Genomic DNA, 418,249 nt, shown 5'->3' with positions numbered 1-418,249 from the left:
AAGTGAAGGAGAGTAAAATGTAACAACAGCAAAAAAAAAAAAAAAACGACTCAAAGGAGACCAAGGCCAGCGAAAGGTTTTTATATATTTGAACCTTCTGTCAACAGCAAGGTTTATAGGGATATGAAATCACCCTTAAACTTTGTATTTCTTACGTACATGAAGGTCAGAAACTACTCACACATGCTGGTTGAGGCTGCTTGGATGTCTGAGTGAGTGACTGACTGACTTCACACCAGCAGGACTCTTCTTGCTGTTGCATAAACAGAAAGCCAGGTGCGCAGCATGGCTGATACAGCAGGCGGGCGTAACCTAAAACCCACAGGTGCACAGGTATGACTGTACCTGTCACACTCATTTAGAGAAAGAGGCACAGATACTTCCAAAACGTTCAAACACACACACAAAAAAAAATACTCAGGACATCTGATTTTGGCAGGGCCTCTCTCCACCTGCCCCCAGTTCTCTGCTCCCACGTACAGTTTGACAGATAATGCGGGCGACTGCGTAAATATTTATAGGCCCCGTTCTGCAGGGAACAATAATGTCTTTTTGTGGCTGTGGTTGCAGGGTGATAAGGTTGTGATTTAGGTTTGCACACACAATTAACTGCTCACACTTTGTTGCTTCAAAAGTGTTCACACACACTTAGAGAAGGGGGTGCTCAGCAGATCTCTTTTGTCATCCTGCTCTTCACAGTTTATCTAAAAAACACAACAGCCTGTCTAAATGTAGCCTTCTTCCATCCATCTCGCATTGCTCTCATATTTTCTTCTTCATTTAATCTCTTTTTCTCACACAAAATAAACAGAAACAAATGTTTATAGAAAAGCCTTTTTCCCCCAAAAAAGGAACATTGATGGCTTCATATTTTCAAAGTGCTGAGATTTGCAAATAACTCGAGCATTTATTGTGCGTTAAATGCTTGTTTGCTTCTGTGTGCGTGCATGTGTGTTTGTGTAGTTACGCAAAGGTGATAATTATGACGATGGAGCGAACAGGCTGGATAAAAACTGAGGTTCACACAGCTTACTGAGCGGTTTCCCTCTATTCTTCTTCCACTGCATTAAAATTCCTCAGAGGTTCTTCAGGACGATTACGTGACAAGTTGTGTTTTCCTAAAGCAAAGCAGCTGGTTGATATAAGGCAACCTCCCTCTGCTGAAGCCAGATCTGCTGACCACAGCTTTGTAGATTCATAAATATTTTGTTGATTCTGTTCCTGTAGTGGAAAAGGCTGAACTAATGTTCTACCGTAGCTTCAATATACCAGGCTAAACATATTGATGTAATACATTTACACCACATTTTACCATCTGTGAAACAAAACCTCAGCTTGAACTCTGGCCTTGACTGTTTTTCTAACCGCACCACACCACGGACAGAGGAATTTTGGAGAATATAGAAACCGTCTTAGTCCTGTTCATATCACTATATCATGACTCTGCCTCGAGCACCATAAAGCTGTCACTGCAGAAAACACCTACAACTGGACAAAAACACATACCCTTTACTGATCAGCGCTAGCCAGCTTTGTGCTCTAAAGCTTCAGGAGACAGAATACATGAGCTGTCAGTGCAACAGCTCTGGCAAAGCTCATCTCCTCAAGCCAAAGTGGAGCTTGTTCCATTCCCCCGGCTCTTACTGTAAAACTCTCATAAAGCGACAAACGGGCCAAAATAAGAGCACTCAGCGGAGCTGCATTTAGACCTATTTGGGATTGTGGTTGTGTGTTTTAGAGAAAGAGGGCAGGACACCGCACAGTGACGTCGCAAACAGTCTGGACTGGATCAGAAGGACGGGTCGGTGCCACAGAATTACTGGGCCACCCCCAACCCCCTCTCCCTCTCTCACTGCCAGTTCTATCCCTGTGCCCCCCCCCCTCCAAGAAACCGCTCACACCACAAGTTGTTTCAATGGGGCACAACTCTGGGTGGAAATAGAAAGGTTAAACATAGAGGTCACAGTTTCTCAATGTGCATGACTGAGGCTTTTGTGTGTATATGCATGAGTGTGAGAGAGTAAGAGAAAAGAAGTGAGAGTTAGAGAAGAATGACTCCTAAGAGAAATCAATATTAGTTCAATTACTGCTCTTATCCTAATAACTTTTATACCAGAAGTTTATCTTACATTGTGTTGAACCGGTTACCATGGTTACTCAATTATAAATTAGCCCCATGTCCTATAATCATGATTATTAGACCTTTTAGTACTAAAAACAGTTGCAAAGCAGAGGAATTGAGGATATCCCCAGGGACAATTGCAAATGGAAAGGTAAACATAGCAGAATAGCTGTTGGTGTATTTGTGTGTGTGCTGCTCTGAGGTAGTACAGTGCACTGCAGCTCATCTTGCTTTATTGTTCACAGATGTGGAAACATATTCACCTTCATATGACAGTAAAGGATTACAATCTGTTATTCTGTCTTAAATGTCACACCAAATGACCATTTTACCAAATGAAAATTTTCTTCATAGAAGCTCTTTAATAGATTTTACAGAACTGTTCATGAAAAAGGTAAACAGTCACTGTGGAGTATTCCACTCTGACATTTGATCTGCTGCTCTTATAGACTCTGATGCTCTGTGTTTCAGACGTCTCAGTGCTCTGCTCTCACACAACTCCATTTTTAAGTCAGCATAGGTTTCATACACTCTCACTGTCATCGCATCTTTTATGCTATGGTTTCCTTTTAGAATACATGCAGTATATTAAACAATCGGACATGTTTACAAGCCCAGAACAGACTTACTTGTTTGTGGTTTGCCATGGGATCTCCTCTATCTTTCCTCTTCTCCGGTGGTGGTGGTGATGTATGTGTGTGTGTGTGTGTGTGTGTGTGTGTGTGTGTGTGTGTGTGTGTGTGTGTGTGTGTGTGTGTGTGCAGCTCTGCCCCACAGGGAGCTGAGTGCCAGGTCAGAGCCAGTAGCTGAGTGATTCTGTCAGCCTGTTAAGCCTTCATGGATTACACTAAAGTGGGCCCCTGGGGTTGCTCCGACATCAGTGAAGCTCTGCCCAGTTATGGTTAAAGTATCATACGGCAGTTATTGAGCTTCCTTTTCCATCTTCGTCCTTAGTGTCTAGCATTAAGTTTAAATCTACATCTATCATAACTCTGCACTCTATCTACAAGAGATGATTGAACTGACTCTAAAAAGTTGTACCATACAACAAAGCAAACAGTTTAAAGTTAATAGAGAAAACACCAATAAAACAGACTCCAGATATATTCAGGAACACTGCATGGTGAAAATTAAAGCACATAGGAAAGCTACAAGATGAATATAAGCAATGGGACAACACTTCTTGATTGTGATTGGACAGAACTCAAGTCAGTAGTTTGTTTGCTCATGATGTCAGCAAAATGTGGCTATATATAATTAAAAAAAATAAATTATATAAATAATATAATATAGAATAATTCTCTTTAAGGGGAGGAGTGGAGTTGATAAGTTTAATGCTTGTGTGTGTAGTGATCACTTAGGGTGATATCACGTATGTGACAAAGTGTATTTCCTTTGACTACTTAGTAACATTAAAGTTATTGTATTTTTTATGCTGTTGCAGTTTGAACCCCTGTAACCACCAAGCAATTTGAGGGAGGACGCCATAACCCATGTATACTCAGAGGCACATGGACATACCTAGGTCACCATGGTTTGGAACTTGGTATTTTTCTGAGGTGTTTATAATGAAAGTTGTAAAATAATTGTCTAAAAGAGGTCTGCTTTAGTGCTGATGCAAAGATATCACACCATGATTACCAACTGATTACCAGTGTCATTGTTTGTGTGTGTTGTGGGTAGAGTGAATGCTTTTCTTTAAATTCAGTTTGTGTAAACGATTGAAATGCATTTCGTGCTGAAATACTCTGTATTATATATTTATTTATTTTTATTACAGGTTTTTCCTAGCAGAGGCCAGTAAGAGTTATTTATATATCACATGACCCTCTGTTTACTTTCTACACTGACACAGACAGGAATGAAAAAACAAAATCAATCAAAGCTCAGCTTTCGGAAGGGAAAAGTGTGTGCAACACAAACAAAAACGGACCTGATCACAGTCAAACAATGTTGTCCTAATGCTCACAACCGTTTTTATTGTGTCTGTCCGTTTTACACACATATTTTCATGGAAATATCAACATTTTTCAGTAGCTTCTATGTCTCGTGACCTGGCGACTCCAAACCAATAATGCTTTTTTTTCAATACTGCTATTAAGACACTGGACAACGATGCCAAACGGAGCCTACCCCCCAAAGACGTGCGTCGTCATTGGTCACAGCCTTCTGGGAGGAGCGCAGAGAGGCGGAGAAACGAAATCGGGAAACGGATTTAAACCAAGGTTTGAACCGTTTCCTCGGTTTGTCAGTACTGTGAGAAAACCTTATTACCGAAGAAGCCTGGATGCTGCAAAACAAGATTTGAAGCTATTTTTTGTCGGACACAAGTGAGGCTGGACGTTGAACATACCTGCGCCGCGAAGGTAAGGCTAAGGAGGGAGCTAGCTAGCTAGCGGCTAGTGTAGCATTTGCGTTAGCGGCGAGCGTTAGCATTAGCCTTCTTTTCTAAGGACTTATTTTGACCTTAAGAGTGTGTTTGAGTTTCCGTGACTGAGGTGTCCCTGACATGAGTTGTGGACGCCCAACGTGGACAGGTGAAAACACGAGGAACTCTTGATAGTCTGTTTAAATCCCTGTTTACAGTCACTTTACCGACTTTTGCAGTCTGACTTTTACTTTTGCATCTCTTTGTAATTTTGTGTTCCATCCAGGTCATCTTAATTCAGTTTATAGCAGTCTATCACGTCGTTGTCATCGTTTAGTGTCTGTGGTAATTTTGTATTATGTTGCATCTGTACCTGACTGCTTTACACCTGGATGTTAGCGTTAACAATAGCAAATGTGAATTGCCACCAGGGCCACGCTCTTCCGCGAAAACTCAACCTTTTGATGACTTTCAAACACAACGGCGTTAACCGTATACTGACTCAGTTTGAAGTCAATATGATTAAATCTCGAGGAGGAGTGTCCCCAAATGCCGAAAACTTTCTGTATTAAAATTAAAATGGCCGACTTCCTGTTGGTTTGAGGTCATGACATCAAGATAGTATTAGTACATATCGGCATGTACCGTGCGACGCTGGTTATCAACTCGTTAAGTCAACCCAGGATTTCCTGAGTGAGTTCATGTGAAAGAGGCGAAGCTGTTAATTACAAGTAACGCTGTCAGAACCATGAATAAAGTACTTAATATGATAAGAGGAGAAACGCTGATACCTGCAGCTTACTTCAGTTCTAGCGTCGTCCAAAAATGACATTTAACAAGATGAAATGTGAACAATATGATCACATGACAGGAGTAGAAACGCTAGAAATAATTTCCAATTATCAAAGTCAGGCTGAAGATTTATTGTAAATAAGTACAAATATGACTTTCCTTTACTGAGTGAGCTTTAGTCTGATGGTGATTTAGTCAGAGGAATTGTGAATATGTGATGCAAATTAAAAGCTGTTTCTGCTGCGGAGAGGAAAGAGTTAATGTCTGAGGTTGATCTGACTAAAATATTCATTTATAATTGTGGGAAATATTCAACAGTCTGTGGATAAAGGCATCTTATTGTGAATATTTACTGTGACAAACTCTCTCCGTTTGTCAGAAGCTCTGTTGTGGGCGTATGGAAAGACTGGAACAAAACGATTCCACAGTGCTATAAAAATATCTATTGATCTTTATTATTTGTTGCTTTATTCGTAAACTCCTGCAGAAATGACGAATCTCATTTTTCAATTATGTGATTGCTCAGTAGTTGGGCTGTTGACAGGTTTTGATCGGATCCACTGAAGTTGGCTAACATGTTAGCCGTTCAGCATCAGTTACCATGGTGATTTACCCCACTAAGAAGTGAACCACCGTTGAAAGACTGAAAACCCAGAGTTAAACCTGAAGTTACATCGTTAACCTCAAATCCTGTTTTGTGCCTCAGGCCTCAGGAGTCAGGTCCCCTGTCTGCAAACTTAAGCTAACTGGGCTCCTCAACATGGGGAAGTGCTGATTTGATGGCACAGCTCATCACATTATCAAACGCTCTGAGAAAACAATACAAAGAAAATCTCTGTGAATTACAGGAATTTTAGGCAGAGTTGGAGAAAAAGGCCAAAGAACTCAGGTCTATGCCATAGGTGTAAGAGCGAGGATGTTGTTGTTGGCAGGTTAACTGGTGTGAGGGACAAGATCCAGGTATTGTTTGTAATGTTCAAGATGAGGACACTGTGTGGTGTCTGTAGCTACAAACTCCCTGTTATTTAAGTAGGGTCAATGCGACTGTTTGTTTTTGTTATTTGTTTTTATTTAATTAATTTTGTTCACCGATTAAAAGATACAGAGGTCCACACACTGCAGTTGCCACATACAAAGTCCACTGTGACATCCATCCATGCTTGTCCTCACACTAGCTGGTTGATATTTAGTGGAGCTGCAGTGTGTGGACTGTCGGTCTGTTTTCATCTGTTAGTTTTCATTGGTTCAGCACCTTGAATCTTGTGAGATGTGCGCATCTTGCACACATTTTGTTCAGCCCTTTATACTGAAAAAAAGTACATGGACAAAATTGTCTTTCAACCTGAGCAACTGATGTTGTTGCACCCTTTATTTATTTTTCTGATTTTTGTTAGTAAAATTGGCCTTAAGTTATTCTGAGTGGCATTAAAAAAGTCTTAAATCTAATTTGCCTAAAGCTGTAGGAACCCTGAATATAAAAGCAATGCAGAAGTAATAGTAATCCAAAGTAGAAGTAAAAATGTCACATTAGAGTAAGACATCAAAAAGTCATAGTATAATATGTGGTAAAAAAAAAATGTCAGAAATGTCTTGGTATAGTAAGACATAAAAATGTCAAAAAAGTCCTAGCATAGTAAGGCATAAAAATGTTTTGTTAAATGTTCTGGTTGCACTGTAATGTTGAATATTTTCTGTGTTTTCATTGTTAAACTGTTGATGAGGAATAGGTAGTAGTGTATTGATCATTTTCCTTTGTATGATTCTCTTTGATTTCCTCCAGGCGTCATTACTTTGTCTACGACATTGTCCACAATTGCTGAGACATCGTGCATGATCGCAGAGACATGGTCCATGATCTGAGGGACATTGTCGAGGATGAGGGACAGAGTTCCCCAGTGAAGAAGTTCTTTGAGACCAGGACTGAGGCCTCCAGGTAATTCACACATCTTTACATCAACTGTCCAACACAGAGCACTGATATTAAATTGTTTATGTTCAGTATTCAATTTATCAGTAAAGTGTAATAATAGAAGTAATCTGCAAATAAAAATAATCCATAAGTAATCAGGATTAATAGAAGTAATGTAAAAGTAATTAGCAATATCAGAAGTAAGATGTAATAGTCAAAGTAATATGTTACAAAAGTTATCTGTAATATTCTAAGTAATATGTCATCTAATTTTAGAGAAGTAATAGTAATCCAAAGTAGAGGTAAATATGTCACGTTATAGTAAGACATCAAAAATGCCACAGTAAAGCGTCAAAAATGTCATAGTATAATAAGCCATAAAAAGGTCAACTGTTATTAAGGATCAGTTAAAATGGGACTGGAAAATATCTTTTATTCAGTTTGATTGTTCATGATCATAAAGTCTTAATCTAATGTATGTGCTAGACATACTAGACTACACCATACAAAACAGTATCAATTCTAAAAATAAAATACTGGAGTGAGTTGTTCATGATTGTATTAATTTTAACTGTTGTTCAAAGGATGATTTTAAGAATATCTTTATAGTGTGTAACAGCCAATTCTACATTTATTTTATTTAAAAAAAAATTCACATAAGCTGCTGTTAAGACCTTTGTAAATTTGGTTGCTAGTCATTAAATGAAAACAACACCACAAAACAAAGACATTTTAAATATGTGTTCATAAGAAGAAGGTTGAAATAATGATTCTGTATGTGACCATCTGTGGTGGAAGAAATACTCAGACTTTTTACTGAAGTATAATAAACAACACAAGTTCAAATCCTGCATTCTAAAATTGACTTAACTGGTAGTGATTTATTATGGTTGTACAGTTCACAGTAACATACGACTGCTTCAGTGATTAGTTGATAGACACACAATTAGTAATCATTTTACTTTTTCCGAAATATTTGTTGTTGTTGATTCTTCAGGAGGTGATGACTGTCAGCTGTCCATTTTCTGAAACAGCCTCTAATGTTTGTTAAATGTTGTGGTTCACCTGTAATGTTGAATACTTCTGTGTTTTCATGGTGAAACTGTTGATGAGGAATAGGTGGTAGTGTATTGATCATTTTCCTTTGAATGTTTCTCTGTGATTTCCTCCAGGTGTCAACACTTTATCCACGACTTCATCCACGACATCGTCCACGATTGCAAAGACATGGTCCATGATCGGAGAGACATTGTTGAGGATGAGGGAGACATCGTCCTCGATCAGAGACATTGTCCACGATTGCAGAGACCTTGTCAAAGATGAGAGAGACGTTGTCCGTGATCAGAGACATTGTCCCATGCTTCGTAGAGACCTTGCGATAGAATCGGCGGAGACGGGGGTCACCGATTTGACGGCATTGCCCGCGATCATGGAGACATTGTCAATGATCACAGAGACGGCGTTTATGATCTCAGAGACATCGTCCACGATCGTAAAGACATTGGCCATGATCACAGAGACTTTGTCCATAATCTCAGAGACATTGTCCGCGATCACAGAGACATAGTCCACAATCACAGAGAGTCTTTGTACAATGAAGAAGTTCTTTGAGACCAGGACAGAAGCCTCCAGGTAATTCACAAACACCTTTACATCAACTGTCCAACACAGAGCACTGACATTAAACTGTTTATGTTCAGTATTCAGTGTATCAGAAAAGTGTAATAATAGAAGTAATCTGTAGTATAATGATAATGTAGAAATCATTTGTATTAATAGAAGTAATGTAAAAGTAATTAGAAATATCAGAAGTAAGATGTAATAGTTAAAGTAATCTGTTACTACATGTAGCAGTAAAAGGTATCTGTAAATTTAGAAGTAATATGTAATAAATGTAATATGTAATGGTAAAAGTACTCTAATATTAGAGGTAACAGTAAAAGTAATTGGTATGTAAAAATGTCACATTATATTAAGGTGTCAAAAATGTCAACTGTTATTGTTAAGGATCAGTCAAAGTGGGATTGAAAAATATCTTAACTTCAGTTTGATTGTACATGATCAGAAATTCTTAATTATGTGTATGTGCAAGGCACATTAGATTACACTGTACAAAGCAATATCAAGTGTACAAATAAAATATTAGAGTGAGTTGTTCATTAGTGTCTGTCATTTTAATTGCTGGTCAGCAGGAAATTTCAAAAAATATCTTTACAGTTTATAACAACCAGTTCTACACTTAGTTACTTAAAAGTTTTCACATAAGCTGCTGTTAAGACCTTTGTGAATTTGGTTGTTATTCATTAAATGAAAACAACACAAAACAAAGACATTTTAAATATGTGTTCATAAGAAGAAGGTTGAAATAATGATTCTGTATGTGACCATCTGTGGTGGAAGAAATACTCAGACTTTTTACTGAAGTATAATAAACAACACAAGTTCAAATCCTGCATTCTAAAATTGACTTAACTGGTAGTGTTTATTATTGTCGTACAGTTCACAGTAACATACGACTGCTTCAGTGATTAGTTGATAGACACACAATTAGTAATCATTTTACTTTTTCCGAAATATTTGTTGTTGTTGATTCTTCAGGAGGTGATGACTGTCAGCTGTCCATTTTCTGAAACAGCTTCTAATGTTTGTTAAATGTTGTGGTTCACCTGTAATGTTGAATACTTCTGTGTTTTCATGGTGAAACTGTTGATGAGTAGGTAGTAGTGTATTGATCATTTTCCTTTGAATGTTTCTCTGTGATTTCCTCCAGGTGTCACCACTTCATCCACGACTTCATCCACGACATCGTCCACGATCGCAGAGACATGGTCCATGATCGGAGAGACATTGTTGAGGATGAGGGAGACATCGTCCTCGATCAGAGACATTGTCCACGATTGCAGAGACCTTGTCAAAGATGAGAGAGACGTTGTCCTGTGATCAGAGACATTGTCCCATGCTTCGTAGAGACCTTGCGATAGAATCGGCGGAGACGGGGGTCACCGATTTGACGGCATTGCCCGCGATCATGGAGACATTGTCAATGATCACAGAGACGGCGTTTATGATCTCAGAGACATCGTCCACGATCGTAAAGACATTGGCCATGATCACAGAGACTTTGTCCATAATCTCAGAGACATTGTCCGCGATCACAGAGACGTAGTCCACGATCACAGAGAGTCTTTGTACAATGAAGAAGTTCTTTGAGACCAGGACAGAGGCTTCCAGGTAATTCACAAACACCTTTACATCAACTGTCCAACACAGAGCACTGACATTAAACTGTTTATGTTCAGTATTCAGTGTATCAGAAAAGAGAATAGAAGTAATCTGTAGTATAATGATAATGTAGAAATAATTTGTGTTAATAGAAGTAATGTAAAAGTAATTAGAAATAACAGATGTAATAAAGTAATCTCTTACTTTATGAAAATGGAAACTGGCCAAAAAAGTCATACTATAGTAAGGCATGAAAAATGGTAAAAAAAAAAAAAAAAAGTCACAGTATAGTAAGGCATCAAAAACCATCAAAAAAGTCATAGTACAGTATGGCTTCAAAACTAGTCAAAAAATGTCATAGTATAGCAAGGCATGATAAATGGTCAAAAAATGTCATAGTATAAGGCATCAAAAAACACCAAAAAAGTAATTGTACAGTATGGCTTCAAAACTAGTCAAAAAATTGTCATAGTATAGTATATGGCATTCAAAAACCATAAAAAAGTCATAGTACAGTATGGCTTCAAAACTAGTCAAAAAATGTCATAGTATAGTAAGGTATGAAAAATTGTCAAAAAAAGTCATAGTATAGTAAGGTATGAAAAATTGTCAAAAAATGTCATAGTATAGTATGGCTTCAAAAACCATCAAAAAGTCATAGTACAGTATGGCTTCAAAACTAGTCAAAAAATGTCATAGTATAGTAAGGTATGAAAAATTGTCAAAAAATGTCATAGTATAGTAAGGTATGAAAAATTGTCAAAGTATAGTATGGCTTCAAAAACCATAAAAAAGTCATAGTACAGTATGGCTTCAAAACTAGTCAAAAAATGTCATAGTATAGTAAGGCATGAAAAATTGTCAAAAAATGTCATAGTATAGTAAGGTATGAAAAATTGTCAAAAAATGTCATAGTATAGTATGGCTTCAAAAACCATAAAAAAGTCATACTATAGTAAGGCATGATAAATGGTCAAAAAGAGTCATAGTATAGTGAGGCATCAAAAACCATCAAAAAAGTCATAGTACAGTATGGCTTCAAAACTAGTCAAAAAATGTCATAGTATAGTAAGGTATGAAAAATTGTCAAAAAAAGTCATAGTATAGTAAGGTATGAAAAATTGTCAAAAAATGTCATAGTATAGTATGGCTTCAAAAACCATCAAAAAAGTCATAGTACAGTATGGCTTCAAAACTAGTCAAAAAATGTCATAGTATAGTAAGGTATGAAAAATTGTCAAAAAAAGTCATAGTATAGTAAGGTATGAAAAATTGTCAAAGTATAGTATGGCTTCAAAAACCATAAAAAAGTCATAGTACAGTATGGCTTCAAAACTAGTCAAAAAATGTCATAGTATAGTAAGGTATGAAAAATTGTCAAAAAAGTCATAGTATAGTAAGGTATGAAAAATTGTCAAAAATGTCATAGTATAGTATGGCTTCAAAAACCATAAAAAAGTCATAGTACAGTATGGCTTCAAAACTAGTCAAAAAATGTCATAGTATAGTAAGGTATGAAAAATTGTCAAAAAATGTCATAGTATAGTAAGGTATGAAAAATTGTCAAAGTATAGTATGGCTTCAAAAACCATAAAAAAGTCATAGTACAGTATGGCTTCAAAACTAGTCAAAAAATGTCATAGTATAGTAAGGTATGAAAAATTGTCAAAAAAAGTCATAGTATAGTATGGCTTCAAAAACCATAAAAAAGTCATAGTACAGTATGGCTTCAAAACTAGTCAAAAAATGTCATAGTATAGTAAGGTATGAAAAATTGTCAAAAAAAGTCATAGTATAGTAAGGTATGAAAAATTGTCAAAAAATGTCATAGTATAGTATGGCTTCAAAAACCATAAAAAAGTCATACTATAGTAAGGCATGATAAATGGTCAAAAAGAGTCATAGTATAGTGAGGCATCAAAAACCATCAAAAAAGTCATAGTACAGTATGGCTTCAAAACTAGTCAAAAAATGTCATAGTATAGTAAGGTATGAAAAATTGTCAAAAAAAGTCATAGTATAGTAAGGTATGAAAAATTGTCAAAAAATGTCATAGTATAGTATGGCTTCAAAAACCATCAAAAAAGTCATAGTACAGTATGGCTTCAAAACTAGTCAAAAATGTCATAGTATAGTAAGGTATGAAAAATTGTCAAAAAAGTCATAGTATAGTAAGGTATGAAAAATTGTCAAAGTATAGTATGGCTTCAAAAACCATAAAAAAGTCATAGTACAGTATGGCTTCAAAACTAGTCAAAAAATGTCATAGTATAGTAAGGTATGAAAAATTGTCAAAAAAAGTCATAGTATAGTAAGGTATGAAAAATTGTCAAAAAATGTCATAGTATAGTATGGCTTCAAAAACCATAAAAAAGTCATAGTACAGTATGGCTTCAAAACTAGTCAAAAAATGTCATAGTATAGTAAGGTATGAAAAATTGTCAAAAAAAGTCATAGTATAGTAAGGTATGAAAAATTGTCAAAGTATAGTATGGCTTCAAAAACCATAAAAAAGTCATAGTACAGTATGGCTTCAAAACTAGTCAAAAAATGTCATAGTATAGTAAGGTATGAAAAATTGTCAAAAAAAGTCATAGTATAGTAAGGTATGAAAAATTGTCAAAAAATGTCATAGTATAGTATGGCTTCAAAAACCATAAAAAAGTCATAGTACAGTATGGCTTCAAAACTAGTCAAAAAATGTCATAGTATAGTAAGGTATGAAAAATTGTCAAAAAAAGTCATAGTATAGTAAGGTATGAAAAATTGTCAAAGTATAGTATGGCTTCAAAAACCATAAAAAAGTCATAGTACAGTATGGCTTCAAAACTAGTCAAAAAATGTCATAGTATAGTAAGGTATGAAAAATTGTCAAAAAAAGTCATAGTATAGTAAGGTATGAAAAATTGTCAAAGTATAGTATGGCTTCAAAAACCATAAAAAAGTCATAGTACAGTATGGCTTCAAAACTAGTCAAAAAATGTCATAGTATAGTAAGGTATGAAAAATTGTCAAAAAAAGTCATAGTATAGTAAGGTATGAAAAATTGTCAAAAAATGTCATAGTATAGTAAGGTATGAAAAATTGTCAAAGTATAGTATGGCTTCAAAAACCATAAAAAAGTCATAGTACAGTATGGCTTCAAAACTAGTCAAAAAATGTCATAGTATAGTAAGGTATGAAAAATTGTCAAAAAAGTCATAGTATAGTAAGTATGAAAATGTCAAAAAATCATAGTATAGAAATAAAAAATGTCATAGTATAGTATGGCTTCAAAACCATCAAAAAAGTCATAGTACAGTATGGCTTCAAAACTAGTCAAAAAATGTCATAGTACAGTATGGCTTCAAAACTAGTCAAAAAATGTCATAGTACAGTATGGCTTCAAAACTAGTCAAAAAAGTCATAGTATAGTAAATGAAAAATGTCATAGTATAGTAAGGTATGAAAAATGGTCAAAAAGAGTCATAGCTTAACTTTTGAGTTGAGTTTCTCTATATTAAAAGTGAAAGTTTGTAATGTAGAAATGCCAAATATTGTCTACTTGCTGCAATTAACGTGTACAATTAAGGCTAAAAATATTCACTTTCATACAATATCAAACAGACTGGCAAAATATTCTGTGTTCAGAAGTATTTATTTGAGTAAAGAAAATCCTTTATCAGTCCCACAGTGTGAAAATTCAGGGTTGCAACAGCAAAAATAGAAAAGGGCATTATATATATACATACAACAATATATAAACATTAAACACAATATGAATATTATAAAAAAGACTATGTTCACAATAATATATTGTATTTGAGTATATTTTTGTATGAGATATTGCACTGTTCAAAATAGCAAAATATCAAAATGAAAATCTAACCTAACCCACAATGTGTCAGTGGAAAACAAAGGTAAGGTTTGTCTTAAGCCACATGTCATAGTACAGTAAGACATCAAAATCTGACAAAAAAAGTTTTTTTTAAATGTCAGAATAGTATGTCATGAAAATATTTTGAATTACTGATCAGTTTCTGTGATTAACACATGTTCTTGTCTCTGCAGGAGGAGAAGACGACAGCAGCTGAAGACCTGCAGTGGATGAAAGAAAAAAAAGTGTTGCAAAGCTGTTAATGAGATACAAGACTTCCACCATGTAAATGGTGCTGGTTTCCTGTTGTTCAAGTGAAAACACTGTTTTTCCTCTACCATCTATAATGTAGTCATGGGCACATTTTCCAAAGACTAAACACCTGTGAGAACATTCAACTGCTTATGATACAATTATTTAATTAACAATTGTACCACAAGCAGTTAAATGATCACAAAGATGCTTAGTAGACATGTTCATCTTGGGAAAATGTGCTCATAACTACATTAACCCTAACTCTAACAAGTGTTTTCTTGTGGTCAAATGTCTGTCATTATCTTTGCTGTGATTTGTTAAATGTTGTCTGGAATAAAATAATTAAGTGTCCTTCTAAACTTTTTAGTTGTATTTCTCTATTTTGAAAGTGATGTTATACAAATAATTCCATTGCATTTTATTATAAGAAAATGTCATGATTCTCACATTTTTATTTTTTAAGGTTTTACACTTACTGTTCAGACATAGTTTTTGGGTTTTTTTAAAAATTGATTTTCAAGAAGTTTCATAGTTATGTTTTACGCTTAACTTTCTATGGGTTTAAAACTTATTGTTTAGACATTTTTTAAGGTTCTAAATTTATTTCATAGACCTATTTTAAAGGTTTTAGATATATACACTTTTAAAGTCTGTCTAAAGCACTTATACTCATGGCATTCTGACTTAGTCACAAAACAGAAAAATGTGCTATTAACCACCCAGCTAAATTTGAATGGTTTAAAAAATGTTTGAGCCACTGGCACCTTTTGTTTTTGTTGATCAAATGGCCTGTGTTCAAGGACTCAAGAAACAAGTTGCATTGTTTATGCAGTTGTGATACTGCCTCACTCTAACCAGTATTTTCTATCATAATGTTTTTGTAGACAAATCTCTGAATTTGTTTTACACAGACTTTAAAGGTTTTAACCTTATTTATCAAATGTTTTATCCTTATTTTTAGACCTATTCCTTTAGGGTTTGAAATGTATTTTAAAATGATTTCATACTTACTTTTTAGAACTATTTAATTACGGTTTTAAATGTATTTTTTAAAGTTTTATACTTATATTTAAAAATATTAATTAAAAGGGTTTCTATTCTAAACTAAGGTTTTATATTTTCTGTTAAATATATAGTTTTCCATACTTAATTTTGCAGCTACATTGTTGAAAAATACTAATTAACGCTAATTACAACTGATCAGTTACAGCAGCTTTAATTTGTTGCTATTTGTTCCAGACAAGTGTCAAACTGCAGCTGAGATAATGACAGAGTCACTGAAAAGAATAAACTAACACTGACCTTCTGGAAATGTCTTCACGTCTGTCTCTTCTCTGTGATTTAATGGTTCAAGTTTGAATTCTGTGGAGAAAAACACAACAAACATTAATATAAAGATGTGACTTCACACATCAAAATAAAAGCACAGAGAGTTTCTGGGTGTTGAACTTCAAACTGTCAAAAGACAGAAGTAAAAGACACTAAATCTACAAAGAAACGAGTGTGGACTAACTGGTTCTGGACTAATCAGAACTAGTCCAAGAGTTAAATTTGCTTTATACACAAAGACAGAAGAAGCTGCTCTGGAGAACTGACTTCACCAGCTCCTGATATTCACAGAACAGCAGTGGATGGAAATGTTTTTTCTCCAAAGTCAGATCAAATTTGAATTAAATTTGGTTGATAGAAGACACAATGAAGCAAAATGACTGTTTCTGGTGTGACACTGAACTGAATAAGTTTTTTCTGATTTACTGTACTGATGAGAAAGATGGAGAGAAAGTGAGTGAAGGGGGGGGGGACAGAGAGAGAAAGCATAGGGTGAGTGAGAGAGCAAGGAAGAGAGAAGGCAGAGAGAGAGGGGGAAGGAGACAGACAGAATAATAGTGTGTGTAAAGCAGTGTATACACCAAAAGATAATTGGCCCGATTATCAGCCCAAAGCCCCCCCACCCCCAATCAAAGTAAGCAAAGGCCTGATTATCGGTTGGTTCTAAAGATTATTTTGTCAAATTCTCCTGTGCTGTGAGATGTGTTCAGAGTGATTTTACCATCCCTAATCTGCTCCGAAGACAATTGGAGCTGCCTTGATAAAACACGTTCAATATTTGTGACCAGAAATCCTGTTGTGAGGAAAGCTGAGCATGTACTCTGTGGACTGTCATGTGGAACAGCCAATCAGGAAGCAAGCTGACTGAAGATGGAAGCACAACAAACGAGACATTGTTGTCTGCCACGTTTGTTTACTAAAGTTGTGAGATCTGGAGTTCAGACTCTGGTTGGTGGTGAATCTGTTTGCGTTGTGCCGTGTTCGTCTTCACGTTGCATATCACACACTATAAGAACAAAACAACAAAATCTGACAGAACAAAATCTGACATTATTTGTTGTCCTGTGTGTGGTCTCACATTTTCTACATCAGGTAAGATTTTAAAAATATTTTGGTGTGTGCCAGGCTTAAGAGAGTGAGATGGAGAGAGAGAGAGTGAGTGAGAGACAGAAAGAAACAGAGAGAGAGGGGGAGAGAAAGAGCGAGGGAGGGAGGGAGAGAGAGAGAGAGAGAGGGAGAATTTTTTGAATTTTTAAAATATAAATACCAAATATTAACTCCTCGTTCTCTACTGAACAGATGACATCATTGTAACACTACTGTCGAGCAAACATGTTCAAACTGTTCATTCCCTTGTGAGACCTAAAATCTATCCAGACCCTGACTCTGACCATTGAGACAAACACACTGACTAAATCCTGAGAGGGAGGGAGAGAGAGAGAGAGAGACAGAAGGAGGGAGTGAGAAGGAGCAAGAGTGGGGGAGAGAGAGAGATGAAATTCTTCATTTTCTTTGAACAATATATTCATGAACTATGTAAATAAACTTAAGTAATGATTTGTCTTTTTGAGACAAATCAAACTATTCAGACTTCAATTACTGAACATTTGTAATTTAATGTCAGTTCTCTGTGTTGAACAGCTGATGTGAGGCTGTTTGTGAATTACCTGGAGGCCTCTGTCCTGGTCTCAAAGAACTACTTTATTGTACGAAGACTGTGATCATGGATGACGTCTCTGTGATTGTGAATGAAGTGGTGACACCTGGAGGAAATAAAAAGAGAAATACACAAAGGAAAATGATCAGTACACTATTACCTATTCCTCATCAACAGTTTAACCCCAAAACGGATAAATATTCAACATTATAGCTGAACCAGAACATTATCCAAACATTAGAGGAGTTTCTCAGAAAATGGGCTGTTTCCTGTCACATATGACAAGAAAAAGCATCATATCTTTAGCAATCAGTACCAATAAATATTTGTGGAAAATTAACTAAAATGATTATCTTAACTCTTAAATTTCTATATTAATTGTCAACTACAAATCACTTGAGGAATCGTGCATATTACTGTGAACTGCATAATAAAAACTTTCACCTAAGTACATTTTTTTAACTTGTGGTATTTTTAATTATACTTCAGTCCACAGGCAGAAAATTAACTGAAAACTATTTTGAGTTTTTAAAAATTATTATAACTAGTACTATTTTCTGACTATTCATAGACATGATTAATCAGTTATTATCATATTCAATACTAAACTCATTAAATACCAAAGATTTAAACAACAACACTCTCATCAACACTGGGTGGGTAAATCTTGGACAAATACCTGTTTGGTCTGTAAGGTGGGAGCTGCTGTTTCTGTCCAGGCTGCAGCAGCTGAACGAGTAAACCTGGAAAACACAAGTACAACATTTGAAAAACAAATAACCTCATTTACAAAGAAAAGTTCACCTTCAAAACCTAAAACGGTGTAGAAAAAGACAACACTGAAAACTAAACACTAGAATCTTGACAATCACACTTTGAGCTTTGAGGAGAATAAAATAATTATGTTACTAGAATATGACTTCATTGATCACAGAGAGAAGGCAATTTTTTAAATAGTTTTTATAATGACAGTAATCTCATACATTGTGATCTACTCTTGAGGCTTAAAACTTGTGGAAGAGTGAAGAGTTAAAATCAAGTTTTCAAGGTTGTATTTAACAAAAACTGAGCTCAATAAAGTCTCATGTCTCTACGAACAAATTTCTAATCCATAATGTACACAACAGAGGATCAATGGATGTCTATGGACAGATTACCACCACACCGCTACAAAGACAAAATGACAGAGGCACAAAACTGAGTCGCGAAATGATCACAATGAGATGCTTAACTGCCACACTGAAACACAAAAGAAAGGTTAAACGACCTGGGACAGACACAAAACTACAACTGCACAATACGATGTAAAATGACCACAAAGAAGCTGAGCATAAGTAGATGTTGCCAGCTAGAGACGCAATACCACCACAAATAGACACAACATGATCCCATCGACATGATAATTCGCCAGAAACCGACTTAAAATGACCAAAATTGAGCACAAAATTACAAAGAAGCAGTAAAATGTCTGCAAGGTTATTGTAAAGAACTGCAAGCAGAGTTGTAAACAAACAAACTAAACAGTTACCACCCTCCACAACTCATGTCAGGGACGCTTTAGTCACAGAAACACAAACACACTTTAACCCACACAAATAAAAACGACGCCAAAAAGGAAAAAGCCCCAAAGGCAGATAAGGCTAATGCTAACGCTCGACTCTAATGCTAATGCTCACCACTAATGCTAAAGCTAACGCCCAGGTGTAAAACAGCCGGGTAGAGACGCAGAATGATATAAAATGACCACAAATAACCACATAAAAGGATTTACACAGATTACCAGGAACGCCTGAGTCACAGAAACGCAAACACAATCTTACCCACGCGTTCTAAACGACTGAAAATTGAGTTAAATGATATCATTACGAGGTAATGCTAATGCTAACGCTCTCCTAACGCTCTCCGATAACGCTAACGCTAGCCGCTGATTGCCTTACCTCCGCGCCGCAGTTGTGTTCAACGTCCAGTCTCACTCGTATTCGACAAAAAAAGGCAGCTACAAAAAACTGCTCCAGAGTTTGTTTTACCATCCAGGCTTCTTCTGTTGGGACGTTTTCTCACACTACTGACAAACCGAAGCACCTGTTCAAACTTGGTTTAAATCTGTTTTCCGACTTCCTTTCTCCGCCTCTCTGCGCTCCTCCCAAAAGATCGTGGCCAATGACCAGACACGTCGCGACCAATGACGACATGACGTCAGCTAAGGCTGATACAGTCATTTCAGATTGTATAAAGATAAGGCTACACGGATCACAAACAAGATAAATGACCTACGAATTTAAAATACCCAGGAAACGGGTGTCATATCAATCCTTATGAGGTTAATATATGAATTTATTTTTTTATTTTTTAATGAACAAAGGCTAACAAGTGACTGATAAATGCAACGCTAAACCACAAAATCGAAATATATACTGTTTTATCTTTAATTTTACACATCACACAGCGTCCCCTGTAAGCTAGCAAGGATCCTCGTTCCCGAGACACAACATGACCGCGCCTTGAGTGCTAGATTGCAGTGATCAGGAGGCAACATAACACAGAAAAATGTTTAACGGTAAAACCTGGAGGGAGCGAGGAAGCGCCGTCAAATTCGTTGTGGCGAATAATAAATAAATAAATAAATAAATTAAGTAAATATTATTATAAAGTAAATGTTGAACTGTGGAACAGCCTATTGGCAGTTCTGCTCCTCTCCCAGTGCCTGAAAAGAAAAGGCTTGGTAATTTTTTTTAATAAGGCTTTCAGTTTTGTAAATATTGGCTATGGTCTTACTGTTAAGTTCAAATTTTGAAAATTAGGCTGATCCAATTGAGAAACTGTGTTATGGTGTTAATTATTAAAATCTGGATGAGGGATCTTTTATTTTTCATTTTTATTTTTTATTTTTACCCCTGAGGATTTGCCACCTTATCACGGTCAGGGGGTTTGTGTGCCTCAGTGACCCTAGGAGCTATTCCAGCAGTCTTCAGGTGGGACACCCAAGTTGTCATAGGGTACAGGCCTGACAAAGTGTAATCCACTTCTCCAGGTTGGGGGCTGGATACATAGTTAATGACCCAATTCCACAGAGAAAACACTGTCATAGGGAAAAATGCCCTCTACAAAATGTAGAGTCCAGACATTTCAGACTTGGGGCTAGGCTAAATTCAGTCAATGGTACTGTGGAGTACAGCAGAGCTTTGGATTTTATATCTTCCCTTGATTGTGCTCATATGTGATTGTGAATGGCTAGGTTATCTGTCCTTTATCCAGTCTAATTTATTACAGGTAATTTGGTGTTTACTTTAGCTGGAAACTTTGCAGTACTCTGTAGTAACTTTGATTGAATTCAGCTTTTCAGGTTTTTCTGCAAAATATTCATATAAATTAGAAGTTGCACTTGAATCCAATACATCAAGTTGTATCCAGTATGGTGATACAATTCAACATCAGTCTGTCTGTTTCTGTGTCACCTTGCAGATCCCTGGTAAGCAGAGTATCAGTGTGATTGGGAGCACCCGCCCAGGACCTTAGATCTGGCTGTTTCAGTCCATACTCTCCCTCTCCATTCTTCTTCTGCCTTGTTAGTGTAGGTTTTACACTTTACAGCACTCTCCACTCATTACTCAAACACCTGTCAATCTGCTGACACACTATTCACACTGACTAACACACCTCATAACATAAAGAATGTTGTTTTGGTTAGTGTTTCAGTAATAAATTGGTACACATTTCAGGATCTCTCTTTTGTCTTTTGTCTCTGCCATACTAATTAGTACCTTTGATTGAATTTGGCCCAAGGTCTGAAAAGAACTGTCATGAAATTGAATCCAGTTTATATTGCACACTGTTTTAGTTCATGTCAATAAGAAACACCAATACAGTTGCTGTATTATTTATGGAAATTCACAGTGAAAAGTACATGTAAACAGTAGACTGAAGAGGCTAATTTTGTCTTGTAAAAAATGTAAAGACGGTGTTTTTTTGTTTTTTTTTACCTGACATGTTTCAACTGCCAAGCATGCAGTCTCCATCAGAGGTGCTGAAGCTTCCTGTTCAGTTGATTTATGCAGGCATGGTTGTCCTACCTGTTACCACATAAATCAACTGATGGGAAGCTTCAGCTTCAGCTTCAAGACTGCAGGCTTGGCAATTGGAGCATATCAGTTTTTTAAATAAAGAAGATATCAACTAACCATATAAACAAGTATGCATGCCAGTATCCACAGTTTACATGCTTTCTGTCTTCAAGCTAAAGTGAAATTATGAATTTATGTGTTGAACATCTTTTATTTAATCACATCAGTGATGAATTGTAATATACCTTTATCTCACAATTACCTGTTTCATGACAGTTGCAAGTTACAGTCCCATCAGGTGAGGTTCCCAGGTATGGTCACCTGGGATTCAGCCAGAGACAACTTTCCATATAGAAGAAAGTGGCTAACCCTTACCTTATATGTCTATACCTAATGTTGGCCCTTGTGCTAGTCTTACCCAAAATCATACCTCTGTCTTATCCTAAGTCAAATCCTAAATTGCTTATTGCAACTGTGGTCAGCTTGTGTGCCTCTGGGTAGCATATGGACTTAATTGGGCTCTTGGATGGTTGCACAGGGTTAGTCTTAAAAATGAATTTAAGCTTAGAGGTAGTGATGCATCCAGCTCTGTGTTGATATCAAATTCTGGATGCAACCTGGCTTTGAGTTGCCTTCCTCACAGCCTGGACTTCAAGACTTCATCCTCTCCTCTCAGGCAATGCATCTGACATGGGCTTACCTCTTTGAAGCAAGGTTAACTGTAGGAGCACAGGAAACAGACACAACATTGTTTTAAGCACTAGGGCGGCCTAAACAGAACAACAAACCATAATCACAACACCTGTAGCAATTTGGTTGACAAGATTTTAAGAAAGAGAGGTTTTTAGAGATGGTTTTAATCTGACATAATCTAAGGAAAAGAAAAATAATTTGACCGCTCCTCAGTGGCTATAATCTGTGGCCGACATTGTTTGAATGTGATCAGCACAGGTACATAATGCTAACCACCACACAGGAGCTGTTGGTCACACTGCACTACAAACTGTTTGTCTCTAGTTACCTGTACCACGCTTCAGCAGATTCAGCTTCCTGTCCAGTTTGTTGACACAATCAAAGCACCCCTGTGTTGAATTAAAATCTTATTCACTTCATCCACCAACTATGCCACTGACACACAAGCAATGACGCCGGTGCTTAGTCAAGAAAGTTGTTCATCGTGGCGTTGTACAATATCTTTGCAGCACCAGATCAGACTTATTTTAGGCAGTTACTTCATGACTTACATGTGTGCACATGAGGTTACCAGGAGGATGCATTTTGGTCATTTTGCTGACAAAGGAGGTGGCTGGTAACAGGGGTACAAACTCTAACACAGCAAAGAAATAAGAAAGAAGAAAAAACTTCAGCTTTACTGTTACAAAGTAGCCAAAGGAAACAGTTAGCTACATAAACATAACCACATTGGTTACATTACCTTTAAGGATGTGGTCACGGTAAACACTGTTTTCTTTAAATTGTTGTGTTTTGTGAAACTTCCTGTTTTGACCTTAAGGGCCACCATACTTTTATATTCATTTAAACAAGTTATGTCAACTTACCTCAAAACTGATTTCAGTCTCAGTATGACCATTTTAAACAAATCTATTCCTTTAGTTTCACCTTACATGACCCTCTGCCCTGCTTTTATTATAAAACAAGGCAAAGGACAAAAGGACAAAAAGAAAAGCTGTAACAATTCTCGCCAGATTCATACATTACAATCAGCTGAACACACTCACTCTCTTCGCAGTGAGGAGTGAAAATGTACAAAAAAGAAAAAAAGAAAAAAGATCACAGTGGGGAAACAGCAGAGGAAGCATACAGACAGTGACTGATGCTCTCTTGGTCTCTAAGATGAAGTCATTTGCTTTAATGTTCATATTAATGAAGCGTATCAGTGAAGTGTTGAAGTTCAGGTTTAAGAGGGATCATGGTGAGTCATTGGCCACCGGTGGCAATCAATCAACTGAGAGCCAGTTCTCACATAGACTCTCACACCCCCCACCAATCTGATGTGAAAATGTTCAAAAATATTTTATACAGAACAGAATAACAATGTGGCCATGGACATGGAATTGGTTATGCTGAATGAGAAAATAAATATGGATTAGACATGATATAAAGAACTGGAACTATAAATGACAGGTGTGTAGCCTGGGACGCAGCCTTTTATACAATGCATGATGGAGAACATCTGATACTCTAAAAGGATTAAAACTTAGTGCCAAGAATTAAATCCTGAGTGAAGATGAGCCACTGTCTCATGAAAAGTCAAACGAGTCAGAAAAACAAACTTATTAATTTGCTGTGATGAAAACAAATATTGTAAATGTACCATTTTATTACTGAAAGTGAACATGTGATTGTGAAACAGAGAGGACTGTGCCACTGCCAGCCTCAATATTAGCAAACAGCAATGTGAAAAATCCCCCGCCTAGGTCGCACAGGATGCGCTTGGACTGAGAACTAGAAAAGAATTGACACACACACGCACACTCATCATAACTTTTACCATCACAGGAAAAATGTAATAGACCACAGAAAAACATATTTTTCCAACAGTTTTGGCCATTTCTTTCCTGATGACTGACACCCCGGCTAGTTAGCGCCCTCATTAAAAAGCACTTAATGAAATAAGGTGTTTAAACAGGGGTTTTACACTGAGGTCTTTGTGGTTAATGAATCGACACAGTGCAGACGGAAAAATGGAATAGCTGGATATGCAGGTAATGTCCTGCTAGATCCAATAAACCTAACACCTTTTTAAAGGTGAATATCCCTCTGTAAGGCCCTGTGTCTGCTCGTGGAACATTCACACTTCCTATTGGCTTTGACTTTACTCAGAGGGGGGCTCGGAAAGGCCGCCTTATTCCCACATATTATATGTCGTGTTTATTTGTCTGATTTGGCAAGGACTGAAGCTTTTCTAAAATATTGCAGTCACATTTTAGTGGTAATTTTTTTACTGTCATTCTAGGACCACACCCACAGATAAACACTGAAAGGGAGATTTTGAATTCTTCATACATGATCTGTTTTCTAGGTTCTCTGAAGAAGAACCTAGACAATCTGAGCAACAAAATGGAGTTGGTGGACCCACTGACTTGTCTAGCCGCACTGACCTCAGAGAAAGATGAATGCTCTTTCTCATCATCACTTATTGATTCTGTTTAACAAGCTGATAGAGGAGCCGCTCAGAAACATTCCTTGTGATATGAAACAGAAAGAGAAAAAACAAAAAAACAAAAATAACAGTAGATAAAGAAAAAGTGAGATAGAGAGGGACCAAAATCAAAACAAAACAAAAAGGCAGCCAGAGATATGAGGTGATGCCGCAGTCCAGCATTTTGTTAAAATCATTTCCTCCTCTAACAAAATCAAGGTCAGACAGCGGTTAACAAAACTATGGTTTAGATTAGATCGAAATACCACAAGTTTTTCCTTCATAATTCATATCACATTGAAAATATCCAACAACTGTCGATCAGCACCAGCGCACTTATCAATGTCTGTTGTTTTTGAAACATGAATGTTGTTTTTAGTCGACCAAAATCTTTTGCAATGAGCATTGCACAATCCGTTGTTGGATTTGTGCTCTGGTGGTGTGCATGACAGTGTAAATGTGAGGTTTTTGTATGCGGGTGCCTGCGGGTATATATGTGTTACGAGAATGAGAGCGAGGGAGAGAGAGCTGGTCTAACCTGTCTATGCAGATGAGAGTTGGCACACTACTTTAAAACACGACATAATTCAACAGTTCATTGCCTTTGCCTGTTTTCCTCCAATGTAATCAATCTCTCAGGCCTCCAGTGCCATAAAACGCTATATTTCAGTCTCTTCAACATGATGAAATTTTGACAAATTATAGCTCAGCATGTGGAGCAATAAAAAAATGTGTATTTATTGCAATGTTAATTAGGTAGAGTTCTATAAAGCCTCCAAATCAAACAATTAAGCCCACTTAATCATATTAGAATACAAAATATTTCAAGCGTTAATTTAATTTTATAACAAGGAGCATATGCAATGGAAACTTCAATAAAAAATCTAAAACCTTACCCTAAGCCATGTTTTGGAGACATTTACTATTGGTGTGTGTATGCACATTCTCAATGCTTATGGTAGCTCACTGACCCACTCAGTGTGCTGTGTAACTCCTGTGCTGAGGGGCCACCCTTCTTCAGCCATTTGGTTATCCAGCTCACATCAAAGCTGATGGAGGGCTGGCTCGTGGCCCAGCACCATGACAGACTGGCGGGGAGCCCGGAACTCGAGCCCCTGGATTGAGGCCTACAGGCCTGGGGCTGGAGGTTGACAGGGCCCAGCTATGAGGGCCTGATGAATGGGTTCTGGCACTGAGCTAGTGATGTGTGTGTGTGGGTGTGTGTGTGTATGTGTGTGTGTGCAAGCACATGCAGTGGCTTTCAGGCCCCCCTTAAGCTTGATCTGAGTTACAGAGGCAACCCAGGGAAAGGTTATGATTGGCCACAGCGTCAGGCAGAATGAGAGGACCAGCTTCAGGTCTTCTTACACCCAGATATTTGCTTCTCTGGGGTCTCTCAGGCTCTCAGACACATGCAGAAATGCATGCGCATACCCACCACCTAGCACATATTTACACACCCCGTTCACATGCACAAACACATACCACACAACAGCACACATCGTTACATGTGAAGTTCTCCTGAGCCTTCAACCTTGAGAGATGGAAAACATTATTCATTACTGACACAGAGAATAATAATGCGCTTCAACCCAGAGAGCTCATATACTTCAACTTGATTTCATATAGTCTGACTTGAGTTCAGCGCTTAGAAGGGCCTGTTATCTCATTTATGGGAAATACATACCTCATATTCACTTGGAATCGCTATCCGTTTTCCACTCTAGCTCACATGCCAAAATGGAAGCTGATTTCACAGCAAACAAGATGAAACAGTAAATGGCATAGAAATCATGTTTGACATTTGAATTCTAAATGTAAAATGCATGAGACATATTATATTATCCCCTAAAGCATAGTCAACTCTACTGGTTTTAGGCTAAAACTTAATGTGGCACTAAATCCAATCTTCTTATTGATTATTAAAATGTATATTTCTAATGACTGCAAAGAAGAATGTAATGATGACAAATCTAGAATGTATGCAAAAGCGAATAAGATAAAAACCTGAAACCAGCAAAGCTCAAATATACAACACATACAAAATATATGCACCCTTGCAGCAAAACAGGGGAAATATGGCCAGTATTTCCCCTCACTGTCTCTCTTCTCCTCACAGCCCCTCACTTTTCACACTATGTGCTTCACTCTCACACAATCCAATGTATCAGTCTCCCCTCTTTCTCCCCCTGGCTCTCCCAAGCTTTCTTTTGGATGTCAACAAAGAGAAATATGATTTCCTGTTTATACAGAAGACAGCCAAAAACGAAAGTGAGAACAGTGCTGTCCCCAAAACAATACATTGTACCGGTCTCGTTCCTGTCCTCCGCAGAACCTTGTGCACGTGCACTTCTTTTACAAGCAGCTACATCAGGTGCTACAGCGTTAAAGGTTGGTGTTGGATGGGGCCCAGTCGTCACTGTCTATGAAAGCTATGTGTGTGTTTTTAACGCTCTGATTCCCGGCCAGTCTCCAGTTTTGCCTTTAGCTCATCACTCGTGCTGTGGTTCTTAATGACTGCTGGAGCTCTGCAGTGTGCCGTGTGCCTAGGAAAACAAGCTAAGACTAACTAAGGCCGTGTGTTAACCTGATGCATATTGCCTTCTGCCATCAGCCTCGAGGCCAGGCTAATGAGACACGATTAGATTATAAAGGTATCCTGCTGTGCCACCTCTTTTTTATACGGTTTGGATTGGGCCGTATTAAATGGCAAGCACCCAAAACACACATATTGGAATTTGTTTGAAAGTTAACTAAACTCTAGTCTTGAGGAAGAGAAACTGAAATATACCAGGTGTTGCAGTTTGACTGACCATGCAAGTACTGAGCTTGCTTCTGTGCATTGTGTGGAAATCTCAGACTTAATAAATTTGAAATTCAGTCTGAAGACATCCTGTGCAATCAATAGGATTTTTTAGTAAGCCACACTAATGAGGAAGTTGCCTTCAAGGCCCCACATACAGGTCTGCCCAGGAAAACTGTTTCCACTGCTACGCCCGATCACGCTGTTCCGCTCACTTTGCTCCTCTCCCGCGGCTCATGCTGAGGGGAGCAGAGGTAGACCAGTAAAACCAGTCACCCATCCCAGTGACAGTCCAGTGCAAGCATGCAGACATGCTGCAGACCTGTACAAATAACTCACTGTCTACAGAGGAGGTTTTTTTTTCCTCCTGAAAGTCTGAAAAGGAGCAGAGGGGAAGTTTCTTTGGGAGTGTAGAGCATTTTTGGGTCTTGTCCATCTCTATAACATGTGGATAGTATTTCACTGCACTTTACCTATTGAAGGCAAAGATAGAAAAAAAAATGTTGCTGATGTTAGAGAGGGTTAGGCAGCCATGGAAAAGATGACAGAACCTATGTAGCATATGCAATATTTGTATGGATTTTTGCATTGCTGTGTGTGTGAGCACAAATGGCTTTTATGCATATGTGTGTGTGTGTGTGTGTGTGTGTATGTGTGCATGTGTGTTTAGCCTATGCCATGTGTGTTTGTGTGAAAGCGTACATTCATGAATGTGTATGTTGGATCAGGATGTTGAAGCTCTCTGTACACTGGCCTCTATAAGGTGCAGGTGTTTTCAGTCAGACCGTGGTTCCTAAGTCCTTACCCGAAGGGTTTTAAAAGACTGACATTCCTTTTAGACCTGTCCCTCTGCTATGTAGCTCTGGGGAGAGTGTGTACTAACTTAACCTACTGCAGCCACTAACTCACAGACTTCTTTTACTGTTCATTTTCTGTGTGATTCTACAGAAAGTTATTTCAGAGATGCACCTTTTTTTTTCCACGAATATACCTGTCATAGTGTCATCAAATGCGTTCTGCAGCCTCTGCCGTAAAAGTCAGACAGCGTAACATTCATGGTGCAATATTTTAAACACATAGTCTGCCGTTTCAAGCTTATACTGTTCTGAGAAAATGAGTAGGGGGCAAAGAAAATGGTTTGGGGGGGGGGGGGGGGGCGGAGACAGGAGGAAGACATGATTGTCTTCTCCACCATGGTAATATATGGCTGCTCCCCTGAGCACAAAGGCTTTAATAGAACACAAATCACCACCCTGCATGGATGTATGTGAGCATGCACACACACATGCACTCAAGCTATGAAGATGTGCCTTCCAGCTTTAGCAAGGTTTAAGATGAGCCTATGAACCTGATTAGCCTGTAGAGGCGTATCTAAAAGTAACAACCCACATATATGAAGTGAAGCAGACTCAGGCAGCAGAGGTGACAATGGCAATTTTATCAAACCTCTCCCAGTAGTTACATAATGCCACTAGAAAATTATGCATTTTGCTTTGTGGGATTCAGCTGAAGTCATGGAGAGGATAAGTGGCTATCTAGTACTGTTGAATAATAAATGAATGAGAGACAGTAGTAGGAGCTGTCAGTGGTGTCTGGGAGTAACATGATCTCTCCACGGGGGAGATCACTGCAGCCTCGCACAACCTGATCGTTTAAAAACCACAAACAGCAGTGCAGATTAAAGTGATCAGTGCTGGCTTTAGCAGACTAGCAGTTATGCTATAAGTCAAATGGTACACAGAATGATAGATTCAATCTGACAGGGGAAAAAATTAAATGAGGTTGCCACGTAGAGTGCCCAGATAAGCTTCAGACCACAGGTATACTTTTACACACATTAAAAACTTTGAACGTTTAATTTGCTTTGATTGCGCCTTAGAAATATGAGTGGGTGATGAAAGTTGTATGTATTTCTCAGAAAATTCCAACCCTTGTGTATTTAGTCTATCTGGTTTTGTTTTGGGAAGCCAAAAAAATGAGTGTACAACTAATGTCCAAAGAAAAAAGATTTAAGTGTGAGATTTAAGCTTTAAAAGTTTTCAAGGAGAAACAAGTATAAACTTGTCTGTGGACAAACCTTTTTTAGTGTTCTGGGAACTCAGTCATCAAAGGGTCTTAAACCATATATCTGCTATGATAAGAATTATCTCTGCACGGGTGTAGATCACACTTAAGAGTTACTATACTCGCACTCTGTTTGCCTGACTAGCTCAGACATCCACTCCTGTGGCTAACAAATCAAGTTATGTAAATGCCATGATACGGTGTGAGTGTAGGAACACAGAGCATATTCAGTGCTCACATTTGTTTTATTGATAGAGACCTGAGGTGAAAATTCCATATTTCTTTTATTACATGTCGAATTGCTAAGAATGTGAGCTAAAACATCCCATATGCAGGCGGCTTTCATTTCTTTTTATATAAAGTGCTTTTGATTTATGAGCCCACAATGTCTTTTTCCTGCATGAAATAAATTATGGAGGTGAATTCCAAAAAAAAGAAAGAGAGAGGGAGACAGAGAACTACAGAGAGTGCAGGGGAGAAAAAGACTAGGGAAGTCCTCAAACCGAAGTCAGACCGATCTGCCAAGTTTGGAGTGCGTATCGGCCCTCCAGGTTTTTATAAGAAGGTATGAATATGTGGGTGAAAAAAAAAAAAAAAAAAGCGGGACAGCTCAGCTGCTTGACTGTTTATCTTTCTCGTGCTTAGCTGGGAGATTAATGAGGGAAGTGGGTATTCATTAAACATTTACAAAAATAAACTTTGGTGAGTTTTATCATAGAACATAGTTCATGTTATGAAAACATTACATTTTAGGTGTTCAGCTGACACTCTTATCCAGACTGGCTGAGCGCACCAGTAAAGTAAGCTTCAATTCTCTCTCATTACACCTGTAGGCAACCGTTAAGATTGTATCTTTTTGTTTTTATTTTTATAATTATATATAATATTTATAATTTTAAGTCTGTGTGACCATTTTCTAAAGGCTATTTGTACTTTTTACCCAATATATCTATTGCTTCTACCATCATTGCTTGATCTCGTTTCCTTCAATAGACGTGTGTCAATATTTGTGTGACTTGAGTTTTCTATGGTGAAGTTTTTTTCCCTAAACTCTTGTGAAACGTCAGAGCAGATTATAACTCTACAATAACATCTGCGGTGGATTGTTTGACTTCATTTTGCTCTGTCCCAACATTTCTCTCCCTGGATTACAGATGTGACTACACAAGCAATATGACACATCATGGACACAATTGCAGTATATATCCATAGCAAGAAAGGAAGAAGAAGGAAACCAAATCATGATGCTTGAGCAATGAAGTGTTTTGATGATTTCGATCCAATAAAAAAACAAGAACTTTGTGGATAAACTGCAGTAATAAAGGTGACATCCTGCAGACTTATCCTCAGAAATGACCTCAAAGTGCTGGATTGTCAATTTCAAGACTGTTGGCAACATAAGAGGGTTGGAAGAGGTGAATAATGATCTATTACATGGTATATCTGCACAGAGGAGATCTTATCCAACAACATATCATCAGCTAACTCACATTCTCACTCTGTTCCAGCTGCCCCACCCTCAACCCACACAGACACGCACACCTTCAACTACTCAGTGACTCAGTGACCCGACACAATGGACGACCACAGCTTTCTTTGTTCCAGGAAAATCAGATTTAAGCATTAAGTTCAGCTTGGAACCCTCTGTCTCCAAAACAGGTGTGTTTAATATTTAGAGGTGGGCCTTGTTAGTTGTCAACTGTGATCAGTGTGTGACAAGAGACACACTTGCCTGCTGGGTCCAGTTTGTGCAGCCCGCTGACTACCTATGACAAGATGCACACCTGGCAGTTTACATGCACACATGCGGCCGAACACACACACACACACACACACACACACACACACATAGTTGTGTGTGTGGTACAAACACACCTGCTCCTGTTGTCAAAACCGGTGAGAGGAGACAGGGTGCTGGCCAGGAGGTCCACCAGAACGGGAAAATAAACCTAAAACATAACAATCCTGGAGTAAAAAGAAGCAAAAGAGGGATTCAGAACATGTGCCTGTGCAATTTATGCCAACTTTCACCTTCAATTCACCTTCACCCAAGGGCGTAATTTACATTTCAACTTTGGAGGCGACATCTGGGAAATACTCAAGGCTCCTCAATTATAGTCTAATTCGTGTTCATAACACACTGCACCTACTACGTAACCCTTTGGCACTCCAGACAAATTAGTAGCATATAAACACAATTTCTAGGTGACAGAGCTGCACTTAACTTGACATCCTGCCCTGGATAGTGTATAGAGAAAAGGGAAGTAAACTGTAATTCTGCTTTACACAGTAGTGTTGATCACATGATAAAAAAGCCACTTTGTCATTAATGATGAATAAATTATATAATACATAAATAATCTCTTAATAAATAGTCATAATTAAACTGGAAATAAATGTGGTGTCAAAAATCGCCAGCTGTTAAAATCACCACCTCCAGCATTGCAAAAGACCAGGGAAGTTTCTTGTCTTTTGATTGGACGTTTTATGACTAGCGCCCCCCCCCCCCCCAAAAAAAAACAGGAAAACATGTTTTTTATTAAGACATTCCTTTCAAGTACCAGATGGGATTTTAAGCCACGACCTCTTTTTAACCAAACCTGTTTCTTAACCAGCTGAGCTATCGAGGCTTTCTGAGCTGCATCAACTCCCACAAAAAATTAACTAGAAACAGAGTTCAGGTGAGATCTCCTGGCTGATGAAGACGGATCTAGGAGGTCTCCTGAGGGTTGGAGCTGAACTGAGACGCTGCTGAGTGCAGGAATATGGGAGAAGTGGTATGCAACTTCCTATTTCCAGGCCCACACACATTCAACGTGTCGAAAATCATGCCAACGAAGTTCATCTCCAGCATTAACTGAAAAACAGACATAATAGGAGACTCTTTTTGGATGGAGGTGCACATCACGGAATGGCTGGAAAGCTGTAAGTGCCCTTCACGTCAGTCTAGTTTTCAGTGAGAAACAAACACAAGTGCTCAGATTAGCTTGCTAATGTTGAACATTTTTGACTACAGCTTGTTATTGTGCATACAGAAAGTCATTATCCTTCCTCAACATATACAGCATTGTGTTTAGTAAGAGCATTATTGAGGGTCCATTCTGAGGTCTAAGAAATCCAAACAACTGAAAATATGTTCTCACCTATCCCAGAATAATCAGCCGCACATTTGTTCTAGACTTGCATAGTGCAAATATAGCACGGAATGCAATTGTTACACTATGTTCTTACTCTTTGCTGTTGTGTTTTTCTGTAACATTACAGATTTTACATGTATTTGGCAATGAGGCTATTTCTTTCTCTTTTTGGGTGTTACTCTCCTTTAACAATTCTACTTTTCACTGTTGCACATCAAGCTGTAATCACTCTAAAAACTTTATGCACCAGGTTATCATTAGGTTTATGTGTTCACAGCAATGCAGTTTCTTAAAAGTAGCAGAGATCTGATTGTTTAATGGAGCAGGCATTTAGCGCTTGCAAACCACACACATTGTTTACACCAGGGAGATTGTTAAAAAAGTATATAAACACATGCTGGCCAAAATTACCATTCTGACTCAAATTGTTACCCTCAGTCCATAAATACATAGTTTATTAGGATCAGGCCCATTTCTTCTCCATCAACACAATGGCAAGGCGTTTGGCTGGTGAGACTGGGTTGGGCTGGTTTGAACGGCTTACAAAGGAATTATTTTCTCAGATAAACAGCTCCAGGACTCAGAGCTGATTGGGAGGCATGGCATGCAGCAGGAGCTCCATCCTGTGTCCTTAACTGTGGCTGCGACACTGGCAGTGAGAGTGGTGTGATCGGCCTAAAGGCTGTGAGATGTTTATATGTGTGATTATACCTTTTTATGTGTGCTGAGATCACTCTCTGGGGATCTATGAACCTGGATGTCTGAGTTCAACTTTAAGGATATGCTTTTGTGTGAAGCATGTATTCTTAACGGGGATAAAAGGAACTCATCACAATCACCTCAAAGCTTGAAGGTGGTTTGGGGTGCAGTGAGAAGAGGAGGATATATGGGTCAGAGGGGAGAAACTACAGCAGAGTAAGAAGATGAGGAAATGAGGTCCAATAAGAAGGGGAGGAATTAAGGTCCAGGGAGAAGGGAAGGAAACAACAATGTACAATAAGATGGGGGAGGAAAGAAAGGTCAAGTGAGAAGGGGAGGAAATAAGGTTCAATGACAAGGAGAGGAAATAAGGTGAGAGAAGGGAGTAAGAAACACTTAAAGGGAGGAGAAAATGTACAGTAAGATGGGGAGGACACAACACCCAGCATGAAGGTGAGGAAATAAATGTCAGGGGGGGGTATGAGGTCCAGAGGGGAGGAAATAAGGTAAATTAAAAGAGAAGAAAAGGAGGAGGAAAAAGTCTGGTAGGGGAGGGGAGGAAATAAAGTCCAGTGAGAAGGCAGGAAATAAGGTTCATCAGGAGGGGGAGGAACTCAGCTCTGTTCTTCCAGGTAATCCAGGGAAGGACCACATCAGCAGATGCTGTGATTTGAATTTGGGCTGAACCAGGGAGGTTTGCAGTAGCACATAAAGGTCACAAGAGTGCAATGTCTGTGTATGTAAGTGTAATTTATTTCTCATATTGTATAAATGATGACAGCATTTCAGGAGAATTACTGCAATTCTCTACACTCAAAAAAGCACAAATGAACCATTTCTTCCTATGTGTGTGTGTGTGTGTGTGTCTCTCTTGACACCAATACATAAGGATACACAAACACTGCTCTACCATTCTCATCCCTGTTTCTCCTTTTTGTTCTGCTCCCTCTCTGTGTCTGTCTCTTGCTGTCTCAACTTCTTGTCCTCTTTCTGTTGTGGACAAATCAGCTTGTGTGTTTGCTTCCTCTTCTCATCTCCCGGTAATGACACACTCCAGGATTTTTAGATTACACAGCTCATTAATAATATACTCCATACACCCACTAATAAGCAATATGAATCACAAACACTCATATATCCGCCCACAGACATGCAGCCATAAACAGATGCACGCACACACACACACACACACACACACACTATGCCTCCGAGCTATGACGAGATTATGTCCTGAGTATATTACAGCCCTGATTATTTTTAATTACAACATGGCCTTTAAGTGTGGAACTGCAACAGTTACATAAATGAGAGCCCTAATCAACTGGCTCCTCAGGCCTCCCCTCCAACTGCAGATCTCAAAAAATCAAAAACAAACAGACGGCGTCACAGCCCTAGCTCGCTTCTACCAGCAAAACACACGTCAGCGCCCAACATTACCCCGCTGTGATGTCATGTCCTTTAAATGCTCCAGACAGTTAGGGTGAGAGAGAGCAGGAGGACCGCATGCAAACACACACACACACACACACACACACACACGCACACACAAATGCATACAGTACGCACGGGCACAAATGTGTAGTACGAGTGCTCATGTGCACGCCGACACACAGATCAGAGATAGAGAAAAGGGGCGTGATGGTGGTTAGAGTGAGAGAGAGCAGGAGGACGTAAAGGGCTGTGGTTGATGTCAAGAGCAAGGCTTTGGATATTCCTTCGGTCAAGAGGGTAATGATGGGTGAGAGCAGGGTGAGAGCAGGGTGAGAGAGGGGGTGAGTGGGGGACACTAGGGCATATAAATGTCACATCGCTGTAGCGATTTTTCTGTCAGGGCCTGTGGTTGTAACCTTAGCCTTCCCTTTCACTGCTCTGCTATGTAAAATAAGGGTGCTGAAATCCCAGGGCCAGGCATACGCAGAACATGCGGCTCATCAGTCTGGCCAAGCGTACACACACACACGCACACACGCTCACACACACACACCTTTGATTAGGCACTCACACAGTATGTAAACATAAACACAAACTATATTGAACATAAATGCACACACAGCGTAGTTATACTCTGTTTCTGCATTTGTGAATGTACTGTACACTGCTTGAAAAAAGTGAAAAAATTAAAACCAGCCTGACACACACACACACACACACACACACACGCACACACACTAATGTGCCAATAAGAGCAGCCATTTAGTCCTGTCCACACTGAGTTCATAGAGGGTTAGTGGGAGCAGCTCTCCAGCTGGGGTATAAAGATACTAATCAAACACGACAGATGGACACACACACACATGCTCACACACACATGCACAGACCTCTATAAAAGTTTGATGTAACCGCACCATGCCCAGAGACGCCATGTACAAAAAAAAACACTGCATCAATTATCACATCAACATTCAGCCTTCATCAGCACAGCAGGATTTATAACAGGCGGGGGGGGGGGGGGGGGGGGGCAACAGCAAATAGTCCCTAACGCATTGATCAGCCCTCTGTCCAAGACAAACATGCTGATGCTGATGAACTGTGATCCGAGGGAACTCTAAAATGCTCTCAATGCTTATAGCGGTTCCCGATCCCAATCCAACGCAGAGACCTGGGGACAAACCGGGGCTGAGAGCCAATGGTGTTGCTTTGCTTTGAGCCATGATACCGTGAGACCACCTACTCCGCTGCAATCAGCCCGCCTTTTCCCTCCATTGCCTCCCTGACCTCCAATCTAGCTTTCCTCCTTCCCTCTCTTACTCTCCCCTCTCTCTCCTCTTTCTTCACTCCTGACTGTCCATTCTGTTAAGCTGGCCCACGCTCTAAAAACAGCCTGGGTGCGTTTGAGTGGCAGAGGCAAGGCAGGGGGCTCCTGGGTCTCCATTTAGCCACTTCCTGTTTGAGGGAGCCAATATGTATGCCCCTCCAGGCCATTGCTTAGCTTTGCCATGTGTAACCCCAATGAGGCTTTTTGGTAGACTCCGCGAGCTGGCAGAGCTCAGATCGCAGCTACAAAGACCCCGCTGAATATGCAAATGTTGAAAAATCTCCCTCAGCTTGTTTGCACAAACACAGATTGGAATGCTAAATATATGCATATGATTTGTTATGGTTTTGTTATTCAATATTTGGCTGATGAGAGTAAGTAAGCTGCCTGTCGGACAGAAAACTGATGAAACTACAAGCTGGGGAATTACGTGCATCTTCCTCCCAAATATATACTGTATGCTAATCCTAATCAGAGCACAAAAACAATGAGATATAGTTTCTCTGTTTGGATGTGCACACACACACACCTTCCCACACACGTGCGTGTGCACACACACACAGACACAAACACACACAGACACACACACACACACACACACACACACACACACAGACAGTATTAGTTCAGCTGGCTGTCAGGTCTTCAAGCTCACCAAGAGGTCCATAAGTACTGAAGGCTTTTCTTCCTGTCACAGCATGGGGTACACAACTAACTCTGTGTGTGTGTGTGTGTGTGTGTATGTGTGTGTCAAGAGTGTATGTTTTCAGCTGGCACCTCTCAACTTTGGCAGCGACATGTCTCCTGGCACCCGCAGGAACAAATTTGTCTTTGGGGTTTGGTTTGGTTTTCGTCTCCGATGTGTGTGTGTGTGTGTGTGTGTGTGTGGGTATATGTGCATGTGTGGGTGAGGTAGTCAAGAGGTCTGGTCATTATCACCACTACAGCCAGTGAGCATGTGGCCAGAGCAGCAGGGAAAAAGGTAAAGCAGGGTGGAGGAGGAGGAGGTAAATAAGGACAGAGCTGAGAATTGATGCCTGAAGGCCAAGGGGTGAAAATAATGAGCATGTTTAAAAAAAAATCCAATGCGAACACATAATTCACACAATAAATCATAAAATCATAGTGAGCATGGTCTTTTTTTCCCTATTGTTTCATTAAAATTAGATCCTCACTACTGTAAAACTATCCTCGCGGCAAACATAAGAATACATGCACTCAGTGAGTTGCAGGGTTGATATTTCGCTAGTCACCCCGTGGAATGCCGGCAGAATCGTATGTGTGTGTTTTCCCAGCTTGTCTTAGCTGTGGCGTGTTGTGGTCACTGGGCCTGTGTGTGGTCCTGGTGTGGTTCAGCTGCTCAGAATCATTTCCATTTAAACATATCTGTGGTCTTCAAAGCAAACCACCAATGTTATCCACTCCATTGGAGGTAACACCAAAAAGCTTTGCCCTCTTCATGACCGCTTGCTTGCATGCGTGTGTATACGTTGTGTTCCTGTGTGTGTGTGTTAACATGCAGTTAAGACTGCGGCTGTATGCGCGAATGTTTGAAGGTGTGAATATGTGCGTGATTCACTGTCATCCGTCTTCCGGCTTATTAGCGAAGGGAGATTTCTCATGTGGTCGAGATAATGGCGAGCAAACATTGTTAGAGTAGTGCGAGTGCTGATGGATGGGTGTGTTTTGAACTGCAGGGGCCCTGGAGGGCATTGTGTCCCAGTGATCAGTGACTCCTCTCTCAGGGGTTCCTTCCCACCACAAACAACAGCAGCACATCAGATCATTGGGAAGGAATGTGGGCGCCTGCTCATAAAATACCTTCACTGATGTTTCACTCGCTTGCTGTATCTTTGAATGCGTCTCTTTTGATGGACGGGGGTTAAAGGTGAGATCAAGCTCGTCCATGTGAATCTTTCTGCGCTGAGCCAAACCTGCAAAGACACACACATTTATGTTTACATAGAGAAGGATTTGTTTTTAGAATAGATCTTCAGCATGTACAGGTTGCCAAGTTAAATGTACTTTTTTTCTTTCTATTTTCAAATCATCAAAATACAATTATTGTTTGATAACAAGCTGAATCTCACCATCACCTGTGTATTGACTGGATATGAGTGAATATGAGCCAAGCATTGTGGGAAATCTGTGTGCTTTTTTTTAGCATCTTCATGGATTCCCCCTACCTGTGAGTGGGGAAAACAACTTACACAAAACAGAGATAAGCATTTATCACTCACAGGACCACGAGGTGGCAACAGGGGCTGCCACTGTGGCATCTCCCCAGAGAGAAGATTGCTTTCCCAAGTCTGGCTTTTGTGCGCACACTGAACGCACTTTCCCATAACTCATCTGGCAAACAGGAAGGAATAGCAGACCGGATTAGATCCGTGTTGACTCAAAACAGCTCCAATCCCATTATGCAGTGATAAATGACCCACCAGCGAGTCAGAGAGTCTTTGGACCATAGAGAGAGGAAGAGCAGGATGAACTGAGAATGATTAGAGAGTCACACAGTTTTGCTCGAGGGACAAGATCAGTGAAACAGCAGAGGATAGATTAGGCCACTAGGATGGTGAGAATTACCTTGTCAGTAGAGGAGGAAGTGGGGTGTGTGGGGGGAGGTTAGCAGAACTGGTGAGCTGAGAGGTGGAGAAAGAGATGGAGATGAAACATGTCCCGTTGGTGACCACAGGGACCTTGGTGTTGATGTGGAGACCACAGCAGAGTGGCCTCCTGCTGGCACTGACAGAGAACTTTTATCATTATTTTTTTAAAAACCAATGTACGCACACACAAACATATAAGAATTGGTCTAGCATGGCACAGCGACCCTGCATCTTGCATCTATGTGCACATGGGTATGTTTGTCAGAAAATTTGATTGTTTGTGTCTATTTCCTAAACAAATACAGATGTAAGTTGTGGTTGGCCTTCGATTCCAGTGTCATGGTCTTTATTGTCTCTCTTTGTGTGGGGGATAAGCCTCTGGGGTAGAGGCGTACATGAATGACAGAAGAGCAAAACACCAGATGCTCACACACACACACAAATACATGCATGTGTACACTAACACACGCACACACAATATCTTAGGCCTGCCACATCTCACATCTCACATCACATATGGAGGCCAAAAAAGCAGGCAAACGTTTCCCTAACCATTTAAGCAGATACTGTATTAATCAGTCAAACCTGCCAGCAACAATAGAAAAACCTATAGGGATGAGAGCGGATCTTTCATATGAAGTCTATTGTTCTATTCAAGGTCTTCTTTGCTAAGGAGCTTTTCATTAAAATGGCTTTCAACAACAGCATAAATTTTAAACATCATTTTATTTCAAAAGTACACAAACAGGACCAATATCGCTCGATAAGGCAAAGCTCAAATATTAATAACCACTCACGTCAGAGGACTCAAAATCTCATAGTCACAGTTTATGGGTACCACTTGCAAATCATAAATAAAATTCTTTTTTTTCTTCATATATATATATATATACTAGAACTTATTTTTTTCTCAACATGAAAAAAAGATCATTAGACAAACATTTCATTACAACCCCAGCCACATATAATCATCTTCATCTTCAGTATGTTTTTTTTTTTTTTTTTTATCTTTAATCTTCAGAATCATTATTGTCCATGAAAAGTCAGAGTGGGCCGAGGAAAAGGTGCGCCTGTCTTTCTCCACATTGGTGTTACGTGGCTCTAATGCCCAGTTCCAAACCCAGCTACAGAGCCCAGCCCTTAGCTGCTACCTGAAAGGACTGAACATAGTGGCGAGTGTCAGTGGGTATTACTGGACCACTTGTGCAGTTTGTAAGCTACTAAGTGCATTGTTAGCATATTACTATGTTCAAAACTTTGTATCGCCCCAAAACTCTCTCAGTGCAGCTCATGTGATATTGCTAAAGCACCTTAATGATCACTACTTAGCAGCTGTAATAGTTATCCATTATCAATCCTTTCAAATAAGTGTTTTGTAGGGGACGTACCTCTGGGCTAGGGGCTTTGTAGGTGGCGGGTTGAAATTGGGCACAATTCTATAAGGAGTGTTTTTTTCTGTGGCATCGTCACAATTCTTTTGTATGCCGAGCCAAGCCGATCCAAGTCGAGTGCTGGATGGAGAGGCGTGGTCAGCTCTGGTCACCTAGGGAACAGCGCCAGGAGGACGCAGAGCAGTGTCGCCACAAGAGACGGGGTGAGGCCAGCGGCTCCTCCGCACTCCATTGAGTTCTCCTGGAGACAGAGGGAGGCATTATATGGACAGATGTGGGATATTTTACTAAAACACAAAACCAGAATCAGCGGAGGATGCATTTATGAAAGAGAGTATTGTGTGTTTGTGTGTGGGGCAAGTACCTCAGGGTGAAAAGGGTGACAGGTATCTGGGCGCCTCCTGTCCTTTTGCATCTTCAACCTCTCGCACTTAAGAGATTCATTATGTGCAGCTGAAGTCAAGGCAATAATAGACAATGTGTACCCTCTGCAGGGTGTTTTCCTGCTGGAGTGTATTTCTTGTTTATAATGGAAAGGAATGCATGTTTTTGAGTGCGCCATGGAAAGAGGTTCTTCTGAAGGCAGAGATATTTTTCGCACAGCAAGACGTACAAAAAAAGGAGCCGACTTTGAGCAATGTTTGATGAGTTTTCTTTTGTTGCGTAGCAACAGAATAGCAGGCTTTATGCTACAGTAAGCACTCCACAACAAAATAAACAGTGGTGGACGTGTATATACAGTATGACTGCGCTGCATAAAATTTTCTGAGAAATGCACACTGTAGGAGAATCCAGCTCGGGTGTGTGGTGACGAGCTAAGTTCCTTTAGTCTGAATCCACTTTGAGCTATGTCTGCTATTGATCAGTATCCAATCACAGCATGGGCTACACACACATACACACACACACACACACACACACACACCGTGAAACAGACTTGTAGTAGTAGAGTGCTGTCTTGCAGCCTTTGCTTCAGATCTTGTCCCACAGAAGGCTCCCATCTCTTTCATTCACTGAAAGGGGTAGAGGGCAAACAAACTCCCCAAAGCTTCCCCACAAATTTAAAATGCTCACCATTATTCCCATCAGAGTTGCATCAATGGATACACGCTGGCTATAATGATTCGAAGGAATGACACTGGAAGGAATGAGCTGGAAGAAAAACAAAGTTAAGTAATATTGTTATTTTCCTCAGTGAGGAGAAAACAGTCTATCTGGGATTGTTGCAACAGGTTAAGATCTCCCTGAAGAGCCATCAATCCACTAATTCGTTTATTCATTTGTTTGTTCATTCATTTGCAATACCCAGCATGTCTCGGTAGAGAATTTTCGAACTGTTGACCTGTGCTAAATCCCCATCCCCAACTCCCTCACTTCCCCAGTCTTTGGCCAGCGAAGGATATACATGATTTCGACGGGGTCCATGGTGATTGGCTCGAACATGCTGCAGTCGCACTTGTTGTCCACCACCACCATGAAGAGATTACTGCTGGGGATCTGCTGGATCACAAAGGACCTGCCAATCAACAGCACAGACAGCCAGAAACAAAGAGATGAGGAAGGAAGAGAGGGGAGAGAGAGAGAGAGAGAGAGGGAGTGAGGGGAGGTCGAGAGTTGGGATTGGCGACTAGACAAGACGCATGGGTATGATGTAAATTTCCATGTGTGTCAGAGGATTTGTGTGTTATGAGTGTTTGCATTCTCCCCTGGCAGAGGGGGAGATGCACTGAAGAGACTCCACTGGATGCATGTCAAAAGGACGACTTGTCTCACCGCCAGCCGTCAATAAACATGCAGAGAGACAGACACAGACACATACACACATACACACATACATACACACATACTTCTCTAACTCACTCCATCCCTTCTTCTTCCTCATCCTCTTCCCTTCTTTTGCCTTTGTTATATCCTATCCAAGGCGAGCACCAATGAAGTGTTGCCGAATATAAAACACTCCAAAGGGAGACAAATGGGAACCACACTTTTGTGCTCATAGCTTCCCATGGCTGTGTTTTACTGGCCTGAAAGATCAGGCCTCGCCTCGGCCTCCTGGCCAGTGATTTATGACTGTGGATAAGCTTTATGAAGAAGAGAGGTCATAAAGATGATCTCTTCTTTCTGTCACCCTTTCTTTCTTTAACTCTTGCCTCTCACTCCCCCCCCCCCCCCCCTCCTCTGCCACAGCTGGGTGATTTATCAAGTTCACCATATGAGAACGCGCACGTGTACCTAAGTGAACACACACAGACGCAAAAGTGCACATGCACGCGCTTTCTCCGATCTCTGTGAAGGAGGACAGGAACTAAGATAAAGGGGGAGAGACCTGATAGATCAAAACAAACCTAATATCTACAGGAATATCTCCATCCTTTCTAATTCAATACCATGACCAATTTAATCTGACCACAAACAGACTCCAATCCCTGAGTAGCACCAATCCACCGCACTCTAATACAGTTATCCCACCGTGACCAACCAAACCCAACCAAACCAGCCCAGCAAATAGGCCAAGCCATTTCCAATCAGGGTGAATTAGGATCTGCTGATGTTTAATAATCCGTGCTCACCCCTGCACAGCGCCGGGCCGGCCCACCTCAGCCCACTGATAGAAAGCAGAGCAAGTGTTCTTGGAGAAAAGACTTAAACACATCCTGACAGCACAGCTGCTGGCCTTGAACATACCCAGTGCTGGGAAAGGGGAGCAACTACACCACATATGAATACACACACAAACACACACACACACATACAAGGATGTGTGCAATATGCACAGAGATTCACAGAGACAGACATCAATGCATACTCTCTTGCACAAACAACGGTATAGACAAACAGATGTGTTCCTGACATGGTCTACTAGTGCTGTGGCTTCGAGTTATTTGGGCCAGCAAAGAAACGGACAACAACTACATCAAATGTGTTCCTCTGAGAGAAGTTGGAGAATGACAGAGAGACAGGCGAGAGACAGAGACAGAGACAGATGACCCTTTGAGTGACACAGAGCAAGAAAGATAAACCGGTAAAAGAAAAAGAAATCAAGAGTTAGATAGATGCCTAAAGCTGATGTGCTGTGGCAAAAGACAGACACACACACAGAGTGATGTGGTGACAGAACGTGTCTTCTTCTCAAAGTTCTGACAAAACATATCACACAATCTGTGGCTGAACCTGATGAAAAGTAGCAGTGCTTATCAACACTTTCTAATCTTGAAGGAAAATGTTTAATCTTTCCAGTGTCATCTTCACTGAATCTCATTTTAGGGGTTAGAGCCACGACAAGATAATACTGTTTCACAGTACATTTTTAAAGTTTGCATTGTAAAGTTTTTCTACTTTTCACTGTGAAATTGTTCTGTGTTCAGTTTTGGCTAAATCCAATATTTTTGTGTGCCCTGTAGAGAATGTTCAAATTTTTCCAGTGAGTTAATCATTGCATAACTTGACCATAACCATAACTGCATGCACTGTATGGTTTTCAGAAATATCTGTCATCACAGTTGGGAAATGTGACCGGTAATTACTGTGTGTAATTTAACAATTACTAATTCAGTGAGCTGAAATTGCTCCAATAAAATCTTAGCAAACAGACTGGCGAGTTTTCAGAGCAATGCTGTCGTTTTTATTTCCATTTCTCTTATTACTTTGGGGGAAAATGGGCACTATAATCACAGCGTGCAATTTATGTATTCAAAGGATTAGGCAATATAGATATAAGAGATTTTTTTTGGTTAGATTTTTGCATTTTTACCATCCTGTTTTTTTTTTTATCTATGGGTGCAAATACAGCTGACAACAACAAAAACGTCCCGGCCCAGTAACATTAGTCATGAGAAAAATCATATGGTACATGGTATCAAAAATGTCACGAGGACTTTTTTTTTTTTTTTAAAAAAAAGGTCAATTTATTATTATTACTTAATTTAACATGTAACTCTCAACATAAAATAAAATAACAGATATTATTATCTTTAAAAATTATAAATATTGGTTCCATAAAGATTGCTGTACCTATTCTGTAGCATTAAAATTTATTTTAAAAAGCTGCTTTAAAGAAATGAAACTTTCATTATAGCACGTTGAGAGTAACAGCTTCATAATAGAAACAATTATCTCAGCAATGCCACAACTACTAGTGTTGCCCCAGAAAAAGCGACAGATGTATCTCAAGAATCTCTAACAGATGAAACCACGTCTACATGTCCGACTGCAGAGCAGAGGCTGTAGCTCACTGCAACTTTGAACCTCTCTCTCTCCCTTTTCGGGACATTTCTCGTCTGGGACGGTCAAGAGAAAGAAAAAGGAGCCTGTGGAGCAGTAGGATATATGGCCGTGAGTATTGTCACTAATAGTCCCCTTGAAGACCTTCTCTGGTTAGAGACATGACACACTCTTTGTCCTGAATCTCATGTTACAGCCTAGAGAAGCTGGCAGTGCATTAATGGAGGTTAAGTCATCCTATAGGGCCACTTAAACTATTATATCACTCGCAAGATTTCAACATTTCTTGTGCTCTATCACTCTGTTTCACCCATCAGGAAGTAATGGACAAATACAAATACCCACATTGCACACACACACACATATGAACACACACAAAGTCAAACGGTACAGTAAAGAGAGGTTTAACAGGCAAGAGCTTAGGGTATATTTCCTAGAGCATAAAGTACACACACGTGTCCCAATGAAAATATGAGAGAAAGACCTCAGTCAGCCTGTAACGTGAAACAGATGTTTATCACCAATATCCTCTATTACTAATATGAGCTGTAAAGTTCCATATAACCGAAATAAAAACTCCATTTTACTTTGTCAAATTCATTGTGCTTTAAAAAAGATTTATTTAAAGGCGACATGTTGCTCAGAGCGCAAAGCCCTGCCCGCTAATCCCTGCTCTGGTGTCATCATTGGAGATGAGGCCATTCTTCTCTGAAGCACACTTATGTCATGTGTATATGTGCGCTGTGGGTGTGAGAGGGTGCTGTGTCTATATGTATGTGTATGTGTGTGTGTGTGTTTGTGTGCACAATGTGTGTGTGTTTTGGGGTCTGACTGCATCCCCAAACCTCATTTTACTCCTGGCACCCAGGGCAGTGGTTACCCTGCTGACCTTGTGGGGCTGTACCGGCAGCAGACACACAATGAAAACACACACACACACACACACACACACAAACACTGAGTTCTGAGCGTCCCTGGCAGTTCCACAGCTGGGAGCAATGAAGGGCCCATTGGAGGGATCCAGAGAACACCCCACAATTGCCTGACAGAAAAGCCCAAATAGTTAATGGGGACCACACTCATTTTCCCATTTTTAAAGGAAGCCTTTTTTTTTTTCCACCTCTCTCCCTCATCTCTAAATGCCTCGTATTTCAAACTGCCGGAGGAGAGAGTGAGTGTCTATGTGTGTCTGCATGTTTATCTCTGATGGATTGCTTGGATAAAAGTATTTTCAACAGACAACAAATGATTTAAATGTGTTCCTCATTATCAGGGATTATAGAGATAAAAAATATTTCGCCAGGATGAGAGTTAACAGGATAATTCATTTTTCACTGTGAGCTTGTTTTATACAGCACAGTGGCCAGCTTATATCCAACAAGTTTTACTCCACAATAGACAGTAATATATTGACGTGACTTTGTTGTCAGTTAATATTCACATGTGTCTGTTTGTGTGTCACATACTTGATGCAGCCATCGCAGTCAATGTTGCCCGTGTTCTCTTTGATGGTTCTCTCGGACACAAAGGCTGGATACTCCGTGTCACATGGCACCTGCATGGTCCGACCTATCCTCTGAGCTGGGCGGGGGTCAAGGAAGGGAGAGAATGAGGTAAGGGAGGAGGAAAAGAAGGTAGAGAGAAAAAGAAAGAGACAGAAATAGAAAGATGGAAAGAAAGAAAAAAAAAAGAAAATGAGTCAAAGTTGGTGGGAAAGTCATGGAACATCCATTTCAAAGTCAAATATGTTTTTAAAATAGTTATGCAAATATATTGCAAGCAAACAGTTAAACACACCACATCCTTACAAACATACACGTTTTGAAAGAAAGCAGCATTTCTGAACCAGAGCTGCCTCTTGTCCTGCTGGAGATATTTCCACTTGTAAATCTAGGCCAACTGTTCATGCAGCATTGCTTGAACTCTCCTGCCACCCAGAGGTTTGAAACAATGCTACAGGATGGAAATAACTGAGCAGGCAAAAATCACACACTTTTCTATTTAGGTTAATATTTTTTAAAGCAGGCTTACGAGAGCAGGAGCTAATATAAGCCCAATTTGCATATTAAACATAAACATTGAAATAGTTGTGGTTTTATTTTGTAAGCTCAGTTTTATCAGAGTGCTCTACACACATTTTATTTTACAACACAGATTTCTAAAGATGGTGGATTATGTGTGTAATTCGAATAGAGTGGTTTAATTACTAGGTGTCAGCAACAAAGCAGGATTGTGTGAAAAAAAATACGTGTGTGTGCAGTTGTGTATTAACCATATGCATGTGAGAAATGCAGCCTACATCTATACACGCCTGGGATTAGTTCAGCTCGAGAAGCTGTGTAGATTGGGTTACGGGCTGCTAAGTTGGGGTGTTTCTGCTGTGTGTCACAGGTCTGTGTCTCTATTGTAAAAAGATATAGAAAGTGCTTCTAAGACCTGAGGCCAGCCAGCTGTGAAATTGTCTCGACTGCTTGGCGAGCGGTGATGCCCAGCCTCACTTCATTCGGGATAAGAGTGTGCAAGGAAAGCATTTTATAGACTTTCATTTTGTGGTTCTCTCTCTCTCTCTCTTCCCCCTCTCTTGCATTCACATATGAAATATTTTCATATTAGTTTTGGCTGGAATTAATACTACAATGTGATGCTGCATCGTGGGGCTTTAATTTCAGACAGGCAAACAGCATTCAACACTCCATAAAGCATTAGGCATCGCAGCATTCACAGCTTGGCTGCAATCATATGAGAATGTGCGTGTGTTCACGGAGGAAAGTGAGACAGAAAAAGAAAGGAAGGACATAAAACCAGAGAAGGAGAGAAAGAGAGATAGACTGAGTGAGAAAAAGAGCGAGAAGCCTTTTTTCTCCTGTTACAAAAGCGGATATTGCTTCCCACCGCTACCAATATGACACACATCCTTACAGATCATAAAACCATCAAGTGTAACCCCTCTGAACGCACAAACAAACACTAATGTGTGCAGACACATACACACTCTCTCTCTCACACCGAGGTCACTTGAGGTAATCTCGTGTTCTGCCATTTTTACTTTTAGGTTTTGGATTGCGCCTCTTTATTCTGTTTTTCCAGTGGTCACACTGACTCAGACCGAGAGGAAATGGAGGGGAGATGGCGAAGATGAAGACAGGAGGTCAGTGCTGAGGACACTGGTTGTTTATTCTGTACGCAGTGAACTTTGTTCCATGTGAACTCAAACGTAAGTATGAAAAAACAGACTTGATCGGGTCAGTCTGTGCTTCTTTCTGTGGATTCTTCTATCAAAAATACAAACTACAATATTTAATAGAACCTTCATTTTATTCAAAAATTTTAAGTTTTTTTTAAATATATTTTCTTTGGCCAATGTTAAGTTCCATTTTCTGTTTTGTGAGAGGGAAAAACTACAAAATACAAAAATTGTTATCTAAAAATTGCCATTATTCTGAAACTAACTTAGTTTTATTCAGGTTTTGAGTTTAGAAAGGATTATGATAAGGTAAATATTTAAGACAGGTGGTATTTGGGAACTATGAGATCCTGAAGAATACCTGTCCTTGTCCAAATACAATATATGAAATATAACTTGAAATAAGAAGAGAATCCAAGAAAATATTCCTTACTTCTTACTACTTACTCTTACTGTCTGTTGTTCTATTATTTTCATGTCATATTTGTTTGAGAATATCTGCCATTTCTAGGAATGGAAACAAATATTTTGGATCTTTTAAAGAAAATCTAATCATTATCAAGTAATTTAAGATCTGTAATAGGTGCTGCTAGTGAGGATAATAGTTTCAGTTATGAATGTATATTTGTGAATTATATACATACCTGTATACATTTAACAGTTTGCAGTGAGAGTTAGTTGTATTCTAATTATACAAAAGTACAGTGAAAATGATAATCCTGATTATTTATCTAGATATTGTCATCATAAATTCTGTTCAGAGGTATTAGTGATAATTATTTGAGGAACAAAATTAGTCTGAACTTTATGCATCTTATTTATCACTGAGGCTATTTTCAACTACAGCATACATTCAAAATAAAACATGGTATAATGTGTGTGAGTATGCTTCAGAGAGAGAGAGAGAGAGAGAGATTGAGAGAGAGAGAGAGAGAGAGAGAGAGAGAGAGAGAGAGAGAGAGAAAGAGAGAGAGAGAGAGAGAGAGAGAGAGATAGAGAGAGAGACAGCCAGTATATCCTAGAGGAGTGTGTTCTTACCTTTAGCTGTGAGGTCAGAGTACCACCAGCTGTACAAGTTGAACTCGACCAGGAATCTAAATATGGAGAAGATATTGACCATAACAATACACTCCAGCTCATGCTTATATAAGACACAGTGTAGCACTCTCTACTGCAAACTATTTTTTACCAACACGATCAAAGTTTCTGCGGACACCCAGAAGAGAAAAACAAATGACAACTAATTTGGCTGTAAAAGGAACCACAGCACAGATATGAATCTTTGCACAGCAGCCAGTTAGTCTCGTTGCAATTTCATCATCTTAAGCTTCTTAGACGCCTCTAAAACTTTGAACCACTCAATCATAAGAGAAACAAGTGCAAAATATCTACTGGGAATTCTTATTCATTATTATGCCTTCCAGATCATGCTATTTCTGACTCTTTTCATTTGAGTAATGTGAGAAATTATCTTGACTAACTTGTCAGAGCAGTATCTTATTGATCTCATAATTGATCATTTATGTATACAGATGGTTATCATTACTTTCTCACTTCAATGCTAATCTTATACGATTGTTGAATAATTACCATCAGCCTATATGGCATCAGCAGTAATTATTTTACTGCAGCAGTAAAATAAAAACAACATAATTAAAAACTATTCCATAAGTAGATTTCCTAATTACATATGTCTTTATGCATTAATATACATACATTGTAATGGCAATTTTTAAAATGACTGTAAAATGTTTATTCTTAGGGTAACATGCTTTGTGTGAATTTCAAGTGCCACTTTTCAAGGCTTACTATACTGATTACCTATGGTGTATGTTCAGGTGAAATGTATCTAATATGATGGGTGTTTAAGTTAAAGTTTTTTTGTGAATTTTCTGTAAAGTACATTCTTTTTTGTGAATTATATACAATTATTTCTATCTTAATTTGATGAAACACAAGTGAAACATTAGTAGGACATAAAAGACAAAAAAACAAAAAAAAAACAACTAAAAAAATACTAATATTTCAAAGACAAAAAATTGACTGTGCTGTGACAGACTGGAAAATTACAACTGACAACTCAATCCTCCCATGATGCACTGTGGCGACAACAGACCACCCAGGAAAACTCCGCAACGTGGCATCACAGGAATACCCGCGCACCAGGAAACATCAGGTAGCCATTACTGCTCATGATCACTGATGATCACATTGACGTACATGTGAAGGCACTCGTAAACAAACATACAGTTGATACATACTCGCAAACACACACTTACCCTTGAACAGGAGAGGCCACCGTATGGCTCCTCCAAAACAAATGTATGCAGCATGCGCATGCTACTATAAACAGATACAAGAGACTCTCGCACACACAGGACTCTTACATGACAAGCTCGGTCAGGATCCACTTCACGGCTGAGAAGAAAGCAAAGTAAGGCTGGAGGAAAAAAAAAAGAGAGAGAAACGACATTGATCAGACACCAGTAACACATAATACGTTGTCCCCACTTTGCATCACATGGAGTGCAAATAAGAAGGTTGAACAGTGTGGAAAAAATGCAGTGCTCACATCCAGCAGTGTGTGTCCACTGTCACTGCTCTCTGAATAGACCCAACAAAGAGCCTGGTAGTCATACAGAGTGACCCTGCGGAGATAAAGACAGAAAAGAGAAGACAAAGAGTGAGACAAAGACGTCAGAAACAGAGAGGAAGAGATAGATAGAATGTTTTTCGTTTTGACTTTTCAACAATAATGCTTTTGTCAGGTCGATACAGCCTGGATAAGGTGATATAAGTCTTGATTCACGCATGCTCTCTACTATTACATGCCTGCGGGGCCATTTGGACCCGGCTGTGTGGGAGCAGGAAGGAAAGATCCCACCTCTGCTTTAACTGCCGCTTTACCTACGGATAATATATTGGATGGATGTGGCAAGAATGGGAAAAGGAAAGCAACTGAAAGCCGAGAGCTTCCCGAGAGGTTCCTCAAAGTGATGTAGGAAGGTGGGTGTGTGTGTGTGTGTAGATGATTTGGGGATATTGGGGGGGATATCAGAGGATTTAAGGGCTTAGTAGACCCTTAGGGTGTGAGGTCTGGGTCTGTCTGGGCGAGGTTACTGAAGGGGTTCCTAACACACACATATACACACATACACACATACACACACACACACACACACACACACACAGGACACCCATTCTCATAGCCTGCAGACAACTTCCTATATTCTTGACAATACTTTGTGTGTGTGTGTGTGAGCACGTGTATGATGGCTGAGTGGGCCCAGTCTATCCGCAGCCCTGGGCGATGTTCAAACCTCAGTCACAGCACTGGTGACACACAGCTCCAACACACTGCCAGGAACCAATTAGTGCTAAGCCAGGCCACATAATGGTGTTAGCAGCAAACTTCAGACCAATGTAATATTTGTATACGAGTCTGAGTGTGTCTTTGCTTGGGTGTGTGAACGTGGCCTTCATTTGGTTTGCATGGGTGCACAACGTCACTTTCAGCATGTTTATTGATTTCTTCTTCTGCTGCTTGTTTAAAGAGGACTGATAATCCAAAAAGCAACTGAAAATAATTTGCCTACATTTGTTTTCATCTACGATCTTAATGCTGACAGATAAATTCAAGCTGCCAGCTTGTGCTGACTTTAAATGGTGCCCCTTAAAACGTCTTTAATGTTTTTTAATCAAGACAAAAATTGTGCTTCAACTTTGCATTAATTCGCTGCAGATGGTACTGGGTTAATACAGATCGTACTGGATTCATTAGTGTTAAGATCTGTGAGCTCCGTTGCTCGTCATGCTAATACTTCACCAACACAAGACATATTATTCATTCATCATGCGTCGCCCTCAATTTTAAACAATTCCCCCCCCCCCGTCATCTGACATTTAAGATTCAGTGAAAGCCCTTCTGTTTTTATGAGTGGGACTGTGAACCATTTGCTGTCAGCTTTTGAGGTTCATCCCTATGATAAACATGCGTGGTTGTCTACTTTTGCGATAATTTGTCACCCATGATTTTTACATGCTAAGACAGCATGGCTAAAATCTCCTCGCCCACATCCTGAAAGCAGAAGTGACTGCTGGGTACAGTCCTGCTGCAGCGTCGGAAATGTGGTTGTAAGCTCCTTGTGCGATCTAAATTTACACTTAACCGTGCAACTAAGTTACGTTATGATTCCACAAACATTTGACTCCACAGTCAAGCTACAGTGTGCGCCTGTCAGTGTCTGCTTCTCTGCATTTCTGCTCTGTAATTCTGGGAAAGGTATCCTCCTGGGTTAAATTTCCAAATTAATTGCAGAATGGCGCCACCCACTGCTCCTGGCGTTTTCCAGGAGACACAGCTCTGAAACAAGCAGTATACGCGCGAACACTGTGTCTACATGTGTGTGTCCGCACATGTGTGACTTCAAGTTTCTCCTAATTCCTTCATTTCAGGAAAAGATTTGCTATAATCCCCTAACGGAGAACTCTGTTGAGCGAGGGGTCGGAGTTCAGCGCTGAATAGCTCAACACGATTGGCCAAGTTAAGAGCTGTCAGCACCAGGGGAGACATGCTCTCATTCTGCGGCCTGCCTGATATTATGTACATACATTTACACACGCGCACACACATTCATATGAACACTTGTGCTGGCACATGTAAGTACACACTCATACTCATACACACACACACACACGCAATTTGAAATCCTTACCTCTTGAAAGAGCCCATCTGCAGAAGCTTACTCATTACAGCTCCCTCTGCTTCTCCAAAAAATTTCCCTGTCTGAGAAAGAAGGCAAACAGATTTTCTTTAATAAAGCAAGTCATAATAAAAAGTGACTAACTTTAAAACATAACAGTGTTTGCATGGCTGGGAGGCCCCCGCAGGTACAAAAATTGACACGTGCACTGTCAAGATCATCCATAAGAGAAACCCTAAATTACCCAACCCCAAAGCATGCAGAAATGACCAAGTGACCCTGGCCAAAGAAAAAAGTCAGTGTTACAGAAACACCTTATAGGAGCAGAACTAAGAATAAAACCTCCCAAAGCCTGTCCACCATCTCATGTTCCAAAAACACACAAATAACCTGATGACATAGCACAAACACATGGAAAGCAGTTTCTGCAAAAAGGCTAACCATCTCATCTCATTTAGCTGAGCTAGGGAGCAGGGTTTTTTTTTTTTTTTTTTTGTTGCCAGGACTTAGTTTGGTTGTCTCCACTGCAGATTCTGTGATGTCTTCAGAAACTACATCCTGTACTTGTTCTCACAGTGACACTTTCAAAATACCTGACCAACAGTCCAAAACCAAAAGTTATTCAATTCACAATTATATCAAAAAGACAGAGGCAGCATGTTTATCATCAAATTGGACAAGCTGCAAAGGCATGTCTGGAATTGTGGCTTAATAAAATACCCCTATTCATTTATTTTCTATCAGTTGGAAAATTGTTTCAGCTCTACTCACTGTGCTTCAAGACTCTGAGCACAATAAATTGTAGTACTATGGCATATCTCCTTCCTTTCCACACTACCCCAAGCCAGGTGATGCCACAGGGATAAAAATTATTAACCATTAGCATCTATTAGCCATATCAGAGAACTACACCCTCCATCTCTCCACATCCTAATTTTCTTGAGGCAAAGAATGCAACCTCAGCTGCATCTTCGCCCCTGTAACCTCCTCCCAGAAACAGCAAAACACAGCCTGAGATGACCCAGCTCGGTGGATCCTCCAGCTCAGCCGGACAGACCTTTACTCAAGACCCCTCGTGCATTTAATACAACACTTTAGACACATCACATTCAATGTTACGTTGTTAGTGGATGACATTTTCGCTGCATAACAACAATGAGGTGAAACAACTTGACAAGCGCAACCCTAAATGCTCCGTCACCTCCAAATTAAGATCAAATAAAGGATTGGAGGCGGGCCAGAGAGAGACGTATGAAAAGAACAAGCAGGGGAGGGGAAGGGCAGTGACAGCCAGCGGACTGGCTTCTAGATGAGCCAAAACCAGAGTGACAGCATGTCTGGTGACAGCTAGGCAGAGGGTATATGCTAGGGCAGCACCATGTCTCCTTGAGAGCAGTCTAAACAAACAATATTAAGCATGAGATGCAGAAAAATTATGAGAAAACAGAGAAACAAATCTAAGCGGTAAACACGCACCATTTATAAGAATTTCAACTCAGTTTTGGATCTAGCTAAGAGTTTAATACCACTGCTTGAATTTAAACACCACCTGGATTTCTGTTTTCTGCTTGCACAGACAAAAAGACCTGTAGGTCTAGGTAGAATAACATAACAGAATAAACAGGCTATTATGCAATCCTTTTCATTCATCTCACTTTATCTGGTTCTACGTGTCTGTGTGTGTGTGCCTTACCAGAGTATAGTCCTCTGCTACCAGAACGAAGCCATTGTTGTCAATGAGGTAGCAGTTAATATTCTGTTAGATAGGAAACAAAGTGTTACAGCAGCCATGAGGCACAAAAGAGACAGAATCACAGAGGGTTAGTTGAGAAAAGGAAGGCTGACCAACCTCATCATCACAGCTTATGGAGCATTTCCCATCTAATGCTGCGCACTGTAAGATTAAAAAAGAAAAAAAAAAATAAAGATATCTGCTTACTGTACCTGGATGTCACACCATTTATTTAGACTGTTTGGTCGAGAACATAGATGTCTTCTGTCAGCTTAAAGCCTTTACTGTCTTCCAAACTCATTTTTATATAAATAAACAGAATGAAACACACTGACAACCTTCAAGTTTTAAAAGTTCTACCAATTTTCATCAGTCATTAAATATTCATAACCTGTGCCAGAAGTACAAAAATAGCAGAAAACAAAGGATGCTTTATGAGAACGCAAATATGTGTGTTACACATTCAGCAGCTGGGAGAAAGAACAAAGTGGTTAGTGTTTTCTCTTTTGACTTTACTCACCTTTGTGTTTAATTTGTATGTAATTTCAAGCTACTTTGGGTTAGGCAGTGTAATCGGTAGGTTACAATAGGTTATTTTAGGTTTACAAGTGTGTTTGTGTTATACGTGTGAATGTGTAAACATGCAGGACGTGTGTTTGTTCATGCGTACCTGTCTGCTGGCTGTCCAGAATTTCTTCTGAAAGAACTCCAGTTTCATCTGGATGCCCACAGCTGAAAGAGAGACACGGTCACTGAGGCGTATCAACAGGACGTGTGTGTGTGTGTGTGTGTGTGTGTGTGTGTGTGTGCACTCTCTGTGTGTTGAAGTGTAAGACCACTGCGATCTTTATCACAACAGAAGTCATTTTAATTAACCCCAACTGAGGGAAAAGTAAACCAGTGCTGGACAAAATGAGCCATACGGGCAATTACACCATGCATCATACATGCGTCAGCTTATTTTTCTGGAAGGCTAAACATGTGTGTGTATGTAATACTGTACTATCTGCACACATTTGCACAGATGCTGCTAACCACACTGAAAATGCAGTTTCACATGATTCTAAACCAGACTTCTCTCTCTGTGCCCACATGAAATCCATCCCATTCCTCAGTCTGCCTCCCTGTTGTTATCCCAACAGGCATTTCCACAGTTGGTACACAGAGCCGCTCTCACTTCCATAAGCCTCGTCCCAGCAGGTCCCTAAATGCATAGATCTGACCAGAATTCCTCACTTGGAAAAAACAGCCGCTGACACTAAATATGTCAACTTTTTCAGAGTTGGCTGAGGAAAGATTGACACATTCACCGCAGGCTTTAACTTCCCTCCTCTCCTTCCCCGTCCTCGCCTCCAACTACCCCCTGCCACTAAGACTCTGAGGACCCTAGCTTTCTCTCAGTGGGGGTTTGCCATGCTTCGGGGGTGTGTGTAAGTATTTCCAGGAGCAAAATTTAGAGGTTCATCTAAATGCAGAGCAGCCACAGGTAGTAAACTAAATGGATGAGAATGTGGCATTTGGATGGATTTCACAGCTGGGACATTAAACTACAGCGAGACAGATCTGCAGTATTGATTGACCTTTGATTAGAAACAGGGGAAATGTTAAAAATGGCAGTGCAATACAAAGTATTGTTTCAAAAGTGTGGCCCTAAAAAAAAAATAAATAAAAAAAACACACACACACACAAAAAAAACGTGTAGAGCCATTATGCAAAACAATGTGAAATAGCTCCATGCAAATAGCTCCAAAAAGAAAAGTGTGCCAGTGCAACAGGCAAAATATCCAAACAGACAGCAACAGATTTATTCATTTATGAGATCTGAAGGTGAAGGTCTTTGACAATATATGCATAGAATATATTTGGATTCTATAAATATAGTTTTACTATAATATGCTGTAATCTAGAATAAGTATTAGCATTATTATACTGTAGGTCATTAGCAGTAGTGTATATATTATAATAGTTGTAGAAGTAGTAGAAGTAAATGTAAACTGACATTGGTTTAGAATCTTACGCAGTGTTTCAGTAAGGGATGCATTTGTGTGACTGGATTATTTGTATGACTTCATATGTAGAGAAACACAGTAATGAGTTACTGTAAAAGATACAATGAAGTGAGTGTGCGCACCGCTGGAATCCAAATACAAATAAGAAGCCTCACTTAAAGCTGTAGCTGGGAAAAATAAAATACTGAAGACCTCACTGGATGTCAACATCTGAAGGGAACATTATCAGTGGGAAATATTCCACCGGTTTGCACTTCTTTTAGTGTGATTGCATGTTTGCGTGATTGTTTAAGTGCAGCGGGGTGCTGCTGTGGCCTGTTTTAGCCCTTGCCCAGAGAAACAGGTGCAGATTATCCCATCATAAGCTTTGCCAGATCCTTTCAGCAGCCCACCATTTCTACACCCACATGGAAAACCCAGGAGGAGAGTCTAATTTAAGATGCTGGGCAACAGCAACGGAAACACACATGGTATAAAACCAGGGAGAACCTAGATCATTACGACAATAAAAGATACAGCATCATCTACTCTAAATAAGCTGTAAAAACAAGGGAAATAGTGATTGAGAAGGAAAAAAGATTGGGAGGTCAAATTAAGTTGTCAGGCAAAAATAATTTGAATTTTAAATAATAAGAGGAAGTGAGATCTGAAAACACAGCTCCTCTCAAAGTTGAAATATTCCATTGACATCAAATGGCAAAGGGTATATCTGCTCAGCAAGGACAATAATTCATGGAAACATAAATCCAATATGAGCAGTGCAAAGGCTTGCTCTATAAAATGGTATTAGTGGTTAGAAGTGCACTGATGTTGGCTGGTACCTGGAAGTCGGCTCAGAACAAAGACAAAAGCTCAAATCTGTCTCACTAATGCTTGGAATTTTCTGTACTATGGGGGGAATATTTAATTTCCCTAGGTATGATTTAAGAACTTGGGGGTATTTACGCCCTGAGCTGCTTTTATGAGTCCAAAGATGAAGAGACATCAAATCCACTCAAAATCCCACCACCCCCATCACCAATCTCCTATCACTGCAATCCCAGGCAGGGAGAGATGACAACCACTTTAAAACCTACAGATATTTGGGATTCTAATAAGGATTGCATAAATGTGCACCTCCTGAGTATGCACGTGCTCATGTATTGTACGTAGTATGGGCCATCATGAGTATGTACTGTCCATATGTGTTTTTTTCCTCTTTGTTTTCAGTGTTTTGTGTTCATCAATTCAAATCCGAAAATGCTTCTTTGACAAACATAACCTCACATACGAGTGTCACACACCAAGCTGTCTGAGAGACACAGTGATTTGCAAATTTGGTGCTGCATTTGCCCAGCAGCGTAGCTCTGTGGCAGCTACACAGCGCAGGGGCGGATCATGTCAAGATGCTGAGCAACATTCAGAGGATGAGCAGAAGAGGAGGCTGTTGTTAAGGATGCCAGCAGTCTACAAGACTCAGGCTCCTCTGACCTTTCCTTTCCTGTGTGTTCTTGCTGATAGAAAACTGAGACTAAAACAGATTGCTGGTGCAAAATCCAGACAAAAGATTCAGATTATTTAAAAAACAAATCAGGCAATTCATCATCTTATAGTTGAAAAACTTTTTTTTTTCCAAATCAATTTGTGTTGGTCAAATCTCAAATAGCTATCTGACAGAGCTGGAAGATGTGATACAATCGATCACATCCAAATCATGCAAACTATCTTTGTAGTTTGCCTGTAAGGCTTCCATGCCACATGCATTGAATGCATCACAGGCGATAGATGAGTCACATGGTGGTAATATATATAGCATTCAGGTTGGAGGAGGAATAGTAGGACATGTTTTCTCTCTCTCTTTTTTTAACTTGATGCTTAACACTTTTAGACAATGTAGCACAAACACAACAGACTGTCTGGACACATCAACCATATGGGCTTTTAGCAAATACTAAGGTGCCATCACACATTTGAGGATGTATTTGCCTGTGTAGGTACACATGACCACTCAAGTGTGCATGTGAGTGCAGATGTATGTGTGTGTGTGTGTGTGTGGTGTGTGTGTGTGTGTGTGTGTGTGTGTGTGCTTTTTTATGTTATTTAAAGCTTCTTTATGCATTAATTGCTCAAGGCTGATATCTTCACACATTTACCCCGATAAATCAGCTAAATATAGGCTGGTGACACATACTGACTTCAATTTTTTCTATATGTGACAGAATGAAAATAATTGTCATGCCCTTCAGCAGAAGAAAGGATATGAATATGGATGGACAGGAGGGCAAATACCAAGCCAAGGTCAGCTTGTGAGCTTAATCATATTCATCGTTAAAAATGATTCAATCATTAATCTCTTTCTGTCTCTTCTTTTGTTCATTTTCTGCTTCTCCTTGAAGCGACCGATAGGCTCATATGAGCTTAACAGTCAATCCATTTGCATGGGAGGTAAAAAAAAAAAAATCCATGTAAATTTACCGCAACAGCTTAATATCCTGCTGTGTGCGTGTGTGCATGTGTATGTGTGCATTCGTGCGTTCCGTGTTGCTGTGCTGGGGGCGTGTTCTGTCAGCCCTCCTGCCCACGGCTCCTGCATAATATCTTCAGAGCATGCCACAGCAACGGGCATCCTCCGACTGTGTTCACTGTGTTTGAGTATTTGTTTGGACACACTGCAATCCAGATCTAATTCTGTCTTGTTCGGCTCTTGCCAGAGCAATAGGAGGTAACGTGAATGTCAGTGAGTGTGTGTGTGTGCTGTGATTTAAGAGGCACAGCTGTCCACTGGGAGATGACACACCATCACACTCACCAATACAACAGGGGACAGGGGGAGCGGGCGAGCAAAACAGAGAGTGAGAGACAAACAGAGTGGGACAGAGTGTTGATTTGGATTCAACAGAGGAGCAGAAATTAGACAAAATCAAACAAGAGAAGAGGGGAAACAGAAACACAGGCAAAACAAGCATGAAGAAAAACACAGGAGACAGAATGAGAGGTTGAGAGACAGTGAGAGAGCACAGTGCTAGAGAGAGAGAGAGAGAGAGAGACTGAGAGAGAGACTGAGAGAGAGAGAGAGAGGGAGAGAGGGAGAGAAAGAGAGAGAGAGGCAGATCTCCCTAACTCCAGTGATTCCCAGACTGGCTGGCAGTAAGCTCTGTGCTCTGATCTGCCCGCTCTGATGGGGTTTCATGCCCGTTCAAGCAGTGTTGGGGATCCTGAGGGCAACACAGGTTTCTGCTGCTGATCTTGGCCTCTCTGATTCCTACCTATATTGACCATATCAGCCTGCACAGATGAGAGTCAGGGCGAGCTACTGACGGCTAATGGATCATCAACCAGTGACAGTCACTAGAGTCCAGAAAGGGAGCTAAAAGAACACCAAATGCAAGCGGCGGCCCAAGGACGACTGGCAGATATGAGAGGTAGGAGCTCCATGTGTCAGCATGGATACATTTGTGTATATATGTGTGTGTGTGTACTTGTATATGAGCATAACTAGGTGGCCTGCTATCAGCTGCTGAGACTAGTGTGTTGTGTAAATTGTTGTATAACTGAGTGTCGATAATGCACTCGCTTATGACAGTTCCTGCGTTAAAACAGTTAGATGCAACACACATCAACTTTACATTCACACTTTTCTGCTTTCTAGCTGTACATTAACGTTGTCTTTAACTGATACAAATAGGTATCGACATTGATTTAAAGTGGTACTTGCTTTGGGTTGTGTGTGCATGTCATTACAAGCTTCTCTGTGAGTACTTTGGGGCTGGAGGGAGGCATCAGAGCAAAGAGCCATTCTCCTGTGTTGACCTCATTCCAGAGTTGCTGTTACAACGCTCCACTGAGCAGATGCCCTGTTTATGTGTTTATATGTATTTGTATGTATGTATATGAGCTTGTTTATGCATATAGTAAATGCACACATGTGTAAGATGCATGTGATTGAATGCATTCGTGCATACACACACACTCTCTCTCATTTCATTAACGAGGATGCAATTAACACAGGGCTTTGCACTGCAGTGCGCTAAATCTCAACCCAACCATGCTCTGATGCTTTTTTTTTGTTGAAGCAAGCAACATAATATCATAACAGCAACACCGCCAAGAGCCACTGTACCAAACTAACACCTGAGATTAGACCTTGGAGCGTCTGTGCCTCCCAGGCTATTAGTAAACCTGTAAATTACAATCCTCTGCAAGACATCCTCATGCCAGGCAAAGACAAAATAATGTTTACATGCTTTTAAATGAAGACCGTCACTCTAATTTGTAAACTGTCACAATAGTGTTTACTGACAGAACAGGTGGGCAGAAGGATAAAGACTTTGTGATGTTCTAAATGATACAGCTGGTTCACTAAATGTTAAATGACAGTTGTGTGAGCTGATTGTTGTGTGACTACAGAGTTTAAACAGTTAGACACTATCCCTTTCATATTAACATCTCTCAATGGTTATTTGATTTTCACTGTTAATAGCTGCACAGTGTTTCCAAATATGATTCTGGAAATAGGTATCAGGTTGTGAGACTCAAAGCTGCCTCATCACAAATGGATACATTAGGTGAAGATTCTAGCAGGATATGAGAGAAAATGAAAATGAGAGAATTCCCATTTGAGAAAACATGACATATTCTCAGTAGGACAAATGACTACCGAACTGACAACATTTTATCTGCCTATGGAAACAAAAACACGGCACAGCTTATCTATCTGTGCGGGATCTATGAGTGTAACTTGCAAGTTAGCTACATTCCCAGGCACATAGTCCGAGCTTCATTTCATTGAGCCTCGAGCTAGTCCAGCCAATGCTATAAATACTACTGTAATGTTCCAGAAGGAATGGACATGTGAAGTCATCTCAAAGGGAACCAGACACCCAATATCTGCTGTGTATGGATTTGTGTGTAGGTGGAGTGTGGGTGAGGGGTTATGAGGCTTTGGTGAAGTCATCAAGGGTCACTGTCTAATGGGGGGTGGGAGGTGGGAGTTGGCACATTAGTAATAAGTTTACTTTCTTGTTTATTAGACAAAGAACAGAGCTATCTGAGGGGAAAGCAAAGTGGACTGCATTCGCCAAAACAAACAATCATAGAATTTTATTTGATCGCTTACAATAATGTCTCTTTTTGGTAACTAAGGCATTTATCTGGTTCAGTGACAGTGGCCATGGTGGTTGAAGACTGTGGTCTGAATGTATGCAATTATGTAATAGCAGTCCACTGCACTGCTGAAAGAGATCACATCTTCAAACTTTCAAGAAATATATGTAGCTGTATTTTGTCATATTCAGGTGCAAAAGTCAAGCTCACAGCACTTTTAGATGTCTAATTCAGTTAATTAATTCTAATTATGTCCCCTTGTCTCCACAGTGGTACTTGTGTGTGCCCTCCTATCCCTCTTCTCTTTGTCACATGCCTGTCCAAAGGAGTGTAGCTGCAACAGCAACACCAAAGTAGTAGACTGCCGGGGTCAAGGCCTGTATGATATCCCCCGACGACTACATCCAGACACCCAAGAACTGTATCTCCAAGACAACCGCATCAGGGGGCTGGGATCGATGGCTTTCAGAGAAATACCCCTTGTCCGCATTCTTGATCTGTCTAATAACTCTATAACATCTGTTTCACCAACTGCTCTGCTGGGTCTCAGGACTCTACAGCGCCTCAGCCTAGCCTACAACAGCCTGAGAGAGCTTGACAAGCGGTTGCTCGGACCTATCCGCTCGCTCTCGCACCTTGACCTCTCGCACAACAGGTTGAGCACCAATCCCGGAACAGATCAAATTTGTATTTTTTGTCCTTTGTTGAACAATACTCGCTGTAAACTCAATGCTGCATAACTCATTGTATCTTATCTATTTTCCTTGCCATGTCCCTTCCTCTCAGCCTGTGGGGTTTGCCTGGAGCCATGGGGGACAGTTTGAGGAACCTTAGCCATCTGGGGCTAGCACACAACAGGCTAACACGGTTGGACCGCTCCCTGTTAGAGGCTCTGACCCGCCTGGACAGCCTCACGCTACGAGGCAACCCCTGGAGGTGCGACTGCCAGCTCATAGGCCTCAAACTCTGGCTGGAGACCTACCTCTTTAAAGGTTAGACCACTAGTAGCTCTAGGCAGTGGCTGGAGAATGTGGAATGTTTCTTACGTTTATTCATCACAATGCCTTTACTGCTGGGCATGATATTAATTTATGGTAATATTCAATTATGATTATACTGACCTTTAACACAAGCAAGTATCCTAAAACTATGAGAGCAGAAATGGCTGGACTCTTGAAATGACTGGTTCACACAAAGAGGGGAAGGCCTCTTTTAGCGATTAAAAAAGACTCACCAACTCTAAATGGATTTACTTTTGCCCTTGGAGAGACTGTCACAGTGGGGTTAAGACAGAGCTAAAAGGTTTGTCCAGTTATTAAAGATGGTGGAATATAATTTATGTGTCTCATGTTGTTTGGTGTGTAGGTGTGGAAGTATTATGGGTTGTTTTGGCTTTTATACTATTATAAACATCTGATGAGTACTGTTTGGGCAGGTGGCCACATGCATGTCAGACCAAATGTTATGATGAAGATTTACAATATTTACAGCAGTCTTTATTGTGACTCTTGGTTCACTGATATTGACTGACTCTAAAACTTAGCACAAAGTGCCATGCATCAATAAAAATGTCCTGAATAATGTTGTGATGTAAGGCAATCTGTGCAGCAATTTTTACAGTTATGGTGGTCATCTCCACAACCAGAGAGTCTACACGGGTGGTTAAGAGTTAAATTGCCAACCGCATTATTTTCCATGCTAGACCAACCCCTGCGTGCATTAGATAACAAAATAACCACTGTGCAGTGAAAGCTAGGCTCGCATGGAGTTGGCTGGCCCGCCTACATTCCTGTGTTACCCTGACACAGCTTTCGTCTCAAAGCCTGAAAATTCTAATTACTGCAAAACCAGAACAATGGATCCAGATACAAGGATGAACACTTAATAGAAAGCCAGTGGTTAATCAGGCAGGCAGGGAGAAGTGTGACAGAGTATGCTCGACATGAATACAGGGGGAGATGAATAATAAAGAGATTTATGGCACACATGGAGGACAGCTGATGAAGTCGTAACCCAGCGCTTTCTCCAACAGACTTGATTTACTCAGCTCCTGTGATCCAACAGAGACTTTATTTGAGCTGTTAATCATGTAACACTTGCTAATATGGCCCAATAAAGTAAGCCATCACACCCTAGATTAATAAATATCTAAAGTAATGGTTTGGTTCAGGCTCAGCTATCATGATTATGATTGTAGCCTCCTCTATAGAAAGCTGCCAAAAATGAAATGGACAACTAACAGTAATGTGCTTATAATACAAAATAATTCACACCTGCCACTCAGTCTGTCTTTTACTGTCACGCTCTGCTTTAACTGTGTAACTGTGATCTCAAGGTGGAGTGGTGGACGAGGTGCTTTGCTCCCAGCCGGAAGAAATGAGGGGCAGAGACCTGCAGAAAGTCCCTTACCAGCTCTTTCATGCCTGCATGACCACAAGCTACCATTACCTGTTTGCCAACATACACCACCTGGAGTCTGAGAGGCTACTGCGAGGCCACACCCATGGCAACCACGCTCATCCCTCCAGCCATGCTCTCCACATCCCCATGGCAATGGGGGAAGGCTATGGTGGTGGTGGGGTAGGAGGAGGAGGAGGAGGAGTAGGAGGAGGAGGAGGAGGGAGTATGCCAGAGTGTGAAACTAAGCAGAGGCAGCGACCTGTCAACTTGCGCCACGCTATCGCCACAGTGATCATCACCGGGGTGGTGTGCGGAATCGTGTGTCTGATGATGCTGGCTGCAGCAGTGTACGGCTGCGCCTACGCCGCTATCATGGCCAAATATCAGCGGGAGCTAAAGAAGAACGAGGAGCTGGCAGCGGTGCAGGGGGCAGATCATGCCACAGCAGATGAGAAGGAACCACTGGAGAATGCTATTGCCTAGGAGATGATAACATGAACCTTGGACTTAAAACCTGGGCCTCAACCCTTTAACCTTTAATTGTCTCTGAATGCCACGTGTGCGTGCGCTTGTGCATGTATGTTTGTGAGAAAAAAAGATGAGAGAGAGTGAGATTCTTTATGTGTGTGTACCGTATGTTCACCTCATTTCTGAGACTTGGGTAGCTAAATTCTACAGGTATTTGACTATGCACTGATGAGAGTATCTTCTACTGTACGTGGGGGTTTGAGGGGTCAGGCCAAAGAATTCAAACGTATCAATTCCATTTTGTCTGAGAAATGCATATCACAGATAGGAACAAACTGCTATATATTTATAATTGTGTATTTGTAGGTATAGTAGTAGAGCTCTGGTATTTAAAAATGGATTTCAGAATTTGGTTGTCCTTTGGTTGTTGTTCATAATTTTGAGTCTGATTTTGAAAACTCATAGTAGGCAGCTGCTGTCATTTAAGTTCTGTTCTAAGTTGCTTGTATCATTAACGTGACTGTATGAGAACCAGAATGAAAGTGTTTGTGTCAGTGTTTCATTTATGCTTGAGTGTGTGTGTGTGTGCGTGTGTGTATGTGTACTGTATGCACATATTTATAGAGAATTTAAGAGTCTGTGCCTAATATAACATGATAGAGTTTTGAGGAGGAAATGTGTTTTCGTAAAAAGGATATTTTTCTGACAGCCGAAGTGAAGATGGGAAATTCGTTGAAGCAATAATGAAACAAACTAAAATGAAAACAACAACAAAACCTGGACTCAGCCTTGTTGTTTTTCTATGACTTTTACAGGTTCATAAGTCTGAATTATAATAATCCTGCTGCACACAGTCACACCCACACACACACACAAACTTTTAGATCTACAGTTTATGAGATCAGTTGAGTCTTGTTTGTGAATTAATGCTGATTACATAATGGTAGTCATGTCCTTCAGTATGTATTATATAAAATAAAGGGAAACATTTTAACTGATTATGTATACTGGCAATTAATCTGGGAAGACATGCATCCTTTAATGTAGAAAGTAAGAAAGAGGTATTTTGTTCATTTTGGAGTGAATTTTACTGTTCAAGTTTATTGTTCATGTGAGGAAACAGTACTACTGTAAGTCACATCTGATGCCATAAAACAAACAAACAAACAAACAAAAAAGTTAGACAGACTGGAAAATGAACTTATAAAAACATACATACAAAAATAATAATAATAATGATAATAATTTTAAAAAACAGTATACCCTCACTTAAAGTTGCAGTGGTAATCATGAAATTAGTGGTCACTACATGGGTGTTTTGTCCCTCTCATTTCAATTTGATGTTGGCATAGTAACATGTTATCTTTGATTTTTAGGTAAATGAAGTTGAATCATTTTCATGACAAGATAAAATAGTGAAACATACACATATTTCAATGAGAATACTGTGGATTATACTTGGCATTACTTTAATTATTTGTTACTTGGAAGAGATAAATTTCAATATACGTTTGTGTCTCTGACATTTTCCCTCATGGATATTGCCCAGCCTTTGTCTGATGGAGTTCACTGGTACCATTACAAGGGAATTTATAAGTACTGTGTTATAAAATGTTATATCAGGTGTCTGATAAATCTAAGATTGTGTCTATTTTATTACATACAAAATGTCACAGACAGGATGTACAGGCAATGTTTTTAGGCTATATTAATTATGTTAATGTAGCTTTATGTGTACATTACAAACATCCTTTACAATAATTAGCCATCACAAGAGATTTTTTTGCTTACTCAGTGCAGCATGGAGGCACACGAATGTAAACAGATGCCTTTGGTCATAATGCCTGACCTGACTTTTATGGCTCTGTGTATATTACGGCAGCAGACTCACTGCACGTGGCTCAGGATGTGACCACAAACACTGACACACACACAGACACGCGCGCGTGTGTATGTACGCACACGTTAACATTGTGACTCAAGCGATGTCTGCAGGGCTCGTGGTGTGTGATGTCATCAGCCTGTCCTGTTAAGTTAGTGTATTAGCGTATTCACAAGTCTACAGCTCAGTGGAGCGCAGGGGCAGTGAAAACTGGCCCTAACCGGCCCACGCTAAATTTGCATTCTAGCCTACATCTCTCCTCCCATCTGACTCTCTTATATAAAATCATCCTTACATACATCCCCCGACCAAGTATGATTGCCATCACTGTACATCAGCACCCACTGCAACAACAGGGTCTTCATGAATCCTTGTTACAGATTAGTCATTTGGATTGCTGCTGAACAGGATCTGAGAGAACGATATTATCTTTAAAGAATAATGATCAAGTCAACAGGGTCAAATAATACTGTGGGCTGGTGTAAACTGTGGGCTGCTTGTGTGCCGCTTGGCTAGAAATCTGATGCATACTCTACATGCGTGTGTGTAAGTGTGTGCGCGCCATGGCACCGCACAGACTCTCCCATCTCTGTCCTTCTGCTCCAGTGGTTTCCCCCAGGCCAAGAGTACCCACAATGCATTGCTTTCATGTCAACGCATTCAGGCACCGTGAAATAATTTTCTCTTTCTCTGCCCTTTTATTCCCTCTCTTATTTTATCAGTGCATTTTGAAGTGATTCTCCTCTTTTTTCCTTTTTCTCTCCTATGCCCACATATTTCTTTGTGATTCCTCTTCTGGCATTATTAACCCTCATCTGTTGACAGAAGAGCTTACACAGATATTCATCTGAAGGTTTTTTTTTTTTTTAATATGAGGCAAAAGCTGTGCTCTGCATTGGTCCTTGGTGCATATGTTGAGAGGTAGAAAGGACTCCAATACGCCACACACTCTGCACACTGTACTGTAAACTGTATTTGAATAGAGCAATTTGTACTGTTTGATTACTAAAGCTCTCAATGTAAAACACAGTAGGAAAACAGGACTTTCATAAGCACACAAGCAGAGGGTAAACATGAAGAAAATTAGAGGCACCCTACTACAAAGCATAGCTGCCTGAGGAATAGCACTCAGCTAGATACCAGATACATCTGCATATTGTAGCAACTTCATATGGTTTTATTTTACTCAGTGAATCCATTTGGAGCTTTCTACACATCATAAGATCTAATAAATATTCTCATTTTTCCCATTTTACAATTTTTGTCATGTCCAAAAAACTTGCTTGGACACTTGCTAACAAAAATATGAGTGTATTTCTTAATTTAGCATCTTCATCTGCACAGCACAACAGTAAATTAGTTACATAATACACCGAACAATGTCATCTTGTGCCTTTGGGGAGAGGTGGGTAATCAATGATGTCATATCACCACTTTCCTAAAGATAATGCCATAACTGCTGTGAAACCATATGTCTCTATTTCTAACCTCATACTTTCCCCCCATTTCTTCCACTTAATCTGTTGTTCCTTTCCTCTGTAACCAAGATGATGGCTAACAGAACAAGGGCCGCACTTCATACCATCAACTTGCTGATTGCACCAAGTTGCATTATATGGGCGTGACATTGTGGGGCTTCTGAGTCACCAGGACGTGAGATGAGGCAGGCCACAAAGAAATCCTCTAGGCCACAATATGCCTTAAATAAGCGTAGGGGCAAAAAAAATGAATGCACAAAAGGCGTTTATGAAACTGGCTTCTATTAATATATTTGACCATAAACGTCCGTGCTATGTTGCACTCTCGCCTTCCTCTGAGCATACGTTCGTACAGGGGCAGGCGCACTGACAGAAAAAACAGCATAGTCAGAATATGTGGGCAGAGAGAGTGTGTTTTAACTCAAAAAGAGGAAAAGAAGTCGGGGTAGACAAGTGTAGACCAGGAAAACAAAGCCTAGCATAACATAACAGTGTAAGGAAGAGAATATTCCAGCCTCTGTCAGTGTAGAAGTGTGTGTGTGTGTGTGTGTGTGTGTGTGTGGGAGAGGGAGAGAGAGAGAAAGAGCCTCTTGAGTTCCCCACTTACCCGCAGCTATGGGTGATTTCCTCTCATCCAGAAGCTGAATGGCAGTGCTGGCCAATACAACGCTCTTGTTTTCTGATCCTAAGCCACACACATAAGTGCACACAAACACAAAACACACAAGAGTTCAAATCACAGTCATGTCACAATTTCTTATATTAGTTCTGAACTGACCACAGGGTGATTGGAGAGAGAAACACTGAACATAAATACCACAGAGTACTATTTCATGGCTACAGCTAACTGCCACAGTCCTGAGAGGAAGAGTGCATCCAAGGCAAGTCCGTCGAGTAAATAAGAGGCTTTCAGATCACTTGTATTAGCTGGCACTAATGGAAAGCCTGAGGCTGAGGACAGATGAGAACATATTCTCCCTCTGGAGGAGAAACCATTTCTTAGAGACATAGTTAAACTGAATATGCGTGAGGTGCCTGTGTGTGTGTGTGTGTGTGTGTGTGTGTGTCTTTTTGTGTGTGTGTATTTGTATGTTCTGGCCAAGTCACTATGGAAAGGGCTGAACCTCTTCCTAACGTATCTTATTTCAGCCCACAGCAATCAGTCCTGTCCACAAGAACACAGCCCAGAATTAATAAGAGAGGAAGGGGAGGCAGGGATGCATGGCGAGAGAAAACGACCAAATATGGGTGAAAGAGTAAAAAAGGGGATGATGGATGTTTAAAAAGGTCTTTGTAACACAAGTGACTACATAACTCACTCTGTCCTGTAGCATTTGACAGTTTTTGTTTTTCAGTAAACACTTTACAGCGTACAGTGTCTATAAGTTTCATTATATTACACTTGTAAAGGCTACTGAGTGGAACTCAAGAATTTAAATGTGATATCTGCCTTGGACTTTGTGAGAATAACTGATTGATCATTTTTTTAAAAAAGTCTAAATGTCCAACTGACCTGTGTTGAAAGGTAGAGAGTAGACAAAGGTACCAGGAACTTGTTCTGCCGCTCTCTTATACCACAGCGGAAAGTGATCGGCGTTGAACACCCCCTCTTTGTCTTCAGCTGTCAGGAAGTCTCTTGAAACAGACAGGAAACAGAGGCGATGATACAAATGATGCATATAAAAAACATGGGATGTGAACTTTGGAACCAGGAACAGAACATGTGTGTACACTCAACAACTGACATATGTGCATACATGCATATAGATTACATACATAAAGTCAGCATACTTACTGGTTTGTAAGCTCGTCAGGCACCACAAACAGGTTAATTCTGGATAAGCCTGTTCTTGTACCCAGGTAGGCAATCTCCACTCCTTTGTCTGAGTTCCTGTGTATTATGACAAATAGATAACCTGAAATTGCACACGATTACACAGTCTATTGGCTATCAGCAATATCAAAACAGGCTAGGATTTGTGGTTTTCTGTAACCTCGAGCTGAGTCCTTCAATAACATTTTCTGTTTTGTTAATAAGAACATGGAAAAAGAAGAATGACATACTCAGACTTATTGAGCACGAGGCTGGTCCAGTAAGCCTCCAAAGGGGCAGTCACGACCGCATCGAAGAGGACCTCCTGAATCAGCTCCTTGTCACCTAACAAAGCAGAAGATGTATATTATTCATACATAAATCATGCTCTTTAAGTGGCTATTGACCACAAAACATAAAAACCAAAACATCAGTTACGGTTGTCGTAGATGAGTTTAACTCACACTGTAGGTGAGGTTCATGGCCACTGAGGTAGAGTTTGATCGCCTCTATCTGGGATAGGTAGCGGTGCTCTGGGTGCTCATCTGTGTTGCAGTATGTCCTGTCATATAACAAGATTGGACAATAAAGACATTTGTTATGGTGATATAAATTTATATATAAAACACAGTCATAAATGGCTCCTTTCAAAACCGATTTCTTAACTGAATCCTGATTATCTTTTAACCTCAGTCATACAATCCAGCTGCTTTTTGATCACAAGGCATGTACAATGAATAAAATGTGAAGTAAAACAAAGACGCTTTTCCCATTTACATGCATTAGCTTGAAAAGCGTTTACTGTAATTTGTTTAGATGTTGGTTACCAATCCTGGTGACCACAAGTCATCAAGTGACATATCGCATCAAGTCAAAGTCCTACAGATCCCGAAGCTGTTGTGTAACTGTTGTATTGCGGTGAAGTTATAAAATTGTTTTCGCAACTTTGATTTTATAATTTGGCAGTCTGGCACAATGTGACTTGAATAAGGGACGATGATATTGTCAGAACGAAAACATAGAGCAGTGTTGATATATTCTTACCACTCGTCTGCCAGTGCAACATCAGGATGCTCCAAGTCATGAAGTCCTGTAACAAAATAAGAACTATATATCTTAAACTAAATAAGCGAAAGCACTCAAAATAATAGGGGTAGGCATCTACACCTCAACTGCGCACTCACTTAAACATACACACTGGGGGTGAAAAATGTGTTTTTTGAATGGATGTGACAGGCCTGATTAGATCAGGAAGAGCCAAGTCATGCTCAGAGGGCTCGGCATGATGGACATGTTTAGAGAAACACACAGACACAGACACACACACACACCACTGCCACATGAATATTAACATGCATGAGGTTGGACGACACGCAAACACAGAGGCGCACATACACACTGTCAAAACAAGGACAAATACAACACACCTAAGGAGCCACTAAAGAAATATTTAACTTCCTGTCCAATTGTGGCTTTCAAGTTCATTATCACTACATTATTACTGTATCTGAATGTGAGTGTGAGGGTGAAGACAGATGAAAAAAAAACATGAAAAATTATACATAGTTTTGCATATTTTAGTTATGAATGATGAAGACTAAGAACATTTATTCAAGTATCGCTCTTAACTTTAGTTCTGAGGTACTTGTACTTTATTTGATTTTCATTATTTCATTGTTTTCATTTTATGCTTCTTTAAACTTATTTTCCACTGCATTTTGGAGGAAATTTGTATTTCACTACAGTATTTCAAAAACTATAGTGTCAAGTTACTTTACATATATGATATATATGCATATACAGTAGATAAAATAAGTTCCACTTACAGGTGCAACAGATAAATGGCACTTACACTTTAATGCATAATAATAATAATCCTATTACATAATCTGAAGATCTGAAGGGGGCCATTCTGCTGGTACTTTTACTTGCAATACTTAAGTAATGTTAGTGTGGCTCTGTCCATCTTCCCACTCAAGCTATAGAGTTCAAGCAATAAGTTTAAGTGTGCTCTGTAGTCAGTGCTCTTCATTTTAACCCTTTGTTTAAAAGATACCACATGGAAACACAATGAACAAGTTTAACACAACAGGCACGACAAACACTAGTATGTTCTCCATGCTCCACAGCTTCGACTAAATTAACTAACAAGTCCAGTTACATCTTAACCAATCAGAGGCCACAGCCATAATCGGTCCTGATTAAGCACACTGCAGTGAAATTATAAAGTTGCTTAACCAGAAATTAAATACTACAAAATATTAACTGTGGCTATATTTGTATGGCTCTAACAAGTATATTTTGCTGATAATGCTCCTGTATTTTACTCAGTAAAATTCAGAAAGCAGTACTTTTATCTGTAACGGAATATTATTATAGAGAATTATATGTACAATGTGGTATTACTATTTTTACTTCAGTAAATGAGCTGAATACTTCTTCCAACACTGCAGCTGAGGTAAGAAGTGCCAACTGAGTGACAGACACATTGTGGATACAAAGACGATGAAAGACAATGAGGGAGACAGAGGGGGAGAGAATTATAGACAGACAGAGCAAAACAGATGAGACAATGAGACAGATAACAGTAGAGTAAACGTGAGTGACACAGAAAAGGAGATGGGAGGATTTCCTACCTTCCTCCACTGTGACATTCCCTCTGAAGAAAAACTTCCCGTGGCCTCTGGAAAGAGCTACCCCTAGACTAAAAATAACAACAACAACAAAGTTTCTAAATAAATAACTCACCAGCCTTTTACTGCGCAGCAAAAACTGAGAATACTGATGATTCACTGCTCACATAAATGTCTTCCTACCTGAAAGGAGTCCCCTTGATGTCTGTGTAGTAGTAATCATTATGCAACACCAGTACACGTTTCTGAAATAAAAGAGATTAATAAATTCTATTATACGCTACAGTAAACAGTTGGCAGTGTGATGGCGGATATCTGATGTGATTCCCTGCACTCTGGCTCCATCTAGTGGTGCAGGGAGTACATGCTTTTGGTTAGCAGCCTGTCACACGACCTGTTACTCTGCAGATGGATGTGTGCTTTTGTACAGCGAGAATTTGAGTAAGGACTGTGAATATTCATGCTCGTGTATATTTTAGTGTGTGCACATGTGTGCCTGCAGATACGTATTTACATATTGAATGCTTAATAATCAGGCTAATGTATAATGCTCTTGCCTAAGCTTTGAAAATGCAAAGTGCACAGACGCAGGCACACACCTGAATGCCTCTCTCTCTCTCTCTCTCTCTCTCTCTCTCTCTCTCTCTCTCACTCCCAGACAGGAAAATAGTAAAAGAGAATCATCGGGCTGCTGTCTCTCCCATATTCAGCAACATGTGCTCAGTGGAGATAAGGGGCTCACACACAGGCAGACACACACCCATGCATGCAGAGCAAACCAAATCAGAAACAAAATCCCCTAGTCAATCCTGTACATAACTGTGCCAAGTGTAACAGCCCCTTGGCAGGGTGGATTCTCCCTGCTGAGTATTTTCTCTGGCTCACCCTTCAGGACCATCCGCAAAAAAGTGCTTGTTGATGTGTGTTTGTGCATTTCTGAATGTTGGACTCCTCACCCCTTTGTCGACACTCTTCTTCACCTCCATGGAGAAGGTCCCTGTCTTCCTGTTGACCATGGCATTTCGCAGCTAGTGACACAAAAGCACATAGCAAATTTCACATTTTCAACTACGGATTTTTATGGAGAGGGGTTGCTGTGATTACGCTTAATGTCTCACCGTGTCGTCCTTATCCTCCCATTCCACCTCAGACAGATCCACACTGCTGTAGTTCGGCTTCCTTCGCTTCTTGCCATCCCCATACTGGACACACAAGCCCATGTAAACACACATGCATGCACAGACATAGAGAGATACTGAAGAAAATGAAATGAGTATACCATTCTACAGGGCTCATTTATTAATATTATTAACAATTAATCTATTCTATTATTTTTTCTTCATTATATATCATAAATAAAATGTCAGAAAGCTATGAAATAGATTGTGAAAATGTCAGTTTATTTTGAAATTGTTTGTTTGTTCAACATTAAATCCAAAACCCATTTGATATAAGCAGCATTTGAAAAGCAGAAAAATAAATGCTTCAAAAAGAGCAGAAAATAAATCACAAAAGAAAGTTTATTTTCTATCAGTACGGGACACAGGAGAAGGGAGACAGAAAACCGTATCATAAAGACTGGAGGCAGGCGGAAACAGCTAGCCTGGCTCTGTCCAAAGTAAAAAATAAATAAAAATATAAACACCTACTAGCTGCTTTAAATCTCATTAACACTCATTAACACATTATACCCCATTTGCTTAATGTATGCAAAAACAGAAACGTAAAGACAATTTGTGGTTTTCACGGAGAGTTACACGCTGTCACACTATTTCTTGGCGGGTGCAGGGACTTCCCGGAGTCTTATCATCACCATGAGCTGACCAGAAAAGCAGGCTAAGCTAAGCTGATCATCTCCTGACTTCATAGCTTCATACTTAACAGGCAGACATAAGTCACTCTTCTCATCACTAGGCACATAAGTATTTGAGCGAATTTCCCAAAATGTCAAACTATTCCTTCAGTCAGTAACTCTGTGTCATTTATCCACTCCTCTCCTCTCTGACCACCTGGCTGACCCACAGACCCTGTTTGATATGGACATTAAATGAAAGGTGACACAGGCCAGAGTACTGGGCTTATTAATGTGTACTACAATATGTGTTTGTCTGTGTGTTTCTGCTGTATGTGTGTGCTTCAGAGCCCCCTCCCTTCTCCATTCATCTGTCAGTGAGGACAGCCTCCCACCTCTCATTAGTTGTTAAACACTGTTCATTAACGTCTTTAATTAGACCACCATTAAACCATCTGTCTGTCTGTCTCACTGTCTGTTCTCTCTTCTCCTCCTCGTCTGCCCCCCCCATCTCTCCATTTCCATCCGGTGTTGCACCCCACTCTGCACCTATTCTCACATTAAGCAGGTTCCTTGCTTTCTTCAACAGCCCCACACCCCCTTTCCCCTCCCTTTCTGCACACTCTCCCCACATCCTCTTGTGAGAGGAGTGAGTGAGTACAATGGAGTTAATCACAGCCATTCAGAAGCTGTATCTCTGTCTATTCACGGCACAGCGGAGGCCTGGAACACAGTCCCCTCATCTACATACCACCACGCAGCCAACACGCATGCACGAAGCGCACGGCACATAGGCACGGAGCACCCGCACAGACACACACAAACACACAAATTTTCTATGTCAAGCGGCATCACAATGTAACAACGAAATCAGTAATTGACTTGACATGAACTCAAGAGTTAGGATTCCTCAGTCGTCTGTACAAAATAAATTAATACATTTGAACTTCAATCTCTGCGCCGTAAAAGGGATTGTTATGATAATAAGGTTCATACTCAGTTAACTCGCCACAAAGCGTGTGAATGGTGCTGGAGGTAATACTCACAAGTGGACGCAGATCTGGGTGTGTAAGGATGTAGCCGTTGTTGGTGATTGCAAAGGCGTAGCCATGAATGCCCAGCTAGGGAGGATACACACAAATACACACACACACACACACACACACACAAAATGGATGCATAACAAATCTGTACCTCATTGTAAATCCTAGTTAATCAAGCTCTTTGTAATTTCTACAGGCAGAATCTTTGTCTTTGTGCTGAAACTCACAAAACTAGACACAATACAAGGGGATGGCGTCATTTGTCCATGTCTGGACAAATAACACACTTTCAAAGCTAAAAACCTTACACATGACCAAGGATCACATCTACAAGTAAAAGAAATGAGCACACAGGATTTGGCGGGGGATACTATCAGAATGCATTAGTATACGTAATGTGCATAATTTTCTTGTCATAACTGGACACGAGGAATGAGCTGTGAATAATCAGTGTCGAAGCTTCAACAAAACCTCTGATTTATCTGCTTCTGGATTTGGCATTCAATTACCGCTCTGTGGAGCTGGACTGGCACACGCACAGAAATGAGTAAAGAAAAAAAAATCCTTTCATTTGCTGTAGTTTTTTTTTTTTTTTACTGACTTAGCATTCAGGTGAATAGAGCATTCAAAAAACTCAATAATGTGGTTAAAAAGACATCCAGGTTTGGCTCTGAATATAAAAGGTGTGATGGTGTGGAGGGGTGTCTCATATGGTCACTCAGATCTATAATTACTTGCAGGAATAACTGAGTGATATTGGGTGTGGTACCTTATATTTGGGGATGGTCTTGAGCAGCTCAGAGACGGGCACGTCTGTCCCAACCACCCCTAGAAGGATGCCACGGTTTCTCTGAAAGCACACACATTACAAATACTCATAAGTTGTGTTTGAAAGGTCACTTACATAACACAGCCTCTGACAGATCCACTGCTTATGATCTTATGAAAAATTTCAGTCTACAATATATATTCGATTAGTGACGCTCTACTGTGTCCCAATTTACAGACTCCAATCAAACTGACATTAGTGTCCAACAAATACAAACATAATTATTTCACAATTTGTGTCTATTCTCTGAAAACCTAATTCCTCTCGGGTTATACAGGAAGTAATTGCAGAGTTTTTCAATTAAGCTGCAAGTTTGTTGGAGAAAAGAAGTCCGCGTTCGTGGCAATGAACATGCTATCGATTCCACAGCACTTTGTGTGAACTTACAGTCTCATTCTTGGTACTGAACACTGGCATTGCCACTGTGGTCATCAGAACTGGACCTTGACCATCCTCCAACTGAGCGAATCGTGAGACAGGAACAGTCAAAGATAGAAATGGAGAGGGTAAGGGAGAGAAAGAGAGACAGAGGGAGGGAGAGGAGGGAAGCTAGTGATGAAACATTGTTGTTATAGTTACACAAGAAATGTAACTGCACAGCACATTGCATGGCGTCATGCATATTATATGAGACATCTTGCTTAGTAACACTGTGTGAGTGATTATTTCAAGCTGCATAACACCCGTTTCTTTAGTCGGGAACCTCTGCAGCAGACCTAGTCATATTATCTTCTTGAGGGACCTACAAAACTTCCATGACATGTTTTATTCATGTTTATTATTTGCCTTAAAATGTATTCAATCACAGCCTGCCTTTGATCTCGTGCAGAATAAGCTTATCCAAAGGCAGTGCTTCTAGTTTGGATCTGGGTATCTTCCCTCCCAAAAGACTGCTGGAATAATTATGATATTTATCTTTCCGGCGGCTGTCTGTATCTGACGATGATATCCATTAGAGATGAAAGCTTGACGCCGTTATGAGGAGACCGGAGGAAGGCTTCATACTTGGCAAAAACTGGCTTGACCTTGTCCACTTATAAAACATCAAAACTGTCAGTCGCTTGTGCAGTTTATGTTCAAGTAGCCACAAGTAACTGGTGCATTAAGCACAATATGAATCGGAATATGAATATGGAACAAAATCCGCAATGGATACATCATGTCACATGTTTCCGCTGCAGCAGTCAGTGTTATCAGATTCCAGCATAGTATTATTTCTAAGGGAACTACCCATTTAACTAATCCCCTTTACTGAACATTACATGCCTCCTGTACATGCTGCTTCCTCCAGCCCCCCCCTTCCCCACCAGTAATAATAGGTAATGACAGGAAAATGCTAGCATCCATACAGTCTCCCTCAGACACTGGGGAAAAAAGGGGGAATTGGTGACCAGAGCTCAGACAGCTGGTAATAGCAATCCAGAACACAGTATTGGACATCAAAGAGTGAATAAAGCACACCTAAGTACAGCTGCTGTAACAATGGACAGCCCTGCTGCTGGAGAATGGGATCGATCAAAGGACAGGGGAAACGAGCGAAGCCTCATCTAAAAATACAAAATCTATTTCCAAGCTCAGGTCTATTGGATCATATATCACTGGTCTGTAAACATATGGACTGACATCTATCGTGCAGCCCCATGAGCTGTTGTTGAGCAGTCCCATCGAATGGGCACTCTTTGTACTTGAATCTCAGATGCTTTATTTCCGGGATATATGTGCATTTGGTGAAAATCTAGCTTGCCCAGCTGCTCTTGGAAACGACATACTGTAATCAAGCAGATAACAAGAGCTGCACAGAGAAGGGCAGCCAGCAACTGCATCTGTTGGATTCAAAACCAACATCGCACCACAAATGATCCTCACTTGCCCTACCCAGGGGATGAAAGCCCTTTAAACCTGTGCTTCATTATCCTAACCCAGGAGAGGATAGAGGCACTTCCTTGAACCCTAAACGAGCGTCCTCCAACGTGCCCATGACCCCCCCTCAGCCCCCTACGGGAGTGCTCTTTATCTAGAATTTGACTTCTCATACATAACCTGCGACCTCTAACGCAAGGTCAGGACTCAATGCGCATTTGGGCCGAATCTGCATCATCATTGCCTCCGTGGCTTTATCTGTATCAGTCAGAGTAAATGAGGTGTATAAGTCCTTTCCCCAGCTGTGGGTCAGAGAATGAAAAAGAACCCCACTGGGCTCCAACACACTCGCTCCCCACTGACACAAATACCCACACACCAACACCCCTCAGAGGGTACGGATACACACCCCTGCCCCGAGTCTGGTGTCTCACAGGACACCTCGTAATCTAGGTTGCCGTGACAAATTGCGTGCTGCTGGACGAGGTGACCCTCGTTTCCTTGGAGACTGAGCTTAATGACGTTGTGGTGGTGTGTGTTTGTGAGTGCTGGAGCCAAAGCCAGAGGCAAAGCTGGAGCCAAAGCTCCCCTGTAGGGCTCCTGTGGGAAAAATAAAACATATCCCATGGGGAGCAGAGCTGGCACTGACTCAGCACATGTTTTTTTTGTTTTTTGTTTTTTTAACTGCACAGGTGTTTTGGGATTATCTATGAAAGCTAACAATTACCTCAATCAACATTAAAACTTCTGCTTTGAAATAGTGGAGTTTATATTCATCCGTCATGACATTTTGAACAGCTTACGACTTCAGTTTGTCATCAAAAGGTAATCAACTGCTCCCAGCTTTCCCATTTGTCTGTCTTCATGCTTAACCAAGTATCAGACTCGTTCTTTGAACTTCAGTGCAATTCTCTCCCAACTTGCACTGATACTGTATTCTTTTTTTTTCAAATCTCTTACATTCACCCTCCTTACACTTGTCCTCAACCCCCACCCCCACCCCCCCACCCCCGACACACACACACACCCCGACACATCCCACCCCTTCCCCGTCCCTCCCATCATCCCTGAGCTCCAGTGTCGGTTCATCTGACAGAGTGGGAAACAAAGCCAAATGAGCCAGAGAATGATGGATGAAGCCGGTGAGACGAAGGATGGGAGGAAGAGGAGGGAGCAGGAGGGGAACGGGAGCAGAGGGACGAGCGCAGGTGGGGGTGGGGGGAGGGGGGTTGGATGGAGAGGGAGAGGCACAAAGCGAAAACAGAGGAAGGTAGGGGAGATATGCTGGGAAAGAAAGATTATTAGGTTGCACTGAGAGGAATGGGGATGAGAAGAAAAAAGACAGGATGAAGGGTACATGTGGAAAGATGATACCCATCAGCCCTGGAACACAAATCCTGGATGCTTGTGACTTTCCCCTAACACTGAGCAAATCCTGGGGAGTTTTTGCAAACTTCTTATCAGACGCTATCACCGCACTGGGTGTGCGTTTTTCTGTCACTGTCTGTTTCACTGTCAGACAACTGTTGTGGATGTGTTCACGCAGTGCCCGGGCCGGAGCTGTGCTGGGGTGATTACATGCAAAGAAGCGGCGCAGATTCCTTGCTAATCCCAATTATCATGTCTGACAATGTGATATCTATTTCTGTTTTCTGCTGAGCCGCTTCGATGTCAATCAGCTCGGGTCTATCACACTAACAGTACTATGTCAGACATATGGCCTGCCAGCTGTCTAATGCGACTGCTCTGTGCTCAGCTCATGCTGATGTGGTGGGGTGTTGGCGGCAGAGCACTCTTCTGTTCTTCTGTTCCACCATCATCATTGTTATGATTATGGAGCTGCTTATCTCAACCCACATATGATTCATAAAACACTGAAAAATAAAACACCGAAAACGATAAAAAGGCATCAGAACAGATCATCCCGCCAGTCATTATGGGCTATTGGATTTTCACCCAGAAGATGACAAAACAGCTTATTCTGGAGAATTCTACCAAAACAAATAACACAGGCAATCTTGTTTTCACACCAAAAATCACACAGGCAAAAGAGCAACATGTAGCCTCACATTTACACACACACGGTCACACTGCCAGGCCCGGAGATACTGGCAAAGCACGGCCAACACAGAATCATCAATGATGAATGAGCGTGAGAGGGCACGTGTGTTCGATCAGACGTGCAGAAGAGGGGCGATCAACTGAACCGGCCACAACCACGATGCATGGTTTGAATCATTAGGCTGACGAGCAACACACGACACCGACACACAAGAAAATGCCATGGGTCAGTATGGTAGTTAGTTCACCCTTCATCTGGCAGAAATCAGAGACCAGAAACACACATGCACGTGAAATGCACATGAACATACACCAGGCCTCAAAACAGCACAACACAGCGATAACCTCACACCAGAATTTTTTATTTTTGTATTTTTTTTTTTTTTACCTTTTGTGCTTGGGGGAGCTAAAGAGAACAGATTAAGGAGGAGAGAGGGAGGAGGAGGAGAGAAAGGGTCAATACGTTTGTGGATAAGTGTTAGAAAGCCTTCCAGTGTAGTTTCCACTGAATGGAGTTCCAGCACCAGTGGGTGTGTTAAATCCACTGACATTGACTTTGACTGCAACTTTAAAAAACAGTGACTGTGTCGGGAGAGGAGAACTTTATGGCTAGGAGGCTCACAGCAGAGGAAACAACACTTAAGCTGTTACTGTTGAGTCAGTGTTGAGTGCATGTACTTTGACAGTGATAAATGGATGGGGATAATGAGGACAAAAATAAGCAGAGGAAGACAGAAGAAGGTAAAACATGAGGGAAATGAGGAGGATTGCAGAGAGAAAGAGTTCATTTTCATCTACTGTAGTGTTGATAGCCTGTGGGTATTTCTGCTGGAGGGCACTTGCCTTTGTCTCCTTACATTTTTGAAGTCTCTTAATCTATTTAGAAAAAGCTGAGGACAAGTCACTGCTGTTCACTCTCCATGGCCAAACACAATAACTTGAACAAAAGAGGAGCACTGTGCATGCATGAATACCACAGTATATTGTGTGTAGATTATGTATTGCAGAGAATTCTATAGGTCAGTAAAAATCCTTTAGGGCATTTTAGTGATGATAATGTCTGCTCCAGAGAACTATAAAGCATGTGTAGGGAATTTAGTGATCCATGTGATTATCTGATAAAGAAAGATATTATTTTTTGAGATAAATAAGAGGACGTGCCACTGTTCATTACTATTACAACCAGTTTACTAGGTACTCCAAGCTAAAACTATTGCAATTTAACACAACAGTCCTGCAATAAATCCTACTTTCATGAAGGTTACATTTTTGTTGAAACTGTTTTAGAGTGTTGTTTCAATTTTATTGGTTGAAGGCTCCAGTTTGAGGTGCTATTTCATTATATCAATGCCATTTTATCAATGAGCACAAGCTAAACAACAGAAAAACCTGTTAGTGTAATATAGCACCAAAAACTACATCCTCCAGAATTATCATAAACTTGAATCAACACTTCTATAAAACACTTTTAACAAGTAGTTGCATTAGTTTTAGTTAGATGTGCCAAAGGAACAGGAAACTGAGTGGATGTAATGTGTGTGTCTGTCTGTATGGGGTGTGGTAAGAGGTTGAGTGATCAGAGACTAACTCACCAATGTTCTACTCACGCTACACAACTCCTAAACACACACAGGAGGCTCATTGATTTAATAGTTCCATCTGCTGCACAGACATACTTTCACACGTTCACAGACTGATATATACAGAGCCAAAACACATTGTCAACCCTCTGTTTGCTTTTTATCACCACTATTCTTTGGATTATATAATTCATCCTGAAAATGGGAATGTTTGTTTTTAGCACGGTGAAACAAAGTGCACTTTGGATTAAGTTTTTTCATTTAAGTCGCTCAATCCGTCACAGGGTATTCTGTACCCATTATGTACACCACCCAGTGGGTGCAAGTGTATATACAGGAACTGGAGTCCAATAGCACGTGAGAGGTGGTGCTTTTGACTCACAGTGCTATCAATGTAGGCCTCCGTCCACACCGTGTCGTGCTCCCGGTCGATCACCTTAGGACGACTCAGCACGTGGAGATACTCCATCACATTCTCTTGCACGTCTGCCAACGTGGAAATCTGAGTGAAGTAGCCTGTTGGGAGGAGAGACGAAGAAGAAGAAGGAGAGAGAAAAGATGATAACTTTAGATTTTTGCCAACAATGGAGTGTGAACAAGTTCAGTCTCCTCATTAGCTATGCTGTCCCAAAAACAGAGATCAGAGGTAGAGACTCTGTGTCTCCAAAACTGTTTCACATTGCAGCAAGTGTCACATCCCATATCAGCTTGGCTACATAATCTTTTCCAAGCCATCACTCCTATTTTACTTACCATGGTTCCAAAGCAGAGAAATTGCATCTGGAATACAGTATGGTAGGCAGCAGATATTTGCTTGATGGAGCAGACGGAGACCTGGATACATGTATGAGCAATAGCTGAAGAATTCCCCGCAGTGATGTACAAGTGAGTGCGAACCAGCATGGGTTTGTGAATGGGAAAGTGGTATGTAAATGTAATAGAAAAACGATCTCAGTTAAACCAAATGTGATGCCATTTCCTACGATGGTAATGCTGCCATTATGATGCTAATGTGCATGTGCAGGAGGGAATATACTGTTATCTCAGCAGGGGTCGGAGAGAGGGGAGAGCAAGAGAGGGAATCAGGACAACATAAGACACACACACACTCAGAGAGAGAGAGAGAGAGAGAGAGAGGATGAGAAGTGACACAGAGAGTAAGGGGAGAAGAGAGAGGGACCACCACATTTCCACCCATCCGTAAAAACAGCAAACTGCCTCCATCACCGTGAGGCAGTCAAGGAGAAAATCATAGCCAGAGGAAATAGATTTTGGGGTCATCGTTCCCGGCAACGACCTTTACTCCACAGGGAGAAAGGAGCCAGAGTCTAGACACAATACGCAGATCTATGATGAATGCCATGTACCCCTCCAAATAACTAAGGAGAGGACTGGTCACTGATAATCCAGATCTTTAAATCTGTGACCACAAATAAATGCTTAAAATTAAAAAAAAGGCTGAAGTCACTGGAAGCATTACAACTACATGATTACTGCAGTCACTATAGCAACAAGAATGCACTTGACTCTGAACTTGACCTGGAAGTGAACCTTGGCAGATTCTGCCTTTTCATCCTTAGAGACATTCAGATGCGGCTATTATTCCGGCAGACAGTGCAATGACAACACACACATACAGACTCACATCACACACAAAGCAAGCTGCCTCAGTCTAACTGCATCGTTCATCACAGCGGTGAGTGAAGAATGACTACTCCCACTGGAAGGCTGAGGGCGTCCTTCGGGCTGAGCCACCGGAGCCAGTGAGATGAGCTGGGGGAGAGGAAAAAAATGAATGCTGCCCCCGCTTTTTGTTGACATGGTACACCTGTCATATATACAGGACAGGACAGCTGCAGCGTGGCCTGGTCAGGATCAGGGCGTTCATATATTTTTAAAGGGCCTTGGTTTGGGTGACATGTCAGCAAAAATTCACAACAAGGTGTCCTGATACATGAAAATAATGGATGAGGTGGAGACGAAAAATGTCATGATACGAAGCAGAGCTAAAATACACTACAGATCTATGTGGACCCCCTTACGTATACCCCTATGTGACAAGTGACCATCAAATTCTAGAGACATGTTCATTAACTAAATTACACTTTTCTTTGTGATGCATGAGTCATCACATAGATTCTTGTTGGCATGTTATGTAAATGCAGGTAAATAAAAGTTAAATTCAACCAAATTTTGTGACCGCCTCCCCAATAGTGTCATAATAGCCTCAGACTCAGAGATATGTTTTGCACTTTGAATCCAAACTTTCAAGCCTTCACAAGTACCAGAGGGTAGAGAACATCATACATAAACAAGAGATTTGTGCCTCTTCTGTGGCTAGAAATACAACATATGATAACTGTGCTGTATTCACAACTTAATAAGACGTATGTGTAATGGCACCATGGCTATGACTATAATGCCACTTCCTGAACACAGACAAACACACACGCTAGCAGAACCTCTCACACTAAAATGCTGCCATAAAGTTAGAACCTGTCATCTAAAACATCATGTAGCACTAACTGTAGCACTTTCCCATGATAAAAACTGGCCACTAAAGAAGTACACACAGATATTGTATGAGGACTATGTGTCCGCATACGTTTGGCCACACACTGTGTGTTTGATAAGTATATGTTTGATCAGCATAGCATATCCACTGATGGAATGCACTCTATTCTAACAACATACAAAAGGTGCTATATTTGATCACCAAGGTTGTCACAGGTTGTCATGTCTCATTTTTGATTGTCTGCCAGTCTCAAGAGGGTGAGTGTTATATAATATGAGCTGGTCTGAGGGCAGACACCAGGGGAACCAGATTAGAGGAAAAAGAGAGGGGAATTGGCTGAAGGCACAGCTCTTATTGTTGAGGCTGTGATGGACAAAGAATGATAACCCTTGTCCCTGAAGTATTTTTCAGTTAATTTCTGTCTGAATCTATGTGTTAAGCAGACCTGACTGAGCTGGCAGGAAACACGGAGAGTGATGGTAGAAAGTTAGTTGAGCTCATCCAGTTGTCGGCTAAGGCCTGTATCCTTTTCTTGTTGGCTGGAAACTATTTCTACTATGTATGCTCTGTTAGTAGGTGGTACAGCCATAAAGCTTAGTGGTAATCCTAAAATTATTTTACCCACAGTATCTGTGCAAGTACACTCAGCATTTCCAGAATCTTAACGATATCCTTTGCTCCACTCAAAGACCACAGGGAGAGATTTTGACATCACAGCTTTCAGTGACTGCTTTCAGCAGACAAGATAACACTTTTTCACCTGAAAAACTACTTCAGGTAAAACAGTGAGGAAATGACACTGAATTTTCTGCTGTAGTTTGGAATAGAGATGTTGTGCCTAGGGAGCAGAGAGAAGACTGTTCTGCACAGCTCCTGCAGGGAGCAGAGAGGATGTCACTGTCACAAGCCTGAATCATCATCCGGCATACAAACACACGCACACACTTGTGAGGCAAGGCACGAGACACACACACACACACACACGCACACGCAGGTCTCATCATTGCCACTAACACCCTCAAACTGACTGGATGGGTCCTCTGATATCACTTCCAAGCAAAACTGTGGATGCCCTTGTCCTCTTATCTGCACATAAATACACACACACACAGCTAGAAACACACGCACACCCCTTGTGTGACCTATGGCTTGCCTGTCTTATCTACGGCAGCCTGAGGAAATGGAGCCAGACTGTCTCTGTCACCCACCTCCCAGCTAAATATAGAACCTGAAGGAAAGTGCTCTACACTCTGAGACAACCATGACCACACACAAAGCAGCTGAAAAGTGGTGTATCGCCAAGATAGTTTGGACTTTAGGCTTAGAGGAAGATGTAATGTGACATATCTGGTCTGTGCAACTGGAACCAGCTGCCTGCTGTCACACACACGTGCTAATACTACTAGCACTGACAAACACACGTCCATGAAGCAACATGCACACACACACACACACCCACCAAACACCTCAAACAAATCCTGAGCTCAATAATGTATTCATTTTCGCCTGGCTGACGGCAACATGCAGCAACTTTCCTCTGCAAAAAACAGATTATAAGTAGGAAAAAAAAGTACAGTGGTTTACGTGCGTGTTGTAAGATCCCACCTTTGTTAGCACATGCCATCCATTTCAGATTATCTGCGAAGGCCGACTCTCGACCAATCAGGTAAGGGAATATGCGGACCTGCGGAGAAAAAGCAGATAGCTTCCGTCAGTCATTTTAATCGCATTTTGATAGGGCCCACCACACCACCATATAGAAGATAACACTGTCAAAGCCAGGCGGAAGGCTTATTCTTTATCTGCCACTGATTAGCAGGCCCTTCCTCCTTGTTTAATAGGGTCGATTACGAACTCATGAAAGTTTTCAATTTGTCTTTAAGATTTTATTTAAAGTTTAGGTAATTCAAATCATTTTTATCAGCTCAAGAAACTAAACAATTGAGGATTACCAGATACAGGTTTTTAAATGAGATAAGTGAATCTGCAATTAGAGTGACTACGAATGATAAACCATGAAGTAAATATTTTGAGCTGAAAAAGCCAAACTTAAGCTTCCCGTGCTCAATCCAGAGAATCTTCTAAACTCTCTGCTGCCAGACCCATTTTTGCCCAGCAGTGCTCAGTTGGCTTTAGCAGCAGGTGTAGTTGGCAGGTGTGTGTGCCCACGAGTGTGTGCGTGTGTGTGAAGAGCAGGTTGCCAGATTGGACCAGATGCAAGCCTCTGGGGGCACAGCTGCCATAGCTCCCATGCCTGCATTTTTCACTGCCTCCCTTCACCCTGACAGCATGTGTCTGTTTGTGTTTGTGCATGTGTATGTATGTATGTGCATGCACACATATGTCTAGATTTGTGTGTGTGTGTGTGTGTGTGTGTGTGTGTGTGTGTGTGTGTGTCTTTATCTGATTTTGGATGACTGCACTCAACAGAAGGGTCTGAAAATTGCAAAAATATAATTTATGTACAAACGGTATTTTCTTTTTTGAGGAATACTTCCATTCACATGATATTCATTTTATTGTTACTTCCATGTGTAACAGCCTATAAATTCAATAGTGATTACAACAGCTTTAGCAAACAAAGATATAAACCACAGACAGCTAATTCTAGGCTCTCATTTCTAGTATGGATATTGTTGGTCTATTGTCAACTGTAATGAGTTTCACTGTGAATAAGTGCAGTTGTCAGACTGTCATTTTTAAGCAGCCCTAATTATCTAGACTGTAATCATCTTCTATTCATACAGACCTCAGCCATGTGAATGACACTGCCAGAGTGACTGGAAAACACAACACAGCCAAAATGATCATAACCGCTCCATGTAGGGCCATAGTTGAGAGGTGTTGCAGTGGGATTTTCTGCTTGTGGTTATGTGTTTTCCTTCACTGGTAGCCAAGATGGAGGTCAAACTACAGCAGACTGGTTATTAAATATGGAAGAGGTTTACAGCTGAGTTAAGTTCGGCGGAGATAAAAACCAGCCGGGGCTCGAGCCACGGCATGCAATCTTCAACCTACTTGACTGCACAAATTTCATATGGGCAGGAATAAAAACACACATGCAGGCAGGAATACAAATACACAGACATGCAAGTATATACATCTGTATGTATCTATCAGTGACTTTGCATAAAGATATGCTTATAGAGATCTTCATATACAGGCACTGGTACACACAGATATCCATGCACAAGAGTAACTTAGGGCAAGTTTCAGGCTGATGGCACGCGCTCTGCCCTCATTTTAAACACAAGTTCCCATGTGTGCAAAAATATATTTGCTCTCACTCCTGCATTATGTATTTAGCACTTAACTCGATAATGTATTCAGTTCTCCTGTGTAAACACACACACACACGTTTAAATGCTGTAAGTACTTCTGCGAGGCTACATGTGTTTTAATGTCCAGAGCACACTGTTGCAACTCACACTGTTACAGAGTAGCAGCAGGTGAATTGTTCTGTTGTTGGTGGCCTTATGCAATATGTAGCATAATCTAGGACCAGACAGGCCTCTGTTGGTTAAACTAGAAACCACATCCTTGATGCTACATAGGGATGATTCTTAAATTGTTTTGGTTTGTATATGGGCTCTATCCACTGAGGCTGATGACTGTTATACCTGGGTTAGTTTGTCTGTTTTGCATTAACATATGTACATACTGTAATAATGTAATTGCATCTACATTTTGTAATACAATAAATCCTAAGGCTAAGCTTTGTATTATATGTATGATGTATGATCTCAATTGTAAGAACACGGACATTCACATTAAAATTTGCAATACGGCACAGGATGACAGGTAGAAATAATGTTTGGTTTATCACTTAATGGCAACAGCTTATCTTTGGCAAAACAAAAGCCACAAAATTACATTTTCATTTGGAGAGACAACTTTTTAAAACAACTTTTCTATCGACACCTATTAGCAAGCCTTGTAATTTCAATTGTTACCACTGCAGTGGTACACAAAGCTTTCAAACTTTCAAACAAATTGAAAGATACTGATACTGACCTTGTGCCACACTTTCTAAAGTTAGCAGCTGATTTTATTTCTCCTTTATTAACTCATATTTTTCATCTATCTTTTGCCTCTAATGAAATTCCTTATCTTGATATCTGCTTTTGTACCACCATTACAAAAAGCTGGTGACCCAACACTTCTAAATGATTACAAGTCCAGCTAATCAGTCTTGGCAAAGATTCAGGAACTGGCCATTTCTAATCACTCTCTAAGTTTTTACTCTGATACTATTTTATCTGATTATCAATCTGGTATATTTGAGACTGAGTTTAGGAGAGTAGACTGATGTGTGTGTAGGAGACAGTGTCAAAAACTACCTGTTCTTGGGGTGGAAGATGGGGAGATGAATTTGTCAGTCTAAGGGAATGTTCACATAAAAAAACACTGCTTACATGAAACGCTTATGAAGTTGGGCAAGTGCAGGCTCTCAGAGAATATGGTTTCTAGGCCTAGTGGTGAATTCCCAGATTGAGTTAGTGACTCTAATGTGTAAGAGGCAGATACTGCATGAGGAGAATCTCTCAAAACTTACACTGAGAGCCAGGGCCACATGGAGACAGTGTCTCTGACTCTTTGGACTCACAATATCACGAGTCTAGGCCTTTCTGCTGGCCCTACTACATGTGTGCCCACTGCAGCTGTGCCTCTCTCTTGTAGGACTGAGCCCACGGAGTCCCCTTACAGCCCGTGCTGCTGTGGTGTATCCTTCAGGCACTTACAGCTGGCCCTTTACTGGTGGAACAAGATGAACAATATTGGCAGAGGACTTGCACAGGGACCTGAAGATTCACTGCCAGTGGTGACAGATAAGGTATGGTGGTTCACACAAAGGACAGGCACAGGATAGGGTATATGTGGCCAAGCTGATCAATCTCCTGAAGCTGAGGGACGTACATGTAGCCTACTTCCAATTTTTTCAATACTTTCACCTTCAAGGTCAACTCATGCCGGTAAGAACAGATGAAACGCAGCATCTTTCATCAATTGCCAGTGTTGTCTAGTTTCACCTTGCTTCTACAAGATGGCCGACAGTTGTGGAAATGGGCACACCACAAGCCACCCACAGTCAATGCTGTCCTGTGTAGATTTTTTTATATAGTGGCAACTAAAAAAATGACTCAATCTGGCCCAGAAAGACTTTTTGATATATTTCAAAGGAAGTGGCTATAACAATACATACAATCTCTGAACACCACACACCTTCAAATGATTTCAGTTTGAGCCATTAGATGCAATATACTCCAAACTGGCCTAGGACCATACCAACAAATTACTTTAAGGCTTCTGTGTGCAGGCAGTCGGGCAACTCAGGAGAGAAAAATCCTGCTCTATGACCCAAAAAATGGCAAAACTTTTTCAGCGAATGCAATGAATGATCAACTTTATGAATCTTTGCCATATCACCATATCTAATTTTCATGCTGGTGACAGAAGTTTCTGTCCCTGAGTGCAGACTATGTGCCAAAGAAGAACAATGTATCAGCAGATCAGTGGTCTAGGGCGGTGTTTTTCAATTATTTTTGAGCCACGGCACATTTTTTACATGAAAAAATTCCCACGGCACACCACCAACCAAAAATGTTAGAAAATGACACTCTGTAGCCTAATACAGTATGTAAAATGACAATACAGTCTCTCACTTCAAGTTTCTTGTGCAGCTCATACACACGGGCCAGCACTTTGCCGCGTGACAACCATCGGACCTCTGTATGGAGCAATAAGACTTTATGCTCTGCTCCCATTTCCTCACACAAAGATGCAAATATGTGACTGTTCACAGGTCTTGTCTTTACAAAGTTTACCCTGCGCACATCATAATCCAACACAGGAACTAGGTCTGCTGGTAAAGTCTTGGCAACAAGGGCCTCACGGTACAAAAAACAGTGTGTAACAACATTGGGTTTTCTCTGATGGTGTCTCCATCCACAAAACGCACATTGGCCAAGAGTTGAGAATGTCCACTAATATCCGTAGACCCATCAAGTTGCAATGCAAATTTCCCACTGATGCGCATCTTTTCCAAAACAACACTTTTGATGTCTGCAGACATGTCATCAATACGTCTGGCAGTTGTGTTATCTGAGAGAGGGACTTAAGCTATTTCTTTAACCGCGTCAGGGCCGAGCATCTCGTTAACAATGGCTTTGCTGGCAGGTAGTATTAATGTCTCTGTGTGTGGCTTTTTTGTTTTGGCAATGAGTTGTGTGGTAGCTAGCTTTGAGGGCTCTCTCATTCACGTTTATGGTTTTTCTCATTAAAGTTGCCTGTTTCCCCATGTGTAAAATAAAATATTCTGCCTTCTTGTTTTGGGGTGTTTCGTTTGGAGACAGCGTTTAAGCTTGCTTGGGACCATGACGCTGTTGGATAGCTTTTTGCCACACACCAAGCACAGCGAGGTATATAGCTTTCGCTGTATTGCCTCGAGCTCACTGTTTTTGCTTTCTTTTGACCACCACTCATACTGTGGCCTTCATCTGGGTCAGAATTTTGTCCAGGGTCCAGTTCGGAGATCGCATTTTAACCTTTTCAAAAACTTCTCCATCACTGTCACTACTACCTCTCCCACACATCACAAATTCTTTGGTCTTAAAGTAACAAGGCAATTAGCTCCCTGCTGCCACCCACTGACATGGAAGAATATTAAATTACTCCTCCAATCACTATATTGCAGCACAGACACTTGACAATGGCATATTATTTCCAGATATTAATTAATTAATTTTCAAAAAAAATCTTTTAGACCAATTAGGCGAAAGAATTTCCCACAGCACACCCGATGATCTCTCACGGCACACTAGTGTGCCACAACACAGCGGTTAGAAATCACTGGTCTAGGGATGTCACAGCCCAAGACCACTCCAGATGGGAAATGGCCAACTTTTTTTAGTGAAGGGTGCCCACCACCACTGTTCTCATCAAAGCCATGTTTTCTACTTTTCCTGTTGTATTATAGGGTACTATAGAAGATTTTAGAAGATTCACAATTCACAACCGTCAATTATTGCAAATTTTCAGGGTGTTAACAAGGGTGCTGCTCTGCTAAGATTCATCTTACATTTCTTTATATTCCTGATCTTCAGTGCAAGGTGTTTGATATGGCTGAATTCTCACGCTAGTAATATTAAGAACATATTGCATTTTCATGACCTTCTAAAAAAATACATTTGCATGGAACTCTTATTGAATTTGGTCATATGTGGCACCCATATTATGCCAAAAGTAGATAGAGAGTACAACCCATAATACTGTTCTGTAATAAAATGATAATAGTATACAAATTATATGATAACTGAGCAGCCAAACAGCTTTTTGCATATATATCATAAGGCATCATTCAAGCATAGTTAGCTGAGATTATAGCGCAGATGTGTTTAGACGCACATGTATGTGTGGGTGTACAAATATGTCCATGTTCATGTGAGTTTAGTGTGAGGCTGTAAACACGTGTGTGGGCACATTCATGTAGACAGGAATTTATGGGTGTCAGTACAGGAGTGAGAGTATCGGTTCAAGTATGTCTTGTACTTTTATCTCCTCCTTTCACTCGAAGAAATGATTGGGATCAGTATTCCACACAAGCCGTCAATTGCACCAAACGTCAGAGAGCAGTGTCAGGTACACTCTTATATGAGCCACAACAATGTTCTTCGTGTTTTTGTTGTTTGTTGTTTCAGTTTTTTATTAATGTACATTATGGTTTTTGAGGTCATACTACAAAAAGTAAAGATAAGTGCAAAACAGCTTCTAAAACATTCTTTATCTACAAAAAGGCTGTTATCTGAAAATGGTGACAGTATCTCTCTGAAAATAATCAGTGGTGTAACATGAAAGAAAAACTCATTATAGAATGTATTTGAAGTTTTTCAGTGTTTTAGACTTTTCATCAGTAGATACTGTTTTTCAAGGCAATACTTTCTTTATGATCTGGCCTCTATAGCTTTTTGGAATAAATGCTGTACATTCAGAAGTGTATTTGCATTCAGTTTTTCCTACGCATGCCTGTATGCTCAGTGTGATGCCATATAGTGGTGAAGCTGTGAGGCTGGTTGGAAGGAAGCCATTAAAAACCAGCAGCGAAGGGGGAGAGAGAGAGAGAGAGAGAGAGAGAGAGAGAGAGAGAGAGAGAGAGAGAGAGAGAGAGAGAGACAGGAGAGAGTGACAGAGACTGAAGACTTCTATTATCAGCGGGGCTTCTTCTAAATGGAACTATCTAGCAGCCTTGTCCCCGCTCCGCTCACTGCTCTACAGCCTTGAGGCAGGAGTGTTGGCGTGGTGGGTGGGTGGGGGGGAATTGCGACTACAACCAGGCACACACAAACACGTGGGAATATAACTGCATTTGGGAAATATTAATGCATTATATTAATGCACACAAACATATGCTCAAACAGACTCAATAAAATTGGCTAATAATGTGTCCTCACACTCTCATCAGCTGCCAGATCCCACAACTCACTCCCACACACACACACACACAAAAAAATATTTTGCAGACTCTGTAACGAGCATTTCTTGTCAAGGCTGTTAAAAGACCTACCTGAGGCAATGAGAGTTTGTACTGAATGTATATGGTATATACGTGTTTAGGGTGTATGAATGTATCATTGAGTTTAGTCCTTCTATCCTCAACCTTTTAAGGGCGAAGACCCTGTGGGCTTTCTTTTTACAGGAGAAAATGACCTAAGAATAACCCTTTCTTTCTTCCCCTCCATCTCCTCTCTCTCCCTCTCTCTTCCCATTTCATTTCAGGGCCTGTCAGAAGAGCACCACAATTACCTTGCAGGACAGTGAAGAGACAGATCAGACCTCAGAGACAGGGCCATACTTAACTCTGTTTTAAAGCCCTCTGAAAGGACCCCATACTGGGCCTGCTCAACACTTTCCGCTTGTCAAAAACTTTATCTAACAACTCAGCCAAATACTAATACTTGGTGAAAACATGCTCTGAAATCTGACAACAGCACAGTGTGCCCATATGGGAAACAATGACACTTGTTGATATATTATTTGAAAGTGGGATATTTCTTTAAAAACTATATTTCTGATGTAGTTACAATAATCATATGTGATTTGTAATCAATGACCTAACCTTATAAATGATTACCTTTCTCACTGTTTCTGTTGACTGATGTATTTGAAAGAGACTGTAGCAGATTCCTTTGGTATCCCTTTAAAATTGTGTCAAATGGTTCTACTTCCTAATTCCTCATTTTCTCACAGTCCACTCTCAACAGCTAGTTTAAAAAGTCATTCACAGCCACAGAGGTGCATTATGCTGCTCTCCAGTGCTCGCCCCTTCATTGGATTACATGGTCTCAGGTCCATGAAGTTGTGAACAAGGCATAATAGGAAATCAAGCTCAGCTGACCTCAATGTGCAACAGTCCTGGAACACATTTGCAGAATAATGTAGATGCGCGTGTTTGTGTGGTCAATACACTACCTTCCTCTCTGGCCAGTTATACTTGGCAAAGATAGCATCATATGTGTCCACGGCCCCATCTGTCACCAACATAATGGCTTGGCTACACTCGCTCCCCCTCCCAGTCTCGTTGAACTGGAGATAGAGATAGAGAGAGGAAGGGGGGGGGGATTACGGCAGGTGAAGAGAAACAAAACAAAGCTTACAGCGAGCTAATGGAATAATAATAGTATGCCTTCATCTGTACACACACATGCACACCAAACTACATGGACATCTACAGAGTGCATTACCACACTAAGATTACAGAAATGAGTCATTAAGCAGGATAGAGACATTTGTCATTGCAGTGTCCCTTGTATAGATACATGTTGTTCAAATATGAGCATTTATAAGTGGGTGGTAAATGCACGTGTCTGTGTGTTCATACGCATGCGTGTTTGATTAATTGCTCGCTCATAATGAGGAGATGTCGAACCAGTAACCTGAGTCATCAAGTGTCTTGTTTACTTGGTTTTTGCATGATTGTGTTGATTTAGCTATTAATTACAGTGCACTAATTAATTTTGGGCATGAAACTGTTTGCTTTCTGTGCGTATGTATTTGTGTGTGTGTCTGTGTATGTGTGTGCATTCGAGTGTGTCTGCCTGCGTGTGGGTGATCAGCCATGAGTGTGTTACTTACGTCACTGAGGAGATTGAAGGCTTCAGTCAAAGCTATGTCCAACATACCAATGCCTTGAGCAAACAGCTTGTCAAGGTGCTCCCGGAAATGCTGGTAAAATACAAAGTTTGGGGAGAAGCTGTTACAATGATGGTGAGGAGAGAAAAGAACACAAGTGAAAAAAGAGAGGGTGAAGAATTAGAGGTCATTATTGATTTTTATAGGGAAAAACAAAGAGACAAAGACCAGATAGTTACAGTAAAAAGATGTAAAGATAATGATTTCATTTTCTCATAATACAGAGAAACATAATATTTGACTGAACTTGATTTACCGTCACTTACATGTGAGCTGAGATTGCACCAATGGTCTAATGGGCTCTTTAACATGGCCCTGAGCCAGTTTTTGCAGAAAGCGACCCCATTATCTTAGAGTAAAATGTCACATCCTGACAGAAAGAGCTAAAATGACCAGTTTTCTGTCCATCTCCTTTCAACTGACAACCATTCACTCTTCTGAGTATGCATATGTGTGTGTGTCTGTGTGGTTGTGTTCATGGGTGTGATTGTGCCACAAAGGGTACATTATCTCTCTGGCAATTAATGATGAGTTTAATGTTGTCAGCAAACTAACAGGTCTCATGCGCATGTCTCATTATTTACAACAGCCTGGGGGCAACACACACACACACACACACATGGGCACAGCCTATTATCCAGTTCAATCTATTTATAGCTATTTAGATGCAGCTGTTGGGATTTGGAACATATCTTGTTGACTCTGGCTCTGCCCAACTACCTGCAAAACCATTTCCACCTATAGATGTAGGCAACCCTCATACATTGTATAATTAGAAGATATGACTCAGTCTCTCACTTTTTAAGATCTAGGAACACGCCAGACCTTGGCCCTACCTACATCACCATCCTCTCATCAGTCTCTTTACCTTACTCTCCCTCTCTTTTGCTCTTTCTACATTCATCTCCTCCAGTCTTCTGCTCCTTACTGAGGGGAGGAGGAGAGTATCTCAACACACAGAAGGAGGCCAAAGCAATGTAAGGCCATATCAGGGCTTGCTCACTTGGGTGCAAAATATGTGCACGGAACACACACACACACACAAATAAACATATGCACAAAAACAACCTCAAGCATCCCTGGCAAAACCCCCAAAGGCAAAAAAGAACCTTTCCTTTGATGTGGATAAAAGGGTTAATCAGTTCCAACAAAAGGCTCTACCCTTGAGCACAGCAAACTCTACCTATTGTGTGTGTGTGTGTGTGTGTGTGTGTGTGTATGTGTGTGTGTGTGTGTCTGTGTGAGTGTATGTGAGTTAAAATCGAAGTGATTTGTCTCAGCACAGCGGGCTGTGTTCAATCCTCAGCGCAGCAGTGTACTAAAGTGGCAGATTCAGAAAGCGTGTGTGTGCGCAATGCTCAATGTGCCCAACCTTTTGTGCTGCGCCACAAGGCTCTGAAATGTACAGCACACTGGACATCAAACCCTTCAATGCTGCAGACACCTTTTATACTCAGAAATGATCACAGCGTTCAGCTTAATGAAGCCTGGCTACAGGGGCATAATAATGAACGAGCAAAAATATCTCAAATTGCAGATGGCTGAATTTTTATGGCAAGTCATTTATCTCAACATGGAGGCAGGTGCAATTTTGCTAAATGCAAGGAAAAAAGAAGCATAAGAAGAGTTGGGTTTGCTGGGCAAAAACAGTGAATACCATGTGGTGATTTGAGTAGGATAAGCCTGTTTCAACAGTAGATTGATGAGTCTTGCATTATCAAATATGACGTCAAAACTATACTGAGGTTCAGCATCATATTTGGAAAAAAAAAAAAAAAAATCTAACAAAATAGTCCTCAGTTAAATTTACACTACTAAACTTTACCTGGTTCTGTTAGCTTCTGCTGTTCACACTACTCAGGTGAGTCTTTCCTTCAGAGTTTCTCAGAGGAAAACAAAAAAAAAAGGCAAAAATAAAAGCTTGCCTGTCCAAAGTAGCAGCTAAAAACAAAGAATAAAGACTTTCGATTTCAACATCAACTGTCCACATTCATGCACCTTGAGTCGCATCAGGGGACTCCTCTGAGTTTAAGCACAACAACTGCTATATGGAGATAATGCTGCAAATGATGAGTGTTTCCCTTTAAGCCTCTAAATATCAGGCTGGAGTTGCTGAATATGTGAGTAATAATCAGACAGGATGGATTTGCTTCAAGATTCCTGTTGACAAGTCTAATTAGATAAATAACTACTCATGGCAATATAGCCTGATGAATGTTGTTTGTCCCATGGACGCTTGACAACAGGTACTTGTGACCCAGTTGAAGTTTGGGTATGAAATAACAGATTTTGGAAAGACAGATCGGTAAGTTTAAGTCTCCAGTGTGACAGTCACGTCCTCCCCCCAGCTGAAGTAAAAGACATTAGCCTTATCTACTAGTGCAGACTGCCTTCCCCTCTTAGCTGGCTGACTCACACTACATTAAACTACCATCTGGAGTTAAACACATAATGCTAATCCATATGCATAAGTGTACACTCATTTAGAAATAAACAGACACTAACTTAAACACCAACAGGCGCACACCCTCAGATGTGAACACACACATAATTCTACAGTACTTGCACATGGTACACGGAAAGCAGTCCATGCATTTGCTCGTAAACAGCTGCGTCCCGAAGATTTGACCTGGGCTAATAGAGGTTAGCAATTGAATTTTTAAATGGAATTTTAAAGAATTTGGAGGAGATGGAATTTTTAGTGGCACCTGGGGATGGAGCTTGTTGTAGACACCAGAGAGGAGCAGAAACTCATAGAGTAATAGGGAGGAGGCAAGAATTATCACATGTGCTAACTTGTTGAAAACATCCTGTATGAACTGTTGAAGTAGTATGCATAGACATAAACATAGGCACACGTACAAACATTCCCAAAACCACATTAAATGGAAATATTTATACCACTCACTTCCTCTGGAAAATCCAAACCATATTTTAACAAATACGCCACCCATTGAGTAATGCTAAGTGACTCACGATGGACTTGTTGAAGCACAAAGTATCAAAACTGATGTTGATCATGTAGGTCATGTAGTCATTTTAGATTGACGGTCCCTTGGTACAAAAACTTGAATTGTATAGATTCTTGTGGTTGCCATATAGACTTGAACCTAAACATATCTTTCTGACTCTCTAATCACTTTTTACTGTTGTGAATCACCAGAAAATGGATTCTTTTAATATTTTCTTCAAGTAACTCTGAACCTGTCCAGAGCCTCAATCACTAAAATTCATCAGTGATTTCCAAATGACTGTAACAATAGGAGACAAGGAAAGACAGACTCACATCTTTGTTGGTGACGTCTGCTTGGACCAGAGTTCCATTCAGGCACGGCTCCACATAATGCAACTCTTCATTGTACTGGAAGAACAGAAAAGGAATGATTACAGCAGTAATAGTAATGACTTTAAATGTGGTGTATATATAGAAAGGTTTCATTCAATGTGATAAAAATACAAAATTTGAAGATGTTAGAAACTTCACTTATCTTGATGAAAAGTGCACACATATATGCACACATTGCACACACTGTACAGTACACAATGTACTCAGTGCCTGCCATTCTGTGATAATACTCATCATTTAATGCATGAGTATGAATTAGACTTCAAAGGCCGAGGGAGAGAATAGAAGTGTGTACTTCCAAAGCTGGTAATCTGTGTAGGTTCATATGCATCTGTCTGTCATCTTTCTGTCTTTGTGTGAGTGCATATATTTTGGAGCAGAGAAGAAAAAAAAATCCAAAAAATCCACAACAACTTTTATACAACTGCGAGTCCTCTAAGGTAAAATATTAAAAGTAGCACAAATAAAAAGACGAAAGAAGAAACAGATGAGTCAAAATGACACACCCTTTTGAAGAGTTTGGGGAAAACAATGTGTTTCTGCCTGATTGTCTAAATCCTCTTTTTCTCTGTTTTTCAAAAGAATAATTTTCAAAATAACATGATTAGGATATCAAATGATAATGAAGACTTTGTTCTGCAGAGAAAGAGAATGGAGGCTGGAAAAGTGACTAGCTCCGTCTTGATGCGAAATGGCGTCAGAGACACACACGTGCAAGTGCATGGTCACGCACACACACTTACACACTCATGGAGTTTCATCAGACCGAGATGCGATAACAATGGTTTGGGTGCCCGAGGCGGGATCCAATCACAACTGTCTCTTTTGCAATTCAAATCTTCATTCAGCTGACTGCTAATTGGTTGTGAGCGTGACAGAGGAGAAAGCTGATTCGTTCCAGCATTTCCTCTGATCTGAGGAGGAGAGGATGTGGGCCTGTGTGTGTGTGTGTGTGTGTGTATCGGAGTCTAAAAAACATAGAGGTTAAGTAGTTTATGGAGCCTCCCTTACAGCTGTGTACACATCTGTGTGGACTTACAGCGATTATGTTGAAAAAGTCATCGTCTCCAAGAGTGTCCAGGATGGAGGAAACGGTCTGTCTGGCGATGGTCAGCCTGAGGCCTTTCATGCTGCCACTGACATCCACCAGGATCACCACATCTTTCGGAGAGGTGGCAGCCTGGATGTACCACTTCCGGTTACGACAGTCAAAAGCTATGACCCCGTGCTCATCTGGCTTCCATTTGATTCCTTGAAGAACATCACACATCAAAGATAAACGATGAATTGAAATAGTGCTGGAGTTGCATAATTTGTACAGAAGGAAAACAAACCATTACTTTGGCAGAAACTGAAAAAAGGTGGCCAAGAAGTTTGTTCTTTGAGTCGTAATGCTTTTCTGCCAAAACACACTGCTTTTCAGATTTTTTCATCATAATCATCTGTTTTTTAAAGCTACATCTGCCCCTGTGCTATTTCCATGCAGATGGAGATTTTAGATTTCTGCTGGCACCCCAGTACCATGCAGGTATTTGTACTCTAAGCATTTAATTTTTAAAAACAACACTTTTGAAAAGTTTAACTAAATTCAGCAACATCTTTTTAGAAACTCCTCCAATGTCCAATGGAAAAAAATCACAGAACAACGTCAACAGTTTTCATTGGGGCAGTTTTTTGTCATTTAAAGCAAGTTCTCTTTAACAGCTTCCAAATAATTTCGATGGTACACTGACTTGTAAGAAGGAAGATGGTGCCTCTGTCATTCCCACTCTGTCCTGTGAACGCCTGTTCTTGCGCTGTGAAACTTTGGTGAGAGGGAACAATCTACCACTATCTAAGTGAACACAGCAGTTATTTCTTTTGATCCTGTGCTGTTGATGTAATAAACACACCAAACTCTGTTTAGAATCTTTGATATTTTCAAAGTTTCCTCGCTGGATATCAGGAATGAGCACTGGTTTTTGATGACTTCTAAGTCTTTTTAACTGATCTACAGTTTGGCATAACCATTCAGTGAGTGGGACTATGCAGTCGGAGCTCTGGTCAGGCGATTTTTTTCTGTAAATGAAAACCAATTAACTGGGCAGACTCGGAGCACAACATAATTAATTATCACTCATGGCTAAAGAGGCCGCTGTTGCACAGCTGAGTTTGTTGCTTTAAGGAATAAAATAAAATGATTTTTAGGTTTTGGAGTCTTTATGCAGCAATGACTTTGAAGGCCTCCAGGTCAGAATACTAACAATGGGTCTTTACATGGCCAGAGCTGCACAGAATATATAGATGTCAGATACAGACTAAGGCATGGGATATTAAAAGCATAATCAAAGAACACTTATATGCAGGTTCAAGAGGTCAAAAGATAAAAGATAAAACAAATATAAGAGGCCTTTCCACTTATTTTCTCATATTCTGTCCTACATAAGACTGTTTTCACCAGTTCTATTCAATATATTTCCTTAATTACGCTACTTCAGTTCTCATTCATTCCACTTCACCTGAAAATGTTAATTCTATCCATCTTTTTCACCCATTCTCTAATCTCAACAATCCCAACCCCCCACCCCCACCCCACCCACTAACTCCCCCCCTACATTCCTGCTCTCTCCCACTCTGCTAGCCTCCAGTCTCTAGCTGTCAGTCACAGAGAAGATTCCCTTCATTCTGCTTTAGGGAGACAGCGACTTAATTACAAACACACACACACACACAGCCACTACCTAACACCCATCCACCCTCACAAACAAACACACGCTTACCTGGGTATTGCCTGAAAAAGCCTTTGGCGCTGCCAAAGTACTGCCATATGAGTGATGGGTCTCTCTCGAAGTTATCCACAAACACTTTATTCAAGGCCTCAGACCAGTACACTCCGTTGACAATTGCAGAGTCTAAGGAGCGAAGGGAAAAAAAGACAAGCGTGGAGAGGAAAGAAGAAGAAGGTTAACATTGTTTTTACAGTCCAGAATGCTGGAACAGGTATTCTCTAGCGGCTGCTCATCCAGTCATATCACATCACACACTGCACCTCCACAGATCACTATCAGAACCTATTCATTACACAGAGATACAGGCAAGTGTTAGCAGAAAAACAAAGAGAAGAGATGGGAGGAGAGAAAAGAAACAGACAGAAAAAAGAGAATAGAAATAGGAGAGACTGTACACTATTCTCTACAAAGGCCAAATGCAATAACTACATAATTGGTCACAACTGAGTTAAGAATATGTATCTGACTTAGTGAAATCTGTTTTATATCAAGTGAAAACAAAATATAACAAAATATAGCTAAAACACAGTATCTGCATCTATGCTGCTCAGGTTGTATAGTAACCACAATGTGGTAGTATCTGGGCTGCCATAGATTGCTAACCGGCAAAACAGCTACAGGAAAAGACCTGCATCAACTACTAGACTTGCTAAAACTAAATGTACTCATCGAGTTTTTATTATCTGATATAATATATATAAAAATAATAAATATAATATCAATTAGGATCACTATTCAGTGTGACTAAATGAAGAAAAAAACAAACAAAACAAAAAACTGAATTAAAAAAAAAAAACATTAACTTCTCCTAGAGCTAACTATCTTAGCAGATCTCAGTAGCTGTCATCTCAGCTTTTGACTCCAGAGGAGTTCACATAGTGCATTTAACACTGAGGTATCTTTACTATAAATAACATATTTAAATGTTTTAAATTGCAAATGAATGTATTAAATTGATTCCAATTGAAACATTAATAGTAAACTTGACAGACACCTTGCAAAATAGAGACAGCCTACTATTTTTAATTCCTATAAGAACTGAAAATGAGCAAAACAAAGATTATTTTCTCTAACAAACCTGTTAAAATGCTGCCAGCAGGGTTTTTTTTTTAACAGTAATATTTCAGTGTTAATGGGGCGATATTAATATGTGTGCATACTAACAAACAGTGCAGTGTCTCTGCAAGCATGCCCATGTATCTGCACAATATGTGATACAGCTTTTGCTTAGGATTCTATCCAAACTGATTGCATTATACCGTGGGGCATATCCAATTATTTGAGCTTCTTTTCAGTTTACAGGCTGAGAGAGGAATGAGTCTAGCTGGTTAGCAACCAGACAGCCAAGCTTATTACAGCTGCTTACTACCACAATTTTGCTTGGTTCAGAAGCGGGGCGGGGAAAATGGAAGCAGAAAAGGATGAGCAGGCAGACAGACACAATCATACAGTAAGACAGATACACAAAAGCCTTTAGAGGGAGATAAAAAAGAAAGCCGGGAAGGCAGACAGAAAAGCAGGCAGAAAATTACTGAGAGACAGACAGACAGACAAGTGCCTAATGGACAGAGAGGGGGGAAAAAAAAGCAGATAACAGATTTCCCATCATCTCCGATGCTGGCAACATTGTTCTGCTGTCAACAGTCATGCCAATAAGCCATGATTGAATTAGTCTTCTGGAAGCTAGCAAGCTAAAGCCCTCTCTTGATAGTAAACACCTATCCACCTCTATGGAGTGGAGTGGAGAGGAGGCTGGATTTGATCCAGGCTCCATTTACACAACAATACAGTCACTTCTGGTGCAGTTTGAGTGTCTATTACAATCTGAACTCACCATGATGAGGGAGAAAGTATGGGCTCTACTTTCTCCCTCTAAGCTGTCATTTAAATTCATCTCAACTAATGCACTCCTTAATTCAATCTGATCAAAGGGGCTCCCATGATTCCATATATTCACATGTGCACGTGTACTCAGATTAAAAAGCAGAACTCTGTAGGTTACCCACTGCATCAGTCTAAGTGATCTGAACTGAAATCAACTTCACTTTATTAGGTTACTTATGCTGATTAGGGGTGAGGGTATTAACAAGAGGAAGGAGGAAGCATGAGTCGAAACCGGAGAGAGGTGAGAAGCAGTGGGTGTGTTCATGAGTGCATGTGCTCGGTTGAAGTGGTGAACACTTCTCCATCTGAGGGAGGGTGAAGATAAGTATATGGACATTAGAGTGTATCGACCTGCTGCATGGTCTCACTGCATCCATGGTACATGATCCTGTCATGCAGCCTCATAAAGTATGATGGCGGGATCTGTGTTTTGGTTGTGATGTACGTTTGGAAGATGGATGTTTGATGTGGTGCGCTCCCCCTCCGATTAATCTCTGAGGGCACAAAGCTTTCCGCTATCATGGACTTAACCTCCAATTCATCACTGCTGCCGCCAAACCGTTTATGAAGTGCAGAGTCTACAGCCGGCTTTTCAGCAGCATAAAGAACAGGTTCAGATGACAGTGACTGCCTAGTACATGAGGAAAAAAAAACATAAAAACTCAGCCTTTCTGTTCATTTCAGTGAGACCACAGTGTTGGCACGGGAGGCTCGCAGTACATGGGGTACCACCCTCAAAAAAAACCTGCAGTACCTTCTCCATTAGCCAATCAGATACATTTGAGTGCAGATTATTGGTAGATTATTTCTAATATTAACGGGGAAGTCCTATTGTCTTTCAGAGTTGTAGGATTTTGTGTTATAAGAATATGATGGGCAGTGTTTTAGCATCTGACAGGCAGTTAAATCTGTAGCTGTAGTATATGTATTGTTCAAAGTGGACTTCCTGGATTACATTTCATCTTCTCACCTGCACCTAGTAGAACACCTGCATTAACATAACTCTTTTTTCGTTTCGTTTTTCAGTGCAGTGCTAAATTCTGTCTGAGCACCTGCTAACTTCTTTAGCAAAAGCAAGCTGATACTTATGAAAGCATTGATTACATATCGGTGCCACAGTGCTGTGGTAAAGAAACATTCAGATTCCTTGGTCACAATGCTAACAATGCCGTGGTAATAGACAAGAAAAGTTTTCCAATTCATTCCAAGGGAGAAAAATTTAAGCAAGAATGTTTCCAAATGTTTCCTTGCCCCGAGCCAAGCCTCTCAGACTCCTCTTGCAGAATAGTGAGTGTGCCCACAGACAAGCTCCCTGTAGTCCCAGACAATACATCCACGTTATCACTGCCAGTGAACAAAGCCTGCAGATCTAAAACTCTTAAAGCTGTGTGTGTGTGTGTGTGTGTGTGTGCGGGCGATCACGCAGGCACGATTCTACTCATTTGCCTGTGAATCAAATCAAAATTACTCTTCCTCTCCCTGTATCGGCCTGCCAGCCTGCCAACCTCGCTCTCCTAGCACTTTCATTCAATTCCTTTCCATTTTATTCACTCTCGTCCCGTCACTCTCACTCGCTTTTTTCTCTTTTTTCTACCTAGCTGTAATTAATCTGTTGCTCAGACCTTCCATCAGTCTGACTTAACCTACTTTCCTCCTCATTTACTTTCTCCTCCTTTTCTTCTCTCTCTCTCCATATAATTTCTTTGCCTGTGGTGGCTGGGTTAAGCCGACATGACATTCACTCTGTCCACTGAGCATTGTACAAGGCCATGACTTCATTGGTTGGACTTGAGTGCATAGTAAATTAGCAGAATGTCTGATTATTTAACTGCTAATTAAGTCAGTGTGTGGCAGAGATGATCCAAAGAGTTACAGTTAATGAACTCAAATCCTCCTCCTGACACAGGCGTACATCAATGTGCACCAGCACACATACTAACTGTTGTACTGAGTTTTGTTCATTTTTAACTGGGATTTCAATCATCCAAAAAAACAACAAAAAAACAACCCAGAGACACTCAGATGTACATTGTACATTTTTATGGTGATGATGTTAAACTGCTCTACCTAAATTATTGGTAGCAAACATACCTTTGTTGTACATGTTGGTGGGTACCTGGACCACACTGAGGCTGAGGTTGACTGACAGGTTGTTAAAATGGTCATTGGGCTGCAGGATGAATTCTCCTCCGAGCTCTACTCTTTTCCCCTCTTCATCCACCTCATTGATCAGCACTGCATTGAAGTATTCATACTGGAGATAAGAACAAAGAGAAAGACAGAGAGAGACATGAGCATCTTACTGAATGCTTCAATCAGAATCCTGTATCTCGGTTTCATCATATTCATCTTGCTGAATCGTGCTATCAATGTATTGGATGACTAGGTCACTTAAGTGCTGAGTCAGAGAGTAGTTTGCGTACTGAGGTAACCCGAATCCCTGGATCATCCCATACGTGCATGTTGCCAGGGTGGAAAACTGCTAAGTTGACAGATCTCCGCTCAGCCTCCACACGCTCCCTTCCCAGGCCTTGATGCTGCATGTGGTTGCTCTGCCTCTGTCTGTATTTTTAGTACTGCGCATACTGGGGAGACTATTAATAAATCATAGAGCTAGATAAATATAGAGCACATGGCTCCCTGCATCCCAGAGGCTCTGAAGTCTGAGATACCACACAGGGGCACAGCCCACAAAGGCTACAGCCGATGCAGAACAAAAGACGACAAAGATAAAGATGCTCAGGCAGTTGAAAAGAAAATTTGCCGTTTTAGACTTAACACCCAAAGGCATGCACAGTTTTGTCTGTTCACATGTAAATGAACTACACATCCAGCTACGGTAAAAATCAGACATTAAAATTATGTCAGTACAAGCTGAAACTGGCAGAGCTGATTGTGACTTTACAAAGTGGCTTCTATCTGTATGTATGTTCATCTTTTGGATTTCAGTCTAAGAAAAACTATTATACTAAAAGCTATTGTTGCATAGTGAATTGCTGCAGCAGCACAGGTGCAGTACAGTCATATCTACTAACTTGGCCTATAAAACTGTGCCCATAAGAAGTAAAGCCTGTGTTGCAGCTTTCAAGTTACACAAGTGTGACCCAGATCTCAGTTCACCACAATGAAATAATAAAATAACAGTTAAGTGTTAAAGCAGTGACGGTCCGAGAGGAACCTTTATTCTTCCATCAGTAAAAATATCTTTTACTGTTCTCACTGTCAGTAACAATGACAGCAGCAGCAGCGAAGTTTCAATTCCTACTGCAGGTAAATGGTGGTGATTATATGGATAAAGGCCACACTGATTTCTCTTGTAATGACCAAGAGAATAAGGTTTGAAAAGGGCCTCTGAGGAATGAATTGCGATTCTCAAGAGTCCAATACAAAGCCTGAGTACATGTGTTATCATTCAGAGAAGGGCAGACATTTTTTGGACTTTGACTTCTAAGGGGTGAGGTGAGTGAGACTGCAGAGACTGCAGGACATAGAGCACATATTTGAAAATCACCTTACCTTGCCTATTTGTCACTAAATAATCCTGACACAAGCCCTCAGACCTCAAACATATTGTACTGCCCTAACACTTACCTCAATGAACTCTTTGCTCTATATTCCTCGAGCAACACTCACCCCACCACCCTACCTTCTCTGTTCTCGCACCAGTAACCTTCATTTGGGTTAAATCTTTCCAGCTCCTCCTGAGGAACATCATCCCCTCAGCCTGGTGCAAAACACAGATAAAGCCATCAATTAGGCTGGCAAACACAGTGCCTATCGGTGTAATTAATCAGGCCTGATTAGGCTTATTAGCCTTTTATCAAGGGGAACACTGCCATTTCAAGGTGAGGGAGCACAGTGTTGCATGTTTCGGCCTATATTTTCCCTTGTCTGTTTTACCTGAGTAGTTATGCTGCTCCTGTGTGGATATAAAACCCAAAATATGTTTTCAAAATAACAACATTTCACACAATTCACGTCAATGTAGGACAGGTTTGTTCATCCAGTATTTGGCTATGTCAGTGCAAGACATCAGTATGCGACTCACTTTTGGGTCTTGACCCACCAATTGTGAAAATCTGATCTACATTGACCTTTACAATGTTTGGGATACCAGCCACTTTCTGCAACCATTATGGTACCTATTTTTCAGTGCAACAATAGGGTGAACAGAATCCAAATTAGTTGACTTTGACAAGGGCTTTTTTTTGTTTATTTTGCTGTGCTGCTTTGCAGAACCACTTCAACCTTGTGCACTTAAGAATAAACAGAAAAACTAACAAGCAAGGACACAAGAGGAAAATTTCCAGATTTCTTTAAAGTGTGTTCTTTAAACCGGACTGGTAAGCTCTAACTGTGAAACTTTTAGTAAAGTAAGTAAAGATCTATTTAAATAGCACTTTACAAAAGTAAAATTGCTCCACGAAAAACATATTCAGCATAACATATCAGGATAGTAACAAACACAACAAATGCAACAAAATACAATTTAAAAAACAGAAAAACATCAACATAAAAGCAAAATATCCATTAAAAACTCACACGGTTGAATTATTTTTAATTACACGATATAAAAGTGAGTAGTGGAGTGGAAGTTACAGAGGGTGTAGGAATTAGCAACTAGCTAACAAACTATTGATGCATTTAGAAGTTTAATAGCCACATATACCTCAGGTATTGGATCAGAGTAAAAGCTGAGCTATAAGAATGAGTGACACCAATACAACTCCAAATGGATGCTAATGTTGCTCCATATTAGCTGGATGCATTAATAGGCTACTGCTTGCTGACATGTTTACCATGTCTTCTTTAAAGGGGATAATATGCCAGTGTTACATTCGCAGTTCACACTCTTCATTGGTCCCAATATCTTTTGTGATATTCTTTACTAAAAAAGGTGAGACTCCTTACAACTTGTCTACAGTTCTACTTGAGCAGTGATAAAAAAAAAAAAAAAAAACTTACATGAGAAAAGTGTCCAGTGGCACAAAATCTAATGAGGTTGCACGAATGGCAACTTTCAGGCAGTGAGAAACTGGCACAGTTTCTCCTTCCAGAGAATTGTTAATGTGTCCTCCTCACCCACCTCTTCCACTGTACCTGAACTCTGTTCCTCTGGCAACTGTTTGTCTATCCCCTTCCAAATTGGGCCATAGTATCCGGAGCCAGTCTTAATTAAACCTGATGATCTCCTTCATATCCACTTCAGTTCTCCCTCAGTATGCTGTTCTCCAGAATTTTAACTTCAACTAAACATATAACCTGGCTAATACTTCTCTTCTTTACTTTGTTCTTAATTATTTTCAACATTCCTTTCATTCTTCATTTCATTCATTCAGTTTTTTAGTTCATTTAGAGCTAAAATATTCATTCTTTTGAAATTATTCAACAGTTTCAATAAGCACAAATTAACCCTGTGAATGGTGTAATGAGTAAAATTTTCAAGAGTCTTGAGTTGGGCGTCAGCTCATTGACTTGCTCATTTACAAATAACAATTCTTTCCCACAGAGCCAAGAGTTGACCTCAACCTAACTTCTTGACTGGCTGAAGCCAAAAACACTAAGATACTTAAAAAACCGAGAGCTTAGTTTATGCAAAATGTACACGTGCAGACAACGACACACAGATGCACACACCGTGACGCGCAATACGCAGAGGCTTAGCCGAACTACACCTGCAGAAGACAAGGCCCCATTGCGTCTTCACTCTGTTCTCTTTCTGCCATTGTCTAATTAGTACCTGTTCTATCATTCTCTCCCTCTCTCTCTCTCTCTCTCTCACTTCCTGTGCCTCACCCTCCCAACCTGATTTAGCCCTTTTCCTCTTCTGGCTCAGCCTGTTTCCTTCAAGTTTCTCACCAACCTCTGTCTCTTGCCGGTATTAAACTCCCATGTACTCTCTTATGCATACAGTTCTCACTGGTGAGGTTTGGCAGCTATCAACTCTATCTGTGAGACCACTGTTGAAATAACCAGGTTGTCTGTGTCTAGAGCTCATTTCTATCTATTTGCCATGTGTGGTATAATTTCTCAACAGATATGTAAGGTGCTGAAAGAATGATGAGGAGATATATTGTATTAATCTCTGCCAACTGAACAATACTGTAAAATGAGTAGGATCAAGAATATGTTGTGTATGAATGATATATTATCACCCATCACATGATTTGAATGAAATACTAAGGATGTATGCTAAAGATCACCATGTGAAGTAGTTGCTAGAGTTAACTACATGCAATGTATAATCATGTATAGAAATAACCATATAAAGCATATAATTTATAAAAAAAATGTTATGAGGAAGAACTGAGAAATAATGGTGTAAAAGTAAGATGTAGTTTGGTTTTTAAAAAAATACAACCAGGACGAGATAGAATATAATGGTGTAAAATGCAGAGAGATTGTGTTAAAAGAGTGCAGGGCATACCCTGTATATTCTCAGGGACTTTCCAACAACAGCAGCATTTTAGAAAAACCTAATGTTGTAATTTGATAAGATGATTAGAGATAGACAATAGACCTAACCAATGTTTTAATGGTGTAAAAACTGCAAGCCAATAAAATGTTCAAATAGGCGTGGAAAACCATGGCCAAAATGGTATATAAAGAGGACACAAGCCATTGTTGATCAGAGCACTTCTGGTGTAGCTTGGTTGCACTGTGAACAGCTCTCATTTGTTTTTTGCTATCATTAAACACAACTGCTTTGATCTCTGACTCCTCTTGATGATTTTTTGAACACCTACGAGACGTTTTTGAACACCAGAACAAGGATAAAGACTCAGATCATGGCCCCAGTGACCTGGACTTTGGTTCCTAGTCACGACACATGCTCCCTCTCTCCTCCATTGCCCTCCATGTGGTAAGAAAAATGAGACAAAAGTCAGTTCATGAATAACAGTAATTCCCAACACCAGTGGTAGATTTTTTTCAAAAACAAAATTATTAATTATTAATTAAAAATTATTAGCAACATTATTATGTAAAACATGTCAAACACATGCAAAGACACTGAACAGATATTGGGCAGGCATACATGGACACACACGCACAAAGAATCAAGTTTTTATAATGGCAGTGACTATCTCATGATCAAGACAGAAAACAACAGCTACTAATGACTTAATTTGGAGAAACAATTGAAGCTATGCAGATGTGAAGTGTGAGCATCTGGGAAGATAGTAAGAGAAAAAGCAAAGAGAAAACACCATCAGAGGCATTAGCCATTTAAAGCATTGAGAATAAAAAATAGAGTTTAAAAAAAGTAAAACAAACAATGGTTAATGAGTCTGCTAATAGACTTATTTAAATTCACAGCATGTGGGCTTTAATTTTGATTAAAATTGCATCCATCAGCTTTTGAGTTTCAATGGTGTGGGAGTGCGAATGGGTGTGTGAACAGAGGCAGGGGCAAACCATAGCGTGTGCGTGTGCATCCGTGCATGCACCCAAGCATCATTTGAGGCTGTGTGTGTACAGCATAGGTGGAAAAATGTGTGTCCAAATGTGGGTGTATGTGTTGAGTAAGTCAATTATGCCATCCCAGCATTACAGTGAAGGAGCGCCCAGTGCCACTAATGCAGTCCCTGATCATGGTGTTAACAACCTGATCTTTAACGCTGGAGTGCATTACGCTGAGAGATCGCACATGTACCATCAGCACCCACTCACTCAGTGTGGGACAGACCGAGAGGGAGAGGATGAGGAGGGGTTAGCGGAGGTAAACAGTGGAGCATATTTCAGTTGCCTGTTTCAAAATATAAGCCAGAAGAATTGATACATTTATGGTGTAATATCTCATATTATATATCAAACTGTCAATGCTGCATTGACTTTGATATAGTAGATAAATGTATCACCAATAACACTGATTAAAATTAAATATGCTATCATTGTCTGCCTCTAACTGTCAGGGACTTACTTTCTATTGAGTGTACACTGATATATTCATTATGTTCCTTCTGGCTTTTGTTGTGTTTATTCCCTGTATGTCTTTTCACTTGGCAGTTGTACACAATATATCTTTTTTGTATAGCCAAGTTTTTGCCTTAACCTGTGACAAAAATAGTTATACAACAGCATCCTTATCATTCATTGCTGTGATCCTGCAGCATCAACTGTTTATCTGTTTACTCTTAAAAAATAAAACTCACAAATCATTATGATGGCCTTTATTATTTCCTTTATCTATACAGATGTGGCAGATATGTCAATTAAAGTCATGTCTCTATGATACTCTCTATAATACATTAATATTTTATATTTTGTAAGCAGTAATAGTCTAATCTCATTATGTTTTTAAGCACTTTCATTCATCTTCGTTTAACAGGCTTTCCATTACACTTGTGTGTACATTACTGTTTTGTTAAATATTCTCTTTTAAGTTCATTCCAAAAATCTTTTCTATGGGAAGCACTTTGAAATTGTGTTTTGTCTTTTAACACTATAACTCATGTTGATTTATCTATTCAGTTTTTATATTCCTTTTAAAGTTAAACTGTGTGTATGGCCTCAGTAGGAAGTACGCTATATAAATAAACCTGCTCTAGTGCTTCTGTGGACATGCGGTTTTACTGGTTTCCACAGACTTGTCAGAACCTTTCTGTGAGTGCAAAGTGAGGCTTGTGCAGGAAGGTATTACGGAGAGGCACACTCTCAAAGCTGACTTTAAATACTGCTATTTCCCTGCAATCATTGAGTTCAGTGGGTGTCTCTTCAAGCTGTTGCACAATTATGCTGAACAACATTATTAACGTAAGCTGACAGTGTGTAGCTTATTCATTGTATGCTTCTTTTTAAGCATTTAATACAGCCTTAGTGATAGCAGTCAAAACTATGTATGGCAGGAAGACACACTTGCTTACACTGAGTGTACAATCAAGAACCTCATTTACCTTATTGAGTCATGCATATGCAGTAAGTAAGTGTATGACCCACATGCATATGCTCATGTACAAATAAAAACACCCCCTGTTGATTTTGATAAATACTCTCGTAGCAAAGAGCAGCAACAATGAGTCAAGAGCCTCAAGGGGCAAAGAGAGAGAGCGAGACAGAGAGGAGACCACATGTGAAGCTGAGGGGTTGAGCGTGACGCTCCACCCTCTGGTGTTCACTTTCAACTCTCATCTCCACTTCAACTCTACTCTTCTCCTCACCCATCCCCGTACTCTCTTTCTTCACGGTTGGGAAAGGGGAAGACACCACTCTCCGAGTGTGAAAATGTGACTGGAAAACAACCAGGGGGCACAGATACAGGTAATCAGAGGGTAAACAAGACAGCAGATTGAGTAAATAACTTGGAGGAAAGGCCAAGTATGGGTTCATATGCTGTGCTTAAAATCCCCCTCCGTGTATTTTATAATTTGTGCTCACTCACTCTGAAAAAAACATGACTTAAAGTTTGTAGAAGCCATGTGAGGCTACGATACTCATTACACACCTCAAAAAAAATCTGCTGGGTATGTGTGAGAACAAAATTATTTTCAGTGTTAGAAACTGCAATCTATCCCTTTTTGTGATTAAAAATTACAGTCATCAGTTTTTCTTTTTCTTCATTGTTTTTCTTTCTTTTTAGTACTGTAGCGTGGCCTTCTTGTAGTCGTGAAATTGTGGAAATGAAAAATGTCACAAAGTAGCACCACCACATCTTGTGTTCTCTGGCCAAAAGAAATTTATAATTGATTTGATAATTGGGTGCTCATCTCCCCAGACTTTCTCTACACTTTGAATTGTGAAGAGAGACTGCACTAAAGGTCATGTACATCATGTCAGGTAAGAGAACGCACTTGCTCTTAGCTGACTTTTCAGTTTTCCTCTCAAAGCTTCTGAGTGATTTATGTAAAATATGGTACAGCTCTGATTGTTTAATGTGTGATTTCCTGGTTTAAATCAGGTTAGTTTCATGAAATGCATGTTGGTTAATCTAAAAATAAAATAACAAATACAATATAAGGTTATAAGTAGAAATATTATCACCATCTACCAAGAATATTGATTTTGTTTTATTTTGTTCTTTTTCTTGCTTGAAAAAAATCTATAATATAAGCACTGATGAAATAAAATGACAAGCTATAGTTAGAACAATGTGTGGGAATAAGTTTCTTTTGGATCTCTCTAGTTAATTAAAGAACTTTTTCTTCTGAAACTGATTCATTCTTTCAAACAGGCGGTCTAGAGGCTTGTCAAAGTCAGTGATTCTAAGTAAAACCCTGTCTCTCTGTGGGGAACTTTTTTGAACTCTTCACTCTAAGATTTGTAGATGAGGAAACCTTGAGATGCTTTGTGTCTGGAGTTGACGAGCAGGTGAGATGTAGTACGTGTATGGATGAGGAAGAAGCAGTGTGTAAGGGTGTGTGGGTTTGTTTTTTTTTTTTGTGCATTATATGGTATGTTGGGCAGTCAAGGCCAACCCTTGGATAAATGGCTTGAAAATCCTATCTATGCACTACTGGCCATGCATAAGACGGTGCAGTGGAGTTGAGGATACTCAGGGTACACAGGCACACTCACTCAGGTCAAATCATTTTTGCCAGTAATAAGAAGAGCAAATTGGCAAACTAACAAGCATGTGGCCACCTCTCTGCACTTTATGGTAATACCCTAGACAGGGGAGCACGAGAACAAAAGCGACAGAGAGAGAGAGAGAGAGAGAGAGAAAAAGAGAGAAAGAAGATTAAGCATTTCTCTCCCACTGCTCCCACCAGACTGGGGCTACATTTTCAGTCAGCATCGGGCTTGGCAATTGGCTGTTTGTCTCCAACCTCCAAGGAAGGATTTCATTGGCTGCAGAGGGCATAGGAGACTGCTCTCTGCTTTCCTATTTACAGTACACGAGCATTGCGGGTAAAAGAGCGAGGGAGGAAAATCGCAGCAGATTACCGTGCCAATTTCACATGGAAGCAGAAGAGCTCTGGAAAGGATAGATAAGGAAATTCCTATCAAACCGCTGCCAGCCAAATATGTATCCAATAGCAAAAAAAAAAAAAAAAAAAAAAACACACAAACATTTTATAATAAACCCCGAATAGTGATGGAGGAGGTTTCACCCTACAGCGTGGATGTGGTATTTTTAGCACAGCTGGTGATAATTACCATCTATTCACCATGTTCTGCAGTTAAAAGCACTATTAGAAATGCCACCATCAGAGCTGTGTAGACACAGACACACACACACAAACACACCTACACAGGTGTACACATAACAACACCCACAAAAATATACATGCATATACACATGCATGCAAAAAATGTGATTGCAACTAAAGAACGCTCAAACATTTAATTTTATGCTCCGGCAATTCAAAACACAATTAGCAATGAAAAATTAATGGCTGCGACATGGTTTGCCAAGAGGTACTGAAAAACCTGCTTAACTAAGGATAAATACCAAACACACACACTCATATACACACAGGCACAGAGATAGAACTTGGACACACTGACATGAACAATAGCCAAAGACAGTCTGTTATTATTACCGAGCTAGTGACGCAGGTAGTCATTTGTGACAGATGCTGGAACACGATGTGGTACCTTCTGCATTTGAACATGGACTCATTTTGCATTATATCTGAGACTATCAAGAGCTTACAAGAAATTTTCAGAAAATTTTAATGCAAGTAGCTCCGCAGTTCTTTTAATTCTCATTGATGTTATTTGTTATTTATAAGTTCGGCACGACTTTACCCGTTACTCAGTCAGACCCTAAGTTGGCCAGACTCCTCAGTGGATCAGCAGGGTGGTGTTAGCAGCAGCACAGGTGGCCAGAATGAGGAGGGAGAGAGTGATGATGAGGGTAGAGAGGATGAGAGTGCACTACAAGCGTAGACTAGGAGCATTCATTTTGTAAAAATTAAAAAGCAAATATGTTTTTTTGTACCTATCTGTGCTGTTAATGATGATTGTTGATTGGCTGAGGCAGTGATAGGGGGTGCGTAGAGCAACTACAGTTATGATGATGACAAAGTTGATGATGAGTTTACTATGATGGCAAGAATGCATGAATATTTAGTCATAGTATTACTGAAAGACCAACAGAAAGAAGGTATACATTTGTAATGAGTGCTGAGATGATTATGGCTAATGAAAACCTAGAGGCCCATACAGGCAATGACAATGATGTGCTATTTTTTTTAACTCTCTATACCCGACCCACCAGCTATGTGTTGCACATCTTCCTGGTTTAAAAATTAAGCTCTGTAATGAGGTAACACTGGATCATACACCAACTGCATCTGCCATTATGTTAATCTCTGATTAAAGTGGATGCTATTATGTGGTCACACACCATGCCAACAAGCATCTGGCAGGCTACATGTGATTGTCACTATCGTGTTCATTTTTCTCCTCCTTCATCCCTCTCTCATTCCTCCTTCTCTTTCCCTTCCTCCTCTTTAGTTTTTTTTTCCCATTCCCACATTTTTAGTGTACTACATCCACAATACATATATACAATATTCTTGTGTAGAGGTATTCTGGCTTGATAATGGTATTTCACTATCGTCCTAGACACTGTGAAACTCTACATTACACTATATGCTCTCTATCAGCCATTATCAGCTCTGTAGCTGTGCCATTAAAGCTGAAACAAAGGGACACTCACTTTGCTGGGCTCATCTCATCGCCGCCAAGTAATTACTGGCATAAAGCACTGCTGTGAGCCCACACGGCGTTGCTGCCCCTCGAGCAGTGCATGAAAACACAAACACACGCAGACAAGCGTTCGGAAGTGACATATACATGCAGACGCATCCACAACAACGTGCAAAACTGCTTTCAAAGATAAATGCTCAACAAACACAAGTACATACCAGTGAGGGCAGTTTCCTTTACATGCAAATTTGTCCTTGTGCATTAACAACACAAACTCACACACTGACATCAAAACATACACAGTACAGTGCTGTATAAAAACTATACAGGGAACCATATGCTGGCAACAGTTAGAATCTCAGATCTTATTCTGTTGTTGCTGTTCTAACTGCATGCACACGCATGCATGCACGCACACACGCACACACACACAGTAATTTTGCAATGAAATGTTGCAATTTTCTTTTCTGGCTGATCTCTGGTATACCTGTCGATTTGGCCGATGATATACATTTGCCAGAATGGTGCTAAAAGCCAGAGTGAACTTGCTGCAATCAGCTGTGGGTGATTTCACAGGTGGAGCACCCACAATTGTCAGATGGTAGAAAGAGAAACTGACGTTTTACAGCTGGAAAAACCTTTATTCAAAACATGCTATTGAATGACTGTGGTGCATTAAGGTCTAAATTTGAATAAGTCTTGACAGAATTACCTGCTGATTCTCAGCAGCTTAAACTGTGTGTTGAGTACAGTAGCTTGTTTTTTTTTTCTTACATCAAACACCACTAAAGCTGCACTCCTCTATCTATATAGGCTAGCACATAATGGTTATTTTCATTATAAAGTGATCTACCAATTATTTTCTTGATTAATTGATTGATTGCTTGAAAAAAACAGTATATCCTTACATAGGAAAGCTGGAAACAAAGAATGATTGGAGTTTTTGCTTGAAAAATGGCTTCAATGATTCATTAATTTTCTGTCGAACAACAGTTCTGGTTATAAATAATAAATACTGTACAGCATTCAAACTAAATAGGCCCACAAATGCCAGGTCTTGCTGCTCTTTGAAGCATTGTGAACGGTTTAAGAGGGTGGAAATTTCCTTTAAAGCACGGAGGGAGAAGTTGCAGAGCATGAGGATAGTCAAGCAGGTGACCAAAAAAAGAAGAAAGGAAAGGGGCACTATGAGAGAGGGATTCACAGCTGGACACCAGTCAGTGGTTAAATTTAGTAATTGATCCTCCTTAATGACCCATGACAGCAGAAAACCACAGGGCATTCACTGTAATGCCTTAAAGAGCTGACAGAGTAAACACACACTCACCACCACAGGCACAGACACAGGCACACATAACACACACCACAGAGTTTAAAAGTAGTTTAGCAGCAAATTCTCCCAAGTCGGCTTAGCATCATATTTCCTCTTTAAAACTCAAGTTTCTGTTGTCGCTCCTCCTACTTTAATAAACTCTGCTCTGAGATGTGCACGATGCACAGCAAACTCAGGCAAAAACATCACAGACTGCACACAACCACACACACATATTTCTCCATTCTGTCTCCCTCTCTCTGGCTCACACACACACACACACACGCACACACACACACACACACACACACAATACAAAGCTGCACTCTAAAAATTAAAGCTGCTCAAATGGATTTGAGGCAGAACCATGAGAGCAGAGGCTGGGTTTGGGGGTGTGTATGCAGATATGATTAGCTGAATGCATTTGCCCAAGTCTGCAGAACTGAGGGTGGGACTCCCAGGGAATAGTTTAGAATGTGTTGAGTTTTTGAGTGGGACTATGACAGCAATATAATACCATAAATAATTCATGATTTATGTTTCAGACTCAAAATTTGTTTGTTGCAGAGTAAATTCTGGCATAAAAACATGAGGATTAATTGTCTCACCTCTGACAAAATAGATAAGAAGCTTCCCACATACAATTCAATCTCTAGTTATTATTATTATACATCTGTAGGCACAATCACGATGCCTTAAATGAGTGGTGGATTTATTCTACCAAGGCTGAGGATTTGGACAACAATACCCCAGGGTTCCCCCTTTAATATTAAACTGATCTGATGAGGTGGAGTAGAGGTTTTCAGCCCATCCTGAGCCCAACATGACCTGACAGGCATGACAAACCTGAATGAGCTACGTTCATATTATGCTGTATATATTCATAACATATTTTCACATGCATACTGTGGGTTACAGTGAGGTTGGGGCTTACACTGCTGCCATTTATGTTCAGTATTTACAGTCATAAGAAGAGTTCTAGACTAGGACTAAACAGTGCACCAGCATCTGTGTGCAGCTATGAGGGAGAGAGAGAAAGGGGTGACATTATTATAACCAAATGATGGTAAAACTACAAAACTTGTTGTTGAAAACACTCTTCAGTCCTGGCGACAGAAAAACTATTGAACCTCTGCCTCTTCAACAAAAAATAGAGGAAAGGTCCAAGTAAACACCAGTGAACAACACAGCCTAACATTTATTATACATCAGTTTTCCTGCAGTATAAAGCTGCTTGTCACAATGTCATGATAACTTATATGTAGACATTTTCAGAATTTGGAAATGAAACTAGTCGATGGAAACCAATAAAATTACAGTTGGGTAAATGTGTATGTGGTTTCTATCTTCACATTTGCACCATTTAATTTCAGTGCTCTGACCAGATTGCTAGATGCTAACTATTAATTATGAACTATGAGTTCACATTGAGTTTTGCATATTGGGATATCTGACACGTTCCATGCACTGCTTTTGTGATTCGTGCAGTTTATGACAAAACAACGCCCCGTGATCTCCTCACAATATGAATGTTTATAGGCACATTCGGTCATTGGAGACCGTGAATACCTGGACAGTGTGACAGTGGCAGACTAAGACATAAACTGACAAAATGATTATAGGGAGATGTGGACTAATATAGCTCTAAAAGAGAAAATATTTGGCTTTGGCATTGAATTAATTAATGAGCTTACAAGAACATAAAATGAACATGTTGATAGTAATGGTGGTTTTGTGGTCAGAGTATTCTGTAGATGATATGAAGAGACATATGCGCTCACCTGTAGATTTGGATCCTCCTCGTGCTGTAGGTGTGCTTCCTCTGCTGCCTCCACCAGTCTCTACAGGAGGAGAGGAGAGGAGAGACATAATAGCTTTAGCACAAAAATGAATTGATTAGTGGGTCAAAAAATAATAGGCAGAGAAACATCCATACAGAAAGTAGTTTTCCAGCAGGCTTTATAAGTACCCCTTAGCACTACAGCAACACTACAATCCCTCGGGACACACACATACACACGTGACAGACACAGATAACAGACAGACATTTGGCCATCTTGTGAAAAGAGGCTATTTTCCTAAATGGTTCAGCAGTAAAGGTAATGACTGCCTCAGGTTCTTTGGACACTACCACAACAAACTCCATCATCAGTTCATGCTGTTTTACACATGGACTCACACTCTCTCTCTCTCATGTGCTCGACAACATGCATACAGAAGCACACGCGCGCACACTCACTCCATCATCACCCTCTTGCTGGTACCGTCTGCTGTGTGTGCCTGTAGGGCGGTGCGGGTATCTGAGTCAACGTTACACTCTCTCCCTCTCTCTCCCTCTCTCTCCCTCTCTCTCATTCTCTCTCTCTTATGGGAACTATCATCTTTTGAAAATAGCTTTTTGTCAAAAGCAGGCAACATGATGTCACCATCATCATTCTCCAATGAAAGATAATCATGGAGAAATTTAAGTTGCACAGTACCTTTTAAATTAAACTTCTTTGTGCAGTGGCAACCAGGGGAGAAAAATATTGCGGCATAATATGAATCAGAATCCAATGTTCAAACTATTGTTACAGTATATGGATGGTGAGCATGAGAAGCACATGTTATTCCACAGACTGTACAGGAAGATGGACGTAGCAAGCTGCGGCATCATCTGTTGGTTTGCATTGGAGCTAGTTTGAACACCGGTTTGACTCATTTTCTAATGGATCTACAGTATGTCAATAACCATCTTTAAATTATCCATCCATTATCTATACCACTTATCCTTAAGGGTTGTGGGGGGCTGAAGCCATCTATCTCATGGCTTTCACATAAAGACAGACCATTAACACTCACATTCACAACTAAGGGAAATTTAGAGTCACCAGTGAACCTAACATGCTTGTCTTTAGACTGTGGGAGGAAGCCGGAGTACCCAGAGGCGGGGGGAGAATACGCAAACTCCAGAAAAGCCTCGGGTGAAACATGGTTCAAACCTGGAACCCTCTTGCTGTGAGGCAACAGTGCTAACCACCATACTGCCCCGATTTTAAATGATCAATTCTTCAAATGCCTCATTTTGTCCAACTTATGGTCAAAACCCCAAAGATGTTGAGTTTATAAGAGAAAAGCAAGAAAACCCTCATTACTAAGACAGAGCCAATGAATGTTTTGGCAGTTTGACTTGATGAATCACTTGTTGTTGAGTCATTTCCGCTACTTCTCTAATTGATTAATTAATTTCAGGACAAGTGAGTATGTATGCTTATGTGGGAGTTTGTGTTTGTGCGTGAGACGGATATTCTTGTTGCCCTGGAGGAAGATTTGTTTTCACAGCTTGTACATATTCCACACAGAAACAAGTCACATATGCACAGATGCTTTCATGCTGCCTGTATCCCCACTCATACTTACATGCACTCACACAGATGTGTCTAGATCTTTCCAAACAGTGTCAGCGAGGCAGCTTGCTCCAAGAGAGTCAAAATTGCTACGGAAGCAAGCTCCTCTTCATTTTAAAGTTCTGTATCTACGACCAGAAAGCAGCGATGAGAAAGAGCGGACTGTTGTTGTGATCGGTATTATTTGCTCTCATGAGCGCAAAGAGTGTGACGGCTCTCTACTTCATGTCTGAGAGATTGGGGGAAATTGGGAGGAAATTATGACTTTGTAGTCAGTAAAAAAAAGTATTAACGGCTGGTATACAGCATCATTTCAAACAGGCTAAAGGTGAAGGACTTGAAGGAAGCTTTTCAGGGCCTCTGAGTAACTGCTTGACTGTTGGGGATCTCTCTCTTGCTCGCTCTCAACAAAAACACAGACACACACACACACACACACACACACAACCACTTCTTTCTACTTCCAGCTGAGATGCACACCGTATCTTCTCATAGCAAGTCATTTCTCTCATTCACAGCTGGTCCTGGTGTCTATGAGTTTTGGTAATGCATTCCATTTCGCATTTCCATTCAAATGGCTTTACTCGTAAAACTACAGCAATCAGCTAGCTTATTTCAGCTGAGCCGTGTGTGTGTAGTGCCACTGCTGTGTGTGTGTGTGTGTGTGTGTGTGTGTGTGTGTGTCTGTGTGTGTGCGCGTGTGTGCGGGCGGGCGGGCTGTTTTGGGAAGCGAACGCTGTAATAATCTAGAGCCTGGCCAATCACTTCCTTCACCATAGCAACACACCTGGCCATTGCATATCGTTGCATATCATTCTGTGCTTGGTTCCATTCGGCTATCAACTCATGTATATATTTGTTCTGCTTCCTTCCTGGTCTCTGACAGGCCGAGATAGAAAAGCAAAGTGAACAGTGAACATCTCTGCGTCCTCTTTGGCCCAGATTTCTTCAAATCTTTTATAGAATCAAACAAGAAGCTCTCACGCCTATGTGAGACCATGCCTGCTAGTGTGTTTGTCTGTGTGTGCGGGTGTGTGTGTGTGTGTGTGTGTGCATCCGGGCATTGAGAGGCATCACAAAACCTCAGGCAGGTGCATCGGCTGGAAATCCACAACAAAGCATGCTCTAGGAACAAACAAAGATAAGGACGGTGGAATAAAGGGAGGATGAGAGAAGAATGAGAGAATAACATTCTCTAAAGGTCTGAACGCTTAGCCCCACACTCCCAGTGAAAATGTCAGACGCTGCCTGTGAAGCCTGTGTCGATAGAAACACACTTTTAAGCATTTGTGAGTGGGTGACGGTGTGTGTGTGTGTGTGTATATATGTGTGTGTATGCGCACGCATTAGTGTTAATGTTTCTCTCAGCTGACACGTGTTAAGATATTAGCCCTTTGACCTATTCTGTCTTGCAGCCACTTTTGCAAATGCCAATCACTGAATGTGAGAGTATGCGAGTATGTTAGTGTGAGCGTGATGAAATCTGATTGAATCTGAGTCCAGGGAAAAAAAATATGTTGTGGTAGCATTTTTTGTAAGAAACTCAAAATTAAGCCTATTGATGTGTCACATTGCACACACACACAAAATAAACAAAATCAGCTGACTTTAAGTGTTACACAGCATTACATCATCTCATGGGATGCATTAATAGATACACGGCCAATGATAATTTCATCTCTACTGCACTCTACTGAAAAATTTAAACACTTGATTCCTACCTGCAAATACAGTAATGGATTCTGGCATGTTATTCGTGCAGTGTAGCTTACCATGCAGAAAGATGAGGGTTCAAAGCCCTAGGGTAAAAAATAACTTATATAGTAGCAGGGAGTTTTTCAATTGGAACAACAGATTAGAGATAAGTAGGTGCTACTCACTCCTGTGAATTTCAATTCCACCATATCACCAGGATGAACATCCCAGGTGGTGTGTTTGTTTTCTGCGTGCATGTTGGGTTTGCTGCAGGCATACGGCGTGTGTGCGTGCGCTCTCTGTTCCTCGCGTGTTTGTGTGTGTCTCGCATATATTCAAATGAGCCTGCCACATCTTTTTGTCAATAGGTGGTCCTGCCAAGGTGCATGACGCAGTTTAAAAAGAGAGAGGAAATGACTTTTCTTCTCGAGTCATTCTGTCGAGGCTCAGGCTCTGTACGAGATGACAGCAATAATTAAACTGACACAGTCAGAGAGGCAGGCCCTGTTGTCTCCCCGAAAACACACACACACACATACACGAATGTACACATTCACAAGCCTTCACTGTGGCTGACAGGGTAAGAGTTGAAAACACAGAGCTAACAAGACTTGCTGCAGTAACTGGATTAGATTTGTTAGCACCAGAAGAAGAGTTTGGCATCTCTACCTGATTACAGATCCCTGATGTGTTTCTGCTGGCCTCCGCCTTCACCGGAGAGCTTTGATTCTCAACACAAACCTGATTAGACCCGACCAAACTGGTCTGGTCTGGGTCAGGCTCCATTTTCTCTTAATTCCCTCAGGCTCATTTTATTTGTCGATTTGTTTTCAGCCTAAATCAAACCACAAGAAACTATGTATTGTGTTCCCATCAAGCTTTGCCAGCATTTTCTATGATATGCTGGAGCTGTCAGGTTGGCTGAGGTGATGGATATTAACACAGGAAATTATGCCTATGCCTTTGACCTCAGAGAAGGAAAAGTATGGGAGGAACTCATTGATGATTATGTCATTACGTTTGGACTCGTCTTTTTGGAGCCTAAATATCTTACTTCCTTCATGTTAACTGTGGTTTCCTCATGTAAGTTGAAGTGATTGTCTTCCCCTTCAATTAAACACAATTTCTGTTCCCATTTCATCAGTTCTCATCCCGCCCCCTTCCACCCGCCCAGTCCATTTCCCTGACATTTGCACTCATCTACCCCCTTTCATTATCTGACATCCTGTGATTATGATTTGCTCGACAAAGGATTCGGCTTGTTTACACTTTCAAAAGTTCATAAACGATCCCCCTCATTTAGCTGTCAACTTGATTGGCTTATTGTTCTTGCGCCTGTACTTGCTGCGTGGTGGGTTTCCTGATGTTTGAAGCTGCTGACCTTAACAAATGCCTATCCATTATTAATGCAACACTAAAGCCGTGAAAGTTAGCGAGGGCTGTCATATATAGCTGAGCTACGCTAACAGCTGCTGCCAGAAGAAGCAGAGGAAGGGTACACAGGGGGTCACATACATTATTGACTGGTAGCGGAAGTCTCAGACTTTTTTCGAGCAGTACATTAAGCCCTGCTTCGGCACATTCCCTCCGCCAAGACGAGGGGAGGGCAGTGGCCTGAATCTGAATGTTCTCCCGAGGTAGCCAGGAACAAGACCACAGTCAACTTCAGTTCTAAATAGACTCACATAAAAAACATTCCCAGAGGTGCTGTGTGCTGTTGGTTCAGCATGCATTTGTACTTTGGGTTCAAACTTTTCTTTTTTTCCGTGTAATCATCTTTTGGGGTTATAATTTGTTGAGAGGATCTGAGCATTTTATCTTGAGAGTAGCAGAGTTTCTATTTAATACTAAAATTACCAATAATGACCCAAATTAATCAAAGATCGGCTACATTTATCAGCACTGTCTGCATGTGAGTATAACAGCTTTAACACTTTTTCTCACATCTCACGGTGGGATCTGTTGGGTCTCTCTCTGTAAATTTTATAAGATGAAGAGTACGGTTTAGACCTGCTCTATATGTACAGTGCCTTGAGATAACTTCTGTTGAGATTTGGCGCTATATAAATAAAACTGACTTGACTCAATTTAACATCTAAATATGTTTGTTCATTTAAAATATCTATCCATGTGACCTTATACAAATAAAGTATAGTGAGCCGGTACACAGGAATAATTTGGCATTCTCCTTGGGAGATGTTTAGCTTTTCTTCAACTGTAACAGGAAATGCTAACGAAGCCTTGGCCCTACTGGATCAGGGCAGGTCCGATGGGTCTTGATTCTGCCAGAGGCCTGGTCCGTCGAGGCCTGAGGTGGGCTGAGCTAGACTGGCTCGGGTCAGCCCATCAATAGCACTGGGAACAGCAATTAATATTGTCAAACTAGCCCAGGAAGAGTTGCAGCATCAACAAAATGGAAAAGTGCTCCGCAACACTTTGCTTCCTCTGTTTTGCACATTTAGATTGGGCACAGGCCAAGTAGAGTATGGTGGAGAGACAGATACAAAGGGAAAGGGAAAGTGAAAGACAGAGGGAGAGGCAGAGAGAGGGAGGAGATTGGTGCGCTTTGAAACATCAGATCCCAATAATCAATACTTGACAAGTTCTCAACACTTCTGCTGACTGAAAGGGAATATGAAATGCTTAACCCAGCGCTGCCATCCTTCTCATATTTCCTCTTTCTTCACACTTTCTTCACTTTCATTTCATCCTTAGACTGAACTTTTGACTTGTCTTTTTTTCTTGACATTTACCTGTCTCATCCTTCCAGCCTACATCCTCATTTCATCATTCTGGAAAACAATCCCATCTCTCACACTCTGATGACTTGGTGACAGAAAAACAACCAGATAGAAGGAGAAGGAAGAGACAGTCGCTGTCCTGATATCCACTGACTGGCTCTGCCTTGTCATTAGTAGCCATCACTCTCAACACACACACACACACTAACAGATGTGACAATGATCTGAGACTGAAGACAGCTAATGAAATGAGGGAAATGAGGGGAGCAGTGCTGTGAGCTCAGCATGACAGTGTTGTGTGCCAGGGAGTAGGGCAGACAGGAGGAAAGGACAAGACTGCAGGGCCAGACAACACCATTGTAATCCTTATCAGAACCATACACCTACTAACAGGCAAAATCCAGGATAAAAAAGTTTATGTCTGCAATAAAAAACACAAATTTGTTGTGCCTTTTTTTTCATATCAGACAAAACGTTAAAAAAGGAAAGTGAAGACAAATGACATTGTGTTTTCCTTCCACTTGTTTTTATAGACATTTTCAATGTCCACATAAAAAACCCTGAGTGGAAATATTACAAATATTGATATTTTGGCAAAATGCTACTGCCCCATGGTGACTCGCTAGGAGCTAGCCTACTCTCCCATGTGACATGTCTGCATGTGTGCATGTGCCAGAGCACAGGTTTTTCATTGCATTGGAATGTATTGTTTCTAATGTATATTGCAATGACAATAAACTTGATATTTATCAATAAACAAGAAAATGTGACGAAGAACAATGGAAACAGACTATAACGTTCCACATAGGCCATAACTTTTTAAATCACTTTATTTGTAGGTAAAATCAAAAGTGAGAGCACCTGAAATGTCATAATAATCCTTAATTTACCTTATCTTAGCTTAGCGTAGGAAGTTAGCCTTTAAACTGTTATAGATGTTTACAGTAAAAAGGACAGTTAGAAACCCTATGCTTTGTCTTTGGGGGCAGAACGGTGGTGCAGTGCTTAGCACTGTCAATCTTCTCTGTGTGTGGAGTTTGCATGTTTTCCATGTGCCTGCGGGTTCTCCGGCTTCCTCCCACAATCTAAAGATATGCAGGTTAGTGTAATTGGTGACTCTAAATTGCCCATAGGTGTGAATGTGAGCAGAATGGTTGTTTGTCTCTATATGTTGGCCCTGTGATAGACTGGCAACCTGTCCAGGGTGTACCCAGCCTCTCGCCCAATGTCAGCTGGGTGATTGATTCCAGCCCACTTGCAACCCTCGAAGAAAAAGCGGTATGGCTAATGAATGGATGGATGCTTGTCTTTGGCAAACCAGGAGGTTTGTTGCTCTGTCAGACTAATTTTTAGCAATGTCGTCACATCTTCAGCAACAACATGCTGGTACTATGTTACCATTGCTTATAGAAATGACAGACAAAACTACAGCGATAAGACCTAAATTCTAATGAACCAGCATTTCCCTTTAAATGTTGATGTTTTTCAGCTAATAAGAGGAACTGCATCTTTATTCAAACCATCTCCAGCAGACGACGAGTTATGCCACATTGTTGAAATGCTAAATTTGTGTTTGAAATTCACTGTGCATGTCAGCAAATGAAAATTAAAGTTCATAGGAGGTTTTGCTGGCAGCCAAATTTCATTTAAAGTCCCAATGTGTGCCTTTTATTTTTAACATACACCCATGCAGACTTCCTCTGCTCTACACTGGTAATCATGTTGAGGACTACAGAGGCGTAGCTGCCACAGGTAAATGATATCAGCAGGTACAGAGCAGAGACCGAATGCCATTACAGGAGAAACAGCCCTAGCAGCAAGGCATCCACTTTGCTTTGAAGTGCATTTGTCACATGAAACACAGCCGTGCTTGACTTCAAAGAGGGCATTACAATAGCTCCACGCCTTTCAACTTTGATAACAACATGTTCACTGTTTCTTTAACTGTCTGCTGTTGCTGTCATTCCCAGCCAGCAGACAAGCTTTTTCAGGAGAGATGGAACAAGGAGAGGAGAGGAGAGGAGAGGAGAGGAGAGGAGCTGCCTTCTGCTAAACAATGATAATATCCCACTGACTCAGGAACTGATGAAGGTAATAGTAATTAAAAAGTCACAATGGCGAGCTAAGATGCTTGCTGAGCCCAAGAATAAACATAAATGCACACGCATGCCTGGATTTACTTTACACACACAAGGACACACACACACACACACACACACAATGTCCTCTGCAAGCGCATGTTTACTTTCAAACATTGTGTTTTGATTGGCCTTTTTAATCTTATCTTTAGTTGAGTTGCAATTTAATTGGTGAAGCAGCTGAAAGACACAACTGCTCAAAGTTTTATTTTCTGTCAGACAGAAAAGAAGGCAGTGTCTGCCACAATAATGTGGAGATGATAAGGGAAAGAGAATGAACACAATCAAACACCAATTCTAAATGCAATTACACACACATACATACACTCTGTCACTCTCTTTTTTTCACACACAATACTAAATACACAACCTGCAGGAAGCTTAAATACTACAAATTAAGATTATAAACATGGCTCTCTACCACCGTCCTTTCTCCAAATTAAAAGCATTATCTTAACACACAAGAATGAAAGCACCTTTTCTCACCTAAACACACTTAAGAAGAATGACATCAGCAACCCTACACATTCTTTAACAGGTGCATCCTTTTACAGCAGCGGAGACTGCTGTCTCTCAGCAGGTGGCGGCGGGCGATAAAGAGGGGGAATCGATGTGGAGACGGGGAGATAAAACCACGTTGATGGACAGGGGGGAGCGCCTGCACGGAAATTGAATCGCTGAAGCGCCACATATACTTTAGCAAAAAGCAGAGAAATGGGAAGAGGTGGAGTAGAAAGAGGAGAGACAGAAAAAAGAAGAGACAGATGCTTAAGGACAGATGTAGGAGTGCACACAAGGCCAGACAGGACAAAGCTTTGAAAATAAAAGCTCAGAGAAATTGGGAAAAGGACTCATATTTGCGGCTAACAATTCATCACAAGGCAACAAATTGTTGGCATTGAAAATGAGAAGGGTGGAGGTGAACTGGAATCACAATAGCAGCTGGTTTAAATGGTTTAAAGGTTTAAATACTCCATGAACGTGCACATTGGGCCTTTTTTCCCACTTCCCCACTTCCTCAAAATTGATTCTTTATTCTTTTATTTATTTATTCTTTCACTTCCTCCCACGACTTTCATCTGTCTTTGCACAAGAGCAATGCCGCCACCCCAGTGACAAGGATTCACTCTCATCTTCACATTGACCCCCATAACTTTTATTCCATGGACAGTAGTGCACACAGCCCCCTGAGATGTACAATTATCAGGCATCCAGCATCCGGGCAAGCGGCTTTAGAGAAGCCATTAGCTAACCAAGCCCTCACATCTCCAGGGGTTTAACGCACTCTCAACAACTATCTTACTAGACTCAATACATCTAATCTTCCTGCTCAATGAAAATGACTCCTGTCAACAAGTAAGTTTATCACAGTTAAAACAGGTTGGTCACGAACAAATGACAGTTATATAAATAAAACTCTAAAATACTGGTTTGGAACGCATGTAGTGTTGGCTTAATTACAAAACAATGTTTAATATTATTAGAAAACTGATTAAGTCCTCAAATTTCTATTACAGGAGTTAATAACATAACCAGTAATATTCAATTAGAACCTTGCTTTCATGCCAGCAATCATTGTATAAGAGCAGGAGTCATATTTTTTAAATGCCAGATGACTCATATTAGCATGAAATACTTGATCTTCTCTGTGTGCGCAGTGAAGACTATTATTGCACGTGGACGGGCAGAAATGTGAACGTTTTCACTGAAACACGCATGGTCATGCAATCCAAGCGGGCAAAGGTATCATACATGAGAATAATGACAGCGGCGCAAGCAAAGCTAAAGCACGGAAATGGTTTGTCACTATCTGTGCCCCTCTCTCTCTCCCTCCCTCACTCTCCTTTTAGCTTGTATCCTTGGACCAGACTCTCAGAGAAAAATCCAATTTCTGTGAACAGCACCGTGTTGTCCTGATAGGATCTATCACCTGGAGCTAGAGCTGCAGCCAGAGAGGCACTGCGCTGTGGACACATCCTGAACCGCACCTGTTACAGCACTGACAAACACAAACACATGCATGCACACGCACACACACATATCAGCAGACATGCTCACACGTAGATGTGGGTAAGTATGCTCAAACTGTACATGTACCCATGTACCGACAACAGTGGTGAATGAAGCAATCAGATCGTTTAAGAAAAACAGGGTTATCACAATACAAAAAATACGCCTAAATGAGTGCGAGTCCTGCATGCATGTACAAAGAATTATCAACTAAATATAGTTAAGCAAAATCTCTGATTCATTTCAACCTGGCTTATTTACCCATAAATGTGGCTGTTGTGGCTTAACAGCTAGCTGCTATCGTTGCACTCGCCCTCTCTGTTGTAGAGGCTCAGGGAAATGAGGAGTAATGCAAAACAACATATACTGGGAGAAGCAGAACTAGCCTCCTACAAATAATCATGGGTTTAACATGAACTCTTAATTCAGAATCTGAAAGTAAAAACAGAAAGTAGCTGCCTGAAATGTCTGTTATGCTAACTGCATAAGGATCTACATACACAGGCCAACTTGCTGGCTGACCTGATCATCCTGCATATTCACCCACCCAAGCCAGTTTGTTTACATGTGTGAGTTTGCAGACTATTATAAGGACTATCATTATTATTCTGTCATTATTCGCGCCATTTGGAAACTTGCAGGCACTTGTTTGCCACTACTTCTCTAGCACGAACCAACACTGAATAGAAAGCTGCCTACAGCCTCATACATGTAACAGTGTATAAGTTGCCCCTACGCAGTTAGCCATAACAGCTGTTCCATGCAACTACCTTCTGTGTTTTGGTCAGACTCAAAGACAAGTAGTAAAATCATGTTTATCTGGAAAGCTGTCTCATGCAGCTTGCCCCGATATACTGCTGCAAGCTGTAAAAGTCACATTATTGGAAATATGCCAGGTTGAAATAAACTGGAATTATCCTTTAAGCATAAGTTAAGTACAAGTGCTCATTATGCAGAATGGCTTCTATCAGACTTTATTTTATCATACACGTACTGGATCAATATGTCTGCTGCATTAATATTTTAGTAGCATTTTAATGCTACTTCTACTTAATTTAAATATTACATTGTATAATAACTGACTTCGGCTCTCAAATGAATGTAGTGAAGTAAAAAGTATAATACACCCATCTGAAATGTATTCAAATCAAAGTATAAACTACCTAAAAATTATATACTTCAGCACAGTGCTTACTGTAGTTGCTATCAATTGCAGTATACTACTGCTATGCTTACGCAGTCTACACATAAAAACATAATAAACAGAAATCATAGGATTTTAGTTTTACTTCAGGAGCTTTCTCCTGAAGTGGCCTCTTACTAATACTGATGTTTGGTCTGAGCAGATCAATAAAGTGACACAGGCGCTGATGGGTGGATCACAGCCTCTCTGGGTCTGTCACCTCACCCCCTCCCCTCACACCCACTCTATCACATATCTCTCTCTCACACACGCTACACTCAAGATGTGTCTGGATTCACTGTGGCAATGTGACGCTACAGCACTTCTTCAGACATCCAATAGGGTCAGCAGAGTGGTCAGAAAAAACACTTCACCAAGTGATTTCATTGAGCTCAGTCCAGTACATTTACTTTTTGATTTCCAGCCTCTCTGGGAATAGATTAACCAGTGCCGCAGAAAATGACTTCCTTTTTCTTTTTTTTTCTTTTTCTTGAGTATAACTAAATAGAAAATAACATTTTTTGTATAGGAGTTGTTTCAGACTTTTATAGTTTATATTTTGGCTTGACTCTAGGGAAAGTTTTGCTTTAGTGTGACTGTAATAGAAATTTCAGTTACAAAAACAAGTACCTTCATTGCCTGGGCTTTCTTGTGAAACATCTCCTCCATGTCCTCCGCCAGCCTCTTTACCAGTCGCAGCCCATCAATCTCCTCCACACGCACTGCCCGCTCAAACTCCTTGTATTTCTGAAAGAAAACCAAACATTCATGTTATCAGGTTACAATTACTGCCACACAGGTAAATCACTAAATAGTGTGTTTTTATCACGTAAAATTATCTCAAGGGGATTATGAAAAAATGCCATACTGCTGCATGTAACATATTATGGCATGCATTTCACAGTGTGAGCTCATGCCAGTGTTCAGCGTCGAATCTGCAGTTAAAAGTTTTAAAAACATTCCTTATTACCAGTTACGAAACCATTTATATATCATGGGTATTTTTTGAATGTGAGAAAGCTATAAAAATACATTCTACATTAAACCAAGTCAAGAAAAGTAAAGTTTATTAATGCTAAATTAAAATTAATGCTAAAACTAGACACACAATAGGTGTTGTCTACACAGTATAGCCAGACGTGGCAGTGGTAAAACCACGCTATAGAGAAACACATTTACAGTATACAATGAAGGACTCGTAGCAAGTACTTAGAAAACATTATCAGTGGTCCAAAAGTGGAATAAAGCTTAGTAGGAGTTGCTTTTCCAAACTAATCTACATATAAACGAAACCAATCAGCTCAGCAAAGGGAATTATCAGCCTCCTTCACGTTTCACCACACATTAAGCATCGATGACACACCGCTGGCCTCAGTATGTGCACTACACTAAATCACATTATTCTGCTATAAACCTATACTAGGGTGCTTAGCTTAACCAGAGCCTTAACTGGGGGACAGTGACATTAAGTCTCACTAATTCCACGCCCATTCATGCCACACACACACACACACACACACACACACATATGCAGAGCTGATCTAAGTGAGGGGTATACTTGAACAGGGAAAAAAGGGAGAAGAAGAAGAAGAAGAAAAGAAAACCATTTTTGAAATCTGTGCAAAGCTGCAGGCGGCTGTGTTTCACTCTTTGGGGATTTAACAGAAGATTACCGCCATATCAAATATCATGCCCTCTCTAATGTTATGCCAACCTGCTTAGATGCATGCTCTTAGCTGCTCCTGTACAGCAACACACACATGAGCAGCAGGGTGAGGGGAGAGAGATCGCAGCAGGAGGAGGGGGGAGAATGGGGACAGCATCAGACACTCAGGCAGCAGTAGCTCTTGGATTTAGGCAGTCATCTGAAACACTGCAGGACATCGCCAAACAGAGAAGAATATTTTTCTGCTTCATGCCAAAACTTTTGATGAGCCTGAATTCTTTAGCTGTAGCTGAAGGTGACAAGCGAGAGACCGAGCAAAATGTTCTGTCATTTGAGCGAACAACTCCGGAGAGAAGTCGGTTTTATCGTGACTTAAATAAAAAGTCCTCACTGGAAAAAAGTAAGCACAAAAATGGTTTTGATCACCGATTATTATCTTTTCAGTAAATGATCAAATATGGGTGATTTGCTTGTTTTGTATTTGTGTGTGGCCGTGTGTGAAGGAGGATATGGGCACCCTTGCATTTGCTCCATCCTCCGACAAAGACACAGCCAGACAGACAAACAGATGAGAAAGCAAGAGAGAGATAAAGGGAAACAAAAAGAAAGGGGGGGGGGGGGGGTAGAGAAAAACAAAGACTGTGATAGGGAGAGCAAACACTGTGCGGGTGCAACGAGATTCCAGAGATGCAAAGACAGGTAGGACGAAGAAGAAAGGGAAGGCGGACAGATGTTGAGGGTGAAAAGTAAAGGTGAAAAGAAGATGGACGATCAGAAAGAGCACGGGGAGATAGTATTGTAGTGGGAAGGTCAGAGGGTGGTGTGAAATGCTATCTGTGTCTGCAGAGCTGCAGGTGCACACAAACAGGGAAGCAGGTTAAAAATCAGTAAATTATCGTTCAGTTTAATATTTTACGACAAACACAATAAGAAGGATGGCTTACGCTGAAAGTAATAGATTAAGTTCAAATCTGTTGATTAGTACATTCATCATTACAAGCAACCAATTATGAGGAGTTCAAGGGCCACAGCCTGAAGGTACAATATTCCAGTGATGTCAGAATGATCATAGTGCTTGAAGAAGAACTGAAAAGAGAGAAGGGATTTTTAAAATATAGTTATTAGAGGACAGAAGGTCGGATCCATCAAGGTACTTTATGAGGAGGTGAGTGTCCACGGTATAATGAAAGCTTGAGGGGGGTTCTGAATGAGTGGAGAAGAACTACAAGTGGGGAGAGAGACTTAAAGAGCAGCAACAAGAAGCAGGAACAGCAGGAGTAAGAAAGCCAGGGAGGACTGAATAGAATCAGGTTCATAAAGGGAAGCACTTCGCTGTTTCATGTTTATCTCCATATCATAGCATCAACACTCCGTTTGCAGCTATAACACTGAGCAGTCTGTGTGTCTTTGAAATGCTGCCGAAGTGGTGCCACCGCTGCCAAATTGATTTGCATGTCATGGCCAAACAGTTTGGTATTAAAATTCTCTTCAAAATCCCCGGTGCAGCAATCCAAAAATGCTCCTGTTTCACATATGGTAAGGACTGGATGAGACACCAAGGAAGGAAAGGAGGAAGGAAGAGAGAAACTATACAAACCACTTTCGTGTCCTTTTCGACACAACTTTTTCTTCAGACCAGTTCTGCGTCACAACTACCACAACAAAGTTTTACATTTTCTCACACAAACCTCAGTCCCTCGCCCCAACATCACTGCTAATTAATTGCAGCCTCAAGTAACATAGTCTGTGGCCAATCAAAGTGACTGGCTGATGACTCAGAAGCCAAATCACAGCGTACCGTAGCCGTATGAAAATCGCTGCGATAATCCGACTGGCTGACAGACAACTGCAGTATGTCAGAGGGACAGAAAATCCAATCCTGGTTCCTGGCGTGGCTGGCTCTGGTGGGCTGTTTAAGCTGACAGGTCAGTGGCAGCTCAAACCTGAACTGGCTTGACTGGTTATGTTCACCAATTTTCATTTTGTCCTCTCCCCCTTTTACTGTCTTCTTTCTAGTTTGTGTATCTCCTGTTTCCTCTTTCATCTCTCTTCTCTTCTACTGCACCCACTTCTTTTGCTAATTATAAAAATGAATGGGCTGACTTCACGGACTGCACTCATAGATTATTCTTTCTTAAGACGTTTCCTAAGTCTTTCCTATTGAAACGAGTGTATTTTTGTCCACAGCTCCACTAAATCCTTGTCCACATAACTGTCCCAGAACTGACAGATATTACACACCTCACTGTGGCATAAGGAAAGCACAGAGTGCCCACAGCCTAAAGCTGAAGTGTTTATGTGTTTGCGATCGTGTTTGTGTGGTCAGTGAGGAGCGGAGAGGGTCCATCTGACCACAGGCTGTCTGCAGCGCTATGTTCAGTCAGGCTGATCAGAGCAGGCCAGGCCCAATTAGCCCGGAGCTATCCTCTTCACATCACATCATCATCACAGGAAAGCCAACTGACATACATCCAGAACCACCATTTCCCAGGAGAGAGGAGGGGAGGAAAGCTTCTACAACAGGCTTCAATCACAACTTTTAAGAGGAGGAGAGCAGAAAAATGAACGAGAAGACAACCAGATCAAGTCCGATTCATGCTCCTGTGTTGATTAGTATTAACTCTGCTGAAGTGTCCTTGAGCCAGACAGAATGAGAGAAACCCTTCCAGCTCTGAGGTTGCTGTTAAATCTGTGCTCAGATCTCCCTGCAGCATAAGAAATAAGTGGCCGTCTAGAAGACCTACAGAAGGTTAAATACCCTAACACAATAAGCTGATCATATGTTATATATATTATATGTTATATCATAATGTAGTTATAGTCACTCTATGTATTGATTTAGCATGATTGGTCAACTGTAAAGTACATCACAGGTCCTGGGTGGTTTTCTGCTGCTCATGTCCTGCTGAGCGGTGATGCTGTCTCAAGGGAATTGCATGTTTTGGCCTAACTTGCTGTTGAAGAAAACAAAATGTTTTTTTTTTTTTCATCTTTTCCCCAAGGGTTGTCATGTTTGCTGGAAATGGCTCGTGTCTGTGCACCTGGATACTGGCCTGACTTAGATTCCAAGTCGCACATGTATTGCTCTTTTTACAACTTTTTTTTACAACTTTTTACAAAGAAGCTGCTCTATTTTTTACTGCCTATTGCTCTAGTTCTGTCCATCCTTCCTACCTGTTTCAAAAACATTATACTTAGACCTACCTACCTTAAACATACCTAAGATATGAGCCTGTGGGTAGCTCACTTTAAGGGTCAGTTCATATAAATAACCTCTCCTGGCATCAGGCCTGGCAGATAGTTTTGGTTTTATTTGCCCTGGTACTGAGATATCGATGTCTCTGAGATTTTTGATGCCACCCCAATACAATGAAGGTGAAAGTGCTCTCATTTGTCTGGCACACAGCACTGAAAAGCTACACCTAAGATACTCAACAGCAATTTGTCTTTCCAGAAACAATGTCCTGGAAAGAAGCTAAAAACACATGTTTCTGTCGTCTGTTCTGCTCAGTCACATTGTGAGCACCACTAACAAAATTCCATTCATCTCCATTGAAGAAATTCTTTGCAAATCCTGGTATGACTGCAGTTTAAGGGTATGTGTGGAACAATATACAGTTACACCTGGGAGCCTTGAAGTCTTGATCTCCTCACTGCATAACAGCTCCAATGGAGCAGCTGGAGGCTGAGTAACAAACTGTGCTTCTCTAAGCCCAAATAACTGTTTTCTGCCCATAAATGAAACTAGTTACACCCCCAACACGAATTTACTTCTCCTCTTGCAAGTTACATCTCAGGAAACTAAAGCTACATCGTGCCCACTAAAAGAAATAGTTTCAGCTGTGTTGGGGACAGAGACAAGCAGCGGTGACAGTGTACAGCCAGTGGTAACTCGATCCCTCTCTTTTTCTACCCCCTCACCCCCTCCGCTTTGGTGCATCACATGAATGAGCTGATGCAGCTAATCTCTCTCCTACACAGTGTTCTCTGACTCTGGGACAACAATCAGAGGCTAAAATCCCTACATCCAGGCTGCACTTCAGCTAACAGAAACAGCGACATGTGCATGTACACACACGCATACGCATATAAAACTCATCTATGTATATGTAGATGAGGGCAGCTATCAAAGCGAACGTTTTGCCGGCAGTGGCAGGATAAGCAGTGTGTACATGTGTACTGGTTTTCTCTGCGCCCATCAGTTGGTCAGCCTCCATGATGGCGTTGTAGACCTGTGAATGATATTCAGCAGTCATTCAAGTATTTGTATCTGTGTATGTGGTTTCATTGGGGGTTTGATAATAAAGTGATTAATGAAGGGGAAAAACTTCATTTCACACTGAAATGAACTGAACCCCAATCCCCCAAATCCCAGCTCATTTTACGCGTCACCAGAGCCCACTTTACCTTGGCCCATTCTCACATAATCTCACAGCTGTTTGAATCTTTCAGTCTCTCCTTCTTCCTCTCTCTCACACACACACTGACTGGCGCAAAAATGTATGTTCACACAAACATATAAACACTACTCTCTCACTCATTAATTATATCCTTTTTTCAGCACATTTATGAGTTGTTAAATGTTTAAGGGGCAAACCATGATCCATAATTAGCCATTTAAAAACTATGAAACGTGGATTAAATGTAAGTGACTAAAAGCCAAAATACATACAAGCTATCGATTTTGCTAGTTTGTTGCTCAGATTTTTCCTGTCTCTCTAGCTTACTAAATGAAGCTAAACATCCACGGCAGAAAAGGAGAGGCAGAATTTGGAAGCACGTCCAAAAAAGCCCAGCATACTAGCCTGAATTACAAGTCAGTGTGCTATAATATTCTGCCCTCATTCAAGCTGCATTATTTGGTTTTCATTCACAAAAAGCAAGCCCTGCTTGTTTTGTTTGCTTCGGTCTGCTCATCTGACTACAAGTGGGTGAGTCTGGTTTGATGAACAAAAAGACACGGCTCAGAGAAGTCTCTGATTTTGTGCGCATATGTATGTGTGTGTGCATCTGTGTGCTTTGTAGGAGACGAGGAAAGACAAGGGACACAGGGAAACAGAGACCATAAAGTCCACTTGGTAGACTCTTTGATGCACTGAGCCCCTGAAATGGATAAGAAATGAGAAAGTTGGCATCTTTGGAATCTTTTCTGGTAAAACTGAAAAAAATGCAAGACAAGACAAGAGGGCCGAGAAAAAAAAAAAGACAGAGGAAAGGGGGAAGAAAGGGAACCATACTATCTGGGACCATTACCATTCTTTTTGACACTAATCTTCTCTGCATGTCTATTTTTTTGACACTGTCAACTGTAAGTGACTGGATACTAAATGCAATATTGAATGTCAGCGATTAGCATCTTGTAATCAAGTCAAATTTTGTTGGGCGCAATAAAGCTGCAGATCTCAAAATAACACAATATTGAATATAATATATTTTTGAAAAAAAAAGCATTTTACATCCATGATAAGATTCTAAGAACTGCACTTCACCATTAAAACCACAATTTGCAGTACTTAAACCAAGAGGATAATGAGCAGTAATATATCTACAGTGGTGGAACATACTGTTAAATACATTCACTTAGTTTAATTCTTAGGTAATTTATTTTTTATGCTATCGTGCTTCTGTCCCGCTACATTTGAGAGGAGCATACTGTACTTTCTGCTCCATCCATACAGTCTAATAAAGTATGATGCACCATTATAGATTTAGTTCCTCAACAGTATTTAGTAAAGTTAGTGCCACCTAGACCATCTAGATATTATACTGTACATTAGAGGTGCCCTGTGGAGTTTTCTTGTAAACTGAGTTTCTGTTTACATTCAGAGTTACTCACTGAAACACAGTGCGTATCCTTGAGCTCAAGCTGTTGCATGCATTTCTCATAAACCATTTGCAAAGCCGATTTTCCTAAGTATTTTAAATCCTGCATTGTTTACAGTACATCCACATTTACTAGCGAGCAGTCTCTGTCATCCATGTCTTAGCTCTTGCACTGCAGCATACCCTATTTCATTACTGCTACTTGTAGATCGGAGTAATAGTGTGAAATGGCTGGCAAGAATAGTTTATTATAAAAATTATAAAAATGCACCAAAGAGCTACTAGAGGTCAAAATCTCCACAGATCACCTTTAATGCATTAGAATTAATAGTGTTATATCATAATAAATTATAACACAGATGCACCATTCAGCCTGCATAATGAATACAGTATGTACAGTGTGCTTACTTGAACTTTTGCTGCCTAATCTATATCAATTTTATCTTTCCCAATATGTGGAGAATATCATATATTCATGAAACAGAATAATTAATATTGGTTGAAAAAATGTTAAACATGTCAGACATAGACCTTGCTGAATTATTTAACCAAATCCCAGGACGGAGATGCACAACTGGGAAGTAACTTCCCTCTGGCTCAAGAGCTCTTTCTGTGTGTGTGTGTGTGTGTGTGTGTGTGTGTGTGTGTGTGTGTGTGTGTGTGTGTGTGTTTGTGTGTGTGTGTGTGTGTGTGTGTGTGTGTGTATGCTTGCAGGTGCTTGTATGTGTTCATTAATGCAAGTTACAACCTTGTGCCTGGAGAGTATATGAGCATCTATTCTCCTAAAACATGTTCAGGAGAACAAACGTCTTGCAGTGTCATCATTTCATACGAAGGGCCGCCGATTCCCCAAAGCCATGTTTGTAATTACAGCCAACATAGCTGGCAGGGGGAGAGCGGGGCTGGAGAGACAAGGAGAGACGAGGTGAGGAGAGAATAAGAGAAGACGTAGAGCCCAGAGGCATCACGCGGTTGAAGTTAATTCTGTTTTCTGCCACCGTGTCACTGGGCCACTACCGGTGTGTATGTGTGTGTGTCTGAGCGTGCGTCTGTGTGCGGGAGCGAGGCAGGGAGACTGTCTGAGACAAATGCACTTTGACTGATGTTGCATTCCCACCTCCTGTGAAACACTCAGAGTCTGTTGCTTGATCAGGGGACAGGAGCGTCAGCCCAAAACCACAGCAGAAAATCACTGCTGGATCACAGGATCTCCCAGGAACGCCAAATCATCGCTATGCCCTCCTCCTTTCATACCCTGCCTCGTACGCCAGCCGACAAATTGTTCCCTCAAAAGAAGAGTGCTGGCCGGAGATGAAGTGGAACAATTAATTTCACGCTTGTCCTCCCTGCCTCAAAAGCATGTTGGTCTGAGTCCCGTATCTGGTGGCACAGAGACACTCCCTGCAGATTATAAAACACACACACACACACACAAACCAATATGACACACACAATCACAGACAAAATGAAAATTAAACACTTACTGTAAATGCTAATCATCACAGACATAAAACAAGACATCTTCAAACACTAATAAAATTCAGGAATCATAAACTCTTCTTGCCTGACTGGCCACACCTTCATCATTGCTCCATTCACCACAGCGCAATCTATCAGCGGGGGAGAGAATATAGTATCGATCATAACGCGGAGATGTCTCAAAGTCAGATCAATGCACTATGAATGAATGGGGAGGACTGGGAGAACACATGCACGCACAGCTCTGACAGACCACTCAGTCATATTGGTGAGAAGAGGGCAGCTCTTGATAGTAAATGGACTGCGCCGTAAGAAGTGAGCCGAGAGCAGTTTCATTGTGGTCAGCCGCCGGCCCATAGAAATCTACCACACGGTCACACACACAGCCAGGAGGCAGACAAAGCACAAGCAGGAAACCAGATGGTGGTAAGACTAACAGTTGGCACCCAGGTCTCAGTTGTTTTCTTGTAAAACAAAGCTCTTATCGTCATCACATCTGAAGGTATTATAAAGCACCTGTTGAACATGACCACATACAATAAACATTCAAAATTCAACTTTATTAAATTGACAAACTGATAACTGAACTCTGCCTCGTGTCAAGACGAATAACAATGTTCAAAATCGTGGTATCTCTTTGCTTTTGATTGATGACGCTTCCTTTAAGTCTAGACAGATAACAACAGCTAGGTGATGATCCTACAAGTCTTCCTTTATTATCACTCTTACTGTCAACAGCAGCTGTAAATGGGTAACCATCAGAAGGGCTAAAATCAGAATTGACTGTTGAAAACAGTAAATGCATGTTTATTATCTCAGGGGAGTGGTAGGTTTCCCAGTGACCCAACTATCCTCCATTGTACATGAAACCAAACCTAAGACAGACTGTCCAAATGCAGTAAAAATCAGACCTGGTTGAGTATTACCAGTTTCTGAAATTGGAGTGCATCCGACCATTTCTGTAACTTTCTCAAACCAAGGATCTCACATTTACACCCACTTCACGCTGTGAAGGTGACAGAGGAGTCAGGGTTTGAACTTCTGTCCCTAGCTCTTTTTCCATTCTTGATACTTGAACTATTTCTGTCATTTTTCATGTGAACAAATGAGTGCCACGCATCGAGTGCCTTCCAGCAGAGACTGTCTGAAAATCCATGCGGTTATTGCAGTTGTTAAATGGTATTGTTAAAGTGGCCAATTTTTGATTTCCCATGTGGTCAGTCAACAGGTTGAATGAACAACTTCTTTCTAGGATAACCCAGCCTTTAGACTTAAGTCAGCCTTAGGGGAAATAAAAACTTGAGACCTGTCTTTCTAAGGACTCATCTCCTAAAAAAGTCAAAACATTTGAGTCTCTAGTTTTAAATCCGTAAAATCCCACAACAATCAATGTAAATAACACACCGATAGGTCAGCTTTGGATTTTAAATCATTTGGCATGAGGACTCAGACTTAGTCGCTAACACTACCAAAAAAGTGTTATTAACAGTTTTGAAAGAAACATTGTCAAATATTTGCTCAGACCACCATCACCATCTTAGCATGTTAACATGCTAACATTTGCTAATTAGCCATAAACACAAAATAGAGCTGAGAATAATGGGAGTTGGTTTTTTCAGGTATTTGGTCATAAACTAAAATACTGGACAAAGTGAACTGACCTGATGATGGTATGGTGGAGCTAGATGAAAGGTCAGGACACCAAAGTTATTAAAATTAATTCTGAGTGTGACATTAACTTGCGTACCAAATTTTACGGCAATCAATCAAACAGTTGTCATGACATTTCACTTAAAACTACAAATGTAAACCTCACTGTGGCACTAAAGGAAAAGTTGGGGGATCACTGAAATCAGTAAGCTTCATCCTCTGTGGTCCAAGAATGTCTACACAAAAATCCATAGCAATCTTCCAATCTGATGGCACCAAAGTGATGGACCGACTGACCGACCGAAGAGACAACTAACAGTGGTGGTTGCCTCCAATCAAAGTACAAAGTGTTGGGTATTATCAGGTATTGTTCTTTATATAACTAAATAACAACATGAATTCCTCAAAAAAAAATAAAAATAATAATAATCACAGGTTCAGGCTCATCCACATACACGAGCAAAGGCCATGCTATTCTTTTTTGTTTGAGCGTAACTAAAACCACTTACACACCTCACCCATTTAGCTCCTTAGCACAATTCATCCATCCGCAGCTCCTGGGTGTGTGTGTGCTCCTGCAGTGACAGGGTGTTTAAAGGCTGCCTGAGGGCTATTGAGAGGAACAGTAGAATAACAGCTGTACACTAACACGAACACACACGCATACACAAGGCCTTATGGCGTAGCTGGTAGCGATGCTCAGGAGTTTGTCCCAGGGTGCTCTGCGTCTGTTGGGTATGCACCATTGCCCCTCAGAGTGGGTGCCAAATCCCTGCTCTCTCTAATGACGGCCATCTTTCAATGTCCTCACATGCCTTGCCATCATGGTGTGCCCCCCACCTACACACACACACACACACACACACACACAGAGGCTCTTAACGTACTAACGTTGACATCATCTATGCCAGCATGAGAACTTGTCTACCCTAAAATAATTCTTTTATGAAGCAAAGGAAAGCTTTTCTCTTTCAAAACTTATGCACTAAGTGCAGGAAGTAGCCTCTCTCCTATTTCCACTCCACTTCTTCTTTCATACAGTCATAATTCACTTCACCAAAAAACATAATAGCACCAAGAGCAGGTCTAATCTGTTCACATGGAACTGATTAATAGTCCACAGCCTATCTGTAGTTGCCTGCATTCAGTTGGTTTCAGCAGAGTCCTGGAAAACATTTTTCATGCTTAGCAGCACGTTCAGTGTGGCCTGCTGCTTCCCTATTCCACTCCATACATTCTCACAGTCTCAAATTGATTCTAGCAGCAGCCAGCGTGAAAGTGGAAGGAGAGAGCAAAACATTGTGGAGGATGTATAAAGGCAATATTCATCCTTGCAAGTGGAGATTTATTATGGGAAGTTACACTTTTTGGACTGCAGTTCCATTTGAGTTTGCTTTGACAGCCTCACAAAGAAATGAAGGAAACAAATGTACCACCTACAGTGGAGAAGAATACTTTGGAGATTCACAAAACGCTTATCAGTAGACACTACAAAGTTGAACTGCATCGCATGAATATAATAAACTAGGGATGGGCATTTTGATTACTTTTTGAAGTTGATTAATCAAGCCAATTTAAATCGATTAGTCAAAAAGTCGTGGCGTCATCATTAAGACGTGCCCTCCACCCAAACCAAAATAATAATATGTTGTCGTGTCAAGTCATGTTTTTTGCAGTGTAGTGTACAGATGCACTAACTTTACCTCCCAAGCCCCACTCATCAACAACACACCTCTGGTTACCGTCCATGTAACGGCAGGTGTCGTAGTCCATGCTATCTGATAACACAGATCATGATCTTCTGGTGTTTGTACCATGAGCTTCCAGTACAGCGTCTTACTGGGCTGAGATCCATGACCCGGGCAGATCACTGGTATAAATTGTTGTCCCTCTAGTGCTTCTGGAACAATCTTGATGTTAAATATTTGGTGACTAATGAAAAGGGTAGCAGCATGGGGATGCATGCAGTCAGCCTCATAGTTGAGAAGTGCATGCAGTCAGCCTCATAGTTGAGAAGTGCTGTGGCATTCAATTAAAGGGCAGTTTCTCAGTTGTAAGAGTGTTAAAATCACTCTGCACACCACAACACCGCTTGTACTACTGACACCAGGCAGGTCTAATCCAGTGAGTGTCACTGTTTACATCAAAGTCTAAGTGCAATCAGCATTGTGCAGAGAAAATGGAATGTTTTTGAGCTCTAGATGCCCACCACAGCTTTCTGTTTTTTGCTGACAAATGCGTAACCTAGTATTGTCTTCTGTCACTGTAACACATCCAGGTTTGATGAGTTGGATGTACTCAAATGCTCTTTGACACATTACTGATATCCTGCACTGCTGCATACTTGTCTTTGAGTTTGAAAGAGGTTCACTAGTTTCCCTGGGAAAGCAACTGACTGAATGAATACAGATAAGGTGGCATCATCAAGCATTCCTGATTCACATTTAGGTTGGATTTATACTTCTGTGTTAAGGGGCTATGTCTTACAAGGCTCCAAGGTCATTCCATAAGCTATGGTGTAGCTGAAAAATGCAACTAGACATTGGGCTACAGCGTTGATGAAGATACCATGTGGGGAATACAAGCACTGTGATTGGCTGCTTGTGTTTTCCCCTACATATTTCTGATGGTGTGGGAGTTTGTGGAGAGTGAAGACGACATTATGAAAAGTAAAGAAAGACTGATTTGCAATAGTTTCCTTTTTTCCTCTCTTTCTCCTTTTCTAGTAACACATAATAAAGTGATAACGCTTCAGGCCCTCTGCTCACAATGAACATAAATGACTGCACAGCAGTAGTCTCCTGTTTGGTAACTAAACCAGCCAAATAATGTTATAAGTTACCTGGATGCATTAACAAAGCCATTAACTTGATCAACCAGTGACTGAAAGTGCATAAATTAACTGTGTTTCGAGTCAATGTTAATCAGACTTCTAGTTTATTGCTGTTAGCTAAAAGCAGCAAATTTCTGACAGCCATAATTTCTCAGTAAGCAATTACATTTTCTAACCTGATTTGACAACAGTTTTCGAATAGTAGCCATTAAAAAAAAATTGTTGCTGTACAAGTTCTGAAAAACTAACTACACAGATGTTTGAAAAGCAGCACATGAAGAAGACTTCTGTATTGTCTGTGTCAACTGCAAATGAAGCAGTTCCTGATCAGAGTGTATATGCATCACCACACACCCTAAAGCACTGCCAGCAATAAATTCAACTTTGGCAGTTCCAACAGTTTAGCTGAAACAATCCCATGTTGTGACCCCTGGGTAAGTCACAGTTACATTATTGCAAAACAAAAACATGAAATGGGTTTGTATTCAGTTGAAGAATAGGCTGACTGCGATTGAAAAAAGCAAGAATTCCTCTCTGTGGGCCAATATGGCCCTCTTACCTTCCACAGAGTATCTGTCTTTGTTACTGCACATGCCAACAACACCATGTAATCAATATGGCTCAACATCGATCCATACTGATCCTCTGTGTCTAAGTAATCGTTTGTCACTTACTCAGTGCTCAGCATTACCTCAGTGTCATCTGCACATTAGCAGGCGCAGGCTTGTCAATAAATGCATAACATGGCGTGTAACAGAGACACTAAAATAAATAGACACAGAGTGAGAAAAGTATTTGTGATATGTATTGAGGAAAAAGGCTAACTGCAATGCATGCGTGTGGTTCTCTCATTGTTGTTTATGTATGCACACTGTTGTTTGCGTAACCATATTCCTCCACGCTGTGTTAGCGAGTGTGTTTGTGTGAGAGGATAGCAAGTGCAGGTGAAGGTCATCAAGAGGAGGGGCCACTGCTGTCCCACTGAGCTGGATTTGGCAGCACTCTCACAGCCTATGAGAAGTGTTGTGCAAATGGGGTGCATTGCGGGGCTCCGGAAAGTACAATAAAACTAAGCGCATTTGCGTGAGTGTATACGTTGACAGAGTGGAGGAGGGTGAGTGCAGTGAGTGCAGGACATTGTGCTGGGCCAGCAGAACTTTTTTTTTTTTTTTTTTTGAGGGTGTGGGCACCAACACTTGCTCCAAACTCTGCCACGTCCCAAGATCCCCTCCCATGTATTCTTTAGTGCCGTAGCTGCATCCTATCCATTATTAAAGCAGAGGGATGGAGGGAGAGGAGAGGAGGAGAGACTGGGAGAGAGAGTGCAAGAGGGAAGGGGAGAAGAAGAAGAGAAAAATAATTGGGGGGACGGCACAAGGACGCGTAAACACACGGGTGGAAAATGTTGACAGAGTGGAGAGTTGACGGAAAGGTTGAGGGTAATAAAGAGAGAAAGTGAGAAGAAAGTGAGATAAGACAAAAGACAGAAAGGAAGAAAGCTGGAGTGCCAGTTCATCTCTAATTCTGAGCATAATATATAAACAAAAATTATCTGAGCATGCAGAGGTTCAGGACAGCCAGTAAAAGAAAGCATTTATGATTGATGGAGCAGCTGTAATGGCTTCGATGTCCTTTCTCATATTCAGTGTATTACTTTATAAGAGCCATCTTTACCTACAGCACACAGGGTGGACCCAAACTACCTGCAGGATGATTGATGCAGACAGCAGCGAGTAACAGACAGTCCTTCACACAATGCCGCACACGTTAATGTGCTTAATAGTACTAGTCCCGCCCCTTTACCAAGTTGGCTAATGTTTACTCTCTGCATGCAATCGAGTCTGGAGCACACCAGGTGAACAATCTGTCATAATTACAGAAATCTGTTCAAGTGTGTGTGTGTGTGTGTGTGTGTGTGTGTGTGTGTGTGTGTGTGTGTGTACGCTTGCATAGGTGCGTGTGTGTCCATTAATGTCCGGTGTAGCCACGGTGAGATGCTCTTTATCTGCAGGCCGACAGAGGCAGAGCCAGACCTGAGCAGCCAATGACAGATGACAGTGGATATTTATCTTCAGCGCTCACATTCATCATCCTAGCAGAGCAGAGCACAAGTTACATTGTATGAAAACACCATGCGTGTGTGTGTGTGTGTGTATCTTCCGTAGAAACTTCAGGGACTGGGAAGAAAAATCAGCTTCCTCACAAACACAAATTAACTCCTAAATCAAATACTTTTCACGCTGGCAAATGAACCCAGTCAGAAAAATCAGGGATAAATCGAAGAGGTAAACCGCACAACAAGTCATCAGAAGACACTTGATTTTCTAAGCCCACAAAACACAGCGTCAGCAGTTGTGCTCTTTAAGAATTTAAGTTCTTTAATCTGGTAGCAAAGGCCCCCTCGCTCCCTGCTCCTGAGCTCTCTACAGCAAAGGCAGGGTGTTTGATGCACAGTGGCTTTTCTCATGCTTTTCTCACCAACAAAGCACTAATTACAGTGTGAGTGAGTGGCTGTGTTGGCTAAAGCTGCCCTGCTAGGACATGAAAGGATAGCAGCACAGGCTGCACTCCCGCCTGCTAACGCTGTAATTAACTCTGTGACACGGCATTCCTCCGTCGTTTTCTCCCTTCTTCTCTCTCTTTCTCCCTTACGCACATACACACACATACACACACACACACACCTCTTTCTCTTCCCTCTCCCTCCATGAACAGTGGAGGAATCAAATTTAGCAAGATCATGCTTTGGTCAATGAGAACAAGAGAGGGAGGGAGGGGAGAGATGGGAGGGTTAGGGGAGGTTAGGGAAAGAGGGACAGTCATCAGTACATACCCCTACACACCCCCTTTCCCACCACCACCACCTCATCGCCAGCCGTGCTGAACCAAACCTGACCGCTATTCAATTTTCCCAAAGCTAAATCTAATCTGCAGCCGTCTCCCCCTCACTGACACACTGTTACACTGGAACGCTTCAGCCATCACCCACCCTTGGCAGCAGATTGGCACCATCACACATACTTCCCTCTCCACTTCGACGACACAGACACACACACACACACACACGTACATATACAAAGTCATCCATGGGGCAAGTAAGACGAATAGATGGCAAAAAAGGAGAAATAAGTAAAACTGCTCATCAAATTAATCAGACGTTTTAGTTGGAAATTTAAATTTGTTGGACACTAAAAATACTTAACGTTACCAGTCTAAAGTATCACATTTTTTTCAGGCTGGAAAACATAACAGCTTAAATACAACAGCGGCACAGCCAGGAAATTGGAAATACTGAGGTCATGGGCCTAATAACTCCAACACAACCCCATCCATGCAAGATACTTTTACCTAGCTACCAAAAAGTCTGTTAAGTTTGCTGATTACCTATCCACCCACCACACCGTCGAAACACCATCTCCAAGAATATAATTCTGTTGGAGAAATATGATATCACTTAGCCTCAGATTTTTTGTTAAGTTGTTTAAAAACACCAAAAAAAATTACAAAATCATTGTAGAAACTACTGTGTGTAATTTGTGGGTATTTGTGGAACGTTAACTCAATTAATTCACACATTCTCCAAAACAGTGCCGTGGACATGACCTCAGTACATCCAGTACTGAGTGGACTTACCTGGTCACTACAGTGCTGTGCATAGATTATTATTTATTATGTATATGTGCACAATATAATACAGAATCTTTCTAATATTGAGTTTATCAATAAACGAGCTTTGGTTGACATAAATAAAACATTTTCTTTACGTTTCGTAAAGGGCAATTTGTATGAGAAATTAAAGGCACTGAAACAATTTCTTCTTAACAAGTATGACAATCTTCTAACATTTCTAAATGAAAAAGGAACGCTTCATCAAATTAAAACTTTAAGTGCTGTTTAATATGGATACTGAGTGGAAAATATATTTTTAAAAACTCATACTGCAGTTCCGCACACAGCAAGACTCATTATTCCACTGTTGTCATCCAAATATGTAATTAATTTTAAATGAACGTGAAAAACTGAAATGCATAATCATTTCCACTTCAAAACTAGACAATTAGTCATGCTCTTAAATCTGGTTAGTGTGACTAAAATACATATTCAGAACAAAAATAGATCTTTGTTTTCCCCTAGCAGACAAACGGCCTTCTGTAGAAATATTAAATTGTGTTTTTTGCAAAACAAGTCTTGGAGGAAGGTCTTCAATAGATCAAAATTCTTTTTGTGCGTAAAGCACTTAGCTCATCACTGATCTCTTGTTTTCATGAGATTTTTTATTTTGAAAGTTCATTTGATAATGCCAAATAAACTGGATTCAAACAAAATAAAGTGGTATCAAGCAGAAAATAAGCTGTTTTTGACACTAACCTGTATGAAAGATGTTATACAAATAAAGTATTATTAACTGCGTTCAAAATAGGTTTTTTCTTATTATAGGAGACAGTTGGTTTTTGTTCCCAGGTTCTTTATCTGTCAGTGATAATGTTATATGCTATCCAACTACAACACATATGTGTAAAGTTAAAAAGGGTAGCAAAAAGAGGGGAAAAAAGTGAGAAGAGGACTACGGGACATACTGACAACTGCAAGATGAACATTTAGTCAGACAAATATGTATACATTTCATACGTACATTTCATTTTAATTCTTGTTAAGGTAGAGTAGTATATAACTACAGTCTAACCCAGTCCCAATATGTTAGCTGATGATGACACACATTTCTTTAAAATCACAAAATAACAAATATTTCATAGCAAAAATTTGATGTGGCCACATCAGTCGATACAAATCTAAGTTCGTCTCCCTAAATCTTTCCCTCTATACTCCATCAGTCCAGCATGTGCAGTCTCTCTGTAAGCCTCTTCACTTCACTGGACGACTTCAATACCAATATATATTTTTCATCCACTGTTTCTTTTTGAGGAACCGCTCCACTCTGTCTCCTTTCGCTCATTCTTTAGGAATACTGTCATTAGACATGTCGGCCTAAGCCTAAGCTCCTTGGTAGTAAAGGAAAATGGTATGGCAACACTCTGAGACCATACATGCACATGCACATGCACACACACACACACACACACACACACACACTCTTCCTCTTTGCCCAAGCAAATCGATTCTAGCGTACCCCTTGTCACACATCATTACACCTTCCTATCATCCCCTGCTCTTTTGCTCAGAATATGTGCCTCTGAGTGCGAGAGAGACAGTGTGTGGATGTGTGATTGAGCATGCTTTAAGTAGGTATACAAACTTAACACACACACACACACACACACACACACACACTGTAAACACACACACACACCTGCTGCGTTTTCCTCGCCCTCAGATACAGTTCATGCTTTTAAAAATAGGAAAGCAGACGTGCGCGGATAACTTTCAGACAGCTGTGGTGGCGATCCCACAGAATGATCATTTGTCTTGTATCTTCCATTACCAAGAGGCTTGAAGTTATTTCACCGTGGCATAATGTCCCACTACTTTGATTCCAGAAAGCCATAACATCAGTGAGGTGAAAACTAGTCCAGCCAACAACACTCACACACACACAAACAAACACACACAGACACAGCCATCACATCCAGGCTGGCTCATATAGACAGGTTGCTCAATGATACATGAAATTAAAGATTTCAACAGAGTAGAAGTGAAGAGGGTAAAACACACAGAGCTAATTCTAACTATCAGTGGGAGATGTTTAATGTGCCTCAAACAGAAGTCTCCTGTCCTTTGTCTGGGTGTGTGAGTGTGTCCAACTATACAGTGTATCTATGTACAGTGTATACTATATATATATATATATATATATATATATATATATATATGCATGCATTTGTATTTGTACATACAGTAAGTGTTGAGTATACTGCTAACATCTGATTTGTGTAACAAACTGAAAATGTCATTGATCATGTTTTCTCATCTTGTGCAAGAACATACGCATACGAGCATGCACGCACACACACATACACACATGCACACATGCCCTGAATGGTATAACCTTGAAACAAGAGCTGTTTCCGATGGATACAGGAAGCGGGCTGTGGCGTGGGAAGGGAGGACAGATCAGGACAGGAGAGGAAAGGGGGAGGGGTGGTATGGCTGAAAGGTTAAAAAAAAAAGATTTAAAATTCTCTGTCTCTGATGACAACAAATCACATTATTTGAACATAAGTAATTATTTCCAAATATTTACATTAGCAATTTATCATTTCAAGTCATAAATCTGTTCAAAAGGAGATCCTACAAACATGTTAGACTGAAATTACTGAAAGCATCTATATGAATTATCTATGAAAATATTAAATTAAGCTTGTAATGCACTTGGATTAGGACTGTCACTCAATTAATAAGAATTAAGTGATTCAATGCATGCTTTTGTGTTATTAATTATGATTAACCACACTTTTGCACTTTTTATGAATCTCTCTTCTTAAAGATGTCAAATCAAGCATCAAATTAATGCAGAGTTCACACAAAGGAAGTATCAAATTCAATTTGTAGCATTTTAACTCGGAACACTAAGTAACAACATGAGCCATAATAGCTGCCAGAGACATTCAAAACTGTATAGAAATGTAACAAAGCATAAATCCTGATGATGTTTTGGCCTTCTGTGGCAGCTGTGCACCGCATTGATTTGATTTGTACATCATCATCAGACAGCTTTTAAAATGTCACTTCCCACCTTTTTTCCTTTTGAAGAATATTTTAGAATATTTTCTACACATTATAGAATTTGTCAGGTCTCAGTGTAATGGGAAAAACTGTTTTTAAAATAGAACATGTCATGATATACTACTCTATATACTATACTACTATTCCTTGTATCTGTGTGTCGTTAAATATGTAGCATGACTCAGGTTAAGTTACATGCATAGAGTAATTGTAATTGTGTGCGTGTGTGTGTGTGTGTGTGTGTGTGTGTGTGTGTGTGTGTGTGTGACTCTTGCAGAGGTAGGGTTATTTCCAAGGGAGTTTTGTTACGCTAGGGTCAGAGAGATAACTGAAGAGAGACTGAGTCCATCTGTCCCATGCCCAGGGGAAACACACAAACACAAACACAAACACAAACACACACACACACACACACCCACTTTGGTCTCTTTTCTCTTCAGTGCCATCCTCCTCTCTATGTATAACAGCGTATATCCCGCATTCTTTCTGCCTATTTAAAAGCATATGTTCCCTCAGGGGAACTGTGGTCCCTTCTCAGCTACTGGACTGCACCGGACGCACAATAATAAGGCCCAGCAGCATACAGGGTACTGTGTACATGTTGCCAAAGCCTGCAAGTGCATGCGTGTGTGCATCTATATATCCTGCACATAGGATGACACTGTGCGATCCGGTAAGTCGGCTCAGTGGATAAACACTACACTTGCAATGTAACGCTTTGGTGTGAAAAGATGCACTTTTCCTACAAAGAGGTCTCCCGTCTTTTCTTTGCTCAATTAACCCTGCGGCCTTCATTTGCATTTCATAAAGAGGTCGTCACTCTGTGGGAGGGTTATCTTCTTTTTGGAGGCAGAAAAAGATGAGAGGGGGGGAAACAGTTTTTATCCTGTCAAGAAGATAACACCGCTACTCTGCCTTATCAGGAGCTGATGAAATCCCATGCTATAGGGCCATAACGTGTGTCTACGGGACTGTGCATGTGAATATGGAGTGTGTGGCCATGTACATACATTTATGTGTGTAGTGGTGGTGGTGGTGGTTCGGTTGCACTTGTGTATAGGGGACATGTGTAAGTGACAGACACAGGTCGTGCGCTACATCAGATCTCTGTGTTTGGCCTGTGCGGCACCCTACAGCAGACACACACACAACAGCAGGTCCCTGCATCCACCAAGAGCCGCTCTGAACTGTTGGCCCCAAGCTCAACATTGTGCGTGCCCGCCCCGCTGAGAGGTTAGCTTCGGCTTGGCCCTTTATCCACCGGCTACCCATTAGCCAGTTTTAACTCATGCTTCATCTACTGACCCTCCATTAAGAAAATTTGCATGCCATCACACTCAAATCTTGCATTAATGCCACAAAGAAAAGTGCAACGAGGAATGGGAACAGAGAGGTTAGAAATGTGAGGAACACATTCAGCTGCTTAGCAAAAAAATATAGTGCCTCCCTGAGAGTGTATCCGTGCATGTGTGTGCGTGAATGCATCTGCCGGAGTGCTTGAGAAGTGGACAGCCATTTAAAAGGCACATGTTCTGAATAAGCTTTTAAATCTGTGCCTACCTAGTCGACATGCATTACTGGCTCTCAAGTGGCTAAAAAGCACAGGTCCTGCAGTTTAAGAGATGAAGAGTGACATTTCTCTCAACTCAAAAATTACTCAACAGCAAGTCATTTCCTTTCATTGGCTGGTCTTTCACAACCACGCAGCAATTTCAAAAGTCTCTCAAAAAGGTATCTTTAAGCTTTTAAATAAACAGTTTCCCACAGAATAACATGATTTCAGCTTTACAAAAAAAAAAATCTCTGATAAAGTGTGTGTCCCTGTGTGTCCTTACACACTGGGATGGTGTAAACGTTTTTTAAGTAAGATATTTCAAGGACAGCAGAGCTCTTTTTTTTTAAGAGAATATCTTCTCCTCTCCTCATATTTTCCACTACATTTTGCATCAGGAGTAAAACTGACCATAAGAAGACCATGCGCAAATTCAGTTAATCTGAGTATGTGAATAATATAAGTGAGTATTGCAGTTTCAGGGTGGTGCTTTCAGTGTGACACCTGAAGCTCACCTTCTGCAGCAGCTGGGAGCCAGAGTACTTTGCCGAGATGGACTTCATCTCCCCACCAAAAGCTGAAGCCCACAGCTTCACCCTGCAACACACAGAGCAGCAAGAAATCTGAGATAGTTAATAAATATATGAATAGATGAGCTACAGAATACAGCTGCAAATATGCTGACTTATGAAACTCCATTTGATTCTACAGAAGCATTAATTTAAACCCTGCTAATTTTACATTTTATACCTACAGTGTGATAATATATATATAGAGAGAGATCACTGGATCAAGTATGCTATCCTTTTTAGAGTCATACAGCTGGGGTATTTTTTTTAAATGAAGTTCTGATTAGTAACTTGGAGAATCAAGTGATGCGCGGCACCTTTGCGTAAAAGAGCGTCTACTTACACGGATGGAGGGATGCTTTGGTGGGTGCCTCCCACCTCGGTGACCCTGGCGCTTAGAGTTGAGAAAAGTAAAAACAGACACGCACACCACGCACTGGAAACCACACAGCTCCGATCCACCTGCATCTTGGGCAAAAAAAATTACCCTCCCTACGCGCACAACGCGAGTTTTTGGGGAGGCTTATGCTGCCACCGTGGATTTGTGTCCCCCCCCCCACCCACCCACCCTACTCCTGAGAATCCAAAAATGAAAAAAAAGAAAGAAAAAGAAAAAGGAAAAAAAAAATACAGGAGATCAAAAGTCACCTATGCTGACTCTCTATATCGCGCATGGCAATGTGTTCGTCTGTTCTTGTTGCGGGACGAGCGATGCGCCTTGGCAAACGGCGGGATCCTCAGCTGTGTGAGTTATCCAAAGTGCCGCGGTGTGGCCCCGCTGACCGGTGCGGTGCACGCGGCTCCGCTGGCGGCCGGCGGAAAGTCGAGCTCGACTCCTCCGGCAGGGGAAAGTCCGCTTAGTCGCTTTGTTCAACCGACCTCACCCACTGAGAGCACTGAGAGAGTGGAGGTTCAGGGGTGGTGGTGGTGGTTGGTAGTTGGTGGGAGGGGGGCGGGGTGGGGGTAGGGGGGACCGGGGAGATCATCAAACGATGCAGCGCACAAGAGCACGCCTACTCCTCTTCCCTCTTCTCTCTCCCCTTTTCTCTCTCTCTCTCTCTCTCTCTCTCTCTCTCTCTCACACACACACACACAATTTCTCTCCTCCTTCCTCTCAGAATCTGAGGATAGGCTACTGAGGATGCTGATATTGTTGCTGAATTACGCCATACTTCTGGCATACCCCCCCCTCCCACACACACACACACACACACACACACACACCCCACTCATGGGCTCCAATACAGGGCTATAATAGCTAGCCTTTAGCTTTCATGTCAGATCAAGTCATGCACTGTATGACCAGTTCACTGAAGCGGGAATTACTGCCAAAGTGCTGACGAAAGACAGAGAGGGAGAAGAGAAAAGAAAGTGTGTGTCAAAAGAGAGGGAAGTGGGGGTGTCCAGCCTCTTGGTGGAAGGACCAGAAGATAAGTCAGTTGTGCTGAATAAAAGCATGTCAATTAAATGCACTTTGCAGCAGCGATGTGGCACTAGCAGTGTGTGGGCATATGGGTTGTGAAAAAGGATGAGAGCCTCCAGGCAAACGGACCCCATGTGACGGATCGCATTTCACACAGAGCTGGGAGGATTCTGGCAAAGCACTGGAAGGGGATCAACACTGACTGAGGAGCCTATCTCTGCTGCTGCAGAAGGGGTGCCCTGTTGATTACAGGCCCGTCCTTTTCACACTAGACAGCTCACCTTTGACACATGTGGGTCAAACATCAGTGGGAAACAGCTGGTCTGGGTTAGTCAACCCCGCAACACAGCTATAGTTGGTACAGACCTCTCACACGAGTCTTACACCAAATGCACACAGAGGTTAGGTCAGCATCACAGTCGGCTTGTAGACTTGTAATCATATTCTGGAAAATGTGCATAGGTTCAGCAAATTAAAGTAGAAGAAAGCCAAACTTCCAGTAGCCAGTTATAGTCCCATAGATCCAACATCAAAATGCACTCAGGTTGTGAGAAAATGCTAATCAACACCAGTTTTTTAGCACCTGGTTTCTGCATAACAGTTATCACGTGTTATATTTACTGCTTTTCCCTACAGTGGCCAGTGCACTGTTGTCACTGGGAAAGCTCCCAGGTTTCCAAACCAACAAGCATGGGCTGTTCTAATGAGACTATAATGAAGATGAGACTATAATGAAGTCAACCCGCACCGGAACAGTGCAAACACAGTGTGAGGATGGGAAATACGATGAAGCAGACTCAATGAAAGAAGCCTATGTCTGAGAGTGACAGGCCATAAAAGTACATGAAATTTGTGTTGTAAAACTAAGTGATAATTGTTAACGGTTGGTTTACCAATCAGTCTACCTGTGAGACTCGTACTTTATCTGTGGAAGCCAGCAGTCGGTGGCACGATTGTAATAACATGACAGTATGAGGAAATACACACAATTTGTCACTCAATTCGAGCCACTTGTGTGCAACAGAACTGTTTTGCGAAGTGGTGCTCAAATCACAAAATTAAGTTAAAGGGGCACTTCGCGGATTTTACACACGACAACCAGATTACCTGTCACTGGGAAGGTACTATTCAGCCTCTAAAAACAGTTGTGTAATTATATAATTCTGTGGTTGTAGAAAGAGATTTCAGGAGTCTGAGAAAAAAAAGTCTCTGATCTTGTCTTGGGCTTGGACAATATTAATCTGTACCACAAACTGGGAGTATGGAGTTTGAAAGACTTGGGCATTTACCAGGCATGGAGAGTTCAACAAATAACAATATCCTATTGCATTATGGGAAATGTAGGATCCAGTGGTTTTGTAGTTTAAAAGTCAGGATATATTGACCTCTATACTGCTTCAAATTTGAATAAAAAGGTGTATCTTTCCATTTATTTACCAGATTGATCCCAGTATTTCATGATGAAAATGTTCTACAAATCCTCAGCAATGTTACAATATGTGCACACTGCTGTTTTAAGTTTTAAATAGTCAAACATTGTTAAAATGACACAGCACAGTAATGACAAGTCAGACAATTGACATCTCCTTTTGGGGTATTTACCTTCCTGTCTTCTCCCCTCTGTTTCTGCCTCAGCATGCTCATAGTACATCTGGTATCATCTGATGACAGTCATCATCAGACAGTACGAAGAGAGGACTGCCAAGTCAATGACCAATTCACCATCATGTCTCCTGAGGTAAGAAGACGACATACAGCATTTAAGACACTGTTTTTTTTTCCCTGAAAACCTGCAAAAAAAAAAAATATATATATATATATATATACACACACACACACACACACACACACATATATATATATCGGCTATGGTAGTTGGACTGAATAGGAGTTTTATCTACAAGGCTAAAAGCTCCCCTGAGACCTGAGTGCGAAGTGTTATTGTGTATGGGAATATCACTGAGCAGAGGAGGGCCATTTCACTTGACAGTACAATGTGGTCTAAATAATAGCAGGTCCAGTAAGTGGAGTGAATGGACAAGTAAAAACCAACATGACATTTGGAATAAAGAAAAATACACGAGCAGTTTAGTTCAAAGAGGTCCTCAAGATCAGGACTAGAGGATCCTCATCTTCTGTCAATGACACAATTATTCATCATGCTGAGTATTACAGAGCTTTCACACACAAGGTCTGGGTAGGGTCTAAGTGTGAGTGGTGACTTTCAATAAGCATCTGCATTGGACTGGCCTCATCTGTACTTTATCTGGCTGCATTTTTTGAGAACAACCTCAATCGCATTTTCTGAGGTTGAGCGAATAACATGTGTATGTGCATGTGCATGCTGAAACAGCTCCAAAGTAAACAAAAGTCAGATGATAATAAGATTATTCAACAAAAAAATCCTTATCTACTCCGTACTTGTTTCTTTCTGTCTCACATAACATCCCACTCATGTTCCACAGCACCCCGCACACACTACCCCATTAGTCCCTCATGATTCCCATTTTTGTTGTTATAATAGCTTCTATCCATGGCCCAAAAGAGACAGCTGGTTTTGGAGAGAGAAGAACATTGTACTATTGATATAAAAAATATCAAATCTAGTGACTAGCTAGGAGCTGACCACAGCTGAACACAGTATCATCAACCTTGAAACCGATGCACAGCATGCAGTCGCCACGGGGGATGAGGTCATTAATGTGGTGAGCTGAAACTATTAGAGGACAAAGAAAATAATGTGATTTTTTGCCCCCCCCCCAATTCCCTTGGTTCTGAATGCTGTAATCACACCTGATATTGGAGAGCAGAGTGTACCTAAGCTGGTGGTAACTGGGCTGTACCTGACATTACAGTGGAGAAATAAAAAACATCCTGACTTTAGTAATACTACTTCCTCTTCCATCCCCCTATGCCCTGACTGTACAAAACAGACAGCTTTACAAGTTCTCTTGAATCCTGAATCTTATAAGTGATGTTAGAAGTTATTTCTGCGATAAAATTTCATTAAAAGTGATTTTAGCACAGGGCTGTTTTTTAGCTCAATGTTTTAACCTAGTTCAACTATTTTTTGAACAACTTTTGAATAGTCCCCAGATGCCTCACCACAACATGTTGCAAATATGCCAAATCAAATAAGCAAGAAGCCATGGAAGTGTATTTGTCATTTTTATATTGTTGCTGTGTGCACAGGAGATGTATTTCACATGCACTTTGCAGCTACTACATGTTCTGTCTGTGCTGATAACATCTACAAAGCCAGGATGTCTCAAACATCTCAAAAAGCGTGTTGTACAAACTACATGGGAGCTTCAGCACTATACCCATCCATGTTTCCTATTCTGTTGTCCCCAGTTTGACCTCAGGGCTACCAGATATTCTGCTTCCCTAGCAGCTCATTAGCACCAAGGTCAATTCTGCATACCACTACAGAATAAAAGATCAGCTGAGAAGGGAAGGCATATTGGCATGATTGAACTACATATGCTGATGCTTCATTGAGCTTCACTTGCAGCACATACTGTATGAACTTACTTTTTTTTAAATCACATTTTCTCTTAGATAACAGTCAACAATCTTATGCCCTGACATTGATTTTCATAATTTTATACAGTTTTAGCATCAGAGCGACAGGTATGAGTGAGAAAAGCATGAATAGTGCTCTGATGATAATAAAAGTCTAGGGTCATCATAACCTTATAACAACCATTGTTCCATGTTTGTATATATGTACGTTCCATCCTACAGGTCTAAAGCAAATGGCTTTAAGTGTTAAATCAAGGGATGAGGCCATTGCAGAGCCAAAGCATCTCCGTCCAGGCTGGTTTGTATTTACACTAGAAGGCAGCAGGCAGCAGATTGTGTCTGTCGGTGAGCATCGATGTTCTCATCCGTGTGGACAGTGATGGGCTCAGTCCCATTAGTGGCTGTGAATTTCAAAGCACGCCATAAATAATTCTTTGTTACCAGGCTCAGAACTCACCTTGCTCCAGAAATACCTCGCTTAATTCAATTAATAATGAGATGCCAAAGACATTTCCTCCATCAGCACTGGCACAGAAACACACGACTGTATTTGATGAGACGGAACATGGCTGCCTGCGGAATATGCACTGTCACGGATCAAAATATCCACCGCATGCAAGATTCATGGGCTCCAAAAAAACAAGGACAAAGTGCGGCGAGCTTGCCACGATGAACAGCAGGGGGTGGTGGCAGCTTCAACCTGGGAAGAGGTGAGCCTCTGCCTAATGTGGCACCTGTGAAGTCAGAACGGGGAAAATGAATGATTACTGGGCTTTCCTCCTTTACTGGAAAAGTGTCCTTGAATTAAACATTTGATCTCTAATGTTGGCAAAGGCTGACTGTGCTTGTACAAGTAAGTTATTTGAAAAGGAACATTAAAGCAGACGGAAGGCGAACTGAGGTTTTTGGGAGAAATCCTCTTCAACAGTGGCTGTCAACATGCAGTACACTGGGTTGAATAGATGATAAATGAAAAGCTTATGCTCAAAGATTGCTTAGATTCGTAAGAGATTTCTCCGGTGCCTGTGAAAGGTAGCCTAATTTTTCAGACTGACTTCTTTAGAAAATGTCTGAGGATGTTTAAATGCCATTTTAACACATTTAGAAAAAGTGAGAGAGATTTTCCCAATGGAGTGCCATTCAGTCACATTTAGGTGCTCATTATTTATTACATGAAATCTGAAACCTTTAACATTAGAGATGTATAACAACCTAATCCAGAATAAAATAGGTACAATATAAATGCATATAACATACATTTTAGTTTGTAAGATGAAAGATACTGAGTGGTAAAAGTTCAGAAAACCCTCCTAGTATAAATGGTGCAAGAGACTATCTATTGTGGCAAATGTTCCCATTTTTTTTCTCCCAGTTTTTCACCTGAGAATATCCGCATAGCTGGCCGGAGGCAAAAGCAGGATACAGTTAGCAGCTGCTTAGGGCCCCAAAGCCTTAAGAAGCAAATTATAAGTCCCCAATTCCATTCAGTTTTTTGTAAATAATTTAGACATTTAAATCAAAAATTAATTATGTTTTTTTACTGTTTTATGTTTGAACTTTGGTGAACTTTATTGAACAAGTATTGCTCAGTCAAACCAGTTTCTGCTAAAGAACCAAATGGTTTGGGATCATAAGCCTTTTCATAAAACACTTATATCCTGCATGGTTTCTTTAAGCTCTGTAGCTGTGGAAGAAACAGCAGGTCAAAAATAGTCTGTAAAATAGACTGTAAAGGTGTAAAAAAAAAAAAAAAAAAAAATACAGAAACTGGTAATATAATAAAAAGATATGCTAACCTGAAAAATGGATGAATGGATACTGAATACTACATTTCATACATTCCAACAAGGGTCACACCTTTAACAACATTTGGACCTTTCTCAGATGTTTGCATCATTACATATTTGACAAATTCTTCCAAGATCAATGCACTGTGGCTGTGCTGATTAAATGAACCGGCAAGTAAGTGAGAGTAAAGACAAGTTCCTGTACAGCAGACAGCTAGGGAGGAGATGCAGTCCTGCACAGTCCTGCATCTGGTATCTTCTGACAAGCAGTCAATAGTGAAAGAAAGAAACAGCTTGTTCAGCAGAAGAAAAGAAAAGAGTGGGGAATGAAGAGGAGAAGAAAGCAAAAGAAGGAGAGGAGGGTGAGACGAGTGCTTCAGGCTTTCTTGAAGGACACCAAAAATTAATTTGTCATTGAAAAAATCTACAGAATGCAATGCATATTAGTGAACATAATTGTGTTTAAAAGCAATTACGCACTAGTCATTTCCTTTGCTCAGAGATAAGAATCAGAACATTGAGCCACTTATGAAAGAGAAATGAGCTGATGGAGGAGTGCAAGTCCCATAATGACAAAGGGAACTGTAATATTGGTGACCCCGCTATACAGCAGTTAACAAAGAACATCATGAAACGAAGACAAACTACGACTCTCGATAATCTATGTGCAGTGATTCAAAACTCATTCACTTGTGTGTTCAGGCTGTAATTGTACCTTTGCCTGTGACCCACACTGAGCAGAAAGAGAGGATGTTTGGCAAACAGTCACGCTGACCATGACCTTCATATACATTGTAAAGGCAACAAGATATACTTCCCCACCGCCAAACTGTGTGGCAGCTACAAGAACCTCAATTAGCCAAGTAATTAGGTCATATATCAAAACAATGGAGCGCCTGGGCGAGGAGGGGCGGAGATGGTCAGAGAGGAGATGAAAGAAGCAGACGAGAAAGAGGGTGGATAGAGTTTAATGAGGAAAAGGGAGGAGTGCAACAGGGACATATAGGGAAATGAAAAAACGATAGAACACAGGTGAAAGGAAGACACAGGGAGAGAGAGAGTGGAAAAGATGAGGAGGAAGCCATCAGCTTTTAAGAGGTTAAAGCATGAATGAGAGAAAGAAGACAGTGCTAAAGAAAGAGACCAGTAAATTGAAAGCAACCGGAGCACAGTATGACAGAGGCAAAGAACAAGGAAGATTTGTTGGGCCATATAATCTGGTGTTTAAGAGTGTGTCTTGTTAGAAATCAGCGGGTGTCATCCTGGTGACAAATCAGCGTGGCTCTCCACACTTTACAGGTTGCGAGGAAATGCAAGAGCCTGGCCCGACTTCTTGGTTATCTCATGGTGCACACTATAACCACATAAAATTGTTTCACACATATTTTTGCCTGAATTTTCCTCTTCTGTTTTTCTTATCATTAAAAACTGCAATTAGGAATCAATCTGATGCACATCCAATAATGTTTCTGACTCATTTTTTAATAATTAACTATCAAAGATCACATCTGGTCTGACAAGAGGTCATATGGATGTCAGTGTGTTACTGTCTAAAAATAATGTGCGTCTGTATGTATGCAGGTATGCATGCATGATAATCTATCCAGTCTGACTCCTTTTCCCTCTTTTCCACACTGCCATGTCTGCGCTGCTGGTCTCCTGAGGGCCAAAGCATCTCATATCTTACATTTAGCAATGTGTCCTCACACTAGAGTTGTGTTCAGACGCAAAGCAAGAGCCAGGTAAACAAACTGAAAGCAGGGACTGCACTGAGTGTGAGAGAGATATACCCATCTTCATAAACGACAGTAATACTAAAAGCACTATGACAACATGCATAATTAAAGGCACTCTGCCTAAAAATAGAAGACTAGGAAAGAGAGAGTATAGAAACAAGAGATGAGTGAAAAATGAGACAGAGAGGGGTGACGGAGGGCTGAGGAATGTCCACCAATAATAAAGTAAAAAAAAAAAAAAAATCCAATGCACAAATTGTGTGGATAGCTTGACTTTTGTATTAGGGAAGTAAACTTGTCAATTTTCCTTTCCATCTTCAAACAAACGACTCTGAAATGACTCAAGCAGCTGTCTGATTGCCTGAAAGAAAAGACTTGATGGGAGAGGTGGCTTCATTATGTGGAGAAATAACAGGCAGCCTGAGAAGACGTCTGTGATATTTGCATTATTTTGTGTAGCAGATTAAAAATGGCTCTAAAGTGCTCTACATTCACAACATGTTCACAATTGATTTGCCCAAAGCGTCCCATTCCATTTTGCATTCCCCAGCCACTTCAATTAAAGAAAAAACACCTTGCTGTTACAAGTCTACTCCTTCCCCCCCATTATTCTCTGTCTCTCCTTTATTCTCCTCCTCCCATCATCAGCTTATTTCAGATATGCAATCTGCTTTTTATCTCCTTCTTGTGTCTCGTTGGCTGTGCCTCACTGCACCTTATTAAAATGTATATTTTCAAATCATTCTTCAAAGGCAAACTGTTTGCCAAGAGAACCAGAGCCATGCCCCATGTTACAGGAAATTACAGTGAGACTGAACAGAACCAGACAGCCCACCTCCCTCTTGCAGGCCACCTTCTCTGTGTGGGTTTGGCAACGCTGTGTTACACAGCTGCAAATCAAGTGAACTGAACACTGTATATTTTCAGTCATTACTTTACAGTTTATCATTGTTTTTTAAGATTTGAAAATGCAAACCAACCACTTGGAACAACTGTCAACCTATTTTCAGGCTTTTATAATATCAAATATTTATCTCTACAGCACCCAATCTGTACCCAAAAACCAAAACAAAATACATAAATTCAAAAGGAAACCCAGCAAAATTACTGAGCTACTGTAGAGCAGCACATAGTGGAACTCCTCTGATCCACCCTTGGACTGTTTATTTGTTTAAGCCCCATAGTCTAGGCTGTCTTGTTGATAACCAACTCATTTGCAATGATAACATGCCCAAGAGGCTAAAATGAGGCCATTCACTGCGGCTGTGCTGATAGAGGATGAGGAACTCGGAGCCTGTGATTGGCTCAACTGTGATGTTCAATTAATAGTCAACTCACCGAGTCCTAACACACATCAAAGTGCCCCATTGGGCCAAATCAGTGATTGACAGTGCAGAATGATCCCGGGCACCGAAAGGCTGGGCAGTATTATCTCTAACTATTTACCAGGGTAGACACACCAAACAAGGAATATAAAAAGAAAAATAGAGGAACTTAAAAGGTTGAGGAATAAAAGAGGGGGAAGAGGATTGTGGGCTTGTCTTCTGCCAGTCTTATTTAAAATAGGATGCTGCCATCCAGGCCCCATCCAGGCTGTGTAAAAAGCGTGTGAACATTGATTTCCCAAAAAGGTCCAACTTTACCCACCTACCATCCTTAGTGTCCTTCCCATCTCTTGTGCACCCAGAATGCAAAGCAGCTTAGACAGTGGGACCCCGCCACAGTTTGGCTGCAACAAAGGAGTTGTGCGGAGTACCCCGCGGGCCTATGCTTTCTGGCTGGCAGCTTTACATATAAAACAGGCAGGCCTATCTGTCTCCACACAGGCTGCGGCCACAAAGTCCGAATCCCCAGCTTTGAGCACTCTGAGGATCCTCGCTCTAGAGTTCTGCACAGGGAGAGATTAACAACAAACACTAAACATGACTCCTCTGTTCATGTCTCAGAGAAGGAGGGAAATTATGGATCACTGAGGGAAGTTTGGTCAAATAAAAGTCTCTGGCTTCACTGTCAACACAAACAATCTTTGCCCCTGATGTTCAAAGCTTTTGTTGAATCTTCTTTACCTCTTTAATATTTTTGCACATTATCCGTTCAATTTGATATGAAGCTTCAGTGCTCTTATGTTGCAAGCTACTGCTGTTCAACATGATATGGTGTTTAAGTTACATTACAACTTATTCATACCATGGTACTCTCTGCAGCTGATAAAGACCTTTTGAATCCTGTCTTTACTTTGGCTTTTGTAATAGGTCACAGAAGGTTCAAATCTTAATGTTTTATAATTCAGTTATTGGGAGTTTCAACATATCCAAAGGTTGCCAACAAAAACTCACGCAAGCACAAGCAAACACTGACATCTAGAGTATGTTACATGAAGCAACACTTTCTAAGTTCAGACCCAAATGTGAGGCACATGGAGAGCAAAACAACATTTTCAGTCATGACTAGTTGAGAAACAAACAAAATGTTGATTTTTTTCACCATTAAATGAAACTCTTCAATTATGTCTGAGCATGTAGCCCAAATGTATATGTTCAAAAAATGAATTACTGAGTCTTTAAAGGACAATTGCTGTTGTCTTTTGAAAAGCTACACGACAGGTCTCTCAGCCACCATATGGCCTCTGTGTACAACACCATATCCATCTTACAGACACACAATTGTTCATTATGCAGCTGACAAAACTTCCATTTTATATAAAACTTTATGTAAAGGAAATACTACTCAGAATCTTTCTGTAAAAACTCTCAACACTGCCCTACTGTATCTGCTTTCTAACCTTGGAGCAATGTACATTCACAAGTGTCTGGTGATACAGGATGCACAGTTCTCTGCACATTACTGATTGCATTGTTATCCTGACCTCTAGTGGACATATTGTAAAAGTGCATGCTCAATGCACGCAATAGTCATTCAAGGAACTGCAATCCACCAGCAGATGACAGCATTGTTCCTGTATCAAATGTATTGACACAGTGAACCATTTTCAACACAAGAATGATTCAATGTTTCAGAAAGTGTTGTTTCCCTCATTACTACTATACATTAAAGGCAGTAATGTGCATAGTACCTGGAAAATGTAGGCCTACTCCATTAGTCGTTACCATTAATGATTAACAGCAGGGGTGTTTAGGTTATTTGGGTTATTGACAGCAAGAAACCACAGGCAAGATTGTATTTTTCCATCACAGAGGGGCTGAAGGCTGCAACCCATGATTGCCTTCATTATTAACATGCATAACAACTATTGTCTTTAATTGTTCAGTATGTAAAAAGTCATAAAACAGTAAAATCATTACTTCCTAAAGCCCAAATTTGTCTGACCAACAGTCAAAAACAATAAAACAATACTTGAAATCAACGTATCATTTAAGCTGGTTGGTTTCTGAGTGTCTGGGGAAATAAAGAATCTGCCAGGTATAGTAGGTGTCAGTAGGCACCCTACAACTAATTTTTGCTCCCAGATACCCCATTCTGGCCATGCTCATGTAACAAATGGAGCAGACGTTAGCAAGCAAGCACTGTAGTCCTGTCGTCTATTTAGGGCCCCAAGTTGGACAGCCCAAAGTGTGGGCCCCTAATTGCCCATCAGGTGGCAGGTGACCCATGTGGGGCAGGCGCATTAGGGCTGGCCACACATTTGCCCCACAATTCATGCTGGTGATGGCGTCCACAGTGGGCTGCCCACAGGTTTGCTAAAGTGAACACTGTAGGCACTAAGGATGGGCATTTTGATTACTTTTTGAAGTCGATTAATCAAGGAAATTTAAGTCGATTAGCCGTGATGTCATCATTAAGACGTGCCCTCCACTCAAACCAAAATAATAATATGTTGTCGAGTCATGTTTTTTGCAGTGTAGTGTACAGATGCACTAACTTTACCTCCAAAGCCCCGCTCATCATCAACGCACCTCAGACTAGCGGTGATGTTCCGGTCACCGTCCATGTAACGACAGGTGACAGTGACATAAAACTCCGATGTGAGAGCTGTTCATGCAGCGGTTGTTATTGCTACTTTGTTGGCTTCCGTCAAGTTCTTTATTAGAGCTGTAGCTGCCTCATTGTACTTTTTCACACTCTGGTCGGTAATGGTCTTCCATGAAGGCAAGGTGTATTCGAGTTCCACGAGCCTTTGACAGCTCCACTCCTCCGACAACGCAAAGAGGAAACATATCGTCTGAAATCATTTAAGTCAATAAAGAAGTTATTTGTTTCTGTCGTTTGCTGTTACATGAGCGTTTAAGTACAACAAATCCACAGTGTTTTCCGCTAGCGCCGGCTGTTGGCCGGATGGCCGGACATTAAAACATTTTCAGCAGACAACTTTCTCTGTTTGTCTCCTCCGCCATGGCAAGGGTGTTTAATGAAGAATCACAATCTTCACAATAAAGCATGATTATAGTCTTAATCGTTGTCTGACCACATCTGTGGTGAATCTGATCAACCCACTTAGAGAACAACATTAAGTGTCAGGTCTAATAGTGCAGGCTGCTGAGCCACTTGCTTGGAAATGCAGAGGTCACAGGTTTGAATCTTACCAGGTGATGTTTTGACATCTAACACCCAAAATGAACATTTAAAAGCAGACCGAGAGATGATCCAGGTGTGAATGGGACTGGTGACTTATGGTGCAGAGTGTGAAGGCTTGAATCTCACATGTTACCAGGACCTGGATCAGCAAATGCCTCACAGAAGTGGTGAGGATCTGAAGAGTCAGGAGTAGGGGGTTATTAGACAGAAAACAATAAATGACTTTTGCAAAACTTGCAAACCATTTTTTTCTCTTTTCCTCTTGCTTGCAAACACACAGAAAAGCACATTTTAAATGCTTCATGTCCTCAAGAATTCATCCTGAACATGGGCAAACCCACATGGAGCCCACATGAGATTAGTGTGGGTTTTGCCCTGCCCACACTGCCCCATAGTAAACCCACAACTACCCACAGTGGGCCCGCACGGGCATGTTTGCTGGGATGAACACTGAAGGAATCCTAACCTAAAAACAAGCTAAGCATCTAGCCACAACCTGAGCTAACATCAGCAGCAGCTCATTTAAAAGCCCAATCTGCTTCTTCTTATTGCAGATGTCTGTTCCAGTGTTTTGCTTGCACCACAGACAGAAGATGCACACTTAAACAGAAACAGAACCATAAACACATCTCTGTGAAGTAAAACATAAATCTCCTCCCACCCCAACCAAATAAAAGTTAGTCAAATAAAAATAAGTTGATTCTTTAAAAAAAAAAAAAAAAAGGTGTCGACTATGCTTACTGTTTCGGTTAATCAACTAACTCCTAAAAGGCCATATTTTCTGGGTAAACACTTAGGCAGAGTAATTGCACATGTTAAAAGTAGTGGTAGAGTCATTTCAAACACTTACATTTATTGAGATCCAGAAGAAAAAAAATGATTATAAAACTGCATGTTGAATGAATGGAATAATGAAAATAATAAAAACCATATAACAGGATCTGATTTTAGAACATGACATTAGAACGCAACATTAGAACATAGCATTAGAAGAACATTATCAGTCCCCTTTTTGGGCCCTCTGCTCCTCCCAATCCCAACCCTGATCTCTTGCGTTGCACAGCCAGGTTTTAATCAAGGCTTCACCCTCACAGCATCTAAGAAAGAAGAGGAAGAAAGAAATCATTTGTAATGTAAATGTAAAAAACAAGACTGGAGTTGTCCAAGAGAAACATATACGCTTGTGTTTTCCATACTGGGTAGATGTATCACACTGCAGCTTAAATAAAATACTGCGTGTAAATATGAAAACTTTGGAGTTACCTGTAGGTGTATTCTTCATCTTTGGGAAGACCCCAGCCACATCCACACACCTCAGACACCAAGAACACCAAGAGGAAACTATCAACATTTGCTGCAACACCCAAACTCCCAAATGTCAAACTAACAAAGCCACCTGGAATTTATAACTGTAACACAATTCTGAATTTAGAGTCGTAATTCCTTACACCTGTTTCTTTACATTGTATTGAATAATCTCATTGTCAGTATACATTCAACTGCCTGGCACCATGTGTCTTGGCATATTAGTTGCTAGGACCACTTGTTGCCACTAGATGTCCTTGTAGATCAAGCATATATTCAATGTCTGCGGCAAGCACATAGAAATGAGCCTCTTTTCAAATGTTAATGCTACTTCCATTTTAGGCTAGGTTTAAGTTTTGACCAAGTAGGGTGGCCAAACGTTTGGACATAAAACAATTAAAGGTGCATAAGAAAGTAAAAGTGCATAATGTTTCAGTGGATGATTGTCTTTTATGTGGCGTCATATAAGCCTAGCAGGAATAATCAGGAAATAGTGTTGCCCAGTCTCAGACTAGGGCGTCTGATGTTGTATGTTGTATGAGTGAGGTGAGAAATACGGTCTTTTAAAATCTAATGTAAAAATACAAATATTAATAGTTGAAACTATGTAAGGTCTTGGATTCAGATATCTTATCACCAGCTAAAGGGTGATGACATTGGGGCTCTGGCGAAAGATGACAAATTATCATATGGCTATGATTGCCTATGAAGTATGCATGAAGGTGTCTGATTGGACAGGTGCCGGCAGGAAAACTGTTGCCAGTCAGGGGTACTGACATTTTAGGTCAGAGATAGGTGAGAGGAGAGAGCAGATGGCGCTCAGGAGGGGAGACGGTGCTGGCAGACGACCTAGACACTGGGCAGGAAAGCTCTGGGTTAAGTAACAATTACCAACATGATCAAAATTTTGGGAGATACATTACGTAATTAAATTAATTACCAAAAGGAAGAATATGGGAACAGTATGCCTATGTATACAACACAGCACCAACATATTAACATATACACAGAACACATTTTCCTCTGAATATCATTTATTGTTCAATCTACATCAGTTGGTCCTTGGACGAACCGCCTCCACTCATTTCATAGTTTGTAGGATACATTTATGACCAAAGAACACATTTCACACTGCTACAGATTGACAGAACTGCCATATCGAATGTTAAGATATCTATTTACTGTCATGCTGAGTGTTTTTATCAGTAGTAATGACTTACTGATGCTGTTACTGCTGCTAGTGTGGCTTCTGGCATAATAATGGCATCTATAAGTCCCGGTGGGTGGACGGCATTCCATAGTATCGTCCTTCTATGGTAGGAATTTGTACTGTAATTTACAGTTAGATGAAACTGGACCTTACATTGTCTGGCCCAGCTTAAAACAAATAGACAGACAATGTAATATGTTAATACTTTGTAGAAAACATCATATGCATTGATACTCTCACCAGTCCTCATAGCACAATGTCTTACTTGTACCTATGTTTATTAGTTGTGCAATATTTGAAGATAGTAAACAGCTATGATCGTATAGAGATCTTAATGTATCTACAGCTTTGTATATCCTTTTGGTTATGAGGATTAGCATAGTCATCCTGTACCTAATAGTATTTCATGATTACATTGTATATAAAAAAAGAGTGACATTTCTGTACATGTATGTCTTTTTGTTTTGTACATAGCTGTAATGGTTAGCTTTCAATTTTCACATTGTCTCACTCTGTCTCTCACCATATTTTATGGTAACTCCTTTGTAGCTTCACTTTGGCAGTCAAATCCAGTGGTGTGGATGGAGGATCCATGGCCTCCCTTGTCCAAACACTTGACTCTTAGAGAGCCAAGTCATCCCAAGACTCACGTTCCTGCCGTGCCCTCAGACGGGCCGTCTTGTGCAGCATAGTTCCTTGTATAGTCTTTGATAGTTTGTTGTTAGTGCTTTCGCGACTAACCAATGTTGTGCTAGTTTATAGAACCCCCTTTGTCTGGCTGGTCTGTAAAAGGCCGTTTCACAGTTAAGTCCCAAGCAGCAGTCTTGTTCAGGGGTGAGGTGAGAGATGCCAGAGGCTCTGAAGGGCCAATGGTGCTGGTCCATTCACTCCAGCCAGATGCTAGACCAGTGGTTCCCGATATTTTCCTTCGCTTACACTCAAAAGCTTTTCAAGCTCCTTCTACTTTGTGCCATATTTAATTATTTTATACTGCCACTCATGCAAGACTCCCTGTAATCCTTATCATTGGGAAACACTGTGCTAGCCTGGATTGACCAGCCTTTTATGGCATGCAGCTAATACGGCTATTTCAGCTATAAAACTGGCTGTTTGAAGTATATATTTCTTGCAGCAGTATTAGACAAAGTACACTGTAATGAAAGCTGGAAGGACAATGAGTGTGATGAAAGCTTGTAATATGACACTTGTGAGCCATGTAGTACATACATTTAATCAGGAGCATCTGATGTTAGCTGTATTAGCTACAGTTGCTAGCCTGTTGTGGTTTTAATGGCTGGCTGGGGTAAAGGCCTGTATACGTTGTTGCCCTTCAGGGCCCTGGGACTGTCCATGACCTTTAACATTAGGACCAGGAACCATCTCTCAGGGAGAGGCCTTATTCGAAATATAGATGCCAAGATGCAGGTCAATGAGGAAAGAAGAAAAAGTATCCAACCACGGTCTGCATTTACTTAAAGTAGTTAAGACTTACAAGGTTTTCATATGAACAGGCAAAGTTGTCATTTTGTGGAACAAATATTCAGTGGAGGATACTTTTTCACTCTTGCATTCACTTGCTCTCCCCTCAGCCTTGCTTCTCAGCTTTCTCTCTCCCTCTCTTCCCCTTTCGTCCTCCAGCTCTTCTTTTTTCCTTCACAGGCTGTTCTTGTCGGGCAACTCGGCCTCCGGACTGCGGGGAAAGTAGACAGTAGCCTTGTGCTCCTCGTAGCGGTCAATGTGCTTAAGGTGTACCACCATGTGCAGGGCGTAGGCTAAGACGAGGAGCAGGATCAACGATGTCACCAAGCCCATCAGGATGGCCGGCGTCAGGAAAGTGGCGCAGTCGCTGGCTGACGCGAACTTGTCTGACTGCACATTGAAGGCCTGGATCTGGAAGAGCAGAGAGGAGGCAGAAAGATCAGATGAGGCTGAACTAAAGAGGACAACTGGCTCTTACTGGGCTTACCAGGCACAGAGACACTGGGCAGATGGACAGGTTGAGACAGCCTAGCAGATGGCTAAACAGACAGATTGACACACTGCCAAACACACAGTAAACAGACAGCCAAACAGGCGGAACACAAAAGGAAATGGCTGGCAACACACACATGCACACACATAGGAGACAGGGTAGAAAGACCATGATATAACAGTGATTGTGCAGACATTACGAGAAGAGTTACACAACAAAGGCTGGACCCCTTGTGCAAAAGTGTACCTGGAAATCAGTGAAAGTGATGTGCCAGTTAGCGGATGTGTCAGTGTGGGAGCTGGGCACTAGCAGGGTGTCATATTTGTGCAGGCTGCTGACGTGCTGGCAATGGTAGGATGAGGTGGCAGGAGCGTAGACCTCGCTGGCGTTGAAGGTAGCCTCCTGGGTCCAGTTGTAGTGGATGTGAACACTGTCTAGTGTGAACCAGTTTTGCCCAGCTGCCTCATAAAAAGTATTGGACATCTGAAGCCTAATACAAAAGACAATGCAGTTAGTTACACACACAGCCCACACATCTGTGCCTGTAAGCTATGTATTTCAATATAAAAATTGACTAATTAATATGATAAATTAATATGATATATCAATATGTTATTAATATGATAATAACATATTGATTTTTAAGTTGGTGGTCAGTGAAAATATTTGAAGTAAACGTGCATTTCACCTGATCACTAGACCTCGTAGATCCTCCACATCACCGAACCTCAGTGAAAGGCTGTTGCAGAAGAAAACCACAAACATTGATTAAATATTTATTAATGTGCCCTTCCTGTCTTGTAATGTGTGTGCAACAATTCATTAAAAACCAAAACAGATTACTTCTGACCCTATCTGTCCACAAGTTGGTTCGACTTACGTAGCTTTCTCCTTGGTGCAGACGGAGCCTTTAGTGTCCACAGGTGAGTTGGTGTTAAAGACCCTCTCGGTCAGATCAATGAAGGTATGGTTTCTGTAGCGGATTGCCAAGCGCTTTGCCTTAAACAGAATGCAGGTCTTCCCGTTGTAAGACACACTCAGAGGGCCATAAGGCCCCATCAGAGACTGGAGCAGCTTCCTCTTACTGTGAGACATCCCTGGCTGATGCCAGTTAAAAGGCTGCAAACATATGACAAAGAATGGAGTTAAGTACAGGAGAAATAGAGAAACTGCAGTAAACTGGCAGACAAGCCAGTTTTGCATTCTTTGACTGCAGGGCAGATTTTTATTCCGATACATACACATAAATTGTGCCCCATTTCAGCGGCTGGATACTTGGAAAGATGTGGCCCACAGAATTTGCTCATCCTGCTCCTCTTTTTTAAATTAAAGTATCTAACATCACAAAAACAAAAACAAGCGGCACATTTGTGCACTGTTGTTTGGCTGCTGAATCAAAAATTCATCACCAGGAAGTTAACCTTGCATGGCCAAGATATGTAAAGACTAGTCATAAACTGATGGAAATGATAAACTGATATGATAGTAGGAATTAAGTATAGAAATGCAGACTTTGGATAATCCAGCCACTGAACAGGAACCCAGCAATAAACACATTCAAGTTACTTCCTCTTCTAAATAGTGTTATACAGCCATTTCAGTCAGATCATTCTTCTCATACAACACGCATCAGCCCAATCTGTGTATGTCACTACCTAGCAGCTCCTGATTTATTCAACACAACCCATGCTGTGATATTTTATTGCATAGGGCAATTTTTTTTTTCTTGTCGTTCTGATGATAAAATATCAGTAACGTGTGTAAGTTCAGTGTTTCCAACCACCACTGAATCTCAAATGAGGAAGGAGTAGTGTTGTATTGTCATCTCAGTGGAAAACAGGAGCTTTCTGAATTTGCATATAATAGTGTTTTGGCTGTTAGACTGAATTTCTGCACTGTGCAGATAGAAACTGCCCCCTCTGGTTTTTAATCTCTTCGCTCAGAGGCCACATCTCATTGGAGGGCATTTGGGCTAATCCAGCACTATTTTACAAGACATGTAAAGTAGCACATTGACTATGAAATTCATTTTATTTGCTTGTTTATATTAAAGTATGTAAATAATGATTGAAAATGTGAGAGCAATGACAAATTCTAGAGCATTTAAAAGCTGCAATACTGAATACAGTAGTTTAGCAGAGGTTACGGCAAGGAATCAGTTCATCCATATGAAACATGTAACCCTGCCTGGATGTATCAGCTGATACAGCAACTGAATTTTCAGTCAGAGTAGTCCTATGTGTGTGGGTGGCGAGGATGTTTTACCTCTGGTGAATGTGAAACCAACAATATTCCCACATCCAAGGTCAAGCAGTGTGGCTGAGTGAGTGCGCTCTGTTTTGTTTGTGGGCATCCCAGCGTGTGTGTGTGTGTGTGTGTGTGTGTGTGTGTGTGTGTGTGTGTGTTTGTACGTACAGATAAAGATAGAGGGCTGATGGTGGAGATAGTGAGGAAGGGCGGGGGGATAGAGTGTATGTACCTGCAGTATTCTCCTGAGTGGGTTTTCATCCTCAGGCGTCAAAAAAACCTCTTCACTTTCTAAGCCGTACCCACCATCTTGACCTGAAAGCACGTACACACGTTACAGCGCGCTGAGAGATTATATCAGTTTACATATTAAGATGATTGCAACGCTGCATTGCAGATTGCAACATAATCGTGAAAGTTCAGCCGATTTCACACACGACAGACACACAAACACGAGCTCAAAGAGATTCTGCGTACACCTCGGTGCTCAGGCTGCTATCTATTTTCAGTTGTTTTGCGTCATCACAGTGACTCATCAGCAGTTTATTTCACAGTTAGGGTAGTATTGTTCAGTGTTTACAAATACTGTTCATCTTGTTCCAGAAACATATGATTTGCAGTCACATAATTTTAAGGAATGTCTCCATCAGTTTTTTCTGCCTTTTAGTCAAAGGGCCTAAATATAGCCACACATCTGAACTGCCTCTGAGGTGTATGGATCTCACTCTCTCTCTCTCTCTCTCTCTCTCTCTCACACACACACACACACACACACACACACACACACACACTTCAAAATCTTTTTGTATTACAACATAGCAAAGATGTCTCCAGCATTAGGAATGAAATGCATTTGTCAGGACTATCTATCCAACACATCAGCATCAAAATTACCATGGCAGGTTTGATTGAATCAGGCCTTGTGTCACACTAGATTTGTTACTTACTTGATGTGACTCTTGTTGCTTGTTTGGGATTCTCTTTGCTGTGGAAAAGACAGAAGACACAATAAGCTCTTGTGCTCACGAGATGCAGGGAAGTGTTTAAGGTTTCTCTTTTTTTTTTTCTTTTTTTTTGATAATGGTCCATAATGTGTACAGGATGCTTATTTAACATTTTCCCTCAAGCAGGAAAGTTCATTGTCTCCTGATGCAGACGCAGCAAAAACACAGGGACAGCTTTGTGGGCTAGTCTATATGAATACAAAAACAAACAAACAAAAAAAGTCTACAGATATTATATGTTGAAAATAAATTTCATAAATGTATAAAATGAGTGTTTCTAGTCAGTGTCACAAATGATTATACCCACTTTCATACACATTTTATACAATATAAGCCAGTTTGTTTTATTAGCAAATTCAAAGCTATGAGCTTTCTAAGTTAAGCACCGCATAACTAAATGTATACCTAGCTAAAAGCAGTGCAGTCAACTACACCAGCCCTGCAATAAAACATGGAGATTATAATGTTCAGGTTTTTTAAGCTGTATAATCATTTAGGAGGATGTGGTGTTGTTGAACTGTATTGCATTATTCAGCAGGAAAAGTGTTTCTGTTATTCAGCCTACCCTTATTGATATAAATGGGGTGGACAAAATAATAGAAATATATCCCAGCATACTGCACTACAATTAAATAACACCACAAACTGCAGCAAAATGATCATAATCAACATCTCTCACAGCAAAAAGTGAACATTATGAGGTAGGTTTTATTACAAGGCTGTTGTATTAGTCTGCAAAAGTTGTGGTTAGGTGTACCTAATAAACTGACAGTAGTGACTAAACTACTACATGTATTTGTTTTTACAAATATGTATGACAGTGACAATAGTTAATAATACCAATTAATTAATAATAATTAATTTTTGAGTACCCAGGTGGATAATGGTGCTAACCATGAACCATTGTTGCATGCCATTCCCTCTCTAGCTCCTCTCATTTCCTGTCACCTCTCACTGTTAAGTATCAATCAAAAGCCTAAAATGCCTCACAAAATACTTACTAAACATTTTCATTTGATTCATAGACTTAATTAATTATGTTTCAGAGCATATTTTTCACATGGGACTGCACAGGGCACAACTACACAACAGCTCACAAAGTCAGTCTTTATGTGGTGTATTGCTTTTACAAAATGACCGATCTTTGATGTGGGACTCGACCTATATAGTGCACAAGGGACAGAAGACAAACCACTTCCTTTTCCTTCACGTGTTTGCCCTGGCCATCCTGCTCTCAGTCTAACTAAACCCTGCACAGCCTTGGACTTCTTGAAGTAATCCTGATCCTTTAAACTGACTAATCAAAGACGTAATACGGCAGCAATGGGCTTACTGAGCGGCGTTGACATGGTTAGTTTTGCTCCCTGTGATGGTCCACCCATTGCTCTGACTGTGTGGTCTGTCCTCGCCCGTCCTTAGCCATCAACGGGGCCGACCCTTTAATCTCCACACAATAGCCAGTTATAATGGGCTTGTAAGACGTAAACCCTAAGACCTATGGGAGTGGATTCTGCCTTTTCTGTCACGTCACCGGGCATCACTTCAGTCTGTTTATTTCTGTTTGGTCATAGATATCTCAAATCGTTTTATGAATTGCAGCACAACAAAAGCAACGTCTGTGAAGAACTTCTTTCATTGATATTATCTTTGTTATCCTTAGCTGTGATCTTGCAGGAAAGGCCTTTTTTAGAAGATACACAAAATAGACTGAAGATGACCTGAATATTTGTACTAAATTTAAACACACAAAAACTGGTCAATAGCTGCGACTGCTGTTGTTAAGGACTGTTTACACTTTGTTTTTCTCTCAAATGGTGACCCAGACACTGATTACCCAGAACTGTCCCACATATTGCAGTTAAGTGATCTATCAACTCCTGCCTACATTTAGTAATAAAATGGGTTGGGGAATTGTGATTCAACTGCTTAAAACTGACCCTAAGGCTGTTGTTGGCTTATTCATCCATGTGCACGTGCACAATATCTCAGACACAGCTGACCGCATTTTGTTTTTTCAGATTAAAGTTATAATTCATCCCGTTATTGGTCCAGGTTGGAGTGATTGCAATTACAGGTCAATACAAGGTGAGCAGACTCGGGCAGCGTCTAACGAACAAAAATAAAATGAACAGGTCTCGTTTCTGACCGTGATGGAAGTTTCAGTTTGAGGGTATGTTGCCAGACATATCAATGCCAGCAGCCTGAAGCAATTATCTACCCGTCTGGTGCAGTTTTGCACCTGGGCAATATTGTATAGTTTAGTGCCAGATGGATTAGGATTAGCGGTAAGCGCAGGCCAGGTCCACTGGAGCCCAAATATGGAGAGGCATAGTCCCTGAACAAGATGAAGAGATTAAGGCATGATGTCAGAGCTTGCAGCATTCTGGACAGTTGAAGCGCTAATTAATAGATTTGAAATGACCCCTGAAATTGTGACTTACTGTAAACTGGTCCAGTGGAATTGCACTTTGACCATGGCCATTATACAGTAATTGATTTAAGTTCAACAGTCCAACTATGGTAGTTTAAAGCTATTTTGTTAGATTTGTGCAGTTAGTATTTCCTTGTGAAGTATAACAGAATATAAATATGCACTTCCCTTCTTTAATGGACCTATCTTGATTGAATTTATTATGTTGGACTGCTAATTTATTAATATTATGCTCGCAATGCTCTTGTACTGTTACGTCTTTTTTGTTATTACTGATTGATAAAAAGGTTGCTGATATTTTTATTTCCATAAACGTACTTAATTTTCTCAGTTGAATGAAAACCTGATGGTGTCATACGTATACAGGTTCAAATTCTGCAATAACACAAGCTCATGGTATCCAGCATGTTGACTTTGGCTACTTGTTCGTTGTACAGCGTCGGTTCTGACTTTGTTTCGGGTCCCTTATCACATAGCTGCAGAGTAACCAGTTGGGCTTTCTCAATAAATCAAATGAATTTGAAACAAGCTTCGGTGTAGGTGGACAGGTAATGTTGGCCGCACGATGATGTCTGTAGAACAAGAGTCAGTGATCATTACTAAACTGTCACTCCCCGTCTGAGCTCTTCAACCTACATTCCACTGTCTGTGTGTGTGTGTGTATGTGTGTGTGTGCCAACTTCAACGTCAGCAGCATGATTGGATAAATTGGAAACTCCCTGGGATATGTGTGCATTTGTGTGTGACCGCATGCTGGATTGTATGTGAACACATTCCTATGAACTAACTTGTATGTGATCCCTGCATGTGCTATTGTAAGAGTAACAATTCAAGAGTTTATGTGTATGGTGATCCAAATATTTACATTTGCCCAGGTGAATGCTGGGCAAGCATGTTTGTATATGAAAGAGCTGCCAAATGCACTATGCCTTTGGCAGCCAGCAGCTGTGACTGAAACCTCAGTGGCATGGTAGATGCTTGGACTTTTCTTGCCTGCGCTGTTATGCGAAACCTCGAGCCTTGTGACAAAATAAAGGTTAAAAATCCCTGTAGACATTTATATTTTATATTGGTTTACATATTTATGAATTCATGTAAACACTGCACAGCTAGTTGGTGACTCACAATTGTTAGTGTCGTTGTAAACAAGCTGCTCTGCACACCCCCTCCCCTCACCCTTGCCCATCCCAAACACAAGTGATAAAGCACTCCTTCCACTGCACCTACCCAGGCCTCAGCTGGCTGAAAGGGGCCAGAGGAATCTGTGCGAGCGTGAGTGTGTGTGAGTGCTAACTAAAACCCAGCCGTTTGTTCCTGTGCCAGTTTCGCGAGGTCAGCAACCCAGGACTGCTGCGGCCCCGTCATTGGCTCAGCCTGTCACACGGTGCCTGGGTGCTGAACAGGCCCTTTATATAATCAAAGCCAAGCCAGAGCCACTCCTTGGCTCACCTCGCTCCCTCTGCACATCCTTAAATGTGTGTGCACGCAAGTGCACAGGCACGCACCTACACATCACGTATATCCAATATAGCTAGCGCAAGATTAACTGGAATACATCAGGGTGAATGTATGGTTGCAGTTATTTTTAGATATGTAAATGGATGGCTTTAAAATCTTAAAAACAATGGGAATTGTCTGCACTACTGACTGTATACTGATCAATACATTTCACTGCACATCCTCATTGAAGCCCACAGATGGATAGCTGATTATCATCCCTCTGCTGTGTGCTGCTAAGCAGAGAGAAGGTGTGGTGCTTGCTCCCCAAACTTGTAAACAAGTCCAGTTTGCCTCTGCTACCATAGAGTGCTGAGCCACTGCACTCAGACTCTCTGTAAACCAGGATCAGTCCATCCGAGCCTCTGCATCCTAGCACTTAGTTCTGTTGAGTGCAGTAATCAACTGTTTTCTATGTGGTTCATTTAGCTCACTGTAAACTACAGTTTTCATTAAAAGAAGGTGACATTTATCATCTGAGTGTGAACCTTTAGTTTTTCACCTTAGAACCATTGTCATTGTGGATATCAATAGTGTATCACACTATAGTGATGTGCTCTTGTGCTCATATTTCCTTGTATTATGCCTACATGAAATTTCAAACCCAGCTATGATAGTATTTCATAATGTACAGGGTGAACTCCCTTTGCAAAGTGATGTTAATGTCAGAAACTGTATTATTTTGGGGGATATATGTAAAATACATTGCAATTTCATTCATTAAAAAGTACTCCATGGTTTGGTAAATTGTTGCGTCCCTGACACGGCAGGAAAACATGTCTTAATCCCACACTGTGCAGGTGCTGGCCTATTAATAGATTTATCAGCGCAGATTAAGCTTTAGTAGTTTACTAAGATGCTGCTCAGAGCCCTGTTGCCATTTCAATCTAGCTTTGATTGAGGCTTCAAATTTGACCTGAGGTCAAGTGCCAGAGTTGTCTTAAACTTCCTACGCTTCTGAGATCAAATGCACTAGCGCTGGTGTGTACAGACCAACATCATGACTGCATTCAAATGGGGAGCTGCACACATATCTATGCTAATAACTATTCACTTGTGACTTGATCTTTTCTCACTCTCTTTGGTTTCTGAATCTAGCTGTAAAATAAACAGCCATACACATTTTTACACATATAAATAAAACATGCTAAAATTAGCTGTTGGTCTTTTATCCATTTAATCTTTCTTTGAAAGCGGATCAGTGAACCACTGGAAATTCAATACTTTGACCTCTAATCTGCATCTATATTTGGGTCACTTTGTTGGTGTTCAACAGTTTTAAGATAAATTTAAGCACATGTTGACTACACTATGACAGATAAACCATTAAAACTGCAAACAAAGTACTGCACAAGACATCAACATTTCACTAAGCTGAGAAAAAAACAAAAAAAACAAAAACAATGCTTGAGAATTAGTTTACCTTAATATGGTAGAACGCATGATTCTTGTGCTACTGTGCTGACCCCATTTAGTCTTGGTAAATGTGTCACTAACCATTTTTCATTGGATAGTGTGAATGATATAATGTCATTTGAGTGTGCTGTACCAGGCTCAAGAAATGGGGTCATATATAATTAATTTTTTTAAGATATCTACTAGGCCAGATTCATTTAACACTGTTTTTCAATAGTAATTTTATGAAATTAAGATTTTATTGTAATTAAAATGTGACTTGTATATATGTAAAATGTAATACGTTTTTATGTCTTAAGTGTCGCACCTTGCTGTGCATGTTTTCAGTCAGTTTCATCAGGTATTTGATCTTTTCACTGACACGCTTTTAAAATAACCCATCAAAAACTGTGTCTCACTGTCTAGTAATTCTGGCCCTTGAAAATGCACCATCTTTGCATTTTCCCCCTTTGAAGTTCATACTACTCATTACAACGTTTGTGACCGGCTTCGTACAACATCCATTTTATGTGTCTGCTTTCTTGTCCTGCAATAAAAAGCTTACAACAGCACCATTTTTTTTATTTGCAAACAACTATACTACAGCTGCAAAAATCTCATCTTGCAGTAGTTTCCCTCTCGTATTTTATCGTAGCCTGTGTTGTGCTGTTGAGAGCCTCAGTCTGGATGAGTGAAGAGGTCATTTCCAAAATTGCAAACTTAGTCTTTTGACCCCTAATCTGTGCCCATATTTGGATCACATTCATTTTCTGCAGACATGTATTACGCTTGGATTGTTTTACAAATATCGCTGCCATAGAGATTATTACAGTTACATAAAAATGTGTAAACATGTCGAACTTTGTCAAATTGTCCATGATGTTTTGAACTGCAATTAGTTTGTTTTAAACAGGCAATAGTCATGTACTTCTAACATAATTTCCTAGAAAGTTGGATGATGATGAGTAGGTTCTTTCTGACCTGTATTTTTAATGTTGTAAAGTTATGAGCTTGTCATCGTACCTCACATGTCATTTACCACAGAAAATCAGGCTTACCGAACATTTTCTACTCATTATCTTCCTGCAACCCCAAGTGTATCAGCAGTAGATGCTTCTATCTCACTGTACCTTTCCCTCTGCATTTCCAACCAATGTTATGCACCATACAAGGCCTACGGAATGAAAGCCATGAAAGGCTCCTCTTATATAACAGCATCTTGGAGTGTGTCAGAGCTGAGAAAAGAGCTGTGACTGGGGACTGGAACTGTTACGTCGCAGAGTTACGTACAAAGTTTGATCCATGGGAATAAGCTCAAAAAACCCCAGGAGAAATTAATGTAGCCGTTCTCTGTCGGAGCGACTGCAGTGAAAAGTTAAGATAGGGATCTGTCAGGGTTTCACAAACACTAGATTGAGCTGGAATGAGAGCAATCCCGTGAGACTTTGTATATTGAATTCTAAATCCAATTTATGTGTGCCCCTGACTTCCGAACATGTGTACAGATAAGATTGTTTGAGCAATAAATGAAAGCGTGACAGCAATAATCTCTCATTCTCTAAAGATTTAAGTGCATTACTGCGCTGAAAAAGTAACAACAAGGCAAATCGTTTGAGCAAAGGCTAAAGAGCATCGTGCAGGAAACTGCAGCACATTATGGCTTTGAAGCATTTGCGCTATAGAGGATTGTGTGAGCCCTCATGCATGGCATAGTTTCAAGAGCCTTACATGGCTTTGGCACAATATTATAGGTCTTTGCCTTGATGTCTCTGTAAGCAGGCAGGAACACAGTGCTGAGCGAAGGCCCAGGCTGCCGGCTCAGTCCCCCGTCCCTGTGACACTGTTGTGAGTGCCCCCAGGTTTGAGTCCTGAATATTTTATCCAGATTTGACCTGCAGGACTGCATGTGCATTATGCAGACATGGCCGGCTAGAATTCCCCTCTCCACTCTTCCTCTCTCTCTCTCTCTCTCTCTCTCCCTCTCTCTCAATGACTGCATCAGTAAACAGACCCCAACAGACCATCCCTGATGCATCCTTTCCTCTCCTCCCTGTCCCATCCTTGTTTACCTTCCCTCCGTGCTGCTCCCCCTCTTCTCTCCTCTCTCCTTTCCTCTCTCTCTCTCTCTCCCCCCCTCTCTCTGTACCTCTCCTGCAGGCCCACTACCCCCGCCTTATTTAGCTCCCTCTCGCCAGACCAACACTACTGTACAGAGACAACGGCCCCATCCATGATCGATGAGCAGCGTCTGATGCAGTCCCCAAGACTGAGACAAACAAAGACTCTCAGCTCAGCTCTTTCTCCCTGACACACACACACCGCCTCGATGCCTGCATTCACAATCTGTGATACACCCAAGGTGAGATGGGAAAGAGGGGAGAAAGAGAGAGAGAGCGAGTGTGGGGTGAAGGAGAGAAAGAAAGACCCTGAGAGAACGCATCAGCATCCCAGCATCCCTGTATGCATCTCTCTATACCCCCCACCCCCCCACACCCCCCAATACACCCCCTCCTCTGTTCACAGCCTACGGACAGTGGATGGATTTACCTTCTGTCCAGGATTTCAGGCACTTCTTCATAGATGAGTCCCGGCTGCAGCTCTTCCTCAGTGAAGGAGAGCCCGGGCCGGCTGAGAGCAGACAGCAAGGCGAGGGAGCAGAGGAGGAACGCGTGTGCAGCCATTGAGACAATGAGAGGAGACTGCCGCTAGTTGAGCTCCGCTTCATAATCTGCTCTCCCAGCAGTGGCTGACTCTCAGCCTCATCTGACTGGCAGTCGCCGCGGCCAATCGGCGGCGAGCAGAGCCGATCGGCGTGCGTCACAGTGACCCCCCCCGCCCCCCCCCTCCCGCTGCACCTTCCCCTACTCCCCTCCCCTCTCCTCTCCCACCCCACACTCCCTTCTCTGTCATCCTCCCTCTGCCTCTCTCTCACTCCGCTCACCCTCCCACATCCACTCCTGTGCGCTCTCTATCTTCTCCTCCTGTCTTTCATGCACACATAGCCGCAGGCAAGCCCTAAGTATAGGCAGCGGCTCGTTCTTTTTCATAACACATCTCATCATACCTATGCTGCCTACAAATAACACACTGATACACATGTAGACACGCGCGCGTATGCACACACATGTCGGCACACACGCCTGCGCGCACGCCGTCACAGGAGCAGGCTCGCAGACGCACGCACACACACCTCTGAGGAAAAATCACCTGGGAATGTCAAGGTCAGATTGTATAGAGAGGATAGGAGGATGTTGACATGACTTTAGGTGGCCACAGAAGAAAAAAAAGCAGAGCCATGACTGCATGACCTAGATCTCCAGCGCGCTGCCACAATAGCAGAATTAATTCATTTGATCTATGTGTTGTTGTGAGCACTGAGAGGCCCCGCAGCTGAGGAAATTGTCCACTGAGGCTGCAAATATGGATGACAGGAGCAGCTGAGCAGCCATGGGATGAGACGGGGAACGAGGGTCCAACCCCGACGACCCCGACGGCTGATCCCGTTTCCTCCTCATTATTTAGCCCCCATGCGTGAGACGCCCCGGGATCTTGATACATCCTCTCATGTCTTTTATTCTGCATATCCAATGATGTGATGATTTTCAGCGCGCAACATTAAGAGTGGTTATATAACCAAATGTTGTGACCTACTATCATGGGTGATTTTCACATTGATGCGTGGCAATGATTCACACTGAAGGAGCTGCTGCAAAAACATTTCTGTTGTTTTTCTGTCATAAATCAGACAAGAAATTCCCTCCTCTCATACCTTTTGAAAAATAGTCATCTTCTGGAGTCATTAAGTTATACTTTTCCACTGAAGACTTAACAGGTATAGATGGGTGACAAATTAAAGGAAAGGAAAAGATCACAAGTGACTCTGAAAGAGAGTTCATTGTTAGGGCACAGATGACAGGAGCTTCAGTCACAAAAGGGACAGTGACCAAAGAGATGTCTGCATTTAGATCTATGGGACATTAGTAAACTGGGATGGAAATTGTGGTTGACAGTGCACATTTGATGACATACATTAGTGCAAAATGTAAGAAAAAACAGAAGAGCAACTCTTCCTCAGGTGACTGTTAATGTCAGTGCAGGACATGATCAGACTGTGTCAGCAAGAACAGTCCGTCAACAATTATGGATGTTATAGTCGGTTTGCAGTGCATAAACCCCTCATTTCAAGGACGAATGCACAATTGAGAGCTCAGTAGTGCAAAAACTACAGGCACTGGACGGCAGAGATGTGGGGAAAAAGTGATAATGTTAAGATGAGTCATTTCTCATCATTATCTCGACAAGTGGGGAAGTGTATTTGTGGCTTACACCAAGAGAATGGTATAGGTCTGAATGCTTGGCCCCTTACAGTGAGGGAATCTGGTGGATCTATTATGCTGTGGGGTGGGGGGGCATTTTGCTGGCGTGGTTTGGGTCCACTTGTTTCAACAGAGGGAAGCAATTTGTTCTGAGTGATCACCTGTAACATTTCCATCTATAGGAGAGGTTTGCCCTCCATCTGTAGTGCACAGGGGGGTCACTGACTGGTTTGATGAGTGTGACAATCATGTGAATCATATGCTACATTAAAGACCTGAAAAAAGAATTATATAGATATAGTCTGTGTTTGTGTGACGTGTGTGTGTATGTGTGTGTGTGTGCTAAGAGGGCTTAAGTATTGCTGAGGGTATGAGAGGTCAGCAGTGTCTCCTAGGCCATACAGTAACAGGAGGTGACTAAAGGCTGTCTCAGCCTTCTGCGTCTGCCTGCCACGGTCACTTCAGCAGGCCAGTGTGTCAGTCTACTGGAGGGAAAGAGCAAACTAGATTGTCACTGCTGCCATCAGAGAGTGACAGCATCACACAACATCCCACAGGAAGACATCCATCCATAATGACTTTAAAAGCAAATATTACGCTATGATGTCTCATATCATTAAGTCCAACAGCGTTAGATACTGGATACCCATCTCACCGATATGGGTGTTTAGTGCAGACAGTCTGTCTCACCGCTAATATGGTCTCGTTAAACTTCTTTAAACATGTGGTAGCACCAAGTGCCAAAAGTACAAAATTATAATGAAGCTAGAAAACAGACTCTGTTAAAGTGAGCTTGTGTCATTTTTAAAATAAGAAATAACACAATCTAGCTGTTGTAAATTAAAAGTTGAGCTCATGAACAATAAAGCAGAGCCTTGTCCAGTTCAACACACTGAGTGATTTTGCTGCTACAGACTTACTTGGTCTGGTATGACCAGAAATTGATATATGGCTAATGTTAGCTAATGCTAGCCAGCTTTTGTCAATTTGGTCAGTTCAGTTTTAAGCCGTGAATTTTGTAACTAAAACATATAATGCAGGAAGGGACAAAGTAACACAAAAACCTTTTAGTATTATCAAATACAATAGCCCTACATTATTAACACTATACTGCATTAGTGAAGCTTGTGTGTTGAAAATATCAAGGGTGTTAATTCAACTCAGTGGTCCTTTTTAAGGCTGTAGTCTGTGTTGGCGTTACATTGGGAATGAGAGTAAGGTGCTCTTTTTGTTGACCCATTTCACGAGTTTGTGTTTTGCCCTCTCTCGGTGAGTCATACAGCATTTCAGATTATGAAACAGATCGAACATACAGAGCTGAGGGTTACTGTCTATTTATAGGTATGATCTCATATCCAACTTTTTAATCCTGCTCTTTATGCCCACATAGAACACTGAGGTCTGTGATACACAGGGTGATGTAACGGGTTAGTGCTGTTTTAGATAGCTCTACAGCATGTGTTGATGATGATATATGACTGCTTATCTAGCAGCAAGCATGAGCATCTGATCTCTGCGATGTTTAAGCTGTAGCAGTATTAATCAGGATGCTAAAGCTTGGATTCATTAAGAGGCCTCAAGTGCTGTGGGAGGGTTAAGTGCTTAAGCATTTATGTGTATATATAGAGTGTATTTAAGTGTGTGTGGCTCCATATTTACATTAAATGCGCTTGTTAATTGATGGAAAATGTGGAAAGTGACACTTTTTTGATTATGAGTTTTTATTGGTATACATATTTTCCATCTGTCACAAAATCATCCATCATAGCTCACTGCTTCTGTTGCCTTTTTCGCTGACCATGCCCTCTGCACAAGCGAACACATGAGCGCACACATGATACACACACACGTAGGTATATGCACACAATCTTTCATCTTTGAGACAAGGTCAGTAAATACAGCAATCTGAGATGATGACAGGCATCAACGGGTGATGCAGATATTATGGTACCTCCTCATAGGTGATATATGATATATCTCATTTGCCAGGAATGCACACACCTCCCATCTCTACAGTCAGGTGGTTCTCGTCAGTCGCATTTACACTTCTCAAACGTGTGTGTTAAATGACAGAATTAACTCATGACGAAATGAACTTTTGAAAACATAAAATGTTGAAGTCTCAGTCCTGTTTACTGACTTCATTAAACTACACAGTATATATTTCTAACACTTATGCGACACATCCTTTATAAAAAACTAACCTATTTATTAAATATAGTAACAATCTCCAGGTAAGCACACAGTTTGCTGATTAATCTGCTGAGATTACATAACGTCCTTAAAAGCTTTCAGTGTATCACTGCTTCATGTCAGATAGTCATTGTCCCAGGCGATATGATAAATGGAGGACATATTATCTATTGATATGCAGCTAAACAGTTATGCTGTATAAAGCTAGGAAATTAGGTGTTATTGCCTCTCTATGTGCGCTGTCAAGACAATGTGTTGCACAGCACCCTTTGTTTAGAATGGTAAAGGTAATATTTCTCCATAAATAAACATAGATTCCATCTATAAAATTACGTCCATTCATAAAACACACACCAGGTAGTTTGTGATTCTATTAACCAGGAAAGTTCTGAGAGGCCTCCCTACACCTTTAAGATGGCAGGATCAGTCATGTGATACAACGCAAACAAGAAAGCTCTCCACACAGAGCAATGCAAGGATCTGATTGGCTGAAACCTGTGAATGGCTAACCTTAATGATTAACATTCATGTCACAACACTGCAGTTTCATTCAGTCCTTGGTTTCCCTCAGCTGGCGCTACGCCAGACTGCACCACTTGAGGGCGCTCACATAAAACTCAGCAGTATGCCTTCAATCCCTCAGTCACCCAGACATGTTAAATGAGGCACAATGTAAAAATAACAAACGTGGAGATAAGGTATATAATCTGCTCTACAATGGAGAAGGGTGTTTCAAACCCTAAAACACATCCGCACTGCAAAATCACTTTAGAAGTCTGTGCGTTTAGCTCTATCAGTGATGCAATAAATAAATCAATAAATTAAATACATTCAAATTAGCATTCATAATACATTACCTGTTAGTATGATAAAACAATTCCACACAAGCAAATCTGTGTCACAATATGTCATTTTTCAAGCTATTTAGTTGTACAGTTCCCCTAGTCAAATAGCAGCATAACCTACGGTCTACCAGTGAAAAACAACCCCTACCAGTGATCAGATTCAAGTCCCTGTCCACAAACTAATTACCTCACTTGATAAACTCACCCTTCACAAAAGGTGAACTAAAATGGACACTCAAAATAATACATTCCAAATGGCTGATATGAAAAAAAGAAAGAAAAAACTTAATGTCAGAAAGATGGAGTGGCTTTGAAATTACAGAAGTATAATTGACCTGTCAACACATCGCCTATATGCATGTTCTGATTTGGCATCCTCCTCATATTAGAACTATTTAATTTTCTGTCTACTACACGAATTTTCTTTGTTCTTGTCTCCTTTCCTGCATAACACAAATGCTCTGTTCTAGTGAACGAAGAAAGACAAGGAGAGGCAGACACTCATTTTATAGCTTTTAGACGCACAGGGGTCTCTCACGATATACTGAAAGACCCTTTGTGAAGACGTCAGGACTTCTAGTAAGAAGCTCACCTAGACCTGTACACAGTGCTTTATCATAACTATGAAATCTTTTATTAAAACACAAACCTAAACTGGTAAATGTGTAGTCACACGCCTACAATATTGTCCTTGAGTCAACCCCCCCCAATACCTGACTTACCTAAAAGAAAAAATATAAAACCACAGATAATATCAGAAGCACAGGTCTATCCATGTATCAAGAGTATAGTCAAACTAGGACAACAACTATCATGCCAAGTCTATGTGTATCTGACAGGCGTTAAGATAGTCATGATAATATTTCCTCACTTTGTTATGTGGTTGGATACAGAGTTATCTTTTGATTGTCTAGAGACTAAATGTAAGAGAGAGAGAGAGAGGCACCAGACAGTAAGGAAAGACAAGTAAAACAAACCAGTAAACAAATAAAGAAGTCTCTATATAAATATAAACTCTAGAATTGTCAGATAACTATGGAGTTGGTCAGCGCTTGATCGATGCACACAAATATAAAACGGCAGTCCTGGAACAGATCGTTTGTCCTGATCTAGGATCAGCATCATCCTCCCTGTTTTCTAACCTTTTTTTAACTGTGAGGCAGGAGAGGTAAAACCAACCTCAGGTCAGCGTCTAAAAGCAACTATACCAGTCTATAAAATGCGCATAAAAGATAGAAGGCACAGAAACACAAACCCACTGTGGAGTGGGGTGGACTGACAGCAGCAGTTTTTTTTTTTGTGGGGGTGGGGGAGCAGACTTGATGAAGCTGCAGGTCTGCTGGCAGCAGATGGGTTGCGTACAACTTGCCATGTCCAGAAAAGAGCAGAGATTTATATATTTGCTGTCTCATTTTCATCTAGTCTGTTTTGGACCTCTGCGTGGATTTATCTGAGTTGTTCACCTCTCTTCTCCCAGTCATGAGTGTGACCCGCAGCCAGAGTCGCATTCAACCGATAATAAACCAAGAGGTGACTCAGTCGTGTTCCTGAATGCACCCCTGTAGACAAAAGTGGCTCCTTCATTTGATCCATTGCATAACCACCCCTGACCTGTGCTGAGCATTAAAAAGCTGGTGTACTTGAAGTCCCACAACAGAACAGAACTATACTGCTTTCCTCCATTTGGTCTTCCAGATCAAAATGAAGGGGGAAGCCACTTTATGCTACAGATGTGATGCGGCCATTTTACTACACACTGCATTCTATTTCATCACACCGTTCTTCTCCTGTGTTGTTTGATTTGCTGTTTTTGACTGCGCAGCTTCTGTCTTTTCACCAACCGGCTTGGCCACAATCATATTTGCCACAACAGACGCTTTGCTCTGTTGTCGCTCCTTCTCCTGTTTGGCAGTGCCCTCGGTCTTGCTGGTGCTACGTTGGTGGACAGGGGTTGTCGTTTTCACAGGGATGGGTACTTTCCCCTGGGGCAGATGGGGGTCTTCTCCGATGTTGACAGTAAGGTTGGTGTAGAGCGGCTCCAGTTCTTTGGAAAGGAGCTCGTAGGTCAGAGAGTTGAGGCCATCAGAACGCCAGTTGAGTCTGGTCCTTTTCAGAAGGTCAAACCTAGAAACATAATATCACACGTTTGTGTGGGTGTGTGTGTGTGTATATATCAAACTTTAAAGAAATTGGTTGATAAAATGGGAAACGAGTTAGATGAGAAGACTGACACCCTCATATCTGTGTGTATGAAACTACAGGTAGCTTAGCTTAGCACAAAGACTGAAGGTAGGGGGAAAACAGCTAGCCTAGCTCTGTTCAAATATCAAAAAAATCTGCCTGCCTTTATGCTAAGCTAACTGTCTCCTGGCTGCATATTTAATGGACAAACATAAGAGTGGTATCGATCTTCACACCAATTTTTTTGCAAGAAAACCAATAAGTGTATTTCCCAAAATGCTGAATTATTCCTTAAACAGTACCACATGAAAAAATGGATCCCTCCATGAAATTTAATAAAGTGCTCCTGACATTGGAGAACAAGGTTAGTTTTGATTATGTTTGTGAATGCAATTTGTGGCGCCATGGCTGATTTGCAGAAGCATGTTTTTATAACCATGAAAATCTTTCCTAAGCATTATAGTGGAGAAAAAAAATATTTGATTCTTTCAAATCAGAAAACCAATGAGTATGCTGCCTGAGGAAGCAGAAACTGTTGGCACCAGAGAGCGCGCAGAGGAAAATGCCAACCTCATACAAAAAAGCATGTCAACAAAAAATGAATTGTAAAAACTCATCATGCGAGGGGTTGGAGATTGGACAGGTTTGGACAAAAAGCGAAGACAACTTAATTCTAATGCCTTTCTCCAGCAATGGGGATGAAGTTCAGACAAATATTAGTGGCACAAAGTGAGTGATTATTTAAAGGGGCATTACTAAAAAGAGGCAGATACACCAGAAAAAAAAGGTCAAGGGAAGAAAATTTTGTATGTGTCCATCTGTACCTGCGTGGATTTTGCTCATTGCCTCTGTCTCCTTTATGCTTGATCATCTTGTAATGACCAATGGCCACTGGGGGGCGCACAATCTTCATGCCAGATAGTCGTACTCTGGATAGGCAGCACACAACAGCAGTCAACAGGAACAGAAGATTCAATCAACAAGAATACTCAATCTCAGAGTCAGGATAATATTAGATCAACCTGGTGCTTAACTATTCATGCTATCTCGTATTACTAAAAGCAACAATGCTACTCAATCTAAGTACATCTAGCTTTTAAGGGATACATTTAAAAACAGGAAAACAAAGAGACCTAGAATTGTGGGTGAAGTTTGAGTACAACATACTTGTTATGGCATAAAATGGCAGTGGAAAACACTGTGGTTCCCTTTTTTCATCTCTGGTGCCAGTCATTTAAGCCAATCATAACATGTAACTGATGTTACAAACATTATGCATGCACGTATGGCAAAATATTATTAAAAAGCCAGAGAGAGAAATTGTAGTTTTGCTTTATGTCGTAGTCTATGCAAGCTTTCGGATTATTAGTTTTCCTGTTGCATTCAGTGCCTCTCATAACAGACTGACAAATGTTAAAAGAGCCAGAGTGGAGAGAGGGGACCGTAGCATATAAATGAGATGAGCCTGAAAACTCTTAAGCACGCAGCCCAGCCCAAATCTGCAAGCTAGTCCATGTGAACATACTCACTGAGCCCACTCCAAGAGACACACAGCAAAGCCACAGCAATGGGAGGGGACGTGATGATGAAAGATGATGTTAGGACGCATAAAGTAAAAAGTCAAAGAAAAGGAAAACATGTGGCAATGAAACTGTAAACATGAGAAAAAGAGATGAATAAGTAAAGCAAAAGATAGTGAGAAAGTACAAGAGGCAGAGAGGCTTAAATGGACGTGCATGTAGTTGCAGGGTGTGGACCTCTGCCACGTTCACCCTCACATTCCTCCTCACCTGGCAGCAATGTCGTCATCCTCTCCGCCCCAGCCCCAGTACTGATTGGGGAACCCATTCATCTTCATGTACTGGTCTGGGGTCACCGCAGACACCCCACCAAAATACTGTGGGTACGGCAGCCTGGGAGAGTCACATCACCAATGCACACTCTTGAAATGAATGTCTCAGCAGGTTGCATTTTTATATCGAAGTCAATCCACGCGCACACTTGACACTGTGCTTTTACCTGTATCTGAACTTGTCCATGGCCACAGACAGGTGTGTGGGGAACTGTTTGTGGCAGGTGTAGGTGTTGTGGTCGTTCTCCGGCAGCAGGTCAACATCATGCAGGAAGATGCAGCTCCAGTCTTCGTCTCTAAGGGCCTCCCGTACCCCGACGTTGAGCAGCTTGGCTCGGTTAAAAGTACCATTCCCCCACTGAAGACAGAAACAGAAGCAGCGGTTAACACTTAGCTACATGTGAATGTATTAATTCTAAAACAAGCACAGCATGTCTTAAGTGCTAAGTTTTAATTGGCTAAGGGAAATCTAAGGAATGTTATTGCAGCACAACAGATGAATAACATCACTCACTCACTTGTACTGGGTCAAATAAATATATCTCAGAGACACATATCTTAAAACCTTATGTGTATGGCCATGTAACCACAAGAAATAAATGAGAGAGCATGTTTTGGTGTGTTTTATTTCGGTGAGCTGACTATTTCAATCAGATGTCTGCATTACTTGATTAATTAATGTCATTAGTACAGAAGTATTAAACCAGGAAGTAACATACTGGTTATATACCAACTGTATATCAGCATTATATAATGTTGCTATTAATTTCAGAAATATTTAAGTGTGCAATGCACAAGCTATATACTGTCATTACATCAGCACAACAGTCTGCTTTTGCTCGTGGAGGGAGACAGTGCAAGCTATTGATAGCCACATTGAAAAACATACGGAGAGTAACACTTTAAAACAACCTGCGTGCACACACAAAAAGTCATGAATAACCTGACCTGCTGCACTATGTAGATGCTGTAGTGGATCTGCTGTCTCTGCAGGAATGGGTGGAGGTGGTAGAGCAGGGCACGGAGGTGGGTCTGTCGGTTCCGGTATGGCACCACTATAGCCGTGTGGTGGCGAGGTTCACAGTCCGGTGGCCGGTAGCGTCCACCCTGGCAGCACTAACGGATTCCTCTGTCGGATCTCCTCCAGAGACAGAGGAGAGGAAAGATGGACAGACACAGGTCCAACTGGAGGGGAGAAAGGAAAGGAGAGGGATTTTTTTTAATGATACTGCTTGGCTTTTAGCAGAGTACCGCACACTGACGATATTCATTCTGCCTTTTACTGTATGTGGACGTCAACATAAACGTCACACATTTAACCCCTCACTCCCTTACCCAGCAGTGGGGAGGGGATCTGGCAATCTCTCAGTGGTGGTCCTGTGGCAGGGGGACCAGTGCCAGAGTTGCGAGGAGGGGGAGGCGGTACTCCCAGATGACTTAGGTTGGTGTAGACGTCATGAGGTCGAGAGTAGTCAAACTCCGGCTCTGTGGTGTGAACCAGGACAGACACCAAGCCTCTGAACCCCCCGAGGGAGAAATAGAGAACAAAGGCAAACTGGAATCCCACCAGCAAGGCTAGCGTGCAGGGGGAGTCCAGAGACCTCCCGTAGCACGCCATAATACAGTACGATCGCAGAGATACGAAGAAATTTCAGGTGGGGAACTTGAATGGAGGAGGGACAGGAGGAGTAATTGGAGGGAAAGTGAGCTGGATGAGGAGGGTGGGGGAAGAGGTAGGAAATGAGCAAGGAGAGGCAGAAGGAGAGGGGGGGGGAGGTGGTCCTGGGGACAGGCTCAGGCGCGCAGGTGGCGGGTATCCATCTGGAGGAACAGGTAATAGTAGTGGTGAAGCTCAGTCAGCACTGCCATCACCTCCTGACCATAGACATCACTGAGAGGAAAGAAGAAAAATGATTGTTAATCACAGTTGTTTTCACTGTTACAGCATTACACCAGTCTAGATGTAGGGTACCTGGGTTTTTTGCAATGGTCTAATTAAAACCTGTCCATAAAGGGCTCACTCCACCTCGCTCCTCCTCTTCCTCCTTTCATCATCAAGCTTTCTGAAAGAAGAAAAAGACCCCAGTGGGTAACAATGCAGCAGCAGATTTGTCTCGGTGCTGCTGTGTGTAGTCCACCATAAGCTAAAATAAGCAGGGGAATGACAAACAGCTACAAACAAATGTCATGTTTGCTTCTTTATTTAGACTGGCTTACTTTCAGCAGTGACATTCCAAGTGGGTGAATATGGAAGAGAAGCTGATGCCTGCGGATCAAATTAATCCAACATCTCAGTTCCCTGTTTGTCCAAACAATTACATGCTACTGTATAGAAAGCATTAGGGAGAGTGGATTAATCTGTGCAGAATTTCCTGAGACAGGAAGGAAGAATTCATAGCTGTTTTTTAAAAATAAAAATAAAAATAAAAATAATTTAAAAAAGCAGATCACCATGGAGGAGAAACAGCGCCATGGTTATCAGGACAGATAGCTCCCCATCCAGGTGATTAGCCTATCAGCATCCATCGTTGGGGCCTATGCAGGCAATCATGGCCAGTGTTTACATGACTTTAGCGAATATATGTCAGTAAAATTTATTCCGCATGATCGCTACATGCAAGATTTCTTCGGTCGACCACAAAGGCTGCTTTCGAATTCTGTTTTTTTTATTCTAGGCTCCACACACGCGCGCGCGCTCTGCTGCACCAGCCGACTCACCAGCACATCCCTGCGACATTTCAAATCCAGCCCCCGGCTTCCTCTGAGAATCGACGGGCCGCTGTCACCACCGAGTGGACGCGATGGACCAAACGATACCGTTTTTTTTTTTTTTTTTTTTTTTTTTTTTCAAAAAATGATGCTGGTCGCTCCTCCTTCTCCTCTTCCTCCACCTCCTCCTCCTAATCTCTCATCCGAGGCGAAATCTCCCTGTAGCTGCTTAGAGTAGAGCGCCGCAGACGCTTTCACACGCAAAAGCATCGCAAGCGCATATCCGTCCAGTGTCAACACAGGCAAGTGCGCCCTGCCTCATCCAAACGCGGCTGTATCATTGAGTCAGATGGGCTGGGGCGCACCTCGGTGACGCACTGGGCGGCATATTTGAAAATGAAAATGAAATGATGATTTTTGCCACTGATTGGTTGATAAATGCTTAAATATTTGACTTTATAAAATCCGGGATTACTGTTATTTGTCTGGGTGCAAATTGAGCTAGTGTGGAAGTTGGAGGTCCAGTTTGAATCTTCATAGGCTACTTATTATAGTATCACTCCACATTATTTTAGACTGCATGTTGTCATATTTAAGTTATCAGCTGTAAATGTTGTATGTATGGGACTTTTTCATTTTTTAAAGTATTTTTTTTCTGTCTAGATTCATTAGGGTTAATTTTCTGCAGATTCCTCCATCACCCTGCCCTTATTTCTTTCTGTAGAAATTTGTGTTCATCTGTTCTGAAGATAGTCTTGTGGGAAAGCACCACACTGAAGAACTCCGGGGGAAGCGCATGAAACTGTGAGATTGCAGAGACAAATGAGTCTCACGATACAGTAGGAATGTGACAAGAAACTGTGGTACAACCAGTCAAGACATTTGTTGTGGCTAAAAACAGCTCTGACACAAGCACACACTAAAATCTAAAAAAAACCACAGAACATCAGTTAAACATTTTCATTCCTCTCTTCACTGGAAGAAGGACTCTTAGTCAAGATAAGTCACTGTCGAAGACAGATTAAAGGTGCTATATATAGATTTTTGCTATTGTTACATAGCCAACGTTAGCATTAACAGATGTTTACTTAAGTCACCCTTGTGTTTTGTGCAGACTGGACTGACTGACTGGGGCTAGCTGATTAGCATGCTAAACAGAGGCGAAAAAACAAAACAAGAGTTAACATTAGCATTGCTAATGGTGGGGACAGCTCTTGATGCTGAACTTGCAACATTTCCATTAGACTGGTAAGTAAATAGCTGCTGATGCTAACGTTGGCTATGTAGCGATAGCAAAAATTTACATATAACACCTTTAACTAACATTGATACAGGAATTCCATATTGACCCCGTTTGATAAAAAGACTATTTTTACTTTATTTTCCCTTTAAAGATATCATATGAAATATTCAAACTGATGACAAATCCATGACTTCAGGTCGACATTGCTGTAAACTTGATTTTAAGACATCCTGAATATCTTTGTCTGTTTTTCTCTGTCATACATTTCAGGATTGAATCCCACAAATGACAAAAGAATCCATTGTTGTCATATGCATGTTATGTGACAGTGTTGAACAAGTGTTAAAAATCTCTGTTTAGGCTTTTTAACACCTTTACAAAGCGTAGGATTCATTCTTCAAATGTTTTCCATTTTTGATATTTCCTCTTTATTTCTCACACAGCATCCAACCCAGGGGCATCAGTTGTTCACTGGCTTAATGCAGCAGGCTAAAAATGGTTTTTATTCACATGCAGCAGTAGCTTGTCAGATTACAGAACAGAGACAGGACAGAATACTTATGGTTAAAGTAGTTCCACATAGGCCTACCAATGTAAACAGGCGAACCCCCCCAGTAACCCTGAAGCAGATAAAGCATAACAGAAAAACTGTGCAAAACAATGCATCAACACTACTATTGTTTGTAGCACTACGTGAACACACTGCCTTCATTGTGTCAAAGCAAAGCGGATGTGTGTTTTCTCTATCTGGGGAAAACCCCCACCACCTCAGTGTCCCCTCAAGGAATACTGTATTAAAGTATCATACAGACAGTATAATATTTAGTAAAGGCACAGAACAGACTCCTTACAAAGGTATGCTGGTGGTTCAGTTACCTCAGGTGAATAAGAAAAGATGCTTAGCTCTGATGAAGGGAATATTAAACTGTACCTCTTGTTCCTTTAATCACTCGACTGCGATGATATATACAAAAATGTTGTTTAACTGGTGATAAACATGAGCTGAAGTTTCAGCTTTTGTGCAATTGTTTTTGTGTCTGCAGATGGTGGAAAATGGCCCAGTTCTGTGACTAGTTGTTTATTAATACAGTATCATTTAATCACAGAGTTGAGGACCAAAAGGCTTCAGACCAGTGAAACAGGGACAATGTGATGGATTTCCCAAATCAGCACACACAGAAAGGCATACTGAGCACCTTTTATATATATATATATAAATCTATAAAGCATTGCGTTTCTATTTTTACTCCAAAATGTTAATAAAACAAAAATGACCTCTATCACAATAAGCACTATTGTGGGAAAAAAAAGGAATGAAATGCTTCACAAGTTTTCAGGACTCATTTTTCATCGATTTAGACATGGGGAAAACATTCTTCTCAGACAGTCTCCTCTTTTCAAATGGTAGAACTCTAAAACCTTAAATTTAAAAAATGCGAAAACTCAGATGAAGCACTGCAAGCGCTTTGCTTTACGGCTCCCTTCAAGTTGTGTTGTTGTATTGTTGACTTCTCCTTCTATTTAATCAGTTTATTGCCCATTTTCTCCATCACTCAACCTCTCTCTCCAAAAAAACATTAATAATAATAATAAAAAATAATCTTCTGCAATATGAACTCCCTTTCCTCTATCACTCAAGTTTTTTTCATTGTTTAAATTATCTGCTCCTCCTCCATCACCTTCCCCTCAATCTCTCCATCTCTCAGCATCTCCCTGTCTTTACTTTTTGTAGTTGCCAAACTGAATGGCCAGCCGGTCGCTGACACAGCGGAACGTTGCGGGCTGCACCTCCCAGTAGTTGACAGGGTTAGCAAACAGGCTGATGCCGTTATAGAACGTCCTCTTCATCCCAAATCCTCGAGGGCAGAAGTCATCCACACCCACCTGGCTGATGTTGTTGGAATGCAGGTACACCACCTAGAAAACGGGGAGTTGAGGAGTGGAGGGTGAGTGGAGCTTTGTGTTAAACATTCAGTCTCAGGTGTTTATGGGCACAATAGGCTCACCTGTAGGTATTTCATTTCTGGGAGGCCTCTGGGAATACGAATGAGGCGGTTATTGTCCAGATGCAGCTCTCTCAGCCTGGGCAGGTAGGCCAGACTGCCATTCTCTATGTTACGGATATGATTATAGCCAAGGCCCAACCTGGAAAAAATGAGACAAGGAGGGAAAATATGGAATAGTCAGAAAACAGGGCACTGCACGGTACATTACCCTAACTGTTTAACTACTTAGCTTAACTGATTATTATCTTTGCAAGAAAATGATATTAAGCCAGGTGAAAATTAGAGCTACAGCAGCCTGGCAATGCTCCTGTGACTATAAATAATCCTGTTAGAGATCACAAGTGTGTAGGAAAGAGGTGAAAGAGAACTGGGGTATGAGGGAGGAACAAAGTAGAGACAAAAATATTGAAAATATTTTAGTAAGAAAAGCACAGGAGTAAGTTATGAAATAAATAATGGCTGAATTCCATTTAGCTGCTTCAGTTTCAATGTCCTGGTATTGCTTATAGTGGCCCACTATCACACTAAAACCTATGTACCCATATACAGAGCGGAGATACCAACCTCAGGTTCTTGTTGTGATGCTTTTTTTCATCCTACATTAAAATGTAGGATTGGGAAAACACACTCAAGCTTACAATAAACTCTCAGTGTCTTCCTACTACTTTTAAGTGGCATGTCACTGAAGTTAATTTTATTACCCCTAAGGGGCACTGCTGACTGGCAATGTGTCATTTTTTTGTTAAACCAAAGGATAATTCTTTACAGCTACACAAGCAAAGAAATCAGCTATGGTTAGACATGAGTATGGTGTTGAAGTGCGGAAGGTACCTGTACAGGTTTTTGTAGCGGCTCAGGTCCTCCAGTTCTACAGCCTGGATCTGGTTGTGGTCCAGATGAAGTTCATTGAGACTCTCTGGGAGATCTGAAAGACAGACACTAAATCTATGAGACTCCATTTTAGGGTGAGATATAATTTTGTCCCATGATCCTTTTCTTTTTTCGTGGCCGTACCACTTGGCATTTTATTTTTGTTATTTTTTCACCATCTTGACACTTTGCTTGTTAGAAGTACTTGAAGGGATACACTGACATTTTGTGAAATGCAATGAGTCATTTTCTCAGAGTTGGTGCCATTGTTAAATCTTTTAGTTAAATGCAAATCTACAACCAGCAACCACTTAGTTTAGCTTAGCATAAAAACTGGAAATGGGGAAACAGCTAGCTTGGCTCTGTCCAAAAGTGCAAAAATCAGCCTACCAGCACCATTAAAGCTCACTAACACATTAACACAGCAAAACATTCTACGCCATTTGTTTAATACAGACAAAATTGTAAAAAAGTATAAAAGTAACAATTTTGTGCTGGACTATTTCTTGACCTGGAGCAATGACTTCCTGGACTCTTGCTGTTGCCATACAGTTGCCAGGCAACCAGCAGAGACTCCGTTGTACAGATTAAACAAATAATAGTCTTGACAAGAATATTTACCAAAATATATAAAGATAGCCTGAAGCAGTGTGATATCTCCATTGTAAATGTGTCACCATTTTAGCCACACAGAGGAGTTTTAATACCTTTTGGCACCCCACTCAGTTTGGCTTCTGATATACGCAGATAATTCAGTTTCAGTCCCTGGAAGGCTCCAGGCTCAAAACCGCTGTTCTGGATGGGGTTTGCTCCCATTTCTGCAAGATAAAGGGAATAGTTGTGGCACGTCAAAATACAGTCCCTTCAATCTTCAAAATCCAATGCCAGTGCTATAAAGTGGCAAAAGCAGCGGTGGAGCACCACAGAATGTAGCTTAGATTTGTTGAGGTCATCACCATCTCTGACCTATGCAGTTCATGTTGGTCAGTCCTGCGAAGGCTCCAGCTGCCACCTTCTTGATACGGTTCTCATGGATCCTGATCTCAACCAGAGAGGCTGGCAAGTTCTTAGGGATAGTGGTCAGAAGGTTTTTTGAGAAGTAGAGCTTCTGCATGTGCTTCAGAGGGACAAATGCTTTGGGATGGACTTTGGAAATAAGGTTATTCCTCAGAGACAGACCCTGAAAAAAAAGAAAGGAATCAAAATTCAACACCCATGTTATTTGACCTGTGTGAAAACGTCAGTAGCACCCAAACAGTCAGAAAATGAAAAGAAAGAAAGTAAAATACGCAATAGCTTGTTTTTGAATTATTGGTCTCTAGTGAATGAGTGTCTGAGTGAATTAAAAAAGCAACAGTTCACAGCAGTCCATCACCCAGCAGACTGTCTCTCCACCTGCGCTGGCTGAGAGATGGAGACAGATGTAGGCTGGGGTAAACAGACCTTAATAGAGATCTTATTGTATAATGTCATGTCAGGAGTTTCCTAAGCTGCCAGACTTAATATTGCTCTTGGTCAGCACTCTTGAATGCGGGTCAGGAGTGTGAGCAAAGCCCTTCTGCTAAGAAAGCTTGAATACTCCCATTTGGCTTCGGGCTCAAACTTTAATACAATTAAAGCTCTCAGAGCAAAGGGTGGTGGAGACAGAAAAAGAAAGGAAATGAACCTCTAAATCCCTGAGGAAACAGAGGGTCATAATGATATTTCACACACTACCGAAGCCAACACAGGCCGAGCTGAATCAGTCGCACATCCTTGAGAGGTGCTGAGCTGTTGCTGAGAGGTAAGTTATGAATGTGACTAGACCGTGTGTGTGTGTGTGTGTCTTACATATAAGTTAGTAAGGCCTTTGAAGTCATTCTCTGTAATCTCAGTGATACGGTTGTTCTGCAGGTCCAGGAACTTGGTGTCTGGAGGAATATTCTTTGGCACCTCAGTCAGACCTGAAGACAGGACCAATAAAAACACAGAAGGGATTTATACTCCATTAAATGCTTCCACGGGCGACTGTGAGTCGGCACCCTAAAAAGCAGTTTGTTTTCAGTGGGCAAACTCTTAGGATATCTTAGTCAGACACAGACTTGGGAAAATAAATAGTCAGTGTGTGTTTTAAAACCTCCATCAGGCCTAAAAATTAAACCAGTCACACTCCCACACGATCGCAAATGAGCACTTTGGGGCTCCTCGTCTATTATTTTAATGAGAGGTGGACATACACACAACCGTGGAGGTCACACACAAGACGTCAAAGCAAGACTAACATTACTGGTTTGTCACTGACAAAGACAAGTACACGCACACACGCTCTCTCACACACAGAAACACAAATTCCCCTAACACCAGATGGGGACACCAGATGTTTTCCATCTGGTTTCCATTTGACAGAAGTCACAAAGGATGTGACTTAAATACCTTCAGCGAAATCACACATCAAATAAAAGGGAGACAGGCACAACCCAGACACATACAAACAGAGAAATACAAGCTGTGTGTGTTAATGTGTGAGTGGTGGAGCTGCGATTTTACTCGGGAACATAAGTGTCTTAATTTTGGTTTCTTTGTGACAGAAAACACCTGCTGAGAAGTCATGAAGAAGTTGTGAAAGTTTGAGGCAAACATCAGCGGCAGGCGTAAACACCAAGAGCTGTTATGGTTAGGGTTGTTTATGAATATTGTTTACCGAGCAATAAATTCATTCAGGCTAAGAATGGGTTACAACAAGTGGATGGCGTTCAGAAATACACCTGCGTTATTCCATTCAGGGATCATTCTGGAAAAATGACTCAGCACCCGCACAAACATGGCAACCAGTGGTCATTAACAAGACCACATCACAGTAGCCACGTGGACATGTGTATCAGATGTGGTCAGTGGCACAGACAAGCCACTGGTAAGCGGATCCCCGACCTCATCTGGACCACGACCATGATGCAACCGAGGGCCTACTGGAGAAAGAGAGAGAGAGAGAGAGAAAGAGAGAGCCAGCTGTCCCACTGGGATCCAGTCTGCCACCGACCACATCTGACCCGCATGACTCTACCCAGAGCTGTCCATTGAGAGTTAAGTTTAGATATATGGCTTTGGCTGTACTGCGCCACACCCTCCATGTCACCACACAGGATCAAACCCTCAGCAGTTCCCTCTGACATTCTGTTCAAACCACATCCACGCAGTGCTGACAGATCTGGAGCAGTGGCTGAAGAGGCGTGGGGTTTTTATGATGTAGACTCATCCAAGAAATTAAACAGCGAGATCAGTTCATTAGCTGTGGGTGAAAGATCAAGTTTCAGGCCTAAAATACAGTTTGAATTATAAACCAGACTCTGTCGCTAGGATTTACTTTTTTTTTTCTTTACTGTAATGAAGTTATTACAGCTGCTGTGAGGGCAACATGACTCCAAAGGTGCAAAATGTTACCAGGTGGATTTGTGTAGCAGGAAATATTTACCTTCTGGTCAACATGTACAGCTTTTTCAACATGCATCCTGCCAGCTGGAAACCTGTGAATTTGTACGCCTGCATCAAATTTAACAGACATAATAAACAAACCTGAAAAAAAAAAAAACTTTCACCAAAACCCTGATTAACCAAATCCCTTAAACCCCTCCAAAAACCCACCAAAACCACAGCTCCTCGCTCCGTATCTGCCACAAATCTCAAAGCCTCCACCGCAAACTGACAAAACTAGCACCCTCTTAAACCCCAGCGCCCCTCAACACAAATACCCGACATCACTCTGGGATGCACGCTGAGAGGAGACAGACGCCACCGCCAAAATACATCTGTTCTAAATAAGCACTTGACATCTCGGAAATTATACGCTTCCACATTTACCCGCTGCAGAAAGACCAGGGACAGTAAATATATAGAGAGCTAGTAAAATGATGATTCGACAAAACCATTATGTCTAAACACAGACAGCTTATTAGAGTTATATAGCCAGTATAATGTGAGGAATCTTTATATCCATAAATAAGACTGAATTAAGTTTCTTCCCGTAAGAATAGACACAAGAACATGCTCTTATAATATCTACAGTCAGGAAATTGTAGTGTATCTTTATATGGAAACATGACTAAAATTAAGTCACAGACAGACTGTAAAAGCATCATGGAAAGTTTTGTTGATTTGTCTGAAATATTTTTGTATTATAATGCTAAATATTATCCTACATATATGACCCACTCTTCTATCTTTAAATCTCCTTTAAACTATAACTCACGCTTCCTCCCACCCTCCCCTCCTGTTTTGGGTTTCCATTAAACATCTCGTCCATGTCCCAAAAACAACATGAAGCAGCTCCTTATTTAAAGACAGTAGGAAATGATAAAAAAAATGAAACTATTCATCTCCTCCCATCAAAGTGTCCCTTTTTTGTCATGCACTGTCGCCTCTCTTCTCTGCCTTTCTCTGGCTCTTGATCCCGTTTTCGTCTTTCTTGTTTTCTCTCTCTTCCTCCCCCCTTCTCTTGACTCAGTGTTTTCTGCTGCTTTTCTGCTGGAACTGTTTCTCTCTTCCTCTCCCACCCAGTATCTACACACAAAGTCTGGAACACAAAATCCCTCAAAGAGATGCCTTCCCTTGTGAAAACACACCAGCATTATCGTGAGGGAGAAATCCCTCCCTTAGCTAATACACTAGAGGAAGGTGGGGGAGCTTTATTCTCTGGAGCTATGGAAGTCATGCAAGGCTTGGGTCATGCTCACTCACTCTGTCATTCAACCCATTTGTTTTCCCCTCTGAGCCTCATGCCACACTCAAATGCTGAGAAATGATGACAAAGCATCGCATAAACATGCATCTCTGTTGTTTTTCTGTCTCGCACACACGCACACTCTCACTGACCGAGGTCAGAGCACTGGACGACCCGGAGGCGACAGTGACAACCGAAGGGGCACATGTGTATGTCAGGGGGCAGGACCTCCTCGACGGCTGAGCCTTCTTCCTCGTCCCTCATCATCGTCATCATCCCGCCGCTGTCCATGCTGTCCATGGCGAAATCCCAGAAGCCCTTCTGCTCGAAGGGCAGGGCAGAGGAGGGGGAGAACAGCCGGGCCACGCACAGCAACAGCAGGAGGGAGCAATGTGGCAACATTTTTTTTTTTTTAACAAGCACACCTGAGAAAACAGACGAAGAAGGGAAAGTAGTGTCAGTTTTATTGAGCATCAATGTGCACACTCAGTTGCCTGTTTTTCAGGTACACCTGGCTAAAATGAATGCGGGCTAACATAGCCCTGTAATACATCCAGAATTACTAAAAGTAATGTTTAAATGAGAGAGGTGTTGAATCAGCTGTTTGGGGGCTGTAAAATGTAGTGCTGTTAAATTACATTGCATTATACTAATATTTCGTCCACTTCGTTTATATCAGTAAGGATAGAGAGGATTATGCACATGGGATGTTGTAAAATGAGAGAAAAAAAGAAAGAAAAATTGCATGACCATGGCTGGATTACTGACTGGACAGAGCAGATGACTGCCCCAGACTCCTGGGAGCCCCAGATCCCTGGGGGACCCAAAAGTTCACTGTGTGTCATCTGATTTTTGGTTACTGTATTAACAGAAAATAGGTCAGGAAATTTGTTCTACTATGTCAACTATCAGCTTAGATGCTTCTGGCATTGTTACTTAATTATTTTTTGGTTTATATTGTGCTTGAATTGTGCCTCTCTAAATACCTAAGTCATCAAAAAACTGAGAGACACAAAAAACCTGGGGCAGGTCGAGTTATTCCAGCATATAAGTACTTTCAGTATTTTCAGGGCAAATAATGATGCTGCCCTGTGTAGTCTGCTCTGGGCACTGTATTTAATGGGAACATGGAGACAACAGAGTTGGTACACAATGCACAGAGGGCAAGAAGTGGTGTGTGTGTACGTATGTGTGTGTGCCTGTGTGTGGTGGCAGCATCAACAGAGGCCCAAATGAAAAATAACCACAACCCCTCTAACAAGTTAACCCGGCAAAATGCGTGAGAGCTACAAATTAATTGAAACATAGGCTGCAGATAGCAGTCAGTGATAAACAGACATTAAATATTAAATATTATGAAATGGTCTGGCTGTCCTTAATTACAAAGCCCTTGTGTTTACGCCACACCTAACGGGCAGACCAGGAGCTGAAGGCTGGTGGGTAGAAATGCACTCATTCCCCCTGGTAGACCTGCCAGGAATCGACTCTGGGAAAGAAAGTCACTTAAAACCACACTGACAAAATGTCACTGTATGCTTCCTGCACACCGAGTCGATTCCCAGGAGGGTAAGTCTCTTCTCGCTGGCCAATCAGATAGTGCAGAGGACATCACCTCAGCGGTGGAAAACTTTATTCCTGCAGCCGAAAGAGTCAAACAAAGCCACCATTCATTTAGAGGGGAAAACTGGGTGTGCGAGACCAAGTGCAAACGTGTGCGTGCGTGTGTGCATGTACACGTGTTTGAGTGTATGTGCATGTCATGAAACACAGACTCCATGATGTCATTGGCTGTGTGGATGCTCACACACACACACACACACACATGCTGCTAATTGAGGTCACCAGACCTGTGAGCATGTGTGTGTGTGTGTGTGTGTGTTTGTTTGCTAGCTTTATTCTGCCTGCCCTGACCTAACTAACACTACAGCGCTCCCCTTAAATCTAAAATCTAATTCCTAGAAAAACAAATTATTACCAGGCCAACTGATCCCTACAGCGGGAAATCATGACCCTTAGCCTGAAGCTAATCCTATGAAGTAAAGCCCAGTCCTACACTGGACCATGGGGTGACCTAAAACCCCATAATCTCTGACCTTGTTGTGTTAATTCCTTCTCTGATCTCCAGCTTGATGCCAATGGTTAGCATAATTTCCAGAGAAGTTAAAGGATCTGTCACAACATGATCTGGGTTTTCATTGGAAGCGAAGTTTGGCTGACGGCATTGTCAGGAACAAGGGACTAATGAATGAAAAATAAAGGAGTGATAACTCAAAAGAGCAAGAAAAGAACAGGCTGAAGGCCAGTTTATCTACCAGAGTCTCTGTCATGTTCTTCTACTGAACATGACACAGTTCAAACATTTTGCCCTGCCTATTTCACTTAACATCCCAGGATATTTACAGTAGCACAGAGTGTTCACAAGAACTTTGAGTGGCCTAAAAGCAAGACCACAATAATAATGCTTGTGATGGGCTTCAAGCCTTTTTAACCTCGGGGAAATGCTTTTCATTCCACATTTCGAAAAAAAAAAAAAAAAAAGATCTCTAATCTGATACTGATTACAAAAATAGACACTGAAAAAAAAAAACACCCCACAAAGAAAACCAAGAATGTGGTCAGAGTGATGCATCAAAAGCGTGTGGGTGATGAATTAACAACACATGCTTATCAACTCAGTTTCACCACTTACTGACCACATTCACAGCCTCACTTATAAACACATTTTAGCTTTAAGCTCTGAACTATATGTGACATCCAGTGAATGAGAAAATTATATATTTTCAGTCTCTGGCTGTTGCACTTTAAAGATGCTCATGCAATCCTCTGTAACTCTGAATCATTTTCACCCTACTCAAAGAAAAAAAACATATTCAGGGACATCAAAATCTGTGAAACAAAGAGTCAGTGCATAATGTGGACCTGGCCTGGAAGAATGAATAACTGGCCCCTGCAGTCTGCTCCCTGCAATAAAAATAGCTGCCAAATTATACCATTTTGCAGAAAATAAAAACCCCACTGGCCTTGGTTTGGCCAGAAGAATGCAGCCAAAAGGACACAGCTAGGGCATATATAGTCAGCATCACACAATGACACGCAACACACAAAAGAGCTGGAACGTGCACAGAAAGACACCAGACTTATTTATGCACCTACAATTTCTGCAACTTGTGCCGTGCAACATTACGGGAGGTAGGACAAGTATATACTGTAAATCTAAAAATGTGACACCCATGCTCTAATCTGTGGAGACATTTTTCACCGGTCCAACCGATGATTTGTCTGCCATTGGTAGAGATGCGGTAGCGGATGGAGGTTCGCAGACAGAGGTGTTGAGAATGATGGCTGAGGGAGGAGGAAGGGGGGAGGGAGACCGGAACAGGAACAGTCTATTATCATCCGGGAATGACACGTAAGGCTACTATAAACACAACATGACGATAAGACTAAACTATATCCCACAATCAAGCAGCGTCTCTGGCGGTAATAACCACTTTTATCCAGCCCTTGTGTGTGCATGAATTCCTCTCCTCTCCCCTCCCTCCAGTTAAATAGTGAACATCCGATCTGAGACGTAAACAAACCAGAGGCTTCAATCTTAATTGCTGTTGCCCTCTCCTCCCATCCAAAGGCCAAGAGTGGTTTAATGGATGGATGGATGGCTATTCCTGTCTCGCTTACTGTTTGTTTGGAGGGGGGGGCAGACAAAAGAATGGAAAACATAAAAGAGGAGCAGAATGACAATTATGAGGCAGACAGACAGAAAGAAAGAGTGGGAGTTGTGTTAAGGTGGGAAGGATGTGGGCGATTAAGCTGCTAAAGATGCAGGGGAGTGTAAACACCTGTATCACAGGTACAGCAAAGCAGTACTGTCTTGGCGGCAACATCTCTACTGCACTATATGGCCCAGAAGTATGTGGACACCCCTGTGAACAAACATTTTTTTGGATCTGGGGCTGTTTTTCAGGGCGTCTCACTAAAGTATCTAGCACCTCCAAGCCCAGCTTTATCACTCAGCATCAGTGTCTGACCTTGCTAGTGCTCTCAAATGGGAACAAATCCCTGCAGCCAGGCTCAAAAAATCATGCAAAAAGCCTTTTCTTTTTTTCTTTTTTTTTAGAAGAGCTGAAACTGTTACAGCAGCACAGAAACCCCACTGTATCGAAGCGACATGTTCAGGTATCGCACCTGGGTGTAACGTTCATGTGTCTGCATACTTTTGGCCATGTGGTCTTGGCACTTAATCAGATGAAGCATTCTCTCTCCTCTACAGCAGTGATTATTTCCCCTCAGTTAAACAGGGGAGAAAGAACAGGAGGAAATCCCCCTCAGAGTCAAAGGTGTGTCAGCTCATGCCCAGTATGCGCACACAAACACACACACACACATAATATGACTGTCTGAACCTCTAAATGTGGTTAAAGCTGTCTAAACAGGCAACAGAAGACAGACACTTTTATGAAAGGAAGAATTCCAGTGGTTTACTGTTGGATTAAAAACTTGAAGATAGGATTAGGGAAAGACAGAGCAGCAGAGAAGTTAGAAGAGGGGATTCAGAAATGCATGTATAGGTGGATAGATATCAAGTCATAATAAAAAAGCAGCAGTGTTGGTGAAGGCCCCAACACACCCTACAAGTGCATCATCTGTTTGAGTTTCCCACACTGGGCGTCTGAGATTAGCTTTACATTTCCTATATGCACTATCCATCAAGCGCTGGGTACTTGTCAGGCCTCACATCGACCACAATTACTTTGATGTGACGCCAGTTCCCACAAGGCAGCCCTTTGCCCTTGTCAAGCTAAACAAACATATATTTAAGCTATATGCTCCGTGTGCTGCCAAGAACAATCATCTCCTCGCGATACAACACACAGTGTTTGTTCTCCCATGACCACAGCTGAGAGAAAGGCAATCACTGTTACCTCCCACCTAGTCTCACACAACCTCTGTTTTCTCTCTTTCTTTCTTCCTCTCATGAACCGCTGCCACCTTTTCTGTCTGGGTCAGTGGAGAAAGTTTTAATTTGCACGACTGTAAAATCATCAAATTTTATGAGCACACAACCCCCGTTTTTACAACCGCCCTTTTTATTCACAGCTGCCGTTCTTGTCTGAGTCGTCGGCGGACGTTGAACCCTTTGGCACAGACATGAACGAGTGGTGAAGCTTTGAGGTGAAGAAATCCATTATAATATTGATTGATACGTCGAATGCTGGCTCGTTTTATCTGTGCATTCATACTTAGGAGAGCATCAGCTCCTCAGGGTGCGTTGGCAGTTGTGTGAGCAGAGTTAAGGTGGGGCAGAGCGCTTACCAAAAGTGCCAGCTGGCACCACAACGCTGGTTTATTGGCAGCCGCCACGTCAACACTCAGTGCCGATTACCGTCACTGGTTCAAGCTGATCAAGGTGCTGACCGAGCACAAAATCTTTGACATGGACTAGTATTGTGTTGCAGGGGATAAATCTAATTTTGGCTGGAGTCGTTCAATGTGATATTCGTTTGTTCTCCAGTGAGAATCCCCCACCCACCACCACCACTCAGCCCATCATGTTATTCTGAGCAGGATCCAAGCTGCAATAAACTCTGACCCCTAAAAAAAGAAAAAACACTTAAATGTTTCCTTACTGGAATGCAACTTGGCCCAAACACATTCTCAAATGTACACACACATGTGTAAACCATCTATGTATTTTAGTCTCAAAATCAGACGTACAAACTCCAAAATGATCAGGTCATTTTGCTGACCTCCCTCATTTCCTTACACCATGTCTCCTTCGCTCCACACATGTGAGCACTCACAGAAAGGCAGACAGACAGACACACACACACACATACACGCACACACACACAGAACCCAAATTCATGTACTCTTCAGACACACAGGCTGTTAGTGCTAGGCGGGTCCGGTAGGAGCGTTCGGGTGGAGTTAACTGCCCCAGTGGCTGTAATTTGGTGACTGCTGTCCCTAAAAAAAGGAACTTTTGGCAGCTTCCCTGTTGCCGCCAAGCTTGGATGTGGTGGCGAGCTGCTCAACGCTGCAGAGATGAGGCCTAACCAGAGCAGAACAGAACAGAGGGCAAAGCAAAGCAGGACAACAGAAAAAAAAAAAAAAAAGGCCAACAGCAGGGGGACAGCTGACCTGAGCATCCATGCCTGTGGGCAGATGAGCCTCATTGAAAGTATGTGAAGTATTCCAAAGTTTGTGCCAGTCGTAAGTGGGCTATGAATAGAGACCATAAACAATGGCAGCTTTTTGAAAAACCAAAATGGAACAATCAGCAAATTTTTATTGTCCAAAACGTGGCAACAGACAACATTTCCAGAGCACAAATTTAACTAGGACTTGAATTCAAAATCGTAAGAGTAAGGGAAAAATGCGACCACTGATTTGGCATCAAACTTAAACTGATCAGCGAGGGACCGCGGCGAGGAACAGAGGAATGGAGGGTTTGAAGTCAGACAGGGAAGGAGCATTGAGATGAATGTTGAGACAGACACAGACAGACAGACAGACAGGTGGATGGACAGACAGGCAGAGCAGACAGACGAGCAGGTGTAGGGGTGGTCAACCCGCAGGCTGGCTAATAGGCAGTCAGACTAGAAGGGTCAGGAAACAGACAGATTTAGACCATCATTTTCACCGTCTGACCATTGACTCCAGAGTCAGACTAACACTGTTTGCTCTGTCTTTGTACAGAAAGGTGACTCAGTTAAATACACCGGTATAAATGGCTCAAACATGGTAGTTAACCATAACTGGACGTGAAGTCAACAGCACAAGACAGAATGGGGTCACAGAGGGATAGAAAGCACTTCTTTGAAGGACTGCGTATTTGTTTGCATCGTATTATGTGACAAAATAAAACAGAGCGAGGGAAAGAGCTGAAGATGTATAATCTTCCTGCCAAATAAAGTTTCTCAGGCCACAGTTCTCTCAACACATTTCAGCCAGAACACTGTGTGTATACAGAGGTTGGATTTGAGGGTAGTGAAGGCCTGTGTACCAGAGCGGGTTGACTTGATTGGCACGTTTCACTATAATTATTCTGCCTAAATGATGATGCACGGGACGGACGTAAAAGTCCCTGTATAAATGCCCATGCGTTACATTTAGAGCCTGATGAGAAAATAAAGGCGCATTGACGTCGGGTTAAAGTGAGCGGAAATGAAAGGTTCGCTTAATTATTATCTCGTGCCCTAATGATTGCTCCCAACTGAGTCTTTGGAGACTCGTTGCGCCATCTAGTGTCACTCCGGGAGTCAGAGCTGATCGAAAAATTACAGCATCAGATGCTGCACAGGATGGAACAGGTTGCATCAAATGGTTAGATAATAGGGATAATGTCTTACACGATGCGTGGTTAAAAAACAGAATTAAAAGACTAAAGTTTAATAGATAATTGACAACACAGTGCAAACTATGTGTAAACAACGTGACAACTTTAACAGAAGAATAAAAGTTTACGACATAAATCTGCACATCTGCAGTAAAAGTAGAGTTTGTAGCCACTTTGTGTGTGTTATATGTCAAATTCAGTTGATTTCACCACAATATTCCAGCAGCATAAAAGATTCTAGATATCACAGTAACTTTACAATTTACTCTTTCTAAGTAAAATCAGCCTTAAAGAAGATAATAAGTTGCCCCCAGGTCATTTTGAAGGTTGAACATCACATATACAATAAAATAACCCAACTCCCCTACCTTCTGGATGGAGATAAGAAATTAATTCCAAATTCCAAATTCCAAAAAAAAAAAAAAAAAGGTTGAAGGGTGTTTTCTCACTCGTCTGCTTATCCTGGAGATTTTTTTTTTCTTTTTTCTTTTTTAGAAAAAAAAGAAATGTCCTATTATATTTTCATCACATTTAAGGGTAATGGCAGTATCTCCCTGTGGTCCTCTGACATCCAGTCGCAGCTCCTCCGCCTCTCTGTGCCACTGCGAACCGTGTCAGGGAACCGTGTGTGCGCGTTTCAGTCCAAACCGAGGAAATGACTCGAGAGCTCCGGGGGGGTCGAGCCCGTAAAGTTAACGAGCCAGCCTCCTTTCTCCCCTTTTTGGATGGAGGAAAGAGGAAGAGGAGGAGGAGGAGGAGGAGAATTGGGGGGGTGGGGGGTGAGAACTGTACATCTGTGCCATTATCGTAGCTATTACAGTAAAACTGACTGTGGCATAGTTTTAATATTAGTAGTATTTCTGTGATCATTTAAACAGTGACCATGCAAATATCATAGACAACATTATAGGAATAACATAGGAATATCACAAAATCTTAAGGTACGGGGGTGGACAAAATAAAAGAGACACCTTATAATAATAGTCTTACCTAATGCAATCCAATAAGCCTATAAGCCTACTGCAATCCCTCAAGATCTCAGCCTTAAAATATCACTTCTACTCTCACACTGTGGCAGTAGATTGAACACCCAACACATCAGCCATGCCTTGAATAGCTGATGTGTTGGATTCCATTATATTATGGGGTGTTCTTGCTATTTTTGTACAATCACTGTAAATATTGCCGCCTCCCTCCCTGTAGGAACACCTCTGATGTTTCCTAAAGAGGACGAAAGAGAAGCAGACAATGCACTTTATTTGAACTTTGTGTCTGAGGTCTGTAATTGAATTGCTGTTGAAGACAATTTGGATAAAAGATGTTGTAATTTTAGCACCGCCAATTAAAACACAAGCCGAAGCATGGCATTGCCTGAAACATCTCAGACAGACTGCAGTATACAGTAGCACCATGAGGGAAACCAAAGTAAGCTGTTATTGTGGCTCCTGTAATGAAATATTACAGCGGAGAGCGACAAAAATGTGTTTCCATGCAATAGTATTAAAGTGTGTTCTGTTCAAGATTATTTTCCCCCCGTGCCACCTCAGCGCCAGGGAGGTCATGGAGGGTAAAATAAAAAAATAAAAAACATGTTGTCGGTCTGTTTAAAGAGTCTGCTGCAGAAAAGTCTCAGGTCATTCTTTGAGGGAAGTTTTAGGCATGAAGGCCTCTGGAAGTGTTAGATGGATTCCTTCAACTGGTTGGTGTTTATGATGTGTGCAGAGTCATATTTATCTTTTAATTGCACAACCCAAAGTAACACATTTGTCTCTGATTAGCACTGTGAGAGTACACTGTGATACTACCAGGCTCCACCAAAATCATGGAGCAAATGTATTTCGAGGACTGTGATTATAAAACGTATGATTTTGTGTCTTCTCACGGTTTTCTATTAAATTTTGTTTTGGCAGGATGGAGTGCTCTTTCTCACTGACTCTCCGATTTCCTCTCTCAGTATTGCCAGCACCCAGAGCGAGGCAGCAAGTTTGGCAAGCCGCACCATCTGGGAACTTATCCGACCCCTCACAAAGCCAGCCACACAAACGTTTGCAGTTATCTAAACATGAGTGTGATGCACATCTAGGACTTGGAGCGTTAAATCACAATCATATGACAGATGATGGGATTGACACTTTCTTTCTGTTGAAGAGTGAAGTAGCCACAGTGGTGGAAAAGGAACACAGGCCAGATCAGTGCCCTGTTGGAGAGCTGGCAGGGGACAGAATTTTGGTAAATGCTTTTCTAGATAACTCTCTCAACTTCCTCTCTTTCTTCCATTTTGTAGATTCAGGCTTCCTCTCTGTTTCTCACTCTTTATTTCTCTGTCTGCCCGTCTCTCTCTCTCTCTCTCTCTCTCTCTCCCTCTCTCTTGCTGTGGTACACTTGATTATGGTGTTGGTCTGTAGCTAGAGGGCTTGGCATCCAAATTAAACTCTTTCTGTCCTACGAGTGTTCAACTTAAGTGTCTCCAGAGATTAGCACACCCACTTGTTAGCTCTTGCGTAGGTGCATGCCATGTGTGTATGTGTGTATGTGTGTGCCTTCCTATGCAGAAGGAGAGAGAGGAGAAGAATATTGACCGGAGTGTTGTTTTTGTGTTTCGGATTTGGAATTCAGCCCAACAGAAAGTTCATTTTGTACTTGTTAATGTTGCTAGCTATCAAGGCCGTGTGCAGCAAGGCTGACGGCCGAGCGGTTAGTTCTCCTGCACACTGCAGTAAGCACATTCTTGCTGATCCTAAATAGTTGACCCTTAACACTGGTAACCAATCTCATGGTCCAGCAAGGGAAGTGTGCTCAATCCTGCGCCCTCCACCCATCTTCCGTCACCTCGCCTCACTTTATCTGCTCGCCTCTGATGCCTGTCCGAGTCCTTAAACTGCTCTCCTCTCTTGTGTCTGTGTGTGTGTGTCTCTGTGTGTGTGTGTGTGTGTGTGTGTGTACTGATGCTTTTTATTTTATCAGCCAGAACCCCCCCCCCCCCCCCACCACCACCACCACCACCCCCCCCCGAACCCTTCATCCTTCAATAACAAACACAGGAAGCTGCTGTTGTCGGGTAGAACAGACAGTACATGGGAGAAGAAAAGCACCACAGTCCGCTCCACAGTCAACCTCTGACAAACGGACACTTGGCCTCAACTCAATGGGACGCAAAACATCTGTTGGGTATGATGGGATGTCGGTTTAACAGTTTAGTCATGTCACACACATAATGATGGACAGCACCGAAGTGGCAAGCCTGTCAATTTTTTTTTTTTTTTTTTTGGAAAATACCCCCCTGGCTGACAGGCCGCGGATGGTTTTAAAGATTTAAGAACAAAGCTAAAGAATCCATCTGTGCAAGACTACAAAGATGGGAAAGAGCAAAAAAAGGAGAGCTGATTGCAGTTTTTGTGCAAAGCTTCTACTCTGCCTGTATGTGCAGGAACTGCAGAATAAATGTGAATGTGTAGTTTCTTAGACAGTAATGTGCTGTTTGCAAAATGACTGTACAATTATGGAGAATGAAGACTGCACCACATGCACAAGGCTAAGAGCAGAAATCTAACATGTGATTACACGCCCAGGCAGAGAGAGTGAAAAGTATAAATATATGTGCGTGTGTGAGTGTATGTGTGTATATATATGTGTGTGTGTGTGTGTGTGTGTGTGTGTGTGTGTGTGTGTGTGCACGCGCCTGTTCATATTACATATTCAAACCATGCATGTATTGTTCTCTCATTAACTTGTTAACTTTGCCAGTTGCTGGCCTCCCAATAACCCAGCTCCATTGTCTCTCTCTTATTAACTGTCTGTCTCACCCTGTCTCAGCCTTCCTCCCTCTCCCTCCTCCTCTTTTGTAACTCCCCTGCAGATGCTTGATCTGCAGGGGACCTTCTGTTCTTCATTTAGAGCCGCAAAAAACACCGCTCTCTGTTGAAACCCTATACCTGGAGCCAGGCAGGCAACAGAGCAAGTGCACAGCACCCTGTGAATTACGACTTCATGTGCCGCATGCCGAGCTCAACGTTTTATCATTTTAATTATATTCATTACTCTAAGTGATATACTGTGAAGTGTGTTGTGTCTGTTGCGCAGGTGGGTTAACAAATTAAAGAGCCTTAACTCCAGCGCCAAATCTCTGTGTTACTCACACTTGCATCAGCTCTCATAAAATATTTAGTTTATTGTTTATGTTTTTTTTTTCCTGAGCAAGACTGCAAATACACATACCACTCTTGTTGCAGCAGGAACTGATGTAAGGCAACTAACTACAACGTGAATCAAGCTGTCATGTTCCCTTCATGTTCCATGGCTGAGTTATTGATATTAACACGGGATGAGAGGAACAGAGGGAGATGACGGAGCTGTCGTTTCTGAGAAAACTATAAAAGAGGGCTTGCAACAGGGTTTGTTCTTCTTCCCATTGCTCTGTTATGCTCTCGTAAAAAACTTGCTTTTAGGGTAACTAACAACACAACTGATATGGGCATGGGCTCTCACTCACATCACACTTGCATCACAGAGCTCAAAGCATCTCTGAGGGGTCCAAGATCATAGATATGTTGAGACAGAAGAATGGTGCATTGTTTTATTTTTATGCCTCGCTGTGCAGGAGGAGGAGGAGGAGAGAGAAAGCCACGAGGAGAGGGACAAACAGCAGGAGAGATGGACAGTGAGATACAGTATTGGCGACAGATGCATAGAGAGGGAAACAGACAGAGAGAACATTGAGATCTGGGAAGTCGCTTCGTCAATCAGGTTGGCAGGGCACCAGAGCTCCAGTGGCTTTCGTTCCCAAACGGGGGGAAAAAAGGAGCTCTGAACGTGCTCCAGCTCTCTTTCCTTCCTTCCCTTCGCCTTCTCCCTCCTCTCTCTCTCTGTTTTAAATCTTCTCTCTGTCTTCCAGCCACGTATTATTGGACTCAACTAGACATGAACCACCGCTCGTCTCATCTTTCGCTGATCAGCTTAGAGACTTTCTAAGAACAATCGCCGTATTGTGTCTTTAAAAGTCAGCTTGCTGTTTGTCCCTCAGCTCCACTCTGCCCTAACATGTTCATCACCTTTTTTCCTAGCTCCCCCACTGCTAACCCGAGTAATGGGTCGCCCCAGCTCCTCTCACGCAAACACACTCGCGCCCCAATTACTGTACACAATCCTATAGGGAATGACGTCACCTCTACATGTTTGGAGGCTCTGATCGGGGCCCCACTCGCAGTCAGAGTGAAGCTATGTATTTTTACTGAGCGGCTGGTGGTAGATGTTTATGTTGGAGCTCATCTGGTGACAGAGAACCTGCATGATGTTTATGTTTTCTTCTCTAATGGGCTCCTTAGGGTTCACTCTGTGTCACCAGACATTTTCACTTTCTCTCAGGGACCCACATGCTGCAGTGCCAAGGTCACCTTCATTTCCACTTACCATGAACAAAGGCTCCTCCTATAAGTCCTGTGAGCACCGCTGACTCAGACTAGAGACAGAGGTTAATCCTCTTCAGTCAGCATGTTCCCATAAAAGTATCACATACATGAATGAAAAGAATGAAAAACAGTAAAACCCGTGTTTTGAGCAGATCCGGATTCCACTGTAATGCATTTTATATAATAATCGGTTCCATTACTGTGTAAATTACACATTCGCTTTAATACACACAGAAACATTACAGTCATTTTCCTAATCAAAGATGATATTTGAAAGAAAAAGATGGGGTTGGTGATGTTAAAATTAAAGCTCTGGCTGGCTAAGAAAACTACATGATGAAGCCATTGTTCTGCAAACCTGATGATGATTGGGATGATTATAATGACGCACGAATGAGACGAGCAGCGAAGGCAAAAGAAGGATACAGTAAACCCCTCCAAGAGACTTGTGTAGCTGTATGTCATGATGATGCAGTTGTGTGTTTTATGCTTGTATAGCCATTTACTTTACCATATAACCTACTGGTTATATGTGTGCCCCTGCTGTGGATAGAGGACCAGTCCCTGGGCGTCAGTGAGACAGGAGAAGGCATTTGGGGGAACCTTCTCCACTTCCAGCAGATTGTTTTCCAAGTGGACCGAAGCCAAAGTGGAGCCAGAATTACGAGGGTGGCACACTCCCCACTGCCTCACCGACCTGAAACCACAACATACAAAAACTCAAACTCACGTATAGTTGCATACTGACTATTATATCTCAATCCAAAGAGAAATAGCCAGGGGCACTTGTACCCCAGAGCTACCTCTGCAGTTGCGACGAGGTACATGGAAGGTATTTAGCTCAAATAATTAGATTTTTTTTTTTTCAATTCACATATTCAATCAGCTGAACATTTTATATTTTGATTCCTTAGAATCCCTGAGCATCTTGCCAAAGCAGGCTTTGTGAGTGGGTGCGAATTCAGCTTTTTAAAATGGTCACTCTTTGTCTTTCAAACAGTGAGGAGAGATTTCCCTCATTCATTTCAGCCTAGCTTTTAGATCGGCTCTTACGTCACTTTAGGAAATCGAGGAAATAAACCTGTTGACGCATCACTACAGTGGTGTGCTGACTGACTTTTGCCAAGTTTTCTTGTTTGAGGTCCATTCATCAAGTTTGGCTGCTGACCACGACAACGAACACAAGGTCATGTAAATCGTAACTGCTACTTTGGTCACCAGTGTTACTGTGCTAGATCAAAGGGGAGACGGGGTCTGGTCCAGCTCACAGAGTAATAAGCAATTGTTGTGACAACGATAGTCTTTCTGCTGATGAACACTTTTGTTGAAATGTCAGTTTGTATAAATTTAGATGCATGAAGACACTGAATATGCCACAATATTCTTCTTTGCTGCTTTGCCAAGCTCCTTAGAGTAATTTCCAAAGAGAGCTGAACTAGCAGAGCTAATTGTATTAGAACAGGATTGGGTAAAAAGCAGGCAATCCTTGAGCTTATCCTTGCATTATGAAAATCATACTTCACTCCTAAAATCTGACTTAATGTTGGTATGTGTGACTCTACCTGATCTGGTTGTTGTCCAGTCTCAGCACCTGCAGGTTCTTAAACTGCCGAACACAGCGAGGGACCTCCCTCAGATGGTTGTTGTCCAGTAGGAGCTCACCCAGCGAGCGGTACGTTCCGACGAAAGAGACGCGCTCTATACCCTCGTTGCCCAAGGCGTTGTGGGACAGGTGGAGGGACTGCAGGCCGGGCCGCAGGTGACGGAACGTGAAGGCAGGGACGTGGCTGATTTTGTTGTGTTGGAGGGAGAGTTTACGGAGAGAACGGGGCAGGTTCATTGGGACAGAGGTGAACTGGTTGTAGGACAGGTCCAAGGCTTCCAGAGACCTGGGGAGACAAATCACATGGAGGAAGAATCATGATTTAGGTACATATAGGAAGCATTTTTAGCCTTATATCAAGGCTTTTCACTGCATTCCTCATGCTTCATAGTTACTGGACTCCTGGATTGAGCTGTTTGGGAGGTAAGAGAACAGTGTGAGAGTCTAAGCAGCAGGGGAGACATGGGAAGCAGCAGGGGAGAAAATAATGGGGCCTGTAGGGGTTTTAAATTGTAAGCGAGCATGGCAGTTTGAGGGGGAATTTGTGGCTGAGTGGCTGATAAGGGGAATGCAAATGTTTGACTTGTGGGGGGAAAAAAGAATGAACAGCCATAGAGGGAGGATGTGATCTCAGGGGTCTGAGGCGAAAGATACAGCACAGGGGTTCGGTGTTTTTGTTGGAAGATCCCACACAGCTGTTGTGAGTTTACAGCATAGCTCACAGCAGGAGAGGAACCTCATTTCCTGCTCTTCTGCCCATCCACAGACCACACTGAACAGCCAATGGGTTCAGAACATCCTCAGGTGGTCAGCCAATGACCACACAGCGAAGTGGGACGCAGACCAATGAGGGACCAAAGAGAGCGGAGGGTTACGGAGGTGGGAAACACTTGTACCAGCATCTGACTGATTGATGTGTGCATCAGCATTCTTGCTACTTGTAATAGTGACTTACAGTGAGATCTCTGCATTAACTCTCCTCCCTTGAATTTTACAACTCACAGTTTACATTAATCACTGCTGTGTTTTGGTGGATTACAAGCTCCAAGATGTAGATGATGTGACAATAACAAGGGTTAAGATCCTAAATCAATCAAAATGTTGTATGTTAAGCAATTCTGATCCTCTGTCAGCATCACAGAAAGTCAGATTAGTATTAGTTCCTCGTCTAACAAGTCTTTTGTAGACTTCAGAAACCTGTGTTAGTTACACACCTTTCTGTACACAGAGTGTTATAAAACGTCACATCACTGCAACCATATATATTTTACTGAAAACAAAGTCAGAACAGGGGAATGAGCACACTGACAGATTTAACTCAAAAACACACAAGCGCATGAGGCAACACTCACTGAAGGCGCAGCAGGCCTCTTGTTTAACCCGTACGTGTTGTGGCAGTTATGGACTGCTGTGAAAATGTGTTTCTGCTTAGAAATTTAATCCCCAAAACATATCGCTCCATCCGCTCTCAGTACCAGTTCAGACCAGTTGTGTGCTGTTGATTTGTATTCTAAATCTTTGCCAGGAAGCTCAGCAGCAGTCCGCTGCTGCTTAGCGCTCCACATGGTATTAATGAGCAGAGGGACATACAGTCTTCTCTTGCTGGAGTCCTCCGCCCTCTGCCCTCCCACCCACTGGCACCTACACAGATGCGCAAACACCAACATGTTCGCACGCCCGTGTTTGTGCAACACACACACATACACATATGTAGATGAAATAAACATGCTCGCAACACAAAGATGCACAGAGAACATGTAAGTACACAAGAGAAATGTATGAATTTTAAAATGCATGTTCACATATTGATATTTTATATACTGCATATTCAAACAACAAGGGCCACACATGCCTCTGCACTCTCTTTCCAAGATTCATTTATTACTTCATTTCTAAAACATTTATAGAGAGGCAAACAGCAAACACACAAAACCAAAGCTTTTTGTGTGCATGAATGTATGTGCTATTGTGCAAAAGCATGGCCAGGAATAATCAAGCTGATGGTCCGCTCATCCTCAGGATGTTGGGTTCTAATGCGAACCAGCACACAGAGAGGTTTGTCTCATTTCCTAATCTCACATAGATACAGAAGCACAAGTACAATACAGCTCCTAGTGCACTAAGCCCACCATGCCAGCACTGCACAAGCTGGCTTACACACTTAGGAAACCTAACCAGGTTAGGTAATGTAGCCAGGCGGAGCGGCTGCGCCAAGCAGGCAACATGGACCAAGACTTGACTTAAAAGAATGGTTTGATGGATGGATGATGGCAGAGCTTGGCTTCAGCTACATGGCGTCATCTCGGTGCAGACTTCTGTGCACACTGAATTTATTAACAAAGGCTGATATCTGGAAGTATTTAAGGCCATTTTTCACATCTGTTGAATACTGACTGAAGCACATTTGGATTCATTTAAACACTAAATATGACTTTGATCATTTGCTACAACAGTATTTAGTGTATACTGTCCATCCACTGTGAGTATATGTACGGTTGTCTAGTATACATACTGCAGTGTCAGATTTATAACACTGCCACTCCCAATTGAATGTGTTTGTAACCAAACAGGAAACCTTTAAATGAGAACCAAAGATCACTTAAATCAAAGTCAGAGGTTTTCACTTGACATGAGTGTGATGCTTTAGCGTAGTTGGTGTGTTTTTGCGTTTTGGTATGCACATGTTTGCCCATTTTCCCATTTATGTAAGCTTATTATGAAACCAATTTGCACCGGTCCAAAGATACAACAGCTTTCATCGCAAGCTCTATCAGGCTCAGACAAGTCATAACGTAACGCGACACACACAACTTTGATGTGCTGATCACTGAACCTGCGCCTCCATGCAGTCATTCTGAGCCTGCAGCGATGATAAATCTATACAGAGATCCTCTCCAACGACAGCCTCTCTGTCAAAATGACACAACTGATAAAAACCAAATGGGGAAAAAAATTATATAATGCGAGCCAGACAAAATTGCTCTCTGTTTAAACATGAAATCAAACAAAATGAGGCACCATTCCTGTGTCACTTATTAATTAACACTGCCAGCGTAGATTTACTGGATATTTTAAAAGCTAATGTCACATTTACGAGGCTGTTACGTTAAGCCGCAGAACATGTAAAAATCCAGATTACAATCATTTTCCCAATAAAAATGTTTGACGGCGTAATTCAAAAATTGTAATTGAAAACATATTAGCCATAAAATATTATTTTTTTCGACTTTGGGGATGAATGATGTTTATGCAGCTTTAATCAGCGAAAGTAATTTAAAACATGTTCTGGCTCTGACAGTCAACATGTGTTTGGAGTCCGGTCTATTAGCTGGCAGCAGTGTAAGTTTTGAGCAACTAGAGGAAGAGAGGTTATTTGAGCTGACAGTTTCATGAAAAGCCAGGAAAGGACAGCAAACTGGCGAGTGTATGTGTCTTTTTTTAAGTGCATCTGTGTGTTTAACAATGAAAGCTGCTAGTTGTGCCCCTAAGGAGAGGTAACTTGGCTCTCAGTGAAACAGCATTGATTGTATGCTACTGCAGATTTGAGTTACATAAGACACGTACAGACTGGTGACAAATTAAAGGAAAAATAGAATAAATGCAATCATAACAAATGCAGATGCCTCCATACTGGGAATGAGGACTCACTGAATGGTTAAAGGAGTTTGAAAATTAGTGACATGTTAGTTTTGTGTTAAGATGGGGCCTTTCTTGTTGTCTCCAGTATGGAAATATTTCATTTGGAAATGCTCTAAGCTAAGTTGCGGATGAGCTTGTGGAGACAATGTGTAAAGCAGTACTTTGACGTGTCCCAGTGAACACTTTCAATGCAGTTGGTTTGAAACCTCAGTGCTTCAACAAGGCCTCATGAACTCCCTTGTTAATGGTTTTCACAGTCTCCAGAGATTTTGGAATAATGTGGTAGACAGTCATTCTAACCATCATCAAAACACCAAATGAGAAAATATCTCTTGGTAGAATGTTATCCATCCCTTCAGCAGAATTCAGAGACTTCAACCTATGACAGAGAAGTAATTAAACTGTTTTGGAGGCTCAAGGTGAAACAACACTTTACTGTGACAGTTTTGCGTTACTTTCTCGCCCTTCTGTATCTGAATTAACAGGTGAACAGAGGTGAAAGAAGTACTAAGATTCTTTAGTTATTTCAAGTATTATCAGCAAAAAGCATTTTAAAGTACTTATATTATGCAAAAATCATCCTGGTGAGTTATATAACTACATATTTCATTATTTAATCATTATAACTGATGCTTTTCAACATTTTACTTGTATTAGTTGGTTGAGGTGGAGCTGAGATTAACTACTCTATATGCTGTTGGTTAATTAAAGGAACTATTTGTAAGTTTTCTCTGCTGCTGAACGTGGGTCATTGCAGGGATCGGATGGTGGTGATGGTCGTTTGTCAAGAGCTTCAGCCACTGTTTACAAATACACTCTCTAACCAGCACCTTGTCAGGGCAGTCTGGACACTACAATGAGGCTCTTTTGGAAGGTGATGAGACAGGCTAGCTGGACCGGGGCTAGCTGGTTAGCATGCTAACTTCAGTAGAAGAAAAGATGTGGCAGAAATAGAAGCAAATCATTGCTGTTGCTGTTGAAGACAGCTCTTGGCACAGCAAAGGAATTAAGTTTGATGCTGAGCTCCCAGTTTTCGTTAGATGGTAGAGTAAACAGCTGTTGATGCTAATGTTGGCCATGTAGCAATATCAAAACTTACATATAGCTCCTTTAATCTACATGTTATGTTATTTATTATGTTTCATATTTGAATTGAAATAAGTTTATCTTTATGTGTTAAAAAGTTAATATGCAAAGTAACTAGTAACTAAAGTTGTAGTTGAGTAAAAAGTGCAATAAATTCCTCTGAAATGTAGTGGAGTAATAAAAAATGGTACTTAAGAACAGCACTTGGGTAATTATGCTCAGTTACGTTTCAACACTGGTTGTAAAGAAAGCGCATAATGTTCACATGATGTCCACACACTGGTAGCAATTGTAAACAAACCCAGAGGAACACAAACTAAAGACAGATCTGGGATAAGTTAACTGAGTACAAACAAAGATGGAATCTGGGAAACAGAAAATCTAATTTTCACAGCTAAAATATTAAATTATAATTCACAAGCTGGACAGTATTAACAAGGTACACAGTGAGGTGAGATGTTGGCAGTCGGCCTAGCCTGCATGAGACAGATCCCAGGTCCAAATTATACTCCCCAGCTCCCTGTAACCTCCAATATCCTCCACTTGTACCTCCAATCCCTAAACCCCAGCACGAGGCAACAATAACACTGACTCCATGACACGGAACAGAGGCGCTCCACTAACCAGAACCAGCACACTGCAGTTTATTTTAACATTAGGCAATTTACTTTTCATTACGTTGCTCCCTTTTTTCAACACCCTTTCTGTCTACTTTTCCACACACTTCTACAGAGCTACATGACGAATACATTTCTCCATGAGTTATTCAACCTGGATTTAATCATTATCTGCAGAATAACGCAGAATCCAACTATAGGGAGGTCTAATGTCACTTTGCCCTTTAAGGTATCTTCTCCTGCAGTGTTAGTGGACTAGAGGTCAAGGTTGAATTTGTTCACACTTGGTTGTCTATGCACTGCTGGGGGAAGCTTTTGCAGAAGGGAAGCTAATAAGCCTGCAGTGCCAATGGGAACGCTACTGCTCTCACCACTAATGAGGTCAAGTGTCAGGCGTCAAATATACTTGAGTCAGAAGTCAAATGAAGGCTTGGAGTACATGTCTGGTAGAATTGTCTTCATTGAATAATCACCTCTCTTTTGGTTTTGTGTTTTCTGTCTGAGATTACAAGATTTTATCATTTCTTCAGTCAAATTTGCCCTGAATATATTTTCTCAACTTTAGATTCTCCACTTCCTCTTGTCATTTAGTCATATCAGTATAATCAGTATAAACTAGTTGCACTTCCCCGGTCTTCCGTTCTCTCTTTTGCATTTTCTTTTCCTCAGTTCTCCCTGAAGCTCCCACTGTGGTTCACAAGGATCCCAGGGAGCAAAGAAAAACCCACTGGAATTCACTATATTTAAACAACACACACACACACACACATGCAACATCTAGACACACTGAAACCTACACAAACCCACACACACACACATACATATGCACACCATTGCCCTCAAGCCCTCCTTCACACGTCTGCTCATCTAAGTACACAAGGTCAGCTGTCATAACTTCTGTGATATGTGTGCATGCATGCGTGTATTTGTGTGTGTGTGTGTGTGAGAGAGAGAGAGAGAGAGGAGAGAGGAAGAAGAAAAAGAGAGGAAGAATGCTTGCCTTTGTGTGCATCTGTCAGAACGTCAGCCAAAGATATTGATACTGATGCCAGAAGCTGAAGGGGCTCAAAGTACTGATCTGGATTGTGTATGGGTGTGTTTACATGCATGTTTGAGAGTATCATAGTAGAATCATAGTGTCAGTCTCAGATATTGATATTAATGATAGGAATAGTGATTTGATCTGTCAAAGGCTTGATCAGTTTTTAATGTAAATGCATTATTTTAGATCTTTTAGGAGCCACAAACATCAACTGATAACCACTAATACATCAAGAATGATGACTGTGTTCAGATTCCCAAACAACACCAGTCTACCCCCTTGTGGCTGATGGAGGAACTGCAGAAAATTATTTTAATGAATTGCTCCGGATGGGTGGATGAATTGGACATACTTGAGATATATCCAGGCACGGATAGCGATGTCTTGCTCATGCAACAGGTTGTGACTCAGGTCCAGCACTCTCAAAAGGACACAGCCCCTCAGTGCCTCTTCTCGCACCTCCTCAATCTGATTTTCATTCATTTCCAGCTCCTATATGGAAAAAACAACAACACAGATTTCTGAATTGAGGCATCAAAACTAACCCAAGCTCTTGTCCACATGTCAGTACAATTCTGAGTCCCAGCAGGCTCCTGTAGCTCATCCTAACTGTTTATGGACAAATTTTGCCTACAGGATTCAATAAAGTTGTATAAGTGCACCTGAAGAGAGGGAGGAAGACCCATAGGGAGGGAACGGAAGCGGTTGTTGTCCAGCTGGAGTTTCAAGAGCCTCTCTAGAGGTCTGAAGGCTAGCTGCAACACACTGCCCTCATGGAGCATATTCCCCTTCAGCTCCAGATTCAACAGGTTCATCATGCCTAGAAAGGAATATCATTGTCATTATTTTGACACAAGACTTTTTTTTTCTGTTTTATGTATGCAGACACAGCTCTTGCCTTTGAAACAGTCAGGGGTGAGTGCACTAAGTTGGTTGTTGTTAATCTTGAGCTCCTCCAGAGATGGTGGCAGTGCTGGGATCCTGGTAAGCTGGTTGCCATCTAGGTTCAGTTTCTTCAGAAAGGTCAAGTTCTACATGACACGCAGCAAAAAAGAGGGGTGTACAGGCCAGAGAGATAAAAAACAGACAAAATGGATACTTATAGAAAATCCATAATTTTCCATCCCAAATTGCCAAGCAGGACACAATCACAGAGTTCACAGAAATACACCAAATGAGAGAATGTCAAATTTGTGCATCTCTTCCATGTCATCTATCATGTTGTATTTTTAGTAAAGCCACTCTGTGTGGCTCCTCAGTGAAAGCTGCTGTGGTCGGTGTGTGTCAAGTAAAAGCAGTGGACTGCATCTTTTGCAGTATCCCTCTAGCCAGGCCATCAGTCCTCTGTCATTACTGGGATGCGAGCAGAAATGTAAGAAAAAAAAAAAAGCTCTAAAAATAATTTCCTTTTATTCTCCACATCATTGGCTGCATCTGTTTTCCAACAGGTTTATCCAGCCAATACTGTGAGAGTATGTCAATGGTGGTGTGTAATGATTGGTCAGAGTGTGGTAGGCTGCCTTAGTGTGGTCAGGATCTGTGTTTGGCCTGTGGTCATTTAGAGGTTAGACTGGAGGTTATTCTTAGACAGGATTAGTTAATGCAATTTTCAGTGCTCTTTTATTACTGTAATGATACAGGATACAGCCTTGCTTTTTATTTTAATTAGATGCAAAGTAACTTATAAAACTTGCAAATTCACTCATTCACATGTAGCGGGCTGCAGATTCTCACCACAAGAAGGAGCTTTGATGTCAATATCAGCCCAGTACTACACATGTTAACCTACAGGCGGGTGACAAATTAAAGGAAAAACCTGAAAAATGAGTGGAGAAACAGGATGACAACACCCCCTTATTCAAATCATATGCTATGGCCTTCAGAGTCACTGGGGTCTCAACCAAACTGAACACCTATGGGAGATTTTGGAGCAACGTGTTAGACCGTACCATCATCAAAACATCAAATGAGGGAATATCCTCTGGAAAAGTGAGTGTTCTATCCCTCCAGTAGAGACTTGTAGAATCAATGCCAAGACACATTGAAGCTGTTCTGGTGGCTAGTGGTGACTGAACAACTTACTAAGACACTTTATGTTGGCTTTTCCTTTAATTTGTCACTTGCCTGTATAACATCTATAGAGAAGGGTAAATGACTGCAGCTGCAGTTAAGACCATTTGCACTACCTGTATTGAGGTTTTACACCTGCAGTAGCACTTTAGCTGTTGGCTAAAATAACAGTTTTGTGGCACTTGGCACATACACTATGTAACACTGATGTGTTTTAAAGCCATCCCTTATTTGGACCCTAAAGTAGCATAGAGTTGTACATTCAAGTATGATTAAACATGCAGAATGTAACTTTATAGTTGTGTATATATTTGCAGGAGAATACTAAACTGACAGGGACGGTGCAGGCAGCTGTGTTGGATGGTGGACGAGGATAAAAATATGCACACAGAGCAGTGCTACTCACAGACAGGGGGTTTTGGCTGAACGACTCATCGTCCAGTTTGTTTTTGCTCAGGTCCAGAGTGTCAAGGTTCGGCAGGCCAGAGAAAGCTTGCGGCTCGAGGCTTCTGATGTTGTTCTCTTTAAAGATAAATCACATGGTATATGTGTGTAATAAGCTTTGTTAAGTCTTTTGATAGGAGTGTGATAAAGTGGACTTCACTTGAACCTCACTTGACTCAGAGGTCATCTCATGTTGACGTACTAGCTGCTGGAACTTTTGTTTTGACATTTATGTAAATAATATAATCAGTCAGTGAACTTTGTTGGAAGCAAATAACATTTCAGTTTTCTGTTAATAATTCACTGATAGTATATAGTATTTCCTGAAAAATAATACATATTGCTGGAAAGATACCAAAGTGATTTTTACACAGCTAACTATAAATAGCTGTCATGTAAATATGTACACATATAAAGTTATAAAATAGGGCTAATGGCATCAAAGTGGCAATTAGATCTTCCACCCCAACATGGAAACACACACCTGCCATGTCCAGCTTTGTGGCCTCCAGGTTATGAATGACTGGCAGGTGAGTCAAGCCGATGCCCCTGCAGCTGATTTCTCTGTCAGCTGTCTGACACACGCCGAGAGGAGACTCTGTAACATTGCTGTACGTTTCCGTTTGATTGCTGGGAGTCTCAGTTGGCTCTTCTTCCTCTTCCTCCTCCTCTTCTTCTTCCTCCTCCTCTTCTTCTTCCTCTTCCTGACACAGAAAATCATTAAAAAAAGAATTACATGAAAGAAAATTCTTTCATTACATCAACTAAGCAGCTAAATACCAAAGAAAAATAATTAGTCTTATTTGTCCAAAATAAAATAAATAAATAAATAAACCTCTTCCTCTTCCTCCTCTTCCTCCTCTTCTTCTTCATCATCGTCGTCATCATCATCATCGTCGTCGTCGTCATCATCATCATCATCATCCTCTTCCTCCTCCTCTTCCTCCTCTTCCTGAACTTTCGGTTGATCCATCAGCCTCCTCTTCTGGTCTTGAAGTTCCCTGAGTACAGCCATGAGAGCGCTGGGTGCCTCGTCTCCTTTCCCACGCTTCCTCCAGCCCATCAAGGGTCGCCCTAGCCCCGCCTACAATAAGCAAGAAAACCGCTAACCTTATAAACCAAGGAGATAAATCTTAGACCAGAGTATGACATGCTAAGAAATAGTGATTTTCTGTATCCACTTAGTGGATTTCAGTGTTTGTCTGTCTATTCCTACTATTCTATATGCATTGGCCTCCACTGTAGCTGCTGCATGTTTCCTCCACCCCCAGGCACCTCTCCTTCTTCTACCAGCCTCCAGCTCTCTGAGCTCAACTCTTTGCCGCCCCATCTCCTCTTCTGCCTCCATTTGGAGACGCTCATCCTCACTCTCTTCTTCACAGAGATGACACCAAACAAACAGATAATTACAGATATAAAACCAAAAAAAGTCAGTTTTTCAAATTGATGCTGAATAATTTCAAACTATTACAGTTATTAAAACATTTTTTTTATACTAGAGCATGTAGACAAAAAGAACAGCTTACCAGCAGGAAGGGTTGCATTTGAAACATGTGTACCTGACAAGGTCCTCTGCTGTTTCAATTCCTGGTGGAGGGATGGCTGCTGTTTCTACCTCAGGTGCCTCAGAAGAAGTGACAAAGTATGCACCCACATCATGCCAAGACTTTGTGCTTACTCCTGACAAAACTGTACCACTCAGACAAATGAACACGACCCACGTCCTTGGTGTCTGCATCGCTGGATGTGCACTTAATTCAAGCTACTTGAGCTGGAGAAAAACGTCCAAAAACGTTCCTCGACCTTCAGGAGCTGAAGCGAGGAAGAAGCCAATCCACGGAAAGTGCAGACGATTATGCCAATGGGAAGAAACTCTGATGAGAAGTAGTCAATGTGACAGTTTACACAAGAGGATGAATCTCCAAGAAAAACCCTAGAATTTAAGATTCTGAGCACCAGGGGTAAAAACTGCGGTCAAGTTTCTCTGTTGTGACTCAGCCTGAAGCAGTACTAAAACATATTGCACATGCCCCCTTCTCAGAGCTAAAGCAGAATTGAAGAAGGAGCGAGAGGATGGGAAGGAATATCTAGGAGGCCAAGAAGGTAAAAAAAAAAACAAACTCTCACTTTGTTATTAAGGGCCCTCGTTCATCGTACCATGAAATACACAGTCCCGCCCTGCTCCTCCTTGTCTCCTCTCCTTTTCATAACTGTCTGTTAACACTAGGTGGAAAGACAGAGGTGTGTGGAGGAGATAAGAGACGAGCAGAGGGCAAAAGATAGAAACTGGAACACTGTAAGTTTCATACATCTGTGATAGATTCTCGTTGGACATTGTCATGTGGTTTGACACACGTATTTGCGATCAGCTGTCAGTTTTGCATTTGTCTCCTGACTGAATCAGACTGTGATGCTAGTGGTGTATGCTGATCTTGGACCTTGTCCAACAAGAGACAGGGTCGGTAGACAGTTCAGGTCGGAGTCAACCTTGTTTGGCCAAGCTCCACTGGCGTCTATGTATGAAAACGAACATGACCTCTGAGAAATGAACAATGAGCCCGTCTTTACATTCTGTACATACATACTGTACATGTGCTCTGAATGTGCATGCATCCTCACACTCAATGCCAAAGCCAAGCAGGTGCCACCAGCTGAGTGTTGAGCCAAACTGGGATTTTCACTGTGGGCTGAAACCTGCTGACAGCCCCTCTTTATTTGCTTGGCAACCACACACACACACACACACACACACTAGATCTGTTTAAATGTACATGGATGTTGTGTCCCAGACAACCACCTCTGTGAGTGACAAGTTAATAGTATCAGCTGTTTGAAAATGAGATCAAAATCAGGCATCTGGTCTAGGCCATTCGTAGCATTGTGTTTTTGGAGATCAGCTGTAGACAGAGACGACAGCAGAGCCCAGACATGTTCCAAATGGCACATTGGACAATTTAACACTAAACACTCAAACACAGGGCCTAACGTGATCCTCCAAGGTAAATAGTGATGTCGTCCAAAGACTATTTATTTAAATCTTGACAGGAACATGCAGTAATCCACTGACCACATTCAACCCCTTCCTTAACCTCAGTCTGACAACACCCTGGATGAACACTTTCCACTGCAGAGAATGGTACTCAAGACTATGACTAACATAAATACTTCACCAACTTCCCCGGTGACAGTTACTGGAGAGAAACTGAGACAAAATGCCCATTTTTTATTTTGTTTTATTTTATTTTTTTTACCATGCCTTCTGTGAACTATTGTACTTTTCCTGCCATCTTACCACAACTTTACTACCTTGTTTTCTCACTCAGAATAAACATGGCTTGGACAGTCTGACCACTGCCAGCTCTATAACATCTATGACACTTACACTTATTTGTATAAGCCACATGTAGCAATTTAGCATTCAATAAAACTAAATCAAGACTAAACGTCTACAGCCATGCTAGCAGCTCTGCGAGATGCACTTAGGGCACAGAGGTACTTTGAGCTGAATGCTAACATCAGTATGCTAACATGCTGAGGCAAAGCAGGTAATTTTACCACGCTCACCATCTTGGTTTAGCTTGTTAGCATGCTAACAGGCATGCTGCAACGCTAGCTGATAGCACCAAGTACAACACTTGAGAGTGAACTTTGACCTGATGATAGCACTAGATTAGGAGACCACAATTAATCCTAAGGGCAGGGGAGGCACGAATGTCTGTGCCAAGAGTTGTCGAGACATCTCTCTAAAAAGCCAAAACGTCACGACAAACAAAAAGACAACAAATGACATCAGGTTAATCATTTTTAATTCAGCACATCACAACAGTAATGGGATGACAGGTGACCTGGAACGCCGGTAACATGGTGTGATGCCCACGTAGTCAGAAATCATGAGGAATGCTCAAACAGCTCATAACTAAACTGGTTAGACTTCTCACTCACACTGGGTCTTTGAGGAACAGCTCCCTACTGCAGCTTAAGCATTAAGGACTGTGACACAGCTACAAAAGTAATCTAGTGAATTAGATTTATGACCAACAGTAACAGTGCTTCTTAGAAAAAGGTGGCCATGAATGCCAGCTAAGAGAGAGGTCATGAGGCGTGGTCATCGTAAGGAATGTGGAAATGGAATAATGGTTGGACTGTGGCCTGACAGGAATCAGAACGTGGACAGGCTGCTGGTTGACAGCTTTTAAATCTGACAGCACACCACATTTACAGTATTCAGTGATACTTAAGCCACCTGCAAAACACCATTTGAAAACAGGATACATGAAAGGAATGTTGTAGCAGGGAATGCAGAACCTATCTGGGAAGAGGGTGCTAAAAAGGTGCATACAGGAAGGAATATTAGTAACACTACAGGCTTTGACCACACTGTACTCCTATCCCCATCTCTCTCTGGCTGTGATAGCAATAATACAAGGTTAGCACACTGCACTCAAGTCAAAGCCACAAGATGGCACGTGAGTGCAGGAAAGTTAATAGGTCTTCACGTGATCATGCCAGGGAGCTGTAAGTTAGGCAGAAAGTTGGTTGAGACTTAACACGGCAACAAAACGGATATTTGGTGGCAGTCCTTAGTTTGCAAAGGTCTGACGCACAGCGTTAGCGATGTGCTTGGCGCTGATGCCAAAGAGGTCGAGCAGCTCCTGGGGCTTCCCGCTGCGAGGGACGCCGGACACTGCCAGCCGGGTCACGACAATGCCGGGTTCTGCTCCGACTGCAGACAGCACTGCTTCACCAAGACCACCTGGACAGAGGAGAGAGGCCAACAATGCAGCAATTTATAATCCTGGTGATATGAATGACCTCCTTCATCAGCACAAACACAGATCAATTCCAAATTACCAAGAGATGACATGATGACACTGTCTTATTAGGCACAGGTAGCTCAAGAAAAGTTTCCAGACAAAACTTGACAGAGAATCTCACTGCTGGGGGGGACCAACTTAAAGTGCTCTCAATCATGAAGCCTGCAAATTCTGAAATCTGGAAATCTGAAAATCCAAAAATCCATGGCTCTTGATTTAATAATCCTGCAGCAGGACACTCAAGCATAAAAACAGAAAACAACCCACCCTCCTTGTAGTGGTCCTCCACAGTGATGATCTGTCCACCTGTGGCTCTAGCACTGGCCAAAATGGTGGAGGCATCCAGGGGCTTGATGGTGAACGGGTCAATCACTCTGATGTTCTTTCCTAGAGGAATTCATTACAAAATTATTTCTTTAGGGTGTTTATCAGGCTATGCCAGCTAACTGAGGAGCTGATGACACTATGTCCTGTATTAATAAACACTAGAGTTGTAAATGCTGGTTTTGAGATGTAGGCCTCAGACTAATTCCTGCATCTATCCACTAGAGGGCAATGTGAGTTTACCTTCGCTGGCCAGCATGTCAGCAGCAGCAAGGGCCTCATGCAGAGTAACACCAGCTCCAATCACAGTCACTTGATCACTGTCAGACTGGCGCACCACCTGGTGAAATACAGACATTTCTTTCTACATTAGTTCCTGCTGGTGGCCATTCCCATCTCTTGTTGCCAACAGCAACTTTGTGCACAGGGATTAATGTATAAAACCACAGTATTGATCATTACCTTGGCTACACCAACTTCAAACTTCTCATCTGGAGAGTAGATGACTGCAGTATCTGGTCTGCTGGTACGGATGAAACAGATACCCTGAGAGTATAGAGAGATGAGTTACAACATAAGAACGTTAACTCCCTTGTCACTGTGAAGACAGCTTACTAGACAAGCTTTACCACGAAGCGGCCTACCAACCTTTGTATTAGCTGACAGCTCGACTGCCCTCTCTGTGGACACTGCATCACTGGGGTAGAACACAGTGCATGTTGGGATGGCACGGAACATGGCCAAGTCCTCTAGGGCCATCTGGGAGGGACCATCCTCACCTGAAGGGAAAAGGACATTGGTAAGGGACAGGGGCTTGCTCAACTCTTCTCAATAGAAAACAAGTAGCACTTCAGAAGAAAGCTTACCAATGGAGACTCCACAGTGGGACCCTACCAGGTTGACATTAGTCTGGGAGATAGCTCCCATACGAATCTGGTCATAGGCTCTAGACAGGAAAGCAGCAAAAGTGCTGGCAAATGCGACTGTGCGGTCACGGGTTGCGCAACCAATGGCCACTCCCACCTGCAGCAGCAACATTAGAAAAACGGGTTAGTCTTAATGACAGGGGGATGTGATTAAGCAAAGGTCTAAGTATGGAGGTTCACGTAAATGGTTTACAGGTGACAAGCAGCACTGAGGGGCTGAGATTATCAGGCTAAAGAGCGAATAGTAACAGATTAAACCAATTTGGAGCAGATTATGGTAATGAATAGTGTACAGTGAGCCAAATTTATCCATCTTTCATAACTTAAAGTTATGTGATCAGTTGACCTCCGTACACACTGATGTGGACCGTTTTTGAAGATCATACAGAGTTACAAGAACTTTAAATGTGCAAACAACATGTGCTTCCAAATGATCAGAATCCTCTTTATGTTCACTACATCCTTTAAAAGTAAAAATAGCAGCTGCATATGACGGAACAGATTTTTTTTTGTTTGTTTATTTTGTTTTTTAAAAATCACCCAAGGAGTAAAATACTGCATACCATATTTTGTTCAGCGATGAAACATTCAATGTAGCGGTCAGGGAAGGCCTTCTTGAAGGTCTCAGAGAAAGTGGAGTTTTTGGTGTCTCCATCAAGAGCCACCACTCTCTGGCTTGCCTGGCCCAGCTTGACCAGAGCTGTGCCGTATGCTCGCCTTGTTGCCATCTGACAGAAGAGAAGGGAGATGGGTTTGAGCAATGACAGATTAACAAGATAATTACTACAACAAAACAATATTCTACTTGTAGATTTTTTTTAATTATCACAGGTGCTGGTATCAGTGTTAGGTAAGGCCTACACCCACTAAGCCAACAAGAGACATCTATGCTAAAACACCGCAATCAGTACACTGCTGACCATTCACTGATGGATGAAGAGGCTTTGTACTCATTACTACAAATGCTTCAAGCATCCCTCTAAAAAATAAAATAAAAATCTGCCAATACTAGCCTGCATTAAGAAACAAGTGACAAACAAAAGTACCTTGTCTCCCTTTTTGTAGGCTGGGGGTGAGGGCAGGGAGATGGGGCTAAGGTCTGCAGGTGCTGTGTCATCACTGGGCAGTTCAGGGCACAGGGTCTTGTTGGGGACCTGGATCTGAGCCTGTAGGTCATTCAAGAGGTCATCCACTCTGTCCTTAGGGATGGGCTTTCCATGCCAGTTATCAAGATCCTCAATATCTATGGCCAAGATGAGAACCAGATAAACAAATTAAGAAAATTCAAGGAAGAGTTAAGTAAATAAATAATATCCACCATTTGAAAAGCTCACTTACTTTTGAGTCCTTTGCCCTTGAATGTCTTGGCAACAATGCAAGTGGGTTTGCCCTTGACTTGCTGAGCCTGCCAGAAAGCTTTGCACAGCTCCTCTACGTCATGTCCATCCACAACATATGTGTTCCACCTACACAAACATGACTCAGTTTTAACAGCATGCGACATATTGAAACAAATATTAACCCAAAACATAGGGATGCATTAACTTCTGAAAAAAAAAAAAAACATGTTAAGCAGATAAAGTCCAGCAAGCATGTGATAAAGGGATGTGCAAGAGGTGGCCAAGACAAATCTGTACCAGGACGGTGTGAAATCACATAGTAACAAGGACAACATTAAAGCAGCTTTTGAAATTGGTGTATAATGGAAGTCCTGATTACCGTCATCTATAATTTTGACAGTGTATTTCAAAGCGGAAACTTGGAGTTGGTACTGACCCAAAGGCTTCACAGCGTTTGCGGTAGGTCTCCATGTCATGCCTCAGGGGTGCAGCCTCACTCTGACCGAGCCGATTGATGTCTAGGATAGCCACCAGGTTGTCCAGCTGGTAGTAGGAGGCAAAGGCCATGGCCTCCCACACTGAGCCCTCTGAACACTCTCCATCACCCAGCATGCAGTATACACGGTAACTACAACACAAGAGAGAAATTATTGCTGCTGCATCCTGTTGCCCTCCAAAATCCTTACAGATCTCCATATGTAATGTTTTATCTGTTGATGCAATCCTCAGAATAACTGATTCTTGTTTAAAAAAAAAAAAAAAAAATGCATGCATCTGTGTGATGCTACCTTAGATTACCATATAACTCAAGGACTATTGAAGTGATAAGTTTGAATCACCAATGTAATTAATGGCAGAGATCCAATTATACAAGTTCCAAATAGACAGATGGGAGCATCTCATAATGGTTTGTAGAGGCTAGGAACTCAGTTTTGAGTGCAGTGCAGACAGCATTTAACCCTGCAGCACAGTCCTGCCAGGGAGTAATTTAACACAATTACAACTACAGATTTATCCAGTTAACAGATTATGGTGCATCAGGAACAACTTAAGCAAAGCAGTTTCCTGCCTACCAGTTAAGGTATTATACACTTAAACAATGCTTTTGTTGAAACAATGTTGAGTTACTAACATGGTACAGCACATTTCAGCTCTACAGAAACAGTCTAGATGGAGTACAGAGAAGTCCTGCCCTTAAGTAATCTACTCTAAACTTGATGCATGAGAAAAAGAACAACAGAACAATGCTGAAGAATGAAAACTGAACAAATGTGTTTTTAAACCTCTTCATGAATCCATGGATTCTGCTATGCACTCACCTGGATTTGTCAAAGTGTTTGCCAGTGTAGGCCATCCCACAGGCAGCTCCAAGACCCTGTCCCAGAGATCCTGTTGCCACATCAACAAACTCCAGTTTCTGGTCAACAGAGGACAAAAAAAATGTTATACCAGATGTAGAGTGATGAGTATGTCATATTTTCTGTTCTCCAAGGGAACAAAGATACTGAGAAGTATTTCAGGACTCTTTGACGTACCGGTGTGGGGTGCCCCTCCAGGTCACAGTCAATCTTGCGCAGGTTGAGCAAATCCGCCTCCTTCACAAAACCTGCCTCTGCCCATGCAGCATACAGGACCGGTGCAGCATGACCCTAGATTACAGGGGGAAAAATAACGGTCTTTAAAAGACACTAGTGTTACCAAGTCTCACATACACCACTCAACTAAAGAATATCACTCGCTCATAAAAATATTCATGCCAACCTTTGAGAGCACAAAGCGGTCATTACACTGGTTGCGAGGATCATCTGCTTTGTAGCGCATGGTGTGGAAGAAGAGCACAGACATGAGCTCTGCTGCACTGCAGCATGATGTGGGGTGACTGAGGAGAGAGAATCAGACAGCTCATTAGAGGGAGATTACAATGAAAACGCTGCCATGTTTAAAAAAAAAAAAAAAAAAAAAAAAAAAAGTTCACACTCCATGCACATACATGCATGTGTTGATACATTTCAGAATCCTTACATTTGGGTCTCACCCATGAAAGATCACCTGTTGCAACTCATTATTAAAAGCACTTAGTTAATCAATAAAAAACACAAAACACATTCCAGTCATTCCAGGACAGCTTGATGCAAACTTCAAAACACTACATTTGACAAGCAATTATGCTTTTGAAGATGACCTCCCATTTTTGTGGATTAGAAATATCACTCATGTCAAAAGATTGTTAATAACTCGTAACAATCACTTGTGTTATGTTACCACACTTTTAAAAAAGGACTTTAATAAATAAACAAAAGCAAACTTGTGAAACTGTTAGTTGCTGCACAACTGTGGTCCAAGTAGTGTAATCAACAGGTTTGGAAATCCCACATTACTCAACAGCGTCTCAGCTTCCCTGTGTGGGTTAAGCTACAAATGGCATCTTTTCAACCATGCTGGGAACACACAGGGTTATCTTATTCAAACATACATCAATGTCACTGTTAAATTTTACAATAAAAAACCCAGCACTCTGTTTACCCTGTGTCCTCTTGTTGAGAGACAACCTGCTGAGAAAAAAAGTGAAGTAAAATTAAGGAAAAAAAAAAAAAAAAAGACAACAAAAGCTACCAGGTTCACCCAGGTAATGTTTCATATCGGTCAGATAATGAGGAAAAACAAGCGTTGAGTGTAAGATGTCAAAACTCAAAGACATCCTTTGTTAAGGTAGACAGCAGAATCAAAACATTTGTAGAGGCTTCACACTCTGAATATTAGGATACAACTCATTCATTTCCTTAAGTGACATAAGGAAGTGACAAAAACAGGTTTATCAACAAACCTTTTCTTTTTGGACGTCATAGTTAATGTCCTGAGGCGTAAATGACACAATGCCAGATTTCCTGAATGGTGCAGGTATAATGTAACAATAACTGCTAAACTGCTAAATAACAAGCTAAACAACAATAACCTGTTTTCGTCTAAAACTGTCCACCCTACACAACTTTAACCTTAATGGATAAGCATGATTGTGCACGTGACAGCTAATTAGTGCTAACTCAGAGACATCCAAGACCAATCATTTCAATTACAAAGACATTTCTGATATTTACAGACTAAATTGTGGTTTTAGTTTTGGGTGTGCAGACAAATGTATAGACTTAACAGTAACAGAATACATGGAAGGCAACGGTCAATCAGAGTAACCTCTAGTTCATAGAAGCAATAAAACTACACTTTAGACAAGAAAATTCCGGAAATATGAACCTGTAGTGACATTTCCTTTAGTGAAGAGGAAAACGTAGCTTCTGGGAACTGTGACTCCTAGGATTAAGCAACACCACACAGGTGCTCTTTTGTTTAGTCATTTCTGCGGTTATCACAAGTGACCCAGATTTCCAAAAGGCAGTTCACTAGGTGTGCATTTTAGGAGCTGCAACTTTAAATTGTATCATCAAACTGACCACGAGATTCACCCTTCACATGATCATGTGATTTCTTGTTAGCTAATAGTACAGACAGGCCGATGCTAACAGTTGTTACGTCAAGTGACTTCACATGTAACTATTAAATTGAAGCATGAATTCTTCAGCTAGACTGCGCTGACCGTAGACCACACAGCTATCGATACAAATGCTGCCATTAGGTTTCATTTGACAGCGTCTGGAAAACACCCACTGGCTGTTAGCTTGTGCTAGTCTTAGCCTGGACTGTAGGCAGACATATTAAACTCACAAATGAACTTAAACCGTTAATACATCAGTTTGCATAATTACTTGCTAGCTGTCTGCTGAAGCTACGCTTTCCCACCGCGTGAAGATAATCTGCAGCACGTGCAGCCCAGGCCGCGCAGGTGAAGCGTGCGTCAGACAGCTCAGTTACAGTATCCTCGCGACACACACACGTATGTCGTCGTCTGTAGCCCTGCGATTTCAATTATTACAGCTAATGAGTAACTTTGAACAACTTACCCAGAGTTAGAGGCGCATGTAGCTTTGATGGAGTTGATCCTGAGCTTGTTAGCAATGTCTTTCAGCCCCTGCAGAGTTTTTTCATCGGGTTTATGATAGCTAGCCATGGTTGCCGAATTGTTTCCTTGAAGTTAGCGTTCGCTTAATAAGTTAATTTCGGTTATTTCAGTCACACAGCCGCTGCCCGGTGTCTGAAGTTCGTTGCTGTGCCACGCCGTTGCTACGTGCCCGGTACAAGTACAACCGAGGAGGAGGAGGAACCACGGCGAGGAGGGGGACTTATGTCTTCCTCAACAGCCACTCCCACCTAATCCAATCATTGGAGGAAATACTAGTGGTGCAAGTTGCTGCTTTCACAAAGCCCTTTCAGCTCATGAAAGATAAAAATCTGTTTGTGTTAATGAGCAAATCGCCGACATATCAGCAACAAGGGCGTAGACTGCACATACGGGAATGAATTAGGAATATCAATAAAGCCACAGTGTACAGACCTGTGGATAATTATATCGCTTTGATATGAAATCTTTGGGTAGGTGACTTCCTGGTTGTGGCAACAGTATCATAATGTATGAAAATGCCATTGACAACTTTAGATATCATCAGTCAGAAACAATTGCACTATCTTTAACAATGTGAATACTCTCTACTTATGCTGACAATACACTCCAGCATACATGTTGATTTTCCATTCATATCCATCATGTCACTGTCCCTTTAAAGCTGCAGCTGGATGGCTGCCAATAGGGAAATGGTGGCGGATTTTGCTCTCTCATCCTTACTCAGGGAAACAGAGCAGCGTGGAGAGGCAACACAAGGCTCAGATACCAACTTATTTCTTATTCCTTAGTCAGGGACACTTTGCTTTTTAACTTCAGCTGGTTATCTGCATTTGTACATGTCAATGAATGCATCAGAAATAAACATTTTCAAAATGTTATTGTTGAAAAAGTAGATTGTAATAGTGTGGAAATATGACACAATCAACCTTAATGTACAAATTTATGGATGATGCATCATACAAGACATTCTATCAAGATACACAATACTTAGAACACAGAAAATGCAATCACAGTCATCCACCCGTCTTTTCAAGAAGGTCAAGGAAGTAAAACACTTCCTCATTTTGGCCATCATTACTAATCTTATGGCTCAGGTATTTCCTCTTCTTTAAGTTCCTGAAATGATACACATGCCATTAGAAAAACCAGCAAAGGGTCAATTTCACCATGGCACAAAGACAAATATGATGTTTCTGAGCTTTACCCTGATTCTCTCCCGGGCGTCGATCCTCTCCTCAGGAGACACTGGATCTTTATCAATTCGCTCCAGCTGTGGCACAAGAATCAGTACACTTAGCCGGTAGTCTGTCGTTTCTACCAGCGGGTTGTCGGAGATGACCAAAGCGCGAAGAGTTTTCGACACAAGTGCAAGCCATCGTAGGGCATTCTCATCTAAGATGGCATTGCCTCTAAAGGAGAGAGAGAAATATTTGGATAATCTTGAATTCATCATCTCATTTAGTGTTTTACTGAACTGATGATGGGATCACATTAAGCTGTGTACCTGACATTGAGGTACTGGAGACACTTCATGTTAGGGCTCAGACCTTCCAGAGTATCTAGATGGTTGTCTCGAAGGTGAAGGGTGGTAAGGCGCTCTAACCTCTCCAAACCCACCAGATGTTTGATCACGTTCTGGGCCTGAATGGAGAGCAAGGATCATTACAGGCAGACTGTTACAGACTGTGTTATTACATGGGTATTAGTGCTATTAACCAAGTCATAGTAGTTTTATTACCAGATATAATCGTCGTAGGTTGGGGAGGTTGATGCCATCAGTGGTATCCAAGTGGTTTCCTCTCAGCTCTAGACATACCAGATTAGCAAAACAGCCACTCTGAAGACCAGTCACTCTCTTAATACTGTTACCTGCAAAAGTGTTTCCAAAATGTCATGTCAAGGAACTTCCAAAAATATATTTGCCACCAGCAGTTTGATTAAAGTTTTGCTATCTGATAGGAATTTGTTAAGAATTTAGACTAAATGATGACATATGGCGTAGTGAGTCTGCTTCAGATCAAATTATTCCTGTCTTGTTATCACTTCCCTAATTTTAAATAGTGAAAGTTCACTATTCCTCATTTGACTGACCTCTCTTCAAGAACATTCACTTAAATGGTATAACAGAAAACAGCATTTACACTCACACAAAATCAATAGACCAACCTGTGAGATTGAGGGTCTCTAAAGCAGGCCCAACCAGGCCATCCAGGTCTGTCAGCCGGTTCACTGCCATACTCAGCCACTGCAGGTATGTTAATTGAGCAAAAGGTTGCCCCTTGAACCATTCCACCAAGTTATTGTCAACCTGCAGGAGAATAGTTGTATTCTAGATTAACCATCAGTTAGACTGAAAAATAATGACAGCCCCAGATGTGTCCTTCTCTAATTCATTTAGAGTCTAAATGAATTTAAAAAAAAAGAGAGTTCCTTGCCTTCAGCCAAAGCAGTTGGGTCAGAGATGCCAGAGGAGATAGATCAGTAAGCTGGTTGTTGGACACGTCCAGAAAACGAATGTGAATGTAACTGCTAATTGCAGCTATGTCATTCAGTCCTCTGAAGAATGAAGTGATGACAAATTGAAAACAATTATGACATCAGAGGAGATGTATGAGGATAACCTTAACTTAAAGTTACAATGCAAAGGCAACAAGTTTTGCTTTGCATGTATTTTTGCCTTCTTACTTGTCTTTTAGGTCCAATTTGACAAACGCATGTCCTAGTCCATTTCCCGTCCGGCACAGTAATGAGAGCCCCTGACTTATGGTTTCTTGGGTCAAATGGCAAACCTGTACCTGTGGAGCAGAGAGAAGGAAGATATCAAAAATGTATACTTGTCCATATTCTTGGTACCGTAGAAAAATGTACTATAGGACACGACCCAATTTAGGGTTTTTTGGGGGGTAAAAAAACAGTCTTCAGTGATAAAATGACCTCTTAACTATCGTTACATATCTGTTACAGTAGGCTAATAAATGGCTTCATACTGCAGTTTTAGTGCTGGATCGTACAGCCCCCCAGATTGTTTGAGGTAGGTAATGGGATGAGGCCTGTGACCTTTAAAGGAATAGTACACTGACTTTGTTTACTCCACCAGCATAAACTGCACTGAATTAACTCAAGTCCAGCCACCAGATAGCATTAACTACTAGCTGCAAAAACGGGGCAAATATAGTAAATAGCGTGATTCACTGTTATGATGCAGGTAACTATACCTTCTCGTCTTCTCCGACTCCGTCTTGCTGCGTTTCATCCTGCCCCTCTACATCCGATAAGACTGCATCATCGTCCACCTCAGACATCTTGGTCTATTTGGTTTTTGTTTTCAAAAAAATAACGGGGTCACGGACGCGTTGAAGCATTGAAAGCTGACAAGCCTTTAGACCACCTGCAGTTAGTTTAGGTTAACTAACTTATGATTAAACAACTACCATCGTTAGCTAAGCTAGTAGTACTTTAATTTGACAGTAACATAAAGTAGCCTAGCTAGCTAATTTGTAAAACTTCGTTCAGTTTCGCAAGTTCACATTACAACCACTACCTTGATATCGAAATGTAACGACCAACAATAGGTGATCTTAACACGAAGCTAGTGTTGTTTAAGTTATCTGCAGGATTTGGTAGTTTGTCCCGATTCCGACGACCAAACCAAGAACCGCGTTTGTTGTCGTTGCCATGGAAACAACTTGAGCGCAGGTGCGTTAAGGGGCAGACACATTTCAGGAATACACAGATGCGCTTTGCAACATCTAAATTTTGTAGGCCAAGATGTTGCACCAGAGACCTCAACAAAAGTTACATTAGATTCCTCTTTTTTGAACCACCGACTTGCAAAAACAGAGCTCTGGAAATTTCAAGTTAAAATGTCGAAATAAAACTGTTTACTGGCTTGCCCACATAAGACATAAATCATTACTAATGATGAAAATGTGTTAATCTTAATTTACATGAGCTTGATGAAACACAGTCACATTATTGAACAAAAGCAGACATAAAAATAACCTTCTCCAGAGATAAGTATGTATTACATTGTGAATTCATACCTGCAATATGACAAATTGAGACACTTTTTACCTGCACACTAGTGTTGGTGTGACCCTGTCCAGTTCATGAGGCCACAGTCTCCTAGTTCCCACTGTGGTATAAAAGTGCTCATTCTAAAGTGTATACACAGTTCATGCCCAGATCAGTCATTCACTGAATGGTAAGGCATATCACATTAACTTAAAAAAAAAATCTATGGTGCATAGACAGTAATATTATAAAATCCCATTTGCCACCATAAAGATCTCTATTGATCTTTCATTTTCCTACAGCAAATGTTTCCCCAACCACATAAAGCTTGTTTATCACACACAAGCTCTGAAGCAAGTGAGAACTCAAAACTGCATCATTCAGGAAGAAAGCAAAAAAGGTGTATTCTGTGCAATATCCTGACATCCACTGCTACAGGATCAGTTCATATGCGTGTATTACCACTGTTGAGGTAATTGTAATGCCAAACCAAAATTAAGAGGTTTCTCTATAGATATCTATATGATGTTAATGGTGAAGAGATGTGTGCTGGGCTTTGTCCTTGCCCTGTCTGGGTCAGGGTGTTGAGGATTCTGGGTGAGGGCTCACTCCACTTGCATATTCCGCAACAGAAGCCCCTTTTTCACACCTCCCTGCAGCATCCTGGCACCAAGACTGGTGCCTGTGATCCCGTCACTGTAGAGAGACAGATGATGAACCAACGATGAGCGCACACACAAACCTGTGAGTGAATAAAATCACGTCCGCAATTGCTAGCAAATGGTTGTATTGGCATCACTGTATGTTGTCTGAAGTAAGCAACAGACCTTCTAAACCAGTTACATAGAAGAACATTACTATAGCTAGCTATAGATAGATGAGAAAAGCCTGCATTTAACAGTACAAGATGAAAAATGCACTGTAGTATCCAATATATTATCAATAGCAATTATGGCACACCTAACCCCAACCTGAAACAACTATAAGACATCAATACAGAGAGTGTTTGTTTCTTCACTGCTGCTTACATGGGGCTAAACTTCCTCCTCTTAGGATCAGGTGGTTCAGGTCCATCCACAAGTCTCTGAAACCAAAAAAAAGAGGACAATGAAATCAATCTGCACTCAATCAGCAACAAGCACAATTACCCTATGCAATGTTGTCACACTCCTATTGTCAGACCCTGAGGCTTGACCAACCTCTCTGCCTGCAGCTTCCTGCTGGGTCCTTCTCTGCTCCAAGTTTTGCTGAAGGCAGAAAGATAAAGAGGTGAAAGTTTAACAAAATAACAAGAGAAATGTCATTAGACCTTTGTCAAAATGGAACACCCTTTAGATGACAGATAGTAAAGAATGTATGAGTCAACAATTTAACAAAGTACAGGGAAAACAGACTGGCTCTTCAACCAGGAGATAACAGATGCTCCTTATCTATCATTTATGCAGTGTTTATATGCTGTAATTAGATTCAATCTGATAGTGTATCCACCTTATGTAGCTCAGAGAGCTGCTGGTGCCTGATAAGGGCCTCCTTACTGGGGAACTGTCTCCTACAAAGCAGACAGGCCAGTTTTACCCAGTCCGTCATTCTCCCCTCTTTCTCGTCTTTCTCGCCTCCTTCTTCTTCACTGTCAGTCTCTCCGCTGTAGGCTGGGACCAGACCCTGCTGTGGAGGAGGGGAACTCTACAAATGAAAGAGGGCACATAAGGTCAGGTGGTGATGAACAAATGGACACAGAGATAATAACCGTATGCTTGAGAAAAATACCCAAAAAATAATAAGGTAATATGAAGAAACCAGACTAAAACAGACACAGTGCATCATCACTGTGGCCATGTCCTTACTTCTGCACTTTGTCGGATCTGGTCCAGAAAAATCTGTGGCCGTTCAGACAGCGCCCCCTGCAGGACAAAAAAGTCAGAGGGAATACCAGGTCAGTTAATGAACCCTTTTCTCATGCTTATTACTTGCACTGCAGCAAGATAGATGGATATAGGAGCTTAAGCCTGAGTCTTCTGGCTGATGAACATTCTTTCCAATCACTATGATACCGTGCTGTTCTGAGCACACAGTATCATAGTGACAGCTAAGCATGTGTGTGTGCCATCACTTACCTTTTTCTCCAGAACAGCATAGCCTGCATCAGCACTAGCAGACTCTCGGCGGTCATCTAGGCGACTGTGGCCAGGTGCCCTCGTGTAACCAGGAGGCAGTGCTGTAGAGCCGACGGCAGGCGAGGAGGAGACAGAACGCATGTTCTCCTTCTGTCTATTGAGACTCTTAGCCCAGCGCTCCATATCTTTGGCAATCTATTAACACAAACACCAAGAAATATATGTTAGCTAGTTAAACTGACTCAGCAGAGGAACATTTACATTTTGTGAGTGCATCACCACATCATGCAATCCAACTTTTTTTGTTGAGAACATGTCAGCGTGTTAAATAAATATAGTCATTTTGGCCATAGTTTGTTCATTTTGTTTTTACTCTGAGGTATTATTGTTATTCTGTCAATTAACAGAGGTGTTGAATCACACATACTGATTTTTTGGTGTTCACCCTTTCACAGTTATACAAATGTCTAATCAAAAAAAAAAAAATAAAAATAGCAAAACAAAGAAAAAAGTAAAGACAGAGGTTAGCTTTAAAATTCACAGGTCAATTAATTTTTCTGTGCACTGTGAGTACTTGAATTTGTATCCAGTATGCAGCGCACCTGTTGAGCAGTTTTACTCTTGGGCTTGTCTTTTTTCTCCTTGCCGCCAGGGGTAGCAAACAGTAAGTCTGAAGGGGTGGTGCTATCACTCATGGAAGCCCCTTCGGCGTTTGACTGGCTGGCAGCAGGAATGTAGGTGTGTTTCTCTCCATCCCAGTACATATACTGCTGAGTGTGAGGGTTGTAGTAGTACTGCAAAGAGGAAGAACACACATTGAAATGCTGAGGAAGAGGACACATTCAGAAAGGTCTTTCAGAGAGTGCTGGCTTGACATTTAGATAGTAGTACATTCACCACTCTTTACCTGGGAGTTAGGATCATAGTAGAGTCCTGTGAGTGGGTCGTAATAGTAGCCAGAGCTTTCATCATACTGGTATGTGGACACATCTGGCACAGCTACAGTTAAAGAGACAGAATATTTGCTTCAAGGTCAGAGACCAAATTTAAAACACTGAAGTAATTAACAAATACTTGACTGCTGATGGTGTTTGCATACACTGGTTGGGGCTAAACACCTCAAATAATGGGTAAGACTTAACACAGAGAGCCTTACGGTATTGCTGGAGCTCATGTTCAGTCCCTGGGGTAGCAGGTTGACTGGGAGCAGCTGGTTGTGGTTTTCCCACTATCTCAACCTGTGAAGAGACAGGGTTCTTAAAAACAAGAAGGTGGTGGTTGAAATAATCCAAGGAACAACAGTAGGCAACAGTAGTGTTGTACCTGTGTGGCTGGAATGGCGGTAGCTGTGGTGATGAGAGCAGTCTGTGTATGAGTGAGAGGCTGCTGCACGACCGCTGATCCAGATGTCACTGCCTCAGATGAAATGGCAGCTGCATGTGGACACACAAACATTCAGTTCAGGTCTAATTTACACAACTACACAGATGATAATGTGACACTAACCTGGGGCAGCTCCTCCTGTGTATGCCCCCATCAGGGCTGCTCCAGCACTGGGCAAAGCAGGAACCCTGGCATCTGCCTGTGCCTTAAAGGTTGTGCCATTTGGCCCAGAGTATTCACGCCCTTCCTGACTGTATGTTACTGCTGCCCCCTGCTGATACACTGCTGTATCTATACTCTGGGCTGCACCTGATCCGTTCTGAGCAGTCTGAAAAAAGTACAAATACAATCACAATTTGAAATTAAAGATGTGCTCCACCCATACTTTTTCTTTAATGCTGTAATGATAAGTTACTGAGAAAGGTCACCTGTGTGACAGCCCACTGTGCAGCAGCTATAGCTGTGCTGGCCACTGTAGCAGCACTGACTCTGCTTCCATCAGTCAGGAACACATCACTGGCATAGAGAAGAGGTACAGAGAGGGTTTCAGTGGTTTTAGATTGTCAGCTGGTAACCTACATTTCAACAGCTTTTCTTGTGATAAAAAAAAATACAACAGCCACTCTAAATTTAGGCTACTAATTTGTTTTAGATGGTCTTCTCCAAGGCTATTTCTGATCCACTTTATTCATATGACTGAATTTAATTTGAACTAACAATATGATTCCTTGTGCAATACCAATAACGTGCAGTGTGCTTGTGTTTCCTTTGCGGCCCAGTTTGGGTGTGTTGAGTGTTTACCGTTTGGAGCCTTTGGCATACTCCACCACAATGGCCTTTCCGTCAATAGAGAGAGCTGGCTGGAGAGCCTGCAAGATCTGGAGAAGCTGAGATGCCTCCTGTTAAAACGTACAGAGACCTGTGAGTTAACTATGGTTAATTGCCTGGGTCTACCTTTGTTTTGGATAAAGTTTAGTTCAAAATAATCAGTACACAACAATAACAAAATGTTTTGTTTACGGATTAATAAAACCTGAAGCTCAAATACATCTGTTTCTCACCACTATGGTAGAAAGCTGTAGGAAGGCAAATCCCCTGTTGAGATGTGTGTGCTTGTCCTTGATTAGGCGAATATTGGAGGGGGAGAGTGTGGCAAATGGAGCCAAAGCAGATAAGATGGCTTCCACTGAAGTATGAGGACCAAGGTTTCTAAGTATCAGAGCTGTTGAAGGAGGAAGTGAAATTATTAAATTTTCAAACCCACAATTTAACAATTCAGGTATCAGATAATATGCAGTTTTGTAAAACCAAGTATCCAAAGATGACTCCCACCCCTCCTAGTGTGCAAGCTAAGTTGACATTGAACATTATTTCAAAACATTGCAAAAGTACAAGAATTCACACTAAACAGTACTTTCAAAAACTGCACATAAACCAAATGAAATAAACAAAACATAAAAATAAAGTGGTTACATAAACAGTAAGTCTTTTTTGAACAAACAATATTGCCAAAGGGTGGAAAAATGTCAAGAGACTGGCTTACTGTCATTGGCAACATCTGCCTGCTGTGTGGCTTGTCCTGGGGTGACAGCAGGACCAGCAGAGTGATAGGGTGCTGGCAAGGGCAGTAAGCCTTGGGCTCCCTCTTTCTGAAGACCAACAGGCAAATCCCTCTGCAACTGGGGCAACTTCAGTTCAGCCTCTGGGGAAAGACAACATGCCATTTATATATTACTGCATGGTGAGAGAGCTTGTGCACTTGTAAGAGACAGAATAGTTAGGATATTTACAATACTTAAGTGAAACTTTACCTGATTTAGGAACACTGCATTTGAAGCACTTCTCTCTCCTTTTAAAGTTTTGCACACCACACTGTTGAAATGTTACATGAGTTCTTGTTAGAAGACTTCTTAAAAGAATAAGCCGCTACAGTCACTGATAGACATGCAAGCAATAGAAGCATACACATTTAGATGTCATGTCATGCAATGCAAACACACACACACACACACACACACACACAACCTTGTTGCAGAGCCAGTCCTCGTTGGCACGTGGTTTTGGGTCGCTGTAGTGCATTGACACCCTCTGTCCCAGAATCAAAAGCACTCCCTGAAAGAAAAGAGAGAGAGAGGGAGGGGGAACAAAGAATGATTATCAGCAATAATTAGGCCACACATGCCAGAGAAAGGCCTCATCTCACAAGAGATGAGAGAGAATGAAAGGGACGAGAAGGACAGAGAGAAAGAGAGAGTAGAACTGAGGTTGAAAGAAAGAGGACACCAGAGAATTGCAACCTTCAGCTTTAGGAAATTGGGACGGACTGAGATGGTGTATGTGTAGTATGTGGGTGTCCATTTTTAAGGACGCAGTGTGTTCTGTTCAATTGTGTCATCCCTCCCCCCTTAAGGGGAAACCTTTTCTCAGTTTGCCACACATCCCCATCCCATTGTCATCACCTTCGCCACCCAAATAGACAATAGCTCCATCCTAAAGACGTAATAATGGTAGATGACCCAGGTATGAAAGGTTCAACAACAAAAAAATGGAGTACTATATTCATTGTGATTCAACATACAATAGACCATGTGAGAAATTATGTTCATATTGTCAATACTGTCCCAGAGATGATACTGTAAACTTATGAGAGAGAGTGAGAACATGTCACTGAAGAAAGAGGAGCTTGTATTGGACAAATGAGCAAATGTGACTGGGAGGGTCCAGTTATGAAAACTATGTAGTTGGGGCCCAGAGAGACAAACATCAGCATGATGTAACATGAATTTGCCTGTTTGTGGAATTCTGTATAAACAGAAAAGAAAGTATAAAGATGTATCTATCTCACGGACAAAAATTATTTCTCCAGTCTGTGTGTCTGAAATGCACGTGTGCATATGACAGAGCAAGGTGTTACTGTATGTTTGTCCTGATATTAACCCATATGTCCCATTGTATGCATGTATATATGTGTATTTGTGTCTGTGTAGGGGAGAGTGACCTGGTTGGTCTCCATCCAGCGGGTGGCCTCCTGTATGAGATTAAACTCGACGAAGGCGAATCCTCGGCTCTGACCTGGACACCGCCCAGCGCCATGGTAACCGAACAACAACAACAACAACATAACAACAACGCAGTGAGGGGTTAGTGCTTCATGTACAGAGGAGAGAGAGACCCTGTATCAGCACTAATCAAATAAATCATTGCTTCCTCTCTCCCTTGGAAATAACGCAATTGACGGCCAGTTGGAGAGCCACTGTCAAATTCTCTGCAAGGGTGGGAGGACGCAATGTCAAGTATCTCAACAGGGTCAAGGAAAGAGGGGAGAGAGAGGGAGAATCCTACCCACTCATCAGTTTGAGTCTGAGCTCTTTAGCTTTGAATGACGAAGCACCCAGGCACCAACAGAACAGACACACTCACACACACATTCTTACACATATATCCACTACTTTAAGAGTCAGAATGCAGTCTGAACTATGTAGCACTGTGGTGGAATTATTCATTTTAAACGTTCCATATCCTGCCCATGCATTACTATAACTGACTTAAAACACATTATAAATTTTTAACCAACACTGGTATCACAGAGTGTAATCACATTTACATTTACTCATTTGGCAGTCGCTTTTAATCAAAGCGACTTACAAGTGAGGGACAACTCTAAAGCTTCAGTACATTAGGGTCATAAAAGGTTGTCATTTAAAACATTTAAAACTGAGTGACTTGTCTTAAAAACAGAGAAACAGTGATGTAGGAGTGAGAAAGACAGAGCAAGAGCAGGGGACTGTAAGTGTGCCCGAGTCAGATAGGCACACCTTACAGACAACCAGTGAGTTAGCGAAGGGTGAGGCCAGTGAGACAATGACCTTAATGGAGAACCTTTAGAAAAAGTCAAGCTTTTCTGAGTAGTATGGAAGGCACTCTCGTAGCTGAGAGGCAGCTGCAACACTTATATCCTGACAATCACACGCTCGAAAATAGCTACAATGACAAACGCAATCAAACACCTTCTGCTTCTGTTGCTCATTTCTCAGTCGACACTGTTAGTTTGTGAGCAATGTCCATCTACTCAGACACACCTTGCTTCAGGATGGATGAGGCAGAATCATGAAAGGGTAAAGACAATAAGAGAGCCAAAGTGAGAAGGAAAATTAAAGCCATGAAGTGAAAACTTATAACCTACAGCTGTATGCATGCATTCTTCCTTTAAAAGCAAGTACAGATAGACCTCTCCTTTGAAGCGTGCATGAATGTTTTGTTGCCCTGTGGGCGAAAGCGAGATTACAGACACCAGCAGACCAAAGAATCAAAGCAGGAATCTAAGCACAAGCCTGTATTTAAGTATATGAATATAAATATGTGTTCTTTGCATCAGCTATCCACTTCGCTGTCAAAGAGTGCAAGGAAAGACAGTGAGAGAGTAGGAAAAGGATAGGGACGACACTTATTAATAAGAGAGAGAAGACAGAGCAGATAAGAGAAAGTCACCTGAAAGGGAAATGAAAATGACAGAGCAGATTATGGATGAGTGTGACACAAAAGGAGAAGGAAAGAAAAAGAAAAAAAATCAGGGCAATGGACAAGTTCTCACCTGATGATTTGTTCCGCATAAGGCGAACCTCTCTAGGCTGGATTCCCTGCTCCTGAAGCTGTGCCCGGATCTATGAAAACAGAGGCATTACTGCTTTTTAAGTCTACTAAGACCTGTGCATCATCAGACCACTGTAGAGACAAACATAACCAGGAGACATACACTTACCTCATTGGCTGTGGCATTGGGTGGAAGCATGCGAAGCATTATGATGTTGCTGGGCCTCTGGTTGTGGTCTAGATCTGCACGGTAGTCCTGGTCCCTCTGATCCAACTCGTCAAGGGGCAAGTCAGGACCAGCACCCCCACAACCATGCTCCACTGACCCCACTGGAAAAGACTGTATAGAGCAGTCACAAATTAGCAAGAGGTGTCAACAACAAAATAAAACCATAGCAGCTCCATAAAGAGGATGAAATTGTTAGGGCTTACCCTCCTCTTCACCGTCCCACGAAGGAACCTGTCCTCTTCTCTCGGTCTGGCTGTATTGTACTCCATCTGTTCAGAATGAGCACCACCGTGACCCCAGTTGCCTTCCCTACTCCCTGAGTGAGGGGCACTATTGTCAGGGAAACCTCTTCCGCCTTTCCCTCGACCCCTTTCCTGCAGGCCAGTCCGTAACTGCTCAAACTCCCGCCTGGATCCCTCCTCCTCTCTCTGGAGCAAGGGAAGGGCTAGATCAGGCTGTGACTGAGAGCAAGGGGGCCACTGGAGCCCTTTCCCCTCATGTGCAATGTCCCCTCGACCATCACCTCTCTGGTGAAACCCAGGGTGATCTTGGAGACGACCTGGTGAGAAGTCAGGGGCAAGGAGTGACTGCTGGTCACGGACGTACGGTCGGTCCCCCTCTGCTCTGACTTCATATCCTGGTCCTGCCTCATCATCCTCTTGGCCGTAGTCTCGGTAGTCCATGTCCCGAAAGTTGTGATCGTTGTGGGTGTTGCCATAGCGACCTATACGGTCACCTCGCCCACCCCTGCTGACCATGACATATAATGTAAGGGAATGGTCCGACATATCTATACTTTTCGGAGGAAGAGTATAAAATGAAACGATAACTCACCTCCTCTCATAGTCCATGTCGATCCACTGACTCTGCTCCCTGTTTCTATGCTTTCTCTTGCTGGTTTCAAAGAGAAGTGATAATCACAGTCAGGTGTGCCTGCACACATACCTCGTCTTTTAAAAACACAAAATCTATAAGCAACTACTTTAATGATGACAGCCGAGGCTATCCAGGCTACAAGGCAGCGATGAGCACGGTGTGCATTGAACAGAGGTAGGTAGTGCTACCTCTTACCTGTGTCGCCAGGTTAGCTGCATATTTGTGGTGCCGCACAGACTTCTCTAACTTTAAAATGTTATCTACAGTCTCCGCTTTACATACTACTCACCAAAAGCAACAAATAGACAAACAGAGGCACAACCCAGCGCCACTAACTGCGTGTGCACAATGCACATGCTCAACCTTACTTTCCAAAAAGGAGTAATCAACAATGACGTGTGGCGGTCATCTCTGTTAGCGGACATGCTAGCTCTTTTAGCCTGAGGTTGGCTGGCTAGTCCAAGCAGAGTCGCTGCTCCCGGCAAACGGTTGTCGGTCGTTACAAACGCAACAACTGCGTTTGTATGTGAAATTGTAGAAACACTTACCCCTATTACATGCAACCGACGATAGCTCTTTAAATGTCACGCTGAAGCCCAAGTGAAAAGGGTGTTTTATTTCTCGAGGATCCAAGTGTAAAATGGCCACAGCGAGACAACATTCAAGTAGGCGGGGCTTATGCCTGACTCTGGTGTTTTGGTTGGTTCTTGGAGACCGAATACATTAATATGGAAGGTGATTGGACAAGACAAACAGGCCAACCCTAAACTAGTAGCTCATGCGTTTGTGTAGATATCTTCGTATCTTCATATTAGATATAAACGCAATCAGAATCAGATATTTAACAAGTCATGAGTGTTTTTATTGGGGGGGGGGTTAAATTAATTAAGGGAAATATGTTGTAATTTTTAATGAATGAATGGATCAAAGAACACAAATACCAAACGACAGAAAACCCTAATACCAGCTTTATTTGGAAAAAAAAATCCAGAAATCCCAATATGTCACAGTACAAAAAAAAAGCTCTAGCAGCCCACCCCCAAAACCTTCCAACCTTGCACCCCAAGCTTGACCTTCAATTAAATGAAATAATACTACGGTTACAATTTATCATTTAACTGACATAAGCTGATCATAACAGCAGGATTAAGTATAATGATTAAAAAATACTAAGAAAATTAGAGACATCAACAATAAAAAGTAGTATATAGTACAATAATGACAATATCATAAAAGGGGCGATGGGAAGAGTTGAGTAAAAGGCAAACTTGAAATACACATCATTAACATGTCCTTACAAGGCCTTGTAAGACATACAGTACATAATGGACATTAAAGTAATAAGGTAAGCCTATTATCTATATGAAAGAATATTCAACTTATCAACTACACCACTCGTGATTTGACCGACTGATTAACACAATCAAATGAATCTCTGGCATACACAAAAAAGGTCCTAAAAACTCATATGTTTAACCTGATTGTGCCTCTAGCTATAGTACAATATCTTCCAGTAAAGTGAAGGTTTCTATGTCACTCTGAGTAGCTGTTAATTCCATTACCCGTCTGAGCCATAAAACGTGGTCATCAGGGGTAACTTTGGCATGGAAACAAGGGGTTAGGTCGGTGACGCAGAAGGCTTTTCCATGCATACAGTACGTAGACACATATGTTAATACACACTCACACGAATATACACACATTCACTGCATGCAGACCTGCACTGGAAAAAACAAACCACCACAGAGTTGCGCGCACACACACACACACATACACACACAGAAGTTCAGGTTAAGTAATTCAGTATGGGAAAATATCTCATACAATCTAGTTTAGGCATACCCCTGCATAGCGCCTGAGTCAGAATATAGGCCTGAAGAAGCCAAGCCAATGACAGGGAGAAAGCATTCGCAAACGTGAAGTGTGGACATAACAAATGACAAAATAATACCCAATCAAGTTATGAATCCCTACCCCTCAACTTATTCTTCTTGACCACTGCTCTCAAGGCACTACATGTAGGCGATACTGTGTAAAATCCACTTAGACATGGTCTTAATTCAAAAGTATTTTATATTAATGTCTTTTTTTTCTCTCTCATATGCCCATTGTCTTTGGCCTGGTAAGGACCTTTTCTCTCTGCATTTCCATCATGGCACATTTTCAACCCGTTTACATCTACTCAACTTCAAATCACCCTCCCCACCCCCCACCCCCCCACACACAACCACCTGCCTCTCCAGACTTCTAGATCTGAAAGTTTTTGATAGACGCAAGCAAAATGGCACATAACCTAATGTGTAGACAAAGGACCGATGTGTAGAAGCCTATCAAGTCATTCCAGACCTTCTTTAATTTGCTGAGGATAACTGGGTGATCAGAAATTGAGCATCCACAAAACTGTTCTGGGCCCTCCCCAATATTCTCCCCTATGTCAAATCTCATTGGAAACTGCCCTCTCCATCTGTGCTTGAGGGCAGCTCCCTCTTCTTATCCCAGAGCCTATAACAGAAGGCAACCGGACTTCTTGCCACGTTTCTTGGCCTGCAGTGCTGCCCTAGTTGCCATCTCGAAGACTTCCCTCACACCATCTTTGGTTTTGGCAGAACACTCCTGGTAATTGTTGGCACCGATGCGGTTTGCCATATCTCTGCCCTCTTCACTTTTAACTGGCTCCTATAGACACATGTCAGAGAGAGATTTTCAATATTAAGATTTATACTGACAAGTGCACACATTCCAGCCTATTTTGAAAAAAAAAGAAGAAACAAACACAAACCTGTTTCATTTTGGCAAGCTCTCGTCTGGTGTGCTCATCATTGCGCAGATCTTTTTTATTGCCCACCAGGATGATGGGGACATTTGGACAGAAGTGTTTCACTTCAGGAGTCCACTTCTCTGGAATATTCTCTACAGTGAATAGAGGGGAAGAGAGCAGTAATTAGCAACATATATCAATTTCACAATCATAAGGTGTTCAATATGGAGTGGTGTGAGTGTTGTAGAGACAGTACCTAAACTGTCAGGGCTGTCTACGGAAAAGCACATGAGTATAACATCAGTGTCGGGGTAGGAGAGAGGCCTCAGTCTGTCATAGTCTTCCTGACCTGCTGTATCCCAAAGTGCTAGTTCTACCTGAAAAAACAGAGACAGAGTTACGTGAATGGAGAGTTGCAATGATAAAAGTTTGGAGTGTTAGATGTGTAAAGACAGCATTTGAGCATTTAAGTTACATGACTATACTGAACCATTTAACACTGTTCTCACTTTGGGCCATAAGAAATTACAAGAGGAATTTTTCTGTTTTTTTGGTGTTTTACAGATCAAACGATTAATCATAAAAATAATTGCAAGATTAAATGAAATGGAAATAATGGTTAATTATAGCCCTAATTTGAAGATGAGACTGTGATGAACATTTATCACCACTTTCTTATAAATCCCCCAATTAATCAAGAAAGTAGATCAATCATTAAAGAATACAGTTGTTACCAGCAAATGTTTGGCATTTTTGCTTAAAAATAACAAATAATTTTACACTGATTGACCAATGGTGATAAATGAGTAAAATTTAGTTGAGACTATAATTATTCAATTTGCTAGGGACTCATATCATCTCTTCAAGGACCCTGTGGGCAAGTCTGCAGCCAGTGTCTCGCAGTATGTCCCACCTGTTTTCCATCCACTTCAATGTCTGCCACATAGTTCTCAAAAACAGTGGGGACGTAGACCTCTGGGAACTGGTCCTTACTGAAGACGATGAGCAGACAGGTCTTACCACAAGCACCATCCCCAACTATCACCAACTTCTTTCTGATGGCTGCCATCCCTGAAAAAGAATCCAGAACAAGGTTATACTTAGATTATCAAGTCAAACTCTCCACTAAGAACACAGACCAACAACACATTACCAATAGTGTATTAATGCAAACAGGGAGAATCAGACGCTCAGACTTTCTGAGTTGAATGTGGTACAATACTTTGGTAGGTTTCATCAACAGTTCCTCCTGTTTAGCAGAAGTAACCCAAGACGACGTTAGTAACGCTTGCAGACCGGTCTCCTTAATATATTAGATTTTCACGAAAATATCCTGATGTACGACATTAATTTAAGCCAAAAAGTTCCGGCCGGCAAGCAGGGAGGCTGCCTCTGAAGTAGAGGGTGTAAACAGAGAACATTTCCGTGCTGTGTTCCCATTCCTCCTACAAGGCTGTGCAGTGTAGTCCGGGCCTGTCAAACAGCTAACATCAGCTAACAGCAAAGCTAACGGTGTTTCCCATGGTTTGGGTTACTGTCAGCCCAGGTGTTCTCTCTGAAATTATGACTACAGCGTTTATCGCACTACTGTGATACTTCCTTGACTAAAAGAAGAATCGGCTAAAAGTTTAAAAGCTATTGTCGAATAACATTACCGCTCGGTGTTTCTGTGTCCGCCTTTCTCCTCTTCCTGACCGACTGGAAAACTCCGCCCACCGCTCATACGCATGTGCGAAGTCACGTCATTCGTCGGCAAGCGGTGGAACGTTTATTTACGCGAACGTAAAACATGAAATATGAATACAGGTGGATTATTTATCATGCATCAATATATGGAACAGCAGCATACCCGAATGTAACTATTTCCATTTACTTGCTGTACGTACTGTGCTTGACTGCAATTTTCAGGTGCAGTAGTTAAAACTGTAGATAAAGTTAAAACTGTTAATAATAATTAACTGTTTATAATAGTAAAACTGTATATGGAGCGTATGTATAGTAGCCTGCTTAAAACTGTATGTAAACTGGCTAAAACATCTGCATTCTTATTAATAAAGTGATATTATCACAGGGGCTGATTTTCAGGAAAACAAGTTGCTACTTTTATTTATAACCAATAATTGTGTAGTTTTTCTTCAGTAGGATTTATAATTCAGGACTTTAATTGATGCATTGGTACTTTCAATTAATCTGAGTGCTTCTCTCACTACTGATAACAACAACATGGGTCTTAACTTAATTTGCAGTCAAATCATCACTTTTTCATTAGCCTTTTATTGATTATTTCAGATATCAGTAATGCAATACATTCAGCTGTGTAATTTGTCCATATGTACAATATATTTTTACATATTTTGTACAGACACAAATGTAAAAATAAAAAATATATACACACATTTATGAACATATATATATATATATATATATATATATATATATATATATATATATAAATTCAGAGAAAATATAGTCAATTTTTATATTTTCAAGTTTCAGGGTTAACTGTCCATGTGGAAGGAGATTAAGATAAAAAGCCAGCACAGGCTACAGATATTTACATATTAAAGTATATTTTCAGAAAACTGTAGCTTGAAATGTCATCAGAGAATTTGAACGATTCCTATATCGCAATTGAGTCATGAAATGTTGCCTTATTTCTATTCCAGCCAAGATTTATTTACTTACTTACTTAGTTACTTTCGGTTTGTTTTTGCAAGCATGAATCACAATTATCTTACATTAGGAGCTCTGTATCATGTGTTCGTGCACTGCTCACTCACTCCTGTGTGAGAACTAGGACACAGAGACTCTTAAGGCTACAGTCTGTCTGAGCTGTCTCTCACTGACACCCTTCAAAAACATCTTCATTATTTAGGGAGCCAAGGGGGTGTCACCTCCTCAAGCCCCCTTAAAGTGGGCATGGCCTCTCTCTCCTCCTCCTCAGAGTTCGTTTAAGGGCAACTCAGTGAGACTGAGAAGTTCATAGATGCCAGAGTTACAGCACTGCTGCTTCCATTTGTTTCTATGGACACTGGAGGTAAAGTTGCTCTGATTGGCTGCCTGACTCAGCCAGTCTGAGGTCTACTTCCTGACGGTGGCGGTGCTGTTGCTGCGCCGGTAGAACAGCACATAGGCTTGATTGGTCTGAAGCTGGTTCTCTGAGACTGGAGTCACACTGCAGGTGAATAGATGGAGAGTAATCACGAGAAACAGCTCCAAGTTTATATAGGAAGTGTGTCAATACAGATGATAGAACCCTTTTAAGAGACTAGACTGTGTCATGCAGTTGACAGGGCAATGGATATTAAACAAAAATAATCTGGGTTCAGGGTGAGTCTCACCTGGAGTCATTGTAGAAGCACCAACCATTTTCATCTGAACAGCAAGCTGTGTAGTGGCCCATGTTCACCGTCCCAGCATGGTTACATATTGCATATAAATCATACAGAACTGGGCCTGTGGGGACATACATGAACACAACAACTTACTTCTGTTCTTCAGAACCATGTTGTGCCAGTTTTCCAAGTTTGCATTTTATGGAATAATCTACCTGTTGCAAGAAATTGCCTTCATTTGTCACTTAATTTTATGGTATTTCCATTGATTGATTCATTTTAAATGTGTGATTCCTTGCTCTAGTGGCCCATCTTGCCATGGACCTGTTTTGTCCTGTAAATTCAATGGTTCAGGTACAGTTCCTCTGTAAACAAAAATGTCTCTTGCTTCTCTCAACTGTCAACTATGATAATGAAATGGCACAAAGCAAGCTTACAAAAAAATCTAGTCATTGTGTTCTCTGCTTCCTTTTGTCAAGATGAATTACTGTCACCCATGTATGGCTCCTTTTTCCTTTTAAAAAAGTAGTACCTTCACAAGTCCCACTCCAGCACATTGTATTTTCAACTTTTCATTGCATGCCCAGAAGAAATTTAAAGGCACACAGTCACACATATTGTTGACCCAAGCATGGCCATGGAAGGAGATAATGCCTGGATGGGGGAATAAATGGGAGATGGATGAATTGAGGGAACTGTTACCGCAGTCGACAGGTCCGTAAGGTCCGAGGTCCAGGTTAGTGAGCGGGAAGGACACATACACCGTGCTCTTACTGATAGACCACCGTGATGTCGTAAAACGATTCAGATCTGATTGAGGCTGTTAAGCATCATCATAACTTCCTGCATATAAAAATCACACTGTAATAATATTAAGACAGTGAGTAGAGCTGTTGCCAAGGATACGGATCACAATAACCTGGGGAAACCTCTGGATGGACAGCCGCTTGGTGCACTCTGTACGCCTGTTACACCTCTCACACATCTGAAAACACATATAAAGACACTATTATTTTTTTTGAATCAGCTCCTTAGTATAAGTGATAGGGTCCTAAATGAACATGTAATTTCCTGCGAAGGATAAAAGAGTTTTCAGAGTTTTTTTTTTTTTTTTTTTTAACTTTTTTTTGCTTGTGTCTTTTTTAGTCTTTTGGAGTAGGTGGAGCTAAACTGGAAAAAGGTTATGTCATGTGTGTCCATGCAGCAATCAACATTTAGCAACACTTGAGTCAAGATGTGATGACAGTGAGATTTGTTTGTTAATATTTCCTCTGTCAACTAAATGTGATCGAAACACGCCCACACAGTCCTGCAGAAACAGAATAGCTGCGTTTTTGAATCTTAAACTCTGAATAATAACAGCTAATAACTCTCTTTTTAAACTTTAACTTTGATCAGGGATTATTTAGTCATGAAAATTTAATCTTACAAAGAAGTAATTAGGAATTGGATCCAAGGTTTCAGGGGCTTTAAAAATGGCAACAAATTCAAGTAGTTATGACACATTTGTCCTACAGGAAATTAAACGTATCAGCTCTTCAGTATTTTTAACACGCAAGTTCATGTGAAAGTATTTGCCCTGCCTTTTGTCTTCTCTTGGTTTTGATAGCTAGTTTCCTTCCTCTTTTTAAATTGAACTGTTTGGCATAGGGTAGGACATTGTGTAATTTGTTGTTTGTTTGTTGTTGTATGTCTTTCACCATGATGTTTTAATTTTCCAACCAGTACACAAAAAGAAAAGAAACCCTTAATTACTCTTTTTGGAAGTCTATTTGGGTGTTATAGGAGACAAATCAGAGCAGGTACGTAATGTTATCTTACAGTTGAGATTTACTTCACGTTTTTTAACAAGCACATAATAACTTGAATGAATAAAATTCAAAGTACAGGTTTTTTGGACTAAACCTTTCCTAGCTCACACTGTCAGTCTGTATGAGTCTTAACCACAAAGATGCAGACACAATGATGTATCATAAACCACTGTTTTTGCACTTCCTGTGTGAACTTACTGGTGAATTCTCCTTGTCCAGTTTCTCCTCCTGAGAAAAAAGGTCCAGACACTCCCTCAGCGTCACCTCCCCTCCAGAGCTCCTCTTGGGGATGGGCAGCGACAGATCACAGAACACATCAAACGTGTTGGAGTAGTGGGAGCACACAGAGCAATGAAGCGAGCTCCGCAGCTGGCCCGAGAACAGGTCTGTCCCAGGAGAGACGTGGGTGACAGCGGCAAGAAACATTTAGTGGTTGCCCACATTGAACTTATATTTTAGATGATACTCATGGATGACTGCCACTGGATTGCTCTCCTCACCTACTATTCTGCTGTCATCTCTCTCTAAGTGCTTCTTCCACATGGCAACTGCCTCCTCTGAGAGTCTATAGGAGGATGAGAAATGAAGGAAATAGAGAAAACAAAATGTGGTCACAATATGGACATTTAAGTTTAAAAGATGGAATCTTTTCCACATAAACACACGCACCTAAATCTGGCATATTTCTGCTCGGGCTCCTTCCCTGTTCGTCGTACGTAGGGTCTGCGGTTGATTTCTGTGTGCAGTTTGTCCAACAGGAACCTGAGAAACTCCTGTGCATCCTGTTGACTGGGTTAAACACAGAGATAGAGAGATTTGTTAATGTCACTGATACGGGTAGCTACTTCTATACATGCCTCAACTATGAAACCAGAAAGCAGCATCCCTACTGGTGGCAAGGTAGAAAGTTAAGTGAAAATGTTCCCTTTTTTCTTGTCCTTGAAACAGTATAGACGTGGACTGCATATTACATTGCATATATAGCATACTGCTTGATTGTTTCTGAGTCTGCCTTCATAAATATACAAAGTCGTTAGTGTTTGCATTTGCACCGCAGTGATGTTGCCTGCACGTAGATGCAGTTAACCTTGAGAAAAAGAAATATTCCCACCTGTAACCACTGAAATGAGGCACAGCTTCTTTAAAAATACTGTAAAACTGTCGTGGATTTACAACTGTGTCTCCTTCATTTACATCCCAAAGGCCCGACAGCACCTGAGAGAAAGCTGGTACAAGGACAGACAAGGTGCAATGAGAAAATGGCAAAAACAAGATGGAGGGACATGGAAAGGAGAGAACATCAAGGAGAGAGGAGCATACCCTCCATGAGCTTAGCGTCCTCCTTGGAGAACTTCTCTGGCCTGTAGGACTTGAGGAGGCAGTAGTCCCGTAGGCCACGCGTGTGAGACAAACACTGGACCACTGCATTCAGGAAACACTAAAGTCGGAGGCAAAGTAAAGGGGGAAGGTGAGCGTGCTGATGCAAAAAAGAAAAAAAGAAAAAAAAAGTGGATTCTGGAAGGGTTCATCCTGCATCAACACTTACTGTGTTTCCTATGTTTCTAAGGCCAACCCTTCCACTTCCTATGCTGACCTCCTCCTTCTGCAAAATAAAGAGAGAACAGGAAGCTGATGAGCAGAACTACATACCTGTTACATCTGCAAGCACAGTATATGAGTGTGTGTATTCACATGTCCCTGAGTGCATGTGTGTCCTACTATTTGACCCCTGGCTGCGTCCTTATGGCATGTTACTGTCTGTCTGCCTTGACCCTGTCATGTCAGTGTGTGTGTGTGTATGTGTGTATAACATTGGTAGGACAGATTTAGCCTTCTTATCTCATTAGCATAACAAGAGAGGCTAAAAGGAGGTCAGACTCAAGCATTCATCCTATTAGTGACCAAGGAGTGCTGACAGGTGCTTAAACACGTGTGTGTTGATATGTACTCTCCATTAATTCCTTGATACGATTCCTTCGTCTGTGTTTATGTTTGGCTCACGAGTGTCCTGCAAATTCCACAGTAAGAGCAGTCTTTCAAGACCGTCAGGCTTGAAGGTTTGAGTATAAATGAATATTTATGCTGTGTTGTGTTGTGCTCACCTCATTGTCAGTGACCAGAAGCAGGCCCATCAATGAGGTGTAGAGGACAGACTGGGAGATGTCCGCCGTCTCTCTCTGGAGGCCGTTCTGAGACACCAGGGTTCGACACAGGGCCTCACAAGACCCCTCCACGTTGACACCACTAGCTCCAGGCATCCTTGTTTTTTCCTTACTGGTAAACCTCACAGGTGTCTACCAAAAGGGATTCTGAGACAGAGTTTTTGAAAGAAAATGCAAGCCAGGTGGTTTGAGTAATATGCACCACCTCAGCGTTTTCACACGCAGGGTCAAAGGTGAGCACATGGGCCGTCTGAAGGAGAGAGAGCGTCCCCTTTTTCAGAGAATGTAGTACGACGGAGTGCTATCCTTTTCTTCCAGGAAAATGACGAAGGATTGATGACGTCATTCACAACTGAGGGCAAAAGAACAGGATTAATTTGTGAATGGGCATCTCCTTAAGGTAAATCCTTGTCTTGAATAGACTGAGTTGATCCACACTGGCTCACAATTCTCTCTGGTAATTACAGCACCCAGAACAGCTCAGAAAGTTGTGGTCTGACAGAGACCTCAGTGAATCCATACATCATCATACTGCATCTTCTTGAGAGCACATAGTTACAAACAGAAGAAGTGTCCATTGATGAAGCTGTAAAACTAGGCTGAACTTACTTAAAAGACTCAATTATATAACCTGTATAACAGAACATGCCAATGTCACGAGCAAGGTATGTTCCCAAGATCTTATCGTGGTCAAATCTACACTTTGCGTTGCCGTTTAGTGGAGGCAAAGGCGTAAAATCTCGCAAACAAAGTTAGTTTGCAAATAATGCCTGACAAATATAGTAGCATTAGCAAATAAATAGAGCAGTTCGGACTCACCTGATCACTTGGTCACTCTATCTGTGGACAAACTGTCCCAACCAAACTGTTCCCATCACCTGCTGAGCTGTTAAAAATGCATAAGGGTACGTCTACTGTTTCACTGTGTGTCCGTAGGCTAGAACTGAAAGTCTACCTCTCTCCCCTGCCCTGTCACCGGTGTCAAAGGGAGAGAGTGAGAGAGAGAGGAGAAGAGAGGGAGGGAGGATAATCATCTCTAATCTTTTCTCTGTAGATCTTGTTGACTATACTTAGACTTTTCTTTGTGTACTTTTCCACAAGCACCTTAATTAAGTTTTACATGTCAGTTTATTTAAAAAAAAAAAAAAACATTGTTAGCAAAAACATTTTATATGGTAAATTCACATTCAGAACTACTGTTTCCAAGCTGTACAGTACGTATCACCACAATCTTACAATCCATCAGAAAGAGCAAAAAAAGAGAAAATTATCTACTATCCAAGGGCATTCTATGTGTGTGTCTAAGCACAATCATCCTTCACAAACAGTCCCATTTATTTTCTCCGCTGACAATGTACACATCTACAGAGACCCCATGGGCCTCCCAGTGATCAGTCTGACAGTCAGCGACTGGTATGGTCTGCCATTTCTGTGTCTGAGCTGAGGCTGAGCTCAGCTATGTGATACAGGGCGGGATCAGGGTGCGGTGAGAGCTGGGATTGGCTGGTCTGAGCGGTCCTGTCTCGCGACTGGACGATCGCCTGGCGCAGGCAGGTGATCCACTGCTGCTTGCTGAAGGAGTCATTGGCCTGCAGGCTGTAAGGGTGAGCTTTGGAGCGCCCTCTGCTGCTCACACGGAAACAGTTCTTCACTGGGAGATGATAGAGAGAGAGAAAGGAAGGGAGAAAGGGAATGAGAGAGGGGAAGGAAGAGAAATTGAGAGGAAGCAAGGTTGTAGGTTTCACTTCAACTAATGGAGCAGCGTGGCATGGCTTTCTCTTAATCTCTTTGATTAATTGTAACCTGAATTTAACTCCTTTACCCCACACTTTATCAGCAAACACAAAACAAAAGGTATAAATGAACCTGAAATAAAATGCACAGATCACGTACACAATAATAATGCATGCATACATTACTGTAGTGTTGAAACAACATGCCATCTATTTATATCACAGTTACAGCTTCTAATTTGATGACTTGTTGCTCTTTGTGTAAAGTGAATATTTGTGAAGTTTGGACAATTGTTCAGACACTTTTCACTATTACTTATTAAGAAGACAGGACCGTCTTCTTATAATTTAGCAGCTAATACAACATGTCTGTTGTTACCTTTATCATTCCCCCCAGTGAAGGCTCCTCTGAAGGTGCCTCCTCCACCGGCCTCCCCGTCTGGGATCTCCTCCAGACTTATTGAGGCGTTGGGCATGGGCTGTCTGTACACGTTGAACACCTGACCTCCCTCTCTGTCCTCCACCGGTTTGGTCAGCACCAAAGCCAGCTCAAACAGGAATACATGCAGACGCTGGCAAGAGGAAGCACACACACACACACAAAGTGAGAGATATGGCTATATGAGAATATTTACCACAACATTCAAACACACATTAGAAAAATCAGTGTAAAATCACCTATTATTCAGATTCAGGATGACATGTAAAACAAATTTTGGATTTTTATCTGATACGTATGAACAACATTATAATTATAATATCAGGGAGACGATACAGCGTGCACTTTCAAAATAAAGGCTGATGTAACACTCTTTGAGATCAGAATCTATTCTGGGGCAGAGAGTGTGGATCCACCCGGCTGTAGAGGACTCAAACCTCTTACAGGTACAAACGAATCAAACATCCCTGGGAGAACCACTCTAAGGTCAATCAAAGGGGAATCTGAAGAATTAAACATAACAACAGAGAGCCGCTACCTGGCCCTTGTTGTTCTTGAGTTCTCCGTGGCAGTAGAGGAAGCGGGACTGCTGGATCTCAGGTAGTCTCTGGCTCTCTTCGAGGTAGGAGAGACCCCGCCTGTAGAACTGACACTCAGCCTCCCCTGTCTTCTTGTTCACCTCTGCCACGATGCTCTGGATCAGCTCCAACTGAGCAGAACAAAGTGTTACTCAGCATCGGCAAACTCTCTACTGAGACACCGCAGTGATGAAAATGGAAATTCTGGGGCTACATAGGTAGATACAACACATTTGAGCAAAATGTGTGTAAATTGGATATGTAGTATGTTCAGTATAGTATCCTGCCTCAAATGTAAGCCTTAAATGTCCACAGGAAGAGGCAGGGTATTTCCTGAGCAGCAACAGATTAATTACTGGAGTCTTGTTTGGTATAAAGTAATTACAACCCAGCTCAATTCATGATCATAAACAGTGTATTTTCAAGTTACTAATGGCACATCACAGGATCCGTGCCTTGCAAAGTTCATGTATCGTTAAACAGATATCTCTTGCTGCCATTTGGAGGTGCCAATGTGCAAACAATTGCAGATTTAAAAAGGAAATATATGAATAAATGTTAGTGTTCATTCTCCAACAAAATCAGCTTCATCTAAAGCAGCAGACTGCACTCATCTGGCCAGTGTGGATATAAATTACATATAATGAGTAATGCTTCTTACAGGCATGGAAACAAGTGAAATCTCACTCACTATCTAACTCCAAAGTCCTGAGGGTTGACATTTAGATTCAGCAGTGACTAAATAACGTGGTGTACTGCATATTCACATTCGCATGTGCACACGTGAGAGCGTAGCACACCGACTCACAGCATCGGGCAATGTGTCCTCATCAGGGTGCTCTGGAGGCGTGCACTTCTGTATCTCTTTCAGCAACAGGGGGTATTTGACCAAACGGCTCCGAGGGAGATCCAGGAAGTTCCACAGGTCCAGTTTCCTGCTGAAAGAAGACTCCTGACACAGGCGCAGGAAGTGCTCCACTCTCTTCTCGTGCTTTTTCTGGTCCAGCAGGGCTTTGGCCCCAACTTGGTTACAGCAGTAGGTAACATAGGCCTCCAGGCAAGGGAACTGGGGGGGGGGGGCAAAGGAGCAATGAGGCAAGAAATTTGGAAATCAGATAGAAGCAGAGGCGTACACAGACTGAACTCTGTGACTCTGTGTGTAGAGAGGAACATAAGAGAGGAAATACAGGAACTGGAGAGAGTGAAGGTGGGTTGTGCCCTTTTCTCTCTCTCTCTCTCTCTCTCTCTCTCTCTCTCTCTCTCTCTCAGTGGTTTCCATGGAGACACTCACCCAGTTCATCAGAGTAGGCCCCACCTCACCGACTGTCTTCTCCGATCCTCTGAGCCGCTCGAGACGACTCAGAAGATCTGAAATGAGATAAGAGACAGAACGCTCCAGCTGTTGAATTCTTATCGACTTTTGACAACTGGATGCCAGTGTAACCGCAGGACAGACAGACAGGCGCAAAAACATCACACTTAGCTCATCCGACTTGCTATAGAAATTACATCAGTTGTGTTGTAAACATCTAACCATAAGTGAGTGAATGTGTGGCTTTACACACTTTGCTTTGGGGGCAATGTGGTTAAAATGAATATCACAATATTACGCAAGGGACTGTTTTCCAATTTAATATACTGTATATCACCATATGGCAAATGTATGCAGACTCACAAGTAATATACTTTAACTGATGTTCGATGCAGTGAATTGTGTTCCACTATTACCCTATTATGTGTTCGTTTAAATCCCCTGTTATGGATGTATAAGCAATATATAAGTATAGCAGATACAGTCTTTTTAAAGTGATGCCTTATACGTGGTTCGGAGATGAAAGGGTGTGATGATAAAAGGAGAGAGCAGAAAGCACAGAGATGAGTTACCTTCATGGAGAGGAATGAGAGAGTCCAGAGTGCCGAAGATCTGCCCGAGTTCACTCTCCGTCATAATGTCCAGCTTCAGCATGGGCTCGTAGTACACCTGGAGGCGTACAAACACCCCCCCACCCCAACACACACACACGCACACACACACACACACACACACACACAGGGCAGGAGGTCAGGGCGACGAGAGAATCAAATGAGGTACAGGAACAGGTGCACTGAAGTGTGAGAAGTTGGGTGTTTGGTGTACCTTCTTAACCAGGCTGAGGTCCTCAATGAGCTGCCTCTCCCCCTGAGTCAGCTCGTAGATCACCTACAGCAAGAGCCAAAAAAAAAACATTTTCAACCAGACAATTGGGTGCAAGCGTGTGGACGCAAACACACGCTTGCGTAAGATGTAAAATACACAGATGCGACAATCTGAGCTTTCACAGCTGATTGTTCAATAAAGGAAGTTGAGCCTCTAGTGCCAGCTCACATCCTCTTTCATAATCCCCATGTAGAGCTGCTTCACAGAAATGAAGAGCAGGCACTAGTCAAACCCGCCCACATGTCAACCACAGCCCCACAGCTTGACCCATATACCCAAAAAAAGAGATAGAAAAAAAACACATCATTTTACAATTAAATACCCAAGCAGAGAGTTTAGTTCCTGCACATGTACTAAACATAGCCCGCTGCCCCTTGCACCTCTTGACGTTTGATTTCCTTGGCAGTGAGGTCATGACTCTCCACGGTGTCGCTCCAGCATTGGCTGTTGCGCCGGCGTGGGAACGACGAGGCCTTGGAGCGAGGGCGCAGGGAAGCTGGGGGCAAAGGTCGAGCCTCCGTGCGGAAACTAATTGACCGCTGTGAAAGGAGCAGAGCAGATGAAAATGTGTTACTAACTTACTGTCTTTTTTTTTTGTTCATTTTGTATAACAACGGGGATGTGTGCTCGCGCATTGTTACCGAAATGGACTGACTGATGCGTTTCAGAGCAGGGGTCTTCACTGGGGTTATGACGCCTGTTAGGCTGTTGGACTTTGCCACAGGTTTGACCCTTTTATTACTGGGTTCCTAAAATGAAATCATCATTAAATATGTGCAAAAAATAAAAATAAAAAAATGGTGGGTCATTCAAAAAAAATGCTAGATGCACATTAGGGGACTTTACAGCAACTGTACGCACATCTGGCACCTGCAGAAAACAGAACACCTCACCTCCGAATCCTTCATGTGGTCGGGCGTCATCTCGCCCTCCTCCTCTTCCTCATCATCCTGATGAAACAGGGCAGGAGACATAACAGGATAAGGGTGAAGAAGCGGGGTTCAAGAAAGTGGAAAGAGAGTTGTCGAAAAGGGGTGAGACATTACTGGGTGCAGATCTCTCTCATTTCCTGTGTGAGCCTTTCAAAGAGGAAGGAGGTTGAAACTGTGCCTCTGTAGTAAAATACAAGATGTCTGCCTTTTTTTTTTTTTTTTGCCATGCTAACCACATCAGCTGTATATCCAGTGTAGTAGCAAAGTGAGATGTGCTGAATTATCTACAAAAAAAAACTAATGTATCTGTGCGTGATAATATACATGTTAAAGATGAAAGCAAAATGGGAACACCTTTGATAAAATGGGAAATCATGGTGGCTGAAATGTGACAAAACGTGATATCAGCTTGTTGTGCAGTTGTGAGGGTTTGTGCGTTCAGAGAGGGTCTGTGGCTACACAGCTGAACATAATGTTTGCATCTCTCATCAGCTCTGCACTCAGCATTGTGGTCACAAAGGTAAGGTTGACTAACTTCCGCTAGTTAGACAGAGAGAGAGAGAGAGACACACACACACACACACACACACACACACATAAGAAGATGGAGAAAAGGCAGTGTAGCTAAAGAGTTTAATGTCACATTATCACACTCACCTCTGTGATTCTGATCACAGGCTCAGGGGCCGGGTCCTGTTTTCTTTTCTTCTAAAAGCAGAGAATATATGAGAAAGTGAGTCTCTTTTCAGGTGATAGGCGAAGAGAGAAGAAGAAAAGAGGTGAAAGAGAAAAGATAAGACAGTGTGACGTACCCCAGCATGGTCATAGAGGATGGAGTGTGTCTCTCCTGGTGCCATAGACCTAAAAAGGGCAAAACTGTTAATGGAACACAAGGCAAATATCCATACACACAGTTATGTTACTTTACTTCAGATAAATAATTTTAAAAACACTTTAATAGGCTGAACAGAGTAGCAGTAGCGTGTGCCTCAACAACCAATCTGTCAGATTTCTTTGTGCTTCAAGTTATATATACATACATTATTGACAGTTATGATTTTGTTCATGATTTTTAATGATTACTGGAAAGTCATATCTACAGGTTGAGTTTTGGCACCATGATGCCAGATGTACACCAACTTAAAATACCATACATGCCTCCAAACAGTACAGTATATTATGTTGTATGTGGATTCCTGTCACTTCTCAGCAGTAACATACAGTATAGGTATGTGGAAGGTAGAAACAGTTGAGCTGTGAATGTAAAAGGTAACATACCAGGAAGTCCTTGTTTCACCAGTCTCCTCCACTTCCATCTTTTCTTTGTCTTCAACGCATCTTTTACAGAATCACGACGCAACCTCAAAACGAGAAAGGTTGAAATAATCCAAATCTACGACAGGGCACTTTTCTCTGTTTTTCGAGAGCTATAGTGGTGAGTTGTTTGCAGGGAGCCCGTCAGAGTTCCGTGCACTTCTTCCTCATCACTTTCTTCCTCATCTCAGAGCAGACCACATCCTTTCGAGTTGCACATACTGATGTATCCGCTCTTCTCAGGGAGGAGTGTTCAAAACTCACTGCTTCACACTAATCACTCAAAACTGTCAACAGGACAATGGAGTAATTAATATTCTACACTTTGCAGACCAGAGGACCCGGCCGAATGTGTGAAAATGGCACGAGATACAAGAGGAAGCAACAAGAAACTTACAGGAAACTACATTTTACTGTTCACAAATGTCCTTTTGAATGGACTAATTAACTGTGGCTAACATTTGCACAGTAAAAACCAGGACAGATAATTTCTTGCACCCTGTTAAAAATCTTCCATTCTGCGATTGAGGTTTTTCATTTTAACTTCACAGGTAGGCGTTTAGCTGATTCAGGCTGCGCTTCCCGGATATGCGTTATTGTGAAACTTCTCAAGAGCCTGAAGCAGGTCAGACAGGAAAAACACATCTATATCTTGACTTTCAAATTCTTGTTTGATTACATAGGTGAAATCAAATATGACAGATTTAATTTTCACCAAAAACACACATAATAGTCAAATAACCACAAAAATTCAGAAATGTTTTTACATGTTTATTCACTATCACACTAAGTGCTCGCATTTCAAGATACATCTCATTGCCTTGCTCTTACACTGTAATGTCATTTGGAGTTAACAAAGTAGAAAGAAGACAGTTTATGATCTACAAGGTGTGTGTGCTGAAACTCTGCTCCCTCAACACCCCCCCCCCCCTCCCCAAAATAAAATAGAAAATAACAAAACACATGAAATATAAAGATAATAAAGAGAAAACTGATGTCATGTGCAAGAGCCCCTCCAAAAGCCACAGAGTGCCAGATGAGGTGGGTGTTAGGGGGCACTTCAAAACCAGCAGGAAGATCATATTCTGCCGGTGTGAGAAGATTATTTTCCAGTCAGGAGAGGCCGTCGACTCTGGTTTAAATGAGTCTTCAAGCGCTCTTACGGTTTAAAATGGGGGAGGTCCTCAGGTAGAAGTAAGGGCAGTGATATGACCTTGGGGCAAAACGGATTCTCAATACATGTGTCACTACTTTGAGGATTCTTAGCTGAACTTTGTTTACTTAATGAGGTGCATCTTTAAGGGGAAAAAAAAACAGTTATGTGGGACAAGGTCTACGAGACAGGGGTTAGAGGAGGGAAGAGAGCAAGTAGAGTGGAGGGGACACAGAGTGGAGGGCAGGATTTAAAAAAAAAAAAATCCCTCTTTTAGTGCTCAAGGCTAGTAAGAGTGTGAGGATGTTTCAGAGGGACACTAGTCGGGCTATGGAGTACCAAGAGAACACTAAGGCTTAGAATTAAACTGAGCAGAGAGGTTCTGCTACTGAGAAACATCAGGAGGTCCAGTATACATGCTCCCCTTCCTCCAGTGACGCCCCTGTTCCCACAGCCGAGCACCAACTGGATCCCTAACACACATACAGGTATCCTTAAGTCAGCTTACTGGGGCTATGTACACTCAGGCACAGGTTTACACAAACCACAGGCCTAAAAAAAACTGATTGATCCAGTAGAGCTGACCTGGATCAACCCACCTACCCCCCCTCCCCCGAACCCCCCACCCCCACCCCCACCACCACCACACCTCAACTCCTCAGTTAGAACACCCCACCCCCCTTGTCTATCTCCTCTCCCCTCCCCCCAGAAACCCCCCACCCTCCGCGTGGGTGGGTTCAGTGTGGAGCTCAGCGGATGGTGTATCTGACATACGGCACTTCCACGTCTTCGTCTGACAGGTCGTTACAGCATAGCTCGAACACGAGGGCTTTGACATGCTTGCCCAGCTTCTTTTTGGACACTTTAGTCACAATCTCCGTCATCCTACAAGACACACAGAAAAATCAAACAATTACGGCAACAGATAAAAACACCAACTCGCGTTTTTCCTCTCGTCAGCGTAGGATTACTCACGGCAGATCCAGTCTCTCTTTGAGTTTGGCAGCAGGCATGAAGAAGGAATAGAGCATGGACACTCCCTGAGAAAGCATGGTGATTTCCAACTTATGCTCATTCTAAAGACAAACAGAAACATGGGATTTGTCAGTTGTAGGCCAGAAACCACATGGCTGCAAGTGGAAGAGTAGCGCTGATGAGAGCATACTTTGAAGTAGTCCAAGAACTGTCGGAGTGTCATCTCCTCCCCATTGGGCTGCAAGCCTGTGACCTCAAAGCGATCCCACAGCGTCCAGTCGATTTCATAGTACTGTGAAAATAATGGGGGGATTATGGGATGCTAACCTCAGTCACACAGAAAGATATCACCTAAGGACTGACACATTTTCATCAAACAGCTGCCACAGATTGCTGTTCTTTAATAAAATGAAAGAGTACAGTCATAAAGGGAAAAATGTAATTATTCTCCTCAGCACACACTGATCCCATCAGCGTGAGAAGGTGAGTTGAACTCACTTGCACCCAGGCAGACAAAGTGCATCTGCCTGGTGCATCAGTATTAGCATGGCTGAATCATCATCGGAGTTAAAAAAAAAAAAAACATCTGATGACTATGTATGGTTATGCTTTTAAAATGACACTTGAAAAAACATAATCTATATCTAAAAGAGGTCAAAACAAGCAGGTGCCTACCTTGTGTCTGGGAGCAGCAATTGGTTCAGAGAAGGCAAAGAAAGGCAGGGCCAAGTTCATGAAGCCATTCTTGTATGACTCCAGCTTCTTGTGACCTTGGACAATCTTGATGAGCTCCAGGCACACCAGGCCCACCACTGCAGCTGTGGTAGTGGCAATGGCAGGAATGATCTTGCCAGCTATCAGTTTGCTCTGGATTGGATAGTGACAAATACATTTTAGTTTTGACAGACGGCAGAAAGACTTTTCCCAGGTAACTTTGTGCTGTGAGGGTTCAGGAGTGTGCGGATTGTTTTTTTCCACCCTCAGACAATGACAGGTCTAAACCATGATCTACAAAACAAGTGCCCCACCTTATGTCTGTCTGTGGGGGGAATGTCGTAGTTCTCTGCTCTCAGGTTGGATGCTGCCACAATGAAGTCCATGTGGAAGTTGGTGTCATCATCCTATTAACACATGAATGATGATCACAGTTAGTACAGGTTGAGGTTAAACTGAGGACTAACAGCAGACCTGAGGCGATTTAAGAATTTTAGATATTTAAATGGGAAAAGACGGCGTACCTTCTCAAAGTCGATGGCGCAGAGTTTGAACTGGGAAGACTCTGGGGAGGGCAGCTGGGCCTTCAGCTCCTCCAGCCTGGAGTCATCTATAAACCAAGAGGTCCATGGTTACAGTTTTCTCAAAGGCATCTTTAAAGACCTCAGACCATGACTTCCAATATTCAAGATAATATCAGTCAACAATAAGTCTTTCACATAAACAAGTCTTTATCTGTGTGTCTTACCAACAGAGGAATTGCTGTTTTGCAGCTCCTGATCAGAGACATGGATTTTAACCCCTGAACGAGGGGTAAAGGGCGGCACCTTGACCTCCTGCAAGATCTTGATGATGCCTGCACGATCAGTGCTGCCTTGCAGGCCGTATGTCTGAGCAAACAGGTTGGCTGCTGCCACTATATAATCCATGTGCAGCTCCTAGAAATGAAAGCAGTTCTGTCATTAACTTGAGACTGGACAAGTAATTTAAGAGCAGATAATGCTTCAAGTAGCTGCACTTAACACATAATGAATGGATACTTACATTGCTAGTGCTGAATTCTAGGGGGTGAGGACATCTCTTTGGGCCAGACCAGAAGGGGGCACCAGAGCTGGTGAGCTGAAAGACAGATGACACATTTATTCTTTACAGGAAGAAACATACAAAACTATAAGAAAAGTAGAACTTTTAGGCAATGTAGGCTTTATTAGACAGACAACAGTAGAGAAATAACAGATAAATCTCAAAAAAAAAAAAAAAAAAAAAAAAACTCAGCTCTGATCCACTTGCTATTGATACCATAATGCCATCATCTACACATGCCTTTTCAGGGGGACTGGTGCTAATCCCAGGTTGACAAAAGGGCATGGACCATCATGGCAGATTATCCGTCTACTGCAGGCCTAAACCAACACCTTATTTCATTGTCATACACTTAAATTGTAAGAACAATGCTTACTCTTTGCTTTGAATTGATACACCCTGATCAACATATGACTATAATAACAAACTCACAAATATAACTCTCAAACAGCAGGGAAATTGATTGAATCGTTAGCAAGATGTTATATGTGTGGCCAAAATGTGGCTAAATCTAAAAAATAAATAAATAAATAAGACGGGGGACAAAGGCAATGTTCTGATGCCATCTGAATACAGGGGGAATACCACCGATCAGACAGCAAGTGTTTCAGATAAACTTATATGAACTCAGTGTGTACCTGATCTGGGGGGAAGTTGTGCAGTAGCTGACGGATGTTGTTGCTGTACTGGCACTGCCAGTGGTTGCGTGCCCAGGCTACACAGTCAGCCCAGCTGTGGGGGCAGTCTGTGACAAGACTCTTGTAGACAGCCTCCAGTACCTCCACGGGCTGAGCTCCAGGAAGCTTCAGAGTACGCTCCATGAACTTAGGATCTCTGCAACAACAATGACGATAAACCTCGTAAGCTGGTGACAATCCATGTGATGTGTTTTCAAGGTTTAAATATTTAGTACCACAAAAAAGCAAGAGCAACTTAATATCAAGCCCTAAGAATCAGGGGAACCATGCTGAGCCCTTTACAGACTGATGTACAGCCATGAGGTGAACTTTTACAAGTACTGACGAGATAAAAAAAAAAAAAAAAAATCTACAACACTTAAGATGGTATCTTCAGCTTCCATTATTAATGACAAAAGAAATCATTGTTTATCAGGAGTGATTTTGTCAATCTGAACACATTACATGAACATAACATATCATACATTAAATTACTACAGTGATGTCATATGGTCACTTTGAGATGACACAGAAGGGCAACTCACGTGAGGTACTGCATGGAGTTCTCTGGTGGCTGTTTGAATAGTCCCTCAAACTCATCACGGGCCCACTGAACAGAGGACAATATTGATAACAGATTAATAATAACCTCAATTCAACAAATCAGAAGCACAATCTGAGTCTGAAACATAGACTGTTTAATTCAGAGTGAAGTAGTGGCATCATTTAGCTGATGCTGTATAGAGTCTTTGTGTTTGATTATACAAAAAATTGCTAATAGCTGTGACAGCATGAGATCTATCCTCAAACATAAACACTTAAGAATTCAGTTTAACTTCAAATCGGCAATTTTAACATCATTCACTCCTCTGCTTGTGTTTATCTTTAGTGTGGCAATGTGCATGTATGGGTCTACTGACTTGCAGTGTGTGTTCAATGGCATTTGGGAAATTCTTCAGGGTACAGATGGGGATGGACTTCTCTGGTGGGTCTTGGCTGGAGCTGTATGACTCTGTGAGGAAGGGGATCACGACTTGGACGTTGCCTTTGGTGCCCAGAGTGCCAGACTCCAGTAAGGGTTTACGGTAGTACACGCACCTCCGATCCATGTACATACCTGCACAGCAGGCAATAACATAAGGCAGAGGATAGGGCAAACATAAGGCAAATACAGAGGGCTAAGAAAATAAAATATATGGTTTCAAATATCAAATATCCTAAATCTGATTTTCTAGACAGTAAACACACTGATAACAAAAAAAAAAAAAGGATTTGAAACGATAGAAATTTCTCTGTTCTCTTACGTGCATCAACATTGTCCAGTGCATTGGCCACTCCGTCAAGGCTCTCAAAGAAGTCGTCGTCATAGATCCTCTCCGTGTCAGGACCCACTCTGTTCTGGTGACCTGTGATCCTGATGGAGGGGTTCATCTGCTTCACTGCTGCCGCTGCTGTGTCACTCTTCATTTTCTGTAATTGCACATAAACACAAAAGTATTAATAGTGATTTTTTTTCAGTCAAGTACTAACACCAGTATAGCAACTAAGTGCTTAATACAGTGGTTATACCTGTTGATTATATGACTGATTTTTGTAGGAAGTCCAGTATATGAACAAAAATTATTTCTGTGCATGATGTGCATGGCTGAATGTTCCATCAATAAGGACATTTCAATAGTAATTATGGCCTGCAGCATATCTGTCAGTTGTGGGTTCCTCCAACAATGTCATGCAACAGTAATAGTGGTCTAGAACCAATCCGTACTTCAAAAGGTCACTGCATTTCATTTATCACTATATGAAATAACCAATGCTCTAATACATCCACAACGAGCCATTATGACCCTAGGCGTCCTCTTTCCTCTATCTAATGTTGTACCATGACACCATCCATCAGCAGCAGTTACATTTAGAGCACTCAGGGTCAGTTAGAAAGAAAATGAAATCCATATGCAGCACTGCTGGGAAATATCAAATTCAATCAATAAATGGCCAACTTGTGTTCACTACTTACTTTGCACCCACCAAAGACAGGGCAGAGCAAAGACAATGATACTGACCGTAACGTCCGAGGGTCTGAAGAGGAACTGTCTGTTGAGGTTGGACTTCTCTATGGTGTCCATGTCTGTCACAATGACCTCGCCCTCTCCGCTAGCCAGTCCAATCATGGCAAAGTTTTTCAACAGCTCACAGCCGATGGCACCGGCTCCAACCTGGAATGATTACAGGTCACTCAGTGAGTAAAGCTGTGCTCTATGTTCCATGCTAAGACAACATTTACACTTCTCTGGAGAAATAGCATTGTTTAAGAGAAAGGCAGGTAATATTCTGTTTTTATCATTGTCAACAGATCCCATGAAAACAAGAGACCACAGTATTTATGTACAGATTTCACAAAATTGTATAGGCAACATAGAGACAACTACAGACACTGTCTTGACTTTTACTTTTGAGGACGGGGACAAAAAAAATGCAGGCACATGTTAAAAGGGATTTTCAGGGATGAGGGTGGTAATATTCTATACTTTTCTTATTGTGAACAAATGCCATTAAAAGACCAAAACCAACATATGTTGGTCTGTTTCAAGACTCCAATTTCCTTCAGCCTTAAACCAATCACTCTTACTGAAGGCAAATATGTAAAAGGTGTCAAACTAGTATATATAAACAACTTAACATGACCGCTACACACACCCCATCACCCTGATACAACCCCACCCTGATGCCCACCCTGATGCCTAGATATACTGCATCTCCAGTATTCATAGCCACTGTGAGAGAAACATCTCATTAAAAAACAAAAAGGCTAAAGAAAGCACTGTAGTTTTAATAATTTAAGTAACTGCAACTTGTGCAGTTGTTGAGGTCTATTTTAGCTAGTATGTATTTTTTGCCAGAACAGTGTATGTGGGCTTGTCTTAAAATGAATGATATTGCCAATGTTCATGGCAACGAAGAAACATGTAATGCAGTATGACATTGTGGTTCACTGATGTATTTTTAATAGTCTTTGGACAAAGATGGGGGTTTATGGCACAGAGGAGTAGGTTCAATCTGGTCTTGGTGACACAGGCAATTCTTATTAATGGGATCAATTCACTGCTGCTTTTGATCTATTCGTGGGATTTGTTGTCCGTAAGAATATAGAATATCACCAGCCTTATCCTTTAAATCTCCCTTGGTAACAGGATGCCAGAAGAGGTGTTGGAAAGTTTTCCATTAGCCAACTCACCAGGAAGTAGCGCTGTTTGGCAAGCATATCCTGCAGCTTGGTGCCAAACACTGCAATCTGCCCATCGTATCGACAGTTCCTCTGGGAGAAAAAGAAAGAGGCAGAAAAACAGGTTTAACACCACCGTTTGTCACCATGTGCATTCGTCCTCAGTATCAATGTATGTGTGATTTGCTAAGTGCTAACACCTACAGGGGCACACTCTTCCTCTGTGAGCAATGACTCCTTCCTCTTCGGCCAGGCATTCCAGGGCATCGAAGTATAGCCACTGCATTATTGGCATAAATTTTCCTGTGCATGCCTAAAGAACAGGGAGAATGTTAAAAATATCATGAGAAACCTGTGACAGACAAAGAAATTTTGATCCGCTTTGAGCTAGTTAGCACAGTGCAGATCCAACATGTCTCATCACAGATAAGAGAGGAACAACACAGTCACTGATAACCTATTTCCTTGACTTACACAGTAGTTTAACAAAGATGACCAGAAACATTTTACGATAAAAGACACGTATCTACAGCAGATTTTGTTAGGACTGGGCTATCAGCTCAATATTGCAAATAGCACTCCACTGACCTTCATCACTTCCTGTGCAGCCAGACCCCCAATGAAAGCATTGACAGGGGCCAGATCACCAGCAGAAACAAATGACATCTTCTTCATGAGAGCTTCATCCAACTGTTCCACTTTAGCAGACCCCGTTTGGGCAGAGTTCACCTCCTTGGCCAATGTCAACAGCTCATCCCCATCAGCCTAGAATACACACAGCTCAGCATTTTACAAAATACTAGGCTTATTAATGACACCATGTTCTCCGTTAATAAGGGTAGTAACAGTCAAATGAGACATACAGGGCTCAAAACATGACGCAAGAGGTGAGTTTTATCTACTACCATAAACGGTAACTTTAAGCCACTGTGGTATTCCAGTGAACACAATATTTCCACTATCATGAGTGATATTTACCTGGTTCCAAGGTACAGGAAGGTGGTTGTGTTTCTTCTGGAAGGCATGGATAGCCTGGAAGCCCACATGCAGCTGCCCTGGACGATCAAACTTGGCAAAGTCTGTCATCACGAATTCTGGCTCAGCCAAGGAGGAAGAGATGGATTTCTGCACAGGGAAGACATGCGATTTAGTGAGGAGTGAGCTGGACTCAATTTTGGATGCAATTTTCAAAGCGACAGCATTTAATATGGGCCCACGAGTATTGTGACAAGATTAGATGTTGTTTTGGTGATCAGTGACAATAATGGGGAGGAAAAAAAAAAGATAAAATGCAAAGAGGTTCACACTCAAAAGGTTTATAATAAAACAACAAAAGTGTCTTTTTATACATTTACTGTGATGCCACCACAAAATAGCTTGGTGTGGAAAATGACAACACATCACTTACAAATGCGATCTTCTTGGGCATCTTGACCTGGGAGACGATTCCTCCTCTTACATAGTCTGTAAAGCCAGCTGTGTCACAGATGCTGAAGGTGTAGGGACCTGGAAAGAGAGAGCAAGTTATGTTTGTAACAGTCATAATCAGACTAAATAAAACATATCCTTTTCTTAAAATGCAAACAGGTCTTACCCAGAACTTTGATTTCCACCGGCTGGCAGCCATTGAGCTCTGTCATACCCTGAACTTCTGTGAAGGTGACATAGTCTCCGCTCTCAAAACCATGACGAGCCTCATCGAGACATGTCACAACCCCTGGATTGTCCTGTAGAAACCAAAAATAAACAACTTTTGTATGGAAATAAAAACGGCCCTGAGGCCCGACTTTATTCATTATTATATTATATTAAGTAGCAACTGCTTTGAAAAACATTTTCAGCCAGACTTAAGGACTAACCTTGGTGATCATGGAAATCATGGCACTCAGTGGCTGCTCTCCATTGGTGTCGTACACAATCATCTCTTCGCCAAAGTCGCAGAAAAGCTGGCTATAAAACAGAACGCATAATGCACATTAACGTTAGACATCGACAGACAAGTTCGAGGAGAACCATAAAACCAACAAGAGGAGGCAGAAACTTACCCAAACAGACCACGTGTGTCTGCAATGATCAGCTTGATTCCTTTGCTGTGGCAGAACTCCCCGACATGCTGCTGCTCGTCCAGAGTCGAGTTCGTCAGCACTACCACCTAGGTTGCAAAAATATATAAATTTAAACACTAACTTTTCCTTCCTTTCTGAATGCTGTGAGCTAGTACAGGCTTCAGTCCAAGTAATACCTGGAATTTGGTCAGGTAGTCTTCAGTGAGTGCTCCGGTATAGGCAGTCACAGGAACATAGTTATTGAGTTCAGCCAAACGGGGCTGACTGACCTCTGCCCTGTTCTTCCCCAGATCCTCCTCCCGAAGGTAAAACTGACAAAACAAAACACATATGATGTCAGTAAAGCAATACCTGTCAATACCTGTGAATGGGTGCTAAATACTTCAATAAAGGACAACTGAGGCAACTCAGCTGCAACAGCTTTTTGTTTTTGTCATCAGACAACTGCTTATTTTATAAATGAGAACTTGTCATACAGATCGTTTGTAATAATTAGAAAGTAAATAGCTGTACTAAGATTCAAAATGAGCAATCAGACAGAACTGGAGGTGACCGTTAGCTTCCTAACAATTCTGCCACACCACACCCTGAATCTAACACTTCAGGTTTATCCAGCTAGATGAATACTTAGTTGTTTTTTTTTTTTTTAATATTAAAAAAAAAAAACACACACACACACACCAGCGTAGAGCAAGGGGAAAGGCCAAATCAGGGAGAAGACACAGGATTTAAAATCTGGCCAAGTATGGACATGGTCTGAGACACAGTAGTTGATTTCAGGCCAATGAATGACATGATGAATTGGTGACAAAAATATACAAGGGCTATTTAATTCAGCTTGAATGAGAATGGACACTGGGCAAATGCCAGTGGCTGAAATAGAAATGTGTGAGAGCACAAGGTTGAACTCAGATTGGATGATCACATAAGCAGCTGACATACTGCTCTAATGATCATTCACTTCTATAAGGTCACAAAAAAAGGAGGTCTCTGCTGAGCCTCCTGAATGAACACCTGGGCAGTCTATTCACACATCTATCTGCCTGGCCTTAAATAGCTGCTTCAGAATTCAGGGTCTCAGGCTGATAGACCAAAACAATCTATCCATGGTGGTGATGTTCTAAAACAGGCTTTAGCTCTACTATGATTATGACCCAGGGAGAGGCCACCCACTGATAAATCTGGGTCAGACTGTGGCTCACAAGGGTGGGGGTGGCCGCAGTACTCTTTTTGGATGGTAACAATACAACACAGCAGGTGACTCATAACAGATAAAGCCACACTGCACTTTGGAATCAGGCTCAAAGACACCAAATGAATTTCTGATAAAAGTACAATGACTAAATGAACCAATGTTTGTATGACTGCATCAAAAAAATAATTAAAAAAAAAATCACTGTCATAATGCAAAATGGGAATATGCGTGTATGTTTCTCACCTGAGAGGAGAGGTCCCTCCATTCTGCAACTCCTTGGTCATGTACAGTGACACTTCTAACTCCCCCTAGGATGACGTTCTTGGCAATCTCCACTCCAAGACCTCTCATACCAGAGATAAGGACATTGGAGTTCTGCATGCGCTTCATAGCGTCATGGCCCAACACATAACTGCAGAATGAGGAAAAAGTGCCATCAACACAACTATGTAGTTTTACAACAGCCCAATAATAAACACTGACAGATTGGCAAGTTTTCCATAATTAGGACAAGACTTTTACAGAGAGAGGACTTACAGTTGTCTGGAGTACAGGCCTTCATCGATCTCAGCATCATTGCCATTCTTAGCCATGCCCTGAGAAGAGACAGCAGAAGATGCAATTAGTATAAGGTACAAGTTCTACCCAAAAGTACACAGTGTATGTGTTTATGCTTACGTTGGCAGGTGTGTGGGACAGATCAGTTCTGACAGAGTTAGAGGAGGAGCAGTGGGATCCCGTCTTCGTCTCTGTTCCTGACAAGCGACGCTTCTTGGACAGCGGCGAGCTGGACATCTGTGCATCAACCAATACCATTAGAACAACAGGCTAATCAATGTTGCTTCACATTTCACCTTTACTAATTTATAACAATCATCTACAGTGGATAACAAAAAAGTAAGTTTAACAGCATCAACAACTAAATATATCAAGCAGATAAAGGCGAGCAAGTGTCCACATACATGCATTTTATGGAATTTATCAAAAGACAACAGATTCAAATTTAGATTCAAATGAATGAGAAATATATAATTCATTGCTATGGTTCTATTATGATGAGTATCCAAGCTGAACGCAACCTAATCTCCTTCATGTTGAAGAGAGGATTTCTAGTCTAGAGAGCAGCTGGGCTGGCTGCAGGCCAAACACAAATCTGCTAGAAAACGAACTGAGCCTGGGAAGAGACATGAATAACAGCATTCTCAGTCCTTTTCATACTCAGAGACAGTGCTGGCTTGTTTATGTACTTCCATTGTGTATTATACCAGTGTTTAAGGACGGTCAACATTGTTTCAACAAAAACAGCTGAATCATTAAAACTTCACTGCGGTAAAGTGAGCAATACCTCACACTGCCTCGCAGCAGGTGTGGACACAAGGATCATATTGTACCGGAAGACCTATCCTCGGTTATGGAAATACAAAAAGGACACCTTTATTGGCTTATGGAAACAATCTTATGGAAAATAAACATCAACGTATAATGGAATTAACCCAATTCTCGGGACAAACCCCGTCACTTCGCTAAGTAAAATAGGCCGCAGTATGTGGAGCACATTCCCACTGCACGATGAACACGATCGGCCACAATTTCCGCATCCAACGCAGCTAACTTACCTGCGCCCCTAAAGCCAAACTCCACCGTTTAAAAACCGTTCTGCAACGTCACATGCTAACGAGAGTTGGGTCAACTTTTTTAACAAACAACGTTACAACGAGCGAAAATAAAAACAAAAAAAAAAAAAACAAAAAAAAAACAGTTTGCTGTAACGGTCGCAGTTGAGCAAAAATGAAAATGAAGGCATCCGGCATGATACAGCAGAGCACCGAGTCCCCCCCCCCCGGTTAGTACTGTTATTGCTAGTTCCTTTGCACAACCTAATACATAACGTTAGCTGGGCTGAAACCATTTTGACATTTTCAACGTTTAAGAAAGGTGCATCAAATGTCAGTTACCAACACCAAGAGGAAACCGATTAAGTAGGTTGCCACTAATCAGTTAAGTTATTTGGCAAGTGGATACAGTCGGAACATTAATAACTTAGGAGGCAAGAAAACACCACTGTCAGTCTGTCTATTAGCCGTTCGGCCTAGGCCTGCATTACCCCTAGTGCGGAACACAACTTTACAAGCTAGCGGCTGTGGCTATGCTGCAACCTGCTCGCAAATAAGAGCAACGGGTTTATTTTGACAGCTAGCTACCCCCGACACGGTTGGCAGTGACATGGTTTAACGTTTCAGCACCTCACAAAAGACGACATCTAACTTTATCGCTGAATAGAAGTATTTTTTGCGAATGAAAGACTAGCCATTACACTCGTGCCCCATTGATTTCTCTTTTCTTACCAATAATGCTTCTCGGTCCCTTCCCAATGCGAACCCGCTCCTCTCCCGCAGTGTCTAGATGTCAGTAATAACGATGATTGTAAATTCGACGATTTGTAGAAAGAAGAGAAACGCGATGTGGGATTAAGATGGTCTGCACTATATTGTCGAGTCACTATGTCGTTGAGCCGAGAGTCTCTCCTATGTAATTGCGTTGCTGGCTTTGCGACTGCAGACGGGAACAAAACCAAAATGGCAGATGGGGAGAAAGGGGCGGAGGAGCTGTGACGCATGGGCTGAAATATTCAACAGGAAAGGGTGGCTGGGAGCACGCTGCTCAGCCAGGCGCTCAGCTCATTGGTTAGGAAGCTGAAGCCAACGCGCACTCATCTCCCCCCCCCCCCCGCTACCAAAGGATGCATGCCATGTACATTACTGTACAATGAACTGCAGGACCTACAGCAATCCATGTAAGAAACACATTGCAATTCCTAAAAAAAAGAAAAGAAAAACGCTCACGGAAGCTTATCGGATGTAAGTGCAAGAAAGGAAAGTTCCACGCACTGGCTATTTAGTAATCATTTCAAAGTCAAGACCCTTCCTCTGGTGCTGAATGAGATCCATCAATAACAGCATCTTTGTTTCTCGTTGTGGAAGTAGGCTTCATATACAAAGCTTACACCACAATGCATTATCAAAGAAAATAACACATCTTAAGGCATACCCGTATTGGATATATACTCGCTGCAACGCCAACTGGTGTACTGTGGTTTAAAGATATTACCCCATCTGTGAGTTCAGCCAAGCATATCACTAGTCGAGTTTGACGTAGTTGCAATGATAATTTAGACAGGTACAACATTAGGTAGGCTACTTGGATGGCTGTTGTGATGCTGAGCGTCTGGGCCCTCAGTCACATTGAGGTTAGGGGTGAGCATTCCTTGCAGAGGAGGAGTATTGGGGGAGGGGGTGCCTGGCAAATGACAAAGGCCCAGGAAAAGAGTGGGCCGCATATTCTCGGGTTCACATGTCGAGGGGATCCCCATTCTCATCTTAGTACTGCGAAATGATAAAAAAACCCACTATTTTCCACCAGTCTACCGGAGCTGAAATGTATGAATATCATCAATGTCACGTTAACAGGCTGCCTAACTTGGCAAGCTAAGAACAGACATTGTCCAATATTGCGTTACTGTAGTAACATCGATTCTCGTGCGACCGTAACGTTAAACCAAATACACCAATCGAGATGAAATATTGCCAGCAGGTTCTAGGTTGCGTGATGCAAGTTAGCTAGTGTCTGTCTCTCAGCACAGCGTCCATATAATGTTTGTAGCCCACTAGCTTTCCAGCTACTGTTAACGTTATTTATCTCTCAATTTCAACAGTACTGTCGTGCACCTAAATTGTGCAAATGCTATTTAACGTTAACAGTTACGTGACAGTGGCTTGTTAGCTATGGTTAGCCGAAACGGAGAGCTGAAATTGATCAGATAGCCGACGGCAACTAACGTTAACGACTACCAATAACGCAGATCAAACGACTGCGTAGTTGTTAGCTTGTGTGCGGCTAGCTTTCCAGCTATCTAGCCACCCAACGACTTTTTCCTTCTTGTGCAGCTATGTTAGCTAACTAGCTAACGCTAGCCAACTAGCTGGGGCTAACATTACCAAGACGAGAGCTTAAACAAGTGTGCAGAACTTACCACATCCGATATTACTCGGCCTGATCTGTAGTATTAAAAATCGGCTTCTATTTAAGCAAGAAACCTAACAAACAACGTGACAATTCAACAGTGCCGTTGACTGCAAACTGAAAAGTGTGTCAGGGTGGCGGGCTCCGTGTGAGTTTTTCCGCTGGACGGCTGCCTGCCCGGCTGTTCCCGCACCGTTTCCCCTCACTCTATTTCAGTTGAAAGCAAAGCAAAGCAGCAACATGTGCACGTTACAGGCACAACCATCATTCCGGTCCGAAGGGTTCACCGAAAAGTGAATCCGATTAATATACCGTAACTATATTATTTTATTCGCCTACAATATTCAAACACACTACTTTAAGAGTGAAATGTATTCAACTCCATGTTAAAACACGATTTAATTGAATGTTAACGGTTTACAACTACAGATATTTTTTCCACCCCCGTGCCTTTACTAGTATAGACTAATCCGAAGTTCACGCAGTGCCCGATGGGACTTGTAGTGATGGCGTGATAATAGATAACCTCTGGAGAATGATTGGATAACGGTTCTTTCAGCACAAGAACAAAAAAATAATCATAGTTGTAAATCCATCCACAGTTTTTAATTTGTTCTAATCTCAGTTTCAAAAACTTTTAACCATTGAAACAACACAAAATCTTGCTTATTTTTTTTTTTTTTACTTTTATTGAAAGACTTGCAAACAGAGCACAGTTTACATAGGGACACAATAGAGGATGTTTAGACTTGTTAAGGGGGAAAAGCACAGAACCTGGTATTACATAGATCCAAAAGCAGAATGAAATTCAGAAAGACTTGTTTTACACAATAAAAAGGAGCAAATATAGACAGCATAGTCTAATTTAACAGTACCAAACGAACATGTCGACAAAACAAACTTTCTGGGCAAGATCATTGGAGAACTTTGGAAAAAAAAGAGGAAATGTTTGTGTACGTGTATATGTGTGTGTGTGTGTGTGTGTGTGTGTGTATGTGTGTGTTATTGCAAAGCCTCTATACAATATCTTGCATCTGCACATTTTCCCCCAGCTCTCCAACAGGTGTGGAGCAACTCTCAAGACTTTGAGTGACAGTTCAAGTTTAAGTATACTACATAATTAAAACAAATCTCAACCTCCAGCAGCCAGTGGAACAGCTTTGACCAGTTCAGTTTCACATACCTCTGTACAACTGTGTGACTGCAAGCTCATGATTTTGCAGCCTCACTATAGAAGGAATAGCTACATAAATAAAAGGAATGAAAAATAAAATAATGAAATGGGAAGAGCTGATTTGAAAGAAAGTTGTCAGTTTGGATATGAGGAAGTTCACAACATGTGAGTAGAGCAAGAACTAGGAACCCAATTTATTTACAGTTTGTAGGGAATAATGCAAATCAAAACACTTTCTCAGCTGTTAGCTCTCAAGGTTAGCTGAGAATACTGTGCTTAATACACTGTTTTTACTTGTGTAGAATCATAATTTTGTGCTTGGGTTTCAATATGAGGTGCTTGTGTGGTGAGCATTCATGCACTCAATCTGGATTTTAGAAATAAACAAACTTTTGCAATCTTGGTCTTCGCAGCCATCATAAAAGAGAAATGCAGTGCTCTACTCCTCCTAGACTCCAGTTATTTGAATGCCACAGGGAGATTTCTCTCGGTCAGTCATCTCAATATGAATAAACAGCCAGCTCCAGGTGTTGGGTGTTGCATCATACACACCTGCTTCATAGCCCCCTGCCCATCCCAGCTCTGGGTGATTGGCTGGAACGGGCAGTACTCCTCTGTCCATCCCTGTCCTCCTGCTCTCCTGCACCCTGGGGTGAGGCTTGCGTGGGTGGAGAGGGTGGGGGATAGGAGGGAGGAGGGATAGTAAGGCGAGGGAGGGACGGCAGCGCGGGCCTGGGAGAGGTGGGAAGAGGTGGAGGTGTGGCAGAGGTTGTGGTCGGAGAGTGCTGCGAGGATCGGGCGCGGGAGGTGGCGGGCGAGGCGTGTGTGCTCCGGGCACGTGGTTGTTCGGCGGGGCAGTCACTGATTTGTTCCAGCAGCGAGGGCATGTCTCCCTCTATCTTCTCCAGCACGGCAGCCATTTGCTTTTCTATCTGCTCTATCACACTGTCCATTTGCCAGTCGCTTGTAGTGCTGCTCCCGCCTCCTCCATGCTGTAGCCCAGTGCCATACAACCCTACCCCTCCTCCACTACTGAACAGGGAGCTGTATGGACTCCCATAGCTTCCTGCCATGCCCATCCCAACAGTCCCAACTTCTGGGGTGTATGGTGTGGCATGACGGCCCAAACTGGCAGAGCTGCCCACTGCATAACAACCCTGTCCTGTTGCAGGACCTGCCCTGGCTATGCTAAACTCGGCACTGTATCTGTCTGCTCTACTGCCATCCCTATCCTTTCTTCCCGCAGGGCTAGCATCACCCCTTAACCTAACTCCTAGACCTACATCCACCCCAGGTCCGGGCCCTATTGCCGGAGTGACTGATGCTGCCACTGACCTCTCTGCCACTGCCTCAGGTACTTGTGTCTGACACCAGCTTCCGTCAGTCTCATCCTTCTGCTGCTTCTGCGTAGCCGCTCTCCTCTCCAGTGAGGCTGTTGCATCAGCAGATGCTGCGGGAGGAGGGCCATGGAGCGTTGCAGCCATTTTACGTTTGCTGCTTGGCTCAGGGGAGGCAGATGTGTGGCTTCTGTCAAAACTAGGGCCCGTAGAACCATCTAACAGCTTGGAGGGATCAGGCATCACCGCAGGGGTTGGTTTGGATTCTGGAACGACTTTATTTTGACCCAAATTGGCAGCCATTTTCCTGGTTCCATCACCCGCTGCTCTCTTTGCACCAACCTTATCAGGCTCCTCTTGTGTGAATTTGGGGGCTGCATTTGATTGGCACAGAGGCTCCTGAATATCTGATGGGGAAGTTCCTACAGATGGGCCTATACTTGTCTTTATCTCCTCCTCTTTTTCTCCTATCTTACTCCTCCCCTCATCCTGGTCCATACCTGGTGGCGTACTCTCAACAGTAACCTCTAAAGACACGCTACTTGACGTCACCCCTCCATCACTTGTCCCCTTGTCTCCCTCATCGCTTGTACCCTGAGACACACCGCCTTCAGTATCTCCTGCCTCTTCACCGCCCTGAGCTTCGGCTGAGCTGTCAATTAACGCCTCGGAATTCTTCAGTCGCTGCATGAAGGTGGTGACGCGGATCGCTTTCTGCAAAACAGACAAAGTCAAAGAAAAAGGAGAAAAGGATAGCAGGGGAAAGGAGAATTAGATTTATAATGTTTTGCCTTTTTCATAAACACCCATATTCACTTGTTTCCCTTATAAAAAAAAACCTTTGATAATATAGTTGGTTATGGTAAAGCATAAAAATAAGCTTTGAGGAGAAGCGTTTGACAAAAAGCCTGTCATAGCATCACCATACTAAGCGCTGAGATGTGTTTCTTGTGAAGTGAACAGTGCGGTAAGATTAGTGCCAGTTGTTTACTTCCAGGAGGCTATGAGATATTGTGCCCTGGTTTAAATCAATCTCAAGACTCACGCTCCCCAAGCAACTCCTTGACTGCTTGCTGACAGATAAGTGTGAGTCTCCTCCTCCTTCGTTCTTACACTCATCTGACTCCTTCTGATCCACAAATACTGAAGGAGTTAAGGGGGAATGTGTGAGCTTAGAAGTTGTTTCCAAACCAAGGAATTGATTTTCTGGAAGTGAAAAGCCATTTGGAACACAGTAATGTCACTGAATACAACATGGCTTGACTGAGCAGCTTCTGTATAGCCTCAAATATGACTTGAATGTAACACTGAGGTACAGTATGGGACAATGAGCCAGGATTCACGTAAGAGGAATGACAGAGGGCCTTACAGTTCAAATCACTGCAGTTCGACAGTCCACAGTGGCCTATATCCCTTTATATCCTTTCCATTTCTCCCTCTCCTTATCTACACTAATTTAAAAACTACACAAGTAATGAGCCAACCCCTCGTCCCTGTTGTTGATCATTATCTTGTTTGTACCAATCTGGTTTCATAGACTAGTGCAGATGAGGAGTAAGAAAGGAGCAGAGCGGGCCACTTTGAACATCTAAGCCTAAACCAATGAAGAAAAGTGGGGCAGAGTGGATGGATCTCTTCTGGAACAGGCAGAGTGAGAGTGGGCAAGAACAGAGCTTATGAGAAGAACTTCACTAGCCCAGACATGATCAATACATCTCAAAGCGGGCTGAGGTTTAACTCAAAGTTTTTCCCGTTTGGTTGATTATTATTAACTATTTTACCTACATAAAAACCTCTTTTCAGTTAAAGAGGATGTTCAGCTGTAAGAGAGATGTTTTGTTAACGGATCATGCCGGACTGAGTGTGAGTTTCTGCCCATGCTCTGTCCTTCCACTCTCCCTCACAATGAACTACAATACCTTCAACTCCTGGGAACCACATGGGGAAAGAGAGAAGAGGGTACTTATGCTGTTAATTCAGCACTACCATCTCAATTTCCTTCTTCTTTGTCTTCAGCATTCAGGTCCACATGACAGCCTTATGACCATCACCATATATCATGCAAATTCAAAACGCAGATCTAAATGCACATTATTTGCAATCATTGTCTCAAATGAACCAATAATAGCCTTCATTTGGTTTCTTTTCCTCTGCTGCTTACTCCTTATCATCACCAACTAAATTTACTGCTACAGAAAGAGAGTGAAAGTGAATTCATACCCGCCACTTAGCCTTTGCAAAGTTCTTCTCGAACTGGGCGCACACACCGTCCTTTAGGTTCTTCTCTGAGGCACCGTTCCCTGCGATCCTGACACAGATGATGGACAGTGTGCAGGTGAGTGTGAGTCCTGTAGGTGTGTGCCAGAATGTTTGTGAATGCAGCATGCATGCACAAATTACCATTCATGCCAAAGTGCATCCTGTGCTGTGATTCTCAGCATCTGGTCCACCTCCATAAGTCGACAGACAAGTTCCTTAGCTGAATGAGCAACAGAGGAAGGAAAAAGGTCAATTTAAGGGGTTTCATTTGTGTTTTTTTTTTTTAACAGAGGAAGTGAATGTTGATAATCTGAAATCATCAATGTTGTTTTACCATTTGATTATGAGTCATACATATGATAATTTTGACCTATGTGATATTAAATCTCTTACTTTTTGCTCCATTAAACAAAGACTACTGACAGACAAACATATGGTAGAGAATTCAGCTGGGTGTTTATTGCCATCATGTGGTGGAGCCATGTACCTGCAGGTGAAATGTCATCCCAGTACGGAGAATCAAACTCAAAGTCCCCAGCAACAATGCGACAGAAGATGATGCGATTGTGTAGATCTGTGTTCTCCTCCTCCGTCTCATCGTAAAAAGGAGGGTTACCTGATAAGCTGCAACAAAGGAAAACAATACACAAGGAGAGAGAGGAAGAGAAATGAGTCTGAAACCAGGAAGATAACTTCTGGAAATGTCCTTTGTATTTTTTTAAAGCTGCAGCTCACTTTGTTGTCCTGTGAGATTAATTATGGCGTTGGTAATTACTGACGGACACTCACAGTATGTACATAATGACACCCACAGCCCAGCAGTCCACAGGACGACCATATCGGTGACGAGCCACCACTTCAGGAGCTGAGAGAGAGCGTCAGAGGAAGAGATTTTCAAATGTCTTGGGTTTTCATTTATGACCCATCATACCACATTCATAATTTCACCCTGTGCAGACAAGAGCTCCCCTTTACACACTCTTTTTCTTATTCCTTTCTTGTCAGGGACTCTGTTCTCTTTCCTTATTTATTTGTCTAATTACTCAGCTCGGCATTATGAATAACTGTCCTGGCCTTTCACTGGAGAGAACCGGGCCAAGGCACCGCTCTGCACCCGAAGTTGCCCTTGCATAAGCCTTAAAGAGACAGGTAGGAGCGAGAGAGTACACCAGAGATGAGAGGAGATGAAAAGAGAATAGGAGCGGGTGGAGGAGGGCAAGAGTCGGATGCTTTAAATTCTGTGTGTGTTTTACATGGTTTCTTTTTTTTCTTCATTTTATTTCTGATAGATTATCATCTTTAAAAGCACAAGAAAGTACAGAACTCACAAATGTAAAGTATGCCCCCAGGCATTTATTCACAACAGAAGTTGAAGCTAATGCAAGAACATACAGTGTAAGAGAATGAGGAACAGAGAAACAGAAAAATAAGGCTTAAAAAAAGCCAGAACAACAAATAGAGGTAAAGAGGGAGTATCCTACCCAGGTACTCTGGTGTTCCACAGGGCTCTGTGATGGGTCCGTTCTCAAACCTGGACAGGTAGAAATCTCGCAGAACTACTTTGTTGTGGTTGTTCTCTGTGTAGTACATCAGGTTTTCCAGCTTAACAAGATAAGGGACAGAATAAGTATACTCATATAAATACACACAAACAGAAATCCTATATGCTAAGGATGTGTCAGCTAATGATCACGCTACTATATATTGTTACAGGGTGATGCTGGTTAGGCTGTTTAAACCATTGATAACTGGGTGGAATGATAGGAGCTGGAATGTAAACCTGATTTTATGTTATGCTGTCACTGCTGTACTTCACTTCATGTGAGCCTGTGTGAGAGATTTTAGCATGTTTTTACACATTTATAATATACGTTTCATTTGTTTTATCATATTTTATGTTCAAGTCTCTGTGTGTTTTATGTTTCACCTAATTGCAAGAAAATTTCCCACTGGAGACAATAAAGTTGAAATTAAGTTGAACTTGCTGTTCTTGATTTGTATGGCGTATTTCAGCGACGTCAAATTGATTCAGAGTCTTATGTCAGAGGTTTGTAAAAACCAGATGATGACAAGTTTCTTAGGTACAAATTGTCAGTCAGACCAACAGGTTCATAGCATATTTAAAAAGGAATGGTTCACCAGATTCATCATTACAGCAGTAACACTGTCATGTATGATGAAAGGAAGCATACTGGCCTCTCTCAATGAATTCATCTCTACTTCTGCACTTATCTAAATATGTCATTGTCATACAGTTTGATAGGTTTAGGTATGAGCCCAGACCATAAACACTGTAAGAAAATTGTGGCTTCTACCAGCAGGGGGAGTCTGAAGACCAGGAGATGCTGTAATTCAATCCTAATGGGTTCATAATGAGGGCTAAAGATATGAATCTGCCTATGTGCATCTGAGTGTGTGTATCACCAGAGATTGCATTAAGCCATAAAGACAGTGTTTACTCCCCTGCTAAAAATGTTATCAAATGTTGAGTCATTAACTTAGATGGCAGTGCAATGCTTTTATGTGTCTCTGCAGAGATCCTGTTGACTAAATACTGAAAATTGCTTTCAAGGGTGTGGCGGTGAAGAGGAGCCATTCACTCTATGTGTTTCTCCCTGTACTTCTAGAAGTACAGTAAGTTACCAGTCTTCTTATATCTTGCTACTGTGATGGCACTAACTGCTCACACAAACGCCATAATGTAGGGAGAGGGAGAAAGAGACTGAGCTCGTACCTTCAGGTTCCTGTGAACTATGTTGAGGGAGTGTAAGTATGCCACAGCCTCGAGGACTTGTCTGATGACATTGGAAGCATCTCTCTCTGTGTAATTCCCTTGGTCCAGAATCCAGTCGAACACGTCTCCTCCTGTGGCACTGCATCCGGTCACACACACATATGCATAAATACATCAGTACACACATGGCCAAATATACTATTGAAGCTGAACACAAGTTGGTGTGACTGTTAACCACATGCTTGCAGCACAGTGATTCACTTTAAACTCTCAGTAACACAGTTATCAAAAGAGCTGGGCTTTTTTTTTTATTTGTCCATTAGGAGGAAATCTGCTTCTACTGGCCTAAAGCTATCACTGCAGAGCAATTAAAAATTAGAGTATTGGTCATTACTCTCAGAGACTTGTTTAACTTTGGAGAGTGTATAAATGATGGGTGTGATCATCGCGTATCGCCCTCAGCAGGAGGACTACTTCCTGGGCAGAAGTGTGAGCTACAAACAGACACCAACACATAAACAGTCTGATGCACACACACAGATGACTGCAATCACTTTGAGTGCAGCCTGTCTGTCTGTATTTCAGTAACAGAGGGGAAATAGTTTGTCCTCTCTGCTTCAATCAATGTTATTACTCTCAAATACAGTTGAAAAATGCAGTGGTCACAAGTGACGTGGATTGGCGTATCGATCCTAAGCTCTCTGCAGAGAATCTCTTCTAGCAAAGTGGCGCTTCAGGAGCACTGAGTAATGTTGAGTGTTACTAAGAGCAAATATCTCATCAAATCTAACACCATCCTCTGTTGCTGAGGGGAGCAACAGAGCACACAGTAATAAGAGGATAGACTCACCCCCTACCCTCAAGCTGACGAATGTGTGTGTGTGTTAAGGTACATGAAGGCAGATACACAATTAAGACAAGCACACATACTTGAGTAAACATTGAGAGGAACGGTTACACAAGGAAGATAAATAGTGAAACAGTGAAAAGAAACACTCACAGTTCCTGGATGATGAAGTATTCTTTCCGGGTCTCAAATGTGTCTATCAGCTGAAGGATGTTTGGGTGGTTGACCCTAGAACGGACAAACAAAAAGGAGTCACAGACTGTAACCTTACAACAGTGAAAAGAACAACAAAACATTTGCTCATTCTCGCTCTCTCTCTGGCCTTTCCCCATCGCTCAAACATTCATCCATCTGTCCACAGACCGACTGCGTACAATTTCAGGATCATGATTTCGTTCTTGGCAGCCTTTCGGACTTTCCTGCCGTCTTTCTTGAGGAATTTCTTGCAGACGAACACCTTGTCCGTCTGTCTGTCCTTAGCCAGGCACAGCTCGCAGAACTCCTTCCTACACAAGAAGAAACAGAAGACAGAAAGACAGACGGACTGAGGAAATGTAAATATAATGTTAAAAGAAAGAGGAAAGATGTGGATGAGTGAGAGCACATAAAAATATCTTTAGCTGTTAGAGAGTCAGCATAATATTCAAATTAGGGAGACAAAGTACTGTGACTGCCTGGTGAAATACAGTGAAAGAATTTAACTGGGTTGAGAGTCGTTGAGAGGAATAAAAGGGTTGTAAATAACAAATCTGAAAATGGGTCTATTGCTCTATCTGCTGGGCAGCGCCTGGTTGTGAGCCCAGGGGCATACAGTACTTCACCCAAATGGATTTCGAGGAGCTGTGTGATACAAAATTAAAGTACAATGTTCACAAAGTTCACTTTAAATATTTCATACCCAGTAATACTATTATAGAAAATACATCAGCATTATTTCAGCCTTTTTTAAAAAATTCTTTTTTATGAATGAAGTAGTAGTTTTTTAAATCGGTTTGCTTTCATGTTGAGGCACATTCAGAATAGGAAAACAAACAGAAAGCAATAAAGACATTTTTATCAAAAATGAATAAGAACACATATAGAAAATGTCTGCACTTAACTCTCCCTTTGTGTGTATGTGTGTGTATGTGTGTCTTATATAAAAGATGAGCAAGAGTCTCTGCAGCCAGATGCTGATGTCGCCATATGGCCTCTTACACTGATTGGTATGTGTGAGTGTGTGTGTGTGTGTGTGTGTGTGTGTGTGTGCTGCCTTCAGTATGTCAAGGAGAGGTGTTCAGGAAAAAAAACCCAAACCAAAAAAAAAAAAAAAAAACGGTCAGTATTTGGCCAGTTGAGCAGCAGAGTGATTTTTCAGAGCTCTCTGAAAATATGTTGAAAAGATTTTTTTTAGGACACAGAATATTTAAACAGAATAAATTATAGACATCAAACAGTGTTTTCATGGACTGTCATGATCAAAAATATACAGACAATTGGTTGGCTAAAATTTGAAAAATGTGTGTCTGAATTCTGTCGCAGACTACACTCATGCTATTACCTTCTGTCATTCTTTCAGTGGAACCGTTTGATAAGCCAAACCAAATCTGCAGTGAAAAACAGATCCAATTCTTTTTTGAAATAATTCATGAAGAGAATAAAAAACCATTTGGGAGTACTGGAATGTGCCCATGAATTCTACATGCGTAAGGGAAGTGGGGAGAGGGAGGGAGGGGGGCAACGGAAATGTATGCATAAAGCTTTATGGTACTTACGCTCGGAGGACCTGTCCAATCTCATACTTGTCTGTGACATCAGATATGCTGTCGTACGTGCGCCCATCTCGCAGGGCAAGGCACCCAAATGGCATGACGTCATTCACCTAACAGATAAAGAGAGAGATGTCTCAATCACTGCACTACAAAGAGGGGAAAGTAAAGCGTTAATTATTTTGATGACAACCTTAGGTAACAGAGGGATTTCAGAGACACATGGACAGGCATGTTAAAGAGGGAAAAGAGGTACTGATGAAACATTATGAAAGCCTCCAGTGGTTGAAGTCAAAGGCACCAAGGGAGCCTTGAAAATATACAGTACACTGGGAGAACCACAGTTGCAGCTGAGTCAGTTTCTGAACAGATCTGGATGCTAACGCTTCTGGCAGCCTGATTGCATGCCAGCCTTGTCAACAGATACTAAGCTACCCACTAAGCTTCTCTTTACTCTGCTAAAGTCTGCAGATTCTGTGCAACGTCTGTCAAGTTCAAGTTAAACTTTATTTATAAAGGGCAGTGTCCCTGTGTCCCTAAAGCAGCTGGCTTCTTCAGCAATCACTGGCAGCATTTAGCTTTGATGACAGGAAAATTAGTTTTTGTTTGTAGCCTGCAAAGTGTGTGTATTAGTTTGGATTTGACTTCTGATCTAGACCAGTAATTCATGACCTTTTAAACTTGCTGTGAATGACTTTTAATTTCTCTTCTCACCTCATAGTAACTCTTACTGTTACTGTACTACGCCTGCCTGAAAATCATATCACAAGGAAACAACATCCATTCCAATGATTACGTACAGTATTATGTATGGTACATATATATATTTCACCATCACATTCTTCTTATCATGTCCACCCTAAAATAGCGTGTGACCCCCCCACGGAAGGTCCCAAACGCCCAGGTAGAAAATCAAGGATCTAGATAGTGAATCAGCAATCGATATACCATCTCACCACAGTCCTCAGGCAATCCTCACCCACATCCTTTAAACACTCCATCTACCGTAGGAGACAGATTCCCTGGAAGCTTCAGCCATCCATCCTCAAGGTCCTTCTCCTCCTCCTAAATACCCGATTTACTTGACCCATTCCTGTGGGATAATTCATTTCTATTATTTCTTCTTGACTTTCCCATAGTGGAGATTCGTACCTACAGTTTGTCCTCTGTTTCTGTCGGGCTCAAGACAACATCAAGAACCATGGAAATGACCAAGCTGGGAAATATCTGATTGGAGGGAATGGATCGTTTGATAGGGATCTTAGATTTATGTGAGTGATTGTGGAGGCAGCTAGTAATGATGACTTCAGGGTTGTGTTGTGTGTCATGGTGAGGGAGAGAGACAGAGAGAAAGGGACTCAGAAAAATAGAAAATATGATGTGGGGGCTAAGAACAGGAAGACAATAGAAATCCTCTGAGGTAATGGCATTTTGCTGGTGCTAATTTAGGATTAAGGAGTGAATATCAGTGATGTAAAATCCTCACTCACTCTCTCTCTCTCTCTCTCTCTCTCTATCTGTGTGTGTGAGTGTGTAGCATCACTACTGTAGATGATAGGGCCAGAGGTGCTTCTGATCTTTGGTGGAGGCGGGGCCGGAGAGTACTGTGTAATCCCAGTGCTGGCCCTAATCTCTAATCTGTACCCCTAATCCAAAGCGTCGGAATACACTGAGTGTGTATGTGTATGAGAGTGTGCGGCCAAGCGAGTGCAAAGGCTGACGCAGAATACGTCGCGTGTGCAGATATGTGTTCAAGCAGAAGAGTGTGCGTTAGTGTGTGCGTTAGTGTGTGCCATATGTGCGCCCTTGTGCAAGTGTAATACCGAGGCGGGTGGGGGTGGGAGTGGGGGGGGTGGGAATTTAGTGGTGGATTGAAAAGGCCTAGTTTTGCCAGGAGATTATGTAAGCGCAACAACATTCCCATGACAAGGTCCGGGACAGTGAAGGTGATGCTGGCTTGGTGTGAACGGAGCGCATCCATCCCTGTGGGAACAAAATGTCCCCACTGAAATACAGTACCAACTGCCAAGCTCCAAATGTCATCATAAGGGGTCAGCAGATATACTTGCCAATTACTTTTTGAGTTTTTAGTCTTTGCCTGCTCTAAAACCATAAATTCCCAAATCTCCACAGCTGATGTTTCAAACCTCGACACAGCCTGCGATTGATTCACATCACCTGGGAACAATGTTGGGGATTTGCTGGACCTACAGGGAACTATTACAAAACCAGTGAATTAAGTCTTTACATTGGCATCACCCTCTTTCCAAAGTTTTTGTTCCTGTTGCTCTACAGTCAGTATGTCTTTAACTTTGGGCGAAAGTTAAAGTGATGCACATCTCTCTCTGTTTTCAAATCCCTTAGGGCTTGAAAGGTGCTCGACTTCTTAAAAAATAGTGGCTTGCTGCTTGTCTTTTAGGTGTGAAGAGAGGTACTTTGTTGGTACAAATCACTTTATGGTCTGTTTGTCCTTTTTATCCTCTCTTTGTGCCACCAGTGATTGTTTCTCAGGCTAGAAAAAAGCCCCATATGCCATAAAACACCACACCTGCAGAATACTGAGTCAATACGAACCTTGAAGTCGACGAAGAGTGGGAGGAGATATGGGAGGATATGAGAAGAAAGGAGATGAGAAGGGAGGAGTGGAGAAGATGGAAGACGAGGAAGGAGGTGAGAAACGATGGGAACAGAAAGGCAGGCAGAGAGGTGCGCTGTGACTAAGTGAAAAGGTGGATAGAGAAAATAGTGTACATGGGAACAGAACAAAGTGTAAAACACAGAACTGCAGAGGCAGATTGAGAGTACCTCTCAACCTCACAGCTTTGCAACTATGTGTGTGTGAATATTTGCACAGGTGAATATGTGTGTGTGTGTATGTGTGTGTGTGCGTGTGTGTGTGGAGGTGCATGTGTGTATGTGTTAAGAGGCATTGGGTGATAATGTGTTCTCTGACTCATGTTTATGAAAGTATGAGGGGCTGTCCCCAAAGTCAGAAAACACATGAAGGCACGCTGACAGAGCAACCACTCTACACAACACTCTACAGTGTCAGAGATAAAATGAAGCACTGAAGTACAATGCAACATTTCTGGTATCCTCAGTGACACCAGTACTGATTTCTCAGCAGCAGGTGCTGCTTTGAATCAATGAAAGCAGTAACTGTGTCTGGGTACTTTAACATTTCAGTGGCAGAAATTAATAATGCTTTAAAACATTTCTGCAGTCAGGCATTTTATCCCTGTTTAATGTGAATACATTATTTTATGAAATGATCAAGTCGGATGTCATTTTCAGTATGAAGCAGCAGGTATGACCAGCAGTGGAGAGTATCTTTCAACAGTAGATGTGCCATTTTTAGTGTTAAGTCAAATTTATTCTTACAGGATGAACCAATAGAAATGCATCATCGCATTTTCAAGGGGGTCCAGACTCAAAATAGAGATCAAACAGAGGTCATGTTTATGTCACTCAGTTTAAATCTGGGATCAGTTTAGAAATGCTCTCTCTCTCTCTCTCTCTCTCTCTCCATCTGTGTGTGTGTGTGTGTGTGTGTGTTTGAAGGGGGGGTGAGCGGCTTACAGATGTAAAATGAGCTGTTTACATTTTGTCATTCCACTGAGGGAGAGTGAAGTGTCTGACTTCAGTTGGTACCTGTTTTGTGATTGTAGGCTGTGATTACACTTGTCCCTTTATTGTGGCCTTCATCTGATTCATGCTAGGACACATTAAGTAACAGGTCTGAATGCTGAAAAATCAAAATCTGCTTATGCTGCTACTGAATGTCAAAAATAGTCCAGACAACTGCTCACTCACACCATTATACGAATCTTGATTCACGTGTAAATAAAAATCTTGTTACATCCTTTTGAATTAAGATGCAGCAATGCTGCCACGCAATATGAAATGAAGACTAATTGACAAGCGCATGGTTTGTTGTACATTTTGCTTATGCCATTGAAATACACAGCCATTAGCACACACAGGCACACACAGACTCAGGTGTGAAGGCACACTGAGCTATCCGAGACATCACACTTCATCTTCAGCACCTTAAATCAAATTGCTTGTGCGTGTGTGTGTGTGTGTGTGTGTGTGTGTTGGTGTGTGTCTGTGCGCTTGTTCACAAGTGTTGTGTTTGGGCTGCAGTGAAGCTCAAAAATGAATCGCATGAAATAGAATATCCTTTTTATCAGCTCAGAGGGGAAGTGTTTCAGAGGTTCTCAGTGTCAAGGTTATTCTAAGAAAATCTGCTATTTACTGGCACTCATCTTTTTAGCCATCCTATCCTATTAAGCCCATGCTCGGTCCAACTCAGGAAAAAAGAGAAGAAAATCTTCATTCCTCCTGTTGAAGGCTAATGGTGCATTTTGCAGCTCGTCATTAAATGCAAACAGCATGACATACTAAAGAAAAGCAATCTATTATAGCAGGGCTGTGTTCTGTGTGACAATCTGCCATGACTAGCTTTGGCTTTTGATGTGCCTCCATTACAGAAAAGATGTATGTTATGTAAATATTTCACCAACTGCTGTGCGAGGCGGCTTCTGGAGATTCTTTCTGTGTTGTCAGTCAAGTGGTTAGGTGTGTCACCATGTCCTTGTCGCTGTCAAACAGATGCAGCACAGAGATGGTTGTGAATCAACAACGTTGTCACTATCAGCATCAACCATGATACAAATCCCCAATATCTGCACAATGTGATTACATGACGCTGCATCGGCTTTGTTAAGAGGTGACACTAGATCTACAGTACGATAAGATAAACAACAACAAGATGTGTGTGTGGTGTGTGTGTGTGTGTGTGTGTGAGTTCATAAAATATATTAATAAGTATGTCAATGTTTGCCTCAGGAGACGAGTGAGAGCGGCAGAGGGTCTGTGGATGACCTCGGGTTACTTCTGCCTGTGTGAACAAGAGATGACAGGCCTCGCATGTCAGACTCTATGTGAGCGCTAACCACCTGAGTTACACACATATGCACGCACACACTCTTGTATACCTATCTTTGTGGGGACCCTGTTGACATAATGTATTCCCTCGGCTTAACCATAGGCTTAACCATGATAACCGAATGCCTATCCCAAACCTAAACCTGATACTAAACCTGCTAAAACCAAGTCATAACCATACAACAGCCATTTAAACTTGTGGGGTGCAGTACTTTGGTCAGATCCCACAAGGGTGACTCCTGGTTTCAGACCCCACAAATACACTAAAACAAAACCACACACACTCACACACAATTTTACAACTTTCACACGGTGCCTGCATATACAGTACATCCATATGTAAGCACATACATTATGCAACATCACACAGTGCACTTCACTGTACAACTGTTCTTAGGTGACAGAGATGTATACTGACTACATCTTTCCCTCATTAGTGTTTGACATGTCACCCCGCCTTAACACAGCGGCACGGACACAGGTGTGTGATTTTACAAGAATAACATATTTATCCCTTCAACCAGACAGTGGGATCATTTCACTAAGCCTGTCCACTGCGTCTCCCTTGCTTTTTCCTTTTCGCTTTTCGTTCCCACTCCTGCACCTTTCCCTGCCTCTGCCTGGCTTTCATCTCATCGTTTTGCCCTCACCCATCCCCATTTTAGCAGAACTCTAGTCCGAAAGGTCTAATCATGGCAATTCCTCACCGAGGTAGGGGAGAAAAACATCAGGGGTTACGATTGATGTTGCAACCCCCGATGTTCTAACTGTTACACTAATGGGAATAACAGAGAGGAAGAGTGAGGACACGTTGCCCATGCCTGCACTTTACAACCACTAATCCTACTGCACTAGAACCTCTGTGTGTGTGAGCAAGTAAATTAAAAAATACATTTAAGTGACACACACCTACAATATAATGAAAGGAAAATTTCTGTGTTCCAAAAGCCCTCATGGGGACAATTAAACCCACCATTACCATCAGGTTTTCCATCTTTAATAAGATTAGCAATGATTACCACATATCTGCTGTCACCCTTGATAATCATTTGTGTGTTTTTTGTGTGCAAATCAATGTATGACTTGTCATGTGTGTATAACAAGACATGTCAGTTGCAGCCTGTTCCTTATTGATCAGTCAAGACTTGACTTAACATGCTGAAAAAACATGGTCAGAATTGACTTAACACAGCATCTACAGTGCTCAGGGTTTAAAATTCTTCAGAGCAAGTTTAAATAGATTCACAAACCTTATGTAAGAGTTGCACTGGGTGCAATTAGAAAATAATAACACAATGAATATTCTAGACACAGCTGAAAGCACTTTCATATTGTCATTAATATCATTTTGGCCTGCAAAACTTATTTCCAGTAAGAATATAATGGCATTAAATAGAAATTAGTCCACTTATTCCTACTGAGCTCATTGCCTGAGTTTATGAGTGCGTGTTCGATATTGAGTGGAGCACGCAGCAGCCTGAGGTTGGTCCCTGGCCTTATCAGGATGCTGTGACGTGAAAGTGGGACAAATAAAAGAGTTGTGAGGACATGACAGCATACACAGGAGAGAAGAACTGAGGGAGATGGAGAGGAGAAGGAGATGAAGGGCCAATTATGAACACTACTGTGCCAGCTAAAATCAAGTGTACAAGAGTGAGAAAGAGTGTGAATGAATTACACGTGTGAATTCCATATAACGGCCAGTTTATGTGTGTATGTGTGTGTGCTGCATCGATACCCATTACATTGGCTTCCTGACGTCCCAGTATGGGGTCTTCGTCAAGCTTGTTATAAACACTAATTTCCTTATTGCTCACAGAGCGGCTCTCATCTAAGGCCCTGTGTGAGTGTGTGTGTGGTGTGTTTGTGTGTGTTTGTGTGACTGCAAGGCATACACAAGGCCAGAGACAGGCATAATAAGGAAACGCTCTAATGAAAATTCATCACATCTGCCCAGAGAGAGGAACCCATTTCCAAATTCAGACACATAAAAATCCACTAAATTCATGTCGTTACACACGCAAACACACTCGTGTACAAACACACTCAACACACATGGACGCACAGCTCATGAATATGCACTATTGCTTTCTCAATGATAGAATTCATCTGACTCTAAACCTTATGCCACTGTGTCTGTCCTCTGTTTCCAGTCCCCTCATTACAAGAGTGGATCTGTGCAAGTCTTGCACAGTAAGTGCGTCCTCAGGGAGAGGGGCCATGAGTACCTTTTTTTGTCAAAAGTGTCTGAGTGTGTGTGTGTGTGTGTGTGTGTCTGTAGCTTATGTAGAATGATGCAATATCTGGCTGACAGGCTTGCTCTTTCTGACACCAGAATAGCCTGAGGCAAGACCTGCAGGCGCGTGCACACACACACACACACACACACACTCTGTATGTATACAAGACCCAGACTGAAAGTTGGATGGTGTGTGCTTTTCGTGAAGGTGAATGTGCATGGAAATAACTTTTTAACTACATTTGAGATTGTGTGGATGAGTTGGATGCATACTCAGATATACAAAATCACACAGACTGAGACAGGAGCAGCACAAGATAGTGGGCTAGAGAGAGGCAGAGTGATAGGGAGGTGAGTAGAGGATCATAAACATGGAGAAAAGGAACACAAATATTTTATTCTATTATTCTATTCTAACTGTAAACGAACCTGCCCTGTCTCCTTTCATTCACTCCACCATGTGCTTTTCAGCTGTTTTGACGTTGTTATGTTGCCTTCTCTGGGTTACACTTTTTATCCTGTGCTGTAAAAGCAATCTTTTTCATTGACCTCTAACACCCCTCACCCCACCCCAAACACACTCCCATTTACTTATCCTGTAATGGTTTGTCCTCTACATGAGGATCAGAGTTCAAATGAGTAAACTGGAGGAAGCTACCTGTAGTTTTTTAACAAAAATGGGTATTACTCTCAACAGAAATAACAGATTTATTGTTTGGTTGTGTTGAACCCTATATTGAAAAAGGAGTTTACCTCCTTTTGACCTCTGTGTGGCGTAAAAGCAAAAGGATCACCTGAGTTAGTACGATTCATCCTCTAGGAGCCATGAATATCTGTGCAGGGCAATAGACAGCTACTGAGGTATTTCAGTCTAGACCAGTCTTCAGTTGGCTAAATATCAGCCATTAATTTTATAGTGGTTCCAGTTCTTTGCTCAAATTTATAGTGGTGGGACTAGAATTTCTGATTACATTTGGATCATGCTTGTCATCATGATCAATTGATCAGCTCTTTACTTTGATCCGTGGTTATATCATGGGTCTGATTTACTAACCACTAAAAATATAATTTTATTGTACAGGATTGCATTACATTGAAGGGTGCTCCTATTGATTTGTTGAACCCATGTGGTTACAGGCTGGAGGATCAGGCTATTGTATGTATAACATTGTATTAATGTAAGTACTAAATTCATTGTGTCCACATCTGGTATATAAACTAAACTATGCCTTCAGGGAAATGCTCTCTTGTGTGGAGCCAGGACATACAGCAAATACGGCCAATGTGAATTTAATGAAATTAAAAACCAATGCACTTCACTGTTTGTAAGCTTCCGTAACCTCAAGTGTGTAATAGCGCTGCTTTCTGTGTCCTGGTGAAAGGTTAAATGATTTCAGTGTCTGCCTCTGACTGAGGAAGCTTTACCCTGCGCTGTCTCCTGCAGCAGCCAGTTCTCTTATTTGTCATTTTGACTATGTTTACAATAGCGTGGATTTAACTGAAAACACAAAATTTTCTCTTGATTTTGTCCCTATATCCCCTCTAAGCTGACATTTTATATTCCTGGAAATTGGGATTTTCAGAAATGCTCTTTCATGTGGATTTTGTTGATTTGAAACTGTCGGTCTTGCGATATAACAAGGATGGAGAAAAAGAGCTTTTTGAAAATGCTGATGCATACAGTAAGGAAGCAATGTGAAGACCCACCCTGTTGTTGCCGCCACTTTCCTCTGTTATCACTTCAGTCGGTACATCAGTTTCTATTTTTGGTGTAAGACAACTATACGAGTAAAACCCTGTGATTGACAAAAAACACAGGAATTACCATTGCCCCCTTGACAACAGGTGGTAACCTACTTTTAAGATCAATCACAAATCATTGTTTCAGAGTGGATAACCAAAGTTTTGAGATGAAAACAGAACTATTTCTAGCATGGAAATAGCCTCAAGCATGTGTTGACAGTTACAGCAGAAAGGAATCCCAGTTCTGCAGCTACAGATATTTTGTGACTGTGATTTGCTTATTTTGTATTACTATGTCACAATGCATCCTCTTAATCCTGTATTTTTCTGAGTAGCGCAATTAAGCACAAGGAAAACTATGCTGCTCAACCTTTAATGTCTTTGTTGTGACTAAGTATTGTATTTATATAGTATTTGCACATAAAAAAAACAAAAACAAACAAACAATATTTTGTGCTTTGCTCAAGCATGCAGGCTGGGAAAAAAAGACTTCATGCGAAAAGTTTGTGGTGCAGAAAAAATTGCCATGCCAGGCAGACACGACTAAGTCGCACATGGCTCACGTGTCAAACATAAAACCGCTGAATTAAACAGTTCCTGTCAGCGCTGACGCACGCACACCTCGCAGAATGCAACATGAACGATTTCAGCAGGTGAGAGATTAGACAAAAGGATGGAAGCAGGAAATGTTGCTAATGTTTCAGAAGTTTTAGATCATTATTAAACATTCAGGATGTTGTAATACTCAGAGGAAGAAATGTGGAAAGCTGATGGCTGTGCCTACCTTTCAGCGCGTGTGTGAGTGTGTAGTATACTGTACATGTGTGTTTGTGTGACAGGGAGGGTCAGTGAAGAGGAACAACATTCTCTGTCAAGTGGTGTCCTCCAGAGAAATATGCAGCAGAGGGTTGAAGAGCCAAGTGTGTGTGCGCAAACACACTCACACATACCGGCGAAACACACAATGTATCAATGACTTAAAATGCAACTCCCTTCTGGGACATGAGCGGATGCTACTTTTACCAACCAACTTAATTTGCCTGTGTGTGTTGGGGGGTGCACTTTTGGTTACACTTATCCACTTTTGGATGATCGAGATATACTCATGTGGAGAGAGTGCTTTCTCTCTCTCACACACACGCCAATGCACCTCTGTTCACTCTGTCAAACACATACAGACCCACTAATGCACCCACCCACGATCCTCCTACACACACACACACACACACACACACACTCACACACGTACAAATGCACACATACATGTGTTTAGCCACTGGCCTCATTGTTAGATTTGCCCTCTCTGGGGAATAAATTAAATCGTAAAACCTTCTTCCCCAGCAAACGTGTGAGTGTGTGTGTGTGTGTGCGTGCGCGTGTGTGTCTGCGCTCATGTAAATGCGTGCGTGTGTAAATCCATTGATCACGACTGCATTAATTCATTCCTTTTGTGGCCAAACATGGCCTTTAGACACACCGCGCAGAGTGCCTCTCCAAAAACCCAGACTTCAATTGAGGGGCTCAATCCACACCTCAGTTTTGCATGCGCACACACGCACACATATGCACACGTAAACAAAGTAAGGGACAGAGTGAAACAAGGGGAGAGACACACAATCTAGCACACAGACACAAGCTTTCACAGTCCCTGACATGCTGTCATGCAACCCCCTAGCACTGTTTCTCCCCAGCCGGGATTGTGCAGTTAATCGACAGCAGAGAAAAACTCCACCATCTTTCTCTGTTCCTTCACTTCCTCCTCACAAAGACTTTGCTTAATTTCATCTTTGTCCACTGAGACACCAGGTGAAAGTCATCTGACCAAAACATAGCTCTAAATAAATGTACCTGAGCCCTGACAGCGTGCAGGAGCTCTACTTTATTTTTGTCTATTCCTGCTCGTCCTTCAGCGCTGTCTTTCTCACACATTTTTTATTTGATTCCTATTGACTGTACTGAAACAAAAGGGAATGTAGAAAGACATGATGTCGTGAGCATGAGCTGCTCCATCAACTGCAACACAAGAAAGCTAGAAAGCTAGAAAGACAGACAGTAGCAGAGCAGAGCTCCATCCTAGTGGGTGTTAGAAAACAGCATGTCGGGTGTGTTTCTTCCAAGTTTTTCACCACTACCTGTTGAACAGCATGTGCCTGTTAATGTCAATGTGAACTTAATTTCATTATCCATTTCAAATTCCCAGTTCATCGTAAGGTAAAAGCTGAACTCAATTTTCATATGTTTTCAACTCACCTGCCTGAATAAAATAGATTATAAAATAGGTTAACATGCAGTATTCTACATTACATCTTCTCTTTAAATGCTTGAAAACAGTTACCAGTCCACCTCTGGTAACCCATATACAAGAAATTCATTCTCCTGATTGATTTTGAACCCAACGCTGACTGATAATTGGATCTTTTTTAGGTTTGCGTATTTTAACCTGAAACAACCTTGAACACAATCCTGCCTGTTTTTTTTTTCTTTCAGCATAATTTGGCTGCTCATTATAATCTCTCCATGACTTGCCTTTGAGTTTCAGGGTCCAAAGGCCAGCACTGCTCTGTGAGGTTTTACAGTCAATTTGTGAGAGGTGTTTTTTTTCTGCTTTACCATGTCACATCTGCAGTACTATAAACCCTCAAGGCTTCTGTCCGAACTCTGCTTTCCACAGACCGAGGACACAGCTGTACCATCATACACCCATGCATGTATGGAAATGCTGACAGTAGAGGCCAAATCAGATCACTGCGGATGCTGAAACGTCTGCTATTGCACTATGGGATTTTAAGCAGAGAGAGTCTGAGCAGGTGCCACACTTTTCTTAAATTAGAGGCATTTAAATAGATCTTCATAACATGCACCTTACTGTAACAAAATGTACTACTTCTGGGCTAGCACCTCAGCAAGTGTGCGTGTTTGTGTGTGTGTGCGATGAGAACAAGCCTGTTCAAGCAGCGGTAAGTCTTGAGATGAAAATTAGGTCATTTGGTCTCGTGGGAAAGTTAGAGTGGGAGAGACAGAGAAGGGGAAGGTTAAGATTGGACAAAAAGATGGTAAAGACAGACAAGAAAGAGAAGAAGCAGTGAGGGAGGGTGAGGGAGGAAGGCAATAGATTAATGACTGTTATTCTACCATCCTCTGACGTACAACTCTCTATCCTGTCCAGATCCAGTTAGGGCCTGTCTGCGACATACAAACGTAATCAGACAGCAATGGAACCTGTATATACCTGTGTCTATCATATCCCTGCTGGATACTTTAAACTTGTGGCTTCTGGTCCTCTTTGTTTATGGCTCCACATAACACAATAAATAATTCAGCAGATGTTGTATCTGGACCTTTGTAAGAGTTAAAATCCATTTGCACTGTTCACATAATTTTAAATGTCATCCTATGTCGAAATGTGGAGGTACTGCAGGAGAAAAGCAATAATTCCACTTGAGAGAAATACAGAGGTACTGATGCTGCTTGGTGGTTATACTCCAGATTTAGTCTGCATGTCTGATTACTCTCAAACAGAAAACTATAACAGTGGCTGACATCAGACAGTCTTCATCAGTCCGTCTTGTACATTTCCGGAGGTGCACATTAAGTACATGTTGGTGTAATTAGCCTGAGGCTATTGCAGGCGCTGGCACAGTGTTGTGTAGTTTAACAGTATGCTGTTGTGCAACATCTAGATGTGTATGAAATATTAACCGGGCCCTCTAATGGAGCTTCGATTCAAATGTCTCCATCTGCATTGTATTCCAAATATCAAATGTCTGACTTGTGCACAAGTCATCACAAAGATGATGAATGGGAAGGAGAAAGAGGAAAAAGACATGTCCAGTCATTGTGGTCGCAATAGCACCTGTTTTCTCTACAAGATGCCTCTAAATGCTTTAGGAATAAATGCCTTTAGAATGAGCAGTGATTGTGTTCTGTGGTTGTGCTCTGTGGCTGAATTAGAGCCTCACAGGCATTGCAAAACACACACACAGTAAGCAAGCATTGACTAACAATGATGATAAAATGAAGAATCTAATTTCTAGACGAAAAGCACATTATTAAAACTCTTGGGGCTGAATCAACGGGACTCACACACAAACACTGAGGCTATTAAGTACGACTTATCCTGCATACCACATAAATAATTCATAGAGGAGTAAAATTACTATGCAATCTTCACTGATGCACTGATACATTTAACATTAAGATTGTACCAGTGTGGAAAAGTTAGGAGAACGTGTCTGATTATATATACCTCTTATACTTTAGTAGGTTCCTGTTTTCTTATAGCAGCTCTGTGCAACCCATTCAAACTTCAGTAGTGTACAATAACCTTTAGGTCAACCTCAGTGACCCAAGAAGTGGACCATATCACAATTAATTTACTGCAATATGGCTGAACTGACCAAACAACGAGTCACTATCAAGTCAACAAGTTGAGTGGGCGAAATGGTCCTGACCCTCCAGGCAGGCCTTCGCCTTTGCCAAAGCCAAGGAGCAGCATCCTGACTGGCAGCAGTTGGTAGACCTCCAATGGCAGCTACAATTCTCCAAGTGCATTACAGCCACCACCGTGCGACCAGACACTGTCCTTGTGTCTCAGTCCAACAAGCAAGCTGCGACACTGGAGCTGACAGTCCTCTAGGAAGAGTGCTTGGAAGTGGCCCTTTGAAAGGAAGCTCTCCAAGTACGCAGGACTCATCAGCAACTGTCCAGCAGGCTGGATGGAGAGTGAGGGGTCTCCCAGTGGAGGCTGGATGCAGGAGATCAGCTACCTGGAGGAGGATGTATGATCTTGACAGACCTGAAACATCCAATGATTCCAGGAACATCACTGATAGATGTGTCAAGAGGCATCAGTAGATGCATACAGCTATCAGTTGTGTCAGTATAGCAAAGAGCCCAAATAGAGAGTATATTGATTACAAGGTACTTAATCCTTTTAAGACCTATATATTTCAAATGCAATCCTAGAACAGTCATAAAGGGGGGTGGGGTGTAAGAAAGCAACTGTAAGAGTAGTGTGTGAAGAGGAAGGAGCAAAGAGGTTTGGTCCAGGGTGAGAGCAGGTGAAGATGAGAGAGGAAAGTGAAGTGGAAGGAAGAGTGAGCTCTGGTGCCAGACTAAGAGGAACATTCAGGGGAGAAAATAAGATTGAGACGAAGATGACAAGAAAAAAGAAGAATGAAAGATGGAGACAAAGCATGGAGGGTGACAGATGTGAGGAGCGTGAGGGAATGAAAGTGAGAACACTTCCGTGAGAAAGTCAGCAGTGTGTGTGTATGTGTGTGTGTTTGTGTATATATGTGTGCTAGGAGGAGGGAAAAAAAGTGCTTTTGTGAAATATTCAGTGTGATAGAAGACTTATAGAAGCAAAATCCCCTCCCTGGAGAGAGAGAGAAGAGAGGAGGAGCAGAGAAGAGGAGGAGAAAAGAGCAGTGATTGAAGTTTTGGATAAGAGTCAAAAGGCTGGAGACCATTTCAACAGAGAGGTCTCTGCTGTGAAGCTTTGTGTAGGACTGTCAGGGCCCTCTCTATTTTTAAAACAGTGTGTGGGTATACTGCTCACACCTTATAGCAGCCAGTATACCTGTGGAGCTTGCTGGAGGTGAGCTTATGTGGAATATTCATCTGGGTTACCATTTTAGTGGAGGAGAAGACAGCCTCTGGTTATCAAATAATAATGAGATGAATATATTGTCCTGAAATGGAAATCGTCTTTTCACTGGCCACATTCCTCTGGGAGTCAAAAGTGCATCTATGGAGTTGGTGCCTACACTATTTTTTTCCACTTCATTAACTGTGACATCCCCATACTGCATGGACGTCAGAGGAAGGTGGCTGGGGATTGTGCATGGGCATATACGGCAAAACACAGAACTTTGACTGCAGAGACCTCACACAAGTCAAACACTTAGTCAGTGTTAGGTTACAAATGTGGTTTTGGGGGGAAACACTGAAAGAGCAAACATGTCTTGCCTTGTGATTTAAGTAAGAGCTGACTTTTTAGCCACATTAGCAGTGTAGCTCTAGGGACGCCAATGTCGGTCAGTCGGTCAGCCATTTTATTTTGGACTGAAATATCTCAGCAGCTATTGGACGAATTGGCAGAATGTTCTGTATAAACATTCATTCTCCTACTACCCTATTGACTTCGGACAAAATCTTTACGAAAAGTGAGTTGAACAGGACGGAACCTGTGGAAAGCAGAGTTTGGAGGAATAAAGTGCCACAGGTTGCTTTGGTGGAGGCATGTTGCCTCAAGTGCAGGTGAGACAATTAAATCTGATCCAGGAAAAGATAAATCCATTTCAGTGCTCGACACCAAACGCTTTATAATACTCAGAAACAGAATCATGGCTACAATTATTTTGACTTTGGTTGCATCAGTGAGAGTTTGCATGCATGTGATTGGCCAACACAGTGCTTTCCTGGATGATTTTGCATCGCATTGCTGCAAAAGCATTGCCAGACTGGCCTCATTCAAAAAAAAAAAAAAAAAAAAAGAAGAGAGAGAGAGAGAGAGAGAGAGAGGAGCTGTGTTTTACCATGCAGAGCCACAGTTGGCCTGATTGTATCCAAGGGCGCCTGTCAATCAAGCCAGCATATCCCGAAGTATTCCCTCTCTTCAAAGCTTGGTATGTTTTGTTAGCAATAATGACATATTGTCGAGTAAATAACTGACATTGCACAGTATTTTGAGAGAGACGTTGGGAATTTTCTGAATAATCTCAAGCTTTCCTTGAACAAACATCCAGTGGCTATTAGAGGGGCTGTCTCATATGATGCTTCCGCAATGGCTCTAACAATCAGCCTTAAGGGTTGCAGCTTGTTGCAAACACAATACTCAGACTGTGACTTCAGACCCTCTGTCCCTATATGACATGGACTAACTGCATTTACTCTACAATCATGGCCACGCATTAAAAAAATAAATAAAATCACATTCATATACACAGCGGCTTACACACAAAAACACACACCAAAAGGCTCTATAAATACAGTGTGGAGGTAATGTTCATCGTGTAAAGTAGGCGGATTAACTGGAACCAGGTCAGAGCAAAGGCAGTGCATGCTCTAGCTTTTCTTCTATTTAGCTGCTTTTCTCGACATTTTTTTCTCTCGCCATTTCTTCTCCAGCTCTTTTTTTTGATGAGGTAGATTGGAGTGGTTATCTGCCCAAACCGCCCCTCCATGCAGTCCTGCTCCCCCACTGCCACTTGTTTCCTGACTTCTAGGGCCTACGTCTCTGCAAAGGCAAGCGCAGAGACCACCTGTCTCTGTTTCTGAGGGTTTTGAATTTTGTGAGCGGATTATCCATCAAGCATGCTGATATATTCAATTACTCAGCTGCTAGTGCATAGTGTCGTCATGTGTATATGGTCATTTTACTGCAAGAGGATGTATACTGCCCATGGCAAATATTAGAGGGTAGGGGGCAGATTATTGAAGTTGGATGCTGCCAATTTGTCATCAATGAAATTGCAAGTGTATGGGTTTGCTCTTCGTGAATGAGTGAAACCAACAAAACTATCCAGTGCTGCACCAGCTAGTAGTGTGAATGAGCATCTGGCTTGAAGTGAGTGAATAAGTGAAGGAATGAGTGAAAGACTTTGAGCATGTCTGTTGGTGTTAATATCTATCTACCTGCTATCTGCTTGTCACCTGTAGATAGCTAGATGCTTTCATGCAATCAATGGGGAGGGCTCTGTAACAGAATAGAGAGTGAGAGAGTGCAAGAGAGCATGGAGAAGAAAGAAGGGAAGTATAAAAAAGGCAAAGGCCAAAGGGTAAGAAAAGGGAGGAGACGCGGCAGGATCAGAGGAGGATGAGGAGGAGAGGCTTCATCTTTATTCCATGAGTCAGACAGAGTAAAGAATGCACTTCAATGAGGAAATCTGCTTTTGTTTCTAACCACCTCAGTATTAAACCCATCCATCCTGAGAGACAGACTGAGAAAACGCGCATCTGCAGAGCAGTCATCTTTCACCTGTAGCTCGCAGAGATCTTGGCTTGCATAATGCAATGTGAGGATAAAGCCTCCTTTATGACCAGCTGAGCCAATAAATCCGGATCAGTTCTGACCTCTTTTTCTTCCCCCCACTATCTCCTCCTCCTGTCTGTGGTTGTCTTTGCTATAGAGCGGGCAGCACAGTTCAGAGCTGCTGAACTCTCTACAGCCCAGAAACTCTCTCTGATTCCTTCCTCTTGAAGCAGCACCACAAAAGCAAAGACTATATAGTCATCTCTTGAATCCATCCGTGCATTCAGCCAAAGTAGAGAGAGTGGAGACACTTGACACTTAGTGCTTCCCCCGCTGGTACAATGAGAGCATTTCAAATGTACCTTATTTCCCAGTATGTTTAATTGGCTCTATCTGTCTCCCTCTACACTAACCATTCCCTCTGGTGCAAAGTCCTACCATAATTGTTTTCAATTAAAAAGTGCTGTGATACAGTCGCCCTCAGCTCGCCTTAGCTATATCGCTATTCAGAGGAATGTCTACCAGAAGACGAGGGGTAGTGGTTTTGGCAGCCGTCGTTATGATCGAATGGGGAGCCACAGTTGAAGGACTGATAAAGCAGTGGCTTGTTGGATCCATCTTTATAACAGCTTGGGGTGTTATGTAAGGGGTGATGTAGCTGGGACTGGTGGAGGAAGAACAAATGATAAATCCCAATGACAAATATAACGAGCAAGCAATAAGTGGCTGCTACTCTAATACCATTATAGTTAAGTTATAATTTCCTTTGTGCCTCTGTTTTTCTCTCTTCATCATTACAACAGTAAGCAGGATTACACTCAGTAATGTGTATAGTATTTTAGGGGTTTCATTTGTACTTTTCATGTCAGTATCTGCTCTGTGTCCTAGCTATGCTGGCCCAGATTCTACCCCAGTTTTTACACTTTTGCTGAACTGCTGATCCTGGATGGCCGAGTGCTTCGAGTTTAGCTCTGTTCAGTTTGGAGCAGCATGAGGAAAAACATCAATTAACAGGTGAGCGGACTCAAAAAATGTGAAACTGGGCCAGGTGGAGTATGTTAGAGTACGCTGCTTGGCCTCCAGAGGGCTATTTGAAGGAAGGAAAACTACACCAGTCGGGTTTCACTGCCTCTCCTCTCTGTTCCGAACTCCTCTTCTACAAGAGGCCACTGCAGTCATTCACACAACAGTGAAATGATAGAGATAGATAAAGAGAGGTGGAGAAAGGATGACAGGACGCAGGCACAAGAAAGTGAGGGATGGGCTGAAAGGAAGGAGAAAGGTGGCAGAAAGAGAGATGAAGCATTAAGAAAAGCGGAAAAAGAAATAAGAGTGGGAGGACGAAGAGGAGATGGAGAAATGACAGATGAAGACATGGAGATAGAGAGGATAGCATATACAGGCTCTGGTAATGAATGCCACTTTAATGAAGCACTCTCTCTGTCTCTCTATCTCCATTGCTCTTTTTCCCTCTAATCTATCTTTTCTTTCTAGCCCCCTCCCTGTTTCTCTGTCATTTCCAATCTCTCTCTCTCTTTCCTCTAACACTAGAGAGCCATGGGAATAGGATAACTCATCACTAATTCATTGTTTCTCTCCACATATGTATTTACAAGGCCTTGAAGGGTAGTTAATTCACTATCCTATGACAAAATGCAGAAAAACGCACCTTTTATCTATATGATCAAGCTGTCTCCAAACTCCCAGCTATGGAGGAATCTCTCACCACTTTTACTTGGTAGCTTTTAGAGCACAAGTCAGACACCATTAAATAAAGGTCAGCAATCAATAGCTATGTTTTCCTGTATGGCTGTCAAGGTAATTTTAAGTGAACTTTTGAAATGCTGAAAAGAAATTCGGTGTAAAATAGATGTGTTGCTATCACCTGAGGTGAAATGAACAGACTTCATGAATTTAAAATGAAGCTACATACTGTACGTCTGAATACACAACCATGAGAAGAAATGAAGCGAGTCATTATACTGTGTTATTTATTTCATGTGCTACAACCTTTCAAGTGGAAAGAAAGCGGTGTTGTGGGGATTTCATTGACATTTGCTTTCTCCGTTCACCTCCTCTAAAACAAAACATTAATTTGCATAAAAATGATTGGAAATCTAACTAATAGTAGTGTAGAGCTATCATCATAAAGATTTCAAGTTTTCATGGGCTTAATTCCTCCCTTGCTGTGTTGCGTTGGTACATATTGCTTGTAGATAACAGACTCATTGGTAGAGTTTGATTCATTGCTTTAATCAGAGTTTGTAGTTTTGTGGTTCCTCTACGGTTTGGCACAGGTATTTATTGTCTCAGCGCCACAGTACAAGTGAAAAAACACATTTACGGCGTGTGTGCATGTGTGTGTTCGTGTGAGAGAGTAGCTGATGTGTCTGTGTGTTAGTGTAGTAACACATGCTGAAGTCCTTTCATTACCTCAGCCAGTGACGTTGGTTGGTGCATGTGTTCTCCCCTCTTTGTCTCTCTGTCTGCAAAAATATTTCAAAAAGTTACAAATGAATTTGGCTGAAATTTGGTGAACAGATCCCTGGCCCAAGGATCAGTTGATTCAGTTTTGGCAGTGACGTGAATCTGGGATTCCTGCCATTCTAAATGTCTTGTAGCTTTAACTGTAATGCTGTTTTATGTAATACTGGAAACAACTAGAAAGAGTTTGGCTTACAAATGTACAATGCAGTATTGTACAGTACAGCTATATAAAAATTACTCTTTTGTGCAGTTCGGGAAGTTTGAGAAAAACACTTGAACACATAAGCTACTGTATTAGCCCTGCTAATATTGCTACCTGCTGTTAGCCAGTTAGCAGTTTGCCACTTATTAACACAATTAAATACTGTTACAATAGCTACTGAAACGCTTACCTAGTGATCATCTGCCTATTGTTGATCCATTAGCTGGCTCAATGATTGTCTCTTCCACTTAACAATCCACGTAATTCCAGTGAGTACTAGCATGAACTGCTACTACCTCTGAAGCCCTTTTTCAGCACAATTTTCAGCTTTCATTTGTTACTATTTTGCTAGTTCTAACATCTCATTGCCAACGGTGCAGCTAAAAGCAAAGTACAGCTAGCAATGCTGCTGCCTTAAAGATTAGATATGTGTCTAGATATATTCCCACCGACTGTGGCTAAAATATGAAGGTTTCTGTCTTAAAGTAATGATTTGTTACTGCCCTAGTATCTTCGCCAACTGTACCTGTACCTTTAACTGTAACTGTACCCTTGCCAACTGTACCAACTGTATTCCGTGTCTGAATAGGACAATAGGTTCTAATAGATTACTGCGTTAGTTAATTAGATAGATAGATAGATAGATAGATAGATAGATAGATAGATAGAAAGAAACTTGGGGGTTCAGTAGGGACAGAGGGCTCAGCTGGAAGAAACAGGGAGCAGATGATTTGGGAGTGTGTGAGAGCAGGAAGGCAGAAGATGAGCAAGGAGGGCAGGACATGAGAAACCTCTGGCACCAAACTCAGTTAAGGGAAAAAAACAAACATATGCTGTGTGTGCAGTTTATCCTGAAGCTCATTCTTATGTAACATAGGTGGCATGTGTGCTGAAATAAGCAAGGAGTCTTTTTTCCTTTTTTTTAACAGATTTTTTTTACTCTTTGCACTGCTGGCACCACTGTCTAACCACTACTTCTGTGTGCCTGTTCATCCCCTCCACCTTAATTTTTTCAGCCAGGCTGGTGTTTCACCACACACACACACACATTGCCAAATCCTTGACGACAACAGTGTTATCTCCGAGCCCTCCAGTGCGCAAGAATCATTACCGACCACCAATATGGCGGCAGCAAGCGAACACTGTGTCACATTACACGGAGGGTTCGAAAAGTCGTGTTGATGGATCGATGCACCTCTTAATCTCCCTACAACCACCATCTGTAACCTATCCCAGCTGCTGTGATGGAAAATCTCTGTGGTTGTGGAAAAGGTGGTTGCAGATTGCAGCAAAAGCCTAGGACTCTGTTGTCTGTGCCTCAGCAGAAGATTCTCAGTGGGAAACATTCACATTGAACCACAGAAGAATCAGAGTGCGTTTACAACATCCACTGTTAACAGCTATTATGGCATACCATTACATTATAATGGGATATTGATGGGCGCATTGCACCAGCATCTACACAAACCTGGTATTAGGTTTCCTATTGATGAAATCATAAATCTGTAAAAATGGCTTTTATCTGCTGGGGCAGGACCAGATATGCTGCTCTCTCTCTCTCTCTCTCTCTCTCTCCCCAACATTAACCAATCTATCTAATAAACAATATTAAGTTTTCCATATTTAAGTTTTTTCTGTATTTTCTGTTTTAGACACGATAAGATTTCCTTCAACCTTTCAGTACAGACTGCAGTGAGTCAACTCAGAGAAATATGTGGGCTGATCGATACCACCAATGTAACTGTAAACATGAGCATCACTCCTCCTTCCATCTTCATCTTTTCTACTGCTTTTCAATCATAAAGGCATTATTTGAAACATATTTGTAGTTGGATCAGTGGTGTAATACGTACATATATCACCCTTAAGGAACAGGCTGATAATCAATAGAAGTGAGGTGGAGAGGGTTGGGGTATGCAATCAAAACTCACTCTTGCATTTAATTGCATCCAAAAATGTGGAAACGTGAATACTTGACAAAATTAAGCAGTTATAGATCTTTTGCTGTATGACCATAAAACTGTGTCAGCATTTTCCTCTTCACTGACTAAATCCGCCCTGCTTGTAAATTAACACCATGTGAAACCAGAGAGACAAGCTGAGTAATCTTTGACTGATGGTCAGCTTCAACAGGGAAACTATACAGAACATACTCAGAAAGCCAATACCTCCACCGAAACGTTATCTCCTCTAAATCTGTAATTCTAATCGAAGAAAATATTGGATCGCACCAAAAAATAATCCTTCGCCCACGGCTTACAATAACTTTCCATCAAATTGAATGGATTTTTATTTGTTATGTTTGAGTGTGTGTTGTTTTTTTGTTCCTTTGTGAGGGTTTTTTTTTTTTTTTTTTTTTTGGAAGATATTCTGTTGAAAATCAAACACTGCACCGAACCGAGCTAAATTATAAAAGGCTTGGTGGAGGTAAGTGCAGGTCAAAAGCAAACAGACCTCAACTATGTCTTGAATGTTCACTCGACAACAGTAATATGTTACATAAAAATGACACATGACCAATCACATAGATCTTATGAAATTGTTACGTCTGAGTTATTATTTTACAAATCTGTATGTTATTATCCCGCTGATATACTGACTAGTGAGTGCACATCATAGATCAGTCAAACCGAATCCCCCAGTCTTCTAAACGGCAGCATGGGCTTAACTGTGGTGGATTCAGGTTATAACCTGAGCCACATCTTGCATCCTCTCAAAAAAAAAGAGAGACAGAGAGAGAGAGAAAGCATGACATAACAACATGAAGAAGTGCATACACACCTGAACACACACACAGACACACACACACACACACACACTGTATATTACTGAAACCACCTTTGTTTGACCATGTGTGTGCATGGTGTGTTGGCTCGTCAGTTATCTGGCTTGTCCAGTGAAAATCCAAGGATAGCAGACTTTTAATTTTTTTCTCTTCTCTCTTTTTTTTTTTTTTTTTTTTTTTTGCTGCGAACAGAACAGTACACAATGAAAAAGCACACAGATGATTTGAAAGCCTTTTGTCCTTTAGGCTGCACAAACTGCACAAACTCTAAATGAGGTCTCGAGAGATGAGTTCAAACATAACATGCTGCAACGTACAGGTTGGTTTAAAGGACAGTGGCTAGGAAGAGGGAGGATAGATAAGAGATGGAGAGATAGAGCAGCAGATAACTGTACAGGTAACACATGATCTGGTTGAAACCATTGTGTGACATGTGCATATTGCGAGGCTGACAGCTCAGCAGACAGGCATGAACTGTGAGATATGTGGCACCTGAAATATTGCCTGATAGAAGGTTCTTCGCACCCCCGTTACGTAAAATCAGACTTAGCTTGTGTTCACCACCTAAAGGCTAAAAGTGACTGTGAGAAAGAGGGGGTATACAGTGCAGCTCTCATAAGTACCATGAGATGTATTTGTGAGCAGCAACATTTTTTTTCCCTGTTTTTTTTTTTCTCGCCTGCCCCCCTTTTGTCATCCCCAGCCTCTTTTCCTTTGCCACTTGGTTCACTCTCTTAGTTCAGCAACCTCCCCTTTAGTCTCTCTCTCTCTCTGGGGTGCAGTAGTGTAGTAGCCTACACAGGATTTTAAGTGATGTTCTCTTGTCTCTCCTCTGTTCTCCTCGTTCATCACATTGCACAAGCTCATATAAAGCAAGTTAATGAGGCCAGTGGGGGGGGGGACTCTGCTTTCATAGCAAAAATGAAATATGATATACTCTCTGTAGTGGCTTTAATAAAAAGTGGATCAGTTTTCATATATGTTACATTTTTCAAACTGGAAATTCACCTGTGGTGCCACCTTTCTACTGCTCTATCTCCAAAGCAGAGCTCTGAGCATACTGCAGCTGGCCAGTACATGAGCAGCAAACATTTCTGCAGCCTTCCTCTCTCTCAACATTTAAGCTCACTGTCTTATCAGTTCTTTCAAATGTCCGTTTAAAGCCTAATAGCACCAGCCTCGGTTCATCATAAGCCCTGCAGCCAATATGCTGACCTAGTATGGAGAAAGTAAAGCGGCGGGTGCTTCTGGACTGTTTAATGCATAATTAACAAGTGAATAACTGGAGAGAGAAAAAGCTAAAGCTGGATGCAGCTTCACAGGATCAGACATTGGTGGGAGAAGGTGTGAGGAGGAAAATGCAAACGCCTTGTTTTCGCCTTTGCTTCAAAGAAGACTCATTTTTGTTCATAACCACAACAATAAACCTCAGAGGAAAACTGTTTAACTGCAAGACGAGGAGGTTTAAAAGTGCAAAAGTGAGGTTTCAATTATTCTGAAGTTAAAAGCTGCCACTTTTGAATGACTGACCATCCTCACATCCTCACAACACAGCTCCTTCTCCTATTTATTTCTGCGGATAAAACCTGGATGTTAGAAATATTAGAAAATTGCTGTCAAGGCTGCGGTAAGGACAAAACATCAAATTTCGAGAAGTTCGGTAAAATCGCTCTGTTGATGAAGACTGACAGCTTTCAACCAGACACAGAGACACATTCACTTGGCAACGCTCAAAAATTCAACAAGTCAGCTGTTACATATACCCGACTGCAACGCGTTAAACTTTGTTTTGGCACGACGAGCAGCCAGACACTTTTTTTTTTTTTTTAAATGCTCATTCCGTGCCAGCTGGAGATTTTCACTGCAGCTGTTTTACGCACGGCGGTCGCACAGCGCGCATCACCATCAGCAGAAGCAGCACGGCAGAAAAAAATATTTTTCTCTCTCTCTGTCTCTCTCTTTATCTCTTCATCTACTGTTTTCCACCGGAATGGATTAAATCGCATTGTTAAAGCGAAACGAATGCACCACGCTTTGAGTTTACAGCTTGCCTTACCTTGAGTTGTCGCGGCTCTGGAGAAGTGTGGGTGCGTGTGTTTGCAGCCTCACTCCCCACCACCACCACCACCACCAGCAGCAGCAGCACCTCTCCTTATCCTAAATGGAAACTCTGGTCCTACTTGGGCTACCTGGAACTCGAAGTGAGGAGGGAGGGGGGGGAGGGGATATAGCACCGATAACGTTTCTCAGTTGATGTAATAAGAGCGTCAGTCAGTCAGGAGAGGTGAAGTAACCGCAGCCCCTGCTCTGGCACGACTGTCTGTTCTTCGGTGAGAATTAGTTTGCTTGTTTCTGACTGCCGCCCTCCCTCCCACTCACTCACTCTCACTCACTCACTCACTGTCTCCCACCCATGAGAAATAAATAATCTTTCATCTCTCTCTCTCTCTCTCTCTCTCTCTCTCTCTCTCTCTCTCTCTCTCTTTCTCTCTGCCTAGCAGGTGGGCATCTTTGAATAATGTGAGATCATTATTAAAGGCTATTGGAGGCCCAAATGTGTGTCCTCCACCCCCTCCCAAACAAACCCTGCTTGCTTTTAGGGTTAAACAAAACTGTGTGTGTGTGTGTGTGTGTGTCTGTGCATGTTGGTGCCATCAGAGTTGCTCCGGCTGTCCGGTGTGTGTGTGTGTGTGTGTGTGTGTGCGTGCGTGTGGGTGCGCGGGCAGCGGATTGGGAGTGGTCGGGATTAAACCATGGGATTATAGCCTACCTCAACATTCATCATTTCATCTCACACACTGGAAGCACACACACTGGTGGACAATGACATCAGCCTTTGGCAGACGCAGACAGACAGATTCATGTGGGTAGAAATGGAGAGAGACACAAGAGAGGAGAGGAAGAAGAGAAAAGGAGAGGAAGAAAAAAGAGAGATCTGTAGGGAGAGGGAACCTTTGACCTCGCAGACTGATCCATGTAAATTTAATACTTCATGCAAAATCAGGCTATGGCGAGGGTGCAGAGAGGGGTGGATGTGTGTGGTTGGAGATGCAATGTGGCTGTGTGCATCCCCTGTGTGTGTGTGTGTGTGTGTGTGTGTGTTTTTCTGTGTACTACATACACACGGCCAAGTCGGTGTATGTGTGCCTGCATACTGACAGATGGCTACTGTAATGACGCAGGAACTAACTACTGGGTTTCTATGTGTCTGTGAGGTTGCATGGCTGTGCACATGCTTGTTAGTGGAAAGTGTGTGTGTGTGTGTGTGTGTGTGTGTGTGAGGGGGGAGAGAGATAGAGGGAGGGAGAGAGAGAGAGAAGTGAATGCTTGAATGTGTGTGAGAGAGAGAGAGCAAGGTGAGTTTGATGCAACAGATATCTCTTTTCTGTTCTAGCAGCCTACACACACACACACACACACACACACACACACACACACACACCAACTGCCTTTTTGTCCAGGTGCTTACAGTCTTTTTTCAGACATTCACAGGAGACCTTGAGTCTGCACTGGCTTCCATTTTCAGAAAAAACATTTGCACAAAGGTGTGTGTGTGTGGGGGGGTGTATGTGGGTGTGTGGGTGTGTGTGAGGCAAAACACTGATGGAAATATCAGCATTAAGTCTCATCAGTGAAGGTTTCTGGTGGTTCTACACTGGCTTCACCCACCGTTGCAGTGCATGTTTATGCCAACTGCAATCACAAGGTTTTGACTAATAAACTTTATCACGCACATCATGTGTGTATGGATGGTGGAGCTGCAGCTTCAAATATTACCATGAAGATTAACTGTCTCAAAATAATACTACATGTAACTATGTGCAGGTCCAGGTCTGTTGTACTGGATTACATTACACTGTCAGGTGTATTTGACAGCAGTGGAGGGAGTATGCAGATCTTTTACTAAATAAAAGTGCCACAAAAATACCACAATGAAACATTACTCTGTTACAAGTAAAAGTCCAGGTACACAAATTTGTATTCATGTTTTTGGACTTTTGACTGAATAGTTTTATGTGAAATACTGAATATATCATATGATAAGGTGGCCCTATGAGACACTGTTTTTTTTTTTTTTTTTTAAAAAAGAGGTCACAAGCCAAAAAGTTTGGAAACCACTGCTTTAATCTAATCAACGCATTGCATTTTATAAACTAATCATAGCTTTTTTTTAAAATCTGAAATCTTAATTTATGAAGTAAACAGTGACTATCACTGTCAGATGACTGAGTAAAAGTATAAAGTAGTAAAAAAAAAAAAGGGAATACTCAAGGAAAAAACAAGTATGTCAAACCTGTACTTAAGTAGAGTAATTGAGAGAGTGTACTCAGTTACTTTCAACCACAGGTATCTGAATGACTAACATGCATGGTCATCAAGTAGTGGACATTGATGGCAGTGGTGATACAAAGTCCTCTGAGGGATCAGCTATGTCTAAGAGAGCATCAGTGCAGGATTCCTAAATGGCAGGCACTGAGGTGTGAGATGACCATTATGTTTCATTATGAGTCATCATCGTGAGTCATTGTATTAGTAATAATAAGCACCGACCTTAACCTCCACGAGTGCATCAGAACTAAGCTAATAAACACACTCACTGTTAACGACCTTCCGCGGCACGGACAAAGCCTGTTTTCTAGCAGGACAGAGAGAAGGGGTCAACTGAATCGTGCCGTTAAAGCAAAAACAGAACCACAGCTGTTGAGATAAAAGTAAAAGAAATGCGCCATAGCTTTGAGGACTCAGAGCGAACGTCCCTGTGCCAAATGTACCATTCGGAGCTGGCAGGCTTCAAGGCCAGCAGCCATCTAGAAGGAGGGCTCAGAGCTCTGGCTCTCCTTCACTCACTTTGTCACATTCTGCTTTCCCTTTCTCTCCCTCGACTTACACTGTTTTATCTCTGTTCCTTTGCTTTCTCTGCTCTCCCTTTATGCCACACTTGGCCTTAGCTCAGTGAATATGTGTGTGTGCTTGTGTATGCTTGTGTGGACGTGTGCGAGATTGGATTCATAACAGCTATAATAAACCTCAGAGGCTTGAATAGAAGTCCAAAAACAATTGATGTATTTTAATAATTATCATCCCGACTGGAGCGTGCGTCTTTGTGCGTGAATGCATGCTCATCTTTATGAGCTATCCTGGCACCCACACACTTGTCTTAACTCTCTGATTTTAAACGCTTGTAATTGTTGTGCATACATAGAGTAATGGTTTGGTACATGGATTTACATGCAAATTTTCTCCTTACAGGCTTAATTTAGAATTAAATCCCTAACAGCCTGCAATCTAGCCTTCTAGTGTATATTTCAAATTTGGCATCAAGTAATATAATGCTATTAGGGCTGTGACCATCTACTGCTTGCACTCCCTTGTTGCTCATGTGCGGGAATGCGCACACACACACACACACACACACACAGATGCACTCACCATGTGTTTTACTGGATTGTCTCCCACTTCCTTTTGTCGGAAGCTTACCCTCCCTTTCTCCCTCTGCCATCCTGCTCGCCCCCTACCCTTTCATCTGGCCTGCCCTCTTCTCCCTCATTCTGTCATTCATCGGCGTCCCTCACGTGGTCACTCTCCTCTCTATTTTTTCCCCCCTTCCCCTTTTGCAATTGCTCCTCCATCTTTTCCTCCCATTTTTCTTCCAGCCCGTCTCTTCATGTGTCTCTCTTTCGCTTCTTCTTCTTCTCCTCTTTTTGTAGCCCTCCACCGGCCCTCCTCTATGGGCTGCGGGCCAGTGTGGGTCAGAGGCAGGCTGTAATTACCTCACTCCTCCTCTGACAGCCATAGTGAAGGAGGGAAAGGAACAGAAAAAGAGAGAAAGAGGCTAAACACAAAGATAAACACACTGATTATTTACTCTCATAATCAAAGCTCAACAAAACCCCCTAATCCATTTCTCCTTTTTTACCACTAAAGGGCAGAAATTAATGTGAATCAGATGCATTTCTGTTATCTGTGCAATCATGTTCACATTAATGCACAATCCAGTTAAGCATGCTGTATCTAATTCCATCCGCTGACAAGGTACATGTCTGCACAGTCCAGCATTGAGAGATAAATAATATAGTAACATAGAATGATTTCTCCCACATGCTTAATGTAGCATAGGAGAGTTGGCCTTAATTGGTGCAGCTATATTTGAGTTGTAATGTAGGGCGGGCAATGCCTCCTTGACTTCAGCACTGGGTTGGGATAAATTTGCATACCTTTAAAAATCAATAGCGGTCTGAAAAAGAAAGGAAAAAAAAACACCAGACATAATGGAATTAACATGAAAAGAAAAACGAACACAAAGGAGAGAACTGTGACTTCAGTGGGTTGTTTTTCACTAAACGTGCCTTTTAGATCAAATCCGGGTCACACTACAGTTTTCCAAATTTTTTTATTTTTTCCCCCCTCACGGTGGCAGCTTAAATGGCAGGAGAACTCATTAGTTAAAGGTTGTAACAGACAGGGGTAAGGATTGTTTGAAGATCTTCAGCTGGATGCGTGGCTCTGAATGCTGTTGTTAATTACCCCAAAACTAGTGAGGAGGAGACGGTGCCAGCATTGGCCGAGGGCCAGCTTCCAGATGCTATTCTTATCCCGGGTGATCGATGATATTTCTTCAGCTGTCTGGATGTTGCAACTTGCTGAGGCAGAGGTCACCAATTATGGAGCGCCAATTACCTTTATTTCCTTCCCTTTTCAGTAAATAGGCAGTATTTCACACACACACACACACACACACACACACACACAGTTGGTGAGGTACACGCTCATAATATATGTGTGTATAACTTATGTGTCCAATTAGATTTGTTTGTTCGCTTTGGAAAAAATGCCTGTTTGTTAGGGTTATAAGTAGTATATATGAGTGAGCAAATAAGGGAACAGATGTGTGTGTGTAACCTGTGTAACAAATTAAAATCATATAACGAGACAAAAAAGAAGACCCAATAAGACAATGAAGGAAAGGGGGGAAAAAACAATTTCATGTCTGCACACATATATATGAAATTAAAAATAATGATACTAAAATCAAGCAAGATAAAATAAATGCCAGTGAGTCCAATACTAAAATGAAAGGAAACCTAAATGTCCTGAGATGGCTGGCAGCCCTCACACTCAGGAAGGCGGGAGAAGGAGTGAGGAAGTGAGCTACTGTACATGTTACCGGTAAGCCCTCTTCCTCAACTAGGTTGATTATTTTAGGCACTGTGAGATTGATTTTGAGGCCCTGTGGGGGCCTTGCAGGGTCTATGTGAGTGAAAGCGAAGGTGCGCATGGACCAAAAAAGGAGGTAGAATAAAAGTTAGGACAGGGAGGATCGCAAACGGAGAGGAGGGGCAGGAAGATGGGAGGAGAGGAGAGGAGAGGAGAGGAGAGGAGGTGGTCCCCAGATTCCTGAGGTTATTAATAAGATTTTGTCTTCAAGGACAATGATGATGACTTAGGTCGAACTATTTCCTCTTTCTCCCGAGGTGTGCCAAGGTCTCTCAGTCAAAAAAAAAAAGGCCCCAGAAATATCTCCATCTCCCATCTTGAAATAGGCTGTCTTTGTTTTTTGAGGAGCAATAACCCTGGAGGACAGAACATGCTAAAATGTTTGATGTCATCATGAAACACTGGCACGTGTAGAATCAGTTTCTCCTTTCTTTGCCATATTGGCGAGTAAAGCATGTGCGTTAGCAACTGGTGTTAGAAGAATCCTGTCAAGAGACAACAGGCAGACAAGACAGAAAAATGACTATTGCATACTGTCCTTGAAGGGAGACACTTCATCTTCTTGCTCTGTCAAACAAGTTGTAGCTTACATCCACTCTTTCTTTGCCATATGTGAGGAGGACCTAGCCTTGACCACTTACAATACGACCCAAAGAAGCAGGATGTTCACTGCCTCCGCCTACGGAGCTGTCTGCATGTGTGCTTTCACTAAGCCATGCAGTTTGATGTCTGAATTCAGCCTGAATTCTTTAATATGAAAGCACAGCAAACTATCTTACCTGTGGGCAAATTTCTCACCACGCCAGCTGTGATCTGTTCATTTTACACCTGTCCCACCGAGTCGGTGCTCCCGGCTAATGACATCTCCTTGGGATCTGGGAACGTTACAAAACATTTCTGCACATGTGAGTTGTGTTGTTTGGTTTACAGCTGCCTGTGGGGAGAGGCTTAAACAAACTGATGACATGATGATCAAAGATGCATCCACACAGCATCCCCCCCTTCATGTTTGAGAGCAAAATGTGAGATTGTGTTTGTCTGCCATCTAGTGGCCAAAGTAAGTCACAGCAAGAACATGAGGAAATGTTGATCTGTGGACCGCTCCTACAACTACTACTGTCTGTGTTAAATTTCATCACATTCACAGTGGATAGAAGATACGTTGTTTTGGGGAAGTAGGTCTTATGAACGCAGATGACTCTTAATCATGAATCTTAAATTTTCTAGACCAAAACCAAGGTGGACCTTCTGTGGGTAATAATAGTGGTAATAATAAATAAGAACAAATAAAAAAAAAAAAAAAAAAACTAGCACCTTCTTTGCAGTCCACGTATTAGTTCTCCACGTAAAAAACACTGTATTTATTACTTTTTTTCATTCGTAATTGCAAATTGCTCTTGCTTTATAGGGAAAGTAAGAAAACGGCTCTATTTCCCAGCATGCAACGGATGTCAACGTCGCTGTTAAATTACCAGGAATTACAAGACGAAAAAGGCAAAAGGAGGAATTTATTTAGCCTTCACTCGACTTTTGTGTCGCTCGTATTCTCACTGTCATAACTACAAGTTCGATATTATTTGCACCAGCACAAAGATTACATGTGCACACTCGGCTCTATTTATACACCGTGTCCGCCATGTTTCCTCTCGTGGGCGGAAGCTCATTGCAGAGGTCACACGCTGAGTGCTCGTCACTCCACCAATCACCTCTGGGAAGGTCTGAGACAAGAGCCAATAGTTACCCTTGCAGGGTATCATCTGATACGGGTGAGCGAGTGTTCAGAAAACATGGGCCATCGTGAGAAGTCGTAGCAGGAGAAGCCCGGTGGCGCATACTAAGAGCACCACCCGGTGGATGTGACTCTCACCGGCTTGAAATCACTCGCGGCTAGCGGAAGAGTGCAATGGATGAGATGGGGCACAGCTCCACAACCCAATTCAGACTACTCTCCCCCCACATTTTCAACCCTTATATGTTATTACTTTATATACGTTACGTTTACGTTACTATACTATAAGAAATAAAATTGTTAATTGACTATTTTAGACTTACAAGGGATGGACAGTTTACTCTGCACTACAAGAATGATCTCAAAAGCCTGTGTTTGACTTTGATGAAGCTGCACTTTACTGGGGAATGTAGAGTCATGATTATTCACTAAAAGTTACTTTTTGTTTTTTAGGTTTAAGCCTGCCGAAATATATAAATATGGGTGACAGATTAAGGGAAAAAATTGAAAGTCAAGAGTGAAGAAACTGGATAACAATGTCCCAATCCATAAAGCACAAGAGGGACTGAAAATGATGTGAATCATATGCTATGGCCTGTGACCTATGGGAGATGTTTGAATAATGTGTTATCACTATCTCACAATGTATATATGGTGCATTGTCATGCTGGAAATATCCATTAGAACATAATAAATTGTGTCCAGCAACAGTACTCAGATAGGCTGTGGCATTCAAACCATGATTGACTGGTATTAAGAGGCCCAAAGTGTGCCAAGAAAACATTCCCCGGACTGGTGACAAAAGGCAGGTTGGATCCGTGGATTTACGCAGGGGCACATGTTTCTATCTGACCCAGTTCCAGGTTCTTATCAGGGTGTGTAGGATTACTCGTACAGTCTGATCTGAAATGGAGACACAGAATTAAAACCTCAAACATCACAACAAGGGTTGAACAAAAGGGCAATCTAATGATCTGCCCTTTTGTCTACCCCTGAATGAATTCTGGACCTTTCCATCCACATAGGACGTGGACTAGAGTTGACAACCGTGGAACAAACCTGTCAGCAATCAGGACACAGATGTCATCTTCCATCTTTTATATTTGTATTTTTCTATTTTTGTCACTCTTGACTCTCACTGCTGTAACAGGTAAATTTCCCACAAGTGGGATAATTAAAGTCTATCTTAACTTATATATATATTATAGTAGCATCTATAGTTTTACAGAGTTCTGGAGTTCTTCAGCATGTGACCGAATACAGATGTGGACAAATTTATTGAAACCCTTACAGCCTTTTGAAGTAATGCTTCATTCCTCTGGAAAATGAAAAGCAATAGTCTCATATATTCTTGCCTGCCTACAGTATGTGATAGAGAAAACTGATAAAACTGTGAAAAGAAATTATTGTTTTATTGTTTATTTTACAAAGATTTGCAAAAACTAGTCTGGATAGATTTGTTAGTACCACTAAAAACGATGATAAATCATTGCATACTAATCATGTTAAATGTTTAACCTTAATTAGTGTCACAGGTGTATTCAATTTCAATCAGCCTATTTAAAGAGAGAAAACATGCCACTACGTAGTTTGGTATCAGAGAAAATTGTAGATACCTCTTAAAGGTAAAGGCTATAAAGACCATTTCCAAGCACCTTGACGTTCCTGTGACTACAGTTACAAATGTTATCAAAAACCAATCACCTTATAGACAACAGGGCTCCATGGGAGAAGACCCAGCCGAACTCCATTACTAAAAAACATTAAAAACATTGGACTATTCTTGAATGGCCTTCTATGTGCCCTGGTCTTAATCCTATTGAACATCTACGGAAAGATAGAAAGATGAAGATCAGAAGAAAAAATGCAGTGTGCAGAGGACACCCTTTAAACCTGACACAGCTAGAGCAGTTTGCTCAGGAAGAGTGGACCAAAATACCGGTTACCAGATGCAGAAATCTCATTGTGAGCTAACGTAATCACTTGTTGGCAGCCACTGCTGCACAAAATATTAAGTTAAAGGTACTGTGCTTTTTGACCATGTCATATCATTTTCATTTTCAAATCAAAAGCAATGTCTGATTTGTGTTAAACATGGAATAAACTATGATTGATGCCATTCATTTTTTGTCATTTAAAATAATTTCAGAGATAGCTGTGGGTTCCTCTTTTTCGTGGATGGGTACCAACAAATTTGTCCACATCCAAATTTTAAAATGGCCTTGCCACGTTTAACCTCACTTAAACAGTGGGCTGGATCTGTGTCAGGACAGATAGTTGGTGAACTGTCCATGACCCACTTTGTTGTAATTATCTGATGAATCTGTTACAGAAATGTGACCCACCATGAGAAATGTAGAGCAAAAACAGAATGGCAGAAGCAGGGGCCGGGTCAGAAGCAATAAATAGTGGCAAAAGCCCAAACTAATCAGGTTATATGGACTAATTCAACTGTCACTGTAAGTAATGTATTTCAGTATTTAGATTTGTTGATGATGTATATTGCAGCTAGATGGTTGAAGAGTTTCGCTACTAGATGAAAAAGCTGCCTTTTTACGGTTTCTCAAATGATTAGAATAATTCCAGTGTTTACAATGAGAGGAGAATTTTGCATTGTACACAATGATTAGAGTAAGATTTAATAATATAAATTTTATAATAGAGTGTTGGAGATGGAGTAAATGAAATATATTAACAAGCAACATACAGCTACTACTACTAAAACTACTACTAATAAAATCTAATCATAAATGCAATTCAAAACCTAATAAACAACAAAAGGTGCAGCAGAGAATTATGGGTTTTAGTTCTAAACTGTGATTGGTAACCATGTTTGTTGACTTCTTTGTGAGGGAAAATGTGAGGACACATGGTCTCTCACATTAGGAACAGATGGGAATAATAATAATAATAATGGGAGTATTAATGGCTTAGATAATGAGGGCATAACATTTTCACTCAGGTAGGACAGAAACATGAGAGTACTGACCCAAAATGCCTGGTGAGATCATCAGTAACAGTTCAACATTCATGCAGAAGTAGTGATAGTATTCATTGATTTACTTGATTTCATTAGTTTTGTGCATTATTAATTGTTTTTTAACTATTTTATTTTTTCATTCTGTCTAATTCTTTAACATTTTTTATTTTTTTTTTTTTTTTTTTTTTAGTATTTTTTGATATGAAACATTGACAGAAGCTTTAAAAAAAAAAAATCTATATGAATATTCCTAACTGATTCATATTCCATCTTATGATTAAGTGACACAAATTGGTCTTCATGCTACTAAAGAAGTGTCTCACTGTACACAAGGTTGCTCACTTTTGAGGAATTTTGGTTCACCTTCTTATGAATCGCCAACTGGAATCAATCACATGGATCAGTTCTGACTCAGCCACACGTGTGTAAGGGTCAGAGAAGAGCCAGAGTTGTATAACTTGTTGTTGTTTGTGGTTTTTACACATATCCTGCAGCATCCCCGACCTGCAGTGAGATTATGTAACAATGACATGACCTCCTCCTCCTCATCCTCCTCCTCCCAACTTGTATGTCCATATTCCTCAGTATGACCTGTGAAAATGAAAACTGTTCATTCAGGCTCACACACACACACACACACACAAATAAACAGACCCAGATACTCTCTGTATGTGTGTTTTTAGACCACTTTTAACTCTAAACAATGTAGACACTTGACATGTGATTTCTGTATTGATGCTGTAGAATAAAGTCTCCTGGGACAGTCGGGGGGTGGATTAGGGTTCCCATAAAAGAGGATGGACACCACTGACTTTTTCAGATATTCACAGAGAACTGAGAAGACACAGTGAGAGGAAGGATCCATAAAGATCATCTGACCTGGAAGAAAATTGAATTATTGGATAATTCAAATATTCTTAGCTACAGTCGAACTCTTCACACTTAGATCATTTGACACCTCTGTAACTTCACTAGCTACAGAGAGGTCACATATCAAAGTGTGCTTTTGTCTTCAGTTTAGATTTGCAAGATATTGCCTCAGGTGTATCTATTTTTTTTTATTTTTTATTTTTTATTTTTTTTGACAGTGGACTTTCAGCATGCCTTTCTTTGTGTTAAACTCCATGCTGCTGTGTGCACTGGTGGGTCACACAGTTTCTTCCTGTATGCTGAAGAATTATACCCTGTGGATTGAGAGGCATGACTGTGCCCAGTGTGTGGCCATAAACACTACCATCTGCAGCGGCTACTGTTACACACAGGTGACAGACGCCATACACTCTCACACACACAAAAAATGAGACATTTTGAAAGAAGTGTTTGATTAAGTGATGTTGATATGTTGACGTACCCTGTAGGAATACTTGATCCTACCTGCTTGTTGCTTGGGTGCCTGGAGGGCAGGGGAGGTGATGGCAAAGATTTTTGTTTCAGCATTTAGTATCAGCATGTACCCCTACTCATTTGGAACCCATCTCCTGTCACACACATCAGCTCATGTAAAAAGTGTCATACTCTGCTCACAATTTCCAACAGCACTGTTTTCACTTTCCACTTTTTCAGGACACCAATCTGAAGGGGCGTTTTGGGAGGAATTTTCTGATCCAGCGTTGCTGTGTGCCTCTCTCCCTGGTGTACCAAGCTACCTGTGTCCCTGGCTGCCCTCAGGGCGGCAACCCGCAGCTCTATTATCCCGTGGCCCACCGCTGTAGCTGTAGGCGCTGTGACACACGCACACACCGCTGCGTCCGCACCAGCCCGGTCTCCTATGACCAGTGCCCCATGATGCCTGGTGGTGTGAACATGGAGCTGGAGCCGGCCTGCTTCGGAAACCTGACAATGTGATGGCAAATGATACAGCTGTCATCCTGATGGACCGGCAGTGTCTGTGCTTGTTTCTGCTTGTTGTAGTGCATGTCAGCTCCTCTGTCTGTTCATATTATGTTTTTTTTCTTCTAATTCCTGAGGCAAGATATTCAAATAAAACACTGTGTTGAGCATGCAATGTAGCTATTGTTGAATATGAATTGTATTGCCTGTGTAAATCAGAATGAATACATATAACAATATGTGGATTTCCACATCAAATAAAAGCCCATTTCTATACCTACTAACATGCTCAGTTAGGGAGAAGAATCTTGTTCAGTGAAATACTGAAACTGAATGCCACTGTTAATTAAGGTGGACTGATGAGTTGCACCTGTGTTTGCCAAGTATTTTCCCCCCTTTTTAGTGTAGCACACTCCCCAATTCAAACAACCAAAGAGGCAGAGCTCAACTTAAATTCAATGCCAAATGCTCACCCCAAAACAGAAATCTTCTTCACAGTAGATGCAGAAAAGGTTCCAGCAACATGCGTAGCCGTACTCTTCACTTTACGTCCCTACTCTCAAGAGACCTAGAATTCAACAAAAGTCCATCAGAATTTGCTGGAAATTAAGGGGAATGTTTGGAAAACTGTGAACTTGAGTTTGTAATACTTAGTCAGAATCAACAGATTGTAATTCTATATTTTTTATCCACATTTGGTATTGATTGCAATACCTGGAACAATCAGGTGGCCATTTGAAAGCTATTCATGAATGCCCCCCCCCCCCAAAAAAAAAAAAAAAAAAAAAAACTCTTCAACAGACTCACTTTTTATTTTTAATTACAAAACACGCCTCGCTTAGAGTCTAAACTGAAGCGTTTACCCTGTGAGGTCTGTGAGGAAAGTTACCCTCAAACAATCTCAGGAAAAGTTGCATCATACATGCTCACCTGGGGTTGACACAGAAACTCATTGGCCCGGATCTCAGGTCTGAAACGCCCCTCGCTGTCGCGCGCGTCTCCTCGCTCCCTCCATTCACTCATTCGGTCGTGCAGCGGCTGTACAGAGGGAGGGTCGGCCAAGAGACTTTGCAGTATTAAATCTTTGACTTCATTTCAAGGTGGGTGGTGCATGCTCTTATGTTTTGTTAGAATACCGCACTGAAATCGAGCTTGCGGTCCTGTTCAGTGTATTGTAGCTGAGAAGTAGCCATAGACTGCCCATTAAAACACAGGGCAGGTGCGCAAAATGTGAAAGTTTAGGTTTATAGTAAGCTTTAAATTTAAAATCAGTCGTACCCCTTACTCTGTGACCAAACTGTGATAGTACAAGCCAGTGGTTGTCCTTAGTACTTAGTCAAAGCATCTGTCTTATCTCCTCCAGACCCTCAGGGAGATCACCGATTACTTTGTTAAACGAAATGGCCACTTGGGGCGCTTTCGAGCTGCTCGAAAGCTGAGCTGAAAAGATTAAAGTTTGAGCATTTGAGTTTCTTATTTATTTCTTACTTTTAATCATTGGTGTGTTTTGATTAGTATATATGACTGACTCTGGATGTACAGATTAAATGTATTTATGCATAAGTGATATAAACCAGACATTGTATTGCAGAACCTTTTGCACTACCAGCATTAATCTAATTTGCATTGTCATATTGTAACCAAATCATCAAGACAGTAGATAAATTATGAATTATAGATTTCTTATGTATGATTTGACACAATCCATTTTGGGATTACAAAGATTTGGACAGAGTCCATATTTGCAACTGGATCTAATTCCCTGACACAGTAGGCAGGTGTATCGTGTAAAGCTATTTGCATTGTGGTTGGATTTTTTGTAAGGTGATGACTGACCCCTGGCTCCATTTCTTGGCTGGCAGCACAGGGGTTGGGGGGTGGAGAGTAATATCAAATTTATCCTTGTATCCGCAGGGCTGGACGTACCGCTATATATATAACCCGAGCTTCTCTCTACTCTTGCCTTGCCCAGTGTCTCTCAGGGACTCTCAGCCTGCTCTCCCTCTGTGGCCTCCTCGTCCTGTGCCGACCAACTTTTGCACTCAGACAACTAAGAACCATGGCCCAGCAACAGCAGATTAGGTATGAGCCACGCCAGCCTGTTATGTAGGCTGCTTGAGGAGAAAAACAGAAATAATGCATGCTTTAGTTATTTCGTTCCGTCACTTTTATGTAGTTAACATGTCTGTTGTTTCTCTAGAGCTAACGTGGAAAGTCATAGAAGCCTTTGGAAGTCATACACATAAGTGTATGTTGTTTGATTTATTCTGTTACAAGTTATTTCTGGATGACCAGATTCCCAGAGGCAGTCACTCTGTATCCAGTTCTGTTGTAATAATAAATGACCTTCCCACACACATAATGTTCTTAATCCTTGTGCTTAAGATGTCAAATCCTTGTTCTGCTTCACTTCACTCTCAGCAGGTTTTGTCACTTTGCCTGACATCGCCCCGCCTTACTCTGTTATTAAAATGTGGTGTGAATAGGAATGACTGTCACACTCGTGTCTGTTCTGACTTGTCCTCAGCCTCCCAGCCAAACTGATCAATGGAGGGATTGCAGGCATGGTAGGAGTCACCTGTGTGTTTCCAATTGACCTGGCCAAGACCCGCTTGCAGAACCAGCGCGGTGGGCAGCAACTCTACAGAAACATGTAAGGCCTGCAGTCGAAGATCACTGATGTTTGTGCTGTCCTCTCCCGTTTCACGTATATCGTGAAAAACCTGTTAAATGGACACAAATGTCCTTTTCTTACCGTGCAGGTTTCTTAAAGTCACCACCTTTTTCAGTGATAACCTAAAGGGCAAAACAGAATCTGACATAGCAGGATACAATGTGATAACCTTCTCTGCATAGCTTATCTGCTTCTCTTTTCTTCTTCAGGATGGATTGCCTAATAAAGACAATGAAATCTGAAGGCTACTTTGGCATGTATAGAGGTGAGACTAGTCAGACTGTCCATACTCGCCCTTTTTAATAAGTGATTGTTGAATAACACCTTGAATAATACATATCCAGAAGGCATTTAGCCTACTTTTGCTGGAGTTTGCTTAACTTGGCAAAGGTAATAGTTTGATTGACAACTTCTGTGAGCCAGCAAATGGCATTAAGTTCTAATCTACCCCACTGTTTTGTTGAATAAATTGTGTTTCATTTGTGGTCAAACTGCTGAATGTCTGTGGTTCGGCAAGAGTGATTGCATTCTTGTTTAATTAGAAAGTAAGTTTTGTCATTAGCAATGCTTGTTATTGCAGGTGCTGCAGTAAATCTCACCCTGGTAACCCCAGAGAAGGCCATCAAACTAGCCGCCAACGACTTCTTTCGCCACCAGCTGAGCAAAGATGGGTTAGTAGTAGCACTGAAAAAGGCTTGTATTGCTATGTCATTCTTGGTTTTTTATATTTGGCTTTTAACTTGGTGTCTGGTCTTCAGTGGCAAGTTGACGGTGTTCAAGGAGATGTTGGCAGGATGCTGTGCAGGAATGTGCCAGGTCATTGTCACCACCCCCATGGAGATGCTCAAGATCCAACTGCAGGATGCCGGCAGGCTAGGTAATTACAGGAGAAGCAGCAGAATGGATTACCAGCATCAAATACTGCTTTGGGATGTTACCTTTTACCCCCTGGTGAAAAACTATGTTTCCTATTAGCGGCCCAGCAAAGGGTGATGCCTAGTGTGGTGACAACTCTGAAAATGGGGGGAACCAGTGCTGTTCTCAGCCGCTCTTACAACACCAGCCCTCAAGCCATACGAGTGTCCGCCACAGATATCACCAGAGAGCTGCTGAGGACCAAAGGAGTCACAGGACTGTACAGGGGACTCGGTGCCACATTGATGAGGTGAGAAGGGATTTAAGCCTAACCGGTTTTCCATCTTTGGTCAGTGCAGCGGTCTCTTAATGTAGTGAACAAGCCTGTTTGTTGCCTCCTACAGGGACATCCCGTTCTCCGTTGTGTACTTCCCCCTTTTCGCACATCTGCACCAGCTTGGTCAGCATTCATCTAAAGACCCATCTGTGCCTTTCTACTGGTCCTTCATGTCTGGCTGCTTGGCTGGATGTGTTGCCGCAGTGGCTGTCAGCCCTTGTGACGGTTAGAGACTCAGTCTGTGCAGATAAATGGTCAATGTTCAGGGGACTGTGAATGGAACATCAGGTTTTTGTACATTCTCAACTAATGTAAGTGTTGTTTATGTTGTGTGCAGTGGTCAAGACAAGGCTACAATCACTCAAAAAAGGAGCTAATGAGGAAACCTACAGTGGAGTGGTGGACTGTGTCAGGTAATCATATCTTTATCTGGATTCCAAACAAATATAACCTGATATAATCAAGCATTGTACCTCACCAGGGTTGGCATGTATGGTATAAGTTCCATGCTAACCCTGCGCTTTGTCCTGCATTACAGGAAGATCCTGCGAAAGGAAGGGCCTGGAGCATTCCTCAAGGGAGCCAGTTGCCGGGCCCTGGTCATCGCTCCGCTCTTTGGCATCGCCCAGGTTGTGTACTTTGTAGGAGTTGGAGAGTTCCTGCTGGGGTACTGCCCCTACAACATCTACTCTGCATAAATAAGCTGTTTCCTAGTCTTTCTGCCGCCTTATTAAATAACAGGCAGCTATGGACCCAGCTCCCTATTTACTGTGTACCTTCTTCATTGTTGGAGGTTTTCAGAGTAAAACGCTAAAGGGACCAGAGGGATGTCATTTTATTTCAAAATGGTCTCAAATTATTCCTTTAGCACGACTATCTCTTATTTAAGAGAGAGAGACTGAAATGTCGATATGGGCTTTAGTGGAGCTTAATGTGAGAAAAGAATTGCTTCCCTCACCAAGGGATTTACTATCCAACCTTGATCACCATTTCACCCATATATATGACTTGACTCCACTCCTGTGGCACCAAACCTTTCCTCCAGTTTCCTTAGATTTAGACCCTACCCCCTAAATGCGTCCCATATCACTTACCCCTCACAGTAACCCTAACCTGTGTATCCCTCGGTGATGGCTTGTACACGGTGTTGCAAAAGAAACCTAAGGGTGCCCAGGAACACCAAACAACAACAACAGAATATTGAACCTTTACTTGAATTGCTTCAATCCTGTTTTAAAGGGTTACATGTGAAACTGGGCCATGGATGTTGATACCGGTCTATGTATATAGTGTATTTGTTTTGGAAGTAGATATAATTTGGCAACTAACTTCTCTCAGAAAATGTTATGCTGTCTTCTAAACAACCTGGTTAAGAAAAGACCTGACAGCTGATAAACAAAACATTTAGACTGCCTCCTATCCACTGGTATTACCCTCTAAGTCTCTAAATAGTTTACCTATTCTCATTATCTAGGCTGCTGTTTAAATAGTTGGTTGTAAGACAATAGCTTACCATACAAGCTTTCTGGTGTTTGTTCTGAAATATAATTGCGGTTGAGGTATTTGGGGTTTTTACTTGGGCACTGTGAATCTTTCCGCGGCAGCCTACACAACTCTCATTACGTAACTTGCAAGCTGAACCTTCTGCAGCTCAACGGCTCAATAAGGCCTTCTGCAGTTGACTTTGGAGAGCAGCTTTTTTGTGGTGAAGGCAATGTTGTTTGATGGCAGTGAACTAGACTGAGGATGGACAAGACTTTGTGGTTGGGATTTCCAGGGCTTTTGGGACCAAGTCGTCTGGGGGAAAAAAAGTGCAACATGACCTACACATAACCACTTTCTCTTAGTTGACTGTGGTTGTTTTCTTGTCTGTTAGAGATGGAGGCGCTCACACACAAATGTATCATGTTAGGCTCTTAGGAGCAGAGGAGAATGGAGTCTGCACTCCTTCTTCATTCATGGGTCAAAGTCCTTTTTAACAATCTTACCGATGTAAATATATATCCTGTATTTTTTCAATTTTCTCAAACTGTAAGTTTAATTCAAATTGAAGATAGATTTAACATTTCAACATGTTAAAAGCAGTTGAGAAGATAATTTATTTATTTTTTAAGTTCATTTTAGAATTACGCATGTAAATACAGATTTCTAAATGCTGAATAAATATTTATAAATGCAGTGTTTATTTGTGTTATTTGTCGAATGTATAGTTTGCAATCACAAAGGTGGAACTCATTCATTCATGTATTCTCAGGCAGGGCTATTGAGAACAAGCAGCAGGTTGGCTGTACAGTACTTTTTCTGATGCAAGCTTGAGGAGTGTTACTCTACTCCTCTACACATGCAGCACTGGCATGGTTAAGTTTGAGGCAGTGAAAATGCTCATGCTGCAGTGTTGGGGTAACTTTACACTGGGTATTCCTTGAGCCGCTCCCAGCATCGCATGCATATCTATCCCCGCAGCTAAATATTCAGCTGTCCTTGAAGCTCAAGCGCAGAAAGGTGAAACTCTGACATGAGACTCATGCGACTAAACCTGGAAACCTACTTAATCACAGAGGGATATCAAATACAATCGGCCTGGAAGAAATATAAAAGAAGTCATTTTACGATGTAGCAAGTTATCACTTTGAATGTGTCTCTAAAACAAAATTATCTCAAATGTTACATGTCATTTTAATTCTTCACAAGCATTAAAACCATAATCTACTTAAATATGACAAATTCTCACCACCCCAGCACCCTATTCCCCCTACCGTAAATGTATCTACTACAGCCTGTTGGTGCTGGCCCTCCTGGGATCACCTGCTTTCCTCTAAATTTAAACCTACAAGTACAGTATTCATTGCTTAATTTAGAAATTACTACATTTTCACATTATTAAAAAAAGAAAGTTGTTTTTCTAATATCAGCACTGCACATTTTGTGATAACTCATCATTTTCAAAGACCAGATGAAAGTATTAACCTGTGTAAATTATACTAGGTGGCTAGGTGTGCAGGTTGTATTTCATTACTGGAAGTGGACTTGCAGCAATATTATCAGGGCCTGAAAGAGTATGTGACTGAGTCTGTGTGTGTAATGGTGGACATTGATGCTGACTGACATCACGATGAAGTGTCATGTCTTAAATGCTAGGAGAGTCCGCTAGTTATTAAATATAGACAAATTCCATATAAATCTACTTGTCAGAATCAAAAATGTAATTGAAAATATATATTTAATTATTGAAAACAAAAAACTGATTCTTTTTTGCAAGGTACCCAATCTTTGAACCTTTTCCAAAAAGCAGGTTTACAGGGTTATTTGGACAACTACAATGGCTTTGGACAACCCTCTCAAATCTGGAGCATAAACTAATCAGCAAAGTCAACTATAAAAAGGTACAAAGTCAGAATGTGTAAAAGTCTGTGATGAAGGAAAAAAACTCTGACGCAGGAAACTCTGTAAAACTTTAAAAGCTTTATTTAACTTCAATCAACCTATCTTCCTGAGAAGCCTGGAATGGTATTAAAATAAATTAACACACAATCAACTATGAAAGGCTTGACTGTGTACAGTTTCTTTTTTAGGTGCACAGTACACTTCCAGATTTGCTCAAACAAACACAACTGAGGAACACAGCAACTGCACTGTGGATTGAGTAGCACTAAACAGTTCATCCTGTTTTAACTCCACAGAGCCTCTGAAATGACAGCATGGTGACTCTGTTGTGTCATCTCAGTCCTCAGGGTAAACACTGCCTACTGGCATCCCAACAGCCTGAAGTGGTAAGAAAGCCTTTGTTGTCTCATCATGTGTGTAACATCACACTGATTTTTTTTTTTTTTAAAAAGAAGAAGAAAAAAAAAAACGAAAGTAATACTCACAAGTGCTTGCATTCCATATGGTTTGATCATCTGGATTTCATCAACGTTATTGTTTTGAATCCTCAGAATAGACTTTATTAGTACCGAGAGGCTTTTTGAAATAGTTGGAAGAGAAACATGTTGCTTTCACCACTTTGGCTCTCTTGGCTGAGAAGACACAGTCGAGTGTGACACTTGAAAACACAGCAAAAAATAATGGCAAGTCGAGCCATATGTGCTACTTGTCCATTGTGTGTGACAATTAATCACAGTCCAACTCTACAAACATATGTACACTTTTTCTACGTTGAGACAGCCTGTTGTTCAAAAAAATAGCTCATTATCAAAGAAAGGCACGTTAAGAAACTGTTTTTGGCTGTGTGGATTTGCTTTGACTAATCTGTCATGACTACAACACTGTACAACTACTGCAAGCCTCTATCTACACATAGCATGTTAAATAGTAACTATCACATCAGCCACAATGTACAACTACAAAACAAAAAAAAAACCTCAAACATATTTACATACCGGAGTCCTGACACATGGAATAAAACCTTCAAATTCAAACAGTGGCCTGATTTAACCTGGATAAATGGAAGTGATTACAGGTTGGGGGATCTCTATCCAACCCTCCTATCTGCTGAGGTTAATAAAGTGAGAAGAATACAAGGATGGTTTCATGGGGTTTTGTTGTGGGCGGTGTACTTTTAAGGCACACAGGGGAAATAATATAGAAGTGGGAAGAGATCAAAGTCCTGGCTCTGATAACTTTCACATTCACAGCGCCTGTTCTCAGTTGACCAGCTATATGTTTAGCCTGAAAACATGTCCACGTGATCTGGGTCTTCTTGGCTCCTCTCTTATGTAAGAGAGCATATATATTAAGGACAAGTAGTATTTATGTCACTGGACTGCACCTAACAGATGTGGAGGTTCTCCTTTGGGATGAAAAGGGAATTTGGTTTGTTTTTTTCAAATCAAGACAAGTGTGTTTGTGAGTTTTAGCTCCTTAACTGCAAATCATGTATACTTCACATTTTAGTTGTTTTGATGTACAGTACTTTCCCTTCGACTAGATGCAGCTTTTCCATTAATTTCTGCTCAATAGTGGACTCTTCAAACTTGAGTTGTCTAATCCATCATACTGAACATTTCTTGAACGTACCAGTATTGTTTTCAAAATGGTCAACTTTTAAAGTCAGGTGTACAAGATTTATAGTAAATGGCCTGAAACAGGAACATCCACTGGTACAGTCATTTGGGAAAAATATGCTTCCTGGCCAAGAGGCAGAAGAGAAGATTGATACCACTGGCAAGTTTGTATGTTAAATTTACCATATTCATTAGCTTATTTGAAGCTAACCAGCTACAGCTGTTGACTGGACCCAGGTGGACACAGCTACTTTGACTCTGTCCAAAAATAAAAATAGTCAGGCTAGCTGTCTCCTCATTTCCAGTCTCTGTGCTAAGCTACGTTCATCAGTTAGAGGCTGTAGCTTGCGTGACAGATGTGAAAGTGCTGTCAATCTTCCAATCTAACTCTCAGCGAGTATTCCCCTAAATATTGAACTATTCCTTTAGGATAACAGTGGATTTTCCTCAGAAAGAGCAACGTGTGTTGACAGTTCACAGCAAGTATGTGCGCTGTACATGTGTGAGTAAGACCACTGGCCCTGCATGATGGATGCATTCTCGAAACATTCGCTGGCCATTCCCTCTCCTGACACCCCACTCTGATTCCACCAATCAGGACTCCCCAAGAGCTGCCAGACAACCTTTTTTAAGGCTGTGGTCTCACGTAACACAACATTGCTGTGTTTATGTGTCTGTGCATGTCCGTGTGTGTGTGTGACTTGATTTGTGTGTGCACAGATAAGCAAACTCAGCTGCTTTCACCTCTGATCGCTCTCTCTTGGGCTTAAGTTTCCCACAGCCATGGGGTCAGTGTCAAGGCTGTGTGAAAAAGCATTGACACTTCTGCGACAGTATGTGGGTTAAAATTTGTAGTGGTAGCCAAATGGCCATGAGGAAAAACAATCTGACAGATTGTCAGGGCAACATCAGAAGTTATACTGTTCCCACTGGATATGCAAGTGGTCTAACTCTCATCAGACTGTTATGAAAGGTAGAGTCTGCTACTTAGCTTGTGACGGCGAATAAATAAATAAAGTTTCTGAGAAAATACATATCAGGACTGGACTGGGTTGAACACCACAGTGGAATGGAATTTTTAGAACATGGTCAATTTCCTGGGTCCTTGAGTGGATGATGGACAGCGGCTGACATTTGATCTGAAGGCTGTACAGTCTCTCGGGGGTGGGTAAAGGAGGGATGAGGGGCAGAGGTCAAGGATCCAGCTCAGATGACCTCCCTGCTGTTGCGAATAGCACAACAGAGAACCATACTGAAGATCATCCCAATGATCTGTTGAGAAAGAAAGAGATTTAAAAAAAAATAATAATAAAATTCTCAATCACAGCCAGTGTGTACCTGTGTGTTTTCAACTCTAACCAGTTCCTGACTCACCATGACTCCAGCGATGCCAATGCCCACGTACCCAATGATGTAGAGTTTACTGTTAAAGAAGTCCTTGATGCCTGTCTCACAGTCCTGTGCACCAAAGATAAGAGGAGTTAAGTGAACCAGGATGTTTTGCATGGCACCACGACTCCGTCATTAAACAACAAAGAGGCAGAACTGAATTTCCTTCCTGAGTCTGGAGCTGGTGACAGATCTTACCTTGGTATCTGGTTGGGGATCAGGACAGGGGTTTGTTGAGGTTCCACAGCAGTTCAGCTGAAAGTGGGGAAAAAAACATATGTGGATGAAACATATTATAAGCACATGTAAAATTCCTTTCAGTAATGCCATTTTTCTGCCAAAGGTTACCCCAGATCTCTTATTTTTTTTACTTACTACTTTCTGATATGACATGATCAAAGTGCTGTTATTGTTTTCATTGTAAGTGGTTGAGTAGAAGTTCTGAACATCTTCAATTATCTGTATGAGAGAGAGGAAAAAAGAATGACGTGGCACAATCAGGATTTATCACACTTATTGCAGTGTGCGCAAACGTATTACCTGCTTAAGCTATGAAACAACAAATGTACCTTGTCTTTGTTTAAGAATCCAAACACCCCTGCTGCCACCTCAGCTCCAAAGATAATCAACAAACAGGCAAAGAACTGAAAAAAATCCACAGACAGTAAGTATACAAAGGCAAATAGGATAGAGGTGCATTTCAGTCCAGTTTTTGCCCATGTTTTTGTGTAAATATGTACTCACTGAACCCAGCAGGCACTGAGATTCCCGTACAGCTCCACAGCAGCCAAAGAAACCAACCAACATCACCAGGCTGCCAGCACCAATTAGTATATACACACCTGGGTGAACAGGGAGGAAGAAAGTTGTCACTTACAAGCAGTAATGTTAACTGTAAACAAAAAGGCAGGTACATAAGACCTTTAGTCATGACACAAACAAATATTGGAATATAATTTATTTTGTTAGATTCTGTGTATTGACATAATTATGATATATCAGCATTAAGGGTGTGGATTGATTCATAACTACATGTCTGTAAAAATGCTCAGATTTCTCCTTTAGTTCATCTGGCAATTTTACTTTACTAAGTCACCAGCAGGGGGTAGCATAGAGCTAGGAATATAAACTGAAACAGTCACTATCTGCAGCAGACTGCCAGGCAGAGCTCAGACAGTGGCATTAACATTTCAGACTGTACTATTTCCGTGGCAAGCCAAACACCTGGCAGCAAAATGATTGGTGCTTTGTCAGATTCTTTTTTTAGAAGTGGACTCACTTGTCCTGTCTTTTAATAGCGTCCTCACATGAGATGCCTTGTAAAAAAAGCCTTGTTAGCACGAGCCTGTTTTAGAGGGGAAGCTCTAAGTGGGATGCTTTATGTCCCATTGATGCCCTTATCTCCCATTAGCTCTCTCATTAGGGAAAAGTACATCATGGGTAAGTCTGCAGGGAGGAACTCAACAACAGATTGGTTCCACAAGTGTGCTCTCATACAGCCAGGGTCTGTTGCTAGGTGACAGCTCTGCAGAGAACAGGGTGAAAGAGGACAAATCGGCCCGCAGGTGATGTGGGCTCAGGTGGGAGCGAGTGAGGAAGACGGTTCATAGGATCCCAGTGTGTCATCACAAAGACTCGATGTGATACAATAATTGAGCTGGGAGTGCCATTCCTATTGTTGTTAGGAAGGGGAGTTTAGTTTCCGGCTTAAAGCGTCAAATGAACAGTTAGCAAGCCGATAAGCTTTTAACTCTTCCCAGCTGGTGTCAAGTGATGCCGTTGAATCCACAGAACTTAACAAGATGGTGTCTCTACTTTTAAGGAAGACTGCACTTGGTTTTTTCTTAAGATACTAGCTCTTAGTCTGACATTATTCTTGTTTTCTTATCATAGATCATCTCAAAGTACAAAGAAGTTATGTCTGGGCTTGACGCCATGGGAACGAGGCGTAGCAACTGTTGAGCGCTCTCAGCTGTCAAAGCCATGTGTAGCACTATACTCTCAGTGGACCTGACAGAAGCCACTCATCCCTGGGCAAACTACATGGACATCTGAGTCTTAGTCCACACACGCGCACACACACATACACACGCACACAAAAAATACCTTTACGGTATTATAGGATTGTGTAACAACACCCACTAGCGAACCCTTGTCTACCATTACACGTTATCACTCCAAACAGTACAGCTGGGAATGGAAAATAAAGTACCAATCAGGAGACGAGGAAGTAACTGTTAAAATACCTGACATTATCTTAAGTATCATACAAACTGCTTTGTAGTGGGAGTGTGTATACAAAGGTAAACACATCTCTCTCCTCTTCTTGCCCATTCTGTCATTTCATTTGACATTCCATCTTGTTTTTGACACAAAACTTAGCCGTGGAGCCCCATCTGTTTCTATGATTGTGCTCTTCCATATGCCTTTTTAACTGTCCCCACTCCTCCTCCCTGTCTCTCCCTCTCTTTCCATCTGGGCAGGGTGAGTGATTGAAAGGTGGTTAGCAGCCATGTGGTTCCCCTTGTGTATTTACTGCTCTATGTAAATCAGTCATTTCCTGTTATTCGCACTCATCTACTGCATGATTTCTAATAATAGAAAAAGTGTGAGAGCATGTTCAATCCTGACATTCAATGTATCTGGGTATGAACTATACTAAAGTACATTCACACATAAAAAGATAGACTTGAGTAGAAGCAGCAGATTCTTGTCCTTGACACACAATTTCTGGGCTTTTATATGTGGTAATGGAGTGTGTATTTGTGTGTATGTGTGTGCGTGTGTGGAGGGAAGCCTGCGGTAGGAATATCCCCTTTGACACACAGACAGACATTTATTCACAGGCAAAGGGAGTTACATGAAAACACGCCAGTAAACAGATTAAAGCTCTTCCCCAGACTGAGAATGACAGAGATGAGAGCAACGTGACACTTACTGGGTTTTCGAGGATGTATGTGGAGTGCATTAAAAATGTTACAGCCATGAAGAAGTTTAACTTCCAGACACAGTCACATTCAAATATCAGCCCTCAGAGAATGGGCCTTAAATTTCCATTTTCCATTGATGATATCAGTCAGCATAAAAGCCTAATTGCCAGTACTTCACAGTGAAACAACTGAAGTTTCCTTGGCCCATTTAGACTGGTTTCCAGCAGCATGTATTTAAAACATAAACCCAGGCAGTGCTTTTTGAGAAAAACAACCCAGTGTGGTGACAAAAACACAATTTATCATTTCAAGCCAACAAGAGCAGAACTTCCACAGATTTTGAAAAAAAAAAATAAAATTCTGGTGAAGTGTTCAATGTCCTTTTGTTGAATGTTACTGTTACACACTTTCACTGTCTGTACATTGACTGATGAGTAATGAGCTGAGGTGTGTTAAGGTACTCACCAATGAAGAAGGTGTCTGGAGCCTTATCACCATTGAGCAGAGACACGGTTTCTGGGTCAAAACGCAGCCATAGCCCCACTGCCAGAACGAAGGATCCCATCAACTGATGGGAGATTAGACAGAAAGACATAAAATTAGCTATGTTTATTTCAGAGGGAAAAAAAGCATAGAAAAAAACAGACAAATGAACAAGTGGTCTGCAGTCATGCACTGTCGGGACACGTGTGTATGCCGGCTTTAATTGCAACCAAACCTTATTAAAGCCTAATAAATACCAAATGTATTCCCTGACTAATCTTCCCATTCTGGTTAAGGTTTAATAATTACTAAACTGGCACACACAGAAATGCACTGGATAAAAAGTAGATCATGATTTCAGTTTTCTGTTATGTATTTCATAGTGAGGCATGTTTCTCATATCATTTTTATCCCAGCTTTAGATCTGACATCACTGCTGTAAATTGGTTTCTGCATTCATCAGAATTGCAGTACTCTTTTCATCTAAAGCACAACAGTGGAAGTGCATGTTTTTTCGGGCCCTCAGAGAGCTTGTTCCTTTGCTCTCCCTAAATGCGATTTTCCACATAACTACAGCAAATGGTGCTGTGGAGTTTCCACTCCAGCCCTCCACCCTTTGCACTAAGGCAACAGAGGTACAATTTCATTAAAAGATAGTTAAGCTAAAATTTCATATTGTGTGTAAGACAATAGGTCTGACTATGTGTGTACAACAGGGGTGGGTCATTAAAATGTCCCAGAGTGAGCAAGATCCTAGCAAAATGCAACTTATGTAACTGTGAAACACCCCTCAGCATGATCTGGCTTCCTGGTAGGGAGAAAATGACCCGCTTGGCTGTGGGCAGCAGTGTGGCACCTTGAGCTTAAACAGGCTCTCCTGTTTGTTTGGAAAAGTGGTTACATGTTGCTCATATTTTCCTTCATCTAAGCCACCATCAGTATACATCGAACAAAAATCATACTCCCTGCAATGCTTTTGCTTTTTACGGGCTAACTGACTCCAGCCGAAAAACTATTATTCTCTAAAGTGGTCTGAAGTGCTCGGAGCAAATGCCTCTTTCCTGAGATCTGAGATGCTCTCAAGGGCAGAGACTGTGGTGGCTGCTCCAGTGACAGATCAATACTGAGAGGTTTTAATGATCACTGAGCCCACGCCCCCCGAGGATAATCCAGTCTAAAAACCCTTTTGAGCTGAGCTTCAAAACAGACAGTGTCTATGTGTGTGTACGTGTGCAGAGAAATAAAATGATTTGTCTAAATGGAGAGCATTTAGGAGTGCTTGTCACATGGTCTCTCTGTGTCCTAGATCTCGGAATTTAGGTGGACCGCTGTTTGTGTGACTGTTTGTTTCTGTGTCCTTGAGCTCTGGTAAGTGAATTTATTTGGAGAAACAAACCCTGTCGCCAAGTTCAGGCAAAAACAAACTGTTCCATGTCTGGATCATTTTACTTTATGACCTATTGTTTACCAAATCCACTCTACCCTTTTTTATTTTAAACTACATCTTCTGTATCTCATCCTCACTGTTTACACTCCTCTCCTCCTCCACAGGTTGTATTTTGTAATGTTGGTCTAAAGTAAAACCAGTAGCTCAGTTGTAAAGCATCAGAATGGGACAGGTGTTGGTGAGCTGGCTTTCTCTCAGTCTGAGGATTTAGTGTTATGTGTGGTGATGTATGGGACAGCTGAGCTCTTGGGGTTTCAGGATTATCAGGTCCAAAGTGATAAAGCACGGCGAAGTGAAGGCTATGGATCTGTAGACTTACTGAACCGGGCCAGATTAGTCCAGAGAGGGGCTCTGGATCTATTTAACACTGGTATTTGCCGGAACACCCGATGGTGTGATGGGGTTGGTGGAGGTGTGAGGTGAGGACTGCTGCCCACTTGAATTGGGTACATATGTGCACAGTGCTAGAAAAGCTGGGTCGCCCCAAGCTACTGTAGAGTGTGTTAGTGCTGTATGGAGGAGCAGGTGGTTGTTTCACAGTTGAAAAGAGCTCAGAGCTCAGCCAAACCTCATTACTATTATGGCTAAATTTAAAAGCCTTTTCAAACCAGATGCATGGATGGGTCTCATTTTAAAACGGGGGGGTGGTCTACAACCAACACCACCATCAGTAGTCAACACACTAAATAGATTCTCCCGAGCCCGACTATCCCAAAGGTCCCATTAACCCCCGTCACTGCTTACATACCCCCCTGCTTTACCGCCCGCCCCACTCCGCCAACACTTCGTCTGCCATCATTATCCAGGCTGACACCAGACACACCCCTCCCTCCTCCCTGCCTCTCAACCTCCTAAAACTACGCACCCTCCCACCCCCTGTCGCCCTCTGACTTATCTCCGTGTATCCCCCTCCTCCACCCCACCTCATCTCCCTCCCTCCCGGCCTCACCCAAAGGACAAAGACCCACTGTCTCCCTGTGACTATATGCTCAGGCACACAATAGGAGGGAAACATACAGACACAATGAAAGAGAGAATGAAAGAGGGCAAGGAGAGAGGAATAAGTTGTTAGAGGACTCATCATCTTTTTGCTTTGATTGTGGACACAGGCTATGAGAACATGTTGTCCAAAGAGAAAGATAAATCTCTAACTGTATAGCCAATACTCCCACTCTTTCAGTCCTAACACCTCTGTGGATAGTTTGTACTTCTGGATATTCCTTGACGGTGATGGAAATCTCTGTGTCAAAGCTTTATTGGGCTTCTTTTATGGTGTAAGGCCTACTTTTTTAACAGTGCAGTTAAATAGTCTTTTTGTGAGGGGAATTTCCATGAGAACAGGGGAAAGCCGACACAGGGCAGTGGTGTTGGTCAGAGACAATCTGTGGCATTATCTGCTTTCTAGGTTAGACCTTTTTTTCAAGAAAAAAAAAGAGCCTTATTGTAAATTAAAGAAAAACCAGTATATAAAAGCAAAACAGTTGTAAACAACATCTTTAAATCCAGCAGTAATTGGTGAGTGATTCAAGCTTTAACAAAAATAGTCTTCTGTCTGGCATATGTTTGTGAAAATGGATGAAAGTGCACATTAAAAATGATGGGCAGAAGGAAAGTGTAAATAGGGGTGAGATAATTATGGGTGGAGAAAATCCCATTGTACTCCACAGGGCGAGGGTGGGGGAGTGTAGTGGCACACATGAACCTCTGCAACACAGACAAATGTGTCTGTAGGGCTGAAAATTGGAACAATATTTAGTTTCAGTGTTAATGCTCTTTCTAAATTTTAAAGCCAGAACCAGAAATCTTCAAGTGCAGGATAAATCCTTAAATTAAAAAAATAAAAAAAAATTTTGGAAAAATCTCCACACTGAGTGCTACTTTAAAAAAAAAAAAAAAAAAAAAAAAAAAAAAAATATAAAATATAAAAAAAAATATATATATATATTAGTATATATAATATATATATATATATATATATAATATATTGACAGGACCAGCTATGATGTACTGTATATAAGTAACAAAGTATTGTGGAGCCTGTAATTCATTCTGCATGCCTTTGATAAGTCATCCATCCAGGAAAAACAAGCATAATCTGATTGGCTTTGTACCAGACTTGATGCCACAAGCTTCAAACAATCCCTATGCATAAACTGTGACTGTCTGGCATGAAACTTTTTCTTTGTGTTAACTTTCCTGAACGCTGTCATAGACCTACTTGCCAATTATCCACAATAATAACAAATAAAACAGCCAAGGTAATTAACAGTGATCCTACGAGAATTGATTTTTCTACCCTCACTACTAACTGCATAATTTTAGTTTTGAAAAAATAAAACTGAATCACGTTAACCTCATGTAAATGACAAAACAACAGTGCAGCATTGTCATCTATCACTGACTTGCAATAGAAACAAAAAGGGACCCAGGACAGTGCCTTTCACTCAGCCCTCTGAAATATCCCAGAGAGATAAGATACCAGTTATGCTAGTGCTAATTAGAACAGAAGAGAACTGATCTTTTTAAACCAGCAAAAAATATTTTTTTCTATAATCTTGATATTCACGAGGTTTGGCAAAAAAAAGAGGGAATGATATGGATGATTTATATTCAAATCACCTGTCAGGCTGGTTCATGCTCTGCTGCACCTGCATGAAATATCAGAAGTTGTAACATTTAAACACAACCTGATGGCCCCTGAGTTACTGTTGCTTCTGCTTTTAAAATCTCAGTTAAATGTTTGAATTTTGAGGATTATTTGATGGACTTTGCTTTGTTATTACAATTTAACTTGTGGATCTGACTACCTTTGAATATTACTTTCCATTTAACTCTTTAAATATTTAGTGCTTTACTTTGGGTTTAAAAGTTATAATATTTATTTAGCGTGATTTACAAAGTACAGATTAAGATAGAAAGAATGTAGTAGGTTAAAAACCAGCTACTTTGCTCATAGAGAAGCAAGAAAAGCATAAACAACCATAAACTCCAGTGTGGACTTTTCAAGCTAAAGATTTTTGCAGATAGACAACACTGGACAAATAACTATTAAACTAAATTATTTGTCATTAACTAACCCAAAATTAATCATTAAACCAACATATTTCACTCCCATATCAGTTGTTTATGATGAAGAAGAACAAGCAAAAAATCAGTGGGAAAGAGGCTTCATGCTGCACCTTTCACACGTACCACGATGAAGCAATGTTTGCCCCACACTGTTTACCCCACAGGCTTAATTTTTGACTAAATAGGGCAGTGAACTATTGCCCACAAACACAGGCCAGGCAAAGCCAGCAAGGTATTGATGTTCTGTTGTAAGCTGTTTTATTTGCAGCCATCAATGTAATATAAACAAAAGTCTGGCCTGTGTTATATTAATGACAGTTAAGTTAATGGAGCCCTGCAGGACTCTCACTACATCACAATGCTGTGACATGGAGTCGGAGAGTTTTTTAAACAAAGAGCCACTCTGTACGTATTGATTGATGACAATGTGTGTGTGTGTGTGTGTGTGTGTGTCAGTATGTCTAACAGCTCCCATCATCCCGTTCAGAGGAAACACCAGCAGCCCGTCTCTGCTCTACTGTCCTCTCAGGGGATTTGAAGGGAAACTATCTACCCCTCCTCCACCCGCTTTCATCACACACACTCTCCTCATCATCTCTCACTCTGCCATCAACAGACTGGGGGGGGGGCTGCAGTGGGTGATCACTGTTCAGTTTTTGTTTATAGAATACAAGGCATGCGCAGAGCTGCTATACAGCATACATCAAAACATGGAGGAGCATCAGTTTAGGGCTTTTTGTGGTCCTGTACCACATGTAACACACACAAACAGTACACATCCACAGATTATCCCACTATCCCCATACTGATCTATTTTCTATCTTTATCTGGGTCAAGTTCATGCCAACTGTCTGCCTTTTACCATGTGAGCGCGCACACACGCACATGAATATCCCTCTCAATCTCCCTATGACCCTTTTCTTTTCCCATCACATTCACTGTTTTCCATTCTCAATTTTTCTTTGCTCTCGTCCTCCCTCTCCACCTGTCATCTCTCTTATCTTCACCCCTCTGTCTGTGCATGTTCTGCCCACACACTCAAGATTTATCAGAATGAGATTAAAGCAACAGCCACACCCATGCTGGATGCAGGGGCTACAGTGTGAAGTGGTGACGGAGCAACTCAATGGTGGGACCGCTCTGAGCTGCTTGCTGTTCAGGTCTCTGGTGGCAGGCTCTGCTGCTTAGCCAGGCAAGGCCAGGCCAGGAGCAGCAGACTGAAGTTATGCTATTGTCCCGTTGTCACAATGGATCCATTCACGCTGCACTCAGCGCCTGATCCACTCCACAGATGCTGGTTGGAAAATCTCTCTCTCTCTCTCTCTCTCTCTCTCACACACACACACACACACACACAAAGGAACTTCCCCTCTAAGGAGTGTGAACAGTGGCACACATAAGCCAAACACACACACACACAAACATTGTCCATGGGGAGACTAGCTTCTTCCAGACTTGAAATTAATGTGTGTTCATTTATAGCATGAAGTATAAATGGACTTTAAGGGGGATGTCACGGTTTTATGAAGGCACATGTGCAAAGCATGTGTGCGGGACACACACCTTTCACATCCACCTGACAGTTTGTCTTGAGCAAAGTGACTCTCTCGGGCCTCTTTCTGAGCGCCTAAGTGCTGCTTTTTTAAAAATTAGCAGAGGAAGCAGTTGGGATGGGGTGAGGGGGACTGTGATGCCCCGGGGTGGTTTTAACTTCAGTTTATCAATCAGCTCTGCGCTGTTTGTTAATGAAGCAATGTGGCGCAGGGAGCCAACTGCTGAGTTTGTTTTCCATGCTGTCTCTCAGTCTCTCTCTGTCTTTTCATTCAGTCTTCCTTTCAAAAACACGCTTCCCCGGGAAAAAAGGGGCGGGTTTTTTCCTCTGTGGAAAATCTGATTTGAGCCCGGTGAGCCAAAACTAAAAAACCTCTGGCTGTCACCCTTTCCGCGCCACGCAGGGGTAAACCCACGCAACTAAATAAAGCACAAATCGAGCACAACAGGATGAATGCGGAAAACTGTAAACAATGTCCCAGCATCGTTACTAAAATAACACGTGGGTGCGAAAGTCAGCTGTGCAGAGTGAGAAGTCTGCACCGCTGCTGTGCTGCTGCTGCTGCACTTGCTCCATGTTCATTCACGCACAACTCGCATCTCACCGCCACACAATCCGCGGTATAGGCACTTACCCAGAATATGAAGTTGAACACGAACAAAAGATATTTCACGCATTTCATTCCGCCTTCCACCTTCCCCATGTCGGCTTGATGCTGCAGTGTTTTGCCTTTATCCCCGGTAAAGCGCTCTGACGGCTGTATTTGGCTCCGCACAATGTGACAATAACGGTCCACCCCGGTCACAACACTTATGCATCAAGAAGCGCTGTCACGGTAGCCTCTCTCTCTCTCTCTCTCTCTCTCTCTCACTCACTCACTCACTCACAGACACACACATACACACGCGCGTGCACGCGTACAAAACACTGCAGGATCCGCTTAGACTCTTTCCAGACCGCCCCTTTCAATAATGCAGAGGGGGCCTAAAGGGGGGACCGAGACTACACGATAGGAACTTGGCAAGTGTTTGGCAGAAGTGTCGTTCCCCCTGTAACGAAAAGTCTCACCTTTCCTATAAATATACATTGATATCCACTACGTTCAGTATGACCTTATATATCTGACTCTAAATTTGTAACTTGATGTCACATAGCGGTATTTAAATTCTCATGTACTAGCGCTGTGATACCCTTGACTATTAACTTAGCACATTGTGAATCTATAGCATTTTCTTATGTTACCTACAGGCTACAAATCCAGGGCCGTAGCTAGGGCAACATTTTAACTGAGGTTCAGAAGCATAACTAAGGCATGTTTATTTTATAGCTGTACATTCGTACTTTTTTCCCGAGTAATTTCCTGCATTGTGGTGAATTTTTAATGCATGTGAATCATAGTGTAGCCTAACAGCAAAGTTGACTAATTTGGAACTCACACACTTGGCTTGACTGTGGTATTACTAATAGCTAGTTAGCTAGCAAACAGATACAGCCTCGTTACGTCTCTTCTAACCAAATAGTTAATTTTACCACAGATACTGTAAGTCAACTCTGCGAGACAACTATAGCACTGTTAGCTAGCTAGCTACCCCTAACCCATCAGGATAACACCGTCTCTGTGTTCCGGGACCTCCTAATGTTCATATGAAGCACTGCTAGCAAGCATAACTAGCTAGCTAACATCGGACAGCATTAGCTACCGTTAGCTAATTAGCTAGCTTGATAACGTTTAGCTGATACAAAATATCATTTGGAGGAGCTGCTGTCCCACAGGTTGTGAACGGACCGGTTCAACAAATAGGTGAACACGGTAAATATGTAATGTTAATATGTACCTAGGGTGACCATATTTTGGTTTTCAAAATAGAGGACACTTGGTAGTCGGTAATACTTATTAGCCTATTCAATGAGAGAATAACTGAGATGTCAGACATCACACACTGCACAGAGCCAGTATTGAGACAGCAAGTAAACAGGGGAAAAGCCCGGCCTCTGTGGAGAAGTTAGGTGTTTTTAAAGATCAGTTTCGTTTTGTTATCACACTGTTAGATAAGAGGTAGGATTTACCCAAGTTCCTCTTACAAGAAAAACATGACGGTAAAGTGATGAGGCATTTCCTAAGTGAAATATGCAATATTAATTCAGATGTCAGTGTAGCAATACAAGAAAAATGAATAAATAAATGAATAAATACATTAAAAAAAGTGAAAATAGAGAAAAAGGAAGTTGCCTAATCATTCATCAATGACTGGTTCACTAATTCTCAGAGGATAGACTTGGAGCTAAAATAGTTTCAGCTTCTTTCTGCTCACTCCCCATGGCACAAAATTTTTCCCCTGGAGTGATGAGTTAAAGAGCTTCACTTCACACAAGTTTATCATTCCCTGTCCTCCTCATTGAACTTAATCTCCAAAGATGTCATGAAAATCTATTTAAGTGAGTAAGTACCCTGGAAAAAGTGAAGCTTTTTAATTTTTTTTTTTTTTTTTTTTTTTTTATCAAAACAAGTCATAGTGTCTCAGAGGAGGAAGATGTTTTTATTGCAATATCATTGTAAAAACCACTTGGTTAAAAAAATGGTCTGGGTTTTTTTTCCTTTTTTTTCTTTTTCATACTATTAGGTTACTGAGTCAGAACAACCCCATGACCTCTTGTCTGGGGTGGTTTTCTTGCTGGGTAAAGTTAAGAAAAAACCACTGCCCTGGTGCCATATTTACCCAAACTGGATCAGTTTTAACCCACTGGTTTGTAGTGACTCTATTTCTCTTAATTCTTAAACACAACAGACATCTAATTCCTCGAGACAGTCCTGAACAAAGCACCAGCTACTTCAAAGTAAAACATACTATTAACGAAATGGAAAAAGAGCCCCTTAGCTGGATTTCTTCCCTTGGTGTCATCAGTGACTGGGAGCATGTAACTCAGCAGCAACACCATGTTCGACATAAATATTTTCCCCACAACCATGAAGAGTGGAGGGAACATCCAAAGACCAGTTCATTTTATCACTGGGAAATTAGGCACTAGTTAGAAAATGTCCTTATAGAGGAACAAAGTGGTCCGCCAAGCTGAACACTGGAGGGAAGGAGGAGTCAGACAGGAATGACATGATGAAGAGAGAGTGGGAGAGAAGGCCTAGAACAAATACTTAGCTGATGTATTATTGTGAGTAATCACTAACATGAAGCCATTTGCATTTGTGTCTCTGTTAAGCTGAGGCTCAAACTCTCAAAGCTGCAAAGTTTGTGCTGTGAGACTCATTAGAGGGATTGTGGAGGACAGAGAGAAAACAGAAAAGGTTTGGTTTGGACGCTAACCAGAGCAATGCCAAAAGAGGAAAAAGCTTGATAAGACTGGGACAAGACCGCTGCTGTGTCCCCGCTGGTCGGTTGTTGTTGGCTCAGTTGCTATGCTGTTCCAAACATGTGAACAAGAAAAATGCGCGCAGGTCATAACCTCCATGAAAATAGATAACAGAAAGCTGCAGCAGCATTTTACGGCTCAACATGATACTTAATGGCTCCTTCTATGGGGTTGGTGTGGTCTTCTTTTTGTTGACAGCGAGGAGGATTAATCTTGTGTGTTTATATATTTAAAGAGAGCCTGCTGAAAGTTTGTGGTCACATCACTGCTGCCCAAGCAATTGTAATGTTTAAGAATTTGAATACTGTCCACGCTTTTCTCCTTCTCTTCTAAACGGGTGGGGTCAGTAATGGCTGTAGTTATTTGCCTGACTGTTGCACTCATGTTTGGGTCAGGGCCTGGACCTTCTTCCTCAGCTCTGAGGTCATGATTGATGACAGACTGCGATGATGATAGGCAGATCTGCTGGTTGCGAGGGTCGGGCCATAGTCTTATTTTGAAAGTTGTATGTGCGACTAAAGTTGAACTGAAGCTTAGTGGAATTTTAAGGCTATTTTAGTCTTTGCAAATACTATTTATTAAACTGAACGTAACTCTTTGATTCATTATTGCAGCAGTAAACTTGCAGGAGACCTCAGCAGTGACAGTGATGTTTGTCTGTGGCAGCAGAACACCATCTGCTGGTCAAACTGCAAACATCAACTGTGTGGTAATTTGTTTTTAAAGCAAGTCACCAGGGTAACTGTGCTCTTCAGCCACAGACTGGGAAACGCACAGTACAAATACACGGTTTTGCAAATTGTCACAGAGATGTCAGTGAATAGTTTGAATACTCTTTGACAGCAGCTGTTGATGGAAGGGACTGTTATTTATTCACAATATTCTCTTAAATATACTCAGGTGTTTTTATACTTGATCTGAAAATCAATTTGAAAAGTATAAGATATGGGACGAATAAGGTTAAAATAATACACAAGCCATCCTTCATCTCTTTTCTGAAGATGGTATAAGTTCAGAACTCAACTTCATCTTCCTCTCTTTACATGCAGGTTACCTCCCTTATATAACTTAACAGCTGCTGTGGAAAAATGAGAAAATAGGAAGTGGTTAACAAACCGCACCTACTCTATGCGTCTCCTGCCAAAGTGAGAGGTTATCTGAGATCATGTCTTGAAAACCTTTGATCAGGCAGCCTCGCTTTAATGAGGTTTCCTGGCAACACAACCAGAGCTGAAAAAGCATTGGGCATGATCTGCAAAGCAGCAGCGCAGTTGAAGGTGAGAGCACAGCCAGAGAGTTGGAGAGGGTGATGAGGTGAGGAGAGGTGCAGAATTCAGCTTTGAGTGAGAAGAAAAAGAGCAAGGAAAAGGGAACGTTCTAACGTTCATTTGGTTTTCTAGTTTTTTACTTGACCACAAGGGGGCAGCATATTCTTACAAAAACCTTACAAAAACCTCTCTTATAGAGAGGCCTGTATCAAAATTTATATGGCGCATATTCCAAAATAAGGTTTAACCAAATTATCACAAAAAGGAGGCTGAGAGAGAGCCACAGCTAATTTTCTGTGTCTTCTCATTGGTGCCGATGCTCTGTAGTGGCTTATCAATGTCCCAGCAACTTACTAAAAGACATAATGTTTGTTTTGTTTGTTTTTATTTAAATCTAAGACCTATGCATGACCTACATTCCCCATTCTTTCCTCACACTGGCCCGCATGCGTTTTCCACAGCTCTGATTACACCAGTTTTCTAAGGTGACAGGAATTCTGCAGGGGACACCACAGCCAATCCATCTTCCTCTGCTGTGTATAACACACTTAGCTGGACTCTCAGGCCTGCAAGGCGTGAACAACATTCCTTCACCCCGGGAAGAGTTTGGACTATGGGTATACAAGTATGAAAGCGATGCTCAGTGTCTCTGTGCTGCGTTCCTTCAAAGTTAACTCTGCTTTGCCATTGGCTGTTGTCTCCTGGAGTAATGCTGCAGTGCTGACTGAGACATGAGTTGTCTGAAATTTAGAATCCTAAGTGATAGTAATGATTTAAGGAAACTGAGGTTGAAACAACGTCCGGTCTTGTAATTGTTAAGCTGTATCAGAATTTTTTGCACCTTGAGATTCTTGTGTTAAGAGTGGATTTGCTGTGTAAACTTGCAATTTCAACCTCTTGCTTTATGGCACATGTTGGTGCATGTTCACAGGAGAAAGCAAAGATTACAGAACAATTGGGAAGAAAACATGATTTTGTGTAATATATAAAATACGGAGTCTTGTGCTTTTCATTATTTCCTACCTCAATAATCATTTCAATACCCCTTGGATCCATCTTGGGATCCTTTGCTAGTGCCAAATAGTGCTCATGAGAGTAATACTGAACCAAAACATTAAAGCTACAGGCTGTAAAGCCAAAACAATGAACTGAAAGATACTCAAAAATGAGCTAGAGTTGTGGGGAAGTGCTGAATTTGGTGATAATTCTCTGTGGGTTTGTCATTAGGACCAACCAGTTTCATTTTTCAGATAGTCATTTCATTCATTATCAATACAAAAATACTGATGAGAGCAGCTTTAAAGCCACAATGTGAACGTTAACACTATCTTACACTGACACAACAAACCAACCAGGCAAGTACTGAGGTGTTTAATAAATAACAGCATAAACAACACGACAACAATAACAACAACATTAAAAGCTTGAATTCATTTTGTATATATACACATACCGTATATATTTTCATATTTGACTGTATAAACCATAAATATGACATGCAGTCCTCATAACTTAAAACAACCAGGACTTCTCGGACTGAGGTAGGGTCAGGGGCCAAGAGGTTGGATAGATGAAGATGTTTGTGTGTGTGTCTGTGTGTGTGGTTGGACTGAATGCAGTGGTCAGTGTGTGTGTTGTTGGTGTGTGTATGTTTGGAGGTGGGGAAGAGGATTACAGTATTGGCAATAAAGCTGCAGTGGCTGTTTAGGAGAAATGTGTGTGCTTGGTTCATAGTTGGTCAGGAGGTCGTCCTCCTCAGTCAGTGCCCCAGTCGTCCTGCCCAAGACTTCCGACTGAGAACACACACACATGCAGCGTTGATACGGATGAAACGCCAGGCTGTCCGTTCCTTGAAGATGGTCAGGGCGCTTACGAATATGTGTGTGTTGGTGCAGTAGGAGTTCCAGTGGCGACTATCGATGCCGAGGCAGCCCGAGTTGCCCGATTTGTTGCCCTGTTTGCCACTCCGCCCCCCCGGCCTTCCCCCGTTTGCGTTCCCGGAGCCTCTGTGCGTGGGGTATCGGCAGGTGGTCTCATAGAAGAACTGTTTCTTCACCACGTTGTTGATTGTGACATTAGGCAGCACTGTCACCTCATTCCCAGCTATGTCTGTGGCTCGTGTCAGGTTCCCCACCCAGGTATTTATGCTGTCACATACTGAGTACTCTCCTCGGTGCATGGTGTGCGATCCTGCTCTGCGCTTTACCCTCACCCCCCTCACCCCTTCAATGTCATAGCCCTCACCTTCCAGGGCATCGTGTGATGGGGGCACCTCGCTGAAGACAACTCGGGGCGAGGAGCGGTAACGTCTCTTGGAGAAGAGCTTGGGGTCCACCACTGGGATGGAGGGGTCAGGAGGGGAATCTGCCTTCGAGTGCATGCCGACAGGGTTCCTGTCCTGGCTGCGTGATGCCGCCCGATGGGGCCTCTTGGTCCTGTGGTGGCTGGTCCTGTGATGCTCCTGTGAAGAATGGTGTTGAGAAAGGTGGTCCCCCACTGCTGTCTGCTGTTGTCCTGCTCTGTGATTGGCTGCCGTCTGCTGTCCTGCTTTGTGGTTGGCTGCCCCGGCACTCCGGGCCAATCCACCTCCCATGTTCAGTACAGCCTGGACGCCGATCAGGAGGAGCAGGACCAGTGGTGACGACCTCATGGGCACACGTCCTGAGTCAAACACACACACACACAAAAAAGTTCAGATGATGCTGTGCAAATAATGTGGCAAATTCCCTTTATCATCCCAGCCTCGTCCAATGTAGTGTTAGGTATTGTTGATATAACTATGATTGATATTCATGCATGTGTTTATTAACGGCTGCTTAGCTCTCTCAGCAGAATCCCCAAAGAAAAGTCTTTTGTGTGAGGTTTTGTGTGTTGCTGTGGTGAGCATTTATGCGTACCTGTGGAATGTGTCCAGTTGAAGTGGGAGCCCCTGTGGACTCTAGAGCCAGACGCCAGTGCAGGCCAGGCCCCTCATGCCTGCCATCTGGACCCCCTGAACCACAGATCTGTAACACACACATACACAAGAAACACACATCTTAAACATGTGGATTCACAATTCAGGTTTTCATATATTTCACAGATTTCACCAAATCAATTTACTGTTTCAAATAACCAATCATGTAATAAAAATGTCCGCCTTTATCATTCATTATGACTATTCAAACAACTTTTGAAAATTCTCAATTTCTCAAGACAGTGTTTTACACTAAACTTTATACCGCAAGATATCTTTTGATAAAAGATATATAAACTCAAAGGACAACAATGAATCATAACTAGACAATTTCATGTAATTTTATTTTTCCAATAATTTCCAATTGTGGCTCACTTAAATGTTTTGTTTGTGAATGGCCGACTCCATGTTTTTTTTTTTTTAAAAAAGGACAACAGCATTAGCAAGAACAACAGAAAACAGAAATGGAACTTATTTTCTATATCATTTTGACTGGTATTCTGTGCATCCACTTTTCATCTTTTAGACTAACATACATTTTCAACATCACTGGTAAACTAACAAATATAAGTAAATGTCTACAGAGAGGTCAATCAAGAAGCATGGTAAACATGTTAAGCAGTGTAGAGCACTCATCCCTCTTCTCCTGACCACCACTGCTCTCACAGACATACACAATTTACCATTAACTGACCTTATCTCATGCAAAGTACACACACACACTCATCATGTTTAACTCTTAGAGCTTATGCTCGCCGTACATTGGAATGTGCGGCATTTCACACCTCATTAGAGGTTACATGTATACTGCAGATATAGCACCCCAGCATGCATCATTGTGCGAGTGCACACAGATTCTGTCACACATGCAAACAGTGTCTTAACTAGACCCACATGTCATACACGCACATGTGAGAATGAATGCAAGGTTGTTTTTATAAATAGTTTGCATGCGTAGATGCCGTGATGTGTACGAGCACACACACACACACACACACACACCCTCCCACACAAACACTCAGAAGGTCACTAAGGTGAGCTGAAACTGGCGTGTCAGTATTTTTGACTGATCTTCAGTGTTCTGTAAAATCTGTCTCGCTGGGATGATGTTGGAATACCACAAAGTGTTGTTGTAAATGTTGGCCTCAACATGTTTCACTTTACTACTTTGTTGTGTGAGGTGCAGCAAGACAAAAAAAGCAAATAGTAATTATCGGTCAATCTTTCCATTTTATCTTTCCAAAAATTGTATTTATCTCGTTTGCATTCAGTCTTTTGTTGCACCCAAGTCCAATAGTTTGCTTTGTAATCCTCCTTTTGTAGCACATAATAACCAGAAGAGGTCAGTGTTGCCTGCTCAGACCAGAATTCAAAGACAACATCAAGCAGCTGAGACATATCAAAATGTCACTGGCCCTGTTCCCGTTAGAAAAAGCAACTCAGCTGGATGAAAGAGATGTTGCATCTTAAATCATTTTTCAGGTATTTTCCCACAAGCTAAGAATTCCTTGAGGTTTTTTAAAATAATATTATTATTCTTATTATTCATGTTTTCTATACTCATTTGTCTACTAGACAGGGGTAGAAAGAAAGTATAGAAATGTGTGCATGTACTCATGTACTGTATTTAGCACAATTTCGAGGAATTTGCTCTTTACTAGAGTATATTATTAGAGTACATTAGGGGTACTTTCAACCTATTGCAGATAGGAATATTTAACATGCAATGAAATACATTTACATTGCAGTATTGTTTATTTTACTTAAATAACAGATGTGTAAACTTCTTCAGCCTCTCCCACAGGGTCAGTTTGTTCTGCGTTTTCAAAACAGTCAAGTGATCTCTGGCGATGGAGCAAGCTATCATTTGAGACTTCTGATCTGACCTACCAGCCATATCTTTTGGCTTCAATAAATACAATCATACACCCACACACTCACATACACATATGGAGCTAGTCCAAACAGGCAGTGAGCTGATTGATCCAGGCTGACGGGCTGCTCACTATTTACATGGCCCAGGGTGAGCTGGGAGGATCCTAATGTTAAAAATATGTGGCTTGTGTTTAATGCCAGCGGAGCCAGCGTAAACACTGCAGCGCAGGAGCACAGGGGTCAGAGCGGTTTAGAGAGCACCTCTGACTTAAAGGATTACTTCAGCACTGGATCAGAATCCGTCTGACCTTCTCACACAAATACTGTACGTGGAATACCAAGCACACGTAACCGCCATATGTACACAAGCTCATAAGATCTTCCTGCGGTTGAACAGGGGTTGGATGCGCTCCCAAAGCTGTTTGTTTGTTTTATGGTTTTGCGGAAACAAAACCACATTCTGCTTTAGAGATTGTGTACTAGCTCTGCTGGAAAGTTAGATATTTCAACCACATTTGCAGGGTGTTGACTGGACCTGGAATAAAATGCTATCTGAAATGGTCCAATGGATTTCACATGCTAACGTACATCCTATATCAAACTGAGAAGGAAGGGCGATCCATATGGTTCTGATAAAAGAGGAAGTCTCATAGTGGTGGTGTGTGAGGCTCCCTGCACTTTGACATGCACAGGACAGTGAGCTGCTTTCCTCTTTAGTATCCACGCAGAAAAATCAGAGAACACAAACACACATGGAAGATGCCCCAAAGAGCAAGAGAGGCAGTAGGAGACAGCCCTGCTCACATGTGCCTGCCAAATAATGACAAAGGTATTCCAAATCCATTTAAGTAAATACCACAGAAATGACAGACAGTGTGTGTTTCATATTTCCAGACACTCAACATCCTGTATTAATACAAACTGCTATAAACAAAGAAGTTGTGCGATATCCTTTTATGATTCGTGCTTTGTATAGTTTGCACTAATGTTGATGTTTATGAGAATGGACTCTGTGAAACAGCCTCATGTGGCTCACTGTAACATCTCCTACTTTAAGGAGGTTCCCTGTCTCACAATAGGCTGACTCCCCAACTGTAAATCTGGACCACATCTACTGAGTCATCGATCCCTTTCAAATGCTACCATAGCGCGGGTGTTCAAGGCACCACGCGGCACTACCTGGTTAAGACAGCCAAAGCTGATGAGAGTATGTGGAGTGAAGACATGCGTCATGCAGCTGCTAGGTTGTGACCTGGAAAACCGATCATTAGGCAGCGTGAGAGGAAAACACTTTAGACAGAGAGTAATTACTTAGCCCTGAGGTGGTGGAGCCCAGCCACACATTTACTGGTACCGACTATGTGTTTTTTTTTTTTAAGCCAGTAACACATTTTCACTCAGTCTGCCAGTGCACAAGATGTGCCACAGCTCAGACTCTGGTAACCAAATTACTACATGGGGTTACAGTACAGCGCAGTGTGTTGACTGTGACGCAGTGACAACAAGGCAGGTGTGCCAAATCATGAGCAGTTTAGGAGAGCATTGCCTGCCATCAATCCAAGGTTAGTTTACAGTTAGCAGGGGGGGGGTTCTTCCTATCTGTGCGATGCATTAGTCATTAGTTACAAGTCCTTGTTAAAAGACATGCAGGAGCGGCATGTCAGCAGCTGTCTCAAACAAACACACACCTCTCTCTCGGAGTGACGACAACAGCGTCAGATTATGAGGGGGTGAGAAAGAGAGACTGACAGCCGCAGAGATAGAGAGGGGAAAAGAGAAAGGAGATGGAGAGGGGATGATGCAGGGAAAAACAGAGAAAGGTAAACTGTTTTTCTGTGTCTCTCATCAGCTTAGTGTAGTGCAGTTCCTCCTGCTGTCATCCACTGGAAATAATTATCAAGAGGGATGACCGCCAGGTCAACTTGCTCTCTTTCACTTTTACACACATCCAAATGTTTTAAGATATATTGTTTCCTCTAAAGAAATAGTATCTAATGCTCATTAATCAACATTTGAAAAATGCAAGGAGGTACAAGGATTAGATTTTGTGAACCAAATAAGTCTTACTTTTAGGGAGGGTTTAATTTGAAATGAATCAGGGTTGCAACAGAACTCACATGTGCATCAGATGTCTTTTCTTATGATGCCTTTTCACTTCACAGAGCCATGCTCATAATTACAACATCTCCATTTCTCATCTAGTCACTGTTTCATTGACTATTTTAATCAAAGCTTGTCATCCCTGGAAAGACAATCAGACTTGTCGCAGTTTAGACAAGCTTGCCAAGTGAATCTGATATGACGTCCAAGACCACTGCCACGAATTGAGTTTTTGTCACGCGAAATGATGTCATGCAGTGTCTGTTAAAAGCACAATTAAGTTACACTCTCCAAGCGCTCTTGAGAGGCTGTCAGTGAGCTAGCTATTCTTGGAAATGTTTTAATGGTCTCATATATGGGATACACAGCACAGGTCAGACAGTCAGATAACAGTCATGCTATAAAATAACCTTGAGAAATACAGGTTTTTCAAAGGCTAGAAAATTTAAAAAAATAAAAAATTTGAATACTGAAACTCTGTTTAATTTGACTTGACACAGCATGGTTGTGCATTGTGTATCTATCAGTTAGTTATTTTTAATTGTTTGTTTATGGTTATTACATTGTATATATATGTTTGAAATTCATTGCTCATGATGCACAGCAACATATGGTTTTTCAGTCATTTCAGTACAACTCAATAAAATTGCACTTGCAATTGCTGTGGCTTCTTCTGCCAATGTACTGTAGACAAATTGTGAGAATATTTTGATTTAGTACCAAGTAAGCCACTCATAATCCCTAATTCCTCAACTTGAACTCACGTCATCGAGTCTCTCTCTTTTTGCATGGTACAGCTCATGGAGCCTGTTTGTGGAACTGTTCAGCACCTTTGTCTCTCATAGTTTTAATTCCAAGAAAAAAAAAAAAAGAACACAATCAGACTGTACGACATTTGACAGTTGTAATGTGAGTAGCAGAGATGAAAGAGATCAGCTCCCGCCCTGTCCTTTCCCCTTGTCTTCATGTTTAAAAGACATTTGGTGTGAGAACCGAGGCACCTGTTGTACATCAGGGATACTTCAAACAGTAAACTCCGCTGCTCGGGCCTCAGGACACAGGAAGAGAGAGACAGGCATTGTCAAGCTGACAGGCACACACAACCTGCAAAAGCACTTGGCTCCTTGGTGCGGTGACAAATGATGCAAGATATGCAGTACAAAAGAACATTATTGTACAAAATGTAATAGTTGGAACTGACCAACTGCTACAAAATGGAGAAAAGAAAAACATGTGCAGTTCTTGACATCGGCTTGTATTAGCAAGAAGGGTTTACTGGGTGCAGCAATAAAATATGCTTGGCCTGTGTAACACTCAGATACTGTAAATGTATTTCCAACTTTCTAATGTACACCTTTCAAAACAAGGAGCTTTCAAAAGACTGACCTTTAATTCAACTTCTAATACTGGCAGCTGCACAGAGGCAGGTACCTCACACACAAACACTGAATCTCTCCCAGGTCAGTAACGCGCTGCCAACAAGATCTCTGAAACATATCAGACTCTCAGGTTTTACGAGCAACTATTTCAAACAAATTTACCTGTAATAAAATGATAAATGAACACAGTGCCGCGCAGTGAGCTTGTACTTACAGCTCATTTTCTTGTTCTGATTAGCGAGTGTGCATTATAGGTATGGTCGGCGCCTGTGGGATTTAACGTATGTATGACCGTCTCTTCATCAGCTGTGGTGAAATAAAAGCTTGTGTGTCTGTTCAGGGTATCTTGAGAATATCAGGGAAGCAAAGAGGCAAGGACTGGAAGGTAAAAGGAAGGGACTCTGGAGATGAGCCAGGGTGTTTTTCTCCAGCTGTTTCGTGCCTTTCTCTGTGTCTGTTTCTCTGTCTGTCCATCAGTCTGTCTCGAATTTATCCAGGTTCTCCCTTTCTGCTCCTGGAGTCTGACTCAATGTTCCGGGAGGGTAGAGGGGGTCTGTTCTCTCACGGTTAAAAGCCAGAGGTAACTTCCTGGATACATGGCTGTTTATGCGCCTTTAACAGCAATGATAGATTTCATGTGTGCAGGTGCAGAGAGCGCTGCTCTTTTGGATCCTCTTTATCATTTCCCCATGTTTGGGAGAAATTACACAACTGTTTATTGATCAAATCCATGGACCCTCTCACTGGACATCGGATCCCTACCATCTCTTTGCCAACTTGGCTGTCTCAAACCAAGACTGTGCATATGTGTTTGCTTTTTTTTTGTGTTGCAGGCTACAAATAATTGGCTACTGCTTCAGAAGCTGTAAAGGGATTTCTTTAAAGACATGCCAAACACTCAGGCAATAGGATTTCAATTAGCATCCCCAGTGGAAGGAATTTGTCTTGGAACAGGGATAATTAAAACAGTTGGTCTTGTGTCTGCATATGGCTCCACTTTCATTCTTTCACCAATACAAATGGTCCAAGAAAAATAGATGTCAAAGTATTGTCAGATGTCAAGTATTGAGTCAAGGGGGGAAACATGTGCCAGTGCAGTTTAGCTGACAGAACACCTACTAATTCAATCTTTCCTACCTACCTGTCAGACAATAGGTCACTATAGACTTTTAATGTCTTCTTTTCTCTTTGATGTAGCAAGTTTCAGCACTGACAAGACTCCTACATTCCCATCCAAGATACTGAAACACAGTTCCAGGAACCACAGGCCTTAAGTTTGGCGTACACTGTATCTCTCTGGCCTGAAGAAAATCTTTTTTCTATCTGCTTTTCAGCTGAGGTTTCACACATCTTCAGTGATGCATGCCACTACATGCGGTAAAACGTTTCAAGTCAGTTCTTGGCACAACATTTGCTCTGGAGTCATTTTATATTTGTGAGGGCAACCATGAGACAAAGCAGAGGCACGACTACAGTGTAACCTCAGCCTTTTCTCTGCTGTCACACATTGTCCTACAGCAAATCGAGCAGCGATTCGTCATAATACAAAGATTGAATCCTTGTGGTGTTTGTGAAAGGAATCCAAAATAAACAGCGTTCTAGCTGACAGTCAGTTCAGCTGTAATTATATTTGGATGAAAGGAATGAGTAGCAAATAGAAACTGTAAACTGAAACAATGCAACTCTTTGTACACCAAGGAATATCTTCTGTCCTTTTTTTTAAATGAATGTGGTTTCAAGCACTTTCCCAGGAAAAAAAACTGCTTACTTTGTTGAAATATGTAAGTGTTTCTTCTTGTTCATGAACAGGTGTGTTATATGTTATAGCTGCATTTAGAAAGTCATTGTAATTTATTATTATTATTATTATTAAAAAGGCATTATGGTAACATAAGTGAACCCATACCCCTAGCAATGCAGATGCTGAAGTTTGGATTTACATTACAAACTGAGAACTACTGTGCATTAATGAAACTAGAGGTGTATTCACATCGCAGGGGAAAAACAAGGGTGTGTGTTGCTTGTGGTATACGTGGCTATGTTTCAACAGTGTTTTTGTTACAAACCTGGTGGCTGCATCAGCGTGCTGATATGACGCCAAACAAATATATTTTCTGTGTGGTCTTGACATGAAGCCAATTTCTTTTTGAACCGTTGGGGACATTCAGAAACACAAGTGATTCAGAGTAATTAGTTTTCTGTCTGTCAGTTCAAACAGTGGTCAACAACAATTGGCTTTGCCCACAAAGGTGGTGCAGCTTGCTTCAGCAGTCCAATAAACAACTGTCATGCTTTAATTCTACTTTCATTGCATAAAATGTCCTCACAGACAATGAATTTCAGTGGTGCAGTGTTGTTTGTTCCTGTAATGAACTTGGGGCTGCTGTCTTGGACCCCAGCATAACTCCAGGCAGGAGGTTCCTTTGGCAATGAGGCAAAACCGCAGCCAGAGCACCATAGCTGTGTTAGTGAAAGGCCTTCTCCCCTTCTGGCTCCCTCCCCAGTCGGGCCCATCCCCGGTCAACCCACTCTCTCCCTGCGCTGGACCAGCAGATGTGGGAGGCCAGTCCTCCAGGCCTTGGAGGCAGGATGAACACAATGATTAACATGTTTTCCAGACCCCTAGTTTTTATGACCTTGACATTCAACAATCTTCTCATGACAAGTGGTTAATCTTTTGGCATGGCTGTGGTAATAACTCCCCCCTTCCTGGTGAGAATCTAAGATCCCAAAGCGGAGCAGTGAGAGGAGGAGGGCCAGAGGCAGGAATGCCTGTCTGGACATGGAGAGAGATGAAGACAGAGGGATGGAGAGGAAGGAATCGGCCATATCAAGGGATGGGGAGAGGCAACAAGCAATGGAGGGTGGGACACAGATGGGCAATAAGATGTCCTGGGAATTTGATAAATAAAGGCGCGTGTGATAGAAAGAGGCAGAGCAAGGAAGGACAAGAATGCAGGGGGTCAGAAATAGAGACAAAGGAGGGTTCAAGGACAGGGAAGAGGGGAGGACTAAAGGGAGTTGCAAAGAGTTGATCAGTCAGGGACAAAAGGAGTCTTTCCTCCCTGTGGCTTTAACAGAAAAAAACATCTCACTGATGTTTGCTCCAGCAGACAGACAATCAATTGTCTCAGAGCTGTTGCAGCTCATATTGCTTATTTACTCTCAGGGCATCCACCGGAGTAGAACTTGAAAATCATCTATGCTGTCCAAGCAGAGGCTCACTCATGTTGATACTAATCCTTCTGGATAGTGTAACTATATCAGCATGTATGCGACCGATATTGCTAACACCGATTTGGTGACATAAATCTCAGCCGCGTTTTCTGATAAAGATCACTGACTAATGTGAGCGTGAGTCATTGCACTCATCAGCCTGAATTTGATTTGACTCATCTTCTGTCAACCTGTTATCTGCGCTTTGAATGCATCTTTAACAGCTTGTACCCTTGACGAAATCGAGCATATACAGCGGATTTGCATGTGAAACTTTTACTGTGTGCTGTTGTAAGCAAAGCAGCAGTGGAGCGCTCGTGAATGAATCACCCAGGTAAATCTGCATTCAGAGGCGTATGCGCTCACTCAGTCACCCAAGTTTTCCATTACGCCCCACTTGTGCTGCGCTGCCATGAGCATGGGTGTGGGCCCACATACGTAAACTGGGTATATGTTGCATCAGACAATTGGGTATGTATGTATGGTATTCTTTAAATGCTCCTACTTGGGTTCTGTAATTAAATGTACCGCACAGTTAACATAAAAAATTCCCCTGTTGAGGCATGTTATGAGAATTAGCTAAATATACATAAAGGTCTAGACAGTATTTAGCTGTTACAATACAGTAAAAGTGCTCTAAGGTGTAAGCTTGCATTGAGCTGTGCCTTCTACTTTGAACTTCGTGCACTTTGTGTAACATGGGTTTGATTTGTTGAACATAATTCGATTATCTTTTGGCCCAGTGGTTTGGGGCGAAAGGTCAACCAACCAGCTCTGCACCTTTGATGCGTGTACAGATTGAGTATCTCGTTCCATGATACTGAAGCAAAATACGTGAAGACCTCACTCGAATGACGACATCCTGCTGCCACATGGGCAGCCACATCCTTAACTGACAGCTTCTTTACAGTAACCCCAAATCCTAATACAGCAACATGAATGGGTGGATGGCGAGTACAGTAGATCCAGGCTGAAATATCTCAGCAGCTACTGGACAGATTGTCATGAAATTTTCTGCAGACATTCATTGTCCTCACGGGATGAATTGAATGGACTTTGGTGATCCCCTGTTCCTCTAGCCCTACTAGCCAGTCTGTTATCATGTGAAGTATCTAAACATCTACAAAATGCTGATGTTGAGATATATGTCGTTATGTGCTGATCCATGGCTAGCAGACAGTCATGTTTCCCAGATGATGAACCTTGATGACTCTGGTGATCCCCAGACTTTTCACTTGGACAATTTTAAAATTTGTTTTATTTTTGTCCAGTTCTTTGGTTTAAGATCAAATACCTTAAAATGATGGGCCATGATGGGCAACTTTCTAGGTGCATGAACATTACACCAGGTTAATATCAGCATGTCAGTATTGTCATGATGAGACCATTAGCATGATGAGGCCATTAGCATGCTGGCGTTAGCTCTTAGCACCAAGGACTGCTGTTCCAAGTACACCCTCAAAAAACTGCTAGCATGGCTGTAGACTTCATTTTTCATACATCATAGACAAAAAAAAGAAAGCATATAGGATTCACTTTTCCCATCTTTCATCTTCGTAATTAACATTTTAGATCTACAGAAAAGCATGAACCTTACTGATACCGCTTCAAGTATTCAGGTGTGTTCTCTATTTAATCGTACAAATTAAACTTTTACATTCCACTTTGCTGGATGGTTACAGATGTCCTTGTCAGGACTGCACTGAGTCCTCTGAGAGTGTAAAAAAATGTATGTTGTTGTCACTCCCAGCCTTTGTTTGATTACATTCTCACCCCTCTCACTAAAGACTTGACCCGGCCATTTTCTGTTCTGTGTGGTCTCCACATCATTCTGTCATCTCTCTCTCTCTGCTTCTGTGTCTCTCTGCCTCCCTATCTCCCTCTGCTCCCTCCCTCTCTCCCCTCTAGCTGATGTCAACCACCTGTCTGCGTGGGACCTCCCAAGCCCATCCTCTGTCTGTTAGCAGCATGCCATGTTCAGTGTGTGAGCGGAGCTGCGCTGAAAGAGATAAAGTGGCTACTTTCCAGACGGTTCGCATGTGTGTTCATGTGTGTTACGCGACCTGCAGCGGGGGTTTAGATAAATCAATATTTACCGTGGAGCTTGATGCACGAGCTTAGCAGGGAATCCAGCTGAGAGAAATGGCTTCCTACAGCGTCATCCTCCCCAAAATGTCTCATGACACACCATTAATCCTTGAATTTCAACCAAAACAAAACTTGATGACAGATAAAGAAAATTTAAAGGCAGAGGTGGAGAAAACTACTTGTAAAGTCCTTCACACCTCCTGTCTGGCTAAAACAACTATGAGAAGAATAACACCTTATTAATTTCTGCTCATTATGTGGGAGACCAATCTGTTACGACTAGCCAGTGGCTCATCCTCCTGCATACTGTGTATTCCCAAATCAGCATAATCCAAATAAGTGCTAAATAAGTGGCTTCACTTGTATCCTTGGGGCTAAGGCGTGTGTGTGTGTTTGATGCGTATCCAACACATATATCATGTACACACATGCGTATTGCTCTTACACATGTACGAACAACATTCCTCCAGTGCTGGTCCGGTTTATGTCTCTATATTTTCTGTGTCCTTTTCTTCACTTGAATAAACTTGATGTTTCTACATACATCAGAATTTGTAAGAGCAGATTATTACATGGCTAAAAATAAAACATATTTATAATGATGTGTCTGATGGCAAATGCTAGTTTCATCTTTTTGAGGTTTTGGTGTGAATTTCAATATTTGAAAAGATCAAGTATTCTTGTTCTGTTGATGGCAACAATGGGAGAGTTTCATGTCCAGGCACGCTATAGGCAACCTACCAATCGGGATAAAAGGGGAGGAAAGCGAGAGTGAGACAGTGTCATCACATCAATCCAAATGTACACACAAACACACACACACACACACACACACACACACATGAAAAGGGGTTGCGGTGAAACGATTCAAAACACCAGACGTGCACTAAGTCAACAGATTAAGACCACAACACTGTTATGCTAGCAATAAGAACAGGCCTGGTAATTTGGTGATTTATCAGCTACTGTGTGTTTGGGCTGCATGCACATGCATGAGAGGAGAGCAGGCCATAGCTGAAAGTCATAGAGGCATTTAATAAGGAATGAGAAGGCATGTCTGCACATTTAGTTGTCATTTTTTTGAAGCATATACAGTGAACACACACACACACACACACACACACACGTACATGTGCGCAGACATAGAAACAGAAACACGCAGACACAGGCAAACATAACCCTTTGATGGAGCACCTGCCAAAATCAGATCTTTAGCTGTCAATAACAAAGACTTACTTGCATTAACAGCCCTGGATTCAGTTTTCAATGTATGGAAAAGTCCAAACACAGGAGTGTATTATTCTTGATTCTGTACAGTGTAAACGAGCCGGAAAACAGGTCCATATGGAAAGAAGGTGCTGGGACAAAAGAGTTCATGTCTGACAGCTACTCTCTCCAAACCTACTAAGTTAGAAATGTCAAACAATGTTAGCTGTGATTTCTATTGAATAAATTCTCTCCCAAGCATTGTGAGAAGTTGTTTGTAAAGGAAACGTCAACAAGAATGACCTCCAGATCCCCGTTTTCCTCCACAAACACAGACGTAACCCCGGGCCTGAACTCTGACCTTTTACCTCTCCCATTGAGTCCAGACAGAACATTTAAGCTGGTTCACTTTACACCAGATGTTCCTACCCCATTCTGTGTGTTGACCTGTGCCAGACTGCAGCTCTAGCGACCCAAAATAAAACCAAAGCAGGGCCTGGGTTTACATTTTTACCCATGAATTATTATCTCCTCACAAATTTTCCCTAACAGAGAAGCTTTGTTCTAGATGTTCAAACTTCACTTGTTTCTCCCGCAGACACATAGAGATGTTTTTCTTTAGCTTAATTACATGTTTTATTCTCTAAAGGTAACTTGTATATAATCTAAGTCATACTGAAGCTGTTTTAGCAACACATGCACTGTCAACTATGTCAAATGTAAATACATTTAAACTGTGATATAATAGAAGATAACACAAAAGAAAAATTGGCTTTCAAATTTGAGAAGATGCTCTGTTAAGAGAACTCAGTTTTTCACAGCTTTTCACATTGTGATATACTTAAAATTCTTGGCTGACATGTCATCCTACTGTGGCATACATACAGTCTTACAGCAGGGTGCAAAGACACAAAGTTACTCTCTCCAATATCCAAAAGACCACCCAATGCAGTGGTTTTATATGCCAAGTACATGTTCAAAAAGTCAATTTTCTTGGAGAGAGATGGGGTGAAGACGATGATGTCAAACTACTGTTTTTCAAAGAACTTATCAGAGAACGATCAGGTCTGCAGGTATCACAGTCATCCGCTGACAACAGGTGTTGGCATAAACAGCATCCTTCACTAATGGGGCGATTAAGTACTACATCTGACTGGCAGATCGTGCCAGTTCATTAGTCTGCCTCAAGCTTTTGTGGTCTGATAAGAAATCTTGTACCGTAGGGAGATCAGACATTATCGTTCTTTGTGTACAAACCCTTAATTATTTTTTTGTTGCCAGCTGGCACAGACCCAGACTTTCTAATAATATTGGTAGCACTTGTGTCAAGCTATGTCTAGTTGTATCTTTACCAAAGCAACAAAGATTGTTTTTTTCATTTGGCCTGGAACAAATGCCTGGAGCAGTGTGGTATTGAGGGACACTTTATCCCAGACATCGGTAATGTACTTCGATGTGTACTGAATCATGTCAGATATTTCCAGTCATTACTGATCTAAATCACTGCTCTAAATTAATTCTCAGCCTATATTAGGCTGCAAATGACCGATGCTCTATGCTGTGGTTAAACACTGATATGGTAATTGATGGACCAACAAAAGTAGCTTTTAGAAACTGGACAATGATTTTTATTTTTACATTTTAAACGACGAATTCTCTCCCTGAGTGAGTTCCAACATGCAAATCCTCATTTAAATTTTTCTCATATAGATACATTTGTTGTGCTGTGGCACTCAAATCTCTTAACAGTGCATTGCCAATAACTAACCTGGTAGATTATACTTATATATAATTTTTTCTGTTTGTTGTTTTTTTTTGTTTGTTTGTTTGTTTGTTCGGTTAAGGTTGTGGAAAGCTTGTGGTTTGTGCTTTTTTACAATTAACTGAAACCATAATCTTTCTTTAACCTCGACCAAAGTGCTTTTGTTGCTTTAACTTAGCCTCAGGACTCTGGATGTGAACTCTGGTCTCTGGTGTGACTGTCATACGCTTTGTACGTCCACAATCCACCCCAATTACCTCCAAGTCTTCCAACTCAGCTGTTAATAAATGTAGTGTTTCATTCATTCATTCCTTTAAAACAAACAAAGAAAAGAAAAAAACACTGTGATTACTTTGCTACCACAACAGGGAAATCAGTTTAGTATACAAACATAAGACAGAAGACAGTGTTTCTTTATACTTTACAGGTTACTATGGTTGGAATTAGGCCCTCAGGTTAAAGAGCCACAGTTAAATTAACAGTCCAGGTGTGCTGTCGCAGCCTGTCCCTGCCCAGGTGTCCTATACAACACTCTACAGTCTAGACAGCTCATATCATTCCATCCTTTATGTGTTTTAGGGGTGGATCTTCTTCCTGTCACAATCTGAGTGAGTACAATTCCAATTCCAATACCAATTGAGCTGGCGGCATAATCTCTCGTCTCATCTCAACGCAAGAGAGCAGCAAACAAAACCAGTTGAATCTAAATACATCTTGAAGCAGTGAGCACAATCTGTGTTTATTGCATATTTGATAATAAACTGCAACTGTATGGCAAAGATCATTTGTGAGACACAAGTAAGATTGTGGTTAGCAATGCATTAATTCACCTATACATTTGTGAAAATGCATGTCATGAACTCTCAAAACCTCACAATTAAGTTACCGAAATCCTGAGATACCAAGGACTGAGGAGGGAACACATCTATCAACCACTGTCTAGTATACCACAACCATCTAGTCAAGCTGTTTTGCCTAATACTGACATTATATTTTAAAAATGTGAGTGTAAATGTGCTGTAAATATGACACCTTTTTTTTTCTTTTTCTTTTTTTTTTTTAAACGTGTGCTATCTGGCTTCATGAATGAATGGAGCATTTCCCATTAAACCTCAGTGGTTACATGACACTTTAGCAGGATGATGATCTACTTTAATCCACAGGATCAACTGACACAGTATTTCACTTTAACCAGTACTAATGGGTTGTTCTGACCCAGTGTTGCCTGTATTTGTTTTTATGTTGCTGTTTGGTTATTTACCAAAACTAAAATATTAATATTTTTGCCCCAGTATAGGACAAAATAATCTCAAGTTTTACCTTAAAATGCTCACAAATTCAGTGTTAGTTGTACAAAACAATATGGATATGAGTGAGATGTAAGTGTAAAAAGAGCTAGAGTAAATTATAACAACATGCATTCTATTGCATTGTCGCTATAAACTAATGCATTCTTAGCAAATATTTAATTAATATTATTAATATTAGTTCTATAGTAGCAACTCAAGATTTGAGCTAGATTTGAGCTACTCTGATCTTATTGTAAAGAATTACTCTTTATGTCTCTCCCTCTCTCTCTTTCTCTCGCTCACACACACGCACATGCACACACAAATACACTGGTGCTAACATAGGGAAAGCTGTAATTCAGCTTCAAAGGGAAACCTGAGAGGGTCATGAATAATCACAGACATCTTTGTCTGCAGGGGAAAACAGCACTGTCCATCTGCCCTCTATACACACACACTCTTTAGTTTACATGGCTTAAGCTGTTTTTAGCAATGCCACTACACTATGTATGTATGACCATTTCAGTTTCAAACCCCAACCAAACTCTGGATATCATCCCTTTCATCAGTCAAATAACCATGTAAAAATGAGTTAGAATGTATTGTTGATATTAAAACTGAGCAAAGCCAGACAAATGAAGCTATATCACAAATGTCCCTTTAGTCTGCAAGCTTCTGGATCATTCTACATGGCTGACAGACAGGTAAGCCAGGAGGGGAGCCAAGATAGATTATAAACAGAAAAGACAAATATAGATCACAAGCCAAGGGACAGCAGTTAAATGTTAGAAGTGGTGGTGGCTCAGTAATAGACCATACTGACCCATATCCACCTTGGAAATAACCAGTTTTGATGTGTGAATATGTTAAAAACGGTTTAAAGCTGTCTACTTGTCTACAAATGATGTTAGCGAGTGCGCTTCCCTAGCTTGTTCAAAAGGTGTGAGACAATATATGTGGTTACTATATCCACTGGTAGATACACTGTATTTGGTGTGGTTTAGCATTCATGGCTACTGTGTTGTTCTGGTGTTGCTGGCTGCTATCTGGTTCAATGTCATCATCCCAACGATCGAGGGCCAATGAAATGTTTTGATTGGCCATATGCTAGAAAGTTCTCCAACCATGTAGATGGCTTAATTGTTTGTGCAAGGCCAGTTGGTGCCTTCATGAGATCGAACTGACAGAAAATGTAATTTTCTCTCTTTGATGATTTTCCTCATAAAACCGACTCTGGCCATCTCATTTATAAAGCGAACATAAACAAGGCAACAACAAATATGTTGCCATTTTAATTTCAGTTGAACTTTAGGAGAATGTGCTCTGAATTATCCCGTGCTAACCACATGGACAAAGCACAGTATCTGTTGAGATGTCACGTAAGATATATAGCCAGACTGCTGCAGCTTTCTCTGTACATTACCTCTGTGGACCAACAGAGAGGTGATGAAAACACACAGTCAACTCCCCTCCGGCACAAACTGGCAGCAAAACTAAAGCTCGTAAACAATTTTTTTTTTTTTTTTTTACTTCTTTTTGTGCAGGCCGGAGCACCTTTCTCTTGAGAGAGCTTTACTTGCTGGCCTACGCTCACAAGTTTTGATAAGTTTTTTCTTATCGAACACAGATGTGCACACATACAGCACAACGCTGTAGAAGCAGATGATGTACAGATATGTGCATGTGTTGAAAATATAAGCTTACATGCCTCCAGCATTTGGAAATTTTATAAACCCCAACCTAAAAACACCAACTTTTTTATATATCTTCTACAGATTTTGATTAGATTAAAACAACACAACAGGTCTAATGAAATAACTGCACCTACAGGAAACTGTCAAAGCCTTCAGTGTGTAATGTTTGTTTGTGTGTGTAAATGTTGGTCCATGGTGACATTCCTCCCCTGTCAAAGCCCGACAGGAATTCCCTGGTAGGAGTGGCAGGCATGAGGTCTGTGTTTAGCACACACGCTTGCATACACACACACAATTACACACAAATATACAAATTAGAGAATTAAAAAAGATCAGCTGCACACCCACACAAGCACACAGCCCCACCCAGACACAAGGATAACCTCGGCAACATACTTCATGTTGGACATTGGAGCTCATCAGAATCTACAAGTCCTTTGAGGGTTGTGTAACATGATCGGAGAGAAAGACAGATAGAAAAAGAGGGAGAGAGAGACAGATAGAAAAAAGGGAGAGAGAGAAGGAAGGTAACCTGATGTCCCAGGAGCTTTCTGAACAGTGAACTGGTTCCCATTGAAGTTTGGAGAACTCCTTTTTTTTCTAATCCTCACCTCCATTCTCTCTTTCCCCTCTCCTCTTCCATTCCCTCTCTCCATCTGCATATACCTGGAAAACTACTGTGAATGACTGACAATGTTGACAGAACTTTAAATTCATCAATCAACTGAACTTTTCTCAGTACCTCATGTGTGTTATAGTCAGCTGGACCCCCCCCCCCCACCCCCTCAAGCATACACACACACCACACTGCTGCTGAGCTCAATCTCTATTCAGAGGCTCCACTTTCACTTAATGACAGGTATGGAGAAAACTTTCGGGTGAATTTTCTCAGAGAAACTCTTCTTCTCTCTTTCTGTTTCTCTGTCCTGTGAGCACACACTCCTCGCACACTCACACCATGTTCAATTAAGAGTTTTAAACGAACAAGGTAGGACTCACCACCCTGTTAAATGCTCCTTCTCTTCCCACCCCAGTGAGTGAAAACTTCCAGATAAACTCTGCTATATTCCACCTCACTCTCTCCAGGCGGCCAGGGACAGGCTTATCCCAAACTCCAAATCCCGCTCCTGCTTTTAAAGCTGCGAATCCAGGTCTCGGGCCATCCACTTCTGTCTGCCTCCCTCCCACACTCTTTGGGAAATGGATTGTTCTAAAAGTTTAGTAAGAGGGCTCCCAAAGCTGCTCCCTCCCTCCCGTGTTGGCTTGCTGCAGGTCCTAGTGCCTACCCTTTCCACGTGCTTCCGTGAAAAAAAAAAAAAAAAAAAAAAAAAAAGCACAGCTGCTCACAATTTACACCTAGCTGCTGTTATTCATTCTCTCCTTCCATTCACCGTTTCATTCATGTTTGTCTTTCCTTTTTTTATAAAGCCAGCGGAAATAAACTTTCACCCAGGGATGATTCAGTTTCTTTTCACGTGAGACTTGACGTCACTTAAGAGCTTCCCAAGACTGCCATTGTTATTCCACACCTGAGTCATTGCTGGCTTGGCATAGATGCCCTTGGATATGGACTTAGTGGTGCAACGTGCCTCAGCTATGTGTGTGGTTAAACCACCAACATCCTTGGTGTAAAGAACGTTTGTGAGGGCTAGCTAGACCTCTTCGGGAAGTGTAGTGCTCTGCTGTTTTCTATAAGCTCATATCAGAAATGTGCACATGCTTTTGTAATTCAAACATAGAGAAAATGTGCACTGTTCAATTAGATTCATGGGCTTTACAAGAATAGAACTGTGATGGTCTGTTGCAACCAGGAATGCTGCTACTTGTCAAAATCAAATGGAGAGTAAATGGGAAATAGAGCAACAAGAAGAGTCAAACCATGCAACTATGATATCCCCTCACCCTGGTGGATATCAGCCACACCCTGCATTCAGCAGGGCCTCCAGGCTCCAGTGTCACAACAGTCCCTTTCTGACATTTCTCTCCCTCTCTTGTTTATGCATCTTTATTTTCCTGTCTCTCCGTCTTGCCTTCTTGCCCTCTTTCTGGTTCTATGCGTTTCTCTCTTTCACAGCTTTCTCTCTGACCTGAGCCGTATCGCTGTCAGAGCCCCTGGCACTGAGCAGACAGACATCCCACCCCTCTGCTCCGACAGACAGAGGGAGGAAAGAAAAAACAAAAAAGACAGAGAAAAATGAGAGAAAGGAAGGATTGTGTGTCACTGTCATCCTTTTCTCCTCCTCTCGGGAAAATAAAATTCCTTTACTTTTTTTGCTTGAAACGCTGGTGCTGTTTTGGTGTTAATGAGAAAACTTTATTGGGGGCAAATGAGGCCTGGAAGAAATAACACAGGTGAAAACCTGAGAGGGGTGTCTCTCATCTTAAGAATTTTGACCCCCCAGTGATGAGTTCAAACCCATGTGGGCATTTCCCTAATGCTGGCGTTGCTCTTTTGGAGGCTGTGTGTGTGTGTGTGTGTGTGTAACATTTTCTGATATGTGTGTATGTGTGTGCTTGTGTCACTGTCAAAACTGCCTTGGCCCTTGTTATCGAGACTGAGTTTGAAAGGGGAAACCCCAGATGGTGAACTCTGACCTTGCACCCGACGGGGTTGGTTAAGGGTGAGAAATGCTGAGGAGGGGTGAGCACTTTGGGCTGGGAGGGTGGAGAGGAGGTTAAGAGTGCACCACTATCCTCATATTTCAGGCATTTTGATGCTGGGAGTGCTTTAGAGAATCTATGTACATGAGTTAGACTTTGTTTTAGGCTTACACCTAAACACAGGTTATTTGAAAACTGCATTGTTGATCAGGTTTCTTAACTTTGGGCAAATTTCAACTCAGACTCAATTTGTCTGAGTTGAAGTTTTGGGTGAAGGACTGAAAGTTGCTGAATCTTTATATTGTAGGTGAGTTTTGGTCATTCAGTCTCCTCTGTTATTTATAACACACATATCATTGACAACAAACTAGTTTGGGCTTGTGTTTATTTAAGAAAAAAAATGTGTCTCATCCATCTCCATGGATGTGAAAACAATGCTGTTTGTGGTTGCGTCAGAGTTTGGTAGGCAGTGAGGTAAAATGTGTTGTTAATCATCACAGTGCATGTGTGTGTGTTATGATAACTGGGATGAGTCACATCCAGTCCTAATGTGTGGTCTTCAATTTAAAGCTCTATAAATTCCAACAAATACCTGCAAAGACTTGAGGTCTTGCTATGACACTACCACACGGTTCATGATTCTCATGCATCTATGTGATGCAACAGTGCAACATCATTTTCATTATGTTCATGGCTCCAAACAAAATTTTGTTAATTCCTTTCTGATATGCAGCCATAGGGCAGCAGTGCGGAGCACCAGTATAAAATCCACAACCAAATCCAAATACCCCCACTGTGTTCTTCAAAGCTCTTAACATCAGGCTAATCCCCAGCCACGCTCAATATGTATCTCAATATTATCTGAGGGAAGTGGTTGGACAGGTTTGTCCCTGGCACAAAGATGCTGTTCAGGGACACTCAGGCCTGCTGAAGCAGACACACGCATGTGTTTAAATCACACATTCAGATTCATTTTAATCATTCTCAGAATGATGCCACACTTCTCTGAACATGAGCGTCATGTCTCTGTGTTTCCAGGTAGAAGTACCAAGTCAAAGAAAACTTGCAGGGTTAGATCACCCAGAATGAAAAAAACAATAAAACAAACACATTTCCTCAAGAATCTGGTAGTATCTATGCAATGCATATAGTTCATGTGTCAAGATTTTGAGATTTAACGTAACGGTGTTTAGTTTGTTCAAACTCTTGAAAATTTTAAATGTAAAAAATGTAACAGCAACAGTTCTCTCCAGTCTCTCTCTCAGTCTCAAGTTTCTCTGATTTATTCATGGAACACTTGGTGACTGGAACGACTTTCTACAAAAAACTGTCAGTAGTAGTAGTAATAGTGTGTGTAGTGACTGATTTTATCAAAGGAAATTTTCCTTTCTCCAAGCCCCACAATAATATTTCATTCAAAATCTCAGGGAGAGATATTTTCAAAACCCTAGTAAATAAAGTTACAAAGAAATAAATGATTATTGTTTTTAGACATTTGAATGAACCAATCCTTTAATGTTCACCATTCTTTAGCCCAGTGGGAATGAAGTGAAGCCAATGTGTACTTCCGTTCTAATGTGTCATATAAGTCATCAACCTAAAAAGCCTCTGAAAACAATAATGATTGCATTGCATAAGCTCTTAAAAAAATGGTAAAAATTATTCAAAAGAAGAAGTATTCAGTGCTTTCCAGCATGGTCAAATAAACTACCTTTTCAAGGTACCTTTTTCTGCAATAAATGATCATGTACATGACACACTGAAAAAATAGTGTTCAAAGAAGGTGTTCATAAAGGAGATAATTGGAGCAAAATGTTCCTGCAGCATCAACATCCAAGCATACATTACATAACCGTCATGACACTCCCTCATTAACCTAATACATCTGACCTTTGATGTGACTTTCTATCCCTTTCTTAATATTTAATGGGCATTATAAGATCATACATAAAGCACTCTGAATTACCTTTACTGTTTTAAATAAGCGCTGATCAGACTCTCTTCAATAACTGATGACACATCTCTTTTCTAACATTTCCCATAGCATTCATTCTTTCTTTTCCTTAATGGACAGTTGAAACCTATGCAAAAAAAAAAAAAAAAAAAAAAAAATCAGTCATTGACTGAGGCTTTCTGGCCCTGTTATCCATATGTCATGGGGAAGGTGGATGAATGGCTTAATTTCACCTGCACCTTTGTTGACTGTGTGTACCTATGGTTGCATGCATGTGTGTGTGTGTGTTGTCCCGCGAGGCGACTGAATGGCTGTTCCTCCGCGCATTGTTGAGTTAGAGGGCTCATCCTCCTACACCCTCATCATGGCCTCACGCTGACGCATCCCAGAAGCCTCTTCACTCATTGAGTCTTCTGTCCCTTTCCTCCCACGGCCATGCTAGGCAGAATCCCGCTATTGTCCCACCAAGGACGGACAGCGGTGTACACAGGCTAGCAAACAGCCAGGCTCACATTCATGCGCTTTGTGTGCGATGTACATCATGTACAGATGGGTTCAGAGCAACAGTAGTTCATACCTGAACCTATAGAAAAAAAAAACATACTGTACATAATTTACAGCATGATATCAAGAAGTTTTTATTTTTTTTACAATAGTTTTCCAGTTGTTCCCACAGTTTGCCCTCCAACCCTAATCTCCTCTCAGAGGAAACCGAGCACTTCATTAAACCCAAAGTCCCTGTGTGTGTTTATGAATGTCTGTTACTGTGGTTCTGTGTGCTGGGTAAGTAAGTGTATTAACCTTTAGCCTCTCTCACCATTGTTTCTGTGACATGCCCCACTGCTACTGAAACCCGTTCCCAGAGATTTTGGTAAAATGTTGAATCTACCAACATCTTGTGTTAATTTCACATCTGGGTCTCTGCCAAAGTCAAGGGATAGAGACAGTCTTAATATCAAATGCTTTTGTGCATCCCACTGTAGAGATGGAAACTCGTTTGAGCTCTTCCTTACTGTCAGATGACGCTAACAGTCACTAATTTTTAAACTGAAAATTCTTGTCTTTTTAATATGATTCATAAATCGTCATAATTTTAATGAATATATCTCCGCATGTTCTTAAATCCAACCTTTTTTGAAGTTGGTACTTTTTTCTCAGAATTTAGAATGGGCATGGAGTGTTTTTGCTTTTATAATCTTCTTAAAGCATCATTTTCAATTTGGAAATGTAAATAAAACAAGGAAAAGTTTGGGACTACTGTAGCGTCTGACGATGAAAATCTGAGTCTTTTTGTCAGCACCATTGTCATTCAAGATTCATAGCTACCAGTGTCCGAATAGCCCAACAACATGGCAAAGTTCTTCAGAGGCTGGTTGTTTCTCACACACAGAGAGCATTGTTTCCTGTAATGGAGCTCTGGCCTCAGGGTCTGTTGCCTCATGGCTCACAACCACAACTCATAGACATGTAGACTTAGATCTCTCCCTCGAAACACATTGTTACAGTTGGATGTCCATCCAAAGTGCATAGAGTGTATTTCTCGTACAGCCTTATACAAACTGTCTGAGACAGGATCCAGTAATGAATAAAGTCACAAAAATGTCGGAGCAGACTCGGGACACACAGAGCTGCATACAGTACATCTCCCATGTGGAACAAATAATAATAAAAAATGAAACCAGCTATGAGCAGGAAATCACTTGGCTTGTGTCCTCACCCTCATATCAAAATCTATTTTGTGGTCAACATTCCAGCAGTAATCACACAGTAATGCCCAAGATAGTGCAAGGACACTGAACCTAACTAGTGATTTTTTTTGACAAAATCCATGTCCCATAAGGTTTTCCCACAGACTCCCCTAATTTCTTTTTTTTTCTTCCAAAAATAATTTTCCCCCCATTTACACAAATTCCACAGACATGAGCCACAAAGTCTCAAAAACCACCAACTTTCTCCCAAATGTGAAATGTCTGTGACTCACATCCTACCTCAGCATACGTCAGAACACGTCATCTGATGTCTACACGTCAGGCCACACTGACAATTATTTCCTCTCAATTTGTCAAAGATTTTTTTCCCATTCTCTTTCACCCCATGTTTGTGGTCGTTAACGCAGCATAACTTATGTCTGAGCAAGCACAAACAGGTACCCGTTTCTTTGTGCTGTTGCCAACAAACACCCGGTATCATACAAAATAAAAACAGCATGTGACAACCACTGAGACTATTTTCAAGATGACACACTGCAGATATCCTTTTTCATTTCACAGCATATTCCAATATCCTTTTTCACGTTTCAATGTAATCCCTTGCATTTTTCCGCACTGATGAGTGGCTGTTTTAATGTCTGTGGGAGATCTCTGGAATTTTTTAGTGTATTTTATTTGGCTCTATCAAGGTTGTTTCCACCGTTTTTGGCTCAGAAGCTCCAAAAACCCATGGCACACCAGTTTCCTGGCACCAAACAGCAGACAAAGTTAGCAACAAGCTAACAAAGAAAGTGGAACATCTAGCAGCAAAAGTTGGTGGAGACTAAGAACAATTTAGTTTAACTTATTACATTTATTTAGGGACCATGTACAAAGAGCATCAATCTCATATGAAGTGAAAAGATGCACTGTACCAGATTTACTAGCTAGCTAGCTAATTTCCAACTGCAGTCCCCTGGGCAGGTGGACAACAGTGCTAAAAGGAGAGTGAATATTGGACTTCAACAGGTAGACACACTCAGAGCTCACAGTGAATGCTAGTGTTGCTCTGTATCTGTACAAATATTATATGTTCACCGCATCAACTTTATAAGGTGATAATATGTCAGCGTTGTGTTTTCCTTCAAAAGGCTTAAAAATGAAGAAAAGGAGAACTGTGAAAAACCGTCAACAAGCCAATTTAATTTTCTTGGGGAGATTCTTTTCATGTTGAATCATTCTATTAATTTTTTTTTTTTTCCTTTTGGAGGTCGACCAGCCAAAGAGATTAAAAAAACCACACTAATAATCCACCTGCATGCAAATAAATCCATTTAATATCCAGCAAATCTCAGAGTCTGAGTCAGAGATGACTGCGCAGGTGAAACATTGTTAACCAAAGTAGCAACAGGAGTGTGCAGAGGTTGGTTTCATGACATGACCACACCATCATGTCATGAAACCAACATGATTAAGTGATTGAAGTGTAAGGGGACACAGTGTGTCATTAACATGGCATGTCAAGTCTGAAATAATAGTTCTACAGTACACTGTGAAATCCAATAAGTTCTAAAGTTTCCTAAATATCTAATTAAGTGTTTTTATATTGTCAAATGTAATAACAATGTCAGTTTTTCAGGAACTGGGAAGAATACTACATCTGACAGATTGGTGTTTGTGGGATAATAGAGTGGGTGAGGAGGGGAGATAGAGTGAGTTGTGAGGGGTAAGTTAAAAGAGACACCTGGAAGAGGAACAAAGCAGCAGCTGGCTTGGCTTTACTCCTTGGAAACCCCACAGAAGGTATTTTAAAGGGTTAAACCAGGTCAACGTGTACACTCTTGCATATAGACTCACATATACAAACAGCCAGGCATTCATAAGCACCTATACATATTCACAGGTTCCAACACAACCTACATAATGAGAAGTCATGTTTCCCTATGTTGGAATAAAATAGGGTTAATCTCCAGCATGTTGACACTGAGCTGCTCCATTACCAGTGTGAAGTGTTTGAGTCTGACATACATTACTGAACTTGCCTTCACTGACTGCCTTTGTCAAAGAGGTCTACGGCATCTGACTTGACAATCAGAGACACCATTATGACTATAATAATTGGCCAGTAAGATGGGATTGTACCTGAGCATGTGACTGTATAGCAGTGATCATAGATTACATAAAGACAGACAGACAGACCTCCCTTGCAAGGTGGGAAAAAACGGAATTGGGATACTAGGAATCTTTTTATACCCAAAGTTATTTTTATGACAACCTTATGACACCATGGAGATCCCAGGGTGTTTCCAGCTCTGACTAATTGAAATAGTTTTCCAAACAGGTAGAAAAGTGAAAGTCGAGAACCCAGAGGAATGATTACTATATATAATTGGAATGCATAGGAGGGACAATAAGAGTGGTATGGTTGTTAGTGATCACAGTTGTCAGGAAGAGCTCCATTTCCACCCCCACAAAGCTCTAGGCATGACCTCCCACACCTCTAGCCAACAGTCAAAACACTCCCAGTCTGTGAAGACATGCGGTGTGACACACCCTCTCCAGTCTTAATGGAATCACATCCAACGTGCTTTACCTTTGAAGGAGCATTAAGAAATCACAGACTCTTACTCCTATTTAGAGACAATAACATTGACTGGTCCCTTGCGGAGTACTTAAAAACTGCCATATGTATCAATGGTGCTTTACAGTTTATGTTTTTGGAGATCACAATGACCAGGGAGGCTGGCAGCTCCTACAGGACATGTGTGAGTAGATGCAGGGAGGACCATTGAGAGTAAAATTTAAGCAGGGGATGTTTTGTTCTACATCAATCTAGAAAGCCGCCAGTAGCACTAGCATCGAGTATTGTTTACATCCACGTTTACAGGGTTGCAGTCTTCTTCCTTCCTACCTTTGTTGGCACAATGTTGCGTTTCTTGGTGCATTATCACTTCCCGTAGATCACATCACATCACCTACGGCCTTGTGAGAATGCATGCGACTAACAAAACAATCATCCTCATATTAAAAAAATTCGCTCCACAGCACAGCTACAAAAAAAGTGAGAAACCACATGTTGTTTGGTAAATCAAGTGATGAGCCTGGGAGGGAATAACGTTGCACAAGAGTTAAACATGAAAATCCAGAGTGGGTTTCGTCACTCACACAAACATATTGAAGATGAAGTGTGTTTGATCTGAAGGTTTTATGAGCTTTTAGGCTTGTTCTTCTGTCCTGAGCTGTCCTTTGGTATGCTTAGACAAAAAGAGACCAGTGTCAGACTGAGTCTGCAAGGAAGATTAAATAAGAAATACCAGCATAACACACAGCATGTAATCAGCTCACCAGCTTCTTTTGGAGACACCAAGAGACTGGGATGAGTTGTGAGTGGGGACAAACAATTCACATATTCACTGGCACACAAGGGACACACACCAGATCTACCGTGCCCAAGCTTGCATAAGTCTTCAAGACCATTTTTGTCATTTGTTTAGATCTAACCAAAGCACAGAGTTTACTGGAAAGGGCCTGGACATTGAGAATTACTGATATAAACAGTAGCATCAAGAATTCCACTGAACTCTTTGGTTAGATGCACTTCTTGCTGCTGCTTAGGAAACATATACTTCAGATAACTCTTAATAACTCTTGAATGTTTCCAAACAAACAGAGGAATCAACTCTTCTTATATTGCATAAGTCTTCCCCTGAAATCAGAAATGTTGTCTTCATCTACCACTTATCTTGCAGTGTTTCAGCAGCATTTAAATGACCACACCATGGAAATTCTAATCTCGCTCCAAATAAACAATTGTTTTATTCCTAGACTGATTTCATACTCAAGTTGTTTGATCAGAACAGATGTCCTGCCTATGAATACTTGTGACAGGACAGAGGCACATCTAATTTCTGATTTTAAAAAAAGAACATTCTACCTGAGATGGATGTACAACTTTGTCAACTTTACCATGTGCTTGCAAGAGAGCACTTAAGTAAGAAGGGCTTGTCACACATATAGGTTCATCCTCTGCATCGCTGCCTTGCTCTAACATCCTTAACAGTGCATCCAAAATATTCCACTTACGAGCACAAAAACTGTCTGCAGCAACAAAGTGTCTCCTCATCTTGCCCAATTCCGGTCTCACTCTGCTTGCCTCAGCATTTCCTCCTCAGTTTACTCTGGCTCAAGTAGAATGGTGAGGCTCAAAATGCTAAAGACCTGGGCAATGTGGTGAATGCAACACCAAGAAGGATTCACAGATCACTTTGCAATTTTAACACTTTCAACCCTAAAATGAAGAAATTTCAATAAAAACTAGTATGGATATATGTTTCATTATGATGCATTAGCTATGCTGAGCAAGTTTCAAGTCTCTGCAAGTTGATTTTGATAGTGAAAAACATCTGAATGAATGAGCCCTTGAAAATCAAGAAAAATGTATTTAAAAATGACACCATTTCTTGTGTGATTTGGGAAATCAATGTCAGTAATGTAAGTCTCAAGCATAACAGATTTACCGAGCTGATGTGCAAAACCACCAGTATGGCCCTTTCAGCTCCTCAATTCCTCTGTGTATGGTGGCTCACAGTTGATATCTGACAGACAGCGGGGCTGGTAGCAGCCTACAGGGCTTAGTTACAGCCATAAACAAAAACCCAGAACACAGGACACATCTGCTGCCGCACAGTAGCTACTATCTGCTACCTCAAAACAGCATCTGCTAAAGCAATTACAGCTCCATGGTGAAGGATGGACAGAGAGAGAAGAGGTGAAAAGGGAGGAGAAAGAAGTATGGAGTGAGAGAACAATGACCTTCAGCGACAAGGTCTCTCACGAAGGGATAAAGGAATCTCTAAACCATAAAGTATGAATGTAGGAAACGTAGTGTGTATTGGATTGGTGTTAAGGCAGATGTCACTTGTTTAGTGCTGTAGGGCATTGTGGGAAAAGGTGCATTAAGTTCAAGGACTCTTCAAACACAGATCCTCAAAATATGTCTGGTAAAACAGGTTACAGTGGATTTAGATAGGAGGCATGGAATACATCTTGCAACATATGGACACTGAACACAAATCATGAAGCATAAAGATGAGGCTAATCCTGCAAAATTGCTGGGATAAATGGATTAATATAAATCACAAGAGTCAAGAAACCAATAAAAGTAAAATATTTTAAAATACATAAATATATTATGTAGGCCGTCTGTCAGCATGCAGGCAGAAAAGAGTAAACTCATAGATTGAAGTGTGTGTTTAGGAATGCCAGTTGGCCCACCACTTTGGTCCAGACTTAAACATCTCGACCTTTATCAAATGTATTGCCATGAAATATTAGACATTCATGGTCCCCTGAGGATGAAGCCTGCTGACTTTGGTGATCCCCTGAATTTTCTTCTGGTGCCCCTATTAAGTTGACATTTGTGGTGTTTGGCGAGATGTCTCAAGAACTACTAGACTACAAACATTCATTTTCATCCCCTTAGGATGAATTATGCTACCTTTGGTGATCTCCCAACTTCTCATCTGCAATACACATTTTTCCATTACTTTGCTTTCTGACCAAATACCTTCAAAACTAATGGCATTTCTATTAATCTTAGCTGTATTGAGTTTGTACTAATTAGCAGTTGTGCTAACACTCTACACATTGGTAAACATGGTAAACATTATATCTGATAAAGATCAACATGTTAGCAATGTCAGTGTGAGCGTGTTAGTATTTAGCTCCAAGCACTGCTGTGTCCATCCCCAAAGAGCTGCTGCGGCTCTTTTTCCTCCTCTTTTTCTTCCATGTTACTGACCAAACTGTTGAAAAAAGGTTGGGATCATCGAATACAGACATTTGATTAACTCCAAATAAAGTGGTTCAGATAGTCTGGTGTAACTGTTGCTGTGGTTATAAAATGTCTGGTTGTTTGACCACCATTGAGGCAATGTCACCATGTTCCCAAATCTCATCAATTATTTTGATGGTTATCATGATAGAAATTATGGCCAAAACCATAGCAATTGGAGCCAGGATGTAATAACCTGGATCATCCCTTAAAAGCCAGCTGTATTTAAGTGGATTGTAGTGATGAGATGTTTTCTGTCAGAACATAATTTCTAAATGCTAAACTTTGAATAAATGTTGAAATATTGTCTCTTGAGTCATCATTCACCTCTAAGTCCAGTGTGTTGTTCAAAGTAATAATAAATACCTCATTTCTTTCTTTTCCAAAAATCTCTCACCTTCTGGCCTTGAGATGGCTGGAGACTGTTTGCACCCTGAGCCAAGAAATACTCGTGCAGCATCCAAAGCTACTCTTGTCAGTTATCTGGAGCCAAAGTGCAGGAAACTCAGCCTTTTGAGAGGAAATTGGTGTCTAATTGCCTACTGAGAGAGCTCCTCACATACATGAAGCCAAGTGATAACATAAAAAGGATTGTTTTTTTCTCTTTTCAGTCCTCTGAGAGAAATCTTCTCTTTCTCTCAGAGTTTCATTGTACTTGGCACCTCATTTGACACGGAGATAGCTCTGGACAGATGTTCCCTTCAAACACACATCTGTCTGGTTTTCCTCTGAGATATTTGATGTATTTCTCTCATGGTGGGAGAGGCAGGGTCAGACACTCATGAGGTTTCTATACACTGAAGACTACGAAGGGCGGGGTGGCAGAAAACTGTGATGGTGGAACAAAGACTGAAAAGGAGTAATGGAAAAGATGCAGGACGATGAGTGAGATATCCATCGGCAATTATCCTGGCTTTGTGGTTTGGGATAAGCTGATTTGAATATATTCTAGATACAGTTGTCATCACAGCAGAGTCTCATTTGGAGTGATTTGTGGAATATGTCACACAGTGGTTAAATACAAAAGTCTGCTTTGTGCTACAGAAAATACTGATCAGCTCTTATGTCTTCATTGTTACAAAATTTCACAAGATGCTACTCACCCTGTCAAATCCCATGTAGAGAGAAGGAAACATCAGCAGAAAGGAATGAAGCACCAAATTGATCCTGAATGACTGGAAATGATGTGGAACCCAGACTCCCTCCGATCTGTGGTTGCCATTTTAGGTATGAGTTCCCAAAATTAGGGGAGCAGTTATATTTTCAGGAAGTCTGCTAAAAAAAAGAATAGGTTTTCATTTAATTTGATGGTGTGTGTGCATGTATGTGTGTGTGTGTGTGTGTGTGTGTGTGTGTGTGTGTGTGTGTGTGTGTGTGTGTGTGTGAAAGAGAGAGTGTGTGTGTGTGTGTGTGTGTGTATGTGTGTGTATGTAACACAACTTGGGTGGTTAGAGCTTGGCAGACACACCCTGCCTCCGTGCCAGACACTTCTCTAATCAACGCAGGTCACTGGAGTTAGATGGCTGCTCTCTAAGCTTCCTTAACTGGGAAAAGATGTCGCGGCTTCACTCTCTGTTCGGCACAGAGCTCCATCACTTCACTCAAAAATGGGGACTGCTTCATAATCATTTCATTATGGACCCCAAAGAGATTTCAATATCCTGTATCTACGCAATGAAGGTGGAGCTGCTTACTGTGTTACACTGAACGTTGCAGTAAGCATTTCCACCCTGCGTTTATGGCCAAGCTTAACTTTCACACTAATTGCTGCTGTGTTTTTCCACTCGCTCTTTTCCATAGAAAACATTCTTAACAGACGGAGACGAAGTCCTGCGCTTGATTCTCTCTGATATAAGGTATTACATTTGCTTTATCACTTTAACCCTTAGAGTTCATAGAAAGGGACTGGAAACTTTTCAGCAATGGCTGCCCTTCAAAATGTATTCTCCTCAAAGTACAGGGAGCCGCAGATGGGATCTACACTTCATGGAGGAGGCGATGTGTGCAAATGTGTGCACGAATGCAGGTCTAAATCCACACACGTCACAGTCTGGGGCTCTCTGCGGTCTGCGGAACCAAGCTCTCCCAGCATTTAGTGTAGTCTAGCGGCGAGAGAGGGCCTCAGAGCCATAAAGATGTCTCTTCCACTCCATTCATAAAACTCTGACTAACTCACTCTTAACCCGATGGGACCACACAAGACCACTTCTCAATCACCCTGTGACCACACTATGCCAAAACATTACTACTCTTCACCAATCCTCCACCAACTGTAAAGCTGTATTTTACGATCTTAACATTCAGCTCTACCAATGTTACCACATGTCAAATGTGGTGAAAAACTGAGACCAAAATAGCCAGAGGTATTCTGAAATGCTTCGCCATTAATCAAAGCTTCATAATTTGGATTATGTAAATGGACATTTTTGCAATGCTTTAGATGTCAGCAGACCAGTTTGTAACTTGACTCTCCAGTCAGCTAGAGTTCACCAAGAGTTAGAGTTTCATGACTGTAGACAGAGCTACTGTTTGAGACTGGGCTGCGGAGCACAGAATATGACAAGCAATCTGTGTAAAAATGTATCGTCATTCATGTAATTCCACAGTCAAGCCTTTCTGCCTGTGGACAAGATTTAAAGTTTCTTACCAACTTCCTGTGCTTTCATCTCCACAATCCTGACAAGTGTGCAGCACTGAATGTTTGCAAAATGACATCACTGTAAACTAAACCACATATAAGTCATTCATGTGTGTGTGTGTGTGTGTGTGTGTGCGTGCTCCCACCAATATGCATATGTACGTGTGTCTGCTTGTGAAAAAGGGGGATTGGAAATGAGTGCAATGATCGGTAATGATGGGTGTGAGTCACATATTTATATGACATCATCAGCACCAGTAGCCTGGTGTACAATAGAGATGTGGACAAACCAGAAATCTTTGACCTACTTTATTAGATGACCCACAAAGTCAAGACAAGAATTCTCCTCTGTTGGATTTTAAACTACCTTCAAAAAAAGCCATTTTCAATGATAGTTAAGGGGGAAATCCACTGATTTTACACATCAAAGTCTACAGATCCACAACTACTAATGCATATATTTTAAAAAAAATGTATAAATTTAGTGGCTCGTAAACTGTGATAAAGTGACTCAAGTGATGTCATTTGAGGCAGCTTCTGTTGGAGCTAAAAACATGTTTTTAAATTAAAAATCTGGAGGTGTGGAATTAGAGAGAACAGAGCTCACTGGGGGTTACGTTAGTTGGTGCGAATGATCAAATGGCATTGTGGGCAATGTAGGTACCAGGTTTTGACATGAAAGAGGAATGTGTAGAATAAAAACAATGTTATCTCTGGTTCTGCTGCATCAGTTGTAATCCCCTTTTTTTGTCCATCATGAATGTGACAGCTTTATAGGAATGCATTGCTAAATCAGTTGTGCAGCTCTTTTAAAAGGGGTCAGCTCTTCAGCAGCACCCTAGGCCCCAGTTAATCACTCCATCTTGCTCAAGCACGCTTTGTGTATGCCAGAACTAGAAGTCAAGTCCAGAATCTCCTTTGGAGGGATGAAATGAAATGAGTTTCATGGCTTTTAACTATGGTATCAGGATGAGGACAAGATACTCAACTGGTGTTTCAGTTCTATGAATTCTCCCCTTGGGTAAATTCCCATTACAGGCAGTGTTGTGTACAAAGAAAGACAAGGCATAAAAACAGCACAAGGCAAACATATCAATAAATCAATCACGGTTGAAAATGCATGAAGAAACAAAACATAGCGTAAGCTGAAAACACAAAAGTACAAGAAATGGCTGTCGATCAGGTCCAATTCACATCTGGCTTCTCAATTAATGGAGTTGAACAGTCTTACATTGCTGAGTATGCTCACCATATACAGATATAAACATCTTGATTTCATGAAACTAGGGGCTGTATTTAAGGAAGCAGTTTACTAGCTCCAAAAGACAGAAAATAGTGAATGAACCTGACAAAACAGTGTCTGAATGACTAATGTCCTGTTTGCATTATGTCCCGCGACTTGTTGATGATGTCACGTGTTCCTTCTGCCACGTCGAAGGTCTGCAGAGTGTCGGCCACATGTCGTGGGTGGGGGCAACTAGTGTTACCAGGGGAGGGAGGGTACAGTGAACAGACTTCCCTTTCACACATATATTTCTTTGTTTGTTAAGAGATGCTTATTGTAGCAACAACCTCCTCTTTTGTGTTGCTGTTGGCCAGCTCTGGTTTACATCTTGACCGGAAAAAAAAGGAGCTAGAAGAGAGAGGAAAGAAGTAAAGACGCAGAAAGAGGGAGAGTGAAAGACAGAAGACAGACAAAGAGAGATAAACACTTTAGGAAAGAATGACATGGCATGGAGACAAGGCGGCCATTAAAACCAGCTGAGTGGGGACCGACTGGGTCCTATTTTGAGCCAACGACTTCCAGCTACTTCTGAAACTCTACCTAGTGCTGAGGGGAAGTGGGCAAACACAAACGGGGTGATGGGTCTGTGCTGTCAAACTGTCTAAACAGCACAATTACAGTTAAGTGTCTACAGATACACACTCTCTCAAACAAACAGGGGTCCACGCTACACAACTAATCAGCATTCCTTCAGTCTGTACAGAGATGAATGGCGAGAGGCAGGTGCTGTCAAAAGAAAAAAAGAAAAACATTCCATGCTCTGCAGAACACTGTATGCACTCCATTGGCACTTGTCCTACCGCACAAGTACTTACACAGAGCAGCAAAACGAAAACATGTTACTCAAGACTGTCTTTGTTTTTCTTTGTCTGTCAGTAGTTCCAGCTTTTACCTCAAGATTGACAAGTTGTGTTGCGGGGGTGCTGAGCTTCAATAACGGAGCAGAGGTGGCAGGAAATTAGTTCCGTTGTTTGTATCGACAACAGTTGGTTTGACAAAAAAAACCCAAAAACAACAACAAAAAAAATCCTACTGAAATCCCAGTTGATTCTGTCTGTGTGTGTGTTTGTGGCTAGCCGTGGATGATTAACTGGGCTCAACAGTGTATCATGGCAACAGATAGTGACATTAGCTTTACTTCCTCTGTTGTAATATGTCAAAGGCTTTAAAAGTAGGTATCAAACAGTGTGGTGCCCAGTTAACCTGTGCTCATTATCCAATTTCTCTCATACGAAAGACTTAGTTCTTTCAAATGTGCTGTCTATCCTATTTGGAGCCATAAAATACCTTCCGTTATTTTCTCAACACATCAGCAGCAGTGGGAGTGGAGCTATGACTTCACCGTGTGGTTTTACAGTATCTCCACAGAAAGTCTCTGTATTTAAGCTAGCATGACCCAGTAACCACATCCGTCATGGCTGGGCGCCTGGCAAGTTTCAGACATAGATTCGACAGACAGCATTTTGAAGGTGTTCAGGCTTGGTAAGTGTGGTTGCATCACACTCTGTCAAGTCCGACCCAATCCTCCTTCCTGCCTTGCCAATCCCTCCATGAGCCTTTTCCACCACACTAAAGACACAATGATTTTAACCCCTGGCCCTGACTGATTATGACCAGGTGGTCTCAATCTCCAGTCTGCAGGAGGGATTGTGTGTGTGTGTGTGAGCTCGCACACAAATGGAGGTGACTCACAAAGAATAATCTGCAAAGAATAATCACATGGAAAACCACCAACTTTCACTACTTAGACCCACTCTGGCAGACGCAGATGTGATTTGGGCAGCTCGAAGGAGAGATATATGAATGTGTGTGGGTGTGTGTGCGAGTTCATGTGTGTGACAGGGCGAGAGGGAGAGAGAAAAAGAGGCCCTACAGTGAAGTATTCACAGGTGTCCATGGCCATTAACATGTGTTTATAGCTCTGTCTCACACTCGCATAAGTATGGAAGCTCACTCCTGATGTCTGTGGTTGAGTAGACAGCCGTGGAAAATCACTGCCACAATGTTCTCAGAGGCAATCAATTAAACAAAGTCTAATAAGTGCTGTCATACATCCTGAGTGGGTAGCGATACTGTAATCAAGACTGTTATCATGTACCCAGACAGATGCAATTAAATAATTTGTCAATGTCAACATAGTTGCCATTGATATATTATTGGTCTTTTTAGATGAATAGATGTAGATTCTGGCCAAGTTTTGAATGAAATGTAAATGTGAATTTGATTATGTTGATATATTGTGACTGTGGAGTGTCTGTCTAGGTTGTGGACAAAGAGCATTGGAGGGAAATTGACTGTTTTCATGTATTTTTATTATTATATTGGATACTAGTGTGAATTTTAATTTAATTTAAAATGTGTTGCAACATTAAAGCGAAATGGACAATTCATATAATTGATTTGTTTATAGCATTGATTACTGGAGTGAAAGGAATTATTTCCGTGTATTTCTGAATATTGTACTCAGTACTCACATATAATAAATTATATGTGGGATGGCAGGATTTAACTGCTTAAAATAACTCTACTGTGATGCTGCAAAGATATTGTACAACGACAAGATCACCGACTCGAAACACTCGCCGGCGTCATTGCTTGTGTGTGCGTGGGTGGAGTGAACTATCTTGTCGTTACTACAAAATCTTTACTCAACATGGCGGTTCTCTGATTGCAACAAACCGAACAGGAAGCTGAATCCGCTGAAGTGTTAAACAGGTTACTAGAGAATTACGGCTTACTAACACACGATTTGTAATTCTGTGTCATTTATCCCCAGGCATTATCTGACCAGCAGCTCTTGTGTGGTCATGCTACGTTAAATTGCTGTCATTTATCGTAACTAGTTAACTAGCCGCGTCATTTAACTAGCTAGCACGCTAAGATAGCTAGTTAAAATGCTAGCTTGTTAATATGCTAGGTCGTTAAGTAGTTAGCTAGCCCGCTAGCTAGATTAACTGTAAGCAGAGTTTGAAATGCGTTTCTTTCAGCTCAGTTTGTTTAAAGAAATGATTGTTAAAATGAGATACTTTTATATATTGTTATTTTCATTGCAAGATTATCCTAGTGGACGCAGTTAACATTTATATATGTATTAACAGACCCTGTGTTAACTTTCTTCACTTACAGATGACACTGAAAAGACTGTGTCAATTAAAGCTAAGCTTTGGGAAGGAAGGAGATAGGGGACAAGAAGAGGAGACTGAGAGTAAAAGAAAGAGAGAAGGTGGTGGAGGCGTAAGGGGAAAAGCAGGTAAGATAAAGTTAGCATTATGTCACAAACACAAACTGACCTGAGATCATTTATGCTACTGCCCATTGACATGTTTGTCCTCCAAATATTTGAAAATGCAAATGGGCCATAGCATGATTTATAATGTGTTGCAATAGCTAGAGTGAATTGGACTTTTTCCATGTATTTTGATTATGTTTTGGAATACCACTGTGAAATGGACTGGATTATGATTTAAAATGTATTGAGACACTGACATGAAACAAAATGGTTCATATATCTTGATTATTGAATTGTTAATAGCTTGTCTTGTCTGTGTATGTGTTGTAGTCTTTGTTCTGTTCATCTTGTAACGTTACGTGTTTTATAGTAATGGTTGCTATAGAAAGTCTGGTTTGGTGACCCCAGGTAGAATAGGTTCTGCAGTGCCGTCGCTAATAGGGATCTTAACGTTAAACATAAATGTTGACTAACATAGATTTGGCAATGATGTTCCCTGTATTGACTGCACTAGAAGAGTCAAAGGTGTTTATCCGTGCACGAGGTGAATTAGAGGCGGTTGTATGCATATTTCCTTTCCCACAATTTATATTTTGTCTACATCAAAAGTGAAACTGGAACCAGTGGTTATGATGTGACTATAGTAATGGCCGCTTCTATGTCAGAATCCATGCTGACTTCTTTAAGACATATTTCAACATGTACAGTATTCCTGGCTCCAGTAAAAGCACTCTAGCCTTATTGTAGATGTGGAATTCATGTGACTGAAATGCCATCACTAGCCAATTTAAATATGTGGCTATTTTTGATTACAAACAATCTTTACAAAGCTTTACAGTGGAACTGTGTTTCTAGATAGACTGCTTGGGTCCGTTATACTTCCTGTCAGATGCCAAACACTGCATGGGAAATAAACTTGAGACCATTTAAAGTGTTTACATGTGAAAGGTAGGAGAAGTGTACACAGAACTCTTAGAGAGCCTGCATTAATGGCTTTTTAGTGTCAATTGGCTGTAAAAACCTTGAACTTTCTAGAAGATAGGACCTTGAAAACATAAAAGTTAAAGCAACTAAAGTGCGCTGCAGTGAGGGGTTTCTGTATGACAGAAAGAGCGAGAGAAAAAGAGCTAGTGCATGGGTGAAAGGCAAAATGGTGACAGAAAAGAGTAGAATTGAAAATCGCAGACACCCAACACACCCACAGAGATATATATCCAGACACAAACATCTTTCAGAGTTAATTTTGAAGTGGACGGCGCAGTAAACAAAGATCTAAGCGAATGTAACCCAGAGATTCATTGCTGAGTAGTGTTCTGGCCAGAGAGTACAGTTTTCAGACCAAATGACTTCCTCCCTCCTCTCAAGTCGGCTCACTGGAGGATTCCTGCTCTGATTATGCTGGTCAACATGTTGGTGAAGAATGTGCTTGTAAAACACATTTATGGCCGGGTTACATCTTGAATTAGTTTTATTTATGTCTTTGCGAGGAGGGAGAGTCAAATTTAAAAGCTTTCAGGTGATCTGCAAAATCTCCGTATTTACTCAGTTGTCTTGTCAAAAGACTACAATTCAGACACAGTACCTTAAAAGACCATTTTCCAAAATTAGTTTAATAAAATTAACTATGCACATTGTAATTTAAATAAAATCCATCTGTACAGAAGATCTTCTAACCACCAGCCATCGCTAAGTACTCAATACAGACTGTGTGCAGCTGAGCAAGACAGACTCTAATAGGTGGTAATTGTCATGTTCCCCCCTTTATTTTTAATGATGTCAGGGTTATTACAAGAGAGCCATCCAAGCCCAGGGTTTTAGGTTGCATCTGTGTGTCTTCTTGTTCAGATGAGTGTGACCAGGGGCAGTGACATCTGCTGAATAAAATATCATCCATGTATGGATACACAGACATGTGCTCGCGCGCTGTGATACGCACGTACAAAAGCAATGTGGGCCATGCAAGTTTCAGTTGCAGTAGTCTGCCAAAGTTCATCAGTCACATTTGTAATAGACTGTTGATTAGTGTTCCCTGATGTTCCTTTAAACACGGGGCACATGCCCTCATAACAGACAAATGCAGGCATACACATACACACAAACACACACACACACACACACACACACACACACACACACAACCACTTTGACACATGCTAAATAAAACATCGGAGCCTAGTAAACCAATCCTGCCCACATATGCTGAGCACAGCATGGGCAGCACGCTGTATTGTACTGTTGTATGACATTCTGTGGGCTTGAGTTTCAATTTGGAAACCATAACACAGGTCAGAGCGGGCAGTGCGGTGGAGGGGGGGCTGTTTACCCAACTAATCTAAATCACATGGATTTTTGTCACCGCTGATTTTTCTGCCATCGACATTATTGTTTATCCAAGAGAGCCCATTTGACTCGATAGCACTATAACATGAGGGAAATCGTGTCTTTTGATATGCCAGGTGATGTGCTCAAGTTGCACAAGAACTTGAAGTGCAGACTTAAGCACACCCTGACCCATCTGGAGGACTGATATGGGGAGACCAGGCAAAACTGAATGTAAACATGAGCCATAATGACAAATTATGAGATTAGTTTTGGAAAGCAACCCCATCTTGTTCTTTGTTCAGTGCGGCTCATTACCTTTAACTGGATAAATAAACTGTTTACAAGGCGCGATTATGCAGCACCATAAAACCCCAAAGAGAGACAGATCTGTTTGTCCTTACAGCTGATCATACTTTTATTAACCCTCACTTAATCCAAGTGGTTTTAACATTGCTGTAATGAATGCAAAGGCTGTTATGCTCTTAGCGTAAGGCTTTCAGGCATGACTAGTGGTGAGATAGTAAACTGCAATGATAATGACACAGAGGGGGTCTCATAAAGCTAAGGCGTTTGCCTGCTTAGCTACAGTAATGTCATTATCAAGCAATGCTAGGCTAGCAGTAATGAGAAACATTATTTAGCAAAACAAGCAGAACTGCATAAACCCCACTGCTTTGTGGGTATTACAAATGGAAATTCTGTGGTGGAGATTTGCTGGTAAAACCAGAGGGCTTGAGTGCAATGTGAATGACTGTGATGCTAATGTCATTACATGAAGTAATTGCTTGGTGGGAGTTCATGTTAATGGATGTAACATGATATTTCCACTGTGCGAAAGTTCCCACTGCTTAATAGCAGATAATTACTTCAGGAAACATGCTACAAACCTGTGTGTGCATATGGGCATGTGTGTTTATGTGTACACATGATCGTTTGCATGCATGTAGGAGCATAAATACTGTATAAATAAAAGGAGACGCTAGCTGCTGCTGACTAAACCCATGTAGTAAAGGTCTCACATAATGAGCTGCTTTGTGTTTCATTAATTCAGCTCATAAAGAAAAAAAAACAGACCACCATGGATCCCAGCATGCCGCCCTGTGTGAGTGCGCTACTTTCTTAACCATTAAGTTAGCATGTGGCTTTTCAGCTGCTTGTTGCAAAATTAAATATGTAAAACTGACTGTTCTGTTCATAAATACTGATCAAATGAACTAGAGGGGAAAGACAGTCTCCGTGTTCAACATTAGTCCTCTTCAGCAGGTATAGCATTTTTCCGACTTAGCAGCTGTGTGCAGATTACAGGCACAACTCCAGACACAGGTGCACATTTGGCGTCTCTGACTCTGTGACATAGTGGTGAAACCTGCCCCAGAGACACCTCTGGGACTGACCCTGCATGATTTACCTTCTACACTCACACACACATGTGCACACAGGACCTTGCATCAGAGGTTTCCACTTGATTGCTGTCCAGAATTTTTATGGATTTGTGGCTGATTTGACGGTCTTGAGGAATCACAGTACCCCAGATTCTCAGGATCCCTTTTATAGACCAGAATCCAGACTCACAACTTTAACAATGACTAAAATATGTCTTTATATGCTTTACATCCTTTAAATAATTATTGGAGGAATTTTACTCTCATGTATACTGTATGTTGCTGCAAACTGGAAAGTACAAATCAAGGTCTGTTAAGGATGTTTTTTAGGACTCTTGTGAATCCTTTTAGGACTCACTTCAGTCCTTAAAACACCATGTAGGTCATAGTTTATTAGAACAGTAAGCTATCCACCAGCAGACTGGCCCTCAGCATTACACTAAGTGACCAGGTTTCTCCATTGCTTTAAAAGGCTGGGGAAGACAAGTTGTTGACACTTGTTTATGATTTAGAGGTTGGGTGGAGATAGTGATTAATTTAGGGGAGTATATGAGATAAACAATTTGTGTGTCCAAGAGAAACATCTTTATTAAAATTTGACCTTTTTCTCATAGTTTTATCCCTGTCACAGCATTTCACCTTGTGTGACTCAATGTGTCATGTGTCAAAACAAAGTAAGAAATAACAAGTTCTTACAGCAAAGGAATAACATACTGTATGCTCTATGATTGCACACCATTTGTGTTTGTATCTGAACAAACAAGCGTTAATCATCTGTTTACATGTCTGACAGATGAAGCCAGCACTTCAGAGCACTGCCTGACTCGTGTCAACAATCAGAGCCAAGGTAGCTCTTTTACATTCATAAAGACCGAGTGCAAAACAGCCGCATCCACTGGCAGGAAAACCACCTGCTTGGAAGGCGATTGGGCCTGTGTTTAAACTGTAAAAATTCCTGCCATTGCTCCAGAACACATTAGGCCCCTAGGGTACACGTTTATAACACATTCAACCTGACCTTGCTCTGACTCAAGAATTTCATTAAAAACACTTTAAACATGCTATAAGAAATTGCTGAGAAAACTTTAAAGGAAAGAAGCAGAAACAGAGGCAGAAGGAGGGAGAGAGAGAACGTGAAAATGATTTAAATAAGGAAAAGCTGCAATATTTACCACTGATGGACTGGAGAACTGTCAACTTAAACCTGGGGACAAGGCCTAGTACCCTTAATATACATAGGACTACTGTTTTTGGAAAAATGCAGCAACTGAGAAAGATAAAGGAGGCAGATATCACAGAGAGTGAGTGTGAGATGCGGTTTGATGATGTTCAGCTGAAGCAAAATATTTTAATTGGCATTTAAAGACTCATAGTCAACTGGCTTGTTCTTGGTGATGAAAAAAACAACATAATCTTAAAAGTTCAGACTAAATATTCTTTGGTTTTGTTGAAAAAGTGTTTAGCAATCTAAAATGCAAATTTACTTCATCAGCACTGTGTGGGTGTGATTTGATCAGATTTGATTGACGCTATAAGCAGACAACCGTCAGATTTTGATTCAAATGTTGCTTAAATTCTGACGTATGGTGTACGGACATGCAAAATGAGAGTCCAACGCACTTTAAACCTGAGAAGATCACAAATAAAACAAATAAAATAACCAGGAAATATAACCAGAAAATTGTGTGTTGAGGTGGGATTGCATCAGAGACTGAAACCTCATATTTGTTTTTAGGGCCTTTTAATGTGATGACAAATTGTTCTCAAAAGAGACACTGGGCACAGTACCATAAAAATGATTTTCGCCATAAAAGAAACAATTGCCTCGTTTTAAAAATAAACTGAAATGTCTGTGACCTTAGTTAGAGAGTAAGAAAGTTTTACCAGAAACTAACTGAATGTTAGATCATGTTGAAGTTGTACTGCGGCAGCACTGAGCAGAGAGTCACATTTTAACCATGACCATATTGTCAACCAAATTAGACAATCTAACAACATGAGGCTTTGTGTCTGTTGATTTGGGAATCAGTTGACGGCTTTGTCTACCATTAAGGGTGTGTGAATACACAGTTCTAAATAGAAACATATTGTCAAACACAAGATATAATTAATAAAGTTTATGCGTGGAACTGTGTGTATGTACGGTTGATAAATAAGGCCCCTGATGTAGAGGATTTGACATATGAGAGGACCACCAGCTCCACCCTAACCCACCTGCCTGCCTGTCCATCTTTACCTGTCTGCTGAAACAAGATCCTTGGGAGAGAGAGAAAGAGAATAAAAAGCAGAGGGATCCTGCCTATACCCATCTATTACAAACATTGTACTGCCTGCCCACTGTCCTTCCCCATGCCCATCCCCTTCAACCTCACTCACCTCACCCAGTGTGGAGATCAGGTGTCCCTCTTTGAAATCTAGGACGGGATCAAACAGGACGCAGGCATTCGATGGGACAGCCCTGCTGCCACTAGGACCCTTAATGGGGGACTAGTGTGACTGGGACCTGGGCCAAACTCTGTGTGTGTATCTGGAGAGAAGAATGAGATAGGGAGTGGGAAATTTACAATTGGGAGCTGTGCAGTGGGGCTGCTGCTGTGTGCTTTGAGTGTTGGGGGTATATTGAGAACTAATAGGTTGATGCTGTCTTCTCATTCTCATTAGCAATCATTGTGGCAAAGCTCAACTTCCAGACACATCTGGTGCATACTGGTTAATCATAGATTTGCGCAGAAAATTGATAGTCAATTCTCTTTTTTATATCAAACTGTAGTTTTCATCACAAATCCCAAAAGCCACTGTCAAGCCAGTCAGCCACATAGCTCAAACCACATCAGTCCAGCTTTGCTTTGAGTTAAAAATAAAATGTAAGCCATCAAGGGAATATGGGTGGTATGGACAGTGGCCAAAAAGCTAAATAACCATATATTGAAATCCATGTTCTTTCTGTTCTAGTCTCTCTGTTGCCCCAGTAATTGTTTTCAGATTGGTGTTCTGGGCCTTTTCAAATATTTCTGCTGAACTAATGGTCCTGCTTGTCTACTTTGCAATTTAGTTATTGTTTTGCGGTCAATTACAGTGGCATGTTACATTCTAAATTATAGCTGTGGAAAGATGAAGAGATACAGACAAATCATATTTTGCTTGTGTGTTTAATGTGGGGGAATATTGTTGTTCAATGCTGTAGGAGTTGTACTTCATGGAAAAATCTATAAGTCTGCATGTAGTTAAACTATGGTAGACTGCCATTCATGTTTGTACTAGGTTAGTGATTCAGTATGTGTTAGGTATTGTTTCTTTCAGCACATTGATGTATGTCCAAACATAGACACATATATGTTTCTGTGTTTGATAATAAATGGTTCAGTTTGTGGTGACCGGGTTTTGGGTGAATGTCAAGTTCCCACGTTAACATGTGTTTGTTAATGTTTGCACTTTAGTAATTGTGAGGACCCTCTTTGACACATGAATTACCAAGGCTCTAACTTTATCCATCCCAATTACATGTTAAATCTTAACCTAAAACTAATTCTTACCTTAACTGTAAATGAGCTATGTGTAAGTTTTTTTTTTTTAGCATGATGGTTGAGACTTTGGGTAAGTGATCATCACCACTGCCTGCTCTGGGCAAGAAACCATGTTTGGTCGAAGAAAGTTTAAACCCCCCTAACAGCCATTTAAAGAATTCAGAACTGGCAAAAATGTCTTTTCCAACAGGATGAAGAGTTTACAGCCACTCTCAGGCTTTGTCAGGCTGTACTAAGCTAAGTGCAATGCCAGCATGATAATATGCTCTGACAATGACAAAGTTAACATGCTGATGTTAAGCAGGTAATGCATACAATCTTATGTAAGTATCTGAGCATGCTACCATTTGCTATTTAGCACAAATTACAAAGTACAGCTGAAGTTGCTGGGAATGTCATCGCTTTTGTTACAGACCACTAGATTAGTCTGGGGTTCAACAAAGTTATTAAAATTCATCCTGTGGGGGTCATTAACATCTCTACCAAATGTCATGTTGATGCATCCAGTAGTTTTGGTGACATTTCACTCTGTGGTTAGGAGTCATCCTCTGAGGATCAAGAACATTTTTTAACAAAATTTCATAACAATCCATGTAATCATCGTTGAGGTATATATATATATATTAAAACTTAAATGAACCTTTACAGAGATAGAAACACATGCACACACACACAGACCTAAAACCAAAAAACCTAAACCTAAAATGAATAACTATTCTTGTTTAGACTAGATTCTTGTCCCCATATTGAAGGCGAGTCCCCACATGTGATGATTTGAACAGATTTAGTCCCTGCAATATAATGAATTGCAGACGCTCAAACACCGTCACCTTAGAAATGTGCAATGGAAAGTGTCATGGCAAAATGCCAGATAACCTTAAGGTATTACCTTTTTTACCCTCTCTTTCAACATGGGTTACATTCATATTGTGTTTCCTCCTTTTTCATTTTGAAAACATGAATTCTAATCTTGGAAAATGTAGATAGAGATGGAGGGGTTACTGTAAAATGATAACTGTAAAGATAACCGTCATGTTCAAATTCTTGCCTAGTGTCTCTTTGTGATTGCTGCTGTATTATATTCATGTGGTCACCAGGAGCAAATCTTTGTAAAAACAACTAAACTTTGAGGTTTCAGACTACTCTCAGACATTCTCACACACACACACAAGCTCAAGCACAGACCATAATGGTGTTTTGGACTACACAAAGACTGCAAGTCGCAGACAAGTTCTCACATTTCCCAAATGCTTACATTCCACTTGGTAGCTCATCCTGCCCCAGTCTCAGTGTCAGTCTCCTGAGTTTACACAGTCAGACAACCAAGCCAGGGGATGACAAGGTGACGTCCAAGGCTTTACAGCTCTGATGGATACACACACAGAGGTGAATCAGGTGGTATTTGCGTCTCTGGACAAACACTTGTAAAGCTGGGATGGTAAAGCTCTCTAAGACATACACCTTGAGGGAACAGAGAGGAGGGAGACTGTATAGCCATCAAACAGTCACTAAAGAATCCATGTGGCTTGACTGATTGCACAAAGGTCAGATTATTCTCTATAAGTGACCGGTGTTGCTGTTGAATCTTTTATTATTTCCCTGTCAGTAGGGCAGACTGCCTACAGACTTGTTTCATAAAAATGACAGCTCTCTAATTCACTGTGTATACATACAGAGAGTACACATTTATTATACAGTAAATCCCTCCTCACCTAGCTATTAATGTGTTTTTTTTCCACTGTGGCCTTTTCAGCCCGTCAGATTAAGCAAAATATACTGTTTGCATTATGGGGGATTGTTTAACTATTTAAGTGGAAGAGGAAGTTACGACTCTGTCTTACAGGAAAAATGCTTGTGTTTGCACGTGCGTGTGTCTGTGTTTTTTTTTATCCATTCATCAATCACATCTTTTCATTTCTTCCCTTTAACCCTGGTATATTTGCATTTGTGTTCATTCCCTGGCTGATTTCTGTCTGAAGTAGAATGTAGTTTGTGGTTTGTGTGAGCTATTGCACTTGGATAAATATGAGTTTTAGACCTTAAGATCTGGGATATTTTGGAAGCATGGTCAAATCGGACAGGTCTCAATATTTTGAAGTTCTTTTTGTTTGAAGTTCAGACATAATGCTCAGAATTAGTTTACTTACTCATAAAGTTTATGTAATACTTAAGCACAATCAACACCTGAGTATTTCTATTTTGTGCTACATTATACTTTTACTAAATTTCAGAAAGAAATATTCTACTTAGTAGTTACTTAGCAAATTACAATTTTGCATACAAAATATATGATGAGCTTGTAAAGTATTATGCAGTGCTACACATTAAACTGCCCATCACTGCATCAGTGTCATTTGCTGCCCCCAGGTGGTCAATAACAATCTTACAGTGACAAGCCTGATAAAAAACAATATGCCAATGAAACCTGTTTACCCAAAATGGGAACATCATTTACAGGAAATTTTCACTTTCAGACTTTATATTAATGCAGTAGTTGTGTTTAATATGTAAACACACGCTTCAACATATCAAACCATTAGCAGTTATTATCTCGTATTATTAAAATCCACGGTGCCACTTCTACTCCCTGTGTGGTAGTTTGAGACTGACGGCTGTTTGCTGCTATCTAGATCAAGCTCCCCTATCTTCATTGATACCATCCGCCCCTCTTCTGTTCCCTCAGTCCCCTGGCTCTCTCGGGCCCAGCCGAGGCTTGTAATGGGCAGCTCTGGAAACCCAAACCCTCATTACCTCCCTCATTACTCCCCGCCGCACAAAGGGAACCTGTTTCCTGGCTTTCACCCCTTCACCAGGTAAAACGCACACATTCACACAGACACACACATACACTCAAATGCACCTCATGCCCTCGTCCGTCTCCCTTTTTATTCCTGAGGGCTCTCTCTCTCTGGTCCAAGACCCTGGTGATCAGGTGTCTGTGGTTCTTTGTCTGTGCTTTTGTACTGGAGTACAAAGGCAGGCTGTCTCCCTCTACATCTCTCTTCTCTTTTTCTCTCTTTTTTTTCTTTTTCTAAATCTACTCCCTGCACTCTCCTCACCTCACCTCCCATTTCAATGTGAAAATTATATTTTTTGCCATATTGCCTCTTACTCTTTCTTGTCCTTTTATGCTGGGGAGTGTGTGCAACACTTTCCACTTGATAACTTAGCTTTTGGTAACAAGTATAGCCTGTTCAGTTTCCTTTACAGGCCACTGGGGAGCAGCAGTGTTCGTCATGTTGAGCTCAGTGGAAAATGGTTGCTGGAACAAAATTTTGGGAACAATTCATGAGTGGCAGTGTGAGCCTTTGTGGTTGATGAAGCCCCAGATCTTCTTAAATCACAAAGATCATAATTAAGCTCTGTAGACTGAGCCTGTTTGTTTTAGTGTCATATGGTATTTGTCCAACAGGTTTTAAATGATATGCTTAGGATGTGTCACTTTCCAGCTGTGTGTTGTTCAGGGCTGCAGTAGCTGAGCTGCTTAATATGGGAACCAAAGAAATGCTGATCTCTCTGGAGTCTCTTTAAGATTATATTCCTAATAGTTCAGTGATCTGAGAGGGTTACTGTCTCATCCATACAGTAAATCAACCCATAGCCACATTCATGTGGTTCTGCAGAATGCCTGTGTGGATGTGTTTGTATGTATTTGTGTCTGTCTATCTCCATGGGGGACACTCAGACCCCCCATGTGAAGCTGGAGCTTGTCCAGATTCCTGCCCACACCAGACTCTGCAGGGGCTAGCCATCTATATGTTCAGCTGTTTTGACCCTGTTGTCATAACATGGTCTTCACTAATGGAGACTCTTATCACTTTACGAGCGGCAAAATTCTAAGAAGAGTGGTCAAGCCTGAAGAGTCTGTTTAAAGGAAGAAGAACAAACACATAAATATGTACAACCTAACATCATGGTTGAGTACAGACTTTCCTGCAAATGAGCTCTCTATGTCACAGGAGTGCAGGTACTGGTATTTGCCTAATGAGTAAGCAGTTGTGGCTCAGTAGACTAACTCATCTAATTATAGGCCTTAAGTCATGGTTATGGGTCACGCTGGTTTCCAGATTGCAGTCATAAGAGCAAAGTACATTTTTATCAATATCTGATATACTGTACATGGTAACAAAAGAACAGAAACATTGAGAAAGACTGAATTATTTCTCTCCCAGATCCACTCAAGGAAAGGAGGAAGCAAACCAAAGGAGGAAGATGGCATGATCTGCCAAATATATGAATTAGAGGACACTGAGGTCAGCTAGGGATTTGTTGCCGTGATCATACTGCACTTTTATTTACTTAATTTGTATGTGCCCTATTAAGTGTAAAGGGTTTTATCCATGATCCCAAAATACTATTGAGCATAATTGACAAAATGATCCCTCATAAGTCACATGTTATAATTAAATGTTAATACACCTCTTCTTTCTAGTGAAACACTAAGCAAAGAACTTAGGACATGTGTCTTTCTCATCTGTAAACTTTTGTAAGGGTTAAAAGGAAAAAGGGATTGTTTCAGGTAACTATCCCCTATGTCCACTGTATCCTCTTTAAATTTTTCTTTACCATCATTGTCTGGCTCCCAGCTTAGTTGTACCTAAGGTTTGTTACACAGTTTATATGTCCATTATGAGGGTTATGATACATGATAAATAACCAGGATAGCTTTGATGAGTAGAACCTCTCCGGTGCGGCAGAGCTGTTTCAGGACTTACCTCAGTATTGCTTTGTGAAACATGCTCCAAGTGTAATTAAAAGTTTCATGTGTTTTTGAGCAGCCAAACAAACACTTCACTGCAGGTGCCAATTTTTTCCCCCACATTTTTTTGCTCAAATGGAACGAGGACAAGTTTCCAATTCCAACAACTTGAATGAAAGGATAATGAGTAAACATGGACTCTGTGAAAGGGGAATTTGAAAGCCTCTTGCAGTGTGCCTCACCAAATACAGTACTGACCTCTGAACACACACAAAACTTCTTGTAGCTAAGAGCAGACAGCAAAAACTAGGGCATCAAGTCAAGCTTTTCTAGTGTTGGACATTTGCTTTTATTAATATGTTCAATTCAGTTCAATTCAGTTTTATTTATATAGCGCCAAATCACAACAAAAGTCATCTCAAGGCACTTTTCATACAGAGCAGGTCTAGACCATACTCTTTAAAATGTAACTGTAAATGTGACTGGGTTAAGTGTCTTTTCTTCCTATTCATCTAATTATTTTGATGAGTTATCTTTGATAACATGGACATATTCATGCAAATAAGGGCACCTTGTTAGTCAGTTTTCTCGCTGCATGTCCATTCTTAGTGAATAAATGGTGGAGTTCAAAGATGAATTTGATTGTGTAGCTCTCACACAGAGAGACTCCATCTGGTTGCCTGAGGCGTTATTCCACCATGTGTAATCATGACAAAAACAAAGCTCAGCAACGTCTTACCACCCTCAGTACACACACACCACACGCACAGACATTCTCTCTCTCTCTCTCTCTCTCTCTCTCTCTCTCTCTCTCTCTCTCTCTCTCTCTCACTTACACACACATAAACACACGTACACATTCACACACACAACATGTGGAAAGAGGATGTTTCATCCAACAGTGCTCCATCACAGAGGGTCGCCCTCAATCCTGGAAAAACAGTAAACTGGGTCATGGAGGAAAGACTGGTGAGTTGGTTTACCACTGCAGCACATGTGGGCTGGTGTGTTTTCACACACATGCTGTGTTAGATGTACAGTGCAGAGCTAGCCAGAAATGTAAAAGTTAATGAACCTGGGTGGGAATTGCTGCTTTGCTAGATTATTCATGACCTGCTCACATTTGGATTGACTCTAGTCAGGTTTTTAGACAATTTATAATGCTAGAATGCAAATGAAATTACTAGCTTTGAACAAATAAAAATGAAAGAAAATTTAATTTAATCTTGTTTCTTATTTGAAACTACTCAAGACTTGTTGGTCCAGGGTGCAGTAACAGCAGGTTGAACCATGCCTCAGCAACTGCCTGACTTGCTGTGAACAAATCCACTGTTCCACCAAGACCCCTTTGCTGTTTCTTATTTGTATGTTTATATATTTCTTATTTTTAAATGTTAACCCCAAAGAAGTCAAAATACATGGGGCAATTTTCAACAATAATTATCAATTATTTAAACTATTGAAATCATTGGTTCCTCATAGAAATATTCCTCATCCCCATTGTTTGAACTCTGCTCATAGTGGAGCAAAGATCTGATTAATTAAAAGAACTTGTTGAACTTTGAGCTCCATTTTAGCTCTGCCTATGGAAAAACCCTGTATGTGCACGCATGTGTGTGTGCACCTGCATGTCTGTCTTGTGTGTGCATGCACGTGTAAATGATTATGTGGCACATTTCCTTTTGTGCCACAGGCTTCTAATTACCAGCTTCTTTCCATCCCTGCATTGCCTCTGCGAGTATGAAGAGATCATATAAAGGCTAAATTTATACATGAGCTCAATGCATTTAAGTCACTAATTGCATCCTAATGACTAAAGGTTTGCCAGGAAGTGTTGTGTTTCAAGCATTGCTAATTGAAAGGGCAGGAAATGGTGTTGTGTGTGAAGAGGGGAGACAGAGACAGACAAACAGAGAGGTGAGGAAAGAAAATCTCATGGAATCTGTGACTGAATCAAATGAAAAGCAATCATGAAAATACTCTTTAAGAAGAGAAGAAGAAGAAACTCTTTAAGAAAGTAAATTCTCTCTCTAACACGCACACATGCAGGCTACTGCCCCATGCCTTTCAAAGGAATGACTATGTAATGTGTCATTGTCCTTTATAGTCTTTGCAGCTGCTTGTTGGAGATCTGCATTCCTATCTGTGACTAGAAGATGACATGTTTACATATGTTTCCTTTGTATGTGTGAGAGTGCATTTCCACCTCAGAATTATCAGCTTTTGCTCACAGCTTTCAGAGCATGCAAAAGGAATGGGGATGAGAATAAAAACTGAGGCATGAAGGACAGATGGGAGCAGTCAAGAAAAGGTTAATAGATGTAAATCAGCATGTTAAACCTGCCATTTTTTTTTTCACAGAACAACAAGATTTTACACAGACAGACATTAAGGGGCAGCACACTATGCTCTAGCAGAGTGGTACTGCACCATGAGGTTGCCACCCTCTCTTTCAACAAGACTGTTATTTTGTCTTGAGCTGTTTGAAATGAGCCACAACCCTCTGCTCCCTCTCCTTTCAACTCCAGAGTTACATAACACGCGAATACCTTTCTGTATTCCTCTAGTCTTTTCTGTCTGTCTCTCCTCCTCCCCTTCAAGTCACATCACTCTCTTTTGTCGTGCTCTCCACACCTTTGTCAGTCTCTTTCTGTCGCTCTCTCCTCCTGTTCTAATCAGTGCCTGTGGTGAATAATTCACTCAGTGCAGTGTGGACTGAAGCTCTTTGATTGGCAGCTTTATTCTCCTGTCTGTTACATTATTAACATACCTCTATTGGGCATTGTTGCTATGGTAAAGGCCATTACAGACCAGAGGAGAGTCAGCAGTTTAATGGAACGACCCCCCCCCCCCCCCCCAAAACACACACCCTTAATCTTTTTCTCCCTCCATCCCTCCATCTCTGATTCCACGTACCCTTTCTTTCCCTCTTTGGCTTGCCTTGTCCTCCTGAAGGTCACTGCTTGATAGAGGCACATGGGGCTGAACTAATGAGTGTCAGGTGGCCTTTTGATGTGTCTTTAGTGAGTCTGATGGCTATACTAATAGACACAGAAGTCAAGTATATTTGTAGTGTTTTTGTTTGCCAGTCTAGATACACACAATTCTGCAACAATCTTCAACATAGTACATAGTACAAAAATAAGAGAAGCCCCATTGAGGCCTGATAAGAATAGAATGTACATGAATACTTCACTTGCTGAAGAAGAAAACAATGACTTGAATCAAAATTTTTATGGTAACAATAAATCCAAGGAGTATTTGTATAGACAGAGATAAAAGGAGAGTGAATATTCAACTTTTATTTATCAAATCACCGGAAACATGACTCTTAATGAATGCTAATGTTGCTCTATATCTGCCATATTTGTAAATGGAACGTTGGAACGTTGGAACGCCATATAGACGAAAAGATGATGTGAATGTTGTGGTAACAGCTTATTTCACTGTGTGGAAGTAATAATGATAATAATAATAATAACTCAAGATTTATATAGTGCCTTTCAAGAGACCATGGGATGATTTACAAAAAGCAAGACACAGGGCACAAGTATGTTTTAATTCTTTTAGTTTGGAAAAAAAAAAAAAACAACAATTCGCATGTTTTGACACAGCAGTTTCTGACAGATATGTCAGCATTTTTTTAAGTAACTTGCTGCTCCATTATTTACACATTTCATATCCATAGACTGCAGATCCAACAAGAACTTGTTACAAAGGATCGTTTTTGCCTGGATTTACCTCAACAGTGAACGTGCGTGAAAGAGCAAGTCCCCAATCCCCTGTACATCCAGAATGCCTCACTTGAATTTCACTTAAAAACCTGTTGGGCCTCTTTCTCCCAGGTGTACTTTTCCCCTCATAACCCATGTGTTCACAAATGAAGCCCTTTAGCCACTGTGTGATTATGTAAATGAGGTCAGGCAGAGATATGAGAGTGGGAATTCCAACTCTGAGGCCTCCGTTCCGCCACATGCGCCTGAAATTACTTCCCCAAGAACAATCATGGTTCCTGCAGCTTTAGATCCTCTGTGCCGCAGATTGCTTTTTAAAATATTTCCAACACTGTTCTTCCCTTAGGATAAACACCCATAAGAACATATATGAATGCATAAAAGGTACATCCACGATAAGCCTAGAATGGGAGGATAAAGTGAAAGATGGGCAAGACGAAGGGTGAGAAATGGAGGAAGGATGGAGAGGCACAATAGAGGACAAAATGACTCAAGATCTATAGAGATTGAGGGCACTATAGCTGCAATCTAATTGAGCTTTAACTGTGGCAATGTCATTCTGTTTATGGGCTGTGCACTTCTGTGTGTTAGTGTGTGTGTGTGTATGTTTCCATCTTTTTTCTGAAAATTCAATTCACACCGTCTCACATCCCCTAGATGCCCAAGGAAGTCATCTGTCAAAGTGGGTAGCTGGGGAGGTCTGTGGTGAGTGAGTGTGTGTCTCTACAGCATGTATGTCTGTGTGTGTCTCTGTGGGTCTTTCTGCGGCAGTTTTTATTTGCTCTGATTCCTCCAGTTGCTCAGGCCTTGTATAGTCTCAGTGCTATTAGCCCTCTGCCCTGTTCTGAATGGGAAGACAGAACAAAAACACCCTATGTACTAACTATAACTTTATACCTCTAACATCTTCTCTTCTCTTCTCTTCTCTTCTCTTCTCTTCTCTTCTCTTCTCTTCTCTTCCCTTCCCTGCTTGTCCTCCTCCTCTTTCTCTGAATAGAAATAGCACAGGGTCCCAGGACAGCAGCCTCGAGTCCACCAGAGGTGAGTGAAAAGCACAGATGTACTGACTTTGTAATCTTTGAATGATGCCACTCACCAAAATAGTATGCTGGACTCATTTTCCTACAGTAAGTTCTTAGACTGTTTTGAAAGTTTTCCTGTTTTTATAAAAGTGCCAAAATGATACAAGTTTCTGAACTGCTGAAAATAAATGTCATAGGTACATACAGCATGGGTCCATTAGGAAAACTTCTGTATATCTTTCCATACCTACAGAGGGATAGGATAAGTAATTATGCTGCAAGAACTGACATAAGTCATTTGTGTGTTCATGTATGAATGGTATGCATGGTTGCCTCTGTTTGTGTGCCTCTGCACATGCCTCTGCATATGTGTGTGTGTGTGTGTGTACTTGCGATAATCTTATCAGCAGCCTTTTATGGGAAGCTGTGAGAAATTGGGTTAATTCTTTCATCACATTGTCGTCTCTCACAAGAGGGAACAGAAAGCTTGTGCGTCTAATTAACAAGCACAGAATCACAGGCACACAATGTACCAAATGACAAAGAGAGTTTTAGAAAAGAACAGTGACAAGATAATTTTAAAATGTCTGTTTTTTTGATTTAAAAAAAAAAAACAGGTTGGCAATCTGTTGATATATTTGTTACAGAATGCATGAGGCAGTGACAGTGAATAGTTTCACAGTCATTGGGCTTTATAATGGTGACGTTGTACTGTTAAAGATGGCCTCTTGCCAAGCAGTTGAAGATGGCTTTTATGAACAAGCTGGAGAGACGTCCACGGAATAAGTGATGAGTTTATCCTCCTGTAAAACTCAAGTTGCATGACAACTATGTGAGGTGGGAATTAACTGTCAAAATTTCCCCCTTTAAACAATTCAATTGGAAATACAGTTTCCTCCAATATTCCCCTTTTACTGTAATTAATGCCAGGCCTTCCTCTCCTTTAATTTCCACTGCATACAGAAGGAATTGCTTTGGAGCATGGCTTAGATAGCCTGTCAGAGGTGCCTCTCTTGTTACTGTGTTTCAGTCTAAGAGACTTTTTTTGGTTTCTAGGGAAAAAAGAGACTTTCTGTTACTCTCTGACACTTAATTACACTCAGTTATTATAACTGTGTATATTAATTAAAATTTTATCGCTGCTCCCAGGACCAATGACCAGGCTGCTGGGTAAGCTGTTCGTTCACAAGGCAAGCTTTCATTGAAAGGTATATTGCACAGTCCTTGGTGTTTGTGCTATAATGTTGTCACCTTGAGCCTGATTGTAACATTTTGTCAAAATGTCCTGATGTCATTGGTCTCAATGAAACATTGAACTCAATTAAGTATTTAAGTTCTTTCACATCCACAGTATGTGTAATTGCAACTTTTAGCTAGAAGAAAACATAAATGTAATAATAATAATATAATATGACATATAGCAGTGGGGTGAGGATGTAGTACATGCTGAGGGAAGGATTTATGTGACACGCGTTTACATGTGTGTTCTCTGCTCACAAGGGAATAGATTAAAACTGAATAATTTATCAAGGCAACACCTTTCAGAGAGGTCAGTGATGGGGGATGAAGACAGATGGAAGGAGGATGAGTTTGATGAATGTGTGAATGTGGACAAGAGGAGAGAAAGAATGATGGAGGAGAGAACAATATTGGACACCATGATGACACACACACACACACACACACACACACACACACACACACACACGCAGCCATGTGACTGCCATTGCTGTTTGTGTGTGTGTGTGTGTGTGTGTGTGTGTGTGTGTGACAGCACATTCATTGTATGCACATGTACTGACAGCTCAGGAGAAGAGCTGGTATTTGGAGAGGCTCTTGAGTCAATCCTGACATGCATGTTAATCTGCAGCAGTTGAAAGGCACTCAAAGAAACAAAGCAGTTACACCTTTTGCTTTTTCTGACCATTCCAGTACTAAAAAAAGATTGGTAACTAATTATTTTGTCTGATCATTGTGCATGTTGCAATTTATACATATAATGCAGGGATCCTTAAAATTGATCCATTAAAAGAAAACAACTGTAAAAATAAATCAGAACAAAAAATGCATCAAACCAAAATCAAGAATCTGTTAACAATTGTTTGATTGTAATTTTGGGAATAACCCAAATGTGTAAAGTGAAGGGACATAAATTTGCACTCAGGCTAATAAGAGGTTATGAGGTCATACCTCAGGCAAAAGCATTTGGTGTATCACAAGTGATCAGACACTGGAGAGTATGCACACAAGTGTTGCCTGAACTGAGTTAATTTGATTTCTTGAGTTAGCACTATTTAATAGCCCTGTTTCCTGCATTCAGTGCAGTTGCTGGTAAAAGTTGTAGTAATCTCCTAGTAGTCTGTAGATTGTTTAAGTGTTTAACATATTGCTTCTACGAATACATCAGCTGTGAGGACAAATGTGTTCAGCTATTTGGGAAACATGGTGGTCCTTGCGTGAGTGCAGCTAGCTCTTCCTGCAGGGAAGCAGTAGACCTACACGCCTCTGACCTTCTGTAGTGACAACAGTGAACCACTGGACTAGCTGGGAAAATCACTATCCTGAGTCCTGTAAAGTTATTTTCATCCTGTAGAAGACAGGAAACTTTCCACCCAGCAAGCACCTGCCAGCAGGAGGGAATCCTGCCGCTTGCTGTTGCAAGGCCCAGCAGATACAATCCTCATGGGTTTGCAGGGCAAAAAACTACAGGGGCAGCTTTCAAAATAAGATCAGTTAAGGTTCAGAACTCTACTAAAGAATAAAAAAGATCACTATGCAGCAAGAAATATGAAAAAGCTTTTAATATGGTAGCATGTTCAACAATCAGATTTTGGTGGAAAGTGGAGGCTGAGCAGACCAACCATTTTATAACAAATTGTAATTCATAGCAAATGTCATGTGAAATTTATATGTATGTCGAGTATGCATAGTCAGAGTAACATATTGAGATTATTTGTACATCTTTTTGCATTTTAATTATTTTCCCTTTTCTTAATTTGTAGCCCTCAAAAAAGCCCAAGTCTTTTTTCAAAATGTAACAATTTATCACATGAAGTCAGATTACAAGTTACAGTACAAAATACTGTGAATGATGAAGGCGCTTTAATGAATATTACCATGAATCTCTTTTTTCATAGTAAGTAAAAGTGTATGCAAATGTAGTAACTTGCTTGCGTCGACATTTTTTAAAACCCTCATCATGCATGTAACCTTGACAGTCCTTGACTGTATCAATAGTTAAAAAAAAACGAGGGTAAAGGTAATGGTCATTAACTTTTTAAGATAAACTTCAATTTGTATAAACTTGATAATTACAGAGGGTTTTACACAGAACCTTGTCAAGCCATTTATATTGCAGTAAATCTTGGGGGACAAACTTGTCACGAGTTGTTTTATATGTTAATGAATGTAAACTGCCATTTAAAAAGACTGCTGAATCTGCATGTGTTGCTTGTGTAACCTTGTACTCAAGAGGACTGACAATTGCCACTGCACACACTCACGTGTGCACATTTGTTGAGTGCACAAGATATACTGCAGAGGTCCGATAATTCAGGAGTTGATGTCAACAGTAAAAATAGATGAGACAAGATTAATATGCACTGATGTTACAAGGTGCAGAGAGTGATCAGAGGTGAAATAAGCAACAGAAAAATAAACTTAAGGAGAAAAGTGTACGTTCGCACAGTTGCTGTTGGCAAAGACAGGCTGACCCACTTACCAAAGATGTATGGCCTGAGAGAGAGTGCAAATGGAGGCCAGAGAGGTCACCAAGGAGCTCCAGCCACAAAGTGTGTGTGTGTCAGCTTAGTTCTATTAATGACTAGTCCAGGCAGGCTTTGTAAAGGTATTGGACCTCCCCTGGTACCATCACTCAGACACACATATGCGTGCGCATACCCACACATACACCCACACACACACCCTGGGGCACAAACACCCTTCTTTTTCCCCTTTCATCTATTTGTAAAACCCACAGCGGGAGAAAGCCACTGAGGAGAAATATGGAAATGGAGTTGATGGGTGGGCTGCAGTGGAAGCCACCCTTCTTTCAAATCCCCCATTAAGCATTTATACTGCAGCTAGTCTCCGTTCATCAAAAATTATATTAAATTAAGTGACCCCCTTTACCTACTGATGCCATTGCTGCACAAAAAAAGGCCAAGCAGGAATGACAATCTGCAGATTAGACTAATTGTTGCATTAGAAGTAACAAAAAGTTGGTGTTTGTTGTCATGGAGACTCTATGGAAGGTAATGTTAGTCTGTTGCTGGCTCTACTGCTTTGGTTCACAATAAAATATCTACAACTGTTGATCGGATTGCCATGACATTTTGCATGTTCATGGTTTCCAAAGGATGAATCTTAAGGGCTTCAGTGATTCCCCTCCTTTCCCGGCAGTGACACCAGGAGGTCCAGGTTTCACTTATTTTGTGAAATATATTTAAATCTTCTGGATGGATTGGCACAAAATTTTATCCATCTATCCATCCATCCATCCATCATCTATACCGCTTATCCTCAGGGTTTGCGGTGGGGCTGGAGCCCAAAACCAAATCTAAATCTAAATTCCCACCAGGCTTGCTAATATGCTAAATTAATATTGCACACTGTAAGCATTATATGATAACATCAGCATGTTAGCATTGTCATTGTGAGCATGCTAGCATGGTAGAGTTAGCATTTAGCTCTAAGGACTGCTATGTGCAGCCTTAGAGTGCTGCTAGCATGGCAGAGAGAGAAGACACCTGCTTCTTGCAGGTGTCTTCTCTCAACAGTATCTACACAAACTTTGTTGGATCTGCAATTTTTTTTTTTTTTTGACTTGCCAAAAGGATAAAAAAGCTAGAGACTACACCTCAGTGTTTGTCAGAGTAGAGAAACAGCATAGCCTTGGCTCTCACTACTACATTCAGCATGGAAAGATCTTTGTATTGTTTTCTCCTGTTCATTTTTGCTCCACACTGTTCAACAGATACCACAATGGTGGAGTCTGTCAAATTCTTATAAAATTCTATAAACCATATCTATAGGTGCACTACTCAGGTTGATAGTAAGTGCATTCAGTTTTCAGACATCATTTTCTCATGTGACATAATTGTGAACCTGTGGACCTTTTGTAAATGTTTTTAATCGCTGTATGCCATGGTAAACCTAGCTTTCTCTCAGTGGAGTACATGCTCAGTGATGTTTAGGAAACCATGGTTTCATGGTGTCTCAACCCCACGCTTTATTGATTTGGAAAACCAGAGTGAATGTACAGCATCTCCATTACTGGACATAGGATGCTGTCTTCTGTTTTGACCACAATCTGTTATTTGGCCTGAACAACACATGTGCATTAATGTAACCATTTCTGTTATATTCTAACCTAACATATAATCATCCACATTTTAGCTAAGACAAAAAGGGAATTTTTTAAATTTATTTTTTTGCCTGTGCCATGTGGTAGCTAAGAGAGGAAATTTGCTCTGCAGTGTAGAGGACAGTTCTGTGGACGCACTAGAGCATATTTCACTGCATGTACCAACAACCATCTGGACAAACGGTGGCTTTCCTGAGCAGAGCCTTGGTGGAGAGACAGAGGAACATGTCAAACAGAGGTAAACCGTAAACACAGATGGGCACATATGTTCTTTTTTTATAAAAATATTCCCTCAACAAATGTATCAAATACATAAACAAGTACTTGCAACAGCCAAGCCTTTCAGTTAAATTTAAAAAGTGAAAGTAAATGAGATGATTTGGCTATAAAATCTGTATGTTTTGACATCAGCCAATTAGCGCTTCTATCTTGCACCCAGTTTTTCTAAATAGTCACAGATTGCAGAGAAGTAATTGATTACTAATGCTAAATTATTTACATTTCTGTCCTCTGTCCTCATGAAAGTGATGAAAAAATAAAGCAATGCAGACATGCAGCAGTAAGGAGAAAAAAAAGAGATTAACTACTTTGCCTCCAAGGAAAGGACTGAAATGTTAAAAGTTAGCCAGATGAGGAGGAAAAAGATTAGGAGGTGTGGAAAGGGATGAGTGAAGGTGAGAGACACAGAGAGGGAGAAGATGATGTGAGAAATTAAAGTGTGAGCAACGTCAACGTGGAGGGGAGGAGGGGGGAGGTGACGGCGTCTCTCGCATGTCTGCTTTTTAAATCCCAAGTGTCCTGTGAAACATGGCTTCCCTCAGCTCTTTACTACCAGATCTGCCACCGAGGGAAAGAATATGCACTCTGGTTTATATTTTATAGACAGATGTGAAGTAATTGTCGTGTAATGCAATTATTCAGCAGCTGTTCTCATGGTTGTACTTTTTACCCATTGTGACACTCCAGTCTGAGAAAGATTTGGTCTGTAAGTAGGGTCTAACTAGGGCAGAACACAGAGACAAACACTCTAATTAATAGATAATTACAAGGCTTTATACTTTATAATTCATCAAAGTCCTGCGTTGTCTCTAGAACCTCAATATGGATAACACATTAAAGTCCTTGGTTTAGTCAACTTCAGCCTTGCAGTATTTTCTCCTGCAAATGTGAGGGTTTTTTTTTCTGTTGCTGTCCTCATTCTGTTTCTAAATGGAACTGATGGTTGGTGTGTGAAGCAGGAAAACCCCCTTCTCTCACTGCTGCAGCTGATATGCTGTGGTGGGACTGTATCTATTATGCATACATATCGCCTGCCTCTACATCTTCATATTCATGACATTACAGTCATGCTTGAACCCTCCTGAAACTTACTTACTGGATCCAAATCAACCTGAGAAGCCAATACGTTTAAGTGGCAAAGTCAGCTTTAAGATGGTGGCAAAGTGTGGTGAGGCAAGGAATGGTTTTGTACGTTTTTTTTTTTTCCGCTGTGTTTGTGCAATCACACGTGGTGGTCCACGTGCATGTGTTACCTGCATGCCCCGCTATTTGTTTACTTGTTTGTCTCTACCCAGGGTGCAGACACGATCATCAGGCTCAAACAATAACAGAGTGCCATGGACAGCCGAGCCACAGCCATGTTCCTCCCTCTCCCCCCTTTCTCTTACATCCCTGTCCCTCTCTGTTGCCGGGGTTACAGCAGGACCTGATGCAGCTCCTGGCCAGTAAGGCTTTGTTCTACAGATGGCCCTGTCCTCTGCCTGTCTCTCTCCCTTCTCTGCTTCTGCTTCCCCTGTGCCTCTGTCATGTGCAGCTGCACTCCAGCCCTGATATCCATAGTTATGCTAATATGAGCGGTTGATTAATTTGTCCACACACACAGGTGCTTTGTCCATATGGGCCTCCTCTTCATTTGTGAATATTCAGATTATGGCACCCCTGTGTGCTTTTACTCTTAATGTGTGTGTGGATAGGAAGAGGATGTGGGGAGGGTGAGGGCATGTCACTGGCTGAGTAACAGGAAGACACTGCTTGGTGGAGTGATTACAATCTGGATCTTATTCATCATGATTACTGGTGGAGTAGTAACAAAAACTCATTACTATGGTTGTCATTGTATCTTAGAATAGCACATCATTGCATTAGCAGGGCTGGTTAATCAGCAGTAATAGTAATGCTATGCTAATTATATTTGCAGTAAATTAACTTTTCTCAGTGGAAACTGAAAGATTAAAAAGTTCACTACAAATTTTGAATTTCTATGTAAATCCTACATGACAAGACTTAGTCACCATATAAATCAGACTCTTGCTGCTCTTCCCTTGTGAATAAAAGATGCCTGTCTGTTTGTCTGTCCGTCTGTCTCTTTCTCTCTCTGACATTAGTCGTCCTGTCATTCCCTAAGGCCTCTCCTGGGGAATAAAACCAGAGAAGCACTTAAACTTTCTCTGCAGCTCAAAGGACATGTGATCAAGTGACATTTGTTTCCAGAGCCACACTGACAGGATCTCTCAGCGACATCTCATCACAACCTCCAGAGTTTTCCCATCTTAAAATAAAGCCCATCCTTTCAGATTTGAACGTTCACACCGTATGGGATTGACACACAAGGTTTGTGCTACTAGAATACACTGAAATCCAGAGCAAAAATAAGAGTTAAGTCACCCATTCTTCAACATAACTTTAACATAACTTTGAATTAAAGAATAATTATTTTATAGTAATATAGTCACTTTTATTGTAATATCAGCATTTTATTGTAATGTTGTCACTTTTACCCTCTCATCATTTTTCTTGTCTTGCAGGCCACTAACAGTATTACTGTATCCTGTTCAAAAAATACTTAGTAGTTATTTCTACTAAGTATTTTTGACCACAAAGTGGTTACCTCCTCATCCCTCATCTTCTAGTCTTCTTCCCTTGTACTTAACTGTTTGTCCTGGAAAATAAATAATAGTTAATAATAATAAACTGTGATTCGAGGACCATGATGTAAACCTCTACATCAGTGAGATACAAGAAAAGCCAAGAAGGCAAATGACAAACAAAATTATTTTTCCATTACAGCTGTAGTGGCAACAGTTTGGTGGGTGGTTATTAGTCAAATGTTAGTATTTCCTGAGGAGATGGCCTAAAATCAAACAGCGCATTTTTTTTAGAGAAACTAATGCACACGTAGTCTACTTGTGAGGTCAGAGCTGAAAACCACACGCACAAAAAAAGCTGACCAGTAGACGTTGGACCAGGTTGCCAGATACGTGATCCCCATCCTAAGTTTTCTCTTAAAGACATTAGCTTCACCCTTTTTCCAGGAACTGTGTGAATGGAGGCTGCTGTGCATCCCTCGCAGAAGATCCAAACCAGCCCATTTTCTCAAGTGCAACCAGATGTCCATGACCTCAGCCAGCTGAGCTGTTCTTCCTGCAAAATGACCCATTTCCCCCTCACTCTCTGGGCCTGTTTCAATGCCTTTCAGTCAGCCACATTCCAGTTTGAGGCATTCAAGTGCAATGCGCAAGGTAGCCTAATTTCGTAGGTTAATAAGGGAGTTGGGGTGGTCCTATATTTAACATGGAGAGTGGAAACCACATTAAAAGGGCCTTTGGCTGTCCCTGAGCTATTTCCCAGTGGACCGACTGGCCCTTTTTAATACAAGACAGCTTCAATGTGGCCTCAATAGGAAAACAGGCTCTACACTGACTGACTGTGTCATGAGTCAGAGTCACAATCCATACCTATCATTGTAATCATAGGTATAGAACTGTGAAAAAAAGACCCAGAACAGGACTGTAACTGTAAATGCAACCTTTTCTTAATGAACCTTATTTCAATTTCTTCCCATTGTGTTGCTTCTATTAAATTGTTAGCACTGGACTGAAAAGACCTCACCTGCATTTCAATGTATTTTTGGGACTAGTGTCACTGTATATGCATGCTTCACAGGCATATACACAGTAACATTTTGCAAATTTGCATGAACATTAAGGGAATTCAGTAGGGAAGTTGCAGTCAGATCATTTATGTAAAACAATGGCAACACCTGAGTGTAAAAATACTCTGCAGACAATATTGCATTCATCTCACTTAGGTCAAGTACTTACTTATTCTAACATGGGTACATGTATAAGAATAAGTAACTATGTGGCAGAGTGGCCCTGAGTTGTTTATAAACATGTAAGAAGCATATTAATGTTGTAACTTCTCAGGTTGGAGCTAATTTTAACAACCCTACACCGTATTTTAGAAACTTTATGTTTTGAAAAAGCTTAATTTGAAAAGTAACAATAGCTCAAGAGATGTAGTGAGGAATTATTAACCCAAATGAAATAGAAATTTAATTAACTTATATGTATTTGAGTCAGTTGGACCCTGCTACTGGGAATATAATGAGATATTAAGTATTAGTTGTTGCTCTGCTTCTAAAAATATTTAAAACAGTACGCAACACCGCCCATACTGTAAAACTGTATGTTAAAACAGCTATTGGTGCCCCCTAGTGGTAATATAAAAAGGCACTCTGAGCAATTTTAGCATTTCACTTTAGGGTTAGGGTATCAGTCGTGTTGCACTAAAGTAAAACCCGCAGGGTGTACATGAAATAACCTCACAACTGAAGTGCAATCGCAATGTAAGTTTGCTTGTGTAGGTGAGAGAGGGTGGAGCTGAATGTGTCAGGTTAGGTGTTGCCACCCATCGCCCATGCTGATGGGAGACTCCTCAGATTAGTCCAGTCATCCGATGTTCATTTAATTTAATCTGGAGGAAGCAGATGTTCATGTGCAGCAAACACAGTCATCCCTCACAATTAGCCCAAGGTCTCTTTCCTCCCTTCCTCCCTTTGGTGTTTTTTTTTTTCCTTCCACTTGTTGATGTGTTGTCTGGGAGTGCATGTGCACACCATACAGTGGGAAAACATCTGCAAAGGTTGACTCCTTGTGTTAAAGACATCAGAGGAGCAGACTAAAAGAGAGCTGCTGAGAGGGGTTTTTATGACACTCTTTATATTTGATGTTTTCTTTGTTGAGCAGATTCAGCTTAGTAACCAGTCAGCTTTCATGCTTTCTCTCTCTCATGTTATTCTCAGCTCACATATCCACCACCAACCACCCACCTACACCCACACACACACACACACACACATGCACACACATTGTTGTTTGGCATCGTCAGTATTATACTTGAAGACTTTCCTTTTACTGCATTTAGCCCCAAACCCAGAGCGTCTCTTTGTAGAAGTGAGGACAAGCACAATGTCCTCGTCTCAGGGGATTGTCCTCGTTTCCTCTGACCTTGTGAGGAAGTTTTAACTTCATAAGGATAGTGGGAGATCCCTTCATTTCCCAAACTTTCCCTACAAGCGCCTGTTATGCAGGTAGAGCTAGGTTGTCCGTCCAGGTGATGAAATTTATATTTGGGATATCATCTTTAAGTAAAAGAATACACTCCATATGTATTTATCCCTGTGAATCATCTGTTGTCATTTTTCTGTCCCACTATCAGTTTATCAGTTATGTGTGAAGCACTTTGAACTGTCTGAAAGGTGCCATACACATAAAGTTTGATAGATTATCTTAAAATTTCATCGTGTCCTCTTTTGAAATGGATAGCAAATAAAAAACAAATCTGACAAATCACAGAAGACAGAAGGCCAGAAAATTATTTAATTTCTTTTTCAGTTTTTGACCCTCATTATGTGAAACTGTTGGAGGGAATAAAAACTGTCTTATTCAGAGAGCAGCTGAAAAGAAAAACAATCTGCTTTGAGCAGATTTAGTTATCCAGGGAACTGCATAGATTGAGAAACCCTGATTAAGGAATGGATAGGCTGTGCATGGTATTCGCTTCGTCACTGTAGTTTAGTCAGAGCAACACTGTCACTGTACTGTTGCTGCCTTTTCAGATCACTGTCACTCCGGCTGTGTCAAGCCTTTATAGGTTAAATGTCATCAGTTGGCAGATTGGCAGAGTTTTTGCTTATATTAAGGCATTTTTTTGCTTATATTACTGACACTAGACAATAGAGGAAGGAAACGAAGGCCCCCGGCTGGATTTGAACTGGGGTTACTGTTGTTTGTGGTCGGTGTGTTAACCCCTAGGCCACTTGGACACCAACTATATGAGTCAGTAAAATCTTATTAATTGGAGCCAATAAAACACAGTTTGCTGAATACTCTTTAGCTATAGTAGCAGACCTGGCAAAATGAAGCTCTCCGGTCAAAATGTAAATAAAAATATATACTACAGCGATTTTCCCCCAGTTAATTCTTGACCGCAACATTTATGATCTGCTTGGCTGAGTATCTGTGGCAGATTACAAATGGTAGCAAATGGCTAATGTCACAATCTTGATCTTTTTACAAAGCTTTACTGTAGTTATTGTAGTGCTTTGGCTCCTCCTTCTCATGTTGACTTAAGTAATGAGATAATTAAAGATTAATGAGAAGTGTCTGTTTGAAAAAAAGAAAAAAACAACTTTTGGTCTCTGGTAACTTTCACTTTTTTCCATTTCAGCACCTCGGACAGCAGCCTCCAGGGCTGCTGTTCAGAAAATCTCTGCAACTAATAAGAAAAATAATAAGAAAATTTGCAAATTGAACTTGTATGGAGCAATCAGAGGAGACAACTGGAGC

At 41.3% G+C, this 418,249-nt stretch overlaps 18 protein-coding genes, 2 long non-coding RNA genes and 1 other non-coding gene across 23 annotated transcripts; 4 read left to right on the top strand and 17 right to left on the bottom strand.

The window, feature by feature from the left end:
- Nucleotides 1-4,332: 4,332 nt before the first annotated feature.
- LOC108877895 (uncharacterized) lies at nucleotides 4,333-8,819 on the top strand. The gene is made up of 3 exons (XR_001960164.2): nucleotides 4,333-4,488; nucleotides 7,063-7,215; nucleotides 8,364-8,819. It is a non-coding gene; the product is annotated as an uncharacterized LOC108877895 (long non-coding RNA).
- Nucleotides 8,820-14,010: 5,191 nt separating this feature from the next.
- LOC108877894 (uncharacterized) lies at nucleotides 14,011-18,294 on the bottom strand. Its single transcript, XR_001960163.2, has 4 exons — nucleotides 18,190-18,294; nucleotides 17,521-17,616; nucleotides 15,827-15,886; nucleotides 14,011-14,490 (listed from the first exon to the last, which is right to left on the bottom strand). It is a non-coding gene; the product is annotated as an uncharacterized LOC108877894 (long non-coding RNA).
- Nucleotides 18,295-39,508: 21,214 nt separating this feature from the next.
- On the bottom strand, nucleotides 39,509-151,514 carry cacna2d3a (calcium channel, voltage-dependent, alpha 2/delta subunit 3a). 3 transcript variants are annotated; one of them, XM_018668110.2, is made up of 37 exons: nucleotides 151,317-151,514; nucleotides 150,920-151,001; nucleotides 129,351-129,467; nucleotides 117,349-117,408; nucleotides 103,753-103,915; nucleotides 99,769-99,900; nucleotides 98,049-98,260; nucleotides 96,950-97,024; nucleotides 93,607-93,696; nucleotides 92,944-93,057; nucleotides 85,084-85,162; nucleotides 81,346-81,479; nucleotides 79,772-79,789; nucleotides 75,850-75,921; nucleotides 75,403-75,483; nucleotides 74,637-74,711; nucleotides 72,917-73,000; nucleotides 72,755-72,826; nucleotides 71,982-72,043; nucleotides 71,802-71,869; nucleotides 70,210-70,255; nucleotides 69,630-69,727; nucleotides 69,417-69,510; nucleotides 69,148-69,243; nucleotides 68,866-68,987; nucleotides 67,960-68,037; nucleotides 54,703-54,764; nucleotides 54,150-54,194; nucleotides 53,994-54,056; nucleotides 52,313-52,383; nucleotides 50,170-50,245; nucleotides 49,985-50,037; nucleotides 48,636-48,691; nucleotides 45,880-45,994; nucleotides 41,596-41,708; nucleotides 40,557-40,639; nucleotides 39,509-40,433 (listed from the first exon to the last, which is right to left on the bottom strand). In XM_018668110.2, the coding sequence occupies exons 1-37, from the start codon at nucleotides 151,439-151,441 to the stop codon at nucleotides 40,341-40,343; spliced, it is 3,279 nt and encodes a 1,092-aa protein (XP_018523626.1). In that variant the 5' UTR covers nucleotides 151,442-151,514; the 3' UTR covers nucleotides 39,509-40,340. The 3 variants fall into 3 exon arrangements, with proteins under 3 accessions (XP_018523626.1, XP_018523627.1, XP_018523628.1); XM_018668111.2 differs by lacking the exon at nucleotides 79,772-79,789; XM_018668112.2 differs by lacking the exons at nucleotides 75,850-75,921; nucleotides 79,772-79,789.
- On the top strand, nucleotides 58,810-64,990 carry LOC108877891 (leucine-rich repeat and transmembrane domain-containing protein 1). The gene is made up of 4 exons (XM_018668118.2): nucleotides 58,810-59,443; nucleotides 61,395-61,779; nucleotides 61,911-62,116; nucleotides 63,460-64,990. Exons 1-4 carry the CDS (start codon nucleotides 59,404-59,406, stop codon nucleotides 64,005-64,007), a joined length of 1,179 nt encoding a protein of 392 aa, XP_018523634.1. The 5' UTR covers nucleotides 58,810-59,403; the 3' UTR covers nucleotides 64,008-64,990.
- A 15,466-nt stretch (nucleotides 151,515-166,980) lies between the features above and the next one.
- atp6ap1lb (ATPase H+ transporting accessory protein 1 like b) lies at nucleotides 166,981-179,789 on the bottom strand. The gene is made up of 7 exons (XM_018668214.2): nucleotides 179,586-179,789; nucleotides 171,659-171,696; nucleotides 170,944-171,026; nucleotides 169,345-169,583; nucleotides 169,153-169,203; nucleotides 168,711-168,954; nucleotides 166,981-168,382 (listed from the first exon to the last, which is right to left on the bottom strand). The coding sequence occupies exons 1-7, from the start codon at nucleotides 179,717-179,719 to the stop codon at nucleotides 168,146-168,148; spliced, it is 1,026 nt and encodes a 341-aa protein (XP_018523730.1). The 5' UTR covers nucleotides 179,720-179,789; the 3' UTR covers nucleotides 166,981-168,145.
- A 3,267-nt stretch (nucleotides 179,790-183,056) lies between these two features.
- Nucleotides 183,057-192,635, bottom strand: b4galt3 (UDP-Gal:betaGlcNAc beta 1,4- galactosyltransferase, polypeptide 3). The gene is given in 9 exon segments (XM_018668100.2): nucleotides 183,057-186,516; nucleotides 187,398-187,502; nucleotides 188,364-188,486; nucleotides 188,593-188,783; nucleotides 189,374-189,532; nucleotides 189,534-189,610; nucleotides 189,761-190,316; nucleotides 190,398-190,488; nucleotides 191,144-192,635. Coding segments are annotated over 7 exon segments (1,299 nt in total). The 5' UTR covers nucleotides 190,044-190,316; nucleotides 190,398-190,488; nucleotides 191,144-192,635; the 3' UTR covers nucleotides 183,057-186,155.
- Nucleotides 192,636-192,779: 144 nt separating this feature from the next.
- Nucleotides 192,780-207,976, bottom strand: bgnb (biglycan b). The gene is made up of 8 exons (XM_018668101.2): nucleotides 207,654-207,976; nucleotides 200,099-200,371; nucleotides 197,084-197,196; nucleotides 196,220-196,433; nucleotides 195,961-196,071; nucleotides 195,215-195,308; nucleotides 194,384-194,522; nucleotides 192,780-194,294 (listed from the first exon to the last, which is right to left on the bottom strand). Exons 2-8 carry the CDS (start codon nucleotides 200,346-200,348, stop codon nucleotides 194,097-194,099), a joined length of 1,119 nt encoding a protein of 372 aa, XP_018523617.1. The 5' UTR covers nucleotides 200,349-200,371; nucleotides 207,654-207,976; the 3' UTR covers nucleotides 192,780-194,096.
- Nucleotides 207,977-212,894: 4,918 nt separating this feature from the next.
- si:dkey-32e6.6 (extracellular matrix protein 2) lies at nucleotides 212,895-225,443 on the bottom strand. Its single transcript, XM_018668097.2, has 10 exons — nucleotides 224,718-225,443; nucleotides 224,408-224,565; nucleotides 224,027-224,275; nucleotides 223,676-223,895; nucleotides 223,154-223,269; nucleotides 221,576-221,708; nucleotides 221,340-221,497; nucleotides 221,030-221,169; nucleotides 214,253-214,579; nucleotides 212,895-213,387 (listed from the first exon to the last, which is right to left on the bottom strand). The coding sequence occupies exons 2-10, from the start codon at nucleotides 224,537-224,539 to the stop codon at nucleotides 213,210-213,212; spliced, it is 1,653 nt and encodes a 550-aa protein (XP_018523613.2). The 5' UTR covers nucleotides 224,540-224,565; nucleotides 224,718-225,443; the 3' UTR covers nucleotides 212,895-213,209.
- A 1,537-nt stretch (nucleotides 225,444-226,980) lies between these two features.
- Nucleotides 226,981-234,809, bottom strand: tktb (transketolase b). Its single transcript, XM_018668091.2, has 14 exons — nucleotides 234,549-234,809; nucleotides 232,357-232,474; nucleotides 232,131-232,244; nucleotides 231,915-232,012; nucleotides 231,032-231,223; nucleotides 230,594-230,721; nucleotides 230,302-230,498; nucleotides 229,819-229,983; nucleotides 229,196-229,352; nucleotides 228,978-229,108; nucleotides 228,792-228,875; nucleotides 228,573-228,669; nucleotides 228,273-228,392; nucleotides 226,981-227,944 (listed from the first exon to the last, which is right to left on the bottom strand). Exons 1-14 carry the CDS (start codon nucleotides 234,653-234,655, stop codon nucleotides 227,772-227,774), a joined length of 1,881 nt encoding a protein of 626 aa, XP_018523607.1. The 5' UTR covers nucleotides 234,656-234,809; the 3' UTR covers nucleotides 226,981-227,771.
- Nucleotides 234,810-235,534: 725 nt separating this feature from the next.
- Nucleotides 235,535-238,333, bottom strand: lrrc23 (leucine rich repeat containing 23). Its single transcript, XM_018668098.2, has 9 exons — nucleotides 238,149-238,333; nucleotides 237,823-237,915; nucleotides 237,293-237,402; nucleotides 237,043-237,163; nucleotides 236,774-236,915; nucleotides 236,346-236,476; nucleotides 236,112-236,248; nucleotides 235,812-236,016; nucleotides 235,535-235,723 (listed from the first exon to the last, which is right to left on the bottom strand). The coding sequence occupies exons 2-9, from the start codon at nucleotides 237,907-237,909 to the stop codon at nucleotides 235,691-235,693; spliced, it is 966 nt and encodes a 321-aa protein (XP_018523614.1). The 5' UTR covers nucleotides 237,910-237,915; nucleotides 238,149-238,333; the 3' UTR covers nucleotides 235,535-235,690.
- A 132-nt stretch (nucleotides 238,334-238,465) lies between these two features.
- Nucleotides 238,466-248,502, bottom strand: rbm10 (RNA binding motif protein 10). Its single transcript, XM_018668090.2, has 23 exons — nucleotides 248,362-248,502; nucleotides 247,772-247,831; nucleotides 247,141-247,684; nucleotides 246,878-247,048; nucleotides 246,710-246,779; nucleotides 245,117-245,190; nucleotides 244,144-244,230; nucleotides 243,930-243,990; nucleotides 243,662-243,820; nucleotides 243,180-243,340; nucleotides 242,920-243,017; nucleotides 242,547-242,634; nucleotides 242,242-242,446; nucleotides 242,059-242,168; nucleotides 241,892-241,973; nucleotides 241,643-241,734; nucleotides 241,338-241,529; nucleotides 240,736-240,930; nucleotides 240,466-240,522; nucleotides 240,110-240,304; nucleotides 239,821-239,868; nucleotides 239,650-239,705; nucleotides 238,466-239,317 (listed from the first exon to the last, which is right to left on the bottom strand). The coding sequence occupies exons 2-23, from the start codon at nucleotides 247,786-247,788 to the stop codon at nucleotides 239,227-239,229; spliced, it is 2,853 nt and encodes a 950-aa protein (XP_018523606.1). The 5' UTR covers nucleotides 247,789-247,831; nucleotides 248,362-248,502; the 3' UTR covers nucleotides 238,466-239,226.
- Nucleotides 248,503-248,766: 264 nt separating this feature from the next.
- Nucleotides 248,767-252,286, bottom strand: LOC108877880 (rho-related GTP-binding protein RhoA-C). Its single transcript, XM_018668099.2, has 5 exons — nucleotides 252,227-252,286; nucleotides 251,485-251,642; nucleotides 250,828-250,948; nucleotides 250,593-250,723; nucleotides 248,767-250,489 (listed from the first exon to the last, which is right to left on the bottom strand). Exons 2-5 carry the CDS (start codon nucleotides 251,638-251,640, stop codon nucleotides 250,316-250,318), a joined length of 582 nt encoding a protein of 193 aa, XP_018523615.1. The 5' UTR covers nucleotides 251,641-251,642; nucleotides 252,227-252,286; the 3' UTR covers nucleotides 248,767-250,315.
- A 559-nt stretch (nucleotides 252,287-252,845) lies between these two features.
- On the bottom strand, nucleotides 252,846-258,839 carry usp21 (ubiquitin specific peptidase 21). The gene is made up of 11 exons (XM_018668095.2): nucleotides 257,820-258,839; nucleotides 257,264-257,320; nucleotides 257,038-257,155; nucleotides 256,829-256,943; nucleotides 256,387-256,506; nucleotides 256,218-256,282; nucleotides 255,916-256,103; nucleotides 254,813-254,891; nucleotides 254,609-254,716; nucleotides 253,913-254,027; nucleotides 252,846-253,746 (listed from the first exon to the last, which is right to left on the bottom strand). Exons 1-11 carry the CDS (start codon nucleotides 257,973-257,975, stop codon nucleotides 253,653-253,655), a joined length of 1,215 nt encoding a protein of 404 aa, XP_018523611.1. The 5' UTR covers nucleotides 257,976-258,839; the 3' UTR covers nucleotides 252,846-253,652.
- A 149-nt stretch (nucleotides 258,840-258,988) lies between these two features.
- arhgef3l (Rho guanine nucleotide exchange factor (GEF) 3, like) lies at nucleotides 258,989-265,286 on the bottom strand. Its single transcript, XM_018668093.2, has 13 exons — nucleotides 265,037-265,286; nucleotides 264,571-264,619; nucleotides 264,416-264,466; nucleotides 263,720-263,776; nucleotides 263,468-263,575; nucleotides 263,207-263,365; nucleotides 262,767-262,829; nucleotides 262,514-262,610; nucleotides 261,921-261,997; nucleotides 261,438-261,695; nucleotides 260,590-260,760; nucleotides 259,992-260,184; nucleotides 258,989-259,530 (listed from the first exon to the last, which is right to left on the bottom strand). The coding sequence occupies exons 1-13, from the start codon at nucleotides 265,072-265,074 to the stop codon at nucleotides 259,283-259,285; spliced, it is 1,569 nt and encodes a 522-aa protein (XP_018523609.1). The 5' UTR covers nucleotides 265,075-265,286; the 3' UTR covers nucleotides 258,989-259,282.
- Nucleotides 265,287-265,830: 544 nt separating this feature from the next.
- On the bottom strand, nucleotides 265,831-278,734 carry uba1 (ubiquitin-like modifier activating enzyme 1). The gene is given in 27 exon segments (XM_018668089.2): nucleotides 265,831-267,110; nucleotides 267,201-267,301; nucleotides 267,391-267,492; nucleotides 267,876-268,067; nucleotides 268,229-268,321; nucleotides 268,439-268,524; nucleotides 268,663-268,852; nucleotides 268,959-269,033; nucleotides 269,636-269,831; nucleotides 270,220-270,284; nucleotides 270,595-270,791; nucleotides 270,979-271,144; nucleotides 271,735-271,887; nucleotides 272,907-272,987; nucleotides 273,099-273,125; nucleotides 273,127-273,207; nucleotides 273,483-273,659; nucleotides 273,873-274,019; nucleotides 274,303-274,400; nucleotides 274,489-274,621; nucleotides 274,754-274,844; nucleotides 274,940-275,046; nucleotides 275,137-275,271; nucleotides 276,399-276,567; nucleotides 276,693-276,751; nucleotides 276,834-276,950; nucleotides 278,501-278,734. Coding segments are annotated over 26 exon segments (3,174 nt in total). The 5' UTR covers nucleotides 278,501-278,734; the 3' UTR covers nucleotides 265,831-266,974.
- LOC127142616 (small nucleolar RNA U6-53/MBII-28) lies at nucleotides 267,666-267,767 on the bottom strand. Its single transcript, XR_007813519.1, has one exon. It is a non-coding gene; the product is annotated as a small nucleolar RNA U6-53/MBII-28 (small nucleolar RNA).
- A 2,083-nt stretch (nucleotides 278,735-280,817) lies between the features above and the next one.
- Nucleotides 280,818-315,064, bottom strand: camkvl (CaM kinase-like vesicle-associated, like). The gene is made up of 11 exons (XM_018668204.2): nucleotides 314,712-315,064; nucleotides 290,281-290,387; nucleotides 288,901-289,032; nucleotides 288,680-288,754; nucleotides 287,680-287,818; nucleotides 286,427-286,547; nucleotides 285,735-285,810; nucleotides 285,433-285,569; nucleotides 285,087-285,165; nucleotides 284,907-284,994; nucleotides 280,818-283,400 (listed from the first exon to the last, which is right to left on the bottom strand). The coding sequence occupies exons 2-11, from the start codon at nucleotides 290,373-290,375 to the stop codon at nucleotides 281,907-281,909; spliced, it is 2,436 nt and encodes an 811-aa protein (XP_018523720.1). The 5' UTR covers nucleotides 290,376-290,387; nucleotides 314,712-315,064; the 3' UTR covers nucleotides 280,818-281,906.
- A 10,614-nt stretch (nucleotides 315,065-325,678) lies between these two features.
- On the top strand, nucleotides 325,679-326,620 carry LOC108877929 (follitropin subunit beta-like). Its single transcript, XM_018668180.2, has 2 exons — nucleotides 325,679-325,841; nucleotides 326,143-326,620. The coding sequence occupies exons 1-2, from the start codon at nucleotides 325,680-325,682 to the stop codon at nucleotides 326,422-326,424; spliced, it is 444 nt and encodes a 147-aa protein (XP_018523696.2). The 5' UTR covers nucleotide 325,679; the 3' UTR covers nucleotides 326,425-326,620.
- Nucleotides 326,621-327,415: 795 nt separating this feature from the next.
- LOC108877928 (mitochondrial glutamate carrier 1) lies at nucleotides 327,416-332,453 on the top strand. The gene is made up of 10 exons (XM_018668179.2): nucleotides 327,416-327,509; nucleotides 328,382-328,491; nucleotides 328,937-329,062; nucleotides 329,293-329,348; nucleotides 329,664-329,754; nucleotides 329,842-329,960; nucleotides 330,059-330,248; nucleotides 330,343-330,500; nucleotides 330,613-330,688; nucleotides 330,814-332,453. The coding sequence occupies exons 2-10, from the start codon at nucleotides 328,469-328,471 to the stop codon at nucleotides 330,971-330,973; spliced, it is 999 nt and encodes a 332-aa protein (XP_018523695.1). The 5' UTR covers nucleotides 327,416-327,509; nucleotides 328,382-328,468; the 3' UTR covers nucleotides 330,974-332,453.
- Nucleotides 332,454-333,717: 1,264 nt separating this feature from the next.
- LOC108877927 (tetraspanin-2) lies at nucleotides 333,718-347,028 on the bottom strand. The gene is made up of 8 exons (XM_018668177.2): nucleotides 346,783-347,028; nucleotides 340,063-340,165; nucleotides 337,412-337,509; nucleotides 337,237-337,311; nucleotides 337,043-337,126; nucleotides 336,866-336,922; nucleotides 336,653-336,736; nucleotides 333,718-336,550 (listed from the first exon to the last, which is right to left on the bottom strand). Exons 1-8 carry the CDS (start codon nucleotides 346,849-346,851, stop codon nucleotides 336,485-336,487), a joined length of 636 nt encoding a protein of 211 aa, XP_018523693.1. The 5' UTR covers nucleotides 346,852-347,028; the 3' UTR covers nucleotides 333,718-336,484.
- Nucleotides 347,029-352,134: 5,106 nt separating this feature from the next.
- Nucleotides 352,135-371,598, bottom strand: ngfa (nerve growth factor a (beta polypeptide)). Its single transcript, XM_018668216.2, has 3 exons — nucleotides 371,344-371,598; nucleotides 353,677-353,784; nucleotides 352,135-353,440 (listed from the first exon to the last, which is right to left on the bottom strand). Exon 3 carries the CDS (start codon nucleotides 353,427-353,429, stop codon nucleotides 352,539-352,541), a length of 891 nt encoding a protein of 296 aa, XP_018523732.1. The 5' UTR covers nucleotides 353,430-353,440; nucleotides 353,677-353,784; nucleotides 371,344-371,598; the 3' UTR covers nucleotides 352,135-352,538.
- Between the last annotated feature and the right edge of the window lie 46,651 nt (nucleotides 371,599-418,249).

This window comes from Lates calcarifer, linkage group LG6 (genome assembly GCF_001640805.2).
Source record: "Lates calcarifer isolate ASB-BC8 linkage group LG6, TLL_Latcal_v3, whole genome shotgun sequence".
Lineage (NCBI taxonomy): Eukaryota > Metazoa > Chordata > Actinopteri > Centropomidae > Lates > Lates calcarifer.
Note: the sequence above shows the minus strand (reverse complement) of the source record. Positions and strands in the feature narration are given on the sequence as shown.

Coding starts and splice junctions, on each gene's coding strand:
- usp21 (XM_018668095.2), bottom strand. CDS start 257,975: ATGCCTGGAGCTAGTGGTGTCAACGTGGAGGGGTCTTGTGAGGCCCTG. Junction 256,507..256,828: donor CCTCATTTCAGTGGTTACAG/GTGGGAATATTT, acceptor TGTTTAACCCAG/TCAACAGGATGCACAGGAGT. Junction 253,747..253,912: donor TGCTTCTACAATGACTCCAG/GTGAGACTCACC, acceptor ATTCACCTGCAG/TGTGACTCCAGTCTCAGAGA.
- cacna2d3a (XM_018668110.2), bottom strand. CDS start 151,441: ATGCAGGTGGATCGGAGCTGTGTGGTTTCCAGTGCGTGGTGTGCGTGT. Junction 81,480..85,083: donor GATGGCATGTGCTAACAAAG/GTGGGATCTTAC, acceptor TCCTCCCAACAG/GCTACTTCACTCAGATTTCC. Junction 50,246..52,312: donor CAGATGGGCTCTTTCAAGAG/GTAAGGATTTCA, acceptor TTATCTCCGCAG/GGTCACTCTGTATGACTACC.
- si:dkey-32e6.6 (XM_018668097.2), bottom strand. CDS start 224,539: ATGGAGGCAGAAGAGGAGATGGGGCGGCAAAGAGTTGAGCTCAGAGAG. Junction 221,498..221,575: donor CACCCCTGACTGTTTCAAAG/GCAAGAGCTGTG, acceptor ATTCCTTTCTAG/GCATGATGAACCTGTTGAAT. Junction 214,580..221,029: donor CGTGCCTGGATATATCTCAA/GTATGTCCAATT, acceptor TTGTCTCCCCAG/GTCTCTGGAAGCCTTGGACC.
- tktb (XM_018668091.2), bottom strand. CDS start 234,655: ATGGCTAGCTATCATAAACCCGATGAAAAAACTCTGCAGGGGCTGAAA. Junction 230,499..230,593: donor CAAGGGCAAAGGACTCAAAA/GTAAGTGAGCTT, acceptor TCTTGGCCATAG/ATATTGAGGATCTTGATAAC. Junction 229,109..229,195: donor CCACTGTGGAGTCTCCATTG/GTAAGCTTTCTT, acceptor TTTTCCCTTCAG/GTGAGGATGGTCCCTCCCAG.
- LOC108877891 (XM_018668118.2), top strand. CDS start 59,404: ATGCAAGCGGCGGCCCAAGGACGACTGGCAGATATGAGAG. Junction 59,444..61,394: donor ACGACTGGCAGATATGAGAG/GTAGGAGCTCCA, acceptor TTGTCTCCACAG/TGGTACTTGTGTGTGCCCTC. Junction 62,117..63,459: donor GGAGACCTACCTCTTTAAAG/GTTAGACCACTA, acceptor TGTGATCTCAAG/GTGGAGTGGTGGACGAGGTG.
- camkvl (XM_018668204.2), bottom strand. CDS start 290,375: ATGCCATTTGGGTGCCTTGCCCTGCGAGATGGGCGCACGTACGACAGC. Junction 285,166..285,432: donor GGATGACATTTCACCTGCAG/GTACATGGCTCC, acceptor TTGCTCATTCAG/CTAAGGAACTTGTCTGTCGA. Junction 284,995..285,086: donor GATGCACTTTGGCATGAATG/GTAATTTGTGCA, acceptor CATCTGTGTCAG/GATCGCAGGGAACGGTGCCT.
- LOC108877929 (XM_018668180.2), top strand. CDS start 325,680: ATGCCTTTCTTTGTGTTAAACTCCATGCTGCTGTGTGCACTGGTGGGT. Junction 325,842..326,142: donor GCGGCTACTGTTACACACAG/GTGACAGACGCC, acceptor CCACTTTTTCAG/GACACCAATCTGAAGGGGCG.
- bgnb (XM_018668101.2), bottom strand. CDS start 200,348: ATGTTGCCACATTGCTCCCTCCTGCTGTTGCTGTGCGTGGCCCGGCTG. Junction 196,434..197,083: donor AAGGCCTTACTAACTTATAT/GTAAGACACACA, acceptor CTTTTTTTTCAG/GGTCTGTCTCTGAGGAATAA. Junction 196,072..196,219: donor GACCAACATGAACTGCATAG/GTCAGAGATGGT, acceptor TTTATCTTGCAG/AAATGGGAGCAAACCCCATC.
- lrrc23 (XM_018668098.2), bottom strand. CDS start 237,909: ATGTCTGAGGTGGACGATGATGCAGTCTTATCGGATGTAGAGGGGCAG. Junction 237,164..237,292: donor AAATTGGACCTAAAAGACAA/GTAAGAAGGCAA, acceptor TTCATTCTTCAG/AGGACTGAATGACATAGCTG. Junction 236,916..237,042: donor CCCAACTGCTTTGGCTGAAG/GCAAGGAACTCT, acceptor ATTCTCCTGCAG/GTTGACAATAACTTGGTGGA.
- atp6ap1lb (XM_018668214.2), bottom strand. CDS start 179,719: ATGGCTGCACACGCGTTCCTCCTCTGCTCCCTCGCCTTGCTGTCTGCT. Junction 171,697..179,585: donor CCTGAAATCCTGGACAGAAG/GTAAATCCATCC, acceptor TCTTTTCCACAG/CAAAGAGAATCCCAAACAAG. Junction 171,027..171,658: donor AGCAACAAGAGTCACATCAA/GTAAGTAACAAA, acceptor ACGTGCTTTCAG/GTCAAGATGGTGGGTACGGC.
- LOC108877928 (XM_018668179.2), top strand. CDS start 328,469: ATGGCCCAGCAACAGCAGATTAG. Junction 330,501..330,612: donor GGCTGTCAGCCCTTGTGACG/GTTAGAGACTCA, acceptor TGTTGTGTGCAG/TGGTCAAGACAAGGCTACAA. Junction 330,689..330,813: donor GGAGTGGTGGACTGTGTCAG/GTAATCATATCT, acceptor CCTGCATTACAG/GAAGATCCTGCGAAAGGAAG.
- rbm10 (XM_018668090.2), bottom strand. Junction 242,447..242,546: donor CACAGTGGGCTGTCACACAG/GTGACCTTTCTC, acceptor TACTTTTTTCAG/ACTGCTCAGAACGGATCAGG. Junction 241,735..241,891: donor ACATGAGCTCCAGCAATACC/GTAAGGCTCTCT, acceptor CTTTAACTGTAG/CTGTGCCAGATGTGTCCACA.
- LOC108877880 (XM_018668099.2), bottom strand. CDS start 251,640: ATGGCAGCCATCAGAAAGAAGTTGGTGATAGTTGGGGATGGTGCTTGT. Junction 250,949..251,484: donor TTGAAGTGGATGGAAAACAG/GTGGGACATACT, acceptor CTGTTTTTTCAG/GTAGAACTAGCACTTTGGGA. Junction 250,490..250,592: donor AGCTTGCCAAAATGAAACAG/GTTTGTGTTTGT, acceptor ATGTGTCTATAG/GAGCCAGTTAAAAGTGAAGA.
- ngfa (XM_018668216.2), bottom strand. CDS start 353,429: ATGAGGTCGTCACCACTGGTCCTGCTCCTCCTGATCGGCGTCCAGGCT.
- LOC108877927 (XM_018668177.2), bottom strand. CDS start 346,851: ATGGGGAAGGTGGAAGGCGGAATGAAATGCGTGAAATATCTTTTGTTC. Junction 340,166..346,782: donor TGTTCAACTTCATATTCTGG/GTAAGTGCCTAT, acceptor ATCTCCCATCAG/TTGATGGGATCCTTCGTTCT. Junction 337,312..337,411: donor CTCAGTGCCTGCTGGGTTCA/GTGAGTACATAT, acceptor GATTTTTTTCAG/TTCTTTGCCTGTTTGTTGAT.
- arhgef3l (XM_018668093.2), bottom strand. CDS start 265,074: ATGGAAGTGGAGGAGACTGGTGAAACAAGGACTTCCTG. Junction 263,576..263,719: donor ACCACATGAAGGATTCGGAG/GTGAGGTGTTCT, acceptor ATTTCATTTTAG/GAACCCAGTAATAAAAGGGT. Junction 261,998..262,513: donor TCTCATTCCTCTCCATGAAG/GTAACTCATCTC, acceptor ATCTCATTTCAG/ATCTTCTGAGTCGTCTCGAG.